The sequence below is a fragment of the Haemorhous mexicanus genome, chromosome 5, assembly GCF_027477595.1.
Source record: "Haemorhous mexicanus isolate bHaeMex1 chromosome 5, bHaeMex1.pri, whole genome shotgun sequence".
Taxonomy (NCBI): domain Eukaryota; kingdom Metazoa; phylum Chordata; class Aves; order Passeriformes; family Fringillidae; genus Haemorhous; species Haemorhous mexicanus.
In genome coordinates, this window is record NC_082345.1 from 35,731,874 (window position 1) to 36,308,589 (window position 576,716).

General features: G+C 37.4%; 3 protein-coding genes across 7 annotated transcripts; 1 reads left to right on the forward strand and 2 right to left on the reverse strand.

The window, feature by feature from the left end:
• Positions 1-173,573: 173,573 nt before the first annotated feature.
• TMTC2 (transmembrane O-mannosyltransferase targeting cadherins 2) lies at positions 173,574-419,862 on the reverse strand. 3 transcript variants are annotated; one of them, XM_059846844.1, is made up of 13 exons: positions 419,423-419,862; positions 314,858-315,428; positions 269,499-270,327; positions 255,266-255,380; positions 246,182-246,267; positions 245,177-245,361; positions 243,190-243,268; positions 230,475-230,596; positions 216,787-216,868; positions 202,560-202,674; positions 196,004-196,067; positions 178,966-179,032; positions 173,574-176,486 (listed from the first exon to the last, which is right to left on the reverse strand). In XM_059846844.1, exons 1-13 carry the CDS (start codon positions 419,503-419,505, stop codon positions 176,422-176,424), a joined length of 2,463 nt encoding a protein of 820 aa, XP_059702827.1. In that variant the 5' UTR covers positions 419,506-419,862; the 3' UTR covers positions 173,574-176,421. The 3 variants fall into 3 exon arrangements, with proteins under 3 accessions (XP_059702827.1, XP_059702826.1, XP_059702828.1); XM_059846843.1 differs by lacking the exon at positions 178,966-179,032 and having other exon boundaries at positions 419,423-419,860; XM_059846845.1 differs by lacking the exons at positions 178,966-179,032; positions 314,858-315,428 and having other exon boundaries at positions 419,423-419,859.
• Positions 419,863-480,953: 61,091 nt separating this feature from the next.
• METTL25 (methyltransferase like 25) lies at positions 480,954-526,624 on the reverse strand. Of its 3 annotated transcripts, XM_059846846.1 has the most exons (12): positions 526,362-526,624; positions 522,330-522,494; positions 517,684-517,784; positions 511,453-512,079; positions 509,053-509,197; positions 500,074-500,168; positions 497,595-497,624; positions 496,442-496,515; positions 494,236-494,329; positions 483,490-483,564; positions 482,796-482,867; positions 480,954-481,224 (listed from the first exon to the last, which is right to left on the reverse strand). In XM_059846846.1, exons 1-12 carry the CDS (start codon positions 526,612-526,614, stop codon positions 481,126-481,128), a joined length of 1,830 nt encoding a protein of 609 aa, XP_059702829.1. In that variant the 5' UTR covers positions 526,615-526,624; the 3' UTR covers positions 480,954-481,125. The 3 variants fall into 3 exon arrangements, with proteins under 3 accessions (XP_059702829.1, XP_059702830.1, XP_059702831.1); XM_059846847.1 differs by lacking the exon at positions 497,595-497,624; XM_059846848.1 differs by lacking the exon at positions 483,490-483,564.
• Positions 526,625-526,664: 40 nt separating this feature from the next.
• Positions 526,665-532,066, forward strand: CCDC59 (coiled-coil domain containing 59). The gene is made up of 4 exons (XM_059846849.1): positions 526,665-526,824; positions 528,061-528,283; positions 529,067-529,166; positions 531,831-532,066. Exons 1-4 carry the CDS (start codon positions 526,689-526,691, stop codon positions 531,990-531,992), a joined length of 621 nt encoding a protein of 206 aa, XP_059702832.1. The 5' UTR covers positions 526,665-526,688; the 3' UTR covers positions 531,993-532,066.
• Positions 532,067-576,716: the final 44,650 nt, after the last annotated feature.

Sequence of the window (576,716 nt, forward strand, 5' to 3'; positions counted from 1 at the left end):
ACTGGTGCATTATAAAAAGAAAAAAAGGCTGCCTTTGTTTTAGTATTACTTTTTATTACTTCTATTTCTCCTTTAATATCCAGAAATTTTTAGCAACTTATTTATTATTAGTTTCATTTCAAGAATACCTGATGGGAGACATGCCTGGGCAATATATAATATCAGATGTGGTAAAGAAAATGAGTAAAAAGCTCCATCCCAAAGGCCGCCTTCCTTAAAATTAAAACAAAGAAAAGAGTAGGAAGACTGCTAGAATACAGAAGCACATTTTCCTGCTTTTTCTGGTTTGTCCTGTTTTGGTTTATTTCTTTTTAAGCGTGATTATACCATATTGTTCATGCAGCAAAGTATTTGTTTGTTTATCTATAGTGCACGCTCAGGAGGATCTTAAGGAGAATATCTTTGGGGATGAATAAATACTTCTCTATAATTTTCTAGTATAAAATTCAGCAAATAAGTCTTTACAAAACGGGCAGTTAAACCCATTCTACATTGACATCACTCACTGTTTCACATTAACTTTAGGAACACTAAGATGCTTCTGAAGTGTCACCCAGATAGGCTCATTCAGAGGTTTGATCCCAGAATGTCTGAACCGCACATGGTTTCCCTCTCTGATGGAATGCTCTCGTGGAAAGCCCTGTGAGAACGTTGTCTTTGGATCTAAAGATGGAGAGTTGCTCAGAAACTCCCACAGAATATGTAAGTATCTCATTCACTTATGAACACATTGTTCACTTCAAAGAGAAATCTTGAGTTTAAAGCTTTGCTTTAAGAGCTGTGTTTACACTGAACCGTATGCTGTGTCTGAACAGATTGTCACATCCAATGTTTAAAAGCTGAAGCAGCATATGGAAGTATTGGAGGTATTGATATTGCCTAATGTTTTAACTTTGTTTTTATGTTCAGGAATGTTAATTGGACCCACACAAATGCTCTCACATGCAGCATCCTGTATTTTTCTTCTCTTTTAATTTCTATAATTTATTGAGCTTTTTTGTAACTTATGTTGCTGTTTTACATTTCACAAACCAAAAGTAGTGCAATGCAAAACCTAGTGAACTGATAGGAGCAAGAATTAGTAGACTCCGTCTGCAATTACTTCCTGATCTACAGAACAAAAGCTACAAGTGTCATCTGAGAAATCTGTATAAAGGTCTCTTCCAGTAGAGGCATCTTCATTCAGAGTGTCTGCAGAACAGCAAACAATACAGTTGCTGCAACATTTCTATCTCCACATAAAAATCTTACCACTATCTATCCAATGGATTAATTAGTTTAAATGTTTTGTTGTAGAAGCCTTATGAAGCTTATACTCTTTATATAGCCTGTGCTTGATGAATTTGCATCAAAAGAGATGAACAAGGGTCAAAATCTAGTTCACAACACATGGTTGAAATCTTTCTAGGCATTCCCCACAAACTTCATGTTTTAACATCTTGTATATTAAGAAAATAATATAATGCTTAAAAATTCATTTATTTCTGAATTGTTAGTTATTTTACTATCACTTCAAAAAACAAAACAAGCAAAATTGGGGTAAGGATAGAATCTCTAAAATGTTTTTTGAGCAATTCATGGTAGCGGGAAAGAGATATGATTTCAATAAAACTCATTAAACCTCTTTAAAACTTTAAAATCTCCTTTTTTTGTCTTTATGTAACCTTTTTACTTACTTGCAGAGTAAATCAGTTCCTTGTGTTTTGTAAATATTCTTTCAAATGTATATTGCTTAAGAAAAGATCATTGTCTTCACTTGAGAGGCTATAAAATGCAGTACTTTCAGATAGGCTAAAGTTACCTTTGCCTTTAAATACTGTTCTGCTAAATTTCAGTCTGGAAAGAGATCACTGAAAATCTAAAATACTGTTGAGACTGAAGTACAACATAATTCTTGGTTGTATGAAATACAAATGAAACTCTAGATACTCGAAAAACAAAATGAAATATGTAAAATTTTGTCAGTGGAAGATTTTTTTCATTGGACCAACACAGCTTTTCCAGCAGCATCAGTCTCCTTGATGAGGGAAAAAAAACCATAATTCCAAGGGCATTCCAAATGGACCCCAGATGATCCATTAAGCAACCAAATCCTTTTGCTTTCAGCATTGAGGAAAGAGGCTTCCTGCTGTTTTTTCTTGCCTGCTACAACCTGCTGGCTCCAGGATCAAATCAAGACACTTATGCCTTTATCTTTCTTAGGAGCACATTTCATCAAGTAGGTATCCTAAGAATAACTGTAAAGCTGTATGTTAAGAAATACAGGAAATCCAGACTTCCTGTCGGGTTAGACTCAAAGTTTTAGAAGTTTTCCTTACTCCAGACAGAGGAAATTTCCAAAGGGCTAACACAGGCATCTAGGATAGATATCACCAGTGTGCAGAAAACCACAGGTCTACTCTTCCTGAAATTGTTTCTCAATTTTTCTGTGTTTCCAGCAGCTTTTTACCCACTCTTGAAGCCCTGAATATAATAAAAGCAATTGAGAGGCTCAGATTTTATACAAAAAATATAGAGGTAACATAAGGTTACCATTCTAAGATTTTGTTCAGAAATATGTTCGCCCCTTCTCTTCTGAACTTCCATTTTACCACTAAATGCCTCTAGTGGTAAAATGGAAAAAATGACACTGTAAACTCAAAGTAAGACAACAAGACTATAATCCACCTTGCATTTAAGCAGAATGTGTGAGATTTTTTTCTGGTTACCAAGGTTAGGTTCAGGCAAAAGAAGCCTCTGTTCTCTGGTACACCTAATTCCTGTAAAATATAGACTGCTGACTTCACAGGAGCTGCATTTGCTGAACATCTTTCAGGAACTGAGCCCTTAAGTTCACTGACAGCAGAAGAAAAAGATGATTCTAAGCCAAACAGTTTGTAAATCTGTGTTGTGGAGCACTTTATCAGCAATAGTGGGCTGCTACAGCTGGGAAGGCCACAAGGCAAAGCTGCATCACTTCAGAACCTATATCTTCTGCTTTTCTGGGGCACTGAAGACACGAATAAAAGTACTGCAAGGGAAGAGGAATTGCTTTGTAATTAAATGACAAACCTTATTCAACAATATAGAAAACAGTCATCCTGTCTTTCAGTGTCTCCTCTGGAATGTTTTTAACAGAACTGGTCTGTAAGAAATTCCTTAAGGGAAAGTCTTTGCAGCACATGTTCCCAAGAGAGGAAGAGGGACTATGGAAATATTCAAATACTTCTGAAATTGTTTAGGATTTTTATATCCTCTCCTTAAAGGCACAAAGCTCAACATGCTATGTTCTTTCTTATTTCCTTATTAAATTTAAGTTTTCTGGGCAGACAGTATAACCTTGACTACTATTAAGCACATGTAAGAACATTTAAGGTCTGCTTTATTATTTCTAAGGAAAAGACAATATGAGACTTTGCTAAGATATAGGAAATCATAGATTAAAATGAAAACAAAGAGCTTCTAGTTAATGGAAGTAGATTATAAATCTCCTATAAAATGAAAATCTCTTTATTTTACCTGTGATGGGACATGACACCAGTAACAAATGACTTAGCATGTAACACATTTAAGGTATTGCAATCTTAATATATAATTCAATTGCCTTGAAGATATTACCATCACAGGATGAAAAAACCCCCAGAAGTGTCATAGTTTATAACTTTGGGAGTATGAAAGATATTGCTTCAAAAAACTTCACAGCATTAAATTTTTTACATTAGCTGTGATGGCTTATAAAAGATCAGAATTTTATAGTAAGTTCAATCTCAGAGAGGACCTGCAATATGCTGTAAAGCCACAGAACTCCAGGTAAATGGTCTGAAATTCTGGCTTGCGGGACTGGAAATTTCTAGCATGGTTATGTTTCTTCCATTTACTCCATATAGTAATGCAAAGTAAATATCCCAGAATGGGATGCAATTAACACCTGCTGAGGTGTCTCAAATTTCATCAACTAAACAGAGTTGAGCCAGGACAGTTCTTGGAAGATGTAGGTGCTTTCTTATATATGACTCATGAGGAAGTGAACTGTTATATTTGACGCTCTTCTGTCTTTTTTTTCCGTATTTATCAATATGGGAATTGTGTTCTTATCTTCTTAAATGCATTTAACAAAAATGTCAAGGCTATTTACCTTTAAAATAAAAAAATAAAAAAAAAAAAAAAGAAGGATATGTTTACTTAAATTTTAAACCGTAGAAAATTATGAAGGATTACCTAGAACTACAAGCAAAGGGTTTGGAAAACAATGTTATTTGGGACATTATCTCATTCAGGGACTACTAAAAAGAGTGAAATAGATAGTATATTATGACCTTACAGCTATTAAAATTTTATCATGTGAAGATGACTTTAGAATTGAAATCATTTTGCCATCAGGAATGCCATCCCACCAGCAACTGGAAATCCTTGGTAAAACTGTAAATTATAAGAAGATTGGTTTCATGAATCTGGGTTATTTTTTCATGGCTGTGCTTCTTGGTATCTCACAAGTTGAACTTGCAGTTACTTGGAAGATATTTTGCTTTTCCAAGAAACTCGATTAGAGACTGATCCAAAGATATCTGGGTCTAATTGCCAAATTCTTTGCACCTGGTGTCTTCTTCTATTGCACTTTATCAGACTTAGAGCATTTACTTGAAGGAAATTTGCTAGAAAGGATGATTGCTGCTGAGTAAACTATCTGTTTGGTATGGATTCACAATTCTTGCCCACACAGTAAAACCATTTGAATTGAGGTAATCAAAGGAAATACATTTTTCCTTCATAGTTTGTTATTATGCCTGGAGACTGATCATTTACCAGCCATCTGTGCTTTCAGATACTGTGGGCAATTTTCTGTGATTTAAAGCAGAATGCAACCAGGAAAATAGCAAGATTTTGAAGTAAATTTTACCATGAGAAAATTCTGTCAATGAAGTACAAAAATACACTATGCTTTTTATCAGTGCATTAATTGTATTATGTAGACAATCAAAGGAATAAAAAACCTTTTAAAGCAATGCTATTATAATTCAGATACTGCAAGAATAGAAATACTCCACTTTGCAAAATTAAGAGCTCTTTTTATTCTGCAATGAAATGGTTCCACCATTTTGCATAAAATAAACTGCCTAATATAGTTTCTAAGGTGAATTTTCAAATTCTGGAACCAAAATCTAACCGCTCTGCAACTGGGTGAGCAACATAAACCTATCTGTAGGTGAAAGTTGTACATTAGCTGAGAATCTAAAGATTAATGCTCAGAACTTGTATCTGTTACCATACTGAACATCTGACTGGATATGTACATGTACAGATAAAATTAATCCCTTCCCAGACAGCTGCATTAACATAGCACTGTACTTTATCTTTTATTTCAGGGCTCAGTAGCAGGGATTGTGATTAACTCTTGCTTTTGTGATAACAGAGCTATAAAGATTTTATCCAAGCCTGGTTTATATCCAAACAGTTTAGGGAGTTAAAGCTCTCATCAAACTGCAGTTGTACAGAAAAATACCAAATTATATTGGTTACTAAAGAATTTTATTATTTATATTGCTATATTTATGCTCAGCAATTTTAGAAAGTTGTGAGGAAAAAAGTAAAATTACAAACCAGATACCAATAATGCATTGATGTGTCGAGGTCTTCAAAGCTTTAAAAAAAAAGTAAGCTTTCTTCCCTTTTGTCTATGTGTGGGCAATTAATAATATTCCCAGCAATGTCCTAATCCAAATATCAAAAATTATTGAAAATTTAAAAAGGTATTTGTTTGCTATTTCTCTCTCCTGTTACAGAAAATGCTGGAAAGAATCAGGGAAATCTGTTTTCATTTGAGCATTACAAGCAGAGCAAGATGGCTAGCAAGCTTGAAATCCAGGGTGACAAAATGATCTAATAATATAAAACAACAGGATTTTTAGGATGGAGTGATAGTTGATAAAAAAGAAACATGAACAAAACAAAACATAGAAAGAATATGTGATTTCCAAGAAAGCAACAATGAAAGAAAAGGTTTCTCTTATTTCTTCTCTTCAAAAATTACTACTAATAAGAAAACAATTGACATAGTTCTAAAAGTTAAATTATCATAGTAATAACGTTAAGTAAGGTTCCACTGGTCAAGTTTCTTTTCTTTGTTGCTATATCCTTGAGGTATATGCAGCCTTGTGCTTATTATAATAAGACCTGACTTCCCTAAGGTATCAAAACACCAGATGATCTTTCTGGATATACTGGAGACAGACAGACAAGATTTAGTTTTACAGAGAGCAGATATCTTATGATGTTTGAAAACTGAATGGAGAGTCTAATCATAAATGCTGAGGAGGGTTGCAAACACCAGCTAGCTTATTACCTGGAATGCTGCTACCACTGTAGCTCCACTTTTCTAGTAAGGAAAAATAAACTTAGAAACAATGTTGAGACTTAAAATAAACAGAGTAGTAGTAATTTCAGGCTACTAAGAGTTATAAAAACACAATAGTTTGGGACAGAACAATAATGAAAAAGAACCTTGGACAAAAGTTCTCTGAACTCGGGCTGACACAATAGCTAATTTCACACAGAGAAACTGAAACCATGGTAAGGGTGTATTCAAAATTCAGTCATCAAGTCTTACTTAGGTATGGAGATGCAAATTTTATCTGACCAAGCAGATCCTTCAGGATCAGCAGTAGATTTGCTGATTGCAGCAACTGAGGTGGTGCCTCCTACAACAGGGCAGCCGAGAATCATATGGAAAGATGTAAAATTAAAAATCTTTTGGCTTTCAGGTCTGTACATTTAGACAATTGGTTTATATTCTGCTTCTAATTTACTCTTTTGAAATTATTCTAGCTGTAAAAATAACTCTGAGGCCAGAAAGAAAGAACTAAGAGATTACTGAGATTGCACCAAGGTTATTTAACATCTTCATTAATGACATAGGCAAAGGGATTGAGTGCAACCTCAAGAAATTTGCAAATGACACCAAGCTGAGTGGTGCAGTTGACATGCCTGAGGTTTGAAATGTCCTTCAGAGGGACCTGGAGATGCTTGAGAAGTTGGCCCATGGGAATCTCGAGCAGTATAACAAGACCAAGTTAAAGGTGCCACACTTGGGTCAGGGCAACCTCTGATATCAACACAGGCTGGGGGATGGACAGATGGAGAGCAGCCCTGCTGAGAAGGACTTGGGGGTGCAGGTGGATGAGAGGCTGGACATGACCCAGCCATGGGCACTCACAGCCCAGAAAGCGAAAGGTGTCCTGGGCTGCATCCAAAGCAGTGTGGGCAGCAGGGGAGGGAGGGGATTCTGCCCCTCTGCTCTGCTCCTGTGAGACCCCACCTGCAGGGCTGCACCCAGCTCTGGGGTCCCAGCACAGGAAGGACATGGAGCTGTTGGAATGAGTCCAGAGGTGGACACCAAGATGGAACATCGCTCCTATGATGAAAGGCTGAGAGAATTGGGTTTATTCAACCTGGAAAAACAGGAAGCTCTGAGGTGAGACTATTTACAAGACCATATAGTAACAGGACAAGGGAGAATGGCTTTAAATTGAAAGCACCAAAACAGAAGTGAAGATGCTGACGATGGAAGACTGGGTGATATCAGGGTGAAGAGATCCATCAAAAGAGTTTTAATTCTGACTAAAAAATACAGTCTTCTGAGTAAAACTCTAATTGTCTTCTTGATTAAGAGCTGATGTCAAGTACAAAACTAAGTTTTTGGTTAAAAAAGGGAGGCACTGAAAAGGGCTCTGGAGTTGAATGATAGTGATTCAGAAGTGTTGTCTGAATAAAAGCAAAAGCAATTAATCTTATTTTGCTAAGAATTTTGCAACTGTATCATGATTTTTATTCCACTTCTATTCAACCTCATTCTTCAAGTTAAATTCTTTGGATGTATTCTCAGTCTCAGTTTCTTTGCAAAGAATCTACAATGTCAAAATTTCTGAGTAAGTTGTGATGAAATTCAACAGAGGAAGAAGTTAGGAGATGGATGAGGAAAGCAAAACAGGAGATGTCCTGACCACAGAAGGTTAGGTATTGGGTGACTTATTCAAGATGATCAGTTAAAATGGATTTTAATCAAACTATACCAGTCAGAAGAGCTCAAATTTTATGACTCTAAACAAATTATTGTTCTGTGATGTACCAACAATTTCTGAAAGGATTTTTCATTTTTCTTTTGAACATGTTTTAATAGGGGTTTCTTTCTGTCATGCAGACAGAAGGTGAAATAAACTAAAAAATTCCTCTACTGACATGCTCTGTGAATCAAACTAAAAATTGTTCAAGAAGTGATGACCCTGTTCCTTACTTCCTTTTAGCTATTGTGTTACCAAAAAATCTGTAAAATTAAGAAAACTCCAATGTAAAATTAACACCTATGTAGCATTAAAAAGCAGGCATTCTTTATTTGGCTGGGTGCACGGGGGCATAGATCCTCCCAAACACGTGCATGCTGAGTACAAGAAAGTTTCTGTTTATATACTCTATTCTACACACATAATCATTGACTGTCCCAGACTAAGTATTTATACAACAATCATTTCCCCAAAATCATTAACCTATTTCCCCTCCCCCTTACACACACATTCTTCTGCCCTGGGGGTCTCTCTGGTGGTCCCTGGTGTCATAGACCCCAGTGCTACAGCTGACAGTCAAGTAGTCGGGGCACTGGAGCTGGTGAACTTCCAGTTCTCCTTCTTACACAATGGGCATTGCAGTAGCCCCGGCCAGTGTTTTGGTAGAGCAAACATTGTGTTAGCTCACCAGGTGTAGACAACATCTGGCAACAGCTGGATAGAGACCTCACAGTGCAGATGCTTCAAATGGTCTTTTGCACATTCCTACCCACCTGTCACTGCTAAATGGCATATTAAGTCTCATTACCTATGGTATTGACTTAACCTGAACTGATTCTGTAATAATACAAAGTAGTACTTACACAGTTAATTACAATGTCTAACTTGTAAGGCAATGTCATGGTTTGACGCTGGCACAGTGCCAGTGCACCCATGAAAAAATATTTTTCTCAAATGAGTGCTGTGAGATGTGACCAGAAATAGAGCAAAGCAGGCTCAAGCTTAGGAATAAAGAATAAAAAAATAGACTTTATTAACCTCCGATATAATAAGAGCATATAAAATTCAAAAAGAAAACCTTCCAAAACATTCCTCCTCCCCCCATCCAGTTTCCACCAAAGCACAGTGAGACAAAACCTTGAATTCCCAGTCATGCTACCACCCCTCAGGTAATCACTTCTCAGCTTGTCACCACCCCTCAGATAATCAATTCTCTATTCATCAAGGGAAAGAGGGGTCTGTCTTGTACCATGGGCTTCCCCAGGAAACACAGTGGAAACCTCATGTGTTTCCATGTCACACATGGCACTGCCTTGAGAAAATCTGCCATCACGACATCCTCCTTCTATATACAGCGCTCTCACCACTGTCCATGGACCAAAACTGCTTACAGGGTTCCTTTTAAGGATGCTTTGCCAAGTACCAAAGAACAACCATCTCTCATCTGGGAACAACAGTGTCCCGTCCCCGCCCATTTTCACTTCCCCTGGGGCCAAGGGTCTCAAGAACAGAGATCTTCCCTGAAGACAGAGGGCACCACCACACCCTTCTCATCTTCCTCTGTTCACTTCACTCCTGTGCTGGCAGTCACTGCAGCAGGTCACTCTCTTGGCTCAAGCCATTGCCTCCCCCTGAATGCAGTCTCTGTGTTACAGGAAAAACTGCTTCAGTCTATGGCTATACAGGAAAAGCCCAGCCAAAGGCCACTCCATCATCTCCTCCCACCTAGGATTCTTCTCCATCTTCTTCTGACATCTTTCACTTGCTCAGACCTTCACCGCACTTGCCCATTTCCTTCTGTTTCATGTCTGTCTCTGTGGCATTGTGTGTTTTTAGAATTGTTTATTCCTTTTGTAACTCAATAATGGTTCGGTCCTCGGTTCCCCCCATATACTTCCCTCACAATGGTTTCTCCCTATTTCCTCCCTTTTGGAGCTGCCCCCCCTCCCCTGCCTGTCATGGAAACCACCCCCCTTATCTCAAGAATTCTCTGTGTCAATCATCCCTTATTCGATGTATGATTTGCCCCTGGGGTTTTTCCCCTCCCCTGTATGATCCTCAGTGGCTTAGCTGTAACCCACGTTCCTCCCTCGGTCCTCGTTATTGGTAAGCTTTGTGTCTCCTCCCATCACACCCACTCCCTTTATCAGCGCCCCCTCCCCACTAAGACTTCCTCCTGGTCCCCCATCCCTAGCACCGCCGGGGAAGATTAAAAGATCCTTGGTTCCTATAGGAGTGTCCACTCCTCCTTCTTTTACTTTGGTAGCCGAGATCCCGCCTGCGCCACCCACGTCTGCCACAGACGGTAACCACTACCCAGGGTTCCGGAGGGAATCCGGGAGTGGCGCATCGTGTGGCCATCTTCGGCCGGGCTCTCGTACAGCCCCCGCAGCCGTGGGGAGAGGCTGCATGTCTCTCTTCTCGTTCAAATCAAGGAGGATTGGTGTTTCATAAAGTTTTCATTGTCAAAGAAAAGGGTTAAAATCTCGGGCTCTGGCTGCCTAGGGCTTCCACGAGCACCTTCTCCTTCCCTTCTCTTTCTCCTCTGCCAGCCGTACAGCCAGCACACGATATTAAATTTCAAGGTGGCAGGCTCTCTCTCTCTCTGGGGGGGCTCTCTGTGGGGCTGCCCAGGACATCTCAATGTTCCTCCACCTTTCCATCCTGCAGGGGCCTTCACCTCCCTTCTCTGTCCGAGGCCCCGGCCTACCTCACTCAGCCACATGGCCTCCCCTCCCTCACCAGCTCACACCTGGGCAGGGGAGATCCGACCTTTTCAACCCATTGGAACCAAGAGATAGTCACCTCCGCGTTCTCTGCTCTTAACCCCCTGTGTTCTCAGAGGCGTATCCGTGTCTTCTGTGGCCACACCAGGTGCCAATATTCAAATCTGAGCACCTATTGGTTTGGCTGCAACTCCCCGAGAAACTCACATCCTTGTCAACACAGGACAGGCAACAACTTCAGTTTATGGTTAGTTTGGAAACCTAAAACTAGTGTATTCTTTAGTTAGCATTTGTGTAAAACTTTGTCCTGATTTTTCCTTTTTTGTCAGATTACAAACAAACACATTTGCATTATATGAAATGCTAATGAGAAGTATTTCACAAAAACAATGAATAACAGTATTTTTTCTTCCTTTTTTAACTTAGAAATACAGTATTTTCATGTTAACATAAGAAGAAACTGCAGATATCAGCATCTAAAAGAGGACTATTCAAGTCTGGTCGGAAAAAATTAATTAAATATATAAAGTCCCCACATTTTTACTGTCAAGTTTTCCAACACATGATTTGTTTGAAAAATATTATCTTTTTTTCAGTCCTTTAAATGATACAGAATGAAAAGTTAAGAAAAGGTGGAACATTTAAATACACTAGCTTTGAAATTCCTTAATTAACTTGGGCATTTCTTACTCCCTGAAGATGGTACCTAAAACATGAGGAATAAATGACATTTTCCTTTGTCAAAGGCTACCTTTGGGATTTTTAATATTTTGGCTGTCCTAACACTTAATCAAAAATCCATTAAAATAAAAATATTCATATTAACTATTATAAGTGTTGGACCAGGTACCCAGCAATGCCCCCACAAAAATTAACTGATTAAAAAAAAAAATAAAGCTTTCAATATACTCAGTCCATGTATTCCTTCTTTGCGGTTGCAGACACCTTGTGAAGTTTAGTTAGTCTCATCTGGTTTTGTGGCAGTTTCAATGAACTACTTCCGGTGTGGAAATGATATGGAGACAAATGCTTCAATCTCATGCTAATACATCAGTGCTTAAAAAGCTATAATTTAGCCTTAAAAACTGGTATCCTTTCAATATTTAGTATTTTTGACACAAAACCAAGCTTGAGTTAAATATCCATGTAAGTGGAAAAGTATCAGTGTTTAAACAGATGTCAACAATTTATTAGGAAATGGAACTAATGTTACAGGTGATGATGAATGAAGAGTTTCAAAACAGCTCTGTTGCAATAATAAAAAAATGGCCCGTGAGAAAAAAATAATAGATTGCATTAAAACAGAAGATATTGGAAATTTCAGGTTAAGAAATTAAAAGCAGGAGTTTCACCTCAAGCTCCAAAACTCTTTTTAAGTTCAAAACTAGAAGCTGTTCAGCTAATAGTCATATTTTCCCAGAAAGATGAAGCTCAGCAAAGTAGACTTTAATGTGGCCATTCTATCCAGGCACGAATATCCCAAAGCAAACCTCAGCAGGCTGGTCATTTTTAGGAAGTGGTGTTTTCTTACAGCTCTAAAATGCTGAAGTTCCCAACGGGTTGCCTCAGAGATGGAGCAGGCCAAAGGAGGTATGAATTAGAATCAGTATATTTTGTCTTTTTTGTGACTTCTGCAGTTCTAGCCCTGCTTAGTTATTACCACAAGAAAAAAAAAAAAAAAAAAAGAGTAAATAAACACCAGAAAAGAGGAAATATGTAACTGTCTCTTGAGACCATCCCTTAAGAATTTCATAACTCTTTTAATACTTGATTCCAGCCAAAAGCAACATGTGTTCGACCATAGGCCTTGCCAGTTTCTTTTTTCACATTACATGAGTTAAAAGGCAACAAATGCTAGTGATAAAGAACAACAAGGGGAGTGAGCCCCACATTCAGGCCCAGGTAACTAGGTGCTTATGAGCAAGCACACCTTTCACCTGAAGTGCAGAGCCATGCCTTCTCCATGGTTTGTCCCAAAAGAGCAGTGACCATCACAGGTGGTCACAGAGTGAGAGGTAGGCCCTTCCATGACACAATCCAAATGTACAAGAAAAGTGTGGGGTTATCTCTTGGGAAATAACAACAGGCATACCAAGAAATGTCCAATGGAAGCACGGGTCAGCAGGCTGCTAGGACGTACTAAAAAGCTGGAGACAGTTCCAGAAGTGTCACTGTGAGTTAAGTCTGAAATTCCATTTGAGTAGCCAACTATTGCAAGGTTTGACTTGGATAAAATTCTAACCTCTACTCATTTCATCCTTCACTATGTAGCTCAGTACTAGCTTCCAAGTCCTTCAGGAAGTGTTTATTTTCTTTTGTTTTCTTTTTTTTTTTTAATGAGTTAAAAGAAGAAAAGAAAACGTATGTAATAAATTTTGGTGCTGAACTATGAATTCCATTGTAGCTGAGATTCATCCTAAGGAATAAAGTCTCAGCAGAGATTACCCACCAGTTCTTTGTACAGTCACAGCAGCTCGACTGAACTCATATCTGGTCTACTATTTTGGTTTTGATTAAAAGCTGTAAAAAACCTGTTGGGTTTCTATGAAGGGTAATAAGTTTTCCTAACCTTTGACTTATTTCTTCTCTTGTGCAAGAACATTTTGTGTGCTAAAAGCTGGCAACAAGTTCTTAGTCATCCCTTGTCAGCAATTGGATTTTAAATGCTTTTTTTAGCACTTGAAGTACATGGTTAGAGTCCAATTTCCTACAAACTTTAAATACAAAAATAATTCCTTGAGGCTAAGCAAATTTAAAGAACCATTTACAAAAGTATCCATCAATTCTTTCATAGTTACTGATAGAACGACTGTGTCAGAAAGTCTTCCTTGCAGAAGACATCAAGAGACATCAAGTAAGTATACCATGGTTATTTTTTTCTGACAATGAACCCATACTTTTTTCACCTTTAGCTAATTATAAACTTTTTTTTTTTTTTTTGAAAAATCATCTCAGCTATGTTAAGCACAAGAACTGAACACCTAAAATAGTTCTAGAGTGCAATGTCTTTAAGACTGCAGCCACTGAATAACTTCACAGTATTTCATCCTAAGGGAGATTTCAATCATCACAATAATGCAAAACTTTTGAGACATTGCCATCTTTATGCAGGGAGTTTCAAGACAGAGTTAACTTTATACTATGGACAGCTGGTTCTATAATTCTGTAGAAATTAGGAGCCTATAGGAGGTCATAACTTGAAAGCTTGTTACTGTAGCTTGCCAGAGGAGGTAGTAACTGTCTCTGACCTACCACAGTGGCTGAACTTTTTAAAGCAGATTTGGAGTGCAATGAGCCAAATTCCAGTAGGTAGTTTTTCACTGATTGGAGTCAAGGAAGCTGTGAAATATATATCAAAAAGTGCATCCACATGTACCTTTTCAGAATAGAATAAATGATAGTAATGTCAGACCAAGTTTTACCCTTAATCTTGTGTTATAGTTCTGTAGTCAGCAGGTTCACTTGGATACAGTTGAAGGAAAACTTTTGAAGTTTAAAAGTTTAAAATGCTTTCATTTCATGGGCATAAATTATGTTAGGTGCATTTGGAGAAGTAGTATGTTGAATTCACCTTAATTCATATAACTTGCACAGAGAATTTCACTGATTTTTTGGTGGAAGTGCATTATTTAAATATAGAACAATGTTTTAAAGTATTATATGAGAACATGGATTCTCATCTAAGTAGTCTGTGAAGAATTAGGAGAAACAATTGTGATGGTGTCTAAAGACACTGCCTCCCCCACAAAAGTCAAATTTACTGAAAAACCTCAAGTTTTCTTCAAAGGAACAAAACAAAAGAAAAGCAACAAATAGCATACCAAAATGTCCTAGAACATTATTCGTCTGTCTGGTCTATACCATCTCTTGGATATTATTTTAGTGTAAGTTGTCTGGGTATTTCATATATGTGGTATGTGACTACACACTCATGTGCATGCATCTGTGTGTTTGCCTGTTTTCTTTTTTTTTTCTCTTGGGATATTTATGTATTTGTATATGCATAAGATAGCACAGAGCAGTACTTTGTCCACTTTGTATGATTGCTGTAACTGGATGAAACCCATCTGGGAAACAAACCTGGATATTTGCATAAATATGGGTATAAATAACATGTGGCAACAAAACTGATTAATAACTGCATTTAGAAGGCCATAACTAACTCATTTACATTTTGGTGCCTTTGGGAAAGGATAAAATTAATATTTATCATTCCTTCACTGAATTAATTTGAAAAAAAAAATACTAAGTGAATCCATTCTTTCCATACAGTATTGTATGCTTTCATACAATAAAAAGTGTTTCTTTTCCTCTTCATAATGATCAGTAGAATCATATATAGCATATATGAAAACTCTGAAATTAAATTATTTCTCTGTCAGGGGGGTCAACTGGGCTTCCTTCAGCAGGCAAACTGCCTGGAAATTGTAACTAACGTTCAGAAGTAAATGAGAGATCAGGTAAATATAACTCTGGAAGTCTAAACAAGGTGCAGACTCCCAACTTGAAAAGTTTATCCTCTTTGGAGTCCTCATTATCCTCACTATAATCCTAAGTATTCTCCTAGGAGAAACTGCTTTCCTCTACAGGTCTGACTACACACTGAAGTGATAATTGTTATGTGCTTGGCAAAAAATATATAATTAAAAATCCGGTAACATGTAGCAACATTTCACCTCGCATAAGAAAAATTAAGAGAATCACAACCCATTTTGTAGTTGTCTTCTCAAAACTGCCGAGTTTTTTTGCACTGAGTAACATTGAGTACATAATTACAAGTTGCCTAGCTTTGGTATATTTGAAAATGAAATGGTTGATTTTCATTGGGCTAGATGTTCCAAAATCATCAGCTGCCTACCCAAATTCCAGGACAATGCATTCTCAGTGGATCTGATGGCTTTGTTCAAAATACTCTGTTATCGAAAAATTTAGGTTTTGACTATACAGAATAATTTACATATTAATTGCCAAAATTCACATAAAGTTGTTGCATTTCAGATATACTTACAAACTTTTGCATTTACTTTTCTTGAGGAGTCTTGTGATCAAATTTACCACCTCAACAATTGTAGAAAATCAATTTCCAGATCTCTGGATGTTTGGGAAAGCAATTTGAAAAGTATGAAATGTTTGTCCAAGAATATTTTGCATACTCAAACAATGAGGAAACACAAGCAGGATCGCCTATAGATCATACATGACAATGGTATAAAGTCACAGGAACAGGGATTTCCTTCTAATCTTAAATAAATGTGGAAAACACTCTTGCATCTACTTTGCTGTCTCTTCGTACTGTAATGATGTTCCAATGAAAACCTCTGCCAGTCTCTCCTGATGTGCACAGCCTTTGGAAGCACTTCAATCTGGCAGTAGAGCAAACTCTCATGCTTTAAGTATGACTACATAAAAGACCATGTTGAGAAAAATTAAGAAAATAAAAATTACTATATCAATGTCTATATTAAAAAAAAAGGTAAGAAACTGGTGGATAAAAAAGTCCTTCACACAGAACCAGAATCACAGGATAGCTGAGGTTGTAAGGGACACCTGGAGATGATCTATTCCAATTCTGTTGTGAAAGCAGGAGCAAGTAGGACAGGCTGCTCAGAGCTGCATCCAGTCAGGTTTTAGATCTCTCCATAATGGAGACTTCATGACTTCTCTGGGCAACCTGTTCCAGGGTTTGATCAGCATCATCATAAAAAGATTTTTCTTATATTCAATTCAGCTGGCTTTCAGTCCACCTCACAATATATGGTGCCTCAGAGTCTAGTACCATTTGTACCAGACACAATTTTTATTGTCCAGTATCAATTTGAAATGAGGAGAGATTTATAGGAGCCTTGTCACAAACCTTACTCAAGTCAAGGTAAAAAATATCCACTGTTCTTCCTTCATCTGCCAAGCCAATCATATGTTCAGACAAAGCAATGAGATTGGTTTATTTCCCCTTCGTAGTCTTTGCTGATGGCTTGCAATCACCTGCTTGTCCCTGAGACATTTCAAAATTGTTTCCTTGGCTCATGCCTTGTGGCATATAATGTTCCGTTATGAAGGATGTTTTGCACTGTTATTACCAGATAGTATGAGAATGGTTTTTTCTCCTAAGACTAATTACCAAAACATTGTGATATAACTGGCCAAAAAAAAAAAAAAAATTTACTGTATAGACTGCTTGTCTAATGAAAATCCTGGTCTAGTGGAAAAAGTTACATTGTCTCCAATAGGTCTAAGTGTGATATACACATCTTATGAAGTTAGGTAATTCAGAAAGGTTTGTGTAGCAGGATATACATAGTAGAGGAGTAGATGATACGTAAGAGTCCATTTATTGAGCCAAAACTTGAACTTGCAGCATTTGTCACTTCTATTTGCTGAGAATATTTTATAATATACTCTCTTTAAGAGTAAAATGGTTAAAGTTTTGTCATTTGTAGTGGAATGCAGTTTCAGAAAATTTATGAAAACTGACTGAAATTGTATTGTTTTATGTCTGTGGAATTGTGCTCCAGTTCCACTGCCCTTATTAGTTAAGTGCCAACTTTGTCAAAATGATCACTACCATTAGCAACACTGAATCCAGAATGTGTTTGAGAAGTATCCAAATATTTAGATCTACAGATGGTTCTTTGATAGTTTCATATTCTAGTTAAAGTACAAGATTTGGCAGTAAAGCAATACACAAAATGGATGAGATATTAAACTTTGCTGCATGTTCAGTAGCTAATTTTCATCAAAGTGTTTTAAATATTGCATTAAATGAGCCAAAGTCAGTATTTAATTATTTTTCTCAAACTCCCCATAAAAGTCAATGGAACACATACGCAATCATCAGATAAGAGAATTTTGGCCTACAGAACTTTTTGTAGAAGTTACAATAGCATGAATGACCATTCAGGGTGTATATGGGAATTCTGACTGGTTGTTCTGCCTAGCTGATGGATTCATAGACTAACCTCCTTCTCTCCATAGTGCCAGAAGTAAAAAGCACTGAAAAATGGTAAGCTAGTCAGAGTATATGTTATGACAAATAAAGACATAGCAAAAGAAAATAATGCTAAAGATTAGAATTTTCTCTGTAAATTTAAGGATTTTCTTGAAAGAAAGAATTAATAAATAGCTTAACTGAGCTGAACATGAGAATTATAAGCAAAAGATCATATATCCTTACTTTCAGGGGAAAAAAACCCAAAACCCAGTCATATAATTTGCAAAATGTATAGAGCAAAAAGTGATTAAAATAAATACAAAATCCAAGCTTTTTAAACCCAAACATCTAAGTCTATCAAAAGCCCACTAGGGAAAAGAGAAATACATCGTAAAGTTATAAAGGATACAATTGTGTTTATCACTAGTATTTTGAAAGTATTTAAATAAATTAAAAAAAAACAGGCATTAGGCTCCTAAATTTCACCAGTTCAGTAATTCTGAAAATTTCAGCCTGCTTTTAAAGTTTTTGCATGCCTTGGATAAGATTTTTTTTCAGCAAAGAAGTTTCATAGAAATTTATGGGTTTTTTTGCAATTCTTATACTAATATATGGCAGATTACAAAGAGTTCTTTGGTAGCATTTCCAGCATCTCCTGTCAGTCTAAGTACAAATATCTATGGCTAAAATAAATAACTTTTCTTCACTTTTTTATTCATTTAATCTCATTATATTTCCTAACTACATTAACAATACTTTCACATTGATTTAAATGTTTTGCAAAGCGGACTTAAAATCATATGAAGAGAGAAGTATAAGAGACAAAATGTGAACATCCTTATAAAAATATTCAGTTTGGTAAGATGCAAATGAATTGCATACAAATTCAACCTTTCATAATGTACTAGTATTACATCATATAACCAAGCCCAGAATATTCATAGAAGAGCTTTTTTAGTTGCTAATGTTTTCCTGATACCACACATGGTATATTAAAAGTCCTTCAGTTAAAGGAAAACTTGTGAATCCAATTTTAAGACTTCTATGTTTTTGTTGCACAATCCACCAACACAGGACTCATTTAAAAGACAGGAAGAAAATCTTGCAGTTTCCCAGAGTACAAATATGAAGTCAATACATGACCATTAAACAATTCCCTTTCTTAAGAATTGAAGGATATTTCAATGCTTTCCATATAACTGAAGGTTTTTTCAATTACCTAAACATTTTCCAGGAACTCTGCTAAATTACATTGAGAAAATTTTTTTGCATCCAGATGTCAGTTTTATTTGTACATAATAGAAAACAACAAAGAAAAAATTGAGTTATGGGTGCTTCTTCCATCTAAATACCAGAAACCCATAAACGTTGAAAGAAGAAAGATAATAAGAAAAAATAGTGTTCTGTAAAGAGGATAGGAAGAAAAGACTTTGCCGTCACGCAAAACTCTGTTTCACCACAAAAGGATGAGAAAAGTCACTATTCCTAGGATGCTTACCAAGTTCTTACACTGTAGGAAACATGTATTCCTGAAAAAGATAGGAAATGTTAGTAAATCATTTCATCATAATGTTGCTTACATACTTTTTCTGCTTTATAATAAAATCATAAATTTTAGTATGAAGATATTTTTGTCCTGACTATAAACTTCACTTATTTTAGTAACTGGTCAACAAAAATAGAATGTTTTATCTCTTTTGTAAATAGGTTTCATCTTTATCTCCTTCCTGTAAAAATCCTCCCTGTGTAGTGTGTAAACGCTCCTTTTGATGTGTGGCAATTAATTTAGGACACAGTGACAGCCTTGCTACAATGAGCTACCTTTTTGTAGGATTGCACTCTTAAATAAAACAGATCTGGATTAAGTGAAAATACAGAACAGTGTGCAAACAGGACCCTGAGGTATTGTATCAATAGTAAAGAAAGAGAACAGTCTTATAAACAATATTATCTTAGTTTTGGGTCTCTGTTTTCAGAAAGACTGAATATTCTTGAAGCTTTTAGTGCCTTTTAGGTGTTTATTAAAGATACAAAAAGTTTCCAATGAGTTTATTTTTTCAAATCAAATGTTTAATTCCCTTTAGCGTACTCAAGTATACAAACTTAAATCACTGAATTTTAGGTTCAAGTAAAGCAAAGGTGAATAGAGAATATCTGGTAACAGTTTGTTTTAATACATTAACAGCATTAATCCATAATAGCAATAATGAACAATGCTGAAGTATTCTGAATTTAAAATGTCAAATTCTACATTCAGAGTAGGAAATTCAGATGGTATGTATTTATCTACTTCTTTATGTTATATTCTAAAATTATACGCTTTTCAATGATGGCAATTTCTATTTGTTTATTTGATATTTGAATAATATAAAGCAAGATAAGCACTGTTGAAAGCTGAAGAACATTTGCATAGATTTAGGTTAAGATGTTTATTTCACAGCTTTTCCCTATCCCCTTTTTGTCACCTGTAGAAGCAAGACTGCATTTCCAATACTTAGAAAGAGCTCACTGACATTCCACTGCTGTGTTTGCACTTACTGTCAAACTCTGTCCAGAAAAAAAGATGTTTTTTCATGTAAGGAAGCACACTGGGTAAGAAGAGGGGAAAACTGTCAGCAGAGAAATAAAGACATGGATCATTTGTTATTTAATTAATGCTACATTGATTCAGGTGGTTAAAAATCATCAGTGAAAGCCACATTTTTACATTTTGAAGGGGAGGCATTACTAGTGTCATCACCAAAACCACAAAGGCCAATACATCTACAGAAATTACTGATTATTTTAGGTATGTCCATACAGACAGCAGAAGTGCTCTCAATAGGCCTAGTTTCAATATGGAAAAGAGTTTACTTTCTACCTACCTGAGTTTCCAGGGTGGAAGCTAACAGAGAGTTAGGCAGACTGAAAGCATGTTGTATGGCATAACTATTACTACTCCAAAGCAAAATTATTTAACTTTCTTGATTTTACTCATAAATTATGAGTCTATTTTTGGCATCAAGATATCTTGCTTTCATAAGTGATGGTATTTTGGCTTCCTCCAAACTGGAATCTTAGATGAGCTAAGTTTTAAAATTTTCTAAAGATTTTGACCTGAATGAGGCAATGAATTTCAAGAAATTCTGAGCTCTCTGGGAGCTGAAAACCAGAAGGTCTACCTGGAAAAGAAGGAAAGTCTTTCTTCTAATGAGGAAAAATCTTGTCTGTCCACATTTAGGAGGACAGTATGTGGGAGTGATAAACCTCAAGGGTCATCTTGGTTACAGTCACACAGGCTTAGGAAGTTGAAGGCTTTATTTGTACTTCTCAGAGAGGGAAGTTCAACAGCCTCTGTTAGTTAATAATAATAATATTAATAATAATAATATCATCATTATCATCATCATCTTTTTGATTTGCATACATAGAGCCAATGCCTACAGCAAAACAAAGTGCTGTAGGCAGCAGTCATGAGGATAATGTTAATATGAACAAGTTAAGCAGTGTCAGAGAATGTTCCAGACTCTGGTGAAGCTGGAGTGATTGTCATCACTATTAAACTGCTAAAACAGCTCCTAAAACAGTTTCAGCCTGTATCAGGTTTTGACACAAACAGTTCTCAGGCACAGCTCAAGGGTTAGTATGGGTCATGGACTAACTACTCCCAGCAAGCAGTTTCATGTGTTACAGGGAAGAGACCTTTATGACATGGAGGTTTGCCTGTCAGTGATGACTGACATCAGTGCCACTTTACAGTCTCTGACACATGTAATTTGCTAATTAAAACACAGCTTAACTTGTCCCTTTAGTTGGGAAGTTTCTGAGGGTGGTGAAATGTGTATAATTGCTTTATAGCACAGTTTTACTTGTGAGTTTGAAAGAACCTTTTATCAGGAAATCAGCAGTAGTAAAAAAAAAAGAGCTATTTTGAGACAGATTTAAGTTTTTCTTCAATCCAGGGTTAGTATCATCATTCAGTGTTGGGAAGTGGTGCATGTCACATGAAAATGTCCATGATCACTATAGCTGCAATGGATGGTATTTTCATACACATCCCACCACCCCCATAAGCCCTTTGGGTTTTGTGAGGCCAGGAGATTGACTAGTTACCTAAAAAGTAAGTTATATTGTTTATAGAGCCTCTCATTTCTTTCATTCCTGGTATTTTCTAAAGAAAAAAATTTGTTTTTCTTCATGGCAATTAGTGACTTCTGTCAGTTTAGATCAGTTTAGAGTCCTTTAGAGCATTTAGGAAAGAATACAAAGAAGTAACCCAAACTCAGGAATTATTGGACTGCCATAGATTAAAGTAAGATTAGCATAATTATTGAGAATAAAATTCCTTTCACTGTCATCCTGAAACACATCCATACTGACTTCCTGAAGAGAATGAAGCCATTTGAAATGTTGCAGTTCAAACCAGGAGTTCAACTGGCTGGCAGTCCAGTGCTGTGCAAATGTTACTATACAAGACCCAAGATGGGACACTTGAGTCTTTGTCCTGTCCATGAGAGTAGAGATTTAAAACACAGTAAAGGCTATGCCTCAGGATAAGCTGCCAGCTTGACCAAAAATACTTAGGAAAATGACAAAAGGAACTATATATAGCAATTATGTTTCTTAAAAGGGATTTTATAAGTTTCAGTAGGCAAAAGAGTCATTGGAGATTTTCTAATTATGAGTTTGGTTTATTTATTATATTTGGATTTTATGCATTAAAACCATAAATAATCTGTTTCCATCAATTTTACACAGAGAATTATTATAGATCATTATACTTGCCTTTTATTTAACTGGTTTTTGATGTTTATTGCATTTTATATGCATGTTTACATTTTATATGTATGTTTATATTTTGCTTAGGCTTTCTGATTAATAATGTAAGTAATGTAAGAAAATACATGCATTTGTGCATCAGTTTTAATGCTTTATCTCACTTTTTAAATAGCAAACCAAACAAAGTATATTCTGGAACTTAAAATATACCACAGAGAAAATCATGTACAACAATTGGATAGCTATTTTATTTATTTCTTTGTAGCCTTCATTATAGGTAAACAATATGTTAGATTAATATTTGGAGGGGAAGAAAGCAAACCCAAAGACTTCAGTAATGTTTTTAATTAATAGACTTCTAATTTTATCAATTAATAGATACAATTAAATTTATCATTATATGAACTGACCTTGAAAATTTTAAATAATTTTCAAAAGCAAATAGATTGAACTGAGCTACTCAAATGCCCTTTCATAGCATACATTAAATAGGAATGCACAGAAAGAAAATTACAAGCCTTTTATAGATAAAAGTGTGAAATCAACTTAGTCTCACATTAATGCTGAGACACATAAAGCTATATTATTAATCCAAGTTTGGCACTGACAATTATTTATGCTGCCTAACTTTGCCAAGCAAAGATAAGAATCAGATGTGTTTTCCACCTCTTACCATCCATTCTTCTGCCCTAGTGCAGATAGCAGTGAAGCTGAACCAGCCTCTGGTTCACATCTTGGGCAGGTTAATAGGTCTTCAGACTTCATTTACCACTGAGATTTCAGACCATTGTAAGTTTAAAACGTAGTTTCATGCTGACAGTTTAATGGTCAAATAAGCAAAGAGTTAATGTACTTTTAACATCTAAACCTTCTGACCTTTCTTACCAGGCCACAAGATGAATTTCAACATGGATTTTCTGGCATGTCCTTGTGCACATGTGGCACTGTCTAAACCAGCTGCTTGTGTTTACATTATAACCCTTTCAAAATATTTTCCTTATCTTTTTTTTTTTTTTTTTTAAATTTTGCATGGCCTCTGTGAGGCAGGGAAGGTAAGCAAAGACATTCTCTTCCTACCGTATTTTTTTGTCAAGTCAACCTTCAAAATCACATTATAGATCATCTGAGGGGAGGGGAATCTCACACAAGTTAAACATTCAACTTTGTCTTTAGCCAAGAGAGGGGTCTGGAGGTTGTTTTATTTTAATGAATGTGTCAGACCTGAAAGTGTTCACCATATAACCAGCTCTTGCCAACAGTAGGTCAAAGAACTAAATCAATGTATTCATGGGACAGAAATGTCATCCCTTCCTTTTACACAGAGACCCTTCACCTTCTAGCCTTGTAAACATTCTAATTGGCTCTTTTCCAACAAAAGCAAATGAGTACCTTGACTTCATGTTAACATATGAAGGTAAAAGAGAAATTTGCAGTGTGTATAAAACCCTGTGAATATCAAAGGAGTTAGATTTTTGATGGTAGGAAGGAGAGCATTTCAACTTTCAGATTGTGAACAAAGTAATTCTCTTCATTTTTAGCTCTTAATAAGTTTCTTTCTTTGTTTAGAAAAGTCTATTAATATTAATGGTTTATTTTTAGAGTTGATATTTATCAATATGATATTATATGGTTTTGATACATGCTGTTAAAAGGGAATGATTCTTCTGAATCCTTTCAAAACCTCAGAGGCCAGGAAAAGAATTATATAACAGTGGCTAATATTTTGCATTTTGTGCCCATCAACAAGCATCTGGACATGTAATGTAAAACTAAAGAGTTGGAGAGCTTCCAAATAAGTTCAAAGGAAGGAAGGGATAAAACAGGCATACTAGTAATAAGTTTTAGGACAGTATGACAGTGTTTGAGGTTTTGTACTGTGGCCCACAGTGTGCTGAGTACGCTGGAGTGCATTAGATATATTTGTACCATAATTCGCATAATAAGAGGAATAAATAAGAGGAAGTAAAAGCTTTAGTTATGGCATCATTGGCATAAGTGAGGCCTGATGGGAAGAGTTCTGGGACTGGAGTAATATTATGGGAAGTTGTAGGCCTTTGCCATGCTCCCCCAGAACATTCTTCTCCCTAAACTGGAGAGATGGATTCAGTGGGTGAATTGTTCAGTGGATGAGGAATAGGTTGGATGGTCACATGCAGAGGGTAATAGTCAATCACTCAGAGTCCCAATGGACACCAGTGACAAGTGGTGTCCCTCAGAGGTCCATACTGGGACCAGTGTTATTTAATATCTTCATTAAGGACATAGACAGAGGGATTGAGTGCACCCTCGGAAAATTTGTAGATGACACCAAGCTGAGTGGTGTGATTGACATACCTGAAGTTTGGAATGCCATCCAGTGGGATGTGGACAAGCTGAGAAGTGAGCCTGTGGGGATCCCACGAGGTTTAACAAGGCCAAGTGCAAGGTGCTACACCTGTGTTGGAGCCACTCCCGATATTAATCCAGGCTGGGGGAGGAACAGAACAAAAGTTGCTGTTTCTTCATCTACTGAAGAGCTCTTTTTTCCCTTGATACTGCAAACTGAGTGGCCAGCGAGCTCTGAGTGGAGGTGGAGCTGATCCTGCCAGTATGAAGTCAAGGCAAAACTCCCTGTCAACCACTTTAAAACCACTTTTACTTTACTTTAATATTTACCTAGTCACAGTTCCTTTACATGGAAGCACAAACAAGGAGATCATGGAGGAGCAAACTGACGTTACAGATTCACCAGTTTTAAGATCTATTGCCATGTGGTAAAAACTATCCTCTAATTTGAATGCCAACAGCAACTCCAATATGTTGACCAGAGAAATTGTGAAGTCTTCATACTGGACATATTTTAAAACATGCTAGACATAGCCCTGAGAACTGCCTCTCAATGCACCTGTTCTGTGTAGGGGCAGTGGACTAGATGATCTCCAGGTATTTTTTCCACCCTCAGCTGTTCTGTAAAACTGTGATGTACCTAATTTCAGTGATTTCACAGGTGCATGCACTTTTGGCAGAACAATGTGATGTTGGACAGTTGCAAGGAAAATAGAATAACACATTTAGTATGACACCAAAAATCTTCAAATTTTGCTAAGGATAAGAAATTTTTGCTATTGATTGAGAATCTTTCAAAACTCAATGGTTTCTGAAGGTGAAGTGATTTTAAAATGGCCTTTAGCACAATGTTTGTTTCACACTGAAAATGTCAAATAGGTGCCAGAAATGCTTTTCAGTATTCTATTCAGCAAAGCAGGTGCCAGTGTAACATATAAATAGACAACCCCTTGGTAACTCAAAGCCTGTTATTAACAACAGACAAAGGGAAGAAAAGACAGAGAAATTTTTAAGAAAACAAGAACTAAAATATTAAGTAGTAACCCTTATCTCATTTTATTTTAGATTTTTTTTTCTTAAGCAATCTTTTTCAGTAAATATAGAATACAAGTAGCAAAGACAGGAGCAGCCCAAGATTCTCTGTAATACCCTCTCCATGTGCATCAATCAAGACCTCAGACATCAATACTTCTTTTCCTTTTTAATATTCATTTACCTGTTTCCAGTTTTCAAAAAGTGTATATCATGGACTCTCAAGAGCTGCCTAATTAATCCTCATATTTTCTCCAACAGGAATGTCTGAAAGTATATTGTGCTTTGGTCACTCTTACTGTGACAATGACCTCTGTAGAGACGCTCACAAAAAAGTGAAATGGTAAAATAAATAAATTTTTTAACTTTATACAGGATTTCTTTACATTCTAAAACTAACTGAAGACTTTTCCTCTCTTACATTTGAATCCTGTTATGCTGTTTGAATTTAAATTCACCTATCCTTCAAAGAAACCAGAGTCTGGGTATATAAACTCTTTCAGCTGAGAAAAAAAAAAGACTTTTAACATGTAGGTGAAATAAAAAGCAATGATGTATGCAACTGTTAAAAGAGTGGCTATAATCTTGAAGCCATTATTCTTTTTATGTTTACTAATACTCATGTAAATAATAAATTAAATTTTTCAGAACATTTTTTTAATGTATTTTCTACTAAAATAATATTTTAATTTTTCAAGCAAGGTATACATTTATGAGGTTAAAAAAGTAATATCTTCCAAATTTCAGGACCAAAGTTTGCCTCCAGTACTTTCTTATAGGTTTACTAAAGCAAATACCAATTTCATAAAAGTAATACCAAAGACATAAATGAAAAGTAACATGCATCATTGCATTCTGATCATCTTGCCATTGACATTTAAGAAGAATTCATATGATGACAGTGTGTCTTCTTCATAGTCAGTTCTGTAACCCTTAATTTTTAGCCCCATATTCCATCTTTTTTTACCTCCTGCACACATCTATGCTTATATTCTGTTCCTTTATTCATATCCTCATGTATCTCCACATTCTCCAGAACACACATACAGACATATACAAGCATCAGCAAACTCCATCCTGAATACATTTATTTTCCAATTTTTTTTCACATTCTCATGCCCAAACATAGCACCACACCTTCTGATTTCACCAGACTTACCATCAGCTCAACTTATTTTAATGAAAAGAAAGGAAAAGGAAGTTGGCATGAATAGTAACATAATTCTAACCACTTTACAAGTACATTAACATGGAATTGCTTTCTATTATAACTTCCAGTCAGCATGATCCTTCACAGTGAATGATAAAGGAAGTAATAATTGTTTACTACTTTAAAAAGTATTGCCAGTAGATACAGAAGTTTATAAATTAATAAATCAATATACTTACAGGAATCATGGTGAACTCCTTTGGTTATAGTGAGAATGCAGAGGAACACATAATTCCATAGTAATTTCCACATACATTGGGATTTTCCAAATTAGCAAATAGTAGTAAATTGCCATGTGGAACAGGTGAGGTTTTAAACTTATTTGATACTTATCTTTGGACAGACCGGGTTATGGTAAAGAAATCTGGAGTAACGTCTAGTACAATGCCTCATCAGTCTGAACCGAAACAAAACAAAACCCAAAACACCACCCCAAAACAGAGATGAGGAAAATAAAACAAAACAAAACAAGAATATATGAGCTGTAATAAAAGTGTTGGAGTGGGCATTTCTGTTTTCAAACAGAGCAAGCAGGGAAAACAGAAACATTCAGACTCTTCAGAAGGCAAAAGCAGAAATATCTAAAGAAGAGTTGGAAGAGAAAAGACATAGAAATTTGATTCTTATGTAAACAAAAAGATTGCATATATTTACTACATAAAAGGCTTAAAGGAGAAGATAGCAAAATCTGTAGTGAATTCCTCAAAATCAAGGAGTGTAGAAAGATAAAATGTGTTCTTTCCTTGTATTGGGAAATATACTTCCTTGTCCAAAAAACTCATTTTATTTCCCCATGTAATGTTATTTGTAATGTTATTTCATTACGTTAAAGTCAACCATGTTTTCACACCCACTGAAATCAGCTTTTTCTTCTACTCTTTGAAAGGAAGCTTCATTTTTGTCAACTTATAGTACATTTGCCTCATTTTTCTTTATTACAGATAGCATGATGACACTTAATGGAAAATGATTTTTTGTGTGCATACATTATTATCAACACAGTATACAAATGTAGTGGGTGCCAAAGACAGAGATTAAGATATGCTGGACTGTTTTAGGCTTCTCTCATTTCAGCTCAGTAACCCTGTATTTTCAGCAGTGATGTATACACAAAAGAATTAATCTTCTTTTTTTTTCTCACTGCAGAGGAGCATTACATCCAACGCAAAACTGACCTCTATATTTAATGGTGTTTAAAATTTATTTGGATACTTCAACTTCTCAGTGAATTTGACTTGTGTTATGATTTCTATCCTTTTAAAATTCTCAGCACAAATGATTCTATAGCAATTTCCCTTAAACACTCAACATTGGAGCCAAGAATAATTGAAACAATTCATAATTTTAAAGAAGGGTTTTTTAAATATTTTAAAGCTTTATCACTAATAAAATTCATTTTTATCAGTGATTTATCCCACATCACTTGTATCAACTGATATCCGTTTCCACTGGAAATATTTTCAAATCTATTTACAGACTTTGCTGTAGTGTTTGAAAAACAGATTCGAATTACAATGGAATAAAAAGTTTCACAGCATGCACATTATCAGCCAATGTATAATATTGGCAATATGAGCAATATTGCCAATATTTCATAGTAGTAATTAGCAATAATTAAGTGATACTACTTCTACAGGACCTATTGAGTTTTGCTACAGGAGTATGAAATAAGGAAAATCACCTCGATGTAATCCCTAAGTTTAAAAAACCCAAAACACACCAAAAAAAAAAGACCCAAAACCTACACAAGCCACAAATATCTGACAACATTATGTACTTAATAAAATAGGACAAAAATTAGAAATTTGTCATTTGTGTGTATTAAAATTAAAGATGGATCCCACAACTTCAGAATTATAAATTAAAAACATGAAGCACCTTCTGTTTATCTTTTATAAGCAGCAAAGACATGTACACTGTGTTACACAGGGAAGAGTTTCTACAAGCTTGTTTGGCTTCTGCAGAATCTGTGCCACCCCAAAACCCATTGCTCCACAATGTCTGAGCAATAGCAGTACAGTAAAACTGCTATTTTAAGGGAACCTGCCTGAATATAAGTTAGGGCTTCTTTCCCACTGTAGTATACCAGACAAAAAGAATATTCCTCTTATGTTTCTTCTAAGCAGACTTTAAGTCCACACACACTGGAATGAAAGAAATAACCCATTCACTCATCCTCAGAAGCAATTGGACATGAAAGAATGGGTAATATGAATCTTGGACTCAGCTCACAGTTGCAGAGCCAATGGGAGGAGCTGGTTTTATACTCAACAGGAATGGAGTGATGCTCATTTATTCATTCTATGATAAAGCAATAAATTATTACCTATTTGGAGGCAACAGATGAGGCAGTTAAGAGGAGAGTGCATTTGTGAACCCCAAGTACTTCAAAATAATGTTATGCTTTTGGATGGCGCCTGAGCTGCTGCTCAGGGCTTTCTGTGGGATCATCTGTAAGTCATTTTTATGCACACACTAACCTGGCCTTACAGACAGACTTAGCAGGGAGACACTGGTATTTCATTCTTGTAACAAAGCAATTTACCTCACAAATATTGCAGATTATTGCAATTATATCTTGCATCGCAGGACAGATGAGATGTTATTTGGCAGTTCTCTTTTGCAGCAAAACTTCTAAATATACTCTGTCTGACTGTAACTTTTATTTTCTCTTTTCAAATCATTTAAATATTCTTGACTTTTGTCCAATATTCAATAGCTGTGGGGATTATTTCCATGTTTGCATTACAAAATGCAGGAGTAACTATAAAACAGCTCTCTGTTTGTTACATCTGGCTCCATTCATTTTACACTTAATCCTGAAACCTGTCTCCCAAAGCTATTTTATTCTTGCAATATTGGGGAGAAGAAAAAAGCTGTCTTATTTTTTATTGTTAATTATTCATTTAATTTGATATTTATTTAGAATACATTTTGAGGCACTGAACAGATATTTTATTTTCCATCTTTACAATGGGAAAACTATACACTACTTTGACATTTGATTCTGACTGCAAGAAAATAATAAAGGGTTATTGCTGCTACAATTTTCATAATGGTTTTGCTACTATTGCCTGCATAGCTATGGAACATTATATATATTTGCAATCAGAATATTTCTGATTCTCAGAAGGTGAAAAAAATAATAAGATCCTTAAGCCCTTAAAAATTTTACTTTATTATTTACTCTGGATCTGGATATAGAGATCCCTTTGAAGTTTCTCTAATGAGAAATACTACCAAGAATTTTATCTTAGGAGAGGACTTAACCATTCCAGATATGGTTTAACAAATAAATTCTGTTAAACAAATAAATGGAAAAACCAAGAGAAATATCCATGAAGCAGCTATTGAACAAGAAGCAATCTTCTTATAGACAAAAGTCAATAATTAATATAAACCCTTTTTCAGGATTTGTTTGAATGCTTTCTATGTTTTTGTAGTCTCTTATAATTAGTGCACCCAGTTATGTTTTGCAGCTTTTTGAATGTCACTGCTATATATATATATATATATATATATATATATATATATATATATAAAATTATTAAAAATATGCATCAAATCAATTCATTTTCAGATTTTTATAGCCTAAGCTTAGTCATCAAAATGTTGCCACACAGTTACTCATTCAAGCTTCCAAAGAAATACTAAAGAAATACAGTGTCAAATCTCTTTTTGATATTTCTTATCAAATTTTGATAGATTAACAAAATACTTGACAAAAATCTGCAATACATTCTTTTTAACCAAAGGCACAATGAAGAAATATGAAGATATTCTCAACTTATCTTTATCGAATATTGATTATGTTTTACACATGTGATTGTGCAGAAGCATTTGAATTCTCAATCTCTTTCTGGGTAGGCAGGCACCCTCAGAAGGGTTAAGAGGGGCATTCCAGACAGACCCAGCTGCCCATGCAAAACTTAAAGGAAAATTAAAGTTAGAAATTATTTTGCTCTTAGTATCTGTATAAAGTTTCTAAGGGCTGTAGAAGAAAGTGAAGATTATGAAAGGATGAGTTCTGCCCTAAGATTCCATTTTTCTCTAGACTCATGCAGGCATTGATGTGTGGTTCATCATTCATATTGCCCCAAAAGTGTAAATGTATTGAACTGAAGCAGAGTACCTCACTGTGTGTATTGAGTGCACAGCCTCTCATGAGAGGCAGTAGGCATTTAGAGGTAAGGGATCTAGTGAGGTCTGCTGTAAACATTTAAAAATTCAGTCTTCCAAATCTCTTCTGTTCTTTAGGAATCTTTTATCTTATAATTTGTAGCATTTGTACTTTACTTTTTTCCAGTTATATCTACTTAAGAAGCCTAGGCATTCCTATGATGATTCTTCATTGTCCAGCACAAAGCCTAGCTCCCAGATTGAATATTCCCTATTTATTCCCACTTGTTCTTTTATTCCCATTTCAATTCTATGTTTATTTCCCCATCTGTATTCTTCAACCCCTGCAAAGTGACATAATGGCACAAAACTTATCTGCAATTAGCTCACAGAAACTATATTTTTTATAACTGTGTTCAATGGTAAGTGCAAAAAACATTTTCTAAAACCATTTTAGGGAAAAGTCATTTGTCTTGAAAGTAAATAAGTCACTTTCCTTTGTCAGCTGTCAGATATTGTAACCTAAGTCTTTAGCTCTCTTTAGTGAACATACTTAAAAGACTGACTATTTCTGTGGGAAAGTAATCCTGACTAGGATTACATTTTACATTTCACCAGCAAAAAGTTAATTCATCTTGAATTCTCACTGACAATCTTCAGAGCAGGACCCTCTCATCTGAAAAACACAGCCACTTAAATGCAACATCTCATCTGCTATTTTGAATAAAGTTGAGTAACAAATATAAAAACTAAGTCTGTGAGGGTGTTTTACATTCTTAAATTATTCATTTGAAAATGGCACCCTAATGTTTTCATTTAACTTTCAAAAAGGGCACACTACTTTGTAGATGTCACCTTATTTTTTTCCCTTCACTTTTAGTAAAGAAATAGTTCCCAGGAAGGCATTCTGAAATTAGGTGCTTGTTTTGGCAGAAGAAAGAGACAAGAAAAAAATGCAGCAAAATTCCTAGTGATATTTGTATGGATCATGTCATCTGCAATGTCTGCATATGTCCTTTCACATACATAGGGACATAAAGTAAATCTAAAATCTCTGCATATACTTCATCATTATGTACCGTGTAACAAGGGAAATTTGTATTGAGCTCATTAAATTAATGACATGTCCCTATACAATTTTTTTTCCCCCACTACAAAGGCAGCCCTGTGCAATGCAACCATCTCATTCCTTTTAATTTCCAAATTCATTGAAGGAAATTGACTCCTCTTTTGCAATACGCCTGAAAGAGTGGGCTGTTTTGTGATTTGAAAAAATAAATTAAATCTTCTTCGGTTCATAAGATAATATTTTATGATTTCATTGCAGTTACCTCATAAGTATAATGATAAACAGAAAGACTTGCTATTTTTCTAGAGGGAATAACTTATAAAAAGTATTATTTCCCTTGTGGTTTTGCTGCACCAGATGTTTTTTTTCTAGGAACAATTTTAGCAGGCAAAAAAATTGACTGGCTACCTTACTCACAGATAGATAAGGTATGCTATTACTGCACAGCTCTTCAGAGTTTTTCACACTGCAGTTCCAGTGATTGTAACATGGGGGTAGATTTCCATGGTACCGTTACTCATTTTACCACTGTCAGTTAGGATGACGTTGTAGATTCTTTCCACCTCATAGCAAGAAAACAAGCACAATCCAGATATTTATATTAAAATATTTAATAGGAATTATTAAGTCAAAGTAGAGGAGGGAATTGGCAGAAGTAATTAAGGGTTTTCATTAGATCACGCGTTGAGTCATTTTAGAGTTCTTATATGAAAATCTACTACCCTATAGTTTCAATCAGGTTTTGTTCAAATGAACACTAATAATAACTTTTTGCAAACTATATGCATTTTATTTATTCCTTAATAGAATGCTGATACTGCCAGATAACTTTTATCATCAAAATTTGACTTCTTGTATAATGGCCAAGCACCCTCTTAAAACTATAATCCAGTGATGCTTATACTGGATGGAAACAGGTGGTGCACTGTCATTAGCATATACATTCTCATATATCGTAAGATGTATACAGAAATACAGACCAATAGAGAACTGCATTTTAATGCTGTGTGAACTCAAAATAAAATGTCACCACCTCACAACCAAAGCAGCTTTTACAATATACTGGTCTTTGACAAGGTCCAATTTTTCAGCTCAATTAGGTATAAAAACCAAGTGTTGAAATAGCTGAATTTCCCCAAGGAACAGTAATTTCAATTTTTGCTCAGCTCCACTTAATGTTACCTCAGTAACCTTCCTTTTGCCTGTTAGACAGGTTTGTCTACATTACCAGTGGGAAACCATCCTCATTTATGAGGTGGGAAAGCAACCTCTGCAGAGCCATTACTTCCCCTTTCCATAATGGTGTGAAGAGAGTAGGCTGAGCCTTGGTATTATTTCTTTCCCCAAGAATGTAACTGCACTAACACAGTGGCACCTGGCCATATAATTGTATGAAGTATAGAGCTGTTGTACAAGTCTGTTCTACCCAGAGGTGATGGCAGAAGGCAGATTGTGGCTGAGTTACAATCTGCATCTGGGGCACTGCAAAAAAAATCATCTGCTCTTTGCTCTTTCTAAGTGCCATTGACAAAGTATTTCTACAGAGTCACAGTTTATTTGTTATCCATAGCCACTGCAAAGATTTTGGTCTAACAGTATATTACCTGAATATTTTTTGGCTAGAATAATAGCATCATTAACATCAATAAAATTATCTTTTTACTCTAGGACTGAAAATGAATTTTCTTTTTGAAATGTGATGTCTGCAGACAAAATCAAAGATAAATAATGTGCAATTCCAGCAAATTTCATATTGGCTGTATATCCATCAACCATTTTTAGCAATACTTTTTAGTTTCTTAAAAAGTCTACAGATATTATTTATTATTGCTTACCTCAAAAAATAATTTTAGGAGAAATGAAATTATTTTCTGGAGATGCACTTCAGCATTCATTGACCTGTTGCCTGCACAGCAATGCAAGCCAATACATTTGTATTGCACATTTCTGTATTATATCATTTAACATCTCCTGTGTTCAAGTTGAAAATTAGGAGGAAATAGCTTTTTGATACTCACCATATGTTGCCTTTAAGGGGAAATCCAAGACATCAGTTCACGAACATTGGGGTGTTTTCTTCTCTGTGAAATTCCACTGAAGTTAGCAGGACTATCCCAGGACAGCTCTGCTGCTCAGATTCTAGACCCTGTATTCCAGTCCCAACATTCTCCTTTACTACCTGTATGTACACATATGCAGCATTGAAATATAATTACCTAAGACATTACCAATACCTTTCTAACCAAATTCAATTTAATAAGGTTTTGCATTCACAAAAGAGTTTGGCTAATCCACCCAGTTAATTGTGGTTTAAAATTATTTGTTAACCTGTGAATGGATCAAAATTCAGCTTCTTTCACAGGGCTAACCAAATGAAGAGGCACATATGCCAAGCCTGATTAGGTACAACCACATGTAACTTCATAAAACAGTCCTCATTCCTCTTTCCCTGCTTTCTAGGAGAAATAAGAAGTTTACATCAAACTGAGCACACAATTTAATGAGAACCAAAAGCCTGAACTTCTATCTAGCGTTCCTAGCTACAGATACAAGAGTTAATGACAATAATCTTTGCACTATGATTCAGTGCTTTCAGGTACATAAGGTTCATTGTTATTTCAGACAAATCTCTGTGAGCAATGATGTGTGACATGGTAATGCTATATTAAAATCAGAATAATTATGCCTTTAGGAAATGACATAGGAAAGTACAATGGAAAGAATTTTTACCATGGATTGTTGCATTTTTTAAAAAGGCATTCTTACCGACTGGCATAAGTGTCACAGAAGATTGAACCAAGTGAATTATAATTATTACTCAATTTCTGCCAAATTAATTTTAATTGATATAATCAAAGAGGATTTTTGTGTTTTCCTGTGTATTAACTTAATAAGTCACAAATGGCACTTGCTGACTTTCATGCTAAAAGGCACCCATCTCCAGGAAGGATGTTTGCTCAGAAAAGTGGAGTAACTCCAATATTCTTCTGTTGGCTGCCTGACTGTTGTCTCACTGGCACACCTAAGTAACTGTTTTCTAGGAACAGATTGATTAACAACATATTGTCATCATTCTCATTATCCATTGGGATTGAGAGCCAACGGCAAATAAGAGAATTGTAAACCCCCTGAAGAATTTCCTGATATTTTAAAGACAGGCGAAAACTACATTTTGTTGAAAACATACTTAGTGACTGTATCTGCACAGTCAGAAGAGAACTCAGGTACTTTCTGAAAACAAAAATTAAAAAAAAAAAAAAAGGAAAAGACACTGGAAAGTGCTCAGTATATCAAGTTGAGCATAGCATATGGCTTTACATGTTCAGTGTCCAGAAGATGAATGAGTAGAAACGTATGCCAGAGATTAGCCAAATAATCCAGTCTGCCTACAAAAAGAAAAGTAACTGTATTGACCTTGCACATAATAAAAGTTTGACTTTTCCCTAGACTTTTGGAAAATGGGATGTTGTCTGTTCACAGTAATGTAAGAGTCAACTGCTGATATAGTCCTCATCAGAGGAAATAACTTCACATTTATACATTTATTTCCATTTATACTTTGAAAATAAAGTTGAATGGAATGAGGAAATTTTATTCTTGTGAAATTTTAGACTTAGATGTTTCATTTAAGAGAAGTTTTTATTTGCCTTGTGTCCCTGCAATGCATGCAATAGGAGCCTCATCTAGTTGTGTTTTCCTAGAAAAGGATCTGCTTTGATCTCCTGATGCAGCTCACTGAAAAAAATTTCCCTTTTTACATGGAGCTCCATTTCACCTTTTTGAGCAAGTGTAGCAAGTATGTACATCTATTTTCTACAAAATGTATTTATTTCAGAAAAAATATTTGTGTTTTAGGGTTCTTGTTATTCAGATCCTTGTACAGTGTCATGGCACATAATATGTGTCATGTTATTTATCCCAGTTTATCTTTCATTAAATACAGGTGATTTTTTTCATACTAACTTGGACTTTCTCATTCACATTACTGATAGTGCATTATAATTCTCATGCAGCAGTTGTCTGAATCTGGCCTAGCAATTTAAATAAAGAGAGAAAAATTCTGTATAGTTTGATGCATCTGATCTATTTCAGGGCAGATGGATGAGATGAATCAGCCCTGAAAAGCATAAACCTGACTCTCTTAAATGCAGCTTCTTAAACTTTAGATGGTTCAGTAAAGCAAGCTACATTTTTCCCATGATGCTCAGTCACATATTCAGCTCACTATACTTGGGTTAAATCTAAAACTAGGAAAGAGTTAACTACATGCAAGAACTATACTATCTTGAAAGAATCAGGCCATTATCTATACCTGCATAAGAATTCATTATTATAAGTTGTAATTTAATGATTTCATAATCAGTTATTCAGCTGTCTCTCTCACCGAAGTATTTCCTTGTGTAGGTGTCTCATAAATAACATTGTAAATTGTTTATCATTCACAAATAGTCACATATTAGTGAACCTCAAATGCACTAAAAAAATCAGATTTTTAACTGCTGTGTAAATTCTATGGAGCCTGTCAAGACACTGACAACTCTTAATATGGAAGAAAAGAAAGGTAAAATAATCACTTTCCTATAATAGGAAGAAAAATAAGACAGAAACTCAAACAGCTGCTAATTAGACACAGGCAAAAAATTGAATACCCATGGAAAAGAACAAAAGAAATTTAGTCGTGTAATATATCATTAATTCCAAGGAATTAGTTTCTTCCTGTGGGTGTTTCTAAAGAGAACACCACCATAAAGTCTTTCTTCTGAAACAATGTTTTTCTGTGTTTTTAGATAACCCTGATGAAGCAGAATGATGCACATTTATGACGAGTATAGACAAACACTAGCTTAAAGAGTACTGTGAAATGGTTCCATTCATCTCCATGGAGTGTTAAATGTGAGGCCTAATTAGCTGAATCTGCTCACCATTTTACTGTTAATCACCCTCCTTTAAATATACAGTTAAAGCTATCTATTTTGGTTAAATGGCATTGCTAAGCTTAGAGCTGGGAGAGTTACTGGAGCCATAAATCCAAAAGAGCATTCAGGGTGCAGAAACTCAGCCTTTGAATGCACTTCTTTTTTTGGGAAGTTAATTTTTTTTACTTAGTTGACTTTTTGTTGCTGTATTTTTTTTCCAGGGTGGGAAATTAATGAATTAAAGAAACTGTATCAAAACACGAGCTGCTCAGTAAATAATGTCAAAGGTTTTTAAGCCACCCAATATGTGAGCATATTGAGGTTTAAACAGAGGGTGACTCTCCTCTGCTACAGTTTTCAATATATTTACCACAGTTAAGAAGTGCCTAATATATGGGGTTTTAGTCTTTTTTTTTTTTTTTTTTTTTTTTTTTTTTTTTAATGCTACCTACCTAAGCAACATGGAAAGAAAACTGTGGAGTGAAAATGAAGGGCAAACTCAGAATGTTCTGAGAATAAAAAGGCAAGGCATGCCTAAATTTAAATCCTGAGACAACAAACTACATATGTTCACCACATGAGCAGGAGACATGATTCTAGTGGGTGTGAAAGCTATTCTGTATTCTTAATATAGATTTTCATGCACTTCCTTTGAGCATCTGCTAACATTTTACATTTTGAAGTGGAAGTTTTAAAGGTACTGACCAGGTGGCAGCAATATCTTAAAAGCTGTGAAATGGAGATGAATTAATAGGTAGGCGGAAGTTGGAGTATCAGGAGATCTGAGACACCTATTTGTTCTTTACAGTCATGGGCAGTAGGTGTCTGAGGCAAAAAAAACACCAAAAAATAGCCTTCAAAACATCCTTATTTCAGTGTGATTTTCTGTATGGCTGATGATTATGGAACATTATATGACAAGGGATATGGAGCATGGCACCCCAAAGACAGAAATCCAGGATGGTGAAAAATAAAACTGTCGTTCAGTGCATGACTGGTGTCAGTCAGTCTGTCTAAAAGGCAGACAACTGCTGCATCCATGAACATAGATTCCTTTGGATATGTTCAACTGAATAAAACCTCTGATAGCCAGGGGTTAAAGAAATCTAGATATACAACTGTCATTGTCAGCCCATAATGTTCACCACAGTTTTCCCTGATATGAAATAGGGGTAATACTACTAATCTCATTCAGATATCTTGGAAAATAGTTAACAGACCTAAAAACTAAACATTTTATGAATGAGATTTCAGTTACTAGAAAGTGCATCAATGCAGCAACTTCTTGAACTCTAAATCTGAACACACCTTATTTGGATATAGAAAGGTCACTGCATCCCAGGCCTCGCTTACACTTGTGTAAATTTGATTCAACATCTAACATTACTAAGCACCAGAGCATAATGAGGTTGTATATATATTGTGGGTAGGAGAAAAAGAAAAAAAACTTTTTAAAAACAGAGTTTGGAGAGAGAAAATAATCCGAAAGTGGTAAAATTTGTAGTTTTCAAAACTTACCTTATGGAAAATGTGTCTGTACAGAGATGAATAAATATTTCTAGTAAGAAAACAAGTGTTCAAGCAAGGATGATTTTGACTGGAGGTCATCATTACTTTATTGTGTAGTTCTTATCAATATTGTCAAGTAATAAGAAAGTTTTAAGGGAATAGTAAACCAAAACATTTTGAAATAATTTTTTAATGAGGAAGTCCCTGAGTACTTTCTTTATCAGCCACAGTGCAATGCTTTTCTTAGTAAAATTGCTTTTGGTTTCATGTAACAAAGAGCCTAATGTTGATAAAATCAATTACAGAATGCCACATATTAGTCAAGCTGGTTTCAGAGACACCTCCCTTCTTTTTGTATTTAATTTGCATAATGATCTTTTGATAAGGAAACAGTGAAATGCTCTGAGAGACAGAATGCATGTGTGTCTATGTGATATTTAATCAGTGATTGTCCATTTTGGTTTGGATGAAACGTAAGCCCAGCTGCTAACTTCTCTTATTATTAACCATTTCCTGAAAACTGTATTGTTCTCTTGATTATAGAGCAGGTTTACTGACTAGCAATTTATTCAAACTCATAAATCTTTTCCCGGAGCTGTATTGTTGTTAAGCTTTCTTTTTAAGATTGGTGTGGGAGAGAGGGTAGTCAGAGAATCATCATTATCCCTTTCATAACACAGAATTCCTTTTCTGCTCTGAAACCAACTTCATTCACAATTGTCTAGAACTAGTGCTGTGATTTCTACTCCAGCAGAGTTGCATGATAAAGCTGTGTTAATCAAAACTGTGCATCAGCTGCTCTGTTGCTCAGATCATTGTTCCGCAGTTCTTCTGTTACACAAATCTGTATCACAAGTCAGCTGAGAAATGGTATGCCAAAAATTCTTCAAGGATCTTTAAAAATTATGTTTATGTCGTGTTCCTTGAAGCTATGGGTAAAACATGAGCAGAGCATTTTGTTTAACAGCAAGACAACAGGAAATTCTTGAGATTTAATGGCAATAAGTTGCATGCTGAAGCACTAAAATATCTGCTGTTTAGATTGTTTCTGGTGAACTTCAGGGATAGAATAGGAACCCTGCGCTCCTGTGGTTTAATTCTAAGTTCAGTTTAGTTAAGATAGAGAAGACAGAAACCTAAAAGACTTTAAATAATTATTTAGTGTGGTATCTTAGCAGTAACTTCTTGGCAATCACACAGCAGCAGGCATGTTTAAGAGGTTTTAAAAGAACATTTGAACAGTTGAATTTTTTATCACATCTGTTTTACTGTGGTAACTAATATGCTGCACCTATTACAGGTAAGGATTCTGCTTATAAGGCTACCTTTTAACAGTTTGCAGATTTCTCTGGAGTCATGCAGAGAAGAAAAGATTAGAGGGAACAGACAAGGCTTTTTAGCAAGCACACAACAAAGTGCTGTAGGCTTGCACTCTGTAACTTTCTGCTTTTATCCATCTGGATCTACAATTAGCAGAAAAAGCCAATGCTCAAATACTTTCCCACAGCTACTGTCCTTTTCATATTCTAAAACCAGCCAGACTCTCAAAATAACAAAATTGACTTGATTTTTTTTTTTTTTTTCAGATAATCTGTACATTTTGTATTTCTTTTGGTTTCCATTCTGGCAGTCCCTAGGAAAAGCTTATTTTCTTTTTCTGAAGACAGTAGTGTAGGATCTTAAAGGAAAATTTAAAGATTTTTTCTATATGGAAAGTTTCTTTTTTAGCCTTAGTTCTTATAGACTCAATTTGGTCAGAAATGTAAGCAATTAAGAACTAATAATGACAGTGGGCATAAGCTATGTAAATATCTTTTTGTATTTGAGCCCATATTCTACATACCCTGGCTTCCCAGGTAAAAATTTAGATTTTAAAACATTATCAGAAAAAAATATGTTAACCTTCATATACTATCAGAAAAAAGATATAAAGATTCCTAAGATAACAGAATTATGGGTAATATAAATTAATTATTGAAAAAAATTATGTATTCACATGAATTCAGAAGCACAGATCCTCAAAAACCAAAAAAATACACACAAAAAAAAAAATCCCCCAAAAAACTACATCGCATTTTAGGATTCATAAAAGACTAGTAGGCAAAACAGGCACAACAACACACACAGTTCATCACTTCTTTTGAAAAAGTTTTGTATTAATTTATAGTAGTATTCTAGCCTAAGAAGATCTGGAAATAGTCAACACATTCCATTCTCTCTTTTATTAAATAAATAATAATAAAATAAAAAGTACTACATTTCCAGCACCTGGTTACAGAAAAAGCCAGTCTGGTAGAATTACTTTATTAGCTTTGTACTTTGTAAGTGTTCTACAGTGTCACCATGGTTATGGAAATATTCCTTTGCATGGTTCATTTTAAAAACACAAATAACATGCAGTGAAAAAGCTACAGCACAGAGGAAGGAAACTCAGCAAAGTAATGCAAAAAGGCTGAGTGATACCAAAGATGCAAGTGTAATAACATGCAAGATCCAATTACCAGCAGCTGGCCTGCAGCCTAGCTGAGTTTGCAAAGGAGGTGTGAAAGATACAGATGATAACTTATCACGCAGCATTATTTATGTAAACCACCAAAAGCATGACTTCACATTAGGAAGTTTTAGGAAAAAATCTAAAAAAATAATTTCCTGGGTTTATAAACATTATTTAGACATCACTCACAAATCTGCAGTATTACAAACAAATGGGCTCTCTTTCAAATGTAAGTCACATCTATATCAGAGCTTTCAGGTATGTTTTCAAGAAGGAAGGTTGAAGCAAATGTGTCCACATGTGCTGGTTTCAAACTGTGTTCTGTCCTTCTGAACACTGAATGCCATTTTTAATTTAGGTGGCAATACAGCAGCTGCTGCACCACTTCGTGTGGTTTCTCCAAAACAGAAAAATAACTTGCAACTAACAAGTTATGCATGCTTGCTCTACTCCAATTCCCCCATAAGGCATTGATAACAGTAATTCAAGTAAGCAGAACCTGCTGCTTGCTTGGGTTTCTTCTGATAGTAAGAGCCTCAGCAGGAAATTTGCTTTCCTGTACATTGAAGAACTGGCAAAAAAATTAAAAAGATGGACTATGGCAAAATGTCATGGTCTTTCAAAAAGACATTAAATAACTCATGAAAATCTTCTCATAGACTAGAAAAGGCAGGATTTGCATGTTGTTTCTTTATGGTTTTTTTTTAATTGTTTTTTTTTTTTCAAATAAACCTCTTTTTCTTCCTCTGAAGTTATGTTCATTTCTGATAATCAAAGTAAATTATTGTAACAGTTTTCACCTTTCTGATGAGCTGTTGATGTTACAAATTGTTTTATTTATTGTGTACATATGAACCTTTTTTATTTATGGTCTGCATCTGAAATTGGATTGGCCTTTTTCAATCATTGTAATATCAGACCTTTCATAAATAAATCCTGACTGTTTGCAAACCCTAATAAGAGCATGGAAGACTACAGGAGGTTAAGTAGCAGATTGAAGATGCTTGCATTTCTTTTTCTGCATACTGGGTTTGGAAATTCCATCTCTTTTTTTTCCCATTGTCCATTGTGAGATACACTTTGAATCACAGAATCATACTGATTGGAACTGACTTCCATGGGCAGCTAGTGCAACGTTCTTTAAACAGGTCCAGTGATACCCAGCTGTTCAGGCACACGTCCCAGCAAGCTTTGGATGTCTTCACAACCTCTCTTGCAATCTGCTGCAGTTCTTTACTTCCATCAGAGAGAAAAGGTGTATGTCTCCCCACACAAGACTCCATCTGTCTGATTATCTTGGTGACTCTTTGAGTGACACTTTGAGGAGCTCACTCAAAGTGAACTCAAAGTTTAGTGATAGAGACTCCATTCTAGGGTGAGATTGTCTGGCCTGTATTTCCCTGGATTCTCTCCCTGTGGTAATTCTTTACAGCATTACTGAAGATGTCTGCATTGTCCATGTTACAAGTATTCACATCATGAGTCTATGACTGCAGATGAGGACCTTCAGTAGAAGTTTTTCTGCGGTTTAACTCCTAGCATGTCCCAAACAACCTTATTTCAGAGAAAGAGCTTATGTCTCATGCCACATGGAGCATCAAATTGCAGACTTAGAAGTAGATAGACTAAAATATTTACAGAATATGCAGAAGAGCAGAATTTCAGTCCTTTACTGGTCACATAGAGACTTCAAATAGGAACGTTGATTTTAATATGCTGCTTAAAACCAGTGATTATACAGACACTTTTATTACTTCTTTAAATATTATTTTTATTCGGACTTATAATGCAGTGTGTCCTCAGCTTCTTGACTTGTCTTCTATGAATTCTGTCCATACACTTCACAGTTTTTGAGTATAATGTCCACCATGATCTTTTAAACACTAATTGTAATAGGATTAAACATCAAAAAGAGCTGTTCTTTTTTTTCCACTTTCCAGAAAATTTATATTGAAGACAGGCAAGTTGCAGAAAAAAAAAACATTTAATTGGAAATACATGCTTTGTTAAATCCTAGAACACATAGCTGAGAATGTTAAATACTTGTATATTTCCCAAATCTAAGATGTTGCATTCATCTTCAATATTCCTTCATGACCCTGATTGAGCTGATGTTGTGAAAGAATTAGCACTTTACCTCCAGGTTTTCCACTTCATTTCACATGTTTATCTCTCACGTTATTTTCAAATATATTTTGGGTTAAGTATCTATCCAAGAGTACATATTGCAAATACATGTATTTCCTCCTTGATGTGCTCACTGATTTCTTATTAGTGCTAATGGAAATTAAATGTATTTACATCACTCAGAGAATATTACTACAAAAAACCCAAGAGAATCACAAAGAAGAAACTGAGATTATTTTGCCTACCTTGAGGAAACTTTAGATGACAGATAATTTAATAGCTGTTTTATCATCTCCAAGTGAGTCTAATCTTAGAGCTGTACCTGAACAATCAGATTCATGGCCTGGTGATGTTCCATGATGTCTAAATTCTGGAATCATGCCTTTGTGCCATTGGCAGTAGCATTAACAACATATCAAAGGATATAAATGGACCTTTGCAAATCCCCATGTCTCTTCCATTTCCTGAAATACACTTTATTTGTACCAGGCATTTTCAGGATCTGGGTTATTACCTTCAGGGGAAAACAAAAACAAAAAAACCCACACCTGTATTATATATAAACATTGTGAAAAAAAATGTTTCTTAAGGTTTGCAGAAGGAACACCATCTGTGAACTGAATCAGATGTCTCCATTTAAGATGTTAGTTATATTTAGAAATACTATTTTCAATTTATATATTAACAACTTTCCTACAAACTCTGCATAGATTCATACGGTCTTCTGTAAAATGTTCTTTCCCAGAGGAAATATTTAACAGCCATGTTTATCAAAATCTCTTCTCACAGTGGGTTGTTAGAATATTTTAAATGTGATTCTACTTTACAGACTAAAATGGCAAACTGAGGAGTTCTATCTCTATAAACTTACACTGACTGAAGCTTTTAAAGAGTTTAGTTTACAAGACATATTTTCTGATTAGCAGTCCTAATCACGAGACTGTGGATACCTGGAAATATCCTTCTTGCCATCTGGAAATTAAAAGATGCTTTCGGTTTTGCCTGTTCAGTCTTCTCTTCTTCACTTTATGACCTCAATTTTACATAGGTAAATGGTGAGAGGTGGAGTCCTGTATCCCTTGTACAGACATCAGCGTGGACATTTTACAAAATGTCCTGTGTACACACTCTCAAACTACACCTCAGCTGTGCACAAATATGGCAGAGATTTAATTGCCCTGCACCATTTAACCAATGAAGGAAAGCTAAATAAAGCATTTTCATGAACACACTGATCACACACCAGTAGGCAACTAATTTCCATATAGTAACAGAGATTTACAGTGGTTTAACTAGAAAACACTTGATTGAAAGAGAATAACTAGTCCCTACATGACTAAAATACTGAGGCTAAGATCTCTTCCACAACAGTAATATATTCCCATTTTCATGTGTTATGCAAGAGAACTTTTATCAGTTGGGTTACTTTATCTCCACAGCTGTGGAAACACATTTACCCTCACTGAAGTGGGGAAATACTGTGTTGGCCATTTCAGAAATGGACAGATATATTAAGACCTAGTCCCTTAAAGGGATTTTGTCATGCTGCCACCAGAGTGGAGCTCAAACCTCCAACTAAACTTTCAATGCTATGCCTGGAGGAAATTATCACTTCAAGAATAAGATTCATAGCATCAGCATGATGAACCAGGGATATGGTTAAGCTGGAGAATAGGAAATGATGGAAAGAGCACACCATTTAACTCTCATACCTCTTTTTGACATGGGTATATCAGCTCTGTAGACTGCAACACTATAGAAGTACATGATCTAGGTCTGCACTGAAAGTATTTTGGCATGAAAAATAAGCCAACATTTTGCTCTGTTTAATGAAAATATACTACTTAATCTGAACAATTTCTAACTTTACATTTGAGTATATTCTTTAGGCTGGAGTTTGAAGTCCTGAACCTTTTCCTTGAAGTAAAAACTAAGCTGTTTCCCTGGGGGAAGAGAAGCCAACTTCCCTTTTCTTTTAAAACATGGACAGTGGTAAAGATGTATTTCAAGAGTGCTTGAACTCAGGGCCTTCCCTCAGCAGTGGAACAATGAATCTGAACCTTCTATCTCCCAAATGTGTGCCTTAACCCTAAGCTTAGAGGGTGAGCATTCTTCATTAAAATAGAGAAACAAACCTAGGAAAGGCAAGTGGAAACCAGGACTCAGATTTTCATTGGAGATCTGTAGTCACTGGTGTAATAATGTGTAATTTTTGCCTCATAGAGGCACCATATCAATCTGCTGGGCAGAGTATTCAGGCCTCATTATTAAATTGCATAATTTCCTACATCTTGCAATGCATTCTTTCTATACTGCATGCATATAGAGGGAGAAGATGGATTTTAGAATTTTGCAGTCATGGAGCTTGAAGGAAAATCCTGGAATACATTCCTCCTCTCTCCCTCTAGATTTGCCGTAAAGTACTTGAGATAAGAAGACCCATGAAAATTTCTCACACAAAAAATCATTTTATGGCAGCTACCTGTACCCAGCTATCTATATATTTGTGATAAACAATATACACACATCCCTATATAAACACATGTGTTTTCAACTTTCACAAGACAACTATATGTCATGTTCAGTATTCTTCTATGTTCCCATTAAACTGAAACTAGGTTTTGAAGAGCATGAGCCATAAACTATTTACTCTTTTAAACACACAATACACATTGCCCAACCTCATAAATGCAGGGAGAGCAACTGGGAAATTTTTTTACATATCTCAGGAAGGCACTTAAGTCTTACACAAATATATGTACTCTCTTGAAGGCTTAAGAAAGACTACTATTTATAGAACCCTAATTCCATTTTTCATAATTCATGGCATTTTTATGAACTGTTGGGTTGAATGAATGTCTTTCAGACCTGCAGGTATTATGCATTGACATATATTTTTATATGTGCATTAGTGTGCTGAAAATATTGGCACGGCAGCTTTTTAGAAAACATTTATATTTTGTTCTTAATTTTGACTGATTCTTTACAAATTATGCTAGGCCACAGACATAATTTTGTGTATAGCAAGTACACAATATTTTGGGATGACTGCACATCTTTTTCTTATACCAATGGTTAGAGTTTTGAAGTTCCTTTATAAGATAGATACAATTTGTTTTATTGCCTACAAACACAGGAATGAAAGGAACTTTTACAGTCAATGACAATTTACAAAAAAAGTATCTGAAGTATTTACAATAGCATAGTATATATTGTGAATTCATTGTTCTGTGCTATTACAACATGACTCTTTTTAGTGGGGATAGGAACACAGTTACTGTTGGTAAGTCTGTAAAACTATTCTCATGGAGAAGGTTTATGTGATGAATAATACAAATGTGTTTACATTTTGCTGTTTCCTAGTGTTCCAGGATTTTTCACCTATTCACACACAAATAAAAGTAAACTAACCTCTTGATATTTCTTTTTCACTTAGCTGCAATTCAAGTTCTCTCAGCTGTAATGAGGAGGGTTTGATTGACAAGGGGCTTTCTACTGAAGAATAGTGGTATCTGGGCTTCCCTAGCTGTTGTCTTTCTCAAAGACAGATGGTAAATCTGTCAGCAGTTGCCTTCTGCACAACAGCAGCCCAGATGCTTTTAAAGCTTTCTGTGTGAAGCCTCTCCACCCCTCAAGAGTACCAATGGGCTACTTGCCAGAGAAAGGTCCCCACGGCAATTAGCTGTCTCTGAATTCAACTCCAGCTGTCTGGAAAGTCAAATGAAGGCAGCTTGTTTGGTCATACACCATTTAATGTGAAGAGTCTGCTTCTTTATAATTAAAGCAACCTTCTGTATATCAGTCCAGCTGTGTCCAGAAAAAAGCACCTATGTGATCTTCATTGTTTGAAATAACAACTTTCCATTTACTGCACCTTTTACTTTTTATTTAATGGAAGCTATAGTTCTAAACATTATTATTTTCTCCCTTTTCTTAATGTATGCCTGCCAGTCACTGGATCTTGAAGACACAGTGTTTGCAAATAATTTAGTGCACATTAAAGGACCAAAGGACAAAGAACACTGTGTGAAATCTTTTTCACATTATTCTTCACAGATGACAGCTTTGCACTTCAGCCTTTCCTGGATCTCTGGATCCATCTCTAGTATGATTGGGACTCACTGAAAAAAGTGATAAAAGAGCAAGAATTTATGCTAACAATTGCAAAATATGTAAGAGTTGCAATTCTGAAAATTCTACTTCTTTTTCAAGCCACAATCACCTGTAATCCATTCATTGGAGAGAGAAAATTCCCTGCAAGATTATGGACTAAATTTTACTTGCATCAAAAATAATTTTAGAGTGGTTCAGTTCTTGAAACCTTCATCCGAAACAAATGACACTTCTATATGCAGGAGTATGTATCATACATAAGCTCATCCAAGATACAAGAAGTAGCTAAGTTATGGAGGAAACAAGGTGAAAATCTGAAATACAAGTTTAGTGTCATTCCTTCAAAAACAGTAGGAATGCTTAGATTTGATACCAGATGTTTCCACTGCGCAAGATTTTATGCAGGCTAAGGTGATCGAAATAACAATGTGATTGTTAAAGAATTATATTGTAGATTTTTAAAGAGATTAAGTATTAGTGTTCCAGACATGAGCTGTTTAAGATTAGGAAAATAGTAACAAAGACTGTAAAAAAAAAGCTAATTCCAAAATCAGCAAGCCAGAAGATGACCAAAAGGTCACAGCTGGAAATAGGGAATAAAAAGCATGCAAATAAAGAGCACTCACAATAATGAAATATTGTCAGTTAATAACCAGACAAATGATTATTCCCTTCCTCAGAATGGAAGGTGATAACTCTGTAGGTTTATGAGATACTGGAGTCACAGCAGTCATGCAAAAAAGTGATTTTATCAGAAGTAAAAAGGACAGTGAACAAGTGATCTCTCAGGCTTTCCCCTTTTCCTCTGCTCCTGTTAAGATCAGCACAACAAAGGCATTTTTGGGTGGATTAGCTTGGCTGCAACCTAGCACTTGCTATGGAGTTAGCACTGGAGTGGAAGCCTTATAGTATAAAAGCCAGTTACTGAGGCCTGGGTTTTGGACTCCATGCAAGGACAGTCTGAAACTTGTTTGAAAAGTAATTTAACAGAGTCTCCACAAGAGTGATGGCAAAAATAGTAATGAATGTTACAAAAATGCCAACCACATTTTTCAGAATTCCTTAATACACTCAACACTGGGATTAGAATTATGTCACTTGCTTTCAATTAATCTCTGATCATTTGAAATCCTGTCACAATCTTGCATACTACTTCATTCACCTAGCTACTATAATGAGTAGGGTCTGCTGTCCTGGAATGGGAGACAAAAAAAATCCAGTAAATCAATTCACAATCAAGCTTCAGTGTGTTCTTCACCCAATGCAATATTGATTTTAGAAGCACAAGCTACTTCAGGTCTTCCAAATTTTGGTAAGTTGTATAGCACAAGAAAGTTGGAACTGAGATTTCCAAATTACTTTATGAAGCTTTTGTGCCTTTTCTATGTCTTATGTGCTTTTGCCATGCATTCTTGCCATGCACTCAGAATGTTGGACACCTCCAAATAGATGTGAAGCAAAGAGAAAAAAAAAAAACAACAAACCTTTTATCCTATCTATGTAAAGCAGACAAATCCTACTCACTTATGTGTTAACCTTAATTTTGTTTTTTTTAAGTGAAAATACAATTTGAACATCTCTTTTGTAGAAGACAAAAGGCATTCTATGTAAGAGACACTTATCCTTGTGTTACAAATTCATCCAGCTGGCTGTCATGCTAGCTTTTTCTAACATCAGCCTACCAGATGATCCATTAGAAATCTGCACATTTTTCTCAGAAAATCCATGTCTAAATGTCTGAAAGTTAACGAGCATCAAAAACCTATCTGTGTAATTAATGATCTTATTCGGTCTTGAGAGAACACAGCAATATTCAGGATATAGCTATACATCCCTAGCTATTGGTACAATGGGCAGGAAATGTCCATAGTTCTATTTGGTGACTCAGAATATTGAACTTAAGTGGAAAGATTGAATGTGAGAATAGTTTTATTAAAAAACAGACATGGAAAAAACTGATTACACAAGATATCCCATGGTCCATCCAAACACAGGTTGGTCTTTACAGTATTTGGTCAAATTTTATTTAATGAAGCTTTTACGTCATTTTAAAAGGTTCTTTTTTCTTTTCATTTAAATATGGCAGCAAGGAATGGCTAGTAACTCCATCTGAATGCTGACCTTATCTGTAAATCAAGTATTTTAATGAATTATTTATACAAATTAAACATACACACCAATTTTCCCCCTCTTTTTTCCCCCCTATTCATTAAAGACCATCACATTTCAGAATAGATTCAAAGGTTTCCAATCTACTTTTAGTTAATGATTTACATAGTCAATGTATTGCTTAGAGATTACAGGTTGCTCATAAATAATGTTTCTGCTTGTTGCATGCAATGGCAATTGGAAACTTGTCCTGCCATTACAATTCAATATGCTAGTGTATAAATTAAGATTCATAAATGACTCAACTGAAAGAAACACATGGTCAAAACATGTGGCTAAATCGTTAGGCTACCTTAGGAGATGTTTTAAATCACTTGTATTGATTAATTACCAGACTTTAAGTGAGGTAAATCAAAATAATGTTAATGACTTCAGTGGCACTATTTCTTCTCATTGACAGAAAAAGGAACTTTCCCTGGAAAAGTCATGGGGTTTTCCCCCATTCCCCAAGGTAGGTCCTCAACTGGATTATTTAATCCATTTTTGTCCATGAACTTTAAGATGTTTTATGCAGAAATGCAGTCCAGAGGAAAAAAAACCCAATGAAACAACAGCCACAATAAAAAAGATCAAATCTTGCCCAATTAAATAAATAAAAAGAAATATTTATCTTAAACCCTAGACATTTACAGTTAAAAAAAATATTAAAAGATGTTTGTGTGAGTATTGTGTTTTCTGAGTTTAATGTGCACTAAAAAATGCAATGGATTTAATTATAAAATAAGAAAAAAAAATTAAAAGAAAAAGAAAAAAAAAGAAAAAAGGAAGATTGAACTAAAAAAAGGTTTTCTAAAAACCTAAAAGTAAAGCATGAGACTAGATGGCTGAATGTCTCTAAATATATATCACTGAGGACTTCAAAAAGGAATTAGGTAAATATGCACTCAAAATCATATAAACATAAAGAATCCTGTGTTGTATCGAAAGAGTGGTTGAGGTGACCTTGGAGTGATCCTTCCAAGATTTTTTCCGTCTTCTTGCTATTGCTTTTCTTGTTTAGCTATTTACTCTTACAAGCAAGTTTGATTGATTGAACTGCATGGAAACTTTTTTGCCCCAATTCCTACAGACATAAATACAGAATACAGGTTTTGAGAGAAGTTCTCATGCACTCTGGCCTTTGTAAGTTATAAAGGAGAAACACATAGGATAAAACATAAATAAGCCACATATCAGAAGTAGGCACACAAATAATTCTTGGAGGAAATGCTGCTAAGGTGAACAATGGCAAGCACAATGAACCTGAGAAAACCATTGCTAGCTGTGTCACATCATTATTGGACACTAAGTTTGTTGTAAACTCAAATTCCTCTTGGTCCTGTTGCTGGGCACTGCTGTAAAAAGCCAGGCTTCATCTTCATTGCACATTTTCTTCAGGTGTTTATATATTCTGATAAAATCTTCCCTGAACTGGGCTAAAGGCTGAGACAGCTTATTTCCAGCTGTCTCAGCCTTTTCTCATACAAGACATGCTCCTGTCCCTTAATCATCTTTGTGCTCCTTCAGTGGTCTCTCTCCAGTGTGCCTGGGTCTCTGGTACTAAGCCCAAAACTGGATAGAGTACCCTTGGTGTAACCTCAGCAGCAGGTTGGCACCTACAGGCAAAAATCTGCCAAGTGCAAGCCAGGATACCATAAGCCACCTTTGACACAAGGGCACAGTGTTGACTCATGCTCAGCCTGGTGTCCACCACAACCTCCAGATCCTTTATATCAAAGGTGTTTTCCAGAAAATCTGCCCCCAGAATGTTTTGGTGCATAAGATTGTTCCTCCCCCAGTGCTGGACTTCATACTTCCCCTTACTGAACTTCCAGAGGTTCCTGCCAGCACATCTGTCCATGGTGTTGAGGTCCCTCTGGACGGCAGCCTGACCCCTGGTGTATCAGGACTGGCCCCAGTTTTGTGTCAGCAGCAAACCTGCTGAGGTGTACTCTGTGTCCACTCATCCCCATCATTAACGAGGATATTGAACAAAACCAGACCCAATACGGTCTCCTGAGCTGATGCACTCCAGTTAGACCAGTTAGACACTCCACCCTCCAGTTACACCTTGTGCCACCAACCACCACCTCTGGGCCCAGGTATCTGGCCAGTTTTCAGTCCAGCTGTCTGTACATCCAACCCAAGCATCATTAGCTTCCTCTGAGGCTTTTAGGGGAAGGTTCAAAGGCATTACTGCAGTCACAGTAAATGATACCCACTACTTTCTTTTCAGTGATATTTTAGAATTTACGCTGCAGTTTGCACTGGGTATAGTTTGTTTTCCTGCTGTGTCAGATGAAACTCCCAAAGCTGCAACAACTTTTCACAGGCTGTGTATTCTCACCTTTTAAACCTTCTGAAGTGCATTCACTCTCCCTGTTTTGGATCTGTGCCTGCTCCTTTAAATCTGTGTTCATGTGAGTGTGAATATGATATAGCAAAGGTACTATGAATGTTGCTCTGCTAGATTCTCCAGTACTTTAGATTTGTTGAGCTATAGTAAATTCACTATGAATCTTTTGTTAAACTGCTTAACTTAAGCTGTTAATTAAATGCTGTTTCAGGTGCTGTTAAACCTTTAGGCCAAAACTGTTGGTCAAGTTTAGGGCTCAGTTTAGCAAGGAGACCTAATCTAAACCTTGTGATTGAATGGGAGGGTCTTCCTTATTCCTTTTTATCCTTATCCTTTTCTACCCTCACCCTTTCCTCTTCCCTGCACCTCCTTCTTCCACATAGATAATTTTTAATTGATTTTGGGTTTAGATTAATTGATTTTAGGTTTTAGTTTGTTTTTTCTCCATGTGCTTTAACCATTTAGCAAGCAGTAGAGTGAACTTTGCCAATTAAATTTGGCATGATTTTGCTTGTATATTAAACCTGCTTTTACCACTACCTTCAATGGTGATTCTTTAAGAGACCTTAAAACACTGATTCATGACAGCATTAATCAGAAATAAGCTGCATGCAATGTCATGAATATTTATATTCTTACTTGTAATATGGTAATACCTAAGAACCTTCCAGTCATCATCTAGAGTTCTACCATATAGTACATGGTATTCTTATTCTGTGGGAGAAAAATCTAAAGCAAGAAATGGAAAACAAAGAGGGGAAATAAATTAGGAAAGAGAGAATAGATAATAGAAAATAAAGATTAAGAAAAGAAAAATCAAACAGAAAGGGGAGAGGAGGAGGAGGAGGAAGAGGAAGAGGAAAAAAGAGGATAAAAAAGGAAAAAGGGCATATTTTGTATAACTGGTAACTTCTAAGTCAACCAATGTACTTCTCCTTAAAGGAAAAGGTGCTAAATGCAACAGAAAACCAAACATTTTCTGCAATATTCTCTGTCTTTATAAAAGCTGTCTTACCCTACCAACAAAAGATGAATCTCCATCTCAGTAGCAGCTGCACAAAGAATTAGTAGCACAGAATTAATTTTATTTTATTAAATACCAACCTGGTGTTCAGCATTTGTAAATCTGAGGTCTTTCTGATACATGCAAGAATAAAAAAACAGTCACTGCACAAAATAATGCACAGAAAAAAAGTTAAGATTACAAGAATTCTTGGTACAATTTTATCTGTAGTTGTAATCTGTTATTTGATAAATATAACTCTCAGAAAATTGTTGCTGAAATTTCAATCTGCACCAGGAAAAAAAACCAACAGACTGAGACCTTCATTCTTCTGGATTAAGAGAAGCAGTTTCGAAACAATATTTCTGTTGATGTTCATATTCTAGCCACTTAACTCAATTTTCTGTGGGCCAGAAAGGATGTAACTGTCAGAATTATGAAAAATGAGACTTAAAAAAAGATTAAGTTTCATCCATTAACATTAAACTCAAAGCACTGCACTTCATTCTGAATCTTTCACAAGCCAGATTGTATCATCCCTCCATTTCAGATATTTAGTTACTGTCTCCAATATTTTACACAGTCAGAAAACAGATATAGGTTTAGAAGAGTCCAGGATTTAGTTTAGAATAGCACTTCATAAATATTTAATTCACAGATGCATTTCCTTAAAAAGGTGTAACTAAAGTATCTGTGAGAAAGCCAAATCTTTTTCCTTGTCCCACAGCAGATATTTGAAAGCTCCCTTTTAGCAGGAGACAAGAAGGACTGGAGAAGAGGCTTAGTAGCACAATGAAAGGTGCACAATGAGGCAGAGACTTCAGTAAGGTGAAGTCAAAGCTGAGGCAGTAATAGCATTTCCTTCATATATGACTGATTTCTAAGAAAACAGGTTTTTTTTATAATGCACAAGATTTCCCTTCCTCTTTTAAATTCACAACTGTCTTATTCAAACTGTGCTTCTGTTAGGCAACATTTACTGTAATTTACCTCAACAATAGGTTAGATTTTTCTTTAAAATTCAATCCTACCTTGAAAATGATTATTTAATTCTCCGTTCATTATGTCCCAATGACTCCTATAATAAAACTGCTAGCAGTGAATATTAGAAAAAACTCCTCTGCCAGCCACACAAACTCAACGTGAAAGTTAACCTGTTCCTTTAATAGACTAATAAATACTTTGCACATCAAATTACACCTCAATTACAAGTGTGTGGCTTCATTGTCCTCTGATTATATTTTCAACGACACCCGTGGCACTCTATTGCCATCAGTGCTTTTATGCATGTATAATCTTAGGTAACTGACTGGAATCTGCTTAACCTTGTCCCAGGTAGTCCTCTAAAACAGCTTGCATCATGCTACTCTGTTTTAATATTTCACAAAAATTAACATGGAGAAAAATAATTTCAGAGACCCTACTTTTTTTTGTGACTATTATGCTGGTTTTGGCAGGAGTAGACTAAATTTTTAATGCAGCAGTTTACATCTGGGTCTATGTTCTGGATTTGTGATGGAAACAGTGCTGATAATTCCAAAATGTTTCATTATTGATCAATTACTGAACAATGCTCACACAGAGTCAAGGTCTTTCAGCCCCTTACCCCACCTCATCCCACGAGAGAGATGCACAGAGAGCTGGGAGGTGACACAGCCAGGATAACTGTCCCCAGCTGACCAATGGTCCAGACCTGTGGCTTCATGCTCAGCATGTACAGCAGGTAGAAGGAGGAAGAAAGAGACAGAGTGATGGCATTTTTCTTCCAAAGGAACATAATGCACAATGAAGCCCTGTGCTTCTGGAGGTGGGTGAACACCTGCCTGCTCATGGGAAGTGGTGGATTGATTCCCTGATTTGCTTTGATGGCAGACACAGCTGTTGCTCTATTTATTAAACTGTCTTTCTATCAACTCATGTGTTTTGTATTTCACACTTTTGATTCTTTCCCCCATCCCACCAGGGAGAGGGAGCAAGCAACTGTATGGGGCTGAGTTGCTGGCTGGGAATAAATCACAACACAATTCTTAGTGGAGAATACCCTCTTAAGAAGCATCTATCTGTTTTGTCAGAAGAACAATAGAAATCTTATACTTAATGGCAGTATACCCTGAAAGTCATCAGATATGTCTGCATTGCTGAAAAAAACCCTACTGCAGGTCTTTGAAATTGAATTCACAGAGTGATGTACATCCACAAGGAGGAGGAGGAGCAGACTCATGGACAAGAACAGACTTGAGCTGTCCATATAGTGTAAATATAGAGTTACAACATGAAGTCTGAGACAGTAAACTGTCCTTCAACAGTGATTTTATCCTGTGGTCATGTTTTAGTTTTTAATATTCAGTGCTATTTCTGTTCTAGAGAGGAAGCTATTAGAAAGTCATGTGACCCAGCAAACTGATGGGTTTTAAAGGATACTTTGGAACATAAAGACAGGGGTCTATTAAGTAGGGCTTTTTAGAGTTTCCGTTCTAAATTTCAATTGGAATCAATTGCTTAGCTCTTAAATGTCTTTTAGAAGAAATAGCTCTAAATTTCACTTTGATCACATCTGATTTTCAGTTTATTCACTTTATCCATTTTTAGTAATATTTTAGTCATAATTTTACTCATAATCTGATTGTAATAAAATATTCTACGGTAAACTCATGCACACCTGAGGGAAGTTTTGTTTTAAAATCCCTTGGAAGGGGAAACATCTTTGGACTCCATAATTAGAACTTTTAAGTGCCCAAGCAATGAAAACTCCTCTCCCAGAACAGTGCTAGAGAGCTGTCCTAAGAGAGGTAGTTGTGCCCATAAACTATTCAACATAACTGCAACAATTCGCTTACTTGGATGAATTAGTTAATCTAGAGTAGTGAATCAGAATCCTCATATATTGTTTTGTTCATATACTCTTCCTTATGCTTTTGTGTTGCTTTTAAATCCAAAATATAAACAAATTATCTCTAAATTAATTCATATCAGTTAGTTTTTAAGATGATTTGGAATACTCCAAAAGCAACAAGATAGTGATTAGACTGTCAAAGGACACAGATTTCATTTTCTAGACAATCACAACTATAATCCTATTTGAATGCTTTCATGCAGAGAAAGTATCTGTTTCTTTCAGATCAGTAATATAAAACTTCACTATATAGTCCCATCAGCATGAATGAAATGAGGAATAAATACAGCAGCTCTTTAAAGTGAATCACATATAAAAAGGAATAAATTTTGAGGATAAACATTTATTTTCAAAAACATTTTTTCAGATAGCCTATTTTTTTTTTACTGTTGTTAATTTTTACTCATTAAAAACTTCTGTTTAAAAAAAACAGTGGAGAGAAGATTGAGTGTGGTTTTTAAAGATTATGTTTTTTCTTTTTTAAACATAGAGTTGGAATCATTAGTGACTTCAACAGACAAGGGATTTTTATTTATTTATGTACTACTTGTGATGGCATGTGTTCCAGCACTGGTGAATATCTGGAACCAGAATAACATAAATTCCAAATTTACTCATAATATGGATATAAAAGTTTTCTCCAATGATAAGAAAATCTGACATCTACTGTTCCTCAGAAGGAGAATAATTAATAAATTAAATGAATTAAAAATCCTTATAGCTCTCTGGAAGAGATAAGGAAAGTCAAAACCTGAAAACCGCATTCATAGAATGCAAATTATTACAAATATTAGTTTTAATAAAAAATGTATATTGAAGTATTCATTTAAGACTAATCAGCTTCTAATTGGAATCTAAATGGTTTCATATTGGTAAATCAAAGATCACAGAAGGGCAGATAAGTGAAAGTGTAAAGCATGTGGAAAATAAGTTTCAAAAAACTCTTTTTGTTCTTGCCAGAAAACCCTTCAATAACAATGCCTATAATATGAAGTTGAAGTTTACAGTCTTAAACAATCAAATCTATTGTTCAGATTTCTTTTAATTACCTCCATTATCATCATTTGTCATTCTGTTTTATAGCTACTCCAACAAAACTGCTACGTTTCTACTTTGGTAGATCTTGAACTCATCACTTTAAATATCCTATCAGCTCTAAAACTTGCTGAAAGTCTAATTTTCTATCCTTGAATTGGTTTTGCTTCATGCTGTAAAATAAGGCTATCTCATAAAATGAAGGCTGAAGTCTAGATAAGAGCAGCCATAAATGCAATGCAGTCTAACCGGAATGAAGAAACTTATTTTAGATAACCGTTTTATTAAACTTGGTTTACACAAACAAAACAAATATAAATCAGGAAGATATTAACATAAAGGTATTTTACACCTTTTATCAATGAATTATTGCATACAAACAACCTCCGTAGTATTGGAACTGCCTCTAATCTGAATATCCAGTCAATATCCCCTTTTAAATAGTCTATTCTACACAAAATATTGAAAATAAAAATTCTGGGTGGAATTTATTTTAATAATACTTTTGCCAAGGGTTAAACTTTTATTTATGTTGCCTTACTGTATAAAACTATAATATCTACTCCTCACTTACAATCAGAGCAGTTTGGTTTTAAAAGGACCTTGAAGTTTATCCATTTCCCACTCCCTCTTCTCCATGGACAGGAACACCTTTCACTAGATCAGGTTGCTCCAAGCCTCATCCAACCTGGCCTTGAGTGCCTCCAGGGATGGGGCATCCACAGCTTTTCTGGGAAATTTGTTCATGTTCCTCACCATTCTCATAGTGAAGAATCTAAACCTACCCTCTTTCAGTTTAAAACCATCTTCCAGCTTAGCATGTTTAGGTTTTCTTGATGATCTTCATCACCATTACAGAGAAACAACTGTCATACCTCTGTTGCTGTGCACTAAATGTGAATCAAAGTAATTTGACATGCAGAATAATCACTGAATTTTATTAAAATAACCAGCATTTTGAGTTCCTAGAGAAGGGTAGAACCATATACAGGCATAAATGGTCTGTCTCTAAACTCTATAAAATCATCATCCACTTGCTGCTGTGAAATTTTTTTCAGTAAAAAAATTATTACTTTACATCCTAACTATTTCCTAGCTCACTCTCCAAACCAAAGTTACTCAGATGACCTTAGTTAAAATTAATTATTAAGGAAAAAAAAAAGCTGATCCAAGAAAATAATAACAGACTTAGTTCTTAACTCATGTGATTAGACGACTTGACCTAAACTGCATTAAAACAAAGTATCTCTAAGTATAATCAGTCATTACAAAATCTTGCCAAAATTATTTTTAAAAATACATAAAAAAATAAATTTTCTCCCTCTTTCTTTCTCTTTCTTCTGCCCCTGAGCATTACAAGGTGCTAAAATGTTATATGGCCTCAAAAAAAAAAACATTCACAAAACCATCTGCAGCTTCTGAGAAGAAAACTCAATTAACTAGCTGCCATACTTGAAACTCAGAATAAATAAGTTATTTTTGACATTATACAAATAAGACAGCACCAGGAAGTTGTGAAATGCATCAAAGAAAAAAAAACTCTGATGGAGATTTTTAGATGAAAAAATAGTAATTGAAAATGGCTGTAGAAGTCCCATACACAACAACAAATGAAAAATGAAGACAACAAATGAAATATGGCAACCCATTCTGACCTATGATGAAAAATTAGATTTAGTCTTGAAATGGTATTCATTGATTTCTGGAAAGCTACCAAATATATTGCAGTCAGTAGGATACCTCTACAGCTGCAAAGAGGTGCTCAAATGCAAATTCACACTCATATATCACAACCATATATTTCAAATTCAAGCCAGCTCAATACTTAAGCTTTCTCTTACATGTTTGGACACGATACACAGTGAATAAATAGCCAGTGATAAATAGAGAAAACTAAAAGTTTCTCCAAGCTGTTAAATAAAAGAATAAAGTCTATTTACACTTGCATGGTCCAGATTAATTTTCTGATTGGTGTTGTTTTATCAATTCATAGACTATTCTAGCTGTCTGTCTATCATGCTTTTAACAAAAGAAAACAAAATACCAGGAACAATTGCAAACTACTATTTTAAGTTTTTCAACCTTTTCCAAGATGTTTCAAAAAGTGGTCTGACTGTAAAGTGTTAAAATTGCTCTTGAATCATTCAGTATGGTCCTCATCAGAAATGTTACACTTCCAGAGGAAAGTGAAGGAAACATTTCTTCCTGACCATAATTATTGAATAAGTTGTGCTCTGAAACTTGATTGATAGCCCTTAAAATTTTATACTAGAATTACTACAAAAATGTTTTTCTCATTTTTGTGATGCTGAAATATGCTTTTTAAATTACTAGGCTGCATGCTTATCTTGTGTTAATGAGCTCCACACAGCAACTCCACATGTAAAACTTTGCTTTCCTCTACATTTTAAAATTAACTGTTTTAACATTGAAAACCCTCCTGTGCTTTTACCATGGATGGAAGCAAATGCATGCAAAAACTGATTGATTTTTCTCTGTTATTTTTCATTACTATGTATAACACCCCAAGGTCATTTATACACTAAATGTTAAAGCATTATGCCTACAACTTTTGAATCTGAGAACTCAATTCAAAGAAAGTCTGAGTGAATACTCAAAAGTGTTTAGTCAGTCTTGATCACCTCCTCTGAAATCAATGAAAGTTTCCCCACTGATCTCTTGGAAAAACTGCTAAACTACAAAGAGCATAATTGTTCAAAGGTACTGCAAGTCACAGATGAACATGGACATCAGGTTCTCTACCATGGGATGTCTAAAATAAATAAAAGCATTTCATTAAGTGGTTAAATTATTAATGTTATTATTGTTGTTGTTATTGTTATTTTTGTTAATAAGTCTTCCTCATTATGAAGAAATCTTTGCCTTTTTTAATAATACTCTAACCCATTTTAAAATACATGCACTAGCTTTTTACCTATGATGCATTTACAAGAGAAATCAATGTGCTCAGATCAGCACTCATATAATTATCTATTTAAGGCATTGTAATTTAAAAAAAACTTTAGACAGAAATTTTTATGAAATTTCCATATAGTAAAATTTCATTCATTGAAAAATTCTATTAATTAAACTGTTTTACCATTATAAAGTGCATTTTTGTTTACTGAGGTACACAGCTGCATTATTTAGTGGGATGTATATTCACATGACACACTGAAGACCGCTGAATGTTATTAAGTGACATGGTTTATTTTTCCAGCATACATATTTCCCTTCATACACGCTTCTATAAGCCACAAAGAAAAATGGAGGTGATAATTCTAGGAATTCATGTCGGGTTGCTTTTTGAGTATTCCAAATAGTCATACAAACCAAAGAGCCTGACAGTCATCTGAAGAGTGGGCAGCCTCTAAAGCTAGTCCTGGCAGCAGTCAGTGGGTGCTATGCCTGCAGCTCTCCAGGCTGGCCTAGTGCAAAGCCTCAGAGCTTCAGCTTTGGAGGAGTTTCTCCAGCTACACCTCCATGTGCTCTACTCTGGTGAAGGAGAAAGAGAACTGAGTGCTGTAAATAAACTTTCTCCAAATAAGTCATTCCTAGCAGTGATAATTTAATATGCCCTTACCTTAGAGTTAGGGATTAAAGATCAACCTTAACTGCATGTCATACTTACACATCTGCTATTTCACTTAAGTCTGAAGCTGTTTTTTTCTATTCCCTATCAAGTTACTGTTCTATAATTATTCACATTACAGTGCTGTCTGCCTAAATATTTTCCCCTGATGTTAAGCTATTGTTTCACTGGCTGGCTGCTGTGGGTGTCTTGTTTTCTCTTCTCAAGGCAGAGGACCTGTGAGCCAGATTCAGCAGTGATATGTAAGGTGCTGTAAGATAGATCACATAATATTCACTTGAATTCCCTCGGTGTTTCATACTCTGCTTTTCATAATGTGAAAGGCAGTGTCACACGATATAACTCTCATACAAAGTCCTTGAAAGGAGTTGGGTAAGCTACAGCATCTCATTCAATAAATTATGCTTTCACCTAGCTGTTTATTATGTGAACTATCTCTCATTTAAGTACAGGAGGTCTGAGGGAGACACTAAAGTAGCACACACAGATCTGAGGTAATTCTGCTAGCTGTATTTGCACTGGCAAGTTCACAGCTAAACCATGTCAAAGTATAGGCTCTGTGTGTGCTAGTTCAGCTCAAAGACAGTTTAGCTGTGTTAATTGCAGGTCTGCCTGGGTCCATGTATTTATAAAGATATTATACTCCCAAATTAACGGAATCAAGCCACCCAAAAAACCAGTTTTTGTCAGAAATACAAATGAGACACTCACGCTGACTCAAAGAAGGAAGAGTATTACAAAAAACCGACTGAACTCTCTGGATTGTTTCCATTATTTTTAGTATCTCATCTTCTGAGTAAATAAAATGGGGTTGGCTATGAGAACCCCTGATTGCATTACTCCTCCTTTTTACCTTGTTCAATACTTCTGAATTCCATCTAATCTTCAATTGAATTACATTCATATGATCAGAGAAACACAGTTTCTCTGCTGTTTTGATGGCAGTCTTACTTATTAGGTACAATAAAACATCCTCTTTTTAAAACTAATTTTGTATTTAAAAAACAAGTTATGGTTTGTTTATTTTGTTGGGGGTATTTTGGTTTTTAGGTGGATTTTTTTGGTTGTTGGAGTCTTTTACCTGAAAGAGAGAAAGAGATTTATTTTCTGCAGTGATCTAAGTGAACCAGTCCAAATTCTCAGGACAGCACACAGTGGCTGGTGACAGAGAGAGCAAAATGTGAATCAGTGTGTACAGAAACTCTGGATAAAATGCAGAAATAAATAAAAGTAAATATACTGGGGAATAGTAGTGGAAATAGATTAAGGGCACGAAGGTTGAAGAAAAAAACAAGTAGATAGTTTCTCTGAAGTGTATTGATATTGCTGCTGATGAGGAAAGAAGCTCAAGCTCAGAGAAAGCAGCTGGGTACTCCTCCTCAAATATTACTAGAGGGAGTGGCAGGAAAAAAGGAATTTAATTTTCAGAAAGAAAAACAGGTCTTCAAGGGTGAATTTCTGCAGGGTCCCACTAGACTAGTGTCTCAGACTGGTCTGAATATTTCCCCCAGGTATTCATTGCCTTTCATGATGCTTTATTGTGACAGCTCACATTTTACTGCAGAGTAGCTTATGGGAACTGAAGTATACACTAATAGACTTTCCATATTCATTTCTCCAGAAGGTGGATATGTTTGAAATAAAACCTTCACACTCAATCCTCTTTTTTACAAGAAGATTACAACGTCTTGATAAATTCTAACACTGTTGTGGAATTTTCAGCAATAAAAATTTCCGTGTTGCTGATATGACTAAGTCATGAAAGAATGGATAACAAAGAAAGAAATGGCACCCTAGATCCATGCAAACTCCCTGAATCTGAGAACTTCATACCATATATGTAGCCATAGAAATTAATGAGCCATGCCTTTTCATTTCTCTTGAACATAAAAATATTTGAATGCAAAAATTACTTTGTGTCTGCGTTAATCTCCATCTTCTTTGCTAGTCAGTTTTCACTCCCTGATAACAGAGAGCTCCTGCAATAAATGTCTCGAACAAGCACCCTGTAGGCTTTGCCTAACTTGGAATTATTTCTGGAGGAGTATTAATACATTAATTTAACATGCAGCTTCAATGCTAGAAAACATTTTTCACTTTTACTTTTTTCATATTTTAAACTTGGATCAAATATTAAAAAGATGAACACTTGCATCCTGCTCAATTGCAATGCAAGCATCAAAATTCAAAAAAGTTTTAGTAAAGCTTCAGTTTTGAATGAATTGTAGAAAAAAATAGAAGTGTATAGAAATATGGTATAAAATTATTTTTTTATTATTTCAAAGGAAAAATAAGGATTGTACAATTTCTCTGGGTAGTGGTTCTTTATTAGAAGTCTACATTGTTTGCTAACTCTAATAATTTACTGACAATCTCTTATCTGTGACAAGACACAAAGTACTTATCTGGAAGCAACGTCAGACTAATGAGAACTGACATTTTGTGCACACAGCAGATCTAGAATTTTACAAAGTCAAGAAGATGAGAAATCCAATCTCCTTCACTGAATTGATCATGTTGATGAGAAAAGTCACACAATCACATGCCTAGTTCTAACAGTCCTGTCAATATCACTTTCTTCTTGCATGTGTATAAATAATCCTTTTAGTTATTCCATAACAAAAAATACTAAGCTATCTAATATTTTATTACATATCCATAGGTATTTGAGCTCTGGAATTCTGAAAGTCCCCTTTCTCCCATGTGGCATTCCCTTGGTGTGTGTCAGGTTCAGCAGAGGAAAAGCCCCATTATATGCTCCGGTTCCTATTCAGTCAATTAGTATACACTCAGGAGTTATTCTTCTGTGGCAGACCTACCCATAATTGAATTTATGTCAGATAAGATGCTGTACTTATACATCCTCTGGGAGCAGAAATGAAGACATCAGCCATAAGGCACACAAAGATTTCTCTTCCCTATAATCTCAGTGAAACACCTGCTATTTGTTTTAGAGTACTGTGCACGTGCTTAAACAAGCCAGGGACTGCTTGACCTGACTTCTCTTCAGTCATTTCTCCAGCTGATAATATATGAAGTCAGGCCATCCCGTGGCATGAAGATGATAGATGATGATGTTTTGCTAACTTATCATTAACACTGATGTCAGAATGACCTATGTACTATTTCAGCAATTACAAATGTCAGAACATTTACCTTTACAATGGCTTTGGGGCACTGTTAATCAACTTAGACAACCACTGCCTCAAAACCTTAATTGGTATATCCCTACCAGTTTTTCATCTCAGGAGGACTGATTTCTTTGCAAAATTACAAGTCATTTTACATTTCTAGACTGAGAAATACAGGAAACAATTTTTTAAATAGTATTGTGTAATTTCCTTTTCTGGTTGTAAATTTTATTCTGGATATATCTAAATGGAAAAAAAGATGTATTATAAGACATATTTCATTCATAGGCCCTCCATCTCTAACCCACAAAGACTGAAGTCAACTGAACAAGTTAACACTGATTTGCTCATGTTTCTCAGGGAAACACAATATTTCCTTGTGGTGAAAGAATATCTGCTTGCTTTTCAGTTGTTTCTTTGCAGCCTCTTCACACAACCCTTGAAGTGCAAAAGGGCAATGAACAAGGTTAGAATCTGGTCTTTTTTATATAAGGTAATGTACAAAAAAACTGAAAAAAACCCTAAAATAAAAGCGACTCAGATAAACTTAATTAAATTACAAAAGAGCTACAGTACCATTACAGCAGGTCATTCAGTTAGTACCCAAGGAGGCAAGTGATTAACAGATCCATGTAGTATTGGGTCATTTTTCTTGCATAAAAGTAAAACAATGGAAAATGGCAATGTGTCTTTAATACTTACCATATTGAAGAGTTACATACTTTCATATTCTGAAGGATTTATTCAATTATTGGAGAAGACTCGTTAAAATAAATAGAGCATTTTAGCTCACCCTGTGAGAAACTCCTATTGAGGACAAATGTTTGAGTCAGAAAGTTTCTTAAGCTTCAAAAATAAACTGTATGGCTAAAGGGGATTCTTCAAAATGCACACTGAAAATGTTTGATTCCTCTTCTGTTTTTACAGATGTAAATCGTATTTCATTTAAACAGGCAAAAGAAAGCGAAGAATTCAGGCCACACTGTCTGACATGGGGTACTCCAGTTTTCAACTTATAATTTTTTATTTATATCTTTATTTTTACTTTTTTGCTCAACAGAGGCAGCATTTACAATAAGTCTCAGCAGTCAGAATCATAAAGAAATACTCAGTGACTGATTGTCCCTTGATTGGATGCTCCTCCAGACTGCATTTGTTCACACCACTTGTTTCTTTCTATTTTCAGGATGCACAATTGCAATCAAATCTCAGACATACACAAATAATCACAGTCTACTTTACCTGAAAGGAGAGTTCTATTTACACAGAGGGGAGTCTTACTGTCTTTTTCAAAGCATAGAGAAGGAGGTTTTGCAAGCATAAAGAAAAGGATCTGAACCTTTAATTTTTCTTTATTACTTAGTGCCACAAAGTCTGCAGAGGGACGTTAGATCAACTTTAGAGTGTGGTACCCTGTAATATCAACTCCCATCCTAACTTTCTAAATCCCAGTTCATTCCCATTTCTAAGGAAACTTTCCCAGGCTCGGATGTCACCTGCTCGTAACATTACTCAAGGGTGGTCTCTCAGGCTGATCTGAGCCTAATCTAAAAAAATATTAGCTGCTTTGCCTTATCTAATATTACAGCCCAAAGCAAACACATTATAAACTATTGTGAAAATCATCTTCTTAAATAAATTGGCTTTTAATTTTTATGACATTTCAAATTGCTGTAGACTATTGTCAAGGTTTAACCTCAGAGAGCAACTAAATACCATGCAGCTGCTTGCTCACTTCCTTTGCCTCCTGCCTCCCTCCTGGCCTTGTCTCTTCCCTAGCAGAGAGGAGAATTTGAAAGGGAAAGGTAAACTTCATGAGTTGACATAAGAACAGTTTCATAATTGAAACAAAATATAATAATAGTAATAGTAATGATAGGGAGAGGGAGAGAGAGTAACAGAACACAAGAAAAACAAGGGATGGACTATAAAATTGTTCACCATCTGCTAACAAAGATCCAGACCATCCCATGATCAGCCCCCCTGATGTGTAACTTTCCCAGTTTATATGCTGGGCATGACATTCTATGCCATGGAATACTCCTTTGGGCCGCTTGGGTCAGCTGTCTTGGCCAAGCTCCTGCAGAGCTTTTCATGCAGCCCTTTACTAGCAAAACATGAGACACTGAAAAGTCCTTGACTTGGAGAAAATACTGCTTAGCCACAACTAAAGCAACAGCGTGTTATCAATATTTTTCTCACACTAAATCCAAGCACTACTGTACCAGTTACTAGAAAGAAAATGTACTTTGTTCCCAGACAAAAATGGAACGACTAATACTAGTCCAAAATAAAAAAAAAAAATAAAGGTGCTACAAATCCTCTCTCTCTGCTTATAGTGCAATTGTAATACCTTTTCTTATATGTGAAATAACGTATGTTCTAGGAGGTGAGAATTTTACTTAATTAACACATTTTATTTTCCATATATTCTTCAATAACTGTCAAAAGCTGAGACTAATCTTTTGCTGTGGAATTAATCATCATCAAACACAAACCCATCAGAACATAAAGTAACTTGTCCAAAATTAGCAAGGTCTATAGATTTAGCAGGCAGTACCATAGAATTAGTAGTAGGCCATTTTTAATGGCCATATGTCATTATAAATGCATTCAAATTTCTATGCCCAATCTATGATTGATCCATTTTACAAATGTATTAAATCCACTAAATTAACTTGCCTGGGAGATTGACAGAAATTAGATAGCAGACCAATGAGTTAAGAATTAACTTATTCATTGAATGTGCTCAAATAAATATGGAATTGTCATGCTCATAAAATCCATTAACTTCAGTACATAGCCTAGTTAATCATGGAGCACTTCCAATACTGCTCATTCTCTGGTCCTGGTCCAGAGAAAGAAATAAGATGGAACGTCTCTTATTTCATGTACAGATTTTCAGACTGTGCCCATATTCTGAGGGAAATCAGACATTTCAGAAGCACATATAACATACTGTACTAGCAATCTTGTTAAAAATTAGCTTTAAAGAAATTATGGTACTTACCTGCAGAGCACTGTTTCATTTCCCAGGCTACCAATTATCTTTTCTTGGTCAAACACACAGTACAAGTCAGATTTTGGCCAAGATGCTGGTTCAATTTGCAGCATATGCTGAAATAAAACATCACACTCTTTCCATGCTAGCAAAAACGTGTGTCAATAGCAACTTGCTTGACAAAAAGACTTTGGACCATGATTCCTTTAAAGAATAAGGAACATGCAGTGGAAAGTGCATAACTGCAGATACAGAACATAGTATTCCTATCTTTGATGAATAAATTAATCAGAATCCCAGAGCCATAGAGGCAGACCCCAATCAGCTTGCTCCCCAAGGGAGCAGGGTGAGGTGAGAGAATTAGCTGCCATGTAAGGGGGAACACTGAAGGCAAACACTGAAAGAGCACGCAGGAGAAAGACATGAACTGAAAGACTCTGTAAATTCAAAGGGCATGAATTAAGCTGCATTGAAGTGAGAAAAAGAATATATTGAGTATATTTTGCCTATTTTGACAGATTGTATCTGGATGTGTTTTGCTAGGTATTGTACTAGTAGAGCACAACTGGAATCACCAACATACGCTTTTTGTTTGATATTTGCTTCTGAAAAGTAAACCCTTGCAATCCAAAATTTAGAATCAAGGGGTTCATAGATTTTAGGGGGTATTCATAGTCACAGGTGTCAGTGTCAGGGTCATGGGTTGCCAGCTCCTGAGCAAGGATACAGCTTCTGTCCCTGACAACAAGGAGGCAGGGATGCAGAGAAACAGTTTGAGAGCAATCACAGCAGCATCTGAGGTATCCAGCAAGGGAGGACTTTGCTACCATTCTCCCAGGGTCCCAATATCCCTGGATGCCATAACACATTGTGCTTGGGGAAAGAAACAAAAGACTGATGTATAGTAAGAACTTGGATGGCCACAGAGACTAACACAGCGGATGCCCTTTTGAATGTCATTAAATCAACACAAGTCAATTCTTATTGAAATTACATTTATCTAGCCTCCTGTCCACTCTTCTCTGAGCAATAATCCTATTTCCTGCTATTGACAGTGACCCCTGGGATAATAACGCTTGCTTTGCTTGCTCCATGCATCTCTTGGCAGTAATGAGTTTCCCTGTGCATGTGCACTTTTAAACCCAGAGTTAATAAGGCAGTCACTAGTTTATAAGAGACAATCATATTTGCTCCTGTCGCTTGATGTCGCACTGTGACATATTTCAAGAGATAAATTTCTTTTCCTGAGAGTAGGTAGAATTCCAGTCTGTTCAAAAGTTCTGGTTCACATATATCACTTAGGTTTCCCAGTTTTGGTCCCTCAAGGGCCACAGGGAAGGGGCCAAGTGATATTTATTTTGTTGCTCCAGATCCAAAGGCTGTCATTTGAAGACTCTACATTTCAGCAGATAGAAAAACTGCACTGAAAGAAAGGGAGTTAACATGAATCAATATTTTATGGGGCATGATATACAATCTCTGTGTATTTCTGCTTTATGGATGTGAGAAAAATTTTTACACTATAGGTCATATGCATGGTGAGGACAACAGCACATTAACATTTGATGTCAACAATTTTTGTGCTAAGAGAGGTCTCCTGCCCTATGAATCTTAAAACTCACAGATTTTCCTTGTTGCATTAAAATTGTGTTAATTTATTTTGAACATGTTATTTTTCTTCTTTCTTAGTTCCCTTTAATAATGATAATTTACAGTTTCCTACCTTAGGCTAACAACCTTATAAAATAGCCTCCGAAAATGTCACCATTAATGCAAATGGTTATTTTCCTCAGAATGACATGAGAAATCATAAGAAACAAGGACTTTCATTGAAAGAAAGGTAGTCCCTTTTCCTGTGAGCTAATTTCTACTACAGAATATGAAACACAGTTGCAACACCATTGGTAAATTACTTTTTTAATGTGGTAGCACTGTTCAACTGGACACTGGATCAGCCATACAGAAACAGTTTTCACAGACCCTAATATCTTTTCTGCAAGGCAGACAAAGATAAAAAATGTTCCTTATTCCATACGACTGGATCATAGATCAGGGCAATGCTTGCTCAGAAAGAGAAAGGATTTTTCTTACACTTTCCCTTTTCTTTCCCTTTTATGTCTTCTGTGGAAAAATTCAAAATTCAATCCTTATTCACAGCTATAAAGCACTACATGCATACTTATAAACAAGAAAATATTATTCTTATCTTTACTGACTTAAACAGTGTACCTAATAGTGAGTAAATTTCTAGTAATTAAAATGTTATTTGTTTCAAAATTATATACATATTTAAATATATATTGGAAAAAGTTTAGACTTCCTCATCTTGAATTTTTCAAGTCTTCTTGACCCTTCAATGGAAATTTTAAGCAATTAGACAGAAAATATAATATTTGACCTAAAAAACATGATGTTTCTCTGACTCATTTAAAGAGAAAAATTAAATTTTTTTTAGTAACAAGAGTGTGCTTGTACACATACATATACTGTGTAGCAAAATACAATGTTTTCCTGTATTTCAAGATTGTATTATAAAATTATTAATTTTTATAATAGCTACCATTTTCTCTAAATTTTCCTTTGAAAGATACAATAAAAAACTTAAACTGTATGTCTGCAATAGGAATTTTGAAGCATTACGCCAGTAAAATTCCATCTGAGAACAATTGGATCTGTCCATAAAATAAAAATTAAAAAAACACCTGAGTTGAAAGTCCTGAGAAGAAAATGAACAGATACTTCAGAGTCTTTGGCATGTGAGTTGCATCAGCTCATATAATAAAAACTACCAAATATAAGTCCTAACTTAAATCCAAAATTACAAAATAGCCCCTTTACTTTTGTCCTTGCATAACATGTCCTCTTCTCTGGCTCTGGTAAGGGAGGCAGAGGTTTAAAAGTCTACATTTAAGTTTGCACTTTTGTAAATCATCTTGCAGTATTAGGGCTGATTTTCTGGTAAAAGTGTTTTTTCTGTTATGTAGGAAAAGATGCTTGTATTACATTGCCAATCAAAATAATGATCAGTGACAAAGTAAGAGATTATTGCTGTGCAGAAAGGAAGAGAAATATTTTTTTACACGGAGATTTTGGGAGCTTAACATTTTTGGCAAGAAGGTTTTTTCTTTCTATAGCAGTATCATATTCATGTCATTTGCAAAATTCAGTAAATGCCATAGCACTGATCTCTAAACCTATTTAACTGAAGGGTGAGATTTACAAAATTTTCATGGAAAACATTTTTTGCTAATCCCAAAACAAAAAAAAAATCCAGTATTCATGGTAAGAAATCAGAGAATATTCTGTACCATGTGGATCATAAGGGATGATATCCCAGCCTTCATTAGTACAGCCTAAAAAAAGTTTGTATACTACTCAAAACACCCACCCAAAATCCACAGAATTAAAGCCTAAATAATCATGCCTTTCCTTATAACATTTAGTCAGAATTAAATTTTTTCTCACAGCAGAACACAAGCTATATTGATAACTCATTATAAACACAGTGACCCACTGATTTTTACTTTGGTTTTATATAATTAAATTGCTTTTACGTCTTTACATAGTTTCTAGGCTTAGCTATGAAGCCTTCAGCTTAGAAGGATGCTTTTGATAAACAATTATCTACAAACAGTCATCAATCATTGGAAATAAGAGCATAAAAGATATTGGAATAAATGATGAATAAACATCATCATGAGCCAAGGTCTGACTGTCTTCCTCAGTTTTCACGAGCCTTTGTTTAGGTAGACCTCTTTTGAAGACTGGAATTTAGAAATGAATCACTACCTACAACTCAGTGTTTGGTTTAGGCTCTGCTGTCTGCAGGGCAGTAAGACTACCACTGCTTTCTTCCTCACACTGGAGAATGGTTGGTAGGACTTGCAAGGGTAGCACTTGCAAGATTAGGAGCCCTTTTCACATGAAAGGAGGGTTTCCTCCAACACTTTGGTTTTGGTTGGTCTGTCAGTGCCCCCTGAAGGCTGAGAGCCCTGTGCCCAAGCAGTCTGTCAGTGCCCCATTGCAGGGGCCCCAGTGATCAGCCCGCTGTACCCCAGAGCAGCTTGGCTTGCTCAGGGACACGCACCAACAACATATCAGGGTGAAACCTTCAATGCAATTCAGAAAAAGAGAGCCCCTCCTGCCTCTCCCCACTCTTAGTCAGCTATGTTCTCCACTGCCAGCAAGAGCTGGTGCCCTGGAAGGACTCACACTAAACACTTCACAAAATTACACACTTTATTAATTAACACACCAATAACAGGAAATTGTGACAGGGTAAAGTATAAAGATGGACAGTAATAGGACTGCAAAGACAATTTAAAGCAACAAACTCTAATCATTACAGAAATCTAGATCAGGAAAATAATTTAACCCCCACAGAATATGGTTCTTACCCAATAGGTGTCCTGATGTAGAAGAAGACAAGTTCAACCAACCAACTGATACCCAAAGTTACAATGGAGTCCTCTCTAACTTCTCCCTATCCCTAACTCACTTTTATACTATGTCTTTGCATTTAGACGGAGATTAGCGGCTCTGATCACACATACTTTTATTATGGATTGGTATAAAATTCTCTTGCTTCACTCTCAAAAACATAGCCAAAAAAATGTGGGGTGCATGCCCAGAGGGCTGGTCATACCTGGGAGATGGGTAATTTTGGCTGGATGCGTGTTGCTATTGCAATTATATTACAAAGGGCCAAGTTCACCCAAGGAGAAAAATTTCTCCTCAGCGGCTGGTTTAGCAGCAAAACATCTCCTCTCTCCCGTGGGTGGCAGCTGCTGTGCATTTTTTTGGCTGCATGGCACCACTGAGCTCCCATCCCTGCAGGGGTTTCAACAGAGCCTGGCCAAATTGTCTCTGCTTTGCTCCACCCTCCATTTCATCCCTCTTATCACCTGCTTAAGGTTGCAGGCTCTGTGTGCCAGTGAATTGTCATGGAATGCATTTCCTGCATCCCAGCTGCATTCCATCCTGGAAGCAGCAACTGCATTTAACCCTCTAATTTCCAGGTTGTTAAAACTTATGTTGGGATGTGAATATAACTTCCATTTTCTAATCTTGCTCCCAATCACATTCCCACACTTCCAAATTTTTTTTGTTCAGATTTTCCGTATTGAATAAACTTATACTTCTTTAAAAATGTTACATATTTTAGTTTGAGAGCCATCTCATTTTCAGCAGATGCATTTTCCCCACCACTTATGTCAGAAACTATAGAGGTTCTTAAGTCACCTGCAGCTTCCTTGCAACCTCCAGTCTGTGACACAGGAGGGTCAGGTGCAATAATTCCCACTGCTTATTTGACAGGATTTGCTCCTGTTGGTCTGCTGCCAGAATCACAAAAGACATATGCTAATAACAATAAATCCAAGAGTTAATAAGTTCTTTCACTCTCAAAGGATGTGACATAGGATCATTCCAGGCATGCACAGTGTCTGTTAGTATGGGGATTCAGGGCATCAGTGGGATAGACTTCTGGAATAAAACACAAAGAAATGATGATACAGGCAGCAACTGTTGAAAGAAATAATGAATCCTATTCCAAATCAGCAGAGATGGTTATATGCCTTCAAGAATACTCTAGTTAATCCAACCAAGTGAAATACAAGATATTTATATGGAAATATCTGCTGAGTGCAGCCTGCTGACAGCAGACTGATGTCTGCAAATATCCCTTGGAGGTGATACCTAAATGCAGGTTTTCTTCAGCTCATATTATTGGCTATTCTCATGTCTTTTTTTTTTTTTTTTTTTTTCTAGAACAGTCCCAACCTGCAGAAATAATTTCAGGAGTATTGCAAGAAGGATTTGAGTCTCATATTCCAACATCCTGTGTTCAAAGCTCTGAGGAGCAGATTCACCCCTTTTGGCCAAAACATAATTACTTGTGCAGCTCTAAGAAAGTGCCAATAGAAAAAGTCGAGAGACTTTCACAAAAATATGTGATGCTTTATCAATGAAGGTTGTAGAAAATACAGCAGATAGGGAATAACACGGTTTCAAACCAGAACAGGCAAAACAAGAGATCTATTTTATTGACTATTATCATGTGGGATTTTTAGATACTGTTTCTCTCTCTCTCATCTGTGCCAAAACACCAAAGTTGCATGCTTCTTCTCTTTGTGTCTTGTTCTATTGAGTTCATTTCCTTCCTTGAATATCTTGCTCTTTTGAATTTTTGTCTTGCATGCTTAATACTCCCTCCGCGCAGTGTGGCAACAGAGAGGACCTCAGTTAGAACAGCAGCTCCTACTAAACAAAGAAACTTGAAATAATAGTCCATTATTCTATAATAAATAAAAATAGATTATCTATAATAGTAGGAGGGCTCTACATTCAAGGATCTCTCTGACAATGGTGGGTAAGTCATTAACTGATATTAAACATTTAATCTTTGGCTCCTTCTGACTTCAGTGAGGGATGCAGGTGCTCAGTTCTGTACCAGATGAGGCACAGAATTCCTATTTTTTAAAAAAGCTGCATTTTCTTCAGTCACCTTATAGGTATTTGGGAAACAACATGCTTTTTTAAGGTCAAAGATTGAACAAATCTAATATACAGTAGTTTTTGCACAAAATGGATGACAATAAGTTTATTGTAACTTCATTGTAGCTTTTTCATAAGAAAAGCTACCACTACATGTTTTTATACTAGAAATACACACAATAAAAAAATCAGCTAAAATTCCAACCTACACTATAACATTACTTTTTCTTTATTTTTTTCTGGTATTCCTCTCACTACTCAACAGGTCAATTACAGACTTCACCTCATTGAACCAGCTACAAGATTGTTCAAATCTACAAAACACCACTTGGCTCCATTTCTGTCAAAACTGCTAAGTCACATTTTCCCAAGATCTAAAAGAGATTATTCATAACAAATGTATTGATCAGTTCATAACCATTTTAGATGAAAGATGGTTTCATAAAAGGAACTTCCACTATCTTCAGGTTTATAACTCTCTAGTAATGATATGTTTGAACTGCATGAAAGACAGCCAATTTTTTTTATGAACTTATTATTGGAAGCTACTGTACTTTAAAGTGGTATGCAAAATGGAATGAAAAGGTTTAATTTTATTTGTCTTACTTAAAACTTTCCATTTATCTATGTGACTGGGAGATTGAAATCCTGGATTTCCTGGCACATTTCATTAAGTAAAGCCAGTGTCTTCCCTATTTAGCTGAAAAAGCATATATAGCACATCTGTTACATTGCAAAGTCTACTTTCAGCTGAAGTATTTCAGCAAAATCTCATGCCAAGTTCAGTATCTTTACATATTTCTGTACATTTTGCATGTCACTTTTTGGAATACTCAGATGTTATTCTTAAAGTTGTGACATGTATTATGAAATCCATGCATAAGACAAGGTGGCCAGAAGGCTTCCATTCACTCCACTGCTTTTTCTGCAGAAGAGAAGCAGTCACCTCAACAGTGTGAGCAGCCTCTAGAAGGTATCTCTCTTTTGCTGAGAGGGCACAGTTAAAGTCCCACAAACCCCTGCCAAGCCCCTACAGGAGGATGAGGAACAGGAATCCTGTTGTATCAGCAGTTTCATCTCCAACCCACAGCTCTGTCAATAGCATCTGGGGCAAGATCACCAAAACAGATCAGGTCCCAGTGGTTTATGAGGTTAATCTATAAAGGTCAATATATAAATGCTTGCATGATGGACTTATGCTTGAAGAATCTGTTCAGTGCCAGCAGAAATAGTTCTGAAAATGGAGGATGGAGGGGGGTTATGTTTTTAGAGGAATGGATTTTAAAACACCCCTTGCAACAGCAATAAGTCCCTTCATACCCTGACCACCACTGGAGTTTTAGAGATGTGTGACCATTTGGGACTAAGCAGTCAATATCATTAACCCTGGTAACTGAGGTTTCAGCACACTACAGACCTGGATATATTCTCCTTTGTTTGATTTTGGGATGTCAGGCTTGATGGGAATTAAATCTAATACATATTGAATTTGACACAGGGCATTTTAGGTCTAAGTACTTTCAGAAATCACAGGCTTCCAAAGGAAGACTTTTCATCTAATTGCAAAGAGATAAAATGTTTTAATCTCACTTCATCTGAAAACCTAACAGCTGAAACTCGACTACAAACTAGAACCATGATTTAAATAAAGCATATAATTTTAATTGTTTCTGATATCAGTAACATCAATGGCAGTTTCACTGAGAAGAAATGAAGAATGAAGGAGAGAAGGGAAAGAGAGAGATAGCATTTAGTGGGGAACTGTTTTGGTGCAGTCAATCCTTCTATTTCTTCTTTCTGTGTTTCCCAGGTTGATATCTCCAGAAACTATTCCTGACAGGACAGATGGTGGACAATTTCTTAGAGCTTACTAAACTCTGATTCTACTTGGATTGCTATGAAGGATATTAATTTGAAGAGCTTTGGTTCAGCACTATGCACTGCAAACTAAGCAATGTATATTTTGAAATTTTCAATAGTTATATATTTGCTTGTTGAAATATTCCATTTGCCTCAAGATTATTTCTTTTCTGTCCACATTTAGTGAACAAAACAAGGAGGAATTAGCTTGGAGTCAAAAGGAAGTCTTTAATATTTCCAGAATAAGTGACATTTGGTTTTCATTTATTTTGTTTCAAGTATTCTATCCAACATCCATTTTATGAACATAATGAGAAATAGAAAGCCACAGAAACAGAGAGAGAAGACCTACAAAAATTTAAAAAGTTACCAAAGGAAGGATATAAAACAGCAATGAGTGAAAATAGAAATATACTTTCTTATTATTTTCTTTTCCTTGTTTACCCGTCCTTTTTTTTTGTTTATTCTGCTTTAGTTTATGTATTCCTGGCATCTCTGACTGATGTTCTTTGGCTAACAAGAAGATCATGCCCATTCCCTCTCTTGCACATTAGCTCTACTAAAACAATCATCTGCAAAACTGAGTAATATTCCACTGGACTTTTAAAGAATAAATAACTTCTTCGTGTGGAAACATCATGGACTAGGTTTTCACATCTTGAGCTTAATTTACTCTGAGTTTGCATCTGTGAGATTCCCGAAATAGTAAGAACATGAAGTTTTTCCCATCGATGCCATGATTTCAATATAACATCTTACCATTTGCAGCTCCTCCAACAGTTCCACCATCAGGTCTGCCAGACAGGCTTGACAATCTGAATGTGATAGATATCTTGCCTACCAGAAGTCAAGATTATACTTTAATCACAGCTGCTAGACTTCCTCACTTTCCCCATTCTCCCCTCCTCCATGATATATTTCTTCTCTGAGCCTCTTTAAACATCTGATTACCATTTATGAGGATTCTGGTGCTACAAATGGTTATTCCACCACAACTGAACAGCACTGATGCAGTTAGAAGGGAAACTAAATTATTTCAGTTGCATATTCTTACGTGTTAGCTGAAGTGATGACACTGCTTCTCCACTGGTTTTGTAACCTTGTAGGTACAATTGCTAAAAAAATTGACATGTTCACTCTGGAAAGGTGGCAGTACAAGTCAAGAAGCTAATTCCAAATGTTGTTTATTGCAAAAGGCATATGTGTTAGAATAGTTCCAAGGTGAAATGCTATCAGCAACTCCAGTGATTAATGGTCCAAATTCCAGACATATCAACATATGGGGAGTTCTAATGATGCAGTAAAGGCTTCAGAATTGCCCACTGACAGCCTGTGAATTTCAGGAGTATTCCTATCTCCACAGCCCAACCATCCAAGCAATGACCACAGCTTGTTTTCTTTGAAGTTTGGACTGAAATGGAACAGGATTAAAGACAGAGACTATTGGCAAGTGTAGACAGTGAAAATATCATAGCACTGGGAAGTTTTGTTGGTAGTTTAGGTTTTTTTGTCTTTTGACTTATAAAATATCTCAGAAACATTCCAGTATTACCAACTTGGAAGCATTTGCTGAAATATTTATGACATTTATGAATTGAGCTTCTGGGCTTTAGCATTCATTTTTCAAAACAAATCAAGTGGTATCTCACAAAAAGTAAGTGCAATAGTGAAAAGGACCATCTTGAAAGGATTCTTCCTGCAGTGGTTTTCCTTCCTTTCTAACCCAAGCCCAGCTGTTTTCTGAAAAGGGAAACCAAGAATATGAAAATGACAGTCAGAAGTGGATAAACAAAAGGCTCTTTTTTCTGCCTTTCATAGAGAATAAACATTTATCACATCCTGTCGCTATCTCATATTCTGAAGAAAGTGGAAGAAAAAGGAGTCATTGCCATGGTTCCTTCTCAGGCACTGGAGTTCTACCTTCTCATGGAGACAATCATCATCATTCATGCTAGTGGACAGAGGAGTCAGCTGATCTGAAAAAACAGCTCATAAATCATTTTTGCATCTTCCTTCAGCCTTACTCAGATAGGTAGCAAATAGCCTGCATCTTCACAAGCTTCTAGAAGAATCAAAGTGGTCAGAAAGAAATTATCTGTCTTGTACCAACAGCAGCTTTCCTCTTGAGCAGCAAAGCATGTGATAAGAGTAAACCTGACTAAAAGAGGCTTCCCTGTATAGACATCTCCTTTCCTTAAGTACTTGGATTTTAATGCAAATTTTTGGCTTAGATTTAAGGCTATACACTGCTGTAACCCAGTAAATACATTATTGTCATTGCTGAGAACAGGCCACAGGCTCTGTAAGAGTTATACAAGGCCTTAGGGCTAGGGCTTGTCTTAACTTTGCAATTTAAATGTGACAAATTGGTGGATAATGCAGCCAACCTGCCTGCAATTTTACATGGCAATTGTGTGAGGCCCTCCCAGGAATGCTTTTTTGGAGGTACCAGGCTACAGCCACTGACAGAACATGTTCTTACTGTACTATCAAGAATAATACTTAAAGTACCTCACCTCTGAGCAACCTAGGATGTCAAAATTTAATTTAACAAATCAGTGGAGAATGTAGGCAATATGGACTCTGGTTTGGGTATAATAACCTGAAGAAGACCAAGGGCCAGTTTCATTATCTTATTCCAAAACTTTCTAATATTGTCTGTCTACTACCATATTCTCATAAATCCAGGTCCTGACACACTAGAGTCCTGACACACCTTCAGAATGCATAATAACTAGAAAATTTCTCTAATAATTATAAAATTTCTATAGGAGGACCTGGTAGTTTTCAAGACAAGGAGGGCAGAGAAGATCTAGTGATGATGACCAGAGCTGGCCACAGCCCAGACTGTCAGAGAGGTCTGAAGCAATGATGGAGGTCCCAGGTGAAGTCAGGGAGTCTGTCCAGAAAAGATGGATCTATCAGGCCAGAGAAGTTATGTGGGAGCAAAACTGGTCTTGAGCATCAGCAGTCAAGCCCTTAGGAGGGGGTTACACTTGTCTACTTGAGGCAACCCCACAAAGATCATCCTTCAAGCTCTGCAGTGATGGCAAACATAACTTTCTCTGTTTCCCCACATATCTCTCACTTCTTTCATTACTGAGACTCTCCAGCTACACAGTTACAAAACAATCATTACAGAAAATGTGTCATTAATTAGCACAATTCCCCTGCCTATACAAATGGATATGGAAGCATTGATTTCAATGAACACCTTTGATAGCAAAAAGTAAGTGAAACACCCTGGAAATGTTAGTGACACTACAGTATACAGACAGCATATACTGTCACAGAGACTATAGCAGTAACAACCTCTTGGCATCCTACTTGTAAGTAATAAGTAATTTTTCTTTCTCTACAGCAGAACTAATGGCTATGGAGTATTCATCAAAAAGCTGCAATATTGGGAAATCCCTATATTGGTTAAATCCTCAAATATTAATTTTTATCCCAAGCTCATACAAAGAGCCAGAGCCAACAAAATTTGGCAGAAAAGTATACAGTATATTTCAAATTCTTGCTGGTTCCCACAATTGCAAAAATATGCACAAATGATAAATTGGACATGCTTGGTAAGAAAAGCGAAATTCTATGTTTCAGAACTTGAAAGAATCTAGCTTGAGTATTGGTAGAAATAAATATGCAAGGGACTTATTTAATTTAAACAAGTTTTATCAGACTTGATCTGTTTGAGCATGGATTTGCATGTATGAAAGTAGAGAGTAAAAATCAGTGTCTGCACACAAAAACTGAGGGAAAGCATGGGAAAAGTAATCTCAGTTGTGTATTTATTGTTGATTAAATAAGAAAAAAAATAAAATTATGTAATGAAATAGTCTTTAAGAGCAGTTCTTGCGCTAATTACAAGAAGTTTGAAAATTTCATTGCTTTCTAAATATTTTAAAGGCTTCCATGCTCAGGAATAATGTGACCTTTTGAAAACATCTATTTAGCTCATTTGAAATTAAGATTGTATGTAAAGTCCTCAAGTAGTATTGCAAAAAGTTGACTCAACTTTCCCTGAGATCTAAGCTCATTTTAAATTCATTTAAAAATGCTCTTGATAACAAACTTCAAAATCATCCACAAAAAGTCACAAAATTTCATGACTCTTCAGCAACACAGGATGCTAAATTTATAAATGGGGTTTGTGAAACTCAAATTTGAAACTTCTTGCAGTGTTGAGGAAAGTTCAACATGTCTTTTATCTTCAGCATTTAAAGATGACTGGGCTACCCATCACATGTATAAGCCTAGACAACAACTGCAGGACACGGTTTCATTCATCAGTCAAATCAGGCCTTTCAAACAAGAGAAGGTCTCTCTGCCCTTTGCAGAATGCTAGTACAAGCCTGTTGCATGAGGAAATGAAGACTTCTTACATCTGAAAAATGACAGACATGTGGAGTCACTGAATTTTATTATTTTGCCCTTCCTTAGAAGAACTTGGAAAAAAAGTACACTTAACTCTGGCTCTCGGGAATCTTTTAGAATATATTAATATTTAGCAAAAGTTACAGAGCATAACTCACAAAGAAAAGCAAGGGGAAAAGTAAAAAGAAAACACAAAAGGGAAAAGCAATTTAGAAAGTATTTAGAATACTGTGCTCAGTAGCCTAAAGGAAAATCAAAGAAACAAGCAGAAAATATCCATATTATTTGTTTTAATGATGTCAAGAGAAAATATCATAACTCTCTAATTTAAACCCTGAGGAACAAGACAAACTTTAAAAATAATAAAATTTTTAAAGGGTTTAGAGCTTTTTTTCTATTTTAACGTATTCCAGACAGAGTGAAAAACAGTCTGTATTGAATGAGATTAAAGAGATGCCACTGGAGAGCAGTTGTCTTTTCTATGCCTTTTGTCATCTGATGACCCTTTGATTGAAGTTCTTTTATATTTGAACATGAATAACAGACTAAAAATGCAGACAAAAGAAAAGTTTCCAGTGTCATCTTCTCACATGAAATTTCACAACAGACTCAAATGCATAATTTATATAAAGAACAATATCCAGTATTTTTATAGGAGAAGTAATAGGTCGGTGGATTTTGGAACATATTTATAGTCACAAGGGTTTCTTGCTCCTCTGAATCTGTATGTTTAGGGGTATTTCTATTTTCCAGGAAAACCCTGAATCTTACTTCATTTTATGCAAGTCTGGATTTTCCTTTTTTATCTCACTGCCTTCCAATACCAATACTCTCCACAGTTTTCTTCAGCCTTCCCAGTCTTAACATAAGGATAAGGCTTATCCTTATGGTTATGAATAGCATTATGGTGATGCAAAAAAATCCCCCCTCTCCTGGCAGGATCCCAAAACTCAGCCTCCACTGCAACAATGCACAATTCAGTCTAAATTATCCTCCCAACCTAGAGTTAGCCTTTTCTTCCCCATTTTTTATTTTTTTTAAACAGATGTAACATTGAGACATCACACCTCCCCTTACTTTTTTATGACTGACGGGGAAAACATTCCACCTGAAAGCCTTGGATACACAAATCATCAGACTATTTCACCCAGCTTTCTACCCTTGAACTCGGCCTCCTGTTTCCATCCAATCGTCCAGAATTTACGGGCTTTGGGCAGCTCAACCAAATCAGTCCCCAGGCTGCTCTGAAACCAGCCAAGCTCCAGGAATCCCACCTACATATTTAAGGTTTCATACAACAAAGGGGGAAAGGAGGGCAAAGCAGAGCTGACAGGTTAGCAAGGCTTCCCATTATGATTCCTCCGGGGAAGAAAAATAACACTCTAATGATTTAAACAGCTTGATGTGTGTTGTCAAGCCCATAAGTCAGCACCAAAGAATTATATGTAATATACCCTATAGCAGCTAAAAATGCATTTGCCATAAAGCAATACTGTGTTATTCACCTAATATGCTCCACAAATCCAGCCTGGGCCCTTTAGTAGGTGACCAATTTAAATAAGGTAAAGCTCTGGAGACTGGTTATTACCATATATTGTAACTTGCAGAACAGCTCTATACTAATGATCTGCCTGAGAAAAATGTCCTTTGCATATACCCATTTTTTTCTGATCTCAGGAACCTAATTTCCACAATATCAGGCTATTTTAGAATGCAGTTAATTTTCACCGAAAACAAATGCTTCTAATTTAAGGAGTCTCCACAGTGTTAAACCTGCAATGAATTGGAATAAAATGCCTATCATCTCAGAGAAAAGTGGCAATCAAAATGGCATTGTTTTAATTACAAACCAAAAGCAATCCAATATATGCACAATTGGATTGAGTTTTCTTAATGTCATCAGGGAAATTATTAATCTGTTGGCAAAGATAACTTCACTGTATCTGCCTCCACCTGTTGTTGTTCAACCCCAGCTGGCAACTAAGCAACATTTCTGTCGAATTAAGATGAGTTTAATAATTAAAACCTCCAAAATATTTTAATAATGGGAGAGAGAGGGAAAGAGGCTGGTGATGCACAGAACAGCTTACCACCCACTAACTCAGCCAACTGGCCCTTGCCAAACAGCTTCTCCAATTTATATAATGAGAATGGTGCTTTTTGGTCTGGAAAATCCCTTTGTTCAGCTCAGGTCAGCTGTCTTGGCCATGCTCCTTCTCAGTTTCTTGTGCACCTTCTCACTGGCAAAACATGAGAAACTGAAAATTCTTGACTTAGAGCAAGCACTACTTAGCAACAACCAAAGCATCACTGTGTTATCAACATTATTCTTGACTAATTTCAAAACACAACACTGTACCAGGTACAAGGAAGTAGGAAAACAAATGTTAGGTACTAGGAAGAAAATTAGCTTTATCCCAGACTAAACAAGGACATTATCTGAAGCTAGCACTTCTGTTCTCTCTGATGCACAAGATATTTTAAGGAGACAGGAAATTGATCCTCCCCCCTATTTCAAGGAGATCTGACATAAATAGTTTCCCAGACTTGGGAATGCAGAGATCTGTGTGGGGGCTCCCAGTGAGGTGCATCCATGCCATTGCACTGCTCACCAGTAAGCCATGGCCACCCCTCACTGCTGCTGCCTGCTGGAGGCACCTACCATGTCAATGGGATATTTGTTTTCCAGGCGTGTTGCCACCCAACACCTGCTCTGGTGCAATTCTCCAACAGTCAGGTGTCTTCCCCTACCAATGAGCTGGGAACCTGCTCAGGATTTGCTGTAAAGGCCAGCTGAATTTGGATCTGGTTTGAACAGGACTACTCTTTAACCTCAAGTGAAGCGTCATGTCAGGAGAGGACATGAGCCAAGGTTTGGGTTTGGCCCTAATTTTTCAGCCCTTCTGACACCAAATCTGAGCTAGCAGGAGATGAAAATCAGTAACAGTGCTTTCCATGTAACTGATTATTATTGCTGTCACTTGGCCAAGCAGAGAAGTTGAGGGTCAGTACATTTTAATACAGGCTCTCTTAACTTTCAGTATTATTAAGACCTCGTGAGTCACCCAAGGTAGTTATTCCAAGTGAGGGGAAAAGTAAGGTAGATAATGGAGCCTACAGGCATGGAAGAGATTTTATTATTCCTGGGAGACACTATACAGAAATGGCAGACAGGACACCTACTGAAAACTGCTGTAAAGGGTGTCTTTATATAGGAGCAAGGAATGCTCAAAATAAATTCATTAAACTAACATTTATTTTAGTACAAGTCAGAGAAATTGGTGAGATGGAAGATTCTTATCTGACATTTACTCTGGTCTTTATTTCTCTGAAGATTGAACTGAATGAAATGTAATTACACTTTGCTTTTACTTTTGGAATCCTGAAACACTATAAAAGTACTATTCATCTGAACTTAGGTGAGATGAAGTGCAACCCTTCTGGTAACTACCCTATACCAGAAGCTCCCACTACTACCATGACCTAATTTTTCCAGCCTATTTCCCTTCCTTCCTTATGAAAGCTCTTCCCTACGACTTCAGTGCAGTTTATTTTGTCTTTTCAATATAAGAAAAAGATGTCCTTGCCTAGAAACAAACTCAGATTCCAGAGGTGGAAAGCAAGCCTGCTTTTGAAAGGCAAGAAGTAGTACCTTAGACACTTATTAGATTCCTCAGTTTCAAAGCCAAAAAAGTTCAATAAATAGTGTAGTATTAACATTTCTAAAAAATCAAATGTTAGAATCACCATGTTGAGACATAACTTTCAACTCTTTTGAAAGTGTGACTATATTTTCATATATAGCAGAAACTAAATTTAAGGACATTATTAGAAATACACTTGTCAGCTCAAGAGGTAATTTATTCAAACAAAGGAAAATAGTCTGTTAGGTTTATCAGCAGAAATCTGAGGAAAACTGTCATAATCATGGATAAAGGCCCAAGATACTTCTGGTAATCATTTGGTCTGACCTTTTCTAGTCAGTGTTTCCTCTACCTCTGTTCTGAAAGTTAGTATTTAGAAAGCAAATTTTATTTTTTTTAAATCTTTTAAAATTTATTTTGTAGGAAATCCCATTAACAGAATAGATATGACAGGGATTTTTGAGGTTATGGTCATCAAATTGGTTTTCCTTTTAATCAGAGACATCTAATTTCCTGTCTACTGTTGATCTATCCGGGCACAAAATGAAGTTCCAAGAAAGTCCCACTTCATCACATTTCATTACAAGTCAGGTTTGTGTTCCTAAATTTTATAGGAGAAAATATTAGTCACACAGGTCCTTGGGACTGATTACTTAATATATTCAAGCTTGAGGATTGTACTTGAGCCAGTCCTGAACAACCTGGCAGTTCACTGCACCATTATTTAAAGACATGAGCTGTGTCTCCAAAGTCCTGTCTTTACATTTCAGGTCCAGTTTACTTTTTACTCATATAAAAGTCGATCATCTGTCAGGCAGGTTACCAGACTGCTTGTAAAACTCTTTCTCCCTTTTTTTCTTTTCTTTTTCTTTTCTCTGAATGGTCTCTGCAGGTTTAACAGAATCACAGAATCATCAAGCTGGAAAAGATCACCAGGATCATCTATTCCAACTTCAATCTAGAACCACCAAAATCACTCCTAAACCATATACCCAAGTGCCATTATAGTCTGAAATTGAATCAGGATCTCTGGATCTGATGCCCATTTAAATATCATGTAATCTTTGACAAGGTAAAAGGAAAAAACAGTGCAAGTGAATATCTTATGAACACCATGGCATAAGAAAAGGTACCATCAAACCTCTTTCCCTAGGACAGATTTTTACAGTGTTAGGCTCTTTGCTTTAAATAAATAAATAAAAAATAGACTACAGCAGGCAGAAGTCAAACACAAATGGGAAGTGTCAGTGTCAACACCTTTCTTTCATTTTAGTGATACCATAAAAATGTTTGACAATTTTTTTAAATCTAGTTAAAGACTAGCAATGACTAATATACGAGTTCCTCTAATGCATTTTTTTAACAAAATAGATTGCAGCACTAAGAGTATATCTTTATGGCCTCCATCAAGTTACATATTTTTGTACTGAGGACAATATTATATCATAGACTTCTTATACAAAAACATCAGGAAGTAAACATACATGGCTGCTTGTTCTTATGGCAAACATTATAATTAACAATTAAAACAATTATGAGCTTAGTCATTCCCATGAAGGCTGTTCACACTTATCAAAAATACTGGTTTAGATTGCTGCAGATTCTGAGAAAATACAATTTCTTCACATTTCTTCATAATGCTTTTAAGGTAGGCATTTCAAAGGGAAATGCTAGGAACAGAGTCTCGTTAAATGAAAAGAGAATTTTGAAAAAAAATACAATACAGGTGAGTTCCATTAGATCACAGAGTTAAGGAAGAAATAAAACAGTAGTAGCAATGGCAAAAAACCCAAAAGGACTTGTGTCACAAAGCACAATCACTCTCCCTTTGGAACTGAAACACTTTAAAATGAGTCAATTTTTTAAAGATGGAAGCCAATTTATTTTTGAGGAAAGACACCATCATTTATAAAATTGGGGGGTATTACATCTTCATGTAGTATTGGACAAAATTATGTAAAAAAAATGAAAAATGAATTGTTGCAAAAGTAAAAATAAAGGTGCTGTTTCAGCCAAAGGCTGGAGAGCTGTAAAAATGGACAATTTCTATCCACCTCTGGACTAAGCTGTAGTTAGTTCAGCTAGGAACCTGAACATAGGAAGAAGCTCACCATACCTGCACTCAGATCAGAACTCTGAAGGGCTTTAAGTCTCCTACATACATTTTTTGCATCAGATGCTCAAAAAAGACAAATGTATCGAGTTTTGGGATTTTTTCTACTTCTATCCTCAAAGGTGCCTTTGTGTTTGCATCTACCTCATAAGGAGAGTATACTGCTGTTAACTGGAGCACTTCCACCTACATATTAGTCTGACTCAAAGGATGGGAATAGAAGACATCATATAAACCAAGAAATGCTCTTTATCAATCAACAAATTACAGGAAAAAATGAAAGCGATCGAAGATCTGCTGAGATGTGATTTAACTTAGAGTGGCAGTAATTTAATATATTTCATTTTGTAAACAGGAAAATGGAAAAAGCTATCATGCTGCAACCCATTTGGTTTATGAAAATATTAAAAGGAAATAAATGTATAGAATAGAATATTGTATAGAAATAAAAACTTGAAAACAATTTTGGAAAAAATAAAAAATAAAAAATATATTTCTTGTGATAGTAAGTTCAATAAACAGCATTAATATATATTTCTTCAAAAAATGTTACCATTAATTTTACAATTAAACACATAAACAAAAGCTGAGAAATATCCAGGAGTCTGTGGATAAGCAAAGGGTTTTTAAAGAACTGAATAAGGCATAATTTGGCAAACAAAATGTTATACTTCTATAAAGGTTCACAGTTTTTTTTCCAAATTCCTCTTTAATAATGCCAGAACAGACTTCAAAGTTCAAGAGAAGGCATCAGTGGCTGATAGTTTTACAGAGGTGTTGCTTAACCTAACTGAGAAGGCTTTGCTTTGGGTTGGGGGGCTGTGCTGGCATGTGCAGAGGGAAAAAATGAAGCTGAGGTGGTGGGGGAAGACAGAACATTGTCTTGTGCATAGTGTGTTATGTGCCTGCCTCAATTCATCTGCTGTACACTATTTTGTCTCAGCACACAAGCTGAAGTACTAAAAAACATGATAGGAAGGGCAAGAAGGAACCTGATAGCTGAATGAATATTGAGTTCTTGTTCCTCAGTTTCTGACCAACATGTTTCTAGAAAGATTGCAGAATAATTTCGCAAAGACCAGAGAAAAGATAGGAAAAAATGAATTGGTCAAGTGCTCCACCAGGAGAAAAAAAAGGGGAGAAAAATAGTAGCTTATCAGAAAAAGTGGCTAGCAAAGTTTCCTTTTGAGACAGACAGCTGTGCTCATTTAAACTCTGAGCAGGTGACAAGCTGCAGGCGATTGATCTAATAGTACGAACCCTGACTGCTGCCTGCAATTGCTACATGAATAGAAAATAGGCCTGTTTGTTCCCAGCTTAATAACAGATGCTTGAAAGGTAGGACCTGACAAGCCTTAATTGCTGTTTTGCCTTCTTGTTGATAGGGAGGGAAGTGGTAGGGAGTATCATTTTAGTGTCTGGTCTAAAAATTTAAAAGAGATTTTTCTGGCAGGTGGTTATATCTGAGGAGCACATATTTGACCAGTAGCAAGTACAGGCTGTGGAAAAGGGGAATAAGGGCCTCTCCTGAATCTCTGAAAGGATGGTAGAGATGGGAATTTTGTGATCTTTGTGGAACTCACTAGTAGACTTTTCATCTGGATATAAGCAAGAAGCATATATTCTTCTTCACTGGGAAGAATATTTACAACAAAACAGAGATGGGGAATCACATTCTGCAATTATTGAGGTTTCACTAGAGAATTGTTCCAAGACATATTCTGCCATGTAGAATTTTTGTCAAAAGAGGCATCTACTAGAGGACTATTTCCTCCTTTTAAGAAAAATTATATATCATGTTGGAACTTTGACAAATTTAAAAGATGTAGGATCATTGTGAATGTCTAGGACTCTTTTGAACATATGGAGCAGTTCATCTTGTACTGGAAACAGCTGAGCTGATTTTGGTTTTGCTGTGAATCATAACCAATTGCATTCTCCTCAATGGCTGATAACACTGGTAAGCAGATATTATTTGTATGATCCTTCTAAAAAGTAGTTGCATTTGCACACCTGCAAAAAATAAAATTCTGACTGGCAGAGGATGAAATCAGCATGAAGGAGAAGCTGAGGCAAATGTCAGCAGAGAACTACTGAGGAACATCTTGTTGCTGCCCTTGCTGTGAACTAGAGACTGATGTCTTTAGGTGGTCTGTTTAGATGGACCAGGCAGTAATTTTTTCCTACTGTGCTTTAGTCAAAGAGGGTGAAGATTAACTTCTACTCTTAACATTGTTCTATAAAAATGAATTAAGTGTTTGGCAGTTTGATGATGAAAGAGGCTTTTGCAATATTAACACACTAATCTCGCTCTTTCTAGTGCTGGTGATATTTCAGTTCTGTTATCAATTCACCAAAGCTATAAGTAGAAAAAAATGTACTGTTTGGGTTTTTTACTAAAACCAAGAAATTTGCAGAAAGGGGAAAGAGGAGAGGAAGACTGAAACGGAGAATTTCAGACTGAAATTTTCAGGGTGCTGATCAAACAAATGCAAAAAAAAACCACTGGAAATTTCAGGGCATCTTTGGATTATTTCAGGGTTGTTTAAACATCTTGTCTTCTTTTATTTTCTACTATATGCATGTAAATCTGAAATATATAAATGGTTAATCAAAATTAAAACACTATTTCAGTCTTTGAATGCTGCATAAATTCTTCTATGCTTCAAAAATGAAATATTTCAATGTAAAAAGAAATAAAATGTTTTGTTCCTTAGAAAAACTTCTATTTTACTGCTTTTGCTGGTTTAAAACAAACATGCAAACAGACACTGAATCTAAGCCTTAATTCAGTCTCCAGTTACAGCATTTTCCCTCTGTGCCACAGAGAAATTGTTCCACTCTAAATGCAAGAGTTATTTTGATTGTCTTTCATGCTTCACTCCCCCTCTCTGAGGCATGCCAATATTCATGGTTGTCACTTCTAGCCTTGGCTTGCACTGTGTAATGAGGAGTGGACTACACTATAGCAGGAGCCTGAAAAGGGCAGAAATGTAAATTAGATTGGCAGGTTTGCACCCTCTGAAGAGATGTGATGTACAATCTTCTCCTGCACAGTAGGGAGGTAGTGTTTGCTTTGTAGCATCTTCACAGCTTTTCTTTTATGTAGGGATGGCATTCATTCTGAGAAATCCTCCTGAACTTGTTGTGGCTGTCTCTGTGTACAAATGTCTAAGCCCCTTCTTTTGTCCTGAAGGAAGGAGTCCAGGACATTCTAGCTATCAACTCTGACCACGTAGATTTTCTAAATTTATAGTTATTCTGCTCTTTTCTCATTAATCTATTCAACTCACTGATCATCCTAACAGCTGTAACCAGTGCCAGCACAAAAGACAAACATTTTAATTTTTCCAAGGCCAGTAACAGAGAGTGCAGGGTGTCCAAATCCAGTATGCTGTATGTGAATCCAAATGAGAGCCATCTGTAGACATAGAGCAGGATGTCTGCTATCCTCTAAGTACTAAAGCCCATATGAGGCTAATTGTTTTTCAGTTCAAAAATACCACTTTTCTATGTGCATTATTATTTGGTTTGAAGATAGATGAAAAGAAGGAAACAACAGGCTGTGCAGAACAAAACAATTTAGTTAGGAAACAGGCATCAGAAATGTGGGACACATGCCATACTGCAAAGGTCATTTACCAACAGGGTATTTGAAAAATTACAATGAGCATGTCTTTAGTACATATGAATCTTGAAAGAAACAATAGCATGTAAGACATCCTGAGGTGGGGGTAGAGCAGAAATCCCTCCCCCTTCATCTAGGGCTGCAGCACTTAGCCAAACCAAATACTCAGAATGCCAATTCCTGTGCCACAATATCCTGCCAAGCTCTGACTTTGGAGTGGTTTACCTCTCTGCCTGTCTGCCTCAGTGTTCGTAAACCGAATCATTGAACCAAATACCAGATTTTTTTTCAACTTGTGGTAAAACAGTGGGTTTATTATTAATTCTGTTGCTTCCTGTGTATTCTACCAGTTTGAACAGCATTCTCTGAACCCTCCCTCAGCCTTTCTATAAGCAGTGAGAAGGAAAGATTGTAGTTGAAGGAAAAAGGTCTCAGATCTTTCCTTGGGAAAACTCACTTATTTTCTTCAACTATGCTTTGTGAGCTGTTACTTTTCATTTTATCATTAACTTAGCCTAAAATAATCTCTACATTGCTCTTTCTCTATCATTAGCAATATTCTGACATTTCAGGTTTCTCTGCCCTATCCAGATATGTCTGAACTCATAAGTAACAAGAATACAATTAATACAGTTAAAATCTTATGGTTGTCTCTTGGCAACCTACAGGAAATTTGGGAGGAAAGCAGAAGCAAAGGCTGCAAGAAGAAAGGGCTTGAAAAAGGCAGTAGAAAGTCATGCAAATTTAATGTAAATAAAATATCTCCCAGTTACCCACAGGCATCAAAGCTGGAAGAGGATTTTTTGTCTGGTGATTAAGACAACTCCTAACCACTCTCCCAGCTGTTATCCTCTCCTAAGATGTTATTTACTGAAGAGCTAGGAAGACAATTAGCCTGAGGAGAATGGAGATGCTCTAATTTGAACTAAATTTCACAGGAAATTTAAAGATAGAGAGCAGAAAGAAGAAATAGTTTGGGGAAATGTGCAAGAAGCAATTCTGTCTCACTTTTTCATTTCATGTCAGCAGGAGACGCAGGATCTCTAAAAATGTCTTTAAAACTGCCATTATTCTTCATACAAAGATGAAAAAAAATCTACGCACACACTTTTATACACACGCATCCATAGATATTCCTCTTATGGTTTTACCTCACAACTGGTGTCAGAAACCAAACTTGAGGTATCTAAGCATCCTTGGCAAAAAAAAAACCCAACACCACCCCTCAAAAAACCAACCAGACAAACCAAAACATAAAACCCAGACAAACAAGCAAAACAAAATAAAAATCCAAACAAACCCCCCCCCAAAAAAAACCAAAAAACCCACATTAAAATCTTACTGCTTAACCTCAGAAATTTCTAGAGTGTCAGTGCATTGCAACTCTTGCACAGTACAGACTCAAATTTTGATGTACAACTCTTCAGATTCCAAGACAATTTAAAGGGTTGTGTAGAAGCATTTCAGGAAGAAGTGCAAAAGCAAAGACTGAACAAAGTATTCCCCAGAGAAACAATGTCCACACAGGTACCAAATCAAGTCATGGGTTCATTATACAAGACATTATTTTTGTCACCTTAAAAACTTTCATATTAAGTTTATGGTGATTCTGCAACTTCCCAAGCTCACTCAAAGTTTCCAATGAAAAGCACTTTTTTCAGTTCATTATGAGCTTAACTTGCATAACTTTTCTGACCCCATAGCATGTTTTCTTTCAATAGCTATTCTTCAAAGCAAGTTTATAGATTAAAGTGACTTCTCTTTTACCTTTCAACTGCTTTGAATAATGTGTTACTTCATAGCAACATTTAAGGTATCTCTTCCTCCCTCATTCATCCTACACACTGATTGAATTAATTTCAAATTAGGCTGCAGGCTATTTTGGGAAAAGGTTGCTTCCAGCAGGGTATTTGCAGAGCATGTATTTCAAAGGGGTCTGCCACAACTGGGCATTAGCAGAGTACAATAGCAGGTGTTATTAACAACAGCAGTTTTGGGTTCAAAGATCAGGTGAGTTGATGTCTGAAAACAAATGAGACGATTCCATTCTGCTGGCTAGTGAATAGTGATCACAAAATGAGTTCTGTGTTCGCAGCTTCTGCTGAGAGTACCTAATTGATGGGAGTCCTGGATGGTGCCACTTGTCAGAGCATAACCTTGGTGTGTACATTGCAGCACTGCCTTCTTCCCTCTGTCACTTTCACTATGTGCAGAGCTCTAATTTGCTGATTATAAATTGATGGTCGTTTTTTGCGCTACCGATTTTCTTCATTTAACATTCTTGACATCGTCTCTCCACTCTGATCTCTATGCAAGCACCAGAGAGGTACAAAGTAACAGCTGAGAAATCACATAAACTTAGAATGCATAGTAGCAGAACAGTAACTTGATTTAAGATAGGATATTTCTTCTTTTATGCATAATTATTTTAATTTTTTTGATGCAGCAATTTTCTAAATTGAAATGAATTGCTACAAATGCAGCCTTTAATACAATCAGTAAGATAATTTAAAAATTTTAAGCCTAGAATGGCAGGATATTAAAATTCTAAGCCTAACTTATAGTGAACATCAATGAAGAGCTATATGTGTGAAGATTTTAACATGCAACGTGCTATCTATAATAGGAAGAGCATGATGACGCATGGCAAATTAACATATTTATTAGTCAGCAAAATTGTCTGTACAAAATTGCTGCAGAAATTCAAATAATACAATGGGCATATGTAATGAGACTTAAACCAGATGGGATAATACAAATGAAATAACATTGGAATTGTATATAGTACAATATTGGAAAAGTGAAAACATGCCTTGAAGGTAGAATACTTGATGCACAGGAATTCTGAGACACTGTAGAGATTTTTTATTATCTTATATGTTATTATCTTCTGATAATAACATAAACATATAATTTCATTTAGAGAGAAAGCTCCTATATGACTTACATGGAAAACAGTTTCATAAAAGGAAAATAATTTATGTCATATCATATGTTTATTTCTATGAGGTGTGCATATAGTCCAGTCTGTAATGTGAAGTGTCACATCTTCCAGGAAAATCAGAACAATTACAGCTTGGTAGACACACAGACAGTGTTTCAAATGCTTACCAGCAGAAAATTCATGCCATTTTAGACCCTAGAATAATTACACAGGACTAGCTTATGTGACATATGACCCAAAAGAGACATAGGTCCTTTGAAGATGTTATTATATTTCAGGCTTTTATAAACCACCAAAGAGTTGTGCTGCATCCAAAGAGATCTCCATAGGCTGGAGAAATGGTCTGAGAGGAACCTCAGGAAGTTCAATAAGAGGAATGCAAAGTCCTGCAGCTGGGGAGGAACAGCCCCAAGCACAAAGATATGCTGGGGGCCACCCAGCTGGAAAGAAGGTTTGCCCAAAAGGACTGAGGGTCGTGTTGGCTCCCAAATTGAGCAAAGTTAGGAATGTGTTCTTGTGGCAAAGACAAATAGTGCTGTCCTCAGTTGCAGCAGGAGTGTTAGCAGCAGGTCATGGGAGGATCTTTCCCTTCTACTCAGCACAGGTGAGACTGCAGCTGGAGTATGCTGTGTCCAGCTCTGCATCTCTCAGTGCATAACAGGCATTGGAGGGAGGCAAAAAAAGGGGCCCAGAGATGGTTAAGGGGAGGAGAGTCTGTCTTACAAGGAAAGGCAGAGAGAGCTGGGACTGTTCAGCCTGGTAAAGGGAAGACTCAGTGAGGAATCTTTTTAATGTGAACAATTATCTGAAAGCAGGATGTAAAGAAGACACAGCCAGGCTGTTTTCCATGGTGCTCAGTGACAAGGCCAGAGGCAATGGGTGCAAAATGAAACATCAGGACACTCTTCTTTTACTGAGCACCGGCACAGGTTTCCCAGAGCAGCTGTGCAGAATATCTCCCTGTTTGGAGATATTCAAAAGCTGTCTGGCCATGATCCTGAGCAATAAGCTCTAGGTGACTGGTTAGGCAGGAATTTGGACTAAATCACATATAGAGTTCCTTTCCAAATTCAAATTTTCTGAAATTCTGTGAAAGGAAAATCAAAAGACCTTTTGATCCTTTTGAATGCAAACATTCAAACCACATCTCTACATACCTCACGAAAAAATGAGAAGTCCACAAGCTATGAACATCCTAGCATGTGAATTTGGGAGTCTGTAACTCTGAAGTACTTCTCAGCACAGAGGACTGTGTGCAAGCTCAAATTAAGAATAAGGAACTATGTGTATGCCTCCAGATGTTCTGGAGAAATTCTTGAATTGCTACAGATATGGGCCCACCTATGATTCAGGCATGGCTCCACAGTACTGCACTTATTAAGCACACATTAGGCAATGATGTAAAACTCTCAGCTGTATGCACAAAATTAAATTTGTAGGATACAACAGATAACACCTCTACTTTAACATGCCTCAAATTACTTTAGGTTTCGGGCTTCTCTCCAAATTAACAGAGACTCATGACTAGCTCCACAAATATTTCTTCAACTGAAGTGGGAAAAATCCCAGTTAAATATACTGTAGGGCTATCATTAATTTTATGTCAGTGGTTTTGTGGACACTACATTATAGCATTTTATCTTCTGTTTTTCTTTTTGTGAAGCAGGTCATTTAACACTTTTCTTCTTTTCCTGTTGTATTCATTCTGATTCACTTAAGCCCTCTGAGATCATTAAAAGTCTCCAGGAAATATATACCTGAAACAAACCTGAAACTCTGGAGAATATATTTTTTTTTTCATATCAATATACTCAGCTCAATTTGTTAAGGCAATATAAAAATTTTAAAATGCAAAAGCAAGGAACTGTGTGGGAATTATTCCACCTACACACTTTCCTTTTAAAGCAAGTAAATTATCTCTATCTTATTTGTAGTAAAAAACAAACCTCAAAAAATTGCTGTGACCAGTACCCAGCTACTTACCTTACACATTTTCCTGCCACATTTGCTGTAAAATGTGTGAATAATTTGGTAAACCAGTAAATGGTTACAGAAGGAAAGCATGTTTTATACATACTTTAAATCAACTGGTTAATAAAAGAAGAAAGAATTAGAAAGCTTTTTTTTCAAATATGGTTGAAGATATCTCACACCAGCCAAGCTCTGAACCTGCTGGACTTTTGACAGGTCTAAGTATTTATTGAATGGAAGCAAGTGAAACACAGGTGATTAAAATTTTGTAAGTTTATAATTCAGACAGCCTTGTCATAGTTGATTCTTTCATAAAATTTTTCACTTTCTTTCAAGAAAACTGAAAAATTCCATAGTCTTGAGGACTTGATTTCCACTTTAAAAAAATAAGTCTTCTGAAGCCATATTTGGATTATGTTTCAGTCTTAGAGGAATTTATGACAGCAAGTTAATTTAGAAAGAAGGGAAAAAGGAGAATAGACCAAATTCTGTACCTTTCAAATGTCAAGAAAGTTAACAATGGCCTGTACTACCATTCACAGTCCACATCTGAAGTTTGACCTTTCCTATTAACAATAAAAGTTTTCTGGGGAGCCATATATTTTTTGCTCCTTAGCTCATATTTTCAGGCTTCAGATTTCATTTACATATGGAAATGGATACATAGAAAACAACCACCACACTTTTAAATCACCTCCCCCTTATTTTTGAAGGATGCAAAATGGAATACATACTTGTCCACACTCTTACAAACAAAGTTTCAAATGAGTTTTTACTGATTATAGATCACCTATGTGCTATGAATTACATCTGTAACCATAACTGGTGTCTCACTTTTATTACAGAATGAGTGGGAAAGAGGGAACCTGGAAAAGCAACTTATTTTTTAAGATATAAAGCTGAAGTAAATGCAAAGTATTAGGTTACTTTAAATTGAAAAGATATTGAAGAAATAGTATGAATTATATAGAAATGTTCTTCAAAACAAACTTTGTTCAGCATCTTTGTGGATGCTGTATTTGGCCAAATTTTGTTCTTTGAAACAAACAAGAAATTATGGTAAAAATTTGGCCTGAGAGTGTAATTTTTGCAGGAAAACCATAAATATTTCATCCTTCTCTATCAAGAACTCCTAAGAAGCAAAGTCCATGTGCATACCTGAAATTTGCCTCTTGGACTATCCATAAGGCATCCACTGTCCATATGTCAAATAGTAATGCAACAGGAAGTTTCTCATTCACTAACTAACATATGCTTTGTGATGTTTCCAAGTTCTGCCAATTTACTCAGTCTGCTCCTATGGAGAATTTTCTCTTCTGTTGAACCTGCAAGAGACTTATTTTGACATTAGAGGGACTAGTATGTAATTTTCTCTCTCTTTTTTCCATTTTTTTTTTTTTTTTTTTTGGTTCTTGTGAGCAACAGACATTATTTTGCATGTTGTACAAAAAATATTCTATTACAACATATTATACTCTTATGTTTCAGAGATAACTTGTACAGCATTCATGGGCTGATTCCAGGTTTGTTACTTATAAATAGGTTTTTTACATTTTCATACTCTCTTATTTATATAAATGCGTCAGGAGTTGTAGCTGTAGAGTTAAACATGTGTCAGACTATCTATGGAATGTAAGTAATAGATAAAGAGGACAATATAACACAAGCTATCAAAATTAATCAAGAAAAGTAACTGAAAATTGCTGTTATCTTCTGCCAGTGACACATAATTTTTTTTGAGCTGAGCTGCAAAGGAAGAATTTAACAGCAATTTATCTGGGTGATGTTTACCCACAGCATCCTGAACATCTGAAAACTGAAATGCAGTATATTTTATACTACATTTTGCTTTACTTACTGCTGTGCCAGTTATATGAAAAGTAGGACAGTTATATGAAAAGTGCATGCTAATCAACTACGTGTTTCATATGAGTAAAATCCTGAATCTTGCACAAATTTCAAGTAGGGATGTGATCCACAATATGCTTTTGATTAATGACACTCTTTTCTAGAAGCTTCAGTGCGCTTTGGATTAAGATCTCAAAGAGAGCAGGGTTCAAGGAACAGAATGAAGCTGTTAAAGTCATGCAAAAATATATGATACCCCAAATACCTTCAGGTAAAGCCAGCACTACTGTTTTCCCAGCATGTGTATACTTTCTTATGCAGGATAATGTTTTCAAGGTGGATTCAAACAAGCCATTACACTGACATACATATGTTGGTAATAACATGGCCAGGCTCTTCTGTACCAAACTTCCAACCCAGAGAAAAGACTACATATTCTTAGAGCAATGATGTGTTTCATTAGGCTGTGGTAAATATTCCAGAGGGTATAAAAGTGTGGATGCTGTATTTGGCCAAAACCAGCTCTTAGAAGAAGCAGCAGTGATGACAACTTAATTCAGGCCTTCCAGCTTTGATAATAGCACAGCTGTGAAGTGCTGCTTGGGACATCTTAAATGTTAAAATTGGTCTTTGGTGCAGTGACCCATAAGTATAGCCTTTGGAAATATTGGTGACATTGCAGCTGCTTCCCTTAGACAAGCAAAGTTCATATGCACCTCTTTTCAGATGCATTAAGATAGCCTCAGAGCCAACTAAAATGTTTGCCAGAGAACAAAGAGATTAGCCCAGCACACGTGCTGCAGAGAGGCTGACCCAACCTTTATCAAAAGGTTTATCATTCCTCTTTTCACATGACAACAGAGCTGTGGTTTCTGATATTTGTATTTACCAGTAAATAAGAAAAAGGCAAAGCAGTACCTGAGGAGAAAGCCTAAAGGCACTGGTGTTTGGAATTAGGACTGCTACTCAAAGAAATATACAGCTGCCAGAAGAGGTAAATAATGAGTATTATTTTAGATCAAGCTTTTGCTGGAAACTGAAAACTCTGATCTGAACAAATCTTAAATAGTCTTTACAACTATTTCCTTTATTGAGCCCAAAGGCTTTGGCTGCTTTACACATTGTCTCTATGGGCAGCAGATTCAGTATAAGGGGTCATTATCCTTGCCATAGTTCACCAGCTCATTTGTGCTGCTTCAAGATGCAGAGCTACAGCTTCAATCAGTTAGGGCTAAAAATAATGTGTTGGGTTTGTGCCTCTTTTTTCTTTTCTTTGTCTTATGTTAGGCCTATTCACAGGTGTGTGGTTTTGTGGTATTTATACTAAGTTTTGACCTCATGCATAATGTTATGCATAATGTTCTTGAGTCAAGAGTGTTGCCTCATCTATCTGACAGGAAATTAATACCTGGCTTAATGACACCTTTGTTTTCCTTCCACCTAATGAAACTACATTTAAAATCTGGCTTTCTCATCTCTTTAAAGAGTCATAAATCAGCATTAGGACAAAATGCTACATAATGCTCACTCTTGCCCTCCATGTACTGATACAAGCACCTTTTCCTGAATGCTTCTTGAACTGATATTTTTTGTTCATCAAGAAAATTTGTATTCAGATTATTTCCCCATATCTGATCAGTTGTGTGTCTTTATAAATACATATACCAACAGAAAAGAGGGGATAGTGGCAGGTAGGAAATTGTGGCCTGAGTACCATAATACCAAAAACCTTTCTCAGATGAGTGACTAAAATCTGAAGCATGCAGTCTTTCCTCAGGTGCTCTACAAAGATGATGAAAAAAAATAAGAGTTGACAGAATATGTGATATTGTCCAAAATTTGGATTCCAATACCAACTTTCACATGCACATTTTATGAAAAGACAGCACTCTGAGGATCATAGCTACTTGTTACAGATTTTCAGCTATTCAGGATTTCTATTTCTACCCAGGTTATAGACTGCACATGGATGAAAGTAAAATTAAGGGATTTCAGAGAGTTCAAGGGAGAACACAGCTGTCCATATAGACTTAGCCTAATTTTAGGCCTGTTCCTCTTGGATGAGTGGTAAGATCAAGTCTTAAATAATTTTGGCCAGAAAGTAAGTATGTATTCTTACAATACAGATGTGAATCAAAACATCTAAGTTAAATAGGACATTCAGTACTATGGAAACACAGTAGAATGTTCATAACAAAATAGTATTTTAAAGAAAACTTTTTACCAGCACCATGAGATTCAATAACATTTTCTCAATTTTCCCAGTGCTCTGCCTTATATTTACTAGGATTCAGAGGGCCTTCTTTACAATGTGAAGGTAACATGACTGCCCAACCACATATTGAAATATTTCTGATTTTTTTTTAAGCATAGACTTTAAAAGGGAAGTGGAAACAACTTATTTTGTAGATTTTTTTTACAAAGGCATTTACTGCACCCAGACAGAAATTTTTTTCCAGTTGACCTTTTTATTCCATAAGCAGAAAGTCCAGAGAAATGAAAAGCCAGTATAGTTCTGAGCCTACTTCAATAGTAATATCTGTGTGGTTCATTTCATAGATTGTGAAGTCTTTTTGAGAATTAGTCCAAAATTTGAAAATATTTTCATTCAGATATGTGCATTGTACTCTCTTCCTGTGCATCTACCTAATTTTTTTACATAAGAGTCACTTTTAACAGTGGTGGAAATAGTGGGTATGTACATTTGCTTGTGTGTAAAGAGGTCAAAATGATACCTTTGGGTCCACAAACACCCAAACTATTCATAGTGTTCAAAGGTGAGGTGCAAACAGAGACAACCTCTAGCATTATGCCAACAAGCACGTCCAAAAAGTGTCATGCTCACTACTGGGATGCCATGGACCATATCAAAAAGGTGTGTGGATAGGAAACTTAAGCAAACAGAAAATGGTTTAGGATTAATTTAGTAGCAAAAGTTTAGAGAGACATTTCACACTACCATGGAATTTAAATTTGGAAATTAAGCATATTTAAGAAACTGAAATTTTGTGGCTGGGTTTATCAAGACCTCCTGTCTTGGTTGAGTAGAGCAACTCTGCATCTGTTAAATAACCAGGTCTACTGGAAAATCAACAATTAGGTGTTCTTAAATCTAAGTCCCTCAAAGACCTTAAATCCTTTGATGCATTTTGCATATATCTAAACCAGATACACAGTACTGAGCAGAAAATCATTAACTCAAATACATGTTGTGATGTCTGTGAAAATAGGTCATGAAGTTACGAGTTGTCCCTGCAGGGCTTATTCCTTCGTCAAGGGGGTGCTACTTCACTGGAGGCTTTACCTCTTACTACTACTACTATAGCATATGACATACCTCCCTTCAGAATAACAGGTCTTTTTATAGGCCAAAACATTCCATGTTACAGGCATCAGAAGGCAGGCTTTCTTACATTACTGAATTTTTTACACCCAAAGAAAAAAATCCATTACACCTTTGTAATCACCAAAGTTCAATTTAAGAGGCAATCATACTTAAAGATAACTTTTTCCTAATTTCAGCAAAGGAAAGTTAAAATTCTAATAACAGGAAAATAAGAATGTGAGTAGTAAAAAAGCAAATATACAGCTGAAATGTGATGATAAATATTACCAGGAGCAAGATTCATCATTTAATGTTGAGGCAGTGGGCTAGTTCAGGAATCTTGCTTTGCCCTTCTGAGCGCTCTCAGTCTGTATCATCTTTATGACCATGTTCAAATACAATCTTCCTGTCTTTCCTGCATGCATCTTTGGAAAAGTTATTTCATTGAAAGCACAGATTTTCTATTTATACTGCCTCAGGTTATAATGACTCACAATTTATCTATATCCTGCTTTGTGTAATATGTCACATGCCAGAGAAGAGCGTGAAACTGCATCTTTACCACTCTTACCCCATGTAATTCATCATAGAAGCTCACTTTCTTCTCATCATGGAGACCATTTAAAACATATTGATAGTACCATGGAAAACTTGACATTTTGAAAGGCACACTTTTTACTTGCAGAATTTTTTGGCATCCTAAATGTCTGCTGACATTCCTCATAAGATTTTGTTGCGGGGTTTTTTGGGTCTTTTAACCTATTGTATCAGTCCTTGAATAAATTATCTAAACCAACAGACTACACATTAGGCTGGGTAGAGCATAATACTCTTCCCAGGACTTTTGTTTGAGCTAAAATACAGTGTAGCTAGGCATGGAAATTGTAGAAAAAGAATCGCAGGCAGAGGAAAAGAGCACATAAATTTCAAGCAGCTTGATTTAATAACCTACTAATGAATTCATTCATGATCTAATTCTCAAGCACACCAGGTAGAAATTCAAGAATATCACAAACCAGCCACCCAAATTAAAAAGATAAAAGTTTGATTATTTCTAAATTACAGAAACAATTATGGAAGGATAAGTAAAACTATGGAACTATCACACTGTTGGAGCACAAGTGTACTGGGTAAGACCACAGTCCATATAGATCCACATATGTCCTTTTAGTATTTATATTTCACACTTTGTGGGATGCAAACAACATCCATATAACTTTCAGAATTTGTATCTGTGTCATTCCTTTGCAATCACTTTAGACATCAGAATGCCCTTTCAGATTATGATCGCAGCTTGTTCACTATGATAGAAGTTAGGCTGGTAAAAAACATTATTAATTAGAGAAAAGAGTTCAAAGCAGATTTGGAAAAGAGAGGAGTCGTTTTGCTTAAGTGACCTTGAAGCTGGGAATACCAGAGTGGGAAGTCTCCATTTATTACACCTAATCCTGTTTTATCTTCTGCCTGTCTTGAGAAGTAGAACTCCTGTGCAGAGATAACACACTCTCACAGACATGCTTGAGCCTCCTGCTGGGGGGGAGAGAGATCAAAAGCTCAGAGATCACAAAAAGCACACGGCATATTGGTAAACCGCGTGTGCGCGAGGGTTTTGACAAATTGGTGGAAACAAGAGGCTTGCCATTGGGCCAGGATCAGCTGCACCTAATAGTGCCTGCTGTTCCTGCTTGTGGCTCTGCCTGGGTTTTGCTCTAAGATCCTCCAGCCAGCCAGGTGATTAAATAAATGTACTCAGCATTTTGGCCACGGCTTTATGGTTGTCATGGCAACCTACTTGTTCTAATCCACACTCTCTTCTTTACACAGGAGTTTGCAAGAGAGCATCGAAATAGCTTGTTCTTAATAGGGACCATGTTGTGAAGTATCACTATTTCAACCCTCCTGCAACAATTTTTATCAATAGTGTACCCTGTTTTTCTAACAACTGCAATTGCTTATGTAATAATTAACATGCTACAATTATGCATATTTATGAACCTGTATGTTTGGGGCTCCTTTTTGAGGAACTGAAGAATGTATCAGTGCTTATTTTTTTTTTTTGATACATGTATTCATTTTTATTTTGCAGGGGTTTTTTTCTGTTTTAACACAGAAAAGAGAAACACTCATTTTAGAAATGTAGCTCTGCCACAGGATGCTCTTTAACACTTTCTAGCACTCACTTCTCAGAAATAATTGAGAATCTTTTGCTAAGATGTGTTAAGAGGCTCTCATATTTGATGAACTGTAAACTTTTTCTTAAACAGTTACCTTAGCTTCCATTTAATTCCTGAGTGTTTTATTTTGTAATGTACAACTGTGCTTTCACTTACCCAGAGGAAAGGAGACAGGAATTTGTATTTACGGAATTACAATACCACTAAAAAAAATTAAATGGAAACAATAAAGCTGAGTTGCTTTCTTTTTCTTAGTATATTAGTATTGGGCTTTGTCATTTCCACAGAGAAGCTGTCCTAATCAGCTAGTTGAGTGGATTGGTTTCCTAAATACATATCTAACTTTCATATTTTTCAATTACAAGCGTCAAGCAATTCTTGTTTCAAGAACACACTCAAATATTTCACTTTCTTGCCCATTATTCTTTAAATAAGCTCAGTCTCTCATAACAGGAATGCAGATTATGCCTTGTGATCTTTACATCTATCTTAGAAGCAGGAAGCAGAATGGAAAGTGGTACCATGGCCTTATTCTGTCTTAACAGTATAAGACCACTTCAGACATATGAAAAGTTTTTCCACCCTTAAAAGCCTAGGTGCAACAAAGCTCAGTAGTCTAAAGGTAGAGCTTGTAAAATGTGTGAATGGGATTGCCCGATATAATTGTTGTCAGGGGCTGTATTGGGATATCAAAACAGAATTTGATATTCCAGGACTTGCTTTATATTTACAACCTTTGTCCCCTGTGCAATAGCCCTCAGTGCCAGTGATCAAAACCAATCAAGCTGAAATAATTTAATTTAAAAAGAAAGAGCATCTGCTAATACAGAGGTCTCTAAACTCTGGAGTCACCTTTGCTCATTTTGGTTTTGTGATTCAGGACCAATGTGTATGTTGAGGCTGGGGTGAGGAAAGCCCCCTCCAGCCCAATGCTCCTATAAGCCAGAAGGAAGTCCTCCCCACAGAAATCTCCCCTTTCCCACTCTGGCAGGCTCAAATTTTTCCTTTTAATTTCTGCGATACCATTCTAGGTTTGGAGTAACTTTCCTGCCTTGGCATTTTTGTGGGCTAAGTGAGTGTGCAAATGCTTATGTGTGCTGCTCTCCCCAGCCATTACTGGTTTGACCTATTCCTTCTTCAAGCACACAAACTAAGAAGACCATAAAAGTTCTCTGCAATCCCACAAAACATACTCTCCCTGGATTCAGGATGTCTTTCAACTTCTTAAGATGATCTCAGCTTATTAATATTATCTGTGATTGCAGTAATTGCAAAACTGATTCTGCTGTGCCACTATTGGGAAAAGTTTTTTCTTAACTTATCATAAAACTGAGTCTGCCCTGTGTAGTGCCTGACTTGTATCTCTCCTCAGCTCATACATAATCTGCATTTGATAATAAATATCATCTAATCACATGGATGAAACAATCACAGATAGGGAAGTAAAAAAAGAAAAAATACTAAAAAGATCAAGGAAAAATTCCCTAAAAGATTATGGAATTGTTTAAACGTCAGAGAGATGTATATGTTAACAGTACATTGACCCATTCTTAAACCTGGCTCAGATAAAATTCCCCAAACACAGAATAACTAATGTAATATGGACCAGATGTAGAAGGACACAGCCTTCCCCAGTCCACACATACTGGTTAATGCAATTTCATCACTCTCAGTACACCAGCACCATATATTGCTTGGATCATTATCCACAGTAGAACTTGATGCAGCAGCACCCTGAAGAACATCATGATCATACTTTTGCTGCAGGTGTTACAGACTTAATCACACGGGCCTTATACCCAGGCCAAAACTGAAAAAATATGTAAGGTTTAACATGACTAAATTTGGATATGAGAAGGACAACTACACAGATAAGAAAACCAGGAAAATGGAATTTCTTAGGATAAAAATATTAAAAACTTTCCAGTAGACTCTACTTTAATAAAAGTTTCTTCAAAATCCTCTTTAATTTGGGGCCAAAAATTGCCTTCTGGAAGAACATTGCATTTACCACTGATAATAAAGACAGACCAAATCCCTAACATAGGAACCTCTCTGAAGTTTCAAATTAAATGCAACGAACAGGGGTTTCGGTTAATGAATTTTATATGCATTCTTGAGAGTAATTTTTTAGCAAGAAAAGGAACTGTCCAGAACTTGGGCTGCTAGAGTTGCTTATGAATATCTCATATTTCTGAATGGTAAATCCTCAAAAGAGCAGAGGGAGAGAAAGCAGAATTTGATATCCTGGGACTTGCCTTGTATTTGCAACCTCTGTCCCCTGTGCAATAGCCCTCAGTGGCAGTGATCAAAACCAATCAAGCTAAAATCATTTAATATAAGAAGAAAATAGCATCTGCTAATAGAGAGCTCTCTTAACTCTGGAGTCACGTTTGCTCAATTTGGTTTTGTAAAGCAGGACCAATAAAGAGACTGGAAAGTTCAAACTTTATATTATTTTTAATGATGATGGGTGAATTTTTCCAAGAACATTAAGGAATATATATTATTTATTTTGTGATTTATAAGATTAGGTCAGTTAACTTTTCAGGCTGGCAGTTGTTCTTTCTTCTCATTTTGAGTCACAGTTTTCTCAGGTATCTACTAAATAGCATTTTTGGATGACGCAAGATTATATTTTTCATAAATTGAAAAAATGTAATTTTGAAAAATGCTCTGTGATTTGAGAAAGTTATTGATTTAGATAGATTTTTTTTACTGATGAGTTTTAAAATATGACTCATGTTTTCACTAAAACCACTGCACATTCTAAGCTTTTTTGCAGTAGATTTGGTAGATATACATACAATTTTTGACGACAGTGAGTCCTGTACTTAAATTAGAGGAGAACCAATTTTTCCTCAGCATTTTAGCATTTTTTTTCTATGAAACAGTGCATGTTTCATAGAAAAAAAACTTGTTCCAAATGGAGTTTCCAATTAAGCATTAATTTTGAGGAAAAATAAGGACAATCCTATGTTTTAAATTCAGTTATGTTTGTGTTCCCATCATTTTAAGCTGAAGGACAGACTTCAAGAACTAAACACATTGCACTGTCTAGAATATGCTCATTTATCAAGTATGAAAAAAGTATTCATAAATAAAGATTTAAGTATGGATGACTTGGCTGTGGGGCTGTGGTCATGAAAAAATTTTGCCCATCTGATGTCCCACCACTGTAAAAGTGTAAATGCAGGAGTTCATTCTTGTGGACCTGATTGTAGGGTAAGAAATGTAGCTGTCCAAGTCCTACTTGCAGGCCAGAAACCAGAAAATTAGCATGCAGTATCTCAAGAAAAGCTGTGAGAAACTTAGTTTTTCCTTTTAATTTTGCAACATAAATTGTTAATGGAGATACAATAACCTTAAAATGTAACATTAAACAGACCCTATTTTTTCCTTCTACTTACCTTATAGCTAGGCAGTCCTTACAGAGAGCTTTCTCTCTGTTTGGGTTAGAAGTTGAGACAAATGCAATGGGAGATTATTATGCTTGGATCTTCCCTGTGTAAAGCAGAATGGAAAGAAAAAGGAGAAAAAAAAATACAAGGTTTTGTTGTTGTTGTTGTTGTTGTTTGTTTTATTTTTGTTTTTTCTTTTTTTTTTTTTTGTATGATATCTGGTGACTTAAGTAAAGACTTCTACAGGGATTTCCAGAATACCAGTATTTTGAATTCAAAACTGTGTTATAGTGAGGTAATATAACGTTTCTAACCCAATTTTAATGTTGTCATTGACTTGCATTTTCTCTTACATTTGTGCATGTTGTTCAGAGAATTTATCTCAGTCTCTGTTTTAGGAAATATTCATAGATCTCATATTTTCACAAGAAATAGTTGCTTAAGCAACCTGACAATCTAGGCTTAATTCACTAGTAAAACAGAAATTTGAAACGATGTATTAATAACTATAGTAGCAAGGTTTCAATTTCATTTCTCCAAAACTGTTGGATGATAATTTAGTCATATATAGTTAAATTTCAGGTTTTTAGTGTTGATCCATCATCTATGTATATTTTTAAAAGGATTTTAAATAAAAATTGTAATTCAATTATTAAAAGCATTTGCAAATTCAAGACACTGGATACAGTAAATTATCTATATAAATGCTTTTGTGTGTATATCAATATCCTGTGTGCAGAGACTGACCACAGTTAGAAACTAGAGGTACATAAATCTCTACACACTTGAGAGATACATGATATGTACAGATAGACAGACAGACACATGGATGAATGAAGGAAATTCTGTCCTAGTGGTTTCTGCCATTACATATGTACATTGGGAGAAGTTGAAGCATTTCTTTCAAAGAGAGTCTGACATCCCTGCAGAGAAAAGCAGTCCCTGAGGACTTCACTCTAACCATAATAGGAACAACCTCTGCATTTCTCCATTAATCCTAATTTTGTTTATGATATTCACAAGGTAACATTATGTCACTATTACTAAGCAAAAAAGCTTCTCTGAAGCATTTTAATATCATTATAGGCTTCAAAGGAGGAAGCAGCTTTCACATACCAATTTCATGCCTCTCAAAGCCCTGGAAAGCATATTCCTTTTATATTTTGGTTTGGGCTTTGCCTGGGGTTTCCCCCCCACGCTGTTATTCTCAGCAAAATTCTGATTATTTTATTTCTTTCATACTTCCTAGGGTTTTTTGAAAGTTTGCCAACACCAAATAAGACAAAAAACTGCTCTCCCTACCCAAACTTCTGACTCATCCCTGGAGTTCAAGGTATAGTTTAATTCTCGTCTTCAAAACTTTGTATTCTTTTCCAAAGCATTTTCTCATAATACTTGTAAACTTGCAAAGATAAATTAGATTAACAGAACAGAATAAAGGATTCTTAGAATAGCAGGATAAGTACTGGAAAGAGATGGATATTTTTTTTAGATTTTCACTCTTTCCACTTTCCCATAGAACACTTGAGGTAATACAAGGGTGTCCCTGTGAGTCCCTCCACTGTTGCATCATGACCAATATTGGTGGTCTGCTATTCCAAAGCCCTTTAAATCTGAGCACTAACTAACAGGCAAAACATGACCAGTATTTTCTTGAATCTGAGGCAAAAGCTGAGGCAGTCCTGGTCACAGTCACAGCTGCAATGTCAGGGACAGGCATGGAAGAGTGTTGGTTCTCTGCCGCTGGAGGCTGCAGACCATGCTGTCCACCAGGCAAACCTAATGCAATCAGAGTGGCTTCCAGAGCATCTGGATATTCATAGAGCCAAAGAATTATAGAATGGTTAGGGCTGAAAAGGATCTTACACATCATCCAGCTCCAAACCCCCTGTCACTGGCAGGAAACCTTCCACTAGACCTAGTTCCTTGGAGCCCCATCCAGCCTGGTCTTGAACACTTCCCCAGGATGGGTAATCCACAGCCTCTCTGGCCAGCCTGCTTCAGTGCCTCACCATCCTCGCAGTAAAGAATTTCTTATTAACATCTAATCCAAACCTACCCTCCTTCCCCCTTGTCCTACCACTGCATACCTTACTAAAAAGTCCCTCCCCATCTCTCTGTTAGGCCCCCTAACATGTCTTGCTTGTGTTGGGAGGCCCAACCTAAAAACAATACACCAGATGAGACCAGATGAGGTCTCCTGAGGTCACAGGGGAAGAATCATCTTCCTTGACCTGTTAGTCACTAATCTTTTGATGCTGCCCACGATGCAGTTGGCTTTCAAAATTAGGAATAAAGAAAAGCTCCTGTCTCCAAACAAATGCAGGCAATACTTTATTATTTTCCAACTAAAAATACACATAAAATTTAATTCAGGAAAGATCTGCTCTGGAATAATATAATGAAAAATTTTGTTGAGGCACTGCAAATGTGTGCATGTTAATGTCTTGCCAGTAATAGATTTTTTCCATGGTCACTAACAGAGCCATCTGGTTTAACAGTCTTACTCCATGTCTGTTTAGAGACAGTTTCATTTCTAACCTTCTGGTGAACTTAAGGGAAAGACACAATTGGCTGGTTTTAATTTATATTCTAAACACACCACATGACAATTGAAGGAGGAGAAGTTATTTCAGTCGTGACTTATAACTAACATAAATATCTGTAAAAATGTATGCATGTGTCTAATTTTCCAAGCATTTGGCCCTGATTGATAAATACATACACATAAAAAAGGTTGATGTATCTATTAAAAATAGATTATGTACATTTTTGAATATTTAACAATAAAAATATTCTAGTTACATACAAAAGGCTCATGTCAAGGCATTCACATATCTCCATGGAATATTTTTCCTGTATTGTACCATGGCAATGAACCTTTAAGGAATTTTGTAAGTAAATGTGGCAAAAACATTGATTGTGAATTTATTTTTCTTATAATTCATGTATGTTTTCTTTCTCTTTAGAACTTCTGCCCTTGTTAGGTGAGGGATTTGAACAATCCTTTTTTGCAATGCCACAGATTCTGAGGTCAGTCTGGGTATAAATGAACAGGAAAGAACAACAAATGTATCAAAAAATATGCAGAAATTTTCATGGCTGCACACAAGAAAAGATTAGGAGCACATACAACTTAGCTGTGAGAGCCCTCAGCAGTATGTCCTGCTAAAACTTGATCAAGAAATCCAACATGATAATTATAGAGACAACTAAGCCTGGGTTTTTAAAGAAAGCTAACAGGGCTTTCACCACTCTTGTCATATCATACTCAGGCAGTAGATGCTACTTTGTCATAGGAGCGAATTGTGGCTTCTCCCCAGAAAATTAACATCAGCATTCTCACCCAAGCTAATATGTTTATACCTGTAGACTATGATTAAGACTGTGCTTTTTCTAGAAACAGCAGGAGATAAGCTTTGCTTGTGAAAAAATCTGAAGGGTATGAAAAACTGCATCTGATCTTTAGGACAGTCTAGGTGTTATTACACCTCAGTCATTACAACATTAGAACATTATATAGAGACATATTTAACTCTGGCCATGTCAGACTGGTCCTGCATTACTTTGCCAAGATATGTAGTATGAGTTCATGAAGATTCCTCACTTTGTCTCAAATCTCAGCCCCCCCAGATTAAAAGATCTGAAAATAAAAACAATACCAGCAAGAAGAAAGTGAAACTATACCCTCAGCTTGGTGTGGATACCCATTTACAATTATCATGAAAACTCAAGAAAGAACAAAAAGGTTGTCTGATATTTTTTTCACTTGAAGTATATATCTCAGCCTTAACAGTGGAGGTTTAGAGTAGCTGAATTTTCAATATCCTGCTTTTTGCCTGAGTTATAGCAAGAATATTTGGCAATCAAGTAATCTGAACCAGGAAGTCAGGATTCATAAGGATCATTCCCTCATTCAAGTTTCATAGCACACACACATACACACAGAGTTGCAGAGTATGCTGAGTTGGAAGGAACCTCCAAGGACCATCAAGCCCAACTCCTGGCCCTGCACAGCACCATCCTCAAAAGCCACACCATATGCCTGAGAGCATTGTCTAAATACTTTCCAAACTATGTCAGCTTGGTGCTGTGACCACTTCCCCGGGATCCTGCTCCAGTGCCCATCCACCCTCTGGGTGAAGAACCTTTTCCTCATACCCAACCTGAACGTCCCCTGACACAACTTCAGGCCATTCCCTCAGGTCCTGTCACTGGGCACCACAGAGAAGAGATCAGTGCCTGCCCCTCCTCTTCCCCTACGAGCAATTTGTAGACTGCAATGAGGTGTCCCCTCATCTCAGTCTCCTCCAGGCTGAGCAGACCAAGTGATCTCAGCTCCTCCTCATGTGGCTTTCCCCCTCAGACCATCACCATCTTCATGGCACTCCTTCGGACACTCTAACAGTTTAGAGTCTGTTTTATACTGTGGCACCCAAAACAGCTCCCAGCACTTGAGGTGAGGCCACCCCAGAGCAGAGCAGAGCAGAGCAGAGGGGACAATCCCCTCCCTTGCCTGGCTGGTGATGCTGTGCCTGATGCCCCTCAGGACGCCCCAGTCTGGTCCTCCTGGTTGCCAGGGCACTGCTGACTCGTGTTCAACTTGCCAGGACCAGGACCACCAGGTGCCTTTCTGCAGTTCTTTCCAGCATCTCATTCCCCAATCTGTCCACACATCCAGGGATACCACATCCCTGGTGAAGAATCTGACACTTGCCCTTGCGTTGAACTTCATATGTTTGGTGATTGCCACAGGTTCTTCACTCTTTAAAGAAGGCTTGCAGTTAAGTTCAATGGGGTGCATAACTGTGCAGTTCAAAAAGCAAATAAATAAGACATAAAGATATAATCAGTGTTTTCTCTGAGCATTGTCATAAGTTAGAAGACTGGTAATGTTCATTATTCAATTTCAGCTTTACATTTGTAAAAACTACTAGTTTAAGCCTGTGTAATTGTTCTTCCAGAACTTTTCCTGTTGTTGTTTTCCCAGAAATTTTCTTCCAGAAAATTCAACTGTGAATATTTCTTACATCAGTTAATAGCAACTGTCTTGCTTCTACAAGATTAAAATTAATTGGAAAACAAATATTATTTAAATGTTACCCTTTGAAGAGTATGTGACATCTGCATTCACTACACTCATCCCACAAGTACTATTAGGAGCAGTTGCTGCAAGTGTTCCTTTAGTCCTTCAGCCCACTATGAGAATAAAGTCTTTTGACTTTGGAGAAAATAAATTTAAATAATGTGATTTTACTGAACTGTGCCCTAATTACACATAATATTAAATGTCAATTACAGAAGATGCAAAACAAGCTTCAAGTGATATTTAGGAAAACTTTGAAAAAGTTTTCTCTTTTTTCCCTGAAGTCTCTTTAACAAATCATGCCAATTAATGATTGGGGTTTCTTAATTTCTATAATTCATTCAAGAAAAAAAACCCTAAACAGATAAAAAAAAGATAACCTCTTTTAACATAACATCTAATATCTGCCAACTGTGTAACCATGACAACACTAAATACAATTGTAAACCAGCATTTTTGCCACTAAACTCTCATTAAAAAGAAAGCTATTAGCTGATCTTAGCTTATAGGTCCACGGGAAGTGAGATGAAACAGAAAATTAGCACAGATTCATGTTGTTTCACTAAATGCTCTGCTCATATTAACCAGCCTCTGGTATAAAGTGTAATGTCACTATAACACAAATATAATAGGTAGCAGATAATAGAGACTTCTTCAAATCCAGCGATCCAGCCCTACAGCATTTGAGCAGATCAGAGGAAAGCAGAGTTATGAAAAGATAGGGATCTGTTACTGCATAGAGTAGAGACTGTGATGAGGAAGAACAACTCTGGAAATCTTTCTTGGGAAGAGTTTGGGAAGAGGCTGCAGCTGCACCGAAGTCCCAGGTCCTGCAGCTGGATCACAATGACCCCAGGGCAGTACTGCAGGACTGGGGAAGAGGGGCTAGAAAGCTGCATGGGGAAAAAGGACCTGGGGGTGCCAGCAGTGTGCCTAGGTGGCCAAGGGGGCCAACACCTTCCTGGGTGACATCAATAACAGTGCCTAGGACACTGCACTAGTAAGATAGTGATTGCCCTGATTTGCTTGGCCCTGCTGAGGCCCCACCTCCAGTCCTGTGCCACTCCCTTCAAGAAAGACATTGAGGGCTGGAGCATATCCAGAGAAGGACAATGGAGCTGGTAAAGGGTCTGGAGCACAAGTCCTGTGAGGAGCAGCTGAGGGAGCTGGAGTTGTCCAGCCTGGGGAAAAGGGGACCTTGTTCCTCTCTACCACTACGGAACGGAGCTCTTAGTCAGGTGAGACTAAGACCTCTTCTACCAGGCAGCTAGTGAAAGGACAAGAAGCAATAGCCTCAAGCTGTGCCAGATGTATTATCAAAATGGGGTATGAGCAAAAATGTCCTCATCAAAAGGGTTGTCAAGCATTGCAAAAGTCTGTGCAAGGAAGTGATGTAGCTGCTAAATTATTCTATTTAACATTATCCTCAGTCTATGCCAAGTGTAATATAATGTGTCCTACTTCTCCTCAAATCCCTGTCTTTTCTGTTTTGCCCTCTGGACTCTTGAGGCCAGCAGAAATAAAGTAGGATAAGAAAACTCAATGGCTAAATTGGCCAATGGCTAACTTACATATTGTGAAATTTTATTGTAAAGACAGTCTCTCAGAAATGACTGGTCTCCTACTGAGAATGAAAAGCTACTGAGCATGAACTTAGGATAGATGGTTTGAACCCATGTTGATCTCTGCCTGTGTTGAGGGCCTCAGCATCCTGCCTGAAAACAGAGTAAGTGAAAAGATCAAGTATCCTTTCTTTAACTTTCTTCATCCCAGAGTGGGAGATACATTCACTGTGAGAATAAAATTAAAGCTAATAAAATAAGAATTAATCTTTTAAGAGTTCTGAAGGAGACTTCTCTAATTTTTTATCTAATTTTCCTTTTGTATAAAGTGTTATCCAAAACTCAATGGATGCTTCTTTGCTTTGAGAATGTCAGAAGCTAGTAAACACTTGTGAGACTGCATATTGCTTTGGCATAAATTAGCAAAAAGTGTTTAAGTTCTGAACAGTGTAACTGGAATTTACTGCTAGCAGACACCTACACTGTGAAGGACAATCAAGGTCTTTCAAAACTCTGAAATACAATACCCCTGAACTCAAATAATCCATGGCCACCTATGGATCCTACTGAAAAATACCTGGAGCTTTGAATAGGGACATATGAGAGAAGCCTTCAGAGCTCTGTGGGAATAACATTCGTCAGTTCTGGAGAAACTAATTTTAAAAAATATCATTTTGCTTCTTTTAGGTAAGTGTAATCAAGTGTCTCCTCATTCTTGATGTACTGTGACACAGCATGTACAAAGAAGGACAACGTAACTGGTGAAGGGTCTGGAGCACAAGCCTGATGAGGAGCAGCTGAGGGAGCTGGGGGTGCTTAGCATGGGGAAAAGTAGTTTAAGTTTTTTATCATCCTCTACAACTGACTGAAAGGATGTGGTAGCTAGGTGAGGTAACAAGAGATGGGATAGGAAGAAACAGCCTCAAATTGTACCAGGGAAGTTTATATTGGATATTAGGAAAAATTCTTTACCAAAAGGGTTGTCTGAGCAGCAAAACTGACTATCCAGGGAAGTGGTGGAATCACTATCCCTGGAAGTTCTCAAAAAAATGTGTAGATGTGGCACTTGGAAACATGGTTTATTTGTTGCCATGGTATTGCTAGATTAATAGTAAGACTGGATGATCTTAGTGGGTATTTCAAAAATTATATCATTCTATTGATATTAATTAATATAAGTAGAATTATATTATTACTAATAATAATATCAATATTAAAGTAGACACCTATTATATATTACCAGTCCAAGCAACTTGTCCATGCAGTGACACTTTTTAGAAGACTCACTTATTCTGAGCAGGATTTTAGACTTTGAAGATTCTTGATAAGACTCTGTTGTCAGATTTAATTTGAAGTGGTATATATATTAAAATATGGAAAAATATGTACATATATATACATATGCTCACAAATATATACTGTGTCACAAAGCCAATTCCAATTTATTCCTTCTATTTAACACGTTCCTGATCAATATTTGACTACTTTGGCAAGCATTTTTCCAATAAGCACAGAGTCTTGACAGAGCACAGCAAGGATGCTGACAGACTGGTTTGGTGCAGATCTAAGCTAATGGAAGTACTGGCAAGAGACTGTGGCCAGGAACTTTGGACTTGCTTTTTTATGTCATCAAACTCTAATTCTTATTTCCATTATGTTTAGGAAAACCCAAAGGAAAAAAGCTAATGCAGCTAGCAATGAATATACATAAGAATAAATTTGATTACATCTTGACTATTTTAGGCAAACCTACAGCAGGTGTAAATAAGCATGGTTTCATGGAATTCAAGAGAGCTATGCTCATAAAGTGAAGATGACAAATGTCCATGCTTGTGATATACTTGGTATTAAATCATAACATCTTACTATGCCTTTGCAGAGACATATTCTGGATAGCTGCAGTCATTTGACTCAGCAGCATTAAATCCTGCAATGGATGAGAAAGAAATAAAGCCAGGAGAGAGGGAAAGATGGCTTAATATAAATACCCGTCTGCAAAAAGGACTTGTTAAGAAACCATGCCAAATGATTATCATGTTACTCTAATAAGGAGTAATTAAGGCAAAGAAATAAATAAAAAAATCTGGCAAGATGTTTACATACTTCACCAGACAACAATAAATTTGTCTGGAGGAAATGGCCAAGGCATGGCCAAATTCAAGGGAGCAAATGCAGTGGACATGAAATTCTGGATTTTGAGGCCAATGCCCAGTGCACTTCTTCAAAACTTCTTCATCTGAAAATGTAGCCCCTACTTCTGTACAGAAATTACATTTATTTTAACAACAGCTTTATACAAATAGCTGTGTAGCACAGTTATGAAAAAGAGGTCTGTTTAATTAATTCCAGATGACTTTCACAAATATCAGCCATTGATTTGCACTGTTCTACAGTCCCAGTGCTCCCATGTAGATACTTATGGAATTCCAGCTGGGGGTCGGTGAAAAAGTCAGGAATTATAATGAAAGTGAGAATTCAGAGAACATAAACTTAACCTCATTTATTTTGTTTATTTTTCTTCGTTTTAGAAATATATCTGCAAATACTAGCCTAATTACTGTTTCTTTTATATTGTAGTAGTTAAAAGAGCAGCAATATCAAATTTCATTAAAATATAAACTAGCTCCTGTCTGGGATTTTTTTTTTTTTTTTTAATCTCAGCATTTATTTAACAATAATCCTCTAGAGCAGAAACTGAGTCACAAACTGTTTCTGTTTCAATTCTGTCATACTCCAAAATCTGCTTTAAGCTGGATATGCATATTGCCACCATAAGGCATTGAATATCCCTGAATGGCACATCTTTTAAGAGACAAATCAAAACACAAGAGAGTGAAATATTTGCCACACACATGCTAGAATTAACAGTGAGTTAGCTGAGAACCATCATGAAGATGCATACCTTCGGTGCTTTTACCTTTTAGTTCAGAGACTCAAGTGAAAACACAAAGATTAAAATTTTCAGTATCACATAAATGATGATCAACACTGAAAAACAGTGAGCACACTCTATTATTTACTTATAACAGATTGTATATGAAGAACATAATATAGTCCAGCTTACCTGAGATTGTTGAATTTGGTTGACTACAGAACCTGTAGGATTTCTTCTGCCCCAGCCCCGCTTTTCCTGGTCCCCAGTACCAGTCAGTAGATCAGCTGAGCCCACACACACAATAGTCAAAAATAGTATTTATTAAGTTTGTAGAACATATTATGATGATGAAGCCACAGACTCAGCCAGAGACAGCTAGTGAACAACCAGCAGCTGCTTGTATGTGGCCACAGAACTCTATTATTACTCCCTCCAATTTCACACAAATCTTGCTTGAGTCATCATTTTCTGTCTTCAACCTGTCACCTAAACATCCCATAGTAATCTCCTGGTTTTTACTGTCATATCTTTGTTCAATTTGCTCAGCCTTCCTTCAGTTAATTTAATAATTACAATACCTGAATTTAGTTTACCAAACTAGCATTTATTAGCACTTATTTTCAATACCAGTTTCAAGCTAACACGCTTGAGATGAGGCAATAGTACAAAAAGGGCTAATGAAAATTTGATTACAAGCCTGGTATACTCCATCTGGCACTTCAGAACTCCTTACCAAGTAAGCAAGTCATGGGGATTTTTCTCCACCAGAAGACATATTACCTTCCAGGAAACAGTACAAACTAGCATGAAAAGCCCATATTAGTAAAGTATTATGTCTTGGACCTTTTTTAAAACATGGGAAATTAGGACATATCTCTGTTTATTTTTGAAAAGAAAGATTGCCATATTTTCATTTGAATTATAGTCACTGACCTAATTGAAGCAACAGTAACCTTAGGCATTCAAAGGACTATTTAAATTATTTTTCCTTACAGGGGAATTATAGTATATATATGAGAAATTATGAATTGAATTAAAACCATTATTGAAGGACAAGCCTTATGAAAGCCCTCACAGCCTTTTGCTGACAGCAAAATTCTCTCCATCTATTCTTTCCTTGGACAGAGCCTTTGCAGCCCCACTCCATCCACAGTTCTGTTTCCCTCAACCTAGCTCCAGGATTAAATAAAGCCTAAGCCTTACACAAGGGCCTCCATCCCCTCTTAATTTAGAACTTCTCACAACAAAGTTTCCCACAATTTCTTTTGACAGCTACTTTCCAGTACTAGTCCAGCTGCATCTTTCCCTTTCCCTTTCCCTTTCCTTTTCCCTTTCCCTTTCCCTTTCCCTTTCCCTTTCCCTTTCCCTTTCCATTTTTGATGGCACACCCTCACCTTGAGCACTGTGTGCAGTTCTGGGACCCACAGTGTGAGGATGTGAAGGTCCTGCAGTGCATCCAGAAGAAGGCATGAAGAGCAGCTGATGAAAGGGCTGAAAGGAACACCCAGTGAGGAGGAGCTGAGGACTTCAGGTTTCTCTTCTTTGGAGAGCAGGAGGGATGACCTCATGGCTCTCTCCAGCTTCCTAAAGAGGAGAAGTGCAGAACAAGGTCTCTTCTCCCTGGTATTCAGGGATAGGACTCCTGAGAATGCACTGTATTGTAATTTTGTTTGGGCTTCATGGCCTAAATAAACAACTTGACATTTCAATGCTCATTGCAATGACACTGCATCTGATGCTGAGTTTTGGTTTGTTTTTTTTTTTTTCTTTCCACTTATCCTGAACTAAAAATATTAGCTCACACTCTATTTTTTTTTTCAGAAATTCAACTTCAGCAGGCAACCAGAATAAAAAATTTCTTTATGACTTCTTAAGTAGAGCAAAGTAAAAAGAAACTCAGAATCAGATCTAAAAAAAGAAAGTTTTGAATAACTCACTGAAAAGCTTTCCATCAGCTTTACACAAAGTACAAAACAGGGACAAGCAGCAATTTGGTTCTAGAGCAACTCAGCCAGAATGCATCAGCCAACAAGTAAATTGGATAATCTGTTTTGCTGCTATAGGTACATCCTTTCTAATTATAAGGATGAGAAATTCAAGTAGCAGTTGTTTTAAAGAAATGGAATAAAGGTACATCTGTAGTTGCATTCACATTCCCAGAAAGAGTGCAATAAAATGTAAGCCAGTGGTAAATCCACACATTTTAAAGGAACTCCCTTCTTTTTTAGTCTGTTTCATAAATTCTTCCATAGCAGACAATATGTCCATAGCATATTTACCCTTACATGTCACATGTAACAGAAATCAGATTCAATCTGATTTCTATTGGATCAATAGAAATCAGATCCAGTCCTTACCTATGCAAATTTTTAGTTTTTCAAGATATCATGCAGTTACTCAAAATTTCAGCAAGAATTTGTTCTACAGTTATGCTATGAAAATGAACATAGGAATGACTAACAGCTTATTTTATTTTTCATATAATGAATTCACTCTTAGTCAAATACACAAGGTTAACCTTTATCAAAGCAAAGAGTAAACCTCCATCAAAGCAAACTCATTCTTAAGAAATTTTTAAATACAGTCCCACAGATCTCACATTTCTGTCTTGTATTTCTCTAGACATATAGATTCCTTATTGCTTTGCATCAGACATCACTCATGAATATGTAGTATTGTCAACGTCTCTGCTTTATTTCTTCCCAAGACTGGAATGCTTTTCCAATCAATTGTGACTTAATTTTTTTACTTTTTTTTTTTTTCCTTAGTGAATAGTAAGTCCCACCAGAGCTTCAGAAGAAGGATCAGGACTGAAACAAACTTCCCTTAGCTACCTGCAGTTCACAGCTATTGATATTATCATCCTTGGAGTTTTTCAAAATTTCTGGTAATTGCAGTTCTATATCTTCACATGTTAATAGCAGGAAAACCAATTTCACATTAACTCATGGTCCCTTATTAACTTGGATGTGAAACAATAATGGCAAGACAAGAGTTTCTCATTCTGCCATGCCTTCCTGGACATGCTTAACTCTGATGTCATTACTTCTGTTAATGACCATGAAAAGATGGAAAAATAAATAACAAAACTGAATGTTTTAAGGCACTCAAAGTTGCATTTCATGATGCCATAGATTCAGATGTCTGCTTACGATGTTTTACAACAAAGCTTTTCCTTGGGCCTTTAATAGTGGATCAGAAATTCTTAACCCAGATCTCTTACAAACATTATAAACAGTAATGCTATGAGTGAAGATTTGTTTCCTTCACAAGGCTCTTATATCAATTTTTAATTCTCAGTGACTCACGAGATGCCAGGAATTGTCCTTTCCAGAATCACTTATAATTTAAAGAGTTCAGCCTTGCAGAGCTAATATTTATTGAATCTTATCAGAGCCAGCAGCTCATGTATTTCTTATTGAATGACAGTCTTCATTTTAAAATGTAAGGCTGGTAGAATCAGCTGTTGAAAACCATCCTAATTTGCTTGGCTTAGAAACCTGATAGCATGGTAATCCTTCAGCTCTGTTAGGTCTAGCCTTTGGATGAGAACAAATTCACAGGAGCAAGAATCTCTGGGTGCACATCACTTTTCTTAGAATATCCGATTTGGGCAGTGTTATCTGACTTGGTTTTCAGTGGCTTGTTGCACAGCAAGTCTTGTAACTCCAACTCTTCAAAGAACTCTCATGAAGGAGGACTAAAGTAAATCACAATCTTTCAAAATCCTGTATGTGATCCTTTCATGTCAGAAAAAGGTTAGATGTTTTCCACATGGGACACATGAGCAGTACTTTCCTTTGTGTATAGTCACTTGGTTTCTGCCAGTCTTGAATTTTTTAGAAGCATTTGGATGGATAGATGATGGTGTCATAGTGATCCAAGAGACCATGATAACTATTGGCTCTAAACACTGAGAATTTACTTCATTTTTTTACCAATATTTAGGGAAATTTAGTATCAATAATAATTCTTTTATATTCATTTTTGCTGTTTAAATAAGCTTACAGCATTTGGGCATCTCTTTCACATCTGTAATATTTTGTCATTTATATCATTTAAATTTAAGTAAGAAAAGAATGCTTTTTTTTGTTATATGAGGAAGAAATACACTACAAATTTTAAAAGACCTCCAAAGAACATTATTATGAAGGTATTTACAATCTATGTTAAATGCCTGTACCATAAAATTTTGCTTGGCTTCTAAGAAAATAATAAAATTTACAGTGATTCAGATGATCAAATTCACCCCTGATTTGGACATATTACATGCTGGAAAATGCAGAGCCAAAAAGAGGGAAGTGCTACATCCAGCAGATTTTATGCAGACCTTGATGCATTCAAATACCTACTTTTTATAGATATGTACAGATGTATGTTCTCTTCCAGATTTTTCAGTTTATCAAGATTCTAATGCAATACACAGTCCTTTTTCTGCACACTTTTTAGTTAATGAAAAATGCTCGCAGTATTATTCATAATGAGTTATTATAAATAGTATTGTATACTATTCACAATGAATTATATAATTAATAACAAATAATAATGAAGCCTTTTTTGTCAGCTTACATTGATGGGTTTTGCATCTGATTAACATACTTTTTTTTCTTCTGTAATTCTGATATATTAGTAGGATTAGACATAATTTAATTTCATATCAAAGTTCAAAAAGACGTCCATGTAGTTAGATCAATTATGTACAAAAATCTGGAATACATTTTATGTAATTATACATCCTTACTCACAAACAGTAATAACATAAGAGCTAATAGCTTAGCACCTTTTAATCTTATCTCTTATCAAAGATCCTTGCTTTTAAGAACTACAAGGATACTAATGTTTTTCACCAGGCAGTCCTTCACTGCTGCATCAACACACAGCTAGGAGCCCTCAAGTTAACTGAGCCAGTTGTACAAACATGCAACACAGCACGACTGCACCTGATGCCAGCTCACACCTTTTTACTCAATGCAATGGAGAAGGGATGTGTATCCCACCAGCTCTCTGATCAGGCTGGCTATAGCTTCTGCAAGGGAGTTGAATTACTAAATAGTGATTCCAGGATCAAAAACCATCCAAAAGGCTCACAGCTGCCTTTCGATGCTAAGAATTCTAACGGAGTTAATAAGCTACACTGCCACACACTTCAAAAAACAGAGATCTGAACTGAAGTACATTAAAGTACTTTACCAAGGTACATTAAAATCTTGTGGTTAATTCCCAGATTACGAGATTTATGAGACTGGAAAAGACAAGCCCCAATTTAGAGATGAAAAAATGGCAAATTTTTTTCTTGTATAAGGAAAATGAACTCCCTTTGGTTTTATAGGAGTACCGATTCCCAAACCTATGTTAATTATTAAGAAATAAAGGTGTAAGACTAGTGAGTCTTTTTTTTCTTCAAGACTCAAACTGATATTTTATTTCTAAAACCAGAGTTCCGTCCATCCATCCATCCATCCATCCATCCATCCATCCATCCATCCATCCATCCGTCCGTCCATCCGTCCGTCCATCCATCCATCCATCCATCCATCCATCCATCCATCCATCCAATCATCCCCTGAAGGATCAGGATATCAGAAACAATAATAATAATAAAATTAAAAGAAACAGCTTGCTAGGAAGAGACCTGTACATTGAAATATTCAAAAATAAGTTTTGTAAATATTCAGGGATTTTATTTTGTGGGACTGAGGCTGGTCCTATAACTGAAGAAAATTAGCTGCTGAAATTGTGCAACCTGGAATGCATCTTCCAGTGTGATGTTATTAAAAGAAAACCCAGTTCACGTCCTCTGGGTTCCTTGGACGATGTGTGAGAGCAATAGACAGATTTCACACCTAAAACACAGTCCTCAACTACCATATATCATAAAATTAGATACATCCTTATGTAACATGATAAGATTTAGCAATGATAGAGTGGAAAAAAATGAGTCCATGGTAAGTCAATGACAACTATGAGAGTTTCCATTCTCAAAAAACCCACATAATTCTAATATTTAGGGAGAGTATGGCTATTTTTGGTTTGAGTTTTATCACTAAAGGTTAATAGCCTGATTCATATGAAATTAGAAATCCTTTATTGTAAAACCTTGCTTTCATAAGCTGGAATTTTGAGGACATCAGAAAAAAAATAGATTTAAATATTAAAACATGAGCAACAAAGACATCTTTGTGGAGAGAGCAATGTGTCCAGAAAGTTACCAGATAGAAATGACTGGCAGCAGCAGGAAGACCTGAGTATCTTACTGAGTTCAGCAGAATGCATAAATCAATTGCTGCAGCTCTTTATGGTCAGTGTCACAGTTAAGCAAGAAATTAATATGTGTCAGCTGTCCTTTAGTGAAAAACATGCAGTGTCAGAGGGAGCTCTGCTTGCTACCTAACTGAGGTCACATGTAGCACCAACACGAAAAACCACCACTGTGCTGAATTCATTACATAGCATGGAATGGCTTGAATTCCATAGTATGGAATTGCTTGAATTCCATAGTGTGGAATTGCTGCATATGGTGACTTTGGAAATGCTGAAGGAACCTGAAGAGGCTCCATGCAAATTAACACCTGCTCTAATGACATCACCATGAAACCTGATGAATTATTCCACGATGAGAATAAACTTGGGAATTGCATTCCAAGGTGTACAGCGGGAATAAAATGAAGGTATGAAGGACAATTTTTACATGAGTTAGCTGAGACACTTGTAAATTTTTTGAGTTCAATCTCATGATTCAATAATGAAATCAATGTTATTTTTTAAGCAAGGATAGTTTTCACATTGAAATTAAGTCACTACACAGGACCTCTTAAAAAATTTCCCTGTGAAAATTATGTGGATCTTCACTGATTCTATTCCTACTACCAAATATATGATATTCTGGGGATAGTCTTTCAGCATTCTGCACACAGCATAAATAATTTTATGGAAAAAAACAAGGGATGAAATCCTGAAAAACCTGTATAAATCAAAGTTTAGTGTGTGCTGCAATAAGTGCTGCAAGTATTCTACACTCTGTTAAGGGGAAATTAAACAAAGTGATAGGGTAGGTAAAGCTGCTTGATAGATAGTAGATTATTGCAGCATAATTGATATCAGAATCTGCCCAAATTCACAAAAAATGCAATCTCAGGTGGGAAAGCTATCCACAACCTGACACCTCTTTTTGCCTCTTTCTGTGAAATGTTTCCTTCTGAACCAGAAAGTGTACATTCCTCTTATGATTTTTAAAAATAATTTTTGGCCTTTTCTGTTTTTTTTTTTACAATCCATTCAGCACAATCTTTTGAAAGCATTGAGATTACCTAAAAGAGCCAGTCAGTCACTGTAGATGAGTTATAAAACTGTCTATGAATTACTGATTCATACATTGTTGTCACATCAGCTGTTCAAAACTACACACCCCACCCAAAACCTAGGGAGCTATGGTACCTCCCACCAGGTGGCAAAGACAATTACCCATCCATCTCCACTGATATGTGGCCACAAGTGGATTTTCTCACTAGGCTCCAAGTTTTCAGTTAGGTAACAAGCAGAAAAGCTTTGATTTAAGTACACAGCATCAGAATATGGTCTGTTCCTTGCTACTGTTTTTAAGATACAGTTTGTTAATTAAAAAAATAAAATAATAAATTGCAACTCAGCCTTTTAACTATCAAATTATCTAGTATTGATTAATAATGTTAAAAATCAATCTATTTTCCAGCAGATTATATGACATAATAATAACATCATAATTTGACAAATTTCAAAAATTTTTTGCTGTTTATTAAAAAAAATCTTTTGGTATAAATGTCCATATAATATGTAATTTCAAAGAAATTATTATACCAATGTACATTAAATATGCTTTAATTATATAACAGCTTAACAATTTTCTACTACTCTCCTGATTATACAAACTTGTAAGGCTAAACTTCTATTTTTAAGGGAATTTCAGGAGGCACTGCGAGAATTTCCATATTACAAAAGGCAAATTTTGTAATCTGTGCTCCAATTCTTAGCACAGAATTCTTTAGAATAAAGTTATTTATAAGGAGGATTAAAAAAGATTTTTAAAGCATGCAATATTTTACTTGTGTGTTTAAGATATTCATTCCAAAATTGTTAAAATAACCCTTTGCAGCTCTGAATTCATAAAAAGAAGAAAAGGTTTTCTTCAGGCCAGTGCCATACTTCACCACCACAGGAATTCTTGATTGCTGCCTTCTAAATCAAGACTTGTATGCTTGCCTTTGATGGGTATTTATTCCAGCTCCTCAAAAACTGCTCAGCTTCCAGATTTACAAGCCTGAGAAATAATGAAAGCTGCAAACATTTGGGGCAGGAGTAAAACATAGATCAAGTTCAAACACACCAGTCAACTCAACGTAAAGCAGCCCTATCAGCTTAAAATAAAGCTGATATGGCCCTATCAGTCACATGAACTTTCAGCATAAATTTGATCACAGCTCACAATGATTCAGATGCTTAAATCAGATTACTTTCCCCTGCTTTATAACACCTCAGCTGTGCTACGGATGTCTTCCTCAATTCAAAAGTCATGACCTGTTCCATCAGCATGGGGAGACTGCTGTCACTGCATATTATCTTGACTGTGATATATCTTACTGACAACGTCACCTCCTTTTGATTTACATTGACAGGACCTAAAATACATAAGTGGAATATTCTCCAAGGCATATAATCAATTGCATCTGCTGCATTTCTGGTATTTCCTCTGCCCTGTTTATACCATTACCATCTCTGCTGAAGCTGTATTATTATTATAAATGTTTCCAGGAATGCATGTTGGCATCAGCTCACAGCACTGTTTCTATAGCACTGAAAATTTAAAACCTCAAAGGAATCTCAGAAGTGTTACTACTTTATTGTTCTAATACTCAAGTTATTGTGGTAAATAAGGTGATGAAACATAAACACCAAAACCCTTTGTAGCATATTGTTGGTTAGTGCAATACAAGGTAATAATGACATGTCATTTTCAAGAATAATTTAAAAACTCTTATTATCTTGGAAATATGATAATTAGACTTTTTTTACAAGAGCAAAGTAAATAGTGTACAAATACTAAAATCAGCTAACTTCAGGGAAAATGCTTGTGTAAAAATCAATATCCTCAAAAACTATTTGGGATAATATGAAAAACAACAAATGAAAAAAATTGTTTTATTTTTGAGGAAATGTGTGTATATGCATTAAGTTAATTGTCTATTTTCTGACAGAAGTATTTACATGCTGTTAAATATCACAGTTGAAAATGAAAGGATTATGTTAAAGATGGAGGGTAGAAAATGAGCTAAAAAAAATCTGATAAACTACAGGGAGCTAAACAGTGGAAAGGAAAATCTATGCATAATTTAAATTAAACAGCATGGTCTGACATAGTTCTGATAAATCTATCAGTTTGAGTATTCTAAAATACAATAATTTTTGTTAATGTGCTTATCTTAGACTCATAATGATTTATGAAGAATATCTGATATAAATACCATCAAACTGTTTAACTATGGTATAGCCTGTAATTTTTCCAAGTGGTTATAAACAAATAAAAACCCATAAACATCTAATGTGTTCAGGTGAAGAAAGAGAACAGTCTGTGTAAGTATTTTCTTTTAGGCAGCTGAAGAAATGCTTTGCTGAATCAAGCCAAAATACTCTATTAAGGTGAAATTCTAAAAGAAAATTATCACATTTTATAAAGATATCTATTGAGGAGCTTGTTGAAGTTTATCATTGGAAGTGGTATCAAGAGCTGTGAAAGCTAATAAAAACCAAAAAGAATTATTGGAGATCATCTGTGACCCGCCTACAACTCTAGGACCAAACATGCCATAAACTCAGCTCTTAACTCCATCTGTGCAAAGTTCAACATTAAACCTGTTTTGCTGAGCAATGTACATAATTTGTATTTCTGACAAATTGTCTTATCTACCAAGAGGACTGAGGATTTCTTATGACTAAAAACAAGTCTGTATTAAACTTAATTCAAATTAAATTCAAGAAATTTTTAAAATATCCCTTAATTGACAATTTAGCTTTTATTTAAGAAAGAAAACAATAAAAAATCCTATATGTGCTATCACTGTGTTAAAAAAGCAGAGATGTCAGTGTTCTCAAAACGGAAGAACATATTTCTTGAATAATAAAGGACATTAGGTAAATTTTAGATTATGTGTCTAAATCTGGTTCCTTTTCTTGAACGCTTTTTGAGATTATGTCAAATGTGTAAAAATTGTAATTTTGGGCTATTTTAAAGCTCATTTCCATGTAAGAATGAAGGAACAGGGTGAACTGTCATTCAGCAATAATCATTCTGAAATCTGAAATTCTGATTCCTGATCCACCATATAAAGGAAATTAACATCAAAATATAATGGCTCCAAGGACAGAGGAATTTATCTTAATCCAGGAAGGATTTTTGTGTCATTTAATTTCCTAATGAAAAAACACAACTCCCTGACCAAATCATTAAGCACTTCTCAATGTTGAAGTTTAAAATGCCATTGTAGAGGATGCCATTGTATTTAATAATGCTTATAAATAACAAAGTATTGCTTCACATGTTCATTTTTTGGAAAGTGATAAAATAGTCTCATTTATTAAATCACTTAAACTATACTTTTGAGTTATTAATATAAAAATTATGTTGTATTTATTTAAAAGTGCTTGGGGTTTTTTCCTTTGCAGGTTTTAATGGTGCAAAATTCCAGCTGTTAAAAATTCATATTAGTATAGTCTAGGTATGTATATCAGGTAAATATTCTCTGACATACATTTTCTTTAACTCCTGGAAGAATACAGTTACTTCTAAGAGGTGTCCACCGAGATGATGTCTGCCACTCACTTTCCAGGGTTGCCTGAAAGCCAAGCTTTCCAGTTTCAGACAAATGTTACTGACATTCAAAAGCCTCCTCTAAGAAAATAAATGGAGTCAAGGATGAATCAATTATAAATGCATTATAGGATCCACTAAATAAATGAAATCCCTGTGAGTAAATCAGAGAATCACAGAATCACAGAATATCCTGAGCTAGAAGAGTCATCAAAGTTCAACTCCTGAAAACACCCAACCATCCTTTGTAGAACTACTCAGTGCTAGGCTAACAACTCACCCACACTGACAGCCACAAAAGGGTGCATGGCAGGAGAAGTATCTACTGAATCAAGCTTCTTGCATTTTTCCTGTGATTACTTTTCTCATTGCTCTGAGGTCATGAAAATAGATATTGAGTTTAAAATCCTATTTCAAACAGGAAACTTTAAATTATTTGTCTATAATTTTCTCTTTCACAGTATCAACACAGATTTCCTTTCAAATTGAGCAAACATCAAGTTAAAATTCTTACAGCGTATTTGCTTGCAGTCATGCACATTTTTGTACCTTGATTGGCAGGCCTATACTTAAAACAATTAACTAAAGATTATGTTTTGAAGTGGTTATTAAACCTTCCATAAAACTTGTCTAGTGTTCTGCAGGGTTATTTTACATTATTAATATTCAGAAAATTTTTTCTTGCAGTTTCTGCAGAAGTAGAATAGAATGTAAATTACATACTTCAGTTGGTAACAAAAAGATTATTAGGACAGGCAGTCAGATATGCATTATATAGTACAGCTATAGTATCTGTGATAGTGCACAATTGCAAATATAGTATTTGATTGGTGCACAACTGCTCCAGGAGAATTAACTTCCAATCTAGAGCAGAGAAATGGCCTTCAGCACCTTTTTTGATGACAAAAGTGCACAGTTTCTCTGAAAGAACAAGTGGAAGACATTTTCACACAGCTTTATTAGTCACTTGAAGATAGTTACAGAGAGTCTTAAATGAGAAATTGCAGCATTTTTTCTACATATCAAGTCTTTGAGCTATAAGCCTCTCCTGGTTTAGGGCAAATAAGGGAGAAAATCCCCAAAAAAGGGCCCCTCCAGAAAGCAAACCCACACGGCCCCTCCTCTCAACCAGTTTGGGAATAATTCCCCAAAGAGAAGCGGAAAGAACCTGTTTATTTAACAGGCACAGCACCCCCAGCACACGAAATGAACAATATCAGATGACACCACTCTGTCACCGCTCTGAAAAAGATGACAAATTCAGAAAGTCTCTCCTGGGGTGGTCGCTGTTATCAGTCCCTGCGGCGCTGGGGCAGCTGCTGCAGCCACAAGGTGCAAACTCTCTCGGTGTTTCCCAGGTCCCAGTCCGGAGCAGGTTTGGGTAGATTCAAACAGGAAAAGGAGAAACAGTCCAGGAAGGAATTTGGACTGTTTACCTAAACTAACTAATGAACAGAAGCAAAAAAGCAAGAGAAAAGCAGGAGCAAAGCCAAAGCAAGAGCAAGAGCAAAGCAAAAAGCAGCACCAAAAGCAAAAGCAGCTCTATGTACGGTCCCATCCCTGTGTCCCCCCAGGTGAGGGGGAGTGGCTGATAAGAAGCCAAAACAGAACTTTCCCTCTTCAGAGCCAGTCTTGAAGGCACAGAACATAATATCCAGCATAAATAGCACACACAAATGAGGATACAAGCATCCTAACGTCACCCTAGGACAAAGCCTAAAAGGAATGCTTAGTGGTCTTAATTCTTCGTGGTCTTAATTCTTCTGTATATATATATATATATATATATATATATATATGCATACAAACTGATGCAATCTGTTGTGTAAAAGAGACCTCTGGACCAATGCTAGTTCAGATGTAGATGGATTATTCTACCAGCTTATTTCTTCTTGAACATTTAAATGTCCGAAACCAGTTCTTCCAGAAACATTGGGGTTCCAGATAGAGCATTAAAGTATAAGTAAATAAATTTTAAATTGAAAACAAAGAGGTTTAATTGAACTAATTAAAGGCTGCTGAGCCTAGAGAGAGATATAAAAAATAAGACAGAAATTCAGCTCACCAGGCAGGTCCTTCTAATCTTGCAGGATATTAATCATGTCCCTTGCAATGAAAAAAATTCTATTAGCCGTTGCATTAAAAATGATGTGCAAAAACATTGAAAAGAGGTCATTTTAACAACTGTATTATGTTCAAAGTTTTTAATGGAGCAATTGGATTCGATACAACATGACATAAAGCACGTTTGCCATACATACATAGGTATATAAAAGCTCTGTATTTGGGTGACTGAATATCCATTTGGACCTGTATTTGGGCACTCAGGTTGTGTGTTTCTTTTTCATAAAATGACTGTCCCTCCACTACAGCTCTAATAACTGAGCAATAGTCTTACAGTGAAAAGACTTTTATACACTGGAAACACCATAGGCTGTGAAAGAACCAAGATAAATAGCCAGTCAAGATCATTTATGTCTCAGTTCACCAAACTTACTGCAACTGAAACATTCCTGGATGGTATCTAAACTGCTACATTTACCTTGCAGCCAAAAGTGCAACCCAAATTAGAGTCCAGACACGCCATATTTTAAGTACTTCATTAAATGTTTGGATTCTATGTCCATAACAAAGCCAAACATCATTATTATTATTAGCCACTTAAGGAAATTGGGCTGTATTACAATCTGTGTTAACCACCTAAATGATGTGAAGGTTTCAATTTCCTTCTGGAGACTGCAGGAGCCTTCTGCTCCTTGCTTTCCACAGGATTCAGAAGGATCCTGATTTTGGACATCACACAGCAAACCAGTTTTACTAGCAATTAGTAACCAGTAATTTTTCCCACTGAAAAGTACTGAAAACAATGGTGCAAGTACGGCAAGACAACACTCAACAGTTGCAGACATATACATTTGAGTTTCATGTCGCTGACAGCCCATTAGAGAAAGCTTTATGTGGAAATTTTATGTCTCCTTTCCCTTCCCAATACTGTACACTATTCAAATATCGTAAAGTTTTTGGCAAAGTAATCTGGTAGGAAGGGATACTGTACTCCTGATGTTTTGTTTGAGTACATTACCCAGTCATTCTCTGCAATGCTGTTTCTCTCTTTTCCATAGATACAGAAAGAAATTCAATGAACTGTCAGGCTCTGAACTGTGGCTCCTGCTCAAATGGGAAGAAATATTTTGTGCTTGTCTGACTGAGAATAATCACTAAAATAAAGCAAAGCAATCTCATTCAATATATGTGTTTCAGTGACTTTGATATTTTTTTATAATATACCTCTGGTATATATTGGACTTTTTATGTCTTTGTTTTTGCTAGGCTGTTGAGTAAGAGACACTTTGAATGAGAAACTTACAATGACAGCTCAAATGAAGTTTTCCAGTTATGAATTTAACCAGACAGCTATTGGACACTACAACTGGTAAATACTAACTGATTGTTAAAAACAAATTCAGACATGATTAGCTGTGTAATATATACATACATATTGTATTACTGTAAAAGCTCTGTTTTATTGGGCTTTACGAACCAAGTGCTATTTCAAGTGCTTATAAAATCTAACTACACTATTAAATCTGGTCTTTTAGACTGAATGTGATGGATTATGTATTATTCAGTTGCTATTTGTGACTGCTATGTGTTGACCTGGATGTTGATATCGTTAGCATATGGCTGTGTTTTGCTACTGGCAGAGTTGGATGGTCAGGGTCTTCCTGGCTGTGCATCAGTGAACTCAGGCTGCACTGAAAACCAATAAGAGAAATACACACTGCACAACAGTCCTGTAAGTCCTCATCATACTGCAAAGGCAGTCTTCAGCCTTCTGTAAAGAAGAAATCAATGCCTGAAGCTGACTGATAGCACCACCTGCAAGGTGACAAATTTAAGTTTTGACTAATGGATTCAGAGGTTGGAAGGGACCTCTGAAGATGGTTCAGTTCAACCACTCTGCTCAAAGAAGAGCCAGCATATAATGTCTTTTAATACCGGCGACATTAGGGAACTTTAACATGGAGGGCTGCTTCTTTGAATGAGAAAACTAAAAACCAAAAGGATACCCTGCCATTAAAAAGTCTTGCCAAAAGAGACCATTAAAAGATGCTTTTCAGATAAGCTGTTTTGTGCCTGACCCAATCTATTACATTCTGATAAAAAAACAAAGGACTGCTGTCCTTGAATATCCTGTTTGAACTACAAAACCCATCAATTTCTCTAAGTGTCCCAAATTTCTATTTAAAAGGGCACTTACAAATGATTGTATTAGTACAGCTTTGAGATTTACTCTGCCTCAACTGAAGATGACAGGCTCAGGGAACAAGATTTCAGCTAATAGTTCAAGCTGGAGCATGTGCACAGTTAGCAACAAATGCTCAGTTGATCAGTAGTATGTTCATAGGCAGGTTTGGTTTATGTCTGAGCCGTAACAGAGAGACAAAGGAAATCCACCACCCACTGCCATTGGAAGCAGCGTCTAATGTGAATCTGTGCTAAGTTACTACCCCATGCAGAGTATTCCACATCACCAAAATGAGTCCAGAGTTTCCAGATGCATTTTTTTTTTCAGTAGAAAGCATTCATTCTCAGTTTATGGAACTAAGTCATCACTAAAATCATGATGGCTTGGGACCATCCATACAAATGCTTTTACACAGTTAAAGGTGTGCCTAGGGAAAATGCCTGCATAACTACTTGCTAGATTTAAGCTTTGAGTGTGAGGAAAATGCATGAACAAAAACTAAATCTCACACATTTCCATTTTTAGTCTGGAACTCCCCATCTCAGTCTGTTCGGAGGGGTTTCAAATTTTATTGCCATGGCAGTAAAAACAATGACCCAATAGCAAGTCCCCATCCAGCCAGTGAAAATTCTGAAACCTAAAAGGCTGATCCAGTAAGAAAGATATTTAAACCCATGTGATTCCTTAATAGAGAAGTAGTCCTATTGAAGTAAACTAGAACTATTTCTTTCCTTGAAATAATGCCTTCTCTTAGGCTCCAGTATTCTGCCAAACTGAGACCTAAGAGAAAGTGTCTCACAGAAAAGAAAACAGCCATAATTCCTATTTTCTGTTGGGGACTATCAATTTCTTTCCCTAAGTTTTTACATCTGGGCTCAGAATTGCTTGCTTAAGTAATTCAACTGGCATTAGGAACACACAGACTTTTTTTTTTAAAGAAAGGCTAAGTTGAAGAACAAAAAATTTACAATGAAAATAAAACAGCACAGCTGAAGACCAAAAGGATTTTTTTCCAAACAATTCTGAGGCAACTCTCCAAATTATTTGTGTTCCAGTAATCCCCGACACGCAACAGATCATTTCAGCATAGTTAAGACTATTCAAAGAGCCAGTGAGCTCCAATTGTTCATAATAAATTAAAATCAAATTATCTACTGAAATTTTCTGGGGAGGCTTTCCCTGATGATACAGTGAATTTCCTGACTACACCTTCAGTATGCATTTTCATTCAGAGAAGATGAGCTATTTTGTGTGATCAGACACCATCCTTGTTCAAACCTTGCTCTGTAATGCTAGATATCTTAGGCAAATTTAGACACTAACAACATAATATATTTCTAGTTGTTTCTGAGCTTTTTCACCAGCAAAAACAAGCCAGCATATAGAGATGAATACTGCTTGTAACTTAATATACGGTGGAAATTTATTTTTTCCTTCTTGCTAATGTGTTATGCTGTTAGGTGACATTGGACTTGACTTTGCCTTCTGCCCTGTTTACAGCCTTCTGACAATACGAAAATGAATTATTGCTGGGTGTCTAATTAATGCCAGCTTTTGCAGAGGGGGTTTTATGACTCATCAAGACCATAAAATCATTGTTATTAGAAGTCTCACCCTATATTTTTTGTCAAAAAATTCTGATTTAGATGTGACCTACTGAAATTTAGTGAATTCAATCTGCTAATAGTTTAGCACAAACAGGGAAGTGCATTTTGTTTTCACATCCCACCCCTCTAATCGCACTGTTCCAATACAATAAATATCCATTACACCCTGTACACAACCCATCATAAATTCAATTAAAAAAAATAAGTGTGTTTATGATACCACAACATGTTTTTAGCAAATAGATTTTGAAGACCCTCCATCCTGGGAAGGTAACTATATATAATTTGATGGGGTGCACAGTAGCCGTAATCTGATTAGAGAACTCCTAATGCTAGTGTTGACCATGAGTTTGGAATACATTCTTTTTTACTCAAAGTGTTTGTTTTGGTACAGTTAGATTATAATTTAAAAATATATGCTACTGCAATGTAAATTATTACAATTAATAAACTAAATATTGCTGTCACTAATATCTTAATTTTTGAAATTTTTTTGTTTAATTTGATTGATTGTTTCAATTTGTTGATAACAAGAACCTGAAGGAGCCACCCATTGTATTAAATATATATTCTTCTTCTTGAAGTAAATCACACCACACCGTCCACTTAAGCTTCCCCTTAAAATCATTTAGGCATTTTTGGCTCCCAGAGTTGCAAAGTAGTAGATTGATCCAAACCTGTCTCATCTGATGGTTAAAAACCTTTATAGTGATTTCCACCCTAGACCTAGACATGATCACTTTGCTTACCTATGTTCACGTGCCAAGCACTAGTTTTCAGCTAAAATAGTAGTTTTATTCCCTAGTGTTAAACTTTATGAGCTTTTTAGAGTTAAAAAATATTTTCCAACCTCTCATTTCACTACCATAATTAAGATCATCCACTCTAGCCTCCTCTCATAAGATTAGCTCTCCAAACTGCAATCAGCCAATAGGCTTTTCCTATATTCACAATAATCTGAACTTCTTCTAGACCATGGGGGAGCAGAACTGAATCCATTCTCCTCTGGACTGAATCCAGTATCTTGCACTACTTTTTCTAGTGGAAATGCCTCTCCTTGTGTTATCAGATATCTCTATTTTCAGAGCTAAAACATAACATGTTAATAGCTCACAGCAAACCCTCCATAAATTAAAACACACATATTCTTCTCATGCATGATCATTCATGGTATTTTATGGAATTTTATATTGTTTAAATTATTAATTAGTTTACCCAGTTCTTCTTTATGGTATTGCATCTGATTATACATTTTATTTTTATTTTATTGCCATTTTTCTACTTTTTGTGAAATGTTGAATCTAGTCAGTTCCCAAGACCCACCTTTGTAAAGATTTCCATAGCACTACATGCATACAGGCTGCTTATTTTTCAATGCTTTCCCCCCACTGCCCTGTTCATCCTCTTCTATACATTTCCTCTGAAGTCCAGTTTAACTAAAAGATATTTTTCCAAAAGGAAAAAAATAATAAAAAGAAAATAGTATTATTTAGTTTGAGGGGTTTTTATCTTGACCACTAAATTCCTTAAGAGCTGATTAACAAAAATGTTTCTTGGTGCTGATTATGACCATTTGTGTGCTGGTACAGAGCAAGCATTCATTAATACTGGGTCAGTTGGGTCAGTATTAGTAAACAAGAATCAACTGGTAGCAATTTCTCATTGTGCTAAAGCATTGAAATAGGAAAAGTTTCCTATGCCTCTACAAATATATCAGGTAATTTTCAAATCAAATTAACTGAAATTTTTTTTTAAAAAAGCAAGGGGTTTTTTAAGGCAGTCAAACTCAGTTTTTGTCAAACAATATTTGGAAGTAACTGAAAGCTGAGCCCATTCAAGCCATGTTCTCAGCTTTAAAGTTAATTACTTCCCTGAGAAAACCTCACATTGATTTTGATATAAATTTAAAAAAAAAGAGAGAGAAAATCAACCAGAAGCTTTGTGTATTCTTTGCCTAATACAAAAGAAGAGGAAGAAATAACAGATGAGGAAAGAAATGTTCCCTGAAAATTTTTGAGTCACATAACGCTAGAAATTTTGGAGAATGTGGCCAAATGACTAATATGTATAATTTAAATTGTTGAAAAAATATTTCAGACGAATATTTGGCAACTGTTATTTAACAGTTTACTTAAACTTCCTTCTTTCTTAATGATTAATTTAACCTGTAAGCTTTTTACAATACTGTTTGTGAATGATGTGGAAAACAGATTGGTGTATAGTTTGAAAAGTATGGATGGAACAGTAGCTAGTAAGCTATAGGAAACTGAATTTTTTTTTCAGTAAATGTAAAAAAATTAAAACTAGAAAATAGAGAGCATTTAACTTTTACTTTGTCATTCATCTTTAGAACAATTTTATATGAATATGAATGTAATTTAAATTATTTTTAATAACATATACCAACAACATTTTTTTTAAAGTATCTGGTAAAAAATAATATAAAAGATACCTTATGTCAACATTTCTGTTTTGCTTAGAGCAAAAAAAAACCTTCTAAAACTTCCCCTTTGGTAATAACACCTGTTAATTAACCACAAAAATTCCAGCGGTATGACTGATGATGTAACATGGTTTTATTCTGTGTGACTTTCAGAGGCCTGTTAAAATTTGAGCATTTTAAAATAAACATCTTAAAGCCACATCCTCAGTTTAGGGATTGAATTTGCCTTCCAGGGACTTTGTTTCCTTCTGTTTTATCCATTTTGGGAGTGAAGGCCCATCCCTGGTCGCAGTAAGTTCTCTGGACCTGGAACCCTGCTGGTTGTGGTCCCTGAAAGTGATTTTTGTTTCTGTCTTGCTCAGTCTCTCTGCCCATTTGCCCCCCTTCCCTGCCTTCCTTTCTCCTTGACCAGCTTTTCCCTCTCCTAATATGCATTAATTCACTCTTTGTGCACCATATTCACGGGCAAACTGGATACATATTAATGACCGGTTCTGACTCTAAACACCCTACCAGAACAAGAAATCTAATAAAAAATGATACTTACATGGGTTTTTAAAAGAATGGTATTTTATAGTAAGGCTCCAGGTAGGCAATAAGATTCACGACCTCCTTGAGACAGCAAAGCCATACCATTAAGCCAAATTCCAAGCCAAAAGTTACTTCTTTGTTCAAGGGTACCTCACATATAAACCTATCTAAATTCAAAAGGTAACAAAACAGCTCAGTCATCAAAACTTGAGTGAAAAGCTATGCAGAACATATCTTACTGCTCTTGAAAATAATCACTTTGGGAGCGGGGGGGTCAGATTTTTTCCAGTTCTGCTTCCCAAGTCTCGTTTCCAGTGCAACATTTCCTTTGTGGAAAGCCTTATGTGGCTTTCAAGCTACAAGCTACGAGCTTTTGAAAGATGTCAGGGGCCTGGTTGGAAAAGACAGAGTGGGAGAGGCTGACCAAGTCAATGCATTCTGTTTATGGAAATTTTGCCTCAGTGATCAATAACCACGTGGAACAGAAAGATGGTTTTATTCTCTCTTTGACATGGTGCCAGCTCCATTGCCTAAGGACTTTTTCACTGTCAAACATGTTTTGTTCTAGCATCAATAGCCATTTTATCAGCAACATAATGTTTTATACTCAGAGGTGCCAGCTATGCTTTCACGTTTGATTTGCATTTATCCCATAAAATGTCAGTATTCTAATATGCTGTAGCACCTGGCTTTAAATCACTGGCAGCAACATAAACCTGCTGAATAACAAGTTTAGACCCAAAGAGACAATATCAGAATGTCATTTTAATGCCGAGTTTCATCTTCTAAAACTCTGTCTTCACCACAGAATCTCAAATATTGTGGCAAAGGTAATTATTATCCTCAAACTAATTAGTAAGTACAGGTACTTGTGGAAGATTGAGGTGAAATAGGCACTTCAGTCTGAAAAGTACACATATCTTCTCTTCTCCACTGAGACTTAAAAAAGGTGTAAATATGGATGGGGTATGGCATACAAAAAAGCCCACATGTATCTGGTTGTTATGCTGACTTTTATGTCAGGAAAATCTGGTTTGGATTTAAGATTTTTAAATTATCAGTCTGGGTTTATTTCCCTTTTGTAAAAGTAGTTTTTCTTTCAGATTTTCATAAGAAGTTTCTGGGCTCATGACTAAATGTTATCATCTTACCCTGATCAATAATTTGCATACTGACAACTGAGCTGACACAGCTGACCTGCCCTTGCTGGGAGACAAAATCCATCAGCTCAGTGATGAGAAGTGCTAAAAGTATGACAGTGGTCAGGGAGACCTTCCACTGAAGGAATGAATGGAACTGAATTAGAGACATTTAGTAGCTCTCATTCAGTTCCATTTACCTGTATGTCCCTACCTCTAAAATGAGTCTCGGCTGCAGACTACCAGACAGAGAGGTGTGGGTATGGTAGTGTTAAGTTCACAAAAAAAAAGCTAAGTAGGTGTGACTGTTTATGAAAAGGAATCATTCTAGGGAAACAGTAGGTTGTTTCACTGAAATGGAAATATAGATGAAATGTGAATTTCATTACTTAGATTTAACAGGAAGCCCCGGGTTGTTTTTCAGTTTTGGTTCATTAGGACAAAAGTCTTGGAACCTGATCTAGTGATGTTTTTGCTAAGAAAACAGAGCTTTAAAAAATCTGTCAGAAGTGGTAATTATGTCTATACAGACATGTCTTTAACTAAATGAGTTCAAATTTTTCCTTCATGTGGGATCAGGTAACAAACAGCCCATTTATCACTGTCCAGATCCCAAAATTAAGTCCTTATTTCTTTTTATGTTTCTTTCCCCATTGCAAACTAATGGCATGTTTTTTCTTAAATACAGACTATATAATATATATAAAAAATTTAAAAAAATAAATCATTAAAAAGCAAGCATTTTGCAACATAGTTGTTTCCACTTGGAAGTCAGTAGTGTGAAACTGTCATTTCCAATTACTGTAACTTACTACCTGGACAAAATGGACTTTGGAAGATAGGAACCAGAATTTATAAGTGTTTTTACCAACTTTGTGGGCCAGCACTGGGTCAGTGGGCCAGAGAGAATTATTATTTATATAAACTTTAATTTAGTCTCCTGTGTTAAAGCAATGTTCTAGGGATGAACTCTAGTCAGACCTTAGCTCACCAGTTAGAATAAATAGATTAATTCCTAGTCCAGAACCAGCAGAAGACTGAACTGCTGTGAAAATGTCTGTATCCTGGGACATTTTTGGTCCTTTTTTCAATTTCTTTATTCAGGCCCTTCCACTTTTTTGGTCAAAAAGCCCAGAGGACACTCACCCCAAGATTCATTTTTAGTTATTTAAAAACATCAAGCTTCTGGAAAAGAGATAGGTTATCAAATCACTTAAAATTTTGATAAGGTTTTAAAGTATTGATGTATGAGAAGATTTGGAGAAGGGAAAAAACATGGATGTTGCAATTTCTCAGGCTGGGAGAGATTTTTTCTTTTAGACAAGCACAAATCTCTTACTCGTATTTTTGCAACATCGTCACTCGAAGAAGGGTTTCTGCTTTGGATATGAATCTGAAGAAATGTTAAAAAACTTAAAGTGGAATTTTGTTTGTTTGCCAGAGCTTCACAAAAATAAGGCAGTGAAATGCATGGAAAGAAGCTGCTTTATGGCTTTGTTTTTTTCTCAAGGAACACAACAGAAGGAAATGTCAGGGCATTCAGAAGGAAACAGTTGATAGGCAGGTGCTAAAATAATTCAATGAAAATGAATTTGACTTGGGCAATTATAGTGTTGACAGTGCATGTACGTGTGTGCACGTATGGGTTTTCATAAATTGTTTGGCACACTTAGTGATTAGAAAAAGGCACCCAAAGTTAATACAAGATTTAGTACAGAAGAACACAAAAACTGATAAAACAATTTAAGCAACAACAGAGTATATTTTTCTTTAAGAACCATATTAGTTCACTGGTTGAATAAAATTATATTGCAGGGTGTTACACCTGGAGTATTTTCATTTTTATTCTGTTGACCAGCAAATGTTAATTTTGGGCTTAGTTAAAACAAGGACATATTTGCCAGGAATTTTTTTTTTTTTAATTAATTGTTACAGAAAATAGTCCCTGGAAGCCACAGCAGCCTAATTTCTGCTTATAATTATTTAGGGCATAAAAATGTTCTAGAGATCTTTAAGGACTTAAGAGAGTCTACTCACATTTTCTCAATATCAGGACAAATCTTGGGTTTGGTTTCTCAATTACAGGAAAATCATCTTCATGCATAGACAGGAGGAAATGGAAATGGAGGATCTTTTTTTTCCAAATGTGCACACAGCTAGATATTTGAAGTTTTTGCAGCTTTACTTTGGTATTTTCCTTGGGGTCCACAGAGCAATGTGGAAGGATCTGTGCTGAAAATCCTGAATACAGGAACTTTTTGCAAAGGTGTCCTGGCAGTACCTTTAAACCATTTTGCTTTTATTTTTGAAGGAAATGATTTCACAGAAGCTTTCTAGCTGGTATAGGCTATCTGTTCAAAGTTTCTCATTACACAACAGAATTACAGAGGGGATTCAAGGTCATTGAACCCATCCATCTAATATTTCTCTCTCACTCATATAACAGTCATCATGACAGCTTTTTTGCTTACCTTGGAAAATTGTTGGGGTTTTTACTACCATTATAGATATGTAATATTATATTTTACATGAAGGTAATATTAAAATTGCATGCTGAAGTAGGAAAAATATGCTATAAATATGAAGGAAGTGAGAGTTAAAGGTCCCAATCTATACATAATGAAATTACTAGAAAATCTTGTCCAACATACCTAGATAGAAAGATGTGATCACTTGGATGAAAATAGGTCATGTGATGAGAAAACGTGCACCACTTCTATTGCTGTGTGTGTGCATTTCTGAACACTGGAAAAAGGAAAGGACCTTCCCAGTATCCAATAGTCTTAACCTTGATGAAAAGCTTCTTACCTTCCTGCCTTTTAATGCTTTATTTCTCACTCTTCACACCAAATGTATAAAAGAACTAAAAGCAACTGCTTAGAGGAAGGAAGTTTACAGGCATAATTAAGTTTACAGACAGAAGTAAATTTACAGGCATAATTTTACTTTGGATATTTGTTAACCTTTATATTTTACATTTTTCAGAACTGATTGTCAATTTTTTTCCTTCAACTAATTTTCTAGGTTGAGAATGGATTTTGCTTTCTTTTCCTTTGCTGCTGCACAATACCTCACATGACTGCTTGGATTTAATTTGTGCAGCACAGGAATAACTCTTACCTTATTATCTCTCTCATTAACTGTGGAAATACTCACACAGGGGTGAAGGTGGGTGCCATTTCCTGAACAACAGAATGAGATGGCCTGGGCCAAAAACATTCTTCAGCATTAAGACATCAATTTGGCAAGATATGAAAATATGGAAGATGGAACATATCAGTCACTAACAGCCAATCTACACATTCATGAGAACCTACAGCTGGTGTAATTTAGATAAGCACAGTGCAATTAGCAGAGCTGGAATTTAAATAGAACAATGGAGCTATCCCTCTTTATCTTGAAAATATCACCAGGAGATGACAACTAATGACAAGTAATTAATATCTTGATTAAACCCTTCCGTGAAAAAATTCAACTCCAACATCATGGACAATTATGCAGGAACATTAATTTAATTAATATTGGCAAATAGGGAAGAAAATCATATATTAAAATACCACCATGTCTTGTTTTAGACTCTCAAAATACCTTATTTTATCAAATATTTTTATATTTTGTAAAACAGATGTTCAAGGAGGAGATTCTGAAATGTCCTTTTTTTAATATGCTTATAGATAATAGAAGCCTTTTGTTGAAAGAGAATTCATGGTTTATGTCCTAACACTCATATTTAAAGGGGATATAAGCATTTTACAAGTCCACATAAAATGAAAAGTACCTGATATACAACCTTCAATTCTGACTAGGAACACTATCCTGTTACTTCCTTAAGCAATAAACTACCTTTTTGGTTGATTCACATCATTCAAAGCAGAATAGTTTCTAAAACAATTTATACCTTTCAAAGAAAAAAAGAAGTCACTTTAGACTTGCCTGATCACAGGAGCACATCCTGGCAACTGCTCTGCAACAAGATCCAGCAGATAAATGGTGTGAAAAGAATACCAATCAGGTTTCTGTATAAACAAAGTGCCTCCTGCCCTTCAGTTTCTAGAAGATTATTGTCCAAAGGTTTCACTAAAACAATAACTGCCTCTCTAAAAGTCCTTCTGCCTGGGGTAAAAGATAAGCTTGCAAGTTAACTTCCATGATGTGTTTTTGCAAATGCCAACTCTGTTGCTGCCATCAAGCAATTGCTCAATTTGTGCAACCTTAGTTCATTGTGTTGGTATTTCAAATATTTAAGATAGAGTCCAATAAAAATGTTAGAAGCAAGGGCTGCACACTTTCCTCTTGCTCATCTCATCTAAAGCATAGGACAAAGGATGCTGAACACATTTATAGCATAGAGTAATCACTGAATTGTTGACTGCCTGATATCAAACCAACACCAGCAAATGCAGTAAATTCCTTTGAGGCAGCACTTCAGAGCACAGATTCAACAGCAGGAGGTCCAGTGTGTCCCCTCTAAATTCTGAGTTCTCCAAGTCAAAGAAACATGAAGTCTAAGGCATACAAATTACAGGCCAAAGTAGAACTGTGAAGTTTCAAGGCTTCTTGTTTAAATATTGACCGAGAGAAACAGACAGATGTTAAAGGGTGTTCGGTTCGTATTTCAGCTGATTACATTTTAAGCTATAAATGACAGTCCACGAGGGGAAAAAGTGTGAGGATGCTGTGTTTCAGAAAGCAGAGAGAGGAATGTGAAAGGGCAAACAGTCCCAAATTCTCTGTCCCCACAAACTAAATTCTGTATGGATCCCTGGTCAGGAAAGGATAAACCAGAAGACCTTCAAATCCCACAACCCCCCTGCAAGAGCTGTTAAACCTGAACTTTCTCCATCTCCCTAAATTTAAAATTTAATTCCAGGTTTTCATCTTCTTGCTTATTCTTTTTAGCAGTAGCCTGAAAGGTGGACATGTAGGGAAGGAGAGAGGCTCTTCAGACAAGCTACGTAAAAACATGGGGATTATCCTTTATCTTCTGTTCCAAATATTTTTCCTGTGAGCCCACTCCCCCTTATTTTGAATGATCCAAGGCCCTGTCTCTTTTCTCCCTGTGGATGACTCCTTACCCCCTGAGTGGTTTGGAATGACATTAGAAATCTCCTTTGACATTACCACGTCTTCAAAGCACTACAACACTGGATTCCTGCCATAGCAAAGATCTTCATATCCTCATTCCTCCAAACACTCATCCTATCACCACTAATGCCTGAGTTGAAAATGCCTCACCTTGTCACAATATTCCTATTTTCTCTATCAGAAGCTCACCAAATAATCCTTGTCTCCTTCCCCATTTCTTTTTGAAGTATCTTACATAAATTGTCTAAAAATAAATGCCATTTTGAGCCTTCTGTTTCAAAACCATGCTCAAGCAGCCAGATGTTATTTCTTACCTGTTTCCTTCAAATTTTGTCTGTCACACCCCAAATCCTCTACTCACAGCTGCTGAGAATGCCAAACTCATCTGTGAACTACTGAATCTCCCATTTGGTTCAAAATCCTCTAAAGCCTCCTGAATCATCCTAAGAGAGGTAGCTGTTTACTAAATCCCTATTCTGACACAGCCATTCACATAGGATTAAATTTGCCAGCCTTCTTTCTCCCAGGGAATTAAAAACTCCAGACATAAAAGTCCTATAGGTTCGGACCCTATGAAAGGGAAAGGACTGTAAAGAACATACCTGGGGTGGAAAACAAAACAAAACAAAACAAACCTCAAACCTACATTGTTTTCTTAGTCTCTAAGGAACAAATTGCATACTAGAATGCAAAGTGTATGCGCTCAAGATGTAGTTTTCCTTCTTTTCCAGGTTTCCCTTTTCTTTCAGCAACATAAAAAACAGGCTCCAGGCAATGGCAGCTGTGAGAAGTCGTTCCCTTTGTGCCTCACCTATTAATTTGGTCTCCATCTCAGGCTGCCAGCTATACTCACCACAGCTCACCAACTGGGCAGCTTTTCTCTTGCCAATTTCTGGCACAAAGCCTGTGGACTCCGGCAAGGAGAGAGGCCAGGGCCCTGCTGGCCATGAGAAGCTCTGCTCCTGGGTGTGCCATGCACACTCAGCATGCAGTCCACCTCAGACACCTGCAGCCTTCTTACCTGTGACTGTGGAGAGGCCTGACCCTGGGTAGAGTGTCTCGTGTGCTGGAAAAGAGGGAACCTGGTAGGTGTTCACAAAACTGAGAGGTTTCACGCCAAAAAAAAAAAAATACCAGCTCTCAAATAGCCCTGGATATTTACAAGATCTGAGAACATTATCCAGCTGTTTGCCTCAGGGAAAACCACAAGTACCCACCATTTTTCCATACATTGTCTAATTGCTATGGCAGGAGACCCCACTATGGGACAGGAAGTCTGACATAGCCCACTCCAGTTCTGTTTTCCAGCAGCCCAGGAGACCCCACTATGGGACAGGAAGTCTGACACAGCCCGCCCCAGCCCTGTTTTCCAGCAGCCCAGCCCAGGGACCACAACCCCAGGTGCATGGCACAGAGCACTGCCTCAACACCAGGAGGTGCCAGGACCATTTCTTGCTCCATTTCTCACTGTCTGCCAAGTAGCATTCCTGGTAGCTAATTCCTGAGGAACAGTGTTTTGTGCCAGTGAGGAGAAAAAGGGAATTCAGGAGTCAAACTGATAGTGATTGCCTTGCAGGAAAGCCACCACTATCAGGAGATTGTTGGTCTTTCACCCAACACTTCTCCCTCACCTTCCTGCCTACAATTATTATGGGTTGAAACTCCGTTTTCATACATATCTCAGTAAGATTAACTGGACAAAAGCTTTAATTTCAAGTCTTTATGAATAATTTCTTCAAAATAGTTCTTGTGTTTTAAGTCCATGCCAGTCAATTCCTCAGCAGACAATTCTACAGTAACTTTCACATGGAGAAGCCCCCCACAACCCGTTAAGGACAGTTTAAATCTTTTTCTTGCAGCAGCAATAGAAATCTGAAAAAAAAAAGTCTGTTTAAGGGTCCAGATAGGTTGCACATGTGGTGATTTGCTATCACTATCATTGGGTCAGACTTATTTTTAAATGGAAAGTAGATGCTATTGAAAATATTTTTATTCATCTACGAACTTAGCTCCCATTGATTTGAGAGTTTTCTGCAACGTGTTATTGGCCCAAAGGTTTTGCAACCCTTTCATGCAGGCCTGTTCATGGCAATACACATGCCAAGGTGGTAACACCTTGAGTTAGCAGAGATTTCAACAGCCCCTTTGGAAGGAGTTTTTAAGTTTTATCAGAATTGTGATAAATAAAAACCCCTATAATGTCATTGAGTTCATTATAGTAAAACAGCTGGCAACATTTGCATTTTTCTCTAGTTTATCTCCACAGAATTGAAAAGAAGTGGTTTTCCCACATCGTAATTCTACTAGAAAATTAGTTTTAAATGATTAAGATAATGTCACAGGAATATTCATTAATATGGCAAAATTTCTTTTAAAGTTGTCATACAGCGTCTTTCTTAGAAGTTGAATGATAATACCTGCCAAATGCATCTTGCTTCAGCAGAACACCACTACTTAAGACAATATGCATGTAGACACTCTCAGAAGATCCTGTAGGCATCAGTTGGGTATTTATAAATTATTTCATAGGTGGTATTTTGAACACATAAGAATAGGACATGTTCCTGTAATCTCCTGATTTGATTTTCCACACTTAGAAAAACCTTAACAAATGACCATGTTAGCCCAGCTAAAAAATTATACACGTTAAGGAAGAGTGTTTTCTAAATACAGTAGTTATTCCACTTTGAAATGCAATTCCCTTTCAACATAATTAACTTTGCAAATGGATTCTCATGTGGAATTATTCAGGAATAGCTAATTTCTGTGTTATCAAGCTCTAATGAAGCTTCACATCTCCTATAATATGCACAAAGTAATATCACCTTTGTACAGGCAACAAATTCAAAGCAAAATACCAAGGAAAAATAAATTTGTTGACATGACTTGAATTAAGAGCTCCAGATACTCTTGTATACTCACACTTAACTAACCCATTTCTCCCCCCTTATAGATTTATAACCTATCACAGGTGTTGAAACAGGTAAGAAAATTGTGTGATTAAAATGAAAATATTTTCTATCTATAGAAAATGATCATACGCCTAAATCAAAATAAATCCTACCAAATTTATTTATTGGTGATTAATAACTAAAATCGTTTTCCATCTTAAATAGTTACTTCTTTTAAGAAGAAAATTGGACAAAGCATAAAGATTCAATGTGGGCAGGAAATCCCAGACATACATTCCTGAGACAATAAACCAATAATGTCTGTTAACATATGTTTTTACATATTCTTATTGCTTTAAAACATTATTATGTCAATCATGTTGAAAGGTTTGAAAAACTTCTCACATGTGCTTGTTTCTTTGAAAAAATCATTCATGTCTCCTTTTGGACAACTTATTGACATACACTGAGTATTCATAAATGCTTAAAAACATTTTGCTCATACTTTCCACATAGCAGGCTGCAGTAGCAATGTTATTAGAATAAAACATTATTGCATAATAATTTCTCACTAGGATTGACAATTTATTATCCATTTTCTTCTCATAACTGAAAAAATCTTTAATCAAATCCGCTAAGTTACCACAAGTTGCTTAAACCCCACTGGCATTAAAATAGTTCTTCTGCTTTTAGGTCCCATTACATGCAGCTCTGTGTGTCCTCTTTCTTCAGATGACAATTATTCACCGTACTTGAGCAAGATCAACAACCCCATCTTATTGGACATTCTAGCAGTCTGATTGGCACCATGCAGAACTCCAGCTGCTAAACCTTAAATTCTTTAAAGCAGTGAATAAGAAACTCAATTTGCATAATAAATTCTTTTGTGTTCATTGAGATTGCTCATATCGTTATGGAATTTGATGGGTGAATATGGAGTCAAAAATCTGGTCATGAGAAAAGAAGCCTCATTAAGGCTTGTTTCTCCTTTCTGAAAAGAGAATGGATGTGAAAGTATAATGAAGTATCTCTGTAAATTGTGGAACAGCAGCACATACACAGAAACAAAGTGTAAATTGCCTATTTGTACAAACTGCAAGATACTTGCACATACTTGAGAAGGAATTCCTTGCAGTTCATTTTGCAGAGAAGGTAGAAATGGTCCTCATTCTTGTCTTGAAATTTTATTATTACATGAATGGTAAATATTGCTTAAAATGTGGAGTCACTGATTATTATATCTTGTTTCTTTTGGCAACTGAATCATTGAAGGTACTCTTTGACACCAGCTCTCAGTGGTCTAACCTTTCCACTCTGTAGACATGAATTCAAGTCATGCTAAGAGGAGGTTTTGTCCCTGTGCCCAAGGACACAGTTTGGCATGCATATTTATAAAACTTGTTTAGAGCTGGACAAGGTATGCAAGCCTTGCTCTCAGGAAATCCATGACAGCTCTCCTTTTGGCTTCCACCAGTCAGGCTTTCCCCTAAGGCCAAGAATATAAAAGTGTCACAAGAGATCTGCCTAAACTTTAGCTTCCTCTTTGGCTCTTTCACTTCTTGGCAACACTTCAATTTTTCTTGGCCAGCTCTCCAAAATTCTGGCAAAGAGAATACAAAAAAAGAAACAAAGAAAAAACCCAAAACTTTGTCTTGCTTCTTGACTATTTTAGGATCCTGTTTTGCCTTTAAGTTGCATCTGATTTGCTCTATTCTTTCTTGCACCAGGCAGAACAGTCCCTTTGGGAAATTCTCCTGACTCAAGAGCCCAGAAAATTTTGGACTCCTTTCCTTTCTGATCTGGCAAATCCTCTGTACCAAAGGGCCAGCAGTAAGTGGCTTACATCCAGTAATACGATCGTGGTCGTATAAACAGTCATTATTTTCTTTTTAAAATTTTTCTCAAACTTCTAAAGACTTGACTTGATTTACTTATACACATGGGGTTTGTTGTTTTTTATTAGACCCCTCTTTTAGCTGAAATCTCCTTTTATAGCATGTTTTCTGCTTGTGTCACCTGCTGTCCTATAGATGTGTAGAACTTTATCATGGTGTTTAGTTACAGCTGTGTTTTGAACGAGCTTTCTGGTGAATTACTACAGACCAAGCAAGGACAGCTTCTGGTGCCATTCTCTGCAATTATCCATTTTAAGAAGCAACCACTTAAAGTCTCAAGAAATAGTTTTCACTAGCACTGTACATTTGTATGTGCTACAAGTGGGTGGCAGAAGTCTCCTGTTATGAGTCTTATTAGATATTTGCAGCCTCTCTGATCATACTTACTGCTGAGCACCAGAAATCTTCCCCCAAACCCCTTTTCTTTTACCTGGAGGCTGGTAGTAATGCCTCACTGAGAGAGATTATTACATGTTGGTACTCTGTTCACTCAGTTTGAACTTTTATAAGATAAGGAAGATAAAATGGAGGAAAAATAAACCGTTGAGGAAGGAGATTCCCATGACTTGGATAAATTTAGCAATGTACCAGGACCTGTACTATGAGGAACAGTAGCAGAGCACCAGGTACCAAACAGAGGGCAGTGACAGCTGACAGACACTCACTCGTGCTCACCCAGGGCTCACGTGCTCTTTGGAGTGGGACACAGCTGGAGAGAAGGAGACCAGAGCAGAGATTTGGCAAGACAGGCTTGGACAGAAACATTTACTCTTAGTCTTATGATGTTTTTGTATCCTAAAATAGGTACCACAGAAAGAAAGCAAGAACTTATGCAATTTTTTTTTTTTTTTTTTTAAGAAGATGGTACATTGTTCTAAGTGAAGAAGTAGAAAACATTTTCAAAGAGACAGGACAAAAGTGGTGACAGACTGCCATCAACCTATGCAAATTTAAGGTCTAATTTCAAATTAGTGATGTATAAAAACTAATTTTATGTCAGATCATGTATGAAAAATCAGACCAATCATGTAGGTCGATATTTTGCTTTGATTTGAGCTAAAAAATTTGAGCTAAAAATAAAGCTAATCATTACTAACTGAAGACCTACTAACTAGTGCACAAGGTGTGGAAAAAATATATAAAGAAGCTGTACTTTTGTGGGAGGAATTCTAATTTATGCATGGCTGGTGCAGTTTAACCAGGAAGAAGTGTATTTAAAACTTTGTGAAATAAACAGAATTGTAAGTGGATAAGTATGAGACTGCTGGAGTCACTGATCTACAGATGGCAGTGAATTTTCTCTTCTTGAAGTAGTTAGCATGCCAGATCAACCATCCTGAAAAATGGAGTCTGTTTGCTATTTGCTTATTTCCACAAGCATCAATTCTATTTAATTTGTTCTTAAATAGTGTCAGTGTTGTTGCTTTCTTCTTTTTTTCCATGGGAAACTGAAAGGATTCCTGTTCTCTTCCTCTTAAGAGCAGATTTGTATTGACAGGCACACGTCACTCTCTGAACTTGGTCTCATCCCCTGAAGGATCTGGTTCTGTGGTCTACAAGAAGTGCTAATGACTGACAGAAGGGGAATTCTCTGCTGCCGTAGATTCTCCAACCTCTGCACAAAGCTGATTCTGTTTCCAGTATCAATGAAAGGTGCAGTGCAGTGTGATCTCAATTCATCTTCATCACAGTACACAGCCAGAGACAAGATACAGATACACTCCTGGAAAAGTGCAGAATTTCAGAGGGAAGCTCAACCCTTGCAGAGCATGCGGTCAGTGTGATTTGTAACAAAGACAAGAACAGAATCCTTTGCATAAATAATTTAAATGCAGCAAGTACTGTAGCAAATCCACAGAATATAAATTGCTAATTTCAGAGAGTAAATCCCCTGATTTCAATATCAAACCATTAAGAGGCTATATTTGTCAGACCACAGCCTGCGCTTGCATGGCTCAGCTCAGAGAAACTAATAACACTTCTGAATTCAAATGGTAATTGCGAGAAGTAGAAAACCATCTCCACCTTAAACCTTCGGTTACAAATGTTCACTTTTCTCACAAACTAATAAAACAGCACCCTTTTCTAAAGAGCACTTTTGAAGTGCCTGTCCGGTTAAGCTGAACCATTTTGCATGCGTGCTTCGCAATGTGCCTCCGTGCTCTGCCAAATCCATTCCTTTGAGCAGACAGGTCATGGCAACTCACAGGAGTTCACTTCCCCTGGAGAAGGTATTCCTGCCTGCTCACAGGCACTGCAGGTTGTGCACCCTCACATACATCTCATGAAGTAAAGAAAGCCAGGAGACAAAAAAAACAACCCCACAGCACACTAGGGGTGTAATGAAAATAAACTACACACATCTGGAAGTTCAAAGTTATCCAAAGTAATCCTGAAAATTGCAGGTGCCAATGAAACTACCAACCTCTTTATTTTCTAATGTAAAAGAGCTTTTGGGGTATTTTTGAGATCCCTTCCTTTCAAAGCAAAACTTCTAAAAACAAACTGGGTCTCTCAGCTTTTTATCCTCAGGTGAAAAATGCCATGTAATGTTCAGCCAAATTCAGCAGAAAAGGCTCAATTATCTGCATTGCTCATCATCTCATTCATTCTGATTTGTTTGGGAGTTTTTTAATGACGGTTAGGAAAACTCATAATGCCCCACTAAGACATCCTTTCAATACCAACCCTTTACATACCCAGATGATTGTCTTTGGAAAAGATTTTTCATATGATTATTAGACCTACCCATGCTGGACATGGCCTGCATGGAACAAGAAATATAGAAAAATTCCAGCTTTATGCAATATTACTTCTACTTGAAAACAACTCCCTTTTAAGACTCTGGAAGAAATGTTTTTGTCATTCATTCAGACACATGAGAATGCTAAGAAAGAGGAGATCTGGCATGATTGTATTAACTATGATTTCCTGAGAAAACACCATCGATTGTGATGCTTACATCTGACTATTTTCTAAACAGAAAAGACATATGCATTCACAAGAAATGTAGACTGAGGCACAAGCAAGTTACTTTATCATACTTTTGATAACCCTGGTAAATCTAAAGCAAAAGGTAGGGAGGCAAAATATATTTTCTGTTTCACATAAAACGCCCAAAACAGCTCTGCTCAGAAAATTATTAAAATGGAGTTTTGTAAAATGTGCAAAAAATGAGATTGTCAGAGTTTCAAACAAGTTTAACAAGTAAACAACACAAAAATTATCAAAGGAATGCTGGTTGCCAGCAAAATTCAAGGAAGTATATATAGACAAAGTTCTCAGCATAGTCTGGTCTCCAATAGGGTTCAAATTACCTGAGAAGGATGGCAGCAACCAGACCCAACAGCTGGCACAGCAAAAATATGGTTCTGTTGCCTATTTAAAGCAACAGATTTTCTTTGTAATTTTCTGGACCAGTAATCAGCCCTTTCCAGCATGGAAAAAGAAGGAAAGGAGTGATAAAAAAAATGAACATTATCTTGTTCTCTGTACAAGAGCCACAAGAGTGAAATTCTGATAACTGATATAAGAACTGAAAAGCAGAGTTCTCCCCTGAAACAGAAGACTAGTTTCTCAATGGTCTTGGATTTGCTCACAAAGGAGTTTCCTTCACTTGTCTGTTCTCCAAAATAAACTTATCTCACTGGAAGCACATACCATATACCAAAGAGAGTAAACTGAGATCCCTGTATGGCAAATAGAAGGCAATCATCCCACTACTTTGAGTAATGCAGAAACCTATAGCAGACTTTCACTCTTCCAAATATCCTTTGTCTTACCACCAACATTAATAGCGCCAAAATTCCCCATTTTATTGATAGGAAAAGTGTTTAGGTGTTGATGTCTTCAGTGCAATTTGCCTTCCTGATGAGAAGCAATGCCTAAAGCTCCTCATATTGCTTACCTTCACTTAACACTTCAAAAAAAGGGTTAAAGTGCCTTTAACACCAAAAGATATTTACAGAAAGCAGTTTCTATATGACAAATTGTGGCAGATCACTATCATCTGCTACATTTCACATGAGTAATAATAAAAAATCCAGATGCTGATCTAAGAACTTTCTAATTGTCAGGTTTGGTAGACCAAAGTGACAGTAGGTGTTTATCCCATCATTTCTTTGATGGACAGAAATGTAGATCTTTTGCAGATGAGCATATAGTGTACCTCCTGCACCTGGTTTGGTTTCAAAACCATAGGAAATAACTGATGAATATCAAAACAGCAGAATTTGACTTCTCATGAGATTTTCTAGAAATATTCACACTTATCAAGCTTCAAATACTTTTTTTGGAACACAAACAAATTTTGGTGTCTCAGATTCTTCCTGTAATGTGGCCTCTGAATGTGAACAACAGAATTAGCACCTCCTCTCTGCAACTAAAATCTATACATTATTTTCCAGAGTACATTAGTTCAATTCAGTTAAGGGGTAATAAAAATGTAAAAATAACAAAAAAACAGAGAGAAACAAGGTATGAGTGACCAGAGTGTACTGGTCTCCATGTGTTTTTCTAGAGTTGCATGATAGAAACAATAAAATTAAGGTGGTTAAGTTAAAAGTACATAGATGTGATGTGATCTGATGTAGAAGCCTTACATTAAAGGAAAATGAAGAGTACTGATGTCACTTCTGGTGCCACAATATTGGTTCTGTTAGCACTAGTTCTTGCAGTACAAATACAGCAGGGTATATTAAACAAATTAAAGCAATCGGGGTTCTGAATAGAATCCATCAGGCCAGTGCATGGTGGAAAAATAACCAGCCAACAAAAAATCATCAGCACACAGTGTACCTTGCAGGCACAGTGTAAAAAGAGCCTATGCAAGTAAAGACAACATGTTGTCTCTAAGTGTCCCAGATGTTCTCCTTGGGCAAGGCTGCCAAGTCAAAGCAGGACAGTTTATGGCTGTGCTGCCTACACAGGCTGTTTCATGCTAGGTTTCTTTCCACTGAATCAAAATGTTCTTCTTAACTGGTAAATTCTGACAAACAATGATGTGTTTCAGTGCTTTGACTTTACTCATAGCTCATTTATCACAGCAGAGAAGACTGACTGAAGAATTCCAATCAAACGCCTGCCAGCTTCCTATGCTGAGTGAAAATCTCAAGTTGGAGTTATCTACACAGCATTTTTGTGGTAAATTTGTAAGATCAGCCAGGAAAGATGATCAGTGTGCAGCTGAACATGTCCACTGTCACCTCAGAGGCATGGAGGGATGTACCCCCTTCGTTTCTCCTGGACTGTAATACACACAGGGGTTGTTTTGACTGCTCCTGCTCTCTTTGCCTAACAAAGTTTGTAGTGTCACCTTTTCTATTTACATTTAATTCTCATTTAGTTCTTTTTTTGCAAGTTATTTCTTACAAAAATAAAGAAAAAAAAATTCTGTTCTTATTTTAAACTTCACCACTACTATCCCAGGGCCATAAAAGAAGGTCTTACTTGAAGGACTTTTATAGTAACAGCTACTGTATCCAAAGTTTTCTCTCCTATGATAATCATGGGTAATTTAGCTTCTCTCCTTCTGCTATTGATATGCCTTCTGAGATTAACCTAAAATTGTGGTTATTACTGATATTTTTAATGTGCTTTTCAGTATTTTTCCACATATTTCAATATATTAAGCTCTTGTTTCAATCTCCTTCTATCTCCCTGCCCCTCTTCACCAGCAATACCACCCCCTCACACCCTTTAGTATTTTATCAGGTAGAAGAAGGTATAATAAATGAAATATATAAATTGTATCTTTAGAATCCCCACATGGGCATTCAAAGAATAAACAAATATTTCTTTCTACTCAGCTCAACTAAACTTTTCATAGTAGAAGAAGATGATTTATTTTCCCAGAGAACTATTGATTTAAGCTGAAAAAAGTTACAAAAGTATTGGGAAAAAAGGAGTACAATCTGGCTGCACTAATAGAGGTACTCTTTCAACAGCTGAAAGCTTATGAAAGTACATCTAACTCTTTGTCATCCACAATGTTCTGTGACTTATGAAGCAAAGCAATTTTGAAATAAATGACTAAAGATCCTCTCTTGCCTTAAAATGCTCTTCTTTCTGCCCTAATATATCTTATTTTTTGGACACTTTTAAAATATGTCATTCTAGTAATACTCTGAAAGCTCTGATTTAGATGTTTAGTCCAGCATAGTTACACTTGGACCTGGACTTCAGATGGATGAAAACTAGAGTTGGATTTGCTTCTTATAAGAGCAAGATTTCAGAAATTCCTGATCTGCACTAAATCCCTATTTTTCCCCTCCTGTAAATAGTAAACTGCCTTGTATGACATCCAGGCTCTGGTGATTGGTTGTAATTCAGTCATCCAAATTGAGTTGTTTGAACTCTCCCACTTTCCATAAATAATTAAATCTTCTTTGGACTGCAAAGAATAAGACTAAAGGAAGATTTTAATCTAGGTCTCCCACATCCTGCCTAACCACCGAGTTTTTCAGGAATTTTTCCTTACAGAGAAACTACAGACAGATTTTTTTCTTTCTTCAAACACAAAAATCCAATAAGAATATTAATTTTGACAACTTATCAATTTTTTGAGAGGAAGCAGTTGCTCCAAGATTCCTGCTCAGTTTTTCTCAGAAAGGTAGCATCGTTCTGCATCCAGCTGTTCTCAGTCCTTGGTGCTGAGTTGAGCTGTTCTGTGGGACCAGTGGCCACTGGTGGGGTCAGAACCCTCCACTGGCAGCAGCCCCAGCCTGAGAACACCTCACCTGTGGGGAAACCTCAGGGATTTAAACAAAAACATTGGTTTGGATTTAGAAAGAGTTTTTGTTTTTCCCAAGAAGCAACTCATTTGAGTCTGGAAGTTAGCTCACTTTTCTTTTCTGCTATTAGTTTTGAAACAAATATGAGGTCATTAACTCTTGACATACTATTTTGAAGCAGCAATTGATTCTGAAGCAAACACCAAAACAATTAATTTCTAAACTGAAAAAAAAGAAACATTTTTCTTTATGATTTTCAGGGTTTTTTCTTTGTTTCTATGAATATATCAGATTAAGAATAAATTCTCAAGGTTTTTCCTTTGACTGGTATCTACTTAGCCAAATCTTGCAGAGTACCTGCATATGGGTAAATACAATAGCTGTCGCTTTTATTGTCAAAAGCATTATGCAAGACTGTTGATAATATGAAAATAGTCTAGCTATTTGAAAGAAAATATGTGACTACTTCTTTTTCCTGTTCAAAATGAAACATCCCAAACATGACAAGGCTATAACTTTTAAATTTCCTTAAACTTAGCCCATTTTCCACTGCTCTGTGCAGGACCTGACATTGACAGTCTAGCATTATTCCACTAAACCACCTCCCAGAAACCCTGAAGTGTCTTCTGTGATGACCTCTGAGATGTGCTAGGAGGCTTTTATTTTATTTCACATAAGCAATTTTTTGTATTGAAGAAATCTGGTTTTATGGGCATGATCCTGCACCTACAATAATTGTAAGTACCAATTAAATTTACTCATTTTCAATACTCAGTCACCCTTACAAATGCTGACATTTGCCCTAACAATGAGGTTGTGGAGACAAAACTGTAATCACAGAGCAGCACACTGGCTCTCACTCCCTTCAGCCACTGACACCACAGCATCTTTAAAATGCCTTATTCCCAGATAGAACCTCTCATTCCAACAAGCACAGGGAGGCAATTCCCCCTCCTTTTAGACTGCAAGAATTAATACTTCCTAAGTGTTTGAATTGTTTCATCACACTGTACACTTCAAACAATAACTCAGCTTATGCAACAATGTTCTTTGGCCTGCAATTGAGTAACAGATGTGGAACTAAGTAAAAAGGGCCCATTTGGGATTAATCTCAACTGGGCTTGCTCCCTAAAATGCTTGTTCACTGAATGATTACTTGTTCAATGAAAATCCTCCAGAAACTGTAACTCCAGTTCTGCATACCTCCATTCTCTGAACACCTCAGCCAATCTGACAGTGCCATTTTCAACATTCACTAATCAGTAATAAGTAACATTTCTGGTGAAAGCAGAGCTGAAAGTACGCTATTTATAGGGAGAGTCTTTAGTCACACCTGATACCAAGTGTATTAATTCCTCAATGTGAATTATAATTATATTAGGCACCCAATAGAATTGAATCTTATATGATTTAATTTAACTATTTAAAAATTTCAGGCCAAAGATTCTCTGGAAAGAGTGGTCTAATCCAGCAATTAGATTAGCTGTTTCACTCATTTTACTTTCATTAAAATGCACATTTATTATCTAAGAAATCAGAGTACAATATTAAAAAAAATTTTACTTTTATTTGTGCTTTAATTAATTTGTGGTTTCATTGCATTTATGACAGATAATTGTATATTTTCTAAATATGTGGTAGTTATGCTACAAGAAACAAAAAGTGGCACCACCATTGCGTTCTCATCTTCCTTTGTCCAAAAATTATGACCACCACCCACTTCCTTGAAAGAAGGACCCCAAGACCAAAATTCAGTCTGCGTCTGAGGAATGAGAACAGGAGAGAATTTCCCCATAGCACTGTGGAATGGACTCTCATTCACAAAGCACCAGGTCAGGTTGTCCTGTGCATTCCCTCCTACCACATTTCAAGTATCTGACAGCCTTCCAGGGGACATGGTGACTGCTTTGTTGGCTACATGCTGAAGAACTTGACTCTATCTACTGCTTTGATCAGTCTTTTTTTTTTTCCTTCTAGACAGTTTGGCTGGTGCTAGACCTCTGCCTACCTGCAAATATGCAAGAATGAACATAGACATGAAGAACAGGAGAGGAAAAAAAAGAAAAAAAAAAAAAAAGAAAACAAAAAGCCACGTTTTTCTGGAGCAAAAAATTTACAAGGAAAAAGCCACATCAGGGAAAATTTTCCTGGCTTTATAATGTGATCAAATAAGGCTGAGGTATAAACACATAGGTTACTGCATTATGTGATTCAGACCTCTAAATTGGTAATATTCAGGGTAATATTAATTAATTTCACTGGAAATTTAATGAAAAGAAAAATTAGTCTAAGAAAGCAATGGTAACTTATTTGTGCAAAACCAAAATTCTTTACAATGAAACTGTCCTAAAATAAGCAGAAAGACATGCAAATATGAAAAAATTCTGGGTAGTTCAATAATTAGAATACCTTCTCAGTCCCTAATATGAAAAAGAATGTTTAAAACAAGCAGACTAGAATGCAATTAAGAAGCATCAATATGAATGATGTGCCTCCAGTTCGTTTCACTGCCCGTTAAATCAAGCTTAGTATTGTAAGCTGATGGAGGAAACAAGGGCAGCCTGAAAAGGAGTAACTGGGAATGCATGACTCATGAATGAGAAGTAGATTCCACCACAATGTTGTCAAATACAGCATTCTGTTGATAAATGGAGATGAATTCCTGGTTTCCTTTTTGTGCCTTGTCTTCGACCTTCTATTCTGTCTGTGGGGCATGGTTTGTTTTTCCTGACAGTTTGAGATTTCTGAGCTACTGCGTTAGAGTGCCAGCACACACTGTGCACAGTAAGTGAACAAGAAACAATCTGGCTGTTGTTCCATGCTTTGCACATAGCAATTTTCTTCCCATGACTGTATTTTAGATCCCAGTACCAGATGCCTGCTTTTAGAAAGCTAAATGTTTCTGTCCCAATTTTATGTGTCTAAGAGTACAGTTCTGATGAAAAGTCAAAGTTGTCATCCAATTGAAATAACAAACTATGCAAATAATCAGAATGTGTCACAGTACCACATCCATAAATTAGAGTGAAAACAATTTCTGTGTCTATTTATTACTGACCTTGGCTTTCTGAGGAATGGGCTCCCAATATTGAATGGGTTCATCAAGGAGAAATTCATTCAACTAAATTTAAATCAAGGAGAAATTCAAAAACAATTTTCATAAATTGTACTTCATTATTATCTAGCATTAAAATAATAACAATTCAACAAATCTTTTATATTTAACAGAGATTAGGCAACAAAAGTAACAGATTTGCTTCGCCCACTTACTCTGTTTAGACTTCCACCAGCTATGAAAAACTGGAAGCCAAATTTCCAACAGCAGATTTCAGATCTTTTAGCAGACAGGAATGATATCATGTAAAGAAATGCTTAGACCAAACAGTGCTATAAATAATATGCCATGTGCAATTAATGATACATTTCATTTAGTTTTAATAGGCTATTTACTGCATGATCTTCTTTTGTTATAAATTATCACAGCTCTATTGAAGTCAATGAAGCCTGTTTATATCAGCTAAATCTCTTCTTCTTACTGTTGGATAATTAATATTGCTTTTTAATATTTAGTAGAAAAATATGTTGTGATACTGAGGGGCATGAAGAAAAGAACAGGCAAATAAACTTTAGAACTGCTTTGGGACTTTTGCAAGAGATGTTGAATGCGAACATTTGTGCAGAAAAATAAAAGCAGAAATCTCATCATAATTGGTGTACAAGATATTCTGGCTACTTCATTTCAAGATCATTAAATTTACTACCAAGAAAAAAGAGGAGAAGGGAAAGAAGTAGTAATGAAAATGAGCCCTGCATAAAAGTAGCCCTTGATCACACATGTGAGGTAAAATGACTAATTACCTAGTCTAGAGATTATTGAAGATCAGCCTGATTCTGCAATAATGACCATTCTTAAACACTGGATTACACAAAATAATCCTGAATAATCCAATTTAATTACTCCTACTTTTGTCTCTTCAAGAATGTGACAACTTCATTCGTAAATACTCTAATGAAGACCATCAGCTGCTCACATACACCAGCATCCACTGCTCAGTGTTGTTACTGAAGTAATATCTTCTTTCTCTCCTATCCCAACAGACCACTCTGACTAAATTGCTGAAAAAAACAGAAGCCATAGCGACCTTTACACAATAATTAAACGTGATAATTCTGGATTATCTCTTAATTAAAACAGAGCTTTGAAACACCCTTTGTGATTCTATCAACAACTGATTCCAGATAATCTGGGGATAAAGCAATTAATCTTTTCTTTTGATTGCTTTCCTGATCCGTTTTCTGAAAGCAGGTATTAACATTGTTTGCCTTCATCATCATCTGTCTGAGCATTTGAACTTAGTTCTATTTATGGGTGCATTCTCATATTTTCCATTGATTGGGCACCTTTCCAAGCTCTTTCTGTCATTCAGCAAGGGTTTTCATACAAGCAGTAGCTCCACACTGGCCATGTGGGGCTTTTCTTGTGCTAAACTCTTTGGCTAGTTAGTTCCTGAGAACAGTCATATTTTGATCTTGCAGTTTCAAAGGTCTGCTACATAGGCTCATTAGTCTCTGTATTCAGAGAGTCATAATATCCGAACAGCCACTGTCAATCAGTCAAGAAGTAGTGGTAGATTTTGGAAAGGACAAAACATGTTAGGGGAAATTGGAGCTGAAGTGAAATTTTACTTCACATGATTATTTTAATTGACCTGTTTAATTAATAGAAAACCCCACAGAATGACTTTAAACCCCTGGAGATCAATATTGTCCCTTTTACATTCGGTATTACCTCATTTTGGGAAACTGAAAGTCTGCCATAGAATTGGCCTTACTGGATGTAAAGGTTTTGTAACAGTTTGGAAAACAGGATTTATTTAAAACCATTTCTGAAGAGGCTTACACATGTATTAGTGCTTTATTTCTCTTTCATCCCTATTAATCTCCATGAGGGTTTCTCATGAGGGCCAACATTACCCTAACAAGGCCAATCTCTCCCTGTATATCCAATTCAAAAAGGTGGAGGGCCCTGTAGAAGAGCTACGTCAGTCTATCTTTCCCAATTAAATTGTAGCAAGAGTGTAGGGAGTTTTATATCACCCTCTGTGAATATCCTTCTCCAAAATTTTCCCATGTAAAAATAGCTGTAACAATTTCAGGCTGTTTCCTGTAAACTATAAAATAATTACAACAGCCATTTGTCTTTCTTTTCATATATTTCATGCTATCCAGAAACATATTAACACTGAAACTGCAGTTGATTATTAACAGATATGTTGCAGGAACAGATAAAGTTTCATAATGAGCTGGAATGTACTGAGTTATACCAAACCAAGGTCAAGACTATTAAAGAGGATACATAGAAATTAGTGCTCTATCAGCAGTCATAGGTAGAAAGTAATTTGTATTACAACTTTTCATTAAAACAGGCCTGTCAAAATGGTGCATGAATTTTCTTGATGGTAGAAAGAAATGGAAATTTTGTTTACATTAATAAAGAATTTATAATACTTACACCTTGAAAGCTTCCATCTTTAAGAGATTCCTTGACTTTAGCATAAATGTCTTTATTAAATCTTTTGTTAAAATGAGAGCAACAGGTGACCCAGTAAAAATCTGCTAAGTAAGTTCTGCATTTAGGTACATTTCTGATGATTATCACCAGGGCATAAAACGGAGAAATTATCATGTTTCATATTGAATTTCTGCACATGAAACACCTGAAGAGTTTGTGGACTGCTAAGAATACCTGAAACACGTGACAGTATTGTAGATTTTTGTGCATTAGAAGTGTTATGGCACCACTGAAAGCAACCTATGATGTCAGTGGTATGCCTACCACATTCCTGAACTCCTGTATCTTGGACATAAAAAAAGAGAAGACATGATGCTTATCTCTCAACAGTTACATTTTCATGTGTGGCAAGAAATAATTTAAAGTTCAGTATTACATGGTCCTTCAATGAAACACTTATTACAGAGCTGCAAACACTGCCAAAGTTTGTTTAATAGTGATTTTGGTATGTATATAACTAAAGCAAATTAACTTACCTACAAAAATGAGGTTTTCCTTTTTTTCTCCTTCTTTACCAGGATTAGAATTAGCTACTGGTTTCCACTTTTCCTTTGCAAGGAAATCCCATTGACTGTGATTTCTTCAGAATGATAAGGAGGCATTTGAACACTTCTCTCTCTTTTAATTAGTCTGCAAACTCCTGAGACGAGAGCTTGTATCTTGTGTGTGTGTGAAGAGTAACAAACTCTAGCTAAGGTGTGAAATCATGGCATTTCCCCTCTGTCACTCTGCATAGCAATGGCCTGTCCTTTACTGCCCCTTCCTTGGGCTAGAGGAAGAAAGCCCAATCAGGAAACTGAACCAGGAGTATCTAAAGAGTGGTGAAATGTGAACAGTATGAAATTGTTACTCAGTTCAGATTGTCCCAAACTGATGGCTGATGACTCTCTCTTCTCCTAAGAGGCCAGTTCATGGGTTTGTAAGAGCACAGTCCAACACTACTGAAGTCAATAAGAACACCATAATTTACTCCAAAAGGATGGAAATTGAACTCAAAGAGAAATAAGAGATATCATATTGCTTGACTGTTTTTTTTCCTGCTCCCAAAGAAAATGTTTCTCCTTCAAGGATTAGGAACGTGGGAGGATAGTGTAAGTCTAGTGTGTATAGAAATTGTGAAGCCTTGAAAGAAAAGGAGACACAATGAGCCACAGGAGATCCACAGCTCAAAGCAGATATCTGGAGAGCTAATACTCTCAAAACATTCATTCAGCAAGGCTCAGAAACTCTGCTGCAATTTCAGCTCAAAGTGTATGTACATGTATATGCACATGATTAATGCTCTACTTGACATATCTCACATTATAATCATACTGTGAAGTTCCTCTTGTCTCAACAGCCACAAAAAAGGAAGTTGCTGAGCAGTACCCAGACTACCATTTGAAAAGAATTTGAAAAGAATGAGACAGTGAATGCAAAAAATGGCACTTGCTTTATTTTCTGACTTCAGATGGTAAGTGAAGTAGTCTGTGCCATCTGCTGAACAATTTGCCTCCACACTGTCTTGTCTGCCACTTGTTTAACATGTAATGTTATATGTCACTCTGACAGGAGTGCAGCACTAACAGGCCCTAACAGGGTATGTCTCTCAATGGGATGACAGCTGACGCCGACTCTGCCTCTGAAATACCGCCAGTTTCAGTTCTATCCTCCAGACTCATTTCTCAAGATTACTAATGATAGTTTGAGACTGAATTTGCAGCACACTGAGTTTAGCTCCTGACAATTACTCCCTCTCCTTTCCAGAAGGGAGGCCTGTGGGTGTTATGACAATATCATTTTATTATTTTAGCTCACATCTTTTTTCCTTGCTGTTTTTTATCACACTCACTCTGTCATCCTCTCTGCCTTTTTATGGGACTTTTTTTTTAACTTAATATTGCCTCCTTGTAAAAAAACCTCAAGAGACTATGCTAAATATCTTCCTCCTCTGCCATCCTTACTTTTGAGACATGGTCACACTGAAGAATCACTGTGGCAGGGTACAGAATTTTTAGACAATGGGTGGCTGCTCCAAGTTATGCCTGCTATTTTTCCAGAGCACTAAATTTAAGGCTGAAGATATGTCATACATACTTCAAACTGGAAGTATCCCCAGATATTTCAAACAGAAAACTATCTATGATCACTAGCTTTTTTACTAGAACAACTGTCACGGTTGCTAGGTTTATCTCACTTTTGTACATTCCTGTCAGACCTGGGTCTTGTATTAAATTTTATGAGTTTTTTCACAAGTGGAGCCAGAAACAAATGAAAATTTTCAAAAAATAACTACTGATCAGTTTGCAGGTCCAGCAGCATTTAAAACATTTCATGCTTTCTCTCTTTGAAAATGTGATTTGCGGTCCGGTTAAGATGGAGTATTTTATACAGTTGGAACAAACCATCGGAGCAACTTCATTAAAAAAACAGTTATAGAGAGGTTATTGAAACAAAAGTAGCCCTAGCACTGGTAAGGCTTATGAGCTCCAGCATGGCAATGCATTAACATGTCTTTATGGCTTCCAGGCCAGAGCTGGCTTCCATTCAGACAGCTCAGTGTGCGAGCAGATCAAACGCGGGACTGTCTGCACCCGTCTGCGGAGACAAAGCCTCAGCTGCTTTCTCTGGCTCATCCTGCTCTGGCTGGTTTTGATGCTCCCCAAAGACAACACACTAAAGCCATTAAAAGTATTTATGTGTGCTCTCCTAAGGCCCCCAAAGCTAAGCGCTGGTGGTCAGCAGGGCTTCCATCTCTTCCCTTGTGGAAAAGACTCTGCTAACTAATCAGACCATAAGCTGAACGCTCAGTCGATTACATAACACACACAAGCAAGAAATTACCAGTGACTGATAAAAGCTGATATTAGCTTTACTAAAGAATGTGCTATCTTGCTGAATTTCACTTACAAATGGAATGAACTATACTTTTTAACTCACTGTAAGCACAGCTCAGGTTTGATCTGGAAGCAGTAGTCAGAACTGAGTGTAAGACAAATCAGTCCCATGATGAGACGCTTCCTTATAAAAGCAGTGCATTTTTTCCCCTTCCCAAACTGAAGGAAAAGTCAATGATCTTTATTTTATCAAAAAGGCTCACCACATGCTGCTATCACACCAGGTCTGAACAGCAAAATGCTCCTTTGTCCTCTCGTGGAGCCACTATCCCTTATGGAAGGGTTTACTAAGGCCAGACATGCTTCTTCATCTAAGAACCATAGAGACTAGCAAAAGTTATCCTTGGCTTTCTTCAGGGGAAAGAGTCAAGTTTCTGGTCAAACTAGGCAATATTCATAAGTTTTCAGATATTTATGTCTAGCATGTAAAATGTTTACATAAACCCCTTGACAAAAATCATGGTGTACAGTTTTGCTTTTCTGGCACAACAGAGCACTTCAAAGCAAGGATAAATCTTGCCCAACCATTAGATAACATTTTTACACAGGCTGGTCTGAAATGCTTTTATAGATTTTCATATAGTAAAGGTCCAAAGCCCTCAGTGGATTTCACTCTAAGATGCTATTTTACATTTTTGTGTCAAATATGCCCAGCATAAGCATAGAATAGGAAAGTTAATGATATTAAAAAAAACCCAACTATTAGAAAAATAACTACAAAGCAGATTTTAATTATAAATTTAAGTCATTCCCATAAATTTGTACTCTCTTGTCCCCTGGGAAGAAAATAAAAATGAGCAACAGGTCAGTTTTTCAGGTCAGTTTATGAAATTCCAGAACATACTCAGATACTATAGTAAAAAAAGTTAAAAAAAAAAAAAAAGGCACAGATAACACAGTAGGATTGCCAATACTTAAAGCTATATGTAATAAACATAATATTAAATTCCAATGGTCCATGCTCCCATTGAGTCTATAATTTTGCACCTCCCAAGCAGCTGCATAAAATAAAGAGATCCCCATTTGTTATGATTCTAAATAATTTTGGATACAGTAAGATGAAAGATGCAATGTCAAGATACTCTATTTCTGGGTGGCCAGTTTCTAGTTCACTGCTTTTGATGGTTTGTTCCTTGATGTCAGTTTCAAAATATGGTTTCGTTTATTGGAAGATTTTTGTTATAGTATTTTACACTGATCTCATGACCTCCCTTGATCTCCAGGAATCCCATATTGCAGCAGGAAGTGGGTAACTGAGCAAGCAACTCCTGCACAGAACCTTGAACATAACACTTTAAAGCAGTAAACTTCACAGGGATTCTCTCTTTCCAAGAAGAATTAAGACAGAGTGTCTTCTCAGCTGTGGTTTCTAAAAACTTTGTGATCTATGGTACAAGAATAGGGGGCTAACCTCATTATCTTTCAAAATTCCTAGACACATAATTGCATCTTGCTGGCTTACATTGCTCTGGCAGATGCAATGGATTTAGTACTGTTTCTCATTGACAAAGGCAAACGCCTTTGAGCTTCAGTTGCTCTGAAGTGTTAAGTATTGCTTTGTTTTGCTTCAAAGGCATTTCTGCCATGGGAAAACTATCACTTTATGACCCTTCTGTATGTTGCAGGAGTGATGGGACATTAAAATATTCTGATAGCCTCAGGAAAAGGTATTAAGGAATACATCAGTATTAATAAAATAGCGAGTGGGGTTTTAAACCTTCCCTTATATCAAAGCTCCTAACGTGACATTGAAATCTATAGAACACACAGTGCATGAGGAGACTGCCAGTATTTGTCAGCTTACCATACAAAGAATGGAAGTTTTAAAAATTCAAATACACAACAATTAGACTACATGAAATTTTCCTTCACTGCTGGAAATCGGGACCAAAATACCTTACGGCATAGACCCCAAAACTACACATCCAGATTTCAAGTCTCAGAAGAAAAACCTGCTAGTACAACTGAACCTCTGTACATTAGAAAAACAGGCCTGTGAAGTGCAGAACTAATGAGGCGTGGTTTCCTTTGGGTTGTGCCTCATGGAAAGACCCCCTAATGTCCAAAAAGGTTCAAACTCTTGTTTTCCAGCACTGAAGTTCTTACTCTTCAATCTGGATTTGCTTTCAACATTTCTCTCCCCAAACAGACTGAGGGAGGGAGAGGATGGGGGAAAGCACAATAACAGAATCTTTTTTCCCCCTTTCCAGCTGCCTATTTTCTGGCTACTGACAGTACAACTACATGTATGTCACTCTTGATAGAATTTGGCCAAGAAAGATCACCAGGTGGTAAGAGCAGGATAGACAGACATCAGGTAAGCCTCATCTCACTAAAAGAGAAACTTCATCCATAGCCTTGCATTTCCAAATATTTCCAAAGTCTTCTACTTGATGCTGGTCTTCCTTAACCACTGTTTCTGTTTAGAAAGCCATTCTTCATCATACTGATCACAGCATCACAATCAATCCAGGAGAATGAAGGAAACAGCCACTCCAAGAGGTAAACTTGTTTGCTTCTGCAAAACAACTAGTGAGACAAGAAAGCTAAACTGCATGCATGCCAGTTGATAGAGGGATTTTTCTACCTGACTTTGGGTAAAAAACACCTCGTTAAGTTCAATTTATGGAGGGTTTTTCTGCTTTCTTTGAAATACCTGTGTATCAGGTATTTTTTCCCCCTCTCTCTTTCCCTTGCTTTATATTCCTGTCAGCATTTGATAGTCTTTGTTTAGGTAAGTTCACTTGTTCTGGGGAAATGCAATTCCTTCATCACTTTAAAAACAAGGCAGCAACAATGGAAGATGTCATCAAACTTTTAAATGTGGAAGCTCAAAAACAGATTAATCACAAAGAAAATAAAATCTATTCTGTCAAAATAATGGTTTAGACTCTTCTGTTAGAGGCTTCTGAAGTAGAAGTACAAGTAAATCGTATTATTAAATGTTTGAAATTATTTAACTATAATGAAATGGAACAGCATAATGATTACTAATTTTGGTGTTTTAAAGTAATAGAGCATAAACTTCTTAAGGAAGCATATTTATTGAGCAATTTTAAATTGAGAATGTTTTCAAAACGTAACAACATAGAAATGGATTGCCTCTCAACCAACTGAATAATTCTGTCAAAGTCAAGAGCACTTGGGAAAAAATCTATCAAGGGAGCAAGACTGTTTAAACATACACTAAACAGAAAGCATGACAAAATTTCTCAGTAATCTTAAATGCTAAATGAAACATTAAAAAAAGCATCATGAAGCATCAGTATCTCATATGTGCCAAAACCCAACTAGACAACATCAGACAGCCAGAATTAGGAAAAATATAGACCATTCAACTCTTTAGAATGCAAGTCCTATCCATATTCCAGAACACTGAGATGTTGCACTCTGTGTTATGGGGACAGACAGCAGTGAGTCCTGTCAGCTCTCTTGATATTCAAAATGAACTGGCCTGGTGTCCTCAAAACAGGAGACAGAAGAGAGGCTGTTAAACATCAGTGCTAGAGTTATCACTGAGATAAAACCATGTAAGTATGAAAAAAAATTCATCCTCAGCTCAGAATTAACTTTTGTAAATTACCCTTAAACTGAATTGATTATTTGGAAAGTTCGAAGCACAAAAATTTAAAATATCATTATGAATTATGTGTAGCTATGTGAAAATTTGTATCTTTAAACCACACAAGAGGAGTAGACCTGTGGGTGAAATCAGACTTGCTCTCACCATGAAACAAACACTTTTCCTTAAGGTTAATTCTATCAGACTCACCTTTGTTCCAAAGCTACAGCTCCATAATGTATTTATCTAGTACCAAAAATAATTAGCAAGCACTCCAGCTCTTTGAATGCTCAACTTTAGTCAGAACTGTCTTGAGTCCTAGCTTAAGAAAAACAGGAAACCTCTTTTGAAACCTTAAAGTGCTGCGAAATGCAGTGAAAGTATTACTAGGTCTCTAACCCACTGTATAAAGGTAATTAGCAATTTCCTTTCTCATCTCTTTGCAGGCTTAATGAAACAAGGATTAGCAAATATAGAATCAAACACAGAGCTGGTAGCTCTTCAGCTGGCAAGTGTTTGTCATCACTGGTTCACCTGTAGTGAATAAAAGATTTCCTCCTGCTGTTGATGGACTGCATTAGATGCACTAGCTTTTCTCTGACCAGTTTCAAATGATCTGTGTATTTCAGTCAGTGTTCTGCTCAGCTTGTGGCTTTCCCAGACACACCACTGCTTGTCCTATTTCATCTCAATGGATTTCATTGAGTTCACCTAAAAGGGAGGTGATCATATTACAATTTGGTTTTCCCAGTCCTCTTTTTTATGCAGAAAATACTTTTATTGTTTTGCTCCTAACATTGTGTTTTTTAAAGGATTATAGATTACCCATTCCAGAGTGAGTGCTGTGATAGATTACATTAAGGAAGGGCCTATCAATAGAACCAATCATTCTGGCTTCTCAGATGGAATAATTGTCCTCATTCATGTGCTGGAAGCAGGAAAGACATCAACTGGTACAATTACAGAAGCAGCTTCGACAAAATGAACTTGTCAATTTGCTTTGTTAACACCCTCAAATACAATTCTAGGTCAGCCCAGGATCCAGCTGTGTCACTTCCAGCCATGTTAACTCATACTTCACCAAAAAGTAGATTTTTGCTTTCAGCATGGATAATATTACACAAGTTACTGTAGATCAGCTGACATACAGTAAACATCCAAACATCCATGGAAAAAAAAAAAAGTTTAGACACATCAAATGTGAGGTGATTAGCCTTAAATTCAGCTTCTTGCATTGTTGCTTAATCAAATTAAATTAGCCCATGCTTGCAGTGACTGTTGACGGCTGGAAAGCCCGTCTGGAAAGCCCCCACTGAAGTCCAGCTGGAAAATATCCTGTAATAGCCACAACAGTTTAAAGGCAAAGCTGAGAAGCTGAGAGGTAATCTCCATACACAACAACAATTAACCCTTCCAACAGTTCTTTGAAAAGGTGGAGTTCATCAATACAAAATCAATATTAAAACTGAAGATTAGGTAAGATTAAAATATTGTATTTTAAATTCAAAAGAGAACCCCCCCTAATAAGCCACATGACTCATTAATTTTTAAAAAGTAAGTTTACTGCTTCAGTCATTCTTCAGCTGAATCTTTCAATTGAACTGAAAATTTTTTTGCTTTGCCTTACGCTGTAAAACTGGAATCTGCCAGCTGAATGACCAGAACTGTGTCAGAAAATGAACACACCTGAACCTATTCAAAAGGTGGGAGGTGAGGCTATTAGAAAATTCAGGGAGGGAATGATGCTTTTAGAAAAATCAAGTGATCATGCAATAAATCAATGTGACAATGAAAGTAGGAAAGAACTAAACATGAGAACCCAATCACTGGAAAAAAAAATGAAATTAGGACAGAAAAAGACATCCATTAGTGAAGTTATTTTTGGTAAATAAAGTGAGGAACACATTTTTTCACTAAAAGTTAACATTTTCACTTTTTAACAACATAAAAGCATTTTAGAAGAAAAGGTTGTTCACAAGGTCTGTGATAAAAGAAAGCTAATTATCAACATACAAGAGTTATTATAACTGGACTTTACAAATGCAATGTGTAAGAGGGATTAAGGATAGATTTTACCCTGATCCTCATGAGATAGCATATTTAGAACTAGATTCTTTGGCTTACACCAACTAGAACCTGCTCTTTTTAATATGAACTTGAGGTTGGAGAAATCCACATAATTTCAAGAGGCTTGGGATTTATTAGGGGTGATGCATTTGTGTGTTGGTGATTTCTCTCTTTTTGCATGTTAAAAACACCAGTAAAAGAACTCAACTAACTTTCAGAAAATACAGCTTTTTGTTTCAATTACATTTTGCTAGAGCAGAAGTAAGTTTCAGTCTGAGAATCCTCCTCTTCCCCTTGATTACTTGGCTTCATCCTATCAATCATGATTACATTCCTGGTACAATAATTACAGTTTTTAATCAATTTTCAAACATTTCTCAGTGGACTGCGAAGTGCATTTGAATCCCAACCTAAGAGAAATTATACTGAAAGCAACTAAAAACTAATGGTTTTTGCAGAATGGGAGGAGAAGGGGTTATATACAGGAATGACAGATCATCTTCTTATCAGGCTTTGCCATTAATTTAGTGCAGCACTGAAATAATTACAGATGTGCACTTGACAAACTGAAATGCAAATTAGTTCTTAGTTGATTACTCCAGTTGCCTTAACAACAGAAGTTCTCCCAGTATTTGGAGGGAATATATAATCTTTCAATAAATTTTATTTTCCCAAACATACAAGAAAAAAAATTTCTTTCGCAAAGCATCCCTGTTACAATTTGATAATGTCACTTTGCACAGTAAAACAACACCTCAGTGATTATGTCCAGCCTTTCTCTGCTCCAGAACTGATGCTTCAAAGCAGCTGCTGTCTTGATGCTCTTAAATAACATAGCTTCACATTGCCTGAGTGAGGCAGTAAGCTCCAGCAGGCAAACACCATGAACCTGAGTGGTTTCTTGTGTAAAGACCACTTCATCTCTCTGTTCCTGAGCAAAGAATGTGTAAGAGTAATTTTTACCACGCTGGGAGATCACAAAAGTCATCAGCGGAACCAGTACAAAAATGTTAGTAAGTCTTTATCACAAACAGTTTTCTACAGTAAAATTTTAGCCACTGAAGTCAGTGACAAAAGTATTATCATCTTCAGCTGGGACAGAATTTCTTCCTTACAGGCCAAGTAAGTGAAAACCAGGAGCACATTGTTTGAAAAGCATCAGAAACTGTCCAGGAACACTTTCTGTTATTTGGGAGCAGGCCCTCGAGCAGAAGGACCCTTGAGAAGTTTCCTGTTTGAAATAGTATGTTTATTTCTTTTTTCCAGGTTTGTCACATATACTGGCTATGTCTAGGATTTTGTTAGTAATCAAAACTTCTCTCCTCAAGAGATTTATTGCCCTCTCCCAGTTTCAAAGTACCACCAAGACAGAAACGTCTGGCAGGGGAAATTACTGCCAGAAAAGTGCCAACATATTAAAGCATTTATTTAAGAGATATTAGTACCTGGACCTTTTCCAGTATTTCAGTATTTTGGACACAAGATATACTGTATCTAATATAGAAGGATTGGAACAAACCACTGTCATTGAACTTTGCAGTGAGTGACACTCCACTAAAAATCCCCACCCTTCAGCACTTTTAATTGGGTATCCAACCTTGAGAATCAAGTAGGCTCCAAGGGCTTAGGTACATGCACAGAGGTATCATCCCCCTTGCACTGGGTCTGCTCCACATGTTCTTAGTAACCATCAATGTTTCATTTAACAGATGGTTGGAACCTGTACAATTCCTATTATGGTGTAGAGAGTATGGTTATATCATTTCCAATGTTGAATTAAAAGTAGAAATCCAACACCAAGTGATGCTGCTTATTCAGAATAAGGTAATCTATCATTTCTACAGCTTTCTCAGTCTTTCTGATCTGAAATGCTTGAGGTAATTTAATGTTTTAGGTATTACTGTCTTTTCTTGTCATTTAAGAGGTAAAACCAGAGGTGAATATTAAAAAACTATTAACCCTGCAATGAAGTAATTTATAGAAAAGTTAAATTTGTGTACTCTGTTACTGTTACTTATAGACCCTTGAAAGAAGCAGAAAAACTAATTACTTTTATTTATACAGTCCCACTATAGCACTTTACAGCCAGCTGGAAGGAAGAGATCACTGCTCTCAAGACAGTACTGTCTGCAATGAATATAGCAGGGCAAGCAGGGACAGGAGCCAACGGTAGGAGTGGGTTATGGGAAGACTAAGGTTAAGGAAGTTTGAGAGATGATCTCTTCATCTTGTCACTTCCTGAGATTCTAAGCAGGGAACAGTCAAGATGAGTATGTCAATTTGGGATTTGTCCAAAAATGTAGTCATATAGTCCCTTTCCACCTAAATTTCTAGGAGCCGAAATATCAATTGGCATTTCGATAATAAGGACTAAAATTCATTTTCTTTAGATGCTAGTAAGTTGTTATGGCTACTTTATAATTTTGAAGGTAGAAAAAAACCCCAAACCAACAGAAAACATGTATTTGAACCCTCTAGCAAATGAGGTCAGTAAGCTCACCCTGGTGTCTGAGCTACTGCATAGCTTTGCAAGGTAATAATACTTGATTAAAATAAAAAAATCCTTTTGTATTTGTACACTTTGATTATAAATGCTTTCAGGACACTTTGGTCCAGTTTTGCTATAGTTTTGTATTTTGTATACCTCAGGTCTAATGAGGTTGCTGGGATTCCACCTCTACAAAGAAAAAAATCAATAATCTGTATAGCTGGTCCTTTTCATATTATACTTTTTAATTAGATGAGTGAAATCCATGCATGATTGCCAGCTTCTCTCTCCTGTCTCATTCCCTGGCCATTCTTTGGGGAACTATCAAGGTCCAGCCTGCTTCTCCCAGCCCAGCCTCTCCCTATGGTCAATGAACACTTGCTGACTTCTAGAGGTTATTTACAGTAGAAATTATGTAAATCAATTGCAGTCCCTGTGTAATCTCTCTAAGCATACCTTGCTGAGAGAGCAACTCTTCACAAACATGCAACCAGCAATTGCTAAGGCAATCTGAGAAGCCAAGAACACCCACATGCATCACAGCTTCCTGCTTTGTGTGCCAGAAGGCTGCAACAGTGCAAAAGAAAATTTTCTGATGTAATTCTTGCCAATAGCCATTTTTAAGACTTTTTGTATTATATTCTAGGTGTTCCAGGGATGACTACCATTTAGTTTATGTGTTTCTTTCAGAAACAGACTTGATCTTGAGACTCACATGGGCTCACCTGATTTCAGGATTAGCAAAATTATGGTACATGTAATGTAATGTACAGCTACAAGCTGTAGCTGACATGATGGGAGAGTGAAGACCCTGGTTCATAATTTTGTGTCTCCTCCAGGGAGAAGTGAGGTGTTTCTTTATCTTCACTTGGGGTTGCCTGGATCCAGGTGTGTGCATCAGTTTTCTGAGGAACTCTGAGGGTTTTGTATAACTAATTATTTATTTATATGGGAACAAAGCTAAAAAAGTAACTAAACACAACCACAAGATTTCTTCTTCCTTATTCTTACTCCTAAGAATTAGGAAGAGAAATAGAAGAAGAGAAATATTGAAAAGATGATCAGTTTGATGACACCTTTAATAAATAATTTTTCAGTAAATTTGAAAATCTTATATTTTAATTTATAACTTGGAGAATAAAGCTAAAATTATGATAAATAAACCAAGGTAAGCAAACAGCAAAGCACAACAGAACTTCAGTAAATATTATTACACTGATCAATATAAAAACTATTTGAGTAACAAATCTGTTCACCAATCTTAGTAATCCTATTTGCAGTGGATTACTTATCTTTTCAAAATCCTGATCTTCATTGAGTTAAACAAAAATCTACTTTTTTTTATGGTCTTCTCTAATTTACATTTATGTATCACTACTGAGAGTCCCTAAAAATCCTGAACAGTATCCATCTAATTTCACATGGCTCTTTTTTTTTCTTCCCATTTCAGAGAGGAAGTTTTAATATCAATCAGAATCAACATTAGAGTAAATAACTGATTCAGAATAAATTGGGTAAATATCTGCAGAACTGGAAGAAGACTATCAGGCTATGATGGTGCCAGTGGGACACACACTTGTTTACATGTATGCAAAGAGTGTCTTTAGCATGATGAAATGCAAAACCCATCAACTGGATATCAAATTATTCTTAGAATGTTGAAGCCAATTGTAAGTAAACAAACTAAACTGAATCAAAATAAACTTTATTTTTTGGCTTTGGCTAAAAGGCATAAAACTGATGAAGGTCTTCTCTGCCTTCTTCTTCCTGGAAAAGTTGTCCCTTTTCTGGTCTCTAAATAATTCATAAAATTAACAGAAGAGATGGGGGAAAACGATTTTCTATGCAAGAATATCTAAAGACTCCTTCAATTAATGAGAACTATCAGGAGACATTCCATTTAAAAAAAAAATCAAGAAACAGGAATTTACAGTTATGTACCTAAAAGATTAATTGCCAATAGAACTTCATAGAGAAATAGCACTTTGGAGGGAGGAGTAGTAATTAAAATAATAGATTTTAATGACAGAGCTACTACACTCTATCCATGAATTTGAAGGCATAAGTGCCATTCATTGAGCTCTATTACTATTAACAGTATGTTTAGTTTTTTTAAAAAATCATTGTTAAATGATTTTATTAAGGAAATGGACAAAAAAGCTATGAAATAATGGTGACTGAAAAAAAGAAGAGTCCTATTCTACCATCTTACATCTTCATGTTGACATATCAAAATGTTCTCTATCATGATAGGAAAAGCAATGCTGTATTCCAGAAACTCTGGGTGTGCAGAAATTAGTCACTTTGGCAATGATTTGCTTTGCATATCAGTATAAACCAGAAGAGGGAATTGATTTAATAAAAGGAACAATACACTGAATTATACACTCATGACTGTAGAGAAACTTATGCTTGCAGCTACAACCAACATGACCAAATAATAAAGAAATCCATTCTGTGAAAAGCTAATTTCTCATTGTAATAAAGAAAAATACGGGGCATGCAGGAACATCTGTTTTCAAGAAATTTAGAGACAAAATAAAATATTTCTCCAGAAGAGGATAAAAAATGTTTTGCTGACAGGAGGAAAAAACCTAGAGAAGAACCAACAAAGACTCTCAAACAATCACTGCTTTCCAGGATTGCCTGTTGCAGCAAACCACTGTATTACTGGGTTTAAAAATCTGTTCACCTGGGTTAAATAATTACTGAAATCAAAACTGAACTCAAGTTTAGCCATCAAAGCTCCATTTCTACCTAGCTCTAAAGAGAATCTGTAACTTAAACTACTGAAACTCTGCAAGAGAGAAAAACCAAAAATATTCATATAGAAATAGAATGTCATCAGCTGAAGGACCAGTGATGCAAGGAAAGACAGGCTCACGCACAGCTCTATTAAATGAAGAAACCCCCACATCTTCTCACAGCATGGCTTCTGCACTTGTTTCTTCAAAAGGAAATCTCAGATGCTTTTAAAACATAAATTTGTGGTTAAATGCACATAAACAGATAGAAATTTGTATGTATAAACAATTTAATTCCCAGCCTTACACATAAATACCTTTAAGCTCAATAACTTTAGTAAGTAAAACTAGGCTTTGTTACTGAAACTATATAAAAAAATAATTTGAGTGTACAGCAAGAGTGAATGGTTAAATCTTTTTCATCTTAAACTTTTCTAGAAGGTGCACTGTGGTGTTTCTGCCCTTCTGAAATGCTTCCTCATACATAACCTTCAAAGCTCTCCAGCTCTAGAACTGTGGTACCACTAAAGAGAGTGCACAACAGGGTAAATAAGGTAAATAATTCCTTAAAGAGAATGGAGAAACATTGACTTGAAATGTGAATAAAAGTACAACTTTCAATGACTTCCAATCAAGTGCCATAACTTGAGTCACGTGTTCAGTCTTTCTTGGGGGTCATGGTTTAACCCCTGCTGGCAACTAAGCACCTCAGAGCTCACTCACTCTTTCCTGGTGGGATGGAGAATTGGAATGTAAGAAAAAAAAGTAAGAAAGACCATAGGCTATTTTAGGAAAGATTTAATAATAAAAATTTAAATGTAATACCTGAAAAAAATGAACAGTAATAATAAAAATAATAGAATATTACAAAAACACGAGAAAAATAAAGCCCAAGAAACACAAGTGATACAACTGAAAAACAATTGCTCACCACCAAACAACGGATACCCAGATGGTTCCTAAGCAACAGCTGCCCCCTGCCAAACTCCACCCCAGTTTTACTGCTGAGCAGGAAACCACATGGTCTGGAATATCCCCTGGTCAGCTGTCCTGGCTGTGTCCCCTCCAGGCTCCCTGTGCACCCCCAGCCCCCTCGCGGGTGGGGAAGTGTGAGGGGCACAAAAGGCCTTGATGCTGTGTGAGCACTGCTCAGCTATAGCTAAAACAACCCTGTGACATCCCTGTGACATTTTCTAGCTCAAATCTGAAACACAGCACCATTCTAGCTACTGTGAAGAAAATTAACTCTATCTCAGCCAAAACCAGCACAATGGGGAATATATTTTTATGTTCTGAACTTTATAATACTATGTTTCAAGGCCAGCTTTTCCTGTTGGCAATGTTTGGTTTCAATTTATTATTTTAGCAGAAGAACTTACAACTTTTTACAAGTCTGTATAGCTTTAGGGTTTTGTTTTGCGGCATTTTTATAAAAAAAGTACTAATGCTTACACTTTTCCATAGCTTATCCTAGAATGATTTGATCCCAGGGTTCATTCTTTGCTCTTGGAATGAATCTTGTCCCTCTAAAGTTTTACTAATTTCTCCCAAAACGTTGGGAGGCTCTGCTCCCAGCCTCCCTCATAATATCCCCTCACAAGATCAGATGTATTCTATTCCTCTAACCACATTCTTTCAACGCCACACTGCTGAATCTCAGGGAGATTAAATGTTCAGTATCTGTGTGAAACAAGGCAGGGACTTTCCAAATTGCAGGATCAGTCTACCTAAGGGAGCCTATCTGATGGTAATTCAGCTGCTGGTGCCTATTATCAGATGTGAACTGCAGCAGTGTCTCTCCCGTGCTACCTGTGTTCACCTGTCAGGCAGAACTGCCATGGGAATGCCTACAACAGAGTGCCAAGCCAGACCCAAATGAGCTGGTGTACTTACACAGAATAATTCAGGGCCTTACCTTCATCCTAGCTGAAATCCCAGAAGTGATACAGCCATCCATACCAGCTACCAAGTGCAAATTCAGATGAGTCTGTGAAAGCAGGACTAAAAAAATCACCCGAGAGCTATCATGTGCCTTCATCAAAAATGGAGACATAGCAAGTATCTGTTGCCTGAAAGTGTGATTCTTGGAAGAACAGAAACATTGGAAGCACAGCACAAGGCAGACAGAACAGGATCTCAGACAGAAGGGTTCATGGCTAAGGTGCCAGAGCAGGAGCTCAAACCCATGCTTAGACTGTTTCCACAAGAAACAAGTGTCACAGCTCAGATGATTCTTTGCATACTCTGCCTTCATCACCTGCTGTTTATAAACACCTCCTCAGGCAAGGAAAGTCTGAAGGTGAGGTGGGTATTCAGTAAAAATTAGTCATGACAGGTGAATTTGCAAGTCAGTGACCGAAAGACCGCTCTGCTCATGCCCATGCACGTCTTTCAATCGTAGAGCAAGCCTATCAGTGCTCAGGACCTGAATGCAACAGAACCAGGAAGATGTAAGAATATTAGTGCTGCACTAAGCTAAGAAGGCTCTGTCCACAGAAGATTAAAAGAGAGTCAAAAGGCAAAAGAACCATGTTGATTCATAACACCTCTTCACAGGAAGGCAGAAGAGTTGAAACTCACCATATGAAATCACAGCATGAGAAAAGGTGACCTTGTACATGTAAAAGACCTTGTAGGTAGGCAGAATCTTCTCTTCAGCTTTTGTAACCAATTACATTTTAGCAACGTTTTTACTGACATCGTGTTGGTATGGTGATATAAAAGTATTTTGTAAATATATTAATCAGCTTTTATTCCTACAGAGTTTAGATACAATAATCAAATATGATAGTTATCATATCCCTTTGGCTAGATTTAGTGTGTATAAATATCAAAAAATGCTTTCAGGGAACCTTTTTGAAAATATCCACTGAAGTCTAATTGCAATAGAGTATAGAAGAAAGCCAAATGGGACACGCTGTGTTTTACTTACACTATCCAGTTCTCCCATACATAAAATAATCAAGATTACTCATTAAATTAGAACAATTAAAAAACTCCAAGTGCTGATACAGTAACACAAAGGAATACACAGGGTATTAGTTATCAATGCTTTATTATTGAAAACAAAATTGAAATTCTTTTATCTGGCACATAAACAATTATTTCTACAAAAAGGAAAGCCTACAAATCTGATAATTTATACAAATAACAGTTTTTCAAAAAATAAAATTTTAATTTAGTAAACTTGTCTTGTGCTCTTTTTTTTCTTTTTCTTTTTTTAGCACTGTCTGCAATAATCCACCACAAATCCCTGAGCAGAGAGACATATTTTAAACATGTTTTAAATTTATCCCAAAAGAAGAAAGTTATCAAGCCCAGACCTATATTAAAAAATGGATTCAGGGACATTCTTGGTAAATTCATGGTAGTCCTTTTTTCTTTTCCTTTTCTTTTGTTGTTTTTTTTTTTTAAGAAACAAACAAAACCAGTTATCAATGTAAGCATGACACCGTATCACAGGAGTGCTCCCCTCTTCCCCCTTTTTGTGCAATGAATAAAAATTACCAAACAAGAATAAGTACAAGTTGAAGGAGACAAATAACCTGGTGAATGATTAAGACCAAGAAGCCATCAAAGTTTGATGGCTGTTGAGCAAATAAAGCTGCAGGACACCACAGTTCTATACCAAGCTCAGTTACAGTTACTATCTATTTCTATATTTTTTCCCAGAAAGTCAGTAAAGCAGGAGAATAAATTCAAGCTACCATTGTACTCTAACACTGGTTTCAACGATCAAGTAGAAATTCAACTTTTGCTCCTTCAGTTTTGCTTTTCCAGCAAGAACATTATTTGAGAAAAACTTGACACACTCCACAAAACCAAACAATCTTGCCCCTCTGGCCCTTCTGGTGGGCCAGTTGTAAACTTAGCAACTTAGGATATTTTTGTGAGCAAGAGGAAAGAAAAGGAAATACACACAGCTACAGTTTTTCTACTATACTGACTTTGAAACAGCTATTCCCCAATCTATTTCAATACAGATTTAAAATCCAAGTGTAAGGGTAGAATGGCCAAGAAGGTAGAGTATAACTCAAGTGTTCCCTTTCCCATTTGGTACATACAATAGCCACAAAACAAATGCGAGTAAAACCAAATAAAGGAAATAGCAACACTTAGAGACTGTTGTGTTAGTGGCAGGTAACATTGCTGCAGTCAAGTAATAAATAAATAAATACAGCAAGGTGTTCTTCTCTACATTTTTCTTGGAATGGTGCTCAACAGTTAAAAAAGAATACATAAACTAAAAACCCCAAACCCATTTTCAGTAATAAAGAGTTCTTATCAGAAGATCCTGAAGAAGCTTCAGTTCAAGGTGCTCTACCACTTTAACATTTTAGCTATCATTATGAAAGGAATACTGAAGCAGATACCAAAGGGCCATTAAATGAAATGGTAAATTTTCTTACAAACAATAATACTTATTCCAAAAAAAGAAAGCAGTTAACAAACGGCCTGGGGAAAAGAATTACTAAAGCTTCATATACTTCGATTTAAAATAAATTATTTTTACATTTAAGATCTGAAGACTAAAAGAGTAATGAGGCTAAATCATTCTGAAACAGAAATAAATTGAACCTCACCGAAAGCATATTTAGATATTTGACAGCTTTGCTGCCAGCATGTGTCAGAATACAAACAGAATGCTAATATTTGGTTAGAATCTGAATAGGTTTGTTTAAAACACCAACAATATGAAAAGTAACTGGCAACCACCATTACTGATTCCTCTCAAACTACACTATTTTAAGCATGATCAAATCGAGTCCCTTCAGTTATTTGCTAGCCTCATCAATGCACAACATTCCCTTTTCTCTGAGTTGCTCATGAAGTCCCATTTTAGCCTACCCACTAATATTTTCAAATCCCATTTTAATTAGTAATTGCAAAAACATAATATGTAGAGTCCAATTTAAAGTTGGACTTATCTGATAGCAAAATAAAGAGAGTCGAACACATTATTCTATAATAACAATTATTTTTTTCTAAGATGAGAGTCTGATCACACTGATTTGGTATCAGGGAAAACATCCCCCTTTCTTGTATTACTAAATCACACCTCTGGTCTTTTTTTTACCAGCCTACATACTACATCTGATGTAGAATAAAGACAGCTCCTTGGTCATTCTGTCTACCTCACAGAAATTTGACTGTGTATCTCAAGAAAACTGCACTGTTAGTTAACAAGCTGAAGTAACAGGCATATTCTCAGTAAACAACTTGCAATGCTGTCATCTAATCATGTGACAGGTTTGAAAAAAAGGGGCCATATAAGCTGTGAAATTGGCTAGCAAGTGGTTCAAAAGTGAGACACAGCAGCATTAAGATAAACTGCAAACACACTGGATTTAGTACACATTTTAATGAGTTACAGTATCAGCAAAATACTTTGACCTACTATTACCACTTGAACTCCCATATGGCTTAGTGTATACTGTGTGATTTTCCCTTCACATTTCTATGACAGTATACATTTCAAGTACCCACCCAAAAGTAAGCAATATGGGATTTGCAATTATTTATCAAATATACCGAAACAACTTCTCTCCCGCGCCATTGTTGCAAATATATTTGCTGTGTAACAAGTTCTTCATGATACCCTCAAAGTCTCCCTTTTTCTATTTCTCTAGCAGAACAGCTTCTCCTAGCAGCAATTAGGACCTCGGATCCTTGCAGTCAAGTCCAGCAAGATCTCTGACCTGACAGCTCTGTGGAAGTTCAAGTTCGTGGGTTTAATCACTTTAAGGAAAAGTAGTTCAGAGTTTTCAACATCATGTTTTGGATGTTTTCAAACCTTGTTTCTCCATGATATTCCACAATTTGCGAAGATTGGACTGGGTGATGACATCATCAGGTTTAAGTTGAAGAGCAAGGAGGTAGTTTTCTTCAGCCTCTTTCAGTTTGCCATTCAGATGGAGAATGGCTCCAAGATTCATCAGGGCAGCTGGATACTGGTGCCAATAAAAAAAAAAAAAAAGAAGGAGGAATATTACAAATATTTTCAATTTTTCTTTTTAGGCAATCTTCTTCCACTTAAACCACTCCCTTATGTTTGCTGATTTTTCATGGAAGCAATTAAGTAATTTAAGCAAATACAGATAACAAGAAAAAGTTTCTGAACAGCTGCTGTGTAGTTTGTGCTTTAAACAGGTCAAGCTTCAGTGCCTACAGACATAAGACTTCTCTCTTTAATGAGAAAACACAGAACTCAAAAACCTTTAAATGTGGTAATGTTGGCATAACACAGGTTCCAAGAGAAAATTAAAGTAATCCAAGAGTGAATTAGCAACAAGAATTTAATTTTAATCAAACCCCTTGCCAATAGTTTATAATCACTGGGAATAATTAACACAATAATAATTGGAACTTATCCCTTTCTTCTCTTTGTCTTAATTGTAACTGGTAAGAAATACAGCCTGCTCTCAGATTCTAAGGATGTCCAGGGGTTCTAGGATATCCACTTAGATTGAGGTTGTGGCAATTATTTCTTAATGAATGATTGAATAAAATTAACAGTGGTGGGAAAATGCTATTTTAATAATAAAAATGTTAAAATTTTGTAACAAATCAATTTAAAAGCTTATGTTACTAGAATTTTTTTCACGTTTAGCTAAGAAAAAATGCTTAGCTTGTTTTTATTTTTTTCATCTCTAGGTTATTCTATTATGAAATAATAGGTTCTTCATGATAATAGCATGCCTGGTCACTGGAATTACCAAATATTACAAGGGCAGAAAAGCATATTTATGAAGCTGAAGAGTCTAAATTACCTTTTGGCAAGCACCAAAGGCATTCACATACTAGTGAGAGCACAGTAAAGGCATTTGTCAAACCAGTGCTTTGCATTTTAAAGAAAAATGGGAAAAAAATACCCCACAAAGTTCACAATGGCTCTCACCCTCAGGTCAGCCTAAGTTTCAATGAGCTTTAGGAAAACTCACTTTGAAAGTCACATAGTTTTGCCTCAGAGAATAAGTGTTTCAAGTCACCACTCATCAGTGCTCTGCTCAAAATACTATTCAAAATGTGAATAGCATATCAAGTTCAGACTACTGTGAGGGTGTGTTAGTACGCTTTGGGAGCTCTCCAGTGACAATACCTTCAGGAAAGTGGTTAGAACAGGAACAGGTTGCCCAGAGAAGCTGTGGAAGTGCTCAAGGCCAGGTTTGATGGGGTTCTGAGCAGCCTGGTCTAGGTGTCCCTGCTCACGGCAGGAAGGTTTGAACTGATGATCTTCAAAGTCCCTTCCAACCCAAACCATTTCATGATTGTATAAGAATACTTTAGCTAGAAGGCCAATAAAACATGTACTACAGTTGGTCTCCCAGACTGATGTGGCAATAGGAAATCATTACGATGAGGAAGATTTACCTTTGCTCCAAGCCTCTCCACTACAAAGTAAAACTCATTACTCTTATCCTTTTTAATCAAGCTCCAACAAAATCCCTATGATTCTTATGTCCAAAATCTAAATTTTGTGGTGGAAATGTTGTTCAGATAATTCCAATGCTTTATATTATCATACTACATATTCATATTTTTTGAACTTTTTTCTTGCTTCTTTTAACATATTAATACACACATCATAAAAACTCATAAAGAACTGCAATGCATCAAATTTTTCAGAACAAATGGCTTACAGTTTCAAAATTAAGCAAAACAAAATTAGTTCAGCTGTCCTTATTGTAAACATCACAATGCTAATGAAGGGGAATGTGAAGATGCAATTTTTAGGTTTACTTTTTCTTGTCTTACCCTGACAGATTTTTTTCCACCTTCTGTAAGTCATTCTACTGTGAATCAAATGAACAAAAAACGGCAGCTGGGTTTTATATGGTTTTATCAGTTAAATACTCTTCAAAAGAAGGGAAAATAGGCCACTGAAATGTAATTTATGCTACAAGTAACTCATATTTTCATAGCTCCATCTTTGAAGTGCCAGTCTTGCATACTGTTTTGTAATGAAATCATATACTCTTTAATTGCAGATGTTCTGGGGGCTAACTGATGTTATTAAAGTGAAGAACGCTTAGAAATCAGCTCCTATGTACACTGATGACTGTCTAAATACCCCCATATCATTATTATATATATATATATACATCAATTATATAAATTATGTTATACTACATTCATTACTAGACTTCAGCTTGTTTGAGAGAACTTTCTCAAATCATAAGTAGGAATGTCCATTCCCTCTAGTCATCCTATTTCTTTGTTTAGTGAGAGTTCATGAATGAAAAAGCTTTCTTAAAGTTAGTGACACAGAGCTGTCATCTCACTTGAATTATAACCATGTGCATGTTTGCACCGAGACAAAGCTTAAAATGGACAAGGACTAAAAATATCTTAAACCTAGAAAAACTCATAGAAAAAAGACACATGTTTAAATGTGCTCAGGGCTAATTCTACAGCATTCACAAAACTTACTGTGCAGGAAATAACTCAGTTGTCTCATATGGCTTCCAGAATTCCTCCCCATTTCCTCCATACCCTCCTGAAAATATGGTGTGTGTATGGGATTAATCAAGAACATCATATATGTAAGACTATATGCCTAGCTAAGAAACTCTTCTACCATCATGTCTTTAATTTGATATAAAATTTCACAAGAGCAAGCAACGAAAACAAATAAAATGAACAAACTGCATGTCTTTTAACTGAAATTTTCCAACTTCTACGCATAATTTTTGATTTCCTGCAGGCCTAGCAAATTCTAGGCCATTCATGTTCTACACAAAGGTATCCATGGAAAATGTGAACTGATAAATCATTTCAGGTACGAACTGAGACATTCCAACTCCTTTACATTTCGAATAAGGATACGCACAGGATTTTGGAAAGACTGTTCCCTAACTTTTTAGGATATCAGTTACGCCAATATTTGCAGTTTTTTGTAACAATCACCAGAATTTTGCACATCTGCAAGAATCTTCATCGGTGGCATTGCTCTCTGGCATTTAAAAAGGATGGTCAGAGGATAAGAGAGTAAGAGACATTTGCTGTAGTTTTGCTTCACATAGATTGTCTTTTATTAAAGACAGCTGATACAACTTTTCAGTGCGTTAACAAAGGCAGCAGCTACCACTGCAATAACACGGGACTTGTAGCACTGCATAACAAATGACACCACCTACTACTTCAGAGACTTGAAAGGAGAAACAGGCCTGCCTTCATTTCCTTCTGGAGACAGATGCTTTACATCAAAAATAGCTGACTGGCATTTCTATTGAGGTTATAAATGCTGTCTTTTATGGTCTATTTGGAATTATTCCCATTATTAGCATTTTACCGTGGTGTGCTTGTTTCCTTAGTGGTTTTTTGGGGGTGGTGGGGGAAGGGGCACATGGGGAGGAGGGAAAAGGAATACCAGATTAGTTAATGAATAATGAAATAACACAAGGCAAGCATTAGTTGCCTGAGGTGGTTTTGGTTTACATTGATGACAATTTTTTCAGATTTTCCCTTAAGTACCAAAACAAAAGGAGAGCACTGGGCCATGCAACAATCTTATCAAAAAATCCCCTCTAAAATTAGAGAACTATAGAATCTTCAAATAATTCAAAATAATTCTGAGTAGTATTTCAGGATTACACTACTGTAACCATATACAGTATTAGACCCACAAACAGAATCAATCTTATGACATAGAAGATGAACTGACTTCTTGTTTATCATATCTGGCTCCACATACAGCAAATACCATAGCAGAAGTACAGTCCCAAACACAAAAAGACAATTTTACTCCTACATGGTAAAGTTATGGAGAGAGAAACAAATACACAAACACTTAATCTGGCACAAATATACCTTTTGCATGGCAGAGGAGTATGAAAAAAGAACAGTCCAAACACAAGCAAGGAAATATGAAATTGTTTTCCTCAAAGCTCTGCTTATAGATGATCTTTTCTGCTCAACACCAAAGTTTAGGGCAGTAGATTCTGAGATGAAAGAGCATTTTCTTGATGCTGGGGTAAAAAAAATTGCCATAATTTCTAAGGAAATTATGGCAATATTTTTACTGCAGTAGAATCACAAGCGCAAGATGCTTCTCAATTACCCATTTTAAAGAGTTGCTGAAAAGATGTTGCCAAAATCCATCTTGCTCTTAAGGAATTGCTGCTGTGTCTGATACTCTAGATGTTCCAAAACAACCCCAGGACTGTTGAACGAATACTGTAATAAGTGTGGCCAACCTACCAGAAACACAGAGACTTTGTATTGTTTTAAAAAAGTGCAATTAAGGGCACTTTTTCTTTTTTATCCTGCAGTGATAACAAGATTTTTCTCTTGAACTTTTACTACTGGTGAAAGGAAAAGCAAGGGAGGAACAGGCTTCTAAAGAATTGCAGTTTGCATATGCTGTGTCTGGTATTTTGTCACAAACAGTACATGAACTACAACTAAGACACTGATGTCCCAAAAGCTGGCTAAGACAACAACAGTCAATTGTCCAAGTACTGATGATTTGGTGCAAAAAACATTCTGGATCAAGATGACAGGATATATTGCAAAGTAGTTTGGATCAGACAGAATAAAAAAGCAAAAATTCTAAGTTGAAAGGGATTTCCATTGTCATCAAACCAGACAGCAAAACTTTCAGTTCTGCTGGAAAACAAATAAACAAAAAAATCAGAATCTCTGCAAGCTCTTAAAATGGAAAAATGCTTTGCAATTTTTCCTCTACAAAAGTTAAATTAAATTTCCAATCTGCTTATGAACAATTTTAGTAAGTATGCTTTTGTGTCAACAACAGCTTTCAGTTGAAACAGCTAAGAGGGGAAATGGAGAGGAAAACATTTACCCTGCCAGTATTAATCTGAACACAGAGCACAGTTTCCACTGTTGTATTAGTCAGGACCTAAATATCTCTGCTGCAAAGGGAACCTGTGTCCCTATTTATTTACCTTGAGTAACATAAATACCTACATAAATTTAAAGAACAATAGATCAAGAATCTGGAGGGGAGTGGATCTGATCCTTGGATTCAGTCACCATTTTTAAGAGTAGTATGTCCTTAACACCAAATAGAGAATAACCTCACCTATTATTTACTAACATGTCATTAATCAGAAAGAGACCTCATTCATTGCTCACCAGATTAACAAATTATTGATTTCCAGGCAAGATGCACACCCTGCAGAAAAAAAGGACCTCCAAAGAAAGAATAAATAAATAAAGACATTTTAAAAAGTAAATAGGAATTAAATAGTCTCTGTTGAACACTATCTATATATAGTCTTGGGTGAGGATAATATATTATGCTAATAAGCTAGAAAACCAGAATGATTTAATACCTGGTCACCTTAACGGCTGATGATACTACAAAAACATTAGGTCATGCATAAGTTTTTTTAGTTTTTTTATTTTACGCTTGGATACTCTCATCTGGACACCTAAAGCAGATGACACTTTAACCCACCTGGTGAAAGGAGGATATATATGGAAATTGTATGCATCTAACCTTGTGTATTTTGAAACATTGGAGACTCTACTATCTCAAACTGCAAACTACATGATACATACATTTAAAGTCAGAAATTAAAAACGGAAGGAAGGGTTTCTCATCACTTTTTTCCTATTTATGGGTGACAGATGTGGGAGTCTTCATCCACAAGTATACCATGAAATTATTCAGTTTGCTTCTGGATTGAGACATCAGCATCATTAAGGAAACCCACAGCTGTGAGTCAGGGAAGAGTTCTAGACTTGGCATAGGAAGGAAGCATCAAGCAGTCTACTTTGTTTCTCAAATTAGCAAATCAATAGGGGACATTTGACTATCAATGCTCTCCAGCCAGTGGAGATTTTTTTTCCCCCTCAATGTGTTGTTCATCTCAACCCTCCAAGACTGCACAGCATATTATAAACATAGTTATCCAAAACCAAACAACCATATATGGATACATGCTACATCTTAATGCTGAAAAACTAGCTACCATTGGCCTTCATGTAAGTCCAGGGCAGGCCAGTTTACAGATCAGCAAGTTAACAAAAGCATGTGTTACAACTGTTAAAGGCTGTGGATCCTACCAACAGCTGAAAACATCCCACAAAAATGTAGTTACACTTGTAATTTCTGTGTATCTAGACATTTTTTCCCAATGGTCATGCATCAGTTGCTTTGGTTTATGCTTAAGAAGCCTCCTAGTAATCACTCAGTTTATGGAAACTGTGATGGACATTTTCAGATAACATACTTGTATTACCACAATAAAACTAAAGAGGAACATACGTTAGGAGCATTTCATATTATGGCTGTATTAAAAAAAAAATAAAAATGTAACATTTTCCAGACCTCAAAGTGTTTCTAATTAAACTTCTTTGCTTTCCAGCTAAAATGTTGTCATCAGTATAGGATAGGAAGATCATATTCTGTTTTCCTCACACTTTAGGATTCCATTTAAAACAAAAAACCCAAATCACTTAATTTTTGTTTATAGAAATCCAACTGTATTCAATTTGATGATTTTAATATATAGTTAGGATTATGTTATGAAACACTTATTTACCTTATTCAGCACAAAAATGCTGCATACTAGTAGGAAGTCTGTACTTCAGGCAAATGAAAAACCTGGTGAACAGAAATGTCATCTATACTATCATAATGACAAATAGAAATTGCTCAAAATCTTTCACTAACAGAATCTGGTCCTATTAAAACAAAGTAAGTTTATTAAAATGAAAATCAATTTGTGAGTAAATGTATTTTTACCTGCATTTTCTTTCTAAACCTTGGAAAACAGAAAAGCAAAGGGCTTTGTGTTGTTGCCTAAAGACAAAGCCCACTTTTAATTTAAAAGAAATATAAAATGTTAAAAGAAACTATAATGCACTTAACCCCAGCAGCTCACATGCAGGGCTGATTAGAATAGCTGTCCACATTAACACAATTGAAAGTGCTAATCTTTAGAGATAAGTCTAATACACAGATTATCAGAATTTTTAATCACAATTATACTCACACTATTAGCAATAAAACATGTTCATTTTTCCAATCAAATAAAATGTCATTAGAAAATAAAAATGTCTGCTGAAACTGAATGCATTATCCATTTACTTTTGCCCAGATACTCATCAAATACATCAGTACACAGAGAAGGTTGTAAGCTTTTCCAAGATGCTTGTGACAGGCATATTCCACTAGAGTTTCTATTTTGGAGTAGAATAGACAACAACTGCAGTTTCAGAAAGAGGTAGTGTTGATTTCTAGCCTTGAAAATTTAACTAAGTTCTAGTTAGGGGAATCTCAATCTAATGAGATTTCCAGTATTTCAACTCAAATGTTCAATTGAACATTAAATTTCCAACAAGCTTTTGCACCTTTGGCTGACAACTGAATTAAATGCTTGAGAACCAGATTAATATTGGTATAACTGTGTGTTTTCCCAAACTATTTATGCATTTATAGTCAAAATGCATTGCTTTTAGGCACATTGTATAAAACATTATGCAACTTGACAGACCTGCTCTGAGCACAAAGAACAATATTCTTGTTAATTTTTTTAAGGCTTCCATTGTGCACAATCACTAGTAAGACAGTCCACAGACAAAGTGTGGTCTTAGAGTATTACAAAAAGAAAACACTAGGACTGTTTGAGGCATTGCATGCCTTTCTTCTCTTTGTCCTTTTTCATCTGGCTCCTATCACTTCCATGCTTTTTACCTAATGCAATAAGCTTATGCCCAAACTTGTCTTGAGTTTGATTTTTACACACAGAATTAAGAGAGCAGCTGAGAAGAGAGGAACATACTAGAGGTCCTTTGCAAAATGCTGAATTACAGTGTTCTGTTTAATTCATAAAAATTCATGTCTTACTTTTTGGCAGCCAGTAACTTGCAGGTGTCCCCAGTACAGTATTTAGCAATGAAATGCATAGTACATATTAAAATTATTAACTTCCACAGTAAGTGCACGGATTTAATTTTTATTCTTACAGCTTAAAGATTTTAGGGCTGCAGTTGCTAAAATTTGGTCTTTTGATCATTAATAGTAAGACCACTAATTGCTCACTAGGCTTTTACAAGGTTGTGACTTCTAAAAAAACCAAAATAACTTGCAGCTAGGGTAGCCTTATTTACCACATCTGAATGGTGACACATGTGCTTACAGTAATTAATATCAATAACAGCAAGACATGTTCAGTGGTGAGTTACACATTCTACTCTGAAAGACTGCACTTGATGCAGAATATGCTGACAAATGCTGCTTATCAAACAGAAGTTTTCTGTCAAACTAAAGTTTTAAGAAATGGACACATGAAGCAACAATTTGAATAATATTTTCCTTTTGTAAAAGTATTAAATTAATTACTTCTAAAGGCACAAGAGGACAATTAATATTTGCAGGACTAGCACCAAAAAATCAAAGTTCAATTCCTGCTTCTGAAATTCAGTGTTAGAAATTATTCAGGGCAACCAGATGCTTGCTGCAAACTGGACCAGGAAAAGGCCCTCTATGGCTGGGGCAAAGTATAATCCAGAGCCAGCAGAATTGCTAAGCAATTTTGTAGTTGATGGCTCAGATTATTTTGCCTAAATTTTACTACACCTATCACTCATTCTATATGAACACCACAGGATCCCACAAAAATTAACTTAGGGTTCTACCACTGAACTTTCTGATCAAGCTCATTTTTCCGCCCAAACCAAAAAGTTTGTCTCCTGTGCAATTTCCATAATCTCTGTTCAGAGAGCACTTTCTTCCTCTATTATGGGTAAAACATTCAACTTGTGAACTAGTCAGCAAAAAAAACTCTAGCATTGTAGCGATCTGAATAGAATTTTCCAAACAGCATTAATGAAGGATCATTGATTTTTCAAAAAGGACAGAAAATGTCTGATAATTTTAAGTGCATTTAAATGCAGTCAGAAAAAATGAAGGAGAACTACTGAGTTGCAATAAAACTGCACCAAATAACTCCATCATAAATATATTAATCATTCATCTCCACAGAATCTAAGAGACATACAGCAAATCTTCCTATGGAATTTAATCTAGGGGGTTTATTGTGGATTTTATTTACTGTTGCTGCTTTTTTGGAAGAAGTTTATATTTTCCTTCATGCTGTAATTGTTTGCAATGAACTTGAGGCAGCCAGATGTTGAGGCAACTGCCACTGTTACAAACCATAATGTCAGATTACAGTTATTTATTGTTAAGGAAGACAATCCTTACTGGAACACCTGAAGAATTAGTAAAACTTGCTCAGCCTAGTAATAAAGCTGTTCATGGTATGGGAGACATTTCAGTTGGGTAGGTACAATGGACTGGACATTTGCTCTCCAGTAAAACCAACTGTGGTAAACAGGATCACGTGAATGCAAAATGAAGAGGTAACCAATGAACATTGGGCACTGGGGTTCAGACAGTCTCAAAAAGGGACTGCTCCTTGGGGGAAACAAGCAACTCTCCATCCCCTCCCCACTGCACCTTCTCATTTGAAGGCAAGTGATCTCTAGACTAACCTTCAGAGGCAAAAATATATTCAAACTGATACTGAAGTTACTCTTGAAAACAAATTCAAAGCAAATTACTTCATACCTGCCAAATGTACAGTTCTTAGGCAGATCTCAGACCAAAACCAGCCTCACTACAGGACATTTCTTCTCTATGCATGAAATTACATTCAACCCAAAGGTGTGGGAGGGTGGGGGAAAAGAGCACTTGCAGCAAAACCATCTTGTGAGAAAAACTTTCTCAAGAACTTGTAGGGGAAAAAAAAATCTAGTAGGATATGTCAATACAGAACTAAAAATCATTCCTAGATTGAGAAATACATCAAAAATACAGATTAGCAAGAAAATTAGGAAGTTATTTATTGTAAAACATCCTATTGAGAATGTATAGTTGCTGGGTTTATTTAATGGGCAATAAAGTCACATTCTCATGAGTTCTAACTGCGTGATAAATCCCTTGCATTGTTTCTAGAATCAGCAATAGAACACTCTATTAGGAAAAGCCTTGCTGGATTCTCTTTTAATTGAGTTCAAACAGATGGTTTAATTTCTGAAATGCTAATCTGCTGGTGTGAGTTCTCTATTTCATGGCACTTTATTTCTGATTGACACCAAGGGCAAATTTACCAGGCAAAGGCAATCTCACTCTCTCCAGGAACAGATGTAGGAAGCACAGTATCCCCTGCCATATTACTATCAGACTGTAAATCATAATCAAGTGCATAAATCCATCCATGATACACCATCTTCAATTCCACAGTTTCAGCATCTTCACAAACTACTACCTCTCATCATCTCAAAGCATAATGATTTGTTTTATTTAACTCATTAGTACAAATCTAGACTATTTAGTTTCCTATTATTAGTTTCAAAAACCTAGTTTTCAAATTATTCAGTAAATTAACATCACAGCTGAGTACAAACACTGTGCAGTTTCTTTCATTCTTGAAGACTAAGCCCAGGAAAAAAAGAATATCTGCCTACTAATATGTGGAAGAAAAACACAAAAATGATAGATGAAACAAATCTGCACTCCAAGGGACAGACCTAGCTGACTTTACATTTTTTTTTTTCCTTTAAGCATTTTTGATGGTGGACTGAAGATATCTATACATGAGATAAAGACTACATGAGATAAAGATTGGCATAATGAAAATACATATTAAAAATAATGTGAGATTTCCATTCAAGTTAACTGAGGCGCAGTCCTACAAAATCTGAATCAAAGTCTTGACAATGAAATATCTCAAGTATTATTTGGTATGAGAATGCCTTCACTTTGGAGAATTTACGAAGTATCCAAGGATTACACCACCTAATGGTACTGCAATAACATGGGTAGGTGCCCAGAGAGAAAACAGAATCTATAAATTAATATAAATTAATACTTCCCCAATTAACTTCTTGAGAAACATACTAAACCAACAATAAACATGCATGATTTTTGTGAAAACATGGTCTTTTTCTTTTTTTGGACATTTAGTCACATAACATTTTGAACCTGTGGGCAACAGAGCGACAATGGAAATGGTTGCATTAACCAAAGAGCCCTGGGGTACCTTTTTTCCCTTTTTTTTTTTTTTTTTTGGTGAAGAAAAGACTCTATTAGCAAGCACACAAGGGATTGCCATCAGACATACTGAAAACCTGGTACAACCCGTGTGCTAAGTAAATAGCATATGTATTATCAGAGAGTTTGCTTCTCCCAGACTACATGCTTAGCACAAAATTACTGTTTCAACAGATCTTGGTAAGAATAATTGATTATTTAATGGAGTTCTAAAGGTTAAATCAATTAGAAAATGGGAGTTAGTATATAGATGCTTATTTCCAACATTTGTTTCCCCTTTTAGTAAAAGCATGTCTATACATTTCACTGTTCATGAAGTTGAAAGACTTGGAAAATACCTTACATCAGTGATTAGACTGTAGAAGGACTAATATTTATGGGAAATTTGTAAACATTTTTATAGCTAAAAATGAAATTAAAACCACTCTGAATTACCATAACAATGAGTTTCTGGCTGACTTTGCCAAGTGTTTCTGGGTATGCAGCTTGGGAAACTTTAAGCTAAGGACAGCTCATAGGTGCTTGCATGCTTCCACATGAAATCAGAACATACAGAATCCAATTTATCTCACGTGCAGGAGAAACAGAAGCAACTCTAAACAAGTCAATGGTGGTATTGCAATGCAATATCTGTATAAGCAGAAGAAACTTGAAAGAATGTATTTTCATTTCAGTCATTTAGACCTTGCACAGACAAAATAGCTCTGTATTGATTAGAATATCAATATACAACAAATTATTCTAGATGGGAAATAAACAGCAACTTAAATGCATTTTAATTCAATTTCAAAGCTCACAAATTACACTGAGCAAGCCAATTGATCTTAGACATTTTTGTTTAACTGCCTGTATAATCAGGAGAGTACAAATCAACTTCCCATAACCTAACTCTCACAAAAGTGAAAATGTGAGCTGCAATGACAGGATTTCCAGCTTGTTCCTCTGCATCTTACACAAAGATGGATCACAATACTGAGAACTAGATTTAAGTATTCTATAATTGCCCAAAAGCACATTCAATCTTTGCTTTTACAGAGCTGCTACAGTGCAGGAGAAAGCACATGTACAAATTTCTGCAGTAAGGCAATAAATATTCTCATGTATTTCCCAAAGGAAATTCAGTGTTTTCCACAGCTGAGTAAATTGGTTTTCAAATTATATAACTCATTCTGATATGGCTTTTCAGGTGCAGGTAAATATCTCCATTCCAGCAGCCTGTATTCTTTCTTTGTCCCTCGATGGAGATCACAGGGACAGAAAACACTACATGAGGCTTTTTGTTTCTTCTGTTGTATTTTTTTGAGGTGGGAGACACTAATCTCTGCTGAAGTAGGAATACTTTAAGATTCAGAGCAACACAGAAGCCTGTCTTGAAGCTGACAATTGTGCACAACAACCACCCCAAATGTGTAATAAAAATATTTTGGAGGGCCATGAACAAATATAATTGCAAATACAGAAATAAATAGTTTTGTTTAAAAGAATAAACACTGTTTTTCCCAAATACCTTGATGTAAATAATGTATCTGCCCTGGGCTTAGCCCCAGACAAGAAGGACCTGAAAGAGGTGAAGGAAAACAACAACAAAAGAAAATTGAGTTGGGGACTAATAAGATTTTACAAAGCTCAGGAGGAGCAGAGAGACTTTGTGCATGGATAAACTCTTTACATGGGGAAATATTGCCATTTCTGTGCAAATACTGAAGAAATGAAGGGAATAACTGAAATGAAGGGAATCTTGCATTCAGTTAATTTTCTTGAAATTTTCTGTTCTGGACAACCTTTAAGCTAGGTCACCCTTGCACTATGCAGACTGAAAAATGTCACAGATACTCTGATATCAAATCTCAGAGTCATTTTTTCATGGTGTTTCAACAGGGACAGTCTAAACAATTTACAGTGACCAAGCAAGGGCTCTCTTAACCTTTTGAGATCAGAGAGTGATGTCCTCTTTTCAATAAGGATGTTCCGCTATCTCCTCCTCCAGTGGAGCTAATCCATGCCTAAGCATTCCACCCCCGTACCTGTCTGAATTCAAACTAAAAAAAAAAATTAAAAACATGTCATCTGGAACAGTTCTCATCAGTCCTGCCTATTCTTCTTATTAGGAAGCCATAGTACCTGTTTTAGTGCCTGAAAATCCTACATGCCCTGTAACAACTGGTTCAGTCTTTAGTAGGCAGAGAGGAAGAATTGAATCCTGGGAAGTTTTCTTTTTCCTCACACCTTCACCAGGAGCAAAGAAAGGAGGCATTTTCAGGAAGCCAAGAGTGCTGCTGGGCTGGAAGGAACCCACAGCCATTCATATTATTGAAGCAGAAAGTCTGGCACACTTGAGAAGAAGCTTTAAACAATGAGGGGATTAGCAGCAACTGCTGCTGGTAGTAGGAAGGTGTGCAGCCCTGACATAGAGCAGGAGAAGCTGGGAGCATCTCAGAGGGCACACAGGCAGCCAACAGAAGCTCCTTCTGCTCCCCTTCAGACAACTAAACAGATCTGTTGTACTTAGCTCTGTGGTCATGCTATATCAACAGTAGATAAAGCTAAAATATGATCATGTGTTCATTATTTTGAATGAAGAAGTAAACAGGCAGAACAACATTTTAAAACAAGGATTTGCAGCTGTAGATTGCCATGTTTTATTGACAATAATACACAGTGTTAAAACCATATATATACTGTTTCTCTAGGGAATTATGTCAGCTTTATGGTCCAGGAACCAGGAGAATGGATGGCAAGGCACTCCAGTTACATTTGAATAACAGGGACTAGGTAGACCTGCTCAAAACAGCTGCAGGAGCAACAGATACATTGCTGGTGAGGGATCTGCTGCATCCCTGGGGCAGTGTAGCTGTGACTTTGGATCCAGTGTAGCCAGTTTTTCTGTCAACTGAGGATCAGCGGCAGACAATGCAAGAATCACTGTTAGACCATCCATTACTGGCATCATCAGTAGATTTAACATAGCAGAAGCTCTTAAAAAAGTTTATGAAAATTCTCCCTGGCAATAACAGGACACGTCCTTAACAAAGCTGGCAAAATGCATTTAAGCTTTTTCCCCTCACTATTACTCCAAATCTGGTAAAGCTACGAGAGGCAATTACTGAATGTTCATGAGAAAATCAAATAGGAAATTTGGCACAGAAACATTGAAGGAAAAAATATATAATAAAGTAGATCTTGATTACAGATGTTTCAAGACAAAAATGCTATATTTACTTTATTTTTTAAAGATGTATGTACTAGTGGAAGTATTTTTTTTTTAGAAGTCCTGCCATGAATAAATCCCATGAATTATGAACACTTTCCCTAAGAAGGCAGTGAAAGCATGTTATCTCTAAGGTGCCTATGAAATTACAGTCAATTATGTAGAAATCACTAGCATTCTTCTTTCACCAGTTAGACAGCTTGAGGTAGAGCTTATTGCAAGCCTGAAGCCTTTGGCATGAAATCTTTGCTCCAGCGTTGGGGAAAAAAATTAAAGAAGCACTTGTAGAAACTTCTTTTTAATATGATATTGTGTTAAGTGATTACATAAGCCCTTCAAGTCAAAAAACGGTTTAGTCCCCCACATCATGATTAAACCATCTAGTGGAAATTGTATTTATTTTGCTTATAGGTACATTTCTCCTTTCCCCCTCACTCTCCATGTGTGTCTTTATGTATGTTGTTATAGTAAGACATTTAATCAAGCCCTTTTGAAGTGGTAGAGTGGAAACAGCTGCATCTGACAATGTGCTGATGACATGGGGCTTAAAGCTGTCATGAGCTCCAGACTGCAAGCAGCACTAATATGTGGTTGGGATGGTAGTGACTTACAGGTCATGACACCTCCTTGAGGAATGCTCCTAAGCCAATCAGCTCAAGGTGGTGGCTCAAAGTCTTAAGGCTCTGGTGAGCTCTCTTTCATTTAATACTCTTGAGGTCACACTTCAAAGTGCCCTTTCTTCTCAAAAGCCATTGGCCATATGTGGGGGTTCTAGAGCAGCTTTTTAATGACTGGCTGCTTCAGGCTCAGACTTAAAAAAAATTAGAAACGCAGCTCTATTACACAAATGATATCTTAAAATTTGAACAAAGCTGAAGCTTAAGTTGGTATCTCACACACTTGTAAAGAATGGCAATTTAAAGGCAGTTTCCGGATGCCTGATTTTTCCACAACAAAGCAAACTTAAAGCTCACATTTTAGAGTGCCTAACAACTTGTTAAAACAATTTCCTAGTTTGTGAAGATTATAATATGTAGGGCATCCAGAAATCATCTCTGAATACAGTTTTTCTTCAGCAATTCTCACATAGAATAATTACTGTATAAATGTCCAAGAAACTTATGGTTTCATTTCTTCATGCAACTGAATTTATTAAAATCAGACTAATGTGATTCATGTACACTCAAGGCAACACTGCTAGAACAAACACGTGTTTCTCACTGAGAAGGCTCTAAAATTACTTTGTTTTGATCATGGTACAATACACAATACAGTAACATATTTTTTGGAAAGCATTCATAAAGATCAAGGGGCTAGGGAGGCTAATCTCTGTAGGTTACCTACATAGTTGAAGGAAGAAAAGACAGTCCTGTAAGAAATTGCAAATAAAAGTAGGTTTGTTTTCTGAACTGCTTCCTGGATTCCTCTCTACCTCTTGGCTGTCCAGGGGAAGTTGACTCTCTGAAAGCTAAAATAGACATAAACTTGAGAATGCTTGCTTCTTTAGTAAAGTTAAAGACAAATTGTTCTCATCTTCAAAGCAGCAGTGTGTTCTACAGAAAATACTGCTCTTCTGAAATTTGTCTGGAAATTACTTTCCTGGAGGATAAATACCCACCTACTGTAAATAAGACCAATTGTGAACATTATTAAGAAAACAGCTAGGTCTATATCTCAAACACTAATACAGCCAGATTTGTTTTTAATTTGCATCCAAGCTCCTTTTCAGCTGGTGCAGCTATTGTATCAAAGTGTTTTACTTCTTTTACCATCTGCAGACAGAATGTGAATCCAAAAGCAAGGATGGCATTCAAGATGAGGGTATACATTTTAACACACCTTTGCTGTATTCAGTCGTTCCTTTATTGAGTATATTTTTCTTGCAAATACTTCATTCATTGCAATAAGGCTTGTAATGAAAAAAAAACAACTGTATTCTCAGACCTCTCACAATTAGTTCAGTGATGAATGAATCATCCCCATTATTGCAAAAAAAAAATCTTTTTATGCTTGATTTCTTTAAAACAATAGCCTGCAAATTTCAGAGAAGTTACATTTTCTGTAACTGAATACTGTGTTTCTGGCAATGTTTTTAGCTGCCTTAGTCACAACTTTTCTAAAAATGGATTAGTTAAATGAGAATGTGACTCAGACATTCAGGGACATTGGTACTCACTGCTGTTCTCCCATTCTAAGACACTGAAATAAAAGGGACAAAAGCAAGAGTGGAGACTGCTGTCTGGAAAAAGCACTAAAATAGCCAATTAAGTATCTCTAAAAGTGGTAAATCAGATGGCCATTTAAACTGGACATGGGTGTAGAAAAGCTCAGCAGAGCAGTTTCTGGATCCAAAGGGCTTATACATTAGGGAGCAGATGAGGAATTGTTGTGCACAAGGTATTGCTTCATTCCAAAAGCAACAAGAATGGTTGAGAAACCAAAGAAAGGGATGCAAAAGGAAGATAGAATGCTGAGAACAAAACTGTGTCATGATAGCTAAACAAGCATAGAAAAAATCACTAACAATCAGTAAAAGATTGTGTTTGCAGCATTACTAAAATCTCTTATTGCTCTTAAGGACTTTATCTTACAGTAATGATATTAGAGATGTACAAAGTGTTATATTTCTAAAGGAACAGTTGCAAGAGAGTGGAAATCTGAGTTTTGTTTCAGGCTGTGCTACATGAAAATCTCTCAGAAGCATTGGTCTAAAGTTATTCTTTAGAATAAGTGGTAATTTAATTGTCTTGGCACAGTGAAAGAAAGAAGCTGATAACAAAGAAATGGATCCTCAACTTGGGATCTGGCCAAGTGGCTGGGGAACCAAAGGAAAAAAAGTCATACTGAAAGAAAGCAGAGTCCCAGTTTACTTGGGATGCTGTTCCATAATTCACTCATATCAAACAGTATTGTTTAAAGCACTAGAAGTAGACTAGTTAAACAGACCCTTTGAGCACTTAATTATACTAGTAATTTGGGGAGAGACCTACTAGCAGCTAAACATGCACACAAGTATACATAGAGGTATGTGTTTACATACATGGAATGGTAAGAATCTGCATATTACATCACATTAATATATCTAGTAGTTTGAATTTTCTGTCAAGAAATGTTTCTAGACCAATAATGACAGATACAAAAAACCCAACCAAACAAAGATCTTTCAACATTGATTCTATTTAAGGATAATTTGTTATCATCTTGACTCACGTAATTTTGCTGATCCTTCATATTAATTAGACAGTGAGAGGATGCACAGGCCACATACAAAATACCAAAATCAACTGTGGGCATTTTCATGATGTGAGAATGGTTTCTACACAGCTCTGCCCTGGGCCACAGCAGTCTCTAGGACAATACCTGGATACACTCAAAGCAGCTGGTTCAATCAGCACTAGAGAACAGTTCTAAGCACATTTAATTCATAGGCACAGATGCAGCCTGAAGTACACAGTCCTTCAATAATTTTCCTTCCGTTTTCCTTTGGAAAGATTGGGAGCTTCTGTCATACCATGTATGCATTAAACTGCTCACTACCAAGTAAGCCTTCTCAAGTGGCTTCTGTTCCTCCCAGTCTGAAACTGGTATAGCAAATTTGAGAGTTAATAACAATAAGAAAAAATGTATGACTACTTGTGGTTTTGTTTACATTTTTGAGACATAGCCCTGTAAAGTCATCAGAAAGTTGATAATGGCTGTGAATATGGATAAAAGTTTCCCACTCTGCACCAATAAAATACTCCTAAAAAGTTGTAAACCATATGCACGCCATGCTCAGCTAGAAAATTAAACTATCACCTAGAACATTGAAGTATAATCATCTTTTGAAGAAAGCTGAACAGCAGTACCTATGAGATTTTTACTGACACTAATCAAAGTTAGAAGAAAGTTTCTACAACAAAGTGTTTTGACTATCTTATACTTCAAAAAGAATACTTTGGTCATAATATGTAAAGCTTGTCACCAATAATCAGAAATACCTAACCTTTAGAGTACTATTGCTGTGAGCTTGCTGTCAGTCACTCCAAAGCCCACTGAGAAACCTCAAATATAAAACCATATTTATATGGAGTTATACACAATAAACTTATTTCTTAGTTTCTGAGAAGCATTTTGAGCATACAATGAAGCACAGAAAAGAAAAATTGTACCAATTTGCAGAAGATGAGGGAGTAGTTTCAACATTAAGGTATCCTCTCAGATAAAAAGGCAAGAGTCTTGCATTATGCAAGCATTATTAATCACAAAGTCTTTATTGTTATTTCACAAAGTATGAAGTAATGAAATAAGTAGTGTTTTGAAAGTTTTTAAGAGACAATATGAAAATCTGTAATTTCATATGAATAAGTTATTATGGGGTTTTTATTATATTTTGTTGTTGCTTTTGATTCTTAGCTCTGAAAGCTCTTTTAAGTTTTGGTTTTTTTCAAACTTGGGTTTTTCCTTTTTTTTAACTACATTTGCTGACTTGCATCCTTGAATTTGGCACTATGGACTTCTGTAACAGAAATTTTCCTAGATTTGATTTATTGTATAGACAAAGTGTCAAGTATCTAAAGAAATCTGCCCCATTTATGCTCATTATTTTTTCTCAAAATGTTGAGGTAATTGAAAAGAAATGTATATTAAGTAAAAAATGGTAAGTAAAAAGTATTTTATTTCTTTAATTCCTGATGCAATGAAAATTGGAAATGAGCTTCCCTTCTTAAAAGGCATGTCACTTACTGATAAATATAACTGCTCAAACAATAAGTATTTCTTTGCCAATATACAACTACAGCAGAGATAAACATCTTTACATTTGCTGAACAACATTTGCCAGAAGTTCATGACAGAAGAAAATGCATAAATGTATTATTAAAAATTCCTTTAAATGTGGCTCACAGGATAGCCTTTCATTCTCGTTTACTAGTGAAGATATGGAATTGGAGAAGCTTTCCAAACTTAGCACATTTAAACATAGATAAATAAATCTAAACCTAGAAGTCTCTTAAAAGTATGTTGGCCAAGACTTATGACTAGATCACTTCACTGAGGCAACTTGAAAGTGCAGTGATTGGTTTGACAAATGAACAGCTTCATCTAAACACCCAACAATTAACTACTAAAAGAACATATACAACACAGGCTGAGAGATCAAATGCTCCAGCAAGAAGTTCTCAACACAAAGGGTTCAGTACCGTAGTACGTTCATCAACTTATGTAATGGATATCATTAAGAAGGTACTTACATTAGGTCTTAATCCTGCTGCCATTTCATAATATTTCTCAGCCTCTTCATTAAGACTGGCTTGTCTATCAGGATGGAAAAGAACAACACAGTTACATCTCATTTTTTTTGTGTTAAAATGAAACCATACGTAAAATAGAATAGCTAAAAACTAAACACTGCAACTACTCCCTGCTGTTTAAGGATATTAACCTAACAAATGCACAAAATATGTAAATCTACAAGTTTTCTTATAGTTCAGAATGTCCATTAGCACAAATCCTCTTTGCTTACTTCATTTTCTTTTTAGTTCTGCAATGATATTAGTACATAATGGAAAGAAATACAGAAGGCTGAACACTAATCTCAGGCAAAACCAGAGACATACCAGTCTTCACCAGAAGAAAATGTGGCTCATTTTTTGTTATCAGACATACTTAAATTCTGAAACTGTATATTATAATACCATGTCGTTTCTCACTTTGTGCCCTCCCAAAACCACTATAATTCCAGTAAATAAAGGAAAAAAAGTCAGGGAACATAAAGTTTTCTAAAAGCTAGGTTTCCATGATTGAGGGAATTCACTGAGGAAAGAGTTCTGATTTCAGCATTTGCTCACATAATTCTGAGCAGGCATTTAAATGTAAATCTCATATTCCAAGAGAATAAGATGAGTTTCTGGGTACCTGAAGCAGTATTAGCTCAACACTTTTTCTTCTCCTTACTACTGCTGTCAGCATCTACATGCTCCTCATAGTTTAGCTTTTATTTCTTCTCCTGAGTTTTTAGTTTAAGGTCTTCAAACAAAAATGCAGTATGTTGCCAAAGAAATCCAAATATGTTTTTGTCTCAACAGGCCCTTTTTATCACTTCTCTCAAATTCCTCTCTTCTCCTTTTGTCTCCACCTTCTTAATTTCCCCTTGACTATCCATTTTGGCCACGAATCCAATGAATATCAGTTGATCACATACATGTCAAGGGAAAAATGGCCAATCTGTAAGAACAACCAAGCAGGACTCTCAGGTAGGCTACTTATCTTCTGCTAAAGTTATTTGCTATTTTCCTATGAATCATAGTGCTAAGTCCTTTTACAGGAGACTTAGGACAGGAGATCTTAAACATATTTTTTTTTGTTATGTGATCACAGCTGCATTTCTATGATACAAAATGGAAACATTAGAAAACAAGGATAAGACTGTAAGGTGGGCTGTTTGGGGTTTTTTTTCCTTCTTTTCCTGCTTTTGCAAACAGTTACTAGTTCAAAAAGTATCAATCAACTGAGCACTTATTTTACCTTGTTCATTACACAAACCTTTACATGCTTTGGTATCAGATTGTGTTCTAATTTTGTTTCTATCCACACAGATTTTAAACATTAGCCACATAATACATGGATAGGCAATTAATCCCAAACAACATATTTTTACAACTATTGGTCTTGGGAGGAGAAAGGGAGAAAGGATAATCCCTTTGAAGTTTCTCACGTAATTCCTGCGCAAGCTGAAACCACTTCATGGCTAACAATTTGCTAAATAGAACCTGGTTTATACCTGTTAACTGTTTTAAATTACTTTGCACATGTATCATTTACTTAGTGGTTGCAGCGGTTAGAAATGATTGAAGGTCTAAAAATATTCATTCAACCTGCTTCTGAATCACTCCTGCTGGGCATCAGTAGCACTTGAAATGATTGCAAAAAAAAATAATCTCATACTTAGTAATTTCAGGATTTACAGCAAGGCACTGTAAAATGAAACATGTTACAAAGCTTTTTTTTTTTTTTTTCCCCCGTTTGCTCAAAACTGTCAGGACACAAATCACTTCTTAAGTGGTGAAATAACATACAATAAACAAGGTGCCTTTCCCAGGAGGCAAATACAAATGCTACACTTCACCTCCAAAAAGAGTTGCTGGCATGCGAGTGTGGAACCCATTAAAATCCTGTCCCCCCTTTAGGCCAGTGGAAATACACGGCTTGCTTTCCTGCCACATGTACAACTTGGAACAAGGATCATTAATTGCCAAGTGGAAATCAGTTTGAATACATAGTTCCCTGTTAAAAACAGTTCAGAGAAATGAATGCACAACACAGTAACCTGGTCAGAAAAATGCTAGTTCCATTTTTGAGGCATTCAGCAACCGTTCTTTTAGCTAAGATGCTCCAGAATTCTGGTTCCTATTTCCACTGCAAATCTAAGCTAGAAATTAATTATGTTAAGCCCTGAAACAGCTTTCCCTTGAGAAAAATTAAAGGCACAGAGGTAGGAAATTGCAGTAACCCTATGCCACTGAGCAGTAAAGAGCTCTGGATCAATGTCAAATAATGGAAGGACACTATTAAAAGTAACATAACTCACATTAGAGTAAAATATTAGATAAAATGTTGATAAAAAATCAGAGAGGAAGTAAGGGGAGCAAAGAGAGGTTCAGAAGAGAGTCTTTTTCATAGTTATGAGCTAAATTTTAACCTCTATCCTAAATCTTTTCATGAGAACTGCCTTTGAAAAGATATCTGATTTTTCCCACTAACAACTAGCATCCAGTTTTGTTTTAAGGGAAAAAATGTTTCCACTTTTTATTCTTTCATATCTCTTAACCTGAGCTTCTAGACCAACCAATTCCCCATATTTAGCTCCAGCTGATTAACAGTGACACCTAAAAACGTGCTTGATGACACCCAGCTATAATCAGTTTACATTCATTTTGATTTTTACACTGTTCACTGGAAAAAATACTGTTGTAAGAGAAAAACACCACCAATGCTGAGTGATTTAGATACATGTGAGTGAGAAAGGGTTAGTTTTAACACGCCTGCTGCTTGGCACAAGGCTTCAGACTGTTGATTTTTGTACTAAAATCATAGATGCCAGCACACCTACAAAGAAATCTTCTTCAGCAATTCCTATTTTAAAATGCTGAATGGCTTTCTTAATGGACCTTTTTGTGTAACAACAAGATTATCAGGTTTTATAATCAGCTGCTCTATTACAATTAACTATTCATCCTCAGTTGGTCTTTTTTGCTTTAAAAATCTATATAGACTATATGCTTGCCATACATAGTTGTATATTTAAGCACATAGATAGTAAATATAGGGTTAATATAACCTGTTCAGACAATAACACTGAGTTAAGTTGTGCCTATGATACTGTATCAGCAATTACACTCCATGTTTGGTCAGTGTATTCTGGACAGCCAAAATGCTCTTGCAGAAAATCACCGAAAACTAAAGACCATGTAATATAGTACTGCTCTAATTTAGACTTCTGTTTTCAACAGATAATAAACATCTGGTAACTTCATGCCTCATGTGATTTTCCCAGAACCAAACCCTCTCAACAAAAGCCTGGAAAAATGAAATTTTCCTATAAAATGTGTTTTTAAGCAAAGAGATCTTTTTCCTAAATCTGTTTTCACGTGGAGGCAAGGTGAAATTCTTTTCCTGTTTCTACTTATGGCGGTGCCACCACACTGCCATTGTTCATCCTAGAAATGATCACACCCTCACCCACGTGGTCCTTGCTGCCCATGAGTTGCCTTGCTCCTGGCAGCTCACTTGGGCTAGGAGAGCAAAGTGCCCTGTAGCCCTTGCTAAGGCAGGGCTCAGCCACGGAAGCTCCAGCCACGGAGCAGCGTCACGCACACGCCTCACTGCTCGGCTGAGAGACTTCAAACTCCTCTAAGCAAGAGCACAGCAAATGCTACAAACATAAACCACATGACCAGATACTGAACCACCCAAATGGCTGCATGACCCTTGAAGAAAGCTGTCTGGAAAACAAATTTGTTGAGAAAATGAATTTTACAGACAAGCATTATGCAAGTTAAAAGCTACCAGACTGTTGCAAAGAAATTAATTGCATTCATCGCACATCTCCCCCCTCTTACAGATGACTCGAATCATCTTGCATTGCATTAATGGCTTGCTACAGAAGTCATTTAGGAAAAAAAATTAATAACTATAATGTAATTAGGAAAGGGGAGGTTTCTCAATAATGCAAACAGAACTAAGTAATTAATTTTTTTTTACTTCAGATTCAGTCACAAAGAGAGGAAATCAGTAATGTTGGAATATCTGATTGGAAGAGCAGACATTCTTCTTGAGACTGCTAAACGGAGAACAAGCTATCTATGAATACAGCTACTGCATTTGGATCCAGTTAACCATTCTGTTGCAAATATCAGAAAAAGAAATTTAACTTGCAGCACTCTGGTTCTAAATTTTCAGAAGCTGTTCATTTTTATTTAGGTTGCATTTTTTTTTTTTTCTCAGCAAGTAGGGAGATTTAAAAAAAAAAGGAAAATATTTTAGCACTAGACTAGAAAAATAAATTGCATTTTGAGAGAATAGTGTATTTATTTTCTATCCAAAACAGCTGTAAACCAAGAAACGTCTTCATATTTCTGAGTCTCGTGACACTCCTTAGGCTAATGGTGGAAACAGCAGTAGCAGAGGAGGGAAAGATGATTCCTTCCTAATTCAAAAATATATCACTGTGCAAAATATTTGGTCTGAAAAAGAAAATATCAGAATCTATATAAAAATCTAAGCTTCTGTTATTATCTTACAGTCATTTTGGAAACCTTGCATCATCCCCATTAATATCAATTTCTGTCTCTTATTCCACAGCACGTCTTTAAAATTTATCCCGTGTCTCTCACAAGAGTCATTTCATTTTCATGCTCTGTGAACTTCTATAATGTATTTTCTATCTCACAGCTGTGCAGTTAATTCAAAATTCTTACTCACTTACCAGTCAGTTTTTATAGCTCTCTAGGGTACCTAAAGAGCAGTTGGTCACCTACTTGAAATTATGTCAGCCTTTCATTTATGACTGTCTTTAGCATTCTGTTTCTAGCAGTGTCACTCTGTGCCAGTTAGAGTACTCCCTTCTTTCTGTCCTCCTTTGTGCCTTGGTATCTGTTTTCCTCTTGGAATCACCTCAGCCCTCCACTGCTCTAAAGATCCTAAAAATCATCTGCTTCTGAAGAGCCAGACTCCTGGTGGATTTGTAGCTGCTCTGTTACAATGAATGAATAAGCATTGACCTTGTCCAACAAGTATCACAGAAGCAATATATTTGAATTAATTGCTAAGTAAAGCAGTGAACAAGGATGGACAGCAAAACTGTAACCTTTAGCAAAAATCAGGCAGATGCTAACACACGGGGTTTTGAGCAAATACTTGTCAGCACTGAATTCAGCTTTGCCACCCTGACTCTAAATCCTACAGAACACTTTAGACTCTCAGAGAGTATTGGGAAGACATTATGATCTTCCACAAAGAGAGCTAAGTATTAAGTGAAAAATTAGATCAACTGAGTATCCCAAAGGAGCATGAGGGATTCTAGCTAAACTAAAGCAGGCCTTTTTTTTTTTTTTTTTTTAGTGTTTCAGTTTAGTGCATTTTCTTTGTTTTGGCTTTGCACTTACAGTAAAAATTGAGAATGCAGCTTAGAATCACTAAGCTCATTGCTTGTCAAGGCCTCCCAAAAACAGTGCACTCCCAACCAGATCAAGCAGCATACAGCACAGCACCACAGCTATTACTTTGAAAGTGAAAAAATACTCATATCCAGATGTAAACATATGTGCTTCAAAGACCTCAAATGCTATACTCAGTGCTCACAGAGAAAGCAGATTTATTAAACCTATAAACCTTCTTTTTCTTTCATTTCTTATTTAAAATGCTAAAATATAAAGGAGCCTAAGTAAGATATCTTCAGCAGAGAAATTATCTCAAGAACTACTTTGTGCTAATGAAATAAATTTTTTCAATTTCGTTTTTCATGCATTTTCTATGCTTAGATACTATCTAAATGAAATCAAGTATCCTTATAGCTGTTAAGTGGACAATAGACAATAATTAGATAGTTATCCTAGAAATAAGCATGGAGGATACCTATTACAGTAATGTGAGTTTAATGATAATGTTAAACTCACAGACAGAAGCTTAATGTCACTGAATAACCAGGCCTGACAGCTTTAAAAGCTAAAACAGAAGTCCAAAGCTTTGTTCTATTCAGGCAGAAGACAATTAAATATAAGACTACATTTTAAATCACAGATTCTGAGAATATCACTAAGTGCTCCCATGCATCTCAAAGTAATTATCAGCCTGGGAATATTTAGATTTCTAATTATCATAATGTTCCCTACTGATACTATCAGAAATTTTCAATATTCTCTATTTACATCCAGACGAGAAATATGGTCTCCTCTTTTCAGTTGATATGCATACTAAAATTTTAAAAATCAAGTGAAAGGAAATCTTACAGAAGGTTCTTCACAAAAGAAAGACTTGTTCTCATATGCAAGCAAAATGCATTACCTGCTTGTGAACAACAGAAGTTTTGAAGGCAGGAAATTATTATATAATAAATAGAATTTAAGAAATGCAAAATGCTAAATGCTGCAACAATTTAATTCCACTCTTTGTATCTTATTAGCAATAATATTGAATTATTCAAAAGAGTTGCTGGGCTTTAAAAAGTATCCTGCATAAGCAAAGGCTATAAGGACTTTTTTCCTCCAAAAGAAGAGGAACATCAAGTGAGGCAGATGTACAAGCACTAACCTGAGCATATGGGCTGCATTGAAAACAACATCAAATTCTGTATTATCAAGTTCAGCTGCTTTTTTTGCCATTTCAGCTGCTTCTATCAGGCGGGATTCTTCTAGGAGGAACTGACCTGCAATGGAGTGTGTGAACATCAGCCCACAGGAAATAACTGATTTAATACACTTCAGACAGTATAGTTAGGAAAAGGAAGCACAAAAAAACCCCAACCAAACAAACCCAAACACCAAAGTAATGAACCAAGCAATAAACCAATGTATCAGATTCAATGTTTAGTTATTTGCTGATGTGTTCTGCGTTTCAATATCTGTAAAATACAATCAATGTGGGAAAATTGCAATAAATATGACAAGTAATAACAATATTTTGGAATATATATTTGAGAAAATTGAGAATGATAGAGTAAAACTCAGACGTTGAGAAACAATACTTCCCAAATGCCAAGAAGCCTGACATTTGAGAACATGCCTTTCTGCCTATACAATTACCATGGTCTTTTCTTCCTCAAAACAAATTGAAATAAAATAGTATCTAGAAATTAAACACATTCCCAAAGAATATCCCAAAATTTGTTTTAGAAGCATATCCCAAAATCACATAAAATGATAAATTTTTGTGAACATACGTGACAGCATTTTTTCAGCTTTAGAATTCTACATTGTATTTGATGTGAAACCATTACACATATATGTATACCTTAATGGACTGGTATTTTATAATGCATTTCACTAACACTAAAAGAATCACAACAGGTAGCTTTTAAAAAGTTTTGTATATGATACTTACCTCTGACATTAAACAAATATAGAAGATGGCTAAAATCAAGTAACTCACATTTTACAAATGAGATTATCATTATCGTTAAACCAAGTATAAACTGAAAAGAATGAATAGTTTAGCATTAACCAAGCTTTAACTGAAGTACAGTAGTTTCAAAACAAAACATGTAACATACAGTAGAACTCTATAAAAATGAGTTTTCCTTTGAAGAAGGTGAAAAAAAGAATTTGGAAGATACTCAGCCTTATTTTTGCTTGTTTTAATGCTTTTTCACACCTAATCTGTAAAATGTGTCAATGTTTGCAACAACATTTTTAAGGAATTCAACCATCTAGTCGCTGTGAGTACATAACTTTATATTTGGAAAAACTCTCCTAAAGCCTAGTGATTCTACATTTCAGCATCCCATCCTTCTCTTTTTGTCTTACTTTGTCAAGTAAGCTGCCTCAACCAAAACTCTGCCATGCCACCACTAACAAGCCTCATCAGAAACAATAAAATAAAATAAATATAATAAATAAATAAATAAATAAAGCTATGAGCAAATTATATCCTGCCATGGTAAGGGATTTTCTCTTTTTTCTTTCCCCCTTTCCTCATTCATTCCCTGTTGCTCACATACTTGCTGTGTGCCTATGTGGAAAATTCCCTTAACCAGAGCTAGCAAGGTCTATACAAGCACTGTGAACCCAGTGATGCTTTGGTACAACAAAGATATTCACAGAAGGAATAATTTCAATTCAAAAAGTGATGAAAGACAGCTTTTTTAACTTTTTGTTTGCTCTGTGGATACATTTCAGCTTGGGAGAGTTGGCAGATTATTTACTCAGTCTCCTATATCTTAATTATTCAGATCTGCAAAACTTGTAAAAACATTATGGTACCTTCCTGCATTCACAGTATAAGGTTTGCTTGCTTTAGTTACATACACACTCTAATGTGTACCACACTTTGATGCAGTACAATGCTTTGTGCCTATTGTGCCCAGAAACAGATGATTTACAAAAAAAGCCTTCCCACACAAGAAAAGAGGTAAATAAAGAAATAAAAAGAGAGAAGAAAACATAAGAAAAAAACATAGTTTGAGAACAATTTGGACCACAAGAAATTAATTTGTCTTCAGAATTATAAATCAGTGGTTGAACTGTTAATGGAAGTCTCTTAATGGAAGTCTCTTCTAAAGGGAAAAAAAATCTGACAAAAGATAATAGCTTACTTTTTTTTTAAATATTTTTTTCTTTTGGGTACCACATCAGAGTATGCCTTATATGCAGCAGGAAAAACTCATATTTGAATATGAAAATTCTCCTAGTAAATCTACCAAATAAAATAGTTTATATCTACTTGGGCTGAATTCCTATTTTCTTTGGAGAGCAATCTTTGAAATGAGCTTGACCAACTAGTATTCCAATTCTCTTCCAATGAATGAAGCAAAGCAGTACCCCTAATCTTTAAGTCCATGTTAAAGCACACCAGCCTTAACCATAAAATGTTAACAGTAAGATACTTTTGCTAACGAAAGCCCTGGATTAGCAGAGTGAAACACTGGTAGGTGGATGTGCTACTGATACATACAGCCAGGGAGGAGAACGAAGATCTAAGTAAAACTTTCAGTTCTTCAAAAAAGAAAGTTCTAGGACTGTACATTATCACACACAAGTCTCTGCTCTGTACTGGAGGTGGCAATAACTCATGCTGAGTGGGTAAGTGGCAGATAATGCATATATGAAACCGACTGTAATCTCCTCTATACGCAAGCCCTTGCAGAACTCCACTTTAGGGTCACTTGTCTTCATAAATTACTCAGATGCACGTCTTAAAGGTGCACTAAGTAAGTTTGCCAATGATTCAAAACTCAGAGGAGCTGTCAACTCCTCTGAGGGCAAGTGCCAGATTCTGCACCTGGGATGGGGCAACCCTGGATGTACAAACAGACTGTGAAATGAGATGCTGGAAAACAGCAACGTGGAAAGAGACCTGGGGGTCCTGGCAGATGGCAAGTTAAACATGAGTTATGGTACTGTGGCACTGAGAGCCAGTCGAGGAAGGTGATTTTCCCACTCTGCTCTGCAGTGGTTTGATCTCACCTTGAATATTGTATGCAGTTTTGGACACCATAAGAAGGTTATGAGCCTATTAGAGAGCCTCCAGAGGAGGGTTGCTGATCAAAGATTTCCTTAATTGCATGGGCTACAAATAAAAGATCCTGCAGCTTTTTCAGTCTAGTGAAAAAGTCAATACCTGTGTGTACAGACACATGATGGGTTGCCCCCTGCCAGTACCCAAGCACTCATACAGGGTGAGGGCAGAAAACAGAAGAGCAAAACCAAGAAAATCTCTGCATCAAGATAAAGGCAGTTTAACACGGGGAAGAAAAAAAAAAGCCCATACTAAAACAGCAAGCAGCAAAATGAAGGACATTTCTCATTGCTTCTCACAGGAATAGTGATGCTCAGCCAGTTTCCAAACAAAGCCACCTCAGAAGCCAAAACCCTTCTTGTTTCTCTACTCACGTTTTATTGCTGAACATGATGTTATATGGACTGTTATATCTTTCCCTTTGGCCAGCTCAGGTCAGCTGTCCAAGCTATGTTCCCTCCCAAAAAGAGAAAGCCTTGACACTGCTCAAACACTATTCAGCAGCAGCCAAAACACTGGTGTGTGTTATCAAGGCTCCCTTAGTCACAAGGCATCATCCAGGCTGCTATGAAGTTAACACTATCACAGCCAGAACCAGTACAAGGTGGCAACTTTCAGCTGAAAATTGATTTGCCAAATTGTCCTGAAAGGCAGACTAATTCTATTCACACATCTCAATTTAATTTAAAGCATCTAAATAGAAAAATACTGTTTTGAAAACATTAGCTGCCATTCCTTTTAATCTTATATACTAAATTCATACAAGAATGAGCTGGATTGGCAGTTTACTGCTGTGCTTTCTTCATTATAAAACACACTTCTGAACCTTTCCTGTCAAAGCCATAAAGAGGTTTTCCCAAGAAAAGAGCACTAGCAGGGCGTAATATTGGCAAGGTGTTGAAGGTGGATCAGAAGGTATGATCTGCAAGCCCCTGCATCCAGGAACCATTTGTGTGGGTCTAAATTTATATGGAGGATTTTCTTCTCTGACAAGCAGCTGGCAAACCTCATGATTTATGAGATACTGCCCCACATCACATAGAGAGCTTACTTATTGCAGGTGTCACGATTCCAGCTCTTGCCAACAACATAAATTATGGAAGCCTGACTGTTTTTTGGAATCACAACAGCTTTTGAGAAAACAGCTCCAAATACCACACTTTCCTATCTAGAGGAAAGAATATTTTTCATTACTCTTTTTCTAAACTGGAAGTGGGAAATCCATAGTCCAGGAAAAGATGTGACTTTCAGAAACACTGTTCTTTGCTTGGAATTCTACTTTTTAAAATAAATTTTTCCACATTTCTTGCTAGACAGCACAGGGGTGAGAGTACAGGTGTAGTCAAGAGTTGTTAAAGACCTTTGATAGCAGAGAAGTGATCCAATATTTCACAATCCTCTTAGTCATTTTTTCCTAAACTTTCTAAGAATCAGAAATAGCATTAAAGCTGCTGAAATCTGTATCTGCAGCCTTGTTCAAATTTACTTTTCATTGCAAACCATCAACAGTGGTTCTGAGTCTTTATTTGACCAAAAACCTTTGGGGCAAAATATGCAATCTACTGAAAAGTGAGATATAAGTATGTATGTAATTCAAACAAGAACAAAATATTTCCAGTTCCCAGCAATTGAAAAGAACAGTTATAGTAACAGTTTTATCAATTTTTAAAAATTTATGTGTGTTTATCCACATAAATGAAAGCCTATAGCTCTCTATCCTGTATAACTGTCTCCCTAAAACAATCATGAACATTTGTAAAGATTTTAAGACATGCACCACCAACAATTTAAAAGCCACACATCTGAACTGGTAGTTCTGCTGCTTTATTGTAACAAGAAAGGTATTAATTGGTTGGGATATGTCTCTGTGTAAAAATCTTTTATGTTCAGAGCACAAAGGCATTAGTGTGTTCCTCTAGAATGGGCTCAACTATTCCTTGCAGGCACTGTGATCCTTGATTTTCCCAAATAAAAGTGCAATTTGCTTAATTTACTAGATAAAAGCGCATTTAGCACCAATCTTTTAGTTGAAATGTTTCCTCTTTTACTCACTGGCAAACATACAAAGGTACTCTGTCCCAGACAGAGTAAATTTCTAAAACAGCTCATCTTGCTGGTGTTGCTTTTAAAAGAAGTATCCTGAATGTTCTCAGAATGCTGCTGTTTCTGCATGTACTCAGGTTGCCATGACAGATTTGTGGGATGATAGCCTCAGATATCCAAGCAAAACTGAGTAAACTACCTTTTGAATAATAACGAAAAGACTTCCAATGCCATTCTAACTGGACTTTGCTTTTTTTAATATACATTTCTCAGCAACTCTTATGCTTCTTATCCTCTTCAAAAGAGTTTTTTACTTCTACAACATGAAAAGTGGCTCTATCAAGATTCAACTGTAAAATCTGTTTGTAATAAACTTCACTAGAAGCTCTTTCAGGACATTCAGCATTGAGGATTGGAAGCTGAATATCTGCAGGTGCTTCCAAAGCATTTCAAGTTTCAACAGAAATCAGAAGAGGGAGTGGATTCTGGCTGACTCAATGCACTGTATCTTGTCTGATGCAGATGATGTTCTGAGAGAAGAATTATATTCTGGGTGGCAGAACCATCACTTAAGTTACTATCAACTTCAGCTCTGCTGCAGCAATGCAGAGGTAAAGAGCTGATGCAACCAAAGATTTCAAAATGGAAAAGTTAAATTGCATTCAGTGGAAGAAATGAGGAGAGATCTTGTCTCCAAGTTGATTTCCAAAGTATTTCAGGTGACAAATCAATGTCTCAAGGTGCAAAGTTGTTGTTGTTGTTGTCTTACTTTGATACCTTCTCTGTGAATTCTCATGGGTAGCTCCTCATGGCCAGCTGACTTCTTCCTCTTTGCCACAGCACGTCTGACTGACTGCAACTCTTTCTCTCAACTAGCTAGCCCAGCGGTTTATAACACTCAGCCTCATTGGATATACCTGTGGCCTATTAAGGGCAGGCCTGTTCCTAAGCTGCAACTCTTCAGAGGTGAGATTGCCTTTAGCACTATCTCTTATTCTTCTACAATCCATCCTCCCACACAAAGTCAACAGACATGACCTTAGGTAACTGCTTCCTTTAGGAGTTCCAAAACAGATTCATTGGCTGTGATGGACTCAGCTCCCTAAGCAAGGGTATACTTGATTATATATCCTTCTTTTCCAGGCCTGTTTAGACAATTTCTTGCTGAATGTGGAAGATGTGATAGGAGAAACAAAGGCAACCTACATCACAATCACCTAAATGGTAGCAGCATTCCAGTTTTTGCTGCTCCTTGTATCCCATTCCGTCTTAATCGAAAGGTGCACTCTTGCTTTCTTGCTGAAGGACTTCTGGAGACTTTCTCCCGTTAATTAGTTCCCATAGAGAAAATTCATCCATGTAAATAAAATATAATGAGACACTAAGCAAGTCAGCGGGTGCTGCAATGTCATTATATGCATTGGCTTGGAAAATACTTTTTTTTATTAGTCCTTTTCTTTGTCTGAAAAGCCTATCTGTTGTAATTGTGCTAAATATACCACGGCATTCAGAGCATGATCACAGACAAGAGAGAAAAAATTGACTAGCAAACCTTTGGGACTTGATAACTAAACCTGTGACCACATCTGGATCAGAGGACCTCATGATTTACAAATAATGATCCTGAACTCTATATCATTTCCCAGACACCTAGTGATGTATAAGTTTTGAAGAAGTAAAATTTGGCTGAAAAAGAACTATGCAGTTGCACTTTCGTAGCAGCTTCATGCTATGTCTACAAAAATCCCCATGAGATAGTACTCATAGGTCAAAACATATGGCTATTTGCAAAGAAGACCTCAGCACTGTACATGCCACAAAACCTTCAGCACTGCTTATGTTCATTTTTCAGTCCCTACAGAAATGCTACATTTTGGCAATATGGAAGAAGCATACAGACACATTTCTAACATTGTCTCTGATCTGCACTATTTATATCACATCTTTTGAGCAGTAAAGTATACTGTGCTGAGGAAGCAAAGTCAACCATGTATTAGAGATGTCAGAATGATTAGATTTAAGGCTAAACCCAAGGGAAGAGCCAGAAGGATGGAAATTCCACAGCATTTCAGGTCAGTGACCTAACTTGTTTGGAAACACTCCACTGCATTCCACTTGAGTGATTGGTTCTAAAGGGTATTTGGAAAAAATAGTTATTATAGTGGTCTGTAATAATCTTCTTTCAATGTTGTGTGATAACAGCAGCCTAGAGTGACAAAAAGGACTTAAATTTGGTTGATTGTCCTGAACAGCCCAGTTTTTGTCCTCACTTTGGAAGTAAGAAATACTGTTGGTTAGTAGTAGCTACAGATTTTCTTAAAGTTTGTAGAGGGAGTTCTGAGAGCAGAAAGATCAGCAGGTTAATGAAGTCTTTTTGCAAGACAATTCTGTCTTCCTGCTTCAGGTGTAGGAATCCTGTCTTCTTGGAATTACGTTTATTGATACTGCAGGAGCAGGTATAAGCCATAGTCCAAAGTCAGGACCCTGATTTGATGGCACATGGTATGTTAAAGACTGAGACACCCTTTCTCCAAAGAGCACATATGTTCTATGAACATGTATTATTTGAGCATCATAAACTAGTTTATAGTTTCCCTACAGAATCACTGTATACCAATGATGGGATTTCCCAAAGATTTAAAATGGCAAAGCCTCTGCCATCGGCAGAAAGGTTCACGAGTACACATCGGGAAGTGACTCAGTGATGGACACATTGTATCTGGTTCACTTTGACCCTACCTCATCAAGGGATTTAATTTCTCAATACAAAATCACCATGTAGCATCTGGGGTACCCAGATGCAGCAGATCCATGCACTTTTATTTATCATTTGGTATATACTGCATTTAGCTAACCTGTCAGTCAGAAACAGGATAATCCATTCACCTGGGTTTATGGCTTGTGAAGTTTTATTCATTTCACTGAAAAAAGTGAACACTGAACTACCTGTGGACTAGTGTGACATTTCTACCATCCACACAAAACTCTGCTAAAGAAATTAGTCAGATTTCAAGAGAAGGTCATGGTTGATGTTTCTCTTTCTTATAAATACAACACTGATACTCTATTTTTCATTAGTTCACTGCTTTCTTCATAGGAGCTTTTCCTTAAATATGTGGGGAAAATATATAAATTTTTCCTAGGCTGTTCTTCACTCAATGAAGACAAAAAGCACAAAGCTCAAGCACTGAGAACAATGTGACTACATGGAAATACTATAAATACAGCACAAAGAATAATTTAGGTTGGAAAAGACCTTAATGATCATTGAGTCCAACCTTTAACTGACCACCACCACGCTCATTAAACATAGTGCTAAGTGCCGTGACCAGTCCTTTCTTGAACGTCACCAGTGATGGTGACTCTACCAACTCCCTGGGCAGCCTGTTCCAATGCTTAACTATCCTTTTAGTGAAGAAATTCTTCCTGATGGCCAACCTGAATCTCCTCTGGCTCAGCTCGAAGCCTCTTCCTTTAATCCTGTCACTGGCTGCCTGGGGGAAGAGACCAACGCCCACCTAGATACAGCCTCCTTTCTGATAGGTGGAGAGAGTGATAGGGACTCTCCTGAGCCTCCTTTTCTCCAGGCTGAACAACCCTAGCTCCCTCAGCCACTCCTCACAGGACTTGTGCTCCAGACCCTTCCGCAGCCTTGTTGCCCTTCTCTGGCCATTCTCCAGCACCTCAATGCCTTTCTTGCAGTGATGGGCTCAGAACCAGACACAGGACTCAAGGTGTGCCCTCACCAGTGCCAAGTGCAGGGACACGGTTCCCTGCCCAGGTCCTGCTGGCCGCACTATTGCTGATCCAGGCCAGGATGCCATTGGCCTTCTCGGCCACCTGGGCACACGCTGGCTCGTGTTCAGCTGCTGACAACCACCACCCCCAGGTCCTTTTCCTCTGCCCAGCTTTCCAGCCACTCTGCCCCCAGCCTGCAGTGCTGCAAAGGGTCGTATTGACTAAAGTCCAGGACCCAGCACCTCACCTTACTGAACCTCAATCTAAGCATAAACATCTAAAAAAAAAACGAAGTTACACCTGTAATATATAAAAATTCTCACACTCACTAAATACCCGTAAGCCTAAAACCTAATGACTGAAAAAAATGGTGCTCGAAAACTCACTGCTATCATATTTCAATGAAATATACTTTGATCCTTAAACCATGGCAATTCCAACCCATTTTCAGGCTGTAACATAGGAGTGGTAAAGCAGCCATCTTTGGAAGTAACACTGATACAAAGTGCTCATAAATTTAGGTGAAAATTTAGGCATCAAAAAGGGCTCAGAGCCCGTTGCAGAAACAGTGATTAGAAAGATGATGATGAAATTGAAAAACAATAAAAAAGGCAGTTAAAAAGTTAAACATGCTTAAAAAGAAACAGATAATGTAAGAAAATCTATAAAAATTGCTCCTAAATTATCACAAATTCAAAAGAGAAAGACAACACAAAAACAAAAGTGTATTTGGGAATATGTTAATCTGTTCTTCATTCAATGAGGATATAGCTAATACACTTGAGTTTTATGTAATCTGAAAGTCTCTTTTTCTTTTACATCTCTAACTGAAAATGCACTTGAAAGGCAGATGATCAATGTGAACTGCCAAATTAAGTGAATGCATAATTAATATAATGAGAATAATCCATTTTTATAATGAAATAGGAATCTTTAAACAATTAAGGCTTATTAGAAACAATGTATTATTCAAAGGAAACTATTTTAAAAGGAGGTATCAACAGCTATTATTAAAACAGAGTTAATTTGAACATCCTGTTGGGTTCTAGACTTTTCTATTCCAACTAAGCCATTACAAATATAAGGGAGAAGGGACCTCTACCGACATTTATCTTGAAATCTTACTCCTTCTTTGTCTCTTTGTTTTATTCCCCACACCGTTTTCATCATTTTGGAGAAAGGCCACTATATGCAAGTTAAGAGGCACAGTGGTAAAACTTATTTTTAGCAGACAAGTAAAAAGAACTCTACTGTTTTTTGGGGGTTTAGTTTTTTTTTTGTTTGTTTTTGGGGTTTTTTGGTGGGGGTTTTTTGTGGTTTTGTTGTTGTTGCCTTGGTGGGGTTTTTTATGATTATTATTATTTTATTTTTGGTTTTAAATAGCAAAATATAAATAAAATAAGACTTCTGGAGATAAACTCTTTACACAACAAATATCACTGTAGATTTATGGTGTTTTTCATTTAAGGAAAAGCTAGTATAGAAAGCTTCAACAATTTCAAACTCCTTAATTACACTGCATCCTACTTACTGAAGAATTTTTGTTGAGTTTTTTTTTTTTTAAGAAAAGACGAGCACATAAGTATGTCACTGTTTGCAAAGCACCTCATCTATGTGCACTGACAGATTTTATACATAATCTTTCTTCAGCTTCCCTTGAGATAGGCTCAGTGCAGACAGAAATAGAGACCTTTATCTCCTTTGTCATACATCCAAATACTATATCCAAAACTACATAGTCTCTGAGCCTTAAGGGCACTTGTCTGACCTGACTGAACATCCCTATGTTGGACACATTTGTTGACAAATACTGATTCTTTAGATGCAATTATGTTCTTAAAATATTTAGAAGACAGTTCCTTTTAACTTGTTTAGTTCATAGGTACCTCTTTGGGGTTTCTCAGAGAGACACTTGGATTCATCCCTTTCATTTCATCGAGGCAAGCAGTTCAGGAAGAATCAATAGTCCATGGAGACCACTTCAATTATGTCATAAATCTGTTGATGACCAACATTACCAAGATCTTGCAGGATTCAAAATGGTCTACTTAAGTTAAATGTTCAGAGTGGGATGCATGACTGCCAATATCTTGAGTAGATGTATGTCAGTTTGAAGAAAACTTTCCCAGAGAAAAAAATGGAAATTCAAAAATAAATAAATGTTAAGTTCAACCTCTTTTAGTCAAAATTGTTCATATTAGGGAGTCTTTAGAAAATTTGTATTAAAAAAAAAAAAAGTGTACAAAAAAAATCCAGTTAAAAGCTGCAAACCTTACATAAGCATACAAACTCAGTCTCAGTGTCCCAAAAAATTCCTCTAGTTTTCTGGTTCAAAAACGTGTATATTGTTGGGGGGGGGGGGGGGGGGGGGGAAGTATTGTTGCTTCTTTACTCTTTCCTCTCTCACTTTTTCTTCCTCCTGATTCATGAGAATTTTCTCTCTTCCATCTGTGAGGTGTGGCATATTGTGCACCTGAGCAGCTTGTAGCAGATCACTCATCAACCCTCGTGTATTTGTAAGACGTAATGGTTTTGCACCAAGTTCAGATGTTCAAATAACTGGCATATGAGAGGTAGAAAGGAAAGAAGGGCAAAAGAAAGGTGGTCAGGTAGCAGCAGTCTGCATTTCCATCTGAGAGGGGCGTGCCATCCTCTCTGGTCACTAGAAAAAAAGCCGCTTCCCCTTATGTCCAATGAATGGCATCAAGTCAGCAGTCCACAGGGATTTATATATCTTCAGCTTTTCCACTATTTTCACCTTTCAGACATCTTCAAGCATAGAGAGTCTGGGAAACACTGCTTAAAACTTAAATCCCCTTAAACCCTAAGTCAGCCAAGTACCTATAGAAAACTAATTATAATGCCAGCTTGAGCAGAGAAACATGCTGTGGTGGTATCTTTCAAGGAGAAGCCATGAAACTTCCACTCCCTCCAAATTTTCATGTGATTAAATAAGCTGCCTCCTGCATCCAATTCATACCTAAAAATAGCTTTGGCTTACGGCTTGAATTAAAGCACATTATAATACAAAAGTAAGCCTCTTAAAAGATACAGCATATTGACAGTTTTTCTCATAGCCCAAGAAAAGTCCAGAAGGTTAGAAGTCAAAAAGAACATCTGCACAACCTGGAAACACAAATTATAAGCGTATGCAACCCACGTGGACTTGGAAGAAAATCTTCATTTATTCTTGCTACTCCATCAACACCCTGTCACGTCCCAGCTGACCACTCTTTTCATTTGGCTGCTTTGTGAGGTATGTGTTTTTTTAGGACTGATGCCAACTACTTTATTCTCTCATCCAACATCTTCATGCTGAGGAAAAAAAGTAATCTCTAAGATTTACATGCAAAATATGAATGTATTTCCCCAGGATGTGGAATGTACCTGTGACAAGGTGCTGGAACAAATTAATGAGATGGAGAGGTAAAGCTTGAAGTGTTCACTAGAGATTCCAATGGAATATTTGGAATGCCCATGGTAACACACAGTACATAGCCTTCATTATTCCAGAAATAGGTGGAAAAGAGAAGAGAAATAAAGCAAGGAAGAAAAGAAAGAAAAAGCAAGGATAATTTAGTTTACATTCTATAAAGTTCTGTGCCCAAAGGGATAAGGATTTGAGATCATCTGTACTACACAGACACAAGAGCCAAGCAGAAGTAGACCATATCTCCCTCATAGCTACTTTGATATAAATGTAGAATAACATCACTGAATCAGTGAGGCAAGCAGAAGTTATATTATGAAAAGATTTCACACGCATTCAGAAGAGCTCTCTGGGTATAATGCTCCAAGACCTAGTGACTGCTAAAGAGAACCTTCTTGTGTCTATTGTCCTTCAGCATCCATTTTACTATGCTGTTATTCCAAACACTGACTGAATTTCACCATTCTCTCCTAATCTGCCGAGTAGAACCTTGCTTATGCTGATTATCACCTCTGCACAATGACAGAACCCACTTTTTTAACCTGGTACACAATAAAGGAAAAGTTTTCCAATGTTTTTAGGGAGTAATCTTAATTAGGAAATAATACACCACATTAATATTGTAATCTGGTAATGAAGAAGTCAATATATCAGACATGAATGTTGATTTGAATAACCATGCTTTTAGTTTATAGGATACTTGAAAATGGGACAGAGGGAATATTGCAGGAAAGGACAAGCAAGTTGATGATTAATGAGTGAAAAAGAAAAAAAGTTCTAGACCTATAATAAAACACACTAAATCCTAACATCATTTGCTGAGATGGACTGTTGAGACCAACTACTGAATTTGTATTCAAAGATTTCTTAATAATTGAGGACAGCTTTCTTAGTAACAGAGGCTGGAAGGGGCTTGAGCAGGATTTCAAGAAACCATCAGCTGTAACTTTTACTCATTGTCTTGAGATACACATGATACTCACATCCAATTGAAATAACGGGGTTTACATGCACAAATATCCCTTACTTGTACAGGCATAAAGAGAAGACAAGGCTTTGAACTGCAATGTTTCATAATGCAAAATAATGCAGCACTGGGCTACATTAATTTAAATACAATGACATGTTCTAAGTCCAAAGGTTGATTCTAGGAATCTAACATATAGAATTTCATACTGCATAGGACCAAACAGATACAACATATGAGCAATTCAGACAAAGATCTCACAGAGTAAAAACATGGTTATTATGTGAGATTGATTTTCTCTCTTACCCACTCATTTTTATTTATTTTACCAGTAAGAACCAGAAGAGAAATATACAAAGATATATATATATAGTGTGCTTTGTAGTTCCTACCTTCTTCCTAAACTAAGACGAATCTTGCTGCTTTCTATGTTCCAACTGGCGCAACATAGCTTGCATTTTAAGATTTATCCACTATCAGCTTTAAAATATATTGAGAATTAGTCCATAAAGATAAATAATTTTGGTTTCCTGAGACTAAACACATCTGGAAGTGGTTTTTTGCACATCTAGCAAAAACAATCCAAAGTTACAAGGATACCTTCAAATTAACTGTGTGCTTCATGCAACATGCATGGCTTAAAAGGAACGATACAGACAACTTGTCAAAACCTTTTGTAATACTTAGCCATTTCAAGCCAAGAAGGTGGTGGGAAGGAGGTAGATGTAAGGCCTGTAAGACACTTCAATATATGGAACTCACACACACTAAAATGAAATTTCTGGTTGCCCACCCACCAACAATCAGTGAAATCAGGCCAAAACTGTTAACAATAATATTCCAGGCCATGAAACTGTGACATATGGCAATAGTCACCTTTGTTCTTTCCCAGAGAGGGAGCAATACAGAAATTCCTCTCATAGGAGGAAAGCTATGCAAAATATGAAAATCTTCACCTCTCCCTCTACAATGATGGAAAAATGGTAATGAAGTAATATATGGTAGATTAGTTTCTTTCCTTTTAAAGAAGATATTTTGCCAGTAAAACTTCTCAAATCTTTAATCACTTGGAGAGATGACCAGCAAGCCTGGAATACATTTTGAAATCCTATCTATCTGAAACATACCATAATGCATGTAGCAGTTTCCTTTGGTAGGATCCAGCTGAATAGCCTTCATAAAGTACTTCTCTGCCTCACTCTTGCGTCCCTAAAAAAAAAAAAAAACAAAAAAAAAAAAAGGGGGGAATGAAATTATTTTAACAGTGTGTGTGTCACCCTGGACAATCCTGTACAGTTAAAATTCCCAAATTCCAGGCACTGAAGAAAAACAACCACTATTATCACTAGGCTTTAACCTAAATAAATACAAATGTTTAAGTGCTACACTAAGTTTTGTGGTCAGCTACTTTATGGTGCAAATCTCCAGACTAAGGAAACTAAGGAAGAAATGTATCCAACCTCATCAAGAAGTAAGGAAATGGTAGAAACATATAGCAAAAATATTGTAAAGGGCTTTGGGGTGAACATCAGCTCCTTGCTACTTTTCTGGACAAGCATTACACTTACCCAAGCTAAAATCAGAGAGAAACTAGGACAGAGCTTTAGTCACACTCTTAAAAAAAAAAAAAAAAAAAAAAGGAGCCGGGGTGGGGGAAGGAAAGCATGTTATGGTTCCATGAAAGCATAGAATCCTAGAAGTTCTCATGTTGGAAAGGACCCATAAATATCATTCACTCCCACTCCCTGCTCCTCACAGGACTACCTAAAACCATGTGACCAAGTGTTTTCCAGATAATTCTTGAGCTCTGACAGGCTGGGTGCTGTAACCACTTCCCAGTGACCTTTGCACCGAAAAACCTTTGCCTAATATCCATTCTGAATGTGCCCTGATGCAGCTCCATTTCTTTTCCTTGTATCCTAAATAACACTATATACACAGCCAATGGTAAAGTTACCACAAATGAAAGTACATAAACAGAAATTATTTTAGGGTGTAATTTGGAAAGTAATTTTATGAGATTTTAATGTGGTAAGTCAGATTTTACCAGAAATCAATTCTGAAAACCATAAAACAGCTGTAATAGAAAAAAGATAATTTTTAAAGACAATGGTAAAAGGTATGACAACTGGTCAGGGGAAAAAAAAACCCAAAACCAACCAAACTAAGCCTAACAGAACTGATGGTAAAAAGAATAGACATTTTCTGAGACAGAGATTTCTTTATCACTGGAATCACCAAATCACTAAAGTTCCATTATGGTATAGAAGGGCCAGAGCAGATCCATTAGTGGTCATTATTCTTGAAAAAACAGTGATATTGGATTAGTCTAGTCTGGTACTCAAACACAAATCACTATCACATATTCAGTAAGACACCTGTGACCTGTTTATCCCTATCCCCACGAAATCAGCTGCTGTGGTTTGTGCTATAAAATAGGCAGCCTGCAGAATAAAGAACAGTTAAGCTTAACCCCTGTGGAAGAAAGGCATTGTGGTCTGCACCTCTCAGGTTGCCTTGAGTGTAATTTTACAGATACAACCATATTGCTTTCTTAAATTTTGTGGTCTGGAAACAGACATGGCACACATCCTGCACTATCCCACAAGTTAACATAGGAATAATAATGAGGTCTGTTCATGATTACAGCTGCTTTAGATTCTCAGTATTTCCCTCAGGGGTCTTAGAGACAATAAAATAGAGTGAAGGAAGTAGTACAGCACACCAAGAACCATATGAAGACCAGGTTCCACCAAAACCAACACAGAGGTCACATTTCAAGAAAGCATCCTGGCAGAGATACGAGAAGGCTTACCATTTACAGGATTCGAGTTTCACAGAATGAATGCTCATTGGGGGTAACAATTCAGCCTTATTATTTAGTGAACTTTCTTTGGTAAACCCATATTCCTTAAAGCCAAATCCACATGGCACAAGGTTCCTATCAACCAAAGGGTGCAATTACATGATAGAGTACACTATCTTATATGGCAGTGGCCCATCCTGCTTTATAAAAAAACCCAAACTACAAACAATAAAAAAACAAACCCACAAACAAAAAGCCCAAAACAAAAAAACATATGACACATAACCTAGACTGATTTTTCCTCTTTTACTAGTGTAGTAGAGACATTCATTTTTTTATATATATATGTATATATACATATATATAAAACATTGGGTTTTAAAATAGCATGTAACTATAGTTAAGAACAAAAAATGATGAGAAAAATCATCAACTAAAGCAACTGGCAGGGTGAGGTGATAATCGAACACTCAATTTTGCCCGTTAAAGTCTAATGCTGGCAGTTGTGGTCTGGCAAATGTTACAATGGCTTATCTAAGTCAAGCATTGAGGCTTCAAAGTGAGAGGCACTAAGCATATGTATCATTAATACTGACAGAATGAACATCTACAGATTTTGCATAATTGCCTTTTTTAACAGACAGACATAATTAGTTTTAGCCAGCTGCACTCTGTGTCTATTTTTAGAACATCAAAGCACAGTTCATTGATTAGTCACAAAATTGTAGCTTCTACCTACAGAACTAGAAGGCCACAAACATTTGTCAAACATGATTAATTTTTATTTACTGGAATCACCAAAAATACATGACTGCTGTACTCTTTTTGGCACTTTCCAAATGGCATACTGCACTCAAGTTCAGGCCAGTCAGGAGACCTACAATACACAATCATGGCAGGTGCCAGCATACATAACATCAAAAGAACTGTGCTATTTACAGGCTCAAATGGACATTTCACAGATAAAGGGGAGAAAAAGCTTTAATGATATCAACCAAGACATAAAGTTACCTGATTAAAAACAATCAGCAAAAGCTCAATTTGTTCATGTTGGCCATCACTTTCATTTATCCACATTTGTCAAAAACAATTAAAAAAAATGAATGAAAGTGTTTTCTTGCAGACTGGCATTGTGAGGAACCTTGCATCACACCAGCTAAAATGTCCTCTTTAATGCAGTCTACTGCTAAAATGTCAATACCTCAGCATAGATTTAATACACATTACTTTTTTGTGTCAAAATATGTAAAATACAACCACTTGACAGAATCAGGCTATTTCACAATTAAAACTTAGTATTTATCAACTTTTTTTCAATTATCCAATATACATCTAAACCACCCAACAGAATGCAGACATTGTGTAGTTTACTTGACAGTAATCCTGTCATTGTCCCTTTCCCACTGTATGTTCTCAGTGTAAAATAAAACACATGGTGTAAGGGAATAAAAATATAACTTTTAAAGAAAATCCAAATAGTTGTTAAAACAGCTGAAAATACTGATTTGGGACAGGGGGGCATTTGGTGTGCATGCTCACTGTTACATTTATTGACCCATACAAAGGCAGGAACGGAGAGCCACTGGTAACCTCCCAGTTTCTAGCAGGGTTTGCAGTCATATATGCATAATTACATGCTCTGGCAATTTTACAAAGCAAAACCCTGTAAGTTTACAATGGCATGATAGTCTTATTTGAAGGATAAAGAAGTTATTAATAAATTTTAATGGAAATACTTGACAGCTCTGAGGATTAATAATGGGTTACAAAACACCTTTCTCCTCTTGGTCACCAGTTTACATTCAGTTCAGGTCAGTAGCTCATGAATAGGTGCTCTATGACAGCTACTGGTCTGCTCTGGAGAAATGAGTGGGTGGTCCCAGCCCAAGCCCTAATGGAGATCCTCTGCGCAGATGCACTGGCATATTTACGGCTCTGCAGAGACTAACAGTGCAGAGACTAACAAGAGCGAATCATAAAACAATCAATGCCCTTGCTGAAGAAAAGAACTTGAACATGATGAAGGCACTTTAATAATTGATTTGGAACACTGGCTGATATTTGCCTTACTGGATCTGGACCTAAAGCATATAATGAGGATAACCTTCCTGGAGTTTTTTATTAATAAAAAAAAAAAATCAGTCCCCCTCTCCCCTGTCTCATGCCCAAATATAGATGAATTGCCCCTGCTTATCATCTTCCAGCAATACCAAGAAATTAAAACTGAGAAAAAAATTTAAAAGTGCAGGTAAGTACTACAGGGCTCTTATAACCTACATAAATTGTCCTGGCTTTCAGAAATACCTGAGTCTCCACAAATCACGCAGACTCTAAATCAGAATGGCGGGTGCTTACAGTTTTGGAAGACAAACTGTTAATTGTTTAAATATGATTTCAGGAACTTGATTTTTAAGACCAGTTCTTTGCAGTTGACTGCAAGAGGTTTTTTGTTTTGTTGGTTGCTTCTTCTCTAGAGACTAAAACAATATATTTGTGCTTGCTAATATGGTCAGACATACAGCTTTCCTACAAATGAAATTTATATGACTGTTATGATCACCAGAACAACTGAAAGAAAGCCAGCTAAGGGCAGCTCATTCATTAGAAGACAGTATTTATAATTAAAATATTAAAAAGCTAAGGACAAAACTAGCATTTCAATATTCACCCCAATTTTCTTCCCTCACTTTTCTTGTTAACTGTGCCAAATTCATGTTGAGGCAGCTGTTGTACTTCAGGCTGCTGGAGGCCCAGGGACCCTGCAATGGTAGTAAAACTGGGAAAGACTAATACAGCTGAGCAGCTCTGAATAACCCTCCTGTGGAAACTATGATGACACAGTGGCAACCAGTAAGGTGGTTCAACAAATTAGGTGGTCTCTGCAATTTGAACCAACTTTATACGACATAAATATTCATCATTCTTCAAAACTTAGGAGGGCTTCACCAGTAGGACACAGACTTCATTCTTCAAAATAGTTTTACCATCTTTAACTGGTAGTAATGTGATTGCATAAAGAACTTAATTTATGCCACAAATGCAGTTGACTGTCACTCTCCACATAAGTTTGGGTTTTTTTAGGGTTTTTTTTTTTTTTTGGCAAGCATTCACATTTTTAATAAAACAGATTGAATTATGAAAAGATTTATTAATGGAAGTTTGATTAAAATGTGCACACTGAATAGAGAAAAACAAGTATTATGTTACATGGTTTTTTTCTTCCTCTTTAGAACATTTTAAAGTCACAGACTATTCAGTGATAGTAAAAGAGTTTGAACTGAACTAGTGACTTCCTTTCCATGTTTCTTTAAGTTATTGCAGACTTGCATATCCTGTTTCATAAACAGTTCCTTAAATGGTGTGATACTGAGTACATGAGTAATAAATTCTTCAAAAGTTTTTACTTAGCTGGACTAATGAAACAGGAACTATAGAGTTGCACCTTACAATGATGTCATTGACATAGCCAAGCTCTCCACCCCAGGTCTAAATATTAGTAGTTCAAAACCAACTTTAATATTTAGCATTCAGTAGCTAAAGGGATTCTTCTTTTTTCCTCCATTTTACCGTTATTCCTGCAACTTGTCCCTCTTCACTCTGAATTACAATACAAATATCTTGTACCATAATTTGTATGTGAAATGCTAGACCAACTGAAATATACAGGACTTGGATTATTAACATCAAAGGTCTAAAATTTATCTCAGTTTCTATACTTCCTGAGCATTAAGGAGACAAATCCTGCCTTTTCATCTTGTCTTTATTAAAATAAAATAATAACAACCAAACATGGCAGAGAAGCCATCTCAGCGTATGGGAGCATGAACTGGACTACTCTGGAGGAAATTACACTATAAATCTTTATCTACCAATTCAAAGTAATTCACCATTTATTAAATTTTGTAATAAATGTGGAGCAACTTTCTTGTTGTTGTCCAGTGTGACACATCCACATAACTTGGTCACTGAGGTCATGATTAACGTTCTCCTTCCCGGTCATTTCACTGGAGCAGGGCCCTCACATGCCCAATCCAGTACATTGCACACTGCTTGCATAACCCAGTACATAACCTAGCTGCTTTTGGAAATAAGCCTTGGTAGAATCAAGAACATCCAACCTCTTTTAGTTTCATCTTCTATTTGCACCTTAAGTGGCTCACTTCCACCTTAATATATAACATTAGCCCTCCTTCAAACACACACAGTTTTTTCTTGAGTCAAAATCCATCTACCAGCTTCACTGAGACACTACTGAAGTCAGTGTGATTCTTCTATGAGCCAAGGTTAACTGAGAGAATAGAAACATAAAGTGTGTTCTTGAGGATACATCTGCAGTGATAATTAAAGGCACGATAACCAGAGGGTTGAGATTGAAGCAGTGGCTTTGGCAGGAATCTACTGGACCTTAAGCATTTTGGAATGTGACATGACTGCATATGAACTGACATATAGATATTAAAATTAAAGCATAGCTCAAAACTTTACTGGCTTGGGACATGACTGAGACACTATTAAGGTGGTATTTATTCAAGTATTATGTATCAAATTAATCAATAATATATTAAAGCTATTTGACATCCATTTTCTTGGTTTATGTGTCTCCTATCACCAAAATAATTCTTGTCTATTAAAGTATTCAAACCAATACAGAAAAGAAATGTAGGTGTAAATTTTTTTCCTCTTGGAGGATTTTTTATTTGGTTGGTCTGTTGTGGTAGGTTTTTTTGTTTGGTGGTATTTTTAAATAGAGTAACTATTTTTAGTGGTTTTTTTGGGGTAACTTGATGTCTAGAAGGAATTAATCTCATTACATCACTGTTGGAACCAAGAAATATTGTGTAAAGTCTTAAGTAAACTTTTAAAGAACTGATTTCATTCTATACCTTGTGATTTATTTACTGTCTAGACCCCTATGGAAATACTCACTTCAGTCATTAAGCTTTGACCATTTTGTATCAAAAACACGTAATGAAATGTGAAGTAAATTTCCAGGTTAGTCCCTTTCTTTTCTGTTCAGTCTTAAACCACATTTTATATTTTCTGATAAAGAAATGCATTAATATCTACTCATATTTCACTGGCCAGTCAGTAAAATATAAATTCAGTATTTTCACACGCTGTTTAAACTGAGTCCTACGAATTTCTTCTAAGCTAAATTTGGCCTATTTTTTTCACAATTACTGACAAAATTACTATGCACTGAGTAACTACAGCAGCTTTATTCAACCATGTAATAAAACAAAAAAGATCTCTCTTTTGGTGGGTTAAAACTAGATGATTTTTAAGGCTGCTTCCAAACCCAAAGCAGTCTGTGATTTTTTTCATGAAAGCAGTTGATTCTATGTCAGTGATGTTCTCTGTAACAAGCTTTAAATTTATGTTGAGTAAAGTGAGAAGTTTAGGGCTCCCTCTTTCCTGTCTACAGGAAGTTAGAAACATGATACCGAAGATGAGATCCCTAAAGGAGGTTAGTGAGGGCCTATGTGCCTAAATACCTGTTCCAGACTCATTCATGAACTAGACAGATATGGTATATTTAAATGAAAAGATTCTGTTTTACAATTAATTCTACAATTACAGCTGGCATGCAGCCTAACACATGTCCTAAGGGGACTGGGAAGTGTATCTATGGATGCAATACTTCTGGCACTCAGCCAGCCTCTGAAGAAATACAAGCTCAAAAGCTGTCAGCTATGGAAATTTCTGTAGTTCGGAAATCCTGTCATTCAGACTGGACGTGTTAAAGCCCCAGATACACCAGATAACCAAACCTTTTTAAAAAGGGCTCACACTTCTGAAGTCAGTAAACCTGATTTCCCCCACTGGAAAGGGAAACCCCTTCCTTTTAGCCGCTACAAATGAATCGCTTGTCAGCTGGAAACAAAAATGAAAATAACTCAAATTTTGCAAACTCAGAACTAAATACAAACTGTGCATGTATCAATTTTAACTCTCAAGAGATTTCAAGTGTCAAGAAAGCTCATAGTGTCTATGCCAGGCTCCAAAGACAAACTGAATACAAGACAGAAAAACAGTAGTGGCTATTGCTTGGTTTAGCTTGATTTCTCAGACAAGGCATTCTCATGGATTCAATGTCATTTTTATATTGTCATGCTGTGACTGTAACTGAAATATCCAATTTTCATTTTAAAAAAATCTTCCTAGAAGCAGTACTAACAGCCAAGGGATATAGTTTCCCAAAATGAAATACCTAAGAGCTTTGCTGATCTAATTAAATTGACCTGTTGAGAAAATGCCTTTTTGCTAATTAAAGATTTCTCTATGTGTAGGGATTTACTGGCCCCCTAAGTATTACTGAAAATATTTTTGTTTACTTTAAAGGAGTTGATTACTAGAAGAAGAAACTGTTCTGGAAGACCATAACTAGATTTAACAGAGCATTTCAATTGCTATGTCTTAAAGACAGTCATGATTCTTTTGACATCATGACTGTTCTCCCTCATTCCTGCTTTCTTCCCATTTGTGTAAATCTAGAGAGACAGAAAAAAAGTAGCAATGAACCAGTGACATTAAAGATGACAATATGACAGATTTTTCCAACAGAAATGCAAATTTCCTTTCTGAGTTGAAACACTAGCAGCGAGCAATTACAGGAATTGTAAATGTTGAATTAGTCTATTCATCTACACCATTCTCCTTTTCCCCTGCTGTCCTGTTCTTTTCTGGTTTTCCTATCTTCCATTTATTTCTACGTTTTCATTTACTTATATTTATTTTGAGATGACAGTCAAGCACTACACCAATTACTGAATACAGTAGGGTTTTTGATAGCAACACTCTGAGTAATTTCACAACTAACCAAAAATGGCAGGATATCTCACTGGCCTTCTGTTTGTCAGCAGCATAAGCAATAATCAACTGCAGGAAAAATACTGTCACTCACTGAGGAGCAATTATATCCAAACTTAAGAAAATGACTAAACTTCAACATTGATACTTGCATGCCATAATCCTGTTAATTTTATATTAATCCAAAACACTACCTGTGTCTATCATGTCTATGACTGCCTTTACCCAATCCCCATTTGAAGAAAACATTTTAAAATAAAATATTTTCTATTACAGGGAATCTTCTAGGATGATAATTGCGGAATTTAATAGTTGGAGCTCCAGCAGCAAAATTTTACAAGGCAAAGTAAATTTTTCTTACAGAATTTTGGGTGATTTTCCAAGCCAGTAAAAAAATAGAAGATTAACAGCACAGTGTGGAGCCATGTAAAATGCAAAAACACACTGTGCAATTTCTTCCAGAGAAATACAGCAAAGCCTGTAATTCCTAGATGTGACACACTAAATGCTACAATATGAGACTGACCCTAAGTATTTTAGCAATTAGAGCCACTACTGCAAATTATGCAGGTCATTTGTGGGCTCAACTTCACTCAAAACAGACAAAATAAAACTAAAAAACATTTATTTGCAATTGAAATAAAGCTTCTTAGACTAGCATGCTACTCTAACAACCAACCACTGACTGATAGCAGAGGCTAGACATTAGGAGGAAGGGTTTCTAAGTCTTCTCTTTAGGACTACTAAAGTGAGAGGAAGAAAAAAAATTAAAAGCCTTACTTGCTAATTATTTTTTTAGCAAAACAGCCAATGCCTTCTCTTCTAGAAGGTCTGCTCATATAATGGAAAACAAATTACAATACATGCTCAAGGCATCACCTGGCGCTGTCATTTTTGACAGACTCATTTTTATCCTAAAGCTGAGAGCCTTGCAATTTTGCAAAGGCTTTCAAAAAATTATGCTTTTCTTTGTAATCTAGAAATAAAACACCTAAGCAAGGGATGAGGCTCAGATGCTGTGATACAAAAGATTGGCTATGTTAACTATCATGTCACATTGAAAAATAAATTGCTCACTATTTAAGCAGCTTAACAAGTTACAGGCATGAAAAGCACATAATGCTAAAGCACTACAGTTCTAAACATCTACATGTTGTTTCAAAAATGCAAAAGAAGGACAAACCTAAGCCCCAGACAACTGGCTATTTTCCAATTATTCTAGTAACTGAGCTACTAATCATGATTTTCAACCACTATATTATGCTGTCCTAACATATTTTCTAGAAAATTGTAGCTGAGTGAGCCGTAATTCTTAGATATAAACATATAACATGAACTAATATAGGAGCTAGGAAATTCTTGTAACTCACAATATTAGGTAACAAGACTGTAAATTCATTAGCTATTCCTCTGGAGCTCTTAAGCTGGTCTGTTTTTCCTGCATATACATCAGCATGCCCAAGTCCATTTGGGCATTACTTGTATCTTTTCCAGCCTAAATGATTCTTCTGATTCTATGTGATGCTGCTTTCAGTAAGCATTAATACTGGCAACAGACTTGAGAAGGCAGAAAAGCTGAGGTTAAAATGAAGCTACTTCATTGGAATCAAAGTAAGGAAGTAAAACATAGCTGAATTTGTGAACTTTACAGGTCTGACTTTATTGCTGGGGGTTTTATATTAGAATTGCCTTTGGCTGGAATTTAGGAACTCGTCTGGAAATTACCTCCTCTCCTCCCTTACACCCCCAATTTCACTCACAGAGAAATTTCCTATCTATATTAGCACCTACATCCACGCTTCACTACATCAGCAGTCTCACATTTCTCTCCTAGAAAAGAGTCACAGAGAAGTGTTATTAACAGTTTTGTCTTGGTACTTATATTCAGAAACAGGTTTGTAAAAAGTTCAAAAGTTTGATTCCAACAAAAGATGGCAAAGAAGCCTCTATCCCATCTCTAACATCCCAAAACTAACTGAAGTAGGCTTTTCTCTTTCCTAAATTTACAGGCTGTGAGAAAATTATCATTAACCCAGGTAGCAAAATATAACAGAAGAATAAATCACAGTGGTAGCTCAAGTTAGGATTGGGCTGAAATAACTATGCCAAAGGGAGCAGCTCTAATCTGAATCCCAAGGAAGTTTATGAAGAATTCCAGGAAGCATGTCAGTTACAGCAATCATGTATTTGTGATGGGAACTAATACCAGGACAGTTCAGTACGCCAGAAACTAGACAGAATTCATTTTCTGAATTACTGAGCAGACAGTAACCTGCAAAACTGATTAAGTTATCAAAATGGAGACAAAACCCACATATTTTACTGCCAAATCTCTTCATCCAATTTTGTGTTGAATATTTTTTCAGACCTGTAGCTCAAAGAACTAACCGGAATGAATGCCAATTTTCAATAGATCAAAGATAAGGGAACTTTATTTTTCATTAATGAAGTAACCATCAGAAAAATATTGCGCCATCTGAAAATACTGTGTCATCATAATGTTCCTTGCTATATGTTTATGAAATCCTGAAAGTCAACAGGATATCAGCACCATCTTTTCAGCTTATACTGCTGTCAATTGAAGGACATCAAGCCTATCTGTACATATTGCCATGAATATGAGAAGCAACAGTAATAAAGACAGAAGTGTCAGGAGATAATAACAAAAAAATGTGAGGAGAATGGACTACAATTATGGCACAGAGCAGGTATAGGAAAGCAAGTCTGTGTTGAGAAAGGAAAGGTATTTTGTTTCCTATCATAGTGCAGTATTCAATGTCCAAAGCTGAATACAGTTCTTCTCCTTGCTGAGACATGTCCTTCCACAAACACAGCTCAGATGCTCAAGGCACAATCCACACCACACATATCTTCCATTTATATCCCCAGAGAAATGCAAATAGTTCAATTCTACTATTAGGACTCATGAAGATTTTTCATTGCTTACTTCTAAAAGTTGGGATAGTAACACCCAATTTTAATCCTATACCTGCACTTTCATAATGAGGGGACAGAATTAAAAAAAATTAAATTGTGGCTCACAATGTTTGTATACTTCTGGGATTTGGGGACTTTGTTATTTTGAAGAAAACTGTGAGATCTTGTTTCCCAGAATCACTGCAAGACTTTCCCTAACAGACCTCCTATTTCACACACTCAGCAGTTGAAAAAATTAAGCAGAGAACTACTGAGGTGGGGGGGGGGGGGGGGGGGGGGTGTGTGCATAACAAAAAAAACAATGAAACAAAAAGAAATTTGGATTTTATTAAGAAAACTCATCACTTCCTCTCCTGGCCAGGACAGGGTTAATTTTTTCAGTAGCCAGGAGAGGGCATGGCCAGGATTCAGAGTTATTCTATACCTCCTGCACATCCAGGGAAGGGGGAAGGGGTCCCTTCTGGATCAAGGAGCATGGTGGCATGGTCAGGTGTTGCCTGGGGTTTATGAGTTGTGACCACCCCCGAGTGAATTGTTCACCTCTCTCGAACACTTTGTTATTAATATTGTTGCTCTTACTATTTGTTTTATTATTTTATTACTGTTTATAATAAATCGTTCTTGTTTCAGCCCATGATCTTTACCTTTTGTGCCTCCAATTCTCCTCTCCAGCCCGCTGCAGCAGGAGGGAGAGGGAGCAGTGAGAGAGCAGCGTGTGGTTTGGAGTGTTACAGTGGGAACAGTAAATTGGGAAATACTATTCCTAAACCACAACACCTCCCCACAGCAATTCCAATAAATTAGCACTTTGGTGTCAAAGATCTCCTTAGAAGAAGACAATAACACTGACTTTCTGCTATTATTCTTAGGTGCAATACACAAGATATCTGCTAGAAAAGCAAGATAAATATAAATAAGGAAATCTTCCTGTACAACCTATTTGTAGTTCTATTCTAGAAGAAGGCAAACAGTGGGTGCATATATTTTTCAATATCCTGGCAATTTTAACAGTAACTGGGAACTTTTTAAAAAAACAGCCTTTCCAGGACATGGAACTGACAGGCAGTGGGGATGCGACACTACTACCTAGACTTCCCTTACACGTTAAAACCTTCTCTTTCAGGCAACTTTTAATAAAACTCAGCATTTAATATTACATGGTAACACAGACCAAGTTGTAAGTCTTTCAAAATAAGTTGTCCCCTGTTACTCATACAGAAAATTTCTGTTGTAATTCCTTCCCCTTTTCCAAATTCAGACAATTTTAACAGTAATAGATCTCCTGAAATTAATCATGTTGCTTTCCACAATAAAAGACATTTTTTGCTTGAAGACTGGACAGCACAATCAAGACCATAGAAAAAAAAGCTTATCATCAGGTGAATAGCTGAGGAACTTTCAGTGGAGAAATATTCAGACTGAGGCACAGGACTCAAGAACCATACAGAGATACATCAGTAGAGCACAGAAAGCAAACATGAACCCACTAAGGTAAACAAGGAAAGCAAACGTAGAATAGATAAAAATGAAAGAAAAATGGGAATGAGAAACAAAACACAAATGAAAGACAGTTTTAAAACAGAATTATTTGAATTAATAACATAGAAATCCATTTCATCTTCAAAATGTGTGAACATCAAGGAGGGACTGGCACTTCCCTACAACTATCATACGAGGTTAGTTTAGCTGGAGCTACAAGCACACCAGCAGTCAAAAGTTAAGTAAATTTTACAGAAATAAAGAAGTCCAGCTCTTCTGATTTTTTTAGAGCTAGCTCTTAATGATTGAGTAGTTCCTTTCACATGCTCAAAGAGATACTCCTAAAGAAGTGTAAATGCAAAGCATGAGATGTTATTCACAAAGTATAGGTGACACCCAGCCATGGGCTGCTCCAACAGCCCTTAGTCAAACACTGAATATCTTAATTAATTTCATTACTTGTCATCCAAAGAACTTATAATAAAGGCTTTATCACAAGAACTCCTTACTGTCCACTACAAAGTTCCTGCACCTTTACAACTGGTTTTTTCTAGCATAGAGTTGGTACTACCTCAAGAAGAGATGTAGTGTCTCACCAAATAAAAAAAAAAAACCAAAAAACCAAAAAACCCAATGCTGTCAAAGTCCTTAATTAAAGGGAATAACTGAAACAGTGTGACAAACAAGGCAATAAGCAATTCTCAGGACAAAGCCCTCCCGTCCCTTTACCTAAGCTACTCAGAGGACTTGAGAGCACTCCCCTGGAGGTGCTGATAAACTCACCGTCAGAGCCAGCAGTTTTCCATAGGTGAGGTGGGCTGGGATGTGGTCGCTCTTGGATCGCAGTGACTCCACGTACCAGTGCTCTGCTTCAGGCAGCCGGCTCATTCTCATATAGGCTTCTCCTGCAGGGTTAAACAAATGCTAGTGAAAATGCCACAAATTTCTCAAGGTTTCCATAATTTATCTCATCATTTCCTACATTTTAAACGTGCAGAAATCTAGAAAAAGGTGAAGTGATTTGAACATTTGCAACCACACACAAAAAGCCTTGGAGAAACTTGAGTGAGGAGATTAAGTTAAGGCCTTATTGGGGCTGAAATAGCATAGCTGAGATGAAAACTATTGTTGGAAAAGAATTGCCAGAGAGAGCACCACCTGCTAAGCTTCAGTCAAAAGTCTCAAAGTAACAGAATTCTTACCTCATCTACTTTAGAAAAGCTACTTCTTTTCCATCACTCTACATTGCAAAGCATGGAATAGCAGGTAGAACATGGAAAATGCTATCATAATAACTCAAGAACCCAAAGCTAGGAAAGTGTAAGAAAACAATCCTGAAAGTATATTGATGTGAGGGGCAAGACATTAAAAAACCTAATCTCTGCATGTAGCTGTATCTGGTCATCTGCCACAACTTGTTTAAATTAAAACATAGCATCCATTAGTTTAAAATCACTAATCATACTAAGTCGCACACAAAATGAATGAAACTGGACATTTTTCAAGGTGAAATGCTTTACAATGAGAGGCTGAGGCAGGTAATGTTGAAGAACAATAAATGAATGGGATGTTATATGTTTTTATATATATTATATGTTAGTGTTAGATAATTGTAGTCATGAAGTTTTTGAGAAAGAGTTTAGCATACACAGCAAGAAAGTCTCTTTCTTCAAGAAGCAAATTTCTCAAAGGTTGGAAACAATCTACATGAAACAAGTATGCAGTGGTGAAGAATAACAGCTTTCAGATTAACACTCTGGACCTACACAGCTCTTTCACAAGGACTCTGGATATAAATGTGCCCTTGCCTAGGCCAATGACAGCCTGAAAATGCCACTTGAAGATTCAGGATTTCATCATCCCAGCAGCTGGTCCATTTCTAATAAATAACTAAGTATCTACCAAAAATTATGAAGACACAGGCTATCAAATGCTACTCCTGGAGGATGAAGAGACTACACCTTACTCAAGTAAAGACCAGCTAAGGCTGTCTCCCGGTGAGTCACAGCCTCCAGTTTTGTGTTACATGGAAATCAGTACCTGTGAAGGTACCAGGGAGACAGAGGAAACACAGTTCTTTAATCAAGAATGAAGCCAACTACCACACCCCCAAAACTTGGAGAAAAATATTCTCAAACAGGAAAAATAACTCATAGCATGGGAGCTACTTTTATCTTTTTATCTTGAATATTTACAGAGGCTATGGAAGATTTTCTTAATAAAAGAAAATTGGACAAGGCCAAGTCAGATTTTTGGTTTTTATGTCTTTGTCACCAGAGGAGAAGGATCCCAGGCAAAATGTGGCACGTCAGTTTTGAGTTTCAGGAGTTAGGGCATGGTGCATGCAAAATGACCAAACTTCAGACCACAGATAAAATAAGCATGATGTAGAGACAGAAGTCATGCTACGCCAAGGCTAAGGGAAACTAACATGATAGTTAAGAACAAACAGACTTTTTTCAAACAAGCCTGCTGTACTTAGAGGCTTGCATCCCTGTTTAGAAAAAAAAAGTCTACTTGTTCTAAATCAAAGATCTACATAGCATTTCATACTCATGCACTGGTCTGGATATCTGATAACACACACAGAAGCACTTGAGTAATTCTGCTACTGCTTAGGCCAAAAAGACAGAAAAGGCTCAATTAAAAAAAAAAAAATCCAAACAGGCAGAAACCCCAAAAGAACATGAACATCAAATTCAGTGACAGCAGCATCACATGTGATCTTTTCACTATGTCAGCACTCACAAATAAGTGACAAAACAATACACTTTATCTGCACAAAACAAAGTCATTAAGTGTTGAAAGGACGGAAGAAGAAGCCAGAAGTCAAGATTTATGCTCCCCTCAACTCTTCTCCTGAGCTGCATGCTTTAATGCAGAATGTTTTATTACTTGATTGCATACTATTTTTCCCACAGGCCCCTGCTTCATTAGCATACAGGAAATGAGGAATCCATATTGTCCTCTTCTTTTCTTCAAGTGGAAAATTCCACTCCAACCTGTTACAGCTTGGCAGAATTTCAAGTAATTAAGAACAAGATGCTTTAAGAGTAATGTAAGCAGCCATAAGTGATGGAGCTATTATCTGTGGGTAGTAAAGGCTGAACACACTGCCAAGTATCAAATGGATCCAAGGTTCTCATCTATTTTTCATGATAGATTCTGATATAAGAAGAGACTAAAAACTTTGGGGTACTTGGAAATTCAAATTTTAATAGGTTTTAAGAGCTCAACTACTTGACAAACTAAACTCCTAAAACTTTGAGGACATTTCTGAGTGGGGGGGCCTAGAAAAAAGGCTATGTCAATCTAAATATCAAACTGTCAAGAAAGAAATGGTATTTCCCTGAACCTCACAGATGAAAACTGGGAGGAGCTGTTGACTTCCCTGAAGGCAGGGAGGTTCTGCAGAGAGACCTCAACAAACCAAGGAGATGGGAGATCACCAACCATACAAAGCTGACAAAAGGCAAGTGCCAGATTCTTCACCTGGTATGAGGCAGCCCTAAAAGAAAGGCTGGAAAGCAGTGCTGCATAAAGGGTCCTGGTCAATGGCAAGTTGAAAATGAATCAGCAATGCCCTGGCAGCCAGGAGGGCCAACCCTGTCCTGGGGACATTAGGCACAGCATTGCCAGCTGGGAAAAGGAAGGGATTGTTCTGCTCTGCTCTGCACTGGGGTGGCCTCACCTCAAGTGCTGGGGGCAGTTTTGGGCACCATGATATAAGAAATATCTTAAACTATTACAGAGTGCCCAACAGAGGACAATAAGGATGGTGAAGGGCCTTGAGGGGAAGCCCTATGACAAGCAGCTGAGGTCATCTGGACTGTTCAGCCAGGAGGAGACTGAGGGGAGACTGCATGGCAGTTATGACTTCATTTGGAGGGCAAAAGGATGGGAAGGCTGATGTCTTCTCTGTGGTGACCAGTGACAAGACCTGAGGGAATGGCCTTAAGTTGTGTCAGGGGTGGTTTAGGTTGGACATCAGGAAGTGATTCTTCACCCAGGGGGTGGCTGGGCACTGGAGCAGGCTCCCCAGGCAAGTGGTCACAGCACCAACCCTGACAGACCTCCAGAAGAGTCTGAACAATGCTCTCAGGCACATGGTGTGACTTTTGGGGATAGTGCTGTGCAGGGCCAGGACTTAGATTCAATGATCCTTGTGGGTGTCTTCCAACTCAGCTCACTGTATAATTCTGTGACTCTTTGCAGCTAATTCTCTATAGCTGAAAATTTTTTTCTGAGGAACCTGTGTCAAGAATTCCTATATTATAAGTAATTAGAACATAGATTACTATGGAAGGAAGCGCTGTTAGGGAGTCTGTTATAAATGCAATCTCATAAATGAAGAAAAGAAAAAGTTGAAAATTGACAACAGCTCCTACCACTAGAATAGGACAGAATTCAATTCTATGGTCTACCAGAATTATAGATCATTCTAGTCTCTACTAGAATAGAATCAAGCAACAGGTAACTGAACCATTAATTCAATCAAGTGCATTAAGCTGATGCAATTTAATAATAACTATGGTGCCTTAGGATAATTTTCCATCAAAATGTCAGAGAAAACATGTATGGATTGATTGCTGTAATTCAGGATGAATTTGCCTGTCTGAGATTAAAATAAGAAAAAGTAATGTTTGCCATTTACAATCATGCATTCTTATAAACTTGCAGCTCAAATGATTTAGGCATTAGAAAGATAACAAGAGTGTCCATTGGCAGAAAACATGCAAACAAATGTGTAAGCAGAATTTTGTATTTACTTTAACAATTACCTCTTTTGCAAAAATCTTTCAAATCTCATGCTAAAAGTCTGAAAGATCACACACAGACACTTTATTATTAAAACTTGTCAGATCTGCAAAGTTCAACAGAGGTAACAACAACAGAGAAAGAAATTCATAGCAGTGAAAACCTTAAGCTATAAATGGTCAGTTATTTCCAGTCCCTAATCTGTGTAAACACACAGACATGTGCAGCATTGCCTGCACAATAAGTGGTGGCAATAATTCAATAGAAAACTGGAGTAAAATGGCACCAATCAGTACTTCAAAACTGCAGCTTCACAGGGGTTAGTTCAGTTAGTATTTTCTGAGTTTTATGAACCCATTTCGTGTCTTATTCTACTAGAAAGCTAAAATAATATTAAACTGTAATTCTCACTTACTAATGTAGTGCAAGAAAAACATTAATATGCAACTGAAACACCATTTAAAGAAGTGCATACTAAGTTTATTAACATTTGTATTAATACTTTCAAAGAAATCAGAAACAGGATACCTTTTAGCTAGATTTTCACCACCAAAACTAAAATCCCTATACTCAAGTGGATTTTATTTGCCACAGAGATAGACTACTTGCAAAACTACTATTCACCAATAGTATTTTCCCATATTTCCTCAGAATCTTTGGAATTTAAAAATAATCCTTCAAAATAAAATTAAACAAAATCCCACAAAAATAATAAACTAGCCAAAAAACTCACCACTAAAATCATGACAGGATATTAATTATAATTAAATATATTTGATTAACATAGCCTTAATAATAATTAACATATAATTAATAATAACTAAAACCCTGTAACAATAATAAAAATTAAATATTTAATAAAAATAATAAACATTAAATATTTATATTAAATAATAATGCTAATAAATATATTAGCTTGTTAGCAGTCATCTTCCCTAAAGGCTAATATTTTACTTGATAATTAAATAGAATGTGTTTGTAAGAAAAATAATTTTTTAGAAAAGGACACAAGATTTTCCAATACTTATCACATATTGTTAAAAAGCAAAATTAGGTAGCATTTACATGCATGAATGTTACATGATTCTAGCTAAACATCTCATCTGTTGATTTCATGATTTTTCTGTTTCAGACGCAATTAGTTATACCAAGGTCATATCCTGGTAGGGAGCATGCCAGATTTACTAATCAGAAAGTTCAATAGAACTGTGGATGTAAAAGTACAGTACTTCCACAGATGTAAGGTACCCATACTTTCAGATTAAAAAGAAATGTCCCTCCAGTGGACCTCCTTTTAGGACCCCAAAAAAGATTGCTGAAAAGACAACTGAAAAATTATCTCCATAAAGGAGATGATGTAGGGTAAATCTGCCTTGCCTCATCCTTATATATGCCAATTATCTGCCCCTCCAATTTCAGGGTAGTAAAACTGTAATATAGAAAACATAAAATTTGACATGGACAAGACACCATATATCAAAACATAAAGGAAGATGGAGATGCCCTTTGAAAATAGAAATGTCTAACATATACATTCCATCAGGATTTAAATTTATTTTTCCATAATTTCTTTTAATTGGTAGTATAAAAAATTGGACAGTGATGGAGAGGTCTGTGTCCCTGTGTGTCACAATACCACAAGGAGTTTGTGCCTTTGATAATGCAACCATGCAGCTTTCTTGTGCAAATGAAGGCTGCAGATGTGCTTGCCATAAAAATGCATCTCTCTAGATTTACGACTTCCCTCTTTCTTCCCTTTGGCACCAGTGCATAAAATAACATAATAAATCTGGAAGCACAGTTTGATTTTATACTATACTGATGTATAAGATCTACTGCCACAGATTAACAGTTTTGATTATAAATACGCAGTGCATGCACATCTTCCCTGAAACAGCTGAAGCATGTGAACATAGTGAGTATCAAGTTCTGCATAGACCAAGCATATTGTGGCTCAATTTTTTTTCCCTTTACAGAATAATCTCCTTTAAGATTTCAAGGAATGTATTGGGTTTTATCAGGGTTTTTGATAGATGGGACTCAATCCACACTTACTTTGTCTGAACAAATTCTTATAGGCCTTAATTAGCTGAAGCAAAGCCTTATCTAATTTAGTTAGACCACTAAGCTACTTTTGAAGGAAAATACCTACAGTAGAAAGCACATATAAATTAAGGACAAAATAACATCAGTTGCAGCATGGAACAGCATGGACATTGCACAGCTGTTTCCTGCTGTACCAAGGCTTCCAGTGAAAGAAGTATACTGCCAAAAATACAGGCATGGACCTCACACAAGATAGGTAATTTCATTTTCATGCCAGTATAGGTTTCTTTAAAACTCTATCAATAGAAGCACATGGCTGAGATCTCTGTAGTCCATTTTCAGTATTGGACTATATTTTTTTGGTTTGCAAATGTTATGATTCTAGTTATTTTCATATAAAACCCTGCCTGCTTAAAATAAAAAAAGCACTTCATCCTTAGAATCACATTTTTTAGACTACTACCTGAGAAAATTCAAGCATTTCACATTAAAATATACATCAATAGTCCAAAGAGCTAAAACTAAGAAAATCTGGGAAGCTGGGGAAACAAAAAAACCAAACATGCCCTCAAACATTGAATCAATTACCATCCCCAGCAATCCACTGCTGTAACCTTCATACCCAGCTTGATTCCCTCAAAGCCAAGTCAAAAAATCAGGAGACACTGCAATCAGATTTAAGATTCATACTCAGATTCATAGAATCACAGAGCCATTTAGGTTGAGAAAGACATCAATCGTCAAAGTCCAATCTAGTTGACTTAACATTACGTCAACTAGATCACTGCACCAAGTGTCACATCCAGTCACTTCTTGAACACTTCCAAGGATGGTGACTCCACCACTTTCCTGGGTAGCCCATTCCATTTTTTGACAACCTTTGCAGTGAACAAATTCTTCCTGATGTCCAGCCTCCCCTGGTACAGCTTGTTCTTGTTTACTCTTGTTTGTATTGCTGGTGGCCTGGCGGAAGGGACACAGCCCCAGCTGGCTAAAACAGGTAGCTGAAGAGAGCAGTAAGGCTCTCCTGACTCTTCTCCAGACTAGATATGCACAGCTCCCTCAGTCATTTCTTGTAGGACTTGTGCTCCAGACTGTTCATAAGCTCCACTGCCCTTCTCTGGACATTGTCCAGCACCTCAATGCCTTCCTTCTAGTGATGGGCCCAGAACTGGACAGAGGATTCCCGGTGTGGCCTCACCAGTGCAGAGAACAGAGAGTCAATAACCTCCCTGGTCTGGCTGGCCATACTCTTTCTGACACAAGCCAGTATGCCTGGGCACACACTGGCTCACGTGCAGCTGTTGGTGACCAACACTCCCAGGTCTCTTTTCTTGGGGCTGCTTTCCAGCCACTCTACCTCCCTGCCTGTGGTTGTTGTGACCCAAGTACAGGACCCAACAATTCACCTTACTGAATCTCATACAAATGGCCTTGAGCCATCATCAATACAGCCTGTCCCTCTGCAGCAGGTCCCTCTGCAAAGCTTTACTGCTCTGCAGCAGATCAACACTCCCAACCTAATTTCATGTCATCTTTGAACCTACTGAGGGTGCACTCAATCCCCTCATCCGGATCATCAGTAAAGATATAAAACAGGACTGGCCCTAATACTGAGCCCTGCAGAATATCACCAGGGACTAGCTGCCAGCTGGATGCAGCACTTAGCTACTTAGCTTTGGACACCAGATATAAACTACCACAGTCTGCAAAGTCTCAGAGGGGGAAGGGCTAAAGTATCAGAATGAGGGTGGGAAGGGGGAGAGAAGGAAGCCCAGCATTTTATTCCCATCACCATTGGAGAGGACACCATTCCTCTTTCCATTGAATATGTAATAAAGAGTACATATGGGAAAAAAAAATCCTTTTTCCATCCAAGCTAGTTTTAAAAGAAAAGAAAAAAGACTTGTAATATACACTTAGTAAGAAATTACTAGTAAAACTTCATGAGATGCACAGGAAGCACACTGATGACTAAAGCTTAGATAAGTGCAGGTACCATACTCTGCATAAGTTATGATGTGGGGTATGTATTTCACAGCTTAATCATCTTTGGATCTTATAAATTAAGTGTTACACAGTAAAACTATACCAAAGGGTTTCCTGGAGTTCTAAATGCTATTTCAAAATAATTCAATAAGAAAGCATCTAATGGGAGCAAGGGGTAAATGGGACAGGAGCCTTAACAATATTAACAGGTTTGTATAAACAGCCACATCCACCCAAAAGCATATTCAAGTAAAGTGATAGCTATGTTATAATCATCAACACAGAAAGTCTCTCTGCATGTTAAGCCTTTGTACTTACGATACAAAACTCTGCACCAGATGTAAAATCTGGCTCCCCTTTTCTGGACTGTACATTTCTGTATGATTTGTTTTCTGTCCATGTGCAATCCAGCAGATTCGCAAGGAGAAATTTAAACTTTGTGCATCGTGAACTGTTGTCACTCCTGCAATGTTAGCTTTTTTGTGACTTGCATTTAAAAAAAAAATCGTAAGGCTTTACCTGTAGTGTATTTGAAAATAGACATTGAGATGTTAGTTAGCAAGAGCAGATGAAGTACCACCAAGATATTTGCCTTTATGACAGTATCTTGCCAATCTAAACCTGAACAATGCCACCCCACCAACTTTCTTGTTACTGTTTGGTATTAAAATAAAGCCTCCATGGTCCACTTCACACCACTTAACTGTCAGGAGTATGAATTACTGTAGCAGGTGGGTTAGTGTGGTTTTAAAAGCAATGTAATACAATCAACTGTACAATATCAGATTTCAAGAAACGCAAAAGACATCTAGAGCAGAGGCTGATCCTTAAGCAATCCTAATATTGGCATTAAAGTGTTCAAGATCCCACAGGGACTTTGACCTCAGGCTTTAATTGAAACTTTAAACAAAATATATTACCTATTTAATACAGCTGAGCTGGACTCCAGCCTTTGTAGTGCAAGTTGCCATGCCAAGCAAATTAATCTGTGTAACCTGAGCATGTACTTTTTAATTTACATCAAAGCAATATGGTATACAGAAAATAAATACCAAGCCAACCTTATACAGCTTGTTGAATAATTATTTTGATTCTAGTTTTAAAGTTTCAATTTTTAGTTGTTTTGGGTTCTCCTAAGGAAAAAAAAAATGAAAAGGCTTTGTTTCTTGGTACAAAGCCAGAGAAACATATGGTTTCCTTAGCTGAGTTGTTGCACACCTGGCAAAATAAATCATGGCAACAGGAGACCAAAATCTTCCCTGCAACTTTTTCATATGCACAAACTTAGAACATCTGATGCTGGTATTACAGCCCTGTCTTTAGTACCATGAAAAAAATGCAAAGTCAAATGGATGCCTGCTTCTTGAGCCCCAATACTTCTTTTTCCCATTAAGAGGCAAGTTACAGAGTGTTTTAAAGGATGAGAGTCTGTCAAGCAGGCTGACACACCAGAGGAATGAGTCACTGGGCCTGTCAGAGCAAAAGGCCAATAGAAGCAAGCACAGGAAAAGAAGTGTAACACAAACAGGGAAAGCAGGTGGTGCAAAGGCTTAGCACTGCTGGAGTGTTAATGCTACTGCACTCAAAGTGCTGGAGTTCAAACCTGATTCAGTTTAAACAGTTCATCTCCTGTTTATTCTCTTTCAAGTAGGTCATGTACATCATACAGGAGAAAAAAAAAAAAACCTTCCCAAAAATCTTCAATTACATGAATAAGTACTGATTAAAAATTAGAGGAAGCACTGTTTCCTGATATGACATGCCAATATGTAGCAATATGTGTGCCACTCAACCAAACAAAGAGATTGCCAGAGACTGGGAATACAGTCATCAAGACAGTAAAAACCATAAAAGATAATCCTCAAACTGTGACTATTCTTGGATTTCATGATAAACTGTGAATACTTTTTCCACATTTAAGGAGATGGTGAAGAAAACTTCCTTCTGCTACTTCCCAAGCAGATGGGGAGTGCTCCCCAGTTTTTCCCCGTTCCTCCCCAGCAATGAGCATACAAGGAGTGGAGACAGCTCAGTCAGGTTTATGCAGCTGCAAGCACACAAGACAGGACTGGCCTATTTCAGTTCCTCTTGTCTCCCTTTTAAAGGCAAGAAGTGGGCAGACAAGTTCATGTAATGCTGTTTATCAAAGAAAGTGTTATAGGGAATGTGTTTATAATTTTGTCTTGAACATGGAAACAGAAATAAACACTCCAGGCAGCCCTCTGATACTCAGTGACACCATATGAGCTGCAAAGCGGATGCACTCCTGATAATGGATGCAGTTGCCTTGTTCTCCTGTCACACACAAAGCAAAGAGATGACTGAAAAGGTGTCTAGGATTTATCTCACCCAAATCAAGCTACTAAGTCTAAGTCAGTCATCTCAGCTCTTTTTAGAGGAGAAGTGTGCTTGCAGGGATTACGTATATAATCTTAAAAGGATGTCTAAATCAGAAGGGCTTCAGTTTTCTTTCCACACTATAAAGAAGCATAGCTACCTAGCTCTGTCTTGTCGTCTCAGGTAGGAGAGGCCAAATGCATCCATGTGGGCTTATGCAGACATATCCAGGACAGCTTTGAACAAATCAGTCTGAGTCCTGTTAATAGAGTTGCATTGCATTCTATTCAAGTCACTACCCAACTTTGTGTAGCCTCTTGGATTGCCTTTGCAGCATAACCTACAAGCAACACTTCAGGAACCATTGTGAAACAAGTTCTGGCTTTCCTGCAAAAGCTGCCAAAACAACAGCAACCAAAATACAAATATAAGCTATGTTAATGTTAAGTTGAAATTCTCAGAGCTCCACAAGGAGCTAAGGTACACTCAGTTGACCATGTCTTGTTATGCAACCAGGACATCCATGAAGTGCTGGCAGCAGCTTAAAAGAAGCAGAAGCCAGAGTATGGGCTAGGGAGAGAAGGGAGGAAGTACAGCAGGAGCCAAGCCCGGGCAAAAAACTGAGCTAGTCTTTGTTTTTTTGTGAGTTAAAAAAATGCAAACCCCAGGAACAGAGTGAACTTGGACATCACAGACTGAGTTTACAAAGGAAATTGAGAAAGGCCTCCTGAACCTAAAAAAGCAACCAAAAAAAAAGGAAAAATCTGGAGAAACTTATAGGTCACAGTGGCTTTAAAGGTAGCATAAGCCTGCTTTGCAATGGGGCGAGCATTACATGCTAGAAACAGCACTGGTTTATGTTTTCCAATTTTGTATTCTGAGGAACACCTTTATCAGAAATATGAAAAACACATCTACACTTAAGTGGGCAAACTTCAGAGAATTCACTGAAGGACTGAAGTATTTCAGCAGTCAGTATAGGACACCAATAGCAAGGAGAAGTTTAATTCACACAGAGGTGACTGTTGATACCACCACCACCACATTGATCAGCGAATGCTGATAAATAAAATTGATAAAACAATTTCACTAAGACTGACAATGAACAAAAGTATATGTAATAATCAATTTGTGCAATTTATGGATTTTAGCCACTGGCACCAATCTGGTAAAGCTTAGTGTTCAGGGAGAAGTAACTCTCCACTGAACTGGATGAACTGCTAAGGAAGTGTTTAGACTGACATTAGATACTTTGTCACTGTGGCAAGAGAACTACTTAATCTAGCATTTACATTTTTCAAACATACAGCATCAGTTACAACTACAATTTTACTTTTTTTCTGTGCCCTAATAATTGTAAGGTACTAATCAAAGATGCCTTTCCTGAATAAGTAGTCAACAACTGTGTAAAAGCAATTGGTATCAACTGATACATTTCCTTGTATACGAGGCATTGATGGGGGAATCACACAAAACCCCATATGCTTCCTGTTGATCCTAATTGTTCCCACAGATATTTTTAATTGCTCCACTTTGAACTACTTTAAAGTAAAGTTTCTGACATTGGTTTCTATTCCAAATAAGAGAGTACTGGGCCAAACACTGAGGGTGCTTAGCAGAAACACATGAGCTTTGAGAGAGAATCCCACTTACGAGCATCTCTGGAACAATAAGAACCAGCCCTCTTGTTTTCAGATCTGAATACTATAAGTAATAATTCATAATATCTTCTTTTTTTTATCTGTTTAATATATCCTACATAAAAATGCAATGAAGAATATGAGAAACTGAGGTTAAACAAGAAACACCTCACAGATAAATTGACAGCTTTTTGCAGTAGTCAAAGGACTTCTAAAATTTTGGAGGACAGATAGCTGGTCCTGGAAGAAAAATAAGAAGAATTCTCTCATTGTAGGCATCTAAACTATAGTACATCAGCTGGAAATAAGCTTTTGGCACAACCTAAAAAAAAAGTCCAATTATTACTGTAGGTCTGTTTGAACCTTCTTCTTGGTTTACAAGGCATTTCAATATCTAAGATCCATACATACGTGGGAACATGGGGCCTCCAAAGTAGTGTATGAGAGATTCTGGAGACCAAGAAAAATAAGCCATGCATTCTAAATGTAGAACTGCTACACTGACACTCCTAAGGGCATCCAGTGTCTAACAGTCTCATCATTTATTGTACCTTATCCAGCACTGCAGTTGCTGGCATTTAAGCTCTAAACCTAATTTAGCTTGTACTGAAGGTAATTATTTTTGGGTTTTATTAGCTCATTAATTTGAGCACCAGTTGCCTGGATAAGGTCTTTTGTTTCACCCTAACTCCTCAAATATCATTCTGAAGCACTAACAATGCACTTACCCATCATGTTATATAGGCTCTGTGGTGCAAACTGCCTCGGCATTTTCTGTATTGCTTCTTTGTAAACTGTAAGGGCCTCCTGAAAAGAAACACACAGGTGGCAAAACACCAACTTAAAAAGCATCCTTTCACATATAAAGTAAAACCAAACTATCTTCCTTCCCCAAATGAAAGGTGCAGGGATAGAGAAAACACATCAGCATCAAAAATGCCACAGAAAGTACAAAATTTTTCCCCTTTTTTACCTGACTTTTACCAAATTCAGTGAGCCTTATAGACAAGAGATCAAGTTAGTTCCAATATTACAACTTTTTTCCAGGTAAAAGTAAGAAGGACTTTTTTTTACATCTCTTAATGACTGATGAGTTTATAAACATAAAATTCAATAGGGTGTGAAAGAATATGGAGTATTATTGATCTGCAGACAAAGGACATTCTAATGATTAACTACGCTAAATGACCTAAAAATAAAGAAAGCATTGTCTTGTCTACTGCCAAATAATAACAAAGCATAATCCTTACAACTGAAGCCTGCTCCACAGAACGGATGAGATGCACTATGAAGTCAAGAAACCCAGAACTGGAATCCCTTTGCAAATATGCTGTGCCTTGAATTACCATTCATTCCCCACTTTGGACGCCGGCTGGTCAGTCTGTTAGCTCTGCATCAAACAGTCACAGCTTACAAAGGCTGCAATGACAGCCAGGAAGAAATCTGAAGTTTTATATTCCTAAAAGCTCTTGTATCTTGCAGGTATTGAACTTCGACTCTACACTCTATCAGCTGTGCAGACAACATGCTTCTCTTCTCTTCTCTTCTCTTCTTCTCTTCTTCTCTTCTTCTCTCTTCTCTTCTTCTCTTCTTCTCTTCTTCTCCTCTTCTCCTCTTCTCTCTTCTCTCTTCTCTCTTCTCTCTTCTCTCTTCTCTCTTCTCTCTTCTCTCTTCTCTTCTCTTCTCTTCTCTTCTCTTCTCTTCTCTTCTCTTCTCTTCTCTTCTCTTCTCTTCTCTTCTCTTCTCTTCTCTTCTCTTCTCTTCTCTTCTCTTCTCTTCTCTTCTCTTTTCTCTTCCCTGTAGAGAGGCATTAGCTGTCTGTATTTTAACCAATTAGTAACTCCATCTGACAGAGCTGGATGCAGCAGACAGATGACAGGGAATCTGTCCAGCTTCTGCATGCCTGATCTTAAAGAGCTGACATAACTGTCATGGTCAGGAACACTTTACATGGATCAAAACCACTCACAACTCCTGTTCTGAAGTATGCCTGACAATGCCAAGAGGGAATTAATTTCTTTCAAATACTGCTAAAGGTCAAACCTCAAGTGAATGTCCAGTTTCAGTTAAGTTCATCAGGGAAAATGGAGAGGAATCACAACAGTCACAGTTTCATGTGTAAATGAGATGGGATGGCTTGGGTGCAGTTTATTGTTACATTAAAAATATCCAACCACTTTAGCACTGAGGTCAAGTTATCTGAAAACAACACACAGTGGGATGTTTTAATCACTGAAGTTTTAAATTATTTCAACAGGGTCTTATTTTTAGAGGCCTAAATGCAAGCATAATTGCACTTTTCCAGCTAAAGATGGACTTACTGTGTTTTGAATTATAATGCCTTTACAGTTTAGGTCGACTGGCCTTTAATCAGGTTTAATCAGGCTTGATCCTTGCATACCAGCTAGGGGTACAAAGCCAAAATCAATGAACTAACACATATCAGATGTGACCACTGCTAATGTTGACTCTGATGTGAGAACATCACACTGCTAATTAATAGCATTACATCAGTGGCTGTAGAGAGCAAGTATTCTCTGTAGACAATGCTAATTCTGATCTGGTGAAATTCAATCTGTTCATGTTTGTGATATATTTTGAAAGCCTGGGTGGAAGCAGTATGCATTATTTGTATATGAAAGTTTTAGAAATATAACTTATTAATAAGTTATCTATAATATAATATAGAAACTATATACAAATATGGACTCTTACCTCATAGTGTCCTTGTTCATGAAAAAGTTTTCCTAAGTTATAAAGACAGCTGGTAACAGAGCTTTTGTGAGCATGAGGATCTTTCAGATTTTCATCAGGGATCTCTGAACACTTCACAAAAGTCCTCCTGGCTTCCTCTGTCTTCCCTTGGTTCATCAGGATGATACCAGTATTTAAATAAGCAGCTGTGAAGAGGGAAAAAAAAATGCTATTTTTGAATGGAGTTCTATCATGCTTTATCTACTGTTTCAATTCCAAGTAGTGGCTGGTAGAGATCCTGTGGTTATCTAATTTGGTTTTTGAATAACACAGAGCACTCATTGGTGTGAGTGTGGACATGTAACATATGTGAATATATAAAAGAAGCTCAGAGTCAAGGAAAGAAGAAGGTGACTATAAAGTAAGGAGGGAAGGAGTCACTGGTTAGCCAGAGGGTTCCATTTCGTTCCTCTTTTTAGGACTCTATAAAGCACATAGCACCACTGTTTGAAGTGTTACAAAAAAATATACATTTACATAAAAACATATATACATACAGAGAAGATTATTACTGAAGGTACAAAATTCTCAGCCATCTCAAATACCACCACTTAATTTTGGAACCTGTTACTGGCAACATGTGAATGATTATTCTCCATTTTTCCCAGGCAAGAAAGAAAAAATATTTATATTATTCACACATATAAATATCAGGGACTGGCTGTAAGAAACACAAAACAGGAGACTGAAAACTTGGGCAGTAATATCTCTGACTCAACACCCCAGATCAGAAACATTTTAAGTTCTAGTAGTGCTGCTGAGTGTTAATATATCATCTACTTCTTACTTGTACCACATCAAATATAGTTGTTTACTAATAAACACTTGCTATCAAGGGCACAACTTCACATTTTGCTTTCTGACTTAAAAGCTTCTGAAAAAAAAAGAAAGTGTTATTAAAGAGTAGGAAAATTTTCTATGAGCTATAGTCAATATTATACAAGCTTGTAGAGTCAAAATACTTACAAGCTAGTGTGGGTCTGCTACCAATTGCCAGTTTATAGTAATGCAATGCTTCTGAAAACCTGCTGTTTTCCTGAAGTAGTAATCCTCTGCATAAGGAAAAAAAAAAAAAAAAAAAAAAAAAAAAAAAAAAAAAAAAAAAAAGAAAAGAGAGAGTGAGGCGTGAGGTTACTATAAAGAGTAACTTGAAAACAAATAGTGAAAACAAAGCTTGGTAACAAAGTAAGATATGCTTCCTGGTATTGCAGAGATACAAGCACTCACTACCAGTTCTGTGTGAGAATCATTCCCATGTATAAAGATGAATTCATAGACATCAGGTGCATCTGCATCCATAAGGCTTTAACAAAGCAGATGTTAAACAGAATAGTTTGGGCTTTCTTGGAAACCAGGAGATTCATTTACTCAGTTGAGAAAATGTTAGCCTGCAAGACTTTTTAAAGTGGATAGAAAATGATGGAGGTATTTGTAAGTCATTAATGATTAGCCAGGCATCTTGTCTTGACCTGAAAAAGGCAGGTCTTTTTCAAATGCGTGATAAAGTTAAGCACCCAGCCCTTCATGTGCTATGTTAAGCACTCCCCATGTTGAGCAATTTCACTAGATTATTCAGCACCTGCAACAGTTCAGTTTCTTCCTGTATTCTTTATACTCTGAACAAATTTACTAACTGAAGAAGTATTAAAAATTATAGTGAATATTTCCAGTTTCATAATACATAGGCTTTAATTTAGCTTTAAAAACAAACATCCTTGTGAATTATGATTTATACCAGCTACCCACAAATTTCTGAGAAGTGGTCTAGACACCATTGGCATGAATGTACACTGTATGCTTAAAGAAGGCCCAAAGCATTAGTTTTCCAAAGTTTCAGAAGACTGAAAAAGAGTATATACAAATAAATTAAAACCAGAATGATTTAAAAATCCTTAAGAATTAGACATTTCAGAATGGAGACTCAGACATCAGTATCCAGGGGTAAACATCTCTTGTTAGAGAACTCAAAATATCCAGGAAAACACAGATCTTCCTCTAAGGTGGAAGTGGCACCATATTTATTTGTAGTTTCCCTAACCTACAGCAATTTTCTTTTCTTCCTCTATACTTTTATCTGCTGATAGCTTTTTGAACTGCAAAGAGCTTGGAATTATTTTATCTCCAGTCTCAAATCAGAGATTTTATTTCCCTTTAACATCGCAGGAAAACTTTTTAAATTAAACCAGTAAACTTCAAGGGATGAAAAGAGAAGGGCAATTAGCTGAAGTACCCACCATCTATGTTGTTTGCTTTTTGTCACTGGGTTAGGATTTAACAGAATTGAGAAATATATCCTCTTTTTCTTCTATACTGTCCTATCAGTATTACATGACCTCACTTTGAAACTCTTTCCCAATTAACTACAGATTAGGTAGCAAATAATTTTTAATATTAACAGAACTTATATTTAGTAGGTACTTGCAGTAAAGTAAGAAATGAGGGAATATATTCAGGATATTTTTTGGCCTGGCACCAAGGTTTGTTACTACTGTCAAGTATCTTGCAAATGGCAAGAGATAGAATCATCAGGACAGAAATAATATTTTCTGAATTTTCTAGAAGCTGAATTTTGTGTACTGTAAAAATTTTTATACACTTATTTCAAGGAAACTAATTATGGTATTTTGATCCTGTTTGCTATTGATAGCAGGAGAATTAATAGAAAAAAATGAGATGCATGGTCTGACATTTAAGCTGCTTCTTAATTTTTCAAAAAGCAAAAACATTCTCACATACAATTTTGAAACAATTTATCTAAGAAATTCCATTCTTATTTTAATTCTGGAATAAATAATGTAACATATTGAGAGAAGTAATACAACAATTAGTCAACTTCACCAAAACAAATCACTTTGGTAAGTGTACAACATTTGTAGTTTGTGATTAAAGGAACTTTTATTTGCAATTATTACAAATTAATCTTTTGCATTCCCTACATGCTCTAATACTGACAGTTTTGATTTGTTACTTGAAACTTTGAGGTGGGTTTTTTTTTAACTTCTCTTCCAAAAGATCTTTTTCTTTTAAAAGCTGTTACCATTAACTGTCAGTCTGTCAGTGTGTCTCTCTCTCCCTCTCTTTCTCATACATATAATCCAAGCAACTCAGATGAAGGACTGAGTGCTAAATTCCACCTAATAATTAGTGTTTTATTTGTATTTGTTATGAGTTTGGGAGAATAAAGAGAAGAATACAATCTTACCAAGGCATGAAACTGCCTCTTCTCCTTGTGAAATTGGTCCTGACTGATCACTAGTTTCCACTGTAGCTTTTGGCAGTACAAACATTACTAGATTTATGAGTGTCCAGTTCTAGTTTGAGGTTAAACTAAGGGAAAAGCTGACTTCTCTAGATGCAGGGGAAGAAGATCCCTGAGCTGGAGTTCACACCTCACAGGCACTGCAGATTCCAGTATCTCACCCTCCCTGTGGCCAGGGCACTTGGCTGTACAAGCAAGCGTCCACTACAGCCAGGAGCAGATCTGTTCTTGACATGCCTTTTGCTTCTTGGCTTGAATGCAAAATGGTAACTCCTCCTCAGAGATTTTTGGCAAAGGGGAGAAGGAGCAGAATGGCAACAAAGACATCAATACAGAGAAGCATTGGACATAAGCCAGAGGTGGAGCAGAGCAACTGACTCATGTTGAGTATGTACCTAACTTTTGTGGTTACAAAGACATAAAGCCTTCTTTTTTCCTTACTCAAGGATGAACCAAGGAAAGGACACCCTTGAAGTAAGCATGCTTGATTCAAAAGAGCAAGTTCCAGTGATAAACTTGGATGAAGACCTTAAAGTCTTTCTGGCCCCTTTAACTTTCTACAGTTACTAAAAATGCCAAACTAACTGAATAAAAACCACCAAAATGCCCCCACAAAAAATGAACATGCAGGAACAGCTGCTTCAGGTTGAGACTTCCTAAACTTTTTCTTCTCTTCAGCTCACCTGCCCAGTTGTAAGGCAGACAAATGAAGATGGCAAATGAAATATGCAACTTTGAGCAAAGACAGTTCACTGACAGAACTGGAAAAATGTGGCTTCTATAGTTTAGTAAGACAAGTACTGTGAAAGAATAAGTGAACATGAGGAAGGTGATCTTCACCGTGTGGGTGACCACGCACTGCAACAGATTGTTCCGAGAGGTTGTGGAGTCTCCCTCACTGGAGATATTTAGAAATTTTACGGACACAATCCTGTACCATGTGCTCTGGGATGACCCTGCTTGAACAGGGAGGTTGGGCCAGATGATTCAGTGTGACCCCTTCCAATATGAAACATTCTTTGATTCTGTGAAATACATAAAGATAAAAGTATTTGGAAAAGAAAAAGCTACTTAAACAATAGGACACAGAGTGGACAGTTATAAACTGTTCATGAATTAATTTAGGATTAATTAGCAGACAAGTTCTAACTATAATAAGTAGCAAGATCGTGGAACTTTACAACAGGATTTTTTTTGCCTGCATTACTTCCAGATACTTTTTCATGGAGTGCTAATCATTTATGAAATGGAGGATATGTGCTGACTGCTTACAGGAGTAGCAAGCTTCTCCAAGTGACTTAGGAAGTGGCTTAGAATCCTGTTTTTTTAAATAGGAGGAAAAATAAAAGAAAAAAAATGTGGAGCACAATTTGACTATCTGGAAATTATGCACATAATTTCATGTCAGTAGACAGAACTGCTCATTTCATTCATGCAGGAAAACACCTCCCCCCAAATGAGTTGTTTGCAACCTTCCTGAATTCTTTAGCTGCCAACTTTTACCTATCTTGCTTCACCAACAATTAAAAATCTTCCTGTCTTTCTCCTCTGCTTTGGTTTTGACCAAAAGCCAATAATAACAGCACAAAAATGTTTTCAGAGACCAGAAGGCAGTCACAGAGTATAAATTTGCAGTAGATGGCCTATGGTCTTTCACAAGTTTCATAAGAATTTCTTCCTGTCCTACTCTAGTCAGCTGGTCTGCTTACAAAGCAAACTCCTCCGTGACTAAAACTGGCATAAATTGGCCAAGTAGGATACACAGAAACTGCAGCTGTCAATGTAAACATGTCTTAGTGAAATATTTATAACATTTTCAACCCAGGTACAACATTGAAACAGTTTAATCAATTTTGTTTACTGGTTTATAACAACTAAGGGCCTGTTAGCTCTTACTCTGCCATGACTGCAGTTCTTCCATGCCTCAAGCTACATTCGTCCCATTGATTTCAGGTGGGATTACCTACAAAAGACTACATCTACCTACATGCTGCAATGGCAAACAAAGAAAGGAATGAAAGCAAATCCTCTGTTATTTCCCACACAGATGTGTCTCCAGTCACACAGCAAGAGTGGGTCTGCTTTGCCTAAGGCAATTGTTTCACTGTCATTTACAAGACTAGTGGGTAGAAAGGTAGGTATGGATGCTACCACAGAAAAGACTTTTTTAATCAATAAGAACCCAAACATACAGAGAATAACCATTTCCTTTGCAGAACTCACTAAGCAATCTATCACTTCAGTAGTAAAAAAACCCCAAAAAACAAAACTAAACGATCACCCCCAAAACAACCTCTAATCTTTCAGACAGTGCAATACAACTGCTGTGTTCTCCCAGATCTGGGGCAGAGCTTCCCAAATGCAATGCAAATTGGTCTTCAACTTGCACAACCCCTATTACCTTGACAGAGGGAGGGCCACTATAAGGATGAGGAATAGCACTGCTCCTGTCTTTCTCACTCCTCTGGACAATGGGCACTGCTGTGCTGTGTCTGCAGTCCTCAAACCAGATGCCCATTCCCCCTCATGTGCCCCAGCAGTCAATATAGACAGAGAGCTGGACAGAACTTCCTACAAGAGGGGTCTTTTTTGAAACTGAATAGCAGACACAAACCATTATTTTCCTAATTTTATAAAATGATGGAAATTTATGTAAGGACTATAAGTGCCCACAGTTTCAAATATTGAGACATGTAATTGAATAGCTAGGTCACTGAATGCCTTTCACCTCTCCATATAACTTTGAAAACTCTCTGTACTTCATATAGGAACAGCAGGAAACCACAGTCACTTCAGTGGCCACTGGGTGCTACCTCAAGAGCCAGTCTGACAACACGGCAAGATTTTATCAAGCCATCTTTGGTTACAGCAAGACACAAATTTTAGCTGCTGTCTTTGACAGAGGAAGAACTAGCTGGCAAAGCAGAGATTCATTCCAAACAGGTTTGCACCCAGTTTGCATTCATAGCTGAGAAAAACAACAATCAAGTACTCAGACACCAGATGACACATCCTCTTTGCCTTCTAACTCAACATCCTGAATGATAAAAACTTCTGGGCTATCAAGGAAGAGGAACCATAACCTTGACCTGTTTCCTACTAGGTGGTTGCTACAGGAACTTTGTCTGGGAAAGGTTCAAGTACAGTTCAGCACAGGTTTGTATGTCAGCCTGCTTTTAGAGTTTTTTGGCTCTGATAAGGAGTTTTTTATGCCAGTACTCTTAAAAAGCAGGGAACACATTTTCCAACATATAAAGCCTAACAACAACAACAGACATGGATAAATTTTGCTTATATTGATTTTCACCTAAGGACACAGAGTTAAACTTTTCTTGTAAAACACTGCACTCCTAGACTTTCAAGGACAGGTAGTCTGCAACAGCAGCTGAAATTTCTAAATTAAACATTAAAAAACTCCACATTTATTGATACAATACCCTAACTTTTCCAATGTAAAGTTTATGGAAATTCATAATCCAATCTTATTGAAATAAAATAAATTATTTGAATAATGAACTTATACACACAGTCCTGTATCAGTACAGGCAAAATGAGATACTTCAGGAGAGAAGCAAGGGGATAGCTGATTGCTAGAAATTCATCTTTTATAGGGCACTGTATACTCCAAAATTACAACATTTCAAGTAATCAGAATAATTTTAAAGGAATATTCAATATATATGTCAGATTGAGAATATACTTATAATCACATGAGAAACTCAAGGCAACATAGATTAGGCAACTAATATGGATGACAAAAGAATACTCAAATCACAGCCAGGCCTAAATATAAGTGTATGCAAAACTGTCTTTTAACTGATAAGCAATTTTACTTTAGACACTAATTGTAAGCAATTTGAAACAATACAAAAAACCCCATAAGCTTTAGCTAACAATCATAAGGTAACAAAGACTGAAAAGTCAAAGCAAACTAAAATAGTTTGTTTTTAATCTACTGAACATTGCCTTGTTTGAAAGAATAATCTATAATTTCTCTACAACTCTGTCCTTGGTACTTCAGTATTAAAATATATGGTTTTCTCAGTTTAAAAAAACCAGAGAAACATAGGTCATTTTATGCTGATTTACTACCCTATTAAATTTAGTTGAAATCACCAGGGCTACAAAGAATTGAGAACACAAATATAAGATGTTCATAATCAGGCAAACCTTCAAATGCAGATTATGTAGTTATGTATTAATGAATAGTTATGTATTATTTAGTTATTAGTTTATGTATTACATTTTTTTTAATGGCAAAAGCAGCTGTAACTCAGAGCCATAAGGTATAAGTCAAAAACTTGAAAATATGGCACTAAATTCAGCCATTCATCTAGTCTATTAAATTCTTTGGATGTTAATGTATTAGTAGTCAACTTCTAAGCTAACCTCACATTTCAATTTATTGAAAAAGAAGGAAAGAGCTTCTTTCTTTGATTGCTATCCATTAAAATTGTTAGTTAAACCTTAATAATTTGTTCTTCAGCAGAGAACAATTGGACTTGTTGCTGCTATGAGTGAACACTGAGCTGCACATGCCAATTAATTTGCATCAAATACCGAGGCATAGGTGCTTAGAAACAATAATGACATGTGAAACACATACAGTGCTTCTAAATAACCATAAAGATACTTTTTTCCTGGAGTTCTATGGAGTGATTATTTTAGTTTCAAAGGCACATACTGAAAACCAGAAACAGCAAAACTGACTGGCCTCTTGTAAGCACATATAAGACACATTTTCCATTAGAGAGGATTTTTGTAAAAGGCTCCCACAGAACTACATGCCAAGGATGGGTTTAACTTGCAAAGGAGGTCTTGAGAGTTTGTGTTTAAAAGAATTGATTCATTTGTGTACTATCAAAGGACACTTCATTTACCATCTATTTTTCATGCTGGATATTGAAGCATTGACAAAGCCTACAAAAAGAAAAAAATTATGCAAGTTTTTCCAACTACTGTTAAATAATGGAAGGTTTTGAAAAGCTTGTTTAAAAAATAAGGGATTCTATTGTAGTCAATGTAGTAGTAGGAAGGCTAAGAATTAAACTTCACTTCTTATGCCCTGTATATTCCAACCAGCATTTTAGTTAAAATCCTTCGACAAAAATTCAGCATAATTTCAAAAACTTCTCTGTTCAAAAACAGAGATGAAGGTTTATAGACATATATTTTGTATATCAATGGAAAACTGGAAGACTAGCAGCTTATTCTGAGAACAGTGAAAAGACTGAAGTCTGATTTCTTTTATGTCCCTGTCTTTATCATCCAGCCCCCTTTCCTCTTCTTACCCTGGTATTAACTTCAGCTTCTCTCTACAACACAGTAAGAGACATAAGTACTGTAGAGGCGTACAAAAAATTTAATAGTTATAATTTTCACCTTCAAAACGAATAGCATATAGGAAATATACATGTATCAATCTTGTCACTTTATTTCCCACAATCTTCTGCTGTATTCAGAAGTTTTTTTTTAAATGTGAGCAGAAGTTTCTTCTTAAAAATATGTTTTTCATACTCCTCATTGCCTAACAGAGAGGGAAATTCTGCACATACGTGCATTTGTAAAATCACAGATATTATGAAATACGGATATTCTGGAAAATAAATTCTATCATGAAATTATTTTAAATTTCATCAATTCATTTACTTAACTGCAAGGAAAATTAATGAAATGGTCAACTTCTTCCTTTTTAAACAAGGAAAAAAATAGTAAAAAAAACTTATTACGATAAACTTTATTTTCACATATTATAAGCATTCATTTTAAACTGAACTTACAGGCAGAACATTATTTTTTGATTGATTGATTTGAAGAGGCTTACTATCTGAATGCAGTTTTTGCACATTTTGTCTATCTTACAGACACACTTTTCTGCTGCAGGCAGGATATTGTCTTCCAAGGGCTACCTATGGAATGGCAGTCACTGGGTTCTGTCCTCCACACACATCACAAAACAAGAGCACATGGCTGGTGGAGGTTGCCAGCCTGTCGTGCAGCAGAGCCCTGCTTTGAGGGCTTGTGCTGGCTGGGTCAGGGTAGGAGGGGGAGGAAGGGCAGCAGGACAAGCAGTGCTCAGCAGGGTGCACAGCTGGGACAGCCAGGAATCAGACCCTCCCCATGGGACACACGGCACCATCCCACCTCAGTGCGAAGCTTGGCACGGTGCTCGCTTCAGTCTTCATGATTTGGTGCATTAATGAGATGGGAAATCTTTTCCCTGATGAATAATTATTTTGATGCTCATGTTATTTATCCTCTTACTCACCTACAACAGGGTTCAAGTAATTAAACTTTATGTAACCTATTCTGCTCTGAAGTCAGTCACAGGAGAAAAGTAATTTGCTGGTTTAACATTTCAGACCTCTGGAGCTAACGGAAGGGTATTTGTCTATGCTTAGAAATGCTTACACCCACTCTGCTCACCAAGTGTTATTCAGACTTAAAAAAGAAGTCTAAATAACACCTCACAATTTAATTGAGTCTCAAACAGATGGAGGGCTACAGCTCACAACGCATCTATTGGTACTTTGTTTAGTGCAGGGGCTTTTCTTCTTCTTTTGGAGCAAACAGATTTGTACATTTACCTTGCCCATACCCATTACATGAATATACGATAATGCTGACCAAGAAAAAATCCTGTCCCCCCCATACTTTAAGGAGCACAATTAATGAAATGACTATTAGAAAGCAACAAAAACATCATCTCCATTTCCAGCAAGTAAATCAGTAGGTCTCTTCATAACAGGTTTCAAAGTCAATTCAACCCCAGGAAAGCCACACATACTTACAAATTATAAAGCATATCAGCCATGTTGCTGCGGTAGTACAAGGCATTTCTATAGGCGCTTTCAGCTTCAGAAATCTTGCTCTGGCTCTTGAGAACATTTCCAAGGTTACCCCATGCTGTCAAGAGGAGAAAACAGTATTCATAAAGAGCTACAATCCAATTACACATGACAGAGTATGCAAGTATCAGGAAGTTTCTCGGGGAGACAAACCCCACAAAGGAACTATTTTTATGGAACAGGAGGTGAGGTTAGTTATTTTTTTCCCCCAGCCCTCTGGTTCTCTGCATCTTACTGTGAGACTCACATTTCAGAGAGGTGATTTAGATGCACTCTGAATGCATACAGCTTTCAGCTGGGAAAAGGAAGCTTTTTACAAAAATATGTCTCTAGAAATTACAGTAACCAAGGGAAAGGACAATTTTATTTCACACCACCTATAAATAAAAATCTTCAGAGTCAAATGTGGAACTGAGGCATCTTTCTAGTTTTAACTTTTTTATTTTTTTAAGCCTATTGATTCTAAACAGCAAGAAATTTTTCCAGAGTAGACATGGTCCTCACTTAAGTATTAAAATTTGACATATGACACAGGAATTAAAAGAACAGTTTTTTCTAGTAGAAAAAAATGGAAAAACCCATTTTTTTCCTACTAGAAAAACATTTGGTCCCTTTCCATACAATTTATTATGCTACGCAATGTGCTTTTATAGCCCATCTATAAAGGACTTTAGGTAAAAAAAAATATTTAAGCTCCACATGTGTTCCCTTTGCAGTTTTGTTGAGTGGCACAAAAGCTACTAAAAAAGGAACTGGAACTAACATTTTATGAAAACACAACCTCTGCTACTCTGAATTTAGGAAGCTAATTTAACTGGCATTACAATTACAGTGTGTGTGAACATGAAAAAAAAAAAAAAACACATTATGCTTATAAATGCAAAGCTGTTTCATAAAAAAGTTCTACCTTCACCCGTTTTTAAATTAAAGAAACCAATGGAAAGTTGATGCGTCCTTTCCATCAAACACAATGTATCAGAAAATTCTCCTCTCCAGATGCACTTAAATATCAGCTTAAGTAGCAACTAATTCTGATACTTCAGTCGAGCCCTCTTCTTTTTTCAAGAACTTGCATCACTTCAGACTAATGCAAAATTTCAAGATAGTTTTAATGTAACACTGCTATGTAGGTTGATAATTGACTTAGGCATTTTTTTTCCTCAGAAATTTTATCACTTCCAAGCTGCTGTGGTTTGTTGCAGAATCATCCTACCACAGGGATGGAAAGAGCAGCAAACACAGAATTTCTTCTGAGCAGAATAAACTAGTAATTGCTGGGGAAAATAATTAATAAATCTATTTAGAATTCATAAAAACCATGTCTTTCAACTAAGCACATCATATTCTGTAAATCATAGAAAGAAAATATTTGCAATATTTCCATAAGAAAATAAACTATCAGTTCTATGAGTCAATTATTTTTAGCCTAGTATTTAATGAGAAATAATTGATCAATATTTATTTATCAATAAATCAACAAAAGTCACAAAATGTTCCCTCATTTTGAGATACAGTTGCTACAACTACTCTCAGGTTCACTCAGCTTTTACACTTGGCTAGCAAAGGTGCAGAATTCTGAACATTCCCCAGTACTGCTACTCTTCCCTTTTTACACAGAGAAAACAGTTTGGAAGTACCAATGAAAGTGACTAGCCAGTCTGTAGGCATTAACCCTTGAAAGAAAAACACAGACCTATATATTATTTTTTAAATTAATTTGTGAAGATATAGCCTTATTTTGCTTCTGCAGTAAACGAGCCTCCAGTTTCCCATAACTGCATGTTCCATATAATCCATAGGGACTTTTGTTTTCACTCTAATCTCCCATAATAGAGCATTACATCAAATGACCATTTGATCTATTGACAACAATTCCCTGCCACATAGTTATTTACTCCCAACCATTCTGAAGCTCAGTAAACACAAGTATGCACAAAAGGATGATTCAGTTCATCTCTTCATCTGTTAGACTGGAAAGACACTCTTGAGACTGGTCAGTGTAATAGTTTCTCTGCTACACTTCATGTCATGCCATGGGCTCTAACAGTTATCTGAGTTACCATAATTTTAAAGACAATATTTTAATGTACATTTTGCAAAATAATCTGCATGAAGTTTTAAATATCAATCAATAATTAATCTACACTATTTAATTTTAAATTTATTCCATTTAGACTTTTGTCTAAACTTGTAAAACTGTGAATAATTAACCTTATGTGATGCACTAAGAAGAAATAGCAATAGTAGAAAACAGCAAACATAACACATGAGAATCTGACAATTTATCATTAATGGAAAAATGAAAACCAAGGTCTTTTCATTTATCCAAACTAGATAAATTTGACAGAAAAATTCGCGTCTATTTAAAAACAGAACTAGTTAGAAGAATGATCTATCTCTGGCTGGTGATGAAGCTGCATAGAGCATGTGTAGAGATGATATTCACACACCCTAGAAATTATGAACAGCTAATATCTGCAGCAACCACATCCTCTTGGGTTTTGGTATATGAGGAAAAGTAAAAGAGGATGGAGTATGTACATGGAGAAAAGGCTACATGAGCTACTCAAGGAACTTCACTCCTGCTTTGTCTTAAGTAATGCAACTAACCTTCAGGGGAAAAAAAGAACTTCAATTATTAGTTTCCATATCTTAAACAAAATGTTTTCTTCAGAACTGTAATAGCATTGGTTCAATTATAGGCACATTCAGAAACAGAAACAAGGTTATACTTAAGTGAATCCACATCCCTCTTAAAGCCCACCCTATGACTCCAACTAAATTCCAGCACTCAACTATTTTCAATTTGTGCATGGTAAGAAAAGAAAAAGAAACTAGGTAAGCAATCCTGGAATTTAGAATGGATGTTTATTCCAATTATTCTTTATAAATATTTTTCATATAATATCGATATTAGCAAAGTTGCAAAAGGGAACATTAAACATTCAGAAAATATTAAAGTGTGCATATATATGCCACATTTAAATCTTTAATTCAAAATACTAATTTCCCTATATTGAAGACCCTATTCAGCACAAGAAAATGAGGAAGCTGTGAATGAAAGAGCTTTGCAATATTTACTTTTTGCCTGCTGCTTAATTCCCTATCCACAAAATATGAGACTAAAACAGACCCGGGTCTTTAAGAAATAATATTCCATCATAGCATGGGAGCAAATGCAACATTCACATCTCACCTACAAAACAGTCAGTCCATTTGAATTTAACTTAATTGCTTAATTTTCCACAGATCATTCTCAATATTAATGGGCATATTAAAAATTAAATCCATTTAATCACCTTTATCGTTAGTCAAGTATAAACTGAAGAATCTCCTAATGCTTGAGAACTCCAATGTTATTTACATGTCTTTGCAGGAAAATGAAACTTTTTAAAGGGATTCTTCTGTTTGTTGTTTCGGATTTTGTTAAAAAAAAAAAAAAAACAGCAGAAGAAGTTATGCAGTCCTAAGTAGGAAAATAAATAGTTAAATGTTATAATTTTGGCCATATCAAACTAGACCTCTTTTAAACTTTAAAGATTGCATTTATGCCACCCTGCAGTGAGAGAAGGTCAAGTTCTCAGGCATTCAATTGCTTTCAAAATGAAAATGAATATAAAAAAATGTTAGTTTCATGTTTAACACGCTTAACTTCTCAACCATCTCAGTGAAACTGACAATTAAGATTTAACAAGACTGAAAAATACTTGGCTGGTATATTAAACCTTCTCCAAGCACTTTCATGCTGGAAGAGTGCAAGACCAACAAGAGCAAGACGGACAACATTGTCTAATCTAATCTGCCTGGATTTAAGAAGCACATTTTCTAAAGAAAACTAATAAACTTTCAGCTTTCAACCAAACTATGAAAACAAGTGAGAAATGGAAATTAATGTCTAAAAACATCTTTATTTAAATAAAACATTCCCTTTCTTCTGAATCAAAGATCATGCTATGCTATTCAGTGAAATGAAGATAATAAAGCAACAAAGTGTCATAGGAGAGCAGTCAGATGGGTTAAAATCATGTGTGTTCATTTCTTGATTTAGAAGTTTGCTTTAAATTTAAAAAAAATTAACATCACAGGTCATTAACAAAGATAACCCAAAGTATTACATTCTGATTCCCACCTGGCATCCCTATATAATCCATGACAAATTAGGTAATACTGAAATCTATTTGTAAACTGCCAGTTTATTAATATATCTGTTGTCCAAACACATCTGAAACATGAAAATAAAAAATCCAGCTACAATTGCCTATTAAATCACTCAAATACATCCTGGTAAACATTAAAAAAAAAATAGCAAAGAAAAGGAAAATTCTGCCTTTCCTTGTATGTTGTGAAAACATATATAGTTTTCATATATTATGAAAACTAATGGAAAAAATACAAGACTTTAAAAAATTATTATGTGACATTAACAATTCACATGAAATTGCTGAGGTTTGGCAATACTGTTCTCACCTTATCCCATCAAACTTACTCACACAAGTTATTCCACAAATTGTTGAATGCATTAAGGAGCGTGAACTAGATTATTATTTAGGTAAAACAAACTACTTGAACAAAGACTGAAGTATTTAGGGAACAGCTGAGTAATTTGTAATCAACTTGTCAGCAGCTCTAAACTGGAACCTTTAGCTCACAAAAAAAGGCACATCAAGCCAAGAAAACCTCTATGCAGCTTTACAGATATTTGTGTATTATTTATTATTCTTTAGCTTGTGAAATTAGAAACAGCAGTTCAAGTTTGCATTTCCTCTGTTTAAAATCCTTCCACATTTCTTCTGACTTATTTATGGAAAAGAAGTGAATGCATGACAATTAAAATCTCAATTTTTTTCTTCAATAGTGTTTAAGGATGAAGTGATGCTGGTCCCGAAAGAAAAGCCTTCACTTTTTTCTTCAAAAGGGAAACAGTTTCACCTACAGAGAAATGACAGGCTTCCCCAAGAAAACCTCTGAAAGTTCAACTGCACACTCATAAAAACATAATGAAAGGAGTTCAACATCTAAAACAGTTTTTCTACAAAACAGAGCCACTACCACTCACAAAGACAGCATGAAGATCAACTAGACCATGTTTATTACGTGGTGTCAGAATGGAAAAATTCATCTAAATGCTACAGGTTGCTACTTTCAAAGTGGCACAGTTTTTGCTTAACTTCTGTACTACAGTTTGTATAAGGTATTTATATTTTTCCTGTTATTCCAGAGGAATATGATTTTTTTTCCAAAATATCTAATAAATTCATGCATACAATTTGCAATAATTTTCCTCTAAAAATTTCACTTGTTAATAGAACATTTTGATCAAGTTACTTCCTTTTGCTAACTTAACCACAAAATTGCCCAATTTCTTGTTTCCTAAAGGGCTAATGGTTTCTACGTAACCATAATTTATGTGTTTAATCTACTTTGCATGTTGATTTTTGTATTTTATATTGGTGGGTATGTGGCAATGTTGAGACAGACTGTGTTAGAGATCTATAATCTCTTAACTTTTACATATTTTTCTTCTATTTATTAAGGTTGTTATTTATAGCATTTGTTCAACAGTTCATCTGTTGATCAATTGCAGGGCTTTTGTAATGACAGCAGGTGAAAAAAAACCAGAATTGAAAATTTTGCACTGCTTTGAAAGCTATCCAGCAACATGACATGGGTACTAACCAACCCACATTTGGCAGGCAGAGTTTCAGTCTTGTTTCTCAGGTCTGAACCCCCAATGCAAATGAATGTGGACTCATGGCCTGCTCTACTGCTGATACACCCCCTTCATCCTCTGTGTTACAGAAATTAACTCTTCCTCCTCAAAGGATAGCAGAGTGACTCTGACAGCTCAATGAACCTGAGAGATGAGACTGAGCAGCTGCTACTGTTCTTTGGCTTCACCATTACCTACCACCCTACAGCCAATCAAGTTTGTCACAGCCTCCCTCAAGCTAAAATGATTTTTTGTGAAGAGTATGGTACCAATCAGACAACTAAACTGATGCAGGTTAGGGAGAACAGTGAGAAAAGGATGACCACAGTACCTTTAACATCTAATCTGCTCACTGTTCTGTGCACAGCAGAGCCCAATCACACCTTTGCACAGCTTTGCTAGCTGAGTGTGCATTGCAAGTGTGTGAGCACCGTAAGACATCACTGCCACAAAGCTCCTATTCCATTTAACTTCACAATGGTCAGGAACAGAGCTGTGAACAGTGCTGATCTGAAACTCTCATAAGAGGAGGAACTGTATTTTATTGAGGCAATGGATATAAATCATGCAAGAAAATGAAAGGAGCAGAAAACTACAAGTAGAACAAGAAGACATGTCTGTGCATCTCAGTCATCTCAGGATGAACCCTGAGGAACTCTTCAAAGCCTCAGAGTGACTCAGGCAAAGAGGTGACCATGTAGTAAATTTGTCAAATTATGTAACCTTCTTAACAGTAGGCTTTTTAAAAAATTTCTATGATACATTCAAAATTATCACTTATCTCCCAGGTGATGAACTGCAGGCCAGCCTCTTGCAGCAATGGCAGCATGAACTGAAATGTCAGCCCTGGTCCTCCAAGCTATGAATAGATGGATCATTCTTGGCTCTTTTCCAGAAAAGGGGAACAGTGAGCACAGTGTCCTGGAAACATCCCAGAGGAGCCATGGCAGAAAGAAAATCAGCATTTGGGTTTGTCAAACCAATAGAATCTTCACATGTGCTCAAACGACATATGTCAGACTTGGAAAATGCAAATTACTTTATATCCAGGTAGCAGGCTTTTGGTAACACTTCAAGTTGTCTGGTTTTGTTTGCTTTGCTTTAAATCACTTAGAAAGGCAAGACAAGAGCCTGTGAAGCTTTGACAGCTGATACATATCCCCAGTGGTATGGAAATATAGGTGGCAGGAAGGAAGGTAGGTCATAAAATTACCTCTTTCATTTATCAGTGAAACTAATTAAAGACACTACAACTATTAACTAGCATCTTTAATAGTCCATATTCAAAATATCTTTTGTATTTTAAGACTTCAAACAAAAGTTCAGTGTGCTAGTTCATCTAAGGAAAGAGAAGGAAATGCCTTGAGAAGTCAGTCATTCTATTTCATGATCTTCTCCACAATTTAAACCAAAACTATACACAAGCCTCTTGTGCATACTCTAATGGCATCAACCATCATTTACTTTTTGGATGCATGAGGATTTGCAACTTTGACAGTTCAGGCTTAAGTAATAAAATCCCCTGTTACAAAGGAGGGGTATTTGAAACCTTAAAATACTTGTATTTATCGATCTACATTAGGACTTTACCCTACCACAAGTGGTATAAAAAGGCATATATGTAGATTACTGCCCTGTCCATATTAAAGGTTAGTTTCTCTACCAGATTTATGGAAGTGGACCTGAATATGTACCAATACAAAATCCATGACAGGTAGAAGAAGGATGACATGTAACTCACTGCTAAAATTTTAAATAAGGAGGAATTTTTCCAAATTGTCAGATTTTGAAAAGAAGACAAAATAATGAAACAATTGGATTATTATCTAATGCACTTAAATAAACATGCTCTGCTTGAGAACCAATCCAGATAATCTCATTTTCCTCTAAGTAGAAGTGAATCCCTGAAAAAAACTCAGACTAATTTTGCAGAACACACATATATGGACCAAAGGTGTCTCTTTTAATCAAACTGGAAAATAAAATCTATAATTTTCTGGCAAAAAAAAAACCAAACCAAAACAAAACAAAAAAAAAAAAAAAAAAAAAAAACAAAAAACAAAAAAAAAACCAAAAAAAAACCCCCTCACGCCATTTTGCTTAATATGCTACAAAAATTCATCTTGATGAAGCTGATTCCTCCTTGACTGGGCCTGTTTTGGTTTTTTGCCCCCCTACACTGCAGTTTTTAGCCCAGATGAGCTTGTTGAATGATTTTGCAGAGCACCTCAGGGAAGACAGGAGAAGAAGTAACAGTCTGATTGGCCCATGTCTCAATGTCTCATGTTTGTTTCTTTAAGAAAGCCTAGTTATTAGTTAATAATAGTTTCTTTCCTATCCCCCTGCACTTTAAGATTCACAGATTAGAGATGCTGTTGTACTACACCCCAAGTGGAAAACAAAAAATCCTTGTTTACAGACCTCTACATATATATAAAGGAAGAATACCAGGCTTTCTCATATCCTGCTGAAGAAAAGCACATCCCACACTGACCTGGGTTTCAGAGGAAATTACAGCACTTCTAAAGAACTGGAAGAGAGAACACTGTCATTGCAGAATGAATTCAGAGTTTGAATTGAACTGTAAACCACTTTCCTTCATCTCTCCACCATATCTAGCATAACCAGACTCTTGCTGAGGGTGGGCTGCCTGTGGCATGCTCAAATGCCCTAAATGACTATGGGTGTTTCCCAAACAACTCAGAAATGGCCATTCCTTCTACACTGTTTAAACATCCAGAGCTGCACTACCATTCATTTACAGAGCCCCACACTATTTTCAGAATGTAGCCTTTTTATTTAACTTTCAAACACTGCCACGTGGCTCATTTGAGGAAGCTCTTTTAAAGCTGTGCCCTGTGTTCCAACCAGAACAGAGTTAATTTTTTCACAGGAGCCAGGCAAGGTGGTGCCTGCAGACCCAGCTACCCTGGCAGGCATGGCCAGACCCTAAGGTTATTCTCCCATCACCTGCAAGATGGAGAAAGCATTTGGGAGAGTCTGGGTGAGGACACTGATTTGGGGAGCAGGATTCCTAAACCAAAACAAGCTTTTAAGAGTTGCAGATAAAAATGTATCTCCAATTTATTTTAAGAACTTGTAGAACATTTATCCTTCAAATTCTGATGTTTTTGCTATGAACAGAGACCCCAGATTTATCATGGTATACATCCTGCATAATTCCTGTTATATGGCTATAACTGACTTATATAGCCATATAACATTCTATATTATAAATCATACTTTTAATGTGCAATTCTAACCTATGATTTTGCTACCTGAATAAGATCACTGAATCTGCCATACAGTAGCTGTTACAAAGGTTCTTACTGGTGGCTGGAAACACTTTACACCATTGAAAGATGATGTACCTTAAAGTAATTTCTTCTTTAAAAATTAGCTAAAGGTGAAAATTATTATAGAAGTCAAGGAAAATATCCATGCAACATTTAGTCAAAAAAGACTTAAAGTATCAGAAAGTTCTGGAAAAGATATTGGGAAAATGTATGATTATTTGTCACTATATTTCTCTGACAATTTCTAAAAACATTAACTAATAAGAACATCAAGAATCACCATAATGACTGGATATTCTGATATACATTGGCTTAGGAGGGATATTATACTGCCATAAATACAGAGAGATTTTAAAACAACCATGAACCATCAAAAAAAACCAAATTCTAGTCTTATGGTAATAGGTAATATGAGCTCCATTCCAGAGAGAAAAATTGAGATTAAAGTGGATTTTTCAAAGACTAAAGAAGATTTAATTAGCAGAACTAAAGCTAATTCATGAATACCTAACTCCAGATGGTATGCTCATATCACTGGTATTTCTTAACAGTGATAATACACAAAACTTTGAAGTGTACTTATCAGCAGGTTTTATATGCTTAAAATCTGATGTTTTATATGGCAATCTGTGCACTGAAATCACTTTCTCTCTCAAGCCTTTTTTCCCCAAACCCACATTTTCTATTCAGTGCAATGTTATATTGATCACACTGTTTATTTTATGATTGACATTAATGGAGCCAAAGGAAAAAGAAATAACTACTGTACAGGGCAGTATTTTGGGCTGTTGGCCACAGATGAGTTGGAGTTTTACTGACAAGCTACATTTAAAAAACCTGAATATGCACACCAAAACACTGAAAGGCAAATTCCAAATGCTCAAACTATTTTCAAATGCCCAATGTGATATTTACTAGGACACACACTGCTATACTTAGGAGGTACAAAAAATGTGTAGTGAATAACAAGCTGTGTGTCAGAGCAATAGCTACTGATAGCTCTAAAGGTGTCAGAGGAGATCTTGCCAGCATAATGTAAGCTCTTAATAAAAAGCATATTTGAAGAACTCTGTACCTTAAAATATTTAATTTCCTTTGGTTTCCAGTCACCAGTAGTGATTCAAAAATAATAATAATGGAAAATAATGTTTTATTGCATCTTTTTTGTTTGTGGGAAATACAGTTTCTCTACCTAGCTTAGTACAAAATATAGTAACTGCTTTTCCTCACTGAAGTGAGGTGAATTTTTAGTTAAGCATCCACTCTGTACAGCAGGTCAACTACTTCCTGGAAGGATCCTCAAAGCCTACTCACACATGTAATGGCACCAGGAGACTGAAATTTCATCAGTAAATATGACCAAGCTACTAATACCTCTGTGGCAGTCTAGCAGTTTAAGCATCTCTGTTTTCTACTTCTTTAACCAATGTCTGTGCCAGGTATAGGAAATATATCATAATGATCTTCCATGTTCAGATGTGGACTGCAAGGCCCAGAGGAAGATTATGCTTTTTGAAGCTTATTTTTGGTACGACAGGGAAAACTAGAGTTAATGAGGCATAATAAGCACAATTATTTTGTGTGTCATTACAATCTTATATTAAAGACAAGGTAATCATCACCACAGAATGACCCTCAGTCTAACTGAAAAAGATGTGACAGCTACCACCCACTTTTAACTTTTTTGTTTGTTTTTACACTTTGGGAGGCTTCCTTTGCTATGAAAGAACATTCAGATAACGAGAATTGGTTTATATCACTTGGGCTGCTCATTAAGTTGAAGGCAGAACAGAGAAACACTTGTGTCTTTCCCTCCCTACGGTCAAAACATGCATACACCCACTGCAGAATCCATAAACTAAAGTAGTCAGTCTTTCGTATTTCTCCCTCAAGTGCTGATAAACTGTAACAAAGTACTGCTTGGATCACTTTAAAGTTATTTGAAACACTAGTCATAACCAGAACAGCAGAATAAGACCGGTAAAGATGCAGCTAAGGCATCCCAATTCCTCACAAGGACTCCCTCAGCCAAGGGATGGCAGCTGCCTCCCACACAGCGAGGCAGCCAGGAAAGCTGGCACACACAGGGTAATTTGGAGGCAGCTTCACCACCTTCTTCTCACTTGACTCTCCCACGGTGCATTTTCAGGTTTTTTTAAGAGATAATCCATGCTCATGCTTCTGAGTATTTTTCCCACGTTGTCAGTGATTGACAAAAACAGCCTGGAGAAATGTAAACTGCAGAAAGGCTGTGGCTGCCTGCAGGAGCAGAGGCTCTCTCACCTGCGGCAGAACACGACTCTGCCTGCACTGCCTGCAAGGCACCCCTGAAGGGACCAGAAGAAAGTACCAGTGAGGGGATAATCACCCATTTCTTCCCTGAGGACTGAAGATGGAGAAGCTACAGAATATGTTTGCCTGAAAAGTCCCACAGCAGCAGATAGGATTATAATCTTACACATATCACAACACAGAGGACCTGGTAATAAACCACCACCAAATGAGACAACTTCATTTCCAAAGCAGTTCAGCCACATTAGTGCACAAACGCAGCCATGCTAAAAGCTTGCCTCGGCAAATGCCCTTATGACTACAGCACATCAGCTCAGTGTTGCACAGCAGTCAGCCATCAGTGGCATTCAGCCTGCTAGATCAGAATACAGATGGATCTGGAACAAAACACTCATCTTTTTGCTGTAGTAAAGCTGGTCTTCACAGATTGCTATTTCTTTATCAGTTTCCACACTGTGAGTTTTTCAAGGGATGCTGCATTGCTTTTTAGATTACGACAGAAGCAGCTCTTGTTCAGAAGAAGCTCTTTGCAGGAGATGAGAGAAAAAGCAGAACTATCAGGGAAAATTATCCTGCTACTCCACAATTTCCAGAAGTAAGAAAATACTATTGAGGAGAAACTTGATACGAGCTGAGGAAAGCAGAGAAATGAGGAGTGACAGCTTCTTCTTAGTAGCCTAAAAATAAGGAAAACACTTCTCCACTCTACTGTTTGAGCAGCCCATTGTCCCACTCTCTGAATAGCCTATTTATCACTAGAATTCATAAAACTAGAAAAAAGAGGCAAACAAAAATAAATTGTTTATCCTATGTCAACCTCATTTAATTATTGAAGAGTAGTTTGAATTGTTGATCTACTAATGCTTTGGCAGGATTGGCAGCCAGTCTAGTCCAGTCAGGCTTGCCTGACTATATGAGAAATAGAAAATAAAAATAGCATAGTCAAAGCCAGGGATAAATTTAGAAATATTTACAATAATGAACAGAGTTGGGTGACAGGTCACATTAGCTAGGGGTCTCTTATACCCAGCCTTGTTGCAATGTATGTGGGCTAGTAAATATTCAGCAGAAGTTTAACAGGATATTTTAAGCAGATTTATTTAAGCTCAGTCATGTCTATATCATTGCATTGACATAATGTCTTTGCTTTTATACATCTTACAAGACACTTAATGTCAGCTTATATGGCAAGGAACCAGACGATCATGTACACACGAGTCTGTGCATAGAGTCTGTGCATACTGAGATGTGTAGATGAAAACAGCTCATCTTGTCTCCTGGGAGCATAATACCCAGTAGTCTAAATTCCAGACAATGCTGCAGCCAATCCTACTATTGGGCAAAAACAAGCATGGGGTATTTTTGATCACAAAATCTGGCTCATTGCAAGCAGTCAACTCATAATGTCTGGGCATCTCCACCAAGGACAAAAATTGAACATGCATTGACTAACTTAGGGCATACACACTTTCCTTTCCAAGAAATTCCAGTGTTTTAATACAAGTTTTATACTGTCGCTAAACTTGTAAGTCTCAGAGCTTCATATAATCACCCTGGTGTGCTGGCTCACTGTTCAGTTACTTCTTTTGTTGCTAGTTTTGAAAAAAAAGTAAAACAAATGGGACGTGCTTGTTCACAACTTAAACTCACTTACTGCAGCAACAAGTCCAGTAATTTTCCTAGGGTGAGGAAGTATGTGAAGAAGAGTTACAAAATCAGACTGACAAACTACTAAAATGCTGCTTTGCTGGGCATTTTATCTGCCAAATCTACTTTTTCACTCTCTATCAGCTCACAGTAACCACCTGCATTTGCCTCTTACTATCACAGCTTTTAGGCTATGGCATGATACAACTGTCTAACCAAAATGCACAACTCTATCAGCAGATGACTTCGCATCACAGGAGGGGTTTCTGAGCAGAGGACTGAAAAAACTGAAGCATTCAAGCGCTGTCAAATTTTTCTTTCACAGACAGGCAAAGCAATCAACTAATCCCTTCTCACTTCTGATGAACTGTGAATAAGGAAGTCTTAGTCAATGTCTACATTGCACTCACAGGTGATATTTTGACCATTCTCATATAAACTTGCATTTGTGCCAAGAGCAGTACAGCCAGGCAGCATGGAGTTCAGGATCCAAGCTGGATCTGCCATACATGTTTGAAACCACAGAGCTACAGCTAAACATTGTTACTGATACCTAAACTGGCAGGTTTACTGCCTGTTTGGATATGTTTACACTAGCTGTGGTCACATCTCATTACAGCATAGATATAACCTTTGAGACGTGGCTGGGCAATGTTACAAATAGCTGATATTTACACATGAACAGGAAGGCATAAGTATTTGACAATAACTCTTTACAGTACTCATAGGCAGGGGGAACTACAGTCATTTCCTAGGCTGAATTATACCTGACCTCATTTCCTCATTTTTATTATGCAGTATTGACGTCATTTGCATCAGATGAAATACTATTTCTTATATTTTCTAATCAGAGAAAACAGAACATTTGGTAAACTCACAAAAAATGTTCATTAGCGTGCTATGTACCAGACTCCAAATGGAAAAACACCAGGGTGGGCTCTATAACACTAATAATGCATCTTTAATTTCAGAACGCAGAACTAATACCTCTGAAAAAGAAAGTATCCCCTTACCTTAGGGTCTCCTTTTCTCCATGTTAATGCCAAACTTGTAACACCTAATCAAAACACATTCCCACTTTTCCCCATTTTTTACTAATGCACATACCACTGCAACTTGAAATGACATTTCTTAAAGTATTCTCTTTAGATGTTGCTAGTAAAATGAGACAATTCAAAGGCAAAGACAGACAGGAATAAGTAAAGCATTCACCATAAAGAGCAAAAATTACCTTTAGCAGGGTTTACTTTTATCCCTGACCTATACAGCATCTCCTCATTCTGCCAGTCCCCATTCCTGACAACAGTCTTGAGTCCATAGAAAACAATTAATGCAGCAGTAGAACAGAAAACCAAGTTCTTCAGAAAGCGCTTTTGGGCTTTGACATAAAGGGCCCTGACACCTACTGTAACCAGCAGGCAGAAGCCCATACTAGGGACATACAGCACACGCTCTGCTATTACAAAGCCAACATAGAAAAACAGGTTTGTGGCAGGAACGAAGGGCACTATTAACAAAGAGAGAGACAGAATGACAATGTTCTCGGTTGAAGGAAGCTGCAGTTTCTGAATTTCATGCTTTTTTAGGCCATTCTCTTCTTTTGATGCAAAGCTTGACTTCACCTCCAGTGTCTTGTACTCCATCTCTGGGTGACAGCTATGCCCATTAGCATTTTGCTTGCCATTCATTACAGTTTTCCCATTGAATTCTCTCTCATTGCTGGAGCCCTTCAAGCTAAAGTAGGCAAGGAGGAGGAGTCCTGCATAGAAGGCCACAGTGTGTAGATTCCTCCAGTCGCTGACTGCTTTTAGAAGAGGCACAGCATCCATAGACCAGTCAAAGCTGAGGGTATCTGGGCACAGCAAGAGCCAGAGGTTCTTGGTTGGCAAGTAAAAGAAGGTCAGGGTACGTGTGAGAAAACTGTCTGAGTCAGCAGCTGGATTGTCAGAATTAGAAAAACTTGGGGGCCTGTTGCCCATCCAGTATAAGCGAACACCCAGCAGTGCAGTTCCCCAGGAGGTCAATAAACCAATGCTGAAGAACAGGGTCAAATTCTTCCTCTGAAAGAAAAAAAAAAAAAAACATAAATCAACACTAGGTATTTAGTTGTGTAAATTATACACAAAAAAGAACCAAGAAAATATCTGATAGAACTCTTTTTCAGTAATAGAAACAAACACAACAGATCTCCATCTCTGACATTTGGATTGCCCCGTGTTGGGGTACATTGTTGACTACAGACTAAAGGAACTGACTCTTTCATTTCAGCTCTATCAAGAATGCATCACACTCAAGCCTGAGATATTTTAGGGCTGTCAGTCCTTGCTTAGGATTTAGTTGTATAATGCTTTGGAAACTCTTATTTTAGAGGAATTTATGGAATCTTACACTATTTCTACATAATCTCCCAAATCCCTTCTCTGTTTCTGGCTGTGACCAAAATACTTCTTTGAGTTTGCCTTAGCTAGATTTAAGGATGTTCCAGATGCATTTTCTTCAATCAAAGTCTCTCCCAGAGACTTTGAGGCACTTCACCAGAGAACCGATAAAAATTTCAAAGAAAGCAAGAGAAGAAAACAGACGCAGATTCCATATTTAGGTCTCCTAGCTCCTACCTATTAACTTGGAGCCTTCAGCTCTACCTACTAATGAAAGTCCCACTTCATTTTCTATAAAACACAAAAGGTTTCACCTCAGTTTGAGGAAAGGCTTCCTTACATTGAGAGTGGCAGAGCCCTGGAAGAGACTGCCCAGGAATGTTGTGGATTCTAGTTTTCTGGAGACATTCAAAATCCCCCTGGATTTGTTCCTGTACAGCCTGCTCTAGGTGACCCTGCCTTGGCAGGGGGATTTGAACTGGACAGTCTCCAGAGGTCCTTTCCAACCCTAACAATTCCGTGATTCTGTGATCTCAGAGCCAAACAATACATTGGGGGTTTTTCCTCTAGCACTCACATAATAAACACTCTAAAACCTTTCACATCTTCATATGCATCTAAATAAAATTATGGGAAGCAAACAGCTCACTCCACCTACCAATGTCATCATGCTAGCAACTTGAAGTATCTGCACTTATTTATGGAATAACAGAACATTTTCCAGCAGAAGCTGCTTCCTGGGTAAGCTCTGCTCTCAATTACATGGGCACCCTAAATAAAAGCTGGTTTACATTACTCTCTCTCTCCCCCTCTGTAAAAGCTAAAATATATGGAGGTTTTATATTTTGATTTCTCACATGCCTTTTGTAAGGAAAGAAAAAAAACCTATTTGCCAAATAGTTACAGATACAGATTAAGTGCTTTGATTATCTTTTCCCCATTATTAGAAAGAATTATTTGTCAATCATTTTTCATTTTATTAGGTTTGTTTTTTCCATCTCACACTACACATTTGGGGGATGATTATTTAATGTGTACTTAGTTATTCATAAGCAGAACCTCACAGTAGAATGTTTTATCCTATTTCTACAAAACAACTCATTTTTCTTCTTTGTGGGTGGGATCAACCCTTGATATCATGAATTACAGATGATTGTGTTGCTCCATTTCAGGTCAATTACTAATAGTTTTCTACATCTTACTGATATTCTACTATGAAGACACAGTCTAATAATGATAATTTATAGTTTATTTTATAATGTATCAGGGAGAAATTTATACCTTTTCGCATTCCTACAGAGTTCCTCCTTGTGAAGTTTAAAATATTAAACATCAGTTAGATTCATTCATTCAGTTATCCTACATCATGGAATTTAATGGAGACATTAGTAGGAAACAAACAAATTTATAATAGAAACATTCATGCACTTAGATTGCGAACATGTAAAAAATGCTGGCAATTTTATACATAAAGTAAAGCCTGGGTCCAGATTTAATTTGCCATATTAATTTGATTTTAATCAAACCAGTTTGATTTACTTGCCTTTTTACATTCTGGATAATTCAAAATGTTTTGGTAATATATCATCCAAAACCCTCATCTACACATCATGATAACTACATTCCCTGGAAAGCCTATTAGAACAACTTACTTTTATTTGTAAGCTGGGTAATACCTTACAACTCACTTCACACACAGTTTCATCCATGCCTGCCAAAACTATTTACATGCTTATAATGTTATAAAGCTGTGTAGTATAAAGCTGTTATCACTGTTATCACTGATACTCCCAACTAAGTTTACATTTGGAATCAAAAGATTATTCAGATTTCATGGATTTGCATGTATGTCCTCACAGCAAAATGTCATGCCCCAGGTTTAACTTGTCCTTTCATTCTCATCATAGTTTTCTACATGAAATTTTTTCTTCCCACCCTTCTGGCTCAATAATTTTCAAACTCATTCCCTTCAAACATACACATAAACAACTCCCAAATGTTGAGTGTGACTTATTTGCTCTCTCATACATCCTTCTCACCAATCTCTTATGAGGAGACTGCTAAGACAGAGAGAAGCTGGGAAGTGAAAGATACTATTTGTTTGAGTTTGAAATAGTCTTTTCTGGAAGGCTATATACCACTTGAAAGATTAAGATATCCCAAATATTAAGGAAGTGAAACTTGATTAACAGATGAAAAGTGAGCTTCCATGGACTGATTAGGCCGCTTTGTTATTTTGTTAATACTTACTTAACAACTGGAAGACCACCTCACTTTTTTGAAGTCCTAACCATTGAACTTTTCAATTAAATGCCAAGAAAGTTCACATTACAAAGTTCTCTGACAAAACCATGTGAGTGCATATATGTTATTCCCCATGGATAATAGTGAAACCTACTAAAAATGTTCAGGTCTTCCTCGTATGTTAACCAAATACTAACAACTAGAAGTTTGCCTCTTGCTCCTATCCCAAAAATGTTAACAATCTGTAGCTCAGAGCTAATCAATCTTCACTGCTGGAGTAACTATTTGCAGCCTCTCTTTTAAGCTTTACACTTAAGGTCTATAATATCTGGATCCTCACACTTGTAGGTTTTACAAAGAAAACCATATACAGGTTTGTGTATCATGCTGTAACAAAACTTTTTTTACTAATTTTTAAGGATTTTACATGATTTTCAAATGAAATATCTAAGCATACACTCATAGAGCTTAGAGATATCTGACTACATTTACCACCCCAGCATAATCATCACTATTCATCATGCTGTAAGGCACTAGTCAACTGGAGACTGAGCTCTGGTAGATTCTTAAACTAAGTTATCTGACATCAGGAGTGAAGTGCAAATTTCCTGTTGCTGCCTCAGATACAAATGGTTTGCATTCTTCCCCAGATTTCACACATGGATCTTTTCAATAGTCTGTAGCTTTACAACCTTTTAAAATTACCTCCAAGTTAAGTACAGTTAGCAATAACCTGTATAACACTGACCCACCATTGTGAATTTTCAGATTTCAGAGGAGGCTCAGTCTAGAGGCAAGAAAAATCTGTCCCTAACACTTAGACACTTAAATGTCTGTCACAACAATTAAAAATAGGATGCCTTTTTCCTTTCTCTCTCTCTTTTTTTTTTTTTTTTTTTTTTGTTTTCAGTTTTCAAATCTCACAGACAGGACTGGCCTAGAAGGAAAAGACAAATTCATTCTCCTTTTTCTCTTCTCAGCATTCATGATATTTCTTCTCAGCATTCATGATATTTGCATAGCTTTTATCTCTCTGTGCTAATATAGTCACAGATAATGCAAAAGGTTTAGCACATATTTTTGCTTTACTTTCTTTAAGGCTTTGGAAGAAAACCATTCCAGCAATTTATTAAAATTAAATAGTACAGCCAGTCCCCCAATAGACTTTTGCCAGCAAAGGGAAGTGCTTTCAAAATGAACTCTGCTCAGACAAGCACTTTCACTAGTAACTCTTCTGAGCCTCCTGACAGCCTGTGCTACTCTGATCTGATTGTGTGCATTCAGTGCAGTCCAGGAGCAGAGAGATCCTCTGTAATGCTAGGCAGAAAGGATTTGGATTACTATACTCATGAGTCCTAATCCAGCCCATCTGCCATACATTTTGACACCCCCATAAATCCTCTAACCTTTCATAAGTAGCCATTTTCATCTGAGGAAAAAAATGAGCACTGAATTAGATAAGATTTAACATATCTCCTGCCTGCTAACAGGCAAGTACCACCACTGCAATTTTAGTCTTTCTGACCGTAGAAATTTTTCTCATCACCCTACCAAAATCCATCTGCATGACCCACCCACATTGCACATTTCCCTTGCATTAAATCCTAATTCCTCACTTCATTATATTGCCCTGCAATATAAGGCACTGCAGCAGATTTCTTAATTGGGCAGCCACTGCCAAAACTCAGTCATCACCTAAGTGGTATCCAAAGCATTTTCAAAAGACACTGTTCTTTTAACCTCACATTGTCCATTTCAGAAACAGCATTAAATATGGCACATGACTGAGACGGTGCAGAAATCAAAATCATCACACACAAAATGTTATTCTTAGAACTCAGGAAATACAGAGATGAAAGAAGATGTGTCATCAGGCATTACTCACAGGAATTTCTTTTCCAAATTAGAGTTCTTTAAATATATGTTGGCTTGAAAACTGGGACTTCCAAAAGTAGTAAAATGCTGCCAGTACACTAGACTTACAGCATCTTCTTCCCACAGTAGGTAGAGGTTCCTGGATAACAGATCTGCCAAGCTGGAGCCAAACTACAATTCAAAAACCTATCCCACCAGGAATGAAGCTAGTTGCTACAACCCCTGCTGGGTCACAGTACTGAGATGGAAGTGGCCTTTAACGCTGCCTGATCACCTGCCCAGTTAGTTCCTGCCTGCATGACCCACTAAATGAGGTTTACTCATTTTCACTGGTGATGCAACAACTGACCTGAAGGTATGTTTTTCCTCAGAGTTGGAACCCTGTCAAGAGCTTGTCCAATATTGGGACCAACTGTGCATATTTAATGACATTTATTTCTAGTGTTAAGACCCCACACAATTTTTCTCCGATAAGGAAGTGCATTCACAAAACAGCTAAAGATTATCTGTACATACTTTTATTGTAATTAGGCTGTAGCACAAGTTAAACAGTCCTTACTACTACTGATGACTTACCTTACATTAATTTGAGTTGTAAATACTGGCATTTAAAATTGCTAAAGTCTTACTGTAAAATCTTTCATTCTTTAATATGAATTTTTAAGTACCAAAACAAAAAAAAAGAAAATTCAAAACCACAAAGACTCAAACCTCTCCACTGAAAAATAGTTATAAGGACTACAGGGGAAAAGATAGACTGCATTAAGATCAGAATCTGCATGAATGACTGGAGATAGTACAAGAGCAGAAGGACTTGATACGGACAGGAGAACACAACAACAAATCCTTGGAGAAGTAGACAAAAGATGTAACTTAGGCAAACAGAAGTTATGGAAAACACAAGCAGGACACCAGCTCAGCTCTGCAAGGCTGACAAAGCAAAACAATGATATCACACTTACTCAAAAGTGGAGGTGAAAGAAAAGCCACCTGAAAAGGACACTGGCACTGCAGAAAACTAGAAGACCCCAAAAATCCATAAAAGGACCTCTGATAAGGGCTGTGCCTATGTAAATAATGTAATACATACATATCAAGGAAGTGAGGATAGCTAATGATAAGAATTCTGTTTACCCAGCTCTCAGGAAGAGTTGATTAGTGGAAGGATCCTCCAAATGCCCAGCACTGCAATAAAGAATGGCTGCTTTGTAACACTCAAATCTGTGTTAGAAAGTTTATATTTGGGCAATTTCAGTATGAACATACAGCAGCTTGATAAATCTGTTTTCATGATCAGTGCAAGGAAAGGCTTTCTGTAAGTCCACATAACTAAATGCTGTGTAACAATGGTGATGCTATGGATACCTACCGAGAGTTATTCCATCTATCTGCAGCAGCACGAATTTACACAGGAGATTAGAAAGCCATTAGGACCAAAATACATCCCTGCCAGACTGCTCAGGGATGCTGTCCAGGACCACTGTTACCACTGCACAGGTAGGCAGCTGGGCATCATATCTGCATTTCATTTAACAAGTACTGTCTCATCCAGAGGTTTTACAGAGAAGGAAGAGTGCTGCACTTTCCAGGCTAGAAAAAACAATGAGAGCTCACTGAACACACAAGTATGTTCAAAATGATTTTGAAATAACAGAGAAATGTTAAGAAAAATAAACTTGCATAAAAGGCAGGGGCAACACTGTTTGCTTAAAGGTACACAAGTAACAGAAGTGGAGCAAGTAATTGGCTCATCTTCAGAGAAGCATAAGGGATCATCAGAGATCACAAGCAACTCTATTAAACCACTGCTAGAAAGATAAACACTGTACTGAGGCTACAAATGAAAACACATCCTACAAGATATGTGAAATAATCTGTCCACTCTTCTCAATACTAATAAATCCTAAAAGGATCTGGTTCCAACACAGATCTTTCAGAAATAAAAGAAGGAACTGGATAGAGCAACACAACAGAGTAATTTGTTTAAGTTCAAAGAGAATGTAAGGAAGATTCCAGCTGTGTAAAATGGCATCAGTTTCCTTCTGCCACTGCCATACAGACTACAAGGAAGCAGGTCAGTCTCATAGATGAGTGCACAGCCGGGGTGGGGAGCACAGTTCAGCACTACACCTGAGCAAATGGATCAGGAGCAGAGCCCCACAGAGAAAGGAAGCCTTGTCCCAGTCTCACTGGGAACACAAAAGCTGTACCTGGGAACACAAAAGCTGTACCTGGGAACACAAAAGCTGCCCCATCCTGTTGAGTAACAAATACACATGAAAATGAGTAGCAACAGCTAAGGCTCATGATATAATTTATACCTCCTTTATCACATTAAGTAAATTTGACCTGACAATACAATTTACTAAAACTCTTGCTTATTGGAACAGATAGATATACAGTTTTTCTTCTTAACAGTTTCTTCTCCTCTTCTATACAATGTACTGGCCTGCTTACAAAAAAAGGAACAAAGTATAAAATAGCTCCAAAAAGCACAGACAGCAATCCTACCAACCTAACACAAAAAATTGGAATGGCACATTTCATGTTTCCTACATTAATAAGAAGACAATAAAGGAAAACTAAAGCCTATGAGGTGGTTTAATATGCAGTGGGAGGAAAACACACACTGTTAGAATATAAATGGACACATACTGACCAATGGATTTTTTGAGCAAAAATGTCATTAAATTCCAGATTAAGCCTTTAGCAATGACTAAGCAACTTAACCAAGCAACTAGAAGAATGTCACCAATAACCAATTTCTGCACATGGGATAAATAGCAAGTTTAGGTTTGATAGAACAACCTCTCTAGGTATAACAGCTATCAGCTGGAAGCCCATCAAGTTTACAGCACTCAGTTGCTACAGTGGATAAAAGGATTTTAGATTGGATCATGGATAACAACCAGCATCTTATGTGCAGGGTTTTCCATTTTTCTGTTTGCCTACTGAAAAAAAAAAAAAAAATCAAGATTTTTTTTTTAGTTGTACTTTTAAAATATGTCAAAAGAGCCAGCTGCAAAGTAGTCTTGAAACTATACTCCTACAAAAAAAAAAAAAAAAATACAATTTTGAACATTTAACTGCAATTCTTCTAGTAAAGCTTAAAAACCTACAGCATTTCAAAGAGAAATACAAGTAGTATTGAAAATCCATTCAAAACACAGAGCCTGCTTATTAACTCAGAAGGCATACTGTTAAGGAAGATTAATTTAAGATCAAGTAGACACTTATTTCCTTTAAAAAATATTTAAAGCTGATTTTTGTGCAGCTATTGTATTTTCAGATCTAGCAGTTTAACAAGATAAGGAAAAGATTGTTAAGTGACTCAGAACCTATCTGTGGGACAAACTGAACACAGGCTAGGTTCTAACTAAAATGTTGTTTTAAAAAAATTCACCTTCCTCCTACATCCACAAAATACATTTATTTATGAAAAGGCACCCTAGGATGGCCAAAAGACACTCCCAAGTAGTTAAGTATAATGTTCAAACACAGTACCCTTTAGGAGTAGGAATAAACTTCACAGTATCAGCCACTTACTGGGCATTTATTTCAGATGCAGAGCTTATTATAAATAGCAGCCTGAAGGACATCTCCTGCAGTTTGGATGCAGTCTCTGTTTAATTACTCATTTTTCTATGCTCCACTAGGACCACAGTTCAAAAAATGGGTAGCATGAAGAACTGGAGAAGCTAAAGGCAACACAGCAATGACTAAATCTTGGAAAGCCTTAATAAAAGTGACTTCCAGTGAGAACAAAATACCTTCAAGATTCAAAGTCCCACCAAGAGCAGATGAAAGGTAATTCCCAAAGAATGCTGACAAACAGTAGGTCACCACCACTGATGAAAAGCTTTATTCGCAGGTGTACTGACAAGAACTTCTCCCAAACTCCTAGTCAAAACAAGCAGTCTGAAGCACACCTACATGCCTCCTTTCTCACCTAACCTAGTCTCACCTAACCAAGTAGTTATGAAACACTAGCAATTAAATTCTGTATATATCTGCTTGAAAGTTTGAAAAGTAATACACTGGAGTAAAAAACAACAACAACAAAAAAACCCTCCAACCTCCAAAAAACCCAAAACCAAAGAAGCAAACAAACAGCACCTCCAAAAAGAACTTCAATGAATGCTTGTAAGACCTGACTAGTAAGTACTGCAATCTTGAGAAGCAAGACTATAAAACTACCATTTTAATAAGAACTTAATTTGTTCCCCTTTTTCATTATATTGCAAGCTTTTTAATAGTATTGGTTATTATCAAAGACTAATTTAAAGAAGAGGGAGATTTTTGTTTTCTATGTTAATTACTGGGGATGCTTTTTGTATTCCTTCCCTATGGAATACACTAAACAGAAATGGCAATGAAAACCTATCTGAAAATGAATAGAGAACACAAATTAAACTTTTTGCAGCAAACAGTCTTGGTTAACTACATAAGTAATTACTGCTCAATGATAGTGAAGAGTGTTGCAAAGATGTCACAGGAGTAAAAATGCTCAAATATAAAAACATTTAGCCAATAATTAAAACTGCAAACACTTCAAAGGAAAATTTCCTCAACCTTATGCTTGATAAAAGTAACAGAATACCTTGAACAGGATGTCCTGTACTTTGTTTCCCTATATATGAAATATGAAGAAAACAATATAAAAAACATTGGTGTTAATTTCTTTCCGCCCTTATTCTAGGGATCCTTTTAAGATGTATTTAAAAGGATATTTAAGCACAGCCTTTTAAAAATACAAAGCAGATTACCAGAGTCTGAATCAGAGACAGAGTAAAAGGTAAAGCATTTACTGACCTCCATATCACAAAACCAAATTTTCAATAATTCAAATAAAGAGAGATTAAAGATGGTGAAGCAGAATATGGATGACAAAACTTACTTCATGACATGGAATGTCATTACTCTCCATTAAGTTAATGTGAAGAAATGAGGCAGTTAGTAGTAACCTCCTGTGAACCAATACAAAGATAATTCTCAACTGTTAGGGGGTGAAGTACATAAAAGAGGTCAGTTACTGGTACTGTAAGAGGTGTGCTGAAACCCTCAACCAATTACACTTAACTTACTTGAAAGCCTGCAGTGTTATCTTGTTTGGCTTAAAAAAAAAAGATCTTTAATAATTCCTGTGAGGTAATGATCTATGATCAAATAAGTCACCTGTAAAACAATCCAGCTTCTCTGAAAGAAGTGAAAAATTAAATATTCTTTTAGAAGAAAGGAAGAAAATTATTTTTTTCTTAAATACATTCAGTACCATTATCAAAACCTTTTTTTAAATATATTTCTCATTTTTTATAGACAAAATAGAAGAAAGAAGTGCAAACAGAAATCACGTTGCCTGCATGTACTCATCCACATTTACACACACAAACACACAGAGCTAGCCTTGGTAATTCCTGGTTTGTTCAGGTCCAGTGCATTACAAACATGTTTTGGGCATCAAGGACATAAATGCAACAGTCTTCCCTTAGCACGGCTCTGGTGCAAACAGCCAGCTCTTATTAAATTCATTCCAGTCTCACTAATGAGTGGAGCCTGGAAGTGCAGTCAGTACTCTTGAGCCATAAAGAGATGATTTATAATGAGAAGTCACTCAGTAGGAAGGCTAAAGTATAGCAGTCTCCTCTCTGCAAGTTATCATAACAGAAAGCTATTTAATGAGTGTGGGTTTCTTCAAGAATTCAAAAAAGGCAAGATTTGGAATAGGATGTGTTACATTATGCAGACACTCACATCACTGAACATTGCTGCTACAGTAAAACCACCAAAAGAAAAATCCTCAAAGTTCTTCCTATCTTGAGTTTTTGGCTCGTTTTTAAATAAGTTCTTTCAAATGTAAAACACAGATCTGTAGGGATTAGCAGACAGACACAATTCAGTATAAAAAGATTTAGTAAAGTTTAATTAACTAAACTAAGTTGCCTAAGGTCAGCCATAGAGCAAATAAGAAAAAAATGTGACTTGAAGAAAGACATTGTTTGGCAAAGACACAATGAAAGAGCAGAGAGGTACTCTTCCTCAGCAAGCTCAGGAGAGGCCTGAGCTACCCACAGCTCTCTGCTCTGTGCAGCACTCACCCCTGCAGGGGAGCACTGAGGGTGCTGATGACTCAAATTCAGACACATACAAACCTGAAGCCTCCCCTTAATCCACCTCCAGATCAAAGCTACATCCAGCCACTAATAATGACTTAAAAATAAATACATTTTCAGTAAACTATATGCCATAATCTTTATGCATGTGATGGGGACATAAGGGCTTGGCATGCTAGAAAACATCCACCTTGGCTTTCAGATGAAATTACTGAGTTTGCTAAGGAAGGAAGCCAGCGAGAAGGTGGCAAGAAGACAGTGGAGCACAGTATGCCAGAATTTGTATGATCAAAATGTAGGCATAACTGACTCAGGCTGCCTTTTTCTAATGAGTAAATTTAGATTGTTACTTCTTGACAATAGAAGAATTTGAACAGTAATGATGCCTTGGGAACTTTATTGTTTCTTTTTTACTATTGTTTCCAGAGTGATCTGTTCCTTGTGCAGAGTGACATTGTGTCAGCCCAGTGGAAGGAGCAGTGTATAATAGAGAGAAGCTGAAGAAAGTGGTTAACTTTGTTAAACCATGACTGCTACCAAAGATGCTGCCTATCAAAATGTGACTTCCAAGAATATCACTAGGACAACTGCAATCTTCCATGCATGGTAAAAAACCACACATCCATCCCTGCTTCTTCAGCAAACTGAGACTTGTAACAGAAATATTTATCTAAGGAAAGTTATAACTGTTACACTTCAAGAAGTAATATTTCATTTTTCTAAGTCTTGAAAAATAAACAAGTCCCACTGAACAGAAGATACACAGTCTACATTAAAACAAGAAGTCCTTGAGCTATCATGCACAAAGAAGGATTACATGGCCACAAAATTCCCTCCCACGTGACAGCTCTAAATATTCATTCTACACCAGCTGCTTGTTTTCAGGGTCACTACACAGGTCGCCTAGATGTCATGACAGTAAAGGCCCAAATTTCTGAATCTTTCAGAAAGCTGTGACATATCTCCTTGTCCCTTGGAAGTATGGACATCTTCAGCTCCATGATACTCCTCAGACAGCAGGATGAACTTCACTGCTGTGTTTGTCAGCACTTCAAACCATCTGCCCAACCCACAGATCCTTCATCAGCTCATCATTCTTCTGTCAAAAGCACCTTAAGTCTTCCTATGAAACCTTCTTCATCTCTACCTCATAGATGGTAGTTACACTCAAATCACTCCAGAAAGTGAAAATTCTTCAAAGTTTTGCTGAAAGTACCATGACAAATGCACCTGATAACAGATCAGATGCTTCTGACACAGATATGCTGAATGACACTAAGCAGATTGCTTAACCACCTTCTGTCTCCTTTTGCTCTAATCCTCCCATACTGCCTTGTCTTGGTTTGGATAAGACAGGTGCCTGCTAAAGAAGGCAGGAGCTTCCCCTGAAATGGAGAATGCAAACCCTCCCCACCCCTCCAAATTGCTATGAATTTTAAATTAAGGGGCTCTCAGGCAAAAAAAAATACGGGAGCAGGAAATAACAGTTCTTTAATAGGGAAGGGGGGAAAAACCATAAAATGATAAAATAAAAACAATGCAGTACACTAAAATGACAGAGTCAGAACTCAACCTGACACCCTGTTGGTCAGGGTGCTGGCAGCAGTCCAGTTGGAAAAGTGGCTGCAGTCCTCCTGAGGTGTCAGGTGTGGTTCTGTTGGAGCAGGGGGTCCTGTAGAAAAAAGGGTGATTCTTCCTCCGCAGATCCGTGGAAGAAGAAGCAGCTGCTGTTCCTCTGGTGAATCCAGTGGAGAAGCTGTGCTGGTGTGTCAGAATCTCCTGATTATATCTGGATAGCAATGCTCGGCTCCTCCCTCTGGGCGGAGCATCTCACAATGGGATGTTACAGTTCTTATCAGCCATGCAGTGACATTCAATAGCCTCTTATCACGGGATGCCCCCTGCTGAGGGAGGAGTGATTGTGATCTCGCAGGGAGAGAGATAAGGGGAAATTGCCCACTTAACACCTAGACAACTGCCATACAGATGGTAATAGAATACATCCTGCCTTGCAATCCAGAACATAATCCACCCCTTATTCTATTTCCATCTGCATCACAATGAATCCTTACACACAGTTCTCACTTAAGACTAGGTTTCCCTGTGGTACACAACGGCTTTCTCCATCTTTCTGCATTACCCACCAAGTGTAACCAGGTCCTTGAGCAAAAACAATTCCACGGATGGGTTTGTCTTTGCCTGAGGTGGGAGTAATCCAAACAGTCTTTCCTAAAATACCTTTTATGTGTACAACAGGGACTTTATCTCCATCTACAGTGTGCAGGGGTTCAGACTGGGCAGGACCAGCTCGATTGATAGACCCTCTGGTGTTGACCATCCAGGTGGCCTTTGCTAAGTTCATCTCCCAATTTCTAAAAGTCCCCCCACCAAGTGCCTTCAGGGTAGTCTTGAGTAGTCCATTGCACCGTTCAACTTTCCCGGCAGCTGGTGCATGGTAGGGGATATGGTATATCCATTCAATACCATGTTCCCTGGCCCAGGTGTTGATAAGGCCGTTCTTGAAATGGGTCCCATTGTCCGACTCAATTCTCTCAGGGGTTCCATGTCTCCACAGCACTTGCTTTTCCAGGCCCAGGATGGTGTTCCGGGCAGTGGCGTGAGGCACAGGGTGGGTCTCCAACCATCCCGTGGTGGCTTCCACCATGGTCAGCACGTAGCGCTTGCCTTGGCGTGTCTGGGGCAGTGTGATGTAGTCGATCTGCCAGGCCTCCCCATACTTGTACTTGGACCACCGCCCACCATACCACAGGGGCTTCACTCTCTTGGCGTGCTTGATGGCAGCACACGTTTCACAGTCATGGATAACCTGAGAAATACTGTCTTTGGTTAAATCTACTCCTCGGTCTCGTGCCCACCTATAGGTGGCATCTCTACCTTGATGACCTGAGGCATCGTGGGCCCATCGAGCTAGGAACAACTCCCCCTTATGTTGCCAATCTAAGTCTATCTTCGACACCTCTATTTTTGCTGCCTGATCAACCTGTTCGTTGTTTCGATGTTCCTCATTAGCCCGGCTCTTGGGGATGTGGGCATCTACGTGGCGGACTTTCACAGGTAGGTTCTCCAACCGAGCGGCAATTTCTTTCCATTCCTCAGCAGCCCAGATTGGTTTTCCCTTACGCTGCCAGTTGGCCTTTTTCCACCTTTCCAGCCAGCCCCACAGAGCATTGGCTACCATCCACGAATCAGTATAAAGATAGAGCCTTGGCCATTTCTCTCTCTCAGCAATGTCCAGGGCTAGCTGAACAGCTTTGAGTTCAGCAAGTTGACTTGATCCACCTTCTCCTTCGATAGCCTGAGCAACCTGTCGTGTGGGACTCCATACGGCTGCTTTCCACTTCCGGTTCAACCCTACGATGCGACAGGAACCGTCAGTGAAAAGAGCGTAGCGTGTTTCCTCTGCTGGGAGTTGGTTGTATGGTGGAGCTTCTTCGGCACGTGTTACTTGCTCTTGTTCCTCTTCATCAGAAAGACCAAAATCTTCACCTTCCGGCCAGTTTGTAATTATCTCTAAAATCCCAGGGCGATTCAGGTTTCCAATACGGGTGCGCTGTGTGATGAGGGCAATCCATTTACTCCATGTAGCATCAGTGGCATGGTGGGTGGTGGGAGCCTTTCCTTTGAACATCCACCCCAGCACCGGTAGTCGGGGTGCCAGGAGGAGTTGTGCTTCCGTGCCAATCACCTCTGAGGCAGCTTGAACTCCTTCGTAGGCAGCCAAGATTTCCTTTTCTGTGGGAGTGTAATTGGCTTCGGACCCTCTGAAGCTTCGACTCCAGAATCCCAGTGGTCGGCCTCGAGTCTCCCCAGGCACCTTCTGCCAAAGGCTCCAGGACAAACCATGGTTCCCGGCTGCAGAGTAGAGTACGTTCTTTACCTCTGGTCCCATCCTGACTGGGCCAAGGGCAACAGCATGAGCAATTTCTTGCTTAATCTGGGTAAAAGCTTGTTGCTGCTCAGGGCCCCAGTGGAACTCGTTCTTCTTGCGGGTGACCAGGTAAAGAGGGCTCACGATCTGACTGTACTCGGGAATGTGCATCCTCCAAAAGCCTATGGCACCCAGGAAAGCTTGTGTTTCCTTCTTGCTAGTTGGTGGAGACATCGCGGTGATCTTGTTGATGACCTCAATGGGAATCTGACGCCGTCCATCTTGCCACTTTACTCCCAGGAACTGGATCTCTCGAGCAGGTCCCTTGACTTTGTTCTTCTTGATGGCGCAACCGGCTTCTAGCAGAATCTGGATGATTTTCTTTCCTTTCTCAAATACTTCCACTGCCGTGTTCCCCCACACAATGATGTCATCGATGTATTGCAGATGTTCTGGGGCCTCACCCTTTTCCAGTGCAGTCTGGATCAGTCCATGGCAGATGGTGGGGCTGTGCTTCCACCCCTGGGGCAGTCGGTTCCAGGTGTACTGCACGCCCCTCCAGGTGAAAGCAAACTGAGGCCTGCACTCTGCTGCCAGAGGAATGGAGAAAAACGCGTTAGCAATGTCAATGGTGGCATACCACTTTGCTGCCTTGGACTCCAGCTCGTACTGGAGTTCCAGCATGTCTGGCACAGCAGCGCTCAGTGGTGGAGTCACTTCATTCAAGCCACGATAGTCCACAGTCAATCTCCATTCTTTGTCAGACTTGCGCACAGGCCAGATGGGACTGTTAAAGGGTGAGTGAGTCTTGCTGACCACCCCTTGGCTCTCCAGCTCACGGATCATTTTGTGGATGGGGATCACGGCGTCTCGATTCGTCCGATACTGCCGGCGGTGCACCGTCGAGGTGGCGATTGGCACTCGTTGCTCTTCCACATTCAAGAGTCCTACTGCGGATGGGTTTTCTGACAGTCCAGGCAAGGTGTTCAACTGCTTAATGTTCTCTGCCTCTACAGCAGCTATGCCAAAAGCCCATCTGAGTCCTTTTGGGTCTTTGTAATAGCCATTCCGGAGGAAGTCTATGCCTAGAATACATGGGGCCTCTGGGCCAGTCACAATAGGATGTTTCTTCCAGTCTTTCCCAGTCAGGCTCATCTCAGCTTCCAAAAGGGTCAATTGCTGTGATCCCCCCGTCACCCCGGCAATGGAAACAGGTTCGGCCCCCACATGTCCCGATGGTATCAGGGTACACTGTGCACCAGTATCCACTAAAGCATCGTACCTTTGTGGTTCTGATGTGCCAGGCCATCGGATCCACACCGTCCAGAAAATCCGATTTTCCCGTGCCTCTCCCTGGCTAGAGGCAGGGCCCCCCTAACCCTGGTTATTATTTCTTCCCTGGGCATACATGGTAGAGGTACCCTCAAGGGGATCTGACGGATCATACTCAGCAGCTCGGTCATGGGAGGTTGAGGCTACCTTCACTTTACTGGAGTTCTCTCGGTTAGTGTTTCCCTCCTTGAGTTGACGCACCCTTGCTGCCAGGACTGAAGTGGGTTTTCCATCCCACTTTCCCATGTCTTCCCCATGGTCCCTCAGAAAGAACCACAAGTCAGCCCGTGGGGTGTACCCTCTCTCTCTAGGTGGAAAATGTTGGGCTCTAACTCTGGGGCCTGTGACTCGCACTGGTGCAATATGGGAATTGTTCCTTCTCACCGCCTCCCTCATCTCCCTCATCTCCTCTCTGAGTTCTTGGACCACGGCAGAGACATGAGCTTGCATGGGGCCATTGATCATACTTTCATAATTTCTAAGTTTGTTTGCCACAGAACCCACTGTCTCTCGGTTGGTATCAGCATTGATCGTTGCAATGAAAGTGGTGTATTGAGATGGCCCCAGATTTGCCAGACTCCACAGCATCTGCCCTGTGCACCTGACCTGGTCGGGGTCATTATCATGCTGTCCATCTCTCCCAAAGAGTACCTCCAATACTGCCACTTCCCTCAGCTGTTGGATCCCTTCCTCAAGAGTCTTCCAGCGCATTCTGTGGTGCTGCTCCTGCATTCTTTCCCTGTGGACAAATCTCTCTCTGACACTTGTTAAAAGCCGCTCCCAGAGGGAAAGGGACCCTGGCTCCCTTACAAAAATCTGATTGATACCGGAGTCCTGAGTTAAGGGTCCCAGATTCCTTGCCTCACCACCATCCAGTTGCACACCTGTACCCATAAGGTCCCAGACCCGAAGTAGCCAGGTTGTATAAGCCTCACGTCCCCGTCGTACAATGTCTTTGTGTAGATTACGGAGACTTTCGTAAGTCAGGGACTCGGTGATGATTGCAACCTCTGGCTCCCCTGTGGGTTGTGAGGGCCCTCCCCTATCTGGGTGCTCTGCTTTTGTTTTAGATCTCCTTGTTTCTACAGGGGCAACTGCTGCTGGCTGTGACTGCCTCTGCAGTTCAGCTGGAACCTGGACAGTTGTAACATCTGTGGGTTCTGCTGCTGCACTATTAGATTCTCTCTCTTCAAAGCAGGGGGAGGGCTCTGCACCAGCTGGGGAAGTGTACTCCTTCAGGATCTGGCCTATCTCACGCATCTCCTTCACCAGACCCCCCACCCAATCTGGGTAGTTCACATCTGGCACGGGCTGTGGGGTAGGAGTAGGCTCTGAGGCAACAGCATCCCTGGACTCTGGTGGCGTGTTAGGTTCTGATGCAGGTGTCAGGGTAGTTATCCAGGTTAGTCTCTCTCTCTCTCTAAATGCTAAATAGAACAGGCCTATCAGCAACACCAGCCACTGTATGATATCATTAATGTTTAGATTGGATCTGAACCCTTCAAAAACTGGTGGGGTGGACCCAAAGAGGTGATTAAAGGGTTGGGAGAAAATTTCCCCTGGTGTAATTTCCTTACAGCAGGTGCCATTATTAAAGTAACCCCAAAAACACATAGTTAAGGTGTGATAGCTGTGAATCCATGTGCCTGCCTTCCAGAGGAAGTTAAAAATCCATGAATTCCTCACCTTATTCACCCATAAAACAAACCGGATAATAGCCACAGTAGCCTTGGTTATAGGACCCATGTTAAGATAAGGGCCTACAAATGGGAGAAATACAGCCATGATCACGTGCCACCCAAACCAGGGTAAACTGGACCACATGGTGTCACTTGATGAGGTTTGTATAGCCACACAAAAATTAGATTACTCAAGAACTGTTATTCCCTTTTTGTTTATTTGCCCTCGAGCCCCACGTTGGGCGCCAAAAATCTGTCTTGGTTTGGATAAGACAGGTGCCTGCTAAAGAAGGCAGGAGCTTCCCCTGAAATGGAGAATGCAAACCCTCCCCACCCCTCCAAATTGCTATGAATTTTAAATTAAGGGGCTCTCAGGCAAAAAAAAATACGGGAGCAGGAAATAACAGTTCTTTAATAGGGAAGGGGGGAAAAACCATAAAATGATAAAATAAAAACAATGCAGTACACTAAAATGACAGAGTCAGAACTCAACCTGACACCCTGTTGGTCAGGGTGCTGGCAGCAGTCCAGTTGGAAAAGTGGCTGCAGTCCTCCTGAGGTGTCAGGTGTGGTTCTGTTGGAGCAGGGGGTCCTGTAGAAAAAAGGGTGATTCTTCCTCCGCAGATCCGTGGAAGAAGAAGCAGCTGCTGTTCCTCTGGTGAATCCAGTGGAGAAGCTGTGCTGGTGTGTCAGAATCTCCTGATTATATCTGGATAGCAATGCTCGGCTCCTCCCTCTGGGCGGAGCATCTCACAATGGGATGTTACAGTTCTTATCAGCCATGCAGTGACATTCAATAGCCTCTTATCACGGGATGCCCCCTGCTGAGGGAGGAGTGATTGTGATCTCGCAGGGAGAGAGATAAGGGGAAATTGCCCACTTAACACCTAGACAACTGCCATACAGATGGTAATAGAATACATCCTGCCTTGCAATCCAGAACATGCCTCTAAATTCAGATACTGTATTCCTAACAGTAATAGGAATTTGTAATTGTGCTTTCTATGGAATTTAAGAAGGTTCTGCCCCAAAAAAGTATCTATTATACAAATAATTAAGTGCTACAGACAGCAGTGAACTCTTTTACTGTGTGATCTGGAAATTGTCATCCAGCATGCTTCTGTTGCATATTTATCCAGCCTATGTGGCAGCTACCAATGACTTTATTTTCATATTTCTTTGCCCCTCACTCCTTTCTCTCTCTGCTTCTGCCTAATATTACCCTGAAATGCAACAGTGCTTTCCAAAATGGTGCTGCCCACCATTTTATACCCAGTGTGCTGTAAAATCTAACAGGATTGAACACTGCATCCTAGGAAGCCCATGTAAATATTCACAAACTCATGGAATAGATTGGGTTGGAAGGAACCTTTAAAGGCAATCTAATTCAACACCCCTGCAATAAGTAGGGCCATCATCAACTAGATCAGGTTGCTCAGAGCAGCAAAAAAGTCAGAAGGTGTTAGTCATTTGTGTTCTTCTCAAATTTGCCAATCAATGAACAAAATACATTTCTTGACATTGCTTAGAGGAAAAACAAATGAGAATAACCTTAAAAGGTTAGGAATAATCACATTATAGATTTACCTGGCTAGCAATATTCATTTTAGTGATGAAAAATCTGACTGAAAAGACTAACACTTTAAATTATGTACCTACAATTTTAATTAAAATTCCTTCTTGCCTACAGAAGTACATAAAAATCATTAACCAAAATACATTCCGGGACAGAAATGACAATTGCTAAATTTTTCAGGAGTCTCTATGAAGGGATCTTGAAGTTTTTCCAGTTATTAAAAACTGTATCTTCTACAATTCATATATCTAAACAGAAACTAAACTCTAAAGATAACCCTGTAGTAGAATTTGTAGTTCTCTGAAAGAAACTCTGTATTGTTGGGTTGTTTGTATGAGGCGATTTCTGAGATTAATGTTGTTAATACTCAAATGATGAAAACTATGCAAATTATATAAACATCACAATGATGAAAATCCATTTTTAATCACCTACCAGCTTAAAAGTATCAACATTTCAAACATTTGAAAGTGAAATGCCTTAAAGTAGAGGCTCCACAGAAACCACCACTTTGTCAAGACTAGTCTCCAAGTTCCTCAGAAACCTTACTTGTCCTAATTTCACAAACAGAAAAATTAAGCAGACAATGTATTTTCCTTCCTTTTGCTCAGTAACTTTCCAGAATTATGGAAAACCCTCCTTTTTAAGAAGAAAACCAGAATATCTGCATTTCAGTCTCTATGCATTATCTGTGACAGACTCCAGACAATTCAGACATCCTCTTCCAAAGATTGCCACAAGTGCACATGATTTGAGTCCTTTGTTTTGGAGGAGACTTGAGCTATGCCATCTCACTGAATAAGTACTTTAGTATCTATTTGAGCATATTCTCATTGCTCAGTGCAGTACAGCAGCCCTGATGTGCTAGAGCACAAGAGGAACAAAAAAAAAAATGATGACAAGGAAACATGCATGGTTGGACAGGCTTTACAAACACTCTGCTCATAAACTGGTAAGTGTATGACTAAAAGGAGGTAAGGATGGTATGCAGGGATCCAGTTCAGCTGCAAACAATAGATGAACAAGACCTTAAGACAGAACTTTTGGACTTGGATAATGTGATAGCATAGAATCAACTGTGTCGGTACTTCCTTCTTTGCATCCTGGCCAAGGTTTACATACTTGCCACATACTACAAGTATAAACAAAGAGGAGTTTAAATCAAGAGTTAAATTATTAAGAACACCTTCTACTGCCTGCAACAGGCCTCCCTTGGACTAGAGCACTAACAGCTGGGGCCAACCTCACTTCAGTCAAACCCACAGTCAGCCTTTGAATCTTATCACAGAAATAAGTGGAAGGCTAGAAAACCCACTTCATTTTAATTTTTGTTACTTGCTTTCTGAAATCCCAGATTAAAGAGGTTTACATTCTTAAGCACTGGCCAAAACCATGATGACTACATATATCAGTTTGGTTTGGGGTTTTTTCCTGTGAAAGCTGAGATTCTCTCTGGGACAGATGTTACAAGTGTGTAGCTCACCACTCACAGTCCACCGTACGTGTATGTTTTGTTAAAGGGCTGTGGCTTGTCAAAAGAGCTCTGGGCTCCTTGTCTTACTGGCTGCTTGTCTAACCAGGCAATTATGCACTGGTTCAACAGCATGTTGGGAAGGAGGAGGGAGCTTGCTCTCAGAGAGCACCAAACTGGGAAATGCTGCTGCAGTGCAGGGCTCAACAGGAAAAGCTGTGGGAAGCAATGAGCCACCAGGATGGAAATAGAAGGCTTGAGAAAAGGAGGAAACTATATCTCAGAAACAACTGAAGACTTTTCTAGAGACCTACAGGAGACCACAAAAATCCAACAAGGGAAAAATAAGAGGCTTTTCCCTTTCAAGGATGACAGCAGACAAGGATTAAACCTGCTTTCAAACACAATTATTTGAATATACACCACACATCAAATCTGCTGTCTCTTTCATGACTATTTTTCTACTTTAAAAAAAAATACTAAAAAAGTTTTAAAGATTCTTGGTGCATTCTCTTTAATGGAAATATCCACACAGGACATTGCTCAGAACTCTGAGATGCAATTATTGGCCTAAAATCTAAAGCAGAAAATGCTAAGAAAACTGACACACAATTTGGAACTGCATGCAGCTCTTTCTCAAGATGCAAAGAGGTGCTTTCTTCTCTACTGTCAATAAACTATTCTTTCTACAGGGAGGTTCCCCTTTGTTCTAAAAATGCCACTGACCCTGACAGAAAGAAACCTCATTAAATAAAAGGCCAACTTGTCTTTATGAGAGATTTGATTTTTCAAAGAGGAAAGAGCAACCAGCATACAGCATTTTGAAACTAACAGCAAAATCCTTCCATTTCTCTAAGGTCACAAGCAAAATCAACATAGAAGGAAATTTGGCTCCATAGAGAGCAGAGATTAAAATGCATGTCCAGAAAGCTGGACTGCCTTGCCTGGGATCTAACCTAGGATACAGTCTTGGAAGGGTTTCCACCAGCCCCAGTCTGCAGTATCAGTGTGCAGATGCTGAGTATGCTTGTTCATGACCTGCCACTTCCCCACCAGATTCAATGATTGGGTTTTAATCAGTTTCTTAAAAGACAAGAACTTGTCTTTTGACTATTTGACCAATTTTGACTATTTAAGAGTCCAACTTTACAACAAAACTAAAAAACCCAAACAAACAAAAAAAACCCCAAACAACCAAACAAAAAAAAACCCTGAAAGAAATGTAACCTGAAAAATCTTTCATCAAATGCCTGTTTGTTTACAAGTGGTTCAGGACATCAGCAGATTAATTCTACAAACACAAGAGTGACAATAGGGGCAGCTTCATCAGGGGGAAAGTGGTGAGACAGCAGAAATGTGCATTAAGATTCTTTAAGTTACTGTAGGTGAGTACAGAATAATGTAGGATGTCTCAGGATTTTGCAGGAATTTCTTTACTAGATAGGAGCAGAGATGAGTAGAAACTGCCTGAGCTTTGTTTTTTGAATGCCCTAATTTGTTCTTTTTTACCCTGAAACTACCTGAAAGTTGTATTTTAGGCCAGTCTGCCTCTTGAATATTTCCCTATTATTTACAAAGCCAGACAGTAGTGGATTCACAGAAGGGTAGCACCTAACCTTTTTTGATGATGCAGCTACTATTGCTAGAACATTTGCTAACTTCTTAGAAGATAAATTTTCTTTTATCCCACAACTGCAATTCATGTAGAATTTATATTTTAAAATGTTATTAACACCAAGCATGCTGTCCCTCCCATAGCTATAGCCTAGAAAAGTGACAAAGAAAGGGTTTTCCTCTGTGTGTTAAAATGCAGATTTCCAAATTCTGAAAAGAAATTAAAATCAAAAAACACAATATGGCTAGCAAAAATTTCTGCACTGTTTATCTTATGTTGTCTTTCTGTGACAACATACACAGTGAATAGGAAAAGGCTTGTGAAATTGAGAGCATGTTTTAAGGAAAAACATATTCAGATGAAGACTTAAGGATATATAAGTATGGGTAGAAAAGGAAAATCAGCAGCTAAGAGACACTTTATTCTTGAAATTTCACTTAACAAAGACTGTGTTCCAGACAAGGCACTCTGACACCTCTGCACAAGCATGTTTCAGTGCCATCTAGCTAATGCTTAAGTTAACTTGCACCACTGCACAAGGATCTTTGTTTTCCTGCAAATATCCCTCCTTCAATCAAAAAAAGAAAAAAAAAATGGGGAACTGGCATATTGGTTTTTCTTCAGATCCATCAGTGTGTTGAAGCATAAAGAATTTGGGTTGTTCTTGAAGTACTTGAGCTTTGATGCATTTATGTGAGGAATGTTAAAAATGTGACCCCTAAAACCCTTTATGCTGTGACTGAGTTCTTGATCTGGACAGATCCACATGACTGAGCTCTTTAAATACTGCTCTTTCAAGTATAAACATATTAGGTGTCATTATGCAACCCCTCTGTTCAACTGTTTTGTGCCAGACATAAATGGAAGAGTTGAGAAAAAAAAAAATTAAAAAAAAAAGACCATTTCAGCTTGTTTTAATAAATGCATAGAGTATTGATTTCTGGAGAAAAGAAATTTTTAAGACCAAGTGAGGAACATATTTTGAAGAATGGTATGCTTTAAATCCTCTGAAACTTTATTTTGCCTCTGCCACAGTAAAGGTTTCCACATAAGAAAAGACATTTGCAGTCCTGAACATGTCATTGTGGCTGTGTTTACACCAACTAAAAATGTGCAAGGTCTTTCCAAATCGTAATCAAAATTCTTCAGATTAAAATAATTTGACAGGCTGACAATTCTCCCTCCATCCCAAAACAGATGGGAGGAAAAATTGTTTCCTTTGACTCAGCAATGTGATTTTATATACTCTAAAAATCATAGTTAAATCATAATGACCTAGTTTTAAATCCTTCTGGCTTGAAGGTATATCTTTCAAGCATCTTTAGAACTACCAGACTAGCCAGGATATATCTGCTAAGTTATCTGTTAAACCACTGAAAATCTCAGAAAATAATAAATCTATAATCACAATATGCTTGTTTTCCTCTGCACAGTAACTGCATTTTGGATTGCAGACTGTGAGAGCATGCAAAATGATTATGCTCAGAAAAAAAACCATCAGCAATTCCAAAACTCTGTCAGTGAAGTGAAAAACAAACAAACAAAAAACCCACCAAAAAGTTGCAAAGTTAAAAAAGCATCAAGTACATGGTTGGGGATCATTGTACCAAGATTAAATGTTCGTACTATTTTTTGATAATATTTAATTCATTTCTCTTCACATACCTAGTAAAACTTTTTACCAGTAGTTTAACAGGTTTCTCAAAGGGCATTGCAAAACTTTTCAGGAAGGATATCCTGAAAAATAAGAAATGTCACTGAACAAAACATGGGTGGGGTTAGGACAAAGTACAGGAACTTGCTCCTGAGACCTGTTGTCTTTTCTCCAGTTGAGCAAAGCAGGATCTAAAAGCTTGCTCCAGCAAACTGTTCTTTCCCTCCTCACCCTCCCACGTCAGTCCCAGATCTTCTGCTCATGCCCATCTTGATTCTCAGTGCAATTCTGACCCCTCTTCTCTCCTCACCCTTCCCACCAGCTGTCCCAACTCAAACTCTCTAGCACCCAGCTGGGACAGCTCTTCTGTCTGAAGATTGGCAAGGAGTACGGGAAGAGCAGGACAGGACAGCAGTAAGCATGACAAGGCAGAAGGAGCTTTGCAAGGCATGTGTGATAGTGAAACAACTCCCCCTGAAAGAAATGGGCTGGAAAGTGGACTAAAGATGAAATGTTTAGCACAGTGACATTTTTGGTAGACCATACTGTTTTAGACTGAAGAACAATTTCAGATACTGAAGGCAGAGAGAGCACATATACAGTGAATTGGCAGGAATTGGGCTGGATGAGCTACTAGAATAAATACTAAAGAGCTCTCCCATTCTGCTAGGCAAACGATCTCCACAACACCTAAAGAGACTACAATTTTTTTTTTCATTGATTTGGGGGTTTTTGGTGGGTTTTTGGTTTTTTTTTACTCATTGCAATTGTAAATTTATCTAGTTGAATAAAGCAACTGTTCTTTAGCTGACCATGATAGTTTCCAACTGACAAAAACCATCAGCTTACACAAACTGATCTCCTTTTTTGAATTAACAACCTTCATCATTTCATTAACATTACCTGCTTAGGGATAAGCCTGAAAGTTTCCAGCAGGGTCCAAAGAAGGTTAAACGGCTTTAAAAATATCCAAGCTTAGCTTTTGGGGTGGATAAATAAATGAAGAATGAAGGAAGCTACTTTGAGATATTTTTGGTTGGCTAATCGTCTTTATCTTATCCAAAGTGAAAAGTTTCCCCTAAGCCTTCACTGGTCTGAACATCTGAACTGTACAGAGACTTAAAAAAAAGTATTACTGGATATGTCTAATTGCTGTTTACACAGCCATAACCACACCTTTTCAACAGTACTGCCCATAAAAAAAGAAGATATTACGAGGATGTGAGCAACTGAAAAATCAGAACAGTCCCAATCATTCACCCAACATATAACTGATCTCAAAGTTACCCCACATTCCTCCACTGCACCTAGAAAAACAAACACATGGTGAAGAACATGAGGTGAGAACATTCTGTACAGTTAACCTATGCTCAATATGAAAACACTGAAAGCTGAGAGACTGACCAGCCAGCTGCTCTCCCAAGCCAAGCCTTCTGGGACAGTGCTGAGCCCACCTTTTTACCTAGACAGAGTTGTGCACATGGTACTTGGCCACAGAGCGCTACTCACAGACACTGGGATAGACAATTCCTACAATACTTTACCCTGGAAACAAAGCTAAAATAGGAATATGAGCCTGGAAAATGTAACATATACATATGGGAATGTAAAGCTTTTTTTAGGAATTAGCTTAGCTTTTTTACCTTCTCATGTTCATCTTGGATCCTGCTTTGTACAGCCACGGGGCAACTAGAAAGAGCTTGTAGAAAATATTGCTGTCTTCCAAAAATGTATTGTAAGACCGTACTACCAAGGAAATACTTTCATGAATAACTTAAAGCAAAGGTAGACATGTTTTTTCCTACATCATGTAACAAGCACTTTGTACACATTAAACACAGTCTTGCATGAAAACCTAAAGATTAACAAATTTCAGAAATTATTTAGAAAGTGATCATCTGACCCCACAAAATTTTTCCACAATGATTGAAAACTATAAGTATGTGTTAGTTCCACTGCCAACACTGACATTCTTAAAGACACCTTCTTCTCTGCTGACCTATGAGATTAGACAATTTGTCCAGTGGATTAAAGTAATTGTATTAATTCCTAGATAAATATGTCTAATGGGAATTCTGCCTGGTTTGGCCATCATGGCTGAGCCGAGGCACTTCCATCAAGTTGTCAGTCATTTCCTGATAGGCTTTCAGGATTCATGACCCTGCTGGGAAATGCTGGGTGGTGCTTTATCAGGTGCAGCACTCATACAGAGAGCAGGAGGAGGGAAGCAGCAGGGGAGGTACTGGGCAAATCTGTGGAATCTGACCTTTTGCTTTGGGCACCTCCTTGGATTTTTGCCTTGTCCCAGGTGGCCAACAGCCATGCTATTTCACAGAAATCTTTTGTTAAGGACGTGTGAAATGTGGCAGTGCAAATTCCTAATGGGTTGCACATCTGGCATAACAGGCATCTGGCCCACTGAGGCCCCAGGTCTGCAGAGCAGCAAGGACCTGTGCAGGTGGGAAACAACCACCACTCCAAGAGAAAACCTCCACTGTGCCAAACTAACACAGCTCCAGCAAAGAGTGAACTGTTGATGAGTAGCTGCAAGACCTGTTGACAGAAGTATGGAGAGAGAACAGGTTCTTGTAATGCTACATGACCAGTGCAGCAGATAAAGCATGAATGAAGAAACTTAGCATGAAAGCATGAATGAATAGCACAGATATTTCCTCCAAAAATACAGTATATATATATGCAAATCACATTTCTCCAAAGACTACTGTATTTCCAGTCTTTACACTGCTTTCTTCATGGTTATTGTAAATTATACAATTTGACAAAACTGACTGGAGTCTGAAACAGTGAACCTACATAAAAGAAGGGGAAGATCTACCACTTAGTTTAACTGACATTCCTCTTGAAGGAATGAAAGGCTTAATGCAATCTGAGAGGTAGATAAGAAAAATTACTAAGTAACTCTTATAATAGAGTTTAATTTAGAGTGTAAAATTACAAATTCAAAAGTTTCATTTTTACCATTAGACAAAATTATCATACTCTGAAATTCTTCCAGCACCACATCTTTTCTTGACACAAATTAATCTTCAAAATTTTAAGACCAAATATTCCATATATCTTTTTTCTGATTAAGGCCTATTTGGAAAATTTCTCAGTAAAGAAATCTCATAAATAAAAGAGATGTCTTCTAAAATTGCTGGCCTCTTATTAACTTTACAAAAGTTGAAACCTAAAACCCAATAGAGTACATCCTTCAAGAAAGAGGCATCTACACCATAAATGCCATTTATTTCCAAAAACGTATAAATAAACTTATAGCAAGCCAGCCTGCAGAAATTAGGCTTTTTAGATCATAGCTACTTGTGGAAATCATGGCAACAGTCTACTGTTATCATTCCTGATCCACAGAAAAAGAATCTAGACAGAATAATGAACTTGTCCAGGGTAATAACGGGTCAATGGTAGAAGCTGACAGAACCTGACATTCTTAAAAATCCTCATCTTGCCAAAGCAGTTTAATGCGTGTTGGCACATGGGAAATATTTTAAGAGAGATATTAAAGCAGAGAGGGGGAAAAGGCAAATATTGTCAGATTCCTCAGGGGAAAATCTACACTTTGTAGCACTGCCCTGTGAGATAAACATTCATTTTTCTGGTAAATTTCTGTTATAACCAGCTACAAGAACAGTAGTCACATTATTTTGCCCTTTCCACATCACATTTTTAGAATTGACAAAAGCTTCTACAACTATTAAGAAAACAAAGCAAAATTAAATACATTATTCTAAAATATTAAAGCATTTAAACAACTGCCAGCCATTTTCAAGAAGCATTTCCTGAAACTACTGCCAATTATTTTATTTTCAAAGCAAAAAGAAACCCATTTATTTGAAAGCTCTGAAGTAGCTTTAGAAAACCTAAAAAGGATTGAGAACTTTGATCAAGTAGCCACAGAGAACATTCTGTCTTAAACATTACAAAGAAAGGAAAAAAAGGGGGGGAACAATTGCTAATTACCATCTTGGTAACATTTTTAAGCAGACTGGAAAAACCAAAGGCTTAAGTGACTCTGTCAAACTAAAGATTAAGTATCACTCCTTTATATAATGAGTCATAAATACTAGAAGACCTAAAGAACATTTTTAATAGCTCCTGTAAGTATTTAAAACTTTGGTCACAAACTGGAGAATCTTTCAGCTAACTGGTAAGCATGGCTCTTCACAATGTATAAAATGAACTTTCATGTACATGCACAGGATTCAATCTTTGCCCAAAACTGTACACTGACTATTGGTTTGGAATTCCCAATCAAAAGCAAGAGAAAGGAAAATTCTAAGGGAATATAACATGACTTGGGTCACAGTGAGCACAGGTCCATATAGAGAGGACTAGTTGGTTTTGAACATTGCCTTACAAAATAAAAACAAAACAAAACAAATAAACCCAGACTGAACTTGAACTGACAAATCCTATTCAGTTATTTGTTTCTGAATATTTTGAATGAGGAAGGCTTTGATTATCAGTGAGAGGACAGAAAGAAAATTTTCTTTTCAACTTAGATGTTTCAACAGAATATCTCTCTACTTCTGTCCTTGTGGAGTAGGAGTATGTATCAGCATAAAGCTTATGTCTTTTCTGGAGGAGTGCAAAACAAACAAACAAACAAACAAACTTGTAAGCCATCTACACACAATTAGTTTGCAAACATTAGCATTAATGAAGCCTGCTTTGCCCTGAATGCACATACCATGGCAAGAGGCTTCATGCCTGATACAGAGCTCAGAATGTGTTGCTGCTGCTTGGATTTATGGTATCTAAATAGGTGCTCCTGAATTATTTTTCTCTCAGGGAAGCTTGTCTTTTCTCTATTCCTATTACAATTTTAATGAAGCTTTTAAGTGCTTCACCTTTGAGAACATTGTTCCTCTGTCAAATTGGCTTCTCCCTGACTGATGGATACTAAAGTAAGTAAGTAGAAAGTTGGACAGAAATTCCAAGCATATTAATGCAACCTTTATGACTTTTAAAATAAGTTTACACTAAAACTACTTTCTGAGACAACAGCATCCAGAGATTGTTAACCTGCTAAAGATCTTCTGTGAGATAGAAAATAAGCAAATTTTATTTATAGCTCAGGAATATCAAACCTATTTTCTGTCACTTTATGATCTGTGCTAAATTTTGGCCTAAACAGCATTTATAGCTAGGCTATAAATTCTAGAAGTAAGTTTGGAACTAACACCCATTTGTCGAAGCCACTTTAGGAGGATACTGGGAAGAAAATATTAAAAATATTTTGTTGAATAGGTAGGGAGAAGTTAACACTGAGATGTCTAAAATTTCCAAGTTCAAAATTTTTTCAGGAAGAGTTTTGAAATTAAATTCCTTCTAGAGTACAAACTAGAAGAATTAGAAATGGAAGATACTCAGAAGGAAACACACTTATGCTAATCACCTGCAATTGCCAAACATGGGGTTTAATATATTTCTGTTTATCTGAACCATAGCAAATTACCTGCTTCCAGTACTTGGCATCCTAAATGTGTTAGAAGAAAGCTCCTAAATATGTTGTCCCCTGGCCCCTCCACACAAGGAATTCTGCTGCTGAACCAGTCCATTCCCTTGATTCCTGGAGCCCCCAGTGATTGTGACAGACATCCTGGTACCCCTTACAGTGCTGGGCTGACAGGATGGCACTTTCCTGGTTCATGTAGCCTGAAGTGTGCTACCAGCAGTCACATGTGCACTTACAGATTAGACACTAGACCTATCAGCTTATCTTTTCCCACTGAGTTTTTCTTAAGCTATCTCTGTGATGTAGATCTCAACAAGCTTTATTCTTGCTTGCTAATTGAGAAATGCCCTGGGGTCTCAAGACTGCATTACAAAAATAATGACTGATCAACTTTCATTAATGATGTTACCTTCAGACTGACAAGTTTGGTTTTGAAGTGGTATCATACAAAATGTAGGTCTTAAAACAGAAGGCAGGGGACTTCAGCTTTCTGTAAAAATATAACATTTACTAATTTTGAGGGACAATATTTTCCCTTTTAGGATTGACAGGTGGAGGAAGTGAGAATCTCCTGGAGCTTCACACATGTTTTTATGATTATTTACTTGACAGGGGAGAGACATGGCAGCATAACTTTCTGAGAAGTTGGTTATATCCAGAGATAAACAATAAAATATTAAAATATGTTGAAAGTTCTTCAGCTTATCCCCCGAATTCAAAAAAATCTGCTTTCATTCAATTGTCTAGGCATTCTAATCAGTTGTTAACATTTCCCTAAATAACAGTTCACAGTATAAAGATTGGTCAAATACACATTTTTAAACCCTTCTTTCTAATAAGACACTCTACTAGACCTAGAGAGCAACACACATACTGTTCAGTCTTACTGACAAAGTAACTTCTCATGGTTGAGAGATATGTGGGCAATTAGCAGGTCTTTCAGGTTCAGTGATTTTTTTCCTACTTCATTTCCTAGCTGGAATTTTAAAGATGATATATTTAGATAAGACTTTCAACTTTTTTGCTTTAGGTTATCATTGACCACTCTAAAGAATAAAGAGTTGGGTCCTTGGGACAGTACAGAGCTAACATGAGAGCCATTGGGATTTTTCTTTCCTAAAAGAAAGCCTTCTATGGGAAATTTACAGTCTTGGTACATATGATTTATTAATGTTTAGGTTTGGCCTGTATTGTTCTTCTAAAGCAAAAGGCTGTTTTGCAGAAACTAGTTAAATAAAAGTCATGTTCACATCTTGGCCTGATCTGCTGTGTGTTATGACAGAGTCTGAACTGACATATCTTCTAATAAGCTTCTACAGATAATGTGTATTTACACCCCTCTTTCCTTAAGATTGACATTTTCATAGGACATGCTTCTTCTAACAAAGCATGAAGGTAAAGACAAGATCTTAAGATATCAGACTATGAATTAGAAACACATTCCACTTCCACAATTCATCTATTTTTTTCCCTTCTGATAATGAACCTTTCCAATCTGGCTCTGTTCACACCTTATAAAAGGCTTCATCTTCATTTGAAGGAGTATTCTGACAAGCTGGTATAAGAGGTTCATTCCTTGCTAGGGAGCATGAAAGAAGGTCCCTTCAAAAATTATATTTAGATTATTCAATTATTTATAAATTAACGGTGAACTGTTGTCATTATGCTAAACTTGCCTTTTTTCTGGTTTCCCGTACTAAAAAAAAATAAAAAAAAAAAAAAAAAAAAATTAAAAGCATCCAGCCCACAATTTTATGCTGGTTTTGACTGGTTTCTAACTTTTTTTACCCATAATTATCTCATGTGGAGAAAATTCTGAAAAAAGGTTTGGCTTTTAAGTATTAAAATGTTATATACCAAAAAATAACTTCATTCTTGCATTATGGCAAAATGACACAGCCCACAAATCTATTTCAATGACAGTTTCTCTCCTACCCCAGCAAACAGATATATATTCAGGTTGAATTCACTGATCCTTATCTTCAGGAAGATATGGCAAGACACACTTTCACAACTGGAATCTTTAAATTATTCCCCTTCGAACATCTGGCTTTTATTTTGCAACACCACCACCTAAATTTTCTTTACACAGTTGTCTTTTTTTCAAAAAAATCCCCTACATTAACTAGAACTTTCTTCAAACATATTTTCATATCCATATTTCTAATTAATTTTAGGTTGTAGTTCCTAAATGGTTGCATATATCCTCATAAAACACAGGACTATAAACCCTCTTTAATGCAATCCCAAGGGCAGTCTTCTGAAGTAACAGTTAATAGCAGAAGTTAGCAATACTTTGAAGCATTAAGTGGACGATAGGAATGGCAAAGCTGTATCCTGACTTTAGGTATGGTAATTATTTCTTATACCTGAGTGAACATCTGTGATCATTAGCTTTAGATTACAATTTCTCAGAAGCAAATCACTCTGATTTCTTAAAGCCACTTTGAAATTGCACATCATTAAAACTGGGTCCCCCTTACAGTTCCAAATGTGTATTTGAGCTCAACAGAGCACCTGTTAAAGAAACATTTGGCATCATAAAAATTGCAGCAGATGGGCAAGGCGCAAGGAGGCACAGGGGTTGAATAGAGAATGTCAAAAGCAAAACAAAAACCATACCCTTTTCAGATCCTCTGTTCTAGTAAAAGGACTACATACAGAACCACAGAATATGCTGTGGGGACCCACATATGGGAAGGGACCCACAAGCATCAATATCACCTCTTAGCCCTGCACAGAACCATCCCCAGAGTCACACCATGTGCCTGTTGTCCAAACACTTCTTGAAATCTGTCAGGCTTGGTGCTGTCACCACTTCCCCAGGGAGCCTGCTCCAGTGCCCAAGCACCCTCTGGGTGAAGAAACTTTTTCTGATATCCAACCTAAACTTCCCTTGACACAGCTTGAGGCCATTCCCTCAGGTCACTGGGCACCACAGAGAAGAGATCAGTGCCTGCCCCTCCTCTTCCCCTCACGAGGAGATTGTAACTGCAGTGAGGTCTCCTCTCAGTCTCCTCCAGGCTGAACAGACCAAGTGACCTCTGCTGCTCCTCATATGGCTTCACTCAAGGCTCTTCATCATCTTTGTTGCCAACCTTTGGATGCTCTCTAATAGTTAAAGATCTTTCTTATACAGTGGCACCCAAACCTGCCCCCAGCATTGGAGGTGAGGCTGCCCCAGTGCAGAGCAGAGTGGGACAATCCCCTGGCTGGTGATGCTGTGCCTGATGGCCCCAGGACAGGGCTGGGCCTCCTGGCTGCCAGGGCACTTACACCTAAGGAGGCTTTCACAAGGAGTTTGTATTTCTGGAATTAACAATTGGCTGTAGCAGCCAGCTACTGGCAGAATATATCAGTTTTCTAAAAAAACTACATATAGAAAACATGACAGACTTAAATTTTCACAACTACTTGTAGTAGGGGAGGGGAATGAGGAAAAAATCACTTATTTCCTTTAATGAACAGAAAAATTAGCTTCCTTAAAAAAGACTTCTAGTATTTCTAGTTAGTAAATTTTGGAGCCATTTTGCTGCATCTCTTCATGTTGACAGGCTTGGAAGAAGTCTGTTGATGTGAAGCAGTATGGCTTTGGGACTCACAAAAAGGTTAAGCCTGCATTTTCAGACACATACATTTGGGGTTCTTTCAAATACCTTTTTTTTAGAAAACATACTAGCATTTTAAATTATTTGTGTATCATAGTAATATAACATTTAATCAAAATACTGTAACCATGCCCAGAGGATGAAACAGCAAAGCAGTGCACCTGACAGATGGATTTATAAAGTCTCCCTGAGGGTTTGAAGCTGTCTGCTACACTACAAGCAAAACAAGTAACTGTATTAAAACATGAATTTATTACCCCATGGAGGCAGTACATTGGTTGCTAACCACCAGTGCCATGGAATAGAAGGTCACACATCAAAAAAGATTTTCTAAAATTTCTCTTTTCATTTCTCTGCCAAAATTTACAAGAAAAAGTACAAACACTGCATGCAATAAGGAAAAAAGGAAAGGAGCTATATCATCTGGCTGATAAGAACAATTCTGCTGATTAATACAGAGATATTTGACATGTACAGGTTCCCAAATTTTCCTACACTCAACTTACAATCAATGCACTTTTTTCCACCTTTACTTTCTCCCTTTTTTCCTTATAATTTCAGCAGATAGTCCAAAGACTTGTACTTAAGCAGACACTGAAATTCTTTCATTCTAAATATCACAGGGACAAAACCAAAAATTTTAATTAAGACTGGTATAGACCTGAAGCTAAAAACACTGAGCAATAAGGACTAAGTCAAAGAGCACTGTCTTCAATAATAAATCAACTAATAAATCTCTGCTGCTTCAGAGTAGGATTTTAGTCTCAGACTGAATTCATTTCCATTAGAAAACCAGGCTATAACTGAAGGAGATATCTATGCCAGGTAGCTCTTACACAGACATACCACCTCCTTAGTGGATGCAGATCTGCACTCACAAATACGAGTCAGGCAGATTAACAGTGTCAGCTACACTGACACCTGTATCTTCAGTATTTCACCTACTGATGCCAGGGCTAATTATCAGAGCACAGAGGAGCCATCTGGGTATTTCAGAGCCTTGGAAACCAACCTGAGAGCACAGGGACACATCAACCCTTTTCGTTTCAGTTAACCACGGACTGCTGACAACATGCCATAGCATGAACAGGGCAGTGCCAAGGCAGAAATGGTTATTTAATAGGATCTACAGCTAATATAGTACCACATGTATTGTGGTCTATGCTGGAGTGAAAACAATTTTCTGGTCTGAAAATTAAAAAAAAATCCACCTTTTCAAAATCCATTCAAGTTGCATTTAGAAACCACATCTTCAAAATACATCAACACGGACCTATCAAACCAATAATTAAAATAGAAATAGGTATTAATTGTGCTTGGTCTTTTTTATTTTTTTTTCAAAAAATTTGGGTTACATATAGTACCTAAAGTGTAACTGCAAGTAAGAAGTAGGATTATAGATATCAAGTAATCTGCCACAACTGCAGCCAGGACATAGTTTTATCTGAAAGTATCCTAACATCAAGTAAGAAGTAGAATTTTGAGCAAGTAAGGAATTTTTCTTTCCTTTTTTCAAACTTCAGTATTAGAGATGAAATCCTGAAAAGATTTATTCTACAGATTTGCAAAACAAAAAGCAAATTAAAACTTTCCAAAGTTTACCTCTAAATTATTTACATTTCCTTCTTATTTGAAAGGCCTGAGATGACAATAGTGCTCATTTATTTTCACTACAAGGTGTCTTGACAAAGAGAGGGCTCATAAAAACTTAGGTCAAATTATAAAACTAGCAGATAAGTACCATCTGGCCAGCCTCAAACTTTGTGCACTAGTGTCAGTCTAGTATGATGCAGCCAAGGGCCATACCCACTAACCTTTGCTTTAAATCCATTTTTGCAGTCTGTACCAAGGTCCTTAAAGACAGCCAGCTCTTACAGAAGTTGACTGAAAAAGTTACACTCTTCCAAGCAAAAATATCACTACCAGAATAAAGATATATGGAGGGGGTGTGGTTGGGGTTTTTGTGTTTGTTTTAAGGGAATTTTTAAATTTTCTTTTTTGGGGAGATTTTCTTTCTTTTTTAGCTTAGTGTGGGGAGGATTGGGTTGGTATGGTATTGTACATATGTGAATCAGTAAGAGATCAGAAGAGATGCAAAGAAAGCAAGGTAAAAATATATATTAGGCAGGTACCTTCTAGCTGAAAGATGTTTTGAACTGGGATAAAGATACATAGTTGGGTAATTTTTGTCCTGGAAGAAAGGATCCTTGGGATTTTCTTTAAAACTAAACAGGATTGCATATTCAAGGAACCTGGTATCTTTCAATCCATACTCTCAACCAGAATTACCCATGAACTGCCAGGTTCTTGGCCAACAGCTCACATCAGAAGAGGTAAAAATGGAATTGCTTAAACAAAGAAACAAAGAAAAATTAGTCCATAAGATCGCTAATGCTGACTTTCCACAGATTTCAAATTACAAACAGCCAAAAATGCTATACATGAAATGGTCAAAAGAAGCAAGAATTAAAGTTTAAAAAATAGGCATTTCTTTTCTTTTGAAACTTGTGAGAGCTATTTTGTGGTAATGTTTTGCTACTTTTAATAATGTTTTAAAGAGAAAAGCTTCCAAGTATAGAGATAAACCTATAATAAACATATATTTTAGGAATAAAACATAATCCCAAAATCCCTGCTAAATGAACACTGCTATTGCTGCAATCTTCATTGCACTCTACAGCAATACAAGCTGCCCAGGATACTTTTAAAACATGCAGACTGAAACATGCAAGAAAATTTATCCATAAACCCCAAAGTCCTGTTTTCTGGGAGAGGAAGAATTTAGAGAGACTCAGTACAATTCTACCCCCTCTTTTCCCTTGCTCCCTCATTGCCTTTATTAATTCAGTATGTCCCTACACTCACTTTAAAGACTTTGTTGCTATGGGAATTTATTTCCATATTTTATTGTCAACGAGAAAAACAAGATTTTGGTGATTAAATGTCACAGAAGCTCTGACTTTTGTACAACCTAATCAAATCTACAGCCTTAAAAAAAATCTGTGTATGTGTTTGAAAGTCTAACAGTTCTGATCATAAAAAGGTACATATGTTCTACCTGGCATTTAAATACCAAGCACAAAAATTCTCTCTCCCTTCCCCCAAAACCTTCTGGATAATTTTTAACATAATTTCCACATGCGCACTTTCAATTTGTTTCCTAGAAACTCAAGAATAAAACATATTTTGTTTTCCCTTTCTCTCGATGAGGACTACCCACAGTACCAAGAGATTCTTCTCTTTTATAAGTGACGTTCAAGGTTAGTGAGGCTGGAAAAAGTGCACCTCACAGTAACTGACCCATAAAGAAAGCTACAAAATTGCAAGCATGAGTTCCTTCCCTCCCCATACCTAACCTATACCGCAGGTGGAAAAAAAAAATAAATGCAATAGGTAAAAAAATACTGTTCAGTTCCTCCAGTAAATATGCCAAAAAGTGTCTGCTGTCTTCTATCACTGGCTGTTTCTACTGTAAATCTCATACACTTGTACTTCCCCCCTTTTTAATATTGTAACTGTCTACATTAGTTGATGTTTAGAACCACTCACTAAGAAAAAGCATGTATGCAATCATTAAATCATTACAATTTAAATAAAACTGAGCATAAGCCAGAAAGTTCAAAATTAAACCTAACATCAGAAAAATTCTCTGTATTTGTGTATGGTTCTGTCCCTTCAAAAGAAGTTCTCCCAGGCTGGGAAGCAGAGCTCATGTTCACGTACCAGGAATGGCTCTCTCTTGGGCAGGACTCTAGGAACACAACTGAGAATGCAGCTCTACAGAACAGACTTGGGCAACGCTGTCAGAGGACTACAGTGCTGAAACTTAGATGACCACAATTAAAATGCTCAAAAAAATCAGGAGCCTGACCATCACACTTGGAGCAGCCTTATCTTCCCCCAGGCGCTGAAACAAACTGCTGAAGTCAGAACTCAGAGCATCCAGAAGCTGCACCTGCTCCCTAATCTATCTGATTCTGATTGAGGTTTTTACTCTTCTGACACTATTATTGTATGCCCTTACTTCTGGGAGCAAGAGGGTTAGCTTGCTATTTACCTGTGATTGATAAAGTGCAAGTGGGTTCATAAGGTAAACCTTGCCAGGAGTTACAAGCATTCCACACTTCATCAAACCAGGACATTTAGGTGCCTAAACATGCCATTAAGAGGCCAATCCAAAGTACTTATGATTGAACACACAGGCACAGGTATAAACTTTCTGTGTGGCATTTAACAAACTTAGGCCATACCTGAGGAACACAACTATGAATGCATGCATTCTAACCATGGCACTAAACCAGGTTTAAGCAGAAAGGCATAATTCCTGAAGCAAATCTGCACAAGAGGAATTACACCAGGAAATGTTTAACTCATTAAAACACCACTGAGCTTTAGCACTGCATGGTGTTTTTCCTATTCTGTGGCCAGTACCTGGTCAACTGACCCATGGGAGAAGGAGAGCCAGAGGGGAAAGGAACACGGCTTTCTAGCTAGTGAACAAATGGAAAACTGAAGATTGGCCAAAGCTACATATATTTCTTATCCCTCAAAGATTGCAGAAACCCAAGTCCCCTTATCACAGCATAAAATGCATTTAAGTATTAAGCATTGACTAACCATACAAAAAAGCATGAAATTTAACTGTTCTTTAATACTAATGTCTTAAACAGGAATGTTTTCAGCTTCTGGGGAAACAGTTTTACAGAGTTTCTTCAATTAAGGAGCTACCTAGTCACTAAGATGAAGAAAAACCTATGTCTGTAATAATGCCTAATATTCTGAAACCCAGTTGTTAGACAATATGATAAGCTTGGTGCTTTCGACTGATTCCTTAAATATCATGAAAACATTAAAATTAGGAGAGTAACATCTTCTGGTTTGTATTAGTTGCAAAGATTTTGTAGAGGCAAAAGTAGTGAGCCCCCCAATACCCTGTAATTAAAATCCACCATGAAAAAGTCATGCTGTTGATGTCAGTAATTGGCATGTAAACTCAGAATGAAAAATAAGTGCTAACAGAAACTATGCAAAGCTTGTGAAAACTTTCTTACCTTGTCCCTCTTAAAGAGGTCCCTTTTAAGCCAGGGAGAATGCACTGTGGTTTTGTCTGGGATAGAGTTAATGTTCTTCATAGTAGTTAGAACGGGGCTTGTTTTGGATTTGTGCTGGAAACAGTGTTGATGTCACAGGGATGTTTTGGCTATTGCTAAGCAGTGCTCACACAGCACCAAGGCTCTTTCTACCCCTCACACTGCCCCACCAGTGAGGAGCTGTGAGGGGCACAGCCAGGACAGCTGATCACTGGGATGTTTCAGACACAAGGCATCATGCTCAGCATTTAAAGCTATGGGAAAAAGCAGGAAGGGGCAGATATTCTGAGTGATGGTGTCTGTCTTTCCAAGGGCACTGCATGATAGAGCCCTGCCCTCCTGGACATGGCTGAACACCTTTCTGCCCATGGGAAACAGGGAATGAATTCCTTGCTTTGTTTGCACACACAGCTTTTGCTTTACCTGTCAAACGACCTTTATCTCCATCTCTGAGTTTTCCCCTTCCCCAGCCTAAGGGGAGGGCGTGAGCCAGCGGCTGTGTGGGGCTGAGGTTAAACCACAACAGGGAAGAATGGAGCAACACAGCACACTTTGTATGCTACCCTGCAGTATAATCTTATGCAGGACTGAAGAGAGTACCAACCTTTCTCTGGCAAACTAACCTCTCTGGTACATTGAAGGTGTTTCACAGTTCCTGTAAATATGAAAAGTAAATAAAAAAAGAGAGATGGCTTATTTATTAAAGAAGACTTGGCCTTTTTCATCCTTCTAGAGAAGCATTTTCAAATACAGGCTCCTAAATATTAGTGTAGACTTCAAGTGGATAGATAAATGTAATAGGGATTTTAGTGGCAATTCCAATGAAGACATTACAGATTAAATATTAAAATATAATCTGTATTATGCCAGTGTCAGCAACTTCAGCAAGACGCCTTATGATTTTTCATTTTTCACAAGATACAACTCTGATAAATTTGCCTTAAGACACTGTACTTCTGTCATATGTGATCTGTTCCAGTGTTTAAATCACCCCAGGAAAATATTTTCAGGAAACAACAGCTATTTATACATATTGATGTCCAATTCAGTACCACTCCACCAGCATCACAGGGACCTGCAGGAGATCAATATCTCTGAGAAGATAGTGGAGGCCAATCTTGCTTTTCTTATTTCAGGATCAAACAGAAAAACAGCAAGGAGCTGTGGGAACTACAGGAAACAGCAGTATTAGCTACTTGAAATTGTCAAGGGAGAAGTAAACTGGAAAAAGCTTATTTTGTCCTGGAAATATCTGGTGGGGGGAGTGATGGTCAAGACCACACAGGCCTCATGCTGTTGCCATCCAGTAGAGTGAAGAGAAAAGCATCAGGCTGGCTCATCCCCAAATATGAGCAATGTATGCACAGGCACATTCATCTCACCGTTTTCAGAATTTTGTACAGCCTTAAAGCTGACAGGAAAATTAACCCCCAGCTGACTACTACAGAGTGAGAGATGCTAGGGATAAACAGGGCCCCAGCTGGCAATGGAGCCCCCAGTCTCTTCCAGAGTTCTTGAAATGCTAAGGGTTACCCAGCCCACAAATGCAATATGTAACAGCTCAGTGCACTTGAATATGTGACTCTTGTTAGGCAAAATGAACCCCGTGAAAGGTCAAGTCATGTTTTGAAGCTGTAAGTTATTTATTATTTTTAACTGGAATAAAAGCAGTCTCTATGAAAAGCATATTTACTAAATATCTGACTCCAAGGATGAAGTCTGTCCTGCAAGGGAGTAGCTGCTGCCCTAAGACTCTAAACACTGTAAATACTATACTTCAAAGACGTGGAGACAAGACTGGACCATGCCCACCCAAAAGAGAAATAACTTACAAAATAATAGGTTTCCAATCAGTTGTGCCAAAATATCAAGACCTCTGGGTAAGTTCAGCATAATAAATTCCTTAGATGGTGGAAAATGAGCAGAAAATAAACCATCAAGTCGGATTTTAAATAACAATGAAACATTACTGCAAAACAGCATAACTTGCAAATGGAGAAGAGATGAGCAACAAGAAGCACTGACTACTACATTACTAAGGCTTTAGAGCTCCTCAGAAGAAAAGGATAAAACTGCAAATTTAAATCAAGAGCAGCATTTTGTTTTGACATTGCTTTTCAAAGCACAATAGTTCTAAAAGTAGCAACTTCAAAGACTAAAGAATGCAGAAAGTGGCCTACTTGAAATTTAGAGTGCTCTCAAAAATCAGTAGCTTTATCTGATACCCAGCAGCACATCACCCACAACTAAGGCCATTCCAAGACCATAAAAGAAAGCAGAGTTTTATAAAACATGGTTTGGTGGTTGACCACGTCATCCATGGAGGCCCAGGTTTACATCATTACCTTAAGTAAAATATAGGCCTCCAATAAAATTGCCTTTTACAAAACCAATACTGGTATAATAGCACAGGAGGCTAGATAATGCATCCTGCAATCCAATTTGTGGTTCATGTTAAGCTATAGACACCAATAACTAATTCCACATGTGAGACAGACCTCCTGGAGGGAGATTTTAATCAAACACGTGATGGGAAAAGATACATTTCCTTATTTTGGTATAACAATCTCCCTGTACTAACAATATGTTGATCTGATAACATATTACTGTATTGTAGCAGTGCAACATTAGTAGAAGTTACATCTGGTTTAGTTATTTCTGTACAGCAGTCTGCATACATATGCCACAGAGCAATAAATACTTCATCATTACTGTTATATTAAAAATGAGCTTTAAATGCATTTGCCCATCTTTTTAACTGCTAATGTTATTCAGATCCACTCACACTTAAAAAAAAAAAAAAAACCCAAAAAAAACCCAAGCAAACAAAAGAAAACCTAAAAACCCTACAAGATGAAAAAAGAGCTGCACAGCAGGGTTTGTATTAGTTTTGTACTATTAATTGGACAGAAGACTGTTGATTAATGCTTCTGCACTCAAGCTGAATATTTTAAGTACAAAACAATTAAGCCTCTGTATTTGCACATTTTCTGTAATAACAAACTTGATCACAGTTCTCTCCCATATTCAATTTCCCCCTTGCAGTCCTACACCTCTGGTGGTTTAACTTGCACAACTCCAGCTGCTGACAGGTACAATCTCTGATACATATCACACCTGACAACTCAATCAATCTATCTGCATACCTGCTATGCAACTTACACTGGAAATTACTCAAGGTCTAGAATCCTGAAAAATGAAATGAAAGTCCAACTTATTTCCACAATGAATACTTTACCCCAGCAGAACATCACTTTTTCAATTACTTTTTCAATTCATTTCAGACCACTCATTTATGATTGCAATAAATACAATTCTATCAAAATCTTTTGACTCAAAGACAGTGACTACCTTCTTGTCAGTCAATCAGAATAAAACAGAGCTAACCAAATGAAATGGAGTCCAGACTGACAACTTTTCCAGCCAGAGTGAAAGCATCACAGGCTTACAGGAATACAAGACCTGGCAGCAGAAAAAAAAGCAGCAGCCAAGTTCTACTGAAATAGCCAATACACAGATGACAGAGGAAAGAGCTGGATCGTTTAATAAGTGTCTACAACATAAATTTTTAAGATAGCTCAAGAATAGCTTCTAAATAAGGGGCAGCATTGATCTGCTCAGCTAGTGGTCCAGCTTTGAAGCTACCTTGTTTAGAAGCCCTGCCAGTCTACTCAAATTACACCGGGATGTTTTCACGTTCTCAATGTGACAAATCAGAATGCACATGATTACTGGCTTGCTTGTAGCCATCATTTTTTACCATTGGATATTTGGCCCAAAGATAAGAATGCAATGGAAAAAAAAATAGGCTTGTCACACAATACCATCAGCTACCATCAACTGGAGCATTCTTCAAGCTGCTTGTACACGTTCACACTTTACTGACCATCCTGAAGATGGTCAGTAGTTTCACTATTCCTTAAACATAAATAATAGTGTCTCAGTTTCCCCAGTAGTATATTCTGGAAAATGTCATCTTTTTCAAAGTTGAAAGCCATAGTCTGGCAGCATACCAGCCCAGGTCCTTAACCAGCCACTCCCCCAAATCCATCTCTTTCCATCCCTTGTTTCTGTGCCCACACTGCATCTTTCCTCTCACTGCTGATCAGTACAGCTATTTGTAGGGAAATTACAAGGACTGAATAAAACTGAACTGATCCAGCTTTAAAGTAACTCCTAAAAGAAGTATCTGGGATATTTGGGGTGAAGGGTGTGGTGCTTAAAGGTTATTCTTCTACCTGCATTTCCTCTCAGTTCAGTTTGCAGCACAGCCTAGGAAACAGCTCTATCAGCTCAGCTGGACAGGGCAGAGCTAAAGGTTAGGCAGACTGAAAGGTACAGTTCCATTACAGAGCATTCCATTACTGCTTACTTACGTAGTACAGGCTTGAGCTAACCAACTTTTAAATTATTTTCTTTTCTTCCTTGGCTCCATCCTACACTTTTGGCCTCCATCACACTGCAAAAGACTGCAACTTTTTCCTCCACTGACTTTTTTGATGTCTTTTTTTCCCCTTTCTCCTGAAGTTGCCCTCTCCCAGTATTGCACTAGGAAAACATGAAGAACAAATTCCAGAACAGGTACGTGGACACAATTCTTTCTAGTTTTTTCAGGCTGAGCAGCACTCAGCCTGAACATGTATGCAAGACACATGCAGCCTAGTAATTTAGTGAATTAAAAAATGCATTTCTGGCCAATTAATTGAAATATTCATATTTTCATTCACTGTAGTCTCTCCCCATAAAACTGTCTCCAGCAAAAATCAAATCTACACAAAGGTCTGTGATCTACAAAACTCAGAATTACTATTTCTAGAATTATAGATGAAAAAAAAAAATTTCCAAAGACACCAGCTTTCTGTCTAAGGCAACTCTGATACTGGGTGCAAAAAAACCTCACAAGCCTGGCATCCAAATTTAGAGCTCCACACCTAGTAAAAGAGACCTTGGGTTCAAAAAGTTAGATTGTGGAAGCTTGGATTTTCCCTGTGTCATTCAGGTCTCCTCTAGACCAATTTTACTCTGGCCTTGGTGTGGAAAAGGAGGAAAAAGGCAAGAACAAGCTTTTCTCAATTAAAAGTCCATCAGAAACATCTGTAAAGATTTTGGGTTTGAGCAGTGAGTGTTTAACAATAAAAACTTTCTAGATGTTCAGAATTTTCTGTCATATGAATGTTTTTACGACTGTTTAATTCCACAGGATAGGGGAACACTTGAGTATTTACTAAACTCCTTGAGGAAGTTGAAAAAGTCTCATCTTTGTGCCTTTCAGTATAAAGCCTGCTGCTGCTGCAGATGTACTTTAAGGAAAAATAAATGGAACAACTTAATCACTTTCCTGCTTGTTTCTGCTCAGTATTAGATACACAATGTACCATACAGTATATGGGTATTGACATTCAGATGTCTTACATATGTCATTATACATGAGTAAAAAACCCCAAATATATGTTTATATATATATACAAAATTTTTCTTTCCTTTTCCATTTTTCCAGAAAAGAGCATAATAACTAAGTGAACACCTTAGAGCAGTTTAAGAGGAAACTACAAGTGACTAGGTGGTTTACTATATTCTTTTTCTATTTCCTTTTATATTATATTTCCTTTTATTGTCTGTACAAACAGCAATGATCACTGCTTTATCAGAAACTACAATTTCTTTTCAATTCATTTGGAAAAGAAAAGAAAACAAAATTGTCAAATCAAGGTGTTTGAGATAAGCAAAGCAATGAAACAAAATACATTTTTGCGATCTACATCTCGCTAAAAAATGTGACAACACATGTCCAAATAAAACACTGTTGTCCTTTTGTCAAGAGAGTATTTTTCTGAAAGACAGTCATTTCACTGAAAAGAAAATACGTATACTCAACTTACTCATTTGTACAGCAAATGCTGTAAAGGACTCTTGATTTTAAACTGGGGTTTCTGGGTACCTCTAAAATACACACAGTTCTGTGAGTGGGAAGCTAGGGGATTTGGTGAGTTTTTTGTTTGCTTATTTTACTTGTTTGTTCTGTGGAAGAAGTTAAAAAATTGGAAATACTTATTTTATTGAGGCAATAATAATAATATGTGAAGAAAAAAATACGTGTCAAAGGCATGCACCAAGTCCTATGCATCTCTGTTAAACTAGAACAATAAGAGTTTTATCTTTGCCTCAGGGAGCAAAGCTGATGATATCAGCTGCCAAACTTGCACGCCTGATCAAACTAAGCTGAGTTTGCAAGATACAAGAGGATAAGAGCATGAATGAATTCTTTGCAAAAGGCAGTCAGATATCCAGTGCTCGACTCAAATATCCAGTGCTTGACAGTAAACAGAATGAGGGAGCTGCTGGAAGTAAGGAAAGTAATTGAAAAAACCCATCCCCAGCATCTAGTAATAGCAATGGGTAATAACACATTGTTTAAACAAAATGTAGAAAGACCACACTAAAGCTCTTGAAGTGTTCTTTCAGCATTAAACATCTGAGCTTATTTCTGGGAGTCGACTGAACTACTAAGAATTACTGTGTACTCAAAAACACATTTAGCACTTGCTTAGCAGTGAATGGTGCCTCACAAATAGCTTACCGAAAAGGAGACTCACCTTGTATAAAGCAGAAATGATCTGATGCATTTTCAGTCGATGAAATACAAAGATATCGTACACGGCTGAAATGGCCAGAACGGTCACTCCTTGCTCCTTCCACAGCATGCTGCATCCTGCACACAGCCCTGCTCCCAAGATCCAGCCCCAAGTACTCGGTGAGGAACCTCTGGTAGAGCAGTGCTTCACGTAACACATGAGGGAAAGCAGAAAGAAGAGGCAGGCTCCAATATCTGCCCTCCCTACAATCCCTGCTACGGCTTCCGTGTGGATGGGATGAGATGCAAACAGCAGGCCCGCTATCAAGGTCCAGTACCCATCGCCAAAGAGAATCCTGGAGAAGTTTGTGAAAAGGCCAGTGACTGCAGCATGTAAGAGGACATTTACAAGGTGGTAGCCCCATGGGTCCATGCCCCCAACAGCATGGTTAATGCGGAAGGAAAGTGTGCAGAGAGGTCTGTAGGACTTGTGGCTCCCACTGTGAGTAAGCAGTGTCCCCCAAAAGTCATTGTAGAAGATATGGATCCACGGCGTCTCGGGTAAAAGGTCCTGGTTTGTCTTGATAGCTCGACTACAAAAGACAAATAAAAACTTGATTTTAACACTAGAAAATGGCTACAAATGAAAGGCTGTGGAAATGCAATCATACTGTACAAGAAAATAAGGCATTGCTTGAGTGCTGCTTCAAGTTTTGAATTTTAACAGGAGGTGTTAAAAAACTACGTATCTATTGACTTCCTTCTAGAGTAAAATTTCCATATAAATTGGCTTTTAAAACATTAGAAACAGACATTACACCGTTTCTGTTAAATTAAAACACCCTTCAGTGACATTCTTCTGAGCCTAACCCAGGAGTAATCAGTTAAGATTTGATGAGTTATAATTAAAATGTAAAAGAAATATGAAAATCTTGCAAACGTTATTGCTGAAACAATGGATCCTCCAGTACAGAACTAAAACCCCAACTGTACTTTTATACTGAAATTTTAATTTAGATTTTGGAATGGATTTTGCTAACATGGGTAAACAATAAATACAGAAGTTGTTAGGAGTGTGTAATTTTCTGCTTCTGGACAGGGCCTTGCATAATTGTCTTGTGCATATTTTGACTGACAACATTTTTTGCAACACCTTGCTGAAAACAGGCAGCAGAATATTTCACATATGAAAATACACTTTCTTTTTAAATTTCTTGTATTTCCAATCGAGGGAAAAAAACCATTTTTACACTGTATTAGCTTATTAACTCAAGTCTGTCAGCTTGATTAAAAAAAAAAAAAAATGCAGCAGCTTTCAGCATTTATGCTTACAACCACACTGGCTGTAAGAACTCATGCCAGCCATTAGCAGTCTCCAAGTCTAATTCGCTACTGTAAAAATCTGTCTCCTGTAGTGTTTGCACAAATCCAGAGATTTGCATTTAAATTTATGCAGTGGGAGAAGGTGTGAGACCTGCTTAGTGCAAAGAGATGACTAGAATTTAATTAGTTACTTGTATTTAAGCAATTATTTAAAGATGCATTGTTGTTACTACTCAGCTTAACTCATTTAACATTTATTTTATTAGGGTAATTAAGAATCCAGCCAGCTTGAAACTCTTCTATTCAAAAAACCAAGTAAGAGAGATGATTTTTATCTCATTCTCTCTTCAAAATCTCTATCTGCCTTACCAATAAATACACTCCTATAATTAATAATTTTTCAATTCAGACAAGGAAGGGAAAAAAGGGTGTGAAACTCAAGCCCACATTTTAAATGCATGACTAATTCATATTCCAAGGCTCCCGTCACATTCTCCATTTCCTTAGAACCTGTGAGCAAATCCCCCCCCACACCTTTTTTTTTTCTTTTTTTTGTGGTATTCATTTCAGGAATGTTGTCTTGTTCTGGGAAGAAAAACGCTCAAAACTGACATAGTGCACCACAGAATCTCCATGCAAATACTCCAAATACCACACAGCTCAGCATTTCCATTGTCCAGAGCATCCTGCTGTAATGCTTTCAGACACGCTTCCTCTCAGCATGTCCTTTTGTCTCTGAGCCCATAGAGGTTATAGAGAGGTCAGCTTAAATCCTTTAAAGATCTAATGATGCTTTTTAGAATATTTTAAAATTTTCATTTTGACTTCTGCTTATGCAGTGGATCAGGTTGCCTGTATTTGTTTTCCCAACCCCACACACATTTTTCTCATTTTAAGCGAGTCACAAAAGAACACTGGAGGAAAACAAGATCGTTGTTTCCACATTATTTATCTTGTCCTTCTGTGTTGTCCTTTCTTGAAACCTAATTCCTCTGGTTGTGATTTCCATTTGTAGCATAACTCTCAGAACCGCTATCAGAAGCCTAGGAATTTGGAAAAAATAATGCAGGTGTCAGGCAAGAAAGAGTCCTTTCTCTGAGAAAAACATAATATATTAGATGACAGGCTCCCAAGGGCTAAGAATGACTATCAGATGTCAGGATTTAGAGTTGAAACCCTGAACTGCAAAAGTGTTTGTTCTTGGGAAAACAATAAAAAAGTAAGTGGCAACAACATTGCCAGCACAACCACTCTCCTCCGAGGCAAAGCATTCTTCCACAAAGAGCCCAGACAGTTCCCAGGTTGTTCCCAGGAAATGGTAGCTTTTAGTACTTATTTTCCTTCTCTCTAAGGTGATAGTTTTCATGCAGCAGACACTCATACCGAACTCATTCCCACCAAAAGTAAACTGTTTGTATCATAAAGAAACCTAGTATACATTCCAAGGGCATTAATTCAGTCAAATCTGAATCTTATTCACAGTTTTAGCAACAAATTTCATGCATCCTTGATCCTTTTCCATTTAGACCTGTCCCTATTAAAAATTAAAACAAAGAAACATACAACAAAAAAAGCCCTACACACAACAAATAATCAAAAGGAAGCCCTGAAGATACAGTATTGATCAAAATGTATTTGGGTACAGATTTCAGCAGGCAGTTCAATAACTCTCCTAGTTTCTTGCACATGCAAATGCAACAGATTCTAGTACCTGCCCATCTGCATGAAGAATACAGAAGCTGACAGTTCCACCTTACTCAGTGTTTAGTCACATCAAATGCTGTATTTTCTACAGATCAAAATTTTAAATTAAGTTAGAATTTGTTTCTGTATGGTTTCCATATGGTTCCAAGGGCATTAATGAGCCTTGACAGCCTGACCCCCTTTCCGAGGTTCCCACACCCTGCCCACAGTCCCAGGACCTCATGTCAGTTCTCCAAAGCTTTTCCCAGTGCTGCCCAGGATCCCATGTGAGCCTCCCAAGGCCATCAGCCCCTGCCCAAGGGACACCTCAGCAGGGCCAGTCTTCAGCTCCCCAGGCCCTGCCCTGACATGGGTCTTGCTGAGCTGAACCTGTATCTCAGCCTGTCCTTGTCCCCAGGGAAGTGCCCAATGCCCAGGGCTTGGGCTGCCCTGGCTCCTGGCTGGGGCAAGGCACTGCTTTTTCTCTAGTTACTGAATCACCAAGCCATTTACCCTGCTTGGTCTCCAGTTCCAGCAGAAATTTTGAAACCAACACCTCCTCACACTCTGAAAGCAGTGCCAGCTTCCCTCCAGTAAAGCCTCCTGTGATAGCAGCCACCCTCACTCTCTGCAGATAGAAAATTATATTAATTGCTGGCTCTGGAAGAGACTCTGGGAAAAAGGAAATTACAAAATGCTGTATTAGCCTTGCTTCCAGCTTCACTTACAGTTTACCTTGAGGTTATGTCCTGCAAATTAGTCCAATTTTGCTAATGGGCATAAGAGAAGAAACTCATCATTCTCCACCAGAGCTGCAAACTCTGCTCTTGCTAAAAGGCAGCAGGTCACCTGAAAAAGTCTTTTCTCAAAATTCCAACACAAGTGGCATTTTACTTCCAAGCAGCCTCTGAACAGGGTTGCACACTCAGGCAGGGAATTTGCTTTCTTCAATTTGCAATGCCTGCCCATTTCACACATCCCAGGAGAATGGGCCATCTTATTCAGTATCCAGCAAATGGACATGCTGGGGGCAGGGGGAAGGAAAGGAATAAGATTCAGGTATCAGTTCTTCAGAAACAGAAAGCTGAAGAAAGACAAAAAAATTGTAAAGACAAAATCATCATTTCTAATCCACTTGAAACAATGCTTCTGCTTCCTGCCATAAATCACATATTTGCCACAGGTCAGTACACACCTTGAGCAGGACTCACTGAGTTTTTATTCATCAAACCTAAAAATGCCAGAGATACATTCACACGTGCACATATACATGCATATGCACATAAAAAAAGTTCCAGATGTTTTCAAAATTATATATGTCCTAAACTTCTGTGCTGGTGTTAAACTGATCCAGGTGTTAACACTAGGGTAAAAAAACAGATGTGACATTCTAAAGTGATTTAACAAGTTAAGCCTTATATCCAGCTCAATATTGCTAATGGTCCCCATATGCTGAAAATTACCATCAGCATTTGAAGTAGACAACATATTTTAAAGGAAAAGGAAAATTCCCAACTGTGCATGCAGGAAGCCATTGACCAGAAATCTCTCACATAAAATAGATAGTCAGTGATGGACTGGCAACATTGAACATGGAGGTTCATCGTCGTTTTTCCTCAGTAATTTTTAAACAGTATTAATTTAGTGTTTTTTTTCTTGAATAGCAATGGGAAAATGCTCTAGGGTATTTTTAGAGTGGATAATAATGAGACATCCTGAGGATGCTTTCAGGACTATATGTTATTTATATAGACAACAAGACTGAAAACACAGCCAAGAGCCTACTTGATGAGTACAAACAGCTTCACATCCCCAAAACATACAGCAGCTAAGGAAATCCTCCAGACTACTTGCAGGTTGTTAGGCAGGTGGTGGTCAGAAAGCAGGGAAGTAGAGCTTGTCATACTTGCCTGCAGACTGCTCTATATATACATATACACACACACATTGTCTGTATTGACAGGATGAAGCAAAAGTCAGAAAACACTACTTAATATGCAGACATGTCTTAAGAAAGTAATAACCTTAAGGACATGAAAACACATTCATCTAAATGTTTAATTATAGACGTTAGGGAACTATTTGACATTCTGGTAGAATTCTGGTGACAATTATGTCTGACACGCTGCATATTAAAGTTCATCTTTCTCAGTTGCTAAAGTGGAATTTACCTTCAAATCCCACAGGTAGTAAAGTTTACCCATGCCACTTCACACACACACACACAAAAACAAAAAAACAAAAAAACAAAAAAAAAAAAACCACCACAAACAAGAACAACAAAAGAACACCATCCCCTAAAAAAACAGTACCCAAAAATAAAACCCCAAACCACAAACCTCTATAGTGTATATCAACTAGGGACACCTGCAGGAGACCAAAACCCATGCATCCTCTGAGTTTCAAGTTGAAGCTTTTGATTTGTTGCAAGAAAATTTATTCTAAGGAAAATCTAATTAATCAGGTGTTTGCAGAAAGGAAATACTTGGCAACAACTAGTAAAGTGACATAGAGGATCCTGAGGTTCTAGCTGGCTCAGAGAATGGGTCTGTACATACAGATTGATGGAAACACCTAGGATGAAGTCCTATTTTAAACTAATTAAAGGAAAACATAACATCACAAAAGGGAAATTAGCTACCTAGAACTCTGTATCTAGTTTACATCTGACAGTAACATGGTCCTTTTCTAATTGTATAGAAAGAGCTGAACTCAGAGTTCAAACACTGAGGACAACATATAGTTTTAAAATAGTTTTCCTAATGTAATTATTAGTGAAAGCTATTAACTCTATACAGAGTTAGTACAGGACCCCTGGAAAATATGATAATATTAACATATGATAATATTAATTCTGTATTTTGGACTATGAAAGTAATCCTACAGCCAACTTCAGTTTAGTACCAGAACAAACAGGAGCTACAAGTAGCAGGTCTGTAAATAGTGTTTTACTTGTAAAACTTTATTGGATGAGACTTTCCTGAATTAGATATAAACAGAGTGGAAAGATGGATGAGTAAGACAACTGTAACTATACCCTTAGATGACTGCAACTACTGCCAAAAACAAAGAAACAAAACTACTAAAGAAAAAAAAACAGTAAAATCACAAGGAAAAACAGTAAGAACACAAAGGTTATATTCTTATACACAGTATAAAGACACACAAACTTTTAAAGATTTTTCTGTACTGCACTATGTCTTTTAAAGAAATTGATCTTTTAAAATAAGCAATAACATGTCCCTTGTTTATTTCCATCAATGACTTTATCTGCTGTGGTTTGACTTTGTCTGCCAGTGACTGGCTATGATCCAGCAGCCCATCAGCTGCACATTTCTGGACTTCATAATTTTGCAACTTAAGACACAGGATGTTATTCAAAAGAAGGAAGTGGTGGCAATGCTTACATATAACACTGAATGCTATTAGGAATTGCTTTAACTACAGTGAAGCATGCTGCATCTATGGATTTTCTTATTGACCAAGAGAGCTTTGAAATCTTTATGTAACTAGAAGTTCAAAACATTTGGGTTACATGAAGGTCGAGACGGCCTTAAATTTTTTTTTTCCACCCAGAACATAAATATTTTAAAACCGAACTGTAAAGGTTTTGAACTCCTTCTCCATTGTATAAGCCATTCCATTTTTATGTATATCCTCCTATGGGGAAAGAATATGGCCTTAATATTAACCCTAAATGCACCTCACTCCCCTCAGTTTAAGATTTAGCCTGACATAACAAACACTAAAAGATGGACTATGTGAAATTTGAAATCCTAATTAATTCCAACTGCCTGGTATTATTTTATTTGATTATTCATGCACAGATTAAAGAAAAAACCACAATGGAGGGAAATTAAAGAAGTAATTAATACTTTCATACGCTGAACAATGGACACCATCAGAGTCCTCTTAAGAGGAAGTTGATAAAAACATAAGGAGAAGAACAGCTCCTGTCTTTGCCTCTGTTCCCTGAGTTTCTTCACCACAGCATGGACCATAGGTCTGTGAAAAGATCTTTCATTCCTACATCAGAAATGCTTCCTGCTATTCTCACAGCTACTTTATAAGCTAGCTTCACTCCCAAGTACACCCTGCAACACAAAATTTCTAATTGTGTTCTTCTGAAACTTCAAGATATTTTGCTTTTACCTGATAAATATTCTTTCAAACATACATCTGAAGTTGTTCTTTAAAACATTCTTCTGTGCCAAACAACTGCCTGGCAATAATTCACAATTTGTTTATTTTATATATGTATGTCATGTCAGCTTCTGAAGCATGGTTAGAATTCATAGCTAGAACCCCAACTGCCTTTTCAAATCTATTTTAGATTATAAAAGTGGGCCCAGCAGTCCTTATTGGATTTACTGTTCTGCACTACAATATGGCACTACATTTTTTCTCTTCCCCACTTCCCACTCAAAAAATTAAACATAAATAATTTTTGCCACTTATGACAGTAAAAAGATATTTAAAGGCTTGAGATTTCAGCAATTAGAGTAAAAATGTTGATTTTCTTACCCAAATTAAGAGTATGAATATCAAAGTACTTTTTTGACAGGTCACTTCTGAATACACAGAAAGCCTTTCCAAGACACACACATTTTAAGCCATTATCTGAAAATAGAGACACACATACTGCAGCAGTATAAAAAAGAGTTTATCAGTCATAGAACAGTCCCATGACTATTCACTTCTCTGGTTTTTTTTCAGTATGTGGCAGACTATGGAGAAAATTAAGTTAAGCAATTTAACTTCAGAAAAACTATTTTTTTTCCACATTTAATCTATTTTTGTTAGCGCCTTTCCAGGAAGTTTGAGGAGATTGTACAGAATTATGCCCTAAGCCCATGACTCTTAGGCACTCTAAATTTAAAGATTGAAAGAATTTTTAGGTTCTGATTTTGATTTTTATTTTTAGGAAAGCATTGAAGAGAATAACCAGGAACACGTTCCCATACAAATACAGAAATAATAAGTTAGGAAAAACCACCGAACCACAACACAACATAGAGACACTCTCCTTTTCTTACTTTTTGAAGGGGACAAAGGATAAAGAAATGCTACAGGGTTTTAGTGTGTAAATTTCCTTCTTCAAGTCTTTTATTTTAGCAGTAAAACAACCCTTCACTAACAAGAGCTGATCTAAACTTAGTTTTACTGGTTTACCCAAAAACTATTATTTGAAATCTAATCAGTGAAAACAATTTTGTCCATGCATATCCACAGAGGTCAATTTAACCTTCACGCTGTCTTTAGAACTCATATTGAAGAAATATCCATATTGGTGGAGAGGGGGAAAAAACCCAATCACAAAAAACCCAGCTATCCCTCGTCATGTTCATGTTATTCACTGTAAGACTCAAGTGATTCAGAGAACAGTCAGACCCACCTTGGCTTAAATTATCCACAGAATTGCAAGTCCAGACTGTGCCACACTAAAAGTATCAGACACATGCTCGCTCAAAATTATCACATCACCAAGAAGACTCCTCTTCCCTCCCTCTAGCCCCACCACAAGATACATAAATGCATAAAACTAAAGTTCTGACACACATCAATTGTACACCCTGTATCACTTTTCCTACCCAATGGGTATCATGTTAGCAAATTATCGGGGTGGGTTGTTTGGGCTTGGGGTTTTTTTTAATAATACTATACAGAATAAGCATTTTTCCATTTTGGTTACGTCTGTTTCGGTCTCTTGCAAATATTGATGCTGAACTGAACCTTTAAAAGACTATTTTTTATGGCAAGAAAATAGAACTCTTGCATTTTTTTTCTTGCAGTATCATCCATTTTTAGTATAACAGCCCTCACAAGCTACCCAACTATGTACATAAAAGGTTGCCCACAAATATATTAGCACACTATAAAAGGTACTGTTTTTAGAGAGCAACTTCTGCTTAGAATCTTTTTTTCTTGAAATCAGTCTAAGAAACCAAACAGACACCACTTGTCTTTCAAGTCACTACTGTCTTCCTAGTCTAGTCTATCAACTTGCCTGATATGCAGGCAATGATGATTGTAGTCATAATCCCATTTCAAAGGCAGATATTAAATAATAATGAGGGCAAGGGAATGCCCCCTGAGGATTACCAAAATTTATTCTGTGTCAGCTACGAAGTCCAACTATACTATCATGAACCACAAGATGTACTGCCATTTCAGTAAAATGGGCTTGAGGTAACACAAAAAAAAAAGCAAGTTTAACTTGATGGAAAAAGCAGCAAGAAATGCTAACATATAGTTGAGGCTTACATTTCTCTGTGATGATAGTTTACTCACCAGTGAATCAACCAAAATACTTCAAGTACCTTCTTAGAGGATTCCAAATTAAAAAAAAAATGCAGTACTTTTCCTTCCCAGATGCCTATTAATTAAAATTCCTACATAATATAGAGAGGGCCTAAAATCTGGCTAGAAAGCATTTGTGATGGAGTTAGACTTTACCTGCAGCCTTTGCCACACACGTCAGACAAATTCCTGTAAGCGCTTTTATAATTTTATATTTTTAGCAGGGAAAAAAGGAACTTGCCACAGACTTATGTCAAAACCAATTTCTATGAAAACCAAATTCTCACAAAAAAGTAAAACAACCCAGATAATTAAAACCAATATTTGTTCATGGGAAGATGTGTAACAACTTCTAGTGAATAGAGAGACTGTTCAGCAAAATCCTGAAACAGGCTCCCCAGGAAAGTGGTGAAGTCACCATCCATGGAAGTACTAAATAAATAAGTAGACATGGTGGCACTCTGTGGAAAGGTTTAGTAGGCATGGTGCTATTTCGCCAAAGGTTGAACTTGATGATCTTGGAGATCTTTTTAAACCTTCATGATTCTATGAATGAGCTACATTTTTTCTACTCTTCAACATCTTTACAGAGGGCACTGTGGGATGCCCTTCAAAAATGTACTTTAACAGAGCAGATGGCACCTGCACATTTTGAAAGTGTGAATCCTACTGAAAAAGGCTGAAATTACTTTTACTGATTTGTTTCACCTTTGTGCCTCAATAGTTTATAGAGATGCAGAGATTCACAAGAGTAAAACAAGTTTTGTGGCATGCCATAGCAATTGTGAAACACTAGAAATTGAAACCATAGCAGGGTTTAAAATCAATTTTAATATGTCTGAATTGCTTGGTTAGAGCACCCAGCTAGCAGGCAACAGTCTGGGAGTGACATCAAGACAACTAATCACAGTTATTTTGGAATAAAAGTGTTCTTTACAGTTACCATTATATGCAAGTTTGTATCAAGCATACTCACGAGGATTTTACTAGATGCAGTCAAAGATTGAGGTAAAAAAGCAGGAAATGACAAATTAGTTGAAATATGTTATCAGAACACACAGGATTTCTGCTATATTAGCTTTAGTTCACATTGGTATTGGAATAACCTGCACTTTATGTCACTGAAACCAGTAGGTTTTACAATCAACTGCAATTGGCATAAGCTTTTATAGCCTTTCTGTACATTTTTAAACTTACAAGCAAAAAACAAAACAACCAAACCCCATTCCTTTCTATGTTTTAGAACAGCTCTCAGGAGGCAGGCAGTTAGCAGAAAGGATCTCAGACAGCAATTCAGGTAAACTGAAGCCATTACCTGAATCACAAAATTGATCAACCTTTCTTGACAATAAAACTAGAGCTAAGTCAAGCTGAACTACAAAAGCAGGGAGCTTTGAACTGAAACATCCCAGATTTTCAAGTCTCTCCAGTTCTATGCTAGCCAAGCACTTGCACTCTTCTCCACTAGTGATTCTGTGCTTTAGGGTGTTTTTTTCCTCCAAGCAGCTTTATGTCACCTGCCATTCTATAAATGGAGGTCTGAAGATTTTCTGGAAGATCAAAACAATATTTAACTGCTAGGCTTAACTACCCACTCTTAACATTAAAGTACAACCACTCCTGACTGCAGCACAACAGAGGACTGCACTTTTTCCTGGCAGATGCGGGAAACCCAAGTGCCACAAAACATTATGATATTTCATAACACTGGCCTGTAGACAATGACAGCTCTAAGTTCTGCCTAGAGAGACCCACAGAGGAAAGCTGATCACACACAAAGGTCTATGAAAGCTTTAAAAAATAAGTGATTTGCTTCTTTCAGTAGTCTTCATTTAAAAAAAAAAAAAAAAGTTCCATGAGACTAAAATTCATGCAGCATCACAACAGAAATTGTACGTTATCTTTCAAAATCCCAGCAAAGAACAAAGAACAGTAATAATTTTGCTCCTCTAGCCAGAGCAGGAAGAGTGCTTGAGATCACAATAAACAGAAATTTCAAACATGGGGGGAAAACCACAGGTAGATTAAGAGAAAAAATGTAACTCAGTGCAATGAAGCTGACCCAAACGAATCAGGTTGCCTTGGAAGGTCAGTTGGCACTTTCAGATTTCAAAAAGAAAAAAAATGTTCATGCATTTGTTGACAAGGCAAACATATTCTCTTCAAGTATCTTCAATCCATATGTGGAAAGACAAGAAATGCAGAATTTCACCTTGGAGAGAAGTAGCTTCAAATTCACATGTCTGAGCTTGAAATGAGATTCTTTTCTGCTAGAGCATGAAGACATACGACATGATATATAATGCTGTATGATATTATATGATATATGATGATACATAAAACACATGCTTTATGTACCATTTAAGAAAGAGCAATGGTCCATTTGAATCTTTACATAAACTAAGCAAATACTATTTCCTACAAAGCTAGGGGAAGATTACCTCTTCAGAGTTCAGGAGCCCTATATGCTGTCTTCCCTAGCACTGTAAGCCACTGAAAGTTTAATGAAGAAAATTTTAGTTTGCTAGGCCATATAAAACGCCAGGATGTATTATTTCTGCATAATAAAATCAACCTAGAATAGTATAGGAATAAGCAGTTTCTGCTCTACCAGACATGCTTCTCTTTCTGGGGCTCTGCATTGATCTTGCTGCAAATAATCAGGAATTTGAGATTTATTTCTTACCACGGGAAATTAGTTGTTTGGAATAATACAGTGCTGTGTATGCATCATAAATTTCCCAAGTTCCTCACATGCTGAGGTACACAGAAGGAAACTGAGAAATTAATTATGACATAGCCAATAAATAATTACAGCTATGCAACCCATTTGTACCATCCACTAAGACAAAGTGGCAGCAAAGGCCTCTGAAAGTTTCAGTGTAGGCTGCCATGTTCTTTTAAGGAAATCTGAAGAAATACTGAGACAGCAGGATATTGCTATCTAACTATTTTAGAAATTACCTGGATGATGAACATAATCAGCCATAAGCACCTTATTCAAATCAACTTCATTGCCCCTTATAGTTCCTTCTTCATCTTAGTCTTTTAGGACAAAAGCATGTAGAAATTCTTGTGGAACAGAGGTAGCTTCTGGCTCAGAAGAGGCACTAGGAGTCCATAGGAAAGCCAAAAGCTCACCATCACATTTTCAATCTCACTGGAAGTTCCACCCCTGCAGCAGTCTAACAGGGAACTGCTGAATATGAGCCTTATTTCACTTATTTCAATTAAGACATTCAACTTAAATCCCTACCTTACAGTGAATGCTTAACATCAACTTCTAAGAAAGATAAAGCAGTCTTTCTAGAGACAAAAGCAGCTGTTAATTTAATATTGCAGGGCAACAAAACAGGTGAAAGTTTTTAATTAAACAGCCCTTCTGTAGGGTGACATCCTGCAATTTTATGAATAAATCAAGCTAGGTGACTCATTTCGAGTAAGTCTGAAAATAATAAAATTGGTTTCAATGACCTCAGAGATACATATGCTTATTTGTGGTTATGGCCCCAGGCAACCCTGAAATCAGTCATTCCATTAAGTCAGAAGCATGGCACAAAGCCAAGCTCCTGTAAGAGTTAAAGGTCTTGCACATACTTTCTTTGTATATTTATTTGAATAGAATGGTGACTTTGGGTTTTGGGCCACCCATCACTTATAGACCTTCCATAACATTTAAAGGAGCTGAATCAACTGAATCTTAGCATATACTAGTCATGCTCGGGACACTAGCACTTTAAACATGATGGAAAATAACTGAAAATTGAAGCAACAGGGAAAAACATCACAACAGAGTTTATCTGGAGATATTTAATGTATATATTCCTCTATAGATGAGTCCAGGCAACATTTTGGGGATGGTTTAATTGCAATAGTAGAATAAAGAACCTAAATGCCCTTACACAGCCAAAAGAAATACACAAACACAAAAATCAAGAAATAATGGTGATAATTACCACAAAACAAAGGAAGTAATTCAGACCACCATACTGGGTTTTTTGGGGGTCTTTTGGGTTTGTTTTTTTGTTGTTTGGGTTTTGGGGTTTTTTAATAAATACAATAAACTCTTTTTTTTCCTTTCTTCTCCCAAGTCACAAAAAGAAGCTGCAAGAGCTAACTCATATTATCAGGACCACCACAATGATGTGAGGAAATCAAAAACAAATTAATATTTGAACATTCACAAATAACAGTAGTCTTAGGGTCACCCTGCTAACTGAGGAAACATGCGATCATTTTCTCATTCTGGGCTCCAGAGCCCCCAAGGTAATAATGAATTACTTTTTCATTCAAACATTTTGGTAATTTTCAATTAAGGGAGTTTTCATAGTACAAGAAAACATTAGAATATCTTATTTTACCCTTTACAGCTGAGGTCTGTCAAATAAGAGAAACTCACAAGGAAAAAAGCTACACAAAATGATGAGCGGGAAGAAAGATGCCTCAAACTTGCTATCACACATAACAAAAGCTATACTTACTGCTCTGTTTTCTTGATGGTGATACTGCTATCTAAAATAAAAAGTACCTCTCAAAGACAACAAGTGCCATATCGACCCAAATAAAGAGAATGAAGTTTTTAGTACTTCCTAACAGCAGTCATCTTTATCCATTCTAAAATACATGCCCCGTGTCTATACTTCAAATTGTAAAGAGAAGTCATCTAACAAAAGAAAGCAGCAGGAAAAATGTACAAACTAGGACAAAATTGTGAGGATTTTTTTCTTTGAACAGGTACCATAATAAAGGTTGGCAGGTACCAATTCCAGCAGTACCAGTTCCAGCCAGGTCAACTACTACTTTGAACAGTGTGCAATAAATTATACAAGGGTGATGTAAACAGCAGTTCCTCAGTTACAGTGTCAGATAGTTCAGTGCCTGCATCTGAAGTTTCAATTGGACTTCTGCATGACTTCTTACTAAATGCAAGGAAGGGATTCAGTGCAACTTTCAGTAACAGTAACTACCAATTAATAAAATAAAATAATAATAATAATAATTATTATTATTATTATAGCAACTTTTTTTCAAGTGCTCCTTTCTTTATGGCCTTAAAGAGAGAGAGAAGTATTGCCACAAACAGCAGACACTCTGAGTTCCTGAAACTCCACCTTTCCTGGCATCCAAAAGGCTGCTACAAAAAGGTAATAGTTGTTCCACACTGAATTCCACACAGTTCTAAGATCAAATGGATTAACTCAGGAAAGTTGTTAATTAAACACAAGCTAAAGACAATGCACCTAACCAGTTAGCATTTTTGATGTGAAAGACTGCATCTGACTTAATGCTGAAAACCAAAACAGGATAGAAACATATGCAAATGTTTAGGTTGCATAGATAAATCAATGTTTTGATAGCCAGCTCAGCTTAATTGTTCAAAAGGGAAGAAAACAAAAATACAAACCTGCAGTAGGGTATTCACCACGTAAGGCAGAGTTGGTAAGTACTGATTCTTGTAGCACACCTGCAGTGTATTATGTTCTCTTCATCAAAATAGCACAAAAAAGTAGTTTGCAGATACCTCACTCTGATATGACACCCCACTGGGCTTCCTTCCCACCAGGTATGTTTTGCCTTTGTGGAATTAACTTAAAGCCAGGAACAACAATCCACCTTTCCTCTCAGCATTTATTACATGGCTTCTTACTCTGTGAAGGACGCTGATGTCTCTTAGATACGTTTTTGTAATTTTTCAGAACTTAAATAGATGCTGTGTAATTGCTTTTAAACGGAAGTTTCATGGTGATGTTTTTTTAAGCTCAACTGATTAGAGCTTGTTTAATGGATCTTGAAGAAAATATATTATCCACCTTAATAAGAATTTATGCAAATCACTGCCACTAGCTTTTACAGAAAACCTTTTCAATTAATTATAATTAGGCTTTTTAGTTGTAGGTTTCTGGGGTTTTTGCTACTAGAAAATTATAAGCATGGATTGTTGGAGGTTTTTTTCAATTATAGGAAATAAAACTTCATTGGTGGGATGTAAAAATTCCAATACAAATGAACTTGTAAGTGCAGAGCCCTTTTCACCTCTGCCATTCAGATCAGGTCTAAATATGTACCCCCAGGTATCTGTGACTGGAAAGAAGACAAAGCAAATTCCTCTCTGGTGTTGATATAGAAAAATTACTCCTTGGCTTCAGGAGAATGATTTTATAAGAAAAATAAATAAAATTATTCAAATAAATAAAGTAGTCAAATATTGTCATGTCTCCCCCCATCACTTCTGAAACCCTTACAAATACACAAAGATCTCTCTCTAAATATAATATTGTAAAAGTATTTTTGGGAACATATTTCAAGGCCATTTCAGTGCCTTGGCACTAATTTAAAAAAAAACCCTTGCTTAAGTGGATAACTGTTTTTTGAATATAGCCAGTATTTTAGAAATTCTCCAGTAGAGAACCTGCAACAACTCAGAAACACACACTAACCATCAATAACATTTGAACCTTTTTTACAGGTACAGATTTCCAGTGAGGAAGACAGAAAGCTTCACAGTGTAGAATTGTAGACTTTATTACGATTAAGAAGCTCCTCATAAAAAAGTGAAATCCTTATTGCATTGCAACTGATTTCCTAAATCCAGGTGCTTTTAGCTCTTCTGAATGGAGAGCTACTGAGCACCACTTTGGTTCTCATTTTATCAGCTGAGGAAAGGGAGGGAAAGTGGCAGAAGATTTGTGTTACAAATCTTTCCAGTGGAGCATCTTATTTTTAGAGAACAGCACACATGAGATGAGTCTTGAGTGCTCCCATGAGGCTGGAGTAGGGCAAAATCCTGGCACTGCTTCATTCCACCCTCTTTCTTGAGCAGTGAAATAGCATCCCTGACAACAGAAATAATCACTCAAACTTCATCCACTCTCTTTATCAAACTCATGATTAATCTGAGTGAAGGAAAGACAATATGGGAAGCAACTGCAAGGCTTTTAGATAGAACTAGAATTCAGAGAAGCCAGTTTCTGTCTGCTTCTATTTCTCTCTTGAAGTCATTGCTTTCAGTCCTAAAACACCAGTGTTAAAAGCAGTCTAACTCTGTTCTCTGTTCTTTTCATTCTTCAGGTTTTCCCATGCTGGGGAACATGAGACAGTAGGGACAGAATTAGGCAAAAAAAAAAAAAAAGACTGCCTTAAGCAATCCATGCCCTATAAACTTACAGCTACTCATCAATGACAATTCTCTTCATGACCCTTTCATGCCCCTTTTTCAAGTCTTCAGGCATGGCATGTTTTCTGCTACAAAATGGAAGTTCTAATCCACACTGATGGCTGCAATCATAGCTCCCATTCATAAAACAGAAGAACTGCACATAGTTCATCCCTCATCTGTCACAATTCTTTAATTCTATGTCATTTAACCAGAAATTAAAGAGTACTTGCTCTTGAAAAAGTACTTGCACTGTGAAAAAGACTGACAGGTTCTACGTTTATAGCCTTCCAATCCAGATCAATGTGCTCACAAAAAGAAGTTACCTACCTCCAGCTGTTAGTTCTACAAAATCAACCAAGATTCTGCAAATCAAACTGTTCCCCTTTGAAGCCTATATGGCCTTTGATTTAGGACTAAAAGTTTGGTGGACTAATTACAACTGCATTGACATTTATATAATGAAGTGTTAAACATCCCAGATCACAAGACATGCATAGGAGAACATCTACTGTGCTCAAAACAGGAACACTGAAAATTAATGTACAGCACAATCAGTTCGAGTTGAACATAAAAACAAGAGTAAAGCTTTGGAGGAGCAAACAGATTCATTAGAAATTTAAAGGCAAAGCAGAATATTAAGTAGCCACATAAACAAGGTGAAAGCATTCTATGCTTCTAATTTGCAGACAGAATTTGGTAGCTGAAACTTCATTAGCAATTCTCTAGGTGATGTGTGAACCAGTTCAGCCTCCCTGTACCTGCTCTGCAGGGCCAGTAGTAGTAAAACTGACATAATAGGTAGAATCATAAAGACAGAGAACACCACTTCTCAACAGCTTCAATAAAGCTGATGTGGTTTATTTTTAAGCAGCCACTTGGCCCTTTTGAAAGTGTGGTTATGGTCAGATGACAGAAACCACTTTTTGAACTTCAAAATTCACTGCCAAAGGGATATTATGATGCAAAATTACATCTCCTTGTTTTGTCATTAACACTGCCTAAGCTGCCAACTTCTTTCTAAGAGTTTCTAAATCAGATCTTTTTTTACAGAAAAGTAACTTGCTGGGGATTACTTCTTTTTTAATCCAAACAACTAAAATATTCACCAGTTTTCTAGATCAAATTTCCATGCAGATGTGGCACTCAGGGATATGATTTAGTGGTGGTCTTGGTCATGGACTCCAAGTAATTCCATAACTTCTAGGAAAAGATACAATAACTTAAAGCCACTAAAAATAGTGTTCAGGAGACAAGTCCAAATGATTAGGTATCTGTAAGCTCTTCAGCTCGGTGGGTAAAGTGGTTAGTATAAATAAAAACTCAGGCATTCCAAGACAAATATTCCTGTAAATAATTATTTCTACATGACTGATGCATTATTGACTCATTTTCCTTTTGTAAGACTTATCCGGTCAAACAAAGATAATCTAAAAGATGAAAATCATAGCAGCAGCAGGAATCAAACATTCAGTAAATTTTCTTCTTGTAAGTATGCTTTCATGCACAAAAACATTCAATCCTATAATAGCAAACTGGCTTTACACACTGTAATTTCAAAAACTATGATTTCAGAGCATCAAGTATTTTTTTGCCATAAGACTTCAGACTTATTCTGCTCTGACCACATCTTTTAACATTTCTTCAGTTCTACATAAGATTAGAAGACATTTCCCTCTCCTCCAGCATTTTTTCTTCCTTGTCTTCTATACTCTCCCATTTCCATTTATGAATGTAGGATTACTAAACCACATTGGGGGAAAAATGTTACACAATACATAATACAATTACTCCCCCATGCTAAGGAAATGAAATTTCACTACCAATTCATAAATTGTCCAAATATATGATGGTCCTTGTCAGATACAAAAACTCTATCCAATAAATATTTGGGACTTATATTCCCCCTAAATCACTTCCTTTTAAATGCCACAATATCTAAAAATTCATCAATTAACAGGAAATATTTTTTTTTCCTTGTTGATAGTTGGACTGAGTGCTACAGGTTCTTCCCTCTCTGTCAAGCATTAATTTAAAATGCAGCAATCAGTCTTGTGAACTTAAACACTCTAGTAAGCAAGTGATCAAAATTTCAAACAATCTGCCTTTTTGGATTATGCTACTTCTTAATAGTCTGGCTAAAAAAAAATGTCTTCTTGGCAAGTTCTACAATCTTGCTCCTAAAAGCAGGTCAGAAAACATTTACATCTGACTGTGAGCTGTTGTGAATACACACCCTCTCATTTTCCCCAATTACATCAACAGATTTATCATCAAGCACATTGTCGTTTTATGGTTTTTTTACGTACATATAAACTTCACACCTTAGAATGTCCCTCTCTAGGCACCACAAACACAATAAATGCCCTTATGCAGAAAGCAGTCAGCATAATTTAGAGGGGAGGAAGCAAAGAAACATGAGATTGTTTCTTGCCTACTACTGTCCCATTATACCCAGGAGAGCTAAGAGTCTTAAAAGCAAGCACAGTCATCTACTGTTCTTTATGAACAGAAGTTAGAGTTAGCAAATTACATTAAACTAAATAAATCAGGTTTTTAATTTATAACATCTTTCTTCAATCATTTTTTTTATAGCCTTGTGGGGACATTCTCAATTCTGCTGATGGGTATTTATACACCAAGTTTCTCACCTAGAGTACAGTACAGTTAATTAATGTTAGTATAGCACTTCAAAAGTGTAAAATGCTACATAAATACTACAGGCATCCAGTTAATAAGAACAGCTCAGTTAAATCCCATTCACCATACTGAATATAAGCATTTTATATTTTTAAAGTTCACATACTCTCTATAAAAAGCCTGACAAATACATTAGCAGACACTGACAAGCACACTAAAAGCACAGACAGCTTCAACTTGTTTCTGTAATCAATTTTGAATGAAGTCAACTCAGAGTAGTCACTTCACAGCAATAGGAAGCCCCCACAAAATCACAGTTCCCAAACGAATGGGCAAGGAATTAGTGCCTTTCTGGCTGCTGTAACCCAGAAAGTCATAGAGGACAATGAGACTGCTCTAGCTACTGTGAACTTTGAATCATGTTGTAGAGATCAACATTTATTAGCTGAGTAACAAGATGAAGCTAAGTATCTTCATTACCTGAAAAATTCACTGCAGTAGAAAAATAAGTTCCCTTAACAGTTCCATGATATCTTCTCCTTCCTCCCCACCAGCAGTTTCTGACAATAATATGATGCTGATTAGTTTGCAGCTGTGCTGTAAAAATGTCCGGGTTTCACAGTATCAAGGGCTATCTGAAATAAACACACATGCTATAGTATCTACCTGCTATATACAGCCTTCATAACCATTACCAATGCGAGAAATAGATTCCTTTATCTACCCAAGGAATCAAATCAAGAAGAATATTTATCAACCTTGCATTAGACTGTACAGTTGGAGAAAAACATCCCTTTTGGATAGCATTGCCAATTCCTCAACAGAAGAAATGATTCTGCAAGAAAGAACCAACGTTTTTATACACTGTGTCCCATCTTATTGTTGGTCATCATCCACCTGGCTATGCTTCCCAACTGAGTGGTTAAACATTCCAATACACCTTATTAAAAAAAAAAAAATTAACCCTCTAACAGCAGAATTTATTCTATTCCAATATTAAACAGTCTCTCATTGTCATGGTTTACCATAACTGGCAATTCAACTAAAATTTGCATGGGCTACTAAAACCAGGTGAACTCACCCAAGGATAAGTATACAAATGTAACTACTTCAAATCATAGAATATTCTGAGTGGAAAGAGACTCACTAGGATTACTGAGTCCAGCTCCTGGCCCTGCACAACACAACCCCAAAAATTACACCATGCTCCTGAGAGCACTGTCCAAGTGTTTCTTGAACTCTGTCAGGCTTGGTGCTGTGCCCACCTCCCTGGAGACCACCTTTCAGTGCTTGACTAAGCCCTTGGGGAAAGAAACTTTTCGCAACATCAGGACTGAAGCTCTCTTGACAAAGCTTTGTGTCATTCCCTCAGGTCCTTTCACCACAGGTCAGGTCACCACAGAGAAGGGAATCTGCAGACCACAATAAGGTCTCCTCCCCAGTCTCCTCTTCTCCAGGCTGAATAAACCAAGTGACCTCAGCTGCTCCTCACACAACTTCCCCACTAGACCCTTCACCATTCCTGTGACCCGCCTTCGGATGCTCTCTAATAACTTTATATTCTTCTTATGGTGTGGTGCCCAAAACTGCACACAGAACCCGAGGTGAGCCCCTGCAACTGAAACAAGAAATGAAATATTTCTATTAATACTTGGGGAAACAAAAACGACTGAAAATGTTAAAATTGTTCTCCGTAGGCATACAGAGGTATTACTGATCTTTTCCATCATGCCTCCAGCAAAGAGATCAGCAAATGCACTGTAAGTCTGTGCAGAAACATACCTAAATTTAAACTTCTCATAGCTGTATAATTAACAAGCTGATCTGAAGCTACACTAAAGAATTCACATTTTCAAATCCATATCAAAAATAAAAATACCATACTTTGAATACACACTCACAAAATCAGTAGGAATTCAGCTCAATTCTCTTTGCTACTACTTCCAGATAACACAAAGAGGGCCTTCTATATTCTGCAGAAGTAAATACACTTCAGAGTTCAAATATCTGGTACTTCAACAGCAGTGTCAAAGTTTGATGCAACATGAACAAGAAATGGGTTCCTGGCATTCACATTTCACTTAAATCTCTAGTTCCAGATGCTTGGCTTCAACACTAACATTAAAGAGTCATGACTTCATCTCAGAACATCATTTCTGTTCTTAAGACTTTAGTAGCAACTTTCACCACCAGTGAGTTTTATATTCATAGAAGGCAATAGCAGTCGGTCAGACATTTGTTTAGGGGCCCATACCTGAAAAGACACCTAAACACATGCTGGCTCCTGCCATCACCACTCAGAGAAGCCATGCACACTGCTTCCTACTACCACCATGCTGTTTATCCACCTGATTTCTGCAGCCTAAATTTGTCCACCACATCTGACAGCACCGATTTTATTGGCACCTCCGAGTCTCCAAGGTCTTCTCATATTTATGTACAAATCACAGTCTGCCAGAAAGAACACTACTAACTACAGCCAGGATAGAGGGCCAAAAATGGCAAATATCAGCACTGAATATAACTTGTTTCATTTTCAGAGTAAGAGTGTTCCCTTTAGAAAAAGATTCATTGATTGCTAATCTAAGAAATTGGAGAATATAGAGTAATTATCATAGTCAAATAGCGATTAGACCACTCCTAGAATACTACAGCTAGAATACTCCCCCCAATACTACATTACACTACTTTTCACTGTCATTCCAAATGAAAATAAAATACTTGAAAAACTGAATATATAAAACCCCAAAAGCTAGTTGTTCTGTCATAAAGCTTTTCTGTTACTATGCTAAAAATAAATTCACTTTACAATGTTGATTTTAAAAATCTCTACAGAGTCCCTGCCTTTTCATGCACTTTTTTTTTTTAATTGAAATTGATTGAACAATGCTACTATCCTGATAGTAGCAATGGTATAGCGCACTTGTCCCAGGCTTTTTGAAAGACCTGCCCCAAAGAGCCAAGTCAAAAATCTTCAGACACATTTATTGAAGCAGTTTATCTATCCCTCAGTCAATTTTTATTTCACTCTCAGTTTCCTTTTAAAAATATCAACAACAGGCATAGAATAAACCAGCAAGTAACCGCAGGAGATATACAAAACCCCTGAATTACAAACAGAAAAATGTAAGCAACACTTAATCACACAACAGTATAGTAATGCTTCCTTTCTCTAAGTCTGCAGATCTTCAGGACTCTCGAATGCAAGAATGAAAACCAAAGACCAAAAATATAATAATTACATTAACAACATATGAAAAAAAATACCATGATTCTTTAAAACATCTAATTAGGATTCTGCCTAGGGGCAGAATTGCTCACTTGGAGTCAGATTTTATTAATTAAGGTTCTGTCACGAACAGTAAAACTATTTAATTTGTTGCCAGTTCACTCCTTAAATAATATGTGCTGTACATTTTGTTAGGGAGATTTGTAATAATGCTGTCCCTTAACAACAGCTGATTGCTGCAGTTTCTGGTCACAGTGAGCCATCTAGAAGAGGAGGAAATGATATCTCCATGTCCCAAAGACCAACATGAACCTCCCAGCCTCAAGGAGCTTTTGTATCTGGCTTTGCCAAACCTATGACCTCTGTGGTCTAATGAAAACACTCCTCAGAGTCCTGGTACCCATCATTACCATTTGCCATGTTCACATCAAACAAAGGGGATGCAGCTCTAGGCTTGGTAGTGAACATAACTCATATTGCCAGAATTTTAATGCCCAATGAAGTCATTGAAATACACAGAGAAATTCTTTAAGATGTAAATTTAAAAAAAGTCTTGACCCATAATCACTTCTCTGTAGAAGAGCAATTAAAAAATTATTTACTGTGCTGCAATGATGAGCGCTGAAAAGACTGTGAGGAGCTCAAATGCTACAATGACATAGGATGGAGAACTCAGCTTCAAATGCACAAAGTGAGGACAGAACAAGCACTAACTTGCTTGACAAATGAAAATAATTACAAATAGTCCTTCCTTTTTCCTTCATGTATTTTCGTTGGAAGACATTAGTTTGATGGAATGCAGAGGGATTGCATCAATAAGGGGAAAAGTACAAGTAATACTGCTAAGACATTACACGTTTTCCTCCTGTTGAATAGAAAAATAGCTGCTCAGTGTTTGGGCTTCCACTCAAGCTATGCACAGAAGGTACTCATCCCTGTAGAGGATTCCATTTGGGAATCTTCTTTATTCTGTTGTGGATGGAAAGGAATAAAATGATTATGTAAGCAAACATAATAGCCCTGGAAGAAAAATGTCAAGTGCTAGTATTTCCATTGAATAACATTTCAGGGCAGACAAATTGAAAAGACACATAAAAGACTTAAGATGACATGGAAGTGCATACCTGGATCTTACTTCACTGATGAGAATGGGATTTTGTTAATGAATTAGTTTCAGAAAGATCTGGATTTTTCTGAATAGGCTAGCATTATGAAAAATGGAAGTTCAGCAATGAATCAGCTGGATTTGCAAACAATCACATTTCATACCAAATACTCCTTTCAAAGACTTCTTGTGTCCTAGTAGCACATGAAGAAATTTATAGGCTTTAAAGTTACCATATGTAATGCAAGAGTTGCTGCTTTGTGCTTATGACTATGATCAATACAATACCAAAATATCAGTCATGTTAGCCATGAATTTCTTTAAAATCTGGTACACTTGATAGAAGTTTGGAAGTGGTTGCTACTGACCATATATACCCAGGGTCTGCCCCTATATGTACAGAATTCTTTATTCACATATACTTCATATGTTCACACTTTATTTGTAAATAATGGATTGTACATTACTTATAATACCAAAAAATTACTTTTATTTTTAGGAAAAAAAATCTTGTTTGTCCCTTTCCATAACCACTATGTGAAATTTTCATGTTTCATCATACACTTGAAATAACTTGAGGTCTGCAATTACCAAACCAGTAGCATTTTTATGGCATCCCAAGTGAGATAGCATATGAAAATCTTTTCAAGCAAGAAAACAAGAGGCATGCACTCCTCATGATATTCAAAGGCTGTCTGGAAAAAGCAGCAGGTGAAGGAAGGCAAAGGCTATCCAGTTAAAAAAAAGTATGGAAAGCAATACAGAGTATTGCTCTCTGCTCATGCAGACAACAGCACAATTTAACAATCTACAATGCCACAAAGCTATCAGTACTAGCACCCTTAATTTCACATCATTTTTTTGAATAATCAGCTTGAATTATGCCGGTTACAGTTCTGAAAATTCCTGCTTTGTTTTCTTAAACTTTCTATGAAGTTTATTTCCTACCTCTCTATTCAGACTACGGAAGAAGTGGCAACTCAGTAATTTCTGAATAAGCAGCAAAGACATCTTTGTTCAATGTCTCCCCAGATTAGCTCAAAAGGACTTTTACCCAAATGATTTTATACAAAAGCAAATGTCCCCAGTTCTTAGAAGTCTCATGTAAAAGTCTAACACATCATTCCATGGAAGCAGCATCCAGGGAAAAAGGCATCTGTTCACACAAAAAACACACACTGATGCATGGGTTCCCAACACAGCCCGTGCAGAGTTGTGAGGCTGTTCTGCCAAAGGCAAATTAGACCCTTTGAAAGAGAATGCCCACTTGATGAAGCCGGTACTGAAAGTCTGTTTCTTTTAACACATTTTCCAAAGAGTAACAGAGCCCCTCTGTCCCTCCCACATTTCCCACTATACACCAGTAGATCAGTGAAAGGTCACAGATCTGTGAATCAGCTGTGTGTGATATGGGGCAGAAGGGAGGCTGTGTAGCCAGTGTCTGAAACACTTGGACCACAGCAGGAGAGCATGCAGCAAGGGCCAAAAGAGTAAGCTTATGCTGAGCACATAAGACATAACAGGTCTGTAAAAGTAATGACTTCCAGCCTTCAAGAAATACTCTGTGGCATTCCAAATCAATATAGCAGCCAGCTCTTTGCCCGCTCTGACCTCTAAGATGTCATCCTCTAACAAATGACCCAGATGACTATTATGCCTTTTTTTTTTTTATTATGAGAATACAGAATTACTTTTTGGGTAGAAAGACAGGATGATTTAGGTGTGAATGAGCATATACTATTGAGAACTTTCGGCAGAAACAAAACGAAGCAAATATTACGGCAACAGCATGTGAACAACAGCAGACAAGCACAATACAGAAAACATGCCCATCCTGGAAGCTTTTAACAGCTGAACAAATGAAAGAAGCACTGTGCCACCCCCAGCACACACCTCTCCAACTCAAGATATGTCACCACTTGCTTGGAGCCACATATACCTTGAACAAGGACTGTCCAGACAATCATAAAGACCTGCATGGCCACCTTTCCCTGGTATCACCAAACTATAAAAGGTGAGGGAGGAAAAAAAACAGCAACCATGAATCAAGTCTTAAATAAAGGAAGAAGGTGAAAGAAGCTGGTTTGTTTGTAATTCTGCTGACCAAAAAACAAGAATTAAAATCACTTCCACATCTCAAGCAGCAAAGATGTGCATGTCCAGAATGACCTGGTAGCCCAGACTGATCATTCTCATGCTCACCATCTGCATGCCCACACAGTTTCTCAACCCTGCTGCTGGGCTCCAACCACAATGGGGAAGAAACAACTTAGACAACCCTTCTCTAGCTTTACACCTTGGGTCTTCTGAAGGAGCATTGGAAAGCATCAACACTTAACATCCTCATCTTCTATGCACAAGGACCTACCTGAACAACCATCCCCGAGGCAACCCCCATTCTTGACTGCACCTACAGGATGAAGATGGCAGTCTGTCACATCTGAGTGCTGAAGAGCAGCATAACATTCCAGAAGAAAGTAAGGCATTTGGTTTGCACTAATCTATCTCTATTTGAATGAATCTCTTCAGCACAAGGTCTTTCTTTCGTGTGTGATCACATTAGATGCCACAAAAAAAAGCCTGTTCTGAACTGGAACCCCTCACAACTCCAGAGTAAGTAAAAGTGACAACAGACCTCCTTATTTTCCTCACAGTTATTGAGAAGGCTGAGTGCTTTCAGCTGGAATGTGGTACCTCAGCTGGGAGGAGGCGAGGGAGGGTGACAAGGAACAACTTCAAACTTTAGCATATTTAAGACATTAATTCTTGTGTAAAAGAACAGCTCTGTATCTGTGACCATCTCACTGCAAACAGCATATCAAGACAAAAAGCAGCAGCACTCATTATCAATCAAAGCAATCTGCTATGAATTACTTTGTTACCTTAAATACTTCAAATAAATGGTATTACCTAAGTATTTCCCAAAGGAACAGACTCTACAAAGAATGAAGCAAATGAAGGTAAAGGACAAGGTCTTCCCAGCAGCCTTCCGACGTTAAAATTTATTACCAGGTTACAAATAGAACCAAACCCCCTCCACCATTCAAAATTATTTTTCTCCCATACTCTTCAGGAGGAATCCATCCAATCCATAACATTTAGTATAAAATCATTATTCTTCTGCTTTTAAACTACTTTCCTAAAAAAACCCAAAAACCTAAGCTTTAATTGATCCACACCTTCATATCCCCATACATACATATGTAATTAGTGCCACAATGTATTTAAATAATAAAACACAAGGATACACCCAAGTACAGCAGCACCTGATCTTGTTACCATCTTCCATTCATCTACATGATGTTTTTTCTTAAGTCAAAAATTTTATCATCTCAGTAACATCAGCTGAGAAATTCAAGTATGCAACACATCCACCATGCTTTAAAATATCACTGGTCTACCCCAAAATAATCAAAATCTCTAAATATTAAACTAGTAAGGGGTTTGCATATGGCAACATTTAGTCCATGCATGCATACAAATCCGATGATAGCAAAGCTCTTGCTCATGAACCATGGATGTGGAAGTTTACATTACATTAAAATAGACTGAATATAGAATTTTGATGGTTCTGAAAAACCATGGTTCTGCCCTAAAATGTTTTAGAGAAAGATAAACCCAACTTTGCTTTCTGACACACCAGCTATAAAGCTTACTACGTCTATCCTAGCTGCTAAACAAAAAAGTTTTTCTTTCCATAAACTGCAACTCAGCTAAAACAAGCAAACAGCTTACTTAGCTCTCACATTTGAGAGAATCAGGAGGAAGTGAGAAACGGGGCAATGAACCCAAAATAAAAAATAGCAACTATGTTAACAGTTGAAAGGAGTGAAAAATTGAGACAATAAATTCAAAGCTAAATGAATGATACCATAGAAGAGAAATACCATGTGAAAGAAACACCACAATAACACCAAATTAATAAAATAAACTATTTTACAGATTCTAACATGGTAGATTAAATATGGTGTATAGGAAGAAGGAGGTTTCTTTATTCAGGAAGTTTAAAATCCTGCAAGTTACTTTCAGGGTGCAATTTTCAGTAACAAAATGTATATGCTTTACAAAATAAGATAACTGAATAAAAAGCCTAAACCTATGTAGATGTAATTTCACTTTCTTTGCTAGTAGGCATCAGAATAAGAGGACACCAGTATTGCAATTTCACCGGAAAATATCTAGCTGCATCCTTCATTAACACACCATCAACCTGAATCACTGTTTTCTGCTAAAACCCTCTTTTATTGAAGGGTAAGCTGTAGCATACTTAAAAGAGAAAAATATCTGGATGTTGAGGACTGTGAGGCTGAATTTACATGGAGAGATAAAGCATTTTGATGAGCATTACAGGGATGAAAAGAAGTACAGCCCTTACAAATGAAATATGGCCTCCCTCCACAGTTAGAACTCTCCTTAAGAGTTAAGAAAACAGTGGGCAAGGAAGCAGCCCTGAATGTAGGTTACATGTCCTACATCAGAGGCTGTTTAAAAAACAAACAAAACAAAACACAACCTTGGTAACCGAAGAGTGAGTAGTAAAGTCCTGTCATAGACTGAAAGCCAGCCAACAGGTAGGAAGCAAAGGAGTATTAATAAATGGCAGACTCTCAGCACAGAAAGAAGTTAACAGCAGTGTGCCCTGGGGAGCTGTACTGAGACTTACACTGTTCCATGTATTTATTAACGACCTAGAGGAGACGGAAAAAATGCTGATGGCAGGAAATTATGTAGGTTAGTCAAGATGAAACAGCACTGCAGAAAGTTCCAAAGCAGCCTAGCAAAACTAAGCTGGAGGTAAATCTTCCTACATATTTAAATGAAGCCTGCATACCTTCATGAAAGACAAACTGCATATACACTTCTAGGTTTGCAGTTTATGTCTCAAAAATCTGTTCACTACCATGGCTAGTGCAAGTAAGATAGCGAGCCTTATTGTAATTTGCATAAAGTGGTAGTAACCATTTATGTTGATCAGAATTCTGATAAACTTCAACAAAAGGAGAACCAAATGTCATACTTTCAAACAGAGCTAAATGCAATAGAAGAAAGATTAAAATAGAAAAATGCATGTATTATAATACTAATAAGTAAACCAAAGGTTTGGTATCATCCCAACAAATTCAATTTTGGTGATTTCTTCCAAAAAGTCAGGGAATTTCTAGAACCACACACTGCTTTTGATAAAAAAGTTCATAAGCAAAATGCTGACATGCAAGGATGATATTAAAAGAAATTGCTTTTTAAACAAGAGAGAAAAAAGACATAAACCTGATGACAGGCTCAAAATATTTTTAACACCTATTGGAATGTCTTTAGAAAGATCCAAAAAGCACCTCTGCTGTTCTTATTTCATCAAATTATTGAAAAACAGGTATAGGAGCAAAAAGAAGTAATAGCGAAAATAAAAAACGTTTGCTGGGTTAAATCCAATAGTAAAGATTATTGCCAACTCTGAAGTATTGCAGAAAGCCCCAACAATATTTTGCAGGCAATTAATTACGTGAAAATTATTAAATTAGTAAATCCTAACATATTCTATAGATGTACATTTAGTCAAGCAGAACAGATTCAGAGTATACCTATTTAGAAAGTAATGGACTTGGACCTAGCTATTGGCCATGAAAATAAAAAATAAAAAAAAATCTCAGGAGTTATTAGATATTCATAAGCTTTAGCTTAAATGCTGATTTAATAAATGCTGTAATAAATCAGCATTTATTACAAACCTCAATTAGAATATAAGGATATTTTAAAAAAATTAAATTTCATGCTATATACATGTGCAGATACCCAATTGTTTATTTATTTAATTTAGAACACCCATGCTCTCTTTGTTTTTTCTCCTAAAAAGGAAACAAGAAATCATACAGATAGAAAATAAGATAAACATATTTCATATAAGGAGCAGCTCAAAAGACTGCGAACTTTCAAACTGGAAGAAAATACCACAAAAATGTGATGAAACACCTACATGTAAACATTTGGTGGTATGCAGGAAGTGAACTACAAAGTGAGGTTTTTGCTTGATTCCTTCTAACACTCACTAATAATATAGGTATGCAGTGCAGATCCAAAATGCAGGTTCTTGGTATTAAGGTTCCAAGAAACTATCACTGTGTTTTCCTCTGCTCTCATTCACATCTTTCCTCACCTGCTGTTCACTCCTGTGAGCATAATAACAAGATGGATAAGCAATTTGATCTAGTATGACCACTCATACATTCTTATTCGGGTGAAAAAAAGCTTATGATCGAAGAATGCTGGGAAAATTATTAAAGAAATGACAACTTGGAGGTTAAAATTTGTATGAGACAGCACTAAAAAACAATGACCTGCCTCATACAATAGCCTTTCTGTGTTTTAAGCCCTTTCATGTAAAAGTCAAATGCTGCTGATAATTAGCATCACAGAACTTACTCTCCTTAACTTAAAAGGTTTATTAATAATTTTAAACATATCATACAAAAGGCATCACACATGTCAACTTGAAGGTACCAGCACTTCAGCAAAAGATTCAGATTTAGAAATTTGGTAGCAAAGAAAAGTTCTGTTACAACTCAAATTTGAATCTTCTTTGCCTTGCATCAGTCATTTTTACCAATAGCAGAAGTGTTGGTAGAAAAGTCAACAGAGAAAGTCTAAAATGCTGCCAAATTAGAGCATAGTGCCTTATACCTACTCTGCAATAGTCTGAATAGCTGCAGAGTAATTGAGCATTAAGACCTGATTTACTCTGAGAAATAGGGGATAGAAAATGCCCAATTATTTACTGACCTTTTTTAACTCCACTCCACTGGAAAAATATATAAATAAATAAAACATTCAGGTTGCAACAGGAATAATGAAACAATGCTCTTACACAAAACTAGTGGGGGGAGAGACCTCTCTAATTTAGATAAAAATTAAAAAGAACAGATTTCACTGTAGAAGCAAGAAAGTGAAGTGGAATTAACTCTTGGAAGATATTGACTCCAACAGTTTGGTACGAGTAGCAACAGAGATAAATAAGAACGTCATCCATAACGGTAGCAAAATAAAATAGAACTACAAAGGGTATCAATATTCTAGTTCCAGGATTTTTTTAAACAACCTCTAGGCAGTCTATATATAGCTATAAAAATCTGAGATTTTTCACACTAGTATTTATATAACTTTACTCACTCTTAGAGAAGAAATATTCCAGTACATTTCTCACATATGTTTTAAACAAACTTATAAAGTAGCTCTTACATCAAATGGTATCAGCATAACAGTTTTGAAATCAACGTTAAGAAGTATTTTATGTTTTATCAAAATGTTCAGGTAATAGTTCAAAGAGTCACAGATTCTAAGCAGAGAAGACTGTAACTGTTTTTTTCTTAAATAAAGTAAAAATGAAGCTGTTTGGAAGCAAAGTAACATTCAGGAAGGTATCATCTGTAAACGAGAGAGTGATGAAGGGGAAAAAATCTTGATGCTGCTTTAGTAAGAGAAAAGCAGTACTGTGATTAAAAACACCTGAAGAGGTCTTAAGTGTCATGACATTTTTCTTTATTACAATTCCTCCTTTTGTTCACTTAATAATAAGGTATCTTGTAACTACAGTCATAGACAAGGTGCATGCCAAATACATCAGCCAAAGCACTCTTTTTTAAGAATGACTGGACAAGATTTCCTGCTAAAGAGCAATTTGGGGCTGTGATAGAATCACAGAAAGCTCAGCAGTAATCACTCATAGCAAAGATACAGGAAATAAAATGCACACACATGAAATCCACATTCCTACATTACAAACCACAGACACATGCATTAAGAAGCTTTTACTCCTGTAATTTTTCTTCAATGGAGTAATTTTTCAGTCTGATGAACAACCAAGATGACTCATGGCCATCTGCTATTATAGAACTTCTCTAAATATTCAAGCACACCAATAAACATTGAACACAATAACGGTGTTCACACACAAAACAGAGTAATAGTTCAGGTTAAATTATGGAGAAGATTATCCTGGAAGGTATTGAAAAAACCTGAAGGACAACACAGTCATCTGTCACAGCCAGCACAGCTTCATGAGAGCCAAGTCCTACTTGTCAAAATTACTTCCTTGTACAACAAGGTGACCTATTCAGTTGCAGGAGATAAGCAAGTCAATGTCTTGGATTTCAGTAAAGCTTTCAATACTGTTCCTAATAGGATCCTGCTGAACCAAAAGTCCAGCCCACACCTGGATAAACATGTCATAAGATGAGTGAGCAACTGGCTCATGGGTCAGGCACAAAGGGTTAGAGTGAATCAGAGTGGTGACCTGTCACTCGTGGTGTTCCACAGGACTCCATCCTTGGCCCTGTGCTCTTCAACATTTTCTTAAAGGACTTGGACACAGGACTGGAAGGGATACCAGGTTTGCAGAATACACTAAATTGGGAAGAGCTGTTGACTCCCATAAAAGCAGGGAGGCTCTGCAGAAAAGACCATGACAAATTATGATGGTTAATGACCAACCATATGAAGTTCAACAAGGGCAAGTGCAGGATTCTGTACCTGGGATGGGGCAGCCCTGGATGTATGGACAGACTGGGGAATGCGATGCTGAAAAGCTGAGCTGTGGAAAGGGACCTGGGGGTTATGGTTGACAGCAAGCTGAACACAAGTCAGCAGTGCCCTGACAGCCAGGAGGGCCAACCATGTCTTGGTTGTCCAGGCAGGCAAGGGAGGGAATTGTCCTGCTCTGCTCTGCACTCTGCAGGGTGGCCTCCCAGTGACCTTGAGTGCTGGGGGCAGTTCTGGGTGTCACAACAAAAGAAAGGATAAAAAGCTATTAGAAAGCATCCAGAGAAGGGCTATCAAGATGGGGACAGGCCTGGGTCTGGAGAGGAAACCTTATGATGAGCAGCTGAGGTCAACTGGTCTGTGCAGCCCGAAGAAGAGGAACTGAGGGGAGACCTCATTGTGGTCTACAGATCCCTCACAAGGGGAAGCACAGGGGTAGACACCGATCTCTTCTCACTGGTGACCAGTGATGGGACCCAAGGGAATGGCCTGAAGCTGTGTCAGAAGATGCTTAGGTTGGATATTAGGAAAAGGCTGTTCACCCAGAACGTAGTCATGCACTGGAACAGACTGCCCAGGGAAGTGGTCACAGAACCAAGCCTGACAGATTTCAAGCATTTGAACAATGTTGATGGACTCACAGCCTGACTTTTGAGATTCTCCTGTAGGGCCAGAAGTTTTACTTCAGTGATCCTTGTGGCTCCCTTCCAACTCCAGTTATTGTACAATGCTATGAATAATAATCACCCTTAGCGTACTCTATGTTCATATTTGCAATTTTTAAAAATAGTCAGCAGGAAAGTAAGTCTTCCTTAGCTGACTGAGTCTTTTAGCATTATGGAATCACTTCTAAATAATAAGGCCCACAGCTTCTCATTAAAAAGGGACTGTGCACAGTCTTTTTTGCTCACAAACTTTACTCAAGAAAGCACTTAGGTCTCACTAACAACGTTTCTGAAACCAAAACTTGTCACATTTTTCAAGTATTTTGCAGACTGACTATTTCCTTGACTAAGCAAGCTTTATACACCTGTAAATGTGCCTATGAAACTGTTTCACCTTGTTTTGTGTATGAATATTCTGCAATTATTCATTTGATAAACGCAAAGAAATCAAACAGAAATTAATTTTTGTGCCTTTGTTAACTCAAAACAGCTTGGATTTTAAAAATGGTTCTTAATTTATAATGGACTCATAAGCAAACTTATCACATCATACATAACACTACTCAAAAGATAAAAAACCCCCAAAGCATCAGCATTTTCTGAACACCATCATCAACTTTTCTCAACATGTGAAATCATGATGCAAAGAAAAAGACAGAAAATTATAAACAGAAATTTTAGTTTATATGCTTTCTAAGCCATCCTAGCTATTCAAGGATATACCTGTGAAGCTGATACTACCCTTACTGAAATGGACTTAGGCAACTCTGTATTCTATCAAAATATTTTATGATATATTTACAGGATATTCTAGTTGATTGGTGCAATATAAAAATATTATACTAATTATTCAAATTATATTAATTTATATACTAATTATTATTATTATACTAATTATTCAAAACCAAAAATTCTATAGGCAAGGTTCATAGCTTTAACAAAGTCCCGCACAATAAAGGAATAATAGAAACAGGTCACTTGAGGGTAATTTATACATTGTTTTTAGTTCTATTCAGGCAGCTGCTTCACAATAGTCAAGTTATTTTCTGAAGCCCTGACACCAAATGCCTATTAGTTCCTCTGTGCTACTTTTACAAGGAATGCAAAGGCAGCCCAGCACACAAAACATCTTGCACTATTTGAATCTTCAGCATAATAGTCTTTTATATGGCACTCTCCGTGTTCTGAATCAACAGCTACATTTAAAAAAATTAAACCAGAACGTGAGCACACAAAGGCAGGACACCAGCATGCTCCTTGCTCAATGTGTTACCTAGCTAGTCAGAGAACAAGCCAATGCTACAGCGTTTGAACACTTGATACCTTAACCTCATTTCTTAATAACTACATAATGTACCTCGTATGGTAACTGCTCACAGTGCAGGCAGGGAGGGCAACTGGCAGAATGCGTTGCATCACTATGTTTGGGACCACCAATGTGGTCTTTAGACAACATCCTGCTTTCAGGAGAACATGGCTGAAAACAGCTCTCTAATTAGCATCAGACAGGCACAAACTTGAGCAGAAAGACGAGGGTCAAACAGACTGAAGAGCAGGTCAAGCCACCAAAATTCTATGGGACAATACAGAAGCTACAGGGCAGCAAAGCTTCTCGTCCGTGTAGACAATAAGCTATGCTAAAATCTCTAAGCTCTCCTCCTCCCTCTCAGTGCCTTACCCTTCCTAGAGGGGAAAACAAAATTAAATGGCTCTGCTGTTACTGTGACAGGATCACTAATTTGCAGTTACAATTTCCTTAAAAAAACATAAATGGAGGACAAGTCCACATCACTTCCAGCCAAAAATGTTTATATTTAAGGACCCAATTAGCTGAGCATTAAGAAAGTATTCCCTAAAAAATTTCACATTTCCCATTATACAGAGGATAGAAAACACAAAGAAACATTTCTGTAATCATACCTATTCAATGACAGTGATTTATTTAATTGTAAGGACTGATGCCTTAATGACTTTTTTTTTAAAAAAAAGGCAGCAATTTAAGTTCAGAAGGTTGTTTCTCAAAAGCAAAATTACTACTGATTGCTGCTCCGAAGTAAATGCTCCTCATCCCTGAAGAGATTCTCCAGTGCGATAACATACTTCAAACTTTAGATGTCTACCTTAGAGAAATTAGCACTCATCCATCTATTTTGAACAACAGCTTTAAACATGACATGCCCAGATTACCTATTTTTTCTGCTGGCTTTGAAGGGAGTCCAAAATCCTAGCTTAGAGGCTAACATATACACTGAAGCTCTGTTGCTGGTGGACTTCTTTTTCCTTTTCAAATTTCCTGTAAAATTGAGGTAAACACACCATTGTCTGGTTTTGCTAAACTGTCACAATTAGAACATTTCATAAACTTCACATCTTCCTTAAACTTTGATTAAACGCTTGTCCTTTTTCAAAATTTCCCTGTGGAATAAAAATAAAAAAGGGGAGGGGAAAAAAGTGTTGCTCTCATCAGAGAACTAAGTTTACCTGCAGCTGCTTTGCTCAGGAACAAGCTGTCATCAGCCAGCAAGACCATCACTTCTCATTGCTTCCCTGGCATCAAGTCAAACTCCTCTAAGCCCAAAGGGCCCAACCTCAATATAATGCACAGCAAAGGCAGGAAATGGCAATGGGAAATGAGTGTATGCTGGGGAGATGTGGAGGGCAAAAACCAGGTTTACACACAGGTGAGGAGGGGAGCTAAGGCAGTAGGAGAGCAATAGCACTGAAAGGCACAGGAATGCAGGGCATCAAAAAAACCCTGAATGGGAAATGAAATGACATACCAAAGATGTTATGAGTCCTGTTGTATTTGGTTTTGTAGTGATTACTATAAAGTGCAGAATAAAAATTATCATCCACGTGTTAACCAGAGGGGATTAAAAAACCCAAAATCAAAAAAAAACCAGCAAAGCACTTCCACCACGGACCCCAGTCTTCTCCTAATCAGTTAAGGAACTCTGACAAAACATGATGAATAAATAGCAAGACATCATGAAAATATTTTATTTAAGAAGGTATACAATCCTGTAAGCCATGTAGCTATAAACAAATAGGAAAAGATTACTTTAGGTTAAAAGGAAATAAAAGAATGTGTTTTTTTAAAATACTTCCACATTTTGGGACACTTCAGTAATTATCACTCAGTATATTATTTCAAAAATAATTATGTGACTAAATGAGGAGACCACTAAAAATATAATGACAATAAGAGTGAACAGGTGGTCACTGTTCCACAGTAGAAGGATACACATGGACAGAGCCAGAGCTCAATGACCAAGAGAATTGACCAAAACATTACGATAATTCTAAAACTCTAAATTCACAGAGGGAGGTGGGAAATGAAGCCTTGGGAAGATGAAAGAAAGGCTTGTTTTTAAGAGTCAAATCTGAAGTCATTATTCAAATAAAATTAACATTGAAGACGTAATTCAGAGAAAGTCAATACATGACCTGACTAAATATTGCAGGCCTCAGACTACTTCAAAACCTAAAAATTTAGGGCAACAGATGTTCCAGAATAATATAGGTCAGGAACAGCAGTTCAGCATGTTAAAATAAATCACTGCTTTCACATTTGAGTGTTGTTTACAGATAGATGAACTGGAAAGGGAATAACCTTCCTAAACAGAACAATACAATGGGGGCACTTCTAAAATAACACCTGTATATTAACTGTTGACTACCTGGCATATTTTCTACATTATGCATTTTAACTACAGTGAATGCTCTAGAGGTGGTAACATTTAAAGGCAGATCTATATTCCTATTGGTTCAAGCTGAGAATTTAGGAAACACCTCCTGCTAAGTCTTAGGAGTGATAACTAACATGGTGCCTGACTCAGGAAATTTTCTTCCAAGGAGAAAAAAACCCAAATTATATTTGCAGTACTATATATGCCTAATACATGCCATATGTATAATGTATTAAATATGCATTCAGCTCTCATTTCAGTCATAGATAGGAATTTGAAAAAAAGCCACTAACAGTTCTGATTTTGGAGTACATTTTTGTCTTGAAAAACAAAGTTGTTTTTTTAAATGCAATTTGTTTTTAATAGCTTTTCCTTAAAGAGCAGTTTTGAATGTAATGGGGCAATTTTTTTTTTCTCCTTGCTTATGTGCAGTGTCACACTATGCTACTTTAAAGAATGGAGGAGAATTTAAACCTTGGGGAAAGCCCATCTAACCTCCCTTTTCAAGGACTATCATTAAAGTGAAAAGACTAATTATTTTGAAGCTTCAGGAGACTTATTTTCATGAACCATTAAACTAAAAAGTTAGGCAAAGCTGAGGTGGAAGAAAAGACAGAGAATGGAGGTGGTAATTAACCATAGCATTATCTAAGATAAGAAAGTAGCAAGTTGTGTTAAATATTTCTATCAAACAAATGAAAGAAAAACTGTTGTAACAGCAGAATACCCTCTCTGGTTTAAGCAATTCATCAGCACCTTTCAAAACAGCAGTTTGGATTATGCCTGAAAAGGAAGACACAGACTTTAAAATTAACTTCAGAAATTGTACTTTAATGATTGTAGCCTGGTAAGGAGGGATGGGATTCACCTGCCTAAAAAGGATAGAGTGGTGAGAAGGGCTTTAAACTGAAAGACTTGGAAGTTGGGGCTGACCTACTAGAGAACAGCCCTGTAAAAAAGGACTTGGGAGTCCTGGTGGACGACAAGCTGACCATGAGCCCACAGCCCCTTGTGGCCAGGAGGGCCCATGGTACCTTGGGGTGCATCAGAAGAGTGTGGCCAGCTGGTAAAGAGAGGCGATCTTCTCCCTCTGCTCAGCCCTAATCTGGAATATTAGAATATCTGGAATATTGTGATCAATAACTCTGGTCTCCACAATTCTGGTCTCTAGCAGTTCAAGGAGCTGCTAGAAAGGGTCCAGCAGAGGCCACAAAGATGATGAGGGGTCTGTAGCATCTCTCCTGCCAGGAGAGACTGAGGGAGCTGGGTGTGTAGTCTGGAGAACACTGAGACAGGATCTCATCAGTGCATTTAATTATTTCAAAGGCCACTGCCAAGAGGGTGGTGATGGACTCTTTCCAGGGGTGTGCAGCAACAGGACAAGGAGCAATGGCCCTTAACTAAAACACAGGAAGTCCCATCTCAACCTGAGGAAGACCTTCTTTACACTGAGGGTGGCAGAGCACTGAACAGACTGCCCAGGCAGGTTTTGGAGTCTCCCTCTCTGGAGACAAATCAATCCACCTGGATGAGTTTCTGTTTAACCTGCTCTAGGTGACCCTGCCTTGTCAGGGGAGTTAAACTAAATGATCTCCAGAGGTCCCTTCCAACCCTACCTATTCTGTGATTCTGTGAAATAAGGCTAGCAACAAAAAGCAAAACAGTTTTTCTTCATTTTCTTTATAATTGCTTTTCCTATTTTCTACTACTTGACACAAGAAGTGACCATATATAGTTAAGTGCAACTTAGAAATCTAAAAACTTGCTCTAATTTTGTTGGTGAATTCACTCACACCTCCACTAAAAAACATTACACTACATCCACATTCTAATCTGCAGCTCCAGACGTATTAATTTTATGCTTTTGGAGAAATTAAAGCAAATGCATTCTTTTATGCTGGGCTGAAGTTTTATTACACAGGACTTGCAACATATCTAATAACCCCAAAATTCAATATTCTTTTTCTTAAAAAGCATTTACTGAAGAAAAAATTTTGAAACAACATGCTTAAAACCTTAATATAATTCATTTAGTTGAGAGGGATTCATTTAGGACAGGCCTAAATTCTTCATCTAATCATACAAAACAAAATGCAATCTTTCTGCTTTTTAAGTTATGTACAAAATCTTATTTGCAACATTATTCCACAGCTGGCAAAAGTACAGCTTGGACAAGAGTTCAATTTTGCGAAGCCCGACTTGAATATTTTGAGTTTCATACAGAAAAATCACAGGTAGCAACATACCCCAACTTCTCTAACAACAGCCTGATCCCATAAGGCCATTCCTCACTGACTTCAGTACAGAAAAGCTCTGAGGTACTAAGGAGTAAGTGGCCAAAATTACTTCACACCTGTAGAGCTACAGGAATCCTGACTTAAGGAATTGTGGAATATGTATTTATTCATCTCATTATCCTTCCCCCTTTCCAAAAGAGACAGTTCAATATTACCTGGCACATCACAACTAGCTGGAATTTGATGCTATTCCCAGCATTGATCAATCAGGACCTTGACATTAGATGGATGCATTGAGGCCCAGAACATTTTAAAGTGTAGGCTTCAGCTCATATGGTGCTGGCAAAGATTTCACTTCCCCCCTATTGTTCACCAATCCATAGAGAATCCTTACAGATGCTGAAAGTTATACTGCAGCGAAACCAAACCTTTAAAAGAGCAAAAACAGAATGGGAATGAATGGAGCTGCAAACCAGAGTGAAGACAGCCTTTAGCAAGATTCACTAAAAAGGAAAAACAGGCTTAGTATTTTGCAATGACATAAAAAACCTTCCACAAGCTTGAGACTATTCTTCTAAGAGTCTTCACGAATCTGGACAGAAGCCTGCTTTGCACAAGCAAGCTGAATACCAGAATACTGATTATAGCACTTCTTCACTCCTCACCTGCCAGTTTGCTGACTATCAGTGTAATTTCCTCTGAAACACAGCTCTGCTTGCAAAATACCATTCAAATGACTTCAAGCGTATTCTGGCTTTCAGAGAAGCCACCACATACTGTAATAAGAATCTCTGCTGTCCTCTACAAAACCATTCTATTAGCATGTTCACTTATTAAGGTAAGGGGGAAATGGATGCCATTCAGAAACTTAGTGAGAATATTTGTTGGACTGTGCTTTTTAAGTTCTCCTTACAGTGTCTTCATTAGGGCACTCAAATTGCATGTTGGCTGCTTACAGATTTAACTCTGGAAGCCACAAGCAGAGCTCTGCAGCACCCTGAAAGAATGGCCCAATTCTTTCCTCCCTCATGTGAAGCAGACTGTTAATTTGGTTCCTATACTGTTGTTATGACTAAGGGCCTGAGACACATCAAGACAGAGGAAAGGCAGGTGCTGTGCAAGCATTAGAGAGCTTTGCCAGTATGGCTCAGTCCCTATCTTCAACTACCCATCGGTTCCAGCCCTGAGTCTCTGCAGAAGACAGGCTGTCAAGGCTCTCACAACGTGTGCTATTTCTCTGATGCAGACAAACATCCCCAGAGCAAAGAGGATAAATCCCATAAACTCTACCTCACTTGTGAGTGATGCCAGAATACACGTAAGAATAAATAAATAATAATAATTTTAAAAGCAGCTGTTCAGTGTTAAAAACTATAATAACAAGAATTTTCTTTCCTTCTGCACCACTGCAGGAACCACAAAGAAGTCCAACTGGAGAAAGCAGAAAGGACTTCCCTTTTCTCACACTTTTTAAACTACACAAACAGCTCTAGCTGGCAAACCTACAAGAACCAAAACCACACATAACCAAAAGTTAAAAAAAAAAATAAATCTACATTTCAAAGAGAAGACAAGCTATTATTATATAACAATAATAATAAAGCCTCTGTACTTCAGAGAGAAGATTAGAGTCATATATGATTATGGATATTAAAAAATTGTTTCTCAGAGTATCATTAGGGGAACAAGCAGGCACTCAATCACATGTCAGCATTTCATATTTATTCCCCTAATAACAGATTGGCGTTTGACAGAAAATTCTGCATCTCACCATTTTCACTGAAAGCTGGGGGAGATATACATTTTTCCCTTCCTTTTCATTCCTGATCCCACAAGGCTTTCTACTTTAAGCTACTGAGCAGTTCCAACATAAGGGCTGTCTTTAAGCACTTTGGTTGCTCAACAACATCAGCTGGGTTTAAAGAGAAAATAAATACATAAGGTAAAACTCTTGTTGAGACTCTAGTGAATAAGAAATTTTGTTTAATTTTGAGGAGGAATCATCAAAAATACAAGAATTTGACTTTAAATCTCATATGCCATGGTAAGGATCATTGATGCTAGCATGCTACAAAACTATGTAGAGACTCTTTTAATGTTGGGCTCTCTGTTTAACAAAATAAACAGAAAGAATCTTCACCATCATGATTCTTCCAGGTTGTTATCCTAATGCCATCTGCTCTGGCCTGGTTAAGAACAGCTTCCAAAAGTAAAAGACACGGTGAATGACACTCATCCATGCTCAAACTCCAGCATTTCCTTAAACAAGTAGAACAGGGTTGGTGCTGGCTATTGCAATGGCAGATCAGTGGGAAATGTTGACACCAGCAGGGGACGTTTTAGTGAGTATATTACAAGGAGAAGAGAGATTTTTAGCTATCATGGAAATCCATGCCTCAAAACTGGAAACAGGGATCTAGAGCTGTAATACTCAAAACTGCAGGGACATTCCAATAGGCTCTTCTCCTACTCCTGACAAGCTCTTTCCTTCCCATCCTCTCTTAGTAGGCTTATATGCACAACCATTACCTGAACCATTACATGGGTAGTTCCAGGAAGAACACTCTCCTATTTCACTCAAACTCTATCTTAGTGCACAGACAGAACTGGTCATTTCCAACTTTTCCTGCTCTACATGAAGGCACAGCTTCAGTAAAATTAAGCAAATATTGTTTTCCTCCCTGTTCTCATAAGCAAGTGGCACACAATACCAATGGCAGTGCAGTATGTAGCTATATGCTGCTGTTTATGTTTAGAACCATCATTTCTATGGATCCAATGAAGTAGAAAAAGCAGGAAGCATTCCAACATTAAAACAGTCTCTATATAGTTTTGTAGCATGCTAGCATCAATGATCACACTCCCCAAAATACCTTTTCTGACAGAAAAAAGACTAGAACATTGGTTGCTCATTGACATCACCAAGCAACTATGATATGGTAACTATCAAAACAGAATGATAAATGTCTTCAGTACATCACAGGACAGACACATAGTAAGACTACAGTTGTTTTATTCCTGGAATATGGATTTCTTGATAAACTTTGGAGTTTGGATCATATTTTCCAAGCAAATTATTACATTATTTATCACCAAAGCTAGGGAAAGTAAGCAAGCAGGCAAAAGACAGCAAGGAACATGTCCTGTAATACTGTGGAAGCTGGCAATATGGTAGGTAACTTAACACAGCTAAGAGACTATTGACCACACAGAACTAATATGCATGTGAAGTCCAGCCAAAACACAGTCAAAATTGCAAGTGCTGAAGTGCCAGAGATGGAACAAAAAGCAAGAACAAGCTATCATTTGATTAAAAGTTAATTTCATCACTGTATAAGCTACTCTGGAGAGAACACAGAGGCTCTGCTCTTGAGAAAAGCTTGAAAGCACTCCTATGCTAAAGAAAATAACAATTAGACTTTGGAAATACTCAGTACCTCTATTGTTATCTGCAGCTGGCGGATAGTAAGATGGCACGTCAACCAAGGTAAGAAAGAAGAGTATTTAATTTGTATTAACATTGTTCTCTTAGTTAACTTAAATTTTCCCTAGAGGTCTACACAGGAAAAATATCACACAACATTCAGTCAATGAAGAGCACTCTAACTTATGAGAGGCAAACAAGCTGGAAGTGAATCACATTTTGAGTGCTTTTCTTGAAAATGTTTCCTCTAATTTTAACTAAGTAGTTAGTTTTCACCTTTCTTCTCTTCAGCAAGCACAAAGAACAAGAATGTGTCTACAGCAACAGCAGTGCTGAACAAGAAAGCAACATTATTAACTTTGAAGCTGCAGAGCTGCCTGGATCTGTTCTTGATGTCTATCACTGGCACAAAGTGCCAGGATTCATCCTCTTGGGTAATTGGTTGGAATCAGGCTCTGGTTAAAGTGGAAGTGAATCTGTTGACTGCTGCTCAGACTATAAAACAACACGTTTCACACCACAAAAGCACCAAACATTTCTGCAAAAGCCAGCAGCACAACAGACTCACCAGTACAAATAAAATGGACAACAAATGTTAAGCCACTTAACAGTCTGTTGGACATCAAGGTTATCTGCTGTTTTGGAAAAAGAAGATACAGAAAAAGTGTATCAGTGATGCAAGAAATGTGGAACATGGATGATCATGATGATCATAACATTACCCTGAGTGTTTTCTACTTTGTTATTAATTATCCTTACTCTTCAAGAACCCCTAGTAAATCAGACAGCTCTGCTGCTGGTACATGCACACAAACCTTACATGCAAGATTTCAGAGCACAACACACTGCAAACAAGCTTGCAACACACTGAATATTACACAGTTCATCTACAGCTAAAGGGAACAAGGCATTCCTGAATCTACTATTTGTTTTTACAGATGTCAGTACAATAAATGTACACATCAGATCCATCACACATGGGGAAAAGAACCAGCAAACTCACTTTAAATGAAAAAAGGATTTTTGCATATTTTACCAGAAATACAATTTCACATGGTTTGAGAAGTTTAAAAATTTCTCTGCTTCCTAGAACTCAAGCTACAGCTAGACTTTTGGAGGGAAATTTTATTAACTGGTCAATTAACATGATATTGTAAAGTTCCTTTCTATGTTTGAAGTATTTTGTATATATTAACAAGGCAATTTATATACTGATAGCTACAGAAAGCAACCATAAGGCAATGCAATGCCTCAGCCCTAAATTGCCCTTCATTAGGCATGATTATACATTCACACCAATCTAACAAGATCTGCCTGGGATCTCAGATCATCATACTGCAGGAGGTATTTCCAGAGGTTCAGTAATGTCTTTCCCTTCCACAGCACAATTACCATATTAGTTCCGCTCTGCTACATAAGAGGAGAAGATATACCATTTTTTTTCCAGAGCTCCAGGACTAAGAGTTGTGATGGACAACTCATTGAATGGTGAGGGACTTCCCTCAGAGACAACACGACTCTGCTCTACCTCCACCTTACCAGCAAGCAAATCCTCCCCTCAACTTCTTTAACTGACAAGTGATTTTGCTTGTGGTTGGTACAGCTTTCTCAACACGTTCCTTTCTTGAAGTAGTTTACAAAAGAACATCCATAAACAGAATTTAATAAACTTATTTAACAAATCTGACCTTGTGACTGCTCAATTCCTGCCCCCCTTTCACTGAATTTTTATTTTGTATATTATGGCCCAGAGACAGACTGAATAGAGTCCAGTGTTTCATTCATATTTTTCTCCGGGACAACAAAGAATCCAGTTTTGAAATCACAGCACTTCCTTAAATTCATAAGGGCTGATTTTGATTAAGCAAAATCAACCTCACGGAATGAGAGGTCTCTAGGGAGGAAGTAAATAGTTCCAATTTTTTGTCCTAAATTCAATTCAGACTAGGTGAATGGGATCACAAGGAAGTCTGAAAGAAAGACTGCAACCCTATGAAGAAAAATTAATTGGCAAGTTTCTTATGCATGCAAGCAGACTAGGTCTATAATAAAGCTGTAAGATGAGAAATGTTTGCATGTCTGAATTACAGATTATATCCAGAATCCCAAGACATAATGAAAAACAGATTGCATGAAGGTAAGTTAAGGTAAGGTATAATGAGGTTTAGGTCTGTTTGGGGTAATTTTGCAGGGGGAGAAGGGGTAAGGATTTTTTTTTTTAACTTTTTTGCAAGTAGGCAAGTAAAAATTTTATTCTATTTCCCTAACAACATTCATGTATTTGCAGCTGCTTGTATTTAATTACATGATCCTCAAAGAGGAAAAAACCTGTCTATAACAGTATGTTCAGCATTATATCTTTTGATTTGCAGCTCTTTGGCACACAAGAAGTTGTTTTGATTCTTATTGTTTCTGCAAGCCAGTTCCTCTGAATTTAGACTGAGGGCATGAAGATGCTAATTACTTTTATGTTGATTCCTTCTTATTAATTTAGTTATAGCAAGGAGTGTCACTTACATTCAAAGTCTCAGATACTCCGTATATAGATCAAAAGACATCACTGTAACATGCAATATGCTTTGAAATTTAAATATCAGCACAAATTGGATTTATTTCTCTAAATGAGAGAAGCTGTGACAACTTGCAGGGAATTCTACATCATCAACATAAGGCTTCAAAACTTTGATTTCCTCTACCATCAAAATCATTGCTATAACTCTTACCCTTATCTCCTTTTCAAGTTCTGACGTTTCTTTTAACCTTGTGATCTCTAACAAGGTTGATCTGAGGAATTTACAGATCAGTGAAGTAACCTGGTGAATACATCCAGGTCACAATTCCTAATGGCACCTTTCTGTTTCCCTTTTATTAACCAACAAAACAAAGGAAAAAGGATACCTCTCAGTCTAGAAATACTGACAGGACACTGACACTCCTTCTCTCTACTTTGCTTAAGCCACGAGGAGGTAACAACATGAGTATACGAGAGTCTTTCAGGCAGCAAGGCTAAGCCTGGGCTGGCAAACTCCCGCCTCTCCCAAGGCCTGCTCAGTGCTCACCCCTCTCTGCAAACTGCATGTGATGAAGACTTAAATCTTTGGGGTTTGAACTCAAGCTCTGATGAGATCCTCCAAAACAATATGATACTGCTTTTCATTGCATCCTATTGTACTGACATAATTGTTCAGATTTGTAACGAATAGCGGCTGAGAAGCATTCCAGGTCATTACAAGCCTAAACCTAGACTAAGTGACCTCCACTGGTGCAATCTTTGCCCGGAATTCACTTGCTCCCACTGTTAACAATACTTGAACATCAGCTCTAACCCAGCAAGATTGTTTTCCCTGAAGCAAGCTTATGTTTAAGCCATTTTGTCTGATATTTAGTCTTACTCATTAAGTGAATAGGCATTTAACCTGTGTTTTGGACTTAGATGAGACTTTCTGTTGAAATAAAGTACAAAATTGGTTAGTATTTCAGAAAAAACAAACAACAAAGAAATGAAAACCTTCTTCTCTGAGATTACAAAACAGAAAAGTTAAAATACTTGAAGAAACTGTACCATTCTCAGAGGGAAAACCTTCTGCAGTCTTAACTGACTGCATACTCACTACAAATATTATCTGTCCCCATCAAACCTTTTTTCCATTACAGTCCATTATATATTCTTTTAAAACCTGCTGTACACAAGCACATCATTATAACATGTAAATTCTTCAGTTGCCAACTTCATTAATGTGGGTGAGCTGCATTAAATAATGCTGCTTTCCTCATTTGCTAAATGAAGAGCGTTGAAATAATCCATGGAGAGAGAAGGAAGCAGGAATTGGAAACTAGACAGCTGAAGTCTCCTTTTGAATACATACATTTAGCATTAATAAGTGAGGAGGTAAGGCAGTTATGTATATCTGGACACAGCAATAAAATGAAAATTGGTCCAAATACAGCATAGGTTTTAATTGTCAATAGTCTTTCTCAAAAGCACACAAGGGAACAGTGAATGCATTGGCACTCATGCATGTGCCCACGCATTTTAATGATTCTGTTCTAATTTGCACACACATAGTTTGGAAGGGGGAAAAAAAAGAGCATAAAAGCTTTTTAAGGTTTGGAAGGATTGTACTTGAACCACATGTGTAAGAGCTCAGAGAATGCCTGCTCCAGTGGAGTCTGCAGGAAGAATGAATTATTTCCTAGCCTCTTACTCCAGGACCCTAACATCCTCTTGGAGAGCCTGTTCACACAAGGCACACCAGAAGCTGACAAGTTTAAGACTCTAAAGTTCAGAACATGCTTTTTGGCTATTTGCATAATAAATGTTCATATTGTTTTGACAGAACTATTTTTTTCACATCCTAAATATAAAGCTAAAGCTGCTACATGATTTAATGCAGACAGCTGATGGGAACAAGACTTGTATATTCAACATCAATTTTCAAGTTTAAATATATATTGAAATATACACAGAAGATCATATTTTCTTATTTTTCATTTGACATATCTTGCTTTCATTCTCAGATATGGCTAATATCAAGGGAGAAGGGGTTTTATAGGCGGTTACAAGCATGCTTGAAGATCTTTCTTTAAAACAACAAGGAACAGTTTAATTGGTGGACTCTTGGCATTTGGAAGCCAACAGCTGTAGAAAGCTCATTTCATTTGAAACCCTACAGGCAAATGTTCTTGCAGCCTCCAAAAGCTACATCAAATCATATAAACTGTCAGTAAGATATTGTAGTCAAAGAAAACTTGCTTATACTTAAAAAAGCTCAACACATGTAATTCAACTCTTGTATCAAAGTGAAACAATCCAATACTCCATCCAATATTTTCAGAAAGAATTACTATCACAAAATTTTCAAGTAATTACTTAGCAAAAATGTTTGTGCAAATCATGCAAAATGGAAAGAAACTGTAGCAAGCTCAGACCTCTGCTTACTTGTAAACATTAGAATATATGGCACGATAGCAAACCAGGAACTTTTAAGACGTTAAATACTGTAATAATAAATTATTTGCTTCTATTTTTTGCATTAAAAAACAAAAACTAGTGCACCTATATTGCTGCAGGAACTTGCTTTAAAATGTCCCAGCAAAGCCTACTAGCTTCATCTGGAAGAAAAGGAGCTTTCAGTCCATCAGGAGACACATCATGTTTACCTACATTTTAGAAGATGATTAAACAAATTCTGTGGCCTCCATAAATCAGAGATCATGCATTTCATTTTTTAAACTTTGAGATTAGCTATTAATCTGCTTACTTGAGTATATAAAAATGAAAAGCTGAACTGAACTAGGAAGCAATTCTTGTGCAGTTTTTACAACATAAGTTAGTTATTGTCGTACTAAATGACCTCAATATGTAACCAAATCACCATCTTGCTGAAAACAAAACTGACATTTTATGGGAATGAGAATGTCAATTCTTTTAAATACTGTATGTCCCCTCTTGCTGATATACAACAATATCCTTTAGTATTCCCAGATAAATAAAAAGAGGTATATTCCCAAATTTCAGAAAACAAAGCCAAATAGAGGGCAGCATCGGTAAAACAGGAACAGATTGTCATGGTAGCAATGACAGCCTTGCTGCTTTGACAGACTGATGCTTTCTGTACTTATCCTATTATAAACTGCAAGATGTTTTAACTGCAAAGTGCCTAAATAAAATATACCTCTTACCTAACTAAACAGAAAATGATATTTTACCAAAAAGTTCAGCTGATTAGTGAAACTGCATTCATTGCTTCCCAAATGCTAGAAATCAAATTTAGAAACAGTGACTGCTTCCAGAAGAGCTACAAATTTAGTGCTTGTGAGACAACAGCTATGGGTACCTGGTTACACACACTAGCTACAATACTCTCACATGTGCTTTCAGTTCTTGAAATGCTTAAATTAAGCCATGATTTTAGCATCCACTAAATGAAATTTGGGGAGTCCAAGGATTTTATTCCTTTAATGAACTTAAAGTTACTGTCTCAACTTTTCCTTTTAAGAACTATTTTCACATGTTAGTTTGTTTTCAAAACCTCCACCAAGGGAATACCACTGACTAGCATTCTCACAGGCTACTGCTTTCCACTATCAGCTTTTGGTCAAGTGCTTATTTTATTGCTCCTCTACAGAATATCGTGAACCAGTAGTGTTAGCTTGCTTCAAAAATTGGATGGCAGCAATAAATACTTCTAATATTTGCCTTCTACAGCCATTTCACTAGTGCAGAGTCATTTACAAACCTTGATATAACAAGACCTTGACCATACTGACAGCCTGATAATCACAATGGCATTACATTTTACAGAGAAGCTGGAAGTCAGAAAGCAGGAATAGGTATTCCCACACAAACACAAAGATTACTCAGTCTTGGATCTGGATAACTAATAGTGTATACTGTGACTATTTAATAAAGGGGGAAAAAAAGAGAAAGAAGATAAATATTCTGGGTTTATAAAGTATCAGGAAAAGCCTGATGGTCTGAAAGAATTCTAACTATTCCAACTGGTTTTGTCCATTTCATTTTATCATATTATGTATGCCAGTAAGCCTCCACACTCCAATGTTAAAAAGCAACAAAAAAAGGCCTCTAATCACTCTTCCTTCTGCCCATGCCAAGATCTGTGAAATTATAATATGCCTGGAAAAGTCTAGGCTAGGAAAGCAAGGTGCAACACTCGTATAATTCAGGAACTGCTGTAAGGCAGACTATGGTGCTATGAAGACAAACTTTTCACTTCTCTTGTCACCTGTCAATGCTTCAATTTCACCATTTGCTTTGTCTGACAGCCGACCTTGAGGTACAATTCTGTCTGCAAATTCTTTTTTTAAATCTCAACATATGTAGATACTCTATCAGTTATCCAAGCACCTTTCTTCAGATTCTTGTGCACAATGCAGCATGTACCATGCAGCAGTAAATTACCATAATAAAGAAATTGGTACCAATTTAACAGAACAGCATTGTAAATCCAAACCTTACAGCACCTCTGAGCTAGATATCACATTCAAAAATATTTAAATGGGTAAAGTCGCATTTATTTTTACTTCTTCTATGCAGGCCAAGCTTCTCCACTGATCACCATGAAGACTATGGAACATAGCAGGAGAAATTCAGTGCATTTCCTCTAAAAGGTATCTCTTCTATACAGAGCCCTTTATGCCTCTCCTACATCATACAGGAAAGAAAAGCTCAGCTTCTCTGTCCTGAACTTATTAGTGAGTTTAGCAACGGGAACAGAGGAGGATTTTCAGGTATGCATTGCAATATGAGGGGCAAACCAGAATTTTTACCCAAGACATTAAAGGAAAGTGACAACATTCAATGTTTCACTATTCCTCTTATTAACAAGCCAGGATGATTAACTAATTTAGACTAATGAGGAGGGGGGTGATTCCACCTTCTTCCAAATCATGAGCAATCTATCACAACTATAGAGAGGATGTTTTATTGTTTCTACTTACATTAAACTGATGTTCTCTGCTCAAGCTCTTAATATCTTCTCAAATCTCCACAGCTGAGTCATGATAAAACTCTTCCTCAAGTCAGACTGGCAGAGTGCCACTGAGATTTATGGGTACATATTTCTCCACATCCTTATTTAACATGGTATATATGCTTACTAAGCAAAAAGCCCCTGATGAAACAGACCATTGCAGAGATATTTCCCCCACCTCAGACTCATTTTTTTGAGGCTAATGGCTCCTTCCCAACTCCTAAAAGCCATAAGAGATGTACTCAATAGCTAAGAACATATGGTTTGTGGTTACATACTGGCATACGAAGCAGATGAATCCCTCTAGACCAGCCATGTACCACACACTCTCATAGTAGACATGATTCTAGCCAAATTTTTCCAACAAAAAAACCCAGCCACAAAGTGTGGAGGTCATTTCAGTTCAACTGGTAAGTGAACAGCACAGCTTTTAAGACTCAGCTGGCTCTGGACTCTGGGTTTTACTCAGCTCTGCTTTTTCATCTTTTGGAGAACTATTGTCTAGATTCATGCCACATTAGACCCTCAAAGCATAAACCAGCTTTGGGCCAAAAGTCACTGTCAATAATGAAAAATCCATAACTTAAGCATGGAAATTGCTGTAGCCAGAAGACGCACATTGATCCATTCAACCAAGTTACACGGCAAAAAGAAAATCTGCCAGCAGCTATTTACTTATTGTCATGGGGGCAGAAAAACTAAATCACAGGATGAATTTGAGCACATATTCTCAATTAAAAATTTAAAACAAGAAGTTATTTTAGAACTTCATTTATTAGAGTCCTACTCAGAAACCTCATACTATTTTCATTATAGTCTTCCAGTGTTCCTGGGGTCCAAAGACTGAGAAATTATGAGCTAGACTTTTAAGAACAGCAAAATTCTCAAAAAGCCTTCAGTAAAACTGCTGATATTGAAAATTGTGCTTGACATTTGAACATCTTACCCAGCTGTCAGCAAAATGCACAGCAAGAATAAACCTATTCCATCACTATGATTTAGAACAGTCTTTTGATTGTATTTGTATTACTTTGCACATTTCCCAAATGAAGTAAACTACAGAGAATTAAGAGTTTTGCTAAGATGCAGTTTGTTAGGACATGAAATGTCTCCTATGCTTGTTTTCATTTCAGTCATAAAAGAACATTTCTGTACCCTGATAATAGTATCACATTTAAGAGCAAAGAACCATGACCCCCAGGCTTTACACTGTCATTCTCTAAGGGCTACCCTCCAGAGGGCCACAGCTTCAAAGGCAAAAACATCTACATCACACTTTAAAGCAAAGCTCCTAAGTTAGCTCTGAGCAGGCATTCTCCACAATGACAAACATCAACCACACCAGCTGAAGATCAGGGAAGGGTCAGCTCTAGTGAGATAAACAATAACACAAGAAGGTAACCAAGAATTTCTGCCTAGCCTTGAAGTGACCACATACTTAAATATCATCTCTGAATACTACAAATATCTACACCTTACATCCCACTTCTTCAGTTTTATGAAAGTAGATATTTGTAATCTGAAATACCCTGACCACTCTCTAAAACTGCTTGATTGATTCAGTGTCATCCACATCAAACATCTCCACGCCCTCCAGAGCAGCAGCACAATACCAATCTTTTATGGTCCCTGCAGTCACAGAATCCATGTCAGCATTACAAGGGTACACAGAAAAGAAACTTGAAACCACTAAGTCCCAGGAAGGAAACCCAGCAAGCACCATGAGTGCTTCAGGCAGGGCTGTTCTACAATGAATCACTAAGGAACAGAAAAGCTCTCTGGCAGCTGAACTTCCTCTAAACACACCGGCTGGAGTCATCTGCTGCAATGAGCTGTATTTGCTGTTTCTTTTTTTCCCCCCCATCTGTTTAAACAGTAGAATCTTGGAAAGGATATGATCAAATTGTGATTCCATGCTCATTTGAAAGAGGAAAGGCTTTCAGTACTAGAGAATGAACTGAAAAAAAGGAGTACATTTAAAAGCTTATTCACTCTATACTTTTCTCTTTTTTTCTGTAAAATGACTACATACCAAAAGTTTTGTTCTGTTTGTATCAAGTGAAATGCTGCAGAGGTACAAACCTGATGAACCAGGAAGCACCAAAGACATTTTTCTTGAGTCTGGATGATCTCACAAATCCCATTTGTCACAAGAAACGCATTTTTAAGTCTGTGCTTTTTCTTTTCTGTTTACAGAAATCGTTTTAGAGATCAATTACTATTAGCTGTCTTCATTTCTTGCTATATGCATTTTAATGAAATAATTTTCACTCCTTTCTGTACTAAACTTAGACACATTGAGCAGCTGCAGGCTCCTTGACTAGCCAAAAGAGATGAAGAACTGGCTCTAAACAACTAGCAACTAACCACTTCAACCATTTGCACCATTTCAATTAGTACCAGTGGAAATATGCTTTAAATGTAAACAGTCTTAACTGCATTTTCATGTCTTCTGCCCAGTGATCCAGCTCGGAGATCAAGAATATTCACAATCAATGTGATTAGTTTCTACTTCAAACAAGTACACTGGACTCCAAAGGAACTTCATAACATGGTTTGAGATTAGTTCTATGAAAGGCTAAATTTTAAACAATTCTCACATCTTTACAATTTAGTTGCCTGAAGTAAACAAAAAAATTCATTAAAAATTCTGATCTCACACCCCAGAAATCTGGATTGCAGTTTGGCTACTGAGAGATTCCACTTCAGCAATGCATCAGACGCATTTTCTTCCACAATGAATAGTGATGAAAAGGTATTGCTCTGAGGTAACTGGAGCTCTGATGCCAAGTAAAAAAAATCCTAAATATTTTATTTATTTAAAATCCATCATTACCCTAGGTGCTCAATGTCAAATACAGCCAATACTTCAGTGCATGTATGTGAGTTTTGCTATTTAGGTTTAAACTAAGAATAGATTTTCAAGATAAGAAATGCCAAAGCTAAAGATTTGTACTTGCTAAAATGCCAGAGCAAAAATAGCAGTCCATCCTCACTTCTCCCACGAGAAGCTTTGCAAAAGCACTTTTAAACTGGATTCCTGAACTGTTATCCTGTCTACCTCTGAAAACATTACAAAAATTCTAGGTTGAACAACTGAATTTCCCTGTGTCGGTTTTTCCCCTCCTCTATATCCAGAAGGATACTTCTCTCATATAAAAGCTATTCTGGTCTCTTTCTAGTCTAAGGGTCCAGCTATAGGAAAATTCCTTCTCACACTATTTTTCTTCCTAATAGATGCAAAGACTGATCTCTGATAAGACACTTAGCAATGGTAGGTAGGCAGAGGGGAGCAGAATCCCTTTGGTACACTCTGAGATTAAAGGAAAGAAAATGCTGATTCAGACCAGATCAGTTGTCAAATAACTTTATGCACAGAAGTTTCACATTTGTAACCTCATCTCACTATAATCACTACCCATTCTCTTATATAAGAAAGAATGTAGTTGTTGCTTTCAGTTATAATAATGGGAAATACTCACAAATCCTTAATTCTGTTGGCCGACAGTAAGTACTTTATTATGTTGGTATTTCCTCTGTAGTTCATCAAGCCCACCTTGTGAATGAGGCAACTCTGTGAGTATCACTCACAACATGGTAGAGCTGAAATACATGCTTTTGCACAGATTTCTTAAAAGCCATCAATTAAATGTGAAGACCACCATAGATTTGTTGCACTCAATAATATTGGCCAACGTGTGACTGATGGAAACTGTCAAAAGGAGAAGCATTTCACTGCAGGGCACTTCAGCACACTGCACCAATTCTTGGGCTATCACTCAATGCAGGTGTCACTTCTCGCTGTGCCAGGAGTAGGAGGAAAGCTGCAAATAGAGGACAGAAGATGCAGCCTGGCATCAAAGATAGCCTTTTCCTTTACTATATCCACACACAGTACTTCAGCCACTCCAAACTGAAGCACTTTGGAATTTCTACATAAAATGAGACTGGGTTGTCTCCCCCTGTACATAGTATTTTAAATAATTAATTGCATCCCAAATGTTTCTGCACAATGCCTACACATTTATGCTCTGCAAGACTACAGCATTGTTTTTAACCTTTCAAGAGAAAAGTAATTTTATTTAAAGATTCCTTCTCACACTAGTTATTTTTCTTCCTAATAGAAATGAATATCAGTTTTATTAACAAGGAGGAGAGGAGCACTATGCATGGTTAAAAATTAATGTCATCTTTTAACTTTTTTGCCAGTTTTGCACCATCTCCAAACCATAAAGACATTACTCCCATTTTACAGATAGTGCCAGAATGAAGCCAGATTTGCCATCCATGTCTGTTACAAGATACAATGAAACCTACTTCCCTGAAAAGTAATATATTACCACTATTTCAGTTTCAGGTGGAAGAAAAAATATTTCACCACCTTCACCCAAGAAGAATTCTGAACATCACACTATCAGAACCAAGTGAATTAAAAGAAGCTTCTCTAAAATGTAGAATGGGATACAAGTTGTATCAACCCTCAGTAACTTCTCACTAGTATCTCCAGTGCAAGCACGTAGGAAAGGAGAACACATGAGCTCTACTCTTACACAATTAACATGATTTCATGTATATTCAAGGCTTCCCTAAGATAAACCAGCATGGCAGACTGTTTCAGTTTTATCCTTCTTTGCAAAAGGAAGTCACAATATCCTTGGCTACAAACCTTCACTCCTGTAGACTATGCAGATTTTCTACAACAGATCTTATCTAACCTTCTTTTGATGTAGCCAGAAGAAATATGTCATTAGATGATGCACAGCATTTCTTGTTTCTACTAATCCAAGGTTATGCAGTACACAGCTTAAAGGATCAAAGAGATGAAAAGGTCACATGTTAAAACAAAGGAAAAAAATGCTAAGTTTCTAAGACTGCTATCTATAGCTCTTCCTAATGATTATATGTTACTGCATCCATCCTCTTGTCCAGACTTAAACACCAAAATGAAAAATGAAGATTTTTTTTTTTATTTCCTCTCCCCTTGTACCAACAGCCATAAAGAACAGGGTAATTATGATGTGTGTGTTAATATGCAAATTCAAAATAATGATAATGAAAGGTATCGACAATCCTCGTATCTTATCATCAGCTTAGGATAAAAAAAGCTCAGCAGTACTTATTAGGTAGTAAAATAGGACACCAGCAAAGATGATCAATACAAATCATCTCAAAACCACTACTCTGCATCTGGTGCCATCATTTTAGTCATTATGGGATGAAAATGCTTTTCAAATAAGCTAACAATTCCAGCAGATTGAATCTTTCTCGGCTGACCTTCAGCTACAACATCATCCCCACCCCCCTCACCACTGCAGGAAGTTTACAGCAGAGCTAGAGACAAATCTCACAGCACCAAAGCTGTGCCTGCCACCACTGCTGAGCCCTAAAGCCAGGAGGAAGACCAATGAACCTAAGATTATTCATAACCTAGAGACACCTGCAAAGGCCAATAATACCCACCTTGTTTCAGTCTAATGCCTTTCTTTCTACAGGATAGCATCTGCTTGCTTTCACTTGCAAAAAACCATAAATTGGAGCATTTGAAATATGTAATTGTGGTTGTGATGATTCCTATTTTGCTGTGAAGCTATCAGACAGAACAATACTATTACTAACACATTACATCAGTTATATGCTTTATAACCCAACTGCATTGTTTCTAAGTTTGTGGTCTGATCTGTCCCTGGAAATGCAGTTTTATTTTTCAGCACGAGAAAAAAAACTGATGCCATGAATATATTTCAGAAACAGATAAAACAGAACTCGGTTCCTAATTACATTAAGGGGAAATAGAAAAGACAGTTTGTCTGAGACAAAAGAACACTGTGTACAATTTTGCAAAAGCAATGCTGGGTGAGATCGCTGGTCTGTTTTCTCTTTAACATGTTTCCTCCACAGTTAAGCTTTACCTTTTAATAGTAAAGAGCATCTACAACCAAGAGTATTGAACAAATCACTGAACATGATCAGAGGGCAAAACGTGCTGCAGAAACAGACACGCATGGCTGGCAGGCGTGACCACACATCAATATATAGCCAAACCCTTCTTGCTATACACTCTTCTCCCCAGACTGAGCCCTCAGGACACTCACCATACCACTACAAAGAAGTCTGGTGTCAGGCTTTCTGTCTGCAGTTTCTAGAGGGCTTGGTGGTGTTGCTTTGTTTGTTTGCTTGAGGTTTTGTTTTGCTTGGGTTTTTGTTTGGGTGTTTTTCCCTCTGAATCAAGCAGGATAGCTGAAGAGTGTATATTTGGCAATAGCCTGACTAGAAAAAAATGAGATGAGGTTTTATTGTAATTCCTGGTATTCTCAGCCCATGTTAAGATAGAAAGAAGGATTCTGTCACTATTACGTTTCTAGGTACACACCAGTGCTTTTAAAGACATCTCATAGTCCATGAGCAGAGAGAGCAGTGCTGTTTTCACCAGCACCTCCACACCCCTGAAACACGGTGTGGAGGTGCTGGTGAAATGAAACACGTGGTGTGTGCAAACTGAATAAGGAAGAAAAAGAATACTAATTTCTATGGAACTATTTTTCTCCATCACACATCTCCTAATTTCACTACCCACAGAAACATCATGTAATGGGGAAAGGATATTTGAGCTATAATGTATAGTTTGAGCTACACATATAGTCATACAATGACACTGACTCAGACCCAGGAGAAGGAGGAAGAACTTCAAAGATGGAAATGGAAAAACATAACCCCTGGTTTAGGTTAGAAGACCATAACCCCTGATTTACATCAGTCAAAGAAACCAACAGGATTGCCAGCTAAAACACAAAATAGAAAAAAAAAAAAAAAATGGGGAATGGAAAAGATACTAAAATAATTCACGAGCATTTTTTCCCCAATCCTATTCCTTGCTCCACTCCACATACGCTCAAGAAAGTCCCTAACATTCTACAGTCCTGCCAGGGAGTTGCTTTGAAAAGGTATAATCTGGGACACATGAAAACAATCCCAATCACAGACAGTGAATCTGAGCTTATGACCAGCCCTATTGGTTTTTTGAAGGGAATGTACTGATGAACAGGGCTGTCCAACGACATCTCTTTCCCAACATTTAGTTCACACTCAACTGAAAAACAAAATTACTGTGTTGCTGAGACACAACTTTGCTCAGGCAAGTTTGCTCATAGCACCAATTTAAAACTTTTCCTCTGTCTCAGCAAATAGTTAATTCAAAAGCAACAAGCAGCACAGAGGGAAAATGTAACAATAAAATCCACTCAAACAGCCCAAGTTTAAAGGCTACACTATACTAGCTGCTAGAAATTTTCAAAACAAAATTCCTGTCTTTTTAAGATCCCTTTCCCCTAAAAGATCCTTTTCGTATACATATTCCTTACACTTCTATTCCACGTACATAATGCACCTGATCTGCTTGGCAAAGAGAGATGACCAAGACAGATGAATTTTTATGCATGCAAAAATGTAGTAAGTCTCTCTAGAACAATCTGACTGCATGACAACACTAAGAGTGAAAACTATGATGAGCTTCAATTAAAAAACCCCACATAACATGTTTGTCTAAGCACGTGTAGTTCCTTAAAGAGAGAAACCAGCTTTGACAACTATAGCATGTTTTATGAATACAGCAAGGCTCTACATTTTTTCTTTTTATCTTGTCTCATACAAATAGCTCCATTCAGGCACCAGTTTTCAAAACTGATGAACCTCTAGGGAGTTGCAAAAACAGGAGAGCTTATTTTCCAATCCATCAGTAAAATGAAACTGTGATCTCTCTTAGTTCCACAGACAAATCTGGAGGGACAATGGGAAGCAAACTTAACTAGGTCTAGTCCCTTAACTACAAACACCTCCCTTGGTAAGCAGACATTAAAGGGAGGGCTGCTATAATTTCTCTTAGTTATTCAGTGTATATAAGGCAACAAAAACTTGAAAAAAAAATTCCACCATTCATAGAAATATTCACTGAATCAGCATATACTCTAGGTTGGGAGAGACCTTTGGAGGCCTTCTTGTTGAAGCCATTGCACCAGACAGGGCTAATTTGGAAGAAAGATCACTTTGCTCCATTATCTTGATAAGTCTAGGCTGCTTAAGGGCTCCAAGAGCAAAGAAATGGGACAAACCTCTTCCAGTGCTTAGTTACAAACACTGTGGACACTTATTTGCCTTTTAACTAATCAGAGTTTTCCTTCAACAATATGTGACTGCTGTCTGCCATTTCCACTAAAGGTGTCCTATATTTATCTCCTCTAAATGCCCTCCTTTAGAGAGCTGAAGTCAGCAGTCAGATCCCCCTTAGTCCTCTCATCTTCAACTTGAGCCAATCCAATTTCCTCAGCCTCCCCCCTTACACTTACACCTTTACCCCCAAACCACCTCAACATTCCTCTGCTAGACTTGCTTTTCTTCATGAACTTTTCTCTTCCACTGGGAAGCCCCATATTGGATGCAATTCCCCAGATGCAAGCTCTCAGGCACTGGCTAAAGAGGAGTCACTGCTTACCTTTACCTTCTGGCTGCACTTTTCCTCATAATGAACACTACCTTGTTGGCCTTAACTGCCTCAAGAACACAATGCAGTAATATCCACGATACTGCAACAATATTTAACTTAAAGTAGCCTGATAAAAGCTAAAAAAAAAACAAAAACCCTAGGAAAAAATTTAAATCAAAGTGTCATCCACTGTTTCATAACAACAGAAAAATTAACACTGAACATATACATTGGGGAAAAAAATTAATAAAAAGTTAATTTTCACACCAAATAATTATAGACTTTACTATCTAATATGTCGCGATAGATGTCAAAAAGAATTAAATACTCTTTAAACTTAATATTTCTTGATTTTTTAAAAAAATAATTATTAGGACAATTAAAATAGCATGTTAGAATCATTCTATTTGGATTGATTTATTGTGTAGGAAAAACAAAAGAAAATGTCTTTTTTGTGCTATTTTTCCTCAGTTCATGTTAGCTGCACTAGATACATCCAGATCCTCCAAACAGACAGAGGATTAAGCTTTTGAAGAGCCTGCCTGAGCAGCCTAAGCAACGGCACGCACGGAACCAGCGTCCTGTCGGCCAAACAGGCTTTGCTCTGAAAGGCATCTGGCAACAGAATTGTGGTCTCCATTTATGACTCTGAGGATCAGCAATGAAACCCTACTGATGAACTGCACAAAAAAAAAGCTGAATACGCTCTTACAAACCCTTAAATCACAGCTAACTTAAATATCATGAAACACAAAGTATTTCTGGCAAGGCATTTCCTTATAGACTCTTAGAGAAGACTAAGCCATCTGCTTACTCAAAAATCAATCCTGATGAAATTAAATGAAACAGGATAGTATTGCATGAGATCACAAGAATAGCACTTAGGTGTTGCAGGGCAGTGATTTGCAAATGGTTGAGCTCAGGATGATGGGATTCAGTATGAAAATCACTAATTTATCACCATCAACAAGGACCTAAAATCATCATTTAGGGTATTAGCCCAGGAGAAAAATAAGATAAAAGGGAGAACTGGAAATATCCTTTAAAAATCCTTTTGAGCTATTGTCAGATAGCAATTCTGCCAGCTTTACAGAACACAACAATATGGCAAGCTAATAAAGCAGTCAGTTTACTTATCTGGAAATCACACGTATATGTACCAGTGAACTAACTTGGGATTTCATAGAGACAGTGCACTGCATCAGAGATTTTCTGGAATCTCAACACATCACAACAAACATGATTACTCATACTAGAAGTTAGATTTTGCTCATAATGCTTAGAATATTAGCTTTGAAATATTGAAGTGTTCTGCGACAGCAAAATTTATTCAGTAAATCAGACAAAAAGGATTTACCATGTCTTTCTGAAACGAATGTTTCTAGCCATTTTTTGGTTCTGTTCACTGTACAAAAACAATATCTGTATCCCTCAGATGTAAATGATTTTGGACATTTGGGAGGATAAGACGTTTGTCTACATGACAGTTGTAAATGCTATTTCCACATTTTGAAAGATCTGTATTCTCTCATTGAACATTTTCTTCATGAAACATGAAGTATCAAGCACTGACTCTTATGGAGGGGCTTGACAGCTGGCCTGCAAGCAAAGCTGAGTTAATAGAAGAAATGACACTTGATGATTTTTGGGTGTATCCATAGCAAGGAAGAAGACAAGGCTGTCAGCATGGAAACCAATTAGAAAAGATACATGAGAATTTTTGCAAGCTAGACTTCGTGCCTAAGTAGATGTGTATACGTGCCTTATTACATTTCTGTAAAACTTTTGCCAACTGTATTGATGCTGATTGCTTTGCACCAAGGAATATAATAAGTTATTGTGATGTAGTTAATGACTTAAGATCATGCTTTGTTAAGGGTATATAAACTGGAGAACACGCAGAATAAAAACTTATTTTCTTCCCGGACCTTGGTCACATGTGTCACGTCCGGCCAAACGGTGACATTTGGTGCTACCCTGACGTGATGGAACTGCCGGCCGAGGGGCAGTGAGGCCAGAGCCCAGCGAAGCTGAGAGCAGCGGGGTGCAGCTGCCAGTCCGGACCTGATTCTGACACCTGGAAAAAAGTTGTGTTCCCAAAACAGAAAATTTGCTACATTCCACAGGAGGCTTTGGATCTACTGGGATGCCTCAAGTTTGCTGGGCACAGCGAGTGACAGCTCAGCGACCTACACTGACATGCACCTTGACTTCTGAGAATGCAAGACCTCGGCAAATGAAAGTGAATGGTCTGCCGGACACGGGAGTTGATATTACAATCGTATCTCTACACTCGTGGCCACCACAGTGGCCGCTGCAAACAAGTGACACTGGGGTGGGTGGGCTGGGAGGCACAACAGCGGGTGGAATTTCACCTAACAATATTTTGATCACAAATCCTGAAGGGCAGACAGCAACTGTAAAGCCATATATAACCTCTGCTCCTTTGAATCTATGGGGTCGGGATTGCCTCAGTCAATGGGGAGTGAAAATTACCAGCAATTTTTAACAGGGTTCACGGTGGTACAGGGTATTTAGCAACCCACTCTTGCTTTAACCTGGTTGTCCACCAAACCTGTGTGGGTCAATCAGTGGCCTTTGACTGGTGAAAAAATTGTTTTGCCTGTCCAGAATTGGTATTTTGAGTGGTGTCTTGCCAACAATTATCAATTGCAAGCAGCTATGGCTGCTTTCACAGGACAAGTGTCTTATCATTTACCAAGTCACCCCTTGTTAAAATTTTTTCAAGAAGTACCTGTTGGTCAGAAACAATTGAGCAGGGAAAGTCCTTTTGATGGACCAACAGTTTTTACAGATGGTTCTGGAAAAACAGGAAAAGCTGCAGTGACTTGGAAAGTCAATGGTGATTGGCAACATGTGATCAAATTTCAAACACGATCACCTCAAATTGTTGAATTGTGAGCCATGACCACAGCTTTTCAGTTGTTCCCTCAAGCTGTGAACATTGTCACAGATTCTGCTTATGTAGCAAATTTGACCAAAAAGTTAGATAAGGTTGTTTTATCTGAAATTGATCATCGTCCTTTATTTGAGGTGTTGTTGGAATGGTGGAATACAATCCAGCAACGCACTGAACCATGTTTTATACTGCACATTTGCAGTCACACTTCTTTACCAGGATTTTTCACTGAAGGGAACACTGTAGCTGATGCTCTTGTTGCCAATGCTGCTTTAACAGCTCCTAATTGTAGGCAACAAGCAATTCTGTCTCATCAATTTTATCATCAAGGAGCTCAAGCTCTGCAGTTGCAATTTGGCCTTAGCAGCAATGATGCTCGCTCAATTGTTGCTTCATGCCCTGATTGTCAAGGTTCGCATGTTCCTGTATATTATGGAACAAATCCCAGGGGGATGCAACCTTTGCAACTCTGGAAGACAGACATTACTCAAATTGCTGATTTTGGGACACATGCACATGTGTCAATTGATACCTTTTCTCATGCTATTGTAGCAACTGCACATGCAGGTGAAAGGGCTGTGGATGTTATTCGTCACTTTCAAAAGGCTTTTTCTGTTTTAGGGGTGCCTCAACAAATTAAGACTGATAATGGATCTGGTTATGTTTCTCAGAAAACAAAGCATTTTTTTGCTGATTGGGGTGTTGTACATAGTACAGGTATTCCTCATTCTTCCACCGGACAAGCTATTGTTGAATGTGCTCATGGCACATTGAAGCATCAGCTTCAAAAACAAAAAGGGGGAATGCAGGGAGAACCCCCTCAGGCACGTTTGGACAAAGCAGTTTATGTGCTGAATTTTCTATCTTACAGGGAGACCACTTCTTTACCTCGTTTTTTCATTTTTCCTCTTTAATTTCAAAAAAATCTGAGTTGCAGAAGCCTGTCCAGGTGCAAGTGAGAAATCTGATTAGTGGTCAGTGCAGTGGTCCTGTAGATTTATTAACCTGGGGGAAGGGATATGCTTGTGTCTCTACAGAAAATGGACCAGCTGGATACCTGCTCATTGTGTTAAGCCTTATCTGGAGCACACCAGAGGGAACAGGATGGAAGATTCCACCGCAACCGGAGAAGAACGTGTGGGTGACACTGGCTGAGGCTGCACATCAGGACACATTGTGCCTGTTTCCAGTCCTGAGAATCCATTCTTGACGTGTCTGGTTGGTGTACCTCTTGATAACTGGCCTTGTCCCTCACAAGCTTTTAACTGTAAACCACTGAATCCTGTACACAATGTAGATTTCTGGGATAGTATCTATGTACACTTGCCTCAGGTTTCCATTGAGCCACAGGAGCTAGAATTGCTGGGATCATTGCAAATGGATGCTTGTGTAATGTTTGGTTACAAAGGGAAAGACAGGACAACAGTGGGGCAGCCTCAGGATGTAAATGCAACCCTAGACATTTACAGAAATGCAAGCTTGTGGTGTAACTACATCTCAGGTCATGGATCACGTGCCTTTGATGTGTCCTTGCAGCTACCAAGAGGTGTGTTTTTAATCTGTGGTGATCGTGCTTGGGTTGGCATTCCAAAAAATATAAGAGAGGGTCCCTGCACTTTAGGGCGCTTGACTCTATTGACACTCAACATAACAATGATGCATCAAAAATCAAGAAGCAAGCGGTCACTATGACATAAATTTACTTCTCAATGCAGGGATGAGGTGGCTTTTTGGGGACATGGTTCTAGTGCTTCTGCATCAATTTTTGCACCTGGAGTAGCTTCAGCTCATGCTCTGTCTTCCTTAAACAAGCTTGGTTGCTGGCTTGCTAAGCAATGCAATGACACATCTGTGGCTTTAAGTGGGCTACTGCTAGATGTAAACAGCATTAGGCATGCAACATTGCAAAACAGAGCAGCTATAGATTTCTTATTGTTATCTCATGGTCATGGATGCCAGGAATTTGAAGGTATGTGTTGCATGAATTTATCAGATCACAGTGAATCAATCTACAAAAGTATTGCAAACTTGAAAGAGAGAGTCAATCACTTACAGGTGGATGATGGATGGGGATGGCTGAACAGTTTTTTCAAGAGCTGGGGCATCACTGGGTGGCTTAAGGACTTGTTGAAGACAGGATTGTTAATTGGTTGGTGATTGTAATCATTGTTCTGTGTCTCCCTTGTCTGCTTGGATTTTTGCATCAGGCCATGCAAAAATCCTTGTCAGCTGTGTTTGTCGCTCAAATACAAAAAGGGGAAAGTATGGAGGGGCTTGACAGCTGGCCTGCAAGCAAAGCTGAGTTAATAGAAGAAATGACACTTGATGATTTTTGGGTGTATCCATAGCAAGGAAGAAGACAAGGCTGTCAGCATGGAAACCAATTAGAAAAGATACATGAGAATTTTTGCAAGCTAGACTTCGTGCCTATGTAGATGTGTATACGTGCCTTATTACATTTCTGTAAAACTTTTGCCAACTGTATTGACGCTGATTGCTTTGCACCAATGAATATAATAAGTTATTGTGATGTAGTTAATGACTTAAGATCATGCTTTGTTAAGGGTATATAAACTGGAGCACACGCAGAATAAAAACTTTTTTCTTCCGGGACCTTGGTCACGTGTATATGTCACATCCGGCCTAACGGTGACAGATTCTGCTCAGAGGCTGCTTATGGCTGAAAGCCCTGCTAAAACAGATATTCTGATGCTCACTTAATATTGTAAGTGATTTTAACAGACTTGTTTCAGACTAGAGAGATGAGAAGCAATATCAGCTGAGCATCTTAGACAACCTGTGTTGTAAAGAACTAAAAACTTACATAGTAATAAAAACCTTTACACATTTTATTATACTGTAAAACATTACAGGAGGCTCACTACTTCATACATATCATCTTTTCAAGAGTAGTTCTTTAGCTTTTCTCTTCCTAGGTTTTTTTTCGTATTCCAGTTTTTGATGTGCCTTTATTCATGTACAATTAAAACTGAAAGCTAGTCAGCAACCAGAGAAATTTAGTTTACTCAAAACAGCAAGCAAAAAGCCCCTCAGTGCAGTGAGGGTGCTGCATTGCCCACTTATGCAGCAATGCTGAATCTCATCACTAAGAGATTATCTTTATTTTTTAAAGAAAGGCATACTGATCTTAAAAAACAGTTAAAAAAAGAAGAAAATATGATATCAAATGGTTCAACTGATAACACAAGGCTTTGATTTGCTCCAATAGTTGGTGTAGTTCAACACACATCCACCTTCCCAGATCTTTATCCCCAAGAATCACCCTAGTGAGGCTACTGACCAGAGGTCTCCTGACCAGCCTCACCCACATGCCCTGCCCGAGCCAAGGCACATCCTGAAGCTTCCCAGAGTGTCCAGGGTGGGAGAGGATGCCCCCATCACACAGTCACTGCTCTGCCTCCAGCAGCAAAAGCTGACGAGGGCCCATGCAGGGCAACCACGTATGTGACTTGCTGGAGCCCACCTGGAAGCAAACCTCAAAGCAGCACTGATATTGGCCACTCAGCTTCCCACTCTACTGCTGTACACTAACAGAAGAAAAAAAAGTAGTAAGTGAATAAAATACTACATTTTTCCTTTTCAGGATTCAATAGGATTATAGTATTGTGCATCATCACAGAATTCATGAAAAAATTTGAACTAAAAATAAATTTTAAAAATAAAAATATGCAGAAGCAACAACACTACAAACATTACATAGAAGTGCTGCTTTTACAGCCTTACACTTTGCTACGGAAAACAGATTTTATGGATTTATGTTTTGGCCATAAACAAACCGCAAATATCATCAGGCTTTTTAATAACCTGATGATGTGACTGGTTTGATATCTGATGTACGAATTCTCCTGTAGAGAGTCAGATTGTAAAATCTTGCCCTCTGATTGGCATTGTTTGGCTTCATTTATTATTGTTATTTATTTACTCGTGCTACAGATAAAGCAACTCAAATGTCAACTAAATAGAAACTTGCTGTACTTACAAGGCAGTCTGACTACCCTGCTCCCTCTCCCCTCAGAAAGCTGATGAAGTGAACACTGAGGAGCACTTCAAGAGAAGTGGAGAAAGACAATTTTCCTTTTCAACTTTTCTGATGGCACAAGACGGTCCTTTTGTCTAGACCAAAATTTCACCTTCCTCTGGATGAGAGAATGGGCAGGAAGAGCTCTTATAAGCACAACCCACCTCTTAGACTCACTTCAAGCTCTTTTAAGACACCTCCTCCAAACTCCAGTGTTCTTTAGTGGGGATGCAGAACTTGTCCAAAACCCAGAGACTATAGATTTTAACAGACTCACCTCTTTTTCACACTATAGAAAGAAAGACAAAAAGTGAAGTGAATGGGAATGATCACAACTGCAGAAATTATGCATTAGGCACAGAAGCAAATATATCTGTCTTCAGCTGTCCAGGAGCCACAGATGCACAGACTGCAGGTCTTCATTAAAAACAAATACTGAAAAAATAGCAAAGCGCTTAAGCAGAAGTACTGTATAACCCTAGACTACATTTTTGTCCAGTAATTCAACACTTTTACAAAAGGGATAAATGACTGAAAGATAAAAGCATCTAGTGTAATTGAGATCACAGGATGTCGTAAGATTTCTTTCATGCCTTACATTGTGAATTTATGTGAAAATATATTTTTTTTATGATTTTATTCAAAGTCCTTTTGGGCTTTGACAGTGCTTCAGTTTGATATTTTCTAGCAGAGCATGCAGGTAACAACATATTTGCCTCCTCGTTTTTGTTTTTTACACTAGGTAACCATAACATTTTTTTGACATACAACCTTTTGCAGCAGATACTCCAAGAACAACTGTCTTTCATCGGTATATTACCTACTTCCAGAAAATAGCATCTGGCAATTTAGAGAAGTTTTTCCCTTGTGGCCTAGATTTTGGCATTAAAAAGCAAACACTGAGCCAGAAGTTTCCCTCACTAACAAAAGTGCTAATTCAACCCTGCCACACCTCAAAACACAGCAGTAGAGCCCAAGGTCACAATCAGACCCTCTATCACCAACTAGCAATCCACAGTTTAAATGTATTCAGCATCCCTATGCACACAAATGCAGAAAGGTGACTTTTTTCATCTCAAGAAAACAAATTTATGGCCACTCCCACACACTCCCATTTTCATGTGGCTCTGATCTGACATGGTGAAAGTGTAACCAGCCTTATACTCTCCTTTACTTGACTGGCACTGCAACAGAAGCAGCCTCTGCCTCCTATGCTCAATGTAGGTTAGGAGGAGATTGTTTTTGTTTACTTTTAAGGAAATAATAGCATAGATATTTTTGTAGAGTGTGTGTATAGCTGCTACTTCAAAGTCATGTAACTAAACATTGTTTCTCAGCGTAGTTATCTTAATTGACTGTGGGTCCAAACCAATTTCAAATCAGTGTTTCAAGAAATACTTTAATTATTAGTATTATTCTCATATAAGTGTCACCTGTCTGTAACAATGTATTTTAAGTGTCATTCCTACTGGAGCTATTGAGTTACTGTGCAGGATTCCCTACACACGTAAATCAATGAGACATCACTTACTGAGAGCTGGCACAGAAGAAACAGGAGTACCCCAAACATGCAAACACACAAGATTATATTAAATACAGGGTGGTAGTGGAATCACCTCATGCACACCTCTAAACAGAGAACACTTTCTCAGTAAGAGGTCTTTGTTAGTAATTTTATTACAAAATCTTTACCTGAGCTCTTTCCTCTTTTCATTCTGTGCAAGGACTTCAAAAGAGCTCAAAGATGGGACAGAGGCCCTATCATACATAAGCTTCAATGACAGAGCCATACTGAAAATTAAGAATAGGTTATTTCCCCTATGTCGGTATAAACTATTCCTCCTTCACACTTAATAAATGTAAATTGGGAGCTATATAAAATACTGTGTCTCACTCCTTCAGTTCATGCAAGAAGTACTCCTTTCAGAGAGCCAGCATCCTTCCAGTGGCTGCCTAGCAAAAGGATGCTGAGAAACAAGAGGAAGGACACTGCACTGCACAGCTGCCAGCACTCCCTTCCCAGACTCCAGCCAGACTCAGACTCAATCACAGCCCCCTCCCTTTTTTTTTTTGACTTTGAAATCTCTTACCTTTCAGCAAAATGCTGTAACTTCCAGCTTCGAAGGCCTTTCAGGGGTCAGCAGGGAACAGACTCTTTTCTTTTGGAACTATTGTCCAAACATACTAAACATGCAGTCAGAGGAGAGATAAAAAAGGTGGGAAGAGAGCTGGAAGGGCAGACTGGGAAAAGCAGGATGCTCACTAACAGAATAGTAATCTTGACTCCAGCCTGATGCTTACTGAGCATATAAATAATTTTGCTAACCAATTTAGGCACTTTTATTTTCAAGTAGTACTGCAGGACTAAAATCTTTCCAGAGCTGCAAATCCCATTATTAAAATCATGGCACATTACAACATACATTAATAAGGCTAATGCAATCACATAGCTCGACTTCTGAAAATCATTCACAGTAAAAATTTCCATTTCAAAAGTTCGAAGGGTTAAATAAGAAACAGGCAAGGGGTCAGAGCCAAAGACACAATGAACAGCATAACTTACTACCAGCCTTCCCCACAGACCCAAAGAGTCACATCTGCACACAAAGGAAACAACATAAATGTCAACAGACCACTTCAGGAAAGAAATAAGCAGCAACACTGGATCCTAAATTCTTGCTACCTGAGTTACAAAGTACCATTATTTTTGCTCAATTTCACAGTGGATCAGATGCCTGGGGATGCTGAAGCCTATCCGAGAGGCTCGGCTTTCTCTGGTGTCTCCCAGGGCCAGTTATTCTCACATCCTTCACACTCCTTTGCCTAAAGCCTGGAGGCATTATTCCCTGTAAACAGTCATGCTGTTACCCGGCTTAGTAACCATTCCAAAGAAAACAGAGTAATTCTGTCCTTCAAAATGCACTCTGGTTTCCTATCAGGTGTAAAGCCCTACAAGATAATGCTCAGAGCCCTATTTCTGCCTGTTAGTATTAGAGTCCAGGGGAAAAAAAAAAACATCAAAGCCTTGTTTCATATTTTTTGTTCTTCTGCATGTTTGCTTTTTAAGCACACGTCAAATTCTTTGATACTCTACTGTGAACACAGAAAAGAAAAAAGAATGCTGCTTCTACTTCCTGTACTTATGAGGCAAACAATCCCCAACAAAATGTTTTAGACCACTTTATCACTTCAGAGGACTTTACAAGGAAAAGTACATTTCCAGAGAGTGACTTCCATCTCAACGCCATTGATTTCACACACAGCAGAAAGGTGGACGTGAAGTAATTTCAGTCACAAAATAGGGAGATGATTTCCAAAAACCACTGATCTGCTAAAAGCTGCCCTCAAAGAGGAAAAACCAAACATGTCTGTAATGAACAACTGGAAGACTACTAAAATATATTCTAATAAACACCACATTAGAAGTTCAGAGCCATAAATGTTGACTGAAAAACACTTAGAAACTTGTTTTCAAAGACACATTATTAAGTACACGAATTAACCTTTTTGTTGTTGTTGTTGTTATAATAGCAAGCTGAAAATGGTGAATTGTGTGAGATCATGAAAAAGCAGGGAAAGGTTTGTTTTTCTTAGCTGAACAGGCTGACAGGCCATCACCAAAGGCTTCTAGATGAGTAGAGCACCAGTAGACCAGGCACAATGTGACTGTATAAGAAAATGTATATTTCATTTATGTAGTCCTGTGTCACATGAATGACCTTCAGAACCTTTACAAGGGCAATGCTTACTAACTCAAGCAAGGCCATCACTTCAAAGCCCCCAAAATGTATCCAGAAATAGCCTTTGATCTTCACCACAGCAAAACCAGGCAGATGTGCAGGTTCACATCACCCACAGCAAATCCTATAATCCTTCCCTCCACCTTCCAGGCACAGGCTGCAGATGACATTTCACATAATCCCTCTGAACTTCTCAGTAAACATTGCCTTCCCTTGTAAAAAACCCAACTGTTCAAATAAATACCACAGGACGCAGCCATGTCTGCATCTTGCACTGACCCCAGAAGGAGAAACAAAACTAGTTACAATGACTTAAACCTGAAGCTGATAGCCCAACTAGTGATCACTGGGAACAAGGAGCAATTAGGGTGGAAGCACTGCATTTCAGGAGATTGTCCAGCTGCATATTAGCGACTTTCTACTGGAGAAACATGTCTCCTCCAAGTTCTATGGCCTCTATTTCCTTCCTGCTGTAGTCACAGGTTCAAACAGGAAAAACATCCTCTCCCTAGGAGGAAAGCACCTTTTACAAGCATCCCTCCTCTCTTCCTCCTCCAGCTATAAAAACAATATAACAACAAAAGCGTCACAGTTCCTGCTTAGCTGTCATCTCCGGTGTAGATGTGCTCTCCATAACCTTAAATGCCAGACAACTCCAGGAATAAAGGGCTCCTCTTCCAGAGCTCTTCTCATCCTGCCTTCCTTAACCCACAGAAAGTCAACATCACCAGAGCTGGCCACAAGCTGCCATCTCTTACATCTCAGAACAAAACCAGACTCACCTTTCAGTGATCACCAACCTCCCTCTTCTGGGACTGTCACAAGGGTGTGCTAGCTATTCACTGTGCTGGTTTTAAACAGCGACTATGACACTTATCCCTCCTTTAGGGCTGGGAAGGACCTCCTGTTTCTCAAAACATGGAATTTGCTCCCACCTTCCCTGAAGAAGTTTGAGGGCTGCTACACAAGTCTCAGGTTATACTGTACTAAAGATGTCAAGTGCTGAGTGCAAATAGCATTTCAAAGACAGTTTCCTGACAAATACGGTGTGCCAGCCACCAAAAACAAATACCCATAAGAGAATGTCTGGTATAGCAAAGATGTAAATTTCTCCCTCATCTTTATTTGATCAGATTTGAATGGAAGCCAAATGGGACTCCTGACAAAATCTGGAGCCAGCACTTCAAAGAGGCAGATACCAGTGAGGGGAGGGATAACAGACTGACTGGCAAACATCTTCCTAGCTTGAGCTGCATCTGTATCTCCATCCATCCATCCCCAACCACAGCTTAGAAAGCTGCTCCTTTAGGAGCAGACCTTGGCTACACTAGGATAACTTTTGTTGTTAAGGAATCTGAGCTGCATAACCAGGAGGAAAGAACGTGTCATGACTTTTTTTTTCTGCTTCATCATTATGAAAAGCTAAAAATCTACTAATTCAAATGCTTTCAGCTGTGTATTTCTCCTCTCTAGTCTCCTGACTCTCAGCACTTCCTAATTCAACCGTGGTTGTAGGCAGACCTTTATCACTGCTAGCTTCAAAAGAAATCACTTTAACTCAGCCCAAAAAAACTGGAAGTGCCACTGAATTAAAAAGTATTTGGGAAATCATAAAGGGGGAAAAAAATAAAGTCTATATAAATTTTTTAGATACATTTTTAGCAAACTTTCAGAGTTAGGTATGTTCTAGCTCCTTCTTTATTTATTGTGCTAAGAAGATGCAAAGTAGAATTCCCACATGTATACACAAAACCAATAAAAATTATCCTATTTTTAATTCAATGTTTTAAGTATAAATTTTGAATAGAAAGCTCTTTAAACCAAAACAAGCATTTTATTTTATTAGCTTCATGGTAGCTACATACATAGCTACTTTTTTTAACTTACTCCTTCATGGAGTAAGATAGTCTCATGAAAAAAAGAGAGGAGATGAGCAAAATTTACTATGCATATTTTCTCACAAGTTGTATTGTTTACTCAAACAAAACTAGCAAATATCAGCACTCATATGTTTATCAAGAAATAAAATACTATATCTTCCTATTCCAGGTCAGAAAACATGTTATTAGCCCCAGACTTTTATTCCCAGTAGAAGAAAAATGCAGCATATGCTAATCAGATTGTAAGCACCTCCATATTATCAAAATATCAGCACAGTCAGAAATGTCTCTTAACTAAGTTTGCAATAGTTCAGAGGGAGTATTAGACTTGATCAGTTCTCATTTTGTTTGTTTAACTGAAACAGAATCAAATGAAGGCACAAAAGCCAACAGTTGTGTCTTTATACAACCCACAGCCTCTAATGCTTAGATCTTAAAATCTGAGGCAGAAGGAAAGCACAGAAAGAATACCACTCCTTTTGATTAATTTTTAATATCAATTGAAGGTTTAAAGCTCTACATTCTTTTTGCTTCAATGAATTCTCCTTCGATTATCATCAAAACCAGATTCAGTGAGTAGAAAAATTTTGCCCCCTTAGTAATTTTCAGACATTACCCCAGGTAGCATAATGTAGAGGGATATATTTTTATACATAGCCAAAAGCTCTCTTGTTTCAGGGTTTCCTGAAAAAGGTTACCAGCTAAATAAATTCTCTTCCATAAGGTGTGCTCCTTGCCAAAAACCCAGAGAATACACTGACTATGGATGAGAACAGAGTTTAAGGAGAGTAAAGTCAACATAACCTTCTCCTCCTAAAGTCTGGGAAAACAGAGTGACTTCACAGCCCACTTCAGAGCTAATCCTAGTATGGACTTTTTTACACCAGTCAGAGGGAAAAAAAAACTATGTAAATTCCAAAGTGAAGAAAACCTCAGAACCAAACAGCCCAGTCCCCTTCCAAGCAGCCAAAGTTTTTGGTGCCTCTGAAGACTCATTCAATGTAACAGGCAGCAGAAGACACCTGCTTCTGAGAGCCCATTAGCAGATTCTCTTGCAGATTTTGGAGACAAGTACAAACTGTATTTCTGCACTCATACACAGTGGTAGGGGCCACCTAGCAATGGTGGGGAACACCATTAACAAATAGCACACTCTCTTCTTGCAGCAACTTCATTCTTTCAAGAAGTTTAAGGAGTGAATTAGAACAGAAGTACAAAAACACAGAAATCAAGACCAAGATCTAGATCTGGATTAAACTTCATGACCAAAACATTATGCGCAGGGGAAAGGCCACCAGTCAAAACTAAAGGTGGTATCTCCCTAGTGTGAAGCAAAGGAGATGAAAATACATAACACAGCTACTTCTCTTCACTGTTCTCAGTGTGTCATGGAAAACCAGTTAACCATCCACCAATACTGATAATGTGCTTTCTTTTATTTCCAAACTCTACCAGAGAAGTTTCCTTGGTTCCAATATACACCAAACAAGTTTGGTAAGATCTTTTCTTATCCAGTACAAAATCAGAAGGCAAAAAAAAAAAATTAAAAAGGGGGGAGAGCGGAGAACAGGAAACAAAAGACACAGTACTGTACTACATTCTTCCTAACTACTTGTATGCACTCCTTAACCGGGAAAACTTAACATTATTCTTATATAATAACTTCAAATTCAGACAAAAAATAAAATGTTATAAATAAACAAATATGGTTTGAAGTTTGAAGATTCATGATGGGACCTATGCAAACCGAAGGGGTAGCTATATAACCATACAGGGAAAGTATGCTGTTATCCTGTGCAGATTAGCCACCAAGGAGTGCAGCACACTTCACTTGGGCTTTACATTCTGCTTATCCATATGATTTATACATACGATAGCTATTCATTCTTTTAATGCCTCTGATAAAAGCCTAGCCTAAGAATGTTAAACCCTACATGAACCATGATGTAGTTATTCATTATACACTTTAATGCAGTACGTACCAGAGCAGTCAGATAAATGAGTCTACAATCATTTTTGTACATTTTAAGTACAGCCTTATCTCCTCATTTGCTGGCTTCCTTGATAGGAACTTCTAACTATGACTAACATGTAGAGTACACAGTATCTTAAGTACCATATCCATGAGAGGTGAGAGCTTACATTCACCAGTTGAGAGTCAACAGCAACATCATTACTTTACGAAATGGGACAAAATGTTTAACAATTTTTGAAAAGCCAGTGTTTCTCTTCTTTCTTGGAAGAAAAGAAAAATAAATATTTGGACCTTTACAGTCTTAAATGGAAACATTCCTAAATTTCTTGCCAAGAATTTGCTTCCCCCTACAATTAGTATATGGTATGCTATACAGTTTTCTTTAGTTATTTCCTGATAGCATGTTATTTCCCCTTACCAAGAACATTATAGTACTTAGTAAGCATAATTTCCAACGGAGGGCAGAGACACTAATACCATACCAAACAATTCCTAGTAAAGCAGTTTCCAGCCCTTCCACACTGAACAATGGCAATGTGATATACTGCCAAGGCTTTGACTTGGCTATCAAAGCAAAAAGCTGCAAGGACTTATCCCCAAACATCAGAATTCAGCAGTGCCAAGGTTAAGCACATAAATCTTTGATGTACCTTCCTTAACTAAAACTTATCATTTCATTTACAAGCTACCTGTGAAGCAAATGTGAAAGTGTCCATTTACAGAGCAGATCCTTGTGCTTGCAGCTTAGAACAACCCATGGAAGCCTAGCTTGATGAAGGTTGTGACATAAATCTCTGCTAAAGAACTATGCAAGGCTTCCAGTATATCAAGGAGGTTAACACATTTGTTTTGAAATAAAGCTCATAATTATTGAGCAGTGTTCATACAGCTCTGTAAGAAATTTTAAACATAATTAACATTTTAGGATATCAGGCCTCCTTTTGGAAAAGGTTGTATTTTCCTTGAGTTCAGAACACAGATTAGTTCATGTGTAAATTGGATGCACTACTCCCTGGCATAGTAGAGATTAAATTTCAAATCAATCTTACATTACTGGTGGTGACAACACTGTCAAAATAACAGAACTCTATAAAAACATAATATGGAACAGATATATGCCTATTCCACAAATCACGAATACATCACTGAACAATCTTGCAAAACAAAACTGGAAGAAAATGCTACTATCATGTATGAAGGACACCAAGTCCTAAGTGATACAGAAGAAATTATCTTCAGGTAAATAGGCTGGGAACATAGTCCCTCCAAAGCTGTTCCCTCTGTCTTTGGTCTTTAAAGCACTCTTCTATATTGACAAGAAGATTAAAAGCATACCTGGAGGTCACCTGGAAGCACAAATTAGTATTTACAGACAGGATTTTCAATTAAGCAATATTCTTACTGACAAAGGAATGATGCTTTAATAGCAGAAATTGCTTTCACTGAGAAATCGGTTCTAATGTCAGGCAAAATAAAGGTTTTACTGCTAAAGTGCTAAGAGTACCCAAGAGAGCACAGAAAATTGGAGATTTATGTACAACAAGAAACACAGATGGAAATCACTTTTAACTTGTTTATCCAAGAATCCAACTCAATTACATGCTCTAAAAAAATTCTTTCACTATCAAATATTAAACCAAATTTCATAGAATATTTAAAAGCAGCCTCTCTGACTGTGACGCAAGAAACACATTTGATTTACAAATGTTAATGTAATTATGCAAATGTCAAAACCTTCATCATGTCCTGCAAATAGTACCATCCTTTTGGGAGTTTCATCGACTCAGTTTATTTTAAAACGTGCTTTTTCATCTCTTAATTGATTTTCTTCTGTCCCGCCTCACCTCCAGGAGGCAGCAAGTAGGGATTGGGCTGATATCTTCCCTTCTAGACAAGCTCACATCTGACAGCAGAGAGCAGCTGTAATTAAGGATGCCATCAGTGAGACAAAAAAAAAAAAAAAAAAAAAAAAAAAAAAAAAACCCACAAAACAAAACAAAAAATCCAAAAAAAACAACCACCAAAAAAAAAAAAACCTATGAAAAGGCAAGGCAGGAGGAGAAGCCAGAAAGCCAGGCTGGCTTCCTAATCACTTGTTTGGATTCCTGATGCTCTGATGAAGATGCAGAGAGCAGAGTCACCAACATTTCTGACAACCTGGGCATCCACCCAACACACGTAACACAGATGCTTAAGACAAGCTGAAGCCCTGCCACAAAGTTTGAGACAGACTGTACTTCTAAGAGCATTCTTCATGCTGTCACTCATTATCAGTGCTCAACAATAAATCAAGAATACAAATCATAATTACATTCTCTGCTACTTGATGAAGCAGCCACATGCAGCTTCCTTCTCTTCCCACCAACTGTGAAACTTAAAGGTTCAAGAGAAGGACGCTTACAAGGCTAAAAAGGTCATTTTTTCTCTTATTCTGCAACAACATTAAGCTCAAGTGCACTCTTCATGCTACATGCTTCCTTCACTACAGAACACGAGCACGTAAGGGATTTTGCCTATCCCCATTTCTTCTGCACTGCATATCCTCACAGTGTTTCCACAGAAAAAAAGCAGAGGCCCCAACACAAAACCCATTCCCTCATTATATCTTTGCTCTGCAGAAGAGAACGATGCTTTTGCCTAGTAAGAGATACAAGGCCACTGTTTTCCCAAGAAACTGTTTCCATAAAAAAAAAAACACAAAGAACATATGGCCACAGGGTACCCTGTAAGAATGCTCTTATAGGGAACCATTTCATAGCACACTTAGAGAATCTCGAGCGATTGTACATTCACCTTAGCCACTAAAACGACCCTGTTTCCATTTCACTGTCAACAATGACTTATGGTAAGACTTTTTATCTGAACGAATAATCAAATTGCTCTAGAAGCCTCAGTTTTACATTATCATACACCATTATATAAGCACAATGGCAAAACAGATGTTATCTCACTGGTAGAAGGATTCCCAAATCCTTTGACGAGAGATTGTCCATTAACCATAAAATTAAGTAGGCCATGCAATAGCACAGCAATGAAGTGAAATAAAAAAGATCATATTTATAAGGAAATTGGCTAAATTACTAACCAAGAATATTAGACATGGAGGCATGGTTTTAAAAACATTACTGGAGGTAATCACAAAGCAGTATCACAATGCAGAAATGCATACACGGGGCATGGCAACACTTGAGAAGATCCCTGTCCTGCCAGCAGGATTCAGTTCATGGAGGGATCAGACCAGGCTACTGAAATTTAGGAAATCAATATACTGCAGGGTAGTATTATGACAGCTTAAAATGAAACAGTGCTCAGATGTATGTATTCAAAGCATTTATGTTTCCTTTTTCCTTTAGCTTAGCTAACACATATTTTATATAGCAATGATGATATCGTTAAAAATTATTAAATTATCTCTGAATTGTTAAAAAAAAATGCCGCCAGGAGCGTGTTAGTTAACACTACAAGCAAACCCACAAAGTTAATCCCAGCTTTGAAACCAAGTATCAAACCAAGTGATTACAAAAGCAACTGCAGACTAAGAATTAGCATTAAACTTCTGAAGTCAATTTCCTATATGCACGAACAAATGTGCAACAGCATACTGGAACTGCATCTGCAGAGAACAGACCAGCCAGTACAGTAACATCATCATTCAAAATGGTCTGTGCCTTTAGAATTGTTTTTTCCTCAGGTCATCTATCCATGCTGCAGAATAAATTTTACAAAAGCACACCCAAAAGGCAGTAAGTGCAAGCCACGCTGTATTTCAGATGGGTGTTAACTTGGATTTTATTTCTCTTTTGAATAGTAATTCAGTGACAATACTTTCTTTCCCATGCAGCATTACTGAGACTTGTAGCTGTTGTGATAACATATGCTCGAGAAACAGCTGTATCTCAGGCAAAGAGACTTCCTAACAACTCACTTCACAATGTCTGATTGTTCTAATGCAATTTGATTTCTGCTGCTGTGGTGGAAGAGATATGCCAGGCTTCTTAAACTGTTTAAAGAACACCAAGACAGAGGAGATATGAGCATACAACTGAAAACTCTCAAGATGGGAACCTTGTCAATTAAGAACAAACTGTTACAGGCAATAAGCAGCTGCTAAACACTTCCACAGGCTGGGAACAAAAATTACATTGTCCCACAGAGCTCCACATGCACTTTCCACCCTACCCCATCACCTTCAAAAATATCTGTGCTGCTGTTTCAGATTTAATGTATTTTTTTTCCTGTCAGTCTTGAACTCTGTCATTTACAAATATCTAACTTTCAAAATTATACTGTGAGGCACAAACTCCTTTTTCATTGTAACTCAAGACTCAGCTTCCTACTCCACTACTTGAAATAAAGAGCAAAGCAAGGCAACTTTAAAGCTTATTTGGCACTTCTTACTCTCTAATTTCCCTACCCCTCTTTTTTTTCCTCATCTGGCAAGCATTTCAAAATTTAGCATGCAAGTTACACGGGCTCAATTCAATTCCTAGATTAGACTGTTAACCCTAGGTGTATAAAGAACTTTCAGTCCAGGCTCCAGTATGAGCAGCGTGAGCAACTCACAAGGTTTTTGTCCCTAAACTTTGCAGATTTCAAGAAATGCAGGGTGAAATCTGAAAAACCAGAATTTTATCCTTCTGTCAAAAGGCCAACATCCCTCCTCCATCCAACCCACTATTCTTGATATAAGTATCTTCTCTGGGTCAGTGCCAGGTTGTCTTAGAATGCCCCCAGGGAGGCTGAGAAAGGGACTGAAAAGGCCAGAAATGGTGAAAAAAAGCTTTGTAAGAAGCATACCCACTACCTCCAGCTGATTATATAGGGGTATCACTGAATAATTGCAGCAAAAGGTTTTCTGGGTCTGCTACAATCATGCAAATTCGGTTCAGAATGATTCACAAAGGAGTTACTAAATGAGCACTGACAGCCTTGTTTGCTAAATTTCATCCAAGCATCTTTCTCCCAATCTTAGAAGTATGATAATTGCTGAAGCCTCTGGTACTTCCCCATGAAAAACAAATTAGGCTTTAATGAAATATGCAATCTCATTCCAACATACTGAGGCAGATTCAACCCTGCTTAATATTCCACAGCTAGTACCAAGCAGCTTCTGGAATCCAGGGTAGCTCTGGCAGACGAAGCATCCCCAGCAGTCCGTAGGCGTTTGCCTGCCTCCCGCTCCATGCCAGCGATGCCAGGCGCGTGCAGAGTGCGCATGTTCCGTCGCAACAAAGCCACCTGTGCAACACCAGCAGTGGGCTGGCAGCAGCCAACAGGACTGCACTTCCTAATGGATCCAGAGAATCCCGAGTCTCGTTGCTGAGACATTTTTAATTGCTGCAATTCCATTTTGAATTTTTGATTCCCAAGTCCATCAACAAACATAGCAAACTATTAATTAGGATACAGTACCATTGTTTAAGAATAATTAAATAAGACTAAAATTACAACAGGTGTACACAGGCAGCCTGCAGTAAATCCTACACACTTACCTTGGAAATCCACATTTCAGTTGATTTCTGATGAAAGCTTATTCCATTTCATTTTTATGTCCCCCAGACTTTGAAGGCAGAAATCAAGGACACTTTTAAAGAGGCATAGATTACAAAAGGATGGACTTTCCCATTCTAGCCTTCAGCTACTAAAACTGGACTGAATTTCTGAGCTGCACTAGATGTGATAAGTTGACTTCCACAGAGTGAGGGCTTGCATTAGAAGTCATTATGATTTTTTTCAAGATCAGTGATGATATCACTTCACATGCATCCCTGCTCCTTCCACTTTCTTTAGTGTTAGGCAAGCCTTGTTCCTCTTCCTAGAAGCTAAATCTAGAGCATAAGAAAGAACTCTCTATTTAATTTGTCTTCTAGTAAGGCACTGCATTCCTAAACAACTTCTCAGTGCATTTTTTCAGAACAAAGAAGTCACAGTGCTTTAACAGGTAATGTAACACTTCACATTTTTATATGGGACTTTGAAAACATAGCATGGTGCTTGCAGTAGCAGCAACACAAAAATAAAAACACTGAAAAACAGTCTCCCAAGTGAGACCACAGTGGGAAAGCATGGATCCCTGAAGGAGAATGCTGTTCTATCACATTTCCAAACAGCTTTGTAAAACGAAGCCAGGCAGAATTAGCTATTATCCAAACACTACTTACTCGCAGAGCACAGCGTATTTCTCATTCCGAGTGCTGCTCCAAGGGGCAGAGAGGTCCCTGGTCTGACAATAGCCTGCTACCAGGTGGAAACAATTAAGGAAGGAAGCTCTCCTCCACTCAGCAAATTATTTCCTAGCAATCCCCACTAAAGCATGTGCCACGACCTAATTTAACCACTTCACTTGCATCATGTCTCTGTCTTCCTGAAAGCCTAGGAAAAGACAACTCCATGAACTCTCCTTGTTTCTACAGAGTATTTTGATTTTTTTCCTTTGTCATAATTGTAGCTGCTTTTAAAAATCAGTCTGCCTTCTTCCTGTATTAGAAATCTGAAATAAGGAATATCTTTTTTTGTTGTGAATCAGCCTAATTCTGTTTACTATCTATGTATTAACTTACAGCAGCTGAGATATAACAGCAGGGTGTTTTCTTGGATTTTTAAAATTTTTTTTAGACAAAAAGAACAGGGGAAGGAAAGGAGAATAAAAGATGATGCCACTGATTTTGTGATGATATTTTTCTAGTAATCCTGCTTATAAAAGACTGATATTTGTTCGCACAGTAGATCAACAATAATTCTAGTCTCTCTCTACCTTATCCTCTTCTTATGTGATAGTGTTTCATCCAGTATTACTGGTAAAGAAAGATTTTTAAAACAAAGATTAACGTGATATATTCTGCATATTTTAGCAACACTATTTGGGCATCTCCAATATCTTTGTCCTCTAAAGCAAGAAACCAGTATCCACTCCTTATCAACCAAGATGATTATTTCTAAAGGTTACTAGTAAACAACCATACTCAAAGGAGAGAATCCTCTCATGCATGTAGGAGAAGTAAATGTTTGAAAACATTTGACTTGAAATACTAAACCACTTTGAATGGAGACAGAGAAGGGGAGAAGTCTCTCTGGTAATGAAATTCATTGAGCCTGCACAAGCTGCACACTTCTGTTCCCTCTGGGCAATATTCTTATCCCCATAACAACTTTAAAATAGACTTAAATATTTTAAGAAGATGAATTTAGGCAAAATAAATCTTGCCCATACTGCTACTATGACATCAGGCTCAAGCTTACAAATCAGAAATTCAGGGTTACACAGCATGAGCTATCCTATCAGTATCAGCACTGCAGACCACCTACCCATACACACACGAGAACATGCATAGCAGAAAAAAGTAGAATTCAAACTGCTTCCAGTTATGTTTCCTCTTTACTCAATAAAAAAGGCATCACCATGTTTGCCAACATCAAAAGTAAGGAAGAATATCACTTCCTGTCTCTTTCTCAGAAACAGCTAAGGGAAGAGGATGAGTATGCAGCACCACAGTCTCAACTGCAGATTTGTCACTCCTGAGTCTTTCACTGACATCCTGAATTTGAAGAAGAAGGAAAAGTCATCAGTACCTGAGTCAGCATCACTTTACCATGAGCACAGATACCCAGTGCATGCAGTAAAACTCTAAAGTCCAATGCCTTTAAACACACAAAGGTAACTGCAACAGAGAGAGCAACCACAGTCTCTGGATCTTATTTCCTAAGTAAGTGGACAAAGGAAAAAAGAAAGGGATGAAAATAACACCTCTCACTTTGAAGAGATGAAGTAGGAATAAGGCAGTTATGAATGGGACTTGGGTAACAGCTCCTCCCCAGCAATGACAACACCAAAGGAGCTGCAAAAAGGAGCAGCAGGAAATGCAGCAGGGAGAACTCCAACACACTTAATCCTTGGTAAAGGGAGCCCAGCTTAGAGAGTCTGTGGAGCTTTTTACACCACCAGAGGGGCAGAGAGTACCTAACTACCTGCTATAATTACCAAAATCCATTAAATAGGGAGTCCATTCCTCTGACACCTTAAGAGTTTTGGAGGGTTTTTTTAAGGAGGGAGGAGGTGTCAAAATATATTTTAGTCCCATTAAAAAGATTAGTAAGAGTCCTTGAATTTTACATCATCCTCAACAATTGAACAGCCTTGTTCTGAAAATATGAAACACATTAGCAAAACTGTCAGCCCCGTAACATGATCATTGCTTTACTTCCTTGGCAACAAAGGAAACTTTTAATGGAAAGAGATTTAAAGTACAGTGTGCACATTCCTCTCCAGACTGCAACCTTTTCCAATAGACTCTAGTTACAATACATCTGCTGACTATCTCTTCTAGAAGGGATTTGTAAGGCCAAACAGGTCATACACAATTTAAGAGCTTACAACCCCACTCGATTAAAAGTACATTACTCTGAAAACAGTTCACCTCCTGGTTCTTCTTCATACATGTTCAGGAAAGAAACTCCACAGAGGTCAAGAAAAAGTCCTTAAACAGAAGCTGAATTTGATGCAATCAAATTCTAAGCAAAAACCAAGCAAATGTATCTATGACTTCTGCTTACACACATCTGTGCTGGGGAAAATCCTACCCTGAAGCACAGCACAAAAACTGGTGTTCTCCATCTGTGCACTGGACTGATACTGGTTTAAAGCTGACAGTGTGCTTAGCCTGTTGTCTTTAATAAATAAATAAATGGAAGTGTTCTGCAAAAGGCTGCTCTTGCAAATATATCATCAACTATTTACAGAAGTACTGCAATAACTAAGTGGTACTGGCCTTGCATTGTCAGTAATACTACTCAGCAACCCAAAATTAAAACCAGTACAAAGAAAAACTGAGTCAATATCAAAACAATAAAATACCTGTAAAAGAATATAAATATTTGCCTTTAAGTACCTGCCAATAGGTCTGCCTGCATTACAGCCAGCAGTGCCCAACTATGTCAATGCAAAGACTCAGGTAAAGCTGCCTCACCAAAAACACTTTGTGTCATTTTTTCCAGGCTCATTTTCAAAACTGTCATAAAAAAACAGGGAATTAACAGCTAGTTCTTCCACAGTAAAGAAGAAAAATCTGAGGAAGGTTGAAATGCAGTGCAATTGAAAAACCTATAGAAACTCAATACACACATCAGAACAAAAATACAAAACAAAACCAAAAAACTAACTACGACCCTAACAAAACAAAACAAACAAAAATAAAGAACCCTCAAAATCTGTGAAATAGACTGGAACCAGAAAGTAAAGCTGTTGAGAAACTGCACTTTACAGAGGCTAAAAATACTCTTCCCCCTTGTACATTATCCCCTCAAACAGGAGGAACATATGTGAATTTAGAAATTTCAATATTGGGGCAATTCTTTTGGTAGCAAGAATGCCACAAACTGGAATTCCTGAAAATTGCCCTGGATAAGAGACTGTAAATCTGCAAGATCCAGGGATAACCACTGGACAGCAAAGTAAAGCTGCACTAGGCTCAATAAAGAATGGATAAAGGAGGATTGGATTTAAGTCCCCACCCAGCATTCACAAAAAGTCTGTGTGGCACACTAGGAGTTAAAACATCACTTTTCAAAGCACAAACTACACTCAATATGTAAGAAAAGCCCTCTTCAAAATCAGGGGAAAATTAATTCAAATACTGCATTTGTTTTTCTTGGTTTTTTTCCTGCCACTTTTTTCAGATGAAAAAGGAAAGGGATAAAAGACAGACTCCCCTTTCCAATGCATAAATGTGTATTTCTTGCTTTGAAAGAAAGAACAGAAAAGACACATTAGGTGGTTGGTTTTTTTTTTTTTAATTAGAAAGCCATGAGGCACACACAGGAACAAACAATCACAAGGGGCTCTGTTTCACTCTGGGTTTTTAAATGGTGATAGGATGGTATTCATAACACTTTGTGCAGAAAGCACTTAGGTACTAATTCTTCCAAGATGCACCAGCAGTTCAGGCACTGCTAAGCAGGTTCCTATGCTCATGCCTGGTTTTTAGCTCTTGGCAGCCAGAAGCAGGTGTGGCTCCTGAGGTCCCCAGATACACTGTGAGCGGGGACCTCAGGCTGCTGCTTCCACCTGCAGCTTTTCAGATCAATACTGCCAGCAGCATGACAAAGAGAAATGCTTCCAGACTAGCTGACTTTGGAGCTGAAAACATCTTCAGACAGGAAATTCTGATACCTCACTGAAGGGTCAAAGCCAAGCCTACACAGACCGCCTAATATCAAAGCCACAACCTAGAAAAAAAAAAACTAAAGTGAGGAAAACACATGTTTAATCTCATGACATCACAAGACTTTGCAAAAATACATTTCAATCTTGTAGATGTACTATTCAACAGTTACACAGGGATTCATACTGCACAGAGGGGCTGAAGGTACACGGGTTATTAATACCAGTTCCCCAATGAAGAATGTTTGTAGCTTGAAATAATAAGGCATAATCTTTGTATCATCCCTTTATTATTTCTAGATAGAGAAAAAGTTGCTGTTGAACAAAGTAACGTGGAAACTGTAGAAAAGGCAGTCTGCAATGCCTACAACACTTGAAAAGGTCTCATGTACCAGGTTCCAATGAAACTATTGCATTTGCCTAGCAAAGTGAAACATTATGTCAAAATGAAAAGAGAAAGTAGATTGCACTAACAGAAATCAAACCTAGATTAATTTAAAATTACAAGATTAATTTTTTACCTGTAGGAAAACAAATTATTTTAACAGAAAATGATGTACATAAAGTGGAGGCAGTTAATCCGAGCAGTGCACGTTCAAACTGCCTATCAGTATTTATGAAATTAATTAATCACCTACCCTTCTCACTGCCAGCCTCCTCACACTGCAGATTATACCTTAAGCCATTTCCAAAACATTTTAGTGGGGATGCTTTGTAGGACAAGAACTGAATCAATGGCAGAGCACCCTTCCTGAGTACAGTTAGTTCACAAATGCATGCTGAAGCTGAAAATAAGAGCAAAACTTTTAAGAGACATGTTTTCAGGGACAGTGGGACATCATCTAAAATAAGGGATGTACATTCCACTGAGCCTCACAAACAATACCAAATACAACAGGACCAACTCAGCACCTCTGTATTTTTGACCTCTTGCTGCCTAGCACCCAGCTCCTCACCAGCTATCCACTGACAACACTTTCTGCATTGAAACACAACAACAGACAGCAGGTCTCAATCAAATTTGAGTATAACCTCATCAACAAACACCCACTTTTTCCCTCTAGCTGTCACAAGCAGGGATGCTATCACAGGGAACTGCTGACACCACTTCACTACTCCACATCCCACCCACAGGGGCACTGAGGACGGGGCACATGCAGCTGGCATTCCTGGGGGACTGGTGATGGAGGGAGGACTGCCTGCCACTCATCCTTGGAAATCAAATCTGGGATTTGATTTTGACCCTTCACTTAGCTGATATAGGGCAATGGTACACAGGTTCAAACGAGGATGATGTTGCTCTTATCTCCACCAGCTCAGCAGGGGTCAGGGCCAGGTTGCCAGTGTCCCTGCAGCTTTGCAGAAGCCAGAGGAATCAAAAGGGAACTCCAACAGCTGCTGCAGGATTATCCCAGCAAAGCAGGCAGGGCAGGACAAGCCAAAGCCTTTCAGCAAGGCTGACGCACCAGTTCTGCAGCACTCCTGGAAACCAGCACTTCCTCAGGACTGCAGACGCTCCAGATCTAAAAGGGCTCCTGACCCAACAAAGAGAAGACTCTCACAGATCTGCCTGCCTGGCAGAGGTGTCCTAGAGAGTGTACTGCAGCTCGTGAGCAAAACTGATCAGTAGAACACATTTTACATAAATGCAATGGTTTCCTATTATTTTCCTATTTTATGATCTCAGAGAGTTCAATAATTTCACGTAATATAGAAGAGACGTCATTACCTGTATTCCCCAACACCAACCCTGACACTCATTCTGACCAAATACTTAGAAAAGTGAGGGCAGCAGATTTCATAAATTATAAGAATCAATAAAAACATCAGGTTTCAAGAGGAGAGTAATGACATTCAAAGAATCCAACCCATCACTGAAGATGTTCTCCTGCAAGACAAGACAAGTTCAAGCTCCAAGCAGGTTTGTCCTTGGCCCATAGAAGGTATGAGGTAAGAGTGAGGTAGGAAAGAATGAGTGAACACAGACAAAGTGTTCAAAGCGTTGTTTTATTACAACAATAAAAAAAGATATATTAAAAAAAAAAAAAACCCAACATCACAAAAACCAGGGGACAGAAAAAAATTAATACTGACTTGTGAGAAGATTAGTTGAGCTTGTATCACTTTCACAGTTCATGGTCTATGAAGATACGAAATTGCTTTTATTCCCACCATTTTTTTCCTGATAGCGTTTGGGTTTTGTTTGATATTGAAAACAAGCTATCCCTACAGATAAAAAAAAAGGAAAAAAAAATCCAACATGCAGAAGAAAGTAATGTTAAAACAATTAAAAGAGAAAAAAATTGCAAAATATTACTGAAAAGTATGCATAGAATTATTTACCTAGAGAAAGCTATAGGCTGGTCTTTGTTAAAGATGCAAATTTTATTCAGTTAATCAACGGATGAGTACAACTTCAAATATAACACTCTGAAGGCTCATATCACTGCCTCAGGCAAATTCACAGATTAGCTGGTGGCACTGCTGATGATTCCAAGCTTAAAACCAAAGCAAATATTTATTAACATGAACCACTGCATTTTGATTCAGTGATTTAAGAAATATAACTACCTTCAGGAAATACTGAATCTCTTTTCTCCTAGACAGAGTACACTGAAAGAGGAAAACAGAATTTTCCAAAAGCTTTCTGAAACATGAAGGGAAAGTTATGAGCATGTGATTTAAATACATTACCAAAAAAAAAAAAGAACAGCAATCCTTTATTAAACACAATTAATTTTAATTGTAATAGTCAATCCTTTAATGATGGGTGATGAGAAACATTGCATACAATTTGCTTTCTCCACAACAATGCTACAGACACAGATTTTCATTATCTCATTGATATCCACAGCATGATGTAATCAGAAATAAAACATAAGCAAAATCTCTGAGATTGTTTTATGTCCTTGAAAAATAAGACAGTCAACAATGTTTAGGTTTATACAAGCAATCCTACTAAGTAAAATAAAAAATGGGCAGAAGTAGATATGAAGTATGTTAGTTTTGGGTGGGGGCTTTAGTTCCAGAATAGGGGCCTGAACAACAAGGTTTTAGGGCTGGGACAGCTTCAATTTCTACAGTCTCTCAAGGATGCAACTCTAGAAGGATTAGACTGCTTCAGAAATCATGTTATGATAATAAATTAGAAATTATAGAGTTTATGCTTTTGAACTACCCATACTGCAGGTAAGTCAATTTTGGTCTAAATCTGATCCTGGTCTCTATCTCAGTTTTCTGGCTACATCTGCTCTGAAGACAGAGCAAAAACTCTAGCACATGCCAGAAATATAACTCCGATTAACATGGAAGCACAAAAACAATGCTTTTTTAGCTCAGACTTTAAGCATATTTAGATATTGGAGGAACTCAAGAATATGCACTGTCCATATGTCACCCTGAATGATTTCCTGCTTTCAGTCCTTAGGTCAGACAGAGATTGCAGTGGTTCCTCATATTTATAGAGTCTCCAAAACTCCAACTTAATCTCCTTGAAAATAGAACATTATTGCCACATGAATGTAAGACAGTTAACCAAAACAAATGATAAAATCATTATGAAATGTACTAGCATTCCTGAATGCTCACTATAATTTTTGTGTTGTTGTGGTTTTTTTTTGCTTTTGCATATAATAGGTCTTGTTATTGCCTTCTAAATTTTGCCATTATCTGCCTACCATTTGAATTGTTTTCACAGCATTACCTTGAGCTTTGGTTGGAGCAGCACTCCCAGGGTACAAGAAAACTTTCTTGCAGTTGCTACTGGCTCACCTGTGCAAGAATGCTGCTGCCATACTGCATGCAGACCAGTTCTGCCACTAAGCACAAGACCAATCTCACCACGCACAGAACACAAATGCATTATAAGAAATGCTGTATCAGCTAAAGGTGAACACAGGCCATAGCCATTAACACTTCTAAAGCATTCCTCTTACCTAAGAAAATGGCATATTAAAAAAAAAAATGGCAACAGCACAAAAATCTCAGTATTTTCTTCCTGGTTTAAGAGGAGAGAGGGAGATATACAAACAAGCTAATGGGGATGGGGAATACTATCGCTGTTCTATTTTTCATGGTAAATTGATAGGTCTAATTATATAATGCATTTCTAGCAAGATCATGCCAACATTAAACATCAGGCAGTATACAGGGAACTACAAGAAAACTCATAAAGCTTCACTTATTGCTCTTGAGACCATTCACCAAACATTTCAGTAAAACTCCACATTGAGCTGGTCTCTGAATACATTAGTTGTGGCTACATCTCCAGTTTCAGACCACAAGTCTGGGAAGCCTGGGAATATAATGTGTCTTTACAAATAATTTTTTTCTTTAACGTAAAAATTAAGTTTTCTTTTGTCCTTGAAGCTAAGACATCGTAGGAAAGAAAGTAAGTCCAAAAAGAGAGAGAAAAGCCTATCTACCTGGAATTAAAGATGTGTCTACTATAACAAAAACCTAAGCAAACAGGGAAAAGAAAACTTGTTAAATTCAGAAGATTAAATCTTATAATGGGGTAATAAATGAATGCCACATGCTATGCAGTGCCACATTTGACACTCACAGCCGGTTCTCATGTTGAGAGGGATTTGAAAACTTTTTCAGTATGAAGTATACAAAGCACAAGGCACAGGGCCATTTTTCGAGAGTTTTCCACAGCTTTATATTGACTATTTCTTCATACACATAGCCCTAAAAATAGCCTTGTCTCTGATGATAGCTCAGCTTGGACTTCCATCCAAACCACTATTGCCAAGACGAGGTTAAAGCCTCACGCTTCATTAGCCACACAGCAGCCTTGGCAAGGGCCAGCTCAAAGCAGCAGTGCTCTGCATCATCACCGTCTGTCCCAAACTAGGAATTAGTGTGAGGAATAGCCAAAAAAGGCAGTCACAAAACTGTAGCTTCTCTAGCAATCAAGCTTTTGCACAGCATCAGCTAAGTCTCTGTCTTCAGTCACATTGTTTTATCCATTTTCCTTTCCCAAAAAATTTATCCCTTTTTTAGGCCATATTGTGTCCTTCTTCTTGAATGGGCCTAAATTAAGTCATTGCTCATTTCTCCTACTTTGGTCCCAGCATCTGTTTTCTGTATATGACTTAACAGCTTTCTGTTGTAGGGAACGAGAGGAGAAAACCACCCAGGGAGACAGAGAGACCAGGTTAGAAGGGCAAGATGAAAACACACGGAAGGCAGGAGTGAAATCCCCAGAGACCTTTCTGGTCTCTGGCTTCCCTGGTACCCTCTGACCAGATTATCAGCACTGATTGCTTACCCTCACTTAGCCTACTAACAGTCATCCCTTCAGACCTGCTGACCATGCTGATGGCATGATCGATCTTAGGCTGTTTCCATCAAGCAAACAGGCTTAAGCAGTTTGACCCAGCCTGGCTTCCAACAACAGGAACAGCTGAGATTGCCAAAGCCTAGGGATAATGTCTCTCAGCAAAGGCAGCAGCATTCATACTCAGAACAATTCTTCTCACAGCTTGTGTACTGGGTTTGGATCTTTTGCATCTCACACACCTAAGAGCCAACAAGGTCCGTATCTCATGTCACATTTTCTCTTGTCTTCTGTCTTGCCTTTTCCTTTCACCAGACCTCCCCTATTTGGGACACCATAATGTTTAGATGACTCTTGCACACTACTTGGTCTCTAAGACACAGATGCATTGCTCTCCTCATACTTTTCCGTTCAAAACTCCTTGGGGCAGAAAATCTCTTCTCAAGAGTTTCTGAAAGCCCCCGAAGGTATTGCCTCCTACACAGTTGGATAAAGTAACTGAAGTGAATGAAATTGCATCAGCATCTTATCAGACTGAAACAAAAATGCTTTAAACCTTAAAAAAAAAAAAAATCAACAAAGACTGAGTAAGAAGTACAGAAGTATTTGCCCCAGTCATCTCTGTGCACACAACAGCCAGAGTCTGGTACCAGTGCCAAACCTTCTACTGCCTTGCTGCTTTATTTCTTTGCCTTCTTGCCCACCACACCAAGTCTCCCCTCTCTATTCCCAACAACAGCTGGATTGCACAATCAGCAGGACAACACTGCTGGGATAGTCCTTCTCCGTTCTCCAAACACATAGACACTACTGGAGACACATATAGCCTCCAGCTTGGGGAAGAGACAAGGTTCTACACTTGTGGGGAGAGAGAGAGAGCAAAGACAAGGAAACTTTGCAGCCTGGGTCTGATCTCACCGAGGAGGACATGCTCCTCCCATCACTGGCATTCAATGCCATGCACATAGAGAAAAACAGCCTGAGCACGCCAAAATGAGGTCACTCAGAACAATGAATGGTACCTATTATTTTCCTAAGACCTCAACACTTCTCTCTTTATGCAAGTTCATTGTACAATAGAGCAGGGTGAGCTTAAATGAGAATTAGGCTGCAGCTTTTTAGTATGCCCCAGGTAAAACAAGTGAGCATGCACAAAGGGCACCTGATAATATTATCTGCACATGCACTATTGTGTAACCGTTTCCATAGGCACAAAGGACTGTCAAGCTGCCATAAGACTTCATGCTAATTGCTTTGTGAGTGTTAAGAAATGTAAATTAGGACTCCCTCAAAAACCTGGAAAATTGCACTTATCTAAATCTCACAGGATTATAAGAGGGCAGTCATTCAATAATATTTCTCAAAAAGAAACGTAAAATTAGGCTCTAGGAAGATGTTCTGCACAAAGAGACGGATCTGGTAGTGCACATAGCAGTTGTTTTGCTGCACATGCAGCTCCAAATCAAATTTGCAAACTGGTGAAACATCTGGAGGGGAGAGCCTCAGATGGTGAGAACGATCACAATTATGGTAATACTCACAGCGTTTCTTTACCAAGTGTGATGTAAAATTAAGTAGTTAATATACATGATGATTGAAACAGTTGACACAATTCTCAAATGCTGCATGACTCCTACAACTGAAAGGACAAGGTGCGGGGGCTGCCCTGTAATTTCTATTTTACCTTCCTTCTTCCAAAACAAAGTCTCCTGCTACTAAGTTTTTCTGAATAATGAACATAATAATGATACTTATATGTATTTGTGCCAAAAAATATAAAATAAAAACATATAACAAGCACATCCCATAAACATTTTCACTGCTTCATTATTTAGGACCAATCAAGCATTTTATGAATTGTAGTTATCTATGATGTTTTATATACTGCATTTGTTTATGCACAAAATGGTTCCCTACTTCCTCACTGTGGCTCTTCATAGTTCAGCAGCCAGACAGGTCAGACATCAAACTGTGTCGCAAGGGTCTTATTCTCATATCCTTGCAGGCCCTCTATCCTGCAAACACTCAGCCATGTGTTTAACTTTATATATGCAAGTAGTCTCACTGAACTCATTCATGAAATTCTAGCCTTATTTAAATTGCCACAGGTTTTACCATTGACTCCATTTAGTCCCATATTTCATCTAATGGGACTATTTTACATCTGAAAAGCTGAACACATGTCCAAGTGTTTGTAAAACTGAAGTCCCAACAGCAAAGACAAGGCATGCTCTGCCATTTTATCTCTTACTAGCATGTCAGATCTGCAAACTTATTTGCTTTATTTTTGATTTTAACTAAGTTAGGACAAAATAAACACATCTTCACTAAAGCAGATCATTAAGTTATATTTATCCTTCTTTTTGAATATTACTAAGCAAGTCATCCTCTCCAATCTGCAGGAAATAGTTAATGCATAATTAACTATTTCCTGCAAAAATGCATAATTAACTTATTTAAATTAAATAATTAATTTCCAATGCATAATTAACTATTTCTACGCATAAACACTAACCTTGCTTAGCAGAAGAGTTCACTTGTTCATTTGTACTTCAAAAAAGAATAAATTTTGGCAGCTACATGAATAACAGCTAAAAAGGTGTAGTCTTCTTTGATTCTGTTTAATCAGAACAGCAGCAATATTCAACCAATCTAAATTGAATTCATCAAAGTTTAGTAAGTTTCTGAAGCAACACAAATACAATTTCTGCATTTGCTTCCTCATTTAGTTTTATTTTAAAACATGGATTGTGTTAGCTGACCCAAGCTGGTTTTTTGAATTGAAGAAAAAAAAAAAAAGGAAACCCAAATATTGCGAAGTCAGAAGAGATTCTTCACTGAAGAAAGTAAAAATTTAGCAGTTCCTGATGCAATTCAGAACAATGACTAAAGAAACAAGAACTCTCTAAACACAAAACAAACCACTGGCTTTTTCTGATTACCATACTAGTTACTATATTTATAAGCTCAGAAACTCCCAAGGGCATAACTGGATAATAATTTAATCACTTTTGGAAAAGTCACTTTACTTTATCCATGACCTGTGCTGCTGGTGTAGATGTAAGACAGCATGCGAGTACAGATGGGATGAAAAATTATATCTTTTTTTTTTAATGTGTGTGTGTATGTATATATATAAATATATATATATACACATATATAGTTAGATGCACAATTAAGTATGCATATTAAATGCAACCATCTTGTTATAAAAAGGGTTCTTTTGCATTTTACAACACAAAATACACCACAACAAGAAGTCTTCCTTGAGCACTTATTCTACAAGTGTGCTCACTTAGTCTTGGGAAAGCACTAACTGGTACAACTTCAAATTCATTCTTAGAATTATCCCAGTATCTGCTCTTCCTTAAAAGGATCAGTCTCTGCTACTGCACAGATTTTATATAGGATTTCAGTCCAAGAAAAATCAGTATGGAAAACAAACACTCTCCACTAATACAGCATACAGAAGTACATAAAGTACAACATTGTACATTTCCATACTCTACACACAGATGTTTCCCCCCGATTTCTTATCTTGAAAAAAGTATGCAAAATAAAGTGCTCACAGTGCCCCTGTTCAAGCAAAAACCTCCAGCCATCACTCCCACTATGCCACACAAAGAACAGCTGTCCTTAAATCCTCGACCACTTTAAGATCCAGTGTAATTTGTATTTTGAAGCAGAATTGTTTCAGTTCCACTAGACAAGCAGGAAAAATTTTGATAAATTTTAATCACCCTCATCACTGAAAATTCTCACCCACATCACTTAGATTTTTCCTTATAGAAATACTTATAGATAGACTGAGGCACAGGCATTAATAAAATAACTCTCTATTCTGGAATCCTGTAATCTTCCCCATACTTACATTTACCTGTGTCTTAGTTCTTTATTTTTTTGCTTTAGAGTAATTTTACTTATTCAGAAAAGAGTACCCTAACATTAGGATTCAGTAGTAAGAAACTGAGGTTTAAATCTTTTTGCTGTAAAATAAACTCCTGTGCTTTTTCTCATCATTAACAATTAGCGAGCATAGCGTCACCACAAACTGAAACCCCCTGCCTGTAGTAAGCTACAACACAGAGAACAACAAAATCTACAAATTTCAGTCTGCAAGATGTTCAGAACAAGCCAAGCACAGAGCTAAACTGATAGATTGAAATACCACCAACTGTGCCTAACAGGGTGGTACCTTGCTCCAAGCTACTGCATCCGAGCCTTTCAAGACATGTATGGTACTTATAACCATGGTACCTGCAGATCTGTACTATCCATATTCCTGCTTCAAGACGCCTTCTTCTCCAACACTACTGTCAAACAGCAAAAAGATCAAGAGCTGCAAAGAGGAGCAAGCTTTTTTTCCTTCAAAACTAGTTTATTTCTGTACACATCAAGCCAACAGCTAAGAATTACAATAGGGTTAACACTTATCTTAGTGATAAATGGACAAAACACTACAGGTATTCCTATACAGTCTGTATTTTCATCATTTTTTCAAGACTAAAATACCAAATATTACTAATTATTAGTATGGCAAGCTAGCAGACTAGGTATATGGCACACAAATAGGTGAAAGTCAATATTCCTTAAGGCCTTTCTTATTTGTGGGATTCTTATTCTTCCCTCACCTCACCACACATTTGCCCAGACCCTAAATGAGGTGACCCTCAATTGTTCTCAGACAGGATTGCTCATATTGATTGAAAACAGAACATTTAGGAAAAAAAAAAAATGGAAGAGCTGACTGTCACCTAGAGGAGAAGAGTCTCCTGAAAATTCTTACAGGTTTACTGATGTTAACATATAAACATCACCTTTTTCATTAATATCCTATTTTCTTTTGTAATGTGCCACAAGCAGGCTCTAAATTCCAGAAAACCAACTAGCTTCCTTGCTCACTGGACATCCAATCCTTCTTTTTGCTTTAACCCTGTATTAGTCAGGCACAAAACTCCAGTTACTCAACTTCATCAGGGTAATCCCAGGTTCCACTCAGAACACATACAAACCTACCCATTCATCGTTAAACAGAACTGATTAGTGGGACTTTCACAGAATCGCAGCTTCTGGTAGGGACCTCTGGAGGTCATCTAGTCCAAGACCCACCACACTCCATCCAAATAAAGCAGGTTCAATTGGAGCACGTTGCACAGGATTGCGTCCAGATGGGTTTTAATTACCTCTAGAGAAGGAGACTCTCCACAACTTCTCTTGTCTTTTAATTAAAGCAAGTACAGTGCTGCAGCAAAGCACACTCCAGAGAAACCAAAACTGCTCTGGGTAAGCAGCATCTAGACACCTCATAGTTCTTGGTGAAAGGGAAATCATATAAAACAAGTTCTTTTCTTAAAGCCCAAGGCATCATTTCAAAATAGCCAGACACCCTTACGAAGGCTTGAACCATCCAGCACAACAGATGATCAAAGATGTGGCTCCAGCTGCCACAAGTTTGTCCTCATAATGAGCAGGAACAGGGAGGGAAGAAGGCAAGCAGTGGGAGATCAGTGACCTGCAGCATCACTCGGGGCCCATCCTGACACACAGCCCCAGGCTCATTTGGGTGCAGCACGCACTCCTCTGAGGCTTCACCTGCCAGCCATACTCCATAAGCCACATCACCACAACCATTTCCACAGCAGGAGCTGCTTTCAACAGCCAGGCAGAGCAGGAATGTGTCTGCAGCAAACAGCAGCCCAGACAGAACTCCCAAGGGATCCAGCCTGGCTTTGTCTTTTTTACCTTGAGTGCAACAACGTGAGGAACCATTTTCTTTGTGGCCTTTCCCCATTGTCAAGTCTTTCATCTTCTGGATAAAAGTATATTTTGAGAATTCTCCAGAAGCGTGATGTTTATTAAAGAGAAATACTAACATTTTTAACAAGCCAAGTGATTTACATGCAGGAGATGAGTAATGTACTGTGAAATGGAATAGAACATATAACTACATCTTTTCACAAAAATAGAAAATTTATTCAAGTACACTGGTGTTACAAAGAAGCTACAAAGAACTGTGCTACAAAATAAGAGCTGCTAGACACAAAAATGCCATTTGATTAAACTTTTTCATTATGCTTAGTACATTTTCTTTCAGCAAGCTTTATTTATACAGCCATGCAGCATTTAAATTATTTTTTTGGCACTGGAACCTTAATTCAGATCAAAGTGATTTAAAAAACCTAAGTTTTCTTCTCCTTTAATTGTAAAAATGTAAGACATCAGAAGTTTAATTATAAATAATTGGTTAAAAAAAGGAAACCTTTCTTCTGCAACTAATGTTAATTTTGCCAGAGCAACACTCTTTTCTTTCTTAAAAAAAAACAAAATAAAACAACCCCCGCAGACAAAATGACCTTTAAAAGTTTCCTCAAGTACAATTGAAACTTTTTGAAGAAAATGAAACACATACACTGAAAATTCATGGGATTTATTACAAGGAAATTCTTGTTATAATTCAAGATTTTGCAGTAAGGAAATACATAGATAGAAGCATACCATACTGAGAAGTATTTTCCCATAAGCTGTAGTGTTTCTTTTTGGCATGGGAGCTGGAAGGAGGCCTGGAAAGCCAAAGAAAGGATAGCAGAATGGGAGCAACCTTGCTAGAGACTCACAAACCAAACTTCCAGACCAGAAATTATTCCAGAGAGTTGCCCAGGATGATTCACCAACTAAATACTGGCACCAAAAAGGTCAGATGGGCCAATACAGAGAGGCTTAGTCCAGGATATAAATATTATCATTTTAGTGATACCTAGAGTACTGAAGTAAAATACATAAAATAAGGTTTGTTAAGATCCTGCCTCATATGTGAGTCTAATTTCTTCATCTTCTTATTAAAATATTAAAACAATCAACATTGTTGCTACTACTAAGTAGCAATATCAAATAAATACAGTATCAAATACAAGAGAAGGTATGACAGCATCTGCAGTGTCACATAACTGTTGGAAATGAAAGGATAAAACAAGTCACAGTGTTCCTTCCATTTTTCTTTATTTGACAAGAAAAAAATCTATTTTTAAAAAGCATATGAAGCACGAAAAAAAGAGTATAGCGTGGAAGGTTCATAACCTACAGAACAACATCTGCAAGTTCCACCCACAGAGTCACACTTAACACAATATGGGCTCCTGCTTCACTAAGGGAAATCCAGAGTGTTATCTGGAGATAGGAAACTTAGGAAAGTTACTCTGATGGCCAGAAGTGACTGCAGGCATCTCATCTGAATTTCCAGCTGGATCTAATCCTCTTCTCAAAGTAGCCCAGTACAAGTCCCCTCAAACAAAGGAGCCAGCCAAGCATAAATGATTCTGACCCAGGAAAGCTGACAGGCTGTGAAATGAAACCAAGAAGATTTCAATGTTTCCAAAGTGCTACAATATCACAAAGACTTTTAAAAATACCAACAGGATCAGCCTGCAGAGGAGAAACTACTAAACAACCTACAAAGGCACGCGCATTGTGTGTTTCAAAAGGAAGACTTTTAAGTGTATTATTTAATGTGCTGCTTTGCACATTGGGCAGCAAGAACCTCCCATGTCTTTTCAAAGGTCCACCACGGAAAACACACTCTGAAAACAATATCAAACTATACACACAGAAAAGACTTGGAGAAACCAAAGTTAAAGTCACAGAAGTGGCAGACTTTTGAAATTAATTCCCACTTCAAGATTTCATGTGAGGGATTGAAACAAATCAGTCCCTAAAAAAAAAAAAAAAAATTAAAAAAATCAAATTATCCTGGATCCTGGATTAAGAATTCCAGTTCTTCCCATGTGCCTCCGAGATATTGGTTATCACTTTATAATTCAATAATAGCATGTTTCAATGCAAAGTGTCTACTAAAACCCTGTCACATGTATAGGGTATAGTACAGATATACCCTATAGATATCTTGATATAGTAAAGAAGTTCAACTCGACAACTCACAACCTCACTTAGAGCAGGTTGAACCCTAAGCACGCTGTCAACACCTCTGGGAAACACCCTGGGGTAAAATGCAGGCACAGGAATTACCACAAAATACATGGCTCCAAACCCAGCCACACACTGAATATTTACAATTTAAATGACAATGGGACAGACCTCCTCTACCTGCCTTCTAGAGGTAACTTCAGCACACGGCAATCTTTTCTACACACAATCTGGTTTCCTCCTGAAGTCTTTCATCTCTTCTGGAATCTGGATGAAGACATATCAAGGGGCTCTTGAAGCATAATAAATGCATACAGTTTTGTGCTGGTTGGCTGGATTTCAGGGCTTGGTTTTAACTGATATTCCACAATAAAGGGCTTGGCTGACCCCTATCTACAGACAGGGGTTTTATTTTCCTTAATTCTTAAAGATCTTTATAATGGACAACATCCAGTGACTCAGGGTTTTTTCCTCTTCCCCCCACTAAGTAATTATGTCACCTTAAAATTGCTTCAAACATCAACTTTAGGAAACTATTTTCAGTGGAATAGTCTTCCTTAGTGCTTTATTCATACACTGGGACTCCATGCTGGCTTTTTTAGTATCAAAGTAAATAGCCATCACCAGCTTCAATAGTTGCTGAGAAAACATAAAAGCTATTTTAAAAAGCATCAACTGAGACATATTCCTGCATAGAAATTGGAGGCTGGATGCTGCAAAGGCACTCCTGATACATCATGACACTGGAAACCCACACACTTAGCCAAGCACTGCCTCCTAAATAAAAGTACCTGATTCACAGAGAGCCATACAACTTTGAGCTACATTCCCTTGTATCACACAGGGAGAGAAAAATCTTAGACAAGCAGTTAACTCAAATTACACTTAGAGCAGGCAGCCAAGCAATTGGAAACACTATGTACAGAAATTAAATGCTATCTCTAAGTTGGGGCTGCAGATAAACGCTCATGGTATATCTTTTAGTTAGGTACTTGAGAGTGTTCAGAGACTGGTTTCCCACTTAAGCACTGAGTACAGGTCATTCTACAGCAATGATGTGGAAGTGGCACACTGGAGTCTGGTTCCTGGGCCCAGCTTCCAATTATTAACTGCTATATGTAAAAAGCCACAGAGGTGAGAAGACTGGACAGAAATCTAGGGAGGGCATTGGCTGCTGTTGAGTGGGTTTGTTTCCATGACAATTTTGGTCACTAAATAGTGACCCTGTTTCAAGAGTTCAAGTCTTTTTCAGGATTTAAGTATGCAAATTACCAAGCTGCATGAAAATAGCATACAGGCACTGGCAGGGACTTCACAGCAATAGTTCTGCTACCAATTACTGCATTGTTCCCCTGAACGAGAATTGGACTAGCCAACTAAAGCATGTAGGAGCTAAAAATCATACAATCCTCTCATTAGCAAAACAGCCTAGGGTAACATTAAATTCAGAAACACCCATCCTGGACACAGGATGCTAAATTCAGAAAAATGTGTCCTCCCTTGAAACCCAGGTCAGAGGTCAGGGCAGGGCTTCTGGGGTCTACTGACAAGTTGGTGAATAATAAAAGATTTCGCAGACCAGTCCAGTCATCTAGAAGCAATGGTTTGTACCATCATATAGAAAATCCCTGTTCAATCATCTGTCAGTCTCTGGCTTGCCAGGCCAGCTGGGACTAGGAATGCTGCTGAAGCCAATGTGCTTAAATCCTGGAGAGAAGGAAATGATCTGAGGCAGTCAACAGTGACCCCCGTGAATATATTAAGGAGCCTTTGTGGCAGACTAATAGCAAACCTGTCCAGCTCTGTTGGAAGAAGGATGCTATAAAAGGCAGGGTCTCAAATTTTAGCATACGACAGAATTCTGCTATCTAATACAGTGATAGTATATATACCCACAGTGTTTTTACAGATTACACTGATCCCTAACCTTGAAGCATTGATATAGGCCACTTCATCAAACCACTGGACAAAAAAAAAAATCAGAATAATTAAGATATAAAATACAAAAAATCTTATGCTGAAATCACAATATTTCCAGTAAAATAAAAAGCAATTAAAAAGATGAAGAGGTAAAGGAAATAAGGGACATGAAGACAGTAAACAAGTACTATTTGCCTCCAACTGAAACCTGCCACTATTCTCGAAAAATTTCCTCATGAAGCTACTAGGACAATGAAGGCTAACAGAGTAATTCACAGTGTCCTAGGAAATCCAAGGATTAGTATTCAAGGAAGCCACTTTTACTTTTTCTCACTTTGGAAGCTTAACAAGGCAAGCTTAAGGAGGCCAGGAATGGTCAGTGAAGCATCATCAAGGAACCTGCCCCAGTTACAGAGGCTGGGTCACAAAATTTTATTGGCTTCAAACAGTTTGATTTACCAATTTTCTTTTTCCTTGAAGTAAAACAGAGAGTGAGAGATTACTTGATCCCTGGCTGCTGCCCCAGTGATCCAGCTTGTTCCTTTGTTTCACAATCAGCTGTCACAGACAAACAACAGCACCCCTGTGCTAGCCTGAAGCATCCTCTGAAGACAGAGCCAAGTGCATGCTTCTGCCTTTGGAGATGTCTGTCATAAGCCATTCACAGGTTCACAAAATATTTCAATTGTCCTGAAGTAACAAACTGAGCAGCAGTGTTGACATGTTAAGTAATATTTAGGATGCTATTCCAAAGAAACACTTTCCTCCGACTCTTCGAGTTTCATTCATCAACAGGCTTGGGGAAAAATGGTTTAGTATGGAGTTCTGCAGAGGGTGAAAATGGAAAAGAAATTGAAAAATTGACACCCTTTTACTAGGGAGGGACTGCCTGTAAAAAAAATAACACATCTTAACTCTGGATGACCAACCTGAGACAGGATAAGCACCTGATCTAGCAGATGTGAAATGAAAGCCTACTGCCATCCTGACTTAACCAGCCTGCCCAGAGAACAAGCTCCCACTCAAAAGGATCATAAGGAGAGTTTATATCATCAGCCACCCCAAGTAGAAAAGCAGAAGGAGTCAAAGGTTGCCAAGGCCTAAGGCAAACAATAGGCTTCCACAATCAAGAGAAATTTCAAATTTTATTTTAAAACTTTCAGCATAAGGTTCAGGTCTCCAAATAAAATGTTTCCACCTTTCAAACAACTATTTCAGACAAAAATTAGAGTTACAAGAACAGAGAAGGAAATGAGCACTTCTTTTAAAAGGCTTCTTCTCCAAAAAGCAGACAGTTATCCCAAAATCTGAGTAAAAACTATAAAATATCCAGAAAATTTTTTTTTAATCAAACATAAAAGGAACAGATTTCACTTCTACATAAGTAACAATAACACTTAGCATCTCTGCCTTCAGATTTAGTCTGTTTCTCCAGCTTTTTTTTTTTTTTTGGAGCAACTCTCACCACAGGTTGCCAGCAATCTTGCATCAGTTTCAGCATCAAATATTTCATCTGAAGAAAGAAACTACATAAACAAACAACAAGGTCTGATTCAGTCAACTTCACAGAAAAAACGAATAAAAGAAAGAAACAAACCTAGCAGCAAACAAGGGAAGGGCAAACTTCCAGATGAGGGAAGCAAAGGAGCTCTAATTCATCACTCTTGCAGCTATCAGATGGTTAACAAATTGAGATGAGATACTTCTGAGCCTTTCAGCGACTTTCGCTCTGGCAAACTTAAAGGATTCAGAAGTGCAGCTGGAATACATATGGGAGATGTTGGAGAAAGTTGATCATTTGAATTTGTAACTCCATTGTGTGCTGGAAGAACTTCCTGCAGATGAGGCGCATCCCGTCAGCGACTCAGGGAGACTCTCCGTCTGCTAACAGGCATGAATTTATCCTCTGAACCAGCTACCAGAAGTGACATGCTTTATCTTAGTGTTACATATGCAACAAGAATCTTAAAATAAAGCCAGTGGGGACATAATTTCTTTTTTGCTTTCTATAATCTCTATACTACAACATCTTAAATGGAAAAAAACAAAAACCAAAACAAACCACCCACTGATATTTTGATGAAACTAAGATTTCACATTTGGATCAAAGTGTTTCATTCAACATAATTTTTTATGCAGAAACCATTTTTAAATGAAAAGCCAATTACATATTTAGATTATGCTCAGCATTTAAAAAAGAACAGGTATTAATAGAATATTATTGTGCCGGGTTCATCCCATTAGACAATCAGTTACCAGTTCACTTGGTTCATACTCAGCTACAACACAAACTCAACTACAAACCTTTATTACACATGCTAAGTTACTCAAGCATCTTTTCTGAGTTACCTTTACTCCTTTATGAATATGTTAAAGCTCCTGTTTCATATAAAAATTATCTTTATAGTGGTTTGAAATTAGCGTGTAGTTGATGGAACAGAGGGGACAAAGGGAAAACACTACAGAGAAAGCACACAAGCCCCTGTCTCCCCATCATCAACCTCACTCCTGGAATTCAGAAGATTGCAGCTACCTGTAAATTGGAGCTACTAAAAGCTACTGGAGAGGTGTACTCAGAGCTGAAAAATTGAGAGGATGACAAAAAAGGGCCATAAAAATCACAAATGTAAATTAATAGTCAAATATACACACACAACAAGGAGACAGATGGCAAGTAATTTTCCCCAGTGCACTTACACTTGTTCTTCTAGTGCACGTATTTGGGTCACTTGCTAGATTAAATCTCATGTGGCAGACCCAGCAGAGGTACTGTCAAATGTGTATGGGCTCAGCCTGTTTTAAAATGATGCAAGTCTGACACTACAGGGTGAAAACATTTAACAGGATTTTTGCAATGCAGTCTGGAATATTGCCCAGCAACTTTGAAACAGGGCTGATGGATATTTTCTACCATCAGCAAGGCTGCCCCATTCAGGCCTGCTAAATAAAATGCAGTGCAAGCTAGAGAAAGTTGGTCTGTGCTACCAAATTTCATGGAAGAGTCCTACAGAGACAGAGAAAAATCTGTACGCATTTTCCAGAACACTGATTTTGACAATGTGTCACTGAGACAATACATCACTCAAGGTTAAAGCTTCCTGCCATACTTCCCCTAAAATATGCCTTTCTTTTGAGATTTAGAAGAAATCACCACCTCAATAGATGAGCTGCTTTTGCCACGTTTACTGTAACAATGAATGACCTCGGATACACAGAGCACTAAATCTTCCCCTCCCCAGCCATAAACTGACAGTGACAGTGGCCTGTCTTTGTCAGCACAGGCCTCATGAAGGATGACAGCTTCAGTGTAAGGCACCTGCAGGTCACACCGCCAGGTGGGCTGGTAGTGCCTAAATGGCAGGCAAAAATGGTCATGCCTAAGTGTAAGCCTAATTGTAGCAATGGGTCTCCCTCCTGTAACACTGGTAGATACTAGCATGAAACACAAACTGTGTGTGCAGAGATTAGTCCTGTCGTCATGCCCCCCCAATCTGGCAAGAAGCTGGATTTAACACGGTGCAAGAAGCAGTATCTTCAACACATCTGCAGAATGGAAATTGCATTCTTCTCTACCCTGCTACCAGTTTCAAGATTTTGCTTAACAATAAATAAACCTTTATTAACAAGCAACGTGAGCTACTGTGGCATTAAGTATTTCCCACCCCCTCTTTCTTCATTCATCTCTTGTTTTGGTTTACTACATACCACATTCAGCTTCAAATAAATAAGTAAAAAGAGGGGAAAAATACATCTATTTGCTCCTAGCTGAACAAGGAGGTTTTGAGCTGGGGAGGTGAAACTCTCAGTAATAATCTACACACGTAACTAGGAAATATCACAGCTGTCTGTAAGAATTACAGTGGCAGGGACAAGGGTGGCAAAAGCTTGTGTTTTCTAGGTCTACATCTACAGAACAATAAAAAAAAAAAAACCAAAACATCCAACAACACTGTCGTTTATGTTTAGAAATTGACAAGTGACACTTTCATTCAAGGTAATCAATAGGTCAACCGCTCAAAAATATTGGGATTGCACTGATTATGTGCAATATATCTGCTTAGTCCGAAAGAAACGAGTTAAGCAGTTTAATGACAAAAAGTAAGAACATGTACTTTTGTTCACTTAACTTCCTCAGGCTTAAAATTCATCCTATTTCAGTTTAAATGGGTAAAGGGTGAGAAACAAAATATTGAATCCTTTGGTACAGAGTCAAAGCAAAGACTACAAGCAAGTTTGTTATATCACTGTCCATAGAGTCTTTAGTTTGGTGCCGTGCTGCTACTAAAATATTACATCTTACCATTGGAAAATTGATTTTGCTATAAGAAGTTTTATGATGCCACTTAATCTTGCCCAACCTACATTAAAAAATACAGAAAGGAATTACAGACACCCTTTATGTAGTAAGTTTGATCACTATATTAAAAAGCGAACAGTTGATGTAATTTCAATATAATAGCAAAGGAAGTAGAATAAAAACCATGGCAATATGCTGCCTTCCTGAAACAAGGCATTGCTGGTTCCCAGCTTAAATGCACAATCTTGGTTCAGTTCAAGTTAGTAGCACGATCCATCTCCTGCATGGAGGGCTGTGTCCTGCAGCTCAAGCATCGACCTCCTTTTCTGCTGTTACGTTTCAAGCCAGCTCCTGCAGGGCAGCAAGATCCTGTGATTACAGTTAAAAGAATACTTTGGGTCTGAGCCTGCCTCTTTGAATAGATAACCCTTTCTAGTTCAACAATTACTAGCACGAAACAGCCCTTTCTGCCTTGTCCCTTCCAGTGCTGCAATTGAAAAACATCCTAATTAAATGACCCCACATACAGATATGCCATTAACTGGCTTTTACACCACTCTAGTCAATGCCTAAATCTTAGCTACAATGATGAGAAGTACTTTATTTAGTTAGGAGGTAAACACATGAACAAAGCAATCTTTTAGAACACCTTTTAAACAGTGTGAGATTAGTACTAGCAAAATCTGTGAGTGATTATGTTTTCCACACTTTCAGAGATGACACTCAAATACCACTTTTTTCTAACTGTATTAAAGCACACTCAGGCAAGATCAAGAGTAACCTTGACCTCCACATCAACAGCACCAGAAAGTACTTCATACTGCTTTCCATGCCTAGTCCATTTGAACTGGCCTGCAGGACATGCTTTTAAGCTTGTGCTTAAACAACCCAGTTTTTGCCCAAACATTGCAATAGATGCTATGTAGGGTTATGTAAATATTCCACAACTCCCGCAATTCTTAACTATAATAAGCAGGTTTAAAATAGCGTCACTGTATCAAAATATTCACTACTTCCTATAGATCCAACTCAGACTTCACATTTCAGGGCAACGGCAGACTTTTCTCTTTTACTGTTTATGAATGAAGCTTCAAAACTTTCAAATAGGTTTAAGAAAAATCACTTTGTAAATTGGAAGACTCACAGAAACCTAAAACCACTTAATTGCTCACAAAGCTTCAACTACATGTAAATGACCTGGAGGGTTGAAGCCTGAATTGCCACATTCTGCAGCCAACTCTGTTCCCAGCTAAGAGACCTATACCAGGACTACCACTTGGCATTTGCTTCCAGCATAATAGGTTTAATAGTAGCAAGCCTTGAAAACAGGGGGGGAGTATTCTGGAAGCAGTGACAGATCTTAAACACGGCAGGTGCACTGTAATACCGCTTAAGGGAGGAAAATTCCAAGTTTAGTAAGTAATTACTGCAGGACAGGCAGGTTATTTTCCAAGGCAAATGCCTAATCAAGGACGCATCTGACCCTTTCGCACCCCATCAGCGCACCGGGAAGTTCAACTCATCATCCTGATCAGGCACATCCCTCATCCCACCTCGCCGTGCTTCCTCCCGTTCCCTCCTCTCACACCAAAGCCTCCAAGGCACCAACCCTGCCTGACAGCTGCTCAGGGAGTGCGCTGGCACCGTGAACCTGAGCCGTGCCGAAAGACCCTCCGCTCACACACCCACCCAGGGGCACTCCTCGCTCCCTCCCCCCGTTCCCTGCCGCACAGGCAGTCCCGCACGCATGGCCAGCTGCCGGCTCCCGCAGGATTCCAGCCGCGCCGCCGGGATGGGACGGGGCCGGGAGAGCCGCGCCGAGCCGGGCCGAGCCGATCCCCCCCACCCACCCGCCCCGGGGCAGACGGTCTCCGGCCTCAGAGGAAAGAGGCTGATGAAACGCTGTCAAAGTCAATCCCGGCTCACTTTTTGGATGGTTTAATTCCAATGGAGCATGAATCACCCCAGGACGGTTAATAAGTTTAGCCAGGCGTGCTGTTCTCCCTAACAATACATTATAATTATGCATCTGTTTTAAATGCGATCAGATTAAGTCACCGGAAAAGGCACAAATCGGAATTTCCCCTGACTAAGAACAGCGCCTTTCCGCAGCTCCGGCGGGCAGGTACGGCCAGGAGAGGAGCAGGTGGGCAGCCCAAGCCAGCCCAGCGGCGCTCCCGGCCGCCGAGGCTCCGCTCCCCGCGGCCGCCCAGCGCAGCCCGGCAGCGCACGGCAACTTCCCGCGGGCGCTCGGTCCCGGCGCAGCGGGGGACCGGGACGGGAGGCGGCCGGGCATCCCGCTGACACCGCGCATGAGGCACCAGCCCAGGACATGCCAACTTGGATCGGCGGGTCCCCTCCTGCTGCGTGGGGCTGGAGCGGACCGAGTCCGAGCCGACAAAGCTCCGGGACCCTCCGGCGCCGCCCCGGGCACCAGGAGGGGGGCGGCCGAAGCTCTGCTCCCGACAGGTGAGCGACTCCCGCCCGCCCAGCCCTGCCGCTCCCCGCCCTACCTGTCATCGTAGCAGAAGTCGGCGCTCAGGGTGTTGAGGTACAGGGCGAGCCCCAGGGCGCTGCTCAACAACTCCGCGATCATCTCTCCGCCTGCCTCCGCCGCCGCCTCTCGCACCGGGGCAGCCTCCTGCCCTGCCCGGCCTCCCGCGCCTGCCCCTCGCACCCCCCGGCACCGCGGGGAGCCGCTCCGCGCTCCGCCGGCGGCCACAGCCTGACGGCGTCCCCCGCTCCGCCGCCCCTACCCCATGGCAGCGGGGCTATCGGCGGCGACAGCGCAGCTGGGCTCAGCGGAGCGGGGCTGAGCGGAACGGGACTGAGCGGAGCGGGGCGCGGCTCCGACTCCCGCCTTCCTCTCGCGGCGCCCCGGCGCTGCCGCAGCTCTGTTCCCCACCCGCGCCCCCCTCGCTGCCGAGCCGGGCGCCGCCGCCGAGGCTCTGGGAGCGCCCGCGTGGGGCGCCCCGGGCTCCCACCGCGCCTGCGTGCGGGCCCGCCCCGCGCCGCCCCTCCGTGCCCGCCCCGCCCCGCCCCGCGCGCCGGCGGCTGAGCCGGCCTCGCGCCCGCTCCGACCCCTCAGGCTCCGGCTGGGCCTGGGCTGGGCCGTGTCCCGCTGCCAGCTGGGCACAATCAGCCTTATTTTCCTTCCCCTTTTCGCCTTTTTCTGTTTTCCTGTTTCATTCTCTTTTCTCTTTGGCTTTTTCCCCCCATTTCTTTTCCCTTTTTCTCTGTTCCCCTTTTCTCTTCTTCCTTTTCCCATCTTTATTTTCTTTTTTCCCTTTTCCCCCCCTTTTTTTCTTTTTACTCAGCCGTGCTAAATAGGTCAGATTAGTAGCAAAGAGAAGGGCTCTACCTATATTGGGGATGGATGCCGGAGCAGGGGGGTCCACACTTGCCCACAGCCTGCTGTTTATCAGTGTGAACATCCATAGGGAGCACTTAGCTTAGCTTACAGTTGAGCAAAATCACTGAAACTTGGCAGAGAGGGTGGAAACAAGCACACCCCAAGGCAAGGAGTGCTGCAAGCTGGTGCTCCCTCAGGACATCGCCACAACTGCTGCCCACCGGAGGAGGGGTGGGTATAGCCAGAGATGCGCACTTTGAATAGAACAGATAAATAGACTAGAAAGGAAAGCCAGCTGTGGAAAATAATGCACTCAAACCGTCTCCCAGGATTCATGAGATATAGAGGCATGAAGTTATGGAAAGGATTTGGGTCCATCAAGCTGATTATTTCTTTTTTTATAGAAAGATTTTAAAACATTGCCTCCTTCCACTGCTAGCCAGCCCTTTTATGTAACTGTTTCCTCGTGATTTCCAGTGGCACATGCTGTCCCAGAAGAATGGGAGTCTGTTCATCAAGCTCTGTCTAATAAATTGGGGAACTTTTAACAAGTTTTCTTTCTCCCTTATGTGATTATTTAATGCTGTTCTTTGCAACCTCAAAATACACGAAGTGCATTAAGACCTCTTTTAAAGCAATGCTCAAAGTGCTCTTGGGAAGTCTGCCCCAAGTGTCACAAACATCTCAGCTGCTTCTACTTAGATTCAGGGAGTGTGTTATCACCATCAGTGGCAGTAATTGCAGGCATGGGGGGAGGGTGCATTTTTTTCAGGACATTACAGCTTTGAGGGGCCTTATTGAACCCATTAGCAGATCACATTGATCTGGCATTAAACTTTTCAGCCTGAAGCACTGAACATAGTAACCCAGATTTTAAAGGGTTGGTACTCTTTCTCAGAAGACCTGTCATCCTTCCTTTCAGACCCCAATTCTCAATATGCTTCTGGACCTACTGCCAAGATCCCAGTCATCACAACTCAGTCCTCCTTGCTGCAGTGGAATTGCTGAATTCACACACTAGGTTTGTACAGCTCCTTCCGTAGAACATCCTAATAAACTGTACATAAAAAGCAGTATAATTGCTGCTGAGTCATAGTGGCACAAGCTTCTTGTTATCCATCAAAAGCATATGTATTTTTTTCTTCAAAGAGTTAGGACTACAGACTGGGGTAGATGAGGTCTGGCAGAAAAGCTTTAGAAACAAAATAGATCCTCCAGGAAAAAAAGTTTAACAAAGCCAGGCACTGTCTAATAAAAGCAAGTGTCAAGAAAGGGTGGGATGAAATGTGTAGACTGTGTAGAGAGTGCTTGTTCCCCAGGACATCCCAAGTGCTCCAGGGTGACTGGAACCAGCCTGTCCAAGGAGATTTATTTGCACTACAAGAATTCACAAAGTCTGTATCTTGCAGACACATTTCTTGTTTCTTGCTGGAACAAAGGACAGGTTTTCTCCCAATGGCAAGAGCTGTGGCCAGTGGAGATAACCTGCTTTGTAGAAAGATACAGATGGCAACATGTGCATGCAGCACTCCCCTGTCAGCTCTGGGACTCCACAAGCTGGGCCAACCCAGGGGCAGCAGCCAGAAAGAGCCAGTGCAGAAACCTGGAGACAAATTGAACATAAAAATTATTGACCCTGTTAAACATCGCCACAAAAGACAACAAGAGGGTAGAAATAAAATAATTATAAAATAATTCCTTCTCTTCTTAGAGTTATACATATTAAATGCACGTAGTTATGAACATTATCTTTTGCTGTATCATTGAGAGATAGCAGACAACATTCTGACTCATAGCAGATTTACAATGTGATGTAGAGGAACCACAAGGTGTCAGAAGAGCTAATTTAGAAGTTCAGATCTGTCACTAATCAAATATTTTGAAAACAGTCTTCACCTCCAGAAAGTCACAGGCTGTGGTGCCAGGGAAGAGATGTAGGTTTGTAATAACACATTTTAATAACAGCAGTAATTGTAAAGATAACTAGAATTACATGGTCTAACAGCTGATCTACTCTGTAGAGCTTAGTAGACAAATTCACTTTGTTTCGCTTTATTGCAAATACAACCATCAAAGTTATCTGTTTTAATACCAGCTGGGAAATTTCTTCATTAAAGACATTATGGACTCTGAGTCACTGTGCTACGAGATATTTCACCTAAACGGTGCCTGAAAGATTAAGTTGTGGCACAGCATGTAGAAATACATGTCTGTCACAGTGACAGATTTGGTTAACCGGTCACTGACTATGAGACCTTAAATGTCAGGGTAATGCATGTGGTACAGATCCCTCAACAGATTAGATTAGACACTTCAATTTCTATACACTGGGTTCGTTTGCTGGAGCTTGTAAAAAATATTTGTGCCAACTTCCTTAAAGCATCTGAGAAGAAAAAGGCTAACCCCTTGAAAGCTGCTGGGGTTTTTGTTCAGAATGAGGTAACTGGATGTTAAATGTTACTATAGGAATAATTAAGTGGATTTTTTTTTGCCAGTTCTTATGCTCAGATACCATCAAAGGAATGTCATAACATACTGTGCCTAATCTTGAACAATCCAAATGACACCCAAAGATGCAGCTTAATGAACCTCAGAAATGTAAACTTTGGTCCATTTTGAAACACCCGTGCAGTCAAGAATAAACTGGTGTTATCTAAGGAAGGAAAAAATTATTTTATTTGATCAAAAGTGCAGAAAGAGGAGTAGAGGAGAATGCTTTAGCCAAGTGCTGCTTTCACAATTAGTCACTGATCCAGAGAGGTAATGATGTTGGATTCTGTGGACTAGGATCCAAGCTGTTGTTTTCCTTTCATGCTAACAAGATCATGTTAATCTTCAAAGACACCAGTGTTTCTGCTTTCTCTAAGAAATTGCTTTTGGGTTGGGTTTTTTTTTTTTGCTTGTTTTTTTTGCTAGTGTTATGCTAATAATAATATCGGCAATGACAGCCAAAGTAAAAATAAGTTGCTACTCCAAAACTATAAAAGTTAATGGAAATCTGTATGAAATATTGTAGATATGACAATAAAAATTAAACACATGGAGGAAAAACAAGCACACACAGGACTTCCATCAGTACTTGGAAGAGGTTTTAACTGAACACATTTCTTAAGGATGTACATTTCTGGAAAGCACCAATTCCTACTTTAGATCAGTCAGTGGAGCTAGAGTATTGCTGCAGAGCTGGAGAGAGAGAGAGGGGGAGAGAAAGGGAGAGAGAAAAGCGATGCATTTTTAACTTGACCTAATCTAATTATGCAGACTCTCTCTACAGAGAAAAAAAAGATAGTTCAAGGGAAGTTTTTTCTATGCACAAAACATGCAGGAGCATTTGAATGACTCATAGGTGAGCATATCTCAGTGGCAGAGAAAAAGGTAATTTTTAGTCTTTTTTGAATTTTCAAGGATTATTTTCTTAATATTACTCCATTCTAGACTAATCCTAATCTGCTTTGCATATTTATCTCCCATGTCCTTTGAGATAGCTCAAAGAGAGATCAAAAAGAGTTTTTAATCCTTCTTGCTCAGAATAAGTTGACAGTATAAACTTACTAAATGCAGATATGTCTATTTGTCATCTCCCAGAACATGATGCTCTTACTGTTTTTCTCATGCTTTATAAAAACAGCAATATGTCAGTCTTGGTTTTTGGAATTTGTTTGGTTTGGCTTGATTTGGTTTGGTTTAGTTTGGTTTTATTAGGTTGGGCTTTTTTGTAGTTCTTTTTATCAAAACAGCTCAAAGAAATACAGATTCTTAAAAGATGGATCTGGAAGTAAATTAGAATGAGCCTCATTTTATACAGGTCGAAATCAAGGCAACTGGCATTTGTGTCTGTTTATCCAAATCATCTGAAAACTCTACAGCAGAAGAGGAATCTATCCAAGGTCCCAGCCATGATTCCAAGTCATTCATTTGCTTTCATCATGAGATCATCCTTCCATTCACAGTAATTGATATTTCCTTAGACAAAACACAATGGAATTATCTCAGGGATTAATTTGGCCTACGACACTAATTCTGGGAAAAGTTCTACATGACAGATGGATGCCTGCTACATAACCAAGAGGTCTGTGGTGTGGAGCCTGGATTTTGTGCAGGTGGAGGATAGGGAGTATGAGTTGTGTATCATATCCTGCCTCTCATCATTTCTTGGCAGCTGGGTTGCTCAGTAGATGGAAAAGTTTCATCAGCAGCTGAAAATCTGTTCCTTGTCATCTTCCTTCCCATAGAAAGAAGTGAATCATTGTGCTGTCCATAAGTCCTCTACTTTTCAGGCTATTGACACTTCCCTTGTGATGCAGATGTTGAAAGACAGTTTTTACTCTAGATCTGTCTGCTTCTGCTTTATTTGTCCTTCAAATGTACAGTCTGGGATATTGGCTGTGAAAATTGGACAAAAAATGATACATCTCTATGGCAGCAAGATCATCCCACAGCAGAGCAAAAGCAGCCAAAGATGCAAGTGTAATTTCCACCTCAGTCCCTGAGGATTTTCTATGGAATAACCTAATTTACTTCTTTACCTCAGTACAGTCCTGGCTTGTCTCTGTATAAGCATGAAGTAAAGCCAGGAAGACCATGATTACTCTTATTTCAGAGGGAATATGTCAACATTACCAAAACATATCTAACACCAGCACAAGCACAATTCTCAAGAGTTAAATAAACAAGGGGAAATTATTATAGGGAGAAAACCTTCGAACCCCTCTAAACAGAGTCAGTTTGATTTTTCATAATAATATTGGAACTAAATGACATTTTTTACTGCAATGTAGACAAGCCCAGAGAGGATAATTCAAGTAGTTCTAGGTTGTTAATTAACAATACAGCAGAAACAGCAACTAAATTAGCAGGAATTAATGTTACTTCTCATCTGCTTGCTCAATTTGAGGAAATCTTCTCTGTATATATGAAATCCTGAATTAAAATCTCGGATGGCCTCTGTCTCCATACTTCAAAATATAATTAGCACATGCTAGCAATAAAGTCACATTAAATTTAATTTTTAATGAAATAAACACATTACTGCATTGTTAGTGGTTTAAGGACATTTCTATGTTAATTTGGAGATAAGGCAATTTCTTCTTTTATTTTCAAAATGGTAAAATGCAAAATATGAAACGTGTGAGGGTTTTTTTATACACAAGATTTGTAGCTGAAGTTTAATCAATCCAGTGGAGCATTTTCCGCTTTTAAGTGATGCAGTGACTCAGGAGATGCAGGTGACCCAGATTTCTCCCCTGCTGTGTCACACAAACAGATAAATACAGAATTGTATACTTTCTGTGAACAATGGGTTGATTACTTGGCTACTGGCTATTGCATATACATGCTGGATTCCAGTTCCATTGATGTGTGCCACAGGATGCAATGAAGTGAAGGTTATAATCTCCAGTGTGCACACCAGAAATAAAATTCTTTGGAGACTCTATTCCAGTACTTTTCCCTCTCATGTACATTGGCAGAGAGGAGAGAATTCTCTCTCTTTTGCAAAGTAGCAGCTTTTTAATTTATTTAATATCTTCTTATTTTTTATTCTAGTAATGTTTTCTTACTTTGTATGCTTGGGAAAGTATATCTTGTAAAATATACCTAGCTCTATCTCCCATGAAATTTGCCATCACCAAACTGGCCTGTCTATAGCAAGGTGTTTCCACACTGGTAGTAGAAAGCTTGGACTTTGATCAATCTCTAGTGACTGTGAAGAAAATTTACCATCATAAGATTGTTTTTGTTATAGTTTTTAGATAAAGTTGGTAAAAAAATGTTATTCCTTTCTAATTCCATTAGGAAATTTTGGAAAACAACAATGTCCTACTGAATACATCTCATGGAAAATATGACTTCCTGTTTTAAGGCCTTAATTTAGTTTCCTCAATCTGCTAATGAGTAAGAGATGCAACCTCCATGATCAACTAAAGGATTTTCCCATATGCTGGCTACCATGTGATTAAATCTTTATTTTGTAGGGCAGGTACATTGTCAGAGATTTTGGATCATGTTTGCAGCTGGTATAAGTTGTCATATCTTCAGCAGAACCATTGCAGTTTCAATCATCTAGTGTCTATTCCTTAATACAGACTGAGGCATGAAAAGAGATAAACAGGTCTAGAGAATGTTGACATTTAAAATTCCTTCCTACCATATTTTGCACAAGAAAGAGCATTAAATTTGGCTATGTAAATAGAACCCAGATTTTAAAATAGCCAGGTTCTCTTATGCATCAAGGAGAAAGAAGGATATAAACCAGAATTATTGGCTTTCTGTGATATTTTATATTCAATTTTCTCTTGTTACATTCATGCCATGTAATTGTGTGCACATGTGTACATGCGTGGTCCTTATTGTGCAGGGTTACAGCCGGATTCTTGTTCACATGCCAGAGCTCTACCGGGGGTTCGGGGAGCTGCTGCCTCACTCTCCTTCATTCTGTGTGCAACAATGAATGCTCCTTCCTAGATCTGCCAAATGCATGGTTTGATCCCATTGATATCCATTTGGCATCAGGCTGTTACTCACTAACCCTTCACCACAGCTATTAATCACACAAACATGCAAGGTAAGTCTGCTCAGTTGTCTTGTGCTATTAAAGTCCATTGCTGAAATACATTTTCCCAGGTGATTCCTGCCTCTCCAGCCTATTCCCAGCACCCACTATGTATAGACCCGTCCAATTCACCAGGCATATTCCAACTGTTTTGAAGAAACTGTCTTTTCCATTACCTCAGAGTTACCCCCTCTCTCTTTGCCTGAACTCACCCTCAGCACTGCACTGTTGTACATTGCAGCATATTTTAGTGAGGGACTTGGACAAAACCCACACATTTTAGAATGCCATTTTGAAAATTTAACTGATTGCAAATTCTTCATTCTTCATATGGTTTGATCTCAGAGACCTTCCTAATTTGGGCCAGCTTAGACAGTTTCCATTAGCAGCAGCAGATGGTAGTTGGCTGAAAGGTTCCTGCAACACAATCCTCTGTGTGTACAAATAACTCACAAAAAACCCACAAAGTACTTTTTTGAAGTGCTTTTTTTCCCTGGCCGGCTGAAATCAGGTAAGAAAAAAGGTTCTTTATTTGCAATTCCTACACTCCTTCAATAAGAATTCAACTTTGAAAGGGTTCTGACAAGTTAGTCATGAATACTGCCAGATAAGCGTAGCGCCAGGGCCACCAAGCAGCACCAGCCAGGCAGAAGGACTACCAAACAAGACTCCAAAGCTGCTGCTGGTAACCCAAGAGCTTTACCAGCAAAGAGGAACTGAGCCACGAGCCAATTTTGTGAAGGAGGAGCAAATCCTTAGCTAACTTACATCATCATTGCTTTGGTACAGAGACACAAAGCTGGTGTGGCTTACATAGGTTATCTGTAAATGTGTCTCCATCTTTGCCATACAGTCTGTGGGAAGAGTGCTATAGTGTTATACACACACCAAAAAAGAGAAATGTCTAATTATTGCACATATTTGCACTCAGCTTCAGAGAAAATTTCTGATAGTCTCTATAACGTGCTTTCTAAAAGCAAACCTTCAGTGGCAAAACATATGGAATAACAAATTATTTTTCAGTAGAAAAAACAAACTCTTGTCACAGGGACACATTTATCTGATTCATATTCTCCAATGTTCACTTTTATTGCAGCTGTTTAAGCCAAATGGTTTCGTTTGAGTTTATAAGTTTTCTGATGTTTAAAGTTTGGCAGTGGATAGACAAAAACAGTCACATAGCAGAAGACGTGATGGAAAAAAAGGAAGAACAGGGTTGCAATGCTGAGCTCAGGGTCCTGCTGCAGGCAATTCTGGAGGCCAGTACCCATTATATGCAGTGCCCATTTTCCCAGTTGTATTCCTCGAGGTATTTCTTCTGGTGTTCCTATCACAGAATCTGGTGCCTTTGGATGCTTTTTAGAGCATTTAGGGAGCGCAGAATTACAGAAACAGATGTCAAACATCCCTAATTCTCAGTGTAGCCATTAGAAATCATGTTTTCTTAATCCCATTGTCAAAATGGAGACAGGACAATCTTTGCCACAATTAATGTGTAGCATTTTTCCCAGCCTACTTTCCTTATCAGGTGGAATGGTGAAATGTTTGGGAAGGCCTCCAAAACTGAGCAGCAAGCTCAGCTCTACCTCCTCTGACAGATATGCACTCATCACCACCAGGGTTAAAAGTGCTGTACTTGGTACTTGTTACTTGGTGCTGTACTTTTAGCAGGTGTTAAATGCCCAGAGCACTGCAACAACCACTTTTTTCTCCTTTAAAGAAGGAATAAATATGTGTGGCTGCACAACTACAGAAAGGAGGAAAACTTACCTAGGTTTGTCAGAAGAGTTTGAGGAACTTAGAAAAACAATAATTAAAAAAAATAGTATTGCTGTCAAAATTGACCTTTATTCTAAATGAAGAGAAGTGATTACACAGCAGTGAGGGCATGGCTACCCACCCTTTCCATTAATCACTTCTGCTGGAAAGTACAGAGGGGAGCATACAGTGATTAATCCAAAAGCAGTGGGAGGATACATTCTAGAAAGGGCACAGAATTTCCAGGTCCAGAAGTTCCTGGTATACAGTAGAGGATGAGATCACTTCAGCAGGCAGTTACAGTTCAATGCCACATTGTCAAATTTTACTCTGTAAGTATATAATATAACAGATCAAGAAAGAAGCATGTTATTCTTTCTAAATCACAGGGGTTGAAAGGTAATCATTTCCTCTGTCTGTCTTTCTTCCTTTCTGATTGCAGTATTCTCTCTCCTCAAATCCTAAATAAAGCTATAATAAAGCCAGTGGTTTAGAGTGTCTTCCAAAATGCCTTTGAAGAATTCATCATGAATTGATGAAGGAGTTTACTTTCAGGCAGTATTTTAAGTCAGAGACATTTCATAACAAGAAAAAGAACTGTGTTTGTTAGCAGGTGGAGAGGATAACTGTCTCTTTTCACTTAGAGACACCCCATCTATTTTCAATCTGCTTTCAAGTTTGTTTGAGATTATTTTACCAGTGCAGAGACTTAGGAGGCTTTCGAAAGTGTGTGTTCCTGCAGTTTAGAATATATACCCTTGGTTTTGGGTTTGAGTCCAGTGGAATTTGCAGTTGTATTTCTTCCCTTTCTCTGTTTCTCTTGTTCTTAATCTGCATTGATTTTCCCCCTATAGCACAGAAAAAAAATCAATTTTCCATTATGTTTTTTAATCAGTCATAGTAAGATTTAAATGGTCTGGGACATTGCAGGTAAAAGAGCTGATAATCAGCTGGGGAGTTCTCTCATTTATTACTCTGAGTTGACAGGGGGGTTAAATTCTCCTCTTAGGATCATGATGAGGCAAGTGGAGCAGTGGTGCCTTGCATCCAAGTACAGCGCTTGCCAGAGCCCTGCCAGGTGCTGTTAGAGACAGTCTGCTGTCCTAGGGTAGCTCACACTGACGGCTGAGACATCTAGAAAGAAAGAAGCAGCTAGAAAGAGGCAGCAGCCTGCTGTCAGAAGACTTCAGGATTGGGAAGTGATTCTCCAATCTCAGCATTTGTTAGTCACTGGCTGGGAGACCTTGATCTGCTGCTGTATTACAGAGACAACACAAGAGGTGCTGAGGCCAGGGCTGCCCATGCAGTGACTCACCCAGGGCCTGAAGCCGCTTTCCTCAGAATCAATGGGAGCCTTTCAACTGGTTTTACAGCAGGAGTTTGTTCAACAGCCACCCCTGCGTGCTGGGAATTATTTGTCCAGTGGAAAGTGTGTTGAAAAAAACAAACATTCCCATATTCATCATCCTTGATTGACAAGAAATGAAAGGACCTTCGTAAAATAATGTCATTTCAACCAGAAAAAAAGCCACTTCAGGAATCTGAAGACTAAGATAAGCAGATCATTTTCTTTCTTGATTATTATAGTACAGGGTTAGGAGACTGCTCTATGCAGTAACTCTCTGTGGCCACAGCTTCAGTTTCACTACTATGACTCACCCTGGATTGCTCTTAGCTAAGTGCCAGATGCCTTCTTATTGCACTCAAGCTTCAGTTCAGCAAAACATACAAGCATACGCCTAAACACCTTGCTGAATAACAATGATCGTCGCACATAATTAAAATTCAAAGCACACTTAAATGCATTGCTGAATCAGGGACTTCATGCTCATTATGAGTGATTAAAGGATCATAATCTAATTGTTTTTGCTGACAATGTGACATAGTTTTTCACTGTATCTCTGTAAAATTTGGATAGGAGCTCAAAAAGAAATTAAAGAACACCTTTAAACTAGCTAAACATTATGATACTGAAAAAAAAACCCACCAAAATGAAGGTTCAGATCTCTGCTGGAAGCAAGGGAATTTAATTGTTCCATTAATCACACTTTTGTACTGTGTGACATTAAAGTGTACAATATCGATCAATGGTACCTTCCACATAAGTCAGGGCATTTTACAAATCTTCTACAGATTCTTTGACTTCTCTACTCTGTACCTCCAAAAAGAGGCCAGTGCTGGGCACTCTCCTGTTGACTGTCATTTACAGGCTCTCAAGGCCATTTTCACAACCACTATTTTATTTATTTTTTTTATTTCAGATATCTGAACGGTATCATAGGGATAGTAGGGCAGAAGATCTTGGAGAAACTATTAAGAAAATGCTGCCTCTTGGTCACTCCTTCCTTATCACTGCTGGATGGCAAAGGACTAGATACTAGTCCCTGCTTCCACTCTTTTTTTCAGGCAAATCCAGCCAACTTCCATCAGTTTTCAGTGTCAGTCTCCTCTCTGACTCACACACAGGTTTTGCTTCGCCTCCATGGTGCTCTGGGTACACTGTAGAGGTATGCATGAAACACAAAGGGAGTTCAATCCTTCCAAGCAGTTTGGGTAAAACACCCGTTCCTTTTTGCTTTGGCAAAATACCAAATGCTACTGTGTGCATGGCTTCAGACAACACTAAGTTGCTAGCAGCAATGAAAAAAAGCAATGCTTTTCTGTAGGGGTGTTCTGTGGGGATGTTCTCCCATGCTGTAGCTTTCCAGCCACTCAGCCCTATCAGAGAAGGCAACTAGAAGTTATACCATTAGGTTAACTGCACGTACTGAGAACAGCACAGTTACCAAAGCCTTGAGCATCAAGGTTACATGTTTTGTGTTTTACTCTGTTTTGCAGTATGTTAGTTTTTACCAAAAAAGCACGTGACACTCACATGTGCTGCAAGTTTATCTTGTGCTAGTCCACCTAGTGATTCTTTCTGTTCAGTCCCATTGACACCTCAGCAAGTGTTACTCTTTCCCCTGGGTCACCAGGCTCACCTTCACTCTTGTGCAGCTGGGCCACTGCAGCTCACAGCCAGTGTGACCTTTAGATTTTCTTCTTCATCACTGGGCAATGGTGATCCAGGGCTGAGCATCTACAGACACCAATCACTTTCTGACATAATCCCAAAGATTTCTGTTTTCCTTAACTGACAGAGAGCCCTTAGCCAGCTGCTCTCCTTCATAAGGTCATTTGCAGGACAAACTGCTTTCAGACCTCAATTGATCTTACAGACCACTTTGTGTGATGGGTATCTGTGGAATGGTTATTTCTGTCTAGCTTCAACTTTCCCCCTGCTGCTCTGCTTTTCCCCCCTTGTATACACTCCCCCAGAGATGCTGCTTTCACTGCTGGCGTCTGTCCTGATCTGTCCTTGAGAACACAGAGCCAGGGTCGCCCACATAATTCCTGGTGCTCGCTGAGGAAGTGTCTGGGTCCCTCCTGGATATTGCTTGGCTGTAACAGTGATTTTCCGCTCTCAGGCACTTCTTCCTCTCTGCCAGCAAGCACACTTTGTGGTTTCCTGTATTTGGCCATTGGTCTAGACCACATGAACTCCTGCTATTGTTTTGTTGCCTGCTCTAAGACCTTCTGCTAGGACCCACTTTTACCACACCCAGATTTTGTTGACGCTCTTTCAAGACTCCTCATATGATCCTAAACCATAAGAAATCATCCCTCCAGGCTTTGTTTGTGGTTCTTACCTCACACTTCCTGCTCTTGTATTGCTCTCCGTCTATCAGGAAGATAAAATGACCAGTCACTCTTTAATTTTAGTACTTGAATCTAGTTTTGTGACCCCTCAGGTCAGCACCTGCTGCTTAGTAAGCTGAGGGTACCACAGGCACAGACCAGCCTGTCTCTGTGAGATAGCTGTCCAAACTGACAAAACTTCATTTTTCAGGCCAAAATTATTCCCACTTCTCATGGGTAGTTTCCCAAGCAGAGCCATGTGATTTGTGGTTGCTTTTCAGCATAGTGCAGAGAATACCCATAATCTCCACCAGTCCAGTGAAACTAGGTCATTCTTAATTGACATGTCCTGTTTGCCTTGCAGACTAAATGGCTTCTTCAGCTGCATTATAGAGAGGGTCCTTATCTTGAAGCCACTCTAAAAACTGATAGACAGAGGTATTCCAGTTTATAGTCTTTACTTGTGGGATGGGTAAATCATGCAGGCTCCTTAATCCTGAGTCCTTTACAGTAGATTTTTTTGCAACACTCAGAGTGTCGCCAAAAATACACATATTAAAAATATATGAAAAAAATAATATAAATATGTATGGTAAAATGGTTAGGGGAAGTGGGGAAGAGGATGACTGTGATGAAAGCAGAGAAAAATGACATACCCCAGTGCCAGGAGTAAACTGTCACAGATCAGCACTTCCCCTAGGATATGCCTGGGCATCCGTTGCTGCTCACCACAGTGCAGCATTGTTCGCTTTCATCTCTTTCCAGGCCTTTTAGCTTATTCATCCAAATATCACTATCTCTTAAAGCAAGCTGGTCAGGTAAGAGTTATAGCCACTCTAATATTAACCTAGCCACAGCCACAAAAAAGCCTCTGCCATCTTTCCTGGATTGCATTCCCTAAACACTCTTCATTCCCTTATAAACATAATGCTGTGGGGGGGGAAATGTGTATTTTTTAAAAATGCATTTTACTTGAGCTCAGCTTAAGGTGATTTTTTTTTACAGCCAAAAAAAGCAAACACAAGCTCCCAGGTCTACTGTTCAACAGGGAAGTCTGACAGACAGCAGCCTTTTTGAGTTTTAGCCACTGTGTTCTTCAGCTGGCTGTTTAACATGGATCTGCTTCTCTCAGTCTTCAGATTTCAACTGGAAAAGTGTAAATATGGAACAATGACTAAAGAAAAGTGGCTCTTGCAATATACTGACATTGTGGACGCTGCGTTCTTATCATTTTGGGAAGGGACATTAATTATTTTTTGGTCTGTATGACATTTGTATTTGCTCCCTTACACCTAAAACACCACAGACCTAACATCCATGCATTTAATATGTGAGGACTGACAAAAAACAACACAGACCGACTGCCTTGGCTTGCATTTTCCAAGATGATTATCAAGGCAAGAACCAAGAAAGGAGAAGTTAAATATTGAAACATGGCTGTAGATGCTTTATGGTCTTCTGGAGCATAGCAGAAGTATGTGCCCAGTTCTACACTTCCTGGAGTTAGTCTGCATCTAACAAAGCCTCACTGATAAGTGTCCTGCCTGGCAACACACTTTTTCCATTAAAAAGCAAGTAGCTGGAGTATCTTCTCTTGTACACCCAGATCTACTGGCAGTAATGAAAGACATCAGGTTTTTAAAGGATTGTTGTGCATTGCATTATTCTTATTGGTTATTATTAACTATGATGTAGTGTCTAATACATATTATATTTAGTACATATTTGACATAATAATTTTTCCTTACTTATCAGTTTTTATCTAATTTCATCAAGCTTTTTATAATTCTAATTCTATTTTACTTTATTGGTTCAAAGGCAGTTATCAGTAAAACACTGATAACACATTAACAAGAGGAGGAACAGGTAAGTTAAATGACCTGTGCAAAAATTCTTGGAATTCCTGGGTCTTTACTTTGATATTTATTTAACTTAACAGAACAAACCACATGGTAAGCGGTTTTAAAAATATTTTTAAGTTTTTTGCACTGTGAGAGGGGAAGAAAACATTTTCTAAAATTCTGCATCTTGTCTACTTTTCAGTGCTTATTTCAATCAGAAATGCCCACATGTCCAAAGATAATAAAATGCACATCAAAGCCTTATCATCAATGTTTATAGGAAAATCCACAGCTTTTAAATTTATACAAGAATAAAACACATATTTTCTTATGGTCTAATACCTGTAGTATCACTTATATTCTTGTATGATATGTTTTACCTCAATTTTGATGTTGAGGTAATTTGATATATCAAGATTATATGTTTTCTCATGGGATGCATACATGGATAGAGGAAGTACAGCCTATTCTAAAAGAAGATTGAATGTAACTCTTGGAATGTCATTCTGAAAGTGGTGAGGAAATGTAAGAATATGGTGACTTACAAAATTTATGTAACATAAATTCCAGATGCTTGTCAAATGAATAATCATTTCTGTCAAAAACACACATATGACATTTTCCCTGATTCAAACAGAGACTCCACTCTAGCTTGCATTTTTGGTTTTGAAACTAAAAAACCAATTTGATGCAAGCACAATTCTTTTGAATGTTGGATCAAATTAATGCACCTGCTAAATAAGCAAATGTGTTAATAATAAAGCTGCTATACAGAGACATATGTAATATTCTCTGGTACTGTAAGAGTTATTTATACTAAAAGACTTGGCAAGTTAACTAATTAAGTTCACACAAAAGAAAACTGCAGAAGAAGCAGACAGAAAATTTACCTTTCCTCTAGACTTATCTGGTAGTTGTATTTTCCCACTAATTTGGTTCTGTGATGGGAAACCTCATCTCCATTCACTGTGTTAAGAGCAACTCTATTCTTATGCTACGGGATCCCATTTTTATGATCTCAACTTGGTGTTAATGGAAGTTTTGTCCAACTTTTGTCCTGAGCGAGGCCAGGGCTTTGGATATGGCCCAGTTTCTTTTAGTAATTAGTACAGTACTATAGCTACAGTCCATATTTACCAGAGTCAGCAGGCGTCAGGAGGCAGCTGTGTGGAAAAGACGATGGGGGAGAATCAGTACTGGCAGTGCTCATTTTCCATCTCTCTGGCCCTGGTTCAGCAGAGCACTTAACCACATGTTTAATTTTAGGCGCATGAGTAATCCCATCTCTGCAGAGCAAAGTGTGTGTTTCGTTCTCATTGACTTTAATGGGGTTACATGAAGGCCCATCAAACCTCGTGTGCTGAGCATGACACTTTCACCGCTGCTTCCACCTTGCCTGCCCTGCAGCAGGGCCTCTGCTCTGAACCTCTGCAAAAAGCCAGAGCCCCCTTTGCTCTGCAGCCCCATGAGCCTTGTGACCTTGTTGCACCCAGCTGTGTCCTCACAGCTGTATCTGGCCTCTGGGAAAATGCACTGGGAACAAGTGGGATCTGTGGTATTTATTCAGAGCGTTCCTAGACCAACACCAACCAATGTCATTATCCAGCTTGTGCAGTCATGTTCAAGTATTTTGCTGTGTCAGGCTCTACCATCCTAATCAGCTGATTTCTACTAAGGTTACTCACAAAGTAAGCTGAGTTGGAAGGCACCCACAAGGATCATCGAGTTCAACTCCTGGCTCTGCATAGGACATTGCCAAAAGTCACACCACGTGCCTGAGAGTATTGTCCAAACAGTTCTTGAATTCTGTCAGGCTTGGTGCTGAGGAAACTGCCCTGGAAAGCCTGTTCCAGTGCCCAACAAGTGAAGAACATTTTTCTCATATCCAACCTAAAGCCCCCCAGCAAAACTTCAGGCTGTCAATGATCACTAGAGAGAACAGATCCCTTGGCTATCCCAAGACTGGATAAACATACCCCTGATGGACCATATGTCCTCTACACAGGACACATGCCTAGAGCAAAATAGGTGACTGACTAAAGCCCAGCTCCACAGTTCTGCAAGTCCTTTTTAGGAGTCTAATTCTGGAGTTACGGAAGTCAGTGGATGTTTCCAATAAAAGTGGGATCAAGATAGGTCCTCATTCAGTTTAAATATTTAAGCAGATGCTTACTTTAAGGACAAGATTCAGTCTCTTTGAACTCACTGGGAATGAAACACATGCTTAAGTACTTCAGTGAACCAGGGATCTATTCCAGCTTTGGATCCACAGTACTGGAAGGTATCAACAGAGGCAGTCCAGCAATTTCCTGTTATTGCCTACATCTCGGGCTGCAGCTATGATATTATTATCAGCTTATTTTGATAAATAAAGTACTCTTCCCATTTCAGTATTTTTTTCTTTAATATGCAGGATACTAGAAGTATGTCATTGTTGCTGGATTCATCATTTTCTGCAGTGTATGCATGGAACCTGATGCTGTTTTATTCTACTTCAGCCTTTCTTTAGATTTTTGCTCTGGCCCATTGATTGAATCATGACAAATGATTTCTTGGGCATGCTGACTGCATTCAGCCCTGATGGCATGTTCAAAAGCCTGCTTGTGATGGCTGATTTCATTTTCAAAACTTGCAGGGGTTATTTATGGGAAAATAAAAGCCCTTTAACAGATACCTAACAATGGATTTGGCTAGTTAGTTCATTTACTGTGCAAAAGGGGAAAAAAATCAGGAGCTCTTTCTGCCTGTGTTCTCTTATGAAATACTACATTTAGTTTTGAGTCGTCAGCTTATCAATCTTTCATGCCAAACTGGCTTTAGAGATAAAGACTAAAATCTTTACTACAGCTATTACTGCAGTGCCAGTCAGGAAAAGCCAGCATGGGATGCATAATTTGGCAGTCTGCAGCCATAGAAGGAAGCACTTTTCTCCCATTAGAATCAAAAATAGACTTTTTGACTCGAGATCCTGGAGGGCTCTGGAAATGTCCAGGATCAACAGACACAAAAGCCACTCTCAGTTGGATCAAGCCCAGTGCACATTATTCTTATGTCAGATGTATAGGAGTACAAAACTGTACCACAGTACATTGAAAAACTTTTCCTTCACTTGTGCACAGTTGGAGAATGGTTTGACTTTGGAATTAGATCTCTTGATCAACACAAAAAATACTTAATATTTTGTTTGGAAACTCATTGTATATGGCCATATACAAGAGGCAATAGCTTATAGTAAATACAAGTGACAAAGTCAATAAATAGTATTTTCAAGGCTGACAAGGACTCAAGTTTTGTAAAAGTGAAGTTGTCTACTGGGCATAGAAAAGGCACTAAAAATTAGGGATGGATGAGATCATACTATTTCCTTTCAAGCTCTGCATTTTTGGTTTGAAAGCTCCAGCCTTCAAGGGATTTCTCTTTCAGTTTATTAAAGTTTGTGGGACTAAAAGAAGCAGAGAGTGGGAGAGATGAAGAAAATTACCAAAAAAAGTACACTGTGTACTGTATGTGCAGCCATACACCAGTTATGGCAGCCTAGCCAGGGCACGTGGCCTCCTTCAAACAAAACACAAGTACATTTTCTATAAAGAAAGGGAGTGTTCCAGTAGAAACTTCTCCCTCAAACTGTTTCAGCCATGAGAGAAAATATCTATAAATGTAAACAAATTCTACAAGCCTAATAATCCATCTGTGAGATTAGTTACACTGAGGACAAACAAAACTATTCAAAGTGCTTGAACATTTAAGAAAAAGTCAGCAACCAGTGGACAAACTTTTGGTAAAGACAAAAGGCAGCCTGTAAATAAAAGTTCAGAACAAAGCCACAAACTATTGTTCTGTTTCCAATGCTAATATGCATTTGAGACCTTTGAAAACTATTGTAAATATATTTTTATGCCTTATGGGCTCTGATGTTAAAGAGAATTAGGCAGATGAATGCTTCTGAAACATTGTACAAGATTTAAACCATTAGTGATATTTACATGGCATTTCAATTATATGGACACTTCCAAATAAGAACTTCATGTTACTCTGCTATTCATTTAGGCACTTTTTAAAACAGTGTCTGATTAGTCATTTTTTCCAAGGTGTGTATTCTGAAATACATTTCAGTACATTAACTGACTCATATCAACAATAAATAGAGATTTTAGCCATGCTAAAGATATAAGAATACTACATTTCTCCTTATCGGGTTCAGGGCCAGCTTTGTGTATAAAAACAACAGCAGCTCTCTCCTTCATCAGAACCCCTACTGTACCTTTGCTAGAGGACACGCATTGGCTGTTCCAGAGGAAGATGTATCTCAAACCACCACCTCATGGAGAATAAATCTTTGCTTTTGCCTTCTCGTTCCATTTCTCGGTGGCAGCTGCAGAAATAGGAAAGCCTGCTGCCCAGGCATTCTGTTTCAGTGCTTTATTTGGGGTCTGTGATGGCTGATGGTCTGAGGGTGAAAATGCATTATTGAAATGAATGAAAAGGAAGGTCCCTAAAGGAAGACCAGTGAGAGGTCCACAGTTCTCCCCAAAGTCTCCTGGGATATCCCAAATTACCCTACCTATTCCCCTCCCATTGGTGTGTCTATGCCAATACATGTCATGCATACACTGAGCTCATTCTCGACTCACAGGCTTTGTTTAGAGAAAGCTGGCAGGACTGGGAATATCTTATTTTAAATTGTCTTGTGGTGGAGGATGATATAGTGTGAATACCAGAGGAGATGGCTTTCCAAAAGTGCACTGAGTCGAGAGACACAGACATTGACAAATGCAAAGTATTTTACTGTCTCCTTACAAAAAAACCCCAAAACGCTGTTTGCAATATGCAAGCCCTGAAAGCTGACCCAAAAATAACAATAATACACAGACCCTCTGGCCACAGAGGGAGTACTATGTGAAATATAGAGGATATAAACACTAGCACTCCTTCTTGGACTAGGCAAATTGCAGAAAGATATACACGGAACATAAAGACAGCCCCTTTCATCTTACTATTTAAAGTAATATGACAAATAAAAAGTATGCTTAAAGCTCTAGGATTTGTTTGGAAAGAAAACAAGATTTAGTAAGTGGCTTTTCGTCCTGCTTTAGGGCAGGAAGAAAAATTTAGGAATGAAGGATGCACACCCTCTAAAATTTAACTTTTAAATCCTAATAAAATCTAGGGCTTCAGCTTGAGATTTTCAAGCAATGGATGTTTTCACACCCCATCAATGTGGCATGGCCCCCCTGGTTTGGACAAGCTTGCAGCAACGTGGTATGTTCAGCTGCTCTTGTAGGGGCAGGATGGTGACAATCTAGGGAGACAAGCAGACAGCTGAGGTGAACTCCATCAGCACATGCAGGAGCTATTGCAGGCACTGTAGGAAGGACAGGAAAAGGCGGTTGTAAAGTACAAATATTTTCAGTTTTAGTTGATCATTTACCTCTTGTGCCAGGAACACCTGATCATTCTCAGTGAAATGTACAGTACATCAACCTGGCCCTTTCATCACAAAGAGAGATCGTGTGCCACTGTGAAAGTTCTCAGATTTCTCCCTTATTGCAGAACCCAGTATTTTCTGTCCTTAGTCATGGTCCTCTGTCTGAGTCATGGAGATAGGTCCAGGGCAAGCTTAAGAGGAAATCCCATGTGGAACGGATTATAAATGACACAAGTCTACATTTGTAGACTCTTTGAACCTCCTAGTCAATATAGAATTTAGTCTGCTTATCCACTTCACTTGAAGTCCATCCTCTGGACAAGATCTGTGAACTGATTTCCCTATTCTGAACATTTTCATCCCGGTAGCAGCATCTGAAAGAACCCTTTGATTTCCATGGTGCTCTCTGCACATGTTGACTAGACCACAAAAGGAGAGTGATCAGTTCAGATAAGAAGGGGCATGGACTCAGACCACAGTGAATGACTTGCAGACTTTAGTGGTCACCTGCTGAAGGTGGTGGCAGTGATTTGATGAAGAGGGAGAATAAAGAAATATCGGGCTTTGTGCTTAAGAAGGAGACAGACAGGCAGGCTGTCTCATTGACATATTACTGCCTACTTATGGCCTCCATCACACTTCTCTCTCTTCAGATTGTGCAGCCAAGCTGGGCTTCAGAAGACTTCTTAAATGTTGTAGTGCCAGAATGATTTTCCCAGTTTTACAGACCAGGCTTGGTGTATCCTCTCACTTGCAGTAACACTAATCTGGTATTTTATGCCCTTACTTCAGCTCCCATGGTGTGAGAGCTGGGTGTGTTTTAATGAGCCTCAGCCTCATTAAAAGCTTTCAGGAATGTGCAGGAACTGCTAAACTTCCTGCTCCATGAAACATTTTCCTATGTCACTGCCCAGGAGTGGGCGAACATCTGGAGAGTGAGAGACAGTCTGCTCAATGAGGGTATTTGGCTCCTGGGCCCTGTAACAGAGGGTGGAGAAAAAGGATCCTTCTGTCTTTGGCATGGAGGAACGATGTGAACTGACATTTCAGGGTATTTGTACATTCAATAAGGGCTCTCCATGTCTGTTTCAGAGAGCCTCTTGTCAGGACTTTGTCCTCAGCTGGGCTGCAAGCTTCTCACAGGAGGTGCTAGAGTCTGTGCACCATTCTCCCATGCAGGCAACCTTCCTGTGCACTAAGAGACACAGCAGATGCCAGCTAGGATAAGTCTGTGAAGGAAATAAGCAGGCAGACAGGTATAAGTGTCTGTTCTGGGGCTTGAGGATGGACACCTGCAGGCCCAAGTAGTGTTAGAGTTGAGGACAGAGCCCAGGACTGCTAGGGGTTGCATTATGGACCAAGAAAAGCTTGTGAGCTGCTGCTTCAACACATTCCTTTTGTTATCCACTGCAGCCACTCTGACTTGGCACTGGCAAAGACAGTAAGAGACAAACTTGAGCTTTGAAGACACAGAACACTATGGTGGTTCGATCAGAGATAGTTCTAAAAATATACTTTAAAAAAAATTACAATGAAACAAAAGCTTTACCAAGTATTCCTATACTGACAAATCTGACTGTTGAGAGAAGAGTGTCACTGGTGCTCCCAGTGGCCTTCTCAGAGAGCTGGGAAAGGGAATGAATCTAGCAGTTCTGACAAAGAGAATGGCTATAGATGATGACAGACAATAATCTAAAGGGTCAGGGACTTTCCAGTTTCATCTGCAGTTGATTACTAGGCAGATATTTTTCATCCAATGCATAAAAATAATTGCTTAGAATATAAATCCACCTCAGGTGCCCACAGAGAGAGGGGAGGAAAGTATGTGACTGAGCAAAAATGAGAATAAGGCCTCATCACTGCAAGACACCTCAATTTGTACCCTGGTCCAAAGAAGTTCTCCGTGAAGACTCGACAGTAGAAGTCCCTCTAAAATTAAAGGTGGGGATCAGGGGTAGGGACAATGAATTAATCAGAGTAGTTTATCACCAGATTAAGCCTTTATATGATGCTAACCAAAATAATTGTCAATTAAACAAGAATGTTATTCATTTATTATATTTCATTATATAATGAATTGGTTGTCATTGGTGTGACTTCAGAAGGTTGCAAAAAACAAGTAATGTGCAAACTAAGGTATATAAAGAATACATTCAAAATGCTAATCACAGGGCTTTGGGAGGCAGGGACAAGGAAGAAAAGACAAAGGAAAAAGAAATAGAATAATTCTCTGCAAATTTACGGTATGCCCTAGAGACTAGTTATAAGAAATAAAAAAGCATCCAAGAGAGATCTATCAAGGGTGAGATGTACTGGCACTGTTTCACTGTACAGAAATAGTGAAATGCTACAAGTCATCTAGCACACAGCTATACAAAGTTATCTACCTTCCTAGAGTGAAACTGGCTGAAACATCTCCCCACTAAGCTGCACAGGGTCTGCAGCAGTCACAGATGATCACATAATGATGTTTTACCAAAGCTGATTTTGAGCTAATTTTGGTGGCAGCACCTTAGTTGTCAGCCTGAAGGCATTGTCTGTTGAGGAACATATCTGGTGCAGGTAGCTCTATTTGCAAGCTGCAGATTAACATGCAGGCTGAGCTCTGGGAGGAAGGCCAAGACAAGAGGCCATGAAGTGCCAACCCTTTGGTTACCAAATGGCACAAAGAAGGTGCTGACAGGTGGGTGGATGGACACTGGGAGACACAGCAGGAGCTGAGAACTCAGGGAAAACAACAAGACTTTTACCTGGGTAGACTTTGAAGGTATAAAAGCCCAGGGGTTTCTTTGTTGGGGGTTCTTCCTCAGAGGCACCAGCCCAGGATGTTTTTGTGTTACTGCACTGTGAAAAAAGGGCTTTATGGAATGAGACATCTCAGACTTTGCTATGGGAAACCTGGGGTTAAACTGCTCATGAAACCTGGTCTGACTGAGTGGGGTGTGTGGGGCACCCGTGGGCTCACTGGAGCTGTGAAGGGGCTTCAGTCCCAGACTGCCAGAAAGTCTTGTGAATGATCAGACTGGGAAGTTTCCTTAACAGGTCTACAAATTCCTTTTAGGCTTTCAGCACACATTTGGTTCCCTGATGATCCTGTTCCTAACTGGGCCAAGTCAGTAGAATCACAAAACCACTGCTTAACAGCAGTGCAGTGAGACACCTATCCTCTCCTTTGCCCAGGCTAAAGATGTTAAAGTCCCTGAAAAAGGAAGGAGGGCAAAGTGTCCCAAGAGCAAAGAGGCTTTGAGCTAGTGCATAACCAGGACAGCTATTAATATGGCTAGAAAACATGCAGGTAATGATGGATCTTGACATGCTAAAATCCATTCTCAAGGTTTCAGTAGATATAATTTTGAGCCCATGTCCTTCCTGAATATCCTGGATATGTATTCAGTGAGTAATAGGTAGGTTTCCTCACAGAGGTATTAGTGTGACTTTGTAACCTGGCTGAAGGGGAGTTTTGCAACACCTCTGTGAAACACTGACTTTCTGGTGTTCTCTGAGGTTACAGAGCTCTCCAATAGCTCTCACTGTAATTCATTTCTCAATAGAATAGTATTATTCTGCACTGTGTGAATTGCCTGAGGCTATGCAGACTGAAAATACAAGACTGCCCTTTGTGCAAGAAAAAACAGAAATGAAAGAAGAAATTTTTAAGACAGTTCTTTCCCTGTGAATTCTCTTCTAACAGTTTCTTGACAAACCATAACTGACCTGAATGTTGGAGATCTGAGGTGTATACATCTACACTGGCATCATGCATAGGACTGCAATACAATGTTGAGATAGGCAAGCTAACTTTAATTTAAATAGATCAGATACTGAAATAGCATGGAGAGCAAAGTATCACCAGCTTATAAACAAATCCTTTAGTCAGGAACCACAAATCTCAGAGGAGATTAGAATAACACTAACTAGGTAATGGACCAGTTTTGCACCTCTGTTGATTTCTTTATTATTTTTTCATGTGACAGCCTTACGTATATTAAAAAACATGTTCACTCTTCTTCAAAAACTCCAAATAAATAAAAATGCCCATTTGTATTCCTTAGAGATGCAGCTTAGTTTTATAACCTTTATTTTTCAGCAGTCAGTGGAGCTACTTCAGTGTAGCTAAAGAACTGATTTTCGAGGGGTCCAAGGAGCCTAAACTTTCTGCCTCCAAAGCCCCATTTTCTGATTCATTGCTATGTCATTTTCACTGAACCCTTGAAATTGTTTGCTGTAATCTTATAGAGTTACTATGTCAGGCCCGTGCCTCGTGAAATCTTGTGGTCTGCAGCTGGCATAATCCAGCCATGGCAGGGACTGGCATGCCAGAGCCACTGCAGTATCAAGTTGTGCCATTCACATCAGACAGTCTGCACTGTCCAGGGTAGAGTCATAGAATCATAAACCCATAGTATTGTAGAATCATGGAAGAGCTCAGATTGATCTTAAAGATCATCTCATTCCAATCCTTCTACCATGGGCTCCATGCCACCTGGCTTTGAACACTTCCAGGGATGGGACATCCACAGCTTCTCTGGGTAATTTGTTCCAGTGGCTCATCACCCTCACATTCGAGAATTTCATCCTAACATCTAATCTAAAGCTACTCTCATTCAGTTTGAAGCCATTTCCCCTTGTCCTGTCACTACAGGCTCATGTTAAAATTTTCTCTCCATATTTCCTGTAGGCTCCCTTCTGGTACTAGGAGGCCACAATTAGGCCACCCCAAAGCCTTCTCTTCTCCAGCCTGAACAATCCCAATTGTGTCAGCCTTCTCTCGTAGGAGAGGTGCTCCATCCCTCTAACCATCTTGGTAAACTCCTCTGGACTCGCTCCAATAGGTCCATGTCCTTCCTGTGCTGGGACCCCCAAGCTGGATGCAGCCCTGCAGGTGGGGTCACCAGAGCAGAGCAGAGGGGCAGAATCCCCTCCCTGGTCCTGCTGCTCACACCATTTTGGATGCAACCCAGGATATGTTTGATTTCTGCGTTGCCAGTGCACAGTGCTGGGTCATGTCCAACCTCTCATCCACCAGCACTCCCAAGTCCTTCTGGGCAGGGCTGTTCTCTATCTGCTCATCCTCCAGCCTGTACTGACCCCAGGTCAGCCCTTGTCACTTCATGGTTACTCCCATAACTAAGGACTTTAACTGAAATACAGAACAAGCATGAACACTGAGAAAAAGCACATTTGTTTCATTATATATAAATAGTGTCATCTGTAATAATCAGATAATGGATATAACAATAACATGAATATCATTTGAGAAACTGATTTTTCACCCCAGCTGCACAATTTATACTAGCTCAGTTGCTTTACTTAATTTGGCCAAGATTATAATTAATTTGTAATGTCTTAAGATGTCTGCAATGACACTGGAGTAGATATCTAGGTCAGGCCCAGTTCAGAGGGAACTCATTCTCTAGGAACTATGAGAAAGTCGCTGCAGAGTCACACAGGGCAACTAATGCAGCCCATGGCTTTCACAGATTGTACTATAACTTCACTGGGGAAGATGTGAATTAATGCCTCAGTCTACTCTCCACATGTTCAGAAAAGGAAGATTCATGCAGTTTATTTAAGTTCAGCTTCTTGCTCTCAGGATCACTATTGCATGTGAAAAGTGACATAAAAAGCAGTTCCACATATACTTTCCTGCTGTTGTTCAAAATATCTGTGCTGTGTTGTTGTTCAAAATATCTGTGCTCCTCAGCTGGAAAAGGCTTGCCTCAGGAAATGTCTGAATACAGCCAGATAGAAACCAAAATGAGGGTGGAAATAAGGTCTGTGTGTCAAGGAACTTTTCAACTAGCTCATCATCCACAACCAAAAATTTAGAAAAAGGACTAGGATAGTCACAGAAACTTTGTAAGGTCTATTAACAGAGAAATTCAGTCAGATCTGCTGACGTGAAACAGCTGGAGATGCTGAAGCCCTTAATAAATGGCCTCTCCTGATGAGATTTACAAGAACTCTCGATCTGCCATCATGCTGCTTGCATCTGTCACTTGCACCTGGTATGAATATCTTAGTTAGACATCATATATCATTTTTATGTCGTCCAGCAGGACAGCTGGAATTACTTCACCTTTGTGTCAAGACCTTTAATAGTTAAATGTGTTTTATAAGATTCATCTGTGCCATTGCTAGCATCATTTAGTGCTGGATTCTCCTAAAGCAACAGTAGGTCTGAAAGAGTCTCATCTGCTGGCGACGCTCAGCTCTCGCAACCAGTATTGTAAAATTATCTGTGTTTCTTTCCTCCCTTTTACAGGCTGTCATGTACAGAGTTGGTTTGAGGAAGGGAGATCCTCTGGGGACCTATTTCAGCCATTATCTGAAGCTTGTATTTTGATTTAGGCATTTTATGTGCCTCTCTTTGTGGACCACCTGCCTTTCAGAGCAGGCTATTCCTTTACAGATGTTAGGATAGATGAGCACATGACCCGAGGTTTCCATTATTTCTTTCTTTGTTCTAATGCTACCGTCACTACAAATAGTGCTTTTATCATATGCCAGTACCCCGAAGCAACAAAACCTCTTTGTTTTAAAACCACAGCTCAGCCACTGTCAGCTTGGTCCCCTTCCTCAGCAAAAGCTTTATCTCCTAATGGCTCTCCAGGTCCACATGGAAGTCAGGAGACTGATTAAGTGCCTCCACTCAGATATGATCCAAAAGAGAGCTGAACAGACTGGAGCAGTTGCATAACTTAACCAAGATGAGTAGTTATCACTACCAGGGCAACTTTCTGCAAAACAAACTGAACACAATTATCAACGTGGCACAAGATTTGGACCTCTCTATAACAGATGTTCTCCACAGACTGTCCAACTTTTTATATGGAACTGCCCATTTTAATTTAGGCAGATTTAAAATGGAAGAGCTTTAATTCCTATGTGTAAAAGGTATACTAGAAAGGTATTTCTAGTTCCTACTAGAAAGGTATTTCTAGCTCCTCACTGAAGTTATTTGCTGCAAGGTGTGATACAAATGTTTTTAGTACTCAATGCAGATACACAAAAAAGCAACTTTTACAAGGATTTAGCAAGTCTCTCAGTCTATGATTTTGGAAGTGTGTCATTACCATGATTCACTCCCTAGATTTATGAAGCACTTACTGTTTAATGTAACAAAATAATCGGGCATGTCACTTGCAATTGAGTAATCAATACAATTATCTATAAAGCAAAAACTGGATCTAAATCATCTGCTCATTTCTCTACTTTCCTTTTTAAGTTATATTTCACCTATAATATTTTCAATCCCTGCAAAAAATACTATTGAATTTCCTTATCTAGAATTATTATAAGATTAATAACTTTTTTCTGTAATGCGCTACATATTAGGTCAAAGTCTAATAGCAAAATATTAAAGACATTTTTCTTCCAGGTGAATAATGACCTTATCATGTTCCCTTTTCCCATATTCATTGGCCCTTAATATTACTCCTTTAAATTTATGTTCCTTCAAAGTAAATTCCTGATTCAGTCCTCCTGATAGTATTATAACCCAGTCTGTGACAATGAAATGCTGAATTTTTCCTCTCATATTAAGGTTCTTCTTCTATTGTTTCCCAGTTTGAATTATTTCCATGTGTCCTTTTCCCTTGCACACTGGCTTAGTGAAGTCTGAAAAGGATTTAGTGGGTACCTTTGTTTCTATCAGGCCTTGTTGTAGCTTTCCTTGTTCTTTCCTTTTTATCTTCTCACTGTCTCTCATGGACATGCATTCAGGTATAATTTTTATTCACTCAGTGAATCCTTTATTTTGCCAGGGGAAACGTAAAGAAGAGTTTGTGTCAATGAGAATACGATGCTGGGTGAAAATGCAGCGCAGGGCAAACAGAATGGGAGGAAGGGGAGACTGAAGGAAGGCAGCTGGAAGCACAGGAGAGCTGTGGAGAGGTCAATGCTCCATGAAGGTGATGGTGCATGATGGTGGGCCAAGGCAGAGCAAGCATGACCAGAAGGGGCAAATGTGGCTAAGGCTTGCTGGCTACTGCTGCTCCAGAAAAAAAAAGTGGCTGTGGTTGAAAAGAGCTCAAGGAAAACAAGCCCAAGGATAGCTGGAGGGAGTGGGGAGAGGGAAGAGTGATGACAGTGGGTGCGAAAATCTCTTAAAGCTCTTGGCTCTGGAAGGGCCTGACTAACCCCTTCCATCTTCCCACTCATATGGGCTGAACCTGGCTTCCCCTCCCAGCTGGCCTTCCATTGGCTAGAACTTTTACTGAGATGAGCAGTTTGCAGCTTATGCATTTTCAGGAGTAATTTAAATTTAATTTTCAGGATGCCTCTCCCTCATTTCTCTCCAAAGAACGTCCATGAAAGAGTGAACAAATTCTTTGATGTACATTTCCTTAGGAAATCTACTCATCTCACTGTCAACATCAAAGGAAAACTTCCATAAAAATACCAATGTCAGTGTAATGAGCCCCAACATGAATGTATTGAATAAGATATCTTGGGCCACAGGTGAACTGAAAGAGGAAAAAGAGAGGGAGATGTGATAAAGCACTCAAGCATCCATGGAAAATATGTGCAGCTTTAGAACTCGCATGCAATAAGTCTTCAAAACAGGGATATTGTTCAGCTTTACTGAGCACTTCCAGAACATTTGGAAATGAAACATGATGAAACAGCAAGGAGGGAGAGGTATCTATGCACAGTACAGTTATAAACCTGACAGATCACTGTGGTGTTAAAAAAATGAAAAGAAGTCAAAGAAAGAACAATTTTTTTTCAAAGATATACTCTCTTAAACTACCCATGCCAGGTTAGCAGCATTGAAAAAGAGTAATCCAGTAAGGCTATTTTCATGTCCAGGATTTTGTGGTAACCTGCAAGTTTATCTGATGACTGACACAAGCTGTAGAAAAAGAGAAAATGCATGACCCTGGAAAACCTATTGAAGAAACATTAACAGTGAAAATTAAACATTAGCAATGAAAATTAAAAGCAATTAGCATGACAATATGCATCTTCGAATAAAATAAGAGATATTCATATACTGGAAAAGCTAATAAAAGTGGGCCAGCTGTGAAACTATTCTTTCCAGTCACCTGGCTTTCCAGCATGTCACTCTGGACTTCTTCAGAATGTATATATAGCAATTTTTACATCCTTCTATGGAAAGATGAAAAATTATTAACAGGGTCATTTCTGAAATGTAGCTATATGACATCAGTTTGTGGAGATCAAACAAAGGAGACAGAAGCACAGTTACTGACAAATTGAAAATATTCTGAATAAGGTTGTATTTGAAAAATATACAGAACCTGTTACGTGAGCAAATTATCCCTTAAATTGGATCAGGTGAATAAAGCAGTGTATCAGTCTCTTTTCCCTGACCACACCTCTTCTAGCTCTTCATCACTCAAAGTACAGTAGGTATCTCAACTGACAAAAGTTTTGCACACTATAAATCTCAATAGTGTAAAACTTCTCTATTTAGCCACTGTAAATAATAGCCAAAACAAGCAAGAGCAATATGAATAATGACTATAAATAAATTAGCCTTTTAAACTTGCATAGTATTTTGCATTTGACAGAGAAAAGATAAATGGAGAAATAATGACTTTATGAGCTGAGTAGAAGTGATCACCTATTAAAGCAACACTTACAACAAGTCTTCCTGAACTAGGTGAGCCCGGCAAACTTTAAGAAAAAGCATATTTCCCCAAACCCTAAGAAATTTGTTAAGAATGTTAAAAATGCTTTCTACATCTATAGTTCCTTGTCAAAATTATTTCAAAGAGATGCATTCTCTGAAGCTTTTCACAATATTTAAGTTGAAAAATACTTATAGTCTAAGATATTCCAACTTAAGCCCCTTTATCTATGATTTCAGCTCAAGGATAACAGCTCTTCTGTATGCAGTTTTCCTGCCACAGAAACTCAATGATGAAAAGTGACGGCAGGGAAGGTAGCTCTGTTGTGTCAGAAAAGATTAAAATGTGAAAAGCATAACTATCCTGAAGTCTTTTGAAATCTGTGTCTCTCTTACATTTCTCTTTACTACTGCCAGGAGATAATTCCTCACTGAGTAGCTGGTTTTGACATGAGATTCAAATTATACTTTGGTTCATGCTTTTTTGGGCTCACACTAAATGCAGCGTGCCTTCTCTTAGAGTGATACTGATGGGAAATTTGTGTAAAAATCTGACTTCTGGAAAGGATTGTATTCCAGCATTAGAACATTTCTTGCAGGTTCACCCACTGCCTACAAAGAAAATGTTTTTACTAAATGCTGGCTCTCTGGACAGTCAGGCTGTGGTGGTGGAGTCACCTTTTTTATAGGCACACCATATGGACTGCTAAGAGGGAAAAGGCTCCTTCCACACCCAGTGAAAAGGATCTTTTTTAATGACCTGTCTCCAAAGTGCCATGAAGGGACTTAGATTCACAGGATTTCAGGACCAAAAAGAAAACTTCAGAATTATATAGACAAGTTTCCTTTAGATCTTAGATTTTGTGTGCTTATTCCTGGGTCAAACCAAGTAAATGCAGCTTAATAAAAGCATAGGACACCATTTTCTCTTGTGTTTACTACTTCCATTTTCCTGTGGCTTACTTCAGACCAAAAGAACCACAGAATAGCAGTAGATTTCCATATGAATCTTGCCTCCCTTTTCTAACTGGAAGAAAAGTGATAAAGAGACAGCTGCATTGAAAACGACAGAGGAAGAGATGATAATCTTTTAAGCATGGTTTAAGGAAGTATCTCTAATTCTGCTCACAGACTTGACTAGCACTAAACCTACCTATGTGAATCTGAATTAAAGCAAACCAAGTCCAGGGACTTCATGGAGCTCTTCCACAACACAAGGTATTTGTTTTCTATTTCATTTTGCAGAAGTGCTTTATAGTACCAATCAAAAGTATGTTTCACAGAAATGGACAAGGAAGAAACCTCAGATAAAATCAGGATCAGTTGACAACAAAAGTGCAATTTAAAGGTACAATCAAGAAGTACTTGAAAAAATAACCACTAGTTAAAACTAGTGAACACAGAGATTACAAAGCCCCTTTCTTGTCGAATGCACTTATTTAGTGTTATCAAGATTACATTTTTTTCCCAATTACTAATGAACTGTAAGGGTTACAGCACTAGATTATTTTGCTTGCCTTGGGTATCTAGATCTTATAGAGACTTCTCTAGGATATTTGCACCAGGAAAACAAATTCATTCAGATATTTCTTTATAAGCTATAGCCACTAGCAAGGAACACACTATCACTCAGTTTTGCTCAGAATGTGTTTTTCTCTCTTGTCTTCCAGTATTCCCTCTGAGCTCTGCATTTGTGACTATTTCATCTTGAGATTTGGCCTTTGACTGATTCTTTGGTATTTCTTATACCTCTTTCTTCCCTTTTCCTCTCATCACAAAGACACAGGCAGACAAAATATGATAAACATATATAGAGAGTTGTCCTGTGTCTTCCCCTTCTTTCCCTTGCCTTGCCACACTTCTTAAATTCATGCTTCCCTGGACCTGCCCAAAATAGTTTTCCATTGCTCCTTCTTTTGTTAGAAGAAAAAAGAGGCAATGGTTGGGCCTCTCATTTACTCAGAAGATGTGGGTTTCCTTTTTGAAGGTCTCAGAACAGCAATGTGCTGCCCAGCACCCCTCAGTGCTGAATGTATTGCTTTACTTCTGCAAGTTAACTGTAACTTCAGGAATCTTTACTGCATCATGAATTTTGTCTGATGCTAATTTATTAAAGTTATTAAGAAAATGGACTATTAAAATAAGCCTTGTTATGGATTTCAAAAAAATACATTTAATCTTACGGTAAAAGCTGGTTTAAGATAGAAATAATGTGGTAATAGTAAGATGAAGGTATTTCAGTTAAAAAGACTTAGAAACCACCATGTCCTTATCTTATGTAAATGTTACATTGTGAAAATCCTCTCAGGCTTAGTATGACTTACCCTGTGTAACATTTCAGCTGTTATATTTCAACTGCAATAACAAGAAAAGTGTAATCTTAACAGATCTTATCAAATAACCACAATCCTTCCACACTCAAGGACAAAATAACTCCTCATGAATGCTCTGTACTCTGTATGTAAGGGTTCTTCTGGGGTTTGGGACTTCTGCCTTCCCTTTTCTTCCCTTTCTGAAGGAACAACAAAAGTATTTGCTAAAAAATGGCCCAGTCTAAGTTCCTGGGAGCTTAAGAACACTGTCTCCTTGTGGATTACAGCTGGCAGCTGTAAGGTGTAAAGTTTTACAATTTACAGGGCTGGAATTTCTTCTTCATTTTAATCTCCACCACTCAGACCCCTTTAGTTTTCTTGGCGAGCTGTGAAACTTTAGATTACTAGTTAAATAGAATGTTCTGCCTGCAAATATTATAATGTATATATGGACCAGAGGGAATGTATAGTAAATGAATGTAAAATACATTAATCCTGTCTAGTTTGGGAGAAAGGGTGAAACTACAGGAAATTTTAAGCAGTTACAAGAACTGTCATAAGGATGAAAGATCATTTTAAATGTGAATTAATCTTTTTCACTCTTTATAGAGAAATCTTGCTACAGTCAGTGTAGCACTAGCATACACCTTTTAACAGAATGGACATATCTCTCCATTAAGTTATTTAGACTGAATTTAGATATCTTTGGAAATGAGGTCTATAATATTTTACAATACTAATTTTATCAGACTGAGTAATTTAATTTCTATGGCATTCTACTGCATTTGTCATATTGGATTAATTATCATTATGTTTTTTAATTATTGTTTACAACAGCTGGACCACATCATCCCCTTCAGTGCTACAATCCTCAAAAGACTTTTAGAAGACGACTTTGTGAGGACTTCTTTGGAGAGAGATGCAGGCTCCAGTTTTCTTCAGTCAAAAAAGAGCCCCAGTTTTCTTCAGTCAGAAAATACACTGAACTATTAATTTTTTCAAATTGTTAAGCAGATGTCTATGTCTATTCCTGCTTGCTTTGGCCTCAGGCAAGACTTCTGGCAAAGTTGCTGTATTGTACCTGCAATGTATGGGGGATCTCCTCTGGCTCTGCCTGACCCTAATAAAACCCCAAAGAGGCAGAGAAGAAATAATAATACCAGGACCCTAAAGCACTTGTGGCTAGAATGGATGTTTGCCATACCCCTAAGCCCCATTCCATTCACTTCTCCTTTAGCCTGTCCAGTTTTTCCTTAATTGCCATCCTGGAATTATGTCTCCTCCTGTCTATCCTGTCAGCAAATGAGTGTGTAGTACAACCCACCACATAAAGAACATCTGAGTGGAGATGCTATGTGCATACAGTAGGTATCCAGTCAGGGTATTTCAGTGGAAAAACAGACACACCCTTCTTATTTTAGGAGGCATACCACCAGCTATTTCTACAAGTCTAAACTGATGGCTAACAGACTGTGCTGATCCAGCTTTACCTTCATTTAAAGGAATGTTCCAGTGAGGTACAATTTGGGGTTACTGAAATGGCCAAAGAAAGGCCACTGAAAACAGAAGTTCAGAGAGAGTGAAACAAAACTGTTATCAGTCATTAGGTTTTGCACCCCTCTCTTCTCAGACAGAAAATAGATACAAAACAGCCACTGTTGTCTTCAATAAAACACTTCACTCACAAACCATTTTTAAAATATCTTTCGTAAATTAGCTGTGGCTTCACGTCTCAAATTTAATCTGTGTCTCTGCAACTGCTTCCTCAAGGCTCCTCACCGACACATGCTTGGTCTCTCTCTTCTTCAGCCTGACTGCTGTGCTTCTGCACCAGTCTCAGAATACAACATATCCTATGGATAAAATTTCAGCTGCATTTGCAATAATGTCATCTTTATGAGATGAAGCAACACCTTGACTTTGGTTTAAAACTCACTCTTCTTTTAAAAAACAAATGGAGAAGCCTCTTCAATCAAAGAATTACAAGAGACTACATACAAAATGCTTCACTCCAGTATTTTCAGAAAACTTTACACTTACTTAGACAATTTTGTGTTAGCAACATTTTCATGGCTATTGCATTTGAATTATTGAGTTTCCCCTTTTAAATTAAATCAGTTTACCCTATATTTTGTAGATATATTAAAGTCCTATGGATATTGTTGTCCTGAGTCTGAGAACATTCCTTCCACAGGCTATCCATAAAAATACCCAATTGCAGCTGAGTACACTGTGGTATCAGCAAGAAGCTGTGCACTGTTAGGAAGGCAAAAATACATTAAGATAAGTCATACATTTTAAACTTTGTAAGCATATGTGCTTGCAAACATAGCTTACCCTCTTTTTCACCAGCTGGCCATCTGTAGTTAGCATCATGGTAGTTCATACATTATTTGTAATTGTGCTCAGCATGGAGCTTGAGCTTTACTTCAGAGCTAAAATGAACACATTTGGATTTCACTTTATTATTAATGTCTTTTAAAGGGCACGGATCAGACGTTTTGCAATTTCTCTCAGAGGCACTGGAGAAGTTACAGGGACTAGTATAGGATGATTAGTTAAGCAGGACAGTTTGCAAAAAGGTTTCCAATTCATGGCAAGCATCTTGAAATGGCTATTAATTACAAACACTTTAATGTTTGTATTCTTTTCCCAGAAGTCAATTATTGCTGCAGCATTTACAGTGCTCCTCCCACCATATGGGGCCATTTGCTGACTAGTACTCCTTCAGCGTTTCAGATCAATTCGAGCCAATGTTATGTGAATTGGTGCCCAGCCCACTTCCCAGCTGAAGTTTGGAGGCAGGTGGAGCTTGATGTGTGGTGACCTCTGCTTCCTGTGCACTGCTATAGTCATACAAGGTTTAACAACAGCACAGCACTGCAACAAATGTAAGTATTTCATGGAGAAAACACAGAATACTTTTTCTGCAATGTTAGCTTGGACTGCTTTGGGAAGGTTTCAGATGACCAGCTGCACAATAAACCACTTGAGTCTAGAAAAAACAGTGTCTATCAAAGAGGGTGTGCCTCCTTCGCAGATTTATAATAGTGTTGGAACATTTCAGCTGAAATGCTGTCCAGTGTAACTCCAGGTGTTTGGCCACATCTGTTATTTACCCAGATGAAAATTGTGCATATTGAATAAAATATACAATTTGTATCTTCATTTTGTGAAAAAAACCTTCATTATTAATTTCTAAATTATAAATTCCAAGATTTAGCATGCAATAAGGTACAGAAGCATGCTTGAAAGTATTTTCTCTGTGCAAAATACTATCAACAGCTTATCAGCAACCCATAGATATTCCATACAACCCTCATTCTCACTTCCCAATATTATCACAGAAAGAAAATTGTATCAGTACAAAATTATGACACCAAGGACAAGATCCATGACTTGCACTCAGATATGTTTTGTTGCAACTTTCTGACTCTATTCAAAATCTGAAATGACAGATGATTTAGAAGATGGGAATACCTTAGTCAGTATAAACAGTGCTACCATTTCACTCTCTTTCTGGAACAGAAGACTTTTCCAGGCTACCTTTCTTTTTCCTTGTCCAGTTAGTAAGGTTATTTATATCCTTCCCCAGAAGGTATGACAGCACCCATTGCTGAGAGAGATTCAGTAGGTGGGACTGTGATATTTGCCTAGGACACCTCGAGAGATTCAAAACTAAAACATCTGACATGCTGCATCTCTTCTAGGCACATTTTATGTCATGCAAGGACTGAACAAAGTCATTTGGTGTTACTAGAGCCCCACAGAACAAAAGGAATTTAAATAATACTCTGTTCAGGACAAAATATTTGAAAGAGTTGATGTTGCCTTTACATTCCAATTTTGCAGCTTTATTCTTCTACATGTTCCTATTCCTTTTTAAGTGATAAAAACAAAAGGGACAGGAAAGAAGAGAGAAAAAATAAGTTTGTTTCTAAATCCTGAAACTCTCTCATGGCTAAGAGATTAGGGTTCATGAACGATTCTACAGCTTAATTGCAGGTTAGTGCTACATCTGTGCATTAACTCTACCCTGTTTCATCCAGTATAAAATAATCCTCAAAGATTACAACAAGGGCACTTGAAGATTGTTGTAGGATGCCAAAGGAGATTTCAGATATGCAACACCTCTAAAGAGCTAGTAAATGGTACCTAGGACAGAACTGCATCCCCAAGATGATTCCATGCTGCGCCCAAAGTCTCCTTGTGGATCTCTGAGTTTGTTTGGCTTAGTTTTGTTTGCTGAAAAAAGAAAACGATCGCAGCGGGGAAGAGGTCAGGAACATTTCCTTTAAGGAGCACGTAAGGAGGCTTTGGTGGGAAAAGGAGTGGTTTTTCAGCACACTTTTCTGCCCACAGACTGGGCACACACAGGGCATGTGAGAGGTACAGGGTGTCTTGTATTGCACTAAATAGTTTAGTTGTTGTTTTGCACTGGGTGGTTGGAGGTTTGCCCAGAGTAGCCTTTACATTGCACTGAGTAGTTTATGTTATACCACATGGTTTGTTCTTCCCCTCTCCTATCACAAGGTTTTTCCCTCTCCCCGATACTCCCCGGGGGTCTTTCCCCTGGTCAGTCCCTCCCCTCGCCACTCCTCACTTGTATCCCATTAGCTGTGCTCCTCTTCCTCTGCCCCCCATTCCCTGGATATAAAAAACCCCTAGAGGCAGCTGGCTGGCCTCTTGCTCCATGTGGGTTTCTCCATCTGGTAGTTCTCCTGGGAATAAAGAGAGGAGTTTGTTCTCACGTGGAGAAGAGCGCTTCTGGTCTTTTGCCTTTCGTCCATGTGAGATCGTGTGGGCTGGGGTCCACAGCTGGCCGGATTGGACCTGAACAGCCTGCCCAGACACGGAGTCTTACACGGGGGAAAGGAGGTAATTGCCTGTGATGGCGCCATCCTGGGCTAGAGACAAGGCGCCGCTCTCCCTTTGCCTTTCAAACAATGGAGTCGCCTGTGGGGGCCGCCATTTTGTGGGTAGGGCCAGCTGCCATTTTCCTGTGGGGGCCGCCATTTTGTGGGCAGGGCCAGCTGCCATTTTCCTGTGGGGGCCGCCATTTTGTGGGTAGGGCCAGCTGCCTATTTCCTGTGGGGGCCGCCATTTTGTGGGTAGGGCCAGCTGCCATTTTCCTGTGGGGGCCGACATTTTGTGGGTAGGGCCAGCTGCCATTTTCCCTTCGTGTCCCTGTGTGCCGCTGGCAGCGGGAGCCATCATCTTGGGAAGGGACAGTACCCCAACAATTTGGGTGTCACTTTGTTCTCAGGGAGCTCCTGAGATTTAGCAATTTTTTATCTAGATATTATTTACTGTTGCTTTTTGCCAGTTGCAGTTTTGCTTGTTAGTAAACTGTTTGGTTGCGGTTTGTTTTTTGGTTTTTTTTCCACTTTTATCTGCTGGCATCGGTTCATTATTGGTGGAAGAGGACTGGTTGGGACTAAGGGGAGGTAACTCGTTTTAGAGTGTCCACCTCTTTAAATTGTCTTAAACCAAGACAGATTGTTATTGCCTCTTTCTTTCAGGATATGAGTCAAGATTCCTTCAGGGCTTTCCATGAAACATTGTAGAATTTAGTGCAAAAACACTGCTCTAAGACACTGAAGTTGCTTTAGATTGATAGTTTGCACTTAGATCAGGAAAAAATCCCAGTAATATCCAATAAAAAAAATACCCCATAATACAAGTGTTCATAGTTATCAAAGATTTTTTAAAGAGAATTTTAAGTCTCTTTTTAAATAAAATTACTTTAATAAATAATAATAATAAGGAAGACTGTTCCTATTAAGCTCCCCATTCAGACTTTCTCATGCCTGCTACTGTTTAGGCAATGAATATTCATGAATATAAACATGATTTGTAACATCTGTATACCAGTGGTAGAATGTTAGCAAGGCATTTACACTCCTTTGTTTGGGATATATACATTTATACAAAAAGAGAAACCTTCCCTTGTGATCTTCTCCAGAGATGATTTCACACTCCAAAGTCTGGCCTTAAAAATATTCTAATGTCTATCATATGACTCTGCTGGAGCAGAAGTGGAAGCAGAGAGTTTCTCAGCCCACAGCCAAACCTTCCTACCTTGACAGAAAACAAAAAATAAGTTCAATTTGTGAAACCATTTTACAGCCTATCTTCTGGAAAAAAAAAAAAAAAAAAAAACAAACCCAAAACACAAGTAAACTGCATCTGGGTTTGTCGGTACATAAAAATTCCATTTTCTGAGTAAAATTCCCCTACTCCATGGCATTTCTTTACTATCCCACTTAAGTTAGATGAGGTGACATGGCTTAGCACATGAGAAAGTCACTAATTTACTCAACCACTCATCCTTTAACAATCACTTGCAACCATGTGAAGACTGTTATTTCAGATTCCCACTCTTTGTTTTTGTTCTTTTTAAATTAACTCAAAAATGTGAGTTTAAATGACCATTTAAAATTAATGTCTACCATTTTGTGCCTGGTCCCACAGGTTTTAATGTGCATTTTCAGTTAAATTAAGAATTTACCTAAGTGGAAAGTTCCTCAAGGCAGAAATCTAATCTAAACCAATTAGTTAACTATAGCTAGGAAGGGTAATATCACACTTCCTGGTGTGAGGTGTGCTCAGTGATGAACACTAATAAAGACTAAGAAAACAACCATCTGTGACTTGATCACACTATCTTTCTGGGCATCTAGTCACAGCTAAACCTCTTACAAAGATTTATTAGCTAGACAGTAGCATTACCAAACTTGGGTGTGCATGTACATATCTGAACATCTCATCTGTTGATGAATTATCTAGAGCTACCGTTCTTGAACAGCAGAACAGAATCTTGCTCAGTGGCTTCAACACACTTTCTTACCTTCTGGTCACTTTGTTTCTCTGCATTGTTTGCATGTAAGAGCTTAAATAATTTCGATAATTATTTTCCTCCAACTTACCACTTCCAAATTTTTCTCTTCCTGAGTTTCAGGCTCCTACTCTGTATAGAATTCTTTACATGTAGGTCACTGTGCACTTAGAAAGAAGCTCTAATTTGCCTATTGACTTTTAGCAGCTCAATCACTAACTGGAGTTGGTAATTACTCATCACTCACAGCTGGCAGTCCTTCCTGACTCAGAAGTGAGAGAGAACTCACAAATTCAGGATTCACGGAAACTGAAATGAACAAAGTTATAAAATACTCTTGACAGAAGGCACAGGATTGCAGAATAGTGAAACCATTTTTATCACTTGACAGTTTAGAATGAAATATAGTCTGTGATACACCAAAAGGCTTCTATGAAAGACTTTAAACTTTTACTGCAAATGTATGTTCAAATGAAAAGCAGTCTTCCTGTGATTGTTTTCTTTGATTTTTTTAAACCAAACTGCTGTGTGTTATTTGGTCCACTCTGTGATTCTGCAGTCAGCACATCCAGTAGTCTATCCAGTTCCTTTGGAAACAGAATTCCTTATTAAGCACTAATCTTTAATTGGATCTGAAGCATTGCTCTTCTAGGATGAGAGCTATTGCCAGTGTGCTGAAAAATGCCATTAAAAATTTTCTCTGTCATATTCCTAAATCTTAATCTGAGTAATTGTCACATTCAGACTTCTCAATCAGCACAGAAACAGTCCATCTCAGCCTTTGTATAGATAAAATATGTAGGCTTGAGGAATATTATATTTCCTTTCCCAGTCCTTAAGTGTTGCTACATACAAAATACAGATTCTTTGCTAAAACTACATGGTATGAACAGTCAAATGGCTTCAGTTATCCTATTATGTCCACATTTCAGATTGACTCAAACCTTCTCTTCTGGAAAGCCTGTAAGAGAAAGATTAATGGCAAATAGGAAGCTTCAGAAAACACAGACATCTGGAAGTAAAGATATCATAGTGGTGTAAGCCACAGTGGAATAAAACATTTGTTTAATTCAACCTTTAGTCTCTAAAGCCAGTCAATATGGAAGGAGAGCCAACAATTTAACAGCACACAGTTGTTTACGTAAGGTCTGCTGTGCAAAAGAGGCATCCAATTTTTTGCAAAACCAGCAGGTGCTGGGTGTGCTGAACTGTCAGAGCACCCAGTTCCAAGAGTAAATGCATGTCATGACTCACGTAATCCCTGAACCCCTTCTGGCTGGCTGATGACCTTTGTCACCTCCATTAGCCCCTTCTTGCTCAGCCTCCTGCAGTAATGCAGGGTCAGAGAGGTGCAGGGAAGAAACCAGCAGCAGTGACTTCATAGGGATGCTCCATATCTACTCCCTACTGCTGCCCAACACAAATCCTGGGGCATGCCTCAGCTGGATGTACAGCTGCTGCACTATGGGAATAGCTGGCACAAAAATTCAAGTGTGGATATGCAAGAGTGTTATAAAAAGTCACTAGCTTTGAATGTGATGAACTATTTTGCTGGTGATTTTTACATTGTGCTGATTTTAATTTCCTACTCAGCAGGTTGAAATATTTTCTTCCAGACTGTCTTTCTCCTTAATCGTATAAGTCTGTTTCTAATTGAAGCTGATATTAAAATTAAGTAGTTATTTTTCCTAATGTAATTTCCTGTAGTGAATTAGAATGCTCAGACATCTTTTCTTGCTCAGTAGCATTGCCAATAGGTAACATAACAACTACAAGTACAGTATTTTTTAGCATCCTGATGTGCAAGCAGTATTTCACCAAGGGTAAAATATCCAAACTAATTTGCATTGTGTGATCCTTCAGTGAAGAACAGAGGTTCAGTTTACTATTTTGTGGACTTTCTAAAAATGAAAAGACTTTATCGAGTAGATGGCCTAGAAATAGAAAGTACCTTAGAACATCAATAAATTACACTGATGAACAGAATCTTGTCAGCTACTGAATTTAACACATTTAAATACAATTTAACTGTGTCTATAGGCAAGGTTTGAGAGACCAACAGTGATTTACCATATACTGGTCACAATTCTGTAGCGCAGTGAGTCCCCTCCATTTTATTCAAGTCAATATAAGTCAGGAGAATTTTGCTCTTTTGCACAGCTGAATGATAAGATAATTCCGTGAGGAAAGAAAGAAAATTAACTGTTCTATAAAAATGATACAGGAGTTTTCAAGAGGACTTGCATCTTCACTATAACCTCTTTGATTAGGACATGTTCCTAAAAAAGAAAACTCTCTCTATTTACTTTTAGAGAAATCAAAACACCCCATTCCTAAACCCAATGGGTGAGGAACAGAAACTCTTTTAGCCATTGCTACTGAGCACTGTAAAATTGTGGATGAAATGATGATGGCCATTCTAACATCTTCATAAGAAAAAACAGAAAGGAAGCTGTGGAGCAACTATGGAACATAGCTGATAAGTGAGACAAAAGATCTCTTTGCAAGGCACCTTTTATGAATATGACAGAACTAGAGCAGAGTCTATTTCATTTTTAGATGAAGACTGAACAACTAGAATTGTCCAAACTTTCCTCTTGCAAAAGATATCTGTCACACAATTAATCATTTGTTTTTGTATGAAATTCTACATCAGTTGGGGACTGTCAGGTCCAGTCTCACAAAGCCAATTGTGAGCTTATGATTAATAAAGCTAAACGGTATTAAGGGTGGAAAGAAAAAAAAAGAGGGGGAAAAAAAAGGGAAGGATGCAACAAAATTACATGGTGGGGGAACACTGGATAGCCATCAATTTTCTAGTTTGAAATTTTGCAACAGAAATTAGCAAATTTTCAATGTAAGCATAAGAATGCAATGTAGGCATAAAAGCTCATATTCTTTGTTCAGAATCCTGCCAGCTGATTTGACACTTTTTCTCTTATTAATTTAATTAGAATGGCATAAAAGTTAACTACTAATGGCAATCAAGTAGTTTAGCATCCTAATGAACTACTTTATCTGACAGAATCAGATTTTTCTTTGTTCGAGACTCATGTTTCATTCCAGGATATAAAAGAAGAAGCAACTGGCAAAACAATAACAAGGTTCAAACTGTTTTAGGAAAGACTGTAAAAGATTTGTTATTTTACATTGAGCAAAAGCAGGTTTCTCAAAAGCATTGAAAATTCCCAGCAAATGAAACCCAGGTATCATGCACACTGAAAAGAATGTATCACAACTTAGACCTCTTGGTCATTGCATGTTTCAAATCATACATGGACCCATGTAGAATATCTGAGTAGAATATCTGAGAGACCAATGCAACTTATTCCTAAGACTTCATGCAAAGACTGCATATTTCTACAGTGGTTAAATTTTAAAATATCTCACTGTTACCCATCATTTTGAGAAACAGTACTAGAAGGAATAGGATACATTTCCATTTTAAAGGCTCAGGAGACTTTTTCATTGTTACTTTGAAGAAAAGACAGTCCTTACCCTCACAGCCAGATTCTGAGACTCTCTTCTGGTGATAAGCAGAAAAGTCTTATTTTGGAAGGTAGTCAAAAGTGCAGTTGATAAATCAGATAATTTCATGATATAAGCAAGATCTCAGCAGAAATGTTATTGCCCATCATCTCTGCTGAGTAAAAAGTCTGGTTTTATCTCCTTACACGGACATAGTAAGTAGATTCTCATCCCCATAAATATGTTTCTCATAGAAGATCAGCTGAGACTGCTGTAAACTAGATAAACTAATGAATACATTTAGGATTTATTTTTAAACTTCCTCTTGCTTCATTCCCTTTCTCATCTGTAGCATTTCTATCTGCATGAAAGTGTTCCACCTTTTTTCGAGAGCTATTCTTGAGCTTTGTCTTCTCAGAACTGCTTATATCCCATGCTAATTGGCTTAATTAACTACAAGTCATAGCTCCAACAAAAGCATTTTCTATCTAGTCAATGTGACCATTAAAAAGTGATTTGCATTACATTTGGAGCAGCAGATGCTTAGCTTGTGAAAGGGGCTAATGAAGCATGTGTTCTGGGCACACAAATCAGGTGCTAGAGGTATAGAAAGCAGTACACAGTTCCTTTGCAGAAGCAATTTAAAAGACTTTAACTAGTGGTTTTCCAATAAAACCTGACTCTTTTCTGGTTTCTTTTTTTGCAATGATAAAATAATTAAGAGAAACGAAGTACATAATCTCAAGCAATTTAACAATTATAAGAAAAGGCAGTCTTTTTTAATCGTCCTTCACAAAAGTGATTCCACACATATTAGGTCAGGAACTTATTCTGTAAATTGTCATTTGAAAATAGAATTTGGAAGGGAAAGTGCAGTGATCAAGTGTTACTTATGACCTGCAGAGACAAACCTGCATAAACACAGGGCTGTGCTCTTACAGCCAGTAACAATGTGGCACTGCAGACACCAGAAAAGGACACCATTCCAGGTGAAATTTAGGTCACATCTAAGTGCCAATGTACAAAAATATAATCCTGTGAATTTCTGCGCAGCTGCTCACAGAGCTTGGATTTGCTTAAACTCTGTAGACACTCTTGTTTTCAGCGCAGACTTTCCATTGATACCTGTAGCTGCTCTTCCTGGCATTTGCACATGTATTTCTTGTTGGCAGGGCTAAGCCGTGCTGTCTGCGCCTGGTGCTCCATCTAATTTAGGACTGGAGGGATGGGATTGGGAGCCCCTTGCACAGGTCTGGGAGACGTTCTCAGAGCACATCTGAAATGCTTGCAGTCCACACAGCACACCGGTGAAGCAAGCAATCCCTTCAGAATATGGCCAGGAGAATCAGGTGTTTAATTGTCTCCCTTCTTCCTTCTCTTTCTGCTACAGTTGTGATCTCAGCAGCCCAAGAGATGAGAGGAAGGCTAGACTGTATCCCCACCATCTGCTGTGTTCTGGCCACTCACATGACAAATGGAGACTGCTACATCTTCTTCATCTTAGCTTTTGGCTGACTTTGGAGTTAGCCCTGCTTAGGGGCTGACCCTCAGAGGTCCCTTCCAGCCTAAGTTATTACGTGATTATAACACAATAACACCTGCTACTCATATTTTAAAAACCAGCAGTAGTCCTTGCTAATTTTCTGCGAGAAAAACTATAGACCTTTTTTTTTTGGGAATTCTACAATGAATAAGGGAGTAGGTATAAATAATAAAGACTAAGGAAAGTAAATCCTGTCTGTGGAGTTTCTCACACTGGTGAGAAGCAGATGGTTTACTATGCATATAGATGCTTGATTCTGCCATCCCTTAATGGTACCAATTAGTAGTACCCAGATCTCCTGGGTGCCTAAAATTTCAGTCCCTAAAATTCAGATGATGTGATACCAACAGGTTCGCCTCTGGGGAAAAGGAACTTCAACTCCAGCCACTCAGATACCAGCTAAAATGCATTTCGGTTTCTCAACGAGATCCTTTATTCAGCAACTCCTTTTCTGGTTTTGCACTAAAGAAGCCTGGCAGAGAGCTCTTTTCACTCCTGCACCATTTTGAGCTGAGCAGCAAGCCATGAACCAAGTCCTCATGCCTACAGATTATGGCTCTGCTTATAAAAGCGCTTCCTAAAGTTTTAATATCTTAACACTGTTTTTACCCAGTTGAAAGTAAACTGAAATTCAATAACGGAAAATCATGTTAATACAGTAAAAGATTTCAAAATATTGTCCCACCTATCTGTAAGATACCAGCAGAGCACAACTAGACTAGAGATCATGTCTCTATTCATAGGCAGAAATTAAAGGACACAGGTTCAAGATAAACTCCTATTAAGCAGCCCTGGAGGGGTGCTGGGCTGTGTCATTTATCCTGGTTTTGGATGCTGTTTGGAATGCTGGGGTGCAGCAGGGCACCAGGCCCCATCCCACTGTCCCAGCCAAGGTGCCCCTTTACCCCACCACCCAAGAGCCCGAGCTTAAAAATGTGGTGTTTGAGGTGGCTCTGCAAGAGCACATCTGAGAAATGAGTCAGAGATACATAAACACCCAGGCCTAAGGTGTCACGATCCTGAGGGCAAAACCTCTTAGACTGCCCGTGGATACTGAAGAGAAGATGATTCATATGTATGAGAGCAGAAACTTAAAACAGCTCTTGTCAGGGGACATTTCCAGGTTATCTCAAACTATGTCTGTTTATTGGCCATTCTAGTGAAAAGGGAGAGCTCAGGCCTGGGGAGCTTTACCATGGGGAGAAATGAGCCTGTGTGCTTTACCATCTTCATCCCTTGCTTCTGTTCCTTATGCTCAAATTAAATTGTGAGGTTTTAGATCTATATCTTTGGTAATGTCTGGCACAACACAAAGCTTCTGGTCTTGCTCACAGGCTTATTTCTGCCAGCTAAGAGATCCTGTGTGGATCCCTAACACTAAGCAGAACTTTGCTGCAAGTGTGAACTGTCAGTTCTGCCAGACCTGGCAGGTACTGCTTTGAGAAATATGTTACCTACTGGAAAGCACCCTTAAACTCTTCCTTGGTATTTTGTTTCTTTCAAAAATGATTCTTCTTGAGAAAATAATTTACAAAAATGAACCTTTTTTTTGGGGGGGTGTGGGGGAGGGGGTTGTTCAGAAATTGTGAAATTTCCAAATCATTTTTACCCACATATTTTTTCCTTTCTTTAGAGACGAAAGATCACGCCTTTTTAACCCTGACTCCAGCTGTTACCTTCGACTAACTCTGGCCTTTTTTTCAGTGATAATATTGTGGTTTCTGGCTGCACAGGCTTGTGCACCTGTGTCCAACTTAAAACAGATAAATGTTTCATTTGTTTTGGATTGGTGGGTAATTCATCTTCTGATGCAATGACATCTAAAAATTCCTGTTTCTTCATTCTCTCCTGGCACCAGTAAACTCTTATGGTGTAATTACTTACAGTGTCTGCATTCTCTTCTGAAGGCCAGGGATTGTGTTGTTTATTGCAATGCACGGAACTGTTCCACGTATGCTGATTTTCATCTCCACACGTTTTATTTCTTCCTTATTGCAGTAGTTCTTTTGCATCGTCTGGGTCAAAATTGCCTTCACTCTTCAAGGTAAAAATCCAAGTAAATTTTTAAAGGTTTGAAGCTGGATCCCCTATTGATTAGTATCTTCTGTTTCAGATTTCCAATGTGATTTGCTATACAGAAACTTAGCCTCCATAATTTGAGGTGTTTCAACCCTCTGTAAGTCAAAAAGTCTTGTATCCTCTCTTTTAATTCTGTGATTAAGAGCACCTCTCTACCATTTCATGCAACATGAAGCAGAGCACTCCTCCACTTCTGTGAGTTTCAGAGTATGCCTCTTCTGTCTGTCCTGCTGTTTGTGTTTTTTGGTTTCCTTTCTGGCATCCTGCATCCATTAGGAAGGGTAAGTATCAAAGTGCTTGACAAATGTCTGCTTAGGTTGTAATCTCCCAGTCATTAACACTGGATCGATGCATTTCCAGACCACTGGTAATATAAGCTTGATGGAGATCAGGGCTAGTCATACAAATACTGTTCTGTAAAATTAAGAGTACTCAACAGGGTGTTAATACAGCCTTTACACTGTGTGATTTTTGATCTTGCACTGTAGGCTCTAAACTGACTCCAGTGTGCAGTCAGAGCATGACCTCAGTGCCTGAGTTGAAAGCTGGCAGCACACACAGAAAGTGAGCCCCAGCAGAGCACAATGCATTCCCCACAGCTTTTGAAGGGTTTGCAAAATCTGTAGCTCTCTACCAGTTAAGCAAGTCATACAAAGGAGCCTCAAAGCTGAAGATGTGTAGCAGTGTATTTTTCTTGATACACAATGATATAGGTGCATACACAATCAAATATTCTTGATATTTAATATAAAAATTGAATTTCTTTTTTCATTTTCTAATAAGTTTGCCATTATAATATTTTTCCCTGCCTACGTATTTCAAAGTCCAGAATCACATCATCACAATAGCTTTGGGTATGAATACAAATTTAAATATACATTTCATGGATGTCAGTATATATTTAAATTGATTTTCAAACTCAAGTATTAAAGTGCTCTTTAAATACTACTGATTTTTTTTTTTATTCCTGTGAGATATGCCTTTAACTTATATTGTAGTTTTAGTCTATGAAGTCTCTAAAGTAGACAGGGAGCATGTTGCAGGTTAACAAACTTTACTTCTGAAGCCCGGTCATGAAAAGGTGAATTTAATTGTCCTAAAAGTGAGCAAGCTGACACATAGAAGGGGAGCATCTATTCCCACTTTGTCTCTTCTGCAGAACACAGTTTATTATATTTATCTTCATTCTCTCATTTGCAAAATATGCATGGAAAAGTATGCCAAAAATATTCTTAGGATCAAATCTAGGAAGAAGCACCTATGAAAATATTCTTTATGTCACTATCAGTGCCAGTACTAACCTTATTTCATAATTCACAAAAGGCTTCAGTGGCTGACTTGAGGACTGGGAAGATTTGAAATTGTGTAAATTGCTATTTCTAGCTTTGATAAAGAAAGTAAAACATGTGGAAGATGATACACTGGGATAAAGATGCAAAGACATGGCTCTGGAAGGGGTCTCTAGGGATGGTGTAGCTCTTTTAATTCTAGTGAGTGGAGGTCACCTATGAATTAGATTGGATATCAAGCTTTACCAGAGCTGAGCTGGCTCTGTGCCAACTGAACATCTTCCATGTCATCATTTTTACATAAAAACATCCTAATGCAGTGAAGCCTGAGTGCCCTTGGATGCATTAGCAATGGACTCGGTGAGAGATGAGGATGCAGATGAGTGGATGTGAAGTGGCAAGCAGGATACAGACACAATGCTGAACTGGAAAGGCTGAAGTGAGCATTCATCCCATATTAATGCTCATCTTCCTGCCAGCTTTGCACTCATTGCTGTGTGCATTGAAAGGCTGTATGCAGTGAGTTACAGTGAACAGGGCTGAAAGATAACCTTACAAAAGATGGGAAGGGAGATGTGGAACCCTGTGCCTTTGGAGCCAGTCATATAAAGAGACATAGGAGGCCTGGGGTGGTAGCAGAGAAAAACTGATTATCTGTGACAGTCAGTGATTTACAGCACACATCAGTATAAAAATCTTTTTTCCCATCCCTTGTTACATGGCCCTGTAGCATCTCTCTTCCTTATTCTCAGAAGAAAAATCAGCAGATTTTCTCTGAACCCTCACAGGTATCCTGCCTGTGTTTGGAGAAAAAAGAATTTTGAACAGGAAACATTCAGTTGTGAGTGAAATCCACATGCAAATACTAAAATTTATATTCTGTGGGGATCTAAGTGGATTTCTGAGGTCTGCAAGCTTAGAAGACTGAAAAATTGCCAGAAGCCTGGCAAGGTGACATCGTCATCCTTCTGCAATTACTGTGGTACAACATAACCTGAGTTTTCTTGAGGAGAAAACAATCCATACTGGTTTGTACAATAAGCCTCTGTCAAGCACTTCCATTTTCAGGAATCTACAGTGTAGACAATGTTTTGAGCTGGAGCAAGTCAAAGGTTAACAGAGGGGCTTATGGAACCCCAAACCATTTGTGAACCAAGTCCAGTCGACCAAGAGTAACCTATAGTTCAACACCTTGAATTCACAGTTTTCTTCTCCAGTAAGATTTTTAAAGTCCAGATAGGACTTTAAAAATATAGAAGCATGTGACACGTGTTTATGTCTACAAAGACCCAGGAGTGAAATCTGAAAGAAGGGAAACATAGCAGACAAAATTTAAGCTTATTTTCTTGGCAAATGTAGGCATTTTACTTTTAAGATAACTATAACATTCCTTAGTTAATGTGGGGTGGTGGCTTTAAGAGTTCATGCCTTGAAGGCTTGATACTGACATTCAAAATTTGGTTTATATGGTGAAAAAGATTTTGTGCAAATTGGTTTATTTTTTCCTTTTCCCTTCTGCTACAATAAAAAGAACATTTTTATTAATTAAAAAAAAATCCTTAACTTCCTGGGGAAAAAAAATGTATGAGAACTAGTCTGGATTGTTGATACTTGTTTGTAAGAGAAAATGTATTGATGTCCTTGCTACATGCCATAAAAATGGTACAAAGATCATGAAAATTCCTAGTATTTTTCACTGAGTAGAGGAAGTTTTGATTATACAGGTCACACAGAGAACTGTCCCCATCAATTCACTTTTCCCATTTTCATAGGCTATACAGGAAATCCTGGACTGGTAGGAATACAGGTAGGAATGCTGATTATTTGGCTGGGGATTAACTGTCATACTAATAAAGGAAAACCTAAAAAAATTTCAAGAAAACTAATAAATTCTTGAAGAACAGCATCCACAGAACAACTGCTAATATAGAAGAACTACATATAATGAATCTCTTTCATAAGGTTCAAAAAATCTCCTTTCAGTAGCCACATAACTGGAGGAAGGATATGATCTAAGGAATTTACCCACTTATGTCTTTTTCCCAAAAAAAAAAAAAAAAAATAGAAATCTTTGCAACTGGTCAAATCTTGTATCCTTATGCATCCTTGGTAAAAGTAGTTATAAAATATTGCCACAGATGTCTTTGTCCACAACTTGCTAACATGCAGCACTTCATCTATAATCTTCAGAAGGTAAAGCTGACTTTCCTGCTACATGGAAGTTGCTTGTGAACTCCAACCCTTCCTTCCTCTTGCCAGTGTTTTTTGCATTAAGGTACAGCCCTAAGAAATCACATTTGGCAGCTTTCCTTGAAATGCTTGGAGTCAAGTGGCTACAAAGGATCTCTTCAATTTAACAAGCATTATCCCACTCAGACAGTGGGAAGTGTTGGAGGTGAACCATGCAGTTAAGAAAGCAGGAAATGCATTAAAACAAACAAATAAATAAATAAATAACACTTTTTGCTCTCACCACTAATAATCCTGGCTTCCAAATGCCTGATAGGATGCCATAAAGCACTCTTTGTTCAGATTGGAGCAGAAACTCCTTAAGTATTTCACACTCTTAGTGCAGGAGAACAATGCAAAATGACTCACTCATGCCAAATAAATACAAAAAAGCATGCTCAGACACTGGATTTGTCACAGGAATGGTTAGGCAAAAAAGCAGGCAGGAAATACATTCCAAGAAAAGCCAACAAGGATTTTCAACACTGCTTCTTCCCTGACCACTGCAGCATTAAAACAGGCTTGCATAAGGGAATAGGAAAGGGAATTTAAAAGCTCCTGGGGTTACTATGTAATGTTTAGATTTGTATTAATGATTGACATAACAGATTGATATTGGGAAGGTGTTCCTTTCATGATAGTATTACCTCATTTCATATTCAATAGGCAGCAGTTGAAACAATACCAAAAGTTAAGGTGACTTTCTTGTCCAGAACTGAAAAAACAAAAGTGAAAATGAAAATAGAGAAGCAAGATAAAAATTAATGGAAACACGATTATGGCTTTGTCTAATTTGCAGCTTTCCTCAAATCCTGAAATATTTGTAAAAACTGTGAAAGGCAGATCTAGACACAGTAAAATCAATTACAGAAATGCTTCGCTGTGCCATTCAAGCACGATGCTGCAAGGGGTGTATTTATACACCATAACAGTACACACATGATAATTTTTCTAAATCTAATAGTTACATTCAAGCATATTTGAGTCAAACATGTAGCCTCACATCTTTAGAGCTCACCAAGCTGGCTTTGACTATTCCCATTTAGAGATAATTATTTATAAAATTTTCTGTCTGTTGAGCATACAATGTATAAAAATAGATACACTAACTGGAAACAATTCTAATTTATATTCTGTTCAATTATTTTGGTTTACATTTGCTATGTTCCAAATGGTCAACATATTTTTTTTTCATTAATTAATTCAGTCTTGCTTTTGTTTTCTGTTTTAGCTAAACAAAGTCTAAAAAGTTTCCATTGTTGCTGTGTTTCCAAAACATCCTGTGGTATGTCTGATTTGCCACATATTTGGCTATTTTTCATGCACTTTCTGTCAGTGTTCAGTCTGCTATCATGCAGTGCTCTTTCTGGCATCAAATGTCTGAATTTCCTTCCTAGATTCTCTGGTATTGACTCATGGCATACTTAATTTGATCATGATACAAACATAAATATTAAATGTGTACATTACACATACCATATTAAGCTTGCAGAAAAGTCTGGGGTAAATATGTTTCAGAAATGTTTACTTTCTTTAACTACCCTAATTTATTTTAAAAATGCATTTCTTTAGCTTTGTTTGTGCCTATTTGGTGTACATGTTCCATAAATACTTTTGTAAATGCTCTTCATTGAGTAGTTACAACCACTAATTTTGATCAGATGCTCTTTTAGTAGCAGGAAATGTAGTTCATAATTCATATACCATCGTTAATCCACATTTAATTTGCCATTGTTGCTAGCTTACAATCTTGGAGGATATCTCCCATTTTTCTGTACCACAATGCAGTGCCTTGTGACCTGCACTGGGCTAAAGTTGTGAGAGTAAGCAGATGAACCAATGTCTGCACAAACAGATCTTGCTTTACAGCAAAAATTATCCAGTCAGAAAGCAAAGCAGTGGAAAATAATTGCTACATACCATTTGTGAACCATCTGCAGGTCAAATTATTCCCTGAAGAAATTATTTTGTCCTACAAGACAACAAGTATGAGAGATAAATAGGATCTGTTAGTACAATTCACATCAGGGAGGAATCCTGTAGGCTGCTTTTTAGCTCTTCAAATAGGGTTTAAATTAGATATAAGTAGGTAATGTATTTTATACCTAGGATCAGAATTCACATAAACCAAGTGAAAAATTCAATTAATCAGTCTGTTGAAATGTTTTCCTGTTCTTCTGTGCAGGAAATAGACACTTGATGAAAAATATTCTTTTTACAAGGAAGGGTGACATTCAGTTAAAAAATGAGAATGCTTTGTAGTATTCTTCTGGAAGAATTTACTGAAGCATCCTTGTTTTGTATGGGAAGTAATTTATTACCTGTCTGCTTTTTAGGGCAACTTAGCTGCAAATTGCAGAGGAAAAAGCCCTGGCATTTAAAGCTAACAAATACACAATTTTTCAGAAATTGAGTGTAAACACTTCTAAGGTCACTTTCAACAGATGATACATCGGTGAGATGCCAAAAAAAAAAAAAAAAAAAAATCAAAATATTAATATTTCTATAGCTGGCTTTCATAACAAACATTAGGGGTTTTTTGTTACATAAAACTGCCTGTCTAGAATAATTTATTTAGGTTTTTGGGAAAGCAGAGCACTGGAATTCATGTTGCTCAGCACATCACTGTTTTTGAAAGCCATAAAAATTGCATATATTGACACTAGAACTTTCTAAGTTTAAAACTTTGCAGTGGGAACCGACCTTTTCAGCATTTACAAAAACAAAATTCAGATTTCTTATCTGTACGAAATATTTTTTGAGTTATTCCAAAATAGACGTTACAAACTTCAACTGGAAAATGATACTTCTCTCTAACACTCCATTATTCCTCAACTGAAGGAAAAAACCAAAAAAGAACAGGTAAGAAGTCCATGGAAATTAGAGATAAAAACTACATTTATAATACAAATGATAGTTGCCCTGAGGAGATGTTTAAAGAGTGAAGGTCAGTTTTTGAAAAGCACTTTGAAGAGCATTCTGTTGTCAAGAGGAGTGTCAGAATGCAAATGTAGTGATAAGGCATGTAGTCTATCTGCTCTTCTGCCAACAAAGGAGGATGTTTATGAATTATCACACACAAAAATACTCACCTGTCTGAACACAAAACTGTTTTTGGTTTTTTTTCTCTTTAGTAATGTCCTCTAGGCAACCTGGAAATGATCAGATGTATTGCAATGCTCAATGGCAAGCTCCGGTTCAATAAAAAATGCTGAGAACAACCTGGAACAGCACACCCCACCATGCTGCAAAGCACAGCACCACTTCCAAAAGAGAAAGTAAATCCTGCACCCATTTCCTGTAGACAGCAGTTCCCTATCTGACCCCACCTCTGCATTAACAAGGCTGCTCTCTGCAAGGACTGAACATAACAGGAACAAATCAGGCTGACTTCCACAGAGGGAATTATCCAGCCTTTGGTGGCAGCATGTACCCATTACACAGAAGAGATAAGCAGGAGCAATGCTTGTCCCTCAAGAACTGTGTGAGCTGTTCACTGCTACCCTTAGACAGTAAGGAAAACTCAGCCCAAAGTGCTTGAAGGCATAACACAAGCAGTGGGTGGGAGGAGTAATAAAACTTTTTCCATTTCCTTGTTTATCCTATAAAAAAACCCAGATAATTCTCAGAGCATACACATGCTTCTCCCCTGGGGTATAGAACCATATCAGGGCAGCACTGCACCACAGACTGGTGGTGCTGCAGAACATGGAATTAATTTGGGGGAATCCCAGACTAACAAGCTTATGTGGCCTCTGGGACACAAGGTGACAACACAGCAGTTTTACCTGGTGTAAAGTGGGTCTGTCTTCCCTTCCCTGAGATGGAGAATCAAAATGTGAAGTTGGTCTCAACCTTAACTAGCTAAAAAGCACTGAATTAAGCTGGCATTAACTTCTGGTGACAAACTGATAAAGAAACTAAATGCTTACTGTGAACTGTAATCTTCTCTTGCATGTATTCAGATTTGTTTTGGCAGCTTTTTTTTATGGAAAAACACGACATTGCTTACTATAGCATACACTTCTATTTCATTCAACAGTACTGTAAAACAGTAATGCATAAAAACATGAATGTTCCCAGATTAACTCTTCCAAAATCTTAGGTGCAGTTCACCAAAGACAAGTAAATTAGCAACATATGAGGTTAAATTAAACCAGAAGTGAATGAATAATTAAACCAGAAGTGAATGAATAATTCTGATACCTTTTACACTTTATTAATTTATGTTGTTGCTAAATCATAAAAAACAGGATTTTTAATTAAATTATCCCCAAAGACAGCCTGAAATAGTATTTTAATTCTCCACTGAGATTCTACCTCTAGTTACATAATTTTCAAGTCCTACTGTAAAATATTTTCCTAAAATCACCTTTAAAAATGTTTTCCATAGAAATCCATACTTAAAACACATCCTAAACGGAATTATAAAAATCAATCAAAATTTTTGTCTGACAGTCAACATTTGTAGGTTCAATTGAATTCTTGGGCTGTGCAGAAAAAGTTACTAATTAACATTCCTATCTTTAACACATGGTTCATGAATGAGGGATGTGCTGCCTACAAAGGGCTGGTAGAGGTGGCTAACTAGTGAAACATACCACTCAGATAAATTCAATTTCTTGTATTACAATATATATAAAATTTCTGCATAGAAGAAAGACAAAAGGGAAATACAGGGGAAAATGAAAAGGGAATGCAAAGTAAAATCTTGCTATGAAAATATTCTGTTAAAGTACTGTGACAAGTGTTGCTTTTTTTAAGAATTAAGGCTAGATCTTACATTTCTTATTCATAAAATCAGTTAAATGGTGTTCAGGAGAATTATACCATTGGATTCAGTCAAAGTACAGGCTGTGACACTTGAGTTGTTCTTAGGAACAAAAAGTGCCATTTAACTCTGTTACTGTAGCCAGTGCCCTCATTGTTAAGGACTAGGGAGAGAAGAGAAAATCCTGAGTTTTGATGTATTCAAACATATTATCTGAAATAAAAAAAAAAAAGAACAAAAAGCCATTTAAGCCTTCTCTCAGTATATGTCAGGAAGATTTCAATGATGAACCAGCATTCACAATAATTTCTATACTGTTCAACTTCAATATGCCTGAATAAAGGAAGCGTACACGATCTCTTCACCTTCAGAAATGTAAATTTGGAACTGTCCTTGTACAAAAGGTATTTGATCATCCACACTGTTTGTCTTCAGCAGATGCTTTTATATCCAAGCCTGCTCCCATGGCAATCAACAGAAATTAGCCAGTGACACAAATGACAATGCAGGTCTTCACTACATTGTTGGACAGACATCTTTTACTTAAATCAAGAATTTGTCTAGACCTTAATCCTAATGATATGCATTTTTACTATGTGACTCTCTACTATTATTTATATACTCAAATTAAAACTAAAATTTCTGTGACATGAAAGAATTTTTTTATTAGCTAATAACAGTCTGTCAATAAATACCAGAGGACTTAAAATTGATATAACTTGTTTTATATGCTGCTCATTGAGTATTTTGTGAATTGTGTTCTTTGAATTGATGCCCATGCGTCAGAGGATAAAAGCTTAGCAAATGGCACATTTATTCAAGCAATATACAACTCTTTCTGTAGTTTTTTAACATCTGTGTGTTCTCTTGATGACTTTAGCCTTTCTAATACTAACAAATGAATTTAGGATTTATAGTTGAGAAACAGCATGGTTGCTTCTGCTGTCAGTCTTTATTCATTACTCTAATAATAGGAGGTGTAATAAACAGCACAGATTTACAACTGTACATTTTAATTATTGTTTCTGAAGGTTTGTATAATCCAGAGAGGTGATCACTGCTCCTTTCTGCTTTGGCATTTTCTCCTTCAGTGCCAGACATTACCCAGTTATTCAGTAAGCAGACAGCTTTGCTCTTTTCATCAGTGAGCTGTGAAAGAGCTGACAGTGTGTTAAGGCCATCTCAGCTTCAGCCTAACAATCTGATTTGTTGGCTCAGTAGATTTAGTGCATCTTGATTTTCCTGATAAATTCCATGTGAAACCCAATACCAGCTACCCTGACAACATCTTTATCTACATCAGTAAGCTCATGCTGGCCAAGATGCAAAAAGAAAGAGACTTGTATAAGTCTGAGAATTTTTTAATGAAAACGTAAGAGTTTCACAGGTTTCACATGCAGAATTTGTTAATTCATAGATAAACTGCAGCTAAATTCAGAAGTGATATTTTGCTTTTGTACAGTCTTTGTTAATCTTAAAGATATTAAATAATTGTATCTTGTTAGTATGTGTTTGTTACAAGAAGAAATAAAAAGTCCTTATAACCACTGTGACTGTAATTGCAAAAACCTGAAAAGAGATAATTTAATAATCAACTACCTCACAAAAAAAAAAAACAACCCAAAAGAAACATAGTTTTGCAGCAAGTTCCTAAAATGTAGGGCAATTTAAAATGCAACTCTCCTGTTTACTTACTGAAAGTTCCAGTTCTCTTGTATTCCAGTTAAATAACATAATTGTATTTCTTCCTATGGTTTATAAAGACCAGCAATACATTTTATGGTAACTGCAAATCTGAGATATTTTCCTCCATGTAATCCTGTCTATGTGTTTTGTATTTGTGAATTATCAGATTCTGGCCAACAGTGCACCTCATGATGTAACCTGTCATGTACTGTGCTTTCCTACCCAAGAACACACAGAGTACAATTTCAATTTCTTTCACATTTAATTGGTAATCTAGAAACTATTTTCTGGTGTACTTCAAATGCACATTTCTGAGAAAATTGTGGTATATAGCAGGATTCTGCTTGCATAAAACAACTTAAATTTACTATAAAATCCATAAATAAACCTAGGAGTAGCTACCACTCCTAGCAATTAGTTGAAATAATTTACTGTTTGGACAAGTGTATTCTGAGAAAGGTCCACCTGTGGAACATAAACCACAGGACATTGAAGACCTGTTGATGACTGAAGTAGTGACTGAAGTAAGTAACAGACTGAACTGACTGAAAACATCTGTTCAAAGCATTTCAATAATGGTATCAGAAGAAATCTTTGAATGTTTAGCATACCTATTCTAAGGGTTCTGCTGCCTTTTAGCATAAAGCAGAGACTAGAATGTCATTCTCTTGCTGATTTCATGAACAGCATCACTGTGGCTGTGAGACAAGTGTCTATTTGTTTCCAGTTTGATACAGACATTGCAAAGAACCTTGAAGAGAATGTAGGTTTACACTGGGAAGATTAGTGAATAACAGCATGTTTTAACAATCTTCATTATGTTGGTGGGTTTCCTTAGATGTCTGAGTTTCATGATAATGTGCTCTGAAATGCTGTGAAGAAAATGCTTTGGAGCTCTTGAATTGAGAAAGACTTGTGCAGAGAAGATATTGTGCACAGTAATTTTTAATAGCCTATGCCTCTCAGGATGTCTGTTGCTTACTAATCTTTCTGATCATCAGGAATTAATTTAAGGCAGAAAGCAACAAGAAGCATAACTGTGGTGCAGCTTCTCTGAGGCATCCTAAATCTCAGAAGGATTTTACTCTATCTCAAAGTACACTGAAATACAACATTGACAGAGATAACAAGCAGGGATAAGCAAATTCAAAGAAACCATCTTATTCAGCAGTTGCCTGGAGATACAGGATATAGACCCACCAATCTGAGTTGGTTATTTCAGATAGCTGAAATTCCCAGAGAATTAGGCCATGCTCCCATCTGGCAGGATTTTGGAATTCAAATTTTGAATGGATTTCAGAAACTTAGGGAGCTAAAGTCATAGTTCTAAAGGTTAGGTGGCTGGTTTAAATGTCTGGACAACTGCACCTAAAGTTCTGATTTGCTTACAAATACTGAAAATTCTTCATGGCCCACAGCCTAGCAGGAATTCCCCTCTTTTCAGTACATCAGGAAGAAGGAGAACAGATATAAGTGAGAATGCTAAATGCATGGGATAAAGAGATTTAAAGATGCTAACAATGATGGGTATTCAGTTACTCCCCTGGGAAAGGAAAGTCTGAAGCCCCACACTAAGTTGGCTAGTTCACACGTAAGCAGGGAGGACTTTCTTGGTGCTGGTCCTGTTTTACCACTTGCCCTCAGCACCAGAGATACTTGGCAATATAAAGACACACTTAGGAGAGTTTTTAGGAAAGAAGTAAGCATAAGCCACTAAGTACTCCAGTCATTTAAAAGACATATTGCTGCCACAAAGCCAAATATATTTAGCATGCTTCCCCTGTGCAGATTATATGCCATCACAGGACATAGAGTCTCAAGATTTTAAGTCCATCAAGACATAGCAAAACCATGTTAACTCTGAGCAGATATTAAGCACTTTAACAGTAAAGAATACTGTCAATGCAGATAATTTACCTTAAAATATACTTAATATTTAATCAGAAAAAAAAAAAACCTCTTAAAGCTAAAACCTCTGAAAATAAAACAGCACAAATTCTTTTGTGGCATGATGTTACAAGTGAGAAATCAGACCTAGAATCACTGAATGGGGTGAGGTGGAAGGGACCATGAAGATCATCTAGTTCCAACCCCCTTGCCATGGGCAAGGACACCCTCTACTAGACCAGGTCTTAGAGCCCTATCCAACCTGAGCTTGAACACTCCCTGGGATGAGGAGTCCATAACCTCTCTGGCAACCTGCTCCAGTGCCTCACCATTTTTTCTTAACATCTAATCTAAACCTACACTCCTTGAGCTTGAGACCATTCCCCCTTGCCCTTCTCCCCAGGGCTCATCTCAATCCATTCTCTGCCCAGCCTGTGTTTGTGCTTGGGATTGCCCCAAACCAGGTACAGGCCCTTCCACTCGGCCTTGTTGAACTTCAGGAGGTTCTTGTGGGCCCATCTCTCAAGCCTGTCCAGGTCCCTCTGGATGGCATCCCTTCCCTCCAGCACACTGACCACACCACACAGCTTGGTGCCATCTGCAAACTTGCTGAGATGCACTCAATCCCCCTGTCCATGTCTCCAACAAGGATGTTAAACAGCACCAGCCCCAATACCAGCCCCTGAGGAATCCCAGAATTACAGCTGAAATCCACCTGCAGAATAACAGCTTGTCACAAAAGCAGGCTTGGAGATTTTAGGGCTATGCTGATCTCTTGAATATTAATGTAACCCATACCCTGCATACACTCTTATTCCTCCATCTCAGAACAGGTTTCAGCCCTAAGAAAGATGAATAAAACACTCTGTATCTGTTAGGGAATGCACAGCTGTGCCACAAACAGAATCAGGCAATCACCTGGTGGAAAGCAGGTATATCCTCTGTTCCTTAGGGAGCACAGCAAGATAGATAATGGTCTGTCACACTGAAAGAAAATGGAGATTCTTCCCTATCAAAAGACTTCATCATATTTAGGATACAGTTTACTTTATGGGAGAACTTCTGGCAATAACCATGAAGAAAAGTGGTTTTATTCATCTTGATTACTGTCAGGGATTTTTCCACTGTGTAAACAATAACTCACAGGTATTCAGGCACCCAGAGCTTTGAAACAGCTTTGAGAGCAGACAGCAACTGACTTTGCTTGAATCCAAACTCATCATATAAACCTCTTGATAGTTCTTATTCTAAGAAGCACATTGCCTGTTTTTGCCTGGATAGACTACAAAGTGCATGAAAAGTACTGAAAGAGCCTGAGAAGTTGCTGGGGGAGGGAATGCAAATTTATTCAGACCCTTTTAAAACAGTAGACAAGCACTTGTGCTAATCCTAGAGATGTGCTTGTTTTTCTAAACTGTTGCAAATGTTCTCTTAAGATAGTAATAAAAATTCAACTTTGAATTTACCTAGCATTACACACATATCATACAAAATTAACACTAGTCTGTACCCCCTTGGCAATTTTGACTGAGTTCAGATTAAACCAGACAGGTCTTGCTCAAATGAATATTTTTGGACCATAAAAAGGTACTTTCAAGCCCTTGTTTTCAGTGGGAAACTGTGCTTGTTTTGTTTAAACATCATATATGCCCAGTTTTTAGAATTTGGTCTGAAAAAGAACAGACTCATAACAGAAAAAAAAAAAGCAATTTCTTCCCCAAGTATATTTTTTCAACAGCAGGTAAAAAAGGGATGACAACACTGTAACACTTCAGTAACAATTAGTCACCATGTCGTACCAGAACATAATATAACAAAACCTGTTTTTCTAGGATTTTTGTTCACCTTTTTTCTTTTTACCATCATGTTCTTTGCAGTGCCTTTTCATATCAGATATTATTGGTTTTTTCTTTCTAGATGTTTAGAGGGTAGGAAACGATTTTCTTTCTTTTGATGCCTCTCCTGGGAAAAAAAATTCAGCAGCTTGTTAGTTTCATCAGTACTCTCTGTATAACAAAAGGTAGGATATATGGAAGCCCTCATTTTCCTCTTAGCTCTACTGCTCCAGACCTGCAGTTTCTATTAATTTCCTTGGGCAGCTGAAGATGTTCAGCAGCTCTAAGGATTGAATTTGCTCAGACCAAAGAAATATCAGAATCTCATACTGGAACCATGGACTTAATAAGGACTGAAGTTCTAAAACAGAGAGCAGTGCTTTTAGACAGACATAAAACCAAAATATTTCTTCCAAGTGAATGAATACATCAAGAAAGATGGGAATTGTTAGAAAATTACCTTACTTCTATTTTCTTGAGTGGTCATGTCCACAGGCTCTCATAATATTTTGCAAAGGTCAACAGAGTAAAAGCCATTCCTACTCACATCTCAGTCTCTGTCTAATTACTGTCAGTATACAATTAATATAAAAATATTTTTTGTTATTCTTATCTTCCATGTGTATCTTCCTTTTTTTCTTCTTACTCCCCTTTTTCTTTAATACTGTATTTTATTATTTATTTGTTGTCCTTTTTTTCTGCGCACTAGTAGTTAATTATATTTTACATTCGCTGGAAAATTCTAATAAAAGCTCTAGGACTTCGAAAACAAACTTTTCTCTTTTTTAATTGATGGGAAATCTGCAAGTTTAATTAGGCAACCCATTGAGATAAATGCATCAACAAATAAATTTCCCACTCATGAAAGCAGCACAGCTAAAAAGAAACTGCCTGGGAAGTTTTAATTCATTTGGGTACCAAGGTATTTATTTGATACAGATTTGGGCCAGATAATAGCTTTCCAATGCAACCCCAAGATTGCAGACTGAACCTCAGCAGGGCAGCTGATTCTTAAGCACTGGGAAATCTCCCACTGGATTAGAGCACACATATTTTTTTTCAGAGTGACAGGCCAGCAAGAGCATGCCAGGAAAATGCCTGAATGAAGAAGGGGTTGATATAAAACTGTCCTTTGCAGGTAGTCACTACTTAGGCTCTTCTATGCTGCTCTAGAAATAAGCTGGTCCTGATGACCTGAAGAAGAGGCAGCACAAAGACCCCATTTAGCCTATGAGCCTCTGCCACAGCATATGGCACAGCACATGCCACAGTCCAGATGGCCACAGTGCACAGAGTATCCCCATATGATTTGAGAAGGCTTTAAGCAGTCACCCACACAGAGGAACACCATACCCCATCAAAGGCTTCAGGCATCTGCCCAAGCAGAGTGACATCACTTCAGAAGCCAGCAAGCATCTGCTCTTCTTGTTCTTTAGCCCAACCTTTTATGCCCTCATGTTGATGCACTGCACCTGTGTGCCCTCTGTTCCCTTTGGTGGCTGGTCAGTGCCCCTGGGCACTCCATGGCTCCTTCAATGCTGCTCACCTGCTTTTCACAGCTGTACCCATTGGAGATGAGGCTTGGCCCCAGCCCCACTCCTAAATACCACAAACTGTGTGCCTACAAGCCTCTTGTTTACAGTGCAGGCTTTTTTTCTGTTTATACTCTGCACCATCTGAATCTAGAAAAGAAAAATTGAGCCTAGTCTGAGACTGCTGATACCAGCCACAGGTAAAAATTGAGGTTATCTTGAGATTAGAAGTATGAAGAGAAAGGATACATAAGCATAATACCTTAAAAAGAAGAAACAGAAATGCTATTTAAAATAATAATCACATTTATAATGTAACATTTACAACCAAGTCAGATGTTCAACATTAATAACTGACATAAGGAAGCAATCATATTTATAAAGAAGATATTTATTTCTGAAGATTCAAAGAAGCACTGCACTTTTTTCTTTTGCATCTGAAAAGCAAACATTGTACTTGAGGAATCAATTAAAATAACAGAATAAAAGGGAGGAAACAGCACTATCAGTTCAGAATTTTCAACCTCTTTGCAATTTGCTTCCACTTAAGAACATGACTGGTTCTTCAGAGCAATAACTGCATAGCATCTCGGGGACTTCACAGGATCAAATAACTTCACAAGTCCAGACCAGGCAATGTTTTCCTGAAAATGACATATGATTGAAGTGCATAAAAATTTGTTTGACTTATAAGCTAAAATATTGTAGTAAGTCCACATTTTGAAATACAAAATTGAAAATAAATAGAATTATCCTAATGCAAAGCAGGAAAGCCACTTATATAATAAGAAAATGGGGGGAAAGTTTGTTATGAAAAAAGGACACCCATGACAGGATCAATTTAAAGGTAATTTAATTATTTCTAGTGCTATCAAGTGATAGCTTCCCACCTGGCTTATCAATAAAGCTTTGCTTTTTGGTTGAACTAGGGCAAAGAAATTAAGGATCACGTCATACTCATTTTATGTTGCACATTCTACTACTGAAGCTAATTAACTTTTCAAAGGAGTCAGGCTGGCTGGATCTGGTCATCATGCTCCATTTGGCTTTTATAACTTTTATTTTTCTTCCTAAACATTTTGTGAATCGTTCAGTACAAGATTAAATCCATGCTTATATTACATTTAGAAAAGGTGAATTAGTGCTATATGCAGCAAGTTTGATCTACCACCTTGGAAATCATACATATTTCTATGCAATTTTTAGCTGGTTGGCATTTGGGAAAACACATCATTATTTAACTATTTCAAATTGGCTCTCTGTAAAAATACCAGTCAGAACAAAGGCATACATTTACTACAATTCAGTTGTTCCAAGTGCACCGTGACAGAGAATAAAGTGAATTTTCACTTACGATAAAACGGAGTTGTTAAAATGAAAGGTTTATAGGGGAAAACCACAGCTATTCATATGAATGAGTTTAAACTTTATTTTAAAATTTTCTTTTGACCACGGCCCAGAACAGAAGCTGGAAGATGATACCATTTCCTCCTAGGAAATTATTAGTTGTATGAAAAATGTTTACTGGTGCAGAAAAAGTATTGCCAGTGCTTTCAAGTTAACCAGGCCAAGCTCCAAATCAGTGTTAGAAGAAACTGTGCAATAATGGAAGTCATCGTGGAGCAAATGTAGTAGCATTTGCTTGTTATATCCCAGATCTATATTTGTAAAATATATCCAGGCTGCATTTTAGTCAAATGTACCTCAGCTGACCCACACAGTTAGAAAAAGTGCACCCTCTCCCATTATTGCTCTTAATTAAGAAACAGTAAAAGAAAGTCATAAACATTTTGGATCTAATTCAAAATTTTTTGAATTATATGTTCGAAAGCACATTAATTGAAAGTTTGAGTATTAACAGCACAATATTTGTTTAGCATTTCCAAAAAATTTAAATTATTAAATATCTCATTATGGTGTATAAAATGAGATTTGATGCATCTTTGATTAATTTATTTTTTACTATCTATTGACTAGTAATTACCATACAATTAAGAGAGAGCATAAACTTTACTGTTGCTGCTTTGTTGAAAATAAAAACATCTGCTGGGCATATGTGTATACTAAATGGAATGAATGCTTATACTTTTGCAAATATGATGAGAATAATAATTCTGCAACAGAGACTTTTCGTCTGCACAGTAATAAATTGACTGAAATAGCCTCATTTCAGTGATGTAGCCTTTATGTATCATAAAAGAGAATGCAAAAATACCTGCTCCTTCAGGTAGCAAAGACGATCCAGAAGTATCAAAACTTCTATGCAAGGAGCCAGAACAACCTTCAACTGAAAGAAAGATTAGATGCTATAATCCTTTTGGGAAAGACAGGCAATACACTTCCAAATGGCTACATTTCCTCACAACAATTCCAGGAAGGTCAATCATTTTTTAGGGGTTCTGTTGTATAAATGTCACCTTGCTAGTTCTCCCTAAGGGATGGACATCTTCAAAACAGATTATATTAAAGATCAAAAATACATGGAATGCCATAAAGTCAGGGAAATATGTTATTAGTTGTTTTTCAGACATTGTCCAACAAGAAAATAATATTAAATGTAGCAGAACAATTTTAAAGAGGGAAATAATGAATTTCAATAAAAAGAGTTTTTTATTAAATAACTGCATGGAGACCAGTCTAGATTTAAAAGGAGACTGACATTCCATTTTCCAGTGCAACAGTCCCTCTTGAAAAAGAATCTACCATGTGTGCACTTTATTACTTTAGTTACACCTAATATAGTTCTGGAATAGGATAGGCTCCAAAGTATGGAAGGGGGAACTGCTTTGTTTTTTGAGATTGCATACCACAGTGTAAGACAGTCCACCTCCACATAAAACTTAACAGGGCTTTGTTCTAGACTAGCACATATATATGCAAGGTAGTAGTATTAATCCTATAAATTTTACCATATTAAATGCTTCAAGCTCATTCATTCTGTGCTTGTACTTTTCATAGTAATCCATTATACAGCTGTCTGGGAGCTGCAAGGGATTAAAAAAAGAGATATCAGAGTTATTGTAGTTACTTTTTCAAGGAAACTTTAGAATTAAATATTGTCACACTACAAAATGAAATCTGTGTTTTGTTTTTGAAATTAGCACTTTGCTAATATTTATAATAATTTTCCAATAGCAGTTTCTCGCTTCTTATTTAGAGTAACTGTTCTTCACACAGCATTTTCCACTGACATGAAATACTGAGATATATCCATTATTCAGAAAACTCCAGTCATGGAGTTTTAAATGAAAATTACACAGTGAAGTGGAGAGTGGCCAGCACTGCTGCTACGACTGTAAATGCCATGATTTGAGGCTGAATTTCATACACAGACGGTCCAGAAACTTGACCAAGCCTTTTCAGCCCTTGTTGGCCAGTGCAGCAGAGCAGCTGCTGCAGCTGTGACCATGACAGCTCTTCACAAAGCATGTTCTCTACAGGGCGGCCAGACCACCACATCTCCTGGCTTTTGAAGGTCATGATGTGTCTGCTCTGCTGACCACAGTCCTGGACACTGAACAACACACTTGAGCTAGCCAAAGAAGTGGGAAGAAGGATTGCAGCATTATTGCTGATGGAGGCTGCTGGGAAGAGCACAGCTGGAAGGGCCTGATGCACTTCTGCAGTACTGGGAGTTTTGCAGCATGGCTGTTCTGTTGTGGCTATGGAATGAGGGAGTCCAGACTTTGCAGAAAAGTAACTGCTCTGACAGACATGGAGATGTGGCACTGAGGGACATGGTTTGGTGGTAAACTTGCAGTGTCGAGTTAATGGTTGGAATTGCTGCTCTTAAAAGTCTTTTTCAGCCTGAATTATTCTATGACTTTATGACAAAAGACTAAGAAAGCTGAAGTGCTTAAGAAATTTTTGCACATTTTGTTAGAAGAATCATCTGAGAGCTTGTGGCTAATACAGTTGCAAAGAAGTAAAATCTTTGTCTAAAATAGGGAAACAAACCAGGAAACATTAAAAAAAAAAATTAAGTTTTCAAATCAGGTGAGTATTATGAATTTTATCCTGGGACAGCCCAGAAGGGACTGAAATGACCTCAGACCTGTTACTCATTGTCACTGAGAAGTTCTCAAAGAGAATATGTCAGACAGATAGCAGATATATGTCTTTTATTACAGAGCAGACAGTTCAGAACCAATGCACTGGAAAAACAGAAAAAATAAAGAATTTAAAACCACTGAAAGATGAGCAAATGAGTAATAATCAACACAAATTCGTCAAGAATAAATCACAATCAGTCTACTTCACTTGTAATGAGGGTAAAAGGATTCACGACAGACAAAAACAACTGGTTCTCATATATTTTGATTTCAAAAAGATTTTTGATAACATTTCCCATAATAATTTTATAAGCAAATTTAGGAAACAAGCTTCAGTATAAAGTACAAAAAAGTCAGCAAGACTGTTTGAATGACCATAACCAGAGAGTGGCTCCTAATGGATCTCTGAGCAACTAGAACAACCTGCTGACTGGAGGTCCATTATGGAATGCAATATTTTCATTAAGAATTCAGACAATAGAAGAGAAACCACATTAGCTAAGTCTGCAAATGTGCAACAGGAAGGCATTGCCAGAACTTAAAATAACTTTCAGAAACTGAAGCATTGCTTAGAGAAGAAGTTTGAAATGCTGTGCAGAAAAGCAGAAGGGACTAGGCTCCAGCAGAAATAATCAGCTGTTCAGGATGGGGAGCACCAAATGACAGTCTAGAAGACAGAGCAGATCATAAGATGAGAGAGTGTCACAGTTGTGCTACTGAAAAAAAAAAATCAACAATCACCATTCTGTGACATGTATGGGAGAGCAGCCTGCAAAGTGCAGGAAGTAATCCTTCAACTCTGGCAGTGGAAAAGCTCTAGCTGGAATACTGCATCCATTTTTGGGCATCAGATTTCAAAGAAAGAAATGAACTGTCTGAAAAAGCCCTGAGAGGGAAAATAGATCAGAGATCTAGAAAACATGACCTATGAAGAAAGACTCAGAGAACTGGAACTGATCAGGCTAAATGAGACAAAATTGAGAGTGGGGATAATAACAGTTTTTACAAGGCTATCATCAAGAAGTAGGGAACAGTTTGTTCACTGTGTCTGTCACGGATAGGGCAAGAACTAATGAGCTTGAATTGCAGAAAAAAACCCAAACCAAACCAAACAAAAAAAAAAAAAAAAAACAACCAGTCAGCCAAAAACTTGAAGAAACATTTTCTCCTAGAGGTTAATTTAGGACTGGCAAGGTTGTCAGTCTCAATCACAAGAAGCTTTTAGAAGATCTGACAAATACTATTTTCACGAATGATGCATAATTTTAACTCTGCTTTAAAACAAGAGATCAGCAAAAACTTTTGTAGTATTTCAGTCATAATTTTATTAATTTAGAAAGTACATTTTCCCAACTGCAAAGGCAAGGTTGAGTAGCTTATCCAGCAGTACTAATGTGGACTAACAAGAATTTTTTGGTCTTATTGCTATTTTATTTACTGTGAAGCTGTGCAAATATTTTAGAGTTCTTTTTGTTTTTCTCTTCCCCTCTAAACAGTCAAATCAACTAAAATATGCTGATCATGAAATAAACAAAATAGTTTATTTAACCTCTGCCCTAAAAGCTTTTCATTTCAACTGAGTATTAATAGGGTTTTAGTATAATGGATTTTTTGAAATTACAGGCTATTTGGAATTAAAATACAAAGATCTATATTCAGAAAAATGTGATCTTGAAACCTTTCTGCTTTTGCTTCCTTTATGTTCTCCATTTTTAAAGAGGAAGCATTCAAATGAAAAGAAAACAAGATGTGAAATGTTTGGCAAATAGAAAGTGGGTCAAAAATGTCTCTTGCAAACTGCCGTACTCAAGTATGTGCTTTTCCATTCCTTCCCTGCCTATCACACATTCTGACTGAACACATCCTGCTGTCATGGATAGGCTAGACTATTACAAACTGCCTCAGATGACAGTTTGGTGAGTGAACCGAATCAACAGCTCAGCTGGAAAAGAGAGAAAGCACCCATTGAAAAGCATTGGTAGAGAAGGGCATGAAAAGGGTAACTGGTAGTTAGCCATGTGGTCAATTTATTGGAAAACAACTAAAATCCAGATAACATTGGCTTTGTCTGAAACTGCAACAGCTTTCCACCTGCCTTCGGTACCTAACACAAACTTCAGCTCTCTTTCCAAAGTGAAGTAGGAGTAGTTTACTCTTGGCATTTTTGAAGAAGAATTGTACTTCCACATGCAAAGCAAGCCCATTCAGCCACTGAAGTTGTCCAAGCAACTGTTCTCTGTGTTGTCACTCAGTTGTGTATCCAAAAAAAATTCTTCATATATAAACACTGAACTTTTTTCTTACATTTTGATGTTGATACTATGAACCTGAAAAAACTAAAATATATACATTCATCTTAAAAATTACTCTGCACTCAAAGATCTAGCTTATGTTACTGACACTGAAGTAACCTTAATTTCATTTTAGCCAGTATTTCCTCCCTGATACAGCTACAACGTCTCCTGGTCTTTATCAGGTTGTCAACAAAAGGACCTCATCTCTTTGCATTGTGATGGTGGTGCAAGCTTTATTTTGAACTAATTTCTTTGTGGATTGATGTGGTCACTCAAACAGCCAGAACAAGCAAGATGACCTGGCATGGTCTCCAGTGACCTAGTTATAACAATACCACATAGGTATACCATATATACCATAAATACCATATGGTGGAGATGGCACTAAACATGAGCCATAGGGCTGACTGATCTGTTGTGACCACAGTGAGACTGTCACAGAGCTCTGAGAGCATGTGAGATACCACACACCTGAGCTCACCCACCTTGGACTGCAGTCCCACAGGCATGCTGATAGAGCACAGGCTGAATAGAAAATATTCAGGCACAAGGTGTGGGGCAATTACTGATACCACACTTCATGATTCTTCAGAGAGGATTTTTTCAGCACTGTATCCTTTCCTAGACTAAGAGTATTTTCACTGAATCAAAGTCTCTTTTACTGCCCAATGCTGCACATGTCCTCCAGAGAAGAGACGGCCTAAGGATGCTATTCCACAGTCTGTTAGATGCAATTCCTCTTTGCTCAAAGGGACTGCTTCTTCCTGCACTGACTGCACAATTCCATGTTTCCTCTCTCTACTTGTACCAGCACTATCAGGAACACTAATGAGAGTACAAGAAAACTGTAAGGCAATCCTTCTAGCAGAGCAGTGTCTTATATCAGTTCAAAACATTTAGGAAAACATACGTAACAGGAAATTTTACAACTTTTCCATGACCAAGGTAGTTAAAAATAATGTAATGTTATATACTGTAAAATAACTAAAAACAGATAATGAAATTACTGAAAGACTTAGGTTTATTTAGAACTTTGTTTAAAATGCATTTCAAATGAATGGAATCTATATTATTTATAATTATACCTAATTGAGATACAAGTCACATCTCTTAGGACTCCTTGTCAGAGTAAAATGCTACAGTGCCGTAACTGGGATAATATTTTGTCTAAATGAAAAACAGCTATGCTTAAAAAACAGCATTATGTGCTTACACTTTATAGAGTGCTGCACAAGTGTTATCTGAGCTGTCATTTAGTACTTCCCTAACTAACAAAGGACACAGGAAGTCTGTGAGATGAAATTCCTTCTGTCCAAGAAAACAGTGAAGAAAGTCAACTCTTCAACAATTGCAAAATGCATTAAATGTGTAAATCCATGCAGTACCTTCATTTTTTGACTGCTTTGACTGTCTCAGTTAATTGCTGTTTCAGGATTCAGGGGAAAGTGGAGAGCATTGTTTTGGCTTTGGCTCCATGTTTGTCCAATGGCTGAACATAATAAAACACACCAAATTACAAATATTCTTAGCAAAGACCAACCAGTTTCAGATATTCACTGTCATCTCAAGATATTCACACTGATACTGGCTGTGGGGTAGACATTAAGATAGTAAGAAATCTTAGGCTAAAAGTCCCTCTCTTCCCTATTTCTTGCAAAAATTCTTGTTAGTTCCAGTTAGTACAGCTGCATATATTCAGGTTAGTTCATGTCTTAATGTATTACACAATTCCACTACTGACAGTTTCCCAGTCTTAAGTGAGTGGTTTTCCAACACTTTTTAAAGTAAGAGAAAATTAAGCCACACAGTAAGCTTCATGTTATTTCCCTTCATTTGCAAACTGCATTTTATGATACTCCACAAGTCACTGCTGAGGACAATTTACATGTCAAGGACAGTCTGCAGTAAGCTAAGAGTAACCCATCTCCACTTATCAAATGTAAAAAAAAAACCCCGACTTGTCTGATAAAAAAACAGCACTTAGTGAAAAAATGTTTGTTTTGCACAAATTCTGATTTCAGTATTGTCTACCAGTATTAACACTCAAAATTAAATAGTCTGGAATTTGCAAAAGCACCAAGTCAATAGATCCCAAAGGCTGTCAGACACATATCCAGGCCTTCGTTTTGTAAGCACTTTCTCCATTTAGTCACCTTAAGCTAGCCCCTATGAAAGATCGTTTGCTAATCTACCCCAGGAAGAACAGGACACCAGGAAACCTAAAGAGTTTTGAGTTTTCTTTCTTAAAAACTCTAGAAATACATAAATACTTATATGAGGACTTTTTGCCTTGGCAATGCAATTTGTAGCACTTATTGCCTTAAGCAGCAATATCAGATCTGTTAATAAAGAGGCTTCATTTTAAATGCATTTGTAAAGCAGCTACAAACAGCTGAAACATGTTTTGAGCTGAAGAGGAAGGAATTGCTCTCGCTGCTTGAAAGCAAAAAGGCTAACAAGTATCAGAGGGGCTAGCTACTCTAGGAGAGAGAACAGGGATGAATGCTCCATCCTCCCAAAAGAGAGTTCCCCATTCACATTAATTAGGTAAAATGCTGAACAAAAGGAAAAAGAAATCTTGCCATAGAAAGAATGTCTCCAAAATCTCTGTGACCCTCAGTGCTCTGTCTGTACAACACAGAGTCTGTAGAAACAGAGTGAACTATGACAAAGAAAACAATCAGGAACAAAATACTGCTTTGGTATGTATCCAATTACTGCAGCTCTGTGCAGGCATCTCCAGATGGCCCTCTACAAGCACAAAGGAGCAGCCTCACTTTCACAAGCCCTTGTCCTCACGGGGCACTTCAACCACACCAGTATCTGTTGGAGGCTCAACACAGCAGGGCATAAGCAACCCAGGAGGTTCCTGGAATGCATTGATGAGTACTACCTTCCCATGAGATAGGAGAGCAATGCTCTCAGTTCTCACCAATAAGGAATGCCTGGTGGGGAATGTGAAGCTCAAGGGGAAGCCCTGACTGCAGTGACCATGATATACTGGAATTCAAGGTCCTTGGGGCAGCAAGAAGAGCACACAGTAAACTCATTATCTTGGATTTCGGGAGACCAGACTTCTGGGATCAGCTTGACAGAGAACCATGGCATGAAGCCCTGGAGGGGAAAGAGGCCTATGAAGGTTGGTTAATACTCCAAGCTTAAAGAGGAAGTCAGGCAAAAATGCCATGAGGTCAGCAGGGAGGAACAATGATCTCCTAAACAAACGAAACAACAAAAGGGAAAGCTATCAAGACTGGAAGCAAGAACAGGCAGCCGGGGAGGAACACAGATCTTGTCCAAGCACCCAGGGATCAGGTTAGGAAAGATTAAGTTCTCACAGAATTAAACTTGACTGACATCAAGAGCAACAAGAAAAGCTTCTATAGGTACATGTGTGAACTCTCCAGAACAGGAGACTTGTTACACAGCTTATGGAGAATGCTGAGATACACAACAACATTTTTTGACTGAGTCTTCACCAGCAAGTGTTTCAGCCACACCACCTGAGCTGCAGAAGGCAAAGGCAGTGACTAACTAAATGAAGAACTGCTCACCGTAGGAGAAGATCAGGCTCAAGAACATCTTAGGAGCCTGAAGATGCTCAAGTCCATAGGATCTGATGAGATACGTCTGTAGGTCCTGAAGGAACTGGCAGATGAAGTTGCTAAGCCACTATTCAGCATATTTGAGAATGTCAGCCAAGTAAAGTTCCCATGGAAAAAGGGGAACATAATCCATAACTCATTTTCAAAAAGGAAAAAAAACTGAAGGCCTGGGGAAGTACAGGTCAGTCAGTCTCACCTCGATGCTTAAGATCATGCATTAGATCCTCCTGAAAACTATGCTAAGACACATAGGAAATGAAGAGGGTGACAGCCAACATGGTCATTGGTGGCAAACTGTGCCTTCAAAGCTGGTGGCCTTCTATGAAGGAGATACAGCATTGCTTGATAAGGAAACAGCAACTGACATCATTACCTGGACTTGTGCAAAACATTTCCCATTATCCCACATGACATCCTCGTCTCTAAACTGGAGACCACTCAGTGGGCAAGGAATTCACTGAATGGCCACAGTAAAAGAGTTGTGGCCAGCAGGCTAAGAGTGTTGGGGCTGTGCAGCCTGGAGAAATGAAGGCTCCAAGGAGACCTTAAAGCACCTTCCAGTACCTAAAGGGGACCAACAAGAGAGGTGGAGAGGTACTTGTCACAAAGGCATGTAGGACAAGGAGAAATGCCTTTAAAATGAATGAGGAGGTTTAGATTACATAAGGAAAAAACTCTTCACTATGGGGGTGGTGAGACATGGCACAGGTTTGCCGAGAAGCTGTGGATGCCCCATCCCTGGCAACGTTCAAACCAGACTGGATGGGGCTTTCAGCAATCTGGCCTAGTGAAAGGTGTCCCTGCCCACAGCAGGGGTGTTGGAACTAGATGATCATTAACATCCCTTCTATGATTTTATGATCCATGGCCCAGAGAGCAATTCCCTTAATTCTGAAGCTATAAGCAATATAACCATACCTGTGAAGCAGCATGTTCACACTGCAAGACCTTTCCCTGCCCTCACAGAATGAGAATGTTTTGTCAGAAATTCAGTAGTCATGGTTTATACCTCATTTTTACTACTGAGGTGAAGAGATGTGTGAAGGGAATGGTCCTGTAGCAAGGCAGAAAAATGGATTTCATTTGCTTTTAGGTGTTTAATTGACAGGCTCTCCCATACTAAAAAGAAACACCATGAATGGAGGAAATTTTTTTGGCTCACTTAATAGGAAACTTCAGCCCTTGAACAGTAATTCTTAACAATGAATGGTGCTAGGTTATTGATAAATGCCTTTTGTTTTTTTTTTTTTGTAGAGAAACTGTTTTAGTATGTTGTCTCACTCTAATTCCTGACTGAGACACTTTTCATAAGGAGTCTAATTCTTGCTTCACATAAGCAAAAACTTCATATCTATTTTACAAAGGAAAGACACAGAGGGATTTCTTCACATGAATTATTGGAAGGATTCTATTGGCAGGATTCAAGAACTTATCTTTACTTAAAATCAACAGCCAAAAAAACCTTGGTATTTGGATAATTATACCTGGTGAGTCTTCATCAGTGTAGTATTTAGCAAAAGGCACACACTTACAAAAATGAGTATCAAGGCAGGTTACATGTTCTATATACTTGCACTATTTATCCTGCCTCCACAATTGTCCAAACTGGAAAATGACTGGACTGCCCCAGAGCTACCTTTTGATCAGAAACAGAGGTAGTGGTGTGTATAAAGGAAGCAGCTGCAGGCTTATCATGAACCATTAAGTTTAGAAGAGTGTTTACATCCCAGAGTACAGATTCAGCTTCAGTGATAAAAACCATGCAAGATTTTACCATGACAAGCTACCAAACCCTGGCAGGGACTCCTAGAGACAGTGCCTCTACTCCTCTATTTTCCTTTCCAGTACTTTTATGATCATACAGAGATGAAATTCTGTTTAATATTCTGATAAGCCTTGTAAAAGACTGGAGACTCACAGTTTCTTGACTTCTGTATTTTAGAAAATATCTTTGCACATGTGAAACAGAGACCCATATGGAAACAATTTTTTCTCATGGTTCTCTGGTTGTATTACACAACGTCACTAAGTTTTAGCTGCTTTTTTAATATAATCTAAATATATTTATGCATCAAGAAAATTATTGCCTCCCTTTTTTTTTGGTGAATGACAAGGACATTTTTGATTATTCTGGAAGTGTGCTTCACGTAGGCTTGCTCCCACCTTATATTCTTCCCAATGCATCGGTTTTTGTCCACTGCCAGAGACAAAGTACACATTTGGTCTATGCAGTACAGCTGCTCTTTTGTTCATTTCTAAATAGAGCTAAAAACCCAAATTCCACATAAATTTCTCTTTGATTTTGTTGTCTTTCAGAGCAAATGTTTAGGCTTCATCACATTTCTAGCTATGTAAGTATTTTTTTTTTCTGAAGAGAGGCATTTAACACATTCTCCTATATTGTGTAGATACAGTGCTGACTCCACCATGAAAACTGCAGGGTCAGAACCACTGTTAAGGGAGCAGTAACAACTTTCCTCTCAGTAGTATCAAAATAGCACTGGTTTTGTGCTGCTGCAGATTTCAATATAGCTGGGAAATAAAAAATATTATTGTTTACATCAGCATAAAATCCAGTCTTCAGTATGCAGCCAGCTGCACTTAAAATGAGGAGAAACATGAGCAAAAGTAAGCATTTATTTGAATCAGGTCTTTAGCAACCACATAAATGTGCAGCTTGAAGTAGTGTTGACAGACATCTTTGTCTCAGGGCAACTTGCATTTGTCCAGACCCTTCTTAGCAAAAGGCAACATACCTAAAATTAGATCTCTTGACACTAACTTTCTATGCTTATTGGTTTTAAAGAAAACAGTGAACAAATCTGCACTAGCAGAGTTCAATCAATGATCTTGTGAACTGATTATTACACAAACAGTCCACTATTGCTTTTGCGTGACTGTGCCCACATGAAGAAAGACATAATTTTATTTCTAGCTGGGGTGAACGTATCTTTTTAGTCCCTATTCATACAGAAAAGCAAACAGGTAACTACATTCTCTAGGCTTGATTTGCTAACTACAGAGTTAAATATAATCATTTTAAAATACAGCATACTTCAGGCATAAGTCCTTTTCTTACTATTGTCAGGATGATTCCAATGTCATTTGAATTTACTTGCTTATTTGGTTTTGCCTGTTTCTCCTAGCTCATGATTTGATGTGCCTGGCAAATTTTAAGTGATTTGACATTTTGACTACAGGTTTTAAACATTACCAGAGACTGTAACAACATTTACCTTAAATATTTTACATGCCTGCCACTCCCACTCTTCCTTTGATTGTACTTAATTTGTTAATAATCTGTCTAGTAGTCTCTAGTGTCTCCTTTGCACAACTTGTTCTCACAACATGGCTGTGATCTTCACACAATCATATTCCATGCCTAATGCTATGTTGCCATCTGTTGACCAATTGAGCAGTTGTAGGACTAAGAATAAGACAAGATACTCAAGAACATAAATAAAATCTCAAAATTATTTTAAATTTCTACTTTATATTTACTTCTTTTTCTCTAACAAAGTGATTTCAAATCTTCATCTGTTTCTTTAACATTCTAATTAAAAGGTATTAAGTCTTCAAATATAATGTTCCTACAGCAATACATGACATAAATCAACTCTATGGCTCAAACATTGCATTGTGGTGCTGACTTAAGAAATTATATGGATAAAACAATTTCATATAGTCACTAATTAGCGACTCACCTTTGAATCATCCAGTTCCAGCTTTTTCAGAGACCGTCTGACATAATCTATGAAGGAGGATGATTTGGAGAAGGTTTTTCCAACATGTCGATCACTGCAAATACAGTACTGAGGTGTAGGCTTTTATACGTCCAACAACAAAATTCAGATATTTTTAACAGGAGAAATAAATCAGTTGGATGGCTACTACTGCCAAGTCAGTAACAACTTTCCTTTTTCCCCCTTCCACTTAAAACAATCTAGCTAATGCTTGAAGTAACTTCTAGACACAGCAAATGTGTAACTGTATTATGGTTATAATACAGTTATTATTTTACCTAAAATTCTGAGAGAGCTGAAGTTTCTTTTTAATTTCTTCACTAACATTTTTTTATTTCCTTATATGAATGACAAAATTATTATTTCCAATGACAGACATTTACTTCTATACTACTTCCATAATCTACCATGATGCTGCTGTAATTTATTTAACAGCAACCACTGAACTGAAAAAATGTCACCGTTGCTTGTTACCTGGTGTTTTATCCTTTCAATTTTTATTGCACTAAATGATGCCAGAAATCTGTCCTGTTCATAACTCAATAGCTTGCATTTCAAGCCAGATGAAAATGTGTGTTGTTTCAAAAAATACGCTAAAATAATTCACAAAAACTTAAACATATAGGAAGAATGAATCCTAGCAGACCACTCATATTTGCTCTCTTCTCTGTGCTTAAAATCTTGGAGAAAAAACACACTAACTTTTTGTTAAGTCAGAATTCACTTTCTTGACTGAGTCTAACATTATTTCTCTTCTAGAGTAGGGGTTAAATATTCAGGTACAGAATTTTCAGCTACTGAATTACATAACAAGAAATACACTCTCCCCATACCCTCCCAGTGAAAAACTGAATAGAAGTATCTCAGTATCTTAATTTTCTCCCTCTCTATTCTTAGTAAAATCTATCTCCTCACCTAAAACCCAGAACAAACATCTGAAGTCAACAGAAAGATTTCAAATTATTTCACTCAGTGGCAGTTCTAATGCTGTTTAGCTGTCAAGGACCCTCAGTCATTGAGAATAATTTCTGCTGTCATATTTAATATTCAAATACACCTGAACATTTAGGCTGATGCAGACCGAGAATCAGTTAATGATTATGTTGTTATGTCATTCCTAGGAAGATGGGCATTTAATATCTTGCTCAGAAAAAAAAATAAATGGGGGTGAGATAGGTCTTTCCAAGGTAGCCATTGTGTTCATTACAGACATATAATCTTAATTACTTCCTCCAAATCATACTTCCTTCAAAAACTGAAAAATCTACCTCACAGTTTTTCTTTTCTTTGTAATTTAGCAGCCCTGACTTTTTGTGTGATATTTTATGCAATTTTAACATAAAGAAGCATTTCTTCTTTCAGGAATTTGACCTTCTGAAGGGTAAGCTGTCTGACTCTACATCCAGCAAAAGTTTTAAGGGTATTTGCATTAGCACTTATTTTAGATCAGGAGTATACTTCTGAAGTGAATTTTCTGGTTTTTCCCACCTCTCATGCCTTGGCTCACACCGTGAAATAGTATGAGAGCTCAAAAAATGGGTTCTTTTCAAAGTAAATTAAATGGAAGGTGTGCTTCTGGATGTGCTCCAAGTGCTAACAGGCATACATCCCACAGAATAAGATAAAATCTAATTCAACTGCAACCACAGAAGAGTATAATGTAGATGTCAGGTCCTCAGCAGCAGCTCTCCAAATCCCATTCCTACAAGGAAGCAGCATTTGCCAATGAAGGCACAGGCAGTGAGCAGCTCTTTAGAGCCATGATGGCCATCAAGCTGTCAGCAGTTTTTCTCAGGACAAACAGAAATGCCTTTTTCCATCTGCAGTATCAAAGCTTCCAGAACTTCTGCATGACAGGATAGGCCAGGACTGTGCTGACTTTTCAGTGCATTTGCTGAGTATTCTCAGGTGAAGATGAGCTTTACCCATGTACCCAATACCAAAGAGGGCCAATGCAGCTACAGGTAAAGAAAGGGCAATACATTTGTGATGTGGATTGAGGATGAGCAAATCTATCTTGCATTTTAATACCAATATGTATATACAACCTGATGAGACTGATTCCTATGTCCTTCTGCTTTCCAAAGCATACTTTCTCTACAACACAGAGGTGGAAGAGAATCAGATCAATCTTTAGTTGGTATTCTGTAAATTCAGAGCTTCCTACCTTTTGGTGACACCATAAATTTCTTCTATAATAACCTGAAGAACAGCTCGATAAAACAATGATTCTGTAGGCAGCTGCAAAAAGTTTTACAACAGCAAGGATTTAAAATTGGCATTGAAATTAGGATCAGAGTAACAAAACCAGTATTGGCTTCCCTAACTATTTATTGAGTTACGATCAGTCGTACCAGATTTGAGAGGATAATTTACTAATGTTCTTGCATCCAGTTAAAATTATGTTTTTAAGTCAGATTCTAACATAACCATTAATGCAAGAAAGAAGAAAAACATACCCAGACTCTCCTGATGGAAAGAAAGACAAAAGAGGAAAATGCACTGTTCATGATCTGAATTCTAATATGCAAAATAAACAACAATTATCTGAGTTGTTTTGAAGACAAAAGGAGTAATTACCTAGCTGAATCATCTGCAATCAGACTGCAGTCTGAACCATGTAGAAAGTACTATGCTAAAAAGAAATACTAAGAATTTCATATATTTGTCTATGGAAAATATGACTGCATAAAACCAGTTAATGATTGCCAATTAAAAATACACAGAAAAGGACTTCTGGGGTCAGGGGGCTTATTGAATATGGACAGAAGTCTTTCTGCCTGGCCTTTTAAATACCTGCACAGCTGGTGCCCACCATTCCTTAAGGATAACTTGCACAACAATAAATCAAAATATTCACAGGGAAAAAATATACAGGGATTAAAAACAAGAATGATGATGTTTCTAACAGGTTCAAGCTTTTGTCATAACAATGTCTATTTTTACATTAGTTGATAAAACCTTGGGATAGAGTGATCCAAACCAGGAATATCAGAAGGACATTTGCACTGAATTAATGCATTAGCTGAAAGATAGCAAAGGAAGTTAGGAAGGTTAGTTTAATGCCTTAAATTTTAAGCTGTGCTTTTTTTTCTTAGACTCTTAATTGTAAAAAGAAAACAGATTCACTAAGTACAAGCACAGCAATAAAAATGTGATTTCGTGATGACACATGCTATCTATCAGGATTTGACATAGCGTAGGCCAGTATTTCAGATTCCAGATATGCAGAAGTTCAGTAAAAGGCCATGGATTAGGAACATTCAAGGGGGAAAAACACATTTAATCTTAGAATGGCTAAAATAAACAGTATTACTTACCATTTGGCCAACTGCAACTCTCTCCAAAGCCTTTAAGAGTCAAGGAATTAAATTGCTGATATGTTTATTCTTTATCATAACATTTTATAAACACATTGTATAAAAGTCAGAGGAGATGACATTTTAAAAGATTAATGGTGTGATATAACATGAGCTTGCACACTTTAAAGTGTTAATACCTTTAGGCACTCATAAGCAGCTACTCCTGTTATTTTGGTTTATTTATAGGAGAAGCAATGACATCCAACTGTGTGGAAATATATACATGGAAAATTTGCTTGTTTTTCTTTCTATTGTACAAGAATTTCAGAGGATTACTCTCTGTGAAAGTGCTAAAAGCAAATGCATTTTTCTTGAAGATATTTTTACTGAAGTACAAATAATTCATTTTGCATATTTAATTATTTAAAAATAAATACTAGTCCAGTGGATAATATTAGTTTTAATCACTACTAAGATAAATTGAACTGCTAATATACAGGCAAATAAAGTAACTTCAGAGAGACTGCAGTTTAAAATAATGTGCATTATTTTTCACTAGAGTCCTCATACTATAAATGCTGATGTAGATGTGAGACTACTTGATTTTTATCATGCATAGTGACAAAGAACAACAAATATTTAGAAGTATGTAATACTCTTTCACAGTTGAAAAGATAGTGTGCCCACAAAATTTTCAAGAGAATTTTAAAGATCATAGCAGAAATGAAGACAAAACCTCAGTATCTGATTATCTGATACTACATCAAATTAGGTAGCAAACCAAAAATGCCTCATCATTTACAGATTATTATCACCTTTATTCCTAAACTTCACTACAGTAAATAAGACTGCCTGTTACACAATCACCCACTCCTCCTTCTCCTTGTTGGGGAACTGATCTGGAATTTCACACTGCTCTTCAAACACAGCCCACATAGTTGCAGTTCCTCCATTCATGGCTTTGGCCAACTATCAGGTTTGCCTTTTGCTGCATAAGCTCTCACAGCACCATCCATCTGCTGCTGCTGAGGAGATGGATATGGCTTCCAAGACATATTGTAAGGCTCTGAAGCTGGAACTCGTGCCCAACACCTCTGGCCCTTGGCAATTCAACCTATTTGAATTCTGAGTGTCATTGCTCAGCAGACTTTCTGCTAACCAGCCATTAGCCCAAGAAATGTGGGTGCTTAGTGGCTCTGTACTGGCTCCCTTGTACATGGCAAGGAAAATCCTAGTCATGAAAAATGCATATAGACAATTACAAACATAACAGGAGAAGTATCTAGTTACACAGGAGAACTCTTTGCCTTTTGTGAATATTCAAACAAAAAGTTTTTAATTGCCAAATTTCTGTGATTTGTGAGCAATCTAAAATAGATATATCTAGCAAGATCAGTACTCTCTTGGGGGTCATTTGCTCTTAAAATTTATCTTCCTACCACTGCTGAAAAACAGCCCAACCTTTTTCTTTCCAAAAGAAATGGAATAGGAAACGGGTAATGTGTCAGCTGAGGAAGGACTGGTATTGTATGACACTGACAAGAAAAAGAGAAAAGGCAAATCCCTTTAGAAAGCACTTCTGCTGAGTTTTACAGCTACATCTCTAAAATTAACAATTCTTTTCCTTTACTTTGCCAAGGGTAACACATTTAAGCCTTATGGATCCTAAACAACTGTCCTCCTATATTTTCTCCTGACAGCATTTAATTATCATCGTAGTTCAAGTTTACATAACCTCAATACATTAGTCCACACTGAGTCTTTAGTCTATACTCTTCTCTGTAATGGAGGTACAGAGCTAGCAGCAGAGCCTAGCCAAAACCTGATGTGATTTATCTGGATACCATAAATTAAAAATTAATAGAGGGAAGGAACAATGGTCTTCTAACTGAAACAGTGGTCAAAATTTTCAGTACCTATCTGTTTTTTCAAATCAGACAACAGCTCATCATGCTATCTTGATGAGGCTAAGTCTTTAAAAGTACTTCATCTCTTGGTGCAATGTTAAAAAGAAGTTTCCAGACTCTTAAGCTACATGGATTTTTAAAGCTCCTCTAGTTTTTAGATTAGGCAGGCTTGTTCAGATTTTAAACAGCTAGAACATTCAATACTATGAATCATGAAGGCATTGAGGGAGTTACTGATTGCAATCCTTCTACAATTACCTTGTTTCTCCCTAAGTCCTTGGCCAAGAACTATTATCCTGAGGGGTTACCTTGTTTAGGTTTCAGCAAAGTTTTGGCCTTTCTGTCCACTCTTAAAATATATTTCTATCAATACTCATTTTTTCATGCCTCCAGCAAGTATAAAATATATAAAGCTGGAAGGTCAATACTATTTTTTTCAGATATAATTCGTCATGCTTACAACATTAATGATGTTATCCTGTAGATTCTTGGATTAAAGTCATGGCTTCGGGATCAGAAGCCAAAAACAATGAATCCTGTAACATCTGGACAAAGCTCTCAGTAGAAAAAGAAAGGAAGGGGAATCATACCAAGCATGCTGACATCCTAGCATTGCGACCACAGCACCAGCCTTTGTCCTTCAAGTACTGACACATGGGAAATCCCCAGACTTGGTCCTGGCATTCTGCAGTATGGAGGGGAAAAAAAGGCACAGCTTTTCCTCTTACAGAATACACAATGGATTGAACAAGATGAACAGTAGGTAATGTAGTAGAAACACTTAACTGCTCTCATCCAGTACCAAAACTTGTGGTGGTGATACAAAAAACATGTTTTCCCTGTAACAGATGTTTTTGGTTTATGCTGAATTTCTGATAATTTCACATTTTCCAAAACAATTTTAAGTGAGTGCCCTTTACAAAAATCCACTGAAAAAACAGTCAAAGGGACAAGAGAAAAGTTTGCAAATACTTATGGCAACCTACACCATGCTATGAATCACAAGATGTAGGCCAAACAGTCATTCCATGCAGCAGGGCTTCAGTACCACTTCTCATTGTCTTCTTATTCTATCCCAAACATCTTTCAAACATCACACAGAACAATATGTATTTGTTTATTCTAGTTCTGAAAAAACATTCTGCTGTAAGGCAGAATGTTTGTTTTCCAGAAAAGAGCAGCTGCAAAGGCTCTTGCTGTTCCTTCAAAACACCAAGAAGCATTTGGATCACAATCTGTGCTCAGTTTCAGTATCATTTGTATTTTGAATAACAAGACAATTATTCATGTTAAACACTAATGCAAATGTGGGAAAACTGGTACAGAGATTACTTTATAGATGTTCTTAATAGTCACATCTAAATGTACACAAACTCTAAATGTTTATAGTTTTCATTAACACCTTGCCAGCTGATTTTTAGAACAGTGAATAAGATTTGCTGCTTTCTTAAAAAAAAAAAAACCCTCAAATTGGCCAAGATCCTGGCTTTTTAGCACAGGAAGGGGACTGGGGCATATTTCAGAATAAATCATGTAATGGGGTTAAAAACAGGGGACAGCAGAAAATTTACCAACAGTTGGAGATATATACATATAAGTAGAATTCACTCCATAAAAGTTAAGCAAAGAAAAAAAAAAAAAAAAACAAACAACCCAACTATAAAGACCCCCCCTTCACAACTCATGGGAGGGGGGGAAAGCCTTTGGCTTTCTGGAAGAAGTGCCCAGTCTCAGCTGACCACTAGAGAGTAACAGCAAGCAGGCAAGAAACCTCTGCAGGCAACCTCACACTTTGCTCTCCTTTTAACCCTGAGGAACACCAGAGGCTCTTAGGGGCTGAATACTGGTTTGGGAACCGTGATTTAAGAATAGGATTTTAATTATTAGCATGATTAGCAGAAGGAGAAATAAAACTTTTTAGAAATAAAGATGAAATTTGACCAAACAGATTGCAAGTGATTTCAGCACTAGAAATGTACTAAGAATTTTTAAGTGCCTCATGACAAGCTCTAAAATATTAATTAACTTCAAGTCTAATTATGGAGTACATGGAATACATGGATATTTCTGCTGCAGGGATGGCAGTAAAAACTTACTGAGTGCAAGAAAACAATGACTGACATGGTTCCTATTGTATGATTCTCACTAATATGTCTTTCTAATATCATTGTTAAAATATTTAAAAATAAAAATTTGAAAACTGAGTTAGAAAGATTAAATCCTTGATCTTTTCAAGCAAATCTCTTCCAATTTATACCCTGTCCTCCAGGCAAACGAATCATTCATTCAAGTTAAAGTTACTGCCCTGTCAGCTACAATCTCAATATCAGTGCACTGTATTCATGCATAATTCAGATAATCTTTACAAAAGATTATCAGTCAAAGCATCATCTTCATTTAAATTATTGAAACTGTGAAGTAGAAAAAAAAGAGAGGGAAACTAATGCTTCAAGTTAGAGAGAAATTTTTCATATATATCACAAGGTGACCACACATCTACAATATTGCTTTAAGTTCCATTTATTTTTTCACATCCAGTCTGCTCTCAAGCTACATTTTAAAAAACAACAACTTTTTTAATGCCTGCAACTATTTCAGATATACTTAATATTATACAGCTCACTATATTGTGCTTCTATCTAACAACACAACAGCTGTTCTAACCTGTATAAATCTCAAAGAATATTCAAGAAACATTTTAAGTATGTTTTAGGCATTCCATGGAACATTTCACAGGAAACAGTTCAAGTGTCCAACAATGCATGAAGCAATCACGTTATAATTCAGTACAGAGTAGCCTATCAGACAGAATTCCTTCTGTGAACAGTTAACAGAGTGGGAGATTTTTAGGTAATCATTTGATGAGCTGAACTGAAGCTATACTGGTGTTTATTATTAGAAGATATTAGTTATATAGCAAGGACTTCAACCTAACCTCTAAAAAAGACTGAATCACACATTTATTAAAATGCTGCAAATATCGCAGCAAAACATCAGCATATTTTTAATTGATATGGTAGTTATTAAAAAAATATAAGGCAATATAAGTAAGATAAAGGTAAAATCCTTTTCACATTTGCCAACTGTATATGTGCACAAATGATGACAAGGAAGTTCAACAGAATGGGACAAGATTTTCCAATACCTTTAATATTCGGCCATCCATCAATTTCATCTCTAAGAATAATACTACAATTTTTAGTGTGCTAATACTCAAATTTAACTTCACAAAGCTTTACAGTAAAATATAGTCATTATAAAACAAGACCAACAAGTTTTAACATTACTGGGAAAAATAAGCCTGACTTAAGTTCCATGGGATGAGCCAGATCAGAAAGGAGTGGAGGCAGCAATGTTGGTGCAGCATCGTGTTCCCCTTGTTGTGCCTTTTCCAGCCCCGGTGTCCCTGGAGCTGTAAGCTTTGTCGGCATCTCTGAATCCCAACCCTAAACCTAATGGCTGCTTTTGGCTGATTATGTAATTCAATGGATTGAAATGGCATTTTTTCTTCTGAGATTTTTCAGTGGAAATTAATCTTTATTACCCTCCTCATTTTTTTTTCCACATACACTCTATTTTGTGTCTTTGTATATATGGCAAACTTCATCAAAGTAGTACTAAACCACTAAAATAACCTTTTTAAGATCCTCCATAGCCTTTATCTTCCACAACATGGTAGATTTTCAGTCTACTTCTGTTATTCAAAAAAAAAAAAAAACCAAACAAAAGCACCTACTAAACTGCCTTTTTTCTTCATGGAAAAGACTAAATCTTCCTTGGCCATGTAATTCACTGTTCCTTGAATCTGTATTTTTCAAAAGAAGGCCCCTGACTAAGCAAGATTTTGCTGGGGGAAGCAGAGGGCAGCGGGGAAGAAAAATGCTCTCTAATTCCAGGAAACAGAATCAGCTGTCACCAAAATAATTTCCAACACCCAAACCTAGAGTATGTTTTAATTATGTGCATTAAAACTTTGCCATTCTCAATTCTAACCTTGTACTTTGTACACACTGAGAAAAATACAAATGTAAGACGGTTTCAGGTTTTAATATATTCTTGCTACATTAATTAATGAAAAATGCCATAATAACTTCAATAGGTAATACTTTCATTTAACATCTGTAAAGCTTACTTTGTTAGTATTTTTTCACGTTTCATATTTTTTTCAGAATCAATTTTTATAGAAAACATCTGGGGTTTAGTGACTACTTAGCTGTGTCACAAATACATGGAAAGGTTCCCTATGCAGCAATATCTAAAGATGCCTTGGGAAGGAAATTTAGCTTTTTGATCTGTTGCTTGGAAGTGTTTTCCTGTGTTGCCATGGTATCAGTGGTAGCTATTTTAAGACATTGGCTGTGGAATATCTTTGAAAATATACCTAGGCTACACATAAATCATCTGTACTCTAATACCCTGAAACAGTGAGTAATCTTTTATATTTGAGTGGAACAGAGTGATACCAAGCCACTGTGTTTGTGTAAGTAATCCTTTAGAAAATTCAGTTTCATAGTATTTGTTCTCTGAATACACCTTACTCAAGGCTTTCCCATGTCTCACAAGTCTGATAAAATTCTGTATGTGAATTTTGACTACCCTTTGCAACCCTTTTGGTTCCCTTAATTATGTTCAATAGCTTTTAATAGTCGAAGTTTATTCTGCAAAAGCTTTGCTGACTCCTTTCAGAGTGCCTTATTAAGAAGCTACTTTCCACAGTTCCTGGAGGGCTTTAGAACTCCTCTACCCAGCTGTGACTTGACTTTGGAAACCCTTACACAATCTGGAGTTTATGTTTTGTCATACTTTAGCCAGCCTCAAAGAGCTTCTATCAGATAGCTATCACTGAAAGTATCTATACAACTTCACCTACCTCTTATTTCTAATTGCAGAATCAAAGAATATGCTGAGTTGGAAGGGACCCAAAGGATCATCAAGATCACCTCTTAGCCCTGCACAGCACCATCCCCAAGGATCCCACTATGTGCCTGAGAGCACTGCCCAAACACTCCTTGAACTCTGTCAGGCTTACTGCTGTGACCATGTGTGCTGAGGACTGCGCATGATCCAAAGTGTTACAACTTCCCCCTACAGGGGAGGTACCTGGGCATTTCCACCTGAACCTGAGCCTATATTAACCCTTGAAGTGTTTGTTTCATGGCTTCCCCCACCCCTGATGGATCAAGACTGTGATCATCACTTCAACCAATGGACATCTGAAGTGCAAAGTGCTCCTGAAGTGCAAAAATAATGGGTGATGATAACTTTCCTCTCTGCTAGCTACTCTAATAATTTCTCTCTTCCTCATATATTTTCTTCAGTGATATTTTCATGCTTTTATAATGTATATCAGAAGGGATATATTAAAAAGAATCTCAGTTACCCCGTCTCTGCGGTGGGTCTTAACAGTAGCTCCAGAGCAAAAGCAACATTCATGAGTTTTTTCCTCAAAACAGCATATAATACTGAAGAATTTCACTAGTTTCTAGACTGGTATTGAAGTGTTTGGTGGTATGGAGGATGGAAAGAAGAGAATCAGAACACAGAAACCCAAATTCCTTTTCAAGGAAAGTAAAATATTTTTTAAAATATGTTAAATTTTCAGTTCTTCTCTGTTTAGGGATAATCATAGACCAGATGGTACATTGTCCCAAAAATGTGTTCGCTGAATGTAATATAAAACAGCTCCCAAAAATCCTAAGAATATCTCCTGAACAGAGACACAGAATTTGTTTTAAACTAAAAATCATTAGCAAACTGATTTTTTTCCCAGAAAAACTGACATAATGGCTCACTATGTAAATAGGTTTATGTAAAATGTCTCTGATAAATAGTAAAATCCTTTCTACTCTGATGTAATTGACTACTCAATGCAGTAACAGAGAAGAAAACCCCCAAAGGAATCAATTACACTAATGGCTACGTATATTTTATCCATACAAGAATCTCTACATAAACAGACGATTCTCCTTAGAGAGAGCCTAAGTAAAACTACTTAGAATTTTCCAAGAGCTGTCATATTATTCCTTATTAACTGAAACTTAGAATTTCATACTGCTTATAATAGCAGTGAAATTTAAGGACAGGTGTTAAAAGACATTGGCTTCAACTTTTTAAAATTGAGTTGAAATTTGATGTTACACAGCACCTCTTGGTTGTTTTAGCCACTAATAAATCAAAGTAAAGGCTTTCATGATCTTAACAGTTCAAAATTATTCCCACCATAATTGGAAATGTGGTCCCATTACAGAAATCCAGATGAATTCAGCTTATTTAGAGACACAGAGAAGGACACTGTATACTGATTGCATTATGATTCAAGATTGTGACTGCTAGCACCTACTTTCATCAGAAATGCTCACAAAGTATTCACGGCAGGTCCAACACCAAACTGAATCAGCCAATCTTGCAACATCTGTACTATTTTTAGAGTATGTGAGAATAATGCATTACATTATTCCCTGAAGTCATCTCAGAAAAAAAAACAAAAAATCCCAAACTTGTGATAACCAAGGTAATTCAGTAACCCAACAAAAACACCATAGTAACATTTTGTTGATATTTTGTCAACTCAACACCTTAGACTTATAAATACTATGCTAGGCATCATAACAGGTAAATTTTATTCCTATGAATACCAGTTAATTCCAGTTAATATGAACTGAAAAAGTAATTTTTCATTGGCCTCAAACAAGACTGATCTTGGTATTAAATCTTAAGTGCCAAAGAACATACTGTCCAGCCATACCAATTTCTGGCAAGCAGAAGTCCATTGCAGCTCCTCTGTGAGCTGGCTCCTCTGCTTCAACTGTGCTTATGAGCACAGCCCTCTGAGTTTCCATTAAAGAAACAGCAAAGATGGAAAATGTGCTACTTTGAGGGAAAGAGCTTTGAGGAGGACTTGCCATAGCCTTGACTTTAAGGTCAAGAAAATAAAAACCATCCTGACTACAGGAAACAAGTGAAAACCATACTCATCTTCACCTGAATAAGCTCAGATACTCTCAACAAGTTTATAAAGCACTTTTCCTAGAAATCATGCCCAGGCCCATGAGGAGTAAGAAGAAGTTTGACACTAACTGGCAGGAATTCATCAGGCACTGACAAACTACTGCCTTCTCTGAGGCAGTGACTGGCTCCATGAACTAGGAGACAGCGGAGTCACAGTTTATCTTGATTTTATGAAGCCTTTCAGCAAAGTTTCCTTAGTATCTTTATAGACAAAATGGAAAGATATGAATCAGACAGAGCATTCCAAAATAGGTAGAAAATCAATAGTAATCTGAAGCTTGACAGTGAAGCCTGCAGATTAAGGCATGTGATTATTCTCCATTTTTAGCACTTGTGAGCATCTGGAGTGCTTCTTTGGGCTCTTCAGCCCACCATAATGACTGGACTGAATTTATTGGTGACAAAAGCACTAAACAGCTGCAGAGAAGGTCAAGAAGGGATCTAACTGCTGTTTTCCTAAAGGAAAGACAGCAAAAAGGATCAAGCTGGACTATTCTTGGCAGTGCAAAATAAAAAAAGACAATAGATAGCTGCAAACTCTGAATGGATATGAAGGAAAGAAATTCATGTTGAGGGCAAACATTGAAATGGGCTACTGCCCTTGGAGATATTCAAAACATGACCCTGACTGAAATTATCTAAGTTGGACCTGCTTTGTACCATGATCTGGTCCAGATGACATTCAGAAGTTACTTGCCACTTAAATGCTATGATTTGATCCATTCTGGAAGCAGTATTTAAATCCACTTGCTTCTGGTAGCTGCAAGAGGAGGTCGTTTACTGCTTGAATTGTCAGACCAATACCATCTGATAAGCGACAGAGTCCCCTAGCATCCTCCAGAATGCTTTGTCAGTTTGAAGTCCATGCACAGGAAATGCAGACCCAAGATACAGTCTGAGTGCTTTCCAATTTCCCATCTGAAGAAATCTTAACTCTTAGATATTGCCAGTCCTTGTTCTCTTAGCCCTCCACTGCACATTTAAGAACAAGCCATATGGTAGATGACTTAGTAGGGGAATGCAACAGCATTATACATTTTAGAATATGCACTCTCATAGTAATAGTAAAAAAAAAAAAAAAATACTTTTTTTGAGCATTACTAGGACAATATATATTCTTTCAAAAAAAAAAGTATACTGTAATTTCCTTTTGTTCTATCCAAATGTTCTCCTTTGAGAATAATTTTGTCCTTCAAGCAGAGCAAAATCAATCCAACATGCCATTTGACTTCATTTTCATACTGCTATGAAACTGCAGTATCTCTTCTAACCATGCACATATATCTGTTTGTTTGAACTTTGAAAAGGTTATCATGCCTGATCCTTTGAGGGTGTCTGAGTTCATGCACTGGTCTGCAAAAAGTAATCTTATATAGCTAGCCATGTCCTCTTTGCAATATTAAGAAACAACCAAATGTTTCAGACACTCAGACTTAATGAGAAGTACCTGAAAAGTTTTTAATTTCTTAAAACTCTGATGTAAAAGTTATTGTATATTTTTTCTCTAACTGCATTTCTGTAGCACAGAAACTTCAATTGTATTTTCTTTTCCTTTGCTTTTGGAGTGAGCTGAAGTATTTAAAAGTATTACTAAGACTAATACACTGAAAAAACTCTTAAAAGAGTTGCAGAGTTAATTAAAAACAACATGAAAAGACTAGTAAAGCAAGAAAGGCCTAGCATGTGTCATGGTCAGTGTGGAGCTGTGCCGTAACTGCTTAAGCAGCTAACTCTTAAAGAGCAATACCTGAGTCCCACGTGCCTTTGTGACTGTGAAGTTCCCTAAAAGAGCTGAAATAAACCTTGCCAAGCCACCCCTTTCTCAGATTTACTGATATGATGATCAGGTTGTAGCATGTCAGCAGATGGTCATTTAGACAGATCACCTATGTACCACTTGTCTCAAGAAAGCCAGTTCCTTAAATATTTTTCATTATACAAAATTTCAAGCAAAAATACCAACTTTCTCTCAAAAATGATAATGAAACCCCCTCCTTCCCATTTGTAGGAAAATTTGCCTATATTCTGAATCCACAAATAATTTTCATGTTATCTTCCCAAGAAAAACTCTTATATATGTACTGTTTCGTGATGGGCAAAGACTGGCACAGCACCCAGATGACTGTGGTTTTGAGTATTACCTTACATTACAAAATCTTAATTCTGCTCATTGTTTTATATGTACAACTTAACATAATTGCATGTTGCATGCAGACAGCTGAGGACAAAAATCTTGTACAAAATATTTCAAAAGGATGGAAACTTACTGGACTAAAAGAGTCTATACATTTATAAGTGAATTAATGGAATAAAACCAGCTGTAGTCATAACCATATAAAAATATTATGCACTTATGTCCCTAATCTCAGTAAAAATATTAGGAATATTGGCATAAAAGAAAAACAACAATGCATCTGGGAGTGAATGACCCTCATAAAGTAAATAAAACCAGTACTAAATAAGCCACTGGAAAGGAACAAACACAAGGAGGTTATTAATTAAAAGGTATAATACTCTTAACATGCAAACTGGCAGCCACAAGTTAAGCTCAGACGAATTACCTTCTGGGTTTTCAAACTGTTCTGACAACAGATGGTAGCAGCAGCCCACACTGCAAACGGCTTTGATTTCAGGCTTGGCAGTAAAAATTCGTAGCGTATTTGCAGCAAGATCTCCACACGTATGAAGACCCACCATCATACAGTCCTAAGAAGAAAAAGAAAAAAAAAAGGCAACAATAAATCATCACCTTCATCAACTGAAAGAGCACCAATAAAAAAAAACTCCAAAACCCAAACTTGGTGCAAATAGTGAGCTGTAAGGTAGAAATATCCAACTCCATGAGGACTCCTGCTGTTCTGCTCTAGAATTTTTCAGGGCTAATCAAAGCTCTTCAGTGCTAAGAAAATATGGTGAGAACTGGCTACGATGCAGAAGTTCAAGACTATGAGTAACACAGCTGCATGGAAGGGAATATCTACATGTTTACTGGGCACAGACATTTTCTCTAGTCTTTCCTAGGTTTCCTGTTCTTGTTATTAGTACCACTGCTACTTTTCTTAGTAAAGATTCCGTCTGTAAATCTGGCTGGACCTATCTAAGGCATTTCTGCTAGTTTAAGTTGCTGAAATCAAACCAACTTCCTAAAGACAGGTATAAGGTGAAGAGCAGCTTTGTTATTTCCCAAACAGCAGCACTGCCAGTTTTGCAGTATGCCCACTACTATTCAACAACAAATGGGCATTCTCCTTCACAGCACAAAGAAAGAACTTCAGCTTCTGATGCTCGGCTCTTCTGCCCATTCTATTTCCTACTTTCCTTTTTTCTGTAACTTTGCTTTTGCCTCCATTTCTCCATGAAAATTCTCTCTCTTTTCACCATTCATAACAAGCTTCTGCCATTATTAGTTGGAATCCACATGGCAAACACAGTGTTGCTTTGAATTCCAGACATATTTATTACCCACAGAATCAAAAAGTTATTAGGGTTGGAAAGGACCTTAGAGATCACCTAGTTCCAATCCCCCTGTCCTACTAGACCAGGTTGCTCAAAGCCTCATCCAACCTGGCCTTCAACACTTCTAGTGGCATCCACAACTTCTTTGGGTAATTTTTTCCAGTGTCTCATCACCCTTACAGTAAATAATTCCCTTTTAGTATCTACCTAATCTCAATCTACCCTCCTTCATCTTAAGGCTTGTTATATCATGACATGCCCTCTTAAAAATTATCTCTCTAGCCTTCTTGTAAGGTCCCATTTAGGTACTGCAAGGTGCTATAAAGTCTCCCCAAAGCCTTTACTTTTCCAGGTTATCAACAAGAAATTAGGCCAGGGTCACTCAATTGAGATACCGTTCTATAATCATTCTGATTTTATCTGATTATCTCACCCACCTGTATTACATACTGCATTCATGTCTGAAACAGTAAAACTTCTGCTTTCCTCTTTCATGTTCCCTGACAGTATTTTTTTATATCGAGAAAGGCAGTGATATAGGATTTCTTCCACTTTTAACATTGTACAAATTAGACACCAAGAGGATACAAAATCCAGCTGTGCAAAGGTATAGGCATATGCTTCATCAACAAACTCTGCTGCTCAGGGTGTCTTTTGCAGACAGACATGAGCTTGCTCCACATGTTCTCAGATAATCAGCTGCATTTATAGCTCAAGTTATAGGGCCATCAGCACAAACCTATGCTCTTGAATCAGAGATTATTACACCCTGGAATAAAATAGTTTGGTATTAAAATAGCGAACACAGGGAAGTTTTTATCATTCAATAAAAGACTGAATGCATCTACTCAATCAATGTATGTTAGTTCAGGCATAAAAACTAAACATACAACCTCCGATTTCTAGACTTGTGCCACTGGCAGCTGAACTTGAGCTTGTTTATGTAGACACAAACCCTGCCAGCTAGTAAATTACTAAATGAAATTAAAGTAATTCTGTAAAGTCAAAATAAAATCATTCTTTAAAAAATCTTCATATTGAGTACTATACACAATAAATTCTCCTACGCCTTCCCAGTGTGAATGAAGGTATAAAAATATGTAACTTAAAAAAGTAAGAACTTTTAGGAAAACTGAAACTCCAATGCTTAATATATGCATCTACCTGGTAAATAATAATAAAAAATTAATAATAATTTGATTTTATCTATAATGACAGTTGTAAAATAACTGAATATGCTGCTAACTTTGACAGCTGATTATTATCTACCTCATAGATTCTAAAGACTGATTCCAAAAAATCCCAATACATATATCAAAATATAAATACAATCTTTATATGGTAGACATACTTCTGCTACCTGGTTAAAAACCATTATTGGGCCAGAATATTCATTTACACCAAAGATAGTACTCTATGTACGCTCAGCAAACATGTACATATTAAAATGACAATATAAAGACAACAGACAATCTAAACATAGTAAATATTTAGAATAAAATAACCTCCATATCTGTTATGATGTCATTGAGTTCTGTTTCTGCAGTGATGCAAGACGTCAATGGAAAATACAGGTTCGATTCACTTGACTTTCTCGCTCTAGTCTTGAGAGATGTCATTTTTCTTTGTACTTTTTCCTCTTCACAGAGTTCCCCACAGTTACAATGAGATGAAGAAAAATCTTCTACAGCATCAACAGGAAGAACATTTAGAATATCAAGAACCTCTTCAGAAAGTTTGGTCTCATGAGATTGTGTCCCAGTCACTAAATCAGTTTCTCTGCTGGTTTCGAGTGTAGCCAATTCTGTGAAACCACAAGAAGGAACTAAATCTTGGATAATCACTTGGTCCTGATTTTGAAGACTATTGGCATTATTCAAGAGCTCTTCACTGATTGTTTTGCAATTAATTTCATTTTCCACTGGCCTGTCATTTGCCATTTCCAAACTCTGTCTTTTGAGGCTTTCTTTTCCTCGACTCTGATATGCTCTCCAGTGCTTCTTCAATTTTCTGTTTCTTTCATGAGCACCATTTGTGTTGGAGCTTGAGGAGTCAATGCCATAAACCTTTAAGTTATATTGCATGGACAAGAACGAACTCAGGTAGCCTTTCCCAGAACCTATATCAATCACCTAGATAATAGAGAAAAATAAAGGAAAAGAAAATTGCTATATTAGTGAGCAAAAAGGCACACTTTAGGTGCAAAATTATTCCCTAAAACTTTAAGCATGGATTGAATAGTTACCTTATTAGCATCATACTTCTCAATGCATTAAGTTCTTTTGCTTTGTTGGTCCACCTTCTGACTTTAAAACACAGAATTAAGTCTTAACTGATGTGTTCCAGAAAATAGACACTGCAAGGTTTATGCAATTCACATTTGACACAGACCTTTCTTCTGCCAAAAAAAAACCACCATAAACCACCAAAAATTCCACCTGCCCTTGCTAAACTGAGTCAGAGTTAGCAAATAAACAGTTCACAGTATTCAGCTTTAGGCACCTAATTCCCACACTGAGGACCCTACAACCAGCGGGTGTACAGCAAAAAGCATCTTTAGCTTCAGTGCTTAATTTAATCCCTTCAGATCTGACCTAAAGATGGGTGATATTGATACTCTTTTATGTCAGAATGCTTGTTTATTCTGCTTTCCCATTCTGTGAAAACAATCCATACAGCTTTCTTTAACATGAGGATGCTTTTCTAATAAACAAAGGGGCTCATAAGCCACATGTACTTTCCACTGCCCATTCTGGAGGATGGAGTGATAGGTACCAGTTTAATTTGTGTCATAGCTGATACCATGTGCTAATTCAGTGACTGATGTAACTCAGGAAGGAAATAGCCTTACAAAGTGTTAGCAAAAACAAGAGTAACCTGAGACCTTTCAGTACATAATCACAGCGTTATATAATTTATATTTTAATATGTATTAAATAGATAACACAATATTTTATAAGAATTGGCAGAGTGACACTTCTCTGAGGAAAGAAAATTATAACGTTCACTTCTGTCAAGTTATCTACCAAAAATAATGTTGACTAGATATAATGACTTATTTGTAGAACTTCCTGGAAGTGTTTGATTCAAGAACATCTATGTTTTGTTTTTAGTCTGTCACATGTTCATAAGAAAGCTTAGACTGATAATACTAAAACCAAATTAAACTCAACTGTGAAGTCTTTTACCAGGTAAAAATATTCAACACAGCAACATTCTTACTCAATGAGAAAGAAAGATTTAGTCATTATCTTAATAAAAAAGATTTGGAAATCCATGGAATTAAAAAGAAAAATTTGAGCCAATGTCACTAAGGACTATGCAAAACAGTGGAAAATACTATTAGGTAAAAATTGTTTATTCAAGTAGCACATGGCATTCTCATGGGTAGTTATCATGTGATATTGATGAATATTTGCAATCTAGACAAGCTACAACCATAACATTTTTTGAAATAAATCTATACAGGAATGAATTAAATTAAATGAAATTTATATAACCCAGGCGTACTTTTTAAAATGTCATTTATTTGTCACATTCATCACCAATATTCTGCTCTACTGAGCCCCAGTGAGGCCACACCTGGAGCACTGTGCCTGGTTCTGGGCACCTCAGCACAGGAGAGACCTGGAGCTCCTGGAGCACGTCAAGCAGTGGGCAACAAGGATCATGAAGGGACTGGAGCAGCTTTTTTATGAGGAAAGGCTGAGGGAGCTGGGCCTGTTCAGTCTTAAAAGGAGACAACTGAGAGCATAAGTATGTGAAGAGAGTGTGTCAGAGGATGTTTCCAGGCTCTTCTTCGTGGTGTCAAGCAATAGGACAAGAGGCAACGGGTGCAAACAGGAAGTTCCACCTGAATATGAGGAAGATTTTCTTTACTGTGCAGGTGACTGAGCACTGGAATATTAAGCTATAAGGGAATAATCTGGACACTGTCCTGTGCCAGCTTCTCTAGGATGACCCTGCTTGAACAGGGAAGCTGGACCAGGTAACCCACTGTGGTCCCTTGCAACCTGACCCATTCTGTGTTTCTGTCATTTGAAATGAAAGAGAAGTATTGAAGGAATAATTTCACCCACCCTTTTATTTAATAGACATTACAATTATGTAGAATATACACACCTAAACTTTAAGTTCTGAATTTTTTCAGAAAAAGCAGCTTTTGGACCCAAGAGAGGGGTAGTGAATAATTCCTAAGTGTGACCCCTAGTGGCTGTAGAGACCAGCTTCAGCTTGGGGAAAGTTTCTCAAGTAAACAGAAAATAGCAGTACATTGTTAAATTAGCACTGGGATTTAGAAACAAAGGGAAAAGCTGACTAAAAATAGCAAGCAATGATCTTGCACTAAACAAATAAAATGAATTAAATTATTCCCTGCTTTACCTTCCATTGATTACACAGGGAAAGGTAATAAGCAATCCATAGCATATCTGTCAAGCATGAACCTTTAAAATGAAATTTCCATGATATAATAAACTCCAAAGGTCTTGTCCACAGTGAGTTGGGTCCTATGTTTAAACACAGTTTCTGGCACAATCAAGCATTCCAACATTTCCCAGCACCAAATAACAAATGTAATGGATGCTGAATGGAGAATTATATCATCCTTACATTATACACTCCAAGTCTGGCTGCACATGCTGCAATTTCCAAGGAAAACTGTGACCAATACATTAAATAAAACAAATGTGCACTTAAGCAAAGAGGAGTCAACACTGGCTTCTTTTCAGAGTTTAATCAAGAACTTCTTTAAAAAAAAAAGTTACACTTATATGACAGGAACAGTGCTTAAAAAGGGTCAGCAAACTACTGGAAAAAAAAAAGCCCTTTAGTTATTTTGCTTTAATGTTTAAATTAAAATCATAAACCTAGAAATTATTATAGTGGTAATAACATTTTTGCTTTTATTCTTATTTTGCTATTTACTATTGTACATTATAAAATACCAACAGAAAGCAATATCCTCTACCACCCATTATACAACGTGGGTATGGAGGTGAAATGGAGGGCATTTTTCAAGCTGTCAGTGATCTGTAATATCTGAAAGAAACACCCTGAGGACATGTGCTGTTGTAAAACGTGTTGTTTTTCATGGCTCTAGATTTTTTAATTAAATGCTACATATATTTTGTTTTGCAAAAAGGACAGAAAAAAATCATTAAGGTAAAACTCATAAAAATTTATAATTGCAACTTTTTTTTTTAAGTTGAAAGAAAACAAAAACAAAAGAAAACAAAAACAAAAGGAGTTGCTTTTTAAAGACTAAGAAGGAGAGAAGGAGGCTTTTCTTTTTTATTTTTCAAAGTAACAAGAAATCTCTTCTCATACATTAGAGATTTGTAAATTTGCACAAATAAATATCGTTATAGTGCATGACTAAAATGGAAAAAAGTTATTATAGAGCAGTCAGCATCTCATATTTAGTAAGACATTGCAATAATATTTTTCATTTAATGCTATATTTTTTTAAAAAGTAAACAGAAAATAATCCCATGTATAGAGATACTCCAAGCTACCTGATAAAAGTCTTAATCCCTGGATGAAATTGATGCATAATGACAGATACTTAGTAAGAATTGGTTTGTGATTTTATTAGTAACCATTGACATCAAAACTTTGGTTAAGATGGCTTTACTTTTTCACTTTCTGAACAGGGTTTTTGCTTTCCTTTCATTCCTGAATCTCACAGGAACTATTTAAATCTCAATGAAAATGCTATATGAAACACCACTTTCCAGCAAAGGCAGAGACCACTTACTATTGCACTGTAAGCAAACTATACCCTCCTACAGCTTTTTCAGTACATGAAAGGCCCTGACAACTAATATTTGCCTGGAACAAAAGGTAAACAAGGCAAAACAACATGCTCGTGAGAGAATACAAGACATTCACAAGCGTGCTGCTGGTGTATTTCTGTTCCCCCCAGAGCACACCCACTTTGGGGCTGTGGAGGGCACCCACTCTTGTCACTGTGGCTGCCTCTTCAAGGGCTGCAGGAGAGCCCGCCTTCCATCGCTGTAAGCGAGCGCAGGTGCTCACAAACTGATTGTGTCTCACCCAAAAATGTTTGGCCTTAATTAAAGCTCTCTATTTACTTGACAATCCCAGTTTTAAGAACGCTGCCTAAAACTTTGTCTTTGTCAGCTGTTCCTCGCAAAACAGATGGTCAGGACTGATCTCTGTTTCCAAGGATGCCACAAAGGCCTGACCCAAATCTAGCAAAAGTACAGCATCATTTACTTATCTAAATTAAATTCAGTCTGAGCCAAATAACCTCCTAACCAAAGTTCAGCTTCAGCAATTCAGAAATGAATCCAAGTTTTGGGGCTTTCCCTGTAGTGGGAGCAACAGCAACTTGGGATGCTGCAGGTACATTAATTTTAAACTATACTCATACATATTTACTTACAAAAAAGAATATCCAGAGAAAATACCCTCACCATAAAATCTGGGCAGGTACCTTATTAACCTCTGCTTTTAAACAAATATAGTTTGTTCTCCACAAAGATTTGTGGGAATGAATATTAGTCTGGAGGAAATAAGTCTCCATTTACAGTTACAGCCCCTTGCATGGAAAGCAAGTGCAGATGTAGAAAAGAATCAAATGTCTGTTGAGCACCCCACATCACCTCAAGTTTAAAGCAAGGATGAAGCCACATTGGCCAGTTACCAGCATTACAGAGATTAAAATGAATAAACAAACTCAGCTCACCTGAAAAATTTAGCCTTACCACAACACAGGCCTAAGGTATGGAATCTAACATAAGGTTTACCACTGAAAAAGCTTACAAAAATGCATATGTATGTAAACTGAGGAAATGGTATTGGTGCACTTTGTCTAACAAAATGTGAAACATACTACTAAAAAATGCCAAGTATTTCTGGGGTGCTTGTGTTTTGTCAACAGATCCACAAATAAACCTCTAGAAGGTTTTACTGAAACAGTTATCTAGTGCACTGTGCAATCATAATTACATGTATATAAAAAAAGGTTTAAGTTACAATCAAATTTGAGAAAGGAATCCTGCTGTTCTTCACCACCCAAAGACAAACCTAGTATCTGATGTATGAAACAGCCAACTCATGCAGTAATTGCTTGGTGATAATGGTGTTGGGTGTCCAGGCCTCATACATGCTCTACCAAACGTATTTCATACACACTCTTACCTAAATGTCTGCTTAATTTGGTCTCTCTTCAAACTAAAACATCATAACTAGATTTCCAATTTACAGATTTCAATCCATGTTAAATAAAGGTGAACAGTATTAAACAATAGGAGATTATTTAAATCTTGCATCAGAATAAGAGGAGCTTTCAAAACTTCTGGAGATATTCTGGCTGGGTCTCTGTGTGACACACTTGTGTGCATGATAGAAGGCAGCTCCTCCTACTGACACATGTGCAACACTGCCAGCAATATAATACTGACAAACAAGGCAGCACTGGTCCAAAAAGCAGAACAGTTTTTAGCTGCTCAACACAAACAGGATGATCTTAACTTTCTTAAAATTACTCATGAGTGATTATGAGTCACTGAAAGGCAGCTCCTTTGGAACAATACATTTGTAAACAAAATTGTCCTTCAGTTTGGTCCCAACAGCTCTTCTTTAGCTCCAGTTATGTACAGGGAAAGTAAGAACAGCAGTGACAGAATATCAAAGTGATGTATTTGCACACAACAAGGAGAATAACTCAGAAGGTACCTAGTAACACAAAGTAAGAAATGCTTTCTTACCTGCTTTATTCCACAATAATTTGCTATGCTGTCTACCAGCTCTGACATCACCTGCACTTCATGTGATTTCTTATTATTCATAAACTCATCTGGTTTGATACCTGTATCAGATTAGGAAAATAAGTACACATTAACCTAACCTGTAATAATAAGGATTTGTGACCAATCAGGAAAAAAGCAAGCTAATATATACTTCACTGTTTATATATTTTCAGGGTAGTAATTTTTAATTAAAACCTCACTAAATTATTACAAGAGTAAACTTCTGAACCACGGATGAATTAGCAACATTCAACATCCCGTAATACTCAGTTTTTTAAGATGTAGCATATTTAATACCTGACCAGGTATTAGACAATGGCTACAACTATAAAACTGTACTATTTCTTCCTTTTCGTTGTCTCATTTATCACATTTACCTTTCCATAAATGAAATATAAGGGCAGGGACAATAAATAATCACATTGTACAGCTTGTTAATGCTGCAGATTTGCTGACAGCGTCAAGAGGGAGATACCTCTACTAAAAGCTATGAGCAATCCTGGGAAAATTCAGATGAAGATGAACTTTCCTTTTCTTTATTTACCCTATGGATTGGTTATAGAACTGTTACACCTTTATGGCAGAAAATCACTCATTTCAGTGTTGCTGGAGAATGTGTTAATGAGATGGAGTCAACCTCCATCATGGGTTAACTGCTTGTGGAGAACACCAAGCACTCACTTGCCAACCTCTGTGCCACCCTGCCAAAGCAGGAGCTCAGGAGTCACTCCCCTGGGAAAAAAACCACATGTTTCTCTTAGGGGACCAATGCTGCAGTACACTTGGATCTAGTTAAATTGATGGTAAGTCTGAGTGATGGTAGAAGAAACTGGATCATTACTGATGAGCATGCTCCTAGAACACAGGACTTTTCTACATGACTAGGCAGATTAATATACTTTCCCATTTTCTGCTTCACACACAGTATGTATTCATCTGCTCAGAAACTGATCATTAGGCAAAGACCATGTTCATTTCTTGATCAGATCATGCTGGGAGCAGAGCCAAGTGTGTTACTTCTTTAAAAGAGAGTGGGGAATTGAACTGACCTCATAAGAAACCCAGCGTTTTCTCGATTTTTCCTGAACCCCAAGGGATCTGCCTATTTCTTAAACATCTGGGTTTTTATAATAAACTGTTATGACAATACTTAAAATCTAATATAGACTCTATGAACTGACAAAAGGAAAAATAGTCTAAAAGACTTAAACAATACAAATAGCAGAAACAAGTGTTTGTCATCTCATTGAAGAATTTCCTTAACTTTAAAATTGTTAAGATCAATACAGCATCCTAAAAAGCTCTTAATTTGTAAGCATATCAGGTTAAAGAAAAACAGACAGGAAAAAAAATTAAAAATAAAAAAGGTCTCTCTTTTTGTTTATGTTTGAACATTTTTGTGTCTGGATAGGCTCATCAGAAAAAGAAGCAGAATTGGAACAAGAAGACACAGACATTTAACTCTTTGACACAAATAAAAGTTGTTTTTTCTCCAAAGCAGCACTGTCACTTTGGACGATGACCACATACTGCACCTTTACTCTTTTCTCTGTTATGAACTCAAAAGACTGAATAGGGTAATGCTAGCTGAAGTACTATGTCAGAGAGTACTTAATCCAAATTAAGCATTTCAAACATGGTAGAAATCCAGAACAATTACCTAACTTACAAAAGCTGATGTTCCAGACAGAAAAGGCATAATTTGTTTATATCTATATATATAATTTATTTATAACCTTAGCTACGAAAGCTTCTTAAGCACTTTTTGACTTCTTTGCCCACTTTCTGCAAGATAGCTCTTTATATTTCAGCTGAGGGAAAATGATACCTTTTGGAGAAAATTATAGTTTTTAAAATAAATTTTATTTTTCCTGCTTTTTATGCAAAATTCTGATAGGTTTTTACATTATTCTGAAAAAAAAAGCAGATATTACAAACTAATGCAAACAAATGTATCTGGGGACTGTTCTATATTGCCTGGACAAGTGAAAATTTGAATTTAAAAAAAATACTAGTTTGACTCAAACTGTGTAAATTCTTTCTGCTATCACAAAAGTATTTTCTTGAAACAAATAATTACACATGTACATTTCCTTATTATGTGTACAACTGATGCAGGCAGAACAAATACTAATTTATAAAAACATCAGAAATTTAGAGAACCATCACCCTTTGTGATGAAAGATAGTGTGGTTTCAAATACTTTACAGAAACAGCTTGGATATGATAGAGTAACAGAAAGCTTTATGCTACCAGTTTTAGTTGGTAATGAAATGCTGCTCATTTCCCTTGGGAATCCCTAGCATGAGAACCTGTATTCCATTTGAAGAACTGCTTTAACTCTGTAGTGCTGTTTACAGCCACATCTTTAGTTGTGAAGCTGAGCAAATTGAGGAGAGACCGTTTTTATATATGGCTAACACAGATGTTTTTAAGATCTCCTGTGAAAGGGTGCAGGGGTTTTATACCCCAGAGACACGTGGAAATTCAGATACACCAGATAAAGATGTATAAATCCATAGTCCACACCACACCATCTATACAGAAGCTTACTAGGGTGATTTAACTCCATGATCCAGAGTGAACTACTGGACTAAACATATACTCAAAAAAACCCTTCTGAGGAGAGTGATATTCCAGCACATGGAATTTAAGGATGGATTCATTAGTATTCACTGCATGGCATTATTATTACTTTGGCCATGAACACACTGCAAAGGTGGAGCACTCTCAATGCATCCCTCACTTCTGGGTGGTTACGAAGCAAAGGGAACACCCTCCAGACTCAGAACTCCACTCTGAGTAGCTGTGTTCACAACATGCTTAAAATGTTCATGCTTCCCAGTTATTCCCAGGAAGGATACCAATATATCTACTTTAAGATTGCAAAGGAGCTAGAGAACTATGTATGTATGCAAACTGTGGGAATAGGCTCAAAAGTCTGTTTGTCTTAGAAGAAAAAAAACACATTAAAAACATCTGAAACATAAATGGAATTATCCTGATGCATATTTTTCAGAATACAAACAACACCATCATAAAGTTGCCAATTTTCTCAGACTTACATTTCTTTCAACTTTCAAGCTTTAGGATGCGAGGGAACAAACATATCTTCTGAAATATAGAAAATAGCTCAAAATATCTAAAAGACCTCAAAGATCTCAACTTTCATTTGGCAACTTGCACACTATGAATCCCTTAATTGGTATTTTGCCTCTGCCAAAAGATTACCAGGAACTTCAGTTAAGTTAACTGATATTTACTGCCAATTCAGCACAAAGGTTCTGAATTATAATTCTGTTGTACACATTTGGAACACATTTTATTTTTCTCAAGAAGTACAACTGAGAAGTACTGCAAAAATACAAATCCAGACCCCAGTTACCCAACCAAGCATCACTCCTGCAACACAGAAATCAAAATATTCAGCAATTGACTTATTCCTGATGCTCCATTCTGCATGACAAGAAGATGAAAGAATCCTCAAAGTTTTGGCTAAGAAAGTTAATCCAGGTATGAACTCAAGTACAAGAAGGCAGAACTAGAGAATTACAGAAATTTAAGAGGAAGATGGGGAATGAGATATAGTAAAAATGAAAATAGCTAAAAAGCTAGTGGGAAAGAAAAGCAGCACACAGTTGTCAAGGAAGAAAAAAGGTTTTCTGATGAACTAAGGACATAAGGAAAGAAGCCAGAAAGTAAGAGGAGTGCACTACAAATCATTAGGAGTACCTCAGCAATGGCATTCTACTACTTCTAAAACAACCTGAGGAGCCAACCATGAAAAATGGCAAAATTGGAAAGAGATCACTGTAGAAAATGGGAGAGATGCACAACATCTGTATAATGGTGCTATCACTTAGGATAAGAAATGTCAGGAGTTTTAATGCATCCCAGAGATAAAAGGCTCTAGAAGTCAAAGGCAGAGAGCTACTCAGCCTGTCTCTTAAAAACTAATGAGAAATTTCAAAATATAGGGAGGCTGAGGACTCCATGAATAGCACATTTGCAGTGAAATGACAGCACTCCAAGTAAGGATAAATGTCAGTTTATTATCGGATTCAAAAATTATAATCAGGGTAAGATTCCAGTGCCCAACTTGGTGCCAATTTAAGAGTGTTTTAATTAAATTTCTTTAACTACAGAAAATGAAATTACTTTAATTTTATCACATATAATTTGTATTAGTCCCAAAAATACAGAATTAATTTTTTTTTCTAAGACATCATATATTTGCCATATTTTATGGTGATGCTTCCAAGAAAAGCAACTATGAGTAGCAACTATGATTCTTGCCACTTGGGGACAAGACAAAAAAAGAGCATTAACAAAGTATCTCCTACAGCCAGGTGCCCACTTCTCTGTTCCATCCCCTTCAAAACTGAATCCCATGATGGGTCTATAGACACCAAATGCTCAAATTTTAGCAAGAGAATCCATTTCATAAACAAAGGCAATAAAGAAACTATCCAAGAACAAATAAAAATGGAAGTGAGGATCATATAGGAAAAAATCCTCAAACAACAAACTACCCTCCAAAACCAAAACTCTTTTTATAGTCCTTTAGTGAATAAGTAAACATTAAAATACAAATGTAAATATACCTGTTGCTCCTTCACTGTCTCCTTTCAGTGCTTCAAGCACATCTTCTAATGGGGTGCACACTCCAAGGTTGGACAAAGAATAATACTTAGCAGCCAGGGCAAACAAATGTACATCGACAAGCTTCTCAGAGTTCTCACAAAATGCACTGGAAAAGATGTCATCATCTGCACATAAAAGAAAAGGAAAAGATTTTTGTAAGCAGTGCTTAACAGCTCTCTAATACTGCTGACAGAGAACTACAGGTAATTAATACTTAGTATCACACACAACTGGCCATTTATTTTGCTTCCCTAAGTGGGAAAACTCATTATTTTTCGTCAACTGCATTCCCCCTCCAGAACCAAGGTCAAATTTTGCCCTTAGTTGAACGAGTGTAAATGTGACAAAATCTGTTGTTTCAGCAGACCTACTTCAGTATAATTGACAAGCTAATTCAGTCAACATTATCACTTCTCTTCTGCTTACAGACTTGCTCATTAAACATGTCCTAGTCAGCCCAACCCACCCATATATGCTGCTAGATTTTTTTTTTAAAGGAATGCAGCTGCTTAGTATATGAAATTCACAATCACTCAATTCACGAACTTTCAAAGCTGCTTTGTAACTGATGAATACTGGGAGAATTAAATTCATTTTTTATTTCCAACCAGGTGTGGGGCAAAGTTGTTTTCCAATAGTTTCAAAAATGTACATCTATTTTTAAGTGAAACCTATTAGTGTGAATAATGTATTAATTCTGAGATTATTTTGAATTGTCTAATTCCTCTCTATTTTACCTAAAACTATTTGTGAATTCTACGTAGCTTTGCTAATAATTTTTATATATTTGTAATTATTTTCAATATATAAAAGGTAACCAGTCCAGCAATCAGACCATTACAAAAATTGGGAAAAAGTCTCCTGGTTTGTCTTTTGTGTCATAGGTAGATTTTGAGGAAGTATATACCTAGCAGAGTGGTTTTCCTGAATCTGGCATGACAATGGATAGAGCTGTTTTAATTCACAAAATCAAATGCTCTTAATTTCCTTGCATGACCACAATGAAAGGTCATGCATATATTACAGCCTACTAAAAACAGTCCCAAACCATGTTAATTTTCACAATATGACACTACAAAGTCACAAGCACAGCAAACAAATTTTGTATCTAAGAAAGCATAAATATTGCCTAAGTTATGACCAGAATTAACATGGTTTCATTGTCTGCACAGCACTTCTTACTCCTCTCAGCTACAAAATCTAAAAAGAAAGCCACTTTCTCCATAAACAACTTCCTTGTCTGAACAAATTTTAGTTAGTGTAGTCTTCATGAAGGGTGAGATTGTAACAGGATATTAGAGAGGAGAATACAGACTGAAGCTTTCAGAAAGAAGGGGCAACTTTGCTTTACAACATCTCTTCTGCAAGATTTATTACAGAAAGATAAGAAAATAGATGTGCTTTCACTTTTTCAGCAGCTGACATAAAATATAATCACTGTTCTTACAAATCTCACTTAACTGAAATCCAATGCAGTGATGCCCATGTTCTATAACACTCCTTAATTTGGTTATCTGGTGGGAGAACATGACAGAACCAGCAGACTCTCAGATCACCCCTAATAACACTCCCACCTAACTTAAATTGTTGTCCCAGCCTGACAACCAAAAAACAGGAACCAACTGCACTAAGGCATCTGAAGCCTAACTTCAAGCTACAGAATGGCAGTTGGTGAACTTTGCATTATTTATGAATATTGAAAATGTTAGGTTTTTGGACACATTTCTGCTCTGGATGCTCACAAGAGAAAAACGAGCATGTCTTTAAACCAGACAGTCTATACATTTGCAAACAAATCTTGAGAGGAAAGAAATACATGCCCCAAAGTTGGAAGTAATTTACAGTAAAATATGAAAATACTTAAACACAGATTTGTCTGTGCCTGTGTCCAATTTACAGCAATGACATGATAAACAAAATGCAATATGGCAAGTGCCAGCTTTTTGATGTATTCAAACCAGTTTCTGAACCTAAAAAGGGATCTTACATTTGTCTGCAGGGTACAAGTGAAAACAAGGGTTCCATCCTTCACATGGTCATTATAAGGAAACGACTTTAAACAAGGAAGAGTTATTTCTTTTTATGTTGGGTTCCAAGATCTCTAAAGGTTGGTTTCTGATCCCTAATGTTATTGAGTTGCACTAATGCACTCAAATGAGCTATGATACTACATTTCTTTCTCTCCCTCCTAATTTTAATCCAGGCTAGCAGTGCATTAATTTGCAAATGTAAGTAGATGCTTGCAGATATCTTCACTGAAAAACCTCATATTTTACTCTGAAGTATTTTCATCATAGGACTGGATGGACTGATACTATGCAGTCCAATGAGTAAGGCATGAACCAACAAATCAGCAAACATATGCCCACTCTACTACAGTGCATTCTGTTAAACAGCATACTAGAATTTTAAAGTCAGAAAAAAGGGGCAATTCTTAATTTTTTATTTTAATTAGCAGAAACAATTCCAGCAGAAACCAAAGAAGAAATGTCATATTTTAGTCACAGCATGAAAGCTTCATACTCTTCAAAAGACATGCTTAATTTTAGACATAAATTGTCTTTTTGTTAGAGTAATTTCTACATCAGATTCTGTAACACGTATGTTGAATGCAGATTAATAAATTATTATCCGATTTTGAATTCTACAAAACAATACTCTGCCTTTCTGATTCTCATGCTACTCTACAGGCTACCACCATGTTTGAATCATTCCACAGACTTTCCCATAGAAACAGGTGAGATCAGAGTAATTTTCCTTTACTATTTTCTTTATGATGATCGCAACTGGTAATTAGTTTTGCTCCAGCCTGTATTTACATTCAATTTTATGTCCTGTTGCTCCGAATCAGTTCTGACTCTGACATTGCCTGTCAAGAACATTAAGCCTGTCCTTGCTGCTTCCCAACACTTTTGCTGGCTGACCAGATCACTGTCTTGTTTCCATCTGGCTCTTGAAGGTAATTCATAATCCAGTGTCTTTTCCATACATAAATAAACTCTGTGGGATTTTTCCCAAACAACTCAACCCTTTAAAAATGAGTCTTACAGTTAATATTTTGAGAGGTCCTCAGATCCAACAGAGAAATGTCGCTAGTGATGTAGCAATTCACAGTTCTTCAATCTTTTTCTGAGTCCAGATCATTATCTGAGCTTGTCTCCTATGCCAAAAAGCACATGCTACTTTCTGTGGAGCCTTCTCTTACACTCCACACACTTTCCTGCTTGGAGTGCTATTTACCGTAGGATTTCAGAGCTAACGCAACGTGACAGATATCTACACTCCATATGCTTTGGCACGGCACTGGCTTTTCTCAGCTAAGTGCTTTGTCAGAGATTTCACCTCGGATTTGAAAATGATCTCTCTGCTTGGGCTCAGTCCCCCCAGATACCACAGCTTTCAGATGCTTCATCTTCATTTCCGTGCCCTGCCTGAAGGAGCATTACTGGTACGTTTCCCTCCTACTTGGACTGCAGCACATTCAGCAACACAGCAGCCTAGCTGGCTTCCTCTTCAGTTACGTGAAAATTACTCAAAATATGAAGTGCTTCTTAAATAGATCTCGTCAGAAATAAAGCAGCTGCTGTCCCGTGCCAGACACTGGCTGTTACAGACACCCAGGAAAGCGGCGTTCAAGCCTTTTCCAGCTCTGCTCCGCATCTCCGGTTCCAACACTCTTTTCACTTTTAACTGTTGCATCCTTCCACTCCTGGAGGTTTCTTGTATGTTTTGTTTGATTTGGGTTTTTTTCATTTTAATTGTGTTCCTCAGGGCTCAGTCACACTGAAGGAATCTCACACTTCGGAGTTTCGTTTCCAAACGAACAGGATGAAACTGACGGCAGGAGACCCCCCCCCCCCGTCACGAGCGGCACTACCGCGACCCCGGCAGTGGAACTCCCCGCCCGGTGGCGCTCCCCTGCAGCGGGGCGGGTCCGACCGCGTTCCCGTTCCCCGGCACGGCCGCGCCCCCCGCGCCCCTGCCCCACTCACCGCACGGAGCCGCCGCGCCGCCCGAGCCCGCCGCCAGGGGTCGCGCCAGCGGCCCGGCCGCGCGCAGCGCCTCGAGCACGGCGTCGGGGCGCGGCGCCACGAGCCGCTGCCAGAGCCCGCGCGTGAAGAACTCCACGGTGTGCGCGCGGCACAGCGGCAGCGCGCGCCGCACGAACCGCGCCGCGCGCCGCAGCGCCCGCACCGCTGCCGCCGGGGGCGGCTGGGCCGGGAGCGCGCGCGACGGCCGCGACATGGCCCCACGCGCGGCCCGTCGGCGCCGCGGCGCGGCTCGGTGACGTCATCCCTGTGCGCGGCGCCGGAAGCGCGATGGCGGCGGCGAGGCGCGATGGGCCCGGGTCGGCGGCGGCGGCGGCCAAGGGGGGCGCGGCTGCCCGCGGACCCGGCCGAAAGCGGCGGTGGCGGCCCGTCCTGCTCCGCAGCGTTGTCGGCAGCGTCCAAGAGGGTGAGTCGGGGCCGCCGGTGGGCCTGAGGGGGCACCGAAGGAGGCCCGATTCCCTGGCCCAGCTGCGAGCAGGCTCGACCCGAACTTCCCCGCTGGGGCCAGTCCTGCCAGGCTCGGCGGGGGCTTTGGGCTGGCGGAGCCCGCAGCCCCGCCTCGCCCCCGGTGTTCGTGGCCCTGGACTCGGAGCTGGGGCGGCCTGTGTGAGCTGCAGCTCCCGGGACTTGGATTGCAGCCCCTGGGCCGCGTGGCGATGGTCTTCGGCTTTAGGACTCGCTTTGAGTTTTCTCCATGGAAAAGCGTACATTTAACAAGAAGCACGCTTGAGGAGAGGTTCAGATTATTGATAGGTAATTATGTAAATGTAAAAATGAGTAGGAAAAAGGGTATGGCCTTCAGCAGCACTTTGCTGAAGTGGCAGCTTTGAAGAAACAGTAAAAGGAGAGGTTGAAACTAATTTGACTTCCCTTTAGAAACTGTTTTGTTGGTGAATATTGCGAAAATCAGTAGATCTTAAGAGTAATGCAATAAAAAAATTAAGCATTAGGAAAAAAGCATCATCAACTTTAAGTTGATAAGTTGTCTTTAATGGTTGAGACTGAAATAGCCAATGTCTAAACTTTCTTTTAAACAGAAATGATTCTATGATGTAGCTGTAGAAAAGCTCTTCCTGGACACGTGTAGAGAGAAAATAGTAGCAATAAATACTATTTAAGTGAAAAGACATAATGGATTATTAATGTAGAGTGATAGGACAATTTAATGACTTTTTTCTGTGTCACAGCTGCTGCACACTTCTGCTGCTGCTGCCAGAGTTATTACCAGTGTCATCTTGAGACTGCTTTTAGGAGCTTAATTTAGAATCTATTTTCATATTGCTTTAGAAGCTGTCAAAAGTAGGAGTGAGGTGAAATGGTAGTACATCTTTTCACTGGACTCAAAAAGGTGGCAAAGGTGCATAGTGGTGAGTGGGCATTAAGTAGCAGTGTTTGCAGTGCTCTCCCAGGGGGGTGGGCAGTCATTTTCAGTAATCTGTGAAAGCTGCAATGCTACAGTAGGGAGCAACCTAATCATAGTGGTTCTTTCCTTGAACTTATGACTGGTCCTTATTGAAATTGCCTCACTTAGTCACTTTTTCAGTTTGGGAAGAAGACAGATGGCAAGGGTCCTGACAGCAGTTGAATGGTTTGGTGCTGTTTTAGTGCAGGTGCTGTAACTGCCTTTTTCCTGTGCTTTCAGGACGAGGATTTGCATTTCGGAGGAAACAAAAGATTGAACGACAGTACAGGAAATTACTGAAAAAGAGAAGACAAGTGCATTCCCAGCAGGATGATCAGTTTACAGATACCTATCCAGAGCACTTGAAACATCTTTACCTTGCAGAGGAAGAAAAGCTTAAGAAGAGGCGCAGGACTCCAGATGATTCGGTGTCATCAGAAGAAAAGCTTAATAAAGCAGCAGAGTAAGTTTTCAAAGCATGTCTTTAAGAAAAGTAGTTCTTTCCATCAGTAAAGGAATATTTTAGATCTTAACAGTTTGCATGGACTTTAGTGAGGTGATTTGCATTTTTACTAAAAATGCTGTTGTGTTATATTGCTTAAATATTTTTTCCTGCTTGTTAGAAAAATAAATGGCAGTGTAACAGTTTTGTACTTGGGATAATGAGGTGTCATTGCACAGTATTGCCACCAGATGGAGGTGAGAAGAAAGGAATTTTTTTGTTTGTTTTTTTTTTCATAAGAGAGTGGTATTTCTAAATGTTTGTTCTCATCTCTCTGCAGTTTTTCCCATGTGTTGGAACTAGAAAGAGAGGATGCAGCTCTAAGCTAGTATGTTCAGGTTTTCTAGGTCTGAGGAGTTTGAATGATGGGCAATACTCTTTTAGGCAGTCTTTAAGCTTGAGGAAACATCATCCATGTGAAGATAGAGCAGATAAGGTGTATGCATTACTAACAGTTGTGTGCACTCTGGTCTTTGGTACATTTGGCATTGAAGGAGTTTAGTTTGTTATGTTTTCTTGCTGACTGCTCGTGCATGGCCTGGCATGGTGTTGATATCATGTAAGAGTAGTGCAAACAATCCATTCAGTGTAGAAGGATGAGTATTCTGAAACGTGTATTTGTAGTTAACTTCACTGACAAAAGCAGTGGAAGAGTGTGCTGTGATTCTGCAGTGGCTGCAGTATCTATGGTTATGTCTGCTTGATGGTACTCAGTGTCTCAAGAATGTGTGCTTTTCCCTCCAGGTCAGTTGGGACTCAAGAGAAGTTTAAAAACAAAACATCCAATCAGAAGGCAAAAGAAGAGTATGAGAAAATAAAGGCTGAGCATGCTAGAAAGAAAGAGGTAAATCTTAAACAAAGTTCTTTCTTGATTTTAAACAGAATTTAGATTAATACCGTTTCCACCTCTCAGTCTTCCATCTGAATTCAGGGAAGACCACAGGGCATGCTGGAACTCACAGTCTTTTTCAACTTGACAGTGGTATTCAGGCACACAGGCGTTCAAAGGATCATTCTCTTTGTTCTTGCTATTTTTATCTTGCACTTGCCCATAGTAGGATTTTATTATGTCAGTTGGTACCTGAAGAAGAGCTTAGAGCTTGATCTGCATACCCCAGTGGATTATATTAGATCTCTTAAATTTTGTAGAAGGGAAAATAATAACAATACCATCATCTTGTGATGAAAAATGAAACACGCATCCTGTTTCTTAGGGCATTATCATAATGCAATCTTCATTTTACTTTTTTATGTACTTTGACCAGCAGTGAAACAATTAAATTTAATAGTATCCACAGTCAAAATTTTTAGTCATTCCCTACATTTGAATTTAATTTGCATTATTTTTTTTGAATTATTACAGGGCATATTGTAGTATCATCATTGTAAATCAGCTCATTTGAATTATTAACTTGAGAGGTCCTTATTTAATTAGTTTTTTTCTCTCCCAGGACACTCTTTGTTGTACTGTAAAATGGCATACAGTGTAACATTGTAGAAGTTGTGTAACTTCCTGGTGACATACTAAATTTCAGTAGCTACTGTATAAATATTGACTATATGGCTGTATAAAAGATACTGTTTCTTCATCTATATTTAGTTTTATGCAAGCTGATCTGTGATTCTTGGTGAGTTCCATGGTTATTCAGCTGATGGCTGCTTTCTTCCATATTAGCTACAGATTGTGTCAAAAGATACTAATGTTATAACCAGCTTATTTAGAGAAGATGGGAACAAGCAAAACCCCAGCAAGATTGCAGGGAGTTCTCTTAGAGCAGCACATAGGAGTTGCCTGAGTGCAGGTGTTGGCATTTTTATTTTTGTTAAAGATAATTAGGCAAAACAGGAGCTAAGTGCCCCAATAACAGTAATCATTTAGGTGGAGTACTTGGAGCATGATGAAAAAATAAAGTATGTACTTCATTGTCATGTGTTTTAGCAAACACTGGATTTGCTGTTATTTATCTTGGGAAGAGAGATAAGCCTAAAGACACAATTTTGGCCTCCTCAAAGGCCCTTTTTTTGCCTAAAAAAAGATCAAGAAAAATATGAATATAAGTAACAATTGTCTGGATTTAGTAAAGATCAGGAAAAATATGAATGTAAGTAACAATTGTCTAAGATGAATGTTCTTGCTTTGAAGTAAGCATTTGGTTGGTAGCTTAACTAGATGTTGCTTACAAGAATATGCTGAACAACAGAAAAATTATTAGTTACAAAGTGAATTACAGGTAAGTTAGATCTGATGCTGCTCTGTTTTTTTTAAAGAGGGAATAAATTGTGTTAGTCATTATGGTAAAATAAGCCAAGGATTCTGAATGGAGAGAGGTTATCTGTGCGTATTTTTACATATGCATGTTTGTTTGATTGGGGTTTTTTTCCCTGAGGCTTTGTAGATTGCTGTTTAGAAATCTTTCCTTGAATTACATCCTGTAAATTTTAAATCAGAGAGCAAATCTTCTAGTTTTTGTACATCACTGAAGCCATCTATGCTGTGGAAAACAAAAATATGATCCAAAAATATGATCCATAGGCAGGCATTCTGCAGAAATGCTTGCCTATGTGATCAGCATGGCCCTGCATTTCAAAAAATAAACTTTATGAGAAGAAATTATCCATATGAACTGAGCCGTCTTTCATTCTGATTTGTGATGTCTTGCATATTTTGGTAGGATGTGATATAAGTGAAGTAAGCTGGTTATCTGGCTTGTGGATGTTTGCCCAAATTACTGAGTAAAATTACAACACTGGAGAAGGGGGTGTGAGATGTTGGATAAAATCTGAATGTTACATTGTGGTGATTATCTATATAGTGTTAATAGTCCATCCATAGATAATTAATGCTCCATTAGTAGTTTGGTTGCATGTGTGCTCCATGGAAGATTTTACAGGTAAACATTTGATTAAGGTTTGTGGTTTCATTCCATCTCTCTTAAAAGTAAAGACAGTCTGTGTTGCTTTAAAGAGAACAGATCACTAGTAGTTTGGTCTGGATTAATTTCCCCTAGATAAAGCTGTCCTAGTGTCACAAACCTGCCCAACACATGGTCCAGATAGGTCCCATGCCCTATCAGCTTGTCCCATGCAGAGGTGTCCAGTATCCTAGCACATCTGGATTGGCAAGATATTCACATAGGAGCTGCTGCATCACCTTTTTCTTTCTTGCACTCAAGAGGAGAAAGTGAGTTTTTTGATAGTTTGTCATTTAAGGAGAGTAGTCAAGGAGCACATTTCACAGAAAGGAAGTAGTATACATTGCAGCAGCAAGCCTTATTGTAGGATGTTCTGCTGAAGAAAGCTTGGTTCTTGAAGCTTGAGGCTGTATAATTTGTTCTAATTGCAGTATGTGCTGAAAGAACATCCTGATTCAGCTTTAGAGAAATGGTGGTTCTATTGGCATTACAATCCCTAATTGCCAGTACCTATACAAAAATGAACTTATAAATAGCTTCACAGTCACAGAGGGTTTGTAATTGTTTCATAATCTTACATATTTATTTAATTTCAGGAAGCAGAAAAAAGAAAACAACAAAGAGAAGAAGCTCAGCGTTTGTACAAGAAAAAGAAAATGGAAGCTTTTAAAATACTGAGTAAGAAGACAAAGAAAGGACAGCCAAATCTAAATTTACAAGTAGAATTTCTTCTTCAGAAAATACAGCAAAATACATAACGCCTGCATATATTTAAGTTAGCTGTGGACATTTTATTATATTATGTTTAATAAATAATGTCTTTTTGCTTCCATATTACTTTTGTTATTGCCTTTATTTATCTTATCAGTCCAGTAATGACATATTCATCCTGAAAATATATATTCTATGCTGAGAGTGAAAGAGATTTGGAACCTTGAAAATAAATGGTCTGTATTTCTATACTTAAATTCTGCTAGCTGTGTGACATCTTGAATTCAAAGTTATTGACTGTAGCACCATCTGACCATGAATCTAATACTTCCTGCAATTGTGACTACTAAAATTGCACTCACTTGAGAGGATTAAAATGATGTATGTGGAGTGTTTGATATCTCAAGAACTGGCAGTTTTAGGAGCGTATTTTGTGTGCTCTTGGATAGGTTGGGCATATGAAAACAAAGTACATACACTATATTTGGATGGGTATTACTCCTCATTCTCCACAAAGAATAAAACCTGCCAAAAGTCTTTTGGATGTAAAGATCTCGGTAATATAATTGCTGTCCCATTCGTAAAGCTGCTTTGTAACTTGTAACATGTGAATTGCTCTACCTTTTGTGTATAGCTTTGTCATGAAATTTGTTATCTTCTGTGTAGCTTTTAATTAATAGTAATTTGGATCGATATCTTCAAGTCTGGATTTATGTCTTTTCCTGAAAAGAGAGGTTATCCCTGCATTTGTATCTTTTTTTTATATCTTGCCATTGATCCAGCTGAGAAAACACATTTGTCAGTTGAGAAACTACAGTTGAGGATCCCACTTTGTGGATATAATTTACACACCCATATCTTCACATACTTACCTGTAAAAACTGGTCTGATTTTCAGACAATATCTTAAGATTAACCCTTTTTATTTTAAAACTGTCTTGTTGTCCAGGTGGTAGTGATTACTGTTTAAAATGTTATTTTAAAACCAATCTTATATTTATAGATATCATTTTGTGGTAATTTCATTTGCTGAGTGTTCAAGTGTATGAGCTGCTGCTCCTCCATCCATACAGTAATCTGCTCCGAAGCCAGTGGAGGTATGCTGATAAATTGCCTTTGCACTAGGAGCAATAAATCATGCCAAAACTTACAAATGTTTTATATTTAACAAATAGTTTCTTTGGGAGTGCAGGAAGGGTACAAAGCAGTTACAACATAGACAGGAACACCTTCAACTTCTGCATCATACTTTGTATTAAAGCAAGTTATCCAATTTTCACTGCATGAGTCGGGGCAGGGTGGCTCTTCCAGCCCATGCCCTCACTTGCTGTATCTCTTCAGAAGAAGCACTCCTAGGAATGGGCTGCACCTTCAGTCAGTCAGGCTTAAGCACATTCTTGATGTTAATCACATAAAGTAAGAGAAACAAAAAGGAAAAATAAAAAGCTACCTCATTGTTCCTCTAATGTCTTATCTTGTTTGGTTTTTTTCCTTATCTGGCAGAGTAGTTTTCTTTTTTTCCTTTTTTTTTTAATTTTTTTTTTATTTTATTTATTAATTTATACAAGAAGAGCCAGAAGAGACTCTGGGGAACTACAGACCTCACAGGTCATGGAGCAGATCACCCTGACTGCCATCACACATCAGGTGCAGGACAAACAGAAGATAAGGCCCAGCCAGCATGGGAGTATGAGAAGCAGGTGCTGTTTGACCAGCCTAATCTCACTCTGTGTTAAGGTGATGTGCTTAGTGGATAAGGGAAAAAGTGTGGATGTTAACTACCTTAACTTCAGCAAGACCTATGACACTCTCAGGAGAGACCTTATCCCTCTCTAAGACTGCCTGGAAGGAGGCTGTAGCCAGATGGAGGTCAGCCTCTTCTCCTGGGTAACTAGTGACAGCACAAGAGGAAATTGTGTCTCAACTTGCACCAGGCAGGTTTAGACTGGATATTAGGAAACATTTCTACACTGAAAAATTTTTCACTAAAGTTTTAAATTCCAACTAAATTCTGAATATTGTTCATACCTTCAGCATTCACAGCTGAAGAAAGCCTAAGGATTTTGATTAGAAGATGGACCTACATTTAATTCTCTGTATAAAATCCAAATGAATAGTGTTTTCCAAATTCCTTGATTCTGAAAGGTACAGGTATTCTACAAAAGTAAAATATAGTCATAACTTTGACACTAAGACAATTTAAAAATATTTTTAACTTTCTGAAGATTTTTGGGTAAGCTCTTTTAAGATAGGTAATTAACTGCCTTGGATTGGCTCTTTTAAAATAGGTAATTAACAAACCAAAAACATTGGTATGGTGAAGTTTGGATATTTACTATTAAAGGAAAAGCTTATAACTGAAAACCAAAAAAAGTGAAAAAAAAACAGATCAGAAGTGAGTTTAACCTGAAACTGTAATGTGTAGTCTCTTTCCATTTCCCTAGAATGTCATTTGGCAAATGTGAAATCAAGCTATCTCAGACCTTTAGCAGCTGTAAAAAATCCTCAACATTATAAAACAAAAAAACCCAGTTCTCTCCCCCCACCAAAAAGCAGGAATATCTTGAAGCATCTTTGTCTGTCAGTTTGTATTAGGTATCTCTCAAAACAGTGCAGTCTCCTAGAAAATTATGCATTTGATATAGGAATGATTCTTTGACCTGTGGTATAAGAAATGTAAGAACAGAAGGTTAGTGTATGACTTTGCAGTTTGAATCATTATCTAATATATTTGGGCTATTATTCCTACTCCACCAAAATCTAATTTGTACTGAACACTGCAGATTTTCTTATCTGTTAACAGCTGCAGATTAATTACAGGCTGAAAAGCTTTTCATTATCCTTTAATTTTATTGTCTTTGAGTTCTATGGTAGTATTAGTAAATTGTAAACAGACCTTTGCAGAGAGTAGCAGAGCTTTTGTATGGGAAAGGGGTTTATTCTGGAGTGGTTTTGGTACTTGAAGTAAGGAAAATATCATTAAAGTGGTGGGGGATCACAAAAGTGTATTTTTTATTTCTCAGTCTGGAATGAAGGAAGGGATCTTCTTCCTGGCTTGGCATAAAGGCATCTCCCTAAACTGTGTTTTCTTCTTTGATATATTAAATGTGCACTTCCTCGTAAGTTTATCTTTTTAATGTATAGTACACACCACAGTTGAGTTGGAAGCCTGACAGAAAAGAAAGGAATGGAAAGAAAAGACAATTGGAGAACTGGTAACAACCATGTGTTTCTTAGTGTAAACAATATTCAGTTTATATGAACCACAGTTTTACAAAAGCAGTGCATATAACTCAAATACTCTATGTAATTTAACAGAGAAGTTGACATCTACAGAACTCATTTTGTTATAAGCTCTTTAGGATATATATCCAGGATAGTTCTTCCAGTTTGAGGCAGGGGTGCCACTGCAAGTCAATAAATAATCTCATATGGAAAGGAAAAAAGGTAGAAAATACTTTTCTGTAGTTTACGTATGGAAAAGAAGTACTACGAAGTAAAGGGTTGTTTATAATCACAAGCCAGTGTTGTAATCTGCTCCTCATTTATTTTAAAAATTAAAACTAATTTCAGTTTAAAACAATCCCACTTTGAAATTTAAGTTTTTTGTCTGGTGATAGCTGGATTTGAGTGCTTCCCAATTACCGTTCCTGTAGCAATGGCAAACACATGATGGAAGCAACATTAAAACATTTTTCAAGATCTCACATTTGTGGTTATCTAGCTGCAGAAGGTAATATCAAATACCTGTCTACATTTCAACTGATCCACTCTACAGAAAAGATGGAAAGAAATCATTCACACCACCAATGTTGCTGCTGGTACTGTGTGTGTACGGGCCCTTTTTAGGGTCTCTTTTTGCTCTTGGTTAAGAAAAGCCCACTGGGTGGAGGCATGGAGCTAAATTTCATCAGGAGACAGCAATTTGTAGATTAAAAAATGTAAAAAAAGGAAGGGGCATTAAGACCAAAACCCAGTAGCTCTGTTTAATGAAGTCTTTAAGACTTGCTAGTTTTTGTAGTTGTGCACATCTTCCTTAAAACCTCCTGATTATAATTTAAAATTATGTCTGCACTATAGAATCAATGGAAAACTTTCTTGAATTGCTCAGGTGTATGTATCCCTTACTTTTAATTTTTTGCTGTTCTCTTAAAATTTTGGCCATATCCTGCCAGTTACACAAACAAAATTGTAACAGTTGTATATGTATTTATCCTTCCTGAACAACTTAGAAGGAACCCTGAAGTCTTGCAGTATAGAATCTGCTTCTGTAAATTTTGGACTCTTCTGAGAGCCAATTGCCAGTTTATCAACATTTTTGTCTTAACAGGGGCATGAAAGCTGAGCAAGGCTAACTGTTCTACAAGCCATTGTGCATTGCACAACACTTTGTTTTCTACTACATTATACTCTTATCCAATGCTAAGTGAGAGTCTTGGCCACAATCTCCCATTTCTCACTTGCTGTCCCAGTAGTAGCATCAGCAAAAAACCCTCTTTACAGCAGAACCTAATCACAATTCCACAGCTTCCCTGTGCTCAGCTTTGTCCTGCAGGTGCTGACAGCTGTGGCTGATTATTGTGGTGGCCCCAGTGTCACAGGCAGCTCAAATACTTTTAGCCATGTGAGCCCCTGCTTTAGGGGGCCAATCCAAAATGCCACAGGGGATGTGCCTGCATTCCCCTGCAGTGATTCTGCTGGAGGAGCTGCTTCAGCAGGGTCAGTGACCTTGCAGACAGAACTGGGAGTAAAGGGCTATTGTAAATTCAATAGCCCTTGGAATTCTCTCCCAACAAGGGGAGAGAACGATGAAGAGGACTCCATAAAGAATGCTATACTATACTAAAGAATACAGAAAAGATACTTACTGAATACTAAAAAGATAATAATGAAAACTTGTGACTCTTTCCAGAGTCCTGACACAGCTTGGCCCTAATTGGCCAATGAGTGAAAACAGCTCACACCGGAGTCCAATCAAGAAATCACCTTGGGCAAACAATCTCCAAACACATTCGACATGAGCACAACACAGGAGAAACAAATGAGATAAGAATTGTTTTTCTTTTCTCTGAGGCCTCTCTCTGCCTTTCAGCTTCCAGGAGAAAAATCCCTGGGCGAAGGACTCATGTTCAGAGAATGTGAGTGCCACAAAGGGCCAAAAGCTGATTATTGACATCCATTACATATGTACACAGGGATTGTTCACGGAGCACTGTGAGGTGCTGACATTAGATAATCTCTGCCTAATCTGTTTTTATGGGCCTTGGACACAGTTTCAGCCCAGGACCTCTATCTGTCAGCTGTAATGGTGGTGACATTGGTCATTGATTGTTCTTCTGTTGATGTCTCTCAAAGCAACTTTGTATAAAGTCTTTTCTGCAGAACTGTGTGGGAAGAAAAAACAAAATGAAATGAGATCTAGTTAGAGTTTTGACAAATATCCACATAGTCAGTTCTAGTTAGTGGAGGTACAAGTACCACAAGGTCACGCTTTGTAATTTTGTCTATAGATGCCTATTCTGTGCTCCTTGTTCCTGGGAAATGCTTGTAGAGAGTCTCCAGGGGAATTGCAATTACTGAGTGGAGTCTTGGCAAATATTGACCCATCTGTGAGACAAGTCAGTGCCCCAGGGTCAACCCATGTGATGCTGTGCTGCTGAAATGCTGCTATACTCCCTTTAGGGCTGGTTCACTTGGGCATCTTCAGCCAGGCATGAAGACAGCCTGAAGTCAGGATAGATGCACCCTTTAGGTAAAATAGAAAAAAAATATTATTTAACATAAAAGAGATAGCTAGGAATGAGCTGTTAGTCTAAACAACAGTGTGCCCACCACCTCTGGTGTGAAAAACCTTGGCAGACATCTGGAATCATTCAGAAGGAGGAAGGGTTGGACACCACCATATATCCCACCACTTCAGTGTGCTGTCTGCCACCAGCAGCATCAACACTGACAGCACTGCCAGTTTGACCCAATGCTTCACAACCCATTCCAAACTAAACAGACCATCCCAACTAACCTCCCTGTTTTCCTGTCTGGCCTTTTCATATTTTCATCCTGGTATTTTCTCTCTTATATCTTTGAGCTATTATTGATACTGTATCTATAATACTACCCCTCGATGAGACTTTTGTGTCTTCTGTCACTTTACAGACCTTCCCACAGCACTTTAGTCTGAGCCCAGGTTACTCTACTGTGTCACATGAGACCTGAGTCTTTGATGACCAGTCCGCTGGGGAGAGTGAGGGCAGCCTTCAGGTGGGGTTACACAATGAAGGTTTCAGCCTATGCACGGTCCCAAGCATAGATGGGCAGGAGCTCCTTCCTCTGGAGAATTGAATTCCAGCATTACTGGTTCTGCTGCTTTTCACAACACAGTGCAAAGTACAAAAACACTTGATCGTGGAAGCAGTGTTTTCATCCAGGTCAGGATGCCCTCAAATTCAGGAGTGGATCATGTGGCGTGGTGCCACGTCCTTCTAACCCAGGTCCAGGACTCCCATTTGTTCTTGCCCCAGGGGAACATTTGCCTGTTCCTCTGGCCTGCCTAGGTCTGAATCCAAGTCCTGCCTTTGCCTTTGAGCATGGCAATTGGTATCTCCAGTTTTGTGCCTAGGTTGCTAATAAATATGTCAGACAAGACAGGACAGACCCTTGTAATATTCCACTTTTCACTGTCTCCAACCAGCAACCCATGACCCTCTGAGTGCAGTCATCCAGTAAGTTCTTAGCCTTCTTTTAACCTGTTAAATAATTTTTTTTAATGGTAAATACATAATTTGTGTATTTACCATTTTCCTTTTTCCCCAAGTAGCAAGTAGAAGTATTTATTGAAAATTCAGGCCATTTATGATTTTATAATCAGTTTTTGCCAAAACAGAATTGATAGGATTCCTTCTGTCCTAAACAGACATTAAATTACTCCTTTTTTCCTTACTGTCAGCTATAGAGTTCCCCTGTTATCCTTTAATTTCCTCTATTGATTTTCTACAATTTCTTATTGATATTCATTTCGCTATCCTTCTTTGTTTCTGCTCTGTTGAACATAAAAAGGATTTTTTATTAATCTCTGCAACCCTATGATGTATATATGTAATAAAAATGAAAATGTAGAAGTACTAATTTATGTGCATAAATTCAGCTCATTTAGTATTATTCAAAAAATGAGCATCATAAAGAGGCAGAGATACTCCATATAAAAATAGCAATAGCTGTTATATTTGTAATGCCTAATAGTCCTGAAGTACAAGAATATTTTCACAAGTATTTGATCCTGTTTTCTAAAATAATCTATATCATCTTGTATGTATAGCTTCTAAGGGGAATAAAAGAAGCCTTTCCACTGAAGATCTTAAACCCAATGTTATCAGCTGCACCAAGATTATTATAAAAGTCTTATATAATTAGTTTGAAAATAACTTCATTCAGATCTGTAATATTTGGTCTTATCCTTCACCCTGACAGATGATGAGTTATCTTGCAGAATTATAAATTTTTGTAGCTCAGTTCCAGTGACCAATATCTTGATTATATTTCTATTATAGTTGTTATTTACAAATTACATACTGGGGAATAATTCTTAAAAAAACAACTGACCCTGGCATACACTTCAATTCAAGCATCTCTTTATTCTAGCAAATAATACAATATTATTACAATATAAGGTTGTAAAATAGCTAGACAGCTTCTTTATGACTTTGGATACTTTTATCTTGTAGATTTATGAGGAACTAAGCCAATCCAAAAATTTACAAGAGAAAGTACCCTTGTGCATTTATGCAGATTTTATCCTGACTGTTATTCTCCTGAGACTAAATGTGTAATATATACAAGTTGTGGCAACTTACAAATTTGATTTTTCTTGTGAGTTTTATGGGTAAATGGATGTTTTCCAAGTGAAATAATCACCGAGAGCTTGTTTGCATAATATGATTGACAAACACCTCAGTACAATTACTCACATACTGTGAAAAAATTCCTGGGGAAAAGCGTAACTGAAGGGATTACTTTGTTTGCTGGAGCTCTAGCAGTATTCTAACAACAACAGTGTATGTTCAACAGGGAACGCTTTATGTAATGATAAGTGTTTGTTAAAATGTTAGGTTTTGTTCCAGATGGCTTTTGGAAACACAGACCTGACAGACCATTGAATTTGAATTCTACAGATTGAGATTTCTTTGATGCCTGCTCAGGAGAACTGTGCTGGGTGATAATCGTGGTTGGAATCTGTAGGCTAGAGCCATACCTGAGGCAGTAAAGCAGCAATTCATGCAGAGCTGGAGTGATGCAGGGGGAGAAGGGCACACCCAGCCAGCCAATGTAGCGTCTGTCACGTGGAGCTTCAAGGGTCAGGTCAGTCAGAACAGGGGACAGGTAGCTGACATCTCAGCTCCTTTCTGTGAATCACTCCCTGCTAAACATCTGCTAATATTAAGGTGTGAATATAACAGGAATGATGCTGGCTTGGCACCACTCTCTCCTGCGTGGTGCAGAGAATCCTTTTCTCTTTGAGCAGCATCCAGCAGAGCCAGTGCAGGAGTGGGCATCAGGAGTGAGTGGGGCAGATAAGTCACTCTGCTCTTTTATGTAATTTGTTCATCACCATTTATCCAGTGCTTTATAGAAATATGTCACCATGATATTTTCTGAAATATCCCTTCGCCAGGATTTCTTCTCCTGAAGGTGGGAAGGTGGGAAGCCTCAGCTTCTCCCTGTTTTGCTGCTTTGGAATGTGATTTGGAGATTGTTTATCTGGCATGTGAATTGTTTTAATTTAATGACCAATCATGGTCCAGCTCTGTTGAGGTTTTGAGGAGGTTTTTCTTTATCATTCATATGTTTTTCTTTATCATTCTTGTTAAGCCTTCTGATGTATCCATTCTCCTTCTTTAGTATAGCATTCTTTAATATAATATAACATCTTAAAATAGTAAATCAGCCTTCTGAGAATATGGAGTCAAATTCTCATCTCTTGTCTTGGGGACCTTGCAAACACCACAGAAATACAATTCAGCCTGCACATTATGCACATCTTCTTTCACTGATGGTGCAATAGGATCTGATACAATGTATTTACATTCTGATTCTTCTATCAAAACCTCTTAAATAGGAGGATGATTGATAAGTAGTAGGTAGCAATGATTTTTTTATTCATCATTCCTTACCTTCATAAAAAGAATATGAATATTTTAGTATTATCTGTTACATTATCTCTTCCACAGTCTTCAACACCTCTGCAGTTTTGACCTGCAGAATGAGACTAATAAAAACACTGGTTTTATGTGTCCATGCCCAGACTCATATATGTGTACGTACATACACATGTATGTACCTGCTTAAAGTGTCAAGAATTTACATACTCAGCATTGCTGCATGCTTTCCACTGTCTGGTTTTTACCCTGGACCCATAAACCAGTTTGTTTTAAGAGTGATCATTTCCAGGGAAGTATTCACATTCTTTACACAAAGGCATGAAATACAGTTTTAAAACAGATAATAAGAAATTGTGGTACAGTTGAAGCCATACTTCAGAAGCATATGATGTCCTTCTTTGCCCATCTATTTTGAAGGCAGTTGTTATTTTTCTTGCAGTACTCGATGCTAGTAATATCTAGATACTTTTCCTCTACACTGCTTATATTATTTCAGTATCTGAAAATTGAAGTAAGATTTCTTCATTTGGATTTGTGAGAGCCTGCAACTGTTCTGCTGGAAGTCAGGAAAACTGATGTTCAAGTCTGAAGATGCTACTTTTTTACACTCACCATCATATGAGGAGCTTTCCTTAGCCTGTGTCAAAGCAACAGTAGCTGTCAAATGAAGCCTAGCCCCTGGGGAACAGGAAATGAATAATTTTGTGGGACGTTTCTGAGCTCTCTGAAGTGAATAGTGTACATTACAAGCCACTGCCTTGATTATGCTTCTTGGTTTGGGGTTTTACTGTCTTCCAAAGTAAAAAAGAATAAATATGAATATTTTCCCACCACTATTCTTATTAATAGCCCTTTGCCATAGAGCTTCACAACAGCAGTTTCTCCAGAGAGCCGTAAAACAAAGCATCTTTTCTAGATTGGACAGCTTTTCTTTTGGTTCCTCAAGTCAGCAAAGCTTGCTTTCTTGGGCTCTTTTTTCAATGTGGAAAAAATGAATGAAGCAGACACATTTGAAACTGAACTCTATTACAATTTTAGCTTTGAAATTTACTGGTGTGCAGCCTGAGCCCTAAAAAAACCCAAAACCAACAAACCAAAAAAAAAAAAAAAAAACCCCACCAAAAACCCCCCAAAAACACCAAACAACAAAACACCAACCACAGAAACCCCCCAGCTCCCTGGATCCAATCTCCACCATAGATCTTCTGCCAGAGTTCCTCCTTGCCGTTACATGAATCAAAAGAAGAGTCTTAAAGGCAAAAATCTCAGTGTAAGATCTTACTTACTTACTTACTTACTTTGAGATCTACTTAACAGGTAGATTTCAAACAAGGTCGAAGTCATACTGGGTAGCAATGTCCTGTGGAGTCAGCATCTTGTTTATCACATTGTATGTTAACATACCATAGCAACTATATCTCCCAGAAAATAAAGTAGCCACAAATAATTCCATTGTTTTTAAACTCATTAGAGCTATTCTAATAAGAAAACATCAGATATTTTAAAAAATTGTTTCATAAAAAGAGAATCAAATATCTGTCATAAATCCATAGAAATAATAGCTGTAACAGTACAAGTAAAATTATCCAGATACTTTAATATTTAAAAAGGAGGCATGTATTTAAGTGTGATGATTAGTCATAAATGAAGCAGCTTGTATTAACTTAATTTTATTTAATTGCTTCTTGAAGTACAAATTTGATCTTTTGAATGCAGTCAGATTTTCACCTTGTGTTTTCAACCTCTGTTTCTTTTGTTAACCTTTTTTGCTCCCATTCTAGTCTTTCATTTCTTGAAATGATGGAGTTCAAAGATCTGATTGCAACTCTTGATAGATCTTGTGGACCATAGCCCTCTTTTTGCTGTGTCAGTAATTTTTAAGCTGTAAAAGCAGGCTTGCTAGACCTTCAGGTGAATATGTTTTATTTCTTTTTGCTAGCATATGAAGATGGTAACACAAACAGAGTGCCTCAAGACCTGTCTGTCTCTGTAATAGGGAACTCACAGGTTTTTATGAACTCAAAGAAAAATGCAGTTAATTAATGGTGAACTGCTGATTTCTCATTACACCCCTGCTTTTAAAATAGCTCCAGCAAGAGACTTCCGCTTGAAAATACCATGTAACAATGCATAGTGAGTATTTCATCCTGTAACAAGCATAAGTCACCTTCCCTCTGGTGTTGAGAAACAAATGTCTTACCTCAGATGAGCACCAGGGTCATGTCTTTGAAAGGCAAAACTGTTTGGTGATTTGACAATGGCTCAGGAAAACATTCTGTTAAACCTGCAGCTTTCACGAAGAGCAGAGAGGGCATTTCAGGGCATTTCATTTTGATGTCCTCAGTTCACTTTAAAGGCAGATGAATGAAACTTTCTGTGTCCTCTACAAAAGAAAAGGAACAATCTTAACAGAAATCATATCATTCAAGATTTCCTTTGTGTATCCCAAACATCTTGAGAGAAGCCAAACTGCCATTTCAAAGCAGTGTTACAAATGTGTAGTCTGAATAAACATGTGTTTCTCCATTCAACCACTAGGTCAATAAAACATTCACAAAACTTGGTTCTAAAAACAAACTGCACACTTCTACAAAGAAAACTCAGTCCTTCTGTAGTTACTAATTTTGCTACTTCATGGATTTTAATTCAGCAGTGTATTTCATGCTAGTGTAAAATGAAATGTAAGTTCAGTCAAAAATAATGATAGGTCTAGGTTACTTATACTTTGTAATGTAATCCATTTTTACTGCCCACAATCCTGCTACAGCCTACAGGTGCATAATTGTGGAGTGTGAGGTGTGTGTCACTGTGTCCAGTTATGGACAGCCAGAAATTTTCCAATGATGGCATTGAACACTTTGGAAAAAAACCCAAAATAGGCAAACAGATTGCTGCATGACAATATATGGCCTTTGGGTTTCTTGAGAAATATTTTTTTAGCTCACTAAGTGTAGTTCATGGAACCTTATGAGCATGTGGATCACAAAATATAAAGCCTTTACTGTTGGAAAATCCTATTTATGACTGGGGTCTGGATGCTGAAGTCAAGCCAGAAACAGCTGAGCATTGAAAAGAGCAGCTACAAATCACTTTCAGAACCAAGGGAAAATAAGGTTACAGCAGCATATCAAATCTTTAGTTACATTTTTTGAACAGAAGTCTTTCTTCCTGATGGATCCCTTTTAAATTGGCCTTTTCTTAATGCAGTGATTCCATAGAAGAAGAACCAGAGGCCCTTACCACATCAGGAAATAAGCTGGAAGTTAGGGACTGCTTACAAGTAAACATTATCATTTTGGGACTTTTTTTGGTGAAGGGTCAGTTCCCTCATGCATTCCTTTGCTGCTGCTTTACTTATGACCCTTCTGCCATTTGCATGCACCATTTCACTTCACTTAATTTTTGGAGGTTTTTTTGTTTGTTTTGTTGGTTTGGTTTGGTTCTGGTGCTTTGGTTGTTGTTGAGAGACTTTGCTGTGCCACTGTAAGATGCTTGAGATACTTTCTCTGTGGTGAAGCCTTTGATTTCTTTTTTTCTGTTGTCTAGTTAAAACTTCTGGATTCCAAGAACGTTGTATAGTATCAGGAAACACAAGTTGTGGATGAATACAGATTTAAGAGACCTGAAATTCTATGCAGCTAATCTGGTTTGATGCTAAACTAGAAAATGCAGGCAACATTGCAAAGAACATGTTTACTGCTTAACAACAGTGGCTGGCTTTCAGCATTTCTAAATTTGTCAGAATATAAACCTAACTTCATGCCATAAAACACTGCTCAGGAATGATATGCTGAGACTGTGAAGAAAATTACAATTTCCTACAAGATCTGATTCCATCAGGACCACTGCTAGTGTGCCTTTTTAAAACCCATGGAAGAATTTGGACCCAAATCCTAAAACTGGATATTCATATATTATGGTATTGTATTTTAAATGGGGATAATAACAAGAAATGCTTCTTCCTAAAGGATTTTCTGCTTACATTTAATGATTCAAATTTTCACATTGGTTTGTTTCCTCTTGTCTTGCCTACATGTGGAACATTTAGAGAACTAGTGAAATATGCATACCATATTCTTCCCTACACCAGTACCCTTTCTAAAAGGATGTTTTTCTAGTGATAGAGCCAGGTCATTGGTAAAGGAACCTTCTCATACTGCCTGTACATTTATAAGCAGCTTGATTTGTGCCTTCTTCAGCAAACTGCTTTTCTCTGTGTGGGTTTCTCAAATGTAACATATAAAAATAAACAAGTCTTAAAAAAAATAGTAGCAGAAGTTGGGGCCTTGCTTAGTTGCATTTTCAAGAGGTGTTTCCTAACATAAGAAGGGTTCATACATGGCTAAGATCAACAGTACTTTCATCCACTTACTGGGGAACCACAGAGTTCTGGATGCTGTGCTTTAGGGTGAAAAAAAAGGGAAAACAATCTCTTCCTCTCCTTACAAATATTTTTTTCTCAGTAAGAGTTCAAATTATGTCAAATTTTGTCTCAGAAAACCAAGAGAGTTTTATTGCTATATTGGTAACATAAGTCAGTGAGCTGGGAGTGGAGGAAGAGCCAATATAAGTCTCAATAAGTGTTCTTCACAAGATATACCAGGTACCCAAAGAGAGGCTTCACTTCAATTACTTTTTCCTTCAGATTTCATCCACCAAATTATGAATTTCGTACAAGAGACTTTACAAAAAAAAAAAAAAAAAAAAAAAAAAAAAAGTGTCTCTCCTCTCCAGAGAAAACAGCAAACTGTCTCAAATAATGAGCTGCTAGATTTGTGGAACTGCCTCCTTTGTTGCCATGGAAACCAAAGTAATGAAAAATTGAATGAAAGAAGCTGATGATGCCTCCTGTAATTTTTCTGTAACTCTTGGAGTTGTTAATGTTCCTTAGCACAGGTAATTATTTGTAAATACTTTGAAACAAATGATGGAACAATATGGAGTTTCATTGAGGAATATCTGAATATTTATGGGCATAGCTCCAGCGTGCTAATGGTTGTTAATAGCCTATGGATGAATATTAAAATGTCAGTAAGTTAGTTAGGCCAACTTTACCAGTAAAAGCAGTAGGAACAGAATTTGATCCAAGTGACCCAGAATTATTGTCCTACATCCTTGGGAATTTCCACCTTTGGGAATTAATGTCTTTCTAAGGGTTAATGACAAGTATTCTAAGACTAGAATATTCTTCAACTGTTATTTCCACAAGGTCAGTGTACAAGAATCTTAAAAAAAATGCCCCACAACAAAAATTAAAAAAAACTAAACAAAAAAACCCAAAAAAACCCAAAAAAAAAAACAAAACAAAAAATGAACTGTCTCCTACAACATTAATTACCTGAACAACATCAAGCAAGTATTTCATTGAAAATAACTATCTTGTGGGATCAGTCCTGTAAAAGTCTCTGGGTCAATATAAAGCCAGTTTATATTTATGTTCTTCATTATAATTATTGTTGGCTTCTGAGAAAGAGCCTGAGCCCTCAAGGTTCATTAACATGGCCATGTTACTTCAGTAATCAACAAGATCAACCTCTATCAAGAAGTTAATATTTTATATCATCAGGAAAGCAGCCAAATCATGGCTACTTTGCACCTGAAGTGCTGAGCATCAACTCAAATCCTAACTCTGGTTTATCTTTTTTTATTGATTCTGCAAGTAATTATTGTGTTTTATTGGTGAAGAGAAACTTTGTAAAAAGATACTGAACATTCCTGATCTGCTTCCCCTCAGTCATGCCTTTTAAAGTCTCCTCATTCAATCACATTGCTTTTCCAGAACCATCTCCTGGATTTTTGTGAGTAAGAGCTTCAGATGCAAGTTTTCTGTTTGTCTTCTCTGTTAAGCATTCTGTCTTTATAGAAATAGATAAAACCCAGAAAATAGGACTTTAAAAGCCCATAAGGGCACACATTCCAGAAAACAAATAAAAATAACCTCACAGGGTTCTTTTTATAGCTGTTTTTGTAACCTAGTGTCTTTGAGGTTATATCTTCAGTGATATAGGATCAAAATTCCAAGACACTTGTAGCAAACAATGACATTTTTCAAGACATATAATTTTGTTTCAGTGAAATGAAACAAAAATATTCTCTAGTCTTGCATATGAATATGGTTTTTTCATTATAAAAACAAGGAAAAGAGGTTTTGTTTTATCTTACAAATAATGAAGGCTGAGAAGTGCTATCTAAGTTTAGTTAGTTATCTTTAGTTATAAAGTTACATCCTTTGTACAATTTGCATTTTTCAGACTATTTATGAAGGTAGCAAATTTTAAAAGATATTCTTTTACCTTTGGCAATCTGTCTATCCACAAACCCGAATGTGTTTGATATATGACCAGTTATAGATATTTTTTTACAGGATAGTAATATCGCCAATATCGATAATTTAAGAGGCAAAAGTTGGATGGCATGGAAATCTTACATTTTTAGAGATAAAAGGAGCAAAGGGTTTTTAAACACTAACATGTTTGTTAGGACAATTTCATTCACAACATTAAAATATAATCCCCACAAGGCTAGGCTGCTTCTACTCTCCTGTGTTTTTTCTTTCATTGACATAGCTGTTTCCATTATTCTGGAATGAAATTAAATCAATCATATATACATAAATATATTTTGTCAATCTCAGCATATCCCAGACATGACAAGGAAGCTAAATTTAACCACTGAAATGTTTTACAAAAGCTTGTTCTCCACCACTGTAAGTTTCCAGGAGAACTTGTCACAGAATTCTTAGCCCCTTATGTAAATCTACCTTATATATATCTAATTTATTTTTCAATACCTGTGATTCTGAGTAATCACTAATTAACATTTTGAATTCAAGGTTTTGTTTTTTTTTTTTAAATGTACAATCTAGCCCCAGTACTAGTATGAGACATGAAGGAATAAACAATTCCTGTGGACTGTTGGTGCCATTCTGAAAATTGGAGAGGATTAATCTCATCCAACGTTGAATTTCTTAAGTTTAGCACCTTGTTTGATTGTTTAGGAATCATCTGTATCCCATAAAGAAAATCAGTTGTGCTAGAGATGGAGTCATCCTGCTTTAAGACAGATGTCTAAGGCAGGACAGACAGTGTCGTCATAGCTCGATGAGAAGCATTAAACAGATGATGCCTTAGTTTCTATTGGTAAAATGAAGGACAGTGAAACTCATTTTGTGATGAAGTGCTCATCACTGTAGTTTTTCAACACCAGGAAACTCAGATTCTTGCCAGTCTCTTTGTGTGCTGTTGGCCAGCACCAGCACCAGTACTTTACTGAGCTCCACAGCTCCTGTCTGCTGCTGCTGCTCCCAGCTCCACCTTTGCCGTGGCTTTGGGGCCACGCCTGCCTCTGCCTGGGGCCAAGACAGAAGCTCACTGCCTCAAAGGAGCAACTTGCTGCATAGAGGGGTGGGCTAAAAAATCCATCTTCTAAGCAGATAATTGTAACCCCAAAGAGGGGAGGAGAAATTATGGAAAGGCCAAGAGAAAACTTGAAGGACAAAAAGACTGAAGGGAAGTAAAGAAACAGAAAAAGGATAGTTGTAGCAGAAAAAACAAAATGTGACTTATAAAATACATTTATTTGTGTATGCATAAAACCAAGGTGATATATAAAGAACCACAAAGGAAGAGACTGTTGAACAAATGAAGAAGCATAATTCAGATTTTATGATGGACTTGAGTCCTCTTTGAACAGCCTGGCTCATGAATAGTTAAACTGAATCTCTCGAATAACCTATAGAGTGACATTTGTTTCCATAAATTATTCACTGAATACCTACAAATAACAAACTCATTTGTTGTAACTGGCTTTCAAGCAAAAAAAGGGTGAATTTTTCAATACATTATTCAAACAGCTGGAGTTCAGATATGTTATTATGTACGTCAGCCACAAATACACTCAAGGTGTTATTAGATGGCAAGTGTGATAAACTGGGCATTTCCTTTGCATCAAATGCTATTGATTGTGAGCTCAGAGAGCCATTGTCTGCTGGAAACGTGGAGTATTTGAGCTTCTGCCAGTTTCTTGTTGCTGAGCAACGGCATTTGTCCCTTCCAGTTTCTTGTGTGTCTATAGCTTGTACATATGGATTAAATGGGATGTGGAACAAAAACTACCTTAACTATTTAGCAACCTTATAAAACATCTCCTCTATTTAAAAAGACCTGCCAAGCAGTAAATTTTCCTGGCTCTCCTATGCAGTTTGGGTTAGAGGGAGTCCACAGCTGCCAGGGAGCAGCCAGAGCAGGTGCAGGGAGTGGGGATCCCAGGGGACCTGGTGCCGGATGGGCAGGGCTCTGAGCCAGGGCTCAGCCCCCAGGACCTGACAGTAGTGTTGGCTAACATCTCTAGTCAGAGCCACACGTTCCCACTGCTGTGTCTGGATTATTTTATAATACGTAGTTTCTGGGAAAAAAAGTAAAGACCTTTTACTACATTTTATGCCAGGCCTGCATTTTTTCCCATTCCATTATGACTGTGCAAACAAAAAAGAAAAGAGTAATCATTGGCAAGGAGTGTGTTCTCCAAAGCTTTGACTGTCAGTAGCATCTCACCATTGTGGAAAATGGGAGCATCTTATGATCCAAAGTGAGATCCAAAGATAGGTAAAAGTGGGATTCACATAACAGTGCTAAAGATTACTTCGACCTTTTCATCAGTCACTTTGAAATGTCAGATATTTTCAACTGACTCCACAGAACACCTTTAGCTCGATTAAGCACCTGTTTTCTAGCTGATATTTTAAATTTTAATAGTGAGTTCAAATAGCTGCATGTTAATTAACACAAATAAAAGTGATTTCCATTGCATTTCCAAATAGAAAATGTATAGGTAAGTTCAAATTCATTTATTTTCAAGTATGAAGCCAGCACTGAACTCAGTTTCCAAATTTTTTAGCTCCTGTGAGGTCAACAGTACTTAATTAGAGCCTTTTTTGGACCCACTGATAAAGACCAACAGTAAATGTTAAGTGTGGTAAGCAACAGTAACATGGGATTGAGTTACATCTCAAGGTGCTTCGGTGCTACTCTAACTCTTCCCTTTTTTCTAGCAGTTCTAACTGGAGTTTTAACTCCTGTCAGCAATGTAAGTTTTGCCTGCCAGCTGGAAAAGTAACCCGTAGTGGTAGAGCAGCTGGAGACTTTTCTAGAAGATATCTGGTTTGATAACTACAGGGAAACATTGCCTTAAAGTGAAGTTCTGAAGAGCTATTAACAGATTTCCACTAGGAGGTAAGGTCATCCCAGGAAGTGCTGGCTATCATTTTCTCCCTGCATTCAGGGCTGTCTACATCAGTGCCAAGCTGGTGTTTGCAGTCTCCTTCAAGAGCAGTGTAATGTGTACAGGAGATGGAGTGTTACAGGATCACTGTCACAATGTTAAGAGAAGTTTAGTGAGCGGCAAAGTTTTCTATGAAAATGCCTTTTCAGGATCATAGCAAGAAATTGCAAAGGATATGTGAAAATCCATGTTTAAGCAAATGAAGAACCCTTATTTTTTAATTTCAGGAAACCTGCAAGTCTTCTGTTCTTCCATACTGCCTCCATACTGACTAAATAAAAAAAGATATGAAAGGGTTTTTCATATGCAGTTCATGCGTGAAAAATATTTCTGTATAAAAGGTCACAGAAACTTATAACAATTATTCATTATGTACATCTGAATTGCTCAGCCTCTCTTGACACAAACATATTTTATTTGCATATATCAGAGCACCCCAAATATTTGAACTGTTTCAGACTTTAATGCTTATTGTAAAACTTCCTTCTCCCTCTTCTAGCCCAGAGCCAAGAACAGGTAAGATTTAGGTCTGCATCTTTTATCATTTTCTCTGAGATGAAGAAAGCACAACTAGAGTAGCTTCTCAATGAGGCTGATAATTGAAGGTAGAGATTCCAAGTATGTTATAAAACAGATTAGGAAATTATGCTCTGGCTTTTTATCTTATTTGCAGATGTATTCAATCATGAATTTACCTGTTGTGTTAGATCAAGGTTTTTTATAGTTGAATTTAGATTTACCTAAAAAATTAATGAGATGTACATCTTCCCTCCAGTCCCTCATAGTTGTTATTTTTTATTGAATTGCATATATCTCCTGGACACATGGCATAGAAGCTCCTTTAGAGCACCACAGGATTTGTACTAAAGGTGGTGTTTAACTTGTGGGGGCATCACCAATTATGCAAGGAGAGCTGCAGTACCACTTACCTGACACAGTCCATACTTGGAACCAAAGTCATTTCAGTTTGCCTAAGCTGTTCCCCAGAATTTGTGCTAAAAAATAGATTGTGAGATGTTCTAAGCTGTATGTTCAGAAAGGCATCCATTTAATGGTCTTATGAAACAAATATTCAGATATTTGCAAAGCCAACTCTTTTGTGGCAGTATAAATGGGAGTAATGATCAGTGGTGAATGTTTTGGTACAGAGCAGGCATAGTTTTACTTAGGTTTTGGACACAATATAATAAAATATTCTTTGTAAACAGAGAAGAATCCAAGTTTGAAAATCCTGAAGCTGTGAAACTCAAAATAAAGCTGTAGAAAGGCAATATCCCAACTGTATTTCTGCTGAAAGGCCATCTAAATTCCAACCAAAATTTATTCATGGCCAGTTTGTTTCTACTTGTTTTTATGCCAACATCGTTCCTTAGATTAAATAGTTCTTATTCCTCTCTTGTTTATCCCCCAAGTGTTTATAGAGAGTGACTATATCTCTCTCAGCTTTTGTTTTGCTAGGCTAAACAAGGCATGCTCTGTTGACAGATGGTTGGCCAGGACCCAGCCAGGCAAAGCTAACACACCAGCTTTGGAGAGCCAGGAGCAATCACTCTTTGGAGGTTACCTCCAGACTCTAATGCAACTCATCAGGGATCTGAGAGCAAATAAACATTCTCTTGGGCTGTAGCTGTGTCACTTCTTTCCATTCCCCAGTTACTAATACTCCATGAACTAATTGCTTTTTTTTTTTTTTTTTAATTGTCAGTTAGAAGCTCAAATATTTTCCTAGACATGGAATTGTAATTGTAGCCTGAGTTGACATAACTGGACTGCTTTTGATCTAATTAATTTGTACACTAAAAGAAAAGAAAGATGAGGAGGCTGATGATAGAACAACAAAAAGCCATCATGGATCTCAAGTTCTTGTTTTACAATTTGAGATATGATAAAGTCCTTGCTATCAGTGCTCTTGCTTTCTCTCTTCAAAAGAGGTTTTTCTATATATACCTGTGTGGCAGTCATACTGCTGTGTGTACATTTTCCCCTAGTCCTGAAAAAGAGCTCTCTGAATGCTTGTGAAGCACCATAAATGTTAAAATTATTGATAAATCCTGGATATTTCCCCCTCTCATTGTTTTAATATGGAGCTGGCAAAAAGATTTATTCTCTTCCCCATCTTAAAAATATTTTGCAGTCATGAAGTGGCTCCTTACCAACAGTGCTGGCTGCATGTCAACATGGGTGAGGTAATCCCTACATATAGTGCTCAATCTTAGGAACTGGCTAATCTCCAAACTGTAAAAATGACTAGGTTGGGCTGTAAAATAGGCTTTGAAATCTTGTTCCTGTAAATCTTATACAGGAAAATATGAACTCTGCCACCTATGGATAGTTTTGCAATTAAAAATCTGGGCCAGAATTGCCCCCTGTACATGTTTTCCTTTTAAAGAAGACAAAACAAAAAGCAATTTTTATCAGCACCAATGATCCATAATTGGCTGTTTCCCTCCCTCCCTGCTGTCAGTTCTTGCATTCAACTCCTCTCCTCTCCTCTCCTCTCCTCTCCTCTCCTCTCCTCTCCTCTCCTCTCCTCTCCTCTCCTCTCCTCTCCTCTCCTCTCCTCTCCTCTCCTCTCCTCTCCTCTCCTCTCCTCTCCTCTCCTCTCCTCTCCTCTCCTCTCCTCTCCTCTCCTCTCCTCTCCTCTCCTCTCCTCTCCTCTCCTCTCCTCTCCTCTCCTCTCCTCTCCTCTCCTCTCCTCTCCTCTCCTCTCCTCTCCTCTCCTCTCCTCTCCTCTCCTCTCCTCTCCTCTCCTCTCCTCTCCTCTCCTTTCTGTTACTCAGGTTTCCCTATTTTATCACCCATTTTGACTGTTTAAATGTTTACATGAATCAGGGGCATAATTCTAGTGCCAAAATAAGCCCAGTAGCACATTTTGTTGATTTTTTAGGATAAATATGATCTGATTATTTTATGCTAAAATTTTCTTAGTTTTATAAAACTTGTTCTTTTTCAAAATATTTTTTCCTTACTTCCTAATTCTCCCTATTTTTCTTTGTTTTCTTATTCAAACTGCATTTAAAGGAATTTGACAATTATGAGAATTGAGCAAATACATCCCATTTGACACTACTGACACTTTGCTTATATGTTTTGTCATTTTCCCATATTTCATCCTTTGTCTGAGTGAGCATGATTAAATCCTTCAGCAGGAGCTGAATCTTTGTTGGTTGTGGATGGACTTTTGGATGCTATTGTAATATAAATAATGTGTTTATTCATTACACTGCCCTCAACAGAGAATGCTGCTGCACAGGAAAAGAACTTTTACCTTCCATGGGTTCTCTATCCTGCTAACTGGGATTTTTCAACTGTTTGATGTTCCATTGCAATAAAGATAGCTGCAAGGACTGTACCCAAATATATATCACATATTCTATCCAATATCTCCAATCTGACAGTATTAGCCATTCTTAATACTCTCAGTTTAAATGCTGCAATTTTCATCAATAAAATTCATATTCATGGTATTAAAACAACAGTCTTTGTGAAGATTTCAATATCTGCAGATGTAATTTTAAAATAACCCCCAATTTTATTTGTACACTGACTGCATAGAGAAGACCTGCAAAATATCTAACCAGTTCACTCTGAAAGATAAATTTTTTTCAAGTATAACATTAAATATATTGAGCATTATCACATGTACAATAATTGTTCATTAAAATGTGTTTGCTTGAAATGCTTCAAATCTTTAGTGCATATGTGAGTTTGGAGGTAGGGACTAGATAAAGGGTATTGCAGGAAAAGCAGCTGCTACCAGTGGAAAGGAGGAGAAGAAAGGGAAAAAATAGGATAGGAGGAAAGGAAGACAAAATATCCCCATCAAGCAGCCTTCCATCAGTGTCTCCAGAGTGACATTGAACAGCCTGAGGTCAGTGCCACAAGATCCTGGGACTTGACAGATGTACCAAAAAAAAATTCCATTAAATATAAGAGCAGTGCTAAAACCTGTGTGTACTTGTTGGCATGGACAGCAAGAGACCCAAAATGATTCCTTACAAAGAGGCATTCATAGTGCTACTGTACACTTACTACTCCTTCTCTAAGGTTCCTCTTTGCCTGACTGGATTTCCATATGTTGTACTCCACCTTAGTGCCATATGGTGCAATGAAATGTAACAGCTTCTACATCAAGCTGTAATCAAAGCATTCCTTAACAGCTGAAGGATCACATTGCAGTCTTTTTGTTGGAATTAGTGCTGTCAGTTTCTGGATGATCATCTCATATGATTTTTATTCCATTTGCCTTGGTAGCAAACATGTATTGCATCCTGACACTGTTTTCTTTCCATTTATATTATGAGTGGGTCTATGAAAATATTTAGCTCTCAAAAGGATTCTTCTGCTTTGATTTTCTTTCTTGGCTGTTGCTGCCAGTGACTGCTTTATAGTTACTTGAAATTTTAGTATTGGTTCTTCACAACAAAAAGGTTAACAGTTTACTACAGTATTTCAGTGTTTAATGCTCTCCAGTGAAGATTTTTTAGAATTTTAGTTACTGATTCTTGATTATTAGGTGTTACAGAAACATATATTTTTTTGAAGTGAATGAAATTCCAGGACAACAGTGAATAAGTTACCGATGAAATGGATCAATCTACGCTTGGGGGGGAGGGGGGCGTTGTATTTTTCTTGCTTTTAAGTTTTCTCACAGTTTTGTACACTTTTACTACATGTTTTAGCATGTATGGATGTGTTAGTTCTATAATATCTTCAAGCAGGATGATGAGACATGCTGTGCCTGGAATGTACAGGCCATACAGGCAGGGGTAGGTTGCAGTCATTCTTGAACTGATAACTGCCAGAGGCAGAATTCTTTCCAGGGGCTACCTGAAGGGGATGTAAACCTGTTTAATAGTGGGTTGTGTTACTTTATGCAAGAATACAAAGTGCTGTTCTTGTGCACTAAGCTGACTCTTCATGTGGCATAGACAAAACTGACTCATTGGCAGAAAGACCTCACTGTCAACTTAATTCTGTTTTGATGGGTAAAAGCCCATGTGTACATTCATTACTGTATTAATTCAAGCAGATATCACAGAAAAACAATTGGCTCCCTGTGTCACATGCAAGCTCATGTAACCACTTTAATAATCTGTGGATGACTGAAAGGTTCTAAATTCTGAAATGTTTATTTTAAATGCCAAACCCAAAGTAATGATTTCCCTGTCCACAATGAGTTTTCAGCACATGGAGAGGAGTGTTTCTTTTGATTTCAGAAACAATTAGAAACAAATCTAATAACAAATTTAACAGCAAGCACTCTGAAATCAGAACTATTTTTGCTCCAATAAATGTGTGTATATCACAAAAAACTCCCTTGAGGAAACTGGAATTGAGCAACTGGTGCACAGGAGAAAGAGACTGAGTTCTGAGGAGTAAATCTATACTGAACATTCAAGAAATGAGATACCAGCTATGTTTAAGGAAGATAAAAGGGTAACATCCACTATTGTAACTGTGTTGAGGGCTGCTCAATATGAAAAAAAAAACCCAAGTAAATAAATTAGATTAAATTAATTATACTGTTGGGGAATATATTTTTTGTTGTTTCATTTAAAATGAGATTTTCCATATTTTACAAGTTAGAGAAATTTTCTAGGTACCAAAGACTTTTCACCAAGTTGAACATTCAGTGTTGTATTTAGCAGTACTAGAACTTTTAAGAGGTGTGCTTATCTGTACTTGCAAAAGTCTTATCTGTACTTGTTAAAATATGTACTTGCAAATAAGAGAAAATTTATAGTCAGTGCTGCCTCCATTTCTATTATAGGAGTGAGAGAATTGTACAAAATGCCTGCCAGTTGCCTGTTTACAACATATTTTCAACTGTTTATTTTGAGTGCAACCCTGAATGTGGAGCTGCTGGATTCATTTCCTAGAAGTGGACAAATATATCTTGAGGAAGAGAGGAAAAATATGAAGACAGCTTTGCAGCATATTCCTTAGCAGATGTTGCTATGTGATAGACATTGGTCCACAGGGAAAGCCCCAGAAATTTGTGCACCTAAACAATGTTTTATGAGAGAAGGAAATGTTCCTGCTGAGCAACAGATACAATCCAAATTATATTGTCTGTGTGGAAACCTGGTTCTCACAGATAAATACACAATTAACAAGAAATAAAATGTTGTACTGATGACTTAACTTGAGAACATATTGCTCCAGAAATCAAATATCAACATGCTCTCTAAGACACAAAGCCCTGGTTACATTGCTACTAAGCACAAGTTCTCTGGAAGGAGCTGTTCTAATGATTGCATCTGGCATTTGGTTTAAAGCCTTTGGTGTTTTTTGAATTATCTGGGTCTTAAAGTACACACACTGGCTCTTAAAAGTTATACTGGCAAAGATAGAAGCTGATGAACCCTTGAAGTACTCAGCTCTGATAATATTTACTAAAACATCCTAACTGGAGAACTTGAAGTAGATATGCTAAAATATTTTAGTGGAAGTTGTAAAAGGGAAGGAAAGGGCTTAGATTATTTTAGCTGTTTTCAAATAGGCAATTTTTGTGTGTGCATCCAAGCTGCAAGGTCTCAGGATTCACAATTAATTTTGAAAGTAATGCTGTCATTGAAAATTCACAAAGCAAGTGCATTAAACAAGTTTTAATATTTGCTGCATTGTGATTTTTTATCACTAGTCCTTTGATATCCATAATTTGTCACAGCAGTCACAATCAATTTATTTGAGGTAATATTCCTTTAGTTTAATAGTGAAAGAGCCAGAAATTCCTGGGACCTCTTGCTGAGCACCCTCTTGTAGACATTAGCTACCTTTAATATAGAATTTCATGTGGAAGTATCTTGAAAGATAGGAGAGACCTAATTGTCCTGAGAGCCTTGGTTTTTATTTTTCTAAACTTAGAAGGCACAAAATTAACTGTGCACCTAGGTATATGTAAGCTGGAGAAATTGCAAAGATACATTTGTCTAAATTAAATATACAAAATAATAAGTTTGAGTTTGAAGATTAAGGTTTTTTATCATTCTTTAAATCTAGAGCAAGAACTGAAATGAAAATTGGCTCCTCAATGATAATTCATATTCTATTAGAGGGGTTGTTTTTCTACAGCATTTAATATTCTTTTAAATTTTTTCTCTTTATTATTGCTGTAAAATATCTTTTTGCTATGAACATTAAGTACAGCTAATAGGTGTGGCTCCTTCTGAGTACAGAGCACAGGTCTCAATTGATGCCTTTTATTTTGACGTTGAATTTAGCCCTTGGGACCTATTTTGGTAGCTCCCTATCACTAATGCACCTGGGATCACTCATTCCAGCCAGTTTCACCTCTGAAGAGAGGTCACACTGCTCTCTTCTTCCTAATGTAGCATGCCAAGTAAGCTACTAAGACCATTACATTGGAACACAGTCCTACAAGTTTATACCCCCAGGACTCAAAAAAAATTTTACAGCTGATGAAGAACAGCTTCAATGTGTTATTTTCATTCTGCTTGGATGTGTTAAATTCCCTGATTTAGTGTTTTTAGAGTTCTGTTTACTTTGCACTCTCTACTGCTCAGACACTTAATGCTATTAATTAGCAATAATGCATATAACCATGCACGTTTAAGCTAGATAAATGCTTTCTACCATTTTAATGAGACACAAAGGAAAGACAGACCTATTTATTTAACAGCTGAAGGAGAAAACATTTGTCTGATGGCCATATATAACTTTTGTATCTGTTAATAGCAACAAATTACATAGTTAAAATAGGCTGTCAAAACCAAATGCCTATAGTGAGATTTTTTTTGGTACTAAAAATTCAATGAAATGTATTTATTTGTTTTGGTTTAGCTCATTAGCCACAAAGATTTTTCTCTTAATATGCAGCAAGTTCAATTTTTCTTAAGTAGTTTGCTTTATGGAGCTCCAATCAGAATAAAATGAGGAACATTTAGATAACTCTTTGTCAAATCTTTCCTAGCTAGACAAAATGGAGCCTGTTTATCTCATCATCAAAGCCCACTTGCCTAGGCTTAAACAAATCTTTCATTTTGGGTTTGTTAAATTCCAAAATAAACATACCTGTCATAATAAAGCTCAATACTAATTTAAATGGGGATTTTGCTTAAAATAACCCTTTGCTTCTGGATGATATATGAGCTATATATCTTATAGGTGTTATTTTAACTATTGCTTGTAAACATTAAAAATTTCTCAAGTTCCTTTTGAATTTTTTCTGTCTAAATTTGTGCCATAACTTGGTTTGTGTTCTGCTGATTAAGGACATGCTCAGGGGAGGAAGACTGAAAGGTAGAGAAGATTTGGAGCTCCTAGAGTCCTAAACACATACCCATATCTGAGCAGAGCAAGTGGAGCTGTGAATGAGCTGACTGCTCTCTGTCTTTGAGGCACTGCCGCGTTATTGCTGTTTGAGACACAGGAAAGCATCAGCACCATGTCTTGTAAGGCTGAACTTACACAGCTCTTGTACATTGCAGAGACACCCCTCAACATGCACAGCTTCTAGGAACTGAGTAAATTTAGATCACACTTAGCAGGAGTTTGATTCTACCACAAACCTGATGGCAGTCACACTTGTGCCACCCAGGCATGCCCTCGCATATAGGAGATGGAAACTTGGCAAAGAATGAGCACCCTTCTCAGCCTGAAGGCACTAATGCAGTTGTACTGCTTACTGCCCAACAAATAAGCTGTTTAACCAACAGAAAATTAATGAAAGCTAAGCAGAAGCTATTGCTCTGTCTGGGTTACATTCACTGGTAATGAACTTGCACAGAAAAAAAAAAAAAAAGGTTAAAACCCAGCACACTCATAATTACTTGACTGCTTTTGCCAGGAAAAGTTGCATCTATTAAGGCTGTTTTTCAAACCAGGATGCTTCTCAAAGGTTAAAAACAGTTTTTCCACATCCTCTGAAATTGAAATAATTTCAGTTTCAGCAAGTAGTGAGCAAGGAGAGGAGGGAGGACTGGTTGGCAGGACAATTGTGGATATTTTTGCCCCTGATGAGGGGGAGGAATGATGAGAAGGACTCCAGCTTATCAGAAGGCTAATTAATTACTTCTTTATACTATATTATTCCATACTATATTACATTACATCTAAAAAAGCTGCCCAACACTCAACTGCCCAGCATCTCGTGACTGTCAGCAATCACCAATTCCCTTCAGGTAAACGATGCATTCCCTTCCCTTCCACAATGCATTCCACTTGAGAACAACACAGGAGCAGTAAATGAGATAAGAACTGGTTTTTTTCTTTCTCTGATGTTCAGAGAATGTGAAATCCAGAAATATTCTTGGGAAGAATTGTGCCTTGCTTTTCTCTGTGAAGAGAAATGTGGCAACACCATAATACTGCTGCTACTACTCATAATAATTATCCTGAGATACCCAGCAAGATCATAAAACAGAGACAAGCAGGGCTTGTGCCTGCAGACAGTGGAGCAGGTACCCACATCTCTGGAACAGCTCATGGAGCTCAGAATGGCCTGAGAGTCTGCCCCAACCAGAGGGTAAAAAAGAGAATAAGAGGAGCAAGGCAAAAGGCAGCCCAGAATGTGGTTAGCACCACAGCAGGAGTGGCAGAGAGAGCACAAGAAGGCATGAAGCCCAGTGCTGGAAGAGATAGCTGTGCAAAGGGCAGCCAGCCAAACAAGGAACTATGCAGAACCTGTCCCTGCTCCTTATCCCCCCTCACCTTATCCCTTTGATTCCAACCAGGCCATGCTAACAGCAGCTGTAGTCGTTGCTTTCCCAGGGGAAGAAGAGCATAAATTTTTACATAGCTATCTTTCAGGAGTTATAGCCCTGCTTATCTACTTTTAACCATGTTATCCCTGCAATAAAAAGATCAACATGCTTAGGTTATTCTATGTAGTACAATCATAGATTTATAGGTAACCAGTATTTGGATATAGAAATAGATGAGAAAAAGGATTTACAGCCTGAAAAAATTCTAGAATTTTCTATGAAACAAAAAGTTTCAAAAATTTATTAAGCCTTCTTACATATAGCTTTATTTGTGATTTTGCAATTTAGAAATATTTCAGTTCAATTATTTTAACTTCTGAAAGCCAGTTTGGAAATACAAACCTCCAGACTTTAAATACAGAAATGATCTGTGGTGGATTTGTCCTGGCTGGGCACTAGGTGCCCACCAAGCCACTCTATCACTTCATACCTCAGCTGGATAGTGGGAAAAAAACATGAGTAGGGTTGCATGGCTCAAGATAAGGACAGGTAGAGAACAATCACCCATCACCATTATAGGCTAAACAGACTTGACTTGGGGAAATTTGTGTAATTTATTGACAATCAATTCATAGTAGGGTAATGAGAAGTAAAATAAATTTTTAAAAACACTTTCCACCCACCCTTCCCTTCTTCTCAGACTCAACTTCACTCCTGATTTTCCTTATCTCCCCTCTGTCAGCTCACAGGCAGACAGGGAATGGGGACTGTGTTTAGCTCATCATGTGTCATCTCTTCCATGCCTTTCTCCTCAGGGGGAGGACTCCTCATATTCCCTCCCTGCTCCAGTGTGGAGTCCCTGCTATGGGAGACAGTCCTCCACAAAATTCTCCACAGTGAGTCCTTCCCACAGGCTTCAGTTCTTACTGAATTGCTCCAGCATGGTCCCTCCCTCAGGGTGCAGTCCTTCAGGAGCACACTGCCCTGGTGTGGATCCTCCATGGGGTCACCAGTCCTGCCAGCAAACTTGCTCAGTGTGGGCTTTGTTCCCCACAGGGAACAGCTCCTGCCAGGGCCCTGCTCCAGCACAGGAGCAGGAGCACTCTGATGGTGTCACAGCTTCCTTTGAGCATCCACCTGATCTGGCATAGAGTCCTCCACAGGCTGCAGGTGGGTCTCTGTTCCTCCATGGACCTCCATGGACTGCAGGGTCACATCCTGCCCCACCATGGGCTGCACCACGGGCTGCAGGGAAATCTCTGCTCCAGTGCCTGGGGCACCTCCTGCCCCTCCTCCTGCCCTGCCCGCAGTGCCAGCGCAGCTGCTCCTCTCACATGTTCTCACTCCTCTTTCCCAGGTGTCCAGCAGTATTTTCCCTTCTTAAATCTGTTATCCCAGAGGTGCTGCCACCATTGCTGATGCCTCACCTTGGTCAGCAGTGAGTCCATCCAGGGGCTGGCTGGAATTGGCTCAGTGGGACATGGGAGAGGCTTCTGGCAGCTTCTCACAGAAGCAACCGCTGTTGCCCTTCTACTAGCAGAGCCTTGTCACACAAATCCAATACACACTTAAAAGTATGACATGGTATACAAATTAAATTCTGCATTTTTTAAAACCAGATGCTATTTTTCAGTCATGTATTTTTTAAGTGCTTCCTTTTTGCTTTGTAACAGCTACTGAAGTTGTCCTTAAAAAAGGAAATATAATCTATAGTTAAGTAAACCAACCCAATTCAAAGTGTGAATTGACATGTGATGTTTTATATGCTGGGTTACAGAAGACATCAGAATAAGAAATTCATGGACTGATGTTTTCATGACTAATATTTACGTTACATACACCTCCTGTTACCAGTGCAGCTGATCATTAAAAATTGCAACAGATTAGGAAAAAAAAACAGGCTATTAAGCAGGCTAGACAATAATTCTGGCCACATATTATTGTTAAAAGCTAAACAGAACGATACACTCAACAGTTATTTATGCTTACTTTGAATATATTTTTTGCACTATTAAAAACAGATGAAAACTACACCTTCTAGTTAGTCATTTACTTGCTCATGAATAGATAAAAAAGATTATTTTAGTGAGCAGTGTATTAGTTTCAGAAGGATAATGCAATTTTGTAAGCCCTGGGGATTTTTGATTCTCTTACAAATCAACAGTATTTTTTGGTATAGAAAAGTTGCTGCTGTCAGCTGCTGAAAATTGCTATAACCCATCAAAGTCAGTGGAAGCATGGTCACATACACTAGCTGACAGCAGGATCAGAAGATTCAGCTTCAGAGAAATTTGAAAGAATTGGAACTGCCTGCATGAAATAGCTCCCAAAATAGAGCACAATGTAAACAATTCTTTGCCATGAGATGTAACAACCTCAGAAAAAAAAAATACATAGAGATGTGTGGATATAATTAGAATCCTTTGAAAAATATCAAGAAATACAATGAGAAATGAAGTAATTCAACCAAAATAGAATTTAAGGGCAAAAGCAAATTCTGGGTTAATCTCACAGCAACCAAACACCAAACGAGCAGCAAAGAGGTCTGCAGCATGAAGGCTCCAGCACTCAGAACATTGGCTAAGACCTGGAAGTCTCCTTCCTTTCACACAGGCACCAAATGATTTGCTCTGATACTTGTCTTAACCGTGTTCATTATTTATCCTGATGTATTGGTTTCCGAGAAACTTAAACTAATAACTCTTATTTGAAATATTTGTAGTTTGTCATTCTAATTTCTTTACTTAATCAATATATTACTTGTAATGGGTATTTTTATCTATCCTCTTCAGCCCTCATGCATTTTCTCTTGCAGGCCTTGCTGGCACTTGAAAATTAACTCATCTTTTCCACCTTTCCAATACTTGTGGAATTGCACTTTTGTGTGATATGTTTTCAATATTAATCTCTTTAAAAACCTTCTATTCTACTTGCATAATTTTAGGCTGAAGGAAACATTTTCTTGTGTTTTTTATATATTAAAAAATCCAGTTAGTTAAATAAATTTTACTTTTGTGCTAGCAAGAGAAGGTCCAGGTTAAGTAACTGAGAGATTGCATTTATTCCAGCTGAGTTAATGAAGCTGGTGTGTTAGTTAGCAGAAAATTATTATTAATTTGGCTAAGGGTCAACCTCCAAAAAGGAAGAGATTACCTAAAATGGAAACTGGTTTAAGGGTAGGATGGTTTTCAGTACTAATAAACCAGCATTGAAGTCTGAGACAGGCATCCAAACCTTCATTTACTGGTTTCAGGTATTTTGACAGAGGAAAAGTCTGGATGAAGTCCACTGAATCTATAAATATAAAATTTTCCTTGCTCCAAAGCTGTTTAATTCTGAAGTATTTCAGGCTTAAATGACATTTGATGAAGTAATTCCTATTTCAATGGATTCCTGAGCCTGTGCTGAACCCTATGAAGTGAATGTCTGGGATTTTTTTCTTTCAAATCCCCTGCTGTGTAAGTACTTTTCACAGCTGCAAGTGCATTAGCTTCAGTACACTTTGGATTTATATCTTTGAACAGAAGTGAAAGAGGACCACATGTAATTTCAGCCATCTAAAAAGTTAGGGTTTCAGCCCACCTTGCCTACCTATGTTTTTTCTATTGCAAATAAGACAAAAGTGCACCATCACCTGGTAACCATCAGTTAGTTTTAAGGAACACGTCTTAGGAACTGGTGAACCTTAAGAATAAATTTGATTTGCCTAAGTTGTTTTTTTTTTTGTGGGGGGGGGTGGTTTTTTTAAAATCTGATTGATGCTCTTGCCTGTTGACAGGTTATATCCAACCACATTAAACTCCAGCAGTGTAAGAGACATTGCTATGGCTAGACCAGAAGAGGTGGAATTCTCTTTTCTTCAAGAAGGAAAAAGGTAGCTGAAATATATTAAGCTGCAAGTACAGAAGAGAAAGCTAATATTTAGCGATTGATAACTTAAATTCAGATCTTCTTAGGTTAAAAAAAAGTGGAAAAATCTTCTCTATGGAGGAAGATTCTTCACTGAGAGGGTAGCTAAGCACTGCCACAAGCTTCCCTGGAAAATGGTCAGAGCACCAAGCCTGACAGAGTTCAAAAAGCATTTGGACAATGCTTTGGGCACATGTGTGACTCTTGAGGGTGTCGTGGGCCAGGAGTGGACTTGATGCTCCTGAGGGGTCCTTCCAAATCAGGATGATTCTATTCTATTCTATTCTATTCTATTCTATTCTATTCTATTCTATTCTATTCTATTCTATTCTATTCTATTCTATTCTATTCTATTCTATTCCTGCACCTATTAGAGATGAAAGCTAAAGAAATACAGTGACAAACACCCTGAACCAGTTTAGCCCTCTTGGGTAAGCAGGTGCAGGTTAGACTAAAGATTCAAATTTTCTTTCTCCAAGAAAAACAGAGAAGAAGGCACCACAAATAAAAAAGATTTTCAGACTAACCTCTCTGAAATGCTAATAAAACTTATGTGGATATTTAAATTGCTGCCCATACTTTTAGTTATTTCTGGTTTTAATTACTTTTGGGCCTTAGAGAAGTACAAGGGTACAAAATACACAGCAGATAAAGAAGAGCTTATCAAGTTAAAAGGCTAGTGTTATCAATTATACTGATTGAAAAGAGGAAACAGTGAGAGGAAGTCTACATTGATTGAATATTGCAAAGACACAGTGCTGGCTCCAGCTAATGGAGTTATTTAGGAAACTTTGTGTTCCACTCCCCAAAGTTCTCATAATTAATTTATTGTATTGTATTTCTTCTGCAACCCATTAAGCAAAAATGTTATCTCATGGAAACTTAAATGTTGTCTCTTAAATGATGGCTACAATGCTATTCCTAGCAAAGGAATTTGTTTGAAAATTATATGAGATCAGACCAAGGATAAATATAAAATAATATTGTATAAACAATTTTAATACAAAAATAGAGAGAGAGAAAAATGCCATTGGAAAACTTTTCTGTATTTTTGCCCAAAAAAGACATAATATGTTTTGGGGGCAATAATGAAAATGTTTTGTATCCATACATGACTGAATGTTTTAAACTGGACATGTAAAGGGGTTTATACATATATTATACCCTGAAATATATAGCTACTGTATATCAGGTCACATGCTAAACCAAACAGTGAGGCTGGAGGAAAGCACATCTATTCAAAGCACAAAGTATGTTCAAATATTCAAAAAGAATAATTTAAATAATAATCTTTTTATTCCATGTATTCTATTATATTCTTAAATTCTGCTGAGTCAGAAATTCTCTAGCCACTTGAACCAATCATTTTTTCATTAAAAATCTCCTAGCCCAGAATTCAAGATTTCAAGACCTATATCTGGTATCTCACAACATTTGAAATGACTATGTAGATCAGTATGTGGATTAAGAGTTCTGAAAATGATCCAAACTCATAAACTTCATCACTGCAGAAATCAAATGACTTCTAGAAGATTAGGAACATAATTTGTAATACAACTGGATAAAGTATAACACAACTTTGACTCTGTTTAGTGTAGCACTATGAACAGAAATAGTTTCTGATATAGTACCAGCAGATAATTAACACTGTTTGTATTATATGGATGTCGATGAACTTGATTTGTTTTTTAACAAGAGAAACTAAATAGTTCAAAGTTGTCAAATAGAAGAAGGAATTGTTTAACTTCAGGCATTTTTGAAATCAATAATGGACAGCCACACAGAACTATATTTCATGAATAAATATTCTTGTCTAAACAGAGGAGACAGAATAATTTTTCTGACTAACAGTACAGTGCCTTTTCAATGTAGTTCAATTACTTATGTCATTCATCAGAGAACATGCTTTATATCACACAGATTTATATTCCTCCACAGAAGACAGGCAAAATCTTAGAGCTGTGATGATGGCAGACTGCTTTCTCCCAATTCTGTGGCACTTTGTAACTCATTGTGGCCCAAGCAGACCTGTCTGTCCCATGCCTTCTGGAAGACTGCTGGGATCTACAGTGCTCCAGGAGCCATGAGGAGCAGATCAGAAGATTGACACGTCACTGGGTCCCAGTGTGCTCTTGAGACTATGGATCACTCCTGTTCCACTCCAGTCCCAGGGCAGGCACCAAACAATGCTCACTGCACTGCACCAACGACTCAGAGAGGTGCAGGGAATCTGGGGACTGTCCCTGCTCATCACAGGGATGTGAGGATGTTGTGCACATCTGTAATTGGTGACCCAGGGGCTGACATCCTCTGTAGTGACAGAGCAGCTGATAGAGGATGATGTTGAGTTTCTCAACAAGCTGGACACCACGTAAATGCCAGTGGGGCATAGGGAACACATCACATAGAACTGTGGAGCAGGTATTCCTGAAAGATTACTCTCCCAGAAACCTTCACATTGCAGAGGAAATGGCCAAACTGAGCCCTGTAGAGACAGGATGATCAGGCTTTTCCCCAGTGTGTCCTTCAAAGTCAGCATGACAACTAAAATCTCACCTCATCAGGCTCAAGCAGAGCTTCACAGCTTTATGTCTGACATGAAAAGCCCAGCAGAACTTGTGTTTTTCTTTCTTCTGTTGATCTTGCTAAACTAAAATACTACACTTCCTAAGTAAATTTCAAACTGATCAAGATACTATGAGATACTATGACACATACTACCTGATGTGTCTTTTCTTTAAATTCCAGATATTATGTTTAATAAACTCAGTGCAAATGACAATATTTTATTAATTTTGTAGCAGTAAACATATCCATGTTTGAAGGATTAGTGTAAAATTGTGTATTTCAAGCTCATTGCAAAGCAATTTTGAAAGAAGGGCTTTGTTGCAGAAATAGAGATATATTTTTATATTGGCAATTTTTATTTTCATTGTAACTGAACAGTGAACTGAGCTTGAATACACTTGTAACATAGACACAAATTTTCAGTACAAGTCTAATATATGCCAGCTTCTTTGGAACAAAGGTTGACTCCATAATATGAGGGTAGAACAATGCAACCCTGATCTAAAACCATCTGAAATAGGAGATGTCTGACTATTTCTTGGTTACACCAAGACTAAAATTCTTGAGTGGGGAGCTCAAGTGTCACATACTTCCATTACCAAAAGAAAGCAGATTTTTGTAAAGTACTTAATAACCTGAAAACATCAGTGGATTCCTAGTGGCACTTTTACAAAGTTTTGCTTCTTGCTGCCCAGATGTCTCTAAGGTCTCTAAGTGTGGGTCCTCAGCTGTACTTGTCAGCTTTTGAGTACAGTAATGCAGCTCCACATGCACTTTTTCAGTGTCAGCACTGTCTAAAATAATTTCAGTACTCCCCCTGCTTTCCAATAACTCATTTCCAGGGCCAAAATATAACCAAGGGAAATTAGGATTTTTCTTTTTATACACTATAAAGTTTATAAATTGTCTGGTTTGATTTAAAGTTGAGCCTGACTTGGTTGAGAGCCCAGCCCCTGAAACTCTTGTGCTGGGGGCTCTTAGGGAGCAGCATCCTAAAACAGACATGACAGCTAGGAAGGGTCAACAATGCCTTAAAACCATTGCAGAATAGGAACCTTTGTCTTTAGGCCTTTTTCTCTTTTGCACTTTCAAAAATGTCTCTCTAAGCTCTCCTGGTTGTTGCATAAAAGCTCTGTATTCATCTTGTGACGTGGGGATGTCTCTGTGCATGTGGAAAGAAAAGTTTAGGAGTGAGTAAGGAAACTTTCAGAGCTGTTTAATTCAGGGTAGAGGTAGCTTTTTAATTTTTTTTTTTTATTACATGTTGCAATTTCTTTTTCAGTGCAGTGCTTCATGGCAGCATGGCTATCTAATTTTCTAATACATATTTTCTAGTATACATAGAAGTATGGATATTCAGTGTACATGGAGAGATGCATGTCCAACACATAACACAAGGCACTTTTTTTCAGTGAATCATTGTGTCATTCTGTAAATCATTATAATACAGTCTGTACTATTCTCATTTAAGCTTGGAAAGGTATACTTTTATAACATTGGTTCTGAATGAGATTTGCCAGAACCCATTGCAAAATCTAGGATGTATGCAATAATTCTTCATTAAGGAGAGATAGTCAATGATTGTTTAACCTATTATCATGAATACTAAGTAGGTATTTCAACAGAGTTGTTTTCTTGCTATTTAGAAGGAAAAATTTTGATTAAAACTATAGATTAAATGATTAAAACTATTATATTGCTTACTGCAACCACTTCTGTTTACAAACTCAGGAAATTAGGGTGATGTCTGCACTGGTTTTGTATTGAAACTTCCCAGGCTCACTAGTCATTGCCCGGATAATTCTGCCTGGTCACATCTGTCAGTTCGTGCAGGGACATAACTGGGTGCAGTGCATCACACAGAGGTAAAATGTCAGAGTTCAGAGAATGAAAAATAACCCTGAGGGACTCTCAGATGTGATTTCAGATGAGCTACAATCTGTAAAAAAAAAAAAAAAAAAAAAAAAAAAGGAAAAATTTGAGGGCATTTGATGAATCTGGTTTGTGCTTAGTGTACAATGGAGAGAACAGGGAAATATTTTTTCCAGCTACAGCCTGCATCACATTTTTGAAAGCAAGTGTAGCAACACCATGTTAGATTTCAATCAATCTTAGTTCTTTTGATGTACAAGGAAACTGGTGTGTGCTTGGAATGAAGAAATAGTTTGATACTTTATGCAGGAATTTGGGATTTTAAGGTGACCCATGCACAAAGTCATTGAGCTAGTTTGTTTTTAAATGGACTTAGTTTAAAACAATGCAATCTCCAGCTCAGACACTTTGAACTTTACACTGCATAATTCTAAACATATAATTTACCCCCAGGCAGGATAGTCAAAATAACACAATGTGAATCTTTGCTAATTCTTTAGATTTAGATTACATCAATTCATAAAAACTCGTGTGTAGCTGTAAAGAAAACAAGGGGGATGTATTGTCTATATTGTTATAGTTAATCCAAGGTGCCCTGTGTATATTATAAAACTGAAAATAATTATATTATAATACTGAAATACAATGAGTGGGCAGCATGGAAAGGATTGGAAGAGATGTAGAACAACATAAACCCAACTGTTGGCAAATAGATGATGCTGCTTCCTCCCCATAATAGAGTTAGACAGTAAGTCTTGGTCTACCTGGCTGCATATTTGTAACTGAAACTCCTATATTCTATTTACTTTCCAGCATCAGACATAGTGGTTTTGTCAACAGACTGGAAATACTCATCCTTCACACCCCATCAAAGCTCACAAAATAAATTGTCAATAAATGTACTGTTTCCTTAGCAGTTTTGCAGCTCAACCAGTGTTACTGTGCTATCAATAAAATTCATATGCACTTCAGACATACCTAAAGGCTTATCTTTGGCATATTTTTAGCTTAATATTTATCTCGCTGCATAAAAGTTGTAAAGCTTAAGATTCAGAAAATTTAGGAAGAGATTTTCAAAAGAAAAAGACATTTTGCTGTATAGAAATTGACTTTGAAAATAAAACTGTAGTTATAAAATACTAAACTAACTGTCTTTTATAGACTCTGAAAGCAGTTTCTCATTATAATATTACATATATTTTCCTATTCATCTTATGCATCAGGATTCCAGAAATTATTAATGCAAGGAGCAAATACATATTCTTGGGAAAACAGTGAACTCAGGCTTTTCACAGGACAAAAAAAATCCATGAGGAGGCTCTCATCAGGGAGAGCAAACGATGATAAAAAAAGCATGACAGACAGCTTGTTATCCTCTGGTTTTCATTGTAAGTTAATTGTTTTAAAAGACAAATTCCCTGTTCTGTGGCAGACATCTGCAGGTCCCTTGGCTGTCACAATGTACAGTTTAGGGTAGCTTCCTGCCAGCTTCACCTCAGTGCTTTGTAGTCCTTGGTAACTTTAGATTGTTGGTGGGGTTTCCAAGTTTAGAATATGATGGACATTTAGATCCTGCAGTAATTCATCTGAGATTCCCTTTAAAAGACATTGCACATATTTGCTTGGTCTGCAATTTCATTTACATGTGTATCATGCACATACGTGTGCACACATACCCTATGCACGTATGACTTCAAAATTAGGAAGAAGTGATTATATAAATCACAGCAGAATGCAAGTTCAGAAGCATATCTAGATATGTATATTTGTAATTCCTTGTACTAATGATGGCATATTTAGCCTCCAAACGTGTTAAGTTGAAAGATTATTTTATACCTTTTAATAATAAAAGTTTTCTTTTCATGTCAGGAGGTATATACATTGGGGCATGCTTCAGAATAAATGTGCAGTATAACTTACCAGCGTGCACAACTGTATATTTATCAATGAATTGTGGTGTTATTTGTGCTTGTACATACTTACAATAATCTACTTTATAGATTTACTGTTTTGCTATACACAAAGTCTAAAAATAGGGACAACAAATATGTGACTTTAAAAAATCTGTTATTATTCCTTATAACAGGATATTACTTGTTTTATGTGTTGATATGTATTATAAAAAAAATTAGAAATTATTTTCTTGGGTTTCTGTATCCATAAGGATTATTCCATGTGTAAAAAGACATTAAATAAATGACCCTAAGCACATTTCATTTTATCTGAATATTTTCCAAATCATAAATAAAATAATCTAAATCAAAATAGGCACTTAAAGCATTTCTGAAATGATCTTATTATATCTAACTGAAGATAGACAAGGGGATGGATTTTACACTGAAATCTGTAATTTTATTATTGTAATAATTATTTTTCATGTAAGCACAGTAAGATCAGAAAATTGGCCTATTTTGAAAGAGGATTGTAATATCTGTCTCTGGGGAGCAATTATCTTTAACATACTGATAACATTTCCCTGAATTGGAAGTCTTCTAGATGGGACTAAGTGCTAAGGCTGAAGTGCTAAAATGTTAATTTTAACCATCAGGTTTTTGAGGTTTCCACTTCTCAGTGGAACTGTGAAACTTCACACTTCTATTTCCTAGCGATTCTGCTATGAAGTTACCCGGGGTCTACCTGGAAAAGTTGAGAAGGGTAAAGAACCTTATTATGCCTCTTTGAATATTGGCACTAACCAAAGAAATCGCTTCCTGACACCTCAAATATTTAATGACTTCTTTTTCATGCAGGATTCATATTTCAGAATAATATTTCCTTTGTTTTGCTGAACATGTTTAATATGAAATCAAGAATTAAACTTCATTCATGTGTCAAATTGTATAGCCTTTACATAGATACCTACATATACCATGTATAATATAAAAATTGCATATACCTTGAAAAAAATGAATGTATCGTAAAAAATGAATCACTAAATTGGTTTAGAAGTGAAGTAAAGAAGTATTAATGAGATTGTACCAGGAATGTGGCTCCATATTACTCTGTCTTCTATGTCAGTACTTACTGGAATGTTGTTGGGTTAATAGAAAGAAGGAATGGCTGGAACTGGTTAATTTTGGTAAGGCTTTATCTGCTCATGGCTTCTAGATAGCTCCAGTACCCTTTCACAGAATATTCCCCTGAAATAGTAATAAGGTCCTGAATATTTCACCAATGTTAATTAAAAATAAATCTGTACTTGAAAATGTCAATCACTATTGAACTTGCAAGCAAATTACTTCAGATCTCTAAAGATTAGAGGACTTTCATAATTTCCATTAGTATTTATTTCAGCTGTGTTGGAGATGTCCCTTCAGCTATTTCTGCAGGCATGGTAAGAAAATTTCAGCATGAATAGGACTTTAAGTTCTTTGAAATGAAATAACAGCTATATCAGAAGCTGTTAGGTGTGGTTTTCATTTTTTTTCAAATTTCTGGGGTTTTTTAATTGTAGAGAATTAAAATAAATTCCCATCACCCCTGACATTTTTATTGTAATATCAGAAGAGTTTGCAGCAAGAAGAATTTTTTTGTTTGTTTTGACATACATTATGGAAAATATTTACTTGGTGTGTAGATGACTGTAGCCAAATAAGAGTTCATGGGATCCATGAGTTGCAGTCTGGTGCTCTCCTCTCTCCCCAAAAAATAAGAAGATGGCTGGTCTTGAAAGATGAATATGAGGGGAATCCACACATTACCAGGCACACACAAACCTATTCACACCACTGGTAAAGTTTTTGCTGCAGTTTTTAAAGTACTGTGGGGACAAAACTTAGGCTGAAAATATTATTTCAGAGTTGATACTGCCAATATTCCTGTGGTTTTAGACCTTGTTCTTGATCTGTAAAGAGGTAAATTTCCAGTCATTTAACATTAGACAAGCCATCCCATCACCCAAAGACTATTTGCATTACTGACTCTTGCACTTTCACTCATGTACCAATAAGCAATTAGATTCCTGAATTATGATGAGCTAAATGCATTCTCCATTGGACCATCTCCATCAGTGTGATGAATCTTTCCTTTTGTATGATCATGTGATATACAGCAAAATGCAATCTTTTTAATACTCTTCTGGATCATAGTCTCAAAGACAACACCAATGGATCTCTCAAGATGATTTCAAATTTTTTGCATTTAATACAAATAATAAGTATATGACTATTAAAACAGAATTTCAAAACATGTTGTAGGATGCACGTGCTTTACCAAGCCAAAACTGCTTCAATTAGTTTTCCAGTAGTTTGTAAAACAGGAAAAAAATGTTGCAGTGAAGCAGAAAGACATAGGGGAATGCCTTGCATATCTTAGGATAGGATGAATTGTCCCTGAAAAGTGCTTATTCCTCTCTATTTACTATGTAGGAGACTGGAAAACCTAGTTATACCATGGTTTTTAATAATTATGCTTTCAGATTATTATCATTATGGAAGATTCATTCCATGTTAGCATTTTAAAAAGAAATTTAGAAGCCAAATAAAGTTATATGGGAACAGATTTCATCCAAAATTCAGTGCTAACTCAGAAAGTTATGACATTAAGTTAGAGTTAATATTTATTCTGCATTGTGTTCTGCATCTGCAGTAGTTGGATTAGGGGACAGAACTGACACAAAACACTGTCAGCATCTGTTCTAAGTGACTGAATAGGTTTTGCTTGGTTTCCCAATGACATGTGTTATAAAAATTCTAAAAAAAATGAGAAGATTATACCATTAGTTTCACTCTTTCAATCACCAGACGAAAATGAAGAGATCTTAGCCTTCAATCCACAAAGCTCAGGGACAGGGGCTCTTTTTACCCAGGACTTGCAGGATTCTGGTGTTTTAGGCAGATTTGCTGACAGGCTGCTAAATGAGTGGGTATAGCAAATGGCAACAGCTCAGGACAGACTAAGAAAATTGTAGAGCAGTGAGACTCCTTCAGGTATAGACTGTGTCTGACCAAAAGCCTTTGCTCAGCTGTCGTCACCATGTCTTGCAAAGTGCCAACTGACACAACTTAGAAAAACTGGTCACGAGCAATTTGTTGAAGACAGGATTGTTTACAATCCTAGGCTAAGCTCCTAATGAATAAACAGCATCTTTTCTGAGGGGCAGAACTGATATTTTGAATTCAGATCTCTACACATCTTCAGAAACTAAAATACATTTTGTGTCTCTATAGCAAAGTGTATTTGCAAAAAAATGATCTCATTATTTTTCCCCCCAGACTGAAAGCATACAGAATTTTATCTTATTTAATCATAACCATTCTGGTCTTAGCCTTTACCTCAGCATGTTTGATTAAAGCCTGTTTGCTTAAACATACTTCAAGCTACTGGCAGCTATAGGAATGATTAGTCATTCATTTGAATCAGAATATTGTCAATTCACACTTCAGTTTGGGAAGCAAAAACTACAAATGGTTTCAAATAATTTATAAAATTACAATTTTTTTCCTTGCTTTCAAGTATAAGTTGGGGGTGGAGGAGCTGGGCTTCTTCTCAAGTGTGTCTTATTAACATAATGAGTAATTAGTAACCAAAATCAGAAGTTGCCCCATGTTTACATTAAATCTATTTTTATGATTTGCAAAAAGTACAAGCAAAGCTTTGGATAATTGCTCAGTTTGGTTCACAGGGATTAAACACATCAGTTTCTCACATTAAAAGATCACAGAAGTGAACGTATTATAGGATTAATGTTTTGAGTCACTTTTAGATATTTAAAATATTTAGCTAATATGAGGCAATATGATATTCACACTTCAAAGATATTTTTAAATTAGTTACCCAGCCAGGACTAATCCAGTTAAAAAGAGAAATGGAGTAAAGAAAGGCTTTTTAAACATCAAACTAACAGTGATATGAAATTTTTATTAGTATCAAGAATCCATGTTTTCTCTATCTTCCAGAAATGGGTAATGAAAGTTGAAAGGTTTGTAAATAGAGGATAGCCTATTAAATGCTCCAGTGCCTGCTCTTGTTTTAATAATAAAAAAAAGTAAAATCCAGCTTGAAGAAATAATATCTTAAAACATCCTTAACAGAAAACTTGGAGTTGAGCCAATTTCCTTTAGAGAGGAGTCTAAAAGGGAACCTGGCTGAACTAAAGAGAGGCAAGCAAAATGCAGATGCAGTACAACTATGCAGAAAATGAAAGGCCTGCTTATTCCTGTGTGATGCTCCTTGTTTGACAGGTTGCTTGCACTTGGCACAGCATTTGTGTAAAGCAAATGCTGGAATACATTCAGAAGAACAAAACCTTGACCAGAATCTTATGTTGAATTTAGCATTTTCTGCAAGATAACAATGAATACTGACCTTGAAAAAAGCATAATGGGATGTTTTAAAGCTCTTAGCTGCACTTCAGTGCAATGAATTGCTCTTCAGAATGTTTTTTCCAATCATGTTTACATTGAAATATAGAAGTGGTCCTGGTTGTGGTAGAAAACCTATTCCTCTCTCTGACAGAAATGAAACATTTGTCAAATTCAAGATGCTGAATTCTCTAAGGTATGTCTTGCAGATAAATGACAAACATTAGTCTTCACGCTGCTTGCCTACATTCTTTCTTATTTTTATAGCACTGTAGAAATGTCTGGTGATGCAGATTTTACAGTTAAAATGCCTTTCAGGGCTGTAGCCCTTTCAGATATTCTGTGATGTGAAATTCTGTCAAAAATGGGTCAACCATGAACTGAAGGTTGGTTCAACGGAAGACAAAGGATGTTCTCATACAGAAAATGAGAGATTCCTTTCCCACTGTGGTTGTTTCACTGTAGTAACAGTTTTCACCCTCTTCCACAGATAGGTGTTTTTCTTCTTGCTGTTGAAAGAGCTCTGTATAGTTAAATGCAGGAATGTGCAATAATAACAGTTCATTACATCACTAAATCCAGTGCTTTCTCTTTTAGACTGACAGTTATATTTTTGCATGAATAGTACATGAACCATATAACTCACAGAAAGAGAGAATGTATGCATGTACATATTAACATACATACATATTTGTATATATGCCTCTATGAATGTATATGCATGATCATAATCTGTATACTTGTATTCATATTCATTTGTATGTGGCATAATTCTCATTTCACTCTATTTTCTGCCTTTTTTTCTGCATATATGAAATCTTCTAATCAGTGGTTGAATGTTTAAGGTTTGTGGGGACTTTCGTTCAAGGTTATTCATTTTCCTGAGACCTACAGTCTCGATAACTGTATGAAAATTAGTTAGTTGTATGGCAGAATTAAAAACCTGGAGACCTATAAATAATCCAAGACAGATTTATGAAGGGAGTGTGGTGACAGCTGCACACAAGCACTTTTTAAATGAAAACAATCACCTAGGTCCTTAATTTAGAAATCTAATAGCATGAGTATGAGCACTATGGATACCCATGAGTGCTCCTTACATTAACAAGTTTATAACCTGTGCTTATACCTTCATATGTGCTTGAGACTTTAAATATCAAATTATGTGTACAGTAATTCTCAATTTATTTCTCTCCCAAAATGTCTGTATTCTTGAATTACTGGGTTGTGGTTTGTAACCAATATGATGGCAATTCATATTTAGGACAACAGACTGAGAACCCACAATTTGTAATGGTGTACACTACATGGTACTGTAAAACAGAATCTGGATATGCTAATATGCTTTTCCACAATTGTTCTTTTTATCCTTAATGATGCATACACTCTTATACAAATCTTTACTGGTGTGATATTTAAAACACACTATGGACTTTCTGAGTAAGTGGAAAATAAAAAGGAAGCCATAAAGGTGGCATTTGGAAGATGTCATGGAATCATAAAATATCCCAAGTTGCAACAGACTCACAAGAATCATCTTTAACTCCGAAGATAAATTTGTATAAAGGAGTAAGGTTCAGAGCTAAGGTCTAGTCTAAGGAATTTTACCAAAAATTATACATGTGACATTTGATTCACTCTTATTTTCCAAAACCAAGTAGATTAATCTTTGTCATTTTCCAAATCAGGACACTTTAGGTTTTGACGCTTCTTCTAATTGTACATGACAAATTTCCCTCATCCCAGGAGATGTGCCTCTCCCTAGAGTCAACACAAGGCAGTGCAAGTATAGTAACACAGCTGTGGGCACAAAAATATCCTGATATTAATGGGGAGGAAGGGAGGAGAGTGCTTAGCTTGCTTTCCTCCCTGTCCTTCTCTCCACAATTCTCACTGGGCACACAGCTGGGGGCCAGGTTTTTCTGGGTGCAAGGTGGGCACTTCTCCTGGCAAGGGTTTTATATACCCTTTTCATCCCCCCTCTTCCCCTGCTACTTTTTGGCCCCCATTTACATCTCCAGA

Excerpts from the sequence above, each read along its gene's own strand:
- TMTC2 (XM_059846843.1), bottom strand. The coding sequence starts at position 419,505 with ATGATCGCGGAGTTGTTGAGCAGCGCCCTGGGGCTCGCCCTGTACCTC. Across the intron at positions 246,268-255,265 it reads GCTGATATGCTTTATAATTT|AGGATTACTACTTCAGGAAA; the intron begins GTAAGTATGTGT and ends TTCCTTATGCAG. Across the intron at positions 202,675-216,786 it reads AAACTGCTACATGCATTATG|GTCAGTTCCTCCTAGAAGAA; the intron begins GTATGTTTCAGA and ends ACTCCATTGCAG.
- METTL25 (XM_059846846.1), bottom strand. The coding sequence starts at position 526,614 with ATGTCGCGGCCGTCGCGCGCGCTCCCGGCCCAGCCGCCCCCGGCGGCA. Across the intron at positions 512,080-517,683 it reads ATTATTGTGGAATAAAGCAG|GTGATTGATATAGGTTCTGG; the intron begins GTAAGAAAGCAT and ends TCTATTATCTAG. Across the intron at positions 482,868-483,489 it reads AGCTTGAAGCATTTAATATG|TTGAAGGTTGTTCTGGCTCC; the intron begins GTAAAATTTATA and ends TCTTTCTTTCAG.
- CCDC59 (XM_059846849.1), top strand. The coding sequence starts at position 526,689 with ATGGCGGCGGCGAGGCGCGATGGGCCCGGGTCGGCGGCGGCGGCGGCC. Across the intron at positions 526,825-528,060 it reads TGTCGGCAGCGTCCAAGAGG|GACGAGGATTTGCATTTCGG; the intron begins GTGAGTCGGGGC and ends CTGTGCTTTCAG. Across the intron at positions 529,167-531,830 it reads AGCATGCTAGAAAGAAAGAG|GAAGCAGAAAAAAGAAAACA; the intron begins GTAAATCTTAAA and ends ATTTAATTTCAG.